Below are 576,716 nucleotides of genomic sequence, written 5' to 3'. Positions count from 1 at the left end.
ACAAGGTGGGCCCTGGTGCTAAACACTGTACACCCATAACTCATCTCCTACAACCACTCTGTTGGAAAGAGACCTGGTAAGGAAACCAACATCTTTGTTTAATCTTCAAAATAATCATCTGGGGGTAAATATCATTTCAATCCTCTTACTTCTGTCAAGAAAACTGAGGCATAGAGAGGTCTTGAAAACTACAGAGTTAATTAGGGGTAAAACTGGGATTGAAGACAGGCAGTGTAGCTCTTGTGCTTATCCTCTTGGTCACTATGCTATACCTCATCCAGTTGCTGAATGGTTAGTCTATTATCAAGTCTATAACCTATAACTGATGATAGTTAATGCTTAACCATAAAATATGCATTAAACCTCATTCTTGGGGACACCTGGGTGGCTCAGTGGTTGAGCGTCTTCAACTCAGGGCATGATCCCAGGGTCCTAGGATTGAGTCCTGCATTGGGCTCCCTGTGGGGAGCCTGCTTCTTCTTCTGCCTATGTGTTTGCCTCTATCTGTGTATCTCTCATGAATAAATAAATAAATAATATCTTTAAAAATTTTTTTAAAAACCCTCATTCTTGTATACTCTGGGTCAAATTCCTCTCTATAGCTCTAAAGTTCCCATGACACTTTTCCCATATTTCTCTCTTTTTGGGAAAAAAAGTGGAAATAACTATTAGTAACTCTCGTGTATTATTTTCAAGTAAAATACACCAAGATCAGTATGTACATTTCTCAAAAAGGTAAATTTCACAATATTGCAATAATAGAACATGTATGCTCACATGTTCTTCAAAAAAGTCTCTGTCCCACCTTGTGTCAATGTCCTCTTTAATGCTACAAAAGCAGAGAAGGACTTGCCCATTAGGTGGGTCATTTGAACCTACCTCCAAATGAGAGAGTTATGACTGGACCTCTCCACAGCCAATCATTTTTGCCCCAGAAAAAAGGTCCTCACTCATTCTTTCTTTGAAGCAAATACTCATGTGTGAGCAAAACTTTGTCTATGTGAATCCCTTCCCAAAAAGTTGATGTAGGGCATCCAGTTCTGCTTACATATTTGTAAAAAGAGAGAGGGAGTGGGGGAGGGAGAAATTCTCTTAGGTGGAAGCTGAAACCATGATCACATTGTAGAACTTGTTTGCACTACCTGGAATGACAATTGGTTTCGGGGAAGCTTCCTTAATGATTAATCAAACACCATGGGTCCTTCTGTCTTTTTGTATCTTACACATAGTTCTGTTAAGGGTAAAGCTTGAAGTTAGAAACAGTATTGATCTCATACAGGGAAATGGTCTAAAGTCAAAACATTTGAAGCAGCATATAGATAAATAATTCTTTATTGTTTTTAAGTAAACCATGTTTTAATGTATAATATTGTAAAGACACATTTAGTAAAACTGATGCATAAAGTTTATGTGATTTATTTTTAGTGGCATGCTTTTTCAATAAGCACACAAATGAATTTCAAGTAGTATATAGTCACGCCCAAATATTTATCAAATATGATAGATTGAAGGCATACCATGAAATGTAGTCCCAATTTTAGTCAGTCCTCACCTTATTTTAGTTTTGAAAATATTCAACATACCCTTGTTCTTATTAGCAAGAAAAACATTATTAACCTTATGATGAAAATCATACATTTCAACTTAATCATGTGCAAGAGAACAAATACTTTTCAAAATTTTGATATAGTGTGCACAAAGTTGGAGGATCACTGCTCTACACAATAAAATCCCAACTCCTTAGTATGACTTTCAAAACCTTCCATAATCTGACTCCTAACCGTCTTCCTAATTTCAATAGTTGGCTATATTTTGTTTCAGTTTTTAAGAATCCCAAGCAAGATAAACAAAAAGTTTAAAAACCTCATACTTTGATGTACAGTTTGATTGCAGAACAACATAGTAAAAGAGAAGATGTTAAAAGAAGATGGAGAGAAAAAAAATTATCTTCAAAGGAATAGAAATTAGATTCACCAGTAAAAGTCGAAGTCAAAACGTGGTAAATTAATATCTGTAATGGGTTGAGAAAAAACAATCAACAAAAAACTGTATATCTGTCAAAAGGTATCTTTCAAGAATTAAGAGTTTTCCAATTTACTGAAGGAAATTCTATAGAATGTATTTCAAGCAGAAGTAACATAATCCCCAATGGGAAGTCTGAGATGTGAGAAGAGATGAAGAGCAAAAAAAGTGGTAATATATATGTATTACATATTATTATATGTGTATAGATCATGTATATATAAAATAAAGCATATAAAATTACATATATATTATATGTATGATATATATATGTATATATGTGTGTGTGTGTGTGTATATATATATATATATATATAATAAGATGTTGTTACAAGTTTAGAGGGAATGTACCTTAACATAATAAAGGCCACGTTTGAGAGCACACTAAGTGGTAAAAAACTGAGAGCTTTTCCTCTAAGATCAGGAACAAGACAAGGACAGCCACTCTCACTACTTTTATTCAACATAGTACTGGAAGTCCTAGCCATAGCAATCAGACAAGAAAAACAACTCAAGTTGGTAAGGAAAGAGTCACACTTTCACTATTTACAGGTGACATGATACCCTAAGGAATCCACCAAAAAAACTACCAGAACTGACAGATGAAATCAGTAATGTCACAAGATACAACATTATTATACAGCAATCTGTTATATTTCTGTACACTAATAATGACGTAGAAGGAAGAGAAACTAAGGAAACAACCCATTTACAATTATAATATCATTATTTTATCATAAATGATAAAATACTTAGGAATAGGGACGCCCAGGTGGCTCAGCGGTTGAGCATCTGCCTTTGGCTCAGGGCATGATCCCAGGATCCGGGATGGAGTCCCACATAGGACTCCCTGAGAGGAGCCTATTTCTCCCTCTGCCTATGTCTCTGCCTCTCTCTGTATGTGTCTCATGGATAAATAAATAAAATCTTAAAGAAAAAAAAAGAAAAAATACTTAGGAATAAAGCTAATCAAGGAGAAAAAAAAGAACAAACACCCTGCACCCCAAAACTGAGTATATTCTTAAAAAATGAAAAGTGTTTAAAATATTCCACAAAATCAAACCAAAACATTCACCACAACCACTACCCATAATGGTTTTGCTGTCATTTCCACCAAACATCCAAGGAACACATCCTTCTAATCTTTAAAAACTTATTCCAGATTAGAGCAAAAGACAGAAATTCCCTAATTTATACTATTTGGATAATATAAACTTGGAATCAAAACAAATAAGGACAGAGCAAGAAACAAAAATTAGACTCATATATTGGAATTAAAATTAAAAAAGTCTTAATTATGGATGTGAAGGGGCAAATACTAAGCAAAATATTTATAATTGTACCTAACAGGTTGGATTTATTTCTGAAATACAAAGTATTTTAACACTAGAAAATCAACTAATATAATTCACCACACTAACAGATTAAAGAAGTATAGTTATATGATTATTCTAAAATATGAACAAAAAGATTTGGCTAAAATTCAGTGTCCATTAATGACCACAATTTTTAGCAAATCATTAAGAGATAAGCCACATGGCAGGTTGGAAAAACATGGCCATATATAGTATTTTGCTGTTCCTCCTATCAGGAGGTCAACTCTATTTTCCTTCCCCTTGAAAATGGGCTTTCCTAATGACTTGCTTTGGCCAACAGAATGCAATGTGAGTTGCCTTATGTGATTTCCAAGTCTAAATTTTAAGAAGCATGTGGCTTAACTTTTATCCACTTGAAAGCCCTGAGCTTCCATATAGGAAAGGCACTTTTGCTATAATAAACTAACCGAAGAAAGAGGTCCAAAAAGAAATAAGACCATGAAGAAAAAGAAGTCCCTGTATTCCAGCCATCTCAGCTGTACTACACCAGCTTGAATCTTGTCCAATCTCAGCCAGCCCTGTTGATTGTACCTAGAATGGAGAGGTGAGCTGTCCCAACTGAACCCCACAGCCAACCCACAGAACCATTACTAAATATTGCTGTTTTAAGCCATTATGTTTTTAAATGGTGTGTTACACAGCAATACACACCATTATTATTACCATTTTTACCATTATTACCATTTGGTGAGAATATTATAATTCTTACCAAAAATCTATAGCAATTATCATATCATATGGTGAAATGCTGAACAAATTCTTTTTAAGATCAGGACAAGACAGGAGTGCCTCTATCCCTTCTGTTTATACTCATCATATAAGAGATCCTGATGGGAATAATAAGATTAAAAAAAGAAAAGAAAAAGAAAAAGAAAATCAAATTATAAGGATTAGAGGGCCACCTGGCTGAATCAGTCAGCAGAGCATGTGGCTCTTTATCTTGGGGTTGTGAGTTCGAAAGAATATTGGAAAGAATCTGCAGATAAAATTGATAATTAACTAGTTAATGAGAATGTTTAACAAGGCTAATGGGTAAAAATGATACTACCTATATGCTAGCAACAGTTAGAAAACGTAAAATTTTGGGGCCCCGGGGTGGCTCAGTCAGTTAAGCAGCTGATTCTTGATTTTGGTTTAGGTGATGATCTCAGGGTCGTGGAATCAAGCCTGGCTCCATGTTCAGCAGGGAGTCTGCTTGAGATTCTTTCTTTCTTTGTCTCTGTTAGCCCCTTCCCCTACTTGTGTGCACTCTCTCTTTAAAATAGATAAATAAATCTTTTTAAAAATGTGAAAATTTTAAAGTTACCTTTTACAATAGCCTAACAAAGCTTATAGAAATATGTAACAAAAGAAGTGTATGGCAAATATGAAACATTCTTTTTAAGTTTGTTGAAGTCATTAAAGTTGACCTATATAAATGGGAAAATGTATCACTTTAGGTTTTGGGGGTCTCAATTTCATAAGCATGTAAGTTCTACCCAAATTGTTCTACAAATTCAATGCAATTTCAATCTATATTATAACAGTTCTTCTTTTCTTTTTTTTGCAGTTCAATAAGTTAATTTAAACATACATATGGTGGGAGGGGGTGCTGGCTTGCTCAGTTGGTGGTGGAGCAGGCGACTCTTGATCTTGGGGTCATGGGTTTGAGCCCCATGTTGGGCATGGAACCTACTTAAAATAAATAAATAATAAAAACTAAAAAGAAAAAAATACATATAGGAACCAACAGGCCAAGAATAGCTTAAAGAAAAGCAAGGTTGGGGGTGAGTTGGGGGTAATTGTCTTACAAGATACTGAGATTTACTATAAAGCTGTAGTAATCAAGTGTGTGATATTAGTTTAGGAATAGCCAAAGTGACCAATAAAACAGAATAAAGAACATATAAACAGACTCACACAGAAGTGAAGAGTTGAATTGGGTCTACACTGTCAGCAGAGGTCCTGGGGAAAGGATCAACAAGGGATACTGGATCAATGGTTTACCCACAGGGAAATAATTAGTTTGGACTTTTATCTTATTCTATATCCCCTAAATCAGTTCCAGGTGGATTGACTACATTAAAGTGTAGACAAAACTATAAAACTTTTTAAAAATTCAGAATAATATCTTAACGATCTCATGGTAGGGAAGGATTTCTTGAACAGGATTTCATAAAGCTGAAAGAAAAAAATTGATATAACCAACTGTACTTAAAAAAATAATCCCCCCAAACTAGTCATTAAAGACAAGCTATAAAGTTGGGCAAGATATTTGTAAAAATATAACTGAGAGATAATGTATAACCAGTTATAAAATTACTCCTAAAAAACAAATGAGAAAAATACCACTCAATAGAAAAATGAGGAAAACATGTCCTAACCTTCACTTCACAAAAGAAACTCATGAAAAGGTGCTCAATCTCTTTAGTAATCAGGAAAATGCAAATTAGGATCATAATGTGACACCACTGTATAACCAGTTTGGCTAAAACTAAAATTTCTGATGGTAACTAGTGTAATAAGTATATCGAGTATGGGAAGAAACTCACAGATCACTGATAAGCATATAAATCGTTACAATAATTTTTGAAAACTGTTAGTATTATCTAATCAAAGATGAAGAGACACATAGGCCAAAAGCTAGCAATTCCACTACTGGATAAATTCCGTAGAGAAACTTACATATGTGTGCCGGAGACTTGCCCAAGTCACAGAGCCAAAGAGCAAGTCACAGATGAATACCTACATCATGATCCCATTTATATTAAAGATCAAACATAAGCAAAACCAAACAATATAGTGTCAAAGGATAGCAAACGTGATAAAACTATAAAGCAAAGCAAAAGAATGCTATTTACAAAATTCAAGATAGTCCTTACCTCCGAGGGGGAAGAGAAGGGGATTAACTTGTGTTCTTGAAGGTTGAGTACTTGATATATATCTATATAGCTATATTGTATTATATTATATATTCTTTTCAATCTACTTAATATTTAGTAAAGACTTTGTAAAGTGTTCAAAAAATCCTCACATTTAATCTGGATGACCTCAGGGAGGCATGACTGGAATGCCATTGTCACCAACAAAGCCTAAACTAACCAACTGGAGTAGAGTTTGCAAAAAGAAGGCCTTTGGAAAGATCTGTTCAGCTTCTCTAGGAACCTGGAGAGCAAGAATTTGTTAGCGTCTGTCAGATCCAACCCCTTCCACTTGCACTCAGACACGTACACCTTCTTCTATGCTCCCCTCTTCCACACTTTATTCCTATAGTACTTTCACTCCTCCCTGGGTGCCATATTTAAGTCCTATTAATTTGTATTCTCAATATTTTTTACTTCTCCCCAGCTCGAGCAGATTGGCAGGCCCTTTTTTTGGGGGGGGGGGGGGACAGAGGTGTTTTTTTTTTGTTTTTTTTTTTTAAAATAATTTACTTATTCATGAGAGACACAGAGAGAGAGGCAGAGACATATGCAGAGGGAGAAGCAGGCTCCCCGCGGGGAGCCTCATGCCGGACTCAATCCCCAGGCCCGGGGATCACAACCTGAGCCCAAGGCAGATGCTACACCAGTGAGCCACCCAGGTGCTCTTGACAGGCCCTTTCATGCTTCCTTGTCCTGGGGATTTTTACCAGACAAAAAAACCTGGCAGATAGTGTGCTGTCAATGCCTCCTCCTGGACGGGGTAAAAGTCTCAAGTCCCTTGAAGAGACTATGTGGGATGTCCTGGAGAAAAAGAGAGAGGGCAAAGTGGACTAGGAGAGGGGAGCCAGGGGGCCCTCACACTGCTTAGCAGCAGTCCCTGGGAAGTGTCAGGAGGTGCAGCCCCATGTTGTATCTACAGAGCCAGAACCTCCGCACCAGGGTCCCGGCCAGGGGAAGATTCCTGGCCTGGAGCACTGGGTGTGATAGCAGAACGCTGCCAGCCTTTAAGATCCACAGGCTGGGTCCCTAAGACTGGCAGCAGTGACTTGGATGGGCAAGAGCTGAGAGTCACTTTGTCGTTTTTTAGGTACCGGGAAAGCCTGTCTACATCTGGATAGTTCCGATGAGAAAAGGGCCTGTGATGGAATTTCCAGCCAACCTGGAGTGTGGAGACTCAGGGTTGCAATTAAGTTGTTGCAAAGACAATAACTTGATACTTGTTGCATTTCTGAGTGTGTGGACTGAGATTCACAGTTCCCCTGTAAAGATCTTGTCTACTCCCTATAAAAACTGCAACAATGTACCATCTTGATTGCTTTACGGGTCTTCAACCAGAATACAGGCTTGTTGATGGCAAAGATTATGTTAGTTCACCTCTGCACTCCTAGATATGTAGTTATGCAGATGGCAGTTGCTCAGTCAACAGCAGATCCAAGTTTTGTGGGGCCTGAAACTCTCTTTAAGAAAAAGTAGACAACAGCATAAATACAAAACAAGCTACAAAGGCAAATTTTTATTTTGAATGAGAAAATAAAACCACCACAAATACATTTTATTAAAAAAAAATTTATTCATTCATGAGAGACAGAGAGAGAGAGTCAGAGACATAGGCAGAGGGAGAAGCAGGCTCCCCATGGGAAGCCTGACACTGTGGGACTTGATCCCAGGACCCTGGGATCATGACCTGAACCAAAGGCTAATGCTCTACCCCTGAACCACCCAGATGCCTCCACAAATACATTTTTTAATGAAAAAAGTTTATTTCATTTTTTTAAGGGTTCCCTCATGGAAAATTTTTCAAAAAAATTTTTTTTGTTGCTGTTTTTTAAAGATTTTATTTACTCAGTTATTTGAGAGAGAGAGAGTGAGAGAGACAGAATGTGCACAAGAATGAGCCAGGGAAGACAGAGGGCAAAGGACAAGCGGACACCCCACTGAGCAGGGAGCCTGATGGGGGCACTGAATCTCAGGACCCTGGGATCATGACCCAAGCTGAAGCCAGACATTCAACCCACCAAGCCACCCAGGGACCCCGCTCATGGTAAATTTTTAAGAGATGACAAATGCCACTCACTCTCAGAATCCAGAAAGAAACAACATACTTTATTAATTGCCTAAAATCCTTCTATAAGGGACACCTGTGTGGCTCAGTCGGTTAAGCATCTGCCTATGGCTCAGGACATGAATCATGAATCTGGGATGAAGCTGTGTGTCAGCTTTCCTGCTCAGTGGGGAGTCAGCTTCTCCCTCTCTCTCTCTCTCTCTCTCTCTCTGTCTCTGCCTCTCTCCCTATTCGTTCTCTTTCTCTCTGTCTGAAATAAATAAATAAAATCTTAAAAAATAAATAAATTACTTCAATAACGCTATTTTTACTGCACTTTAAAATCTGGATAATCTCTAAGTGACAATAATTTTGTATTATCATTTTGTATGGAGAGAATGGAAGGATAATTCAGTCTTCTAGCCTGGTTAATTAAAAAAATTTTTTTTGTTATATCTAAAATACTCAACTTTCAGGGTGCCTGGGTGGACCAGTTGGTTAAGCATATAACTCTTGATTTTAGCTCAGGTCATGATCTTAGGGTTGTGAGATTGAGCCCCACACTGGGCTCAGTGTGGAGCCTGCTTGAGATTCACTCCCTCTCCCTCTGTACAATGTGCACACATGCTCTCTCTCTTTCTCTCTCAAATAAATAAAATCTTAAAAGAATACTCAACTTTCCACACAGATGTATTTAGAGTTAAAACACTACCCTATAAATACATGGATTCCAATAAGTTCTATTTTGCCCCATTTCTGTCAAGAAAACAAAATTATGGCATGTTTATAATTGTATATATGGCATGATTCAGTCTATTCCTAATGGGGAAAACTTTCATTTTGAATAAGTATTAGTGATAACTAAATTTTCTACTTAAAATTTCACATGCATGAAGACTGAAAGAATTTTCCATGGATTTGCTTCTAATTGTATGTTTGAAACCTCTTTTCTCTTCCACTTTCCATATACTCTCGATGCAATAGGACATGTTCAGATTGTAATGTGACTCTTGGCTTGGCACGTTCAAGCCTCATTGCTGGGCAAGCCGCCTCACTGGGCTACAGAAGCATTCCCAGATGCTATTCCGACATGGGGAAGCCAGCGAGGACTAAACTATTTACAGAAGAGATTGCGAGCCGCTAAACCCTCACCAAATAGGTCCCCAAGTCAATGGCTTCTTTTCAGATCCTAAAAATGCCCGTAACAACTCTTAATGCCACTCTCCACAAGAAATATGCCTGAGATGTACTGGAAAGAGATGGGCTTGATAAAGGTTTGTTGAGTGACTCAATGAACCAAATGAGAGACACTGACATTCCTGGAATCTCTTATGGAGTAGAAATTGTCCATCTTATTCAGGACCTACATATACTATCTTTCACTAACTCCATGCTCATCCAATCTTCGGATGAAAAGTGTTTTCCTAGGCACCTTGGTTCAGGGGGAGGCATTGCCTACACAGCAGACCTGAGTGTTCTGGTTCTGGAGAGAGTATGTTTCCCATTACAGACAGATGAATTCTCAATCTGGTGAGAACACCAGTCTCTTGGGAGTTTGATTTGTGTAGTTGGGTCCTGAGAAGCCAACACCTCAGAGGTGCCCGACAAAATTGAGCTTTATAATCCAGAAGGGTGGCACCCCAATATAAGGCCACTTGCAAAGCTTTGTCACAAGCAGCCAAGTTGGTCTTTCCAGGAGAAATGAGTCTTCATCAGGCACACCTCAAATCTGCCACTCTGATGATTGTGTTAATGCAAAATAACATTCAGATTGGGTAAGAATTATTAACTGGATATATATTAACTAGATGTATATACAGGTGCCATTTAAAAAGAGGGGATTACCGTTTTTCCACTACCTTTCTATACTTAAAAAAATAATTCTGTTCTCATAATTACTTAAAATGATGTTTAGAAATGCATGCCAGTATGTGGGATGAGGAAAGAATTTCTTTGCATCTATGAGACAAGCAGCTCTTAAATGCCCCCAGCACCAAGGGAGTAAAGAGCAGAAGCCACTTAGCAGTTGTGCTAGAAATGCAAGGACACGTCATTGCTTTAAGACCATGCTTGGATTCATCATTCCCTCAAGTTCCAGATTCTTGCGGCAAGGGGGGGGCGGTGCGTGGAGGGAGGAGAAGGACTGGGATGGCATTTGCCATTTAATAACTGACTCCATTCTCATGGAAATTATAGGGTTGGAAGCAGAGATCATTTCATCCAGTCCCTCCATTGTACGGATGGGAAACCAAGGACCAAGGGTAGGTTATTTGTGCAAAGTCTCACAGCTAGTGATAGATGTGAGGACTCTGGAATGGGCTTAGGATATTATTTTTAGGCCTAAGAAATTCAGAATTGAGTGTCACAGAGGCTGTAAAGGAAGGTATGTCATGAGCCAGCCACTGTCCCAGTTGTTTGCAGAAGGAGAGTCAGATCCCCACCGCCGTAGCCAAATTAACAGCTGGTAACAGTTGGAGGCAACTGTCAACTCTTAGAATTTTGAGCTTGCAAAAATCTTGCAATTAATGATATTAGGGAACGGTTGCTCCTCCTGGTCCCATCCATCATTCGTCAGGAGGTGACTAGGACCACCAGCTGTCACATGCCAACTTCTTCCTAGCTAGAGCTAGAAACTAGATTTGGAAAGGGGATAAAACCAGTCTCAGCCAACTGCAAGTTGATATTTGAAAGAAAGTCCATAGGGGAGGTTGACTTGGAGAAGAAATAGGAAACAAAAAGAGGACAGCATAGCAAAACAAGATAAAAAGTCTCAAATACATATCTCTAGGGAAAAGATATGACAGGAAAAAAAAAAGATAATAGAATAGCTCTGGAAGGATAAATAAAAAACTGATAATTGCCTCCTGGGAAGAGAACCAACATTCAGGGCTTTTTAGGCATAGGAGAGAATTTGCACCATACAATCCTTCCCACGTTTAGCCTTTGGAATCATGTGAATTTTTAATTTATCATTTTTTAAAATTCGATTTTTGAAAATAAAGTAATAAGGGAAGCTTCCTCAAGATGATAGCAGTTTTAAAACAATCTCCGGGAAAGGAGGGTCTGGTCAACAGAATACAGTCTTGCGCTCCCCAGGACCTGTAGTGGAACTCCAGATGGTGTGGCCTGGGATGTGCTGCCTCAAGCTTGGTTAGGAGCAGCTGCCTCTGACCGCAGCAACACTTTTTAACATGAGCCCAACACACATTCCTCCTTCAGTCTAATATTTCTTGCTGTAACTCCTAAATATCTCCCAGAAACTAAATATTTCCTTTTTTGGAGAAGGATGAAGTATAGGCCAAATCCTATTTGAACAGCTATTATCAGGCTGTCTAATTCAATATAACAAAGTTCCTGTTCTAGCCGAGAGTCCACACAAGCTTGGTTTTGCTCATATTTGTTGGTATATAGAGGCAACAGTAAAGATTTTATACACGTACATATGTATGCATGCTATTTTTCTTTAAAAATACATGTACATAGATATGAACATATATATACTTTTTGAAAAAAGATTTTATTTGTTTATTTGAAAGAGAAAGACAGAGATAGTGGGAGAGAGTACAAGGAGGAGAGGAGAGGGAGAAGCAGGCTCCCAGCTGAGCCAGGAGCCAGACACAGGGCTTCATCCCAGGACCCTGGGATCATGACCTGAGCTGAAGGCAGATGCTTAACTGACTGAGTCACCCAGGTGCCTCCACTTAAAAAAAAAAAAAAGCTTTCAGAGACACAGCATTATAAGGAGACAGATCTGTAGAGGATGGTATCAAATAGGATATGAAATAATCAATGCAGCAGGCAAGATGTAGCCATAGAAATGGGAGTGCACACTGCTATTCAACATAGTACTAGAAGTCCTAGCCTCAGCAATCAGACAACAAAAAGACATAAAAGGCATTCAAATTGGCAAAGAAGAAGTCAAACTCTCCCTCTTCGCCGATGACATGATACTCTACATAGAAAACCCAAAAGACTCCACCCCAAGATTGCTAGAACTCATACAGCAATTTGGTAGCGTGGCAGAATACAAAACCAATGCCCGGAAGTCAGTGGCATTTTTTTAATTATTTTTATTTATTTATGATAGTCACACAGAGAGAGAGAGAGGCAGAGACACGGGCAGAGGGAGAAGCAGGCTCCATGCACCGGGAGCCCGATGTGGGACTCGATCCCCGGTCTCCAGGATCGCGTCCTGGGCCAAAGGCAGGCGCCAAACCACTGCGCCACCCAGGGATCCCGTCAGTGGAATTTCTATACACTAACAACGAGACTGAAGAAAGAGAAATTCAGGAGTCAATCCCATTTACAATTGCACCCAAAAGCATAAGATACCTAGGAATAAACCTAACCAAAGACGTAAAGGATCTATACCCTAAAAACTATAGAACACTTCTTTTTTAAAAAAAAAAAAAAAAAAAAAAAAAAAAAAAGGAGGTGCCAGGCCTCATTCCTTTTTTTTAATTTTTAAATTTTTATTTATTTATGATAGTCACACACACACACACACACACACACACACACACACAGAGGCAGAGACATAGGCAGAGGGAGAAGCAGGCTCCATGCACCGGGAGCCCGATGTGGGACTCGATCCCAGGTCTCTAGGATCGCGCTAAAGGCAGGCGCTAAACCGCTGCGCCACCCAGGGATCCCTATAGAACACTTCTGAAAGAAATTGAGGAAGACACAAAGAGATGGAAAAATATTCCATGCTCATGGATTGGCAGAATTAATATTGTGAAAATGTCAATGTTACCCAGGGCAATTTACAAATTTAATGCAATCCCTATCAAAATACCATGGACTTTCTTCAGAGAGTTACAACAAATTATTTTAAGATTTGTGTGGAATCAGAAAAGACCCCGAATAGCCAAGGGAATTTTAAAAAAGAAAACCATAGCTGGGGGCATAACAATGCCAGATTTCAAGTCGTACTACAAAGCTGTGGTCATCAAGACAGTGTGGTACTGGCACAAAAACAGACACATAGATCAATGGAACAGAATAGAGAACCCGGAAGTGGACCCTCAACTTTATGGTCAACTAATATTCGACAAAGCAGGAAAGACTATACACTGGAAAAAAAAAAACAGTCTCTTCAATAAATGGTGCTGGGAAAATTGGACATCCACATGCAGAAGAATGAAACTAGACCACTCTCTTTCACCATACACAAAGATAAACTCAAAATAGATGAAAGATCTAAATGTGAGACAAGATTCCATCAAAATCCTAGAGGAGAACACAGGCAACACCCTTTTTGAACTTGGCTTGAAGTTGGCCACAGTAACTTCTTGCAAGATACATCCACGAAGGCAAAAGAAACAAAAGCGAAAATAAACTATTGGGACTTCATCAAGATAAGAAGCTTTTGCACAGCAAAAGTTGTGAAGAGTCAACAAAACTAAAAGACAACCTACAGAATGGGAGAAGATATTTGCAAATGACATATCAGATAAAGGGCTAGTTTCCAAGATCTATAAAGAACTTATTAAACTCAACACCAAAGAAACAAACAATCCAATCATGAAATGGGCAAAAGACATGAAGAGAAATCTCACAGAGGAAGACATGGACATGGCCAACAAGCACATGAGAAAATGCTCTGCATCACTTGCCATCAGGGAAATACAAATCAAAACCACAATGAGATACCACCTCACACCAGTGAGAATGGGGAAAATTAACAAGGCAGGAAACAACAAATGTTGGAGAGGATGCGGAGAAAAGGGAACCCTCTTACACTGTTAGTGGGAATGTGAACTGGTGCAGCCCCTCTGGAAAACTGTGTGGAGGTTCCTCAAAGAGTTAAAAATAGACCTGCCCTACGACCCAGCAATTGCACTGTTGGGGATTTACCCCAAAGAGACAGATGCAATGAAACGCCGGGACACCTGCACCCCTATGTTTCTAGCAGCAATGTCCACAATAGCCAAACTGTGGAAGGAGCCTCAGTGTCCATCGAAAGATGAATGGATAAAGAAGATGTGGTCTATGTATACAATGGAATATTACTCAGCCATTAGAAATGACAAATACCCACCATTTGCTTCGACGTGGATGGAACTGGAGGGTATTATGCTGAGTGAAATAAGTCAATTGGAGAAGGACAAACATTATATGGTCTCATTCATTTGGGGAATATAAATAATAGTGAAAGGGAATAAAGGGGAAAGGAGGAAAAAATGAGTGGGAAATATCAGAAAGGGAGACAGAACATGGTAGACTCCTAACTCTTGGAAACGAACTAGGGGTGGTGGAAGGGGAGGTGGGCAGGGGGGGGGGTGCGGGTGATTGGGTGGCGGGCACTGAGGTGGGCACTTGACGGGATGAGTGCCCACTGGCGGGCACTGGGATGGGCACTTGACGGGATTCCTTATTCTGTGTGTTGGCAAATTGAACACCAATAAAAAATAAATTTATTATTAAAAAAAAAAGAAAGAAATGGGAGTGCAGCATAGACCCAGTATTCAAGAGGCAGTGTAGCGTAAGAATTTAAAGCATGGACTCTGTAGCCAGGCGACCTACAAATCCAGTTTTACCACCTAATTAATGATGCAACTTTTAGCACGTTATTCACCCCCTTTGTGGTTCAGTGTTACCATTCACAAAACGGAGCTAATAATAATAAAAATCTCAAAGATTTGTTACAAAGATTAAATGAGTTAATAGATAAAATGTCTAGAATAGTGACTGGCCACAGGGTAAGCACCACCACATGTTAGTATTAGCTGTTGTCATTCTGCAATGAAAAATTTGGCAATGTGAACCCATTCCACAATCCTTCTGGCCCCTAGAAAAGGTATAATCACCCATAGGATGATGTTGACCAAGGAGGCAAAGATATCCTTGATCAGGGTCTCATCATGACCTTTGTGAAATAGTCATCAAGATAATCTACTTCTCTTAAGTCCATGTTCACACAGCTGTTGTCTTGATTACTAATCCAGCTTTCCAGTTATCTGTCCATAGGGACGGGGGTGTGGTATTCTGAATGAGATGCAAGTCACTTGTATCTTGCCAAAAAGGTTAGTCTCCATTTAAAAATTAATGCATTGTCATTCTGGTTTACAAGTCCATCTCATGGGAGTATTTCCCTGAGGGTGCATTTCTGGGGTACATTCTGAAGGTCTAGTTTGTGGACTCTCCCAGCTGTGATCCAGAATCTTGGCCTTTGTGAAACTACCAAGGAAATGTCACCTCAGAGGCCTGCTGGGGACCAGTTGGCTGCCTTCTTCCCTGGTGAGATCTCTCTGATGCTGCTGCATCATTGTAGGTAGCAATCATTCAAAATGTTTGCAAAACACTGTGGTCATGCTGCTTGGCAAAATGCTATTTTTTATATCATATTTATGTATAGTATTTGTATTTGAAAATCTACAGTTTGGTAAATATATGTGGCAAAATTGCACCAAGAAATGAGGTAATGATTCTGTTTTGACACCAAAAGCAGAAGCAGAAGGGATTGAGACTTTCTGTAGGGAAGGAATGAGTAGGAAGTATATTCTTTTTGCTGTTGTTTTTGACTTTTTATTTATATTCCACATATAAGTAATATCAAGCAGTACTTGTTTTTCTCTGGCTTATTTCACTTAGCATAATGCCCTGAATTTCATCCATGTTGTTGCACATAGCAGGATTTCCTTCTTAGCATATTCTGAAATATATTTCTCTCTTTTCCCCTACAGGGTCTTGGGTGTTTTGGTTTTGTGTTCCATTTTTGGTAAATGGTTTGGGAAAATAGTCATTGGAATTGGAATGCTCAAAAGCCTAATCAGCCTGGAGTTCGGACATAATAATCCAGGCTCCTAGGAGGCCCTCTGTGACCTGTACTGGTCAGTGTCTATCCAGAACAGTGGGTTTTTTCCTAGGAACCTGGTAAGAGTGTTCATTGGAAAACTGTCATTTGTCCCAAGGAAGGAAACCAGAGGAAAGAGCCATCTCACATGTATCAATCAGGAGATTTTAGCTGCAACTTATTGCTCATCTTTGCAAACAGGACTTCTGTTTTAGGTGGGGAATGGATTAACTAACTATAAGTAATAAATGCTCCATGTTTGAGGTAGGGTGATGTAAAGGAGTTTTGGGGAGGTACTTATAAAAGAGCGATAAGAATTTAAGGCATCCAGAAGGAAATGTTGTTTGTTTGATGGAACAAAAGAACTGTGAAGGCCTCTTTCCTTAAAACCAGAGCAATGAGAGATACCTAACTCTGGGAAACTAACTCCACTAACAAGAGGTAGTGGAAAGGGAGGTGGAGGGGGGTTGGGGTGACTGGATGACAGGCACTGAGGGGGGCACTTGATGGAATGAGCACTGGGTGTTATGCTATATGTTGACAAATTGAACTCCAATTAAAAAAAAAAAAACAGAGCAATGATGGCAGATGGGATGAGTAATGAGGTAAGGAGGAAAAGTAGAATTTGGATGAGTGGAGGTGAAGGTCAGTCCAGTCAAAGAGCACTTTGACCCAGACCACAGATGTGGAAGTGAGCAGGACATACAGGGGAGGCAACTGCATTCACAGGGATGATCAACGTCCCTCTATTCTCTCAAGGGGCTTGTTTGACTATTAGTTGGGTCTTCCACCTACACATGAATAATTAAATGTATCCCTTGTCTGTTCTGTTCTATAGTAGAAAGAACAGAAAAAAACACTGTTAACCTTCTTAAATTATTTCATAGTTGTAACTATTCCTCAAATATTAATGCAATAGTATATTCAACTAATATTTTTAGTGTGATCAGAATCATTAGCAAACAAATAAAATATACTAAATTTACTCTTTCATAGAATACAAGAGTAGTCAAAAAGAGTAGTCAATATAAGGCCTACTAATATATTGACTCTTAAAAATAATAATATATACCATTTTTTGAGTGCCCATTCTATTCCACATACTGCTTAGCACTCATGCACATCTTGATTATAAAAATTCTGGAACAATCCTATGAAGTTGTCAGTATTATTGCGATTTCACAAATGAAAAATGGGGTCTTGAAAGGTTAAGTAACTTGCTCAAAATCACATAGCTAATTAGTAGAACCAGAACTGGGACTTTAGTTAGTTCTTTTTCTTTTATTTTTTTTTAAGATTTATTTATTTGTTTGTTTGTTTATTTATTTGAGAGAGAGAGAGTGCAAGTGGGGTGACAGAAAGGGACAAACAGTCTGTGAGCTGAGCATGGAGCCTGATGTGGGCCTCGATCTCACAACCTTGAGATCACGATCTGAGTTGAAACCAAGGGTGTGGGACACTCAACCGACTGAGCCACCCAGGCACCCTGGGACCTGGTTCTACCTGACTAAATCCATCCCCTTTCCACACAGCCCCAGGTTTATGTATATAGGCATGTTTACATGTGTGTGCAGAAAGAGAGCATGTTCATGACACTATGTGGTAAATATGTACAGACCAAATGTTGAAATAAACATTTTCATTTTCTTTATTTGTGACTCATAGAAACAAATCTATTCACAGGAAAAGATCTTTGCAAAGAAGTAAACATGCCTATCAGATTTTCAGAGGAAACTTTAAGGTTTTTGGTGCTTAGGTATGTGGCCTGCAAAACAGCCCTATTTTTTCCCCTTTTGTTGTGGATTTGTTTTTGAATGAGTTGTATAGCCATGACACATTTGATTGTTATTTCTTAGGCTTGTTTTGAAATGTGTATTGAAGCCTTGTGAACTTTGCAGTTCTTATGGTCAACACATTTTTTTTTCAACGGCTGCTAAATGATGTGTTTTTTCCAAAACTCATATGGGAATATGACCTCTTTTAACCTGCAGGTCTTAATTTTCAAAAATTTCCTTTATTTTTTACACTAAGCTGTAAAAATTCATTTTCTTAGTTTCCCTTCCAACTTAGCAAATCTTCATGTGCTCAGCCTCTGCTAAGGCATGTGAGGGATTCAGCAAGAGGACACAGTGCGTTGGGTATTTTTTTTAAAAAGATTTTATTTATTTATTCATGAGAGACACTGAGAGAGGCAGAGACATAAACAGAGGGGGAGCAGGCTCCCCCAGGGGAGCCAGCCAGATGCAGTACTAGATCCCAGGACCCTGGGATCACAACCTGAGCCAGAGGCAGACACTCAGCCAGTGAGCCACCCAGATGCCCCTCACTGGGCACTTTTTTCAATGATCATTTCTTCAGAAGGGCCAGCCTTCATCATCCTAAACCCACTCTCATTATCCTCTTAGGGCATCATGTTCACTTCTTCTCACAATTTAGGATTGTCGTATTTCTCTACCTGTTGGTTGACAGTTGTGCCCATGGGATATAAGTTGGGAGAGAGTGGAGACCTGTCTGTCTTCCTCACTGCTGCATCCACAGCAACTTAGCATGCTGCCTGGCAAGGGGAGCCTCTGAATAAACATTTGGTGATTGACTGAACCAATAGATGGCTATCTCCAAGTCCTGGCAGCGCCTACCATGTGATAGGTGCTCCATGAATCTTTTTTCATAATGAATGAATGTGACCTGAAGCAGATTAAGGAAGAAAAGCAGGGTTTGATCTGAGCTCCTAGGGGAGATCATTCAAGGTTTCCTCTGTCCAGAACAGACATTTTTGGGGGGATGCTCCTTCTGACCATGTGGGGCTACTAATCATGAAGTGTTTCAAAGGAAAGGCACATGGCCCACACTGAGTCAGTCACTCTTGCTCATTTCTCTGAGCACACTGTCCCTGGATAGGCAAAAAATTCCAGCCAGGCCAATCAATGCCTTTTTACCAATATTTTTTTAACTTGAGGTGGAGAAAGATATTCCTTTTTCTATTAGTCAGAAAGGTGCGAGGATTTGCACCCCAGGCAGCTATGTCTTTTCCTACAGTGGAAACTGATCTGAGAGATGATGCCAACAGGCAGAGATTCAGAGGCAGGAGAGCCCCGATGGCCAGGGTCCAGCTGACACATCCTTTCCAAGGCTTAACTGTTCAGCTTCAGATCTGTGAGCTGATCCAGTGTTCTCTCAGAAATAACCCCCACTAAACAACAACATGCTTGAGCAGCTAGGTTGAGTCTGGGAATCCCAACATATTCGGGGCGGGGGAGGGCTTCTGGACAAAAAGAGCAGAGGTTAGCTAAAATATGATTTTTTTAGAGAAGTTCATAACTAAACACTTTTATGATAAGTATTTAGGGTCTTCAGCCAATGCCTGCTACTAATCTCTCTAGTATGATCCTCAATTACACAGTTAGCTTTAGCCATTAAAATAGAAAATGAAATGTGATAACATGAGGAAATAAAATACTTCAGATATAAACTTAAACTGAGAAAGATGAAGATATTCATAGATATGAATAAATATATAGTAAGAGTACAACTAAAAAGCAAAATGATGTTGTGAAATCACACAAACTTTAGAATCACACTTTGATTTGAAGTCAGATTCAGTTTACTAGAAGCCAAACGTTGGGCACATTGCTTCACACTTTGAGACTTTGGTTTTCTCATCGGTAAACCAGGGATAATATCTCTCAGTTGTTGATAGATCAACTGAAAAAAAAACAGTATGTAAAATTCTTATCATAGTGATTGGCATTTAATAAATGTTACTCTTTTTTGTGTGTGTGTTAGAAATAATGAAACATTGTATTAAAACTTTTTTAAAAGATTTATTTATTTATTTATTTATTTATTTATTTATTTATTCATGAGAGACAGAGAGAGAGAGAGGCAGAGACACAGGCAGAAGAAGCAGGCTCCATGCAGGGAGCCTGATGCGGGATTTGATCCTGGAGACCCAGGATCAAACCCTGAGCCAAACACAGGCGCTAAACTGCTGAGCCACCCAGGGATCCCCCATGTTAAAATTTTTAAAACAGGAGAAGAAACACATCTAAGTGTTACTTGTGCTTTGATTCACTGATTTATTCAACAAATATTTATTGAATGCTGACAATGATCAGGGACTCGAAATATAACACTGAGCAACATGGAACCTTGTGTTCATGGAATTCAGATTCCTCTGGAGGAATATAGACAATACATAAATAAATTCATTAAATAGTAGATCACATGTCCTGAAATGCTATATACTAAGTGCCCCATATTTGTGTGTGAAGATGAAGGTACAACAATTTGCAGGAATTTAAAACACGATGTCTTGAAAAGCCTCACTGAGAATGTAATATTTGGGCAAAGACATAAGGATGAAGAGGGACAGTAGGACTATGGTTGATTTTCCTTTTTTCCCCTCATAATCTGTTTTTCTGATTTTTAAACTGAGTATGAACTCAGTTTGATCTCAGTTGATAAAAATCAACTGAAATTGATTTTTAAATTAAAACAATTAAATGGAAACTAAAATTGGAGTCTTGCTAAAAACATTTATTTTTTTTAAAAAATTTATTATTATAGCTAATGTATCTATGGTATTTTAGATTTAGATAGTGTGCTTCCTTATCCCTTATTTTCAAAATACCATAGCACTGCTAGAAGGCAAGTAATATTTTTATCCGTTTTACAAATTGAAAATGAACTTCCAAAGATCAGACAGCTAATACATGTTACAATGAATTCTTGAAATTCAGATTTTCATGCTTCAATCCCACATGCTGTGATAAATTTATATTTCTTATATCCATCTTCTCCTAAAATCTACCTATTCATCTATACCTTGCACTGGTCAATAACTTCTTCTTCTTCTTCTTTTTTTTTTTTTTTTTTTTTGTCAATAACTTCTAATGACAGTTATTTATTGTGGTCACAGGGTTGGGAAATGCAGTAATATAATAGTCCCTACATATAAGGGAGTATATGCACATTTTTGAGTTGTGTTATTGAATAAGCCATATAGCAGTGACCTATGTGTGGTATTTAGTATGATAACAAAAGCTTTTTAACTTTTACTTAATTATTTTTGTTGTTGTTAAATATTTTATTTGTTTGTTTTAGAGAGAGGGAGAATGTGAGTGGGGGGAGGGGCGGGGAGAAAGAGAGAGACTCTTGAGCAGACTCTCTGCTGAGTGTGAAGCAAGGCTCAGTCATGACCATGGGATCAGGAGCTGGGTGGAAGCTAAGAGTCAGAGGTTTAACCAACTGAGCCACCCAGTATGATGCTTTTAAAAATGTTACCCTTTCCCACAAAAACAAACAAACAAATAAATAAATAAAATTAATTCATTCAATTCATTCATAGAACATTATTCTAAATGTTCTTCGCTAAATTGTTTTGCCTGGAGTGAAACTGTCAATGACATACTGTTAACCTTGATCGAGTAGAATAATTTACATAACCCCATTGTGCTCCTTGACACTTTATACCAAGAATGAAAGTTGGAAAAGTTGCCTTGAGCTTGTTAGGAGTGAGGGAGTGAGTTGAATATTCCATTCTTCTAGGAGCCTGATCCCATCCGTAGGTCTCATCTTGACTTCCTTTTGCAAACTTTCTGCCCACTTCCAAAACAGTGTTAGCTCAAACCCAGTATTTGTATTGTAACTCAGAAACAAAACATACAATTAAACTAAACACAGTAGTGACATTCTAACTAGAATTTATAGTTGCAATAAAGTATAGTTATTAAAAATATTGGCTTAGAGTTTGATATAATTAACTGTATAGCCTTTCAACAAAAGCAAGCCTTTTCTATTTGTTAGAATACAAAAAAAAAAAAAAAATGTGCCTGAGTCTTAGAAGCAGTAGTATTGCAATAAAGTAAGAATGGCTTCTTGTACCTATAACTCAAAAAAGAACAGAAAAGAAAAAGAGAGAGTGGAGAGAGAAAATTGCTTAGCTGATAACCAAATCGTTTGCCTCAAGAAGAGTTCAGAGGTTTTCTAATCTATGTAGATCTACATAGATATGATTCTAATTCAAGTGATTAAATCTTGATAAAAGAGATAAAATGTGTAAAAACACTTAAAATAGTATACAGTAGGTGTCCAATATTTGTTAGTGGTATCTACATTTGCCGGAGGAGCAGATTTGTGAATGATGGCAGACATCACTTTTGCCTTTTCCAAACCCCATTCATTATAATTTCCTCACTTTTCATGCACTCACTGACTTAGGTTTTAAATTGGATGGAATAGTTTTTAAATTGAGCACCCAATATATTCCTAGCATTATATTTTTGAAGCCTTGTATTAACTATAACAACCCTATAAAGTCTCTCTCTCTCTCTCTTTTTTTTTTTTTTCAAATGTCAGAGTAGAGTCAAGTTTGGGGTAGAGGCTTTTCCAAGTCAGGATCTGTTGGTAAAGGGCATCATGTATTGAAATTTGCGTCATAGTCACAACTTGTAGGAAAAAGTTCAAATATTTAAAAAGCAAACTAGATAGTTTGAAGGGCAAAGAAAAATAGCTTTGATCCATAATTGATTTTACCAGGAGCCATTTGCATGTTCTGCTTTGCAGAGCCTTTACATTTATCTGCAGAGCATGAAGCATTCCGTGAACACTAGCACAAGGAATTCCCCAGCGCAGATGATTAATGTAGCTCTATCTTCCCCTGTTCATTCTATCTCACACAACGTCCCTGAGCTATAATTCTTGATCCTATGCTTTTTAGATTTCATCGTTGGCCAGAATGGACTCTTCCCCATGGTGGGAGGAGGATCTGAGAACAGAAGAGAATGCAATGCTATCTGAGGGGGCATTATCTTAGCTTTCCTCTCGCCACAGCTCCACTGAGGATGGGTAACCAGGAATATGGGCAGAAAAATGCAAGTTAATGTTTTTCTCCTGCCTTATCGTGTGAGAATTATAGAAGGCAATCGCTGGTGAGAACGAGAGCGAGGGTGCCTGGAGGAGGACGCAGGGCAGGAAAGTTTATAAACTAAAAGAAGCTGCTATCCTTTATCTTCCCCGGCCCCTCAGAAGACCTAAACACTTACAATTTGAGTCAAGGGGCTTTGAAATGGACTGACTCTCTGTTGGTTTTTGGGACGAGGATCTGGTCTGGGCTGATTCCTTAGTAGAACAGATCTACTGAAATTATTTCAAATACAGCAGCAATCCAGTATTATCCATGTTGGATGACTTAAAAAATTTTTTTGAGTAGCAAAATACATATAACATGACACTGTGTTAGTCATTTTTAGGGGTACACGTCAGTGGCATTAATTACTTTAATTATATTTACGAGCAGATTCATTCATTCATTCAACAAACCTTACTTGCACACTATAGGGCAGCCAGTACCATCAGTGAAAAACAACAAAAAGATCCTGGCTTTACAGAGATTTCTTGATTCTAGCATAGAGAGGCAGAAAACATAATAAATAAAGAGACTCTCTGGCATGTTTAGACCGTGATAAAGGCTGTGGTTAGATTCGAGGTCACGGTGCTCCCAGCATCCAAAGGCTACTGTGTCCTTCAAATAACTCAGAGACCTTTGCTCTCCCACCTCTTCCCCCATAGCTCTGCCTCCCGTAATTGCTAGTGATTTTGGAGAGTTCACTGGTTTCCTGATTGGGTAGTTAATACAGCGGTTGTGTTCATTGGAACTGATCATTTACGAAATCTATAACAAACTCTGATGGCAGTCAGGGCTGTCGATAAAGAAGGGTAAAGGTCTCTGCTACACAGAAATAGTGCGCTTTCCCCCAACAAAACAGTCTTCACTTTGAGGACCTGTGCCAAAGTGCAGGATTCAAACAGAAATACAGGCTTTCTTCACCCGTAATGTGATGATTTTTTAAAAAGGAGTCGTCTAGAAATATTTGCATTTTGAAAATCCTTCCTCCTCAAAAACCTAAAGTAGTCAAAGAGGGAGGGAGGAGAAAAAAGTGGCTATTGTGCTCTGTGATGACAGTGGAAAGGAGATCCCGAAATGTTTGCTTTTGTCAAGTGCAAAGATGCTATCTGATCTTTCCTAAAAAATGTTTAGCTTCTGCTTGGGCTCTTTCAGGTTTCAAGGAGCACTTTTTTTTTTTTTTTTTTTTTTTTTAGGATTTTATTTATTTATTTATAAGAGACACAGAGAGAGGCAGAGACGTAGGCAGAAGGAGAAGCAGGCTCCCTGAGAGGGAGCCCGATGCAGGACGCGATCTCAGGACCCCGGGATCACGACCTGATCCAAAGGCAGCCACTCAACCACTGAGCCCCCCAGGCACCCCTCAAGGAGCACTTCTATACTGTAATATTTTCAGTGTAAATGGTAAGGAAAGTAGGTAGATGATTGTGAAACTGGACCACCCTTTGACCATGACCAAAATTAATAAACCAGTGCAGGGCAAACGTGTCTGCAGCCACCATACTCCCAACAGCACACAACAGCCCAAACATAGTGTTTCAGCCAAAAACATGTAACCTGGGAAAACCTCAAGTAAAATCAAATTGAGAGACATTCTATGAAATGATTGGGACTGGTTTCTTTAAAACTGGCAATGTTATGAAAGATGAAGGAAGGCCGAGGAACTGTTGCAGATCAAAGGAGACTAAAGACTGGAGTGACAGATCCCTGCTTGTCTGGGACTGAGTGGTTTTCTGGGACTTTGATTGCTAAAACCAGAAAGTCAGCTGAGAAAGAATGAACCAGTCACCCTCATAAGGAGATATGATAATTAAATGCAAAATGTGAAATGCATGATCCTGGACTAGATCCTGGACTATAGGGGGAAATGATATAAAAGACATTATTGAGACAATTCGCAGAATTTGAACATGGGCTTTAAAAAAATCATAGTAAAATAAAGATAACATAAAATTTGCTATTTTAACCATTTGTTAGGTATACAGTGTAGTGGCTGAGGTACTTTCATAATGTTGTACAACCATCATCACCATCCATTTCCAGAACATTTTCATCTTTTCAAACAGAATTTCTGTGTCCACTAAACAAGAGCTCCCCATTTCCCCCTCCCCCTCAGCCTCTGGTAACCCCATTCTACTTTTTGCCTCTGAGCTTTTTGACTACTTAACCTACCTCACATACGTGGAGTCACAGAGTATTTGTTATTTTATGAATGGCTTGTTTTATCGAACATGTCCTTGTTTTACCTAGCATGTCCTCAAGGTTCAGATTTATGTTATAGCATAAATCTGAATTTCATTCCTAAGGCTGAATAACGTTCCATTGTATGCATACACCACAGTTTGTGTGTCCATTCATCTACTGATGGACTTTTGCATGGTTTATACCTTTTGGCTGTTGTGAATATGCTGCTATGAACATTGGTATAGACATATGCATGGACTTTAGATGGAATTAGAGTATTACATCAACGTAAAATTTCCTGAATTTGATACTGTAATGTGGTTATGTTGGAAAATATCTTTGTCCCAAGGCAAGTATTTACACTGAAATATTAGGAGGCAAAAGGTTATGATATATGTATGCATCCTATTCTCAGTTGTTTCCAAAAAACTAGAGACAAAGGAGATGTGGCAACATTTTCCAAATGAGTGGATCTGGCTAAAGAGTATGTGGGTACTCTATTTTATTTTTGCAAATTTTCCACAAGGTCAGAGTTTTAAAAACACATGGGAAAGTAAGGAAGAGAGAGATTTCATTTCTGACAACCAGACTTTGCGTAGAAAGAGGAATCTATGAAGAGCCAGCCCTCAGAGAAACTGAATTGTAACAAGGGGAGTGGAAGTTAAGGCGGGATTCATCAAGGCTTCCTTGAGTACCTTGTCCCTATGGGCACAAACTGGCCCCATGCCCTTTGCTAGTGCTCTGCTCTTAGGGTTTCTCAACTACTCTCTGTTTCTTCAACTGCTTCTGTACCTACCAACTAATTTCTGCATCCTGTCCTCTCTTCCTGTTATCTTCAACTTGCTCATAGCTTCTGTTTCCTCATGGCTTCTACTTCCCCTTCATTGGGCATATTTAGCTGCTACTGTATCTCCCTCCGGTCCAGGCAGCTGTGGTTGGGGTCATGTGGTACAGAGCATGGCAATCTTTGCATAGAAAGAGCTACCGTCATGATATGAAAGCTCTTTGCTTGGGCAGTCCAGTCCTGATTTAAAGATTAAGCCCCGGACACTCGGTCGGTGAAGCATCTGACTTTCAATTTTCGTTCAGATCATGATTTTAGAGTCATGAGCTCAAGCTCCATGGTGGGCTCCATGCTGGGTGTGGAGCCTGTTTAAGATTCTCTCTCTCCCTCTCCCTGTGCACCACCCACACCCACCCACTGCTCGCACATGTGCTCACAGTCTCTAGCTCTCTCTGGGGCAGGGGGAAAGTTGGCCGTCCAATCTCACCCCAGACATTATAATTCATGTTTGATTGTCTTGGAGATGTACCAAAAAATAGAAACTATGTATAAACGTTCCAGAAACTTGGAGGAGACAAGATGTCATTGTAATCTTGGGACATATTGATTATCAGAAAACCACCCTCCCTCCTTCTCCCCTTCCCCCCCTCCTTTCCACAAAAATTCATTATGTGAAAGGCACTATAACGGGTGCTATGTGAAATCTAAATTGTTTAACATGTGGTCCCTGCCACAAGAAACTCACAGTCCAGAGCAATGCAAAACTGAAGTGTATAACCAGCTAGTATGGATCTGACTTGCATTAAAAAAAAAAAAGAACTAAAAAGGAAAATTATTAGTCTATCACACTTAGTAATAGTAAATATTGTTTAGTGAATTTTTATGTGTATGTTCATGTACACAGGACTATGATATAAAATGTATTTCTACTGTGGGTTATAGAAAAACCATCTGCAGGCCACTGATACAGTAGAACTTAAACCTACAGCTTTGGTGATAATCTGGGTGCTGATTCATAGCTCTAGCCTTGAACTTGTTCCTGAGCTCTGAACAGGGCTATGCAACAGCCAGCTGGAGCTCTCAAATTCAACATATCCACAATTGCCCGTATCATTGTCCTCCCCTAAATGTGCCCTTTCTCCCCATTGTCTGTTGGTTAATGACATTGGCATCTACCTGGTAAGTCAAGCTTGAAGCCCCAGGAGTTCTGTACAGTGTCTCCTTCTCTACTCCTCCTTCAGATCCATTGGCCAACTGGCCTCCTCTCTACCCTCACTAGTGCTCCTTGGGTAGGCCCTGTGTAATTTCGCTCCTGGCTTCTTTCCATACCTTCCTAACTAGCCTCTCTGTCTCCGGTCTTGTTTCCCAACTCTTCTCCAAGTCTGTGTATCATATTGCTGCCTAAATTATCTTTCCCAAGTGCCCATATGGTATTTTTGTTCCTGTTGAAAACATGTCAATGATTCCTGCTATTTTCAAATTAATACCCAACCATGAAAGCTAGAGTCTTTTTCTCCTGACTTTTACTCTTGCCTCAAGTTACTTTCTTTGTTTCTTCACCTGTGTCTAAATTCAACCCCTCTTTCTGGACACATCTCTGGCGTTTCCTGGTTTTGTGACCCTTTCTGACTGCCCGTCAAGGCTTCTCTATCATCCTGGACATGCCAATGTCCCGGCACTGACCAAAACACATGGTTATTGCTGCTTGGTTGTCTTGATTTTGAGCTAGCTGACAACAAGGACTGTTTCATTCATTTCTGTAAAATAGACAACTAACTAGCCTACAGCCTGACATAGTCAGCACTCACTACACGTTCATTGAAAGAGTGGGTAAAGATGAAATCTCTTACTGGTCTACTCTTTGATTATAATAAATACAGTGATAATGTTAAATAATTCTTGCAAATACTGCAGTTTTCAAAAGTCATTAGAAATAGAAGGTAACCAATTGGCCAGATGAGCTTTGTTTAATTCAGATTTGCTCACTCTCTTTTCCTGTTACCCCCTTCTCTGGTTCCTACAATATGAGAATAAGAGAACATTGCCATCTGTTTATGGGAACATCCAGGAATTCTCCCGCCAACAGAATCCTGTTTTTTAACAAAAAGGAAAAGAAAAGACCAGAAAGGAAGGCAGGAAGGCAATGTGAATTATGTTTATTTTACTTTGGACCTTTTGTTGTGCTTATTGTCCATCTGTGTTGCTGTTGAGGCCTTTGGGAGGTAGCCCAGATCTGTTGTTGCTTTCTTTGGATGTTAACTTGCTTGGAAGCAGGGGTCCTGGCCCAGAGTGACTTTTGAGGAAACTTCCAATCCAGACTCTATAATACAAGGACCCAAAGTCACCACATGAATTGCCCTCATGGAACTATCTTGATTTTCTCCCTATCCTAGGCACTGTGGACATGGTGGCAAAGAAGATGTGGTCCCTGTCTAGAGTAGAAAGGGTGAATTTTTCTTTGTTCCTGTGTAAATTCAGGTTTAGCTTGACATAAGTGAGATTTAGTCCTTTCTAAGTTATTCATAAATTTTGTTTCAAAAGGTTATACCTCTTTGTACTGGGTAGAGCTATTCTTAATGCAAAAGTTTAGAGCCCAGGAATGGGAGCTACAAGAGTCAATCCATTCCTTATCTGAAACAAACACACTGTGGAGGCAAAATATTCTCTGAGATTTACTTTTTAAATATGCAACATGGTGTGATATTACCATCTTCCCATGTGAGGATTCACTGAGCTACAATATGGGAAGTACCCACCAAAGAGGTGGGTCTCCAGTCACCTAACACCCACTGGATGTAATTCACCCTCATAATGCATCAGAAAACACAGGGGACACTGAGACTGAACCAGGATGAGGGTGGCAGAAACTCAGTGTCCCTACCACCCCCCGTGATGCTGTGGTGTATGACACAGTAGGGGCTCAGTGGAAGGATTTTGTTTTCAAGTGCAATAAATGGCCTAGTTACAGACTTGCAGGTGAAGTAAATGCTGAAGCATTCTTCAAAGTGTTGCTTTGGTGCTACAAAGTGTGCCTTTGTCATCTTTTTTTTTTTTTTTTTTTTGAGTGAGAGCACACATGCATGAGTAGGAGGAGGGCAGAAGAGGGAAGAGAAAGAGAATGTCAAGCCAGCTCCATGCCCAGAGTGGATCCTGATGCAGGGCATGGCTCCATGACCCTGAGATCATAACCTGAGTCAAAATCAAGAGTTGGTTGCCCAACTGACTGAGCCAGTAGGTGCCCAGTGCCTTTCTCATCTTTAAGAGGAGGTGGAAGTTAGGGAACTGTAACAGATCTTACCAGCTAATTAGCCACTTGATCTTAATAGAAAAATAGAAAGACTAAGTCCTTTGGGTTTTGCTGTACTGATCTAGGTCATTTCCAGCTTTTTCTCACAGTAAATCAATTCCCCACCACTGTGACAAGAAGCAACATCTGGAATAAATATGATTTCTCAAAAGGTCAGTGTGTGCATCTTTAGAGCAAGGCTGCAAAGTTTTACTTTAAATCATAACAAACAATGTTTTTAAGGCAGCTAAGGCAAAATTAGGAAGGGATTCACTGGAAATTCTGTTGTGGTCATTTTTCAGTTATTAGAAACCTGACATGTTCCCAACAGCATCTCCAATGTGTTGTTATAAAGCCTCTCATTCCCATGCCTTCACTCAAGATCCAATACTTCCTGGATTCTACAGCAATAACGAATAACTCCCTGACCACTGAGTGATGTAAGGTCCTCCTGGCTGAACCCATTCTCAGATTCTGACCTCTTAGTTTCTGAGACATATCGCAAGAGCAAAGGGGATTCTTGTTCCTGGGATTTTTACTTAAGCAACAGGGGTAATCTGGTTGTAGAACCTTAGTTTTACCCCAGGCTTTGCCTGAGTGTTGTACTGATGGCAAAACTCTCCTTTATTGCCTGTTTCAAGCACGACCTGATGCCACAGTCATCACTGATAGCTTGCCAGTCCCTTGGAAGAAGTCATGTCACCACCAAATAACTTGTCTGTGTGACACATTCAACATTTGCTCTGGTCTGACCCTTTCCCACCCATTTGATCTCAGACTCCATTTGGGTCTGTCATTTGCTCTCTGCCTCTGTCAGGTCAGTTTCTCTGTATTGTCCCATGAGTACTGTGGCCATGTCTGGGCTTTGCTTGTACTAATTCCCCACCTGCTAACCCAACCCCTCTCTTCTTTTTCACCTATGCAAATTCCTCTAGCTCCTCAAAACCCAAATAGAATCTGTTTTTCCAGTGTTCTAATATTCCATTCTGCTTCTGGTTCTCAAAACTGTGCTACTATTAATTGTTGATATTCATTTATCATTCATTACCTTAGTTTTGCAATAAATATTTCCTAAGAACCCACTATGAGTTATCTCCATTCTGGAACTCAGGATACCATGGTGAATTAGATAAGTCTTTGCCCTCTTGGAGCTTTTATTTTAGTGTGAAAGACAGACATTAAGCAAGTTAATAAGTAGCATAGCTTCAAATTGAGACAGGTGCTATGAGAAGAAAAAAAAAAAAAAAAAAAAAAAACAAAGGCAGAGTAAGGGCTAGAGCATGGCCATGTGAGTGGAGGCTGTTTCCCATACAATGATCAGAGAAGACCTCTTTTTTGAGGAGGAGACAATTGATATTTGATCAGAGACTTGAATCATGAGAAGAAATCAGCCATGAGTCAACCCTAGAGCAGAGTGCTCCTAGTAAAGGGAAGGGGAAGCGAAGTTTTGGAGGCAGGAATGTTCTAGGATAGCAAGAAGACTAATGTGAGGCAGAGTGTAGAAGGAGATAAGGATGAAGAGAATATAAAGGTGAGAAACTGTAAGGTTTTGAGAGAGAGAAGAGTCCAGGGTGACCTCTTAGTGATGTGTCTAGTACCTGGGAAGCTTGGGGGAGAAAGTGCTGAATGTAGATTTGTGTGGTCAGGGGAGCTGCTAACTTGGAAATGAGAGTTCATTTTTAGACAGTTAAGTTTAAGATCCTTTTAGGCATGCAAGTGTAGATGTTGAGTAGATTGTTGGGTATATATAAGTCTGAAACCTAACAAGAGGTCAGGTTAGAGATACAAAAAGCCAGGGAAGGGCCTAGGCAAGATCATCTGGGAAGACAGCAGAGGGTAGATTAGAAGAGGTCAGAGTCCTGGGGTCTGCCAACATTTAGAGATCATGAAGGAGACTCTGAACTTGTGGCTATTGAGATTTTCCATATATCCAAACACATCCATGGTATCGTGTGGTACATTAGTAGCTTCATGTACACCAGACTTGTCATGATAATCAAGATTGCAAACTTCCTGTGACTACTCGTGTCTCTCTACAAGAGCAAGGGTAAAGGTCCAAAGTGTTTTGTTCATGCCTTCAGTCCTGGCACAGCCCTTGTTTACCACGTATTTCTTTCTGTTCCAAACTCTCTCACAGAGAAGAGTGAACACTGCCAGGATATTGGGGAAAATGTAGCTACTTCCTTTCTCAAGGACTGAATCTGTGAATTAGTTAAGATTTCTCAGACTTCTTTTACTGGCAGTAAACTGACACACACAGAGATTAACTAATTCATGCACAGCCCAAACTGAGTCAACAGCTAGCCTCAGGCCACACTGCATCATTCAGAAAGTGTGGGCTGAGGAGTGTCAGCATTGCAGCCACGTGGAGTGTTGGTTTTTTAAAATATTGCTAATACCTAGGACTTGTCTACTAAGTGCTTCACAGATAGCAACTCTTAATCCTCACAATAACTCCTTGCAATAGGCAGTACTGTTCCCCATTTACAGATGGGGAAACTGAGGCACAAGAGAATTTCATAGGTAAGTATAGTTGCAGATCAGTCTGGGTCCTGAGTCCGTGCTTGTAACCACGAAGCTACACACCCTACTGAAGCAGAATCTCTGGGAATGGGACATTAGAATAGTCTGTATTTAGGAAAGTCTCTGGGGCATTTTTATATGTATGAAAGTTTGAGAACCAAAGTTTCGTGGGATCTCAAGTTTGTTCTTTGAAGCTCATGGATAATCTTAATATTTGCTCTACTAAATCATTTATTTTTAACATCTCTAAGAATCCATGTTTAAGTTAATTTATTAGAATCTCATAAACTATTCTGAGTAGTATTTTGTTAAATATAGCTAACAGCCTACCTACCACATTTAGTTTATCATTTACAGAGAGGTAAAGCACATAATTGTACATTGAATCAGCTTTCGTTGTCTAACATGTTGACAATAATTACTTAACAATTTAAAGCCTCATGCCACAGACATCAACACAGCCTACTCTCAACAAGAAAAAATGTGTCTTTTGACTACATGCGAAACAATGAAACTGGACCACTTTCTCATACCAGACACAAAAATAAGTTTAAAGACCTAAATGTGAGACCTGAAATCATAAAACTCCTAAAAGAAAACATAGGCAATAATCTCTTGGACATTGACCTTGGCAATGTATTTATGGATATGTTTTCTCAGACAAGGGAAACAAAAGCAAAAAATAAACTATTAGGACTACTCCAGAATAAAAAGCAAAAGCTAAGGAAATCATCAACAAAATGACAAGGAAATCTACTGAATGGGAGAAGATATTTGCAAATGATACATTCAGTAAGGGGTTAATATCCAAAATATATAAAGAATGTATACAACTCAATAACAAAAAATAATCCAATTGAAAAATGGGCAGAAGACCTGAATATACATCTTTCTAAAAAAGACATACAGATGACCATACAGATGTCCATGATGCCAACACACACATGAAAAGATGCTCAACATTACTCTAATAATGAGGGAAATGCTGATCAAAATCATAAAGAGATATCATATCATACCAGTCAGAATGCCTAGTATCAAAAGGACAAGAAATAACAAGCATGGGTGAGGAATGTGGACAAAAGAGAATGCTGGTACACTATTGGTGGGAGTGTAAATGGGTGTAACCACTGTGAAAAATGGTATGGAGTTTCCTGGAAAAATTAAAAATAGAAATCCCATATGATCTGGTAATTTTCTACTGGGCAGTTACCCAAATAAAGTAATTTGAAAAGATATATATACACTTCTGTTTACTGCAGCACTATTTACAATAGCTAAGCTATGGAAGCAACCCAAGTCCATGGATAGATGAATGGCTAGAGAGGTGGGACATATATCCAATGGAATATTACTTGGCTGTGAAAAAGAGTGAGATCTTGCCATTTGGGACAACATGGATGGGCCTAGTTATGTTGAGTGAAATTAGTCAGAGAAAGACAAATACCATATGTATGCAAATACTTACATGTGGAATCTAAAGAACAAAACAAATGAACAACCACACAAAAACCAGACTCAAATACAGAGAACAGGGGTACCTGGGTGGCTCAGTAAGTTAAGCATCTGCCTTCCACTTGGGTCATAATCCCAGAGTCCTGGGATCGAGTCCCGAGTCAGGCTCCCTGCTCAGCAGGGAGTCTGCTTCTCTTTCTCTCTCTGCCCCTCAACCCACTCCTGCTCTCTCTCTCAAATAAGTAAATGAAATCTTAAAAAAAAAAAAAAGTACAGAGAACAAACTAGTAGATGCTGGAGGGCAGGTAAGCAGGGGAAGGAGCAAAATAGTCAAAGAGGAATAAAAGATACAAATTTCCAGTTATAAAATAAATATTTAAGTCATGATGATGAAAAATACAATACAGTCAATAATATTGGAATACAATCAACAATATTATAATACAACTAATATAAAATTCTGTTAATTATACTTCAGTTAAAAAAGAATAGTGTGTCTTTTCCCCCTGTATTTATAATTTGACACATTTGTCTGCTCAGACCCATTAACAACGGGCTAATCAATCACATGGCCAGTACAACAGCATGAATGACACCATGTGGTGGCTGAGAGGTGGTGGTAATGTGGTATGTCCCAGCTTTGCACTCCCCGGGGTAATAAAGACAAAGCCTTTTGAGGAATGGGATGGCCCAGAGCTCTCAGAGAAGTCAATCCTTAGAATGCTCTCTGATGACCTTCGTGGAAGGTCTCAAGAGCTTCTGGGATGAAAGGGAAATAGAGTCTTAGGGTGTGAAAAAGAAAGGAAATGAATCCATTTCTCAGGTGAAAAGAAGGAACATGTTAAATACACAAGGCCTTTAGATGCCTGGCGATAACATTCAATAGACTCATTTCTGTTGACAAGGAATTATGTTTTACTGCCACAGATCTCCACCCAGAATGACCCTGGAGTTTGCATCATCTGAACAGTGAGACTGGTTTCACCTGTTTGCAACTGTTAAACCATTAGTCATCAGCTGAGAAGCTGTTTAAGCTGATTTCCCCGGAAGTTTATCCTATACATATATATATATATTTTTTATCCCACAATAGAAATCAACAAGGCTATATACCTCTTGTATATTATCTAAGGGGAAAAAAAACCAATTTGGAATAAAAAAATGAAGCCATTATACTGAAGAGAACTGAAACCTGAGTCTTTTATCTGAAAAGAAAAAGAGAAAGAAAAAAAAGAAAGAAAGAAAGAAAGAAAGAAAGAAAGAAAGAAAAGAGGGAAGGAAGGAAGGAAGGAAGGAAGGAAGAAAGAAAGAAAGAAAAAAGATAGTGGTGGAAGGATGGGAATTGAAATGAACTTCTAAGGTTTATATCTTGGGTATAGAGTTAACAGATTTAGAAGAAAAAAGAGAAAAGAGAAAAATACAAGATGCTGAAATAAATTTGAATTTCAAATAAACAATGAATAATATTTTGGTATAAGACTACCCCATGTGATATCTGAGAAATACCTATACTAAAAAATTATTTGCTGAGTATCTGAAATTCAAATTTAGCTGAGTGCCCTCTATTTTATCTGGCAACCCTACTTGAGTAGTGTCTTTTAATCTGAGTTTGAAAAAGATCCTTTTAGGAAACAGATGTCTTCAGGAAACTGGGTCATGGATTCAACAGCATAAATGCTTGCTAATTATGCTGTTTAGTGTGATGGGGTTATATATTTATTTAATATAAATAAACTAGCAATTGTATTGACTGAAACTTAGTTATTTTGATTTGAAAGGCCACCCACTTTACTTATCTGTATGGCACGGGTAGGAAAAAGCTAAAAATTCTAAGAATTATGGACAAGGCTACCAAAGGCTGCACTTTTGTTACATTTTACTGCTGTGATCAAAATCATAACCATATATGAACTCCCTGACCTACTTTTGTAAATAATTCTGTGTGGTAATAACTTAAATGTAAAAAGATCACAGACCCAGCCAAAGACAGAACAAAGCCCAGAAGAAAGGGCCAACTTGCTTCCTCCTTGATGCTACCATTTACCGCAACATGTCCAATTCCAATTTGCCCAGGATGGCAGTAAACTAGTACAGTAAACAAGTGCAGAGGTTGAAACAAACGCAGACATAGAGTTGGGTGCCAAGGATGTGCAGTGGGAGGGAGGACGGAAGAGGTAGCTTAAAGAACAAGTATGTTGTACGTCAAAGTCCAAATGTGACGGGCTCCGAGGCTGAGAGGGGGTAAAGCGGGGATGAGGAGAGGGCAGGGCAGGGGATCTGTGTGCGAAGGGCTATCAGATAAAAGGAAACTTATTTTGTCTAGCTCCAGAGAATGAAACGAAAGGCAATAAGTGGACGTAGCAGGAAAAAAGGATTTTTACACCACTTATAAGTGCAAGAGCTTTCTGAGCGTTAGAGGTGCTTGCCGGTAGATGGGGTGCTGCTGGACCTGTGAAGCAGAGGCTGGCTGCCTGGTGGCTTGGGTGAGGAGTGGACTAGGTGCCCCCTGGCCCCACTTCCCACTTGTGGTATATGTTTCAACCCAGCAGAGTCTGGGGCCTTTCATTAATTGCTCTATCCTTAGTGCCTAGGACATTGCTTGCCACACAGTAGGGTCTCCGCAAAATCTGCAGGTTGATAGGAGAGTGTTTGTGGAGGCGGTGGTACTATTTTAGGCTTTGGTCTTGATGTGAAAAGGAAAGGGCAATTTGCTTAAATCAAATCCACACACAGTGAGCATCTACATTTGGAAAGGAACAATCTCTAAGGCTCTATTTTGTGAGAGCTACAAAATACATATAATCTGTGTTTCCCCAGCCCACACCACCCTGGAGAGAAAAAAGAAAAGAAAATAATAGTCAAAAGCCACATTTCTCTGGTTCTGCAGTCCTCCCTGCCTGTCCCATCAAATTTCTCCCCAGCTGGTTCCAGGAGCCCCTGGGGATGGCCCTCTTGCCTTCTGAACTCAGGGCTCTAGGAGGGCATTTGATTTCACTACTTTTCTGTCCTCTGGTTTGTCATTTTCTCTCCTGCTTTGTTGTACTGTGGTGATGTCTCTACATTTCTCTCCTGCTCCAAGGACGCCACAGCTTCCATGTGCCCCACCAAGGGCAAGCAGTGCTGCCCTGGCACTTGCCAGACATGCCCTGCCCACCACTGCCATGAGGTTGCACTCAGAGCACACACGCGGAGAGGATGAATGAAAATCCCGAGGGAGAGGACACGGGTCAGCTGGCAGCAGCAAGAGCAGGGGATGCCAACCAGGGAGTCGCTGAGCCACCGCCACAGAGCAGCTCCACGAGGTCTGCCTCTGGGGACACTCGGCCACACGTGTCAGGAAGGAACACGGGCTCCAGAGCCAGCGCAGCCGGGAGATGATCCTTTCCTGCTCTGTGCCTCAGTTTCCCAGATGTAAAGCAGGGACAATGACAGTGCTTCTTGTAGGGAAGACTCAGTGAGTGAGGACAAGCAGCACTCAGAGCTGTCTGGGCCTGGTGGGCTCTTCTGTGCGGGCCATGGTGACTGGAGCTGTCACTGTGTTCTGAGTTGTGTAGGTCCCCCAGGCAACGCGGTCCCTATTTTCCTCATGTTGCACCATGTGTAGCCTTTAACTCTTGAGATAAACTGAGATGGTTTCTTTTTGAGCCACAGGTGCCCCAAAATGAGTGGGTTTCTGAGAATTTGAACAAATAATCAGGATCAAATAATTCAAATTTTCATATATAGAGACATATATGAAATAAATTAGTCTAATATATATTTGTATTTTATTTTATTTTAAATCTATTTTATTTTATTTTATTTTATTTTGAGAGATAGAGTGCCAGAATGCAGAAGGAGCAGGAGAGGCACAGGGAGAGGGAGAGGGAGGATCCCAAGCAGATGCTTAGGCTTCATCTCATGACCCTGAGATCACAACCCAAGCAGAAACCAAACCAAGTGTCAGTTGCTTAACCGACAGGATACCCAGGCGCCACTAATTCAGATTTTCAAGTTGGAATTTTCACCACTCTTGTTTGAGAAGTAGTAGAGAACCAAACCAACAGGTAGCAAAGGCCCATAGTTGTCAGTCCTCCTCACACAGCTACCTTTGTCTTGGGGAAACAAGGCAAAAATTCACCAAGTGATGATGAAATATTGGAATATCTGTTCATGCCTTCAGCAGAAGAAATGACACTTGTCTCGAATTTACAGATTTGTGGAAATAAATTGCTTTATGGTCTTTGTGTTATGGGTTATTCTGTCATTATCAACATTCTTTTTTTTAACTTGATAAGAAATTTAAACAAATTTTTCTTTACTCTGAGTGTGTTCCACATTTTAGCTGACACTAGCCTTTTGTTACCTAAATGGTCCTCAAAGAATGGCCTTTCATTCCAAATGTCTTGGGAGGAAATAGATTTTCACAATTATATTCTGAAAGTGTTTTGAAAGTATCTACAGTGCACTAAGGGGGAAATAACTGTTGGCTGATGGAATTTTAAACCTAGCATTCAAGAGGAAGAGTAGGGCTATAGATAGATGTATAGACTTGGAAGTCATTAGTTATACAGGTAACAATGAAAGTCTGAGGGTAATGAAAGCAAGTGGGAGGAGAGACCGTTTAAAGTGAAAAGAGAAAGAGACAAAAATTGCTATTTAGGGCCTTTAAATAAAAATCCATGGTCATCAGATTTACACGTAGAGCCCGTTTTTCCTGGGTCCTACCCTGGACCCACTGAACCTACATGGTTGAGGCAAAAGTGACCCCAGGAATCTGCATTTTAAAGAAAGTGCCCCAGGTGATTCTTATACAAATAAAAGGCTTTTAAAATTGAAGCATAATTGACAGATAATATTATATTATTTTCAGGTATACAACATAATAAGTTGATATTTGTTTTTATTGCAAAATGATCACCATAATAAATCTCTGTTAACATCTATCACCACACCTAAATAGGTTACGAGTTTTTTCCTGTGATGAGAACTTTTAAGATCTACTCTCTTAACAACTTTCAAATAGACATTACAGCATTATTACCTAAAATCACACTACATCTCCCCATGACTTACTTGTTTTCTAACTGGAAATTTGTACCTTTTGACGATCTTCACCCATTTCAGCCCACCCCCTATCCCCCATACCAATCCCTGCCTTGGGAACCTCCAATATGTTCTACCAGTTCCGTTTTTTGTTTTAGATTCCACAAACAAATGAGATCACACTGTATTTGTCTTTCTCTGTCTCACTTATTTCACTTAGCACAAGCCTACAAGCTCTATCCAATGCCCTCAAGGTCCACCCCATGCAAACATAAATTTGAGCTTCATAGAACCCACAGTAGGGGATATTTGCAACAGGCAAAGGAAAAGATGCCCCAAAAAGGAGGCATAACAAACTGTGTCCTGGCTGGCAATTGTGAATAGCTATGCCATAGTGGATTCTTCCGAGGATTTCTTGGTGGTGATTTTTCCCTTAACTTGGTTACTTGCAGTGTGTTGAGGTTAGGGAATCAGAGGTGGTGACAGATTCAGACACTACATAAAGAACATGGCTTACTTAAAAAAAGCCCTGGTAAATTGTTGCCTAACATGTCCTGTGCCCAGCCTGGCCCTTGTACTTCTGGTCCCAGGGCTCCTTCAGTATCCTCTGCCCAGGCTGAGGAAGCCACACTGATACAGGCTGGAACCCAAGTGTGATGGGAGACCAGGGGTGCGTGCCACAATCACAGGCTTCTGATCCCACTGTTGCCTTTCCAGACACGGGGGAAGGGAGTCACACTGGATATCAGAGCCAACTGGAGGTTCCAGAGTGCAGCCCTAGGTGTGTACCAGGGGCCCGTGAGGAATACCTGGAGAGTTTATTTGAAGATGGCAACCTGTGTGCCATCCAAAAGGATCACACTGGTGCCCAAAGAGCCTCAGCTCACCCTGTGCACAGCTGGAGGCAGACTCAAGTCAAACCAGTCCTAATGGTGTCACTTAAGCCACTTCTGGTGGTACTTTGCAGTCTATTCTGTAAGATGCTTTTATTTATTTTTTTGAGAGAGAGAGAAAGCATGCTTGTGAGCACGGGGGAGGGGGAAGGGGCAGAGGGAGAGGAGAGAGAATCTTAAGCAGACTCCAATCCACGCTCAGCACAGAGCCCGTCATGGCGCTTGATCTCATGACCCTGAACCATAACCTGAGCCAAAATCAAGAGGTGCCCCTAAGATACTAAGATTTTTAATTTGTGACTACCTTGTAAGGAAGTTTCCTCTAATAGATAGCATATCTACATAAGTAGTCAATCTTTTGGTCTGGATGAATCTGAAGAAGTGAATTCATAGAACTGGATATTGCCTAGGAGTGATGAGTTGCCAACATGCAGGGATGGGTGGACTGTCCTGTCATGTGCATGTTTCTGCAGGGAAGTCACTTGTGGGGCAGTTACCAAGGTCCCAGAATTGCTAGGGGTCATTTGGGGATAAAAATGTTTTTAACTTGATCCCAGCACGGAACAATTGGGGCGGTTGAATCCAACCATACATCACCCAGATAGAATGTGTGTGTTCTTCCCCTCCGCCTCCCCGAGGGAGCAAACGTAAATCTTAAGTCAAGTATAACTTAGACTTTCCCTTAGGAAGGAGGGGCAAGTAGGCCGGGGCAGCTTGAATATAACATTTATAAGAGCTGTTTTACATATCGTGGGGGTTAGCATCCTATAATTGTTTTGCCCTCACACAGAAAAGCACCAAAGGGAGATGATGCCAAAGCATGACGTGCCGGGGGGAGAGTAGGCTTATGAATGCATCACACATAAAGGTTTATGCTTATTTTCCCTTGTTATACATGCTCCTTGTAAATAGTTCTAAGATCTCAGAAATATAATTCTATCCTCCATAGACAGGCAGGGTGAACGGCTCAAATATTCTTGAAATTTTAGATATACAATCACAGGCATGATCAAGAGACCTACTTTCCATAAAAGGACAGGGAACATACAAATTCCTGGGAAAACACATTCCCTGCGGGAGGGAAGAGATAAATGCTTGTATTAACCATGCTCAGAGACAAGATGCAAACAGTCAAAGGCAGCGGCGAACAGGGGCAGGACTGCTGTGGGTAGTTAGATTTCACCCTCGCATGCAAACCAGGAGACAAGAGATTTACCAAGCTCCCCGACGCAGGCGCATCTGTCCCTTCTTTAAATCCGATTTTCTTACCATCTGTTCCTCTACTCCAGCCTTGGCTGTAAACAAAGTTTATGCACAGCGATGGGTCGTGTTGCCAGGCAGCTCTCCTTGCTCCTCTAAAACAAAGTCAGTTCTGGACTGGAAAGACTGTGGGCCCCATTATCATCCATTTTCCCCGACCACCTAAGTTGTGACGGTGTCCAAAGTAATTTTAGAAATGGGATTTTCAACTTCATTTGGTAAACGTGGGGCGACACAGCTATCTGGCTTGGGAAATTCTGTAAGGGAACTTCTAAATGCCTGGCGATGTTTTAGGTCGTGGAAAAAGGATTTCCGTCCCCCTCCAGAACAGTGAGGACATGGTGGGGGGCAGAACCCACCAAGGAGAAACTGACACAGGGGCCCTGGGGGGAGCAAACTCTCTGCCTCCAAGGTTACCATTTGACAAGCGGGGGTGGGGTGGTGGGAGGAGTCAGAGATGACTTAAAGATGTGTATCTAGGATGTGAGGTTGTGGCTTTGAGAATGCACCAGAAGAGCCAACCATCTGGCAGCTGTGGGGAGGGATCAGCCGACCTCTGGCCTCTGGCTCCGGTTTTTCCAGCTATATAATATTTATAATGCACTCTTCCTGGGAGAAGCTTGGAGCGCTACACATCTTTGAATGGATTCAGTTAATCCTGTTACTGTCCCATGAGTAATCAGAGACGTAGAGAACAGCAAACAGGGGGAAAAAATACCACATTTAAAGCGGTCACTGCCATGGCAAAGAAAATAACATTCGCTCTGCTAAGCAACATGGGGAAAAGTCAACCTTGTGATTCTTCTTTACTGACTCTCAGAGTCCAGGCAGTCGCAGAAGTAAGCAGAATTCAGTCAAAGGGTGTTAATTCAGATCATGCAAGTCACTTGTTGATTACAAGTCCCCCCTGCGGCAGGGGAAGGGATTTGTCTGCTCTGGGGGCCCATGGTGAGGGGACAAGCTTTTGACTAGGGCAGCTGGGGCAACTGGGAACATACAGGGACGATTGAGCAAATAAGTAAATATGTTGAAGATTTCTTGCAGTCAGAAGGGAATCACAAATATTTTCAAAAGGGGAAATGAATCCTAGAATAAACCCCGTGTGTTAGCTTGGAGATGGAGGAGTCAATGTGAACTCATAGCTGCAGGTAGGCAGAGGCATAGCTAGAGATACAGATAAGAGGTGTGTGGGTGTCTATGCGTGTGTGCATGCATATATGCAGAGACATACGTATGCATCCGTGTATGCACATACGTACACATGTAGACATATACACATATTTCCTAGTTCTAGCTGCTGAGAGGGCCAGGAGCAAAGATAGCCTGTTGGCGATGAACACACATAGCTTGTAGACCTGGCTTCTAAATATTATTCTCCATTTAAAGGAACCAGGGTTCTTAGAGAAATGGTTGACTCTAGGGATGGGTAGGGAAAATAAAAGATGAGACAGGAACATCTTGTACTCCAAAGTAAGGAAATGTTCAAAGAACGATGGGGACATAGTAAAAGGACATTAAGAGTTGACTTAAACAAGCTCCTATCGGCCAAGTCTGGGATTATTTGAGTATCACGATAAATGATATAGTTACTGACTCTAACCCTTTGATTAAAATAGGAATCCATGAGGGATGCTTGGGTGGCTCAGCAGTTGAGCATCTACCTTCAGTCAAGGTATGATCCTGGCCGGGGTCCTGGGATCGAGTCCCACATCAGGTTCCTTGCAGGGAACCTGCTTCTCCCTCTGCCTATGTCTCTGCCTTTCTCTGTGTCTCTCATGAATAAGTAAATAACATCTTTTAAAAAATAGAATAAAATAGGAATCCATGAGTCTACACTGCTAAAAATTAAATGAATAAATGGAGGAGAAAGGAAAAGGCTATCTTACAACAGAAATCTTAAGTTATCTCCTTACAGAATAAATACCTACAAATGACTCAGTGGAAAATCGTATAAGGCCCCATGTTTACCAAATTTAACAATACTAATGGGACAAATTAACATTATCTGCCTCCTGATATGATGCAATGAGAAGACCAAGGCACTGCGTCTGAGGTATTCTTGCTACAAATGCATAAATCATAAAAAAAATCAAATAAACCCAAACTGCTAGGACATTCCACAAAGTAACTACAGGCTTCAAAAAAAATGTCAAGGTCATGAAAGAGAAGGGAAAACAGAAGAATTGTTCCAAAATGAAGATTAAAGAGAAATGACAACTGTAGAGGACCTGCACAATGTAAAATTAGGACAATGGAGGAAATTTGAATGGAATCTGGGGAATTATATGATAATTTTGGATCCATGTTAGTTTTGTTATCTTGATGGTTGTTTTGTATAAGAGAATGTCCTTGTTTATAGGAAATACATAAATACATATTGAAGGATTAAGGAGTAAGGTATTAAGTCTGCAACTTTTTCTTAAATAGTTCAGAAATAAAACTTTAATATGTATGCCTATAAATAATAAGGCAGATGTGGTAAAATGATAACAATTGGTAAACCGAGTGAAAGGTATAGGAGAGCTTCAGGTACCACTTTTACTTTTTATGACTTTAAAACTCATTTCAAATTTCCAAATGAGAAAATAGAAGAAACATTAAAAATTGCCTACTGTGGGTCTCTATGTACATAGAGCATCATGAAAAATTGAGGCCAATTCAAATGGATTAACAGTGACACTTTTTTTAAAAGATTTTATTTATTTATTCATGAAAGGCAGAGAGAGAGAAAGAGAGAGAGGCAGAGACATAGGCCGAGGGAGAAGCAGGCTCCCTGCAGGGAGCCTGATTCAGGACTCGATCCCAGGACCCTGGGATCATGACCCGAAAGCAGATGCTCAACCACTGAACCACCAGGCATCCCTACAGTGACACTTAAGGCATGACCCTCACCTACTGAGACCCAATCTCTGCCCTCTGATTGCTCACCAAAGAGTATAAAAGGTGCAGGGAGATGCTGGGTGAGGAGGGAGAAAAAGATGGAAGTGTGAGAGAAATGGCACAAATGGTCAAAGCGCTAAAGAAATTCAAAGGAGCCAGGACGATTCACAGAGGAAGTGCCACTTGAGACCTGAGGTGGGATTAGGGCAGGGGCCTGGGGATCCTGCTTGGCAGGTAACCACAGGACTTAGGCATTTCTGAGAATTCGGACTCTTTTCTTTCTGCTCACCACGCAGGCTGGTCTGTTCCTCACCTCTGCACTCTCACTCCCAATGCAATGAGGCTCCTGCCTGGAATGTGGGTGGTTTATGGGCTTAGAGGATCCACCGCAACCATTTTTCAAGACTAAGCTCATTTCCCCTTCTCTGACTGTTTCTGACTGGCTTACTTCCTTCCAGATAGAAGAGTTCTTTTCTCTTATGTCTGTCTCCTGTTCTTAGTATTTGTATTGCTGCACATGTGGCTCTGAGGGCCACTTGTCAGACACCCTGTCCATCCCTCTCAGTCTGAGTCTCCTTCTAGCTTAGCATCTTTGCACCTCCAGTGTCCCCCCATAGTGAGAGGCTCGATAATCATCCAAATAATCAAATCAACCCCAGACCTCTTCCCCAAATGGTGTTTCTTCCTCCGCTTTCCATTTTATTTTTTCTCACCCCTTTCCAATTTTGCTCCCAGGCTCACTAAAGGCTTTCTCTAGTCAGTGAAACCACTTCAGGGACTTTTCGATCTCAAGTACTACGAATCCATATTTGAGGGGAAATATCCTCTTCTCTTCCCTGAGATCATGAGCAAAGGTGGAGGGAGAGGCAGACCAACACGCTGCTCACAGGAGCAAGATCTGCCACACCGGTGACTTAAATCCTTGATTAATGACTCAGTGGCTAACCCACTTAGAAATATGCGAGCTACTCCCCGGGGTTATGTTAGGGGAGGCGCCGTAATGACCACAGCTGATCTCAAAACCCAACCAAAATTATGTTAACCACTTGGCTAATGATGCTTGGGAGCCTCCTACATCAAAGCAGAGTGTTTATACAAGCTGCTATCTGCTAAAGGCCAACGGACTTACCCGCGGCATTATTATAATAGTAATTAGTAATCGCCAACATTCCTGTGAGCACTCTTCATCCAGGCCCCCGAACAAATGGCACCAGGTCTGTGTGCACAGGCGTCACCTGCCCCATCCATGGAATGAGGCAGCCCGGGGAGGAGCAGCAGGCAGCTGCTGGCTCAGGCTTTGAGGCCGTCCTGCTTGAGCCCCTGACCCCAGTTCTGTGAGCGAGGCTCCAGTTACAAAGCCAAATACCACCTCCCCCCACCTTCTCCACTGGGACTGCAGTTTGAGGTTGGAGAGAACATCTTTTGTGAGTTGATTTAGGACCATCGCCTACTGTATACCACATAGGGGATTGCTTGCTGTCCCCACCCTGGGTGGGGGGTTGTTGCTAGGCCATCGATCTGCTGCAGAATGCTGAGGGATTTCCGGCTGGAGCTGGCTTCTCCAGGCTACAGTTACCGCGGAAGCATAAAGCTGCCCCCGTCTGTGTCTGTGGCCTTCACTGGTTTGAAACACTTGCTCTCCAGTGTGGTTTTGCCCCTGAGAGAGCCCGGGCCTCCCCGCCTCTGGCAGGCCAGCCAGCAGCTGTTGGGAGAATTTTCACCATTCCGATTATTCTAAGGCATCTGCAGAGTGGGTGAAAACGAACTCCAGTGAAAAACTTCTTAACAACAGCAACAGCAGGAAAACTTTTAAGAAATTAGGCAGAATGGGCAGCCCCGGTGGCTTAGCAGTTTAATGCCGCTCTCAGCCCAGGGCCTGATCCTGGAGACCTGGGATCTAGTCCCCTGTCGGGCTCCCTGCATGGAGCCTGCTTCTCCCTCTGCCTGTGTCTCTGTCCCTGTCTCTCTCTCTGTGTCTCTCATGAATAAATACATTAAAAAAAAAAAAAAAAAAAGATTTTTTTAAACCTTTAAAAAAAAAAAAGAAATGAAGCAGAATGACATCCAAGCCCCGCAGAACAGCTGGCTCTTCAGACACCTAGATGTTTTCGCTTACTCGGTGCCATAAAGCATTTGCAGGGTTCTCTCCTGAAAACCGTGTCGTGGGCCACGCTTGGTGAATAATAGGATTCCCATTTTCAGAGGCTGAGCAGCAGGGATATGGGACCAAGAGAAGAACGGCAAGAAGATTGCTGTAATTACAGTTTCTGGTTTCAGCGATTTCCCAGGGAAAGGGTAAACCAACAAAGCTTATTGGCATATGTTACACAATTTTTAAATGTGTCCTTGGTAGTAAATATCAGCTTGATTTCATAGCTTGTCATTATGGCCTTAACACAAATAAAGCAGTTTTTATTCCTACCCATAAGGGAGCACAGCACATTTCTCTGTCTTCTAATACCATGTACCCGCACTGCTTGATACGTTGAGCCAAAGTGAAGTGGAGAAGCTTACAAGGATTACTCCTCTATCTGCAGGGTAGTTTCCCATCAGCCCAGGTTCCTAATGCCCACAGGAGGAGGGTGGTGCTATTATCCTCCGTTTACAGATGGAGAAATAAAGGCCCAGAAAAGATGCGTGGCAGCTAGTCCTAGAGTGTGGATCTCATGGTCCTAAATGTAGCCCATCGAGTCATGATATTGCTCCTGGTTGAGGATTATGGTTTTAAAAATAATTGTGCTCATGTAGCAACTCGTTATTATAAATAAGCTAATAATTCACGAGGAAGGAACTAAAAAACCAGAGCTAGCAACAAGTGTGTGACAGCTTCAATTTTCACCAGCTGTATTCACTGGCCCCCAGCCAGGATACCATCTGACCTTCAAGCTGGCCAAGCATGTGGGTATTTGTCAGTACTCAGAACCAAAAAAATCGCTGTGATATTTTAGCAATACAGATTGCTGTTAGGGAGGTTAAGAAGGGTAAAGAAAAGAAACATGCTGCATGTTTTGAGGACTTCTTATTTCTTCTTGGATATGGCTCTGAGGGAGCATCAGTACTTTAAATCAAGTATTTATTGAGCATTGACTTATGAGTCTAGTCTTGTATGTAGATTCTGTGGAGAAAAAGAAAAGGTTAAGATATAATTTTAAGCTCAATGGTTTTCTGTCTGGTTGTGAAGAGTATGAACACATAAGAGCCTGTTCAAGCAACATTGGCAAACTTTGGCCCACAGGTCAAATCCAGTCAGCCGCCTGTTTTGTGCAGAGCATGAGGTAGGAATAGGTTTCACATTTTGAAATGGTTGGAAAAAAAAAAAAACAACTCAGAAGACAAAGAATATTTTGTAAAATGGGAAAATTATATGAAATTAAAACTTTAACATCTATAAATCAGATTTTATTAAAATGTGGCCACGCTCATTCACTCTTATCTTGTGTATGGCTGCTTTCATGCTACAGTGGTCAGCCCAGCTAAGTTGTTGTGACAGAGACCATATGGGCCACAAAAAGCTAAAATATTTACTATCTGGTCCTTTTCAGGGAAAGTTTGCTAACCCTGAGGTAGATAATAATCTAATGGTGCTAGGTGGGGTGGTTTGGAACCAGTTGACCAACTGGAGGAAAAATGGCTTTGGATGGGACTAAAGCTTCAAGGGGGAAGTGCCTCCATGTGCCTCCATGGGGAGATTGAAGGATAAAGATATTGAGTATCATGGTTGAGGAGGAAAGGCCAGCTGTCAGCTTAACTTCACTTCTGACAGCAATGTGGTCTTGGGATGTTCTTTCTTTATCCATCTATCTATCCACCTACCTACTTATTTTTATTTATTTATTTATTTATTTATTTATTTATTTATTTATTTATTTATGAGAGAGAGAGAGAGAAAATCCTCAAGCAGACTCCCCAAGGAGCCTAAATTTGGACTTGATCCCAGGCCCTGAGGTCATGACCTAAGGTGAAATAAAGAGTCAGACACTTAACCAACTGAGCCACGTAGGTGCCTGCCCCTCTTGATACGTTCTTTAACTTCTGCCCCCAGTTTCCTCCACTGTTAAATGAAAGTAATAATACCTCTCAGGCCCATGGTAAGATCTTGAACACATAGCACATCACGCGGGACAGGGCTGGTGTCTTGTCAGTGTTAGCTGTTAATAGTAGTGATGGTTATTAGTTTTCATACTTGGGCATCTATTAATAAAAATAAGTCAGTGTTTCACTTAAAAACTATGTCTTTCAGAGGTTATTAGTGAAGAAGTTTTCAAAATTTTTCTTAGAAGATGAATTAGAGCAATTAAATCCTATGAAGTTGCTAAAAGTGGTGTTATAGAGAATTATAGCATGGGAAAATATTCCCAGTGGGTTCCGTGAAAGTAAGTTGTATGAGCCTGGCAACTCTGTTTTGCAATATATCCAGATCTGAAACCCTGTATGGGAATCTGGTGAAGGCTATTGACTTCTCTACTTGATAAATGCATGCTGCCCCTACACACATGTTTTGCATGCAATCTTAGGGCTTAATGGATCCCCTGAAGCCCATCCTTGGCTTCCAGGTTAAGAACTCCTGCTCTAGTTGCTCACTCATACTTCTAAACCCAAAGAGATCAACTTGTGAACCAGAATGTTAAATTATTAATTTATGAAAAAGAAATAATGTCAAGTGGACTAAAATTCTTGCATTGGCCAATCAACTTGTATCTTACTACATGAACAGCCAAAGCACAATTAAAAGTGAGTATGGAATCATAGCAAAGGGAATTCAAGAATGTTCTTAATGGCTCCTGTCGCCAAGCTATGATAGTCTGATGCATCCATTTCCTTTGGAGAGTATGAAAGTATACCGCTGCCAAGGATGCTAGAACAGCAAGTCCAGGACCTCTTCTGTGGACAGTTTTTGATGTTTGTGCTCTCTGCTCGCATATACAGGGAAGGCTGAAATCCTTCTGTTATCAATCTTGCCAAATAAAGGTACAGTACGAGCAATTGGACACCCCCCCCATTTAGACATGTTACTTTTCCTTACACTATGCTTGGTCTATACATATATAAGTTAGGTAGATAGATAGATAGATAGATAGATAGATATAAATATATCTATGACCAGATTGATAGAGAGATGATTCTGGTTTGGGGTGGGTTTGTTGTGTTGATTTTTCATAATTTCCTTTTCAGGAGGAATCTTTGTCTTCAAATTTAGGAATTACCATACTGTCCCTCACCTCTTCCCTACCTCCAGTCTATGCTAACTACAGAGAAAAGGATCCATTATTTCTTTCCTTTCCCTCTCTTTCTCCCTCCTGTCCTTCCTTCCTTCCTTCCTTCCTTCCTTCCTTCCTTCTCTCTCTCTCTTCTTTTTTTAAAAGATATATTTATTTATTTTAGAGATTGAGAGAGAGAGAGTGAGCAGAAAGAGGGGCAGAAGGAGAGGGAGACAGAGAATCCTTAAGCCGACTCCTCTGGAGCACAGAGCCTGATGTGGGGCTCAATCCCAGGACCCTGATATCATGACTGGAGCCAAAATCAAGTCAGATGCTTAAACTGACTGTGCTATCCAGATGCCCCAGTCTCTCTCTCTCTCTCTCTCTCTTTCTTTCTTTCTTTCTTTCTTTCTTTCTTTCTTTCTTTCTTTCTTTCTTTTTCTTTCTTCCTTTCATATAATCTTTTGTCTTGAAATAGTCTGACTTACAAGAAGTTTTAAGAGTCGTACGTCTGCTGTTTCCATGGAGCTTTCCCCAGCTAACCACAATCAAAACCAGGGAATTATATTGGTATGATGTTATTAACTCAGGTTAGACTTTACTCAGACTTCACTAGTTTTTACATGCACTATTTGTGTGTGTGTGTTTCTATGATATTTTAGCATATGTGTAGATTGAGCAATCAAGATATCACAAAGATACTACCTCCTGTTACTCCTTAACAGCCTGCAATTTCATTTCATAAATACTTTGTTTTGAGTGTTAGAAGTCTTGGTCCAGCAGACTTCTGCTATTTCAGGCACCTGAGGTTCTTATGCAAATGACTTCAAGGGACAATAGTTGTGACCTCCTTGGTAGGGAGGGGGAGGTAAATGCATTCAGTTTTACCAAGGCCTCAATGTCAATTTATAGACTCAAGTTTTCTTGAGTTTCATTTCTGAATCTTTGAATATTTTCAGTCATTGAGCAATTTTTTAAATGTATATTCTTGCTGCTATGTAGAAACAATCTAGTAGACTTTTTGAAAAAGTCAAAATATCTAACCAAAATTTCTTTGATGATAGTCACATGATAAAAAAATGTTTTAACTTAAAGTCTGTAAGATGTGTTGGCGTGTCCCTTCACACACCCCTCAACTCATTTCACTTCTCTCTCAACTTGTTTCCTTTGGGCTTTGAGGTTTCCTGTCCTTCATTATTGGCTTTTTACCTTAGTTGAGTTCCAGGTGGACAAATTTAGGGCCAATGTGCTCTTATAGAAAATGCCAGCTGAGGTTATAGTCTTGTGAAATCTACTTTCAGGGGGTTCAGTTTCCTGGTGCATCTTCCAAGCGAGTATGCTCTTGTTTGTTCTAGAGTTTGCCAGTCCTTTTGCATGGCTGTCCCCCGAGAGAGTCAAAAACTAAATGGTTATTGGAGCCAGCCCAATGAGCTAAGTGTTTTAAATAAATAAATAATGACACGTGTATATGGAGTGTAACCAGCATCAGTGTCTCTTTAAAGTCACTGAGGAGAACAAAGCATAATTCAACCCAGGACAGCATCACTGAAACATTCTCAAGGACCTAATGAATGGATGGAAACATTCTAAACTGATTTATAGTGATGGTTGTACCTCTAAGCAAATTTATTAAAAATAATTGGAGGGGCACCTGGGTGGCTCAGTCAGTTAAGTGTCTGACTTTGGCTCAGGTCATGATCTCAAGGTCCTGGGATTAAGTCCCACATCAGGCTCCCTGCTCAGTGGGGAGTCTATTTCTCCCTCTCCCTCTGCCTCTGTCCCCTGCTCATGTATGCACTTGCTCTCTTAAATAAATATATAACATCTTTAAAAAAGAATAATTAGGGATCCCTGGGTGGCGCAGCGGTTTGGCGCCTGCCTTTGGCCCAGGGCGCGATCCTGGAGACCGGGATCAAATCCCACGTCAGGCTCCCAGTGCATGGAGCCTGCTTCTCCCTCTGCCTATGTCTCTGCCTCTCTCTCTCTCTCTCTCTCTCTCTGTATGACTACATAAATAAATAATAAAAAAAATTTTTAAAAAAATAAAAAAATAAAAAAGAATAATTAAAAATGAAATAAATAAAAATAAAAAATTGAATAATACACTTGAAATGGGTACATTTTCTTTTTTTTAAAGATTTATTTATTTATTTACTCATGATAGACAGAGAGAGAGAGAGAGAGAGAGAGGCAGAGACAGAGGCAGAGACATAGGCAGAGGGAGAAGCAGGCTCCATGCCAGGAGCCTGACGCAGAATTTGATCCTGGGACTCCAGGATCGCGCCCTGGGCCAAAGGCAGGCGCTAAACCGCTGAACCACCCAGGGATCCCCTAAATGGGTACATTTTCTGATATGTAAAATATACCTTGAAAATGCTGGGGTTTTTTTTAAAGTATTTATTTATTTATTCATGAGAGACACAGGAAGAGAGGCAGAGACACAGACAGAGGGAGGAGAAGCAGGCTCCATGCAGGGAGTCTGATGTGGGACTCGATCCCAGGAATCTGGATCATGCCCTGAGTCAAAGGCAGAAGCTCAACCACTGAGCCACCCAGGCGTCCCGAAAACGCTGTTTTTAAAAAAGGAAAGTAACCTATATTTTTCTATTTTTCTGCAATACAGAGGATCAGCTATACAAGTGCTCTAGGAAATACTGCCCTTGATAAGGGATTTTTAAAATCTCAGCTGACCACTTGCTCCCCAGGCCTCAGGTATCCTCACTGTATTTTTCTCTTTAGAAGATGTTCTTCCCCTCTAGTTTCTAGTTTGGGTCTAAAAAACAGATCTGGTTGTTTTGAGTGGAAGGGCTAGCACTTCTATTGCCTCTGGTACTCTTGGCTTCTCTGAACTAGGGGCCAAATCTGCAGACACCTATGGAAAATCTTGGAGCAAGAGAAGCTTATTTGTCAGTCCAGTGTAGGGTAAATATGGCCTGAGGAAATGGCGAAGAGTGGAGTAAAAACCCGAAGAGAGAGTGCCCTGGAGATAGGGGAGGACAGAGTGAGTTCAGCCTAACTGATTCCCCTGGGGAGGAGCCCAGGGGATGTGGTGGGGCACCCAGGCCCAGAGATAACTCATTTCCCTGGGGAACCTTACGCTGTGGTAGAAAGCTACCCACCTTACCCAGGGACTTTTGCTGCTCTGAGTGTCCTATCTCACTGAGGACATGCTCAAGACAGGGGGCCAGAGGAAGCTGGGTGGACAGGAAGGGTGAGGATGGCAGTAGGCATTTAGAGGGTATGGGGAGTGTATGTGGGGAGGGGTAAGGGTGGGGGTGGGGGCAAGCACTGTGTTGTAGAGAACAGGAGAGGAGCCACGGAAGAGGAGAGACAGTCATCATGCTCATCCAGTGTTCCCATTTGGCTGGGAAATTCTATAGGTTGAATACAGTTATAGAGTTTATTCATTTATTAACTATCATTTATTAGCTCTGGGTTCTTCAGCAACTTAGGTAACCTCTATCAATTATCTATTACTATGTGTTCTTTTTACTATACTACAGGTATGCTTCATTTTATTATACTTTATTGTACTTCACAGAAAGTGCATTTGGTACACATTGAAGTTTGTGTCGAACAGGTTTATTCCATTCTCCAGCAGCATTTGCTCACTTGGTGTCTCTGTCAAATTTTGGTAATGCTTGCAATATTTCAAACTTTCTCATTATTATTATATTTGTTATGGTGATCTGTGTTTAGTGATTATGATTCGCTGAAAGTTCAGATGTGGTTGGCATTTTTGAGTGATAAAGTATTTTTTAGTTAAGATATGTACATTTTTAAAGATATAATGCTATTGAACACTTAATAAGACTACATATAGTGAAAATAGAACTTCCACATGCTCTGGGAAGCCAAAAGATTCATTTGACTTGCTTTATTGCAAGGGTCTGGAACTGAACTGTAATGTGTCCAAGATACGCTTGTATTATGTTATCATTATAATTATAATTTGCCTTGGATGGCTGTGGGGTCAGCTGAGGGCCATGCTCAGCAGAGATTTTGAGCCAGTTGGACCCCCCTTTACCCTGTGGTTCTTTTTATTCATTGGTTAGTTCTGGGATTCTTAAGTGGCAACTGGGTTTCAAGAAGATAAGTTCCAAAATGCAAGCATTTATCAAGTCTCTGCTTAAGTCATGTTAGCTGATGGGCCATTGGCCAAGGCAAATCACATGGGTGAGCAGGGAATCAACAAAGGAGGGGCTACAGAAGCAAGTGAACACTGGGAGGTCTGATTGACATGACAACCAGCAGCAGAAGAATCTACCATATTTCCTAAGCCTGTTTCCTCATCTGAAAGATGGGGTTGATACTAGTTTTTTATTAGGCTGCTTATCCAGAATAAATAATGGATATAAATCACCTATCATCATGACTAGCAATTAGTAAGTCATCAAAAACTGTCTGCTTTTCTCTTGATCACTGACATTACTATTGTTATTATTCCTATCATATTTATCAGAGTATAAGGAGATGTGAGAGTGAAATAGCAGGAGACCCTGACCTAATGGAGGAAGTCAGGAAACACTTTCCTGAGAAAATGGTATTTCAGCTGAGGTCCGGTAGATTAATTAAAAGCTTAGTAGGCTAGGTGCACCTGGGCGGCTCAGTTGGTTAAGCGAGCAACTCTTGATTTCAGCTCTGGCCATGATCTCAGGGTTGTGAGAAACAGCCTGTGTTGGGCTCCGTTCTCACTGTGAAGTCTGCTTGAGATTCTCTCCCTCTCCCTCTGCCCATCCCCTTTTCTCTCCCTCTCTCTAAAATGAATAAGTAAATCTTAAAAAAAAAAAAAAAAAAAGTTTTAGCAGGCTATACGAGTAGGTGGCTAAGAGCATTCCAGGAAAGGAAACTGTGTGCAAGAGCCCTGACGTTGGGAGGAGTCGGTGGCAACTATCACAGCCATGAATACAGATGATTATACAATATTAGCATTGCAAACCTAGAGATATTCTTAGGGTGTTATGAACTTTTAACATTTTCTGGGACCAGGCAAGAGTATAAAGAAAGATCCATAGATATGTTTAAGTATTTAGAATTATAAAGTTAGCTAATACACTATCAATATGTTTTATCCTCCTATATAATCAGAGTACCCCTGGTTCACCCTGGTGGGCTTCCCAACCCCAGTTCCATCCTGTACCATGAGGGTGCACATGCGTGTGGACCCCCTAGATTGCACATCCAAGGTTCTCCCCAGCAACAAATAGGCATTGCCCAGCTACCCCTTAGCATCCTTTGGGTTGTGTTCACTGACTATATGGTCTACTTTCAGGATGGACATAGGGAGAAAGGCAGTAGGCTATTCAAAGATGGCATTCTGGGGTCTTGGGTACCCAGAGTATGGTCCAGAAGGAGGTCACAGTCTGAATGGGCACATCCCCTTGGTCTATAGGTTATCTGTCCCATAAGGAGGGGCCAATCAAAAGGAAGGTCTAAGGGGAGATCCTAAAACATAAGGCTCAAGGCAGGTCCCCTCACACCAAGAACAACACTGGCTATGGGAACCCAGGGAAAATAACCAAGGACAGGGGAGGGGAGGCAGGGTCAGGGAAGGCTTCCTGGAGGAGGAAATGCCCGAACACAATATTTTCCAGTGGAGGAAGCATCTGCTCCAAATTGAAGTGCATGATGTAATAAATCTAATGTTCCTTGAAATCAAATATGCAATGCTACAACTAAGTGACAGATGTTTTGGCTTTGCCTAAGAAGGCATTTCTCTTTTAACCCCTTTATTTGGCAAAATTATAAGTGTTCTGATCAACTGTGATTTCAGTTGGGAAGTCTTACTCTACTTGGTTCACATATGCCTTAGCAGAGAGTAGTTAGGGGTCCCTGCACTCATTTATAAGTTGTTATCGTAGGGATGAGAAGGATGTTCTTTTTTTTTTTTTTTTAAAGATTTTATTTATTTATTCATGAGAGATACACAGAGAAGAGAGAGAGGCAGAGACACAGGCAGAGGGAGAAGCAGGCTCCATGCAGGGAGCCCAATGTAGGACTCGATCCTGGAATCCCAGGATCACACTCTGGGTTGAAGGCAGGTGCTAAACCACTGAGCCACCAGGGTTGCCTGAGAAAGATGTTCTCAATAAGGGGTTAACTATGAAAAGAATTTTAATGCTCATACAATTAGATTTAACCCCAGTATTTTGTGTGAAATACCCATTCGCTAAGAGTATTTCTTAGGGGAGGGGGAAAAGATGATTGAGGGAATACAGATGGGAATGCTGAAATGTGAACATTGCACCACCCTTTCCCTTCTAACACGATGCTGACCGAAGGCCCTGAGGCCCTCATTCACCAACACCCCCTCCCATCCCCAAGGTCAAGATAGCTGCCCTTCATCTTTAAGCCCTGGAATACTTGACAGAGGAAAGGATCTGTTCTAATATGTTTAAAATTTATCTGTTGTACGTTGAACATGAGCATTGTACATTTGTTTGTGGAAGTCCCGGGGTGGGAAAAGTAAGCTACAATGGCAAGATTAAATGCACTAAAGGGAGCCAGAAACTTTACATTTCTCATCGAATGATCTCAGTCATTTAGCCCTGGGGGAAAATGGCAATGTCAGGAATGAATTTACCAGCCACAGCCCAGAAGAGAGCACGGGAGAGTCCATGGCTGGAGGTGCGTGGGAGCAAAGGCCTGCGACTTTGCAAGTAAAGGGCAGCCTCCCAGGAAATTTCTTCCTAATTCTTGCCCTATCCAAATCGTACCAAGAAAGAAATAATATAAAGCTAGATGAGGCCAAAATATCTGGAATGAAGGAAAAGGAGAGAAAAGGAAAAAATGAACTCTAGAGTCACCACTTTGGAAAGACTGGGAAGAAAGGCAAAACCATCCACAGATATTCAATTTAGGGAGAGGTTATTATTATTATTACTGTGTTACCAGTAGTGAATTTCAATTGAGTGCTTACTGTGTGCCCAGAAGGACTAAAGTTTATACATTTGGGCTCTCTGAGGAATATATACACATTCTATGAGGAAAGCGCTGTTATCAACTTATTTTACAGATGAAGACAGAGGCTTGTAGAGGGTGGGTTCAGGGTGGGAGGGAACTTGATGGATTCATTTTGGACAGAGGGCATTTCAGGGGACATGGGCTCTGAGAGGGGATCTCCAGGACTGTCACAAATCAGAAATGGAACCTGGTGGATAAAAGTGGGACAGGCAGGGGGAGATGGACAATGGGGCACGTAGATTTTCATTGTCTATTGTTTTGTGCCTTTTTGAGTTTTGAACCATATGAATGTGATATCTGTTCAATAAATAAAGATATTTTTTTAAATCAGAAATTGAAGTCGAGGAAAGGTCAGCACTGAAAAAGTGGCTTTGAGAGTCAGGTGGTATTGAAGACAAGGGTGTGGATGCGTGTGGGCAACCCCCAGAGATAGGAGCCCAGCAGTAATCAGTGAACCAAGATGGGAGAGATCCCTTTTTGTCATTTTTAATGAGCCAGGAAGAAGCAAACTTAATACTCTCTTGGGTCACAGCTCTGACTCTTGACAGATGAAAATTAACTCTGGGTTTGTGGAAGTTTTTAGGAGGCATTGGGAGACCCTTACCACCTGAGCAATCCAGGAAACACTTATCCTGAAGAGAAGGCCAAGGTAAACTTTTCTACAGCTACTGAGAGTAACTCGCAGGAATGATTCACAGCCCCATACCTCCTAGAAGCAACTGGCTCAAGCATTTTAGTAAGAGGCCAAGGCAGCTATGCCACTGCGTGGAACTTAATTATGTATCACTTGGTTTCTTTAATGTTTCCTGAGCTAAGTAAGATTATTAAATGTTTTATGTTTAATCTGTACCTATTGAGAGCAGAGGTTGGGTCTGAATGCCCAGGAGAACCATTCCTCCAAGTTTCCAGCACTCCCAGCTCCCTGGCCAGCCTCTTGTCAGTACCAAATACATGATGAATGAACTAGGAGAATGGAGGTGCCCTTTATGAGAAAGGGTTGTGTTGAGTAGGAGAGACAAATGAGAAGCACAGGACATTAAAGCTAACAGGCACCCGGGGGATGGGCGAGGCAGTGGTTCTCAACTTGAGCATGTGTCAGGATCTCATGGAGGGCTTGTTAGGACATGGGTCCTGTCCCCAGAGTTTCTGTTCTGGGTCTGGGGCCTGAGAATTCACATTTCTAACAACTTCTCAGATGATGTGATTTTATTTCACCACACAAGGATCACTGAGCTAGTGCTACCTGTTCATCTACAAAGGTGAAACTGAGGCCCAGGGGTTTACATAACTTGTCCTAGATCCCCTAGTTAATGGCAGAGCTGGATTTAAAGTCTTAATTTCTCTCTTTCCCTCATCTTTAAATATATCAGACTGTGTAACCTAAAAGTAAGAACACTCTCTTTTCATAAACACAGGGCAGTAATACTATCAGGAAATTGACATTCAAATAATACTGTAAGCTAATCTAATATAAACTAGTAATAACAGACCTAATTTGAATTTTGTCAGCTGTCCCACTAGTGTCCCTGAGGGTCCCGGATCCAATCCAGAGTCACACAAATTTAGTTGTGATGTCCTGCTTCAGTTTTCTTCAATCTGGAATGATCCCTCGGTTTTTCTTTTGGGGAACTTGATACTTTTTTAAAAAAGACTTATCCATTTATTTATTCATGAGAGACACACAGAGAGAGAGAGAGGCAGAGACATAGGCAGAGGGAGAAGCAGGCTCCTGGAGGGGAGCCTGATGTGGGACTCAATCCTGGGACTCCGGGATCACTCCCTGAGCAGAAGGCAGATGCTCAACCACTGAGCCACCCAGGTGTCCTGTGGGAACTTGATACTTTTGAAGAGTAAGGTCCGTTCTTTTGAAGACTTCCCTAGATTTGGGTTTGTTGGATGTTTTTTCTTGATTAAATTCAAGTTCTGCATTTTTGGTCCAAATCACACAGGAGAGAACTTCTCATGTCTTCTCACTTAAGACATCACACATGGAGGCATCACACATGGAGGCATTTGTTCCATTTCTGGTGATATGAACATTGATCACGTAGTTAAGATGGTGTCTGCCAGTTTTCTCCATAAGAAAGCTTCCATTTCTCCCCTCCCTTTGTTATTAATAAATATCTTGTGAGGAGATACCTTGACACTTTGTAGGTATATTTCTCATCACACTTCACCCACTAATTTTATCACCCATGAGTGACTCTCACCTGAAGCAACTATTAATGTGGTGGTTGCCAGGTGGCAATTCTCTAATTCTATCCTTTCTCCTACATTTATTAGTTAGAATCCTACTGTAAGGAAAATTTCTCCTCCCTCCTCATTCATTCATTCATTCATTCATTCATTCATATAGTCATTCATATCAGTATAGATTCACTCATGGATCCTTTTTTATTCTACAATCCATATCTCTTGCCATGTATTAGTTCTCTTTCTACCATATGGCTCTGCTGCTTATAATACCATTATTTCAGAGGTACTTTACTAGTTTATCACAGTGGTTCAGAAACCAAATTGAATATTTTTTTCAGACCATAAACTTAGTGATAGACCTCCTCTTTCTTGCCAGTGAAGGCTCCAAGCTAGAACCCAAGGAACATCAGTAGTCTTAAAGGGTGCCAGAGCTATTGCTCTGAGTCATATTTTCCAGGGTTGTAACAACAGTTTTTTAAAATTTTGCCTTAAAGCCACTGCCTTCATCATCCCCGACCTACCTTTAATTCCTCTTAAACCACTTGTGTAATGAGCCTAAGGATTATATTATGGTCCTCAAGGTCAGATATGGGGACAGGGCAGAGCTGCTCATAGCCAAACCTAGAATACTGTGAAGGAAAAAACTACCTTACATGGCAAGCTCTCTCTCTCTCTCTCTCTCATTCTCTCTCTGGTCATCCTCCCACTCCATTGTCCCTGGAGTACCAGAAGGAGGGACATTTGGCATGCATTGGTATTTGGTTGTATGAGTCCAAAGGAAAATGCCATCTCAGAAGTAAATATTTCCCATTTTGGACTACTAATTACATTATATGATTAAAAAGAAACAAGTGTTTACCACATCCTTGATTTCACCATCGTGTCATTGTGCAACAAAAATAAATCCGCAGTTCAGCAGAAGCAAGATGTGACTTAAAAAAAACCTAAACATTTTTTTGTTTTAGAAACAGATACGGCTGACTCAGAATCACAAAGAAATGAAAAATTTCATTTTGAGTGCCATACACCTCTGTCCTCTAAGATATATTCCAAGGGAGATTCCTCTCAGGATTTGGCCATTTATGACGAGTATCAGAATTCTCCAAGAATACGACCTCAGAACTGAACCAGGTTGAGTTGGAATGTGGGATGCAGTGATTCTCACCCTGTGCTGATACTACCCCCCAGGGACATCTGGTAGAGGGTTAATGCATTTTTTGGTCATTGCAATTAGTAGAGTAGGGGAGCAACTGGCATTTCATGGGCAGGGGCCACCACGTTAATTACCTTGCCATACATAGGACAGTTCCAGACTGCATGAATTGCCCTACCCCAAATGCCAATGATACGTCATAGAAAAACAATCAAAGAGTTTCCCCAGGGATTTAGATTAAACCAAGATTCCAAGTCATTTTAACTGTTCTCTTGAAGAGTTATAACTCTAGGTGCTGTTGGCTGTAGCCATCATGTACTTAGTGGATCAAGGGATAGAGAGTGAGTCTGCAGTGAGAGAGGATTGGCACAGGTGTGTGTAGGAAGAAACAGGGAAAAGTGATGGAGTGAGACTCCTGCTCACACTCGTATTCAAGCTGCTGGCTCTTATTGAGATTCAGGCCCATCTAGGATCCTGTTACCTACAAACAAGACTCTTAACTTCAGAGAGACTGACTGCCGTCTTCTACCACACAGACTGAGCAACAGAGCAAGTTGAGGAAAAAGGAAAGCAGAGAGAAGCAGAGATGTACCACTGGATGCTGCCTGAAGGCTTCGCACGGTTCCTGGTCAGTTTTTGAGGCCCAGCTGCCCTGGACCCATCAAGTGTGGCCTGAGAGGTAGATCCTAGGGGATGGGAACTCTCAAGAAGGAGTGGGAAGTTCCAGAAGCAGCAGCAATCTGGGTAGCAAATGGTTTGAGTCTACTGCACCTGCAGTTTGAGGTCAGCCCAGACTGAGCCCGGAAATCCATTCCGTGGAAAGGATCCACATGAGTTTGAATTAAACAAAGCTGTTTAGTGTGGACTTGACTGCCAGGAGGCTGCATCTATGCATTAGGGGTCAGTAAAGAAAATACCCATGTGCTGGTGAAAAAAAGAAAAGAAGCCACTTTCTTTAAAAGGAACACAAAAACAAAAATAACCCTCATGCTCAAGGGAAAAACATCTCTTAAATACTAGCTGTGTTTTCTTAACTAGCTTTTGATCTGCTCGAGTAGGACAGTCAAGTTTGTGTTGAGGATGGGAGGTTTCATTTCTGTTACTATTGAACTTGATGAGATACGGAGGAAAGTTGTGGTTTCGTGGTGGATTTCTGTGGGCTGGTGCTTACCTGCATGGCAGTAGCTTCTTTAACTGAAGGAGAGATGATAGGGGGAGAATATCATTCCAAGAAGTTTGGTTTTGCTAGCCAGCCAATCATTTAACAGCAGCAGAGCTGGTTGCCGTGAGCACCTGCCATTTACAGGCGGTGGATACAGGCAAATGAAGGAAATGTGGTGGGTGTCATAGTGTTCCGAGGCCTGGCTTGGGTGTGAGATCTGAAATTCTCTTTGCAAGGCTTCCATCCCAGTCTTGCGTTTCTTGGATTTCAGAAATGATGCTGGGATTGATCACCAGCACTTTTCACCCGTGATTATACCCTTGCGACCTCCCTTCCTGTGGTTCCCTTCACAGAGTCCCCTCGCGCTTAGGGCTCTCAACACTGAATTAGCTTCAGAATCGGTTGTGTTAACACACAAATCATTCAAAAACTGTATCTCCATTTCAGGAACCGAAAGACTTTTTAAAAGGAGGCAAAGTCAAGTCTTGTGAAATACTCTTCCGATGAACCCCCTGCAGCTAACTAAGGGAAGTGATTTCTTCTGTTAAATGTCTCTAGCAGCAGAGTTTCAAAAGTTCAGTCCCGTGTGCTGTTGGACCCTTCCAAGCCTGGAAAGCTCCAGACTCACAGGCGAGAAATAGCATCTGACACATGGCGGGTAATCAGTAAATGATACCTGAACTGGACTGACGCCGAGCCCGAGTTCTTTTTTTTTTTTTTTAAAGATTTTATTTATTCATGGGAGACACACACACAGAGAGAGAGAGAGAGAGGCAGAGACACAGGCAGAGGGAGAAGCAGGCTCCATGCAGGGAGCCCAAGGTGGGACTCGATCCTGGGACTCTAGGATCACGCCCTGGGCCAAAGGCAGGCGCTGAACCGCTGAGCCACCCAGGGATCTCCCCGAGCCCGAGTTCTGAGCCAATTTGTGCTGTCAGTTCTCAGAGTGAGCTGGCCCTTGTTCTTTGCACCTGTTACAGGAGAACTATCTACAGAGGAAGGAGGTCCCTTTCAAGTCTAAAATCTCCGAGAAATAAAATGTTTCGTGGTGCGGTTAGTATTCGGAGCCACTTCTCAAGGCCTATGCCTCACTTTTTGAGCATTAGTTGTACTATGGTCCCCCGTGCACTCATGCACTCCCCAGTCTGCTATTGCAAGCCCCCAGGCCCTGTCTCTGATCCTTGAGTAGGCCACGTTCTCCTGCCCCTGGGAATTTGCTCTTGCAGTTCCTTCTGTCGGGGGTGCTTTCTTCTGGCCCAGGCTGGGTGCTTCTCACCGCCTGGGTCTCAGCTGAAATGCCATCTTTTAAAAGAAGTCCTTCCTGTTGAGTTATCTAGAGTAAGCATCTCCCCCAGTCTGACACTTTCCATTACGTCATCCTGCTTATTTCCATGCGGTGTTTATCATAATATATATGTTTACTGGCTTATCATAACCTCCCCCTAAACTACAAGGGCAGGGAATTGTCTATATTCATTCCCACGCTATCTTCAGAACCAAGCTTCCAGGAATCCATATACATGTAATGCCTTTTCCAAAATATAAAAGGCTGCTTCTTCTTCTGAGAAGGCCCAGACCCTTGCTGGATGCCTGGTTTGATGAGCTAGGCAGGCATGGGCTGTATTTCAGCCCTTCCTGGTCCCTTGTCCTGGTACCCTTGTTCAGTGAACAACCTATACAACTGTGCACTATCTCTGCCCAACACCATGCAAAGCGCCTGCAGTTAAGAGAAACATTAATATCAATTGGATGAATAAATCAACTTTATTGAGGTTTAATTTACTTACAATAAAATGCACTATTTCAAGTGTTCAGTTAGATGAATTTTGACAAAGGCATGTACCCACGTAACCACTACCGCAACCAAGATATAGAAATTCCATTATTCCAAGAAGTTGGCTCATATCCTTTTGCAGTTGTCTCTCCTCCCACACAACCCCTCCTACCCAGCCTCAAGCAATCATTGAATCTTTTAATTTTATTTAGTTATATCTCATTTCCTTGCAAAAGAATTTTTAAATGGCCTTAAAAGGGAATAAATACACCAAAATCAATAAAAGTGGGAGAATAAAGAGAAGCAAGAAAGATTAAGAGGAGCAAGACAGATATCCCAACCATAGGGTTGATAGAGCGTCTGTGAATGGACTTCAAGGCTGAGGCTTGGCCCGGGCATCCATATAGCCAAGGCAAAGAAGGAAAAGTGGTATTTCAATTACTGAGAGCAAAAGCATTTCATTTGTCTTAGGGGAGATGAAGTTTCCCGAGCATGACAGTCTGAGATATTCCTCACACTGGTCATCAGAAGGAGGATTTTGGAGGATGCTCTGAATGGTAGCTTCCAAGAGTTTCATGGCAAACACAGCAGGAAGTCACTAGTCTATTTCTTCCTGACAACCTCTGTAAACACTCTTATAGCAAATATTTAGGTACCTCTCCTAAACAAGATGATTTCTTTTTTCTTTTAAGATTTTTATTTATTTATTCATGAGAGACACAGAAACACAGGCAGAGGGAGAAGCAGGCTCCCTATGGGGAGCCCGATGCAGGACTCGACCCCAGGACCCAGGGATCATGACCTAAGCCAAAGGCAAACGCTCAGCCACTGAGCCACTCAGTGTCCCAGCCAGATGATCTTACTGTTTTTTTTTTTTTTTTTTTTTTTTTCAGGAAAATGGGGTGGTAAACAATTCAACATTATCTTCTCTAGTGAGGTCTGGAACTCAGCAATCCTTTATTTTCCTGATAGGCAGAGCTTTTTCTTTGAAACCCAGGTGGGTATGTGGGCAGGTGGGAGGTTTAATGCTCAGTTGTGAAACTTAAAAGAGCCTGGCCAGAAGCCCTGTCTAGATCAAAGGCCCCCCAGCCCTGCCTGGAGCTGTGCTGGGAGTGGGGCATGTGTCTGAGGAACAGCCAGGATTTTCTTAAGGAATCAGTTTTGGACCTGGGCCAACATGAGCCAGGGCTCCTTGAGGTGCCAAACTTCTACACTTGAACATGAAAGGTATTGTGGGCAAGTGTCGACAGCCTCTCATCACAGACATAGACATTTCTTAGCAATATTTTTGGGAGTCTGAGTTCCAGGTCATCCCACCTTTGCCTGTTGATGGGTCAGTGAGGGCCTGAAATGAATACCCTCTTCCCTGCTGGATTCTAAATCAGTTGAGAGATGAGAAAAAGGGGTAAGTTAGCTCACGGCCAACCTCTGTGTAGAACAGCCGTTTATTTCTCTGTGGCGTGGCTTCCTCGTCTCCAAAACGGAAGGTGGACCAGTGAGTGGGTCCTCATTAACTTTCTAAAATCCCCTTCACTCCCTTCAGCTCCTCTTGCTAAGCTTTATCTATGCTTCATCTTAAAAGCTAACTCTGAATTCTTTATGAATCTGTGCATTTCTTATAAGAGGATATCTTCACAGGGGTGATATTTGTCTCTTTGTTTTCAGACCCTGACAGCTGGATAAAGAGATTAATTCTACTTACTCTCTCAGGTTTCTGAGTCAGACCAAACAAAACAAGCAAATACAGAGAATCCCAAGTCATATTGGGTCGTGTATCCCTTACTGTGGTTTAGACCCCAAAAAGCGACCTGGGGTTCTTCATCAGTCTGGTCTGTTTGTTGAGTTCAAGGTCATTTCGGGTTCAAGAGAATGCCATGCTGTTTTTCCAGCCCTTAAACAGCAAGAAAATGCAAAGCACATTTTGTAGTTGGGTTTTACGCACACAGGGTTCCAAGATAAACTCAATACATATGTTCTGATTCATTCACACTTTACTCACTAAATAACTATTTGATATCTAAGTAGGCTTCAGAGTTTTAACAAAAAAAAATCTCTTCAAAGTATTCTTTCCTTTGAAACCAACACTCATATTTTCCTAAGCATAAGAATGAATAATGGCCAGTAGAGTTTGCAGATATTTGAAACATTGCCCAAACACAACTTTTTCTCAATTTCGGTGTTCCTTCAAAACCTGTAATACACGTAATCCTAATTTTGAAAAAAGAAATACACATACACGGTGTGTGTGTGTCACCCATGTAGGTATGTGCCAGGAATTGTGCTAGGAGCTTTACCTACAGTGTCACTACTATTTATGACAATGTTTAGAGTTAGGTATTACTTCTCTTGCATTTACTAGCAAGGAACCTGAGGCTCAGAAGGTTTTATGACTCCCCCCAAGGCCAGAGCTGACAGGTTGCAATGCCAACATTCTATTGAATTCTCTCTGTTTGAATCTTCTTAGTTAATTTTGTTCAATTCAGCAAATATTTATCAAGGGCTTCTCTGTGCCAGGTGCTGTCCCAGGCCTGAGGAGAAAAACAAGGGAGGACCTTGAGATGCTCCCAGTGAAGGACTTCTTTTTTTTATACTTCAGCATGTGATTGGAGATGGCAAGTAAATGGGGGCTTTATGAGGCCGCACCAGTTAGGACATGTTTCTGTGTGGTTGGAAGTAACAGGGAACCCGACTCAAACTGCCTTAAAGAATAAGGAGGTCACACTGTGGCTGAGAGTAGTGGTTATCCCCTAACATCCATTTTTTCTTTTACCAAGAGCTTATACTTGTAAAAATACTCTAAGTTTTAGCCAGGCATATGGCCCCATAGAACAAAGACGATATTTCTCCGGATGCCTGGGTGGCTCAGTTGGTTAAGCATCCAAGTCTTAGTTTTGACTCTGGTCATGATCTCAGGGTCATAGGATCGAGCCCAGTCTTGGGCTCCTGCTCAGTGGGGAGTCTGCTTGAGATTCTCTCCATCTCCCTCCCTCCCTCTCCCCCCCCCCTGCATGTGCATGCACTCTAAAATAAATAAGTCTTAAAAAAAAAAAAAGACAACATTTCTCAGCCACAGCTGAAGCTAGGTGTGGCCAATAATGAAGTTACTTCACATACACAGAAGTGCTATGTACACTCTCTGGGAAATGGCTTCCCTCTTCTCCTTGCTGACTGGATTCAGGTGTGATGGGAGTTGCTGGCGCAGCCATCTTGGGCCACAGAAATAAGTTATGTGTTAAGATGGCGGAGCTACCGCACATAAGGCTATTCCTGGAAATATCTTCCTGGACCTTTTTTTTTTTTAACCTGAGAAAGAAATAAACCTTTAGCTTGTTTAAGCGCTGGTATTTGGAGTTTTCAGTTACATGCCACTGAACCTAATCCTAACTCATTTATTTACATAGCTGGCAGTCCGGAGGTAGGGAAGGCTTCAGTGTTAGTTTGATTTAGCCGCTCAATGATAATATCAAGGAATCGGTTTTGTTCCAGATCTTTGTTTTGCCTTTGGTGTCAGTTTCATCCTAAGGCTGGCTCTCTTTCATGGGGCAAGATGACTGCTAACAAAAAGATGAATATATGCTTCCTTATCAATTTTCAGAGAGAGAAAGAATGACATCCAAAGACACTCTTGTCAAAACAATGAAGTTCCTTTCCCAGAAACCCTCTGACATCTTCTTGCTTTTCACTGACCTGAATAAGGTCAAATGCAGCCAAGGGGATGTCATGAACTGATTAGCTTAGTTTCAGCCAGAACCAATCCCTGTGGCAACGGAGTTGGGCTTATACTGATTGTCCACTGGTGGAGGTAGAGTATCTTTTTCTTTTTTAATTTGGGTTAACATACTAATTTAGGGTCAGTAGAGTCCATTCTTGGCATCGATGAATTTAACCTTCAGTTTGTACCATCTTTGAAGAGCCCCCAGTGGTTCACTCTGTAAGCAGCAGCATAGCACTTTCCTGTGTGTGTTTGCTAAGAGGATTCAATGAAATAATGTGGCTCTCCCATTTCAGGAAATTTTCCTCCAGAGGCTAGAGGGAGTCATTTTACTGGTGAGTCCAAATGGATCCATGGAGTCCCCAGATAAACGCCTTGGAAATGGGCAGAGCTGTCAGTATTACCTCCTCTCCAGGTGGTGTGACCCAGGGAGGGCTGCTACCTGAGAATTTCTCCTCTAGCTGCCCAAGAGCCCCCCTCCTCCAAGGCTACCTGAAGTGCCTGTAATTCCTAGAATCCATATTCTTTGGGATTAAAACATCTTTTCAGAAAGTCCCCATTAACCTTGGAGGAGTGACACACCGAATCTCAGGACAAATAGGTTGATCAAGTTAATTAGAATCCTCACCACCTCCTCTAACACCAGGGACACTGGGCCAGTGGGCAGTTGGGTGTTGTCATAGAAAAAGAAAAAGTTCCTGGGTTCTGACTAATCAGAGAGGGCAGGGTAGGATATCAAAATGGGGTTCCTGAGTCCCTGGCTAAGAGAGGAGGGGGAGATGATGCAAATGACCTGGAAGTGGAGATAGTGGAGGAATATCAGAGTCAATTTCAGTGACTTAATAATTTAGCTGAGGGCTAGCTCCGTGCAATCTTTTCCGAGCGACAAAATAGTTATCATTTGATTTTGTGGCTACTGAGAGACAACAGTTCTATTACTTCCCCTCTTGGATGCACCAGTGGTTCCCAGAATCTCTGAAGCTTTGATTCCTCCCCATCCATCTGGCTTGTGGCATGCTCACATGGCTCGGTACTCAGCCTCATTACAATGACAGGACTCCATTAGTCACCCCAAAATGGAAAGGAACAACCAGAAGGAAGGCATTCATTCAGTACAGAAATCACATCAGAGAAGGAGTGAAGCCAGAAACACTGACCTGAAATAGGGTTAGAGGGAGCTAGGTACAGTGGAAAGGAAAAGGGCTTTTCCATTATTTCCAACCAACTCTAAAAGCAATTCTACAATAAATCTCTTTTTTCATTAGTAAGTTCATTAGGGTAATGTCTTCCAACAGGCCATCATTTCAGTAGCTTATTTAAGCTTATCACTTAAAACCATTAGATATTGGGTACTTAATCCAAAACTGTCAGGATCTGATTTATTTTTCTTTAGGGCCATTTCTGAAGTTCTTCTGAAATGCTTGGTCTCACCCTCACATCAACACTTCTTCAAGTGTCATCCCTGGACCATTCACATGCAAATCACACGGCAGGGGAAAGGGTGGTGGTGGTGGTGGTGGTGGTGACTGAGTGATGAAAATCTTTATCTCTGAGCTCCACCCAGCATCTCCTTAACCAGATTGTGTGTAGGGCCTAGAAATCATCCTTTTAAGCCAGCAAGTCATGTGATTTTAATATACTCTAAGGTTTAAGCACATTGATTCCTAGAGAGTGCCAATAATAATACCTTACAATTTATGAGGCTCTCTGCTTTACAAAGACTTGTGTATAATATCTCAGTTGCACCTCACCACATGCCTCCGGGAAGATTGTGAGAGCAGGTGTGATTATTTCCGTCTTATGGAGGAGAGGCCTCAGCTCTGTACCTTCAGGTAAGTTACACGAGGTTACATACTCATAAATGGGGTGCGAGGACTCTAACTCCGGTCTTGGAGCACAGAGTTGGGTGCTCTTGCCATTAGCCTGAATGGTAACAACATCCTGATTGATTAAATGTGGAACTCGGAACTCTGTCTTGGGCTGCTGTCTAAAAGGAAAGAAAAGAGTCAGAGTCTGGCAGCCACAGGAAGAACCATCCTTTGTGGAAAGAGAAAACAAAACTACAAGAACTTGGAAAATGTCAATTACCATACTTATAGTCATTAACGGTCTAATCATAATGTTAAATGGGTTCACTACAAGTATAATATTTACTTTTATTACGTATTTAAATTTGACTTGGTTGACTCAGTTGGTCAGGATCACTGAATTTTCACAATAGTGAATCATGTGCTCCGACATTCCATTAGGTGAACGCTAGCTATACTCATTTACTTTTAATGATAATGATGTTGAATGAAAATCCATGTGACTCAAACCTGAGTCAAGGACTCAGGAATTCATTCATACCTAGTTTCCTTTGTCAACAACCTGTGATTCCCAATTTCATTCTGAAATTTTAGTGGAATGAAATCTGAGAAACTAAAAAAATTCTATCAGGAACCGCCATTTGGTTCAGTCGAAATGATCAGCCAATTCGAGCCCGCTAATGAGACACACGTTGGCAATCAGTTTTACAACCAGTGTTAGGTGAGTAATCCTGCTGAACCCCTACACACCTGTGTGATGGTTAATTTTATGTGTCAGGTTGTCTGGGTCACAGGATGCCCAGAGGTCTACTTAAACATTATCTCTGGGTATGTCCGTGCGTGTTTCTGGAAGAGATAGGCATTTGGATTAGACTGAGGAAAGCAGATCGCCCTCCCTAATGTGGGTGGGCATCAGCCAGTCTGTTGAAGAACTGAATAGAACCAAAGAAGTGGAAGAAGGGAATATTTGCTCTCTGACATTGTCTGCTGGAACACTGGTCTTCTGCTGTACTGGGACTGGGACTTACATCATCTGCTCTCCTGGTTCTTGGACCTTGGGGTTTAGACTAAAATGACACTGGTTTTGCTTGATTTCCAGCTTACAGATGACAGTGGGATTTCTCACCTTCCTTATTCATGTGAGCCAATTCTTCCCCACTGTGCCATATATATAGAAGGGGGGAATGTATACATACACATATGTATATTATATATAATATAATAACATAGATGAAATGTATATCACATATGAAATATTATTTTATATATCTCCTATAAAATATTTTATTTATATATGAAATATATTTTATATATATGAAATACATGTCTCTTTTTTTTAAGACTTTATTTATTTATTCATGAGAGACACACAGAGAGAAGAAGAGACACAGGCAGAGGGAGAAGTGGGCTCCTCGCCGGGTCCGATGCAGGACTTGATCCCCAGACCCGGGATCACACCCTGAGCTGAAGGCAGACACTTAACCGCTGAGCCACCCAGGCATCCCATATAAAATATATATTATATATATATATGTTATATATATATATATCTCCTATATGTGTACCTCTTACTGGTTCTATTTCTCTGGAGAATCCTAACACACCATGTAACCCTAGCACCCTCCCCCCTTTTCACCTCAAAATTTCCCTGGCTGCATTGTAGGGTCAAATGGTTCACATTTAGCCTTGCTCCCCTTGCCGGCTATTGGATTTCTACCTCCTGCTAAGGAGACCAGGGTTGTGGGTTGGGCCTCACAAGGAACTGCTAGGTTGGCTTTGTTTTATGCCTTTAGGCTCAGCTCTACTTCAGGGGCAGCCACTTGTGCTGTGAGAGAGCACAAATGGCTGGTTCACTGGGGTGAGCAAGGCCTGAGCCCTTCTCAGCATTGCTTCAGAAAGCAGTCCCTAGAAAGACCCTACAGAAGCTGAGTAAGTCCTTGGTGAACTTGGGCTCTGCATCACATTCAGTGAAAAATGCAGATTATGCTGCTGGGCTTACACCACTGTAATTAAGACATTTTGCTAAAAGTTCCTAGTGGATTCATTATGGCTGGTCCTGAGTTAGAATGCGTCCGAGCCATTTTGGGGGCAACCTGGGTACCATACGTGATTGTATTTCTCTATGCGCTGGGCCAGGTTGTATATTTTGGAGGGACCATTTTGTCTAATCTTTTGTGTTTTTTTATTTTAATTTTGATTTATTTTGGTACCCAGAAATCTATCTGGCCTCCACCACTAAATATACTAGCCCATTTTCTAGTTTTCAAAATAGTTGTTTAATAATCCTTTGAACCACCTGGGTTTGTCAAAACGTATGATGCATGGAATAGGTATGAACTCTTCCACTGTGCTCTAGGTACTAGAAATATCACTTTACTTTTCTAGCTCAATATTGACTCCCTGAACCCAGTAGTAGGGACTCCTCACTGGGTGGAAGTCCTTGCCATCCGTGGACTCTCCCGGGGTTGTTGCAGGCCCTCAGGGTTCACTCGGTCTACGAGGATGGGGAGAGAGGCCTCTGTCAGTAACCCATTTGGTCGCTGTAGATGCTCCTTGGCCAAACTCACATGGACCTCCTGAAAGCTAGTAGGCCCTGCGGCTACCCCCTCCTCACCAGGCCAGATGGCCTGCAGCTTGATGTAGGGCCCTGACAACATCTAAGCAGCCATCTCCCATTCAAGGTCTCGCCACCTCCTGGGTGCTGGGGAGGACCCTCTCCTCCGAGAACCCTCAAACTGGAGAACCAACCACTCTCTGCCTGGCATCAAGCCTCTTTCCAATTCTAGACACCTTATGGCCCCCAATCCCACCCTCGCTCCACCTCCAGGCTCCTTCTGCCCGGAAGCCAGTCCTCCCAAACAAAGGCTTGTCCCAAAACACTAACTGTGTCCCTTGGGAACCAGGAACACAGGAACACAAAGCCTGGCTGCCTTTTCTGAGGGGGTTAAGGGGAAAATTCTGCTCAGCTTTTGCTGATGAGCCCATAGCAGGTGGCCAAAAAAAAGGCCTCCACAAAAACAAATCACAAAAAAAGGCAAGACACCAGATACCTTCTCAATAATTCATTCCCAGCATAAATATATATGCATATATAATTATTCCCCCATTTTCCTATAGTTTTGCTTAAATAATGTTTCTTTTTTTTATTATGCTACTGCTTGTGTTCTCTTTCCTCCCCTAAAATATTTTGTTCCTCAAGCTGTTGAATCTATTTCTGAAATTTCCATTTTTTACAATTAGTGACTTCCCCCCTTCCTGTTTTGATGGTAATATTATATAATTTTCATAAAGATTTTGTTGTTGTATGCTTCAAACTCTAACATGATTTCATCAATAAATTAAAAACAAAGATTTTGTTTTTCTGACTGCTCCTTGTTTTGAATTAATTTCATGTTATTTGGCAAGTTGTATAAATTATTTTAGGGGAACTTAAAATTGCATTAAGTTCACATACTAATTTAAAATATATTATCTTGAAAAAATAAAATCTATTTACCGCATTTTCTTCTTAGCCAGAAGCAAGGTAGATTTTGCCATTTTTCCCCTCTCCCTTTATTTGTCCTACTATGGTGTTTTCCATTTCTTTCAATAAGATAAAATTTTTTTAATTCCAAGTTGAGTCAATCCTCAAGAATTTATGTTTTTTGTCACTGTAATAGGATGGAATCACTTTTTCTACGTGTACCACTAGTATAAAGAATAGCACCAAATTTTGTGAATTTGTCTTAGACTCCCTAGCTCTCCATTTACCTCTTGAATTTCATAAGTGTATAATAATATCTCCCAAAGATACTTTGATTAGTCCTTTCCTGTCTAGATGCCTCTGTTTCTTGCCCTTCTCAGAATGTTGTTGTCAGCACTGTAATACCATGCTGAGTATTATGATGGCAGAGGGCACATTCATTGGCTTTGTTTCTGCTTTGAAGGGATTCTCATTTTGTATAATACTGGCTTGTAGTTTTGGTTTCTTAAAGGAAGAAACTTTAATACAGAAGCCCTTCTAGTGAAAATATTTAGAGTTTTCAAAAGGAACCAATGTTGATTTCATTTGAATTATTTCTTGGTATCTATTGAAATGATGAAGTCATTTTACAAATTTTTCCTATTAAAACTTATCCCTTGAATGGAGATGGAGACAATGCAGTAATATCTGGATTCAGCTCACAATTCAAAGTTTAAAGAGTAAAGAAGCAAGCCAGGAAACCAACCAACAAACCCAGTAGCTCAGAAAGGCTAGACAGAAGAATGATCTATTTGGGAGTGTTTATCCTCAGGAGACCCGCCACCAGCAGTCCTTTGAAAGGTACTCAGAGAATCATCCAGACTACCGCTTGGCCCTCCCCACGTGCTCACACACTTGATTGTCCTTGTCCTGTAGATTGTGGTCAGGCCTCTACTGGACCTTGAGAATGCCCCTCTTTGAAAGTCTTCCTTGTTTTCAATGGAGCTTTGCAACAACCATGGTGCATTCTTTTCTGTCATTCAATTACAGGAACAAAAATTTTAGTTACTGCCTTATACTATGAACTAGCAATTGATGTCATACGATGACTACTCTAAATAGCGTTGGGCCTTCATTACTTTATATACACTGAGAATGAATAATAAACAGCAGATTTTGGGTAAGTGGATACTGGGAGAAATACTACAATTCTGAGTTACACAATTTTGGTTAAAAGAACTGTGTGATTACCTGATGAATTTTTTTAAAAAAGATTTTATTTATTTGAGAGAGAGACAGAAAGTGCAAGAGAGAACAAACAGGAGGGGAGGGGAGGGGCAGAAGGAGAGGGAGAAGCCAAGTCCCCACTGAACAGGGAGACCAATTCGGGGCTCAACCCCAGGATCCTGAGATTATGACCTGAGCTGAAGGCAGACACTTTACTGACTGAGCCACCCAGGTGCCCCTACCTGATGTATTTTGGACTGGACAGAGTATATTGTTCAACGGTGGAAACTTTTTCTTTCTAAGTATTTTGTAAAAGAATTCCTTTTTTTAAACAAACAAACAAGCAAACACATATCAAGCTGGCACAAACTGAAAAAGGTTTTAACCCACAGTCAGTGAAAGTGAGGGCAATATGACAATGTGTAAAAGCACATGGTCACTTACCCAGTAATTCCAACTATGAGGTACTTATTATCATCTACAATAAGATGGATGGGCAACGTAGAAGAATATAAACATAATGCACTTATAAAAAATTTTGGAAATCTTAAGTATGTCTACAAAAATGGATTGATTACAAAACTTATGATACATTCATTTAATGGAATTCCATGCAACTGCTAAAGAATGAGGTAGATCTTCAGATCCAGGTATGAAAACACACAAGACATATTAAATGAAAAAACAAGGTGGAGAACACTAGGTACAGTATGCCCTTACTTGTGTATGTATGTTTTTAATGGCATTAGCTTCTGTATAGATAGAAAAATTCTGCAAGAATACTATTTGACTATTTTACTATGAGAAAATACATCTATTATTATGAAAAAGTATTGTTCTCACTTTAATGCAATTTCATTGTAGAAGTTTTGGAAGACATAGAAGGATATCATGGTAAAAATAAGAATTTCCCAGCCAAAAATAAGAAACACCCAGAACAATCTGATGTTTTCCCTTTTGGCATTTTTTCAATGCATACATACTTTAAGAAAGATTAACGCCACAATGCTCATAGTGGTTTCATCAATCGTCTCTCTACTGCTCAGTATCCTATCCTGAGTAATTTTCTATGTCATTAATCAATCATGAAGATGTTTTTCTTGAAGAATCCATCCTCTTCCTCTATCTCATAATTCAAGGCAGTTCTTGTTTGGCCTTTGCATGGCTGTGTAGCTTGGTGCAGTGGACTGAGAATAGGCTTTAGAATCGGAAGCCCTAAGTTCAAGACATGCCTCTGCTGGTTAGTTGTGTGATCCTGGGCAAGTCACTTAACTGAATTGAACCACATTTTCACCCTTTGTAATATGGGTAAAATAAAAGCCAGCCCTACCTAGATGGTGGTGATATTATGAGGATTAGATGAGGTATCACAGGCAAAGTGCTTTTTGAACTGCAAATTCTGGTGAGAATCTCCCCATTGCCCTAACATAGACCCTCCGTGCCCCTCCCTAAGTCTGCTCACATAATTCTATCCTTACCTGAGTGACCAAGGTCCTCTGGAAGAAGCCCACGCAGCAGCAATGAAGACCAGACTCAGTCTCTGGGATATGAAGACTCAGTCTGGACCGAACCCATGTTTCTAGCCTCATCTGCTGATCCCGCCATTTTGACATGGCTCCAGTTCCTTCCATGCACTTTCACAAGGAAATACCCTCTCTAGGTAGCCTATTAATCTTGTTCACCTAGAATATTCTTTATTTCCCTTGTGCCTGCCAAAATCTTATGCATCCCTTAAGGTCTAGGTCCACTGTCAACTTCTTGAAGACATCCCTGACAGCCAAGATAGAAATAATGGCTTCCTCCTGGGCTCACGTGGCACTTGGTATTACTGATCTATGTTCATTTATCACACGGTGTAAGAATCCTTTGACTCTTGGAGCACAAGTACCCCCTTTTGGGGTATCTGCCTATCCTAGGATTTTATCTCTGTTTCTCCAAGACCTGCTTTCTTAATGCAGCAGCCATGTTTAGCTATAGGTGACTGGAATAGGGTGAATCCCTGGAAGAAGATTCTCCTTTCTGGGACTTTGGAATTAATATTTAGGATGCCAGTCAGTGTGGCTGCAAGTGAGAACATGCACCTTCAGGATTCGAGCCTGCCTTTGTGGAGCAGCCAATTTGGATTCCTCTGGGCAAACAGAGGTGGTGGACATCGTCTGCCAAGAAGATCCAAAAGTAATGAAGAGAGACCAGAGGCCATAAATTCCCAAAATGAGTGACTGAGAAGAAATGTCTTGGTCCCGGGCAGCTTTCTAATTGAGGGTTTTCAGGGTTTCAGGACTCCAGGGGCCCAGATGTGCTTTCAGCAGCTTTGGGCTCCATGAAGTATCTGTACATAGGTACGCATTACCTTCTAGGGGCGCCTGGGTGGCTCAGTGGTTGAGCCTCTGCCTTTGGCTCAGGTCATGATCCCAGGGTCCTGGGATGAGTCCCACAGCAGGCTCCCCATAGGGAGCCTGCTTCTCCCTCTGCCTATGTCTCTGCCTCTGTCTCTGTGACTCTCATGAACAAATAAAATCTTTAAAAATTTTTGATATTTAGTCTATTCCGACCGTATATACTGAGATTTGTAAAGATTGAGGAACAAAACACTTGGGGCTGAGGGGGTGTGGAAGCTGGGCACCGAGCATTTTTAGAAAGCTGCCCAGGTGATGGTCGTGGGCACAAAGCACAGGGAACCCGCCAGGAAAGGCTCCAAGGACTTGAAGTGGGCGATGCGCCTGGTTTTAGAAAAAACTCCGTCTTGGGAGCTGGCCTGAGCAGCATGTGGGGAGGAGGCGGGAGCCCACCACCCACTGCAGCCGTGGGCAGGTGAGGGCCGAGCCCCCCCCCCCCCCCCCCCCAGCACCACAACAGTCGCAGGATGGAGGGAAGGAGGACCTCAGGGACTCCTGTTTAGGAGACAAAACGGTCCGTGGAAGTTTAAGCTGCAGTGACCTGAGGGTGCCCCCTGGGTGCTAGGAGATGCCTCCGGCAGAGGGAGGACAGGCTGGGCCGAGCAGGTGGGGGGGGGGCGAGGGGGGAGCAGGTGAGCCGGGTGAGCCGGTGCCGTGGGCCTCTGGCTTGCGAGGCGGTGCAGGGCGGTGCAGGGCGAGCCCAGGCAGCCGGACAGACGCGCCGACTGCTGCGGGCCAGACCGGGGCCAAATTTGCACTGGGCCACCGGATCGGGAGGTGTTTTTTATTTTTAGCATATATTGAGAGGAGCCTCCAAAAAAACAAGGTCACTTTCCCAGCTTGCAAAGGTGTTATGGGTGTTGAAAGGAGGAGCGGGGCCCCACCCTGATCGCCTCGGAGATAAGGTGCCACGTGTGTCTCCCAAGCGCCTTGAAGTCAGGTGGCTTCTCAGGGCTCTAAAATTAGCAGAGCAGCTGCGCTCGGTCGGTGGCCAGACCCAGGCTCCCTCGGGGACAACTAGGCCTTCCTACCCCGGGCTCTGTTTGGGCGAGGAGGTCAGGGATCGAAGACTCTACTTCTTTGAAGAATTCCCCCAGGAACCGCGTGCCATGCCAGGGTGCCACGCCAGGGTGCCACGCCAGGGTGCGGCAAGCGGGCAGCGAGCGGCTCCCCTTGCCAGGAAAAAGGGAAAGAACAGGAGGAGGGGGTCCCAGGAAGGAGCCTTGTGAAAGGGTGACTTTTCAAGAAAATGCACTGTAGAGGTGACACCCTTAAAGACAGGTGAAGAAACAGTTTGCACTGGAAGGGTCAGAATTAGGTCCGAAACTGAAAACGTGCTGTGGGGCTTTGTGTTTTGCACAGAAGAGTACTATGGAAATGCTCCCTGGTTGTGGTTTTGACTCTAGTGGTGCAGCCTGGCCTCGAGTTAGGGCTCTGCTGCCAGCAGGAGGCATCTGGGGAGGGGGCCAGGAGGTGGGTGGGAGTAGTGGAGAGGAAACTTTTCAGTGCATTTCTTTATTTAAAAAAGAAAAAATACATATTTGTATAATATTTCTATATAAAAGCCAAACCTCAGAACAGATAAATGGCCAGGGAGGCTACTGACAAAATATTTCATTGTGGTTCTACCATCCTGGACCCTCCCCAACTTGAGCTTTGGTCTGTTGATTTTACATACCCAGAGGAAGGGCAGAAAATTGTAAGTGGCACGGTATAGGTATAGGACTCACCGCTGAACTAAAAAATTAATCAGTGACAAGCTGCCGGGGTATTATAAATCCAGGAGTATCGCTTCTGTGGCATTTGTCTCAGGATGCTTTTTCTACAAATACTCCCATAATCCCAGATAATCCCAAAAAATATGTAGTAGCAAGATTTAAAAGAGTAATCTCAACTTGTCCTCTGGACAAGGACTTGTCTTAATGTCCTTCATTAGCACAAGGAATCCCCATTTTCTGTTCAGAAAGGTGCCACCCCCCCTCCCCCCAGCTGTCTCTGTAACTGCTGGCTGTTGGTTGGGGATGCAGGGGTGGCAGTGACAGGGAGGTGGGGGTATGAGAGGAGAAAGGCAGGTGGGATGTGACTGGAGCCAACACCTAAGGACAACTTTTGGGCTGGGTCTCTTGGATAAGTGTAGACTTGGGGAAAAGAAGCTTCCCGGGAGGCTGTGTCAGTTGAGCTAGGGTATGCCCAGATGTGGGTTATTCTAGGGCAAGCTGTACCTGTGCTCTGAAACACTTCCCTTGCTTAGGATATTCTCTTTTGTAATCCCAGTTGTGTTTCCTAGTGAGTCCCTGGCTAAAGTAAGGTGTGCTTCCGTAGCTAGGAGAGCAAGGGAGCAGCAGGTTCCCCCACGAGAGAGTTGCTGACAGTCCTGGCCAGGATGAGAACTGCAGGAGGAGGTGACTTCTGGGAGCAAGAATGTTGGAGGCAGGGACACCTGGGAGGCTCAGTGGCTGAGCATCTGCCTGCAGCTCAGGTTGTGATCCCGGGGTCCTGGGATTGAGTCCTGCATCAGGCTCCCTGCAGGGAGCCTGCTTCTCCCTCTACCTATGTCTCTGCCTCTCTCTAGGTGTCTCTCATGAAATAAATAAATTTAAAAAAGAAAAAAAAGAATGTTGGAGGCAGCTGGGATCGATGAGACCACCCAATCCTTCCTTTTCCTTTATACCTTTGATCTTGGCTTTTCCTAATTTTGTTCAATAGCCAAGCTTCAGACCGTTCACTTACTTTCATTTTTTATAGCTGGGAAAAGCTTTTATAAGCTTCCTCTCATGGCCAAGAGAAACCACTGGGCCAGTCCACTCTGGTGTCTCCCTCACATCTATTGAAATGGCCAGGGTATCCCCAAACACAAGCCCCAGGCCCTGGAGCCAGGTCTCTCCCTTTTCTTCTGAGCTTCTCCTCCTCTAGCTCCTGCCTTGGATTCTTGGCTGCTTCCCTGTGACTTGGTTCAGTCCTCTTCCCTCACAGCTGACTTCAGGGTATAGGGCATGCCCAGTGGCTATGCATACTTCAAAGCTGCTTCTGGATAGCTGGAGCAAATCTCAGGCTCCTGGCTAGGTAAAGGAGAGAAATGTTCAAATATGCAGCTGACTCTGTGAATCACCTACAGGAGTTCTTTACTGGGGATCCCTACAGAGCACCCACTGAGCACTTTTATAGGTGCTTGCTTTTCATCCCCTTCGATGCAGAGGCTAAAACACAAAACCAATGTAAGTTCAGAAAGGGGATGTATCAGTGTCTCTGCATATATCACCCATAATGCTCTTCATACCTTGACAAACTGAGAGCAATTTTGACCTCATGTGAGGGCACAGGAATGGCACAGGTTGTATGTCTCTTCTGTGGCATTTCAGGCTCAGTTCACAAAGCCTCTTAAAGTGGTGGTTGGGGATATTTTGGAGATAACTCCCTAAAAGGAGGGTCTGAATTGACTGCAATGCAAGGAAGTCCACCCCTTCTTGTTCCTATTTGGTTAAACATTGGGAGGCACGCTCAGACCTCTCTTTATTTCTCCCATAGTGGAAAAGGAAGCCAGCATTTTTTGAGTAACTGGTTCCATGCGATGTGCTAAACACATTTCACAAATATATCTAGGTAGTTTAATCCTTGAAACAGTTCTGTGAGATAGGTGTCTGTGATCTCATTTTACTGATGAGAGCTCCGAGAGTCACTGTAAGGTGAAATAACCCTGCCAGAAGTTCGAGTGCTAGGGAGTGGTGGACCTGGGGTTCTAACTCAGCTTGTCTGATGTCAAGGTCCATGCGTGGTTGACCCTTGAACTACAAGGGTTTGAACTGTGCAGGTCTGCTTATATGAAGATTTCTTACAATATTGTACTATAGGTGTGTTTTCTCTTATAGTTTTCTTAACATTTTCTTGTCTCTGGCTTACTTAATTGTAAGAATATAGTATATAATACATAAAAAATATATGTATTAATTGACTGTCTATGCTATTGATAAGGCTTTTGGTCAATGGTAGGCTATTAGTGAAGTTTTAGGAAAGTCACATTTATTCATGGCATTTTGACAGTGGCAGGGGTGGGGGTTGGCTCTCCTAACCTCTGAGTTGTTCAAGGGTCAACTGTATTTTCCTTTGTGTTGTGCTTTTGTGTTGTGCTACCTCCCAGCTAAATCTCTATTTTTATAAAGTTTGAGAGAACACATGAGGAGCTACACATAAGAAGCTTTGAGAGTTGTGTATCAAAGTACACAACTTTGTGTCTTTGGAAGTCTTAGATTCTTAAATATGATGAAAAGAAAACAGAAGGCGATCGGCTAAGAAAATCTGGCAAATTCCGAATGTATTGCTCAGGAATCCTCAGAATTGGAAATTATAAGTAGGAACATGGATCTCAGCCTGTTAGAGAAGTATGAGACTATGGAGGCTGTTTTGCTGCAGGCAGCAAATTGGTTAATATGTATATGCACATTGATTGAGTGGCTTTCCAAAGAGAAGAGCCCTTGGAGTCATTAAAAAATAAAGGGTTATGATGACCACAATTTCAAAGAGGGCTATTAGTAAAGGAAATATGGATTTCTGATTGATTAAAACAGAGTTCAAAAAAGAACCCATGACTGCTCTACAAGTGTCTTGTGTGATGGGCAAAACCAGAAACATTAGTGTCTATTTTCTGCAAAGGGAGCTTTATCTCCTTCAATTCAAATCAACCCAACAGTCTCAGGATTTGGAAGCCTCCGTCCTTCTCCACATTTGAGCCTCAGCCATGGTCTGACATGGCTTTAGAAAGTCACATCCTTCCATAGGAAATACTAGTACCTCCCAGAGGCACTGGGGATAATCCATGACTTTGTTTTGTAAAGAAAGTGTGACTGGTGATTGACCTTTGAATTGTAACACTCCTCTCACAGTGCAGGAATTTACCTCCAATCAACCTACATTTGGATAGGTAAACATCAGTGCCTTTGATCTGAAGGGATCTAAACAATCTTTTCCCTGTCTACTCTAAAAAGATATTTGGTCACCCAGCAGACTCTGATGGTCGATGGCACAGAAATAGAGAATGCAATGTCTTCTTTTCACAGTCTAACTCTTTGGGATAAGATGATTTTCCCATTTGACTACATTTTTCATGTTGTTTAACTCTGGGTAAAGAATAAATCAGAGCCATTCAAACACTTGGCTTAGAGGCTTGGAGTTTGGGGTTGTAAACAGAATGTGTACATAGCTTCCTTCTGGGAGAGAGAAAGGAGGAGTCACGGAATCTGAGAGGCCTTGAAGAGAATCTGTGGTAGGCAGCCTCTAGAAGACCTCCCAGTGATCCCTGCCTTCTGGTATTCTCGCCCATGTACTCCCTTCCCTTGGGTGTGGGCTGAATTCAGTGAGTCAGTTCTAAGGAACAGAATACAGCAGAGTGACGGGATGTCACGAAGACTCTGACTCCCATCTTGCTAGCTCCCTCTCTCACAGTTATGCTGAAGAAAGCCAGCCACCATGTTGTGAGCTGCCCTGTGGAGAGAATCATGTAGCAAGAAACTGAGGGAGGCCTCTAGCCAACATCTATTGGGGAACTGGGGCTCTTACTCCAACCAAGACTCTAATTCTAGGATTCAGAGGGCTGGATCCTGCTGACAACTACTTGAGCGAGCTAGAAAGCAGATCTCTCCATGTCAAACCCTGAGAGGACTGAAGCCTCAGAGAGACTGGATCACTGACTCACAGAATCTGTGAGATAATAGACATTTGTCGTTTTAAGCTTCGAAGGGTTGTTACGTCAACTTAGGTAACGAACAGTCCCTCCAGTCCAACCTCTGAATTCTTAGTGAGTTGTTGGAGACCTAGAGAGATCTAGTACTTTGCCTCAGCTCCCATAGCCTTGGACCAGACTGCAAGTCAGGCCCCGGAATTTCCAGACTGAGCTCTCCCCCATTCACGATGCCCTTCTGCAATTTGGCATTCTGGAAACTTGCCTGACATGGCCTTGTTTAAACCCCCTTTAAATGAGCCCAGACTTTTCCCTAAAAGGATATCTCCATGTCCAGCTGGCCAGGAAGAGGACAGAGCAGTCTGGAGAGCTGGTCTTAAAGCCAATCTGTTTCTTCCATGGCCCCCAGCAGGGCTCCCCACTTGCAGCCAATCCCCATTTCAGACACTGGGCTTTCTTGTCCACCCAGAAAACTTGAAAATGCCAAATCTCCCCAGATAATAAATTCTAGTATTTTATAGCCTTTCTCTCTCCTGCCACAATTCAGAGCTGTCTTGTCCTGCTAATTCTCGGTGGAAATGAGCACCAGTCTCTCTCCATGGCATTCTCCTCAAGTCACAGATTCATGTTCTGTGCTGCCTTTCACCCTAGGCCTTCTGAGAAGAGGAAATGAGGCAGCTCTGGGGGGTGGGGCAGGGCAGGACAGTCCCAGCAGAGTGGCCTTCAGTGCCTGGACAGAGCACAGAGAGGATGGGCTGGGGTGAGGCTGGGTGAAGCCAGGGGCAGAGGCTGGGGCTGGGCTGGGCGAGTCTGGGCCAAGCAGAGGAGGAGACCAACAGGGAGTCTTTGTTGGGTAGGAGGCAGGCTGGTGTCGTGTGCTGGGTGGTGCACTGCAGATAGGAGCCCTGGTGTCAGGGTCAAAACCAGACTGAGGGGCAGGTCAGATCCTGGCACAAAATAGACAAAGCCAAGCAGTGGATCAGGAACGCAGGCCTCAGACACAGGTAGCAGCATCAAGTAGACCTTAATGGCACCTGATACTAGGCCTTGCTTCTAAAACAGCTATGTGCCCAGGCAGTGTGTTTGCTTCTAGTTACACCTGGAAGCAACCCTGTGGCATGGATGTTTTTCATTTTCAGCGCCTTTCCACCTCATATCAAGTGCCCTCACACCAGTGGAAGGAGGAAGCAGAGTCAAGGCTGTTAGCCTTTCATGCTCCAGGAACTGGCTCCCCAGTGGCCCTGGAGGTGAGGATGGGTGTTGGGCAGGGGTGGTGGTGGGTTGTGGTATGGTGGGTTATCTGTTTTCCAAGTTTCCTGGCATATCTGTGTCTGATAATGATAGGAAGAGAGGGAGGTCTCCTCAAGTGTTTGGCTGCTTCAGGATTTGGGGAGCAGTTGTTGGTGGGGTCAAGAGGACAGCTGTTCTTAAAGACTCCAGACAGATCCACAGCAATCTTTGACTTTGGAAAGGTTGGCAAGCAAGTGATCAGCTACCTCTTCCTGCCACCTGGTGGATGCTCCAGCTAATTTGTAGACTATTTCTAAGCCTCTGGTTACTGAAATGACCTTGGTATGGAATGGAGCCGGGGTCACAAAAAGGCAGCCCAGTAGATCCTGCCCTCAGATAAACTTTATTTGATCCAACCCAGCATTTAAAAATTTAAAAAGAAAAGAAAATTGGATCCACTTAAAAATCAGGATTCTTCACTCCAATCCATTGGCATACTTCATTCCCTTATGATATTATGGCAGTGAGGCAGGCAGCCTCCTTTATTTTTTTTTTCCTAAAGATTTTATTTATTTGAGAGAGAGCATGCACAAGTGAGGGTGAGCGGTGGGGGAGGAGGGGCAGAGGGAGAGGGAGTGGATTCCCTGCTGAGCAGGGAGCCCAACATGGGACTCCATTCTAGGACCCTGGGATCATGACCTGAGCCAGAGGCATATGCTCAACTGACTGAGGCACCCAGGAGTCCCTGGGCAGCCTCCTTCAGATGGAGCAGACACTCCCTCCAGGTCTAGGCTTCCAAGGTACTCCCTCCCATGACACAAGCACACGCACTTGAACCCTGCCTCTTTTACTCATCTACCTTATTTTCCCAGCCCCTATGGCTATCGAAGATTTTACTCCACAAAACTGAAGGATCAAGTTGGCCCACCAGAGGATACAGACATCATAATAAAAAGATCAAAATTCCTACACTTCAAATGCATTTTGATACCTGGGAAAGGATTTTCCTAATCTCCCTAATTACATGTCTGCTCCATTGTATTCTTTCTTCTGTGTTGCACTTCAAGAGCTCTCATAATAGAAATTGTCTGCAAGAGCCAACTGCACTTATATAATTAGCATAATATTGGTCAAGATAAATTAGCTTTGCACAAACATCACATGAACAGAGGGAATCAGTTCTCATTAACTGAAAGAGGTCATACAGTGTAGATTATATATGCAGAGATGCTAGTTTGGTCAAAAGTAATCTGCTCTGATTAAAATAGAAGTAAAGTAGCTGAATTACAATAACAGAGCAGCTGCTAAACTCACTATTGATTTCGTCAGGAGACAAAGAAGTGATGATCCTCCTTGGGTCTCATCCAAGAAGAGACAGAGTAATTTTTCCATCCAACGTCAAGTTATTAGCTATTCAAATGAATATTCCTAGTTAAACTCAGTAGATAAATTGGATTATTTCCTTCTGCTCCATGTTGTGTTTTAACGGGCACCTTATAGGATTGCACTTGACGAGCATTGCACACACAGATAAATAAATCCCCACACACAGATGTTCAATGTAGACTAATTTAGTTTTACAACATGCTTCTTGAGGGGTGCTTGGGTGGCTCCGTCTGTTAAGCGTCTGCCTTCGGCTCAGGTCATGATACCAGGGTTCTAGGACTGAGCCCCATGAAGGGCTCTTTGCTCTATAGAGAGTCGGCCTCTTCCTCTCCCTCTACCCCTCTGCCCCACTCATGCATGTTTTCTATCTCTAATAAATAAATAAAATCTTTAAAAAACGTGCTTCTTGAAAAAGTCACTTGGAACCTGTGAATTCTAGTTTCTAGTTTGGTTTCATTGCTATTTTGCTCTCTAATATGGAGCATGTAATGTCCTTTCTGGGCTCCCAGTTCCCAAGTCTTTCACTCCCTGGGAATCATGGACATAAGTGCTTGAGCCCTAGGTCTGGAACAAAGGCCTTTTTAAAAATTAAGTCTGAGGCCCAGGGAGATTGGTGGTGAGAGTATGTGGCCTGCAAGTCTCTGAAAATACTGAGCAGTTAGGCTCACATCTGTTGTGGATGTCACAAGGGGTTGTGGTTTGTAGAGGATCCCATGAGGAAAGGTAGTTAACTTTAAAAAGTAGATGAATTTTTAAAAAAACAACCACATGTATTGAAGCATAAGAAAAGAAAATAGATCAATGCAGTGTTTCTAATTAGAATGAGGAACTAATTTTAAAAAGGATTTAACCTTGAACTTACAATTTATTTCGTCACTCAAACATATATCCTGCGGCTGGTTCTATGGGTGCCAGCAAAATGACTGTCCCCCAGCAAAAGCATCAAGTCCATGTGCACTTGCTGGGATGATGCCCTGCGTTAATTTAGTCAAAAGGCAAGGAGTCTACTGCAATGCAGGCTGCCTAATAAATACTGATTACCGAACAGTGTCTCACTCTCAATTTGAAGTTTTTTGTTTTTTCTTTTTCTTTTTTTGGTCTGGTGGCTCTCCTGCCTGCCTACCACAGGGACCAAGATCTTAGTCAAGAGGCTTTCCAAACTGTGTGTGTGGTGTGTGTGTGTGTGTGTGTGTGTGTGTGTGTGTGTGTAATGGACAAGCACAATGAAAACAAAGCAGATATATGTACATGAAGACCGCCAAAGCCACGGTACATCAAACTCATCCCGCTGGTTGTGCAATAATTTCCTCTCTAATCTCACCCCAAGCATCTGGGTTTTTTTTCTTTTGTTTTTTAATGTGAAGTATATTTAAGTGATTTTTTTTTTCTTTGATTCTCCTCCAGAAGAGTCACTGGATACCTGCGCTGTGGGATGTGGGAGACCTTAGAATCCTCCCACTCATCCCTGCAAGTCCTCTTATTTTTCTTCATTCCTAGGATGAACATTTACCTCCAACTGCGCCAAAGTTGCAATGCTCAGTTCTTTACTGTTTTCTTTTCAATAATTCAGGCTTGGTGAGATGTGCAGTTTTTTTAAAAAGAAAAGAAAAATCCCCTCCAAGTAAACAAGGGGAAGAGTGTTTTTTTTTTTTTTTTTTTTTTTTTAACAGACTTGCTAGTGGAGACACTAGCTGGTGAGGTCGGGGAGTCCTGAGAAGCTGAGGGGCTCCCAGGACCACCATCCAGCGTCCTCCAGCCCCCCTTGCCCCTGGGAGCAAATGCCCAGCAAAAAGGGATATTTCCTCCTCCTCTTCCTCCTTTCCTTCTGAAAACAACCTTTTCCTGACCACGGGCTCAGAGAGGGTGGGACACATTTTCTCTCTTCTGGTTAGAAAAACAAACATGCACCACACTTCCAGCTTCTCCTTTGTGCTTCTGGATCTCGCTCAGGAGAGGAAGAAGCTGCTGTTCCCAACGTCCTTGATCATCAGCCTCACATCTCAGCTTCCTTCAGTTTCCAGGATACCCACCCCACCGCCAGGCTGGGTGGGGAGCCCCACCCCCTCTTCCAAGCATGCAATCTTGAATGTTGCTGAGCCCCCAGGACTTGCTCTTTATCACTCTAGGGGCATTTTCTTTGAATGCAATCCAGTCTCTCAGATTCCCACGTTCCAAGAGGCTGCTCTCTGTCCGATGGAACATTCTGTTGCTGTGCACTGTGAACCAGTCTTATTTTGTTCTTTTCATTAGGGAATGTTTCCATCAGGGGCCTGTGAGTTGAAAAGGCTCAGTGCTCAGAATGAGGATGGCTTTGTCTCCCCTAGCTTCGTGACCTCTGCCAGGAGTGCTTTCGGGGCTCCAGACAGGACATAACAGAGAAAAGTGCTCAGAGCCCTGTTGATGAAATTTTGAGAGTTGCGGAGAAACCGCTAGCCAGGCTGCCTGGATATATTAAAATGTCATCTCTACATTTTGGACATGACTAGCTTGTTTAGTTCGTGCTAGAGAGCAAAATAGAGTTTGTTCTCAAGGGAGAGAAGCAGACGGAGAAAACAGGCATATGAACAGCTGACAATGTTCCAGCCACTTTGTCACAAAGAACTGAATCCTCCATTATTAGAGCCAAAAATCATCAGCCAATTCGAGTCCCCTGGGAATGATGCGAGGCTGGAGCAGAAGTGGCCAAAGCCCCCTCCACATGGAGGCAAAAAGCAAAATGCTATTCTTTTAAGTCAGGTTCTTAGGAAGGGAAGCAGAGCTTCTTAACACTTATTATAAATTATGTGCCAGGCACTGGGCTGGGTGCTTTTATGCATGCTATTTAATTATTAAGCCACTTGGAAAATAGGTATTAATACTACTGTGTGTCTATAAATTTGGTTTATGTTTATCTACATTCATATCAGTTGCTTCCTTAGTTGGCCAGGTAGCTGTTCAAACATCACCTTTGACAAGCTCCTTCCTGAGCCCTTAGCCCATAACCACAACGCCTGCCATCCTCTGCCTCATTTCTATGGCTCCTCTGATGCTGTTACCTTCTGGGTGAATTCCTCCCAATTCCAATTTATTAATTCTCTCTTCAACTACATTTAGTTTAGAAACTATCCTCTTGAGTTTTTGAAAACATTTCAATGGTTATACTTTACTTCATAATTTCTAATTTTATGTCCACCTGTGTTTATTTCATTTGTCTGTCTTAATGGCATAAACAAATATCATTGGCATAGATATTTTGTCGGGATGTGATGCCTTCAATGATCTCTTCAAGGATTCCAGATGAAAGTATTTTTAAGTCTTTTTCACAATTTTTAAATCATTTCTTTCTGGAAAAAAACTCAAACCAATTATTGACTTTATTGGCTCTTTCTGGTGTTTGATCTCTTGGTGGATTTTTTTTATTATTGATTTATGATAGTCACACACACAGAGAGAGAGAGAGAGAGAGAGAGAGAGAGAGGCAGAGACATAGGCAGGGGGAGAAGCAGGCTCCATGCACCGGGAGCCCGATGTGGGATTTGATCCCAGGTCTCCAGGATCGCCCTGGGCCAAAGGCAGCCGCCAAACCACTGTGCCACCCAGGGATCCCTCTTGGTGGATTTTAAAGTTGGGTTTACAGGATCATTATACATAGGAATCTTTTACCCTTGCCTGTTTTTCTCTGTATATTCCTTCTTGTGGGGTTTATGTTTGAGCCTGAGCTAAGCTACACCTTAGGCAGTGGTATGTAGCACGTCCTCCAGCTTCCTTTCACAAGCCAGGGAAGCCCTGCCCCAGCTTCCGGTTGTGAGCTCTGAACACGACTCTGGCTCCTGTGCCTCCCACAGAGCACCTTTCCTTTCTGGTGTGCTTTTATCTGCAGAAGCCAAACTCATGGCTCCTACTACCTATTTCCAGATCCAGAACCTGGCAGGCCCTCAGATCAGCCCCTATTCTTTGCTACCCATTTTGATTCTGTTCTAGGACTGTGGTGATTATATATATAATTTTTGAGTGTGGCTATGACTTTTTAAAAATTTTTATTTATTTATTTTAGAGAGAGAGCATGTGCATATGAGCGGGAGAGGCAAAGGGAAAGGGAGAGAGAGAGTCTCAAGCAGACTCCTCACTGAGTGCAGAATCTGACTTGGGGCTTGATTTCACAACTCTGAAATCATGACCTGAGCTAAAACCAAAAATTGGACACTTAACCAGGCACCCCAAGTGTGGCTTTGACTTTTAAAATTCTTTTTTATATGTTCTCTATCATCACTATGTGTTGGATCAGAGAGAGCTTTATAGCATTCATTTACAGTGCCATTGAATCTGGTGAACAGGAACTGGAATTGGGAAACATATGTTTGGTAAGACAGAAGTGGGAGGTCAAAACTGGGCAATTATGTACAGGTTGGAAGAGTAGAGAACCTGAAGAAATGATGAGTTCAAGTACTGCTGGTAAGTTACCGTGCAGGAACCCTAGTTATTAAGATGAAAAGAAAAGCCATCAAATTTCAAGTTGAGCTTCATGGCCCTGACTTCACAGGTCCTCCCTCCCTCTCCTTCCTTCTTCTTAAACCCTCTCTCCCTCACTCCCCCTCACATTGGTGATAATCCCTATGGTGACCAACCATTTTAGTTTGCCTAGGATGGTTTTGGTTTTAGCACTGAAAGTCCTGTTTACTAGGAAAGCCTCAGTCCTGGGAATCTGGGATAGTGGGACACCTTAACTTCCTACCTTTCACCTTGTGAGTGCTAATAGAAGACCCCTAATACCAAAATTAACATTACTAAGGGGTAAGCTTGAGAGACAATAATGGGAAGGGGAAGAAATAGGAGTAGGCCCTGGGCCTCTGTAGTCTTTGCTGTGTAGAAGAAGCAATAACCCAAGAAGGACTTTTTACTCTGAATTCAGCAGAAATACAGATTCAAAAGGGACTTTGAAGGACGCGATCCTCAGAATTTACTTGCTTGGAGAAAGTTGGACCATCAATATAAATGGTATTTATAATTCCTTATATATTGGGTTCAGAAATTACCTGCTTTTGGAAAGGAAGGTTGTATATATATTATTTGATTTGATTTCTCTCTGGTCTTTGTGAGTTCAATAAGCTATCAATGATAGCATTAAAAATGATAATGCTATCATTTTTTAAGTATGTTGAACTAGATAGTATCAGTTCCACTGATTCCATATTTTTTTTTCTCAGTGATCAAAACCATACATCATTTCATGCTTGCTTCTGCAGCACATCTACAAAAGTTAGAATGATCCAGAGATGATTAGCCTGGTTGCTGCACAAGGATGACATGCAAATTTGTGAAAACCGTATGTCATTTCACCATTTTCAAAGTACTTTTATCTTAGAAAAGTACTGGTCAGTTCTACAACCACCATCACTACAACTAAAAACAATGCTACCAAGGTTGTCCTTAGCTATCAGCAATCACTGCTAACAGAACACTAATTTTATTTGGACGGTGATGGAGGTTAGTGGTGTGTAGCAGCAATATACCTTGACTCAGGGAATGAGTTAGGATTGATAAATTCCATCTAGTCATGGCTATATGACTTTTCTTTGTAAACTGCTCATCGTTCCTCCACCTTTGCAACTAGGAGTAAAATGTTACCAGCTGGGACCAACGAGATATAAAATGAAAGTCAGCTGGGAGTTTTCCAGGAAATGTTTGCTTTTCTAATAAAAGGGACAGACTTGAAGAAAAGCATGCTGTCATCCCCTTCTCCTCCTTTGCATCTGGAATGTGGATGTGATGCCTGGAACTAAGGCAGCCACATCAAGTCCATGAAGCAATACACATGATGATGAAAAGCAATATGCCTATTAAGTCATATTTGAAGGAGAGCAAGAGCTTGAAGCCTTGATGACCTGGTCAGACCTTCCCCAAGACTGTACCTCTGGAGTTCTTGTTTAATAAAAACAAGTCCTTACCATTTAGGCACCTGTTGGTGCGTGGCCCTTTACTTGCAACTAAAAATCAATTTCATGCTGAAGAACAAGGTAAATAATCCATAATGATGATACACGGAAATGGGAATCTATGTTAGCAGACCTGTCATGGTTTTTGGTGGTGTTTTTTTTTTTTTTAAGATTTTATTTATTCATGAGTGACACACAGAGAGAGGCAGAGACATAGGCAGAGGGAAAAGTAGGCTCCCTGTGAGAAGCCTGATGTAGGACTTGATCCCAGGACCCCAGGATTATGACTTGAGCCAAAGGCAGATGCTCAACCATTGAGCCACACAGGTGCCCCTTGTGGGTTTTGGCATTCCAAAGCTCTTTATTCTAAATAGGAAAGGAGAAACACTCTTTTTGTTACCCCTCGGTGCTCAATGATTATTCAGTTTCAGTATAAACAAAATGTTCTATAATGTGCTCTCTCTGCAGTGCCTATTTGGGGATGAGACATAATTCTATATGATGCCATACTAAAATCCTTTTGTGCATCTTAGAAATAGAACATCATCTGTGCTATATTGTCTTAGGGCAAAAGGACATAGACTGGAAACCACCAGAACTTCCAGGGCAATATTTTGCTGGGGGATTGGATTAAATCCACCACAAGAATAAGACAACTGCTTATAGTGGGCTGGGAGGTGGACTCACAAAACCACTGCCATCTACAGAACTAAGAGTCAGCCAGTGCTCAAGTGGACAATGAGCCCAATCCAAGGCTTCCAAATATCTTCTCTGTTGGCAGGAGGATAGATCCTACCTTGATCAAGGATAGGTAAAAGGGTAAAGAAGGACTTCTGTGGGGAAATGCTATAGAACAAGGTAAAGGGAACATCATCCCAAAAGCTTAGAGAAAGGACATGCGTCTGAAAACGATTTACTGCAAGACCCAGAAGATTTGGGGCAATGTATGGTATCCTGATTATACGAGAAAAGGCAGAAAGGAAGCAAAAACAACACAATAGAAACCCAAGGAAACAAATATGATAAGAATGAACCATGAGATTTTTGAGCACCCTTAACTTCTGAGTTCCTACTGTGGACCAGCACTCAGGGGCTCGGTGATGGCTAAAGTATAGCCCTTAACCACCAGGTGCTCGTGGTGCCATGATCCCATTCCATCACAGTAACTTATTCCGAATTGAATTGTAATAATAAGCTATGATACCATGAAGTCCTACAGTGTATTAAAGCATTTATTTTCTAGACACACTCTATTTTGGAAAGATTAAATTGCCATCTCCTAAGTAAGTAAATGAAGCAGGGAATGAGCAGAGGACTGGGAACCACTGAATGTTTCATTGAGCTCTGGTTGTTTTATGCAAGACGCTCTAAGAAAATGCATCATTCTTTAGACGATCTAGTTCTCCTTGCTTATGTGGAAGTGATGGAAGGTCCTCCGGAAGAGAGGTAGTGACAGCAACACAAGCTACTTCTTCTGTGCAGCCAGCATGAAGCCCCTAGGTTGAGCCATAAGCTCTTTGAAGACTCTGAGGAATCTTCCCACCAGCACAGGGACATGTCGGGCAAGTTCACTCATTGTTTCTGAGACTGATAATGCTCAGTCCAATCCTGGCCACTTCTCTACTTCCAGCCTTCCCCTGCCCTTCTCTGAGGACAGAAATTAAGCCACACACTCAGAATGTCCTATCCTGTCCCCCTGACCTCCAAGGAAATATCAGTTCATAGCAGAAGGGTGTAGGGGGAAGGGGACAATCATTTCTCAACCTATTATTTAAGCTCTTCTGATAAAATCTTGCCCTTGGGCACACTGATGGGCCAAAGGATGGAAATGGGCCACAAGCTGGGACAATGATAGAGCAGCACCATGCCCTGGGCACAGCAACTGGGAAGGGAAGGGCATTTGATCCACTGGGACCCATTGTAGCATATTTTTGGAATTCATGATCTAGGGACCACAGAGCACAGTGCTCATTTTCTCTCTGTGGTGGAGACTAGCAGCTCTGAACTCATCAAGACGGCATTTCCTGCCATGTGGAGGGAGCTGGCTTGCAGTAGGAGGAATGATACCGCTCACAGAGGTACAGTATGACAGATCCGTTTCTAGCTGTTCCTGAGCTACACTCACATCTTGACCATCCTACAGCCATGTTAGCCTTCCAAACACATTTTCCCTTGACTGAGTTTAACGTGGGTTTGGCATTTATAACCAAAAACAAAACAAAACAAAAAAAACCCTAACGCTGTGTGTTTTGGTTTTCCAAAAGAATTTTTTTCCCGATTATAAGAGTGATACTCATAAAAATTCAAATATTGGAAAATATTATATGTAAAATAAGAAACTACTGTAATTCCACCATCCAGACATAATCATTGTCTTTTAATATTCTTCTGGGCATTTCTTTCTTTTGAAGTACAGATAAATAGATAGTTTTATAGGAGTACAATTTTATAACATACCATTTTACCTAAAAAAATGTTTTGGATATTTTTATGGAACAATACTTCTAAAATCTACATTTTGAAAATAACTGCCTAGAATTTTATATTGAACTACTTTAATGTACCCAGTCCCCTTTGTTGAACATTTAGGCTATTTCAAAAGTTCTGCTATTATAAAGAACACAACAATGAACGTACTTGTATGTACATTTTGGAGCACTTGCTATAGTTCTCACTTCTTAAATTCTAATATTCTTATTTGTTTTGGCAACTTTTCCTGTAGCCTACCAATGTCATGTATGCCCTTTTGGTTCACTCCTTATTTATTCATTCATTCTCTCAACAAACATACGGAGAGTACGTTATGTATGCTGCTGTACTAGTTTTGGGGAAAACAAACAAGGGTAAATTTTGGTTTCATCTTTAAGGAGGAAGGGGAAACTAGAAACTTTCTATTGAAAGCTGACTCTGCTAAGCACTGTACAGGTTTATCTGACTTAGTTTTTATTTAAAAAAGAGGGCAGTCTGGGTGGCTCAGTGGTTTGGCACCGCCTTCAGCCCAGGGCGTGATCCTGGAGACCTGGGATCGAGTAACCGCGTCGGGCTCCCTGCATGGAGCCTGATTCTCCCTCTGCCTGTGTCTCTGCCTCTCTCCCTGTCTATGTCTCTCATGAATAAATAAATAAAATCTTAAAAAAAATTTTTTTTAAATAAAAAATAAATAAAAAAGAAACACCAGGTGTCCCTGGGTGGCTCAACGGTTGGGTGTCTGCCTCTGGCTCAGGGTGTGATCCTGGTCCCAGGATCCAGTCCCGAATCGGGCTCCCTGCGAGGAGCCTGCTTCTCCCTCTGCCTGTGTCTCTGCCTCTGTCTCTGTGTCTCATGAATAAATAAATAAAATCTTTTAAAAAAAACCCACCAGCCCTGTGCAGGGTTATTATCTTTTTATATAAGTGAAGAAAGGAAGATCAGAGAGGTTGAGTAGCTTATCTAAGATCACACAGCACGTAAGTGCAGACCTATATCAAGGTCTGACTTCTATCACATGTAGTTTAAAGAAAGAGGTGTGACAGCAAATGACAAAACAATCTGTAAGTGCTCTGTAAAATCTGAGCAAAAGAATGCATTTAGGTCCATCAACCACAATAATCAGCAGAGGTTGACCTTAGACAAATCTTTTATCTGTAGCAAGCTGCTTTGTAATAGTCCAGGTTAAATCACTTGCCTGACTCCACACAGCTCTAGGGGGCCCTTGGTGAGCCAGAATATTTGCCAGCTGGGAAGTTGGGGGAGAGAAAGAGGCTGTTTCTAAGCAGCTCCGTTGGGACAGGCTAAACCTAGCAGGTGTAATGCCAGGGCTCCTGGGAAGATCAGAACAGCAGTCAGAGAGGAGGCAGAGCCATTTGAAAGAAGAGCTCAGAAGAAAGGGACAAAATGTTGGGAGGCCTCAGGACTCAGGCTGGTGGAGGCGACACCCTGAGTGGCCTCACACTTGGTGTAGGTGATGCCCCAGCATAAGCCAACCCTTGGGATAAGCATGCATGTCACTGGAGCCTGGGCATGGAGGAGCCTGGAAGTATTGCTTGCCAGGCACAGGGCTGTAACAGCTGATTAAACTTGTGCAGTTTGTGACTTCATGGCTGCTGAAGGCTTTAGATTTGTTCGGATGAGATCCACAAAGCTGGTGCTATGATGTCCAGCCAGGAAATACTTGACAAGCCTCAGCTCTTTCTTTCCCTAGGGGAAGACCCAAAGTGCAAAGCACGTGCATTTGGGGAATCTAGTATCTTCCACACTTCCTTTCCTTGTACACGTTCCAAGGGGCCTCCTTGTCCTGTGGCTGAACCCCCCACTGGAGGCATCACGGCAGAGCGCATGACTTTTCAACCCATTTTATTTATTTTTTACAAAAATGTATTTATTTTGAGAGAGAGCAGAGGGGAGAATCTCAAGCAGACTCCTTGCTGAGCATGGAGCCCAATGTGTGGCCTGATCTCAGGACCCTGAGATCACAACCTGAGCCTAATCAAGAGTCTAGCGCTTAAATGACCGAGTCACCCAGGTGCCTCTACAACCTCTTTAAAATCTTGAATGGAACACCAATAGATAAAGCAAATGAAATTGGAGCTGCTCCCATCTGAGTAGGAGTCAGGGGTGCCAGGGTCCCCTTCCTCTCCCGGGATGTTCTGTTGCAGTTTAGAAGCCACTGGCCTTGCTGGAAGAGTTCCAGATTTGAAGTTAGAGCACCCAGGTTCTAATCTAGGCTCTGCCACTTAGAAGGAGTGTGGCTTTTGAGAAGTCACACAATCTTTTAGATTCCATGGTTTTTACTTGTGAAATGGAGAAACTCGTTCTTGTTTCCTTCAGAGGTTGATGTGAGCAATAGATGCAACCAGGTGGGTAAAAGCAGCTGTGAAAAGCCATAAAAATGCAAAATGTTCCTTTCCTTAGCTTTTCCACATTTGCACAGCCCCAGGATGTTTCCATGTCTTTGGGCTAGGGGACAAAGCTCACCACTTGGAAACCAAACAGTGTGATTTACTTACTTTTATGGTTTCTAAAGAGAAATGATCATTTTGAAGGTACATTTCTTTGGGTTTTTCTCCCCTCCATGTTTTATTCCTGGATACCCCCTCTCCTTTTCTCTGATAAACCCACCCACTTCTGTGTCTCAGCCCCACACCCCCCCTTCCCCAGAGACCCAAAACTGTTGCCCTCAGGCACACAGTATCTTCTGTAACAGGTCCTCTATGCATGCCAGCTCATTTTGTCACTTAGATTTATGACACTCTAGGAAATCAATTTTAGCAGGGAACACCAAGGTCATTTCCTCTATTTCTCTAAGTACACCCCAGCTTCATACAAAATAAAGATACCAAATGTCTTCTCAGAGTTCTATCAGAGAAACCATGATTTCTGGTGGTTCTCCTGTTGCTGGGGATATTATGTCGCAGCACTATATGCAGTAGTGATAACACATCCACCCCAGGCCCTCCTACCCACAAAGCCAGAAGATCGTAGGGGAACAGCAGTTTATCAATGGGGTTCACCAGAGAGGACCATGTCAATTTCTCAAAGTCATGGTTGGCTTAAATATTGGGCTTGATTTGGGGCATGGAACAAAGAATTATGTTCTCAGCAGCTCCCCAGCTGCCTATACAGTTAGGGCTTTCCCTCTACTGCCTGACACACAGGGTGGGTTTTGAAATGGACTAAGGTGAGTTATAGTTCCATGTTCCCTGATAGTCTCCAGATGTATACCAAAGGTATATGCTGTGGGTGTTATATTAAATTGGATCAACTTTGTTTTCTGGGTAGGAAGTCAGCCAGTGTTGCTGTGGCTTATACTCGTCGAGTGGTTTCAGGACCATGGCAGCAATGGTCACCTCTTTAGAGTGAGTTGACTCTCCTGATGGGCCAGAGGTTTGGATGACCCATTACGGGCAGGGTAGAAATTGGATTTCAAGTGGGAGCAATAATTCTGCCCCACATCCCATAGACTAATAGAGCTTAATAGAACTGTTGCTTATGCAGAAGAGATTTCTCTCTTCCTTGTGTACCTGTTTTGACATTCTACCTGTGTGTAGCTCACTTGACTTTAAGTGGAGCCACAGAGATTCTTTCTGGAACTTCACAGCCTGTCTTTACATTTTCTTTTGAATGACTTAGTCCAGAGGAAGAATAAATAAGGTGGAAGGGGATAAGTCACTGGCAGAGAATTCTAGCCCTGAGATTCCTGGCAGCAAGATCTACTCTTCTTGCCAGCGGGGTACTTGGGGCTTTCAGGATTTGGCCTCTTACCACCACTCAGATCTGTTCCTTGATGCTCCTCTAAAATGTGGTAATCCCTTGAGGCCAGACTTCAGGACTTTGGCCAGAGCATGACATAGGAGAGATATTTCTCTGCCTCCTCCACTCACTCCCCTCCTGCAACGCATCCCTGCATCTTTCCTCAATACCAGCGGGACACCACACACGCTCCTTGTGGCTATGACCCTAGTTAGTTGTCTTCAAGGCAGAGCTTCCTGTCTTTCAGCCTGGTCATATGCATGACACCACCTGGTGCGTCAGTCCCAGGTGGGGTGTGGGTGAGAGGGTTACCCTGAGCCCTGGGCTCGCCAGCTTTCAAGCTGAAGACTAGAGAATTCATAGGTGAATGGGTGTGCAATGTGTTTCGTGCCTACACCCAACATTTAACTCTGATCCCTGGCTACATATCAGAAAAGAACCAGAGAGTATAAGGGATAATTGAAATCTCATTTGGTTAATTGGTTTTAACTTCCTTCCCTACCAGACCTTTTACCAGAGCTATTAATTTCCTCATTTTTTCTCCTTTCATTTTCTCTGTCCAACCTCTGTTTAGGGAGCTAATCCACCATGACAAGAACAAAAAAGCCTGGCAGTCAGGGGAAGGAGAAACAGGGAGCTCAGTCATCTGCAGACTAGGCTGTGGGCTGCTGCAGCGGTCAGACCCCATCTCATAGGGCCAGTCGGGTCTCACCATCCCACCCCCATGACACCCCAAAACTCAGTCCTCCGTGAGGCTGTGTCCCTCCCTGGGCCCACTCAAAGGCCAGAGACACTCCTGGGGTTGGAAGAGAGGTGGGAGCTGACTGCAGCCAAGCAAACATGGAGTCCCAAGTGAGAATCTAGGGTGTTCTCAGCCTCAGAACAGGCCAGCCAGCTCTGAGACATGCAAACCGCCACAGGTGCAGGATGTAAACCAGAAGTGGCCGGGTAAGGCTGATGAGGCCACAGGCTATGTGCTTTGCATATGCCCCTAGCAGGCTAAAGTTAGGTTCTGGCTCAGGGGAAGGGCCACATTTAGCTAGTCTCGCTACTGAGCTGGGGACCCATCCCTGCTCTGGTCAAGGGCACAGTCTGGCTGGCCCTTTCAGAGTCACAGGCTGGGCTCCAGGTCACTACTGTGCTGCGGTAGAGGAAGGGAAAACTCAGAACTGCCCCTTTCCTTCCCCACAAGCAAGTCTGAACATCATAGATGTAAAATCAGTGAAAATGGACCAGTCAAGTCCTATCTAATCCTCTTGATGCTACCAAGTCTGTCTCCCTCTTTGTTGCCCTCCCCCTCTCCCAGACCTAAAACATCACCAGATCCCATGAGAGAGCTCCCCGCCCATCTCCCCCACCCCCACTGCTGCTTAGGGGCCCATCTCCACTAACCTGTCTCCTACAATAGTACTTGCCATGTTCAGTACCCTTCTGACCTCTGACCCCACAATGGGTCTTCCTTTCTGTAGTCCAGCCTCACCCCCTTACAGCCAATGCCCAGCTTCTCTTGCTGTCGGTTTGCTTTCTTTTTCTTTTCTTTAAAGGTTTTATTTATTTATTTTTTTTGAGATGGAGGGAGATAGAGAGGTGCGGGGGGCGGAGATCACAGGTGGGGGGAGGGGTAGAGGGATAAGCAGACCCCCACTGAGCAGGGAGCCTGACATGAGACTCAATCCCTGGACCCTGAGATCATGACCTCAGCCGAAGGCAGACATTTCACAGACTAAGCCACCCAGTCACCCCAGTTTGCTTTCTTTTTTAGCTATGGTGTGCATGCCTATTCCAGTGAGCCACCTTGAGCCACGTGGTTCCCCAGGTGTGCAGGCCCCAGGTACCTGAAAGAGCATCGACCAAAGAGCCTGCAGGGACAGGAGCTTGGCAGGCTGTGTATGCTGAACAGAGATGCCTGCACCCTCAGCATTTCAGTGCCCCCCCCAGCAGCTCCAGCCTCCCCTCAGCTGTGGGATCTGAGCTGACCTAAAGACCAGGCCAGGAAATAGGGGCTGTATTTGCCATATCCTAGGGGCACATGTGTTGTGCTAAAGACATGGTGCCCCACGGTGTCTTTGAAAGACTACACATTAGACAGAGGATATTTTTTTTTTCTTTTTCAAAAGGGGTGGGGGAGGGGAAGGGGGGAGGTTTCAGGCAGGATGTGAGGTAGTCAGTCAGCTGTCTCGTATCACTGGTTGTTAAGGATGGATAGACTTGCTCACAGAGGTCTCAGTGACCCCCCCTGGAGTCAGTGTGGTGGAGAGGAGGCTAGATGGGGTAGAGATTGAGTTGTTGCTCAGAACCCCTGCCCCAACTGTACCTTAGGCAGTCTGCCCAGACCTGGTGAGGAAGAGCACATTCCCTTTTTTGGTCCTGGAGATTAAGGGCTGTTTTCCTATCAGGAGAAAGCTATAGATGTTAATGCTTCCAAAGCCAAGAGGCTGGGTATGATTGGAGTCTGGTCGTTGGATAACAGGTGAATAGGACGAGGGGCTGAAGAGGATAGCAGGCAATGTTTGGGAATCCATTATCTGTAATCCTACCTGGCCTGTTTCCTCATAGCTCATTGACAGTGTTGACCACTCACAGAGCAGGGCACAGTGCTGAGCGTGCTGGGTGGTATTCCAGTGACAACAAAAGACATGGAAGGCTCTATTCACAAGGACTTAAACATCTGATGGGGGAGAGGAGATAGGACCTAGGAACAAATATAATGATTACATGGAGACAGATAGAAAGGGATTAGACATTCCTCAGCAGCCATTATAGGCACATTGTCTCACAATGATGCAGGCCCTTAGATCAACTTTGGAGATTGACCCAGATTTCGCAGGAGTCTGAAACCACTCTGCTCTGTTTGAAGCTCTCATTACCATTTCTGTTCAAATATTGCTTCCAGTGGCTTCCTCTGGGAATCACTTGAGAGCACATTCCCTCTAGAGACTAGCTAGAGACATCACGGAAAGTCACTCTATAGGTAGATGGCAGACCAGGACCCAGTAGCAGGGGACCTGGGATAAGGCTGACTCAAGAGGGAGCAAAATGCCTGACCCCTCTAAACTTCCATTCTTAAATCAAGCCACTCATGCAACTGACCTCACGCCTGAGGGCTTGTTTTCGCTTGCTTGCCTGTTTCTGCTGTGGAAGGAAACAGGTGCTGTGAAAGATAAGTTATAGGAGAACACTACTGCCTTACTCTGATTAACTGGGAAAAGACACAGAAGATTTGCTTCTTCTAGAAGTTAAAGCTGTAGAGAGCAGGTTCAGAGTTTCTCAACCTGGGCGCTATTGGTCATGGCCTGAATAATTCTTTCTTATGAGGGGCTGACCTGTGCCTTGTAGGATGTTTAGCAGCATCCCTGGCCTCTACTGACCAGCCCGCACCTCCAGCTGTGACCATCTAAACTGTCTCCAGATGCTTTCAAATGTCCCCTGGAGGCAAAAATCACCTGCAGTTGAGAGTCACTGCTACTTATGAAAGGAGTTGGATCCCAGGCAGCCTGACACTTGCTCAGGAAAGGGCTGTTTTTCCAAAATGGAAACAGAATCATGGGAGGGTCAGCGGCAGACATGGGGTTTGGGGAGGCTTAAATCCGAATGACGTGTGGTGCCTTCTCAAGAAAAAACTTTCGGAGGATTTCCAGTGTTGATGTAAATTGCTTTTATAAAATTATTAGTTGAATGTGTATAAACATGAAACCGGGCATACATCCCATATATAGGCTTGTAACTTCTACAATTGCTATATCAAGACAAATTCATGATTTTGACAGACCAAATATGAGACCAGCAAATTTAACCCATTAATTTAATGAGACAGATGGCATGATTTTGTGGAGAAAACTGCCCCCTGCTTGGTTACTCAGGGGCCTAGGCCTTTCTTTGGGTCAGGCATTGTCCCATGACTCAAATCTCACACAACATGGTCCCTTCCAACTGTGAAAACTTGGGTTGTGAGCCTTTCATGAGGTCACTTGGTGAAGGAAAACTTGACTCATGAAGGTCACCTGTGTTTTCTTCTTAGCAGTCAAGACAAAATAGCACATCTGGCTCCCACACGGTCAGAAGCCCAGAGTGATGTGGACACTGTAAGCTCTAAGTTGGACCTACGGAGGACCTAGATGATGCTCACATTTTTCAGATGCTCCTCAAAATGAAAAGAATTTCTTATAAAAAAATTTTAAGTTCCCACAGAGAACTCCCAAGAATATACTAGGAGACTCTCAGAGGAGTTCTAATTGGGTCTGATCCTCTTTCCAGATGAGGAATGAGGCCCGGAGAATTGCCCAGGGAAACAGCTGCTAAGGGTCAGGGCTGACTGGAAGGGAGCCTCTGCGCTGGCGGCCAGCGCTCCCTCATCCTCTGACCTCTCGTCCCAGCAGGCATTACAGAATTCTCACGTGGAACTCTGTAGAAGGTTTGGCTTACTGTTTTAAACATTCATTCAACTGAACTGAATACTTCACATTCATTTTTTTTAAGGGTGCTAAATTGAACTCAAGAGTTTGTTTTCAAAAATTTGATCTTTTAGCATTTAATAGTATGGTTAGAAAGCATTTTGCATGCACATGTGGGTGTGAGCTATAACCTACATACATAAAAGTGCATTAAACATGAATATCCAATTCAGTGAACAGGACAAAGTGAAAACCCACAGAACCAAAGCCAGGTGAAGAAAGAGAACACTTCTAGTGTGCAGCATTCTTGGTCACAATCCTTCCCTTCCTCTAAAAATAACTGTTATTTTGACTTTTTTTTTAAAAGATTTTATTTATCTTTTCATGAGAGATACAGAGAGAGTCAGAGACACAGGCAGAGGGAGAAGCAGGCTCCATGCAGGGAGCCTGATATGGGACTCGATTCCGGGACCCCAGGATCATGACCCGAGCTAAAGGCAGACACTCAACCACTGAGCCATCCAGGTGCCCCTTGACTTTTGTTATAGTGATTTTCTTAAACAAGAGAATTTTGTTTTGCCTGTTTATGAGCCTTCTATCAATGAACCCTCACTCTATTTGTTTCTTGATGTTTGTGAAATTCATCCGCACTATTGCAGGTGAATCTAGCTCTTATTCTTTCTTTTTTTTTTTTTTTAAGATTTTATGGATTAATTTGAGAGAGAGAGTATGAGCAGGGTGGAGGGGAGGGGTAGAGGGAGAAGCAGACCCCCACTGAGCAGGGAGCCTGATGTGGGACTCGATCCCAGGACCCTGAGATCACGACCTGAGCTGAAGATAGATGCTTAACCACCTGAGCAACCCAGGTGCCCTAGCTCTTATCCTTTCTATGTTTGGTAGACATTTGGGGTGTTTCCAGCTTGGGACTATTATGAGCAATGTCTCTATAGACATTTTTTTGTACATACCCTCGTGCATAGGGCATTTTTCCATGGTGGCATTTCTTCAACTGTGAGGGAAGTGTGTGAATCTTTGGCCTCAGCTGATAATGGCAGCTACCTTCCAAAGTCTTCAATGCCAACTGTCCCCTGGCAGTCCCTCTCAATTTTCTCCATTCTTATTAGCACTGGCTCTTCGCAGATTTTTAAATTTAACCGGTCAGGGATATCTCATGCGTTTAACTGGCATTTCCCTGATTACTAATGACACGAAATATCTCTGCCACACTTACTGGCCACATAAATTTCCTCTTATGTTATTATGTGCCTGTTCTAGACTTTTGCCATCTTTCTATTGTCAAATTAAATTTTCTTATTGTTTTAAACTTTTTTGAAAAAGATTTTATGTATTTATTTAAGAAAGAGAGAGAGAGCGTGCGTGCAAGTCAGCGGGGGTGGGGGGGCGCTGGTGCAGAGGGAGAGGGAGAAACAGGCTCCCTGCTGAGCAGGGCACCCAGCATGGAGGCTCGATCCCAGGACCCTGAGATCATGACCTGAGCTGAAGGCAGGTGCTTAACTGACTGAGCCACCCAAATGCCCCAAATTTAAATTTTTTAAACAAATCTTACTTTATCAAAACTACATTTGACAGAAATCACGTTACTTGGACCTATCTTCCAAGGTACTTCTCACCTGAGAGCTGTCTATAGTTATGGGCAAACTGTTTAAGATCTGTAAGCTTAGAAGTCATTGTTTCTCAACCCTAAATCATTGAAAAGCTAACAACAGGGGTGCACAGAAAAATAGCTATCCAAATCTTTTTTCCTGTATCCATTTTCCAAATCTAACATCCTCTTATTAAATTTTGCCCTCTCTTTGGTTCCCCATATTTTCATAGAGAACAAACATTCCCTGATATATCACAGTCCTTTGTTAAGATCATCAAGCGTAGACAAGGTCATCGTTCTATTCTGTATTTCTCAGTGTTGTGTGTTGAATGCATTGTTATGAGTTAGCTAAATGTCAGTAATAAAGTGGTGCCTCTATTCTATTTACAACCTTTGAAGCGGAGATAATATCAAGTAAAAAAAATATATATATATAGCTCTAATAGCCATACATATCTAATAAAAAAATAATCAGCTCATCCAAGTCTGAGCTCTAGCTTTTGCTCACCTTATCTTCTTTAGACATTTAGGTATGAGCTCATTGGCAAAGACTTAAGCTCATACAATCTACCATTAAATAAATTATTCAGTAATCTGTGATGTCCTTGTAACATGAGAATCCCCTATTAAAAAAAGAAATAGCTACACTGCTCACAGAGGCATGTGCCTACCATTTATAGTCTTTGCTTTGCTAGCAAACCCAATTAGGACTCCCTGGTAATTTACAGAATTGATGTTTGTTGCAGGGTTTTTACATGCAGCTATTCATTACATGCATATGTGTGGGTGTGTGATACACACACATACACACCCGGAGGACCACAGAGAAAGCCCAGGCAGGTGTGGGTTATTTGTTAGAGCTGTCTCATTTTCCCCTTAACACGTTCGACACTCAAATAAGGACAAAGCATCTCCCAGTCACCCACAGATTCAATGATATGTATTCCTGACAGTATCCAGGCAACTGGGGCTCTACTTTTTTCAAAGTAAACATTTTACTCTTCTGCTAAAAATGTCCAGTTTCTCTTCCAGACAAATAGGAGCCTGGAACACTGAGCCTCCCCTCTTACCTCTTTCTTCTCCTGTAGTGCAGTCTGATGGCCTGATAGCTGGAGCAGACAAGAGTTGCACAGAGTTGAGGAATCAAGGAGGCAGCTTCAGTGGATTCTCATTTTGAAAGCACTGGAAGAGAAAGAGCCAGGTGTCTATTTTTCATAGTTAAATTTTTTTATTAGAAAAATATTTTATGGGGGTGCCTGGGTGGCACGGTCAGTTAAGCCTCGGACTCTTGGTTTAGTTCAAGTCATGATCTCAGGGTTGTGAGATGAAGCCCTGTGTCGGGCTCGGGCTCAGTGCAGAGTCTGCTTAGGACATTTTCTTCCTCTGCCCCTCCCCCTGCCCTGTGCTTGCTTGTGTGTGCACGCACTCCCTTTCTCTCCTCTAAAATAAATAAATAAAATCTTTTAAAAAATAAAAATAAAAAATATTTTATAAATAAAGAAACACGGGCACCTGAATGTCTCGGTCGGTTAAGCATCAGCCTTCAGTTCCCATCATGATCTCAGGGTCCTGTGATCAAGCCCCAACATCAGGCTCCCTGCTCAATGGGGAGCCTGCTTCTCCCTCTGCCTCTGGTCCACTCCTCCACTCGTGTTCACTGTCTCTCTCTCTTCTCTCAAATAAGTAAATAAAACATTTTTTTCAAAAATAGGCCCGTGAGGGCCAGAATAGTCATTATTCACATAGTATATGTTATTTAAATTTTGAGTCAACAATTACTAAAAAGGTCTCAATATTGTGTATCAAGTCATATCTCAGAAGCAGGCATTGATAGAATTCTTGGCCTATTGAAAAAAAGTGTGACCAAATGAGTGAAATGAAATCATGTGAAATACTATTTGAAATTTTTCAACACTTCACATAATCCCTCAGTAGCAAATAAGCTTCTGAAAAATAAAAATATATGAAAGCTGTGCAAATAATAACAATTGAAAGTTAAAATATTAAAATAGATTTTTTAAAAATTAAATCACCACAATGAGATTTCACTGTATACCTATTAGAATGGCTAAAATTAAATATATATATATATATACATATATATATATATAATGATAATATCAGTCGTTGGCAAGGATGCAGAGAAACTAGATCACTTACGCATTGCTGATGGGTACAATCACTCTGGAGAACATTTGGTAGTTTCTTATAAATCTAAACACGCAATTACCACACGACCCAACAACTGCACTCTTGGGCATTTATCGCAGAGAAATAAAAACATAGGTTTTATGTTCACACAAAGGCCTGAATATGGATGTTCATAGCAGCTTTATTAAGAATAGTCCCAAACCAGAAACAACCCAGATATCCTGAATATCCCAGATTTCTAGTGGGTAAATGGTTAAATCAAGTGTGGGTACATCGATACTCTGGAATACTACTCAGGTACAAAGGAACCAACTATTGATATGCACAGAAAACATTGGATGGATCTCAAGGGAATTAGGCTGAGTGAAAAAAAAAGCCAATCCCAAAAGGTTACATATGCTATTAGTTCATTTATAAAACATTCTTGAAAACAACAAAATTACAGCAATGGGGAACAGATGAGTGGTTAGACTGGAGAATTGAGGAGGGGGGGAAGAGGGAGGTGGGTAGTGTTATACAAAAGTAACACAAGAGATGGTGATTGATATGCAAGCTTCCACATGTCATAAAATAGCATAGAAGTAAAATGTACACACACGAATGCGTACATGTAAAACAGAGGCCACCTGAGTAAGATCTGATTGTACCCATGTCAAGATCCCGATTGACATTTGTCCTACAGTTTTATGAGATGTTATCATTGGGTGGAAACCAGGTAAAAAATGCATGTGGTATCGCCCTATATTATTTCTTACCACTGCATGTAAATCTTTAACTACCTCCAAATAAAGTGTTTAAATGTTTAAAATTTAATGAAACCTGATATTCTTATGATAGACATCTGTTAATCTTATTGCAGAGAGAAAGAATCTAGGTGTGAAACTAAAGGAAGACCCATGGAGAAGTCTGAGAAAAAATTCAAAGCAGAGGACAACAGCAGAGGCTAGAGCTATTCCTGCAAGTGTGTGTGTGTGTGTGTGTGTGTGTGTGTGTGTGTGTGTGTCTGCAATGCATGCGTGTGAAAAAAAGGTATCAGCAGAGGTTATTTTTGGGGTGTCAGGGCAGAGTGGGAGAGGGAGTTCTTAGCAATGGGGATCTGCTGTGTGCTAGTGAGGAGGCTTCCAGAGGTAGAGGGGGGACAGGGGCCAGCTTCCTATAGGGTCAAGTCCAACCATGAGTTTAACTTCAGTAACCCTAACATACACCATTAGATGAACCTAGAATTACTCCACTTGCTGGAACCAAATCCTTTCCCCCCCACTCCCTTTCTTTGTGATGGATTTAAACCACAGGGAACAGTGGATTATCTTTGGGTGGCTCTGAATGGGGCTGTATTAGTCACCACAGCTTCAATTGTGCTTCTGTTTGGTTATCAAACTGCAATTCCATTGACACCGCCTCAGTGAGCGCATCCTCTGTGAGCACCGTGAAAAGGATTGTCGGTTACACTGAAAACCTGTTCTGAATTTGTAATTACAACATGACTTTATTGAGATCTCAACTAACTCAGCTTTAGGATAATCCCAGGTGAAGAAAAAGAATTGACAAAGAAAGAAAAGAAACAAATGAGTTGAGGCAGGTGCTGGGTTTGTCTGTTCCCTTAGACTCTGGGGAGACACAATGGAGTCCTACGAGCTGGGCTTAATCAGGGCCTCGCCCTGTCCAGAGCTGGATGTGAATGGAAAGGACTCATGCAAACTGACTGGTTGGAAAGGAGCTGGGAGTCCAGGAGACTGGTGATAAGCAAAATGTATTTAGGGTTCTGTTCAAAATCACAGCTCTCGGTCCTGATTTCTTAATGGCATTTCACCCCCTGTATTTTACTAGTCCCTTCATCCCACTCCAGAAGGCAAATAAGTTCTACAGCGTTTGTTTCTTAATGGCTTGATGTCTCATGATCTATTTATCTTGTTTCATTTGCTGTCTTTTGGGTGCTCCTTGTCCTCTACCTAAAGGAGCTCAATGCACTTTATTTTGCATCTTACTAGCATCTACCAGGTATTTTCAGCTGAAACAGTGAGGTCTACTCTTTGTCACTTCTCTTAGTGGCCCACCAGAGTCAGATGGTTTGGGGTAAATAATGGAAAAAAGGATGATTATAGGGGCCAGACAAATCTGTACCTGCTAGCTATGTGGACCTCATCAGGTTATTCAACTTCCCTGAATCTGTATGGCAAAGTGGCTAAAAGGTAAGGTTTCAGAGGTAGCCACATGAATGGAATCTGGGCACCATTCCATACTGCCTGGGAGATCTTGAGCCCATTACTGAGCTTCTCAAAACCTCAGTTTCTTCACCTGTTAAATGCACGTGGCAGAGACAATTAGTTCCCCTCTTCCCTTAGCAATAAACCCTTAGTTTTTAGTTGGACACATGGCTTCCTAAATAAAGATTGTATTTTTCAAATTCCCATGTAACTAGGCATGGCTGTGTTCTGAAATATCATGTGGAATTCCTGAGATGTGTCTTTAAAGGAAAGGTGTGTGTACTTTTTTTACCTTGTCCTCCGTCTTGCTTCTTGGAATGCAGATATGATAGCTGGAGCTCAAGCAGTTATCTTAGATCATGAGGATGAGGGCCACACTCTAGGGATGACAGGGTTGAAAGCTAAAAATAAAGCTGCTGTCCCTAAACATTTTAAGTGTTTGAACTTACTTTTAAATTTTAATGTGAGAAAACAAAACTTACATATTTCAGCCACTATGACTTCAAGTTTTTTGTCACATGTGGATGACTCTAATCCTAATGATATAATAGGATTCATAAAGAGTGGAGAAAGGACCACTAAAAACTCCTTTATAAAAGTGAAATGGTCAAAATCAACTTTTTCAAAACTCTGGAAATTAACAAAATAATTTTTTGGTTAGCCTATTTATCTAATCCATAGACATTAATTTTTTAAAAACCCACTGAATTTCAGCAAGAACAGCAAATGTTGTGGCATTGCATTTTATTTTATTTTTATTATTTTTTTTACGTTGTGGCATTTTAATGTGCCCTCCCTCCAGCTCTATGGTGGCTTTGAAAACCAACTACCTTCCAATTGTGGTGAGCACTACAAACCTGCCAGCCACTGGAGGGGACAAAACAGGGTGGAATACCTTCAAAACCTCATTCCCAGATATCTGTCATTATTTGATCTGTCTGGCGATTTCCTGAAAGACCCCATTGACAAGACTATCTTTATTTGGCCTATCTTGGAAATCACCCAGTGTGGAAAGCCTTTTACCCTGGTATGTTTGTTGACAACAACAGAGGCAATTACGTAACTTTACTGCCTGAGGTGGTAGATAACTGTTGGGGTAAAGAGTAGGCTAACCAAAAAGTTTAAAAAGAAAATCTGTAGAATGAAATGTTTATAGTGGTTTTGAAAAACTCTAACACATCCTTGGAATCTTCAAGTTCATATGCATATGTAGGGTTGTGTGAACATGTTTAGGAAAGATCTTTTAAGTCCTCACCTCTAGCTAACCTTGAGGCTCTGAAAAAACAGGAACTAAAGGCTAAAGGAGGGTTGTTAACTGCCTGGCTTAGTGTTGAAGGCATGTTCCAACACTCACAAAGAATCTTTGGCAAAGACTGAGAGACTTATTTGGTATTTAAAAAAAAAAATCTCTGTCCAATCATTAGCTGACCAATAAGCTAAGTCAGTAGAGAATTCAGTGGCTATACATAACAAAACATAGTCCAGAAAAGCCAATAAACAAACAAGCAACAACAAACAGCAAAACAAACCCTCTGGAGGATGAAAAATCTGATTTTCAGGATTGCCACATTACTTAAGATGTCTAGTTTTCAACCAAAGTTTTCCAGACCAATAAATAAATAAGAAAGTATGGCACACAGGGAAAAAGTAACCAATAAAAACTGTTCCTGGAACAGCCCAGAATTGTACTACTAAATGAAGATTTTATTATATATATTTTTATTATATATTTTTTAAAGATTTTATTTATTTATTCATGAGAGACAGAGAGAGAGAGAGAGAGAGAGAGAGAGAGAGACAGGCTCCATGCAGGGAGCCCGATGTGGGACTCGATCCTGGGACTGACTCCAGGATCAAGCCCTGGACCAAAGGTGGCACTAAACCACTGAGCCACCCAGGGATCCCTAAATAAAGACTTTAAATCAGCTATTTTAAATATATTCAAAGAACTAAAAGAAACCATGGCTAAAGAACTAAAGTACAAGAATTTTTAAAAAGCCTTATTTGTTTTAGAGGAGAGAATGTGAGTGAGTTGGGAGAGGGAGAGGGGGAAAGAAAATCTTAAGTAGACTCTGCACTGAGTGCAAAGCTCAACACAGGATTTGATCTTATGACGCTGAGGTCATGACCTGAGCTGAAACCAAGAGTTGAGTGCTTAACTGATTGCAACATCCAGGCACCCTGAAAAGTATAAGAATTATATATCACCAGCTGGAGAATATTAATAAAATATAAATAATTTTTTAAAAGAAGCAAATAAAAACAAGAGTATCTTTATTTGGTTTTGAAATAAAAAATTCAGTAAGGGATCTCAACAGAAAATGTGAGCAGCTAGAAGAAAATATTAGTTAACTTGAACTAAAATTTTACAGTCTCAGGAACAGAAAGAAAAAAAAATGAGAAAAATGAGCAGAACGTTAGAGACTTGTGTGACACCATCAAGAGTACAACATACACATAATTAGAGTTCCAGAAGAAAAAGAGAGAAAGGCCAAAGACTATTTGAAGACATAATGGCTGAAAACTTTCCAAATATGATGAAATACATTAACCTATACATCCAAGAAGCTCAACAAACTTCAAGTACCTTAATCATATCAAAATCAAACTGTCAAAGAAATAGCAAGTGTTGGCGAGAATGTGAAGAAAAGGAGCATTCATGCACTGTTGGTTGGAATGTAAATTGGTGTAGCCACTACAGAAAACAATATGGAGGCTCCTCAAAAAATTAAAAATAGGATTACCATATGATCCAGCAATTCCACTTCAGGGTATTCATCTGAAGAAAACAAAAACACTAATTTGAAAAGGTATATGCACCCCCATGTTCATTGAAGCATTATTTACAATAGCTAAGATATGTAAACAATCTAAGTGTCCATCAGTGGATCGATCCATAAATATAATACATGCACACACACACACACACACACACATACACACATATCCTATAATACTAATCGGCCATTTGCAGGCGTGGTGGGGTATGGGGCTGGTACACTGGGTGAAGATGGTCAAAAGATATAGAAAAGGAGGCCACCTGTGTAGTTAAGTGGTTGAGCATTTGCCTTCAGCTCCGGGTGTGATCCTGGGGTCTGGGATCAAGTCCTGCATTAGGCTCCTTGTGGGGAGCCTGCTTCTCCCTCTATCTATGTCTCTGCCTCTTTCTTTCTCTCTCTCTCTGTGTCTCTCATGAACAAATAAACAAAATCTTTTTAAAAAGATAAAGAAAAGGTACAAACTTCCAGCTATAAAATAAATGTCATGGTGATATAATGTATACCATGGTGACAAAAGTTAATAATACTGTATTGCATATTTGAAAGTTGCTAAGAGTAAATTTTTAATGTCCTCATTATAAAAAAAAATTTTGTAACAGTATCTGAAGACAGATATTAACTAGACTTATTGTGATGATCATTTCACAATGTATACAAATATCAATCATTAGCTTGTATACCTGAAATTAATTTAATAGGTTTTTATTTAAAGATTTTATTTATTTATTCATGAGAGACACAGAGAGGCAGAGGGAGAAGCAGGCTCCCTGTAGGGAGCCTAATGCGGGACTCAATCCCAGAACCCCAAATCACAACCTAAGCCAAAGGCAGACGCTCAACCACTGAGCCACCCCGCTGCCCCCTAATATAATGTTATATGTCAATTATACCTCAATAAAAATAATAATGTGACATGAATGAGAATAGTATTACAACCCTTTGAGCATGAGTTTTCATTTTTTTTAAAGATTTTATTTATTTATTCATAGAACACAGAGAGAGAATGAGAGGCAGAGGGAGAAGCAGGCTCCATGCAGAGAGCCTGATGTGGGACGCCATCCCAGGGTCTCCAGGATCACGCCCCGGGCGGCACTAAACCACTGTGCCACTGGGGCTGCCCAAGCATGAGTTTTCAAAAAAAACTATAGTAGTATTAATTGAGATTCCTGTTATTGGGGTTTACATACATTTGCCTATTTAATCCTTACAAGAAATCTGCTATAATGCATTAGTTACTGTCAAAAAAACAGAAATAACAACATCATTAAAATAGTAAAAGCTAAATTAGTAAGAGTTTATTGTGCATATAAAAACAGTTTGCAAACTGGGAGCTCTCAAATCAATGGTAGAATGGGGCTCAGAGGATTATTTTAGAACAGCTTATATGGTGAAAATAGAAGACTCTTTTTTTATAATAGTTTGTTATAGCACTAGAGTTTTCCTACAGATAGGGGCTTGATTAAAAGTGGTTAACTTATGCCAATTTGGGGGAACAGTTTTCATTTGCAATTTTCAGAGGCATAAAAACGAAACCAAACCAACCAAGTTATCAAAAGCCAAAAGCAAAATGAAAATAGCAAGAGAGAAGCAACTCCACATACAAATGATCCTCAATAAGATTAACACTTAAACACTCCAATTAAAAGGCAGATATTGGCAGAATGGGTAAAAATAAACAAACCTGATACAACGGTATGCTTTCTATAAGAGATATACTTTAGATCCAAAGACACAACTAGGTTGCAAGTAAAACCATGGAAAGAAATATATCATGTAAACAGAAACCAAAGGCAAGCTAGAGTAACTATACTAATCTCAGACAAAATATATACTAATTAATTTTACTATATTATACCAGCAAATGACAAAAATAATTGCTAGATATTTATTTATAAATATCTATGCACTTATTAACAGAGTCTCAAAATACAAGCCAAATGACAGAATTGAAAGAAATAGATAATTCTGCAAAAATTGGTGGAGACTACAATGCCTCACTTTCAATAATGAATACAAAAACTAAACAGAAGTTCGACAAGGAAATCGAAGACTTGAATAACACCATAAGCCGACTAGACATAACATACCCATAGAATACTTCACCTAACAACACCAAAATAGATATTCTTTAAATGCCCATGGATCTTTCCTCAGGATAGATCATATGCCTCATCATAAAACAAGTCTCAATAACTTTTAAAAGATTAAAATCATAGAAAGTACATTCTTCAACCACAAGGGAGTGAAATTAGAAACCAATAACAGGGGGGAACTTAGGAAATTTACAAGTACATTAGAAGTTACACAACACATTCCTACATGACCAATGGGTCAAAAAAATAAGGTATATTAGAATAAAAACTGATGTGAATTAAAATAAAACATGACATACCTAATCTTGTGGGATGCAGCAGAAACAGTGCTTAGAAGCTGTGAATGCCTATATTAAAAAAGAAGAAAGATCTCAAATCAATTCCACCTAAAGAAATTAGGAAAGAAGAGCAAACTAAATCCAGAGCAAGAAGAAGGAAGAAAGCAATGAATATTAGAGTGAAAATAAATGAAATAAAGAGTAAAATAGTAATAATCAAGAAAACAAAAAGTTGGATCTTTGAAAAAAAAGAAAAAATTAACAAACTTTTAGCTACATCGATCAAGAAAAAAGAGAGTAAGTTCAGATGATTAAAATCAGGGATGACAGAGGAATTACACGGACCTCACAGGATTAAAAAGAGAATAAGAGAGTATAAAAGAAAAGAACATAAAAGAATACTATGAACAAATGTATTTCAAAAAATTAGATCACCTAGGTGAAATGGACAAATTTCTAGAAAGACACAAACTGCCAAAACTGACCTAAGGTGAAATAGAAAATCTGACTAGACTTAAGACAAGAGACTCAATTAGTAATAGAAATTTTCCCCCAAGAACAAGCCCTAAGCCAGGTGGCTTCGCTGATGAATTCTACTAAATGTTTATGAGGGATTCTGTTAATTCTTCTATAAACTCTTTCAAAAAACACAAGAGGAGGGAATACTTCCTAACTCATTCTAAGAGGATTTTAATACCAAAAACTAGACAAAGACATTGCAAGAAAAAATTCTCAACAAAACACCAGCAAATGGAATCCAGCAACATATTAAAAAAGTATTAAAGTATATTATAAACTAAAGTGATATAATAAATGCATCAGGACAGCATGTAGGAAATACTCCATAAATGTTCATTTTTTTCCTGTTTTCCCGTGATGAATGTGACAGAAATTGCTACTGTTACCAATCTGGTCTCCCTCTTCTGTGTATAGTCAATCTTCATTATTTGTTGATTCTACATTTGAAAATTTGCCTACTTGTTAAAATTTATATGTCCAAAAACATTCATTTGTACACTCCAAATCAATATTCACAAGGCTTTCATGGCCATTCATGGACATATGCAGAGTGGGGATACATTTGATTTGTCTGACACACACATTCCCAGCTGAGGTAAAACAAAAGTGGTGTTTTGCCTTCTTGTTTCAGCTCTTATACAAAGAACAGGCATCTATTTAGACATTTTTTCACATTTTTGAACTTTTTACTGGTGATTTCATGTTTAAATGGCCCCCAAGTGTAATGTTGAGGTGGTGTCTGGTGTTCCTAAGCACAGGCTGTGATGTGTCATATGGAGAAAAAGCGTGTGAGATAAACTTCATTTAGGCATGAATTACAGTGCCATTAGCCATGAGTTCAGTGCTAATGAGTAAACAATATATATTAAATAAGATGTCATCAAATAGGTACACACATAAAACCAGGTTATGTATTGATCAGTTGATGAAAATGCTGTATCTAGAGACTCATAGGAACCTAACCCTGTATTTCCCCTGTGAGCAAAGTCTCAGTATTCTCTAATTCAACGTTTGCAACGACTTTATAGAACATAACTGCCAGCTGCCACAAATAAAACGAACAGACTGTACATGTGCCCTGCTCTAATAGATTAAAACTCGTGGCTACAATATCTACAACTCCTTCCATCAAGAGACTATTTCCCCACACTTTGGATCTGGGCTGACCTTGTAACTGACCTTGACCAACAAAATGTGACAGAAGTGTTGTGTAGGTTCTGGAGCTTAGGCTTAAAAGATCCTGTAGCTCTTGCCTTTGTGCTCTTGGGACACCGTCCTGAGACTTTCATGTAAGAAAGTCCGCTGAGCCTACTGGAGGATGAGAAGCCATGTGGCAAAGAATCAAGGTACCCCAGCCAACAGCCAGGATCAACCCCAGACACGTGAATCTAGGACATTCCAGCCCAGCTGATCCTGCGGCCAAAAACAGTTGTGTAAGTGAACCCAGGCAAAACCAGCAAAGGAGTTGCCTAGCTTACTCACAGAATTGCAAGAAATAATAAACTATGTTGGTAAAAACATAAGTTTGGGGTGGCTTATTACACCAGGAACCAGTAAATGATTATACCTGTCTGCTTAGAATTCAGTGTGGCCATGGGGCTTGTTTTTGTAAATGAAATGTGACACATGTCACTTCCAGGTGGAAGCACTGATTTGCTGTTCTTTGCTCTTTCCCCATCCTGGCAATTGGGGAAGTATGTATTGACAAGAAAGAGCAGTAAGATTGATTGGAATGCTGAATTACTACATGAGGAGAGTTGCCCTAGATAACTGCTCAAACCTACAGCAGATATGGTGTGAGGTATATAAACTGCAATTGCATAAATTCTAAGATTTGACGATCTGTTTTCCACTATACCATCTCGAGCTGATCTGATGAATACAATTGGCATAGCAGGACTAGGGGTTTAAACAGATATGTTGTATGCAAGATATTTCCCCACCTGTCCAAGAATCTCTAGATTCAAATGAGAAAAGGAATTTAGACAGCTCAATTTAAAGATGGCTTTTCAGGATTAATTTCAAATATTAATCAACCTCTTTGAATCTTACCAGTTAATTGTACAAAAGATATTCCTGGACCACTCTGGTGCTAATCTGATAGTCCTTTGGAGAACAAAGAGGTGATTCTGAACCAGGTCAGTAGATAGAGCATGCAGAGGAGAACAGAACACCAGGCAGCTAACCTTGCTGTCTTTGCTGAGCTGTGTCCCATTATCACAGTCAAGTTCACCTTACAGCTCAACTAGCTTGCAACAATTTTCTCATGTGTCAAGTGAAATGAGAAAATGTGCCCTGAAATCCACATGGTAGCTGATAAAAAAAACAATGGTCCTTAAAAACAGATACGTTATTGTCATTCAAGACCTAGTCACCTTCCCTGTCTTTGATTTGTAAATGTCTGACATATGCATATATGTGAATATGGATAAATATTTGCGGCTTCATTTTTATTTTTTATTTTTTAAAGATTTATTTATTTATTTATTTATTTATTTATTTATTTATTTATTCATGATAGACGTGTAGAGAGAGAGAGAGGCAGAGACACAGGAGGAGGGAGAAGCAGGCTCCATTCAAGGAGCCGGACGCGGGACTCGATCCCGAGACTCGATCCCAGGACTTGATCCCGGGACTCCAGGATCGCGCCCTGGGCCAAAGGCGGCGGGCGCTAAACCACTCAGCCACCCAGGGATCCCCCTGCGTCTTCATTTTTAAAAACACATACACCAAAAACCTAGTTACCTCTAAGGTGGGGCCCTGTGTGGAGGCTGACACTAGTAAAATTTGCAAACTGTAGCAGTGCTATGGACTGTGAACCCCCTGCCCCCAAATTCATAGGCTAAATCCTAATGCCCCATGTGATAGTATTAGGAAGGGGAGCCTCTGGGAGGGGATTAGGTCATGAGGGCAGAGCCCATGTGACTGGCGTTAGTGCCCCTATAATAAAAGGAGCCCACGGAGCTCCCTAACCCCTTCCACAAACTTCTGTTTCTGACCTGGAAGAGGCCCTCACTCGAGCATGCTGGCATCCTGACCTCAGACTTTCAGTCTCCAGAACTGTAAGAAATAATTTTCTGTTGTTTATAAGCCACCCAGTCTGTGGCATTTTGTTATAACAGCTGAAAGGACCAGGACAAATGCTTGGTGTGTTTCTGCACAAAACACCCTTAGCTTAACAAGGAGGGGCTACACCAACAAACAAGGAAGCCCTTTGCTGCTGAGAAGGTAGGTGTGCTTAGGTCTGGCCATCCAACATGGAGACAGAAGATAGATTTGCATGTGTGGTAGAATGGGGTTGGGGAGGTGAAATGGTGGCTGGCAAATTTGGACACATTCTAACTAACGATGAAGGCTGTTGTTCCATATTGTGGGCAGTGTGGCTGCTTCTTCAGATTGGTGTCAATCAACATTAGAACTTGTCCCACTGGTGGGTGGAGGATGAGGGTGCGGGAGGTGGGAGGATGGAGAACCTGGGTGGCTCAGTCAGTTGAGCATCTGACTCTTGATTTTGGCTCAGGTCATGATCTCAGGTCATGGGATTGAGCCCCGTGTCAGGCTTTGCACTCAGTGGGGAGTCTGTTTAAGATCCTCTCTCCCTCTCCCTCTCCTCTGCCCCTCCCTCAATGCGGTCTCTCTTCTGAAATAAATAAATCTTAAAAAAAAAAAAAAAGAACTTATGCCCCTGGAAAAGCAAGGTACTTCTGACATTCCCCATATTCAGGAAGTGGGAGTTACTCACTATCTTTCCTGCAGAGCAGCAGTAGCTCTCTCCTATGGGCCCACCCCAGCCTCCGTAACAGTCATGCATTCTCCATGGCAGCTGGACCTGCCACACCTTCCTTCCCCAGCTACTCCTTTTTCTACAGTTCTGGATTTTGTGAGTAAAAGTTTGTGACACTGGCAAGGATTTGACTTGAGCCAAACCAGAAGTGGATTTAAAGTTGAGTTAAAAGAGGAATGATTTGGAATTGATATAAAGGAGATTTATTTTATTTTATTTATTTATTTGAAAGAGAGAGGGCATGTGCATGAACAGAAGGGAGGGGCAGGGAGAGTGGAGAAGCAGACTCCCTGCTGAGCAAGGAGGCCGAAGCAGGACTCGATTCCAGAAACCTGGGATCATGACGTGAGCCAAAGGCAGACATTTAACTGACTGAGCCACTCAGGCACCCCTAAAGGATTCAGGGGTGAACACTGATTCAGAGACCAATGCCTTGGTGATGTAGACTAGCATTTTGTGACCTACATGTGACCAGGAGAATTTGGGCTGCCCCTGTTTTAATCTCATGCCCAACTAGTGCCATCCCACTTCTGCGTGTATGTGCGTGCGCACACACACACACACACATACGCACACACATACTCAACTCCCAAAGCACCAATTAGTAACATAAATTGGAGGGAACTTTTCACAGGGAAATAAAAGGGGTAAAAGGACAGCAGGGAGCCACAGCCCATCCCCTTTGGCATCTCTGCTCTCTCTCAATTCCTTTTCTGCCCCTGCCCCCCTGCCACACCCCTGTTCACTCCACTCCATCCCCCAGATCCCCTCTCAAAATACAACTGCCCTGTCCAGTCCCCTCAAAAGCACAGAAATCATTAGAACAACAGCACCATAAAAGACCTCTAGTTATATAGTGTGGCCATCATGTCTCAGGGGATGGGGGTCAGGGTGAGCTCAGTACCCTCCACCCCAAGAGGAGCCCTGAAACATGAGGTTGAGTTGTGAGAGGCCTAGGCCTTTCTTCTGTTCTGAACTATGGGGCAGGTCTCCCTCAACCAGCCAGGAAACATGGGTCTTGCCTCCACTGAGCTAAAGGCAGGAGGCTGGCTTTGTTGATCCCTTGTGGCATATGGTTCTAGGACTGACCCTTGATGAGGTAAAGAAATCGTGTGACCCAGACCACACACACCTGGTGGAAACCAGGACACTCCCTGCAGCAAGGAGTTGCTGTGAAAATCAAGAACAAAGGGAATAAGGACAGGCCAAAACAAATGGCAGCAGTGTTTAACAGAAAATCCTTGGAATTAGAAGACATGATTTCTGGTTTTGCCTGTCTTGGGGCTTGCGTAAATCAGTCAGGTTTTCTGAACCTCTGCTTCTCCTACTGTAAAAGGGAGATGCCCTTTCTACTTTGTGGGGCTTATCAGGAAGCTAAAATGAGACAACACATAGGAAAAGATGGTAAGGGGGGGAAAAAAGGCTTAGCCACGAAACCCACAAACTGACCTGGGCTTCTTTCCAGCCTGAATGTGAAGGCTCTAGGACACAGTAAAACCAGCTTTTCTCATGCAAGCTGTTATGGCTCCTGACATGTTGGTACTCGTGGAAAGCTTACTCATTGTTTCAAAAGAAAGCTCCTTTTATTGTGAAATTGCGAAATTGTTGCCCTAGCAAACCATTAGAGCTCAAAGATCCTGGATAGGAATGTCAAAACTCTCCCTAAGAGAGTGCCAAGGAGAGGTTGTTTCGAGGGATGGATGAGCTTGAAGGAGCAGAGGGGTTGGCGGCCAGAACTGGAGGGAGACTTGCTAGAAACACAGCTGGGACCAAGGTCAGCAGGATTCCAGAAAGAAGCCAGCCGTATCTCAAGAGGGATGGTGGGTGGGGCTGCAGGAAGGCGGGGGCTGGGGTGGTGGGAATAACAGCCCCTCACCAGAGCACACCAGAGTTTTAAAAGAGCTTATACATTCATTACTTCACTGATTTCCCAAAAGGACCCTATGTTGTATGTATTATGTTGACTCTCATGAAATTGTCACATCGTCTCACAAGGTTACACAGTAAGTATTGGAACATGGTAGAGAAATGAGATGGGGTGGCTTGTGTGGTGAGGATATCTGAATCCCACACTCCCCACCCCACCACACCGCCCCACACACAACTTCTCTAGAACTTTCCTTCTCTACCATATGTTACTAAAGTCAGATGTGAGTCTAGAGGAAGGCATAAGTTGTAAATGGCCTTTGGAGGTCTAATGGGGGGTCACAGTTTTAGTGGGAAAAATGAAAGAATAACTTCTTTTTTAAAATCCCTAACTCCATGTTTATCACCGAGCCAAGCTATGTGTGTGTCTCCCAGGACTGCTTGGTGGCACCTGTCGCTGGCCTTGGCTGCTGTTCCTCATACCCCTAGGTGAACACCAGGTTTCTGTATTGTTTTATCATGCTGAATACAAGGCCAAATCTGAATAAATGGGCTGTGGGACACGAGGTCTGGCTTCTCCAGTGACTACTGGAGAGGCTTGGCTCTTAACTATGCCGAGTTAAAACACACTGGAGAACTCTGACCAGTAAAAGGAAATGGGAAAGAGCCAGCAGATCAACGCCCTTTGCTTCCTTTCCCACTCTCTGAGTGTGGTGGATCCACTTGGCTTGTCTGGAAGATATGCTGTGTGACCAAGCAAAAGGCTGCATTTTTTGGTGATGCCGTGGCTAGGCTGGTAATACACCACCTTCCGTAAATTGGCTTTCCTTCCTGCCTGCCTGCCTTGCTCTTCCCCTCACTCTGGTTGCCTTGATCCTATACATCCCAAGTAAGCCTTAGCACACAAACCTGCCCCAGATACTTCTTTCCGGGGAGTTAAGATAATCACTTTGACCCAAATCCCCACTTTTACCTCATCTGTGGAAGGATCCCATAAGCTCATGAAGTTTGGGCCCGAGGTTCAGGACCACTTCCCTCAGTGGAGTCTAGATCCATGGTGAGGGTCAGTAGTATTTAAGAGGTTGCCCTTGTGGACAGAGCCCTAAACCAAGTGCTTTGGATGAATGCAAAGCCAGCAGAAGGTAGATTTCTCAGTTGAGCTTCTCTGGGTAAAATGGTTTTTGTTTGTTTGTTTTTTTAAGATTTTATTTATTCATGAGAGACACACAGAGGGAGAGGCAGAGACAGGCAGAGGGAGAAGCAGGCTCCATGCAGGGAGCCCGATGTGAGACTTGATCCCGGGACTCCAGGATCACGCCCTGGGCCGAAGGCAGGTGCTAAACCACTGAGCCACCCAGGGATCCCCCTGGGTAAAATGGTTTTCTAAGGCTCATGGTACCACCCACAGGGATATGTACTTCATCAGTATAAAAGGAACAACTCTGTATGGAAAGAGCAGTATCAAGGGAGAACCTCCAAAATCAGGGAGTCATTTAGATCCAGAAATGATCCGTGTCTGTAAAACGAGATTAATGCTCCTCCAACTTAATAATACACAGATGAAAACGAAAAGTTACTTTTACACTTAAGTGTGACAGTCCATTGTGTATATCATTAAAAAAAAAAGTCTGCGGTCATGAAGTCCATGTGGAGTCGAGGCATTTTTAAATCCCCCGAAAGAAGAGGATTCTGGAAATGTCGGGTGCAGTCATTACCACTAAGTGACTTTAGGACTTAAAAGATAGTCGTTGGGGTCAGCCATGGTTTCCACTCTACCCTCTTCCAAAAATCTGTCACGCGTCGAATTTGGTAACTTTATCAGGCAGGGGCCATGGAGAGGGCCTGTTTGAGGCCAGGGCACAACTGTAACCTGAGTGTTCCCAGGGAGGGGCCCTGGCTTGTCCCTGAGCGAGCAGACAGCTGCTGGCAGGGGCGCAGGGCCAGCAGAGTCAGCAACAGGAGAGGGAGCAGGCCAGACTGTAAGTGTGAGAGCCACAACCCTCCAGGAGAAGCAGGTGGGGGCCTGCAGTTGACCCCAGAGCCAGGAGCCGTCTCTGGGTCCCCCTGCTGCAGCCGGCTTCTTTTCCTTCCCCATGTAGTCAGAGCCCGCTTTCTCGAACCCTGCTCCCTCCTCTGCCCCTGGGGTCCAGGGCCTCCCCTTCCTCTCTCTGGTGCTGCCTGGTGCCATCAGGCCTCTGGCATCTCTCTCAGCGCAGCTCACATGGATCTCCCCACCTCCAGCCTTGCCTTGCCCTAATCCAGTCTTTCGTGTGGCCTGACAGCCAACATATCAGAATCACGGGGTGGGACCAGAGCAGGAGTTTAGAATGCAGATGCTCAGGCCCTGCCCTACTCTGTGGGTAGGGCCAGAGGAGCTTCTGCCATGGGCTAAAATCATCCTTGTCCTTGGCTGCCCCGTCTAATCTTATTTAAACACAAATTGCTCATCTTAGCCCCTTGGTTTAGGTGCTTGGCTAGAGAGGTGGCTATGTCCAGATTGGCCAGGTGAACCGGTGGGATTGGCCCACCTCAAGTCTGTTTACCTGAGGGACCCAGGTGCTGCCCGGCCTGGGAAAGAACTCTTCTCCAGAGAGGAGAGGTGATGAGCATGACTGTGTGCCGAGTGCCAGGGGAGGGAGGGCTGGCCCTGCCCTGTGGACCAGCGCCTAAGGAGAGAGCGGAAACTGAGCAAAAGCTGGAAGTGCCACGGCACCAACTGTCCACACTTGGGCCTCTGCACAGGGCACAGTGGCACTTTCCAGAGGCCCTTGGGGGAGGCCATCTCTAGCACTTGACCAGAGCATGACCCTCGTCCTATGAGGACTCGGGGCATCTGTGATGCTGCCGGGCTGGATGGAGAAGCAGGATGAAGCCCATGTGGAAGGGCCACAGCCCCCTGGAAGGGATGCGAGAGGCCCACTGCATTAACATGAAGCATTTCCCACCTTCCACCTCTCGCCTCCACTTCTCTGCAGGCTCCTCAACTCTGTCCCCAGGCAGCCGCCCGGATTTCAGTCATTCCAGACCAGCTTCAGAGGCCGAGGCCACCATTTCTGTGGTCAACGGGCAGACAGACAGACAGACACAGTTCGTGGTGGGGGAGCTTGAACCCTTATGAGAAATCCAGAGCTGGGGGTTGAGGCAAGAGCCAAGCTATAGAAACCTCTGTAAACACAGCATTCTCTACAATAAAATAATGAGGACACCACCCAGAATAAAGACGGTATTTGTGAGGTTTGTTCATCTTTCTTCATTTCCGTTAGAATTTGTGGGAAATGCTCAGGATCTTTCCCTACATTTTAAAGGACGTCCTTGAAGATTACTTTTGCTTTGCCCCATATGTCATACAGTCTGTTTTCTCGCTTCTGTTTGCTTAAATACCATTCTGATTTAAAAGAAGAAGAAGAAGAAGAAGAAGAAGAAGAAGAAGAAGAAGAAGAAGAAGAAGAAGAAGAAGAAGAAGAAGAATTGTTAGCTCTTGTACTGTTCACAGGTCCCACAGCATCACCTGGGAAAATAAGTCACTTGGATGTTTGGACAGAAGGCATGCAGTTGGCCTCTTGCCAGGGTCATGGAGTCCGCCCTGCTTGAGATCTCTGTGCCAAAGCTTGCGCCATCTCGGCTCGCCTCCTCTCAGGTCCCACCCACGTTCAGACCCAAGGCCAGAGTCTACCTCCCTCTCCTTTATCTTCCCTCCACCCCTCCTGGCCATCTGGTTGCCGTCCCTAACCAGCATGCGTCCATTAGGACTCCCTCGGTCAAAGCTGCAGGAATCCTGGGAGCCCTGGGCCGTCAGGTCCTGGAGGGGAGGCCCTGATGTGGCCCATGCCTCCCTCTGGCTCCTCCAGAGGCCGCAGGTAGCTCACTTCCACAGAGGGAGGGAGAGTCCGCCCTTCCAACTCGGGCGGAAACAGCCCATGGAGGGGCTTCCACCTCCCAGCAGGTCACAGACCCGCTCCGGCTCTCACCTCTGCGGGAAGAAGGTGGAGGCCCTGACTGGTCACCTCTTCACTCACCTCCTTACTGTCATCTTCCTATAACCCTCCCCTTTGAGGGTCATACTCAAAAAATGTAAATGGGTCTTACCACTTCCCTACCTACGATCTGATGACTTTCCACTCCATTTAGCAGAGAATCCAAGAATCTGGCCATGGCTTAGCAGGCCACGTGATCTGGCCTCTGACTTCTCCACCCTCATCTCCTACTCTCTCCCCTTCTACAGTTGAGCTACATTGGCACCTTCTTGCTTGTCCTCAAATGCATCCAACTTCTTCCTGCCCCGGGTCCTTGGCACTTGCTCTGTCTGGAGTGCTCTCCCGCTGAGCTTCCCTTGGCTGGCTCCCTCCCTGCTAAGATGCCATGACCTCAGAGAGACCTTCCTAATCACCTATTAAAATAGCTCCCCGGCCTCACCATCCCCCTCAACCTCCTTCCCATGCTTTATTTTCCTCATAGCACAAATCACCATGTGCACACTCTCACAATTACTTATCTACTTGTTTATAGACCGTCGCCTCTGACCAGAACGTCAGCTCCAAGAGGCCAGGGACCTGCTCTCCTTGTTCTTGGATGTGTCCCCTGCCCCAGCCCAGTGCCTGGCACATAATTAGTGCTAAACAAATGCTGACTGTGGGCAAATGAATCCAGACCTTGAAGCGAGGTGGCTTAGGGAGGCTGGGCCATGGAATGCACACCCACCTGCGGCTCTTGGAGCCATGGTAGATGGACCTCATGGCTCAGGCAGGTGAGCAACGTTTCTGGGTGAAGGTGTGGGTGTTGGCCACCAACAGCAGGTGTTCTCTGCCACCTTTCCCAGACACTTTGCCTCCTTCAGGTTTCCAGCTATTTTTTTTCTCCAATTCTCTGCTTTTCTCAGATCCCTTCTCATTCAAACTTTTCTCATTCTTTTGGTTTTATAACGCCTATCACACAGATAAGACTGTGCCAACGCTTCACTGGCAGTTGAAAAAAACCCGCTAGATCTTAACCTGCCTTGTAACACAAAGCTAGTTTCTTTAGTTGGTGTCAAAAGCTGGAAGTATTTTTCTTTGGGGCTATTTATGAGCCTAGTGCAATTCCGTCTTCCCTGAATTTGCCATAAAAAAATCTTAAAACGTGGGGCTCCTGGGTGGCTCAGTAGTTTAACATCTGCCTTTGGCTCAGGTCCTGATCCTGGGATCCTGGGATCAAGTTCTGCATCGGGATTCCTGCAGGGAGCCTGCTTCTCCCTCTGCTTTCTCCCTCTGTCTCTGCCTCTCTCTCTCTGTCTGTCATGAATAGTAAATAAAATCTTTAAAAAAAATCTTGTAAAGTGATACAACGTATTTATATAATTCCTTGTTAAAGAGCCATGTAAAATGAGAGGTTCAAAGGAATATAAGCCGACATTCAGATACTTAACCAATCTTCTTTTGCGTTTCTTCTTTTCATGCTTGTCTGCAACATTATGAACTTCGCAAAACAAAACAATTTACCCTTCCACAGTACCAGATTCTTAATTAAAATGAACACCACTGCTATAATTCTCGGATAAATAAAATGAGCATTTTCACACTAATTAGAAATGCCAACTTGTTAATAGCTTCCCTGAGGTTTTGTTACAAAATCATCACTGTTTTTGTCATCATTCAGGCATAATAAATACTATGCTACAATCTGGAAATAAGAACGGTCGTCGGGCAGTTGGTTCCTATGTGTGAATTGGGTGTTCCTTAAGACGAGTGTCCCCCTCATTCCTATTACAATATGTGACAATAGTTAATTGGCTAGAAAAATACTTAATATTGACTTATTTTAGTGAAACTTACCAAATTCAGATCAGCTAGAAGATGAGGCTGGCCCCAACGTAATAAAATTAGAAAATTTACACCTCAAAAAAAATAGTAGACAGTATACCCTTAAGGGCACCGAGCATGTTGCACCTGTCTTGTTTTTGCTATTATGTAGCTGGGTAATTTGGGCAAAGCGCCAAGTGCCTCAGTTTCTTCATCTGCAAAATGGCCACAGTACTAGTACCCAATACTTCATAGGCCTACAGTGAGGGCTAAATGTTTGGAAGACACTCAACCAAGGGCCCAGCATCTAATAACACCTAAAAGATGTCACCTGTTATTGTTAGGCTTAAAAGGGACACAGTAATTATTGTTTGATGACCACAAAGTGCAATTTGCTACCTTTCAATGACTCAAAATGCTTCCCAAGTCCTTCCAAGAAGAGATCTTGTTCTGTCGCCTTCAAAGTACCGATGAGTCATTTATAATTCACGGCATATTTGCGTACCAACAATTACTGTGCTAGAGTCCTTGCAAGAGCAGATTGCTTAATTAGACCTAACATTCCCCTTGTACTCTTGTTCGTCCTCTGAGTTTTCTCAATAAATCTCTTCGAAGAGAGCATCAGTCCAAGGTAACTGTATACACTTACCCACATTCTAATTAGTGATGTCTAAAAGGATGAAGTTAAATCACTGTAGCAGCTGACATAACGGTTGCTCCACGTCATGCACATTTGTTTTTGAGACGGAGCCCGGGTATATTCTCAGTTCAATGTCAGCTGCCTTTCCCTCCTAACCACCCCCTTTGCCTTAAACTCCCTCATTTATTTCCATCTTGGAACAATCTTTGAATTCATTACGGGGACCTGCAGTTTCCACTTTCTTTTTCATAACTACTTATTTAGAAAGCCCCCCCCATGGTTTTGGTTGGTTGGTTGTTTTTTGTCAGTAGCCTCCATGACCAGCATGGAGTCCAATGTGGGGCTTGAACTCACGACCCTGATATCAAGACCTGAGCTGAGATCAAGAATCAGACACTTAACTGACTGAGCCACTCAGATGCCTTCCCACCCCATGGGTTTGTTTTTAAGCTAGGCTTTCCATTATTTTGGTGACTCATTTCTTGGCTCCAGATAGGTTCTAGCAATAACAAGATGAGAGTTAAATAGTGTTCAGGGCCTGAGTTAGCTGGCACGTACTCAGGCTGTCTCCAACGTGTGTGGGACCCAGAGAAAGATCCACTGGAAGCCCACGTTCCTTATGATGGGAGACTCCTCCTGGCCCTGCCCACTCCAAGCCAGGCCACCCCTGCCCAACAGCACACCTGTCTCACTGCCTTTTAAGCTCCTCAGAGCAACGGAAGCTGGAAAGTCCAGTTCACATGTAGAATTCTTGGCCTCCTTGAGACTCCATACTAGAATGTGGTGGCATGGGAGGTGGGTCCTGGTGCCCAGTCTGCAGCCCAGCCCCTTTTTCTTCCTAGGGAAGAAGAAAGGTTCTGGGGTCATGCTCTCACATACAGGCATGTGGACGCCCAGCTCTGCATCTAAGCAGACCTCCTACAAGTGGCTGCCCGTGGCCATTCCATGGACTGGCAACATGGTCCACCCAGGGAAGATGCACACACCCAAGGGAAGAGGTCCTGGCTACCTGGAGAATGTTCTAGAAGGGAGGATATGGGATTATCCTTTGAAAGGGATCTCTCACCTGGATTTAAAGGTAGTGCTTACTAGGCATTATCATTCTTTTCACAGAAGATGTAGTCCCTGACCTCAAACCGGGTGTTGGAGAGTAAAGTTCAATTGAACATAAGAATGGATTGTTTTGAACACTGCGGTATATTCCACACATTACAAAAACTTTAGATCAAGTCACAGGAAGGAAAGAGCTTAGATGCTTGCATGCGACAAGCATCTAAGGCTCCAGAGAGCCTCCCTGGAGGCGGTAGGACCTGAACCAGGTCTCCAACAGAGTAGAGACAGATATAAAATATCTGTTATTTTTTTTTTAATATCTGTTATATTTTAATTAGAATTTTTGATGGCCTTTTTCTTTGTCATTGTCAGTGTCATCATGTGTTTTCTGGGACCTTTTCTTCTTTAAGTTTTTGTCTGGAGAACCTTCTGGCAAGACCTCCGTTTTCTGCCCTTCTTATTCTGGTATGGTCCCCCTAAAGGAAGACACGCTCCTTAAAGAACACGGCTCCTTGCCTCCACCGTGTGCGCTAAAATGGTTTCTAAAATGTTCAGATGAGCTGTACCACACTCCAGGGCCAAGAGGGTTTCAGATGTTTTGGAAGTGAAATGTTTTGTCTGAAACAGGCTGCTCTGAATTGTGCCAACACCACACTGGTGCTTTCCTCTTGGCCTTTCAAGTTTGGCCCAGAATCGTCTCCTGGGTCATTTGCGTGGTGTCATGACAAGAAACAAAGCCGAGAGGGAGCATTTTGGTTCCCTCCTTCCCTGCAGTGCCATCGTGGGAAGCCCTGCTGGTGACTTGGGGGGTAAATCCCCAGGCTCTGTGCTGCCATCCTGTAGATACTTGTCTTCCCTGGGGGCTAGGGCTTGTCCGTTGTAATGCGTGTGTGTTTATAACTGTAGAGTTGATTGTTTAGTGTCAGGCATGAAATGATAATTGGCTTATGCAGCTCCAGAATTAAAGCAAAGGAGGTGGGGATGCCGGTTTCTGGGGTCTTCAGTGAAAAAGCTGGAATCGCCATTCCTGGCTTTTCAACCACAGAAGCTGTGATCCAGTGGAAATGATTTGGCCTGTGAATCCCAACAACACGCTTGGTCCCTGAGCCCGTCTTCTGTCCTGCCCTGCAGACGCACCTGCTGAAGCCCTCGCCCACCAACGTTACAGGCACCCAGGACGCCGGATGGTGGTACCACATTCAGCAGGGCATTGGGACTTAGGGCCAGGCCGTTGGCCTGCAGCGGCCCCGTGTTCCTCATCCCTAAGCAGGCAATCACACAGACAGATCTCCCATGGATTCTGGGAAATTAAAAGAAGTGGAAACAGGTCATAGGACTTGGGTGGCCAAAACAAATCTTGTAGACTCACTGTCCTGGAGCCCGGTGGCTACCTGGAAGATCTGGGTGTGCCTGTCCCATTGTGTGGTCCTGGGGTGAGGTCCCCCGGCTGCCTGTGGCTGTTGCACAGCACGTTCTCTCTCTGTGCTTAGCAAATACAACTGAACGGCTGTTTCTGGAGTGATAGCAGAGAGGATTCCAGCAAGTTTAGCATCCTGCCAACGAAGAAGGAAACGCACCCTTCCCTGAAGCCTCATTCAACATTGGTAAAAACATTACCAAATTTAACTTCGAAGTATAGCTTTTAGAAAGTGCCTGCAAGGGACACCTCTCCCCCTCCCACCAGCCTTCTAGAGGGTTCTAGATGCCCAGTGAACTGAGTTATGACCCTCTCCCAAGTTCTGTCACCCTCACGCAGATCACTGGTGCCCTCACAGTCCTGGGCAAAAATGCATTTTCCTGAACCCCCAGGGATGGTTTCTCCTTTGACCTGACTCCACGTGGTCAAGCAGCCAGTGTCTCCCAGACCAAGTTGGAGGAAATTCTGAGCAAGGCCCTACATTTGCTGGGGAAAGTAAGGAGATCATTTTCCACTTCTCGCTTCTCTCTCAGAGCACAAAACAACAGGCCTGTCTGGCCCAGCTCCTGTTTTCTGTCTCTAAAGCATCCTCGGCGCCAGCACTCAGGCTCCCACCTTATTAATGTGCCGTGATGATCCCTTCGTCGTGCCACGTCCCTGTCCCATGGGGTTATTAGAGGGCAGACACCAGCAGGGAAGGTGCTGTTGACTCACTCCCACCAACATCATCCCTGCTATTATCAGAGCAATTATAAAATAGGACTCTTAAAAATGCAATATTAATACCCAACCGAGGCCTCTCGGTATAATTTCTTTGTCAGAGAGCCTTCTATTTGCGTGATGAGAGGAGGGTTGAGGAAAAATAAGCCCCGAAGAAGTGTGCTTACTTCACATTCCTCCAGTAGCAAAAGAAATGTGGGCATTTTCTCATTTATTTTCCACAAGGAAAGAAAGAAACAAAGAAATCTGCGCTGCCCCCCTCCAAGTCCATGCAGAGTCTAAAAATCAGAAATTGTGATTGACAGCCCCAATATCTGGGGTTCAGGAGGCTCGGAGAACTGAGGGTGGGAGGGGTGGCTGTGGTTTAGGCTCAGATCAAAACTCCTCCATTTGAAATAAAATGAAGTGGGTGCAAAATGCAGGTTCTCAAAGAAAGGCCACAGAATGAAAATTTCACTTCTCACAGAATTCATCCCACGCTGCACTTAGGGTTTGAAGTCCTAAAAGCTCAGGTTGATGCTCACGAAGAGCTTACCTTCTGAAAGAGTAGGGCTCTACCTTCCGGTGAGGTCAGGAAACATGAACAAACAGGCAAAATCAGGTGTGTGTGTGTGGGGGGGGGGGTGCTGAAGGGGCAGAGGGGCTGAAGCCCCACCAGCCAGGGGCAAGGCTCTGAAAGGCACAGGGGACTGTGGACTCCACACTTCTCACAGTCCCACAGTAGAACCTAACAGCCTGGGCCAGCATTTGTCCAAGTGTGGTCCAGTGTCCACTATGCCTCAGAATCCCTCTGGGTGAAAGGGGGGTTGGGGGGCTTGTTCAAAATGCAGGTTCCTGGGCCCCATCCTCATCTTTCTGAATTAGAACCTTTAGGAACAGGAGGTAGAATCTGCATTTGATGGGAATACCCTGGGCAGGTTATTCTGATGTGGCTCTCCAGCTCCCTATTACACCTGCAGACAATAAGCACTTATCAGCTCCCTGCTGTGCACAGGCGAGCACCCCGGCTGTTGTGCCATGTGCCAAAGAAGCAGAAGGTGGCTTTGCGCCCTAAGGGGTATACACTAGAGGTGTCCATAAATCCTCAGGGGCTTGTTCCAGGTCCACTTGCTTGCTGGCTGACTGGTGTTCATAGGAAGCTCCAGTGCCGTGGCCTCATGGGTTTCTCTTCTTGCAAGCAGAAAACCAAAGTCAAACTGGGCAAATGGTTCATTGCCCACGTGTGGAGGAAGGGTCAATCAGAAGAGGGCCATTTGCCACAGGACTCTGGGAGCTGAGGAGAAAATGCCAAGCAAAGACACCTAAGGTGGGACAGGAGATGGTGGGGAGGGGTGTCCAGCAAACCCAGGGAACCTCTCCACCCCCATCTACCCACTTGGCTCTACTCACCCTGGAGAGCCTCTCCCACACTTCCTATTTGTCCTCCAACATCTGCACAAGAACCTCAAGATCAGGATGCAGCAGACTGGTTAACTATTTTTTAAAAAAAGATTTTATTTATTTATTTGACAGAGAGACAGAGACCACAAGCAGGGGGAAAGGGAGATGCAGGGTTCCCACTGAACAGGGAGGCCTACGTGGGCTCCATCCCAGGACCCTGGGATCATGACCTGAGCTGAACGCAGGTGCTTAACCTACTGAGCCACCCAGGCGCCCCTGGTTAACTATCAAAGAATGCTGACCACATGCTTGGCCTTGACGCTCATCACCTGTGCCTCCTCTTTTCACTCTGCAGGGATCCTCCTCCCCACCCCCACCCGGGCCCTCCCCACCCCCCTACATTCTTACGCCCCATTCCAGTTGTCTGTGGCCAAGCCCATGACCTTGAGGCCTGCTCTGTGAGATGCGAATACCCAAAAAGTTTCTCCCAAAGGGAAGGCCTCTGTCCGGTCCGGGCTGGACACCTGGGCCCTCAGTCGGTGGCAGGTGGGATTCCCCAGGTCAGCCCAGCTCGGCGCCGCCTGCACCAAGCTCCGGACAAGGCGCGGCGCTGGCGCCACCCAGTGGGCACAGCGGGAACTGCACGCCCCCCCCCGCCCCGCGGCGGGCCGTGCACCCAGACAATTAAGAGCAATGCCTGGCGCCGAGCATGCTCGGTGTAAGGTTGCGATCATTCTGTGCCAAGAACGAATCCACTTTTCGCCAAAGAAGAAACCGGAATGGCAGTGATGCCCACAGGGCGGACGAAGCCGGTAACGTCTACTATTTCAGTAGCGCTTTGAATTTCCCCAAGTGCGCACGTTCTGGGTCAGTGGACTTTCACCGCCCGGGGCGGAATCAAGGGGTCTGCGGGCCTATTACCTCCGTGTCTTGGCCAAAGTCCTGGGCTGAGCTGCCCTTTGCTCGGACACTTCAGTCCCGCCCCCTAAGCGCAGGCTGCCTGCAGAGCCGCGCCCCCTCCTGCGGCCCCAGCCCCGCGCTCCCTGGGGGTCCCCGCCCCCCCGCCCCCCTCCCTGCGCCTCCGAAACCCAAGGGGTATTTTCCGCCGGTCACTCGCCTTGGCTGTGGGAGCAGAGAAAGGCGCAGAGAGGGGAAGGGAGGCTCTGGAGAAGTGGATGCTCGCCCCTGCATCCCCGGGCCTGAGGCTGCCTTGGCCTGTGGATACCTCCCTGCCCCGGTTTAGATGCTGCCCTGAGCACCCTCTGTAGAAACCCAGGTCTTGGCCAAGAAATGTGTGTGTGCATGCATGCGTGCACCCTTCCCCACACCAGCTGCGTGCACGGCTTTCTCCAGTACTTATTCTGTGCCCACCTGTCATCTCAGAGGAATTCCCCTCCGCATCCTAGGCAAACAGCCCCAGGGGCACCTCCTCTACTCTGGCATTATTCTAAGCAGAGGGGAGCCAAGGGAGGAAGGGGAAGTGGGAGGAGGTGAGGCATGAGAGGTGGGCAAGGGCCAGAGCAGGTAAGGACTTGTCCGCAGAAATAAGGAGTGTGTCGGGTATGTTCTGAGTCGGAAAAGGAGGGCTCTGGTCTGATTTACTTTTGTAAAAGATCCTCCCGACTGTCATTTGTGGGGAGGATGAGAATAACAGAAGCAAGGCGACAGTTTAGGAGGTCAGCAGGAGTGCCACTGTGGCTTGGACGAGGCCAGCAGTGATGGACATGGGGAGAGGAGGCCAGGTGTGTGGTATGTGTCCGACCGTGGAATGGACTGGAATCTCTCATGGATTGGGGTGTGACGTGCAAGGGGAAGGAAGAAAGGCTCATTCTTAGGATTTGTCCAGAGCAACTGGAAGAATGGCAATTGCTAATATTCATTGTTAACCGGACACTCTTCAAAATGCTTGACATATTTTAAAGCTATTTAGATCTCACCACACTACTATGAACTAGGTATTATTGAAGAAGAAGGCCCAGAGAGTTTATATTTCACAGAAGGCAGCACTGAGGCACAGGGAGTTTAATCAGTTTGCATAAAGTCACACAGCCAGCAAGCAGAAAAGCTGGGATTTGAACCCAGAGCTTAACAGTTCTCCCTCTTCCTAGAAAAGAAGGTCATCATTAACTGTGATAGGGAAGACTGGGCAAAGAAGGGGGGTGCGACACGAATCAAGAGTTCTGTCTGGATGTGTTCAGATGAGACAACTTTTCAACACCCAAGTCAGGTGTAGGACTCTGGCTTCTGGTGGCAGGGAGGGAGCCTGTGGGTCCGGAGTGTTGACCGAGAAGGTAGGATTATATGCCTGACTTGAATGGGTGGGATGGAAATTGATCTCTCAGAGTATCCCTTCAGGCCTCAGGGGCATCAGGAAAAGGTTGAGGAAGCATTATTCTAGAACAGTGTTTGTTTTCATCTGAGGGTCCCATGAAAGCTCTGACCTGGCTCCAGAAAAACTACGTGTGCACACATGCAACGTTTTCTACACAATTTCAGGGTGTTCATGGGCCTGTCGCCGCATCTGGTAGGGCCTGACCAGACCTCTGATGAGGTCTCCATTGGTTGTTCACACCGTCCTCTCTGTCTGCATGAAGTAGAAACTGCACCATCAGTGAAGCAAACTCCATGGAGGAGGAGATTTGAGTCATTTTCAAGTGTCCGTGTAGAGAGGACCTCCCCAGCCAACCCCCCAGGTGTTGCACCTGTAAATGTGTGCTTCGAATGTGGCCCCATGTGGAGTAGGAGAATGTAGCCACACAAAGTCTTTTGCTCTTCATTCATCCGTAGGTGATGTCATCATCTGGATATTCTCTAAGTTTAAAGACCTGACTAGCTGATGCCACTGTTGCCATCCATGAGCTGCTCCTCTGGTGTATGGTGGGCATGTGTTGCCGTTTGTGTTTTGGCTGCTCCCAGCTTCCAGCGCCTGTCCTCTCTGGGGCGAACTTAGCTCCTTCCCCCATGTGATCTTGGCGGGGGGCAGGATCCATCGGGTCCCTGGAGTTGAAGGTACCAGGTGCTCTTTCTCCCCACCCTGCAGAGCTTCCAGGTGTTCTCTCCTGGCCCCGGCACCTGCGGGCTCCGACCTGTGAGGGAGAAGGGACAGCAACAGAAGAGAATGGATTCACAGCTCTGGCAGTGGGGCCAAGAGACCACCGTGCAGGCCGCAGTCTCAGCAGTGATGTGGCCTTGGCTCGCCTTGGGACCTCCCGGTGTCCCCAGCGTGGTTCTCCGGCCTCCCACTGACAGTGTTTGCGAGGGTCTTCACGTCCAGTCGGTACGTCCCCTCCTGGCTGGCACCAGCTGGTCGGTGCCTGCGGCTGCCTCTGACGATTGTCCCTCCCCAGGCTGTCTGAGCTCCCAGCTGCTGTCTCGCTCTGCTGCCCACTAACAAGGTCAAGATTCTTCTCCCCATCCCTGAAGTTAGGATTCCTGGCATGTCCCAGTCTTGCTGTGTGACCCCTGCCAGGTCCTCACTGCTGCTTCTGAATGTTCGTGCCCTCTGTAAAGGTGAGGGCTTCTTTCCCCAAAAGCCAGACCCAATGGCACAGGTTCTAACAGCAACCACCATGTTCCAGGGACAATCTTCAGATTTTTCTGGCTCTGAATGAGGTTTGACAAGTCATCAAACCTCCTAGTCTCCTTGTCCCTGGGAGTTCTCCCGACTTCACCAGACTGAGGCCGAAGTCCGACTCCCAAGGGGATTGCAAACCTCTGAGTCAGAAATGCGGCTGCAAGGCTAACAGCATCTCTCGGGAGGAGCCTGGGCTGTGTTCGGGTGTTGGCTGGGCCACGGTAGAGACATCTCAGCATTCCCAACAGCAGTGGATGCCCTCTGGGCCCTCTGTGCTATGCTGGAACATAATTCTTTCCAAGAAGGAGGGAAAATGGATGCTCCTGACTCACAACTGTGTGCTCCTACAGACAAGTGTGTGGCTAATGTAGCCCATTAGAATGTCTGAGCCACTGGGCTTACATCTTGTGGCCACTGCCCCACACACAGGCTGGGCACAGCTTCAGACAGTGCACACTACTCATGGTCCTCAGGGGTCTTGAAATACCCAGCTGCTTCCATCCTGGTTGGTAAGCCCCTGAGCCCCTGCCCCCAATACAAATGCCACCTGCATATCATTACCCTGGTCCTTTTCCAGGAGACCCTAGATCCCAATCCAGCAACTAGAGGGTCACAGCTGGCACAGCCAGGATGTCCACACTCTGGTGGGCCAAGGTTGGTGGTTATATGTTGTGGGTACTCTTGCCGGCCCCCAAGGATTCTCAGAGCCCATTCACTCCTGACTTTTCTCCCATCACCATATGTTGGCTGCTCAGTCCTATCACTTTTTAGTACCTAACTAATATCCAGCCTGTCCTCCTTACCTGGTTCAAGTCTAGCCTCCTCCAAGAAACTCTCCTGACTGCATAGTCCTCACACCCACATCACTTTGCCTTCACTTTGGCTGCTCCCACTTTGCCTTCCTTTGGCCTCACGTGGACCAAAGATGGCTTGCTTGAAGTTCTTTGAGGGTCTTAAACTTCTCATTGCTTGCTTGCTTGGTTGCTTACAAATCCCTGCCTTATTGTTGCCTGGCAGCAGGTAAGTGATACCAGGGCCTTTAGGGCCCCAGTCAGAGAGGGGAAAGTCCCCATGAAGGCCAACTGGCAGCCAGCAGAGCTGCCTGAGAAGGGGAGTTCTTGAGTGGCCAAGAGAGAAGGACCCCAGGCTAGGGATGCATGAGCAATGCTGGGCTGGCAAACTCGGGTGGGGCTGGGGTAAAGGGTGATGGAGTCACACCTGGAGCAGGAGGGTATAGTAGGTCAGCTTAGTCACAAACCATGAGTGTGGGGTAGGAGCCTTCCCTCTGGGCCAAATGGGCCTAAAAGTGGTGATCTCCTGCTAGACCAGCAAGGAGGCCAAGCAGCACCTGAGCTAAGGAACTGCCCATCCCACCGCAGATGGGCAAGGTGGTCGCAGTGAGGGGCCTTGCTCAGTGTCTAGTAATGCCCGAGAAGGGCGTTTTGGAAACTTGAATCACATTTCCCCACAATGTGTCCTGATTGCTTAGAAACTGCCCTCCCCACCCCACCTCAATTGCCAGGAATCAGTGGCTCCTGACACATTTATTTGAAATCTCTGGGCTTCCTGTCAGCCAATTGAATCTCTGTGGTGGCGCTGACCAAAGCCACTATTTAGCGCTGGGCTCAGATTCTGCTGGGAGTGATTTGGCCCGTGGGTCGCCTGGTTGCTGCCGGTCGCCTTGGAGATGGAATCCCGGCTTGGCGCTGCCCACTGCCTGCTGGGTGTCACTCCGAGTTGACTCACAGCCCAGCACACGGTGGGAGGCCGACCCACGTGCACCCCCGCAGCCTTTTCCTCCCAGCTTTATCCCGCTGGCTTCTGCCCAGCAGCTGTCTACCCTGGGGACAGTATGTGTGCTGCTGAAACCTGCAGCCACACGAGCCCAGGACTGAGCCCCTGGGGGCCACGCTTTGGCCTCCTCGGTTCCACACCCCAGAGACCCAGGGAGAAGTGACTCAGGTTGGACAGTGGCTCCAAATGACCTCAAGTGACTCACAGCAAACAGAATGAAGTTGACACCCAGTGTTTTACTTGTCAACTCTCTTCGTCATTCAACCAGCAGTGACTGCCACCATTTCCCAGCTGTGGTTAGATGTGCCCAGACCAGCTGAAATCCCAAGCCTGCCTGCCCAGACACCAAGAGCCTCAACCCTTGCTGCATCTGGGCATCACCTGTGGAGCCTGGCCTCTTGCAGAGGACTCACTTTAACTGGGAAGGGGAGAGGGGCTGGTTTCCAGAGCTCCCCCAGGGATTTTTTTTTAAAGATTTTATTTATTCATGAGAGACAGAGAGAGACACAGAGAGAGAGAGAGAGACAAGCAGAGGGAGAAACAGCCTCCATGCAGGGAGCCCAACGTGGGACTCGACCCTGGGTCTCCAGGATCACACCCTGGACTGAAGGCGGCGCTAAACCACTGAGCCACCCGGGCTGCCCTCCCCCAGGGATTTGAATGTGCAGCCATGGGAGAGACCCAGTCTCTAACATTTGATTCTGTTAGGGAGAAGGATGCTAAACTGAGACACTATTTCCATCCCCAACTCCATGGTGAACACATCTGCAGCCTGGCTCAGGCTTTCGGTCAGTGGAATTCTGGTGTGAATTCAGCAAGGCTCCTTCCTGACCCCAAATCTTCCATAATTATTTCTGTATCCAATTCTTTCTCCTTGAGTTTGTACAACTTTTAATTTTCTGCTGCTTTCTCTGGATGTGAGTTGGAGTTTGTAGAACACCTCTGAAGGTAGATTATTACATTATAAAAAAATCTAATTGTGGGAAAGTAAGTTGAGAATGAGACAAGGAAGACCATCTTATTGTTCTTATACAATTTTGGACCTTTGACCTAAAATCCATTTTTTTTTCACTTGTACTATATTTTTTCTAGATTGACACTTAGTTATATATTTTCTGTTTTAGCTTTTTTAATTTTAGAACTTTGGAACACACACAAAAGCAGACAGAATAGCATCATGGACTATCACACACCTGGCCATCCCCCAACCACAGCAATAGCTAAACTGACCCCACACCCATCAATCTGCCCAGCTTCTGTTTGTAGTTTGAAGTCATACCATTTCTTCTGTAAAAGTTTGGTACGTCACTCAAAAATAATTCTTTTTGTTTCAACAGCACAATTCTATTATACATCAAACTAAATTAACAATAATTCCTACTGCTCAAATTTCCCTGATATCTTGAGATTGTCATGAATGGATTTAAAAAATAGTTTGGATATTATTCAGCCATAAAAAAGAGTGACACCTTGCCATTTGTGACAATCTGGATAGACCTAGAGAATAGTATGCTAAGCGGAGTAAGTCAGACAAGGAAACAAATACCATGTGATTTCACTTATTTGTGGGATCTAAAAATCAAAACAAATAAACAGAAATAGAGTCTTGAAATACAGAAAACAAAGTGGTAGTTGCCAGAGGGGACAGGGGTGGGCAAAATAAGGGAAGAGGATTAAGAGGTACAAACCTCCAGTTATAAAATAAATAAGCCACAGAGATGAAAAGATACATCATGGGGAATGTAGTTAATAATGTTGTAATAATGATGTATGGTGACAGATGGTGACAACACTGGTGATGAGCACTAAGAGAATTCTCGAGTCACTATGTTGTACACCTGAAACGAATATAACATCGTAGATTTACTATACTTCAATAATAAACATTTAAAAAATAGTCTGAAACAAGGTCCAAGTGAGGTTCACATGTGGAAATTGGTTGATGTAACTTTTAGTCTGTTTTAATCTATAGGTAATGTCTTTTTTTCCCCCTTGTAGTTTGTTTGTTGAAGACACAGGGTTGTTTATCCTGTAGACTTGTCCACAATCTAGATCTGATGATCTCCCTATGATGTCATTTAACAAGCCCTCTGTTCCTATTTTTCCTGTAAATTGGTACAGGATTTAGAGCATAATCGGGTTCAGGTTTGGTTTCAGTGGTGCTCTGTTCTTCCAACAGGAGGCACATGACGTCCTGTTGTCACTTCCCGTGATACTAGATGCTACAGACAACCAATGCCTGAATCTTTTGGTTCATTAAATATTTCAAAATAGTGATATCTGATTCCATCATTTCTCCTTCATAGAAGAACTCTAGCCTATAAGTGAAGGAGAAATGATGGCTAACGCTATTATCTATTATTTGATACCCAGGATAATTGCCTGATTTTCTTCCACTATTTACCATTTTCAAAATAATGAGTTGCTTTCCTAGCATCCTGCAACAGTGAAAAAAGTTTTGTTTTGCTTTGAATATTACTATTAATTTGTGGCTTTTGATACATTTGGTGTGTTTCGATTCATTGTAGTTGGCATTGTCATTGATGCTCACGTGACCACATTTTGGCCAGTGGGAGTCTCTTCCACCTGGCTCCTGAATTCTTAGACATGACCCAAGAAGTCTCCTACATTTTGTGTAAGCCTCTTGCACACTTCCTGCCCAGATCTAGAATCAGCCGTTTGTCCGAAGAGCCCTGATTGCTTCTAGTGGGAAATGGTATTTGGAGATCTCACTCTGAATGTCAGTAGTTTACCTATTACCTCAAATTTTAGTTGATCCTGGTCTTAAAGCCAGAGCAGGTATTGGCTGTAGTTGGAAGGCCGCTCAGCATTCTTTGGGGATGAACATGTTTGACCTCTGAATCAACAAATATTTATGATCATAGACTCGGTAGAGATAAACAAAGACAGTCTTGAGGAGCTTAACGTCTCTTTTGTTGGCAGCAGGTGTGTGTTGGGGGGGGGAGAGCTTCTCAAACTTTAATATGTGCACAAATTACCTGGGTACCTCATCAAAATGCAGAGTCTGAGTCAGTAGGCCTGGGGGGCCGAGGTCTAACTAGCTCCTAAATGATGCAGTGATGCTTGGTCCATGGGCCACACTCTGAGTGGCCAGGATCCAAAAGCAATAAGTAGGAAGGAGGGTGTTGGCACCGAATGCTAAGGAGCTCAGAGAAATGCCTTCATAGAGAAGGCAGCATTTTGGCTGGGACAGTGGCTGGGATTTTTTTTTTTTTTTAATCAGGAGGCAGAACAGCAACATAGTAGTGGCACTTTCCCTTTTATAGTAAATTTTATTTTATTATTATTATTTTTAAGATTTTATTTATTCATGAGAGAGAGAGAGAGAGAGAGAGAGAGAGACCCAGGCAGAGGGAGAAGCAGGCTCCATGCAGGAAGCCCGATGTCTCCAAGATCCAGGGTCTCCAGGATCACGCCCTGGGCTGAACCGGTGCTAAACCACTGAGCCACCCAGGCTGCCATTATAGTAAATTTTAAAAATTAGTATTAAGGTATACATATTGTAAAATTCATCCTATTAAAACATACAATTTGATCATTTATAATCACAGAGCCAGACAACCACTGCCATTGTCTGATTCCAGAACACTTCCATCACCTCTCTAAAGAAATCCCATATCCATTTTTCCCTCTCTCAGCCCTCGCCAATCACTAATCTATTTTCTCTCTCCGTAAGATTTGCCTCTTCTGGACTTTTCATATACATGAAATCATACAATGTGTAGCCTGTTTTGTGGCTGGTTTCTCTCACTGTTTTCCAGGTTCATCCACATTGTAGCGTGGGTCAGTACTTCGTCTCTTTTTACGAGTGAATAATATTCCATTGCATGGAGAGACCACACCTTGTTTATCCACTCATCACCAGCTTATGGGTATTTGGGTTGTTTTCCCCTTTTAGCCATTATGAATAATGCTGCTATGAACATTCATGTGCACGTTTTTGTCTGGGCATGTTTTCAATTCCTTGGGGTGGGTACCTAGGAGTGGAATTTCTGGGCCATGTACTAACCCCATGTTAAATTTTGAGGAACTGACAAACTATTTTCCAAAGCAGCTGCACAATCTTACATTTGCAGTTTGAGGAATACTTTTTTTTTTAACTTTTTTATTTTTTTATGATAGTCACAGAGAGAGAGAGAGAGGCAGAGACACAGGCAGAGGGAGAAGCAGGCTCCATGCACCGGGAGCCTGACGTGGGATTTGATCCGGGTCTCCAGGATCGTGCCCTGGGCCAAAGGCAGGCGCCAAACCGCTGCGCCACCCAGGGATCCCGAGGAATACTTTTTTTATGCCCAACACACACCCCTATCACACCACACACCCATATCACGCCACCCAGATCAATAAATGGGGGAACTGCCAGCACTCTAGAACCCTCCCCTGAGCCTCTTCCCTGTTATTCTCTCCCTAAAGGGAACTGCTGGTTTGCCCTCTGTCACCATGGATGGCTGGGACTTGGAGGGATTGAGCTGGGGCACATTCCCTGAGATGGGAGCGGCATTAGCAAAGGTACAGTGAATGGGGCAGAGCAACCCCAGCTTTAAATTCCACGTGCACAGGTGCCTAGACTGTCCTGTTACCCCACCAAGGCCTGGTGAACAAACTGGTTTCCTCCCTCCTCACCCCACCTGCTACACAGCCACAGGGCCCTTGCAGAGAAATAACAAGCAGGTGCGCTTCTCACCTGGGACCCCCTGGCAGGCCTCGGAGAGGGAGCTAAGGTGGGGAAACAATGTACATGACGCCCAAGATTCACCATAAAGGCCAAGTTTAGTGTGAAGTGCCACGGTCCTGCCTGCTCTGTGGCCTGTGCAATGGCCTTGTCACAACTGTCCCCCAGGGCCCCTTGAGTCTCACTTACCCCCCACCTGCAGGCTCTCTAGGAAAGCCGCAGCCCTCCACCTGAGTTCCCTGCACAGCCGAGACCGGGCCTGCTCAGTGGCCCTCCCCAGCAGCAGGGAGCTGCGTATGGGCAGTGGGCACAGCCCCCTGTCCTGTCCTGTTCTGAGCTGTGGGCGCCTGATGCTGCAGAGCCCGGGCAAGGAGGGCTTCCCGGGTGGTGGCCCTGGGACAGCAGGCCTGTAGCTGCCATGACAAGGCCTCCTGAGGCCCTTTCTCCTGCCTCAGTGGTTTTCCTGCATCCAGCCCTGCGGCCCATCCTTCCCTGTGAACTGACCTTCCCCCTCTGGCCTCGTCCAAGCACACAGAATCACACATAAAGTCACTTCACACACACTCAAAACCGCTCAGAGATACTTACCCTGACCTGCGAATCCTTGACTTGCCTTTCTTGACCTTTCTGTACCAGCCTCTCACCCCCAGAGGTCCCTCCTCCCAGATCCTCTAAGGGATCATATGGGAACCCCATGGTGGCAGGCCTGGCTCTCCAAAATACCACCCCTGAATAAACAGCCTGAAATTGTCCTGACCCTCCAGCCCACTGTCTGGGAACTTATCAATGAAAGATGAATTTGGGTGCTCTTTAGAAGATGCGCGCATCCCTGAGAGGGCCAGCCTGACACATGGGGTACATTAGTTTAATGGGTTGCTGTCCCACAGGCACTGAGCTGAGAAGGGCAGCCGCAGGTGAGGGAGAGTGGGCAGGAGTGCAGAATAGGAAACTCTGGAGCATGGCAGCCACGATGGACGGGCCAGCCTCGGACGTGCTGCAGAGAGGGGTTCTGGGCGAGCCCCGTGCAGTCCTGGGGCTCTGGGGGGGATGAGGGTCTAGACCCAAGTCAGGGTCTAGAAAAGAAAATGGGAGGATGCCAGAGACAAACTTTTTAAGGTTTAATATTTTATACACTGAGCAGGGGTTGAAACCCAACTTTACTTCTTCTTCCCCAAGGTCCTCTTATTCCTGCTCATCTCTCCAATTCTTCTCTTCCATAGTGTCCTCCCTCCATTCCTTTTCTCTAACCTAGAACAGAAAATAGTCTCACTAATTCTATTTTCTCTGGCTTTTGAGGGCTAGTCTCTAACTATTGTTACAGCACCACTTTCTGGGAAAATGCGTGGTCTAGCCCCATGCCTGGGTCACTGCAGGTGCTCAACAAAGTGCTGGGTAAGTAAATAAAGGGACAGATGGATGTCACTTCTTATGAGTGACATCAAACACTGGATTTTGAGGAGGCCTTTTGGAATTGATTCCTTACGTGGGTTCCCTGGCTTTCCTGTAGGCACAAATCAGAGGAGTCGGTCATCTTGGGGTCCCACCAAATTACAAAGATGAATCCAGGGTGAGGCCTAGGGTCTGGATACACCCCTCACCCCCCACCCCCGCATCAGCCCATCTTGTCTGATTTCCCTTTCCAGAGACCTTGCAGCTCCTCCTGGAGAGGTCAGTGGGCAGGGACTGGTGGGGCTCTAGCGCCCTCTGCTGGTGGTTTCCATAGTCGACTTCTGCAGACGGCTTTTTATGTATATTCTTGTTTTCAATGTGCCGGGGCAAGGCTAGGAGTGAGGATTTCTGGTTTTATTTCAGGCCTACATTTGAGTGTCTAGCTGAAAGTGGCTCCTAGTAATAGAAATGAGCATCAGGGTGGGCTCCCAGGCATTAACAATTTAATTGAAAGTAGGTTTTGTTTTTGTTTCGACCATCTCCCTGGCCTGAGTCAAGTCTGAAGAGCTTCTAGTCTTGGCTCAGGGCCCCATCTCCTATGGCAATGGGCTCTGTCACATGTGTTTGAAAGGCACAAGTCTCCATTTCCTTAAGTGAACTGGGCGGTTTCCTCCAAGAAAGAGAAGCAACCCTGTCCACAATGGGACTGGCTCCTGGGCAGAGGCTGGTGCTGAGGGTTCACTAATCCACATGAAACCCTGGCTCTCCCCCAGAGGTCTAGGGGGTAGCTGAAGAGAGAAACCAAATGCTTTGCTATCTGCACCAGACCCTTTTCAGCACCTCCCCAGGATTGCAACAGCAGATACTGAACTGCTCCTGGGTTGGGGAGTACCACCCCCAGAGGTACAAAACCCAAAGCTAGACTAACCCAGACTATAAGCAGCCCCTTGGCCAGACCCAGGCCCCATATTTTCCATACACCTAATAGCAAAGCACAGAGCACTGCTTCTCAGAAGGCAGTGGGTGTGGAGTCACCTGGGAAATCTTGTGCAGATGCAGACCCTAATTCGGTAGGTCTGGGATATAGCCCAAGACTCCACTATTCTATCCATTTATTTATTAGAGATAGAGCACATGTGAGTTGGAGCAAAACAAAACTCTGTTCTCAAGGAGTTCATACCCTAGTAGAAGACAACAAACAAGTAGGATATATACTATATAAGTTGGGGATAAGTGTGCTGGAGAGAAAAATAAAGCAGAGTATGGACCATAAGGAATGCTGAGGCTGGGGATATTGTTATTTATAAGGAATAACAAGGAAAGTGTCCCTGAGAAGGTAATTTTGAGGTGAGGAAGCCGGGCATATGGATAGTTGAGGAAGTGGAAGTGAACATGTGTAAGTGCAAAGGTCCTGAGGCATGACTTCCCTGGTCACTCCTAGGAAATAGAAGAAATAGAAGGGTCTAAGGTACTTTCCATCAGAAGAGATTTTAGGAGTTCTCTCTTTTTTTTTTTTTTTTTTGATTTTAGGAGTTCTCAATTGACTTTACCTCCTTTCTAGAGAGTCCTTCTTGGGCCATCTCCCTCTTCCTTAAAAAAAAAAAAAAGTTATTTTTTTATTATACAAATAATACAAGTTCATTGTGGAAACAACTAGAAATCATAGGTAAGCATAAGGAATAACAGAAAAAGTTGTCATAATCCTGTGCAGAGAATTATTCTGTGCTGTTTTTCTTATGTCCCTTCTAAGGCTTTTCAGTTCATGCACACCTCTAAACACGTGTGTACCCACACACACATCCCCACACACGCTTTTACCAAAAATGAGATTATACTGTTTCATAATATGCTGTTTTTCATTTGCCATCATATCATTAACATCTCTTGATGGTATTGAATATATTTCAACAATATGTTATTCTTAATGTCAGTAGCTCATTCCACTTTATGGGTGCGCCATAATTTAACCAATTGGTGTGTCCATTTCCATTGTTTCCCATTTTTAAATATATCTTATAAATGACTCTGTGGTGTGTGTCCATGTAGCTAAGTCTTGGCACCCATTCATAATTTTTTCCTGTCTTTTAAGCCATTTGATATGTGTCACCAGATTGCCCCTCAGGAGCGTCATGCTAAATAGACTTACAGCGTCTCCCCACAAATTCATCACCCATAAAAAACGAAACCAAACCAAACCTTTCTTGGTCACCACTTTAAAAAGCTGATATTCATGTTGAAGTGTCACAAGAGCAGAACCACCACTAAACATTGCTCCATCACCTGCAAAGGCACACTTCCTGCCTTCCGTCTTCTACTGCTGGGATCAGGGTCAGGCTTCCAGTCATTCTTCCATCTCCATTCTGAAGACGGAACTTGCTTTGTTGTGTTTGTTTTAACATAGAGAGAAGTAGCAAAGAGTCACCTTGATCACACATAGAGGAGGACAAATCACCTGAAATACTGAAGAGGGTGGGATGTCTGGGTGGCTCAGTGGTTGAGTGTCTGCCTTCGGATTAGGGTGTGATCCTGGGGTCTTGGGATCAAGTCCTGCATCGGGTTCCCCACAAGGAACCTGCTTCTCCCTCTGCCTATGTCTCTGCCTCTCTCTCTGTGCCTCTTATGAATAAATAAATAAATAATCTTTTTTAAAAAAGAAAGAAATACTGAAGGGGGTGCAGGGAGGCCAGTGGCCAGGAGCCTCTGGAGCCGGTCAGGGTAGACCACTTAGGAAAGCAGGTGGATAGTCTATTGGCATGGAAATGGGTATAGACAGACCTGTTGAGCCTGAGAGAGATTGGTCTGGGCTCCCATCCATGGTGGTCGAGGCCTGAGGCCAGCCCTGTCCACGGCCTTGTCCACCTTCAGGACCAGCTGTGGCCTGCGCGGCCCAGGAGAATGACCTAGGAAAAGGGATGCGGGAGTCAGGATTGTGCCAGGCTCCATGGGGGGATGGGAATGGATGACACAGCCTCCTCCCAGGCCAGCCTGCCCACCTCATTGCCTCATTGTGACTCAGCCACATGTGTCTCTGTCAGATCAGGGCCTGGGGCTGTGGCACCTGTAATCTGTGGGTGGGTTAGGTGAGCCCATCGACCTCACTCTGTGGGAACCAGATACTGAGGTTACAGGGCTGAGAGGCTGTGTTACAATGGGGTGGCCTGTTCTGTGCTCTGGAAGAGCCTGTCCCCATCCCATACCGGTCTTATATTTTCCTGCTGTTTGATTTCCTAATATACACATCCTGCCTCCGCTCAAGACAGCTATAGGTCATTTGTTTGTCAAATGAACGGAGATCCACATCCCTCTCGTTGCAGGTCTGGCTGCCCCTGGAGTCCGTAAGGAACCGAACGCCTTTTAACTGAGGAGAAGCAATTCTGACCTCACTGTCGTCATCGTCATGAGTTTTCATTTTAAAAGTAACTCCCTCCTCAGGGGCATCTGGGTGGCTCAGGGGTTCAGAATCTGCCTTTGGCCCAGGGCGTGATCCTGGAGTCCTGGGATCAAGTCCCACATCGAGCTCCCTGTGTGGAGCCTGCTTCTCCCTCTGCCTGTCTCTGCCTCTCTGTGTCTCTCATGAATAAATAAAATCTTAAAAAAAAAATTAACTCCTTTACATATACTCTCATTTCCCTCCCACCATACCTCCTATTAATTAGCATTTTCATTGCTCCATCCCAGCGTCTCAGAGAGGAGGGAAGTGACTGACCTGTGGCCACACCACTGATTCCTACCCAGGTCCAGTGGACCCCGAGAGCTGTGCTCCTCCTTCCTCATCCTGTCACCCTTGGGAGTGGAGGGGGTCCCGGAGAGCCACAGAGCAAAGGGAGCAAGGGGAACTGGGCCGAGGTCGGACAGCTGGGGTCTGCTCCTGCCTTGGCTACACACTGACTGTATGTTCGGGGGAGTGCCCTCGCTGCATCCCTCTGGGCCTGAGAGTCCCCGCAGTAAGTGGAAGAGACTGGCTCGGATGATCTCTGATTCCTTCTAACATTGGGGGGCCTGATTCAGCACTAATGGGGAGCTGCTCTACTCTGACAGCAATGGGGCACCACAGGCCCAGAGTCTGGGGACTGTCACAAAGCTAAGGCAGGAGCCAGCAGGGCCCGGGCCTAGAAAGTGGCTCTGGCTGCCCTCCTCGGGAACCGCGCAGCTCTCCACTTCTCTCAGCTTCTCTGCTTCTTTCTTCTTTCTCTGCAAATTGGTTTTTTTTTAAAAGATTTTATTTATTTATTCACGAGAATGATATACAAAGAGAGGCAGAGACATAGCAAAGGGAGAAGCAGGCTCCTTGCAGGAGCTCGATACCGGACTCGATCCCGGGACTGGGCTCACGCCCTGAGCCGAAGGCAGGCGCTCAACCCCTGAGCCTCCCAGGCATCCCATTTTTTCTACAAACCAGCCTTTGCTGCCTCTTAGGCCGGTGGTGGCAGCTCTGTCTCCAGCTCCCCAGTCAGTAGCCCTCAGTTCTGAGGGCCAGGGCAGTCTCACCAAATTCCCAACTCCCAGGGAAAGACACCTGGGCAAGCGGAGTTGGAGATCCACCTCGGGGTGATCACCTGGGACCTGCGGCACAAAGAGGGGGAGCCCGGTTGGGGAGATGCCCCCCGAGAGGCTCAGTACACAGGACAGGGATAGCATCGTTGGGAGAGGAGACCAAGTGCGATGACACTCTGGGTGAGGTGACATTGAGACCTGCAGAGAAGGGGCAGGCTTACAGCAAAGCCGGCCCGCCTGCGGTGTCAGCAGGAATGATGGGCTTTGGCTCCTGGACGGTCCATTCCCAAGGGCAGACGTGACAGCTGTTTGACAGCCAGGCAAGCGTGTCCCCTCAGCTCGCACGGTTGTCCTTCTGCTGCCTCTGCACTGGATGACGTGGAGCTGGGGCACAGGGAGCTTGGGAGAGTCAGAGGACGCGGACACAGAGGCCAAGGCCGCCGGGCCTCAGGGCTGATCATTGGCCCCCAGGACCAGCCTCAGCTGGTCCCAGCAGCCCTGTTTCCTGATGACCTTGCTTTAGTCCTGCTTAGGTTTAAACATGCAGTGAGGGGAATTCGGCCCCCAAATCAGGTCTCACGAGGGAACTTTCCTCATCCTGTGAGCCAATCTGCACCCAGGACACAGTCACATAAGCAGATTTCCAGACAGGATCTGGGATGGAAGTCTGGATTGTCCGAAGGATTTTCTCAGCCCCTCCCCTGATCCTGCTGGGTCTTGGAGGGACCCCTGTGGGAGGAGATTCCCCCTCCATCCCCGGCACAGGGGGACCCTTGGGGCATGGTGCCAAGGCTGCAAGTCCTGGAAGGAGGCAGGGGGAAAGAGAGCCAGCTCAGCGTCTGCAGCAAAAGTTTAGGCAACAAACACTTCCTGGGCGCCTGGGTGGCTCAGCGGCTGAGCACCTGCCTTTGACTTAGGTCGTGATCCCGGGGTTCTGGGATCGAGTCCTACATCGGGTTCTCCGCAGGGAGCCTGCTTCTCCCTCTGCCTGTGTCTCTGCCTCTCTCTCTGTGTCTCTCATGAATAAATAAAATTTTTAAAAAAATAATAAAAACACCTCCTAAGAACCTACCACTTGCAGGGCTCCGAACTCCATGCTGAGGATGAAGACAATGTCAGCGTTGGCTCTAGAAACTGACAGGCTGCGTGGGAAGGGAAGACACACACAGGCAGACTTAGTAAGGAGGTGGGAAATGTCTCTGAATGGCTGAGCAGCCTGGTCACGAGTCCTGGAGGAGCTGTGTGGGAGGAGAGAGCAGTCCAGCTGGGACGATGGGGGCTTTGTGGAGATGGGAGGATGGGTGAGCAAAGACAAGGCTGTGGGGATGTGCAGGGCACACGTGGGACCCTGGAGTGTACATTTACCAACGTGTAGATGTCTGAAAAAGGGGAAAAAACTTCAAACATCTAAGATTAGCTCAGAAACGCAAGGTGGAAGTGGTGTGCACAAAATGAATTCCAGATTGGAAGAAACTACTGGAGTCAGGGGGAGTGGGTCAGAAGGTACTGTAGGTGGTTTAGGATCCAGATGCTAAGAGCCTGGGTTAGCATATATGTGGGAATTAGAGGATTGGGGAATGGACACGGGAAGTGTTATAAAGATTGCTTGGGAATTGGTACTCACTTGCTATGGGAGGATGGGAGAGAGAGAAAGTGTAAAACTTGAACGACTAAGTGGTACCCATGTCAGAACCTGGGAATGCTAGCCACACATCCACACATCCACACATCCACACATCCACACATCCGTCAGGAGGCAGGGGTTGTGGATAACAAACCAATGCTGTGTGGTCTCTGCCTTGAAGCAACCCATACTCTTCTGTCATCCTCAGCTCTTCCAGAAAAGGTCCTGAGTGCCATCAAACATAGATCATGGAGGAAGTGATAGAGAGCAGGGTAAAGAGGAAAGAACATTCTACTCTCAGCCTGTACTCAGTACTTTGCCCATATTCTCAGAAATCCTAAGCTGAAGGGGCTTTCGGAGAAGAGGCCATGGGCCTGCCTTCTCGGGGCAAGGGCTCTGAGCTCGAAGGCACATGAGATTTCCCCCTGGGATGTCGAGGCAGCGTGCTAGGTAGATAGGCAGACAGAGGGATTGAAGGAAAGCCTGGAGGGGAGCAAGATCCGGCCCTTGTCTAGAGATCCTCCTGGGCCCCGGCTGCCAGGACACTGAACAAGGATAAGGATGCCTGTTGGGAAGTCAGGCAGAGAAGGGATCTGGGTGCAGAGATGGGGAGTCTGGTTTTGGCCGTACTGAGTTTGACATGATGACCAGGGCCTGGACAGACAGATCTGAGCTTTGGTGAGACATCAGGGCTTAAAGTCCAAGACTTGGGGTTTTCCACAGTCTAATAAAGCAAATATTCCTTGCTGAGGGAGAAAGGAGGATGTAAAGTGACCTGCAGGGCACCAGGGATCAGGGAAGGTGTTTAAGGACAGGGCAAAATGCACAGAGGGCAACAGGGGACATTGCTTTTACTTAGACTGTTTAAAGAATCATCTCGGCCACCAGTGGGAGAATGAATAAATTATGGTATATTCACAAAATGGAAACCACACACCAATTACAAAATAAACAATTGCTATGCACCAAACTATATGCATGAATTTACACAGACGTAATTTTGAGCAAGAGAAATGAGACCCAAAAATATATATGTGATTCCACCAAGTTCAAAAACAGGCAAAATAATGCATCAGGATAGAGATTAGAATAGCAGTAACCGGGGAGCAGAGTAGGTGTGGGTGGGAAAGAGGTGCTGGAAATGTTCTAGAATAATCTCAGTGATGTATACCTATACCAAAATTCATCAAAGTGTACATCTCTGTATATAACCACATATCTTGTGGCTCAATTTTTGAAGTCTTTAAAAAAAAAAAACAGGAAGTATGCACATACCTTATCTATTGCTGCATAACAAATGACCTCAAAACCTAGCAACTTAAAACAAGCATTTATCATCCCACAGTTCCTGTGGGTCAGGAGTTTGGAAGGAGCCTAGCTGGGTGGTTCTGGCTCCCGGGATTTTCAGAAGGTTGCAGTCAAAATTTCAGCGGGGGCTGCTGTCACCTGAAGGCTCTCCTAGGGCTGCCAGATGATGCTTCACGTGGCTCTCAGTGGGTGGCTTCAGTGCCTTGCCTTTAGCCCTTTCCATAGGACCACTCAGATGTCATCACTACATGGCAGCGAGCTTCACCCAGACAGAGCATCCGAGACAGCAAGATGAAGCCACCTGTCTTTTAGGATTTAGTCCTGGAGGTCACACACCATCACTTCTGCTGTATTCTCATTAGAAGCAAGTCAGTGTCTTGCCCTCGATTGAGAGGAATTCAGCTCCTCTTGAAAGAGTATCAGAGCATTTGTGGGTCTATTACAACAGCCTAGAACTACACATTGCAGTGTCCACAAGTGTCTGAAGGTTTGGAAGTCAAGGGACAGAGTCTGGGGAGTCCCCTATGGTAGGCAGAGGAGCAGCCCCCAAAGATGTGCATGTTCTAATCCCCAGAACCTGTGAATATGTTGCATTACATAGCAAAGGGCAAGTACGGTTGCTCATTAGCTGACCTGGTTTATCCAGGTGGGCCCCAGTCACAAGGGGCCGTACACGTGGAAGGAGGAGGTGAAGAAGAATCAGGGTCAGGGTGGTGCAGAACGGCTCGCCATTGCTGGCTTTGAACACGGAAGGGGCCATGAGCCCAGGGATAAAGACAGCCTCTAGAAGCTGAAAAAGATAAACAGATTCTCCCCTAGAGCCTGCAGAAGGAATGCGGGCCTACCAACACCTTGATTTTAGCCTGGTGAGACCCATTTGGGACCCATCTTGGGTTGTCATAAGCCATTAAACGTGTGGTCATCTGTATGGCAGCAACAGGAATGAACACAGTCTACACCCACCCTTCTTTTTTCCATTTCTAAATCATTTTGCTTTCCTCACACGCTTTGATTATTGAACTTACTTGTATATGGTCCATATTTTTAATAAATGTATTTAGCACGTCTCCTTTAGAGCTATAAGCTCCTTGAGGGCAAGGCCTATGTTTCGTTTTGCTTTTTGTTTGTTAAGTGTATATCAGAAGCCCAATGCGTGGCTCATTACTATGTGGCCATTAAGAACTTGATCGATAAAAAAACTAAACAAACAAACAAAAAGAACTTGATCGATGATTCACTAGCTAAAAGTCCAAGCAGCCAACTTAGTAAAGAGATGAAACAAGAAAGCTGGTATGAAATAAAATGTGGATCCTATCGATTCCTCCTCATTAAAACTAAACCCAAAGAATCACACACGTGACAGGAGAGTTTATTAAGATACTGTTTTCTCTGTATCTTTGTTCTCATTTCAAGCTAGTGGCCAGATGGGGGATTTGGGGCAGGACACACAGTGGGGAGCACTTGGAGGTCACCGGCTCGGCTGTACCTTTGTTAAAGGCGTAAGGCCTCTGAAGGGAGGTCTTCTTCTGGTGGTGGTGTGGGGGGACAGGAAACCATCGGGGGGTGGATCCCCAGAGCCCACGAAGGGAACCAAGTTGCTATGAGCAGCAAGGACCTGAGTTCTTTTCTGCAACAAGACCTCAGAGGGAAGTGGTACAGGCTAAACCCTGGGCCTGGGGGGTCTCCCACTCAGCCGACTCTTGGGTCTCCCCACCCCACACACAGTGCAGGAGCTAGGAACACAGAACAGGTGCATAGGGCAGTGGGGGTCTCTGCTACAACCACACAGAATGGCAGCTGTTCCCCTTGGGGCCTCCCCTCGCTTTTGACCTGGGATCTTTGCAGAATCAGGTGACTGGAGGGAGGTCGGAGGGGAAGGGGGATGACCCCGAGAATGACCAAGAGAGAATTTCCCACTAATCCAGCAGGAAGCAGGAAGCGGGCTTGGTGGCTGAAACATGCCGATTTAGAACAACAACAACAAAAAGGTGACACTCTCCCACTCTGAAGTTTGGGCTGATATTCAAAACAGTGATACCCGCTTTGGCTTTAAGTGATGATTTTAATCTCCGGGTGGGGGCAGGCCTGGGGCAGGGTGGTAGGTCAGAGGGCCACAAGCCTTTACTGTGCAGCTCAAGGGCAGAGGGAGGAAGAGCCGGAGCTGCTGGTGTGCTAGCTTGGGAGCATGTCGTCCTCCCCCGCGTAGGGCTTGAAGCACAGATAAATCAGAAAGCAGCTCCAGAGGCCAAGGATGAAAAGGGTGGCCAGGCGTGGCATGGAAGTTTTCTGCTGCTAGAGGGTGAGAAAGGCAGGAACCCAAGGCCAGGTCAGCTCAGCTGCCAGGAAGGCAGCCACCCCCCCCCCCCACTCCCTCCAAGGGAGCCTCTGGATGGCAGCCTTCCGGTTGGGGCCCCCCAGTCCTCCTGCCTGGTGCCATGTCCTCCATGACTGAATGGATGAGGTGGGAGGTGGGGGGCAGAGTCTGCGTGACCACAGGGGGGGGTTGATGCAAATGGAGCCTGAGCACACTGCCTCTGGGATGATGCCCCCCACCCCCCAGCAGAGACAAGGACTTTGTGTGTGGATCTACCTACCCCTGATTGTAGTTGTTCTTTAGGGCACTCAACAAACATTTTTCCTGTGGAGGACAGAAACGGCACAAGAAAGATCATTTTTCCCTGGTCCAAGATGGCCAAGATGCTGGGCACCTCATCGGGTCTTGCTATAGGAAAGGACAAACAATACAGTGGCACTTGGGACCAGGCACATCCAGGGCTGGGTCTTACTTGGTCATGGCTTAGGAATCTCCCTGGGCCTAGAAGGCAGGATCCCAGAGGGGGCTCCAGGCTAGGGAGGCATCCAGGGCCAGCAGAGGGGTGGAACCCATCCCTTTCCAGCAAGAGGTAAGGGAGTGAGAGGGCCCGGTGCAGGGAAGGGGGCAGGGGCTGTCAGAGAGGAGCAGGAGCCTGGGGGGCAGCACCAGAGTAGGGGGGAGGCAAGGCTTCACTTACGCAGCAGGTCCCGCATTGATGAAGGGAATCCAGAGGGTCCTTCTTTGTCTTTTGTAGGGCCATGATCTTCTTGTGAAGAGAGAGTGGTGTTCCATCTGCTCCATCCATTTTCTTGAGCCGGAGCTGGGGGTCTGTGTCTGTTTTTCCTATCAGTCTGAGTTCCTGCTGTTCCTTTGGCCCTCTTCTAAGGGGACTGGGGAGTCAGGGAGGGGCAGAGTTGGGGAGACAGTCCAACAGGACAAGGAGATAACCATAGCGTGGGCGACCAGGGAAGGCCTTGACTCTAAGCCATTGGGGTAACAGAAACCAAGACAGGACCTTGAAGAGTCTGAGAGTCCTCCGGACCCGAGGACACTTAGCAAAGTGAAGGGAGGAGATTCTTTAGGGATGAGGAGAGATGGGCGCAGGTTACACTTACAGCTTGCTGTCCTTCTGTATATTTATTAAAACATCCATCTTCTCGTCCATATCCTTCTGCATTTCCTTCAAGTGAAAAATCAAAGCTAGAACTAGCATATTGGAGGGCTTTGGAAATCCTTTCCTCTGGTCTCTCTGTCAACTACTTAGGGGTCACCTCAGCATCCATCTTACTTCCCCAAGAATCCTTCCTGGCCTTGGGTAGAGACCTCCTCTTCCTTTCTCCTCCCCCTTTAAACCATGAGGCCAAAGCACAGACAAGGTCATCGGGGGTTCATCCAAAGTCTCCAGAGGAGTCAGAGGACCAGAAATCTTTTATCTGGTCCCACACTGGGATGAGACCATTATCTGCCTTGGCTCAATGCCCATGAAATGATGGAGCTGATAAAACAAATCTTGTGACCCACCCAGCAAAGACACTTGACTCCAATGATTTGATCCCTGCCCCCAGATCCTGCACATGTGGGTTTGCTTCTTCTTTAACCCAATTTCTGGCAGGAATGGTAAACAGAAACCAAGAAGGAGTGGCTCAAATAGCACCTCACGTTTATTATTTACTAAGAACTGAAAGAACAGTAAAATCTCCTTGGCCAATTTAGATCTGGAAAAATTTATCTGGAAAAACTGGAACAGAAACCGTGGTCACAAAACCATGTCTAGGACAGCAGATGTCATTACCAACAGAATCGGTTACGACAAACACGGGGTTGGCTTGAACATTATCCAATATAAATGAAAACTAATTTGCTTCAAAAATCATTTTAATAAAAAATGAAAGATTTGGCTACAGTTTCCTGATCTGTGGTAGAAAATTGATCAAGGAATCATACTGTCTGGGTGGAGAGGATTTCAAAAAAATACCTTCTTGAAAAGCGTTTTTAGGTGCTATACATTTTGAATAAAATATCAGTACTCATAAATGGAGTGAAAATATCCTTGAAGTGGAAACGGCCCCTGGGTTCAAAACATCAGAGTCAAAATGTCCCCTATTCTTAGAAGTCTATTACTTCAAACTCATGTCCCAAAGTGATCTCCTTATTTCCCTTTCTAAACCAATTGTTTGTCCTTGTCACGGTCACCATTTTCTTCTACCCATCTGGATTGCTTTTGGGGTCATGGATGCTTGCTTCTCCTTCATTCCTTATGTTGAATCAGTCACCAAGAATATTATTTTTCCTTCCACGCATCTTTCAGATTTACTATTTTCCTTCTGCTCCTACACCTGCTCCAATGTTCCTCGTCTTGAGTGGGGGTGTGGCTTCTCGCCTGGTATCTTGCTCCAGACAGCCCTACCCCTGCTCTCCTGCAAACCCCCTCGCCTTGGCCACCTTGCAAACAGCCGCCCGCTCAGCCTTTCTGAAGTGCTGCTTCTAGCATGTTCTTTGATTAAGAATCTCCAGAGGCCTCTTAACTGCTTACACAACCAAGTCCCAACCTGTCGGCCTGTCTTTCAAAAGCCTTCATTATCTACTGCCTTTGTGCCCATCCTATTTTATTTCTCACAGTTTCCCCAGATGATCCCACTTTTATGACTGATCTCCCCACTGACTGTGATACACTTGACGTTCATCCTGCTTCCATGCTGCGCGCAAGCCGTTCCTGTGCCCAAAATAGCCTCCTTTGTGCCTTTCGATCCCCAGTCCTGCCCCCTAACAAAACACTGACTGTATTTGCATTTTAATATAGAAATAATACATGCCCTTTGTAGAAAATTTGGACAATACAAAGGACTATAAAAAAACAAATTAATATCATCACCTAGCAATAACTGCTAGTAACCTTTTTGGTATATTTCTTTCCAGGCTTTCTTTTAAATATTTACTTAGCTATTTTTTTTCACTTAACTGAGATCAATCTGTATAGATTACTTGTATCTTGATTTTTTTACTTCTCATTATAGGCATTCTTTTATATAAATAAGATTTTTATTTTGAAATAATTTGGGATCCACTGAGAGTTGCAAAGACAGGACAAAGAGTTCCCACATGCCTTTTACTCAGTTTCCCTTTAATGCTAACATCTGACTCAACCATGGCATTGCTTTTATTTTAAAGTGGGTTTGATGCCCAACATGGGGCTCAAAGTCAGAACCCTGAGATCAAGAGTCATATATTCTACTGACTAAGCCAGCCAGGTGCACCTATAAGAATTCTTTCTAAATATGATTTCCGATGGGTCCTAGTTTTCATCCTATGGAGACACCCTAATTTATTTGGTTATTCTTCTACTGTTGAAAATTGTGACTTCCAAATTTTTGCTATTATAAATAATCCTGTGATGGACATCTTTTTTTACATATACCTGTGCTAATATTTCTGATTATTCTCATAGGTTAATTTGTGAGAAGTGAAATTAATAAGTCAAGGGGTTTGATAGTTTTTATACCTATTGTCTAATTCCTTTCCAGTTTTGTACAAACCTATACTCTGATCAGCAGTATAAGAGCATTCCTGCCTTGTGTTATAATTGTCATAAATTAAAAGTTCATTTATTTGATCGCCTGGGTGGCTCAGTTGGTTAAGTGTCTAACTCTTGATTTCAGCTCAGGTCATGATCTCAGGGTGGTGGGATGGAGCCCTGTGTCAGGCTCCATGCTCAGTGGGGGGTCTGCTTGGGATTCTCTCTCTCTCTCTCTCTCTTCTCCCACCAACCCCCACCCCACACTATTGCATGAGCACTCTCTCTCTCTCAAATAAATAAAATGTTAAAAAAAAGTTCACTGATTTGAATGTGACAATGCCCTAAGTATTGTTTTCATTCGGCATTTAACTGATTATTCATGAGGTAAACCTTTTAAATACATTTATTGAGGGGGATCCCTGGGTGGCTCAGCAGTTTGGCGCCTGCCTTCGGCCCAGGGCATGATCCTGGAGACTGGGGATTGAATCCCACATCAGGTTCCCTGCATGGATCCTGCTTCTCCCTCTGCCTGTGTCTCTGCCTCTCTCTCTCTCTCTCTCTCTCTCTCTCTCTCTCTGTGTCTCTCATGAATAAATAAATAAAATCTAAAAAAAAAAAATATATATATATATATATATTGCTTTTTAGTTGTATTCTCTTTTGTGGATTGTTCATACTCTTTGTCCATTTTCCTATTTGGCTCTTATTGATTTGTATGAGCTTTACATGTCACAGATAAACTTTTATCAATGTTTATCATACTTGTAGAAAATTATTTCCCCCAAATTGTGTTTGCTTTCTAATTCTGTACATGGTGCTTTCCTGTTATGATTCTTAAATTTTTTACATTGTTAAATATATCAATATTTCCTTTGTGATTTCTTCTGTTGTATTTATTTTTTTTCCTTTTTTTCTGTTGTATTTATATTTAGACAATCCAGTTAAATATTTATATGTAATTTATCCTAATTGGTTTTATTATTTAAATTCACTTTATGGACTATTTCAGTTTTTACAATGTTAACTGAATTATTTTTCTTCATATAATCAATGTTCTTAAATGAATACATAATCCTTTTCTTCTCACATTTAAAAAATCATCTTTATTATCTTAAATGTTATGGGGCTGTGATTCTCAAACTTGAGTGTGCAACAGAATCACCTGGTGATCTTTAAACATTACTAATGCTTGGCCCTCATTTCAAAAGGTTCTGATTTAATTGTTATGGGGTGCAGCCTGGGTCAAAGCCACAGTACAGGTGATTGCAATGTGTAGCCAAGGTTAATAACTACTTCTAGAGTAGTTAGGATCTTGTTCTTATCTAGGGGAAAGCATCAGAATCACTTTTAGAGTTTTAAGCAATTGTGGCCCACCCTGGAAATTTTTATTTAGTTCATCGGGACTAGGACCTGGGTATACAGATTTTTTAAATCCTCACAGGCATCCCTGGTGGAAAGGTTGTTACAGCGTTATCTATATTGGTTTTGTTCACTTGGCTGGTTATTTGAGGAAGATTATTATATGATTTTGTATGATTCTGATATATCTGGTAGGGGTAGTACCTCCTTATAACTCTTAAAAATGTAAGGATATCATCTGCCTTTGCTCATTTATGCTCCTACACCAATTGTTCTCACATTTTCATCTGAGGAGTATGAAAAAAATCCAAGGGTCTAAGCCCCCTCCAAATAGGACCTGGGATCTATTTTCTTTATTTATGCTCCAGAAAATTCCAAAACACATCAAAGTTTGAAAACCACTATTATAGAGTCTAGATGGTCCTCTTAGTAATTGTTGAGTTCAAAAACTAATCTTACTAGGCTTTTGGTTAGATTTGCATTAAGCTTCCAATATGGCCTTCAAAGCTCACCTTAAGATTCACTTTCTTTGTAAGGATTTGTCTGGTTACCCCAGCCCACCTTCCTTCCTTATTTCTCCAAACTCCCAATTAACTCCAAGTATCATATAGCTTGGTACTTGTTATTTATTTCTTGCCATAGAGTTTGGGTCTTCAACCCAAGATTAGAAGTAGCTTCAGGACAGGGTCTGGCATCTCCTTCCATAATTTCTAGTATGGTACTGGCCCATGGAAAGCACTCAGGAAATGCTTACCTTCATAATCTCCACAAATTCCTGGAGTTTATCAAAATCCTTGTCCATTACGCCCTTTATCTAATGAAAAAGAAAGGCAAGCACATATTATTGAATGTGGACTCATCTCTGTTGGCATTTTATTTTTTTAAAGATTTTATTTATTTATTTATTCATGAGAGACACACAGAAAGAGAGAGAGAGAGAGAGGCAGAGACACAGGCAGAGGGAGAAGCAGGCTCCATGCAGGGAGCTGGATGTGGGACTCGATCCCAGGTCTCCAGGATCAGGCCCTGGGCTGAAGGCAGGGCTAAACTGCTGAGCCACCCGGGCTGCCTCTGTTGGCATTTTAAAACAACAGGGCAGCAGCTGGATAAAGCTCAGGGAATGGACTTGTAGTGGCCTATCAAAGCCACTTTCTTCCCAAGGAGTCTTCAAAAGGACTAGGGTTCATATACCATTAAGCTGCCCCCATCACCAGCCTTGGTGTGCCTTATATCTAGTTACTGCAAGCCTTCCAGGTGGAGCTCAGACCATAGTTTTCATTACACCTTCTTGCTTAAGGACTCCCTTTCTTCATAAGTAGTCATAGGTGGTTCCATCCAAGAATCAAGAAGAGGGGTCCTGCTCTGTAGCATGCTCTAGCAAGGGGAGTGGGAGGATGGAATTGGTCCCTGACTGCTCCTCCATTCTGATCAGTCCCTCTCACCCTGTCACTAACGTTATAGTTCCTCAACCTACCACGTGACACCTTACAGAGTTCTTAGCATTCAAAACCTGGGTTAAAGCATCAAATAAGAAATAGATAACCCTAAGCTGCCCAGCACTGAAACACTGGAGGAGGTCAGGCTGAGTCAGGTTGATGCTTTTTCCGTGCAATTCCTGATTCCCTTCACTATTCAGAGTTAGGCACTGCATTTTCCTGGGTGCTATCCTCTTCCACCTGAGAACTCTCATCCCGTTACCTGTTTGATCTCATCCATTTTTTCCTTGAGCTCTTCCCTCACCTCCCTGAGTTCATTCTGAGGAAATAAAATAGAGAGAAGGAGTAAGGAAAGGTCTTGAGTGGAAGGAATGGTCTTGAGTGGAAGGAAAACTCTCAAAAGGAAGGGAAGATCCTGGGGCATTGCTAATAAGGAAGAACAGAGAGATGCCTCCCATTAGATGGAGAAGGATGCTGTTAAGAAAATGGGAGGGTGGGACATGGAGATGTCATGTGCCTCCAGGTAGGATGCACCTTCGCTTCTGTGATGTGACCCCCAAAAATGCAGAGCCAAGTCTAATCACAGGGAAGGCATCAGACCACCCAAATGAAGGGTCAGCCTACAAAAGATATGGCCTATAACTCTCAAAAATGACAATGTCCACCAAAAACAAAGTCTCAAGATCTATGCCAGACAAAAGGAAACTGAAGAGACATGGAACCTAGAGACAACGTGTGGTCCTGGATAGGATCCCACATCAAAACTGTTGTTTTTCTCTTTTGTTATGAAAGACATTAGTGGAACAATTGGTAAAAACAGAGTAAGTACCAAATCAATGTTCATGCCCTGATTTTGATATTTCGATCATTGTACTGTGGTTACATAAGAGACTGTTCTTGTTTTTAAGCAGTATACACTGAAACTTGAGAGAAATGTGCTCTCAGATGATTTAGGAAACATATGTCATATGTATGTGTGTGTGAATATATCTATCTATCTATCTCTAAAAGGAGAAATAGAGAGAACCACGATCAAATGCCAACATTTGGGAAATCTGAATGAAGGGTATACTAGAACTCATGGCACGATTTTTTTCGAAAATTCTCGGTAAGTCTGAAATTACTTCAAAATAAAGAGTTCAAACAAAACAAAAAGGCACAGAGGGAGCAAAGTCATGGGACCTGGAGCGAAGCCACAGCCTCTCCGCTGCGCTGGGCCACCCCCGCCGCCCGGGCTGGCACACCTACCCTTAGCTCATGTGTCCCTCCTGGCTTGGTAAATGGCCCATCTTGTTTCGCTCCTTTGTAGTCATATGTCTGTTGGTTAGAGCAGAGGCACAGAACATTGGGCATCACAAGCATGGGTGGACCAGGCGGGAGAGATCCACCCGCCCCCCGAGTTTGGGCAGCTCCTGCCACTGCCCCCCGCCCCTGGCCGGCCAAGGCCCCTCCTGCGGCCCTGCCGAAGGGCCTCCTCTGCCCTCCTGAGCGGCGGCGTCCTGGCTTCAGCTGTGGCTGAGCCCAGGCCCTACCTCCCTACTGAGTGTCCCTGGCTTATTTCTGTGGCCGATTGGTCGCTAGTGTGAAGCTCTGCGAGAGCGGAGAGCCTGCCTGGTGGCCTCCGCTGTGAGTCCCTCAGCACCTGGGACGGGTCTTGGCCAACGGAAGCGACGAATGAGCCCTGACTCCACGTCACCTCCCCACGGGTGTCGGGCCTGGCTGCCGGCATGGCCTCAAAAAAGCTTCTTACTTTGGTCGGCTCTGGCTTCAATTCCAGGCACACTGCCTTGTAGTTCTTGTTCTGTGGGGGGGGGGGGGGGGGGGGGGCAGTCCGCCTGTCAGGCCTCAGGCCTGGGGGGTTGCCCCCCGCCAGCCCCCCCTGGCCACCTGGCCTGAGCTCAGGCCCCCGCCTCCCCCCCTCCTGGTTCCGGACAACCCAAACCTTGTCAGCTCCTCTTCCTTTTCTGAGCATGCACCTGCCCCGTCTGCGGGGGTGGGGGGGGCACCCCTGCTGGGGGGCCTGAGCTGGGCAAGCACTTGGAGGGAACTCTAGGGAAGCCATGGGGGCATTACTTCAGAGCGTGGGCTTTGGAGAGAGACGGGCTCGTCTAACCTCAGCTCCCTGCTCGCTGGGTCACAGGGGAGTCATTTACTCACTCTGAGCCCCACCTCCTCGTCTGCAAATCGGGGGCACGACTGAACGTCATCTAACAAGGGGCGGTGTGCCACCGACGTGCCCTTTGACGCGGGCCTGGCCGGGGGGCAGTGGCTCTGGGGGTGGTCAGAGGTGGCGGGGGTATTACCTTGCTCTGTGCCCCAAAGGGAGCCAGCAGAGGCCTCTGTCCTTCCCACCCCGAGACCAGGGATGAATCCCACCCTCCTTCCAGCCTCAGAGGCCACTTCATGCTCAGAACAGAGAAAGAAAACCCGAGGACTCCCGAGAGAGCTCTCTGTCCCACCCCCCCCCCCACACCTCACATCTCCGTTCAGCAGGAGCTCAGAGAGGCCCCACACTGTCCAGCAATGTTTCTCCTTTACCAGGCTTTTCTTCAGTTCTGCCCTCTTGGCCGACATGATGGAGGAGGCCAGAGTGTTCTTTAACTTCCCAACCTCCCCACAATGGGCCCCTGGGACCAGGCCACTGTCCTACGCAGATTACACGCCAAGGTGAGGGCAGGATGACCCCCGTCTGTGTGCGGAACAGCTGAGGTCACAATGCCCAGGTCCCACATGCTGGCCGGGAGTGTCACCACAGCTTCGAGCCGAGGGGGACTCGGCCACAGAGATGAGGGACAGGGCAGGTTCCAAAGCCACGAGGTTTCCCTCTCACGAGGAGGAGAGGCACTGTCCTGCAAAATCGCCCTGGTGAGGAGGACCTGGCTGGCATGGCCTCAGTGAGAGGCACACCTCCCCGGAAGCAAGAATTGCTGTCTCCTCCCCCAGGAGGACTTACCTACCAGGAGGTGTCTGCCCCAACAGCTGGTTCTCCCCTGAGTCCCCACCGAGTTCTTCTGTCATGATTTCCCCATAGGGACACACCCTTCCTTGGGTCCAGAGTCGTCTTGGGTTGAGACACCACGAAGTCCTTCTGGTTCAAGTTGCGTGTACCCTGTGCTAACCTGGAGTTCTCTGCACCGTGGGGGGTGGGGGGTGCCAATCTTAGCAGGATGGCTTCAGACACCCTGTTCCAACTGCCCGGCTGGCCCTGTCCCCTCCCTCCGTTGCACCACCCCCATGGCTTCTCCTGATTTCTCTATCAGCCTGCAAGAGGGTTGGAGCAAGAAGCAAAGCTGATGATAAGAAGAGTCTGGGGGTGGAAGGCTACTGAGGCCATTCTGAGGGGGGCTGTAATTTATGCCTAAAGAGTCAAAGGATCATGGCCTCCCGTGGGACCTAAAATCATTTGGAATTTGGCTGGTGAGCCTAATTTCTCTTTTCTTGGTATTCTTGGGCATTCTACGTCCTTCTCATTTCATGTACTAGCTGCTGTCAAGAAGGCCGTTGTGGGATTCTGAGGACAGACAGCCCAGGAGTCCAGGAAGGGATGCAAACTGCAGGTGCCTGCACCCGACCGATTGCACATGCGAGAGCCCATCCCTCCCCAGGGGTGATGAGGGCAGGACTTCCAGGTCCCCTGACCGCTGTACTTGGTCCAGATGGGCTGGCCACAGGGCAGGAGGACCTGCTCTCCACAGCTTCCCAGACACCCTGCAGGCTGGAGCAGGGAGCTGCAGGGAAGACAACAGACTCCATCTCGACATTTACCAGCCCTGTGGAAGTGGGCCCCGTCTCCTCTTTGTTTTGGCTTCAGATCCCCCTGGACCTGCAGCCAAGTCTCCTTTGCTTGGCTGAGCAGTTGCTAAAACGAGCCTCCTTCGAGCCAAGCATACTGCACGGGCCCGCTGGCCTGCGAATCAGGAAACTGGGTGGAAAAGAAATCAGGGTCTCCTTGTGAAACTGCAAAACTCCTTGCGAAACTGAGCCTGGGGGGCTCAGCGGCTGAGCATCTGCCTTCGGCTCAGGGCGTGATCCCAGGGTCCCGGGATCGAGTCCCACATCAGGCTCTCCGCAGGGAGCCTGCTTCTCCCTCTGCCTGTGTCTCTGCCTCTCTCTCTCTGTCTCTCATGAATAGATAAATACAATCTTTTTTAAAAAAAACTGCATTACAAATTATACGTGTATAATTACCACCATTTGGACGGGGGATAAACTGACCCACAGCTCCAGGAGTGGGCCTCCTCACAGCATCTACTAATTAGGAGTCCAAATACATCATTGTTGTCATCAGTGCGTTCTGGAAGGGCTGAGGAAATCCATGTGACGAACCTGAATAAATGAATCTCGTGTCACATTCTTCTCCTTTGAGATCCGGCGATGGCATGAGGCACGACCTCGATGCAGCACTGTGACACCGGATACTGCTGGGGCAGAACTTGGTTATATGCACACCATAGGCTGTTCTTCCCTGAAGGATGCCAGAGGTACCTTTCCACCCCCGACCCCCTTCATGGCACAAGCCACCGGGACAAAGGCAAGCAGCCCAAGGCCCACAGACATCCCAGGGGAGTTTGGTGGAAAGGGCAGAGAGAAGCAGCTGCCACGGGTCTCTTTTCTCCAAGTTGGTGTCCTTTAGGATTTCCTTTTCTTTACAAAGGCCCTGGTTTGTCGGGTTCATGAAGACAATGTTGTACGGGAGGTGGGTGGGGAAGGGGAGCTTAAAAATGGCCCTGGGTCTCCAAGCTTGGCCTCTTGTGATTCCGGGGTGACCCAGTGTTCCAAAGCCCGTTGATGAGGACAGAACATTTCATAAAGGTGCCCGGAATCCTGACAGCTGTGGTCTCCAGTCAACCTTGGACTGACATGGTTCAACACAGATGACCTGGAAAATCCACTTGAAAACATCCTGCCGCCGAGCTGTAGTGTCTGGGCGCTGCCTTCAGCCAGATGGGCCCTCCGGCTCCTGGCCCCAGGGGACCTCTCACATAAAATTTTTAGAGTTTTACTGTGATTGGTTACTGCGTTGTCCTACTTGATTGATTTACAGACGCCTCAGAAAGCTCTACGCTGTGCTGGGGGAGCTATCTTTTCTCATTGACACGTTGGTGACTATGCCATTTCTGATCATTTTTATAAATATTGTGTCAGACCTTGGCTAGAATCATAATCCTATTGTTTCTATGAAAAAAAAAAATCACATCTAGTTTCTATCCTGAACTTCTAGGACCTCTATTTCAGGGAGAAAATATTGTATTCTGGAGTTGCCTGGGTGGCTCAGTCGGTGAAATATCTGACTTTGGCTCAGGTCATGATCCCGGGTCCTGGGATCGAGCCCCACATTGGGCTCGCTGCTCAGCGAGGAGTCTGCTTCTCCCTCTCTTGCCCCTCCCCTGACTTGTGCCCATTTTATCTCTTGAGTAAATAAATAAAATCATTAAAATATATATATATATGTGTGTGTGTGTGTGTGTGTGTGTGTATAATTCTGAACAGGTCATTGTAAATCTTCAGATAATTCAATACAGCTAATAAGTAAAAAGAGTGAATATATTGTATGAGGATTGCAGGTTTTTTTCACCTATGTGTTCACCATGACAGGAACATGTTTGTCAGGGCCTTCCAGGCCCCGGGGGAACCTGCTACAGAACAGTCTGCTCTGTGAGATAAAGTAAGAGCCACCACAATCAGAGGCTCCCCTGCTCCTGCTAGATATGGCTCCTGGGGCCTCCTTACTTGGCTGGTGTCCCTTTACTCTCTTTGGACGGAGTCCAAATAGAGGATGGCAATTATACTCCTGCCTATTTTGATGTCCCTGCTCAGAGATTTTCTACTGTTGCTATCCCAGACCCTAAAAGCCTTTTCTCGACCTCTGACACCTCCAAATTCCATCTACCACTGAAGCCATACACCTGAGCGGCAGAGTGGCCTCTTTGGGTTGGTTTCTTTGGCCTATGATTCGCGTGGTGTACATGGAGGATCACAAATGGCAGGGTTCTGTGGGCCCGTCTTGGGAGCAGCCTGCATTGCTCTTGCTCCCACGTTTTTGGCAAGAACACAACCACAAGGCCACACATAACTGCAAAGGAGGCTGGGACATGTGGTTGAGTTTCTCCCAGGAACAAGAGGAAATAGGTTCAGGGAGCCACATCTTCCTGCTGCAGCTCATCCTTCCTATTCCATTCTACCAAGTCCCCTTGTAAGAGAACTTGAGTTAGTGTTCTTCTGGTTTTTTATGCAAAGGGAGGAAGCTGACAAGATCAAAAGGGAAGGCTACATGGGACACTGGAGTGGGGATTAACGGTCCCAATTAATGTGAACTGGCAGCGTTCAGGTTAAGGACCCATCTCCTGTCACCTGACTGGCCATCAGGCTAGCATGATGACACAGAGATTGTAATAATGACCCCATTTGTCTAAGGTTTACAACAGCATAATCCCAGTCTACCCCGGGGTCCATTCTGCAGATCTGCCCTGCTCCTGTGAGTGCCAGAATGTGGGTCTGCTCTGAAGCTTCTCTTGCTGTTCTAAGTCCTCTGAGTAGCACCGGGACCCCAGCAGATTATCTCGCCTTTGCCAGCACCTCCCAGTCCCACTGTGAGGAAATGCCAGGCCCAGGCCCAGGCATCTCATCTGCCATGCAGGTGGAATCAAGGCACGGGTACTGAAGCAGCCGTTTCTCCTAGGTGAGTCTAATCACTGCTCCTGGAAGCTGAGTGTTTGACCTTTTTACTTACCCTCCCAGTGATTAAACCAACTAATGTGGGTTCTCTTGGCAACTAACCTGGACTGGTAGTGTTGGCTGTACCTTCCTCCTAATTGCAGATCTTTGGGAACTCACTCACATGGGTAGTAACTCCTGGCTGGTGACTCCAGGGACACTGCCTATGGAAATGTCTAGTACTTTTATCTGGTGGCATCCCATAGATTCTCAAGGTTGGTAATTTTACTTAGTGGCCATGAGAAAAGAGGTGTGAAAGCAAGTCCTACATGATTTTCTACAATGAGGACTTTCACCTGATCTTCTTTCTTTCTTTTTTTTTTGTAGCTAAACAACAGACAGATACTTTTTATAGCATCCAGACACAGAGGGAGGCCAGCCTTTTCCTCTCAAGGGTCTGACAGTTTGTCACACTGTATGTTGGTTCTGCAGGGAGTGCTTTCTCCAGAAACCTTATTCAGCTGCCCAAGAAAAATCTGCAAGCCCGCCCATCATCTTCCTGCAGGCTGTCTGTAGCTCCAGCTCCTCTCACCATGGGGATCTGGGGTGCTCCTGGGCCAAGTGACAGACGAACATTCTGGGGCCCTGAACACCCACTTGAAGCTGAGGGAGGGAGGTGTGAAGTGACATCACTCCTCTGGGTGGCAAAACTCGCATGAAAATCATGGCACAAGGGAAGACAACTTGCAGGGCATCAAGCCCTAAAGCAAGCCACACTTATTTCCTGAGCCCCCTAAAACACAAGCGTTCGTTTATTCTTCTCTAATTATCAATTGAAACAAAGTGATTCCTTTCCCTCTCACATCTCTAAAAGCAACACCCACCACACCCCATCCGGGGGACTGTGGAAGCCCCACACCTCCCTCACAGACTCTGCTCATCCAGGCTCTGGGCCAGGCGGGTTCTGAGCATCTGGTTCACTCTGCAAGGGGGCTCCACCCTGAGCCGCCCCCCCTTCAGTATGCACTCACTGAGCACTCACTACGTGCCAAGCACTCTGGGTCAGGGGCACAGAGATAACTAAGACAGGGCGCTGGCCCCTGGGAGCCCCTCAGTGACGGTGCTAGCAGAGCATCAGAGGGATTCACTTACAACATGGTCAGTAGGCCCAGGAGCTGAGGGAGCCCAGAGGAGAGGCACAACTCAGTTCTCGGAGCTGGTTCCCCGCCATGCTCCTCTGGACCCCATTCCTGGCCTCATGAACTGCCCAGTACCCTGGTTCTTCTAAAGCCAGATTCTTTTCCAAAAACTGAGTGAAGGACCCAGGCAGGGCCGCGTTACCCACATGCCTGACTTTCCCAACACCAACACCTGTCTGCACCTCTGAAGATGACACGTTCCCTCTACTCATCAGTGGGGCCACCCTGTTGGGGAAGCTCATCCAAAAGTCCTGACCACCGATTGACCTGCCAGCTGGGCCCCAGCACTTGGCCGCTCCTCTCCCCTTCCCCTGTCCTTGGAATGTGGGTTTTGCTTACCTTTCCTGCTCCCAGAGGCTGCCCCAAGGGTAGAGCTTTGAGATGGTGATATGGTGTTGAAAACCCCTGCATGGCGTAAGTGATTAGACCCTGTGAAGCCCTCTTTATAAGCTTTTCGGGTTTGGCTCAGGGGCAGGGACCCATTCATCTTGCTGCTGCTCCCAAGACAAGCCTGGTATGTCCCTTTTGCTTATTAAATCTGGCACCTGCCACCCTGCATGGCTGCCTCCTCCTCCATCTCTCTCAGCTCTGAGCACAGGGGCTGGTTTCAGATTACACCAGGGAAGCTCCCAGGAGGGTTAGAAACCCACCCCCCCCCTCCATGCTGGGCCCTAGACGGTGTTCTCCAGTCTCCACACATCAGTGGGTCCTCCTTCCAAGAGACAGAGTCCCCAGCCTGTCCTAGCAGGGGCACCGCATACCAAATCAGCTTTCTCTGCTCCATCTGGCCCCAGGTCACCTCTCCGTGGCCTTGGCACTATATATAGCACTTTGGACAGGACTAAAATCTGTACGCTCCCCAATAGTGTAGAACAAGGTGTCCTCGGAGCTGTGTGGGTCAAGCTCATATTTCACCATGTCAGACTGTGTGCAGGTAATGCATTCTCAGAGGCCCTGTGGGTTCCTGCTTCAGGAAGGAATGGGTATTCATAAACCTAACAGCTCTGAGGCTTTGTCCTGGATCTCCCTCAGCTCTCAGGACACAGAGAATTAGAAACTGGAGACCCCGAAAGCCACATGAAGGAGGCTTTGCCGTGCCGCTCTGGTATCAATGAGATTCTTCTTACTGATTCCACTTGGCAGGCTGCCCTGCCCTGCCCTCCTTCCTGCTGCACCCTGCCGGAATCCTACCCCCCACCAGGGCATTCTTTGGACCTTCTATTTTGTCTTCCACTTGGTTACCTATATTAGAGTTCTCCAGAGAAACCAAATCAGTAGGAAATCTGCCAATCTATCCATCTACCAAGAGTCATTTTAAGGAATTGGCTCACGGGATCACAAGGCAGAGAAGTCACACGGTCTGCTGTCTCCATCCAGGCCAATGGTGTAAGTTCCAACCCAAGTACAGAAGAGTGATGTCCTAGCTCGAAGACAGGCAGGCAGAGAGGGAAGATTTCTTTCCAGTTGCCTTTCCTGCTCCCAGAGGCTGCTCCAAGGATAGAGCCTTGAGATAATGAAGTGATGTTGAAAACATCTGCATCGTCTATGTGACTAGACCTAGGCCTTGGACAGGTGGGCTGGGGCCCACCCACGTGAGGGAGAACGATCAGCTTTATTCAGTCTACCAATTCAAATACTAATCTCTTCTGAAAACATCCCCACATTCCCTCTACCCCCAGAATAATGTTCAGCCAAACATCCGGGCACCCCTGGCCCAGTCAAGCTGATGCATAAAGTTAAGCATCACATGACCTGTCTCTCCTGCCTTCCTGAGTCACTTCACCTGAGTCACTTCACCTGGAGCACAGTTCATTGTCTGCCTTTACTGACCTCTGGCTTGCCTTTGGCCCTTCCCTCCTGAACTTCCTTCCACGACAGGTCTAGCAGGAGGTCCTGGGTTCTCAGGCCCCTCCCACCCAGACCCTAGCCTCTGGCTGTTCTAATAGTGGAGACTGCCTTCCTCCCTTTCTCCTTGGAGAGCTTTCTCTCATGCCACCACCATGCCTGGTGATATCAAGGCAAAGTCTTCCAGAAAGGCACAGGTCATTCTCTCTCTGCTCAGCTTTGTGGATTGACCCATCCAACGAAGCCATACCTCCTCTGCTCACCCATAATTGCTTTGGCCCCTGGAAATCATCAAATAGGAGGGTATTAGTCCTTACCTTCCATCCTGCATTCTTTCAGGGGGGAATTTTGTGTTTTGTTTTGTTTTTCAGATTCCCCCAGCAGCTCTCAGCCATGGCTACATGGCAACACTCTGTCTTGACCGCCTTCTGAGCTCCTTCTCAGACCTGCCCTCAAGTATGCAAACCCAGCTACGAGCCCCTGCCCAGCCCCTGCCCAGCCCCTGTGGTCCCCTGCATCTCCTAGGCCTGTCAAACAGCTTGGTCAATGGTCAACAGCTGTGCAGATTGGCCACAGGCTCAAGGCCTTGCCTCCTTGCGGAAGAATGCGGTGCCCAGGCATAAACACTGGGCTGTCCCACTGGGAAGGAGGGACTTAGGGTTACCCTGAAGACGAGCTTTGGGCTCATGGACCTGGACTCTCTGGTTCAGTGATTTCCTGGCTCCCCTGCCACTGTTTTCCCTTGTGGGTTGAGCTAGAGCTGAGGGTTCACCTACAGAGATGGGGAATCACCATAGAATGATAACAAGTGTAACCAAGCACTTGGAGTGTCTGATTTTATTTCATCCACATAACGATCCTCAGTAGGCATTACTGTTGTTTCCATTTTACAGTCGAGGAAGCTGTTTAACTCCAACATTAAATCATTTTTCTGACGTCACACAGCTGGTGGGGGAGCCATGACCCCAGGCAGCCTGGCTACACAGCCAGGGTGGCTAACCTCCTCCCCAGACCACCTCGGCCGACGGGCGAGGACCCGCCACTGCCTCTGCCTTGGGAGTGGAGATGTGTCTTGTCTCCCAACCATTGCAGCCCACGTCAGCATTTCCCACCTGACATTTGTAAAACTGGGGTTAAAGAAAGGAGTAGATGTGAGGCCTGCCTGCATATAGGAGAGTATCATGCACAACACAGATATGGTGACTCCATCTCTGCCTCCATCAGATTCAGTTGCCCTGAGGTGAGGCCTCAAATGGCAACCTCGGGAAATACAAGCCTGTAGGACTGTGCAGACCTGGCTTCAACCCCACGTCCTCTCCATACTAGTTATATGAGTTTCTTATGCACCCTGAACTCGTTTCCTCTCCAGAAAATGGGGTAATAAAGTACCTACCTCAGGGAGTTTTTAATTTTATCTCTTAGAATTAAATAAGACAAAGTATGTAAAGGATGTGGCACATGCTGCTTGCACACTGTAGCTGCTCCAATGTCCCCTCATTCATGAGGACAAAGCCCTCCACTCCTTATACCATGGCCAGAATCTCTCTGGGCAGGAAGCAGCACTTAGCAGAGATATTAGTGATTCCTGTTTTTTATTTCAAGTCCCACCGCCACCCCTCGGGAGACTCTGGGCCAAACCCAGGAGTGTATCGGGGTGAGGGTGGGGGAGATTTAGCAGACATAGATCTGCAGGTGCATGTACGTGTACTCTAATAACTCGCTCCTGCTGGAACCCTTCACTGCATTGTTAAAATGAAGTAAATAAAAGATTGAAAGGAAATCAATAGGGATGCCTGGGTGGCTCAGCAGTTGAGCATCTGCCTTCGGCTCAGGGCATGATCTCACGGTCCTGGGATCAAGTCCCATGTCGGGCTCCCTGCGTGGAGCCTGCTTCTCCCTCTGCCTGTGTCTCTGCCTCTCTCTCTCTGTGTCTCTCATGAATAAACAAACAAATAAATAAATAAATTAAATAAATAAATAAATAAAATCTTAACAAAAAAAGGAAATCAATAATGAATCTTTGAAGTCATGGCACCTACTAAAAGGGTGAAATAATTGTTGAAAAAAAGGATACAGAACAGAACAAACCAAAAAGCCTTCATGCATACACACACAGTGACATGAAACAAAAAGAATTCAGTAACCCAAGGGATAATATGAGCAAAATTGGAGATAATACACATAACAGGTTAAAGAAAAGAAAAATAGTCAAATTCTTTTGTGTGTATACCCAAAAGTGGGATTGCTGGATCATACCGTGCTTCTGTTTTTAATTTTTTGAGGAGCCTCAACAGAGCACAAGTGTTCCCTTTTCTCCATATCCTTGCCAACATTTGTTGTTTTTTGTTGTTTTTTTTTTCATAGTAGCCAACCTCATGAATGTATATTGGTATTCACTACAGTTTTGATTTACATTTCCCTAATTATTAGTGATGTTGAACAGGTTTTTTCATGTGTCTATTGGCTGCCATATTTACTTTTAAAGGAATAAAGTAGAATATTGGTTTTTTCAAAAAGATTAGTTATTAAAACAGCATTTAGCCAGGGGAAAATAAATGAAAATACATTCAGTGGTAGTTTAGAGTCCAAGTGTTCATCTTCCTCTTAGGCATCAGGAAAAATGTTTCTTCAGGATAAAGGAAGCAGGACTGGATGTCCGTTACCTCGGGGCCAGTCCATAGGAAGTGCTCGAGAGCAGAAGACTGGAGTGGTTCTCTCCAAAGGATCCAGGCATCTGAAGAAGGCTCCAGTGACCTCCTCGAGGTGAACCACTGCTTTTCCCAGGTGTGCAGGCATCAGACGGGCTAGCTGTAGCAGAACATTTCCCCCAAGCAGAAATGGCCCCACAAAGTACACTTCTCTAGTCATGTCCACACCCATAAAATCACCAACAGCGATTTTATTTTATTTTTCATTCATTCCTTTACTTAATAAATATGTGTACCAGCTGCCTGTTTGCCAGGCACTGAGACTTCTGTTTGCAGCAGCAGATGGTCAAAGCAGATCTGGGTTGCAACCTGAATACATGGTTCATAACCGTGAGCAGGAATCAAGGTCAAGAACCTCTCGCCCCAGAGCCCCACTTTCAGGGTGGGGAATGTGGCCAGTGGCAAGCAAGTGCACTTAAGAGATGTCCCTTTCTCAAGTGGCTACTGCTCATGGCTCTGCAGGATGGACAGCAGGGGCTTGGAGTCAAGTGGCCACTTCACACAGTTCTCAACCTGGCCAGATGTGCTGTCTTTGTGCTCAGGGTCTGTCCACGCCTTCGGCTCCAGATGCACCTCCACAGGGGAGAGGACAACCTTCCCCTCTCCTAAGGGAAAGGAAACAACATTAACTGAGCATCGTCTATGGGTCTGGGGTGGCGCAGAGTGCTTTATATATATGGCAGACTAATATTTTTAGCTCTTAGTCTGTGCTTTTCTTCTAGTGCCCCAGCCAGAAGGACCTCGGAGAGGAACAGCCGTGTGGGGCTCAGACTCTGGGAACACGCTCAGTTGCTGGGGTGGCTCAGCCTTGGTGGGGTGGGCTGACGTCAAATAATCCAAGAAAATGGGGATCTCAGTGTTAAGCAGTGTAGACAGCATGAGGCCCAGGCTCACTCTTTTCCCACTGTGTGCGTGCATGTGTGTGCGCACGTGTGTGTATATGTGTGTGTGTGTGTGTGTGTGTGTGTGTGTGTGTGTGTGATGTGTTGTGGGAACAGCCCTGAAAATAGACAAGGCTAAATTTCTTCCTTATCGAGCAGGGTGAGAGCTCAGAATCCAAATTAAGTTGATTTAATGTGGCCGTGGTAGCAAAGTAACTGGAACTCTCTTGTGTTGTGGCAGGAGTGGGAATGATACAGCCACTCTGGAAGAGAGTTAGCCATTTCTTAATAGCACCCACTTATGGATCTTACCATGCTGCTCAACAGTCTCACCCCTAGGCACCTGTCCCGAAGAAATAAGAACATAATACCCAGCCTTTCTCCTTCTCTTCCAGCCCGAGGAGATTTGGGAGCTGCGGGCTTTGGAGCGGGCATGGCTAAGTCCAAGTCCAAGTCCAAGAATCACACCACACACAACCAGTCATGAAAATGGCCCAGAAATGGCATCAAGAAACCCCAGGCAAAAAGATATGAATCTCTTTAGGAGCCGAACCCAGGTTCCCGAGGCACATGCGCGTTGCCAAGAAGTACAATAAGAAGTGCCTGAAGAAGGTGCAGGCCAACAACGGCAAGGCCATGAGTGTAGGTGCCGAGGCCTACCAAGGGCCTCATCAAGCTAAAGGAAGTTAAGCCCAAGATCCCAAAGAGCAGGAGCCACAAGCTCAATCGACTTGCCTACATTGCTCACCCCAAGCTTGGGAAACATGCTCTCACAGCGTTCGTTGCCAAGGGTCTCAGGCTCTGCCGGCCAAAGGCCAAGGCCAAGATTCAGCCCAAGGGCCAGGCTGCAGCTGTGACTCCAGCTCCAGCCCCTGCTGTGGCTTAGGCTCCCAAAGGTTCCCAGGCCCCCGCAAAGGCTCTAGTGTAGAGGTTCCTATCTGCCAGCATGAGGACAGGAGGACTGGCGGGACCCTGGGCTTCTGTCTACGTGGGGCTGGTGTCCTCCTGTGCTATTTGTACAAAGAAACCTGCAGCAGGATCTATCAAAAAAAAAAAAAAAAAAGAAAGAAAGAAAAAGAAAAAGTGAGAGAGAGAACATATATCCACACAAGACTTGTTTATGAATGTTCACAGAAGCTTTATGCATAATGACCCCAAACTGGACACCACACTGCCAGTGGGAGAGCGAATACACAGCCTCTGTGTTCCTACAACGGAGCAGCACTCAGCCATAAAGAGCAGGGAATACACATACATGTGACGAACGGGCGAACCTTACAAGCACTGTACTGAGGGCATTTCCATTCAAACGAAATTCTAGAAAACAAATCTATAGGACAGAAAGCAGGTGGGTGGTTGCCTGGAGCTGGAGTGGGGCAGGGGTTGCAGCCAAGGACAGGAGGGAACGTTCTGGGGTGTTGGTAATGTTCTAGAACCCAATTGTGGCAGGGGTTCTACTGGTGTATACATGCTCCAAAATCGATCAAACTGTATGCTTAAATGCTTAGATGCTTTTTATTGTGCATATACCTTAAAACACTTAGGTTGACTTAGAGACAATCAAGAAGTACAATTTGATCACACACCAGAATCTGCAAAGATCATTCCGTTCAGTCCTCACAGTACCATTGTAAGGGAGCCATCATTACCCTCCTTGTCAAGGAATTAACGATCCTGGTCAGGAATTGTTGCGGAAAACCACCCCAGTCCTCCTGTGTGTCTCCTTCACTCTGATGCCACCACCGCAGTCACAACACTTCTGATAACCAGATATATGTTGGGGGAGGGGGAGGAGTTCTTCCAGCAAGCAATCATGTGACACCAGCTGGGGTCCTACAATTTATCTCAGCTCGGACACTGTACACCTGGGGATAGCATCCCATCCCACAGGTTAAGGGCTCAGTCCTGGAAGACTTCCACCCCCCAGCCCCTGCTTCAGATGCCAGCCGCAAGTCCAGGTTGTGGTCTGTACTTCTGACCAACTGGCTATAGATTGGAGGTTCCCACGACCCCTCCTCAGGTTCAGTTAATTTGCTAGAGTGGCTCACAGAAAGAGAAACCTTTTACTTGGTAGATCACTGGCTTATTACAAAAGGAGTAACTCAGGAACAGCCAGATGGAAGAGATGCACAGGGCAAGGGCTGGGGGAAAGGGCGGAGCTTCCGTGCCCCCTCCAAGCCCACCATTCTACCCAAACTCCATGTGTTCACCAATCCAGAAGCTCTCTGAACCCTATACTTTTGGGATTTTTATGGAGCTTTCATTATGTAGGCATGACCAATCATGGACTCTGGAGAGGGCATGGAGCTGACAGTTCCAAGCTTCTCGTCGTGGCTTGCACTTCCTCGTGACCGACTCCCCATTCCACCCAGGAGCTCACCTAGAGCCACCTCATCAGAACAAAAGTCACTCCTATCACCCAGGAAATTACAAGGCTTCTACAAGCTGGGTGCCAAGAGACAGCAGAGACCAATATATATATTTTTCTATTATCTCACAGGAATCAGGGCTTAGAGAAAACCACTCGAGTTGTTCTTGGCTGGGGCATTGTGGCCACAAACGCGTCTCTAACAAAGACCCTAGACAGTCGTTAGCAGCTCACTCTGCGGGAGAACACCTGCCTGCTCTCCGGGGGGCTGAGTCCCTGTCCAAGTAAGACAGCAAGCGTGAGCAATGTGGCTTCCACTTTGGGGATGCAGATCCAGTTGGTTTGGGAGAAAAGGTACATATTGATTGTGGGAAAATGAAGGTGATAGACCTGCACCCAAGGGTGTATTATGTCGGGGCAGAAATGCATTCCTACTTTGGGGAAGAGGGTAAGAAGCTAGGGGGAGTTTCATGAGCCCCTTGGATTGCAGGAGCCGCAGGAAGCAAAGGAGTTTCATGAGCCCCTTTGCTTCCTGCAGCTCGTGCAATCCAAGGGTCTGTCCCTGGGTCTCTCGGGAAGCCTGCTGCTTCCTGGTCTCTCTGTTCCTTTTGCCCTGACCCCGGTCGAGTGGAACTCCTGTCCTGGGGAGCAGGGCTGTCGTCCCTCCCCTCATCACAACCCACCGTGCCCAGACGAAGCCTCCTCATTCATTCAGGATTCAGGGTCTCTGTCAGAGTCCTGGGTAGGAGCAGGAATCCAAAGAGAAAAAGAACAGCAATGTCTTAAGGTGACAAAAGGTAACAAGCCTCTCTATTGAGGGAATTTGCTGTACCTGTTCCGGAGGAGTCTTGGTGCCTGCAAGGCACAGCCCCTGCTCTCAAGGAGCTCCCGTCTCAGAGGAAGCAGAGTGGCCAGCGAAATTTCCACCTGGAGCGCCAGGAGCGGCCTCAGGGACTCGCTAGGCCTGACTCCTAGGGGACAGAGGCCCCCACACTCTCACCGTACCTCCCCAGGAGGTGCCCGGGGTGCCCAGCCGGGCCTGGTATTGTGGGTGGGTGGCCGAGCTGCCCAGGAGGAGAGGCCCAGCGGGCCTGGTATTGTCTTGGCCAGCCTCGTCAGGCTCCCTTTTGTCCCGGGAGAGGCCCTGGCACAAATGCGTCCATCCGGCCACTGTGATGAAGCCATCTGAGGCCATCACTGCACAAGAGAATACTGTGGCGGAACATTAGGGGTGAAGCATTAATAATTTTTTCCTCTTTCCCTTTGCCCTTTCCATCAGAGGGGCTGTTGGCACTTCCCTCTGGGGAGGGTGTGAAGGGTGGAGAGCAGAAAAGAATCTTCCAGACTCTGGTTTCCAAAAGTTTAGCCCTTAAGGGAGTGGAGAGAGCTCTGGGCATAAACAGGATGTTGAGAGGGAGGAAGGAAGGGGGGGGGGGGCAGAGAGAGAAAGAAAGAGAGAGAGCCGTTCTTCGTTACCTAGAAAAAGCACCTTGGTCTCTGGTCTGTGCCTAATCAGACAGCCAGAGCCCAGACCAAGGTGGGGGGGCCTCTGATGTCCCTGAAGTAGGACTTGCTGGGGGGCCCATCACCTCCACTTCATGCTTTCCCATGACCTGAGATTCAGCTGCTGTCCTTCTCCCAGCCACAACATTCCCATCTGTAAAATGGGGACCCAAAGGCCACTCCCGGGTGTCCTGGTTGCCGAGGGTGGGCAGGGAGGATAGTCCAGCAAAGCCTGGCCCACACCCGCCAGTTCCCTCCCCCTCCGCGCCCCTCTCTCTGCTCATCATCATCTACCCAGGCCCTGCAACCTGCAGAAGAGGAAGCTTCATTGGGGGGGGGGGCTCCCCCGCACCTCCCGCAGGGGCTGGCTTGTGGTTGTGCTCGTAAGTATTTGCTTAGTCAAATCTGTCACTTCGGGTAGGAAGAGGAGGAGAGCGGAGAGCGGAGAGCGGAGGATGAGGAACAAGAAGCCAGCGAGGAGTGTCCCCGCTGCCTGCCCGCTGCCGTCATGCTGATCCAGGGCCTGCCGCCCACCCTCTGCACCGTGGGTAAGGCTGCCCGCACCTGTCGCACCTGTCGCTGGGCCCGAGGCCGGAGGCGCTGGGCTCCGCGCCCAGGGAAGGGGCCCCTTTCCCTGAGGGTTCCCAGAGTTTGAGGTTGGGGGGCAAAGGGGAAGGAGATCCCAGGTCCCCAAGATCACAACTTGGGCCCAAGGCAGACGCTCAACCGCCGAGCCACCCAGGCGCCCAGGCTCTGCTGCTCTGCGTGCGATTTCCCTCCCGCTCGGCTCCCCCTAGCACCCAGCCAGCAAGTACTTGCTAAGCGCCTAGAGGTGCGCTCGGAAAGGGTCCCCGGCCTCCGAGCGGCCAGCGTCCGGGCGCCAGATGCGTGGCGAGAAGCCTGCAAACAAGGTTCCCAGACGATGCGACCACCGCAGTGAGGGGATAAGCAGGGGGACAGGAAGGAGCAGGGCAAGGAATGGCATGAGGCGGGGAGGGGGGCTGAAGGCCCGCGGGGAAGGAGCCTGGTGTGCCCCGAGCAGGAGCGCAGGCCCCAGACTCCAGGCTGGCGGCTGCGGGGGGGGGGGGGGGGGGGGGGGAGCCGCGGGACCTGCGGGGGGGCCCCAGGACGCGTGTTGTGGCCGCCCCGGGGGAGCAGAGGGACCCCTTGGGGCCAGGGCCGCCAGTCCCAGAGAGAGGATCAGGGCTTAGGCCAGGGCAGCAGTGGGTGTGGAAAGAAGTGGAAAGTTCAAGAAGGCTCGGATCCGAGGAATGACAGGCTTTGTGGTGTGGCTGGACGCCAAGGAGGAGAGCCAGAGGGGCCAGCGCTGCCCCCTGGGTCATGCTGGAGGGAGATGGGCATGGGGCCGGAGATGCGGGCAGAGTTGGGGTCCCCAGGGGAGGGCGCCGGCAGGTGGTCTCCGGGTGACAGCCCCACCCGGACACAGTGTCCAGCGCTGGGCACACAGGGACAGTGTTTACAGCCAGTGCTTGGCAAGCTGTGAGTTGTGACCCACCGGATCCTAAAATCAATTGAGCAGACCACAGTCAGTGATTGCAAAAAATTGAACAGAATAGGAGAAAGCACCCCGAAGTGAAGCGCACTCCTAAGAAAGGCCGATTATCTTTTCCCCTTCCCCTTCTCTGACGCAGGGCTCCTCCAACTTCTCTCCGCCGCGGGCAGCATCTTCGACTCTGGTGGGTGTGAGGAGCTTCCCCCGGTTGGGCAAGTGCTCGTCAGCCCCCGCCCTGTCCTCCCGATGGCCTGCATGCTGGCCAGTCTTGTTTCCCTCTCCTAGGGCATCTGGCTTGAGGCTGACCCCCTAAGGCCTGGGACACCCCCCCCTCCTAGCACCAGGCTCTTCATGCCCCTCCACCCCTCCACACAGGCAGGGCCTGGCAGGGTAGAGTCGCCCTTGACCAGCCCTGTCTGGGGGCGCCTACAATGACATGGGGTCAAGAAAGAAGGAAGTCAATGTGGAGACCCTGGGGCTTGGGGTTGGCTCCCAGGAGGGGTTTGACTGCTTGCTCATTAGTTCATTCATTCATCATTCATTCCTTCCTTCCTTCATTTTCAACACATTGGGTCCTTCTGATGTGCTGGACAGTGTGGATATAATGATGAATGAGATTCGTTCTTTGCTCCCAAATCGCTTGCGCCTGGTGGTGGAGACAGACAAGCAAAACGGTCCTTTTCCCCTGGGGGCTTTTACAAAATTCTGATGCAATCTGGACAAATTCAGATCCTTGCTGTAGGCTGGGCCTGGACATCAGTGCATTTGGATAGCTAGCTCCCCTGGGGTTTCTGACGTGCAGCCCCAGTCACGAGCCCCACCTACCCCAGGGCCGGCCCGTGCTATGATCAAGGGTCTGGACCTGGGAACTCCACCCACGGTCTTGGTGTCCTGGCTTCATCCCTTCCCACCGGGCGGCCTTGGCCAAGTCACTTACCTCTCTGTGACTACTAGATTTCCTCATGTGTGAAGCAGACATGGTGATGTCTGTCCCAGGGAGTTGTTGGAAGGATTTAATGAGCAACAGGCACACCACGAGTGCTCGGGAAACACTGGCTTTATTATTAAGCGCTAACAAAGGGTCACTGCAGCCAACGGGAGGGCCGCCCACCCAGGATGGGGCAGAGGGGGAGGCAGTTAGTTGGGCAAAGGGAAGGGGGAGATGAGGGTATGGGGGAATGAGGGATTGGGGGAGCAGAGCGTGGGGAGTAGCCAGTCCTTCCAGGCCAAGAGGGCAGCTTGTGCAAAGGCCCGGAGGCAGAGTGCAGAGCCCATGGTACGGGTGGAGGGGGAAAGAAGAAGCTGGAGAGGCTGCCCGTGGTGAGGCTGAAAGCTCTTTGGGGGCCAGGGGTGGGAGGGGGCAGCCGTGCAGTGACAGCCTCTCGTGTCCAGCCCGGCAGCTGATGAGCAATGGCAAGAACTTCTCGAGGGTGGAGGTGGAGCTGAGCTGGTCTGAGGCCCTGCAGCACTGCCGGCTGCACCACACCGACCTGGCCGATCTGCAGAGCATGAACAGCGTGAGCAGCATGAGGACCCTCTACTCCCTCACGAGCAGCACCGAGGCGTGGATCGGCCTCTTCTTCAACACGCGCCTTCGTGGCCTGAGCTGGTCCAGCGGGTCCACCTTCACGGCCCCAGTGTGGAGCTCGCTGCCCGTCTTCCAGGAGGGGGTCTGTGCCACCCTCTACTCCATCTCCATTTTCCCCAGCCTGGGGGCCAGCTCGTGCACAGAGCGGAAGCCCTTCATCTGCTACTACGGTGTGTTCAGGTCCTATTCTGGGCCTGGGCTTGCCCCAAGGTGGCTTCTCAAGAGCAAGTAGGGGGTGGCGGTGGGTGGAGAACACTCTCAAGTCCTTCAGAGGACAATTGACTGGTGCCCTCACCCCCTTTGGTATATTCCTCTCTGCAGCCTTCGTTTCTATCTCCTCTCTCATTCCCCAGACTCCGTCAGACAAACAGGTGTAAGTCAGGGTAGAGAGAAAATGAAATCTGGCTTGTTCCACAGGTCTCCTCTGCCCAGTTAGGGATTTGGGAGAAGAAAAAGAAAGGGAGGAAAAAGGAAAAGACAGGCTGCCTGTGTGCAGCAGTGAGAGCAGAATCCCGTCTCTTCCTTCTCACAGGCTCTCCCCTCCTCCCTCAGGTGTTGTTGGGCTCCAACGGGTCTTGCCCTGACTCCGCCCACTTCTCTCCTTCTCCCACCATCAAGGCCTCTGTTGGGGCTGGGGCTGGGGGGTGGTGGGGGGTGGCATCAGTCTTGCCTCTACAGTCAGTTCTCAACACAGAGTGAGCTGTAAAAAATGCAAATCAGGTCACTTTGCTTGAACATATTCAATAGGGTCCCTTAGCACTTAGGATCACATCCCTTCTGAGGCCAACCAGGCCCTGCTTGACCTCTGGCTTCACCCCCTGTCCCGGTCCCTGGCCACACTGGCTGCTTTTGGCTCTGCACACGCAGCTACCCCTTCCCACTTACGGCCTTGGCCGGGGCCCTGCCTCGGGTCTCCTTCCTGCCACTTTGCCAGGCTGGCTCTTTCTCGTATTCTCTTCAAGAGAATCCTGCTTGTCTTATTTCTGCTATTTTCCCAGGGCCTAGAGTAGGGTCTGCCACAAATAGGGACGCTCCTGCTTTCTCTTTGTATGTATTTCTTGAATAAGTGTTATAGATGTGGATGAGCCTGTCTGCCCTCCAGCTAGGCCTCTCCTGGCTTCAGCGGGGTGGTTCCCCGTGTCTGCAGAGGATCCTGGGTAGCCTTGTCCCCCCTACCCTCACCTCCCCCGATAACGCGTGGTCTGTTTCTCTTTTACAGACCCTGCTGTGGGGCACCGCATCTTCACGGAGCCTGCTCCCAGCCTGACCACCTCTCCAAAGCCAGGTGCACACCTAGGAGCTTTGCCTTCCTTTTGACTTGTCCACCTGGACCAGCCGGCAGCGTCATCCACCTGCGGCCCATCTGCTCCCCCGACCCTTGTCTGGTTGAGGCATCCCCCGGCTCTGCCAGCCCCAGGCCGAACCCCATGGAGAGAATCAATCTGGTTTTATTATTCAGATTATTATTATTTTTAAAAGATTTTATTTATTTATTTGAGGGAAAAAGAGAAAGACAAAGAGAGAGAGAATGAGTGGAAGGAGGGAAGAGGGAGAGCAGACTTCTCGTCGAGCGTGGAGCCCAACGTGGGGACTCCATCCTAGGACCTGAGATCAGAGATCACCTGAGCTGAAGTCAGATGCTTAACTGTCTGAGCCACTCAAGCACTGCCCACCCCCTGCCAACCTTTTTTATTTTTTAATTTTTAAAAAAGATTTTATTTATTTATTCATGAGAGACACACAGAGAGAGAGACACACACACAGGCAGAGGGAGAAGCAGGCTCCCCATAGGGAGCCCCATGTGGGACTCAACCCTGGGTCCCCAGGATCACGCCCTGGGCTACAGGTGTTGCTAAACCGCTGAGCCACCCGGGCTGCCCCCCCTCAACTTTTTTTTAAAGGTTTCATTTATTTATTTGAGAGAGAGAGTATTCTGATCATTATTTATTATTTTATTATTCAGACAGGGAGGGGACTTGCCCAAGGTCGTCAACCAGACAGTGATGTTTATGGCCTGGGCTGCATCTGGTGTAAAGAATTCATGACAAAGGAAATAGAAACTCCTCTCTCCACCTGCTTTCTAGAGTTGGTTTTCTGCCTGCTATGGACCATGGGGCTGTGGAGAGAAGGTGCCTGGGCTTCCAGGGCAGGTGGACCTTGTCTGAACCTCGTCTTGCCGTTTATATGGCATGAGTTCGGGCGAGTCATCCCTGACCCGAGCCTCCTCTCCCCACCTGTAAAATGAGGTTAATAACCCCTGCCTCTCAGGGTGAGAATGAGGATTTGAACAGGTGACGCATGCCACAGCACAGCTCCGGGCAAGGACTACTTGTTGCTTAATAGAAGGGAGCTTTAAAAAGTCAGTTTAGAGGGATGCCCGGGTGGCTCAGCAGTTGAGTGTCTGCCTTTGGCTCAGGGCCTGATCCCAGGATCCGGGATCAAGTCCCGCATCGGGCTCCCTGTGAGGTGCCTGCCTCTCCCTCTGCCTGTGTCTCTGCCTCTCTCTCTGTGTCTCTCATGAATAAATAAATAAATCTTTAAAAAATCAGTTTAGATAAGGAAGCTTAGGGAAATATCAGGCAAATCTTGACAGGCTTAGATGAATGGGTGCATGTGAGAGTTTGGGAGGCCCTATTTGAATCTGAGGATGCAGCTCTGTTCTGCAAATAAAGGTGGTTCCTTCAGCAGCTCTCAGGAATGGGTCCCCCGGGATCTTGCTCCACATCCTTTCCCAACCTCCATTGTTTGGAATCAGATGTGTGGGCCTGTGTGCTACAGATGAGACAGGAGTGGTGAGGGGCAGGGTGGGCGGTGGCGGGGGTTGGCCCAGGCCAGCCTCGGGCACAGTCCTGGGCTGTCTGAGCGTCCCTGGGAGTCAGGGCCCCGGGAGATGGGCTCACCCTGCCTCAGGTCTGGCACGTCTGGCCCTCACCAGGCTCTTCTTTTCTCCCCGGCTCCCCTGCTAGGAGGAAAATCACATACTATATTCTGTCCCAGCCCGGGAGCCTCCTGGGAACCAGCACCAGAGGCACAGCTCCTGGAAATCACAAATGAGGCTGCCTCTAAACCAGGATTATCCTGTCTTCCTCATCACGTCCCTACAAAGTTTAACTACCATTTAATTAAGTGCTAATTATTTGCACGCGCTGGTGAAACCATTCATTTATGTGGTTTCATTTAAGTCCTTAAATTCACTTAGGGGGGATTCACTTGGGGGATACCGTTCTCCCCATGGCCCAGATGATGGAACTGAGACATAGACTTTACTTATAAGGCCTTTGGCCACGAGGAGAGCTCCTCACCCCTGCTTTTCCTAATGCCCTTGCTCCCAGCTGCTGCCACGACAGCCCCTGTGTTCTCCCAGGGGGTATCTGGTCCTCAAGGATCAGGGGTCCCATGGGACCTGGTGCCCAGGGCCCAGGGCGAGGGCTGAGCCGACCAGTGCTCTGTGCCAGGGCGGCGATGAGGCCGGGCCGCCAGAGGTCCAGGGCCTCAGCCTGCGGGCTCCTGTTCTTGGTCCCCAGCCACGGTGCACATCGGCCAACAAACCTTCACGCGGTTTGACCAGGAGGTGACGTGGCGGGCGGCGCTGCTGTACTGTCGCAGGCACCACACGGACCTGGCCGACCTGCAGTTGGTCGTGGACCCGGCAGCCAAGGAGGCCCTGAAGTCCATCACGAGTGAGACCGAGGCCTGGATTGGCCTCTACTTCAACGCGGCCTCCGGGGCCCTGAGCTGGTCCAGCGACCTGGGGTCCAGCATCCCCGCCTGGCTCCAGGTGCCCCAGTTGGGGACCGGACTGTGCGCGGGGCTCCGCACCTACGCGCGCTACTCCCCCCGGGTTTATTCCCTGGACTGCTCTTCCCTGAAACCCTTCATCTGCTTCTACGGTACGTGACAGCCGGTCCCCGCGGGCCCCAGGCTCACGATGCTAGACTGGGACGGGACCTGGGGTGACCGGGCAGCGGGAGGCACCGAGGTTAGACCCAGGGAAGCACCCCTGGACTCCCAGACTCTCGGGTCAGGGGAACAGGCTTTATCTTAATTCGGAGGGAGCTTTAAAGAATGGAATGGGCCCCCTCGAATCTTAGGGCATTAGCTGTTAGCAACGGCAGTCGGTTCAGGGGCGATGCGGGGGTTCGAAGCAGCACTTGGGAATCAGTCTACCACTCGCTAGAAATAGGGTACAGGGCATCTCTGAGCCTCTTCTTCCTCTTCTGGAACATATACTCAACAAAATGGTATTGGTGATACCCACCTGCTAGGAGGGCTTCAGAGACTGAATGCGAATGTATATAAAGGAGCCAGTTAGATGCCTGGCACCCGGGGAGCACCCAGCAGCTATAGCTCTGGTCACTGCTTCACTGTAAGTCATGGGAGCCAGAGGCCTGCTGGTTATTCTGGGTCCTGGGTACAGCATGTCCTCTGCATAAGGCCGCATCCTGCCTTGCCCTTTCCTTCTCTCTTCTCTTTGTCTCTCTCTTTTTTTCCCTTCCTTCAGTCCACTCTCTCTCCTCTTTCTCTTTCCTCTTGCTTCTCTCCTTCCTTCCTTGCTAGCCTTCTTTCTTTCTTTTTTTGGCAATAGCTTTATTGAGATGTACCTTATTGAGTCCACATACCTTAAAAATCACCCCTTCGAAGTGTCTGACCCAGTGCGTCTTAGTCATTACAGGGGTGTGCAAGCATCACTGCTATCTAACTTTAGGACATTTTTATCACCCCCAAATGGAACTCCTTACCCTTGAGGGGTCACTCCCCATGCTCCCCCACCCTCAGCCCAGCAGCTGCTAATGCACTTCCTATCTCTGTGGATTTGCCTGTTCTTGGCTGTTTCTTTTCACCTTTTGGATTTGATGAGAACTGTGATCCTAATCTGTAAAGCAGGAAGGCTGGCTCCTCCCAGGCAGGGCTCCCTCAAGGATTAAAGACCATGCAAGGCCCCACCTGTGATTGGCACACGCAGGTGTGTGGAAGGGGTTGGGCTAGGCGGCCACTGAGGCCTTAGGTGACACAGACCTGGGGGTGCTCTGACCCATGTCAGCCCTGCCCTCACCACTCTCCGTATTTCCTTGCAGACCCCTCCATCGGGCACCGGGAGTCCGCCGCTCTTTATCCATCCTTTATCGGTCCCTCCTCAGATGTGACTATGGAGCCCACGCTCAGGCCAAGTATATCCCTGCTTCCTATTCCATGTGGGTGCTTTGGACCTGTTCTCGGCTGGGTGCCAGGGCCTCCAGGGTCTGCAAGGTGCAGTGGCATGTGGTGGGCCCCATCAGATCCCCCCAGAAGAGGATTGCACAGCCCAGCCACCGGCCCCCTGCAGGACCAGCTGGGGGTGGAGAAGGGGACTCCATCACCGTCAACCCCACCCCTTAGATTGGGCCACTAACTTGCAGCCCCAGAGTCAAGAGGCTCCAGAGAGGCTGTGTGGCCCCCCGTGTGGTGATGAGGGCCAGCCTGGGAGATGGAGGGGGAGACGCTGGGCGGTGTTCCCGAGACCTTTGAGGGTTTGGCATCCAGAGAGGGAAACCCCAGAGAGGTGCTTGTCAAATCCCTTGTGATTTCGGGCTCCTCTGGATGGAGAGATGTGGGATGTGTTGTTGGGACTAAGTGGGAGGACATGTTGGCAACGACAGTGATTACATTCCTATAGCATTTTTAAATTCCTGAAACATCTTTGCAGCTATTACCTCATTTTGCTTCCCAAGAGTTCTGAAGCTAAGCAGGGTAACTGAGGATAAAACACACTTCTCCTGGCTTCCTTCCAGGTTCCCAAGTCTGACAAAGGCATTATTGCCTTTTCTGAGGACACAGAGAAGTTAGAGGACTTGCTCATAGTCACACAAGGGCTTCATATATATTCTGGGGGCCCAAAGAAAAATCAGGGGCCACTCTCAAGGAGCCCAAGGCCCTGCCAGTTGGTGTTGTGTGTAAAGGCACAGGCATGGTAGGGACATAGGAGTGTCCCAGTTCCTGTGATGATCTGGATTTCCCGGAGGAGGTGATTCTGTGCCTGTTTAGGACCATGAGGAGGAGTTTGCAAAGGGGAGTGGGGGATTACAGGTGAGAACTGTAGGTGGGATGGGTGCTTAACCCTGAGTGGGGACACCCGGATCGGCAAGGGAAGCCTCTGTGAGCTGTAAGGGAATGGGGCCTCACAGCACCTGGGTGGCTCAGTGGTTGGGTGTCTGGCTTTGGCTTGGGTGGTGGTCCGGGTCCTGGGATCGGTCCCGTGTCAGGCTCCCTGTGGGGAGCCTGCTTCTCTGTCTCTGCCTCTCTCTGTGTCTCTCAAGAATGAATGGATAGAATCTTAAAAAAAAAAAAAAAAAAAAAAAAAAAAAAAAAAAAAAAAAGGAACGTGGCCTCATCCTGAAGGCCGCAGCACCAGGGTCTGGGCCTGGGCCTGTGGGCAGATTTGGTTCAGAAGCTGGTGACCTCTGTCATCTGCTTCCCATCTAAGGTCTAGCCTGGCCCCTGCCTGACTGTCCCAGGCCCGGCTCACCCCAGTGGGCACTGGGTGGGCAGGGCCAGGCCTGGGAGAACCACAGGGCCACGGCCGGGCCCGGGAGCCGAGGAGGCCACGCCGGTTCCCCGCTGCTGATGCCCCGCCGGCCAGGTCACCGCACACTGCGCGTCCCGCCTCGGCCTCTGGCCCCCACCTGTCGGCGTCCTTGTCCCGGGGCCCTGGCCTTGGCAGGGGTTCTGGGCACAGGGGCCCCTTCATGAGCCCTGGTTCCTGCCGCCGAGCTCAGCACCCCCACCCCAGCCCAGGCCGCGCTCCCTGGGGACCCCTAGCCCCGCGGGGAAGGGCCCGGAGCCTGCAGGTAACCGTCCTGTGGCCGAGCCCAGCTGGCCCCCCGGACACCCTCCTCTCTGTCCTCACGCGGGGCCCAGGGCTGCTCTGCTTCCAGCCTTGCCCCTGTCCCCGTGTCCCTGAGGGCCCCGTTACCCAGGGCAGGCCCGCGACTCTGCAGGAGGTGCCCCCCCTCCGCCCCACCTCTCAGCTACCCCCTGGAAGGTGGCACCTCCAGCCTCCTGGCAGCTCCCCGGGGACCGGAGAGAGCACCTCGAGGCCCTCGGGCTCATGCGCGGCGGCAGGGCGGGGAAGACCGCTGGCAGCTGGCCGGGCGGAAACAGGGGCCCACCGGCTCGCTGGGCTTGGGGACGCCACGCCGGCCGGGCCCCAGCGCCCGCTCCCCCTGGGGGCACTGAGGCCGCGGGTCGGGTCGGTGCTGGGCCACAGCTTCCCTCCCTGGCTGCAGCCCAGGACACTCGCCGGGGATCCCGTGCAGCCAGCGCCAGCTCGCCCTCTGTGCCCGCTGGATGATTTAGGGTGGGGGTCTCGGAGAGAAGCAGTCTGTCTTGGCTGTAGGAGTTTGATGACCAAGTTACTCTGCTACTTACTGCGTGGCCCCGGGCAAGATTCCTAACTTCTCAGAATTTCGTTTTTCTCATTTTTAAAGTCAAGAAAAATACCAGTGTCATGAAGTAGTTTTCAGTGCCCGGCATCTGGCAGTTAGTACCATTGTAACGTCAATTCATTAGTGAAATGTTTAGTGATTCTATCTCCTGCCTCTGTCCTTACTCAAAAGGCAGGGCTGGTCTCGTCTCCCTTTATCGATTATAAATGATTATGAATGATCAGATTATGGAATTGTTGAGATTGAGGCGTTGCACAGGGCAGGGGCTAATCTTATGCCTCTTTGTGTCTTTCTGGGCCTGGAATAGTGATTTACACATTGGTGGATGATTTCATTCAACAATCACTTCCTGAGGACTGGTTTTGCAAAAGGCCCTGAAGTGTGGATATCAAGATGAGCACGGCCCGTTTCCTGTTTCTAAAAGAGCTTAGCCTAACAGGGACTAAGACAACAGCGTGCTGCGGGCTGAGCCAGAAGTGTGAACCGAGAGCCCTGGCAGGATGGCGACCCGTTCACTCCGCCCGGAAAGGTGGTGGTCATTGGACAAAACTTCCGTGGAGGATTTCAGGCAGCAACACTAGCACATTTTCCCCGGCAGAGGGAACAGCATAGGCAAAGACAAGTAGAAGAGCAAGTGTGTGGTTTGGGGAGGACAAGCAGTCTGATGTGACCAGGGTATTGGCCACAGATTTGGGAAGGGAGTGGCAAGGGAAGAGGGGTGGAGGGGCAGAGTCTGGAGGATGTGACCCTGCTGTCCGTAGAGGCGTCAGATGCTCATTTCAGCAAGGGAGCCGAGCGCTCAGCGCTGTGGTTCAGAGGCCTGGTGGTTATAAGGAAGGGCCGCTGTGTGTCTCAGGGTGTGAAAGGAGAAAGGCACGGCTCACATTATCCGTGGAGTACATTCACGCCGATGCTGAGAGGACCCAGCCCCCAACCCCCCATGCTTAGAAGAAAAGGCTGGAAGGAAATATGTGAAAACGTTCATTCAGGTTCTATTCAGGTGAGGAGGCTATGAGTGTTTCTCCTGTTCTGTGTTTCTGGGTTTTATAAATTTATTCATCTCACTAAAGAAATGGACAGTGCTTTGGGTGGGGAAAGAAGAGGGCGTTTGGAGGGGAGGCCGACCAGGAGCAGAGAGGCAGGAAGGGCAGGTGTGTGGAGAGGCTGTTGCACCAGGCAGGACGCGGGACTCAGGCCCAGGGCAGCAGGCCAGCAGTGCGAGGGGGACGCCAGGCAAGTGGCTTTACATCGTTTACAAGTGACAATAATTGAGGAAGTATAAATACACATATTTAAAAATGCTCAGCTTTGTTCATTGAATTACAGAAATACAAACTAAAAGCAAGTTGCATTTACAAAATAATTTTTTTGGGGGGGGGGCAGGGCCAGAGGGAGAGGGAGAGAGAGACTCTTCAGCAGGCTCCACGCCCACCGTGGGCTCCATCTCTAGACTCTGAAGATCATGACCTGAGCTGAAATCAAATCAGATGCTTAACCGACAGCCACCCAGGTGTTCCTTAAAATAATATTTTTACCTACCAGTTTGGCAAAGACTTAAGGGGGTGAGAATGCTGAGGAGAATGTGGAAAAATCAGGGATCCCAGACACTGGATGGGACAGTAAAGTGGTGCTACCCTTCTGGCAGCCTGTCAGTTCTGAGATGGGGAACTTCATTAAGAAGCAAGAGTACAAGGTGCATGCACACTTCTGCGTCCTCCACTCACAGGGCCGTTTATCGCAGCGTCGTTTCCGACAGTGAGAACAGGAGGCAATCTAATGTCCACTAGAAAGCTGGCAGATGGGTTTAAATAAGTTAGGGAACATTCCATGAAATACTGGGCGGCCTTGAGAGAGAATGAGGTAGATCTTTACTCACTCAAATGAAAAAACTCATGTGTGTGAAGAATATTATATATATATGTGTATGCATGTATGTATATACACATATATATATATACAAATAAAGATTTTATTTATTCATAAGAGACAGAGAGAGAGAGAGAGAGAGAGAGAGGCAGAGACACAGGCAGAGGGAGAAGCAGGCTCCATGCAGGGAACCCGACGTGGGACTCGATCCCTAGTCTCCAGGATCTCGCCCTGGGCTGAAGGCGGCGCTAAACCGCTCGCTGGGCCATCAGGGCTGCCCGTGAAGAATATTCTAGAGCAAACTCTGAACAGCCGCTGTCCCTAGGTCAGGGGACGTGGTACTTTTGTTTAAGTATTTTACAATAACATACCACAAAAGCAATACGGCTATTTCCATATTTGGAAGGAAAAAAAAGTGACACCTGTGGGGCACCAATGGGATTTTGGGGACTGAACATGAGGCGGGGAAGGGAGCCGCCAGGGGTACGTGGGGTTGCTGCGCCTGGAGAGACGGGCGGCCACACGGGGCCCAGGAGGTGCTGAGGGGAGGCTGCGCCCGGTTTCGGGTGCCACCTCTTGATGGGAATGTCGGGGGTCCCTGGCTGCCACGGTGGGGGCTCTGCGAGGCTGGCAGACATCGGGGCATCGGGCCGCGTGCGGTAGGGCCTCCTGAGAGAAAACACTCTCTCCTGGGAAGAATTCTCATCAGGTCGCCCAGGGGCCAGGAATCCTGAGGTGAGGGAGTGTCACTGTGAGCACCACAGTGTGGTAGCTCACGGGGCGGGTGACGAGGTTTGGCCCGACCGAGCTTCCCCGACAGGCTGGCTCCTGCAGCCCCCGTGTGCGGAGCAGGGGCTGCCCACGCCCGGCCCCTCGCGTGGGGGCTGTCCCCAGTCTCAGACCACCTTGCTCCCGGCTGTGTGCAGGGACTCCTGCAGCCGTGACCACTGAAGGGACCGGTGGCGACACGGGAAGTACAGCCACCGCCACTCGGGCCCAGCATTTGAGCTCGACCGAACAGCCGGGGTCTACGGAAACCGGCCCAAGTCCCACGTCAGGTAAGGCCGCCCGGTGACCGGGCTCCCGCTCCTGACGGGAGCAGCTGAAGGGGACAGCCCCTCCACAGCGCCGGGCGCTCGAGAGCCTCGCGGGAAACGGCATAAACGCTGGGGAGGGCACAGGAGCAGGGACAGGCCCAGGAGCCTGGAGTCGGCTCCCCGACAACTGCGAAAGCTTGGGGAGAAATTTCCTCACCTCAGCATCTCCTCTGAGATCTCCACCCTCCACGAGGGGGTGGTAAAAACTACCCGCCCACACCGTGGGGTTGTGGCGAGCCCCGACGTACTGCTGCAAAGGTGCCTTATCTGCTCTCAGCGCTGTACGAGGGGGCCCCAGAAAGGCTGTTTCCCTGCCATGAGTACAGTGGCTCGCGGCCCAAGGCTGAGCTGGTTTATAGGCTCAGGGAACCTACTCAGAGTTTTCTGGGGTAAAGTTGGCCTTAAAATGTGGGTCCAGGGAGAAGTGAATATTTCCAGCGTGATGTGGAGTATCTGCTTAATAGGTTCACAGGAGGAGAAAAATAAAGAGACAGAAAATAATGGCCTGCGGGTGGCCAGGGTGTGGGGCGGAGCGGGCACTGCCCACAGCCTTCGGGAGGCTCTTTCCTGTCCGCGCTGGCTGGCTGGGCCGACTGTGGCTGAGCATTCCCCTGCTCAGCAGCTGCTTTCTTCCTCCTTTTGGAAATCCTAAGTCACCAAGTAGCATCTGCTGTAGCCACGGGGGGCAAGCCTGAGTGCTAAGACCTTAAAGTTTCCAAATGGTGATCCAGGATCATTTTCACTGAACCTGACAGCACTTGCTTTTCCAGGGCAACTCTTTGGAATCCTGAAAGCAGATTTTACCATCCCAGCTCTGCTGGACCCACAGGATATGAAAGACCAATTTTTGAGTGAGGTGAGACTTCAGACCACTTCTGATGTTGACCGGTCAGATGACTTGACAATGCAGGGGAATACTGTGGGAACCAGTATACCTAGAGAAAAAGCTTTGGAAAATTAGCTCTTCTGTTCCTATTGCTGTCGCTCTGGCTCATGGTAACAGGCTGGTGTGTTGCTGAGCCTTTCAGATCTTTTTCTTATTCTAACGTTTTGTTCCTAAATTTTTTTTTTTTTTTTAAATCAAGACAGCATAGGCAGAAGGACCTGAATTAGGGTCTTGCCATTCTACTTACTCGTTCTGTGACCTTGGGCAAGTAGCCTAGTCTTTCTATCGGTTTCCTCATGAATTAGAGCCAAGAAAACCTAACTCACATGGTTAGTATTATGATTAAAATGAAATATTCCATGTAAAGTGCTTAGCAAAAATTAGCATGTAGTAAGTGCTCGGTAAATGCAAACATCAGCTGTTACTTTCAACATTATTATTTTTCTGAATATACATTTGTTCCAGGCTCCCCACCACCACCCCGTTCTTTTAGAAGATTATAAGATGGGACGTTGTAAAGAGGAAGAATTGTTCCTAAATATTGCAACAGAAGCCTCAAACTGATTTTGAAATGTGGCCGAAGGGCACATTTTGCCGTCATGCCAGATAATAATCATAAGATGTCAGAGCTGGAGAGTTCCTTATATAGGTCCAATCATAATGTTACAGACAAGAAAACAGACTGGCATTTATCTGGTAGCTTACTGCCACTTACTCACAGCCTGGGGTAGCACCCAGGCAACTTATTCTAAAATCTCACAAACTCAAGTGTCTGGAAAGAACAGTAGTGTGTGTGTGTGTGTGAATGTGAGCGCGCGTGCACGTACACGCATGCTCACCCGCGTGTGTATGTGCACTGGCCTGCTGGGGCCTGGGGAGAGAAATTGGAAACTTCGGTGCATTTTGCTATTGAAAGAACAGGTGGAACTGATGCAATTCAATATCTGAATATTGAATTTTTATTTTTTATTTTTTATTTTTTTAGCAGAAGTTCAAGTAATAAGACTGTAGTGCTGAGTATTAGGTTTTCAAAAGTCAAGGACCCTTTTTTTTGGGGTGGTTGGGGGAGCCAAACCAGAAACCATCTTCCTTCTGGTTTAAGGTAAAGCCAATAATGGGAAATGGGGGAGTCAAAACAGGGTTTTCCATCTTTGTGAGGACGTATCTATTCCCTACTAATGGAGAGGATTTCTACTGCACAGATTTACAGGATGGAAAAGGTGGGGACAATGTGTGTGTGTGTGTGTGTGTGTGTGTGTGTGCAGGAAGGTAGGGTATATATTACTAGTTTTAGCAGCATTTTAAATTCCAAACAGGAGGTGAGGAAACACCTGGAGCCAACTTACCCCAGGGCCAGGGCTAGAGAAACACTGGCACACACACAGAGCTCAGAGCTCACCCTCCAACTGCAGGGAGAAGCCCCTGGGGAAGTGGAAAAAAGAGCTCAACCCCAATCCATAGAGAGATAGTTAATTGGTCAGAGCTCAAGAGGCATCCGCCCTCTTTTCTGATTTCAAAGTTCGATAGTGATTCTGAGAAACAGGATTGAGGAGCACAGGTTAAGCCATTTGTTTTTGTTCCTTGTCACCAGACTCCCCTGCCCCTCGACCCTGGGGCTGTGTATGTGTGTGCGCGCGCGCGCGCACGCACGCGTATGTGTGGTGGGGGTGGTGCTGCACGGTGGCAGAGTATCCTAACAAAACTCATTTATGCGCTTTCCCACTAGGGAAGGTGCTAAGGACAAAAGGCAGGCAGCTGAGACTAGGAGGTCACAAGATCACAATGGTGGTTTCTTTCTTTTTGATGTTTCAGATCCAAGAAGTCTTAAAGCTTACATTAGGTCGTGAGCTATTCAGATTGAAATGGGTTGGCTTCGAAGTAAACAAAAAATAGCCCACGTCGGCTGATCTGGAGTCTGCTTCTCCTGTCTTCTCTGGATTTGGAGTCAATTTTAGTCTTTAAATTCCTAGTAGATCAGACTCTCTACATTTGTTCCAGGCTGTTAGCAATAACTCCAGATAGAGGCTAACTGACAGAAGTTCAGATCCATGCCCAGCACAAAAGAAAACTATCTGGGAGGAGAAAATCCTGGCATTCCTGGATCTTACAGAACGAGATAGGTAAACAGAAGCACATGGAGGCATCTGTGAACAGTAACCTGGAGAATGACAAGCAAACCAGAACAAAAAACCCCCAATGAAAGCAACAAGAATCCTGAAACAAACCCCATTAATCTACCTGGGGAATTAAGAGAGGCCACACTTCCAATGAAGTGAAGGGCACTTCCCCTATGAGCCATTAACTACTGAAGAGATTTCAAGGTCTCCAGAATGAGGAGCTCTCTGAGGGCATTGTCACAGTACAACATACTAATGCGAGCTACCTGTCCTACTACAGCTAAATATTTTTCACCTGTCAATTAGGAAAAATTATATATAAAACCTCAGAAGAATGTTCCTGCATACATTTCCTTTCTGGTTTTTCTCCTGTGTTCTAATCACCCAGATACATGCTAGAAGTAAGGTGGTAAATATGTCAAATACAGTAGCAACTTTAGTCTGAAATGTTTAAAGTTAAAGTTTATTTGTATTCTTTGTAGGAATATCAATAAAAGACCTCAAACGTATCTATATCTGTACATGTACAAGAACCATCAAAAATTATTCACAGAACAAAAATAAATCTTCTTTAGAACAAACCCAGGTAATGAAATGCAGATATGGATCTCACATACGGAACAATCTAAGTGCTACCAGCACAAAAATATGGCTTTAAAAATAAAATAAAATCTTGGGTTTTGTTTTTCTAAGGTGTATTTCTCTTTCTTGAAATAAAAAATAAATTATTTAGAGCTATTATTGTAAAATAGTCATGTGTGTTAACACATTCTTATTAAGGCCCTGGAGATGAAAAACAAAATCAAATTTAGTAGGTAAATTCCTCACAGGTGTGATTTAGGTTAGTGTGCTGCTGTCCGCCTGGGTTAATTTTAATGTAACTAAGAAATATCTAAGCACCAGTCAAAATTTAACCTTTACTAATTATTTCCACTTTTCTGCAGGATAGTCGTTATTGAGTCAATTAGTATTTAACCTTTTGGTGAACTGGGAACTGAAATTTCTCCCTTGGGAGTTTAAAAATGACAAAAATACAGTATTTATACATGAACATTTGAACCCCCTCCCACAGAGGATGGAGGCCCCTAAACCACAGCTTCCTTGGAAATCTTTTACAACAAAAGATAAATCTGGTTTTAGGTCCCAAACTAAAACATTTCCTAGTGAAAATGGAGGGCATTGGAAGGAAAAATGAGACAGGAGTAGGAAATGAAAAATGCAGGCTGAGACACAGGCAAAACGGCCACTTTGCTTTCCTGGGGTGGCTTGCTGTGTTTGCCAAGTCTTGCCAGCTTGCTTACTCAAACACCTGAGGATTAACTGCCCAGGAACCAAAGCTCCTTCTTTCTGGATCCTACTCTCAGATCAGTGACATTCAGCTTTCTTTCTATGACCCGCATGGCATCAGTGATCCTATCTAGGATTCTTGAGACAATGTCAGACCAAATCAAGTTCAAGTCACTTTAACTTATATATACATATAACATATAACACATATGGTACATTTTAAAGAGGAACAGACCATGGTCATAACATCTAACAAGTAAGAGCATAAAATCTAAAAAGCTCAAGAAAGTCTGGAAATCACTGTTCTGCAAGATGGATTAGCATTCAGAAAAAGGAGGCCCTAGGAATTGTGTTTTATGTGGGTGCACATGTGTTGTCTACAGAGACTACCTTTCCACTAATCTATGTATTTTAAGATCTGGCAAACGATATAAATCCCATTTCCTTGAACCTTTGGGCTACTGAGAAGGCTGCTGTGCATTAGTCCCTGTTTGGATCATGTATCTTCCTCACGTTCTTTCTGTCTTCATAAGATATTCTGTCTCATGCAAATTTCATCACTTTTGTCCTTCCTAACCTCAACGGAATTCATAACTGGGTCACGACAACAAGATAATGCTTCTAGAACTAATAACAATCACTGGAACATGGAAAGGGATTCTAATTAAAAATTCGACACACCAACACATCTCGCTTTTATAAGACTAGTAAAATAGGTTCTTCCAATTGACACATTGATAGAAACAAAGTATCCCAAATTCTTGGCCCTCAGGTAGAGGGTGGGAAGGCAACTATTTACTGTTGGGGCAAGCAGCAGATTTCACACATGACTTGAGAAGGGGAGGGGGAATGGAGAAGACCCTTTTAAAGGTTTCCACAATCTGCAGGAGAAGGTGGCCCCCATGGGGGTCACTGACAATACACTGAAGCAGTGGCACAGACTCAGGAGCTGCTGGGCCAGGCTCAGCAATAAGTCTAGTCTGGTGTCCAGACTCAGCTCAAGGTCACATGCGACTAAGGTAATCCCAAAGAGGATTCCTTCCTCAAGTTGTCCCACAACCAGCCTTCTCAGGAACTCCGAACTGGAGATAACTAGAATTTAATCAAGGTAGAAGTCAAAGCAAATACTAATGCACTCACTTGATGGCTACTGTCTTGCTCCGTGGTTTCTGAAAAAGAACCGCTTCCTACCTGAGGTACCTCTGAGGACATAGTCAGAGCTTGGAGCCAGAAGAACCACAGATCCATAAACGAAGGCTGAGGTCGAATAAGATCTGGAAAGCTTTAAAGTCCAGCTAATTCTCAAGGTCATATAGCAGTCAGAGACAGACACTCCTGCTTTTTCTTTCACTGTCCAACACCATCATAGGGAAAGGTGGCAGCAGACCAGAGAAAGCGACCTGTGACCAACTTGATACTGAGTGAACACAACAAGAAGTTCTAAGAGCACAATGAGCCCAGTCTACCACATTCTCCTTATGGACAGGCCACCCTGGACTCCGATGGCACCTTGATGAGAGCACCTGGAACATGGGAGATGCTCAAGGGCTTGTTTTAGTTACTATGTGTCATCTCCTATACTGTATATACTATAGAGACTCTGGGAACATGAGGACCTGATGGAAATGTCACTCTTTCTGCTGCTTTGGCCCAGAAAGCCTGTTGCTCAGTGATACAAAAAGCGAGAATGAAAGCTCTTTCCTTAATTCCTAGATCCCATCCACGTTGTCTTTGTTAACAGCTAAGTCTGGCCATCAGCTTAGACAAGCACTTGGCAAGCACTACCCCTGAACCCCAAATTCTGTTTGACTGCGGTCCAGGCTGCAGCCTGCAGTATGGTGATATGTGGGTGGAAGGGAGAGTCCAAGCCATGGCTATCTTAATCCACCTGCCTCTCTTCCATTATGCCTTCTGCTCCACAGAACATACCTATGTAGTTATTTGGGCTGAAGAGAAGCCAAATTAAGCAATACCTCCATAAAAATGATCAGCTGTTTGCTGCAGTCTTCCACATTTAAAAAAATCTTTCAGAATAAGTTGTATAGATTGCAGCTTCTCTAAAGAAATACTCAGAAAAATATTTGGATAGGAACAAGGCTCAAAGGATAATCTAATACATGTCAACAAATCTGAACTTCTAGCCTACTTCTAACTAGATTTTCTTACTCTTTTCTCTGCATTCAAGATTAACATAATGTTTCCAAACATTTTGGGCATTCAGTCTTCCAAAGAAGGCAGCCCTCTAAAGAGCTCCCACAATGTCAACAAGATCTACGCAGCCATCAAAAGCACATTTGGTATTTTTGTGTCTCCCCCAACCTCCCAGTATAGGTAAGCTTATCAGGCCTCTGTAACCCATAACCATCACTTCAGAGCTTCCAAACCTGAATGGAGGACATCAGCCAAGTTACATGCTTTTAAGGCCGCCGAAACCAACAACTGTTTTACCAGGCTTCTTACTGCACAATGGAAGGCTTTTGCAGAGAATGGATTAAAGGTGGCTGGAGCTGGGAATCGCTCTAAAGGAGGCCATCTATGTTTATACTCCCAGGCCAACAAAGGGCGCAACTTTAGCATTTGTAGGGTGGTTTTCCTATTAAAGTAAGTGATCTTGACCACGATGTGCCCTAAGCTTAGAGGGAAGAGGTAAGAATTTGTAAAACCACCACAAAGGGCCAAGAAAATAACCAAGTGCCCAAATAGGAGGGCACAAAAACCAGGTAAGCACGATGAGCAGCCTGTTTCACATCTCTGACTGGCAGAACAAGAAGATTATGTAGGAAGTGTTTCAAAAGGTTGTGGGTTGGGGGCGGTTGGGAGCTTGTATGATGCAGAGTCCAATACAGAGATCCACCCGAGAGAGGGCAGCACTCAAGAGGTCCAGGCGCCGTGAAAGAGAGGCTGTTCACACAGATGCCAAGTCTGGGCTTCACCCAACGGAGGACAGGATCAATGTTCTCATTTCCTTACAATATTCTATTATGTAGAAACACTCACTCTATGTTTAGAGCTCCCTCAGGTCTTTTTCTTTTTCCTCCTCTCCCTTTTTCCTTTCCTTTCCTTTTTTTTTTTTTCTGAATTTCCTTAAAGTTTGTAATTTAAAATAAACACCATTAACTCATTTGAGAAATGTTGCTTTTTCAGGATAAAGAACTGCTTAGATCTTGCTTAAAGAGATTCAAAACCCTTTTAACATTATATCTGACAGCAGAGAAGGCATGAACTTTTCCTATTTGTGCAGTTATATGTACATATGTGTGAGTATATATGTATATATATTTGTATATATAATGTCTGTTTTAACACGTAACATTCTATACTTCTGATAATCAAGTTTGCATTCAAGATGACATTTCACACCTCTGGAATAAAGGAAGTAAATTAGCTTCCACAACTGTTTCTGTCCTACAATAAAGCCAAGGATGACAGTTGGTGAAACTGAGTCCTTATTGCCAAATCTACGAAGAGCATGGGAGTAACAACTGGAATGCATGGCCCCTGCACTTTCAGTTTTCTTTTTTTAGAAGAGTAATCATGACTTTTGAGAGAGCCATGCTTCAGATCTGGATTTCCTTTCTAAATTTTTGTGAGGGAATTAGGAGAAGAAGCCACTTAAAAGCTAAAGATTGAGATAAAAGTACCCTGCCCAGAGATTTGCTAGTACAATGGATGAAATCTTTATCCCAAACAAAAATTAGAAGTTACAAATAGAAAAGTTTTTTTTTTTTTTTTTAGTTTTTTTTTTTTGTAAATAGGAAATATTCAGAGATTCCTGCTATGGTATGATTAGCCCTTTTCTATGTGGAAGAAAGGGTGTTTATTTTGGATGGCTTATGGACAGCATATTTGAACAACCTCTCCAGGGGAGAGTAAAACCCTGTTGGTGAAGACTGCTCCCACCATGGGGGAGGAAAGGGCAGCGGGTGTGTGAAGATGAAGATGGTATGCAGAGACACAAATATTTATAGTTCTGTAAACTCTAAAGAGGAAAAAGAACACCCTTTATTACAACTGGGGTTAAAAAAAAGCCCCCTACCTAATAAAATGGGCAATTCCCATCTGCTCTAGACAGAAGGAAATAAACATTAACAGGAGTTCAATAGAAACCACTCCTAGAGTCCAGTTTTGATGCACCAGCTCTTATCTGTGTCTTCTGAAACAGTGTATCCTCAAATCAGATTAGCTGTCCATCCAGAACCAGTCTTGGCTGATCAATGGGATCAAATGTTTTGTTTGGTTCTTGGTGTTTGCATGTTCTCCTAAAGGGCAAGGGGGCCAGAGTGGGGTTTTTAGACTGGCAGATGAATCCCTGAAAAATTCATTCTGACGATGTCCTATTGCACTCCATGTGCTTCTATCAGATAGACATGTGGCCTCGACCTACTGAGCCCCTGGGCTCACTTCTCACTCACACATTCTTCCTACCTTTTCCTCCTCTAACAACTGCAGTGCTTTAACAAGAGGAAAACGATAATAAAAATAGTAATAATTAAAAAGGTAATCTACATTAACTTCCTTTTGGTATATTACAGTGGTATTTTCTGTACATGGCCCAGAACTAAGTTCCCTATGTACATAGAGACATGGGGGGTGGGGGGAAGCATCGACCTTAGAAGTCTTAGACTTATGCCCTGAAAGACAAGGTTCCTTTCTTCATTCGAGACTTTTTCTCCACTCTGCTGTTCTGAAGTAGCCAAGTTCTGTAAACCTGGTGGGGTCGGGGAGAGGGCTGCAGACAGGAGAGTGGGGACGTTTCCTTCTGTGTCTTCCCACAGTCTGTGTGTTCACAGGGCCCGTCAGCAGCTGCTGTTTTTGAATTCACCATTCTCCGTGATGGAAAGCTTGGTGGGGTTGGTGGGGGAGATGCCATTGCGGACCTGCATGCTGTACCGCTCCTTCACTTGGGTCAGTGCGCTCATCAGTCTGGTGTTGGCCGAATCCAGGGACACGATTCGTTTTTCCTGCAACACACCAAGCAGGGCTTTATGCAGGCTATGTGCGGGAAATCACATGGTAATTCTCCACTGAATGACTGTTCTAATGCTTTCTATCAAACAGCAGTATGCATGATGCTTCCCAGACAAATGGAACGTCTCTGCCTCTTTCTGCACACTACTCAGGTTCAGCTTCCCCTGAGCCCAATGGGTCTGTCTGTGTTTATTTTCTCTCTCTTTTTTTCCTTTCAGCACAGCAGGACCAGTTATTAATTATCCCTTTGGATACTAGGACGATGTGAAAAAGACACCATGTGTTACTTCAGACTGCAACAGGGGTGTCAAGCTGCCTAATGGTATTAAGTGCTTTGGGTCAAAATTAAAACATAGAAATCAGGTGGCAAAGAAAGAAGCACCAGAGGTTTCATTTCACAGAGGAAAAGTGCATGTGCTCTATGGATTCTCAGCCCCTATAGAGGGCACATCAGTCACATTTGGAAATAATTCACATTGTGCTCAAAATTAAAACAATACATGGTGGCAGTTTATAGTCACCAACAAAGTGAAGATGCAACAGCAAGAGGGGAAAAAGCAGCCAGAAGCTCAGACCAAGGGGTCATTTGAATATGGGAAGGGAGATGTGGCCGAAGGGGGATGCCATAAACATAACACATGAAAACAAACAGAGAACACAAGCTCCTAGACTCATTCCAGCTCAGAGTTACTCCAGGAAAGCTACCCAGTAAGGAGATTGTTTTCAATTTACTTTTGAGTCTCTGGGGGAAAAAAATGCCTTAGAACCAAAATTTTGGTACCAAACACACCAAAAAAAAAAAATCAAGACGGAAAAAAGGGCCATCCCCCGCCAAAATATGGCAATTTTAAGGAAAGTAGGCTCATCTAACTTTGAGGAAAAAAATCATTCCATCAAAATATTATCAGTGTCACAAAGATTAGGAGAGAAACCCTAATCTTAGTTTCAGCAGGTAGGGAGATTATTCCAGAACCTTTCCAACATGCAGTTGTCACTTTTCAGGAAAGAGGCTAACGTTGAGAGGGGTGGTCTTCACCTACATCCTTGAAATTAAAAAGAAAAAAACACCTGAGGAACAACCCCCAAAGCCAAAAGGAGCCTTCCTCCTCTGGGAGTGTCTGAATCTACCCTGGGAAAAGCGTGGTAAGGCCGGTCAAGGTGAGGTGCAGAGAGGACAGAAAGGGCTGAGGGTTGGATGCTGCTTTTTCCTAAGGGTCAGCAGGCACCCAGGGCTATGTCGGAGCACTCTGTTGGGAAACGCATGGCCAGGAGGGGGGCTGAAAGGGGGACCAAGTGAGGACCACTGCCCTCTACTGACCTGGGGGATGCTGGAGGCAAAAGTATAACAGACAAGAGCATCAAGTAATGCTCCCCTTTAATCTCCTACTTTGGGAGTGGGATGGAGCAGCAGGGCTAGCAGTTTCAAAAGTATGAGAAAAACCTCTTGTTATTAGCATTAAAAAAAAAAAAAAAAAGTCCTCCTTTTCCCTGATGGAGGTCCCAGGTGGTAACATATATAAAATCAGCATTACTTGGTAAGCATTCATCTAGTATAAGATGCTTTTTATTTTGGGAGAGTAACTCATTTTAAAGGTTGGTATAATTCAATGAAAGAAAGATCTCTGAGGCTTAAAAAATAGTAATTAAAAAAATCATAGCCAATGGAGTTTACTGGGATAACAAGTATAGATCTTTAAAAAGCTGGTAGGTAAGGACTGGGCAGTGGTTCTCAGGAGACAAGGAGTAGGGGCCAATGATGATGTTCCCCCCTGGTTAAGAATAGTCTCTGAACAGAGTAACTGGTAATATCTTAAAATGATTAAAAAAGAAATTTCAGTATCAGGATAAATTATAAAGGCCCAACACAAAGGAATGTAGGATTCTTCAGGTTTATCCAAAAAATTTTTTTTGGCATTTGTAAAAAGTTGTTTGATTCCTAAAGGGTCAAAAAAGAAGGCTAAGAATGATTGCAATGATTTATTTCCTATAAGAGTAACAGCTGAAGCCAAATAACCCCCCTGATGAACAGCTGAAAGTTTCCAAGTGGACAAATCCCCTTTTGTAATTCCCCCCACTGCCAACTTCTCAAAAATAAAACAAAAAGTAAAAGAAAAATAATCAAATAGGGACTTTTGAAAGTCAAGTTCAGTTGGCAAAAGATGCTCTGACATTTTGATTCTGCCTGGGTTGAGAGGCAAAGCAATCCACGCCCAACAGGAAGGATTTCCAGTGTGGGGAGTGCAGGAGCTGGAATGTGTAGGAGGCCAGTGTATCGGGCCAGGGCTGGGAACTGCTCAGCTAGAGAACGGACCGGGTTTACTTGCCTGTTTGAATAATCTCATCTCCATTTATGACCTGTAATTTAACACAGCGGAGATATCACTTGCAACAGTAACTAGGCAGCTGCTTGCTTCTCATAGGAGGAAGCCCTTCTCTGTTCTCCATCTGAGTCACATGGAGAGATCCTGGGGGGGTGAAAGTGGCACAGTCCCTGGTTTGATGCTTAAGAAATGTTCCCTTAATTCCATCATCAGGATCCCCATGGCTGTGCTACAAGGTTCAAGTCAGGTGGTTCTGCCCTGACCCATGAAATGTTCATCCTCCTGTAGTGCCAGTTAGAAAGTGGCTGACCGAGGCCAGGCCTCATAGCATAAACTCCAGGAGATCTAGAGGCTGACTTCAGGGACGAGTCTTGCCCATAGGGACATAGGATTGCTGACACAGATGAGAACCAGTTCATTGGGCACCGGACCTTTAGTGCTTTGGGAAATGTTGGGCTCAACTCTAATATAAGGAAAGCAACTGTATTTGTTTCAGAAATATTTTCCATTACCAGTGGCACCAAGGAAGATGCCAGAGACCTAAAAGTATGGGCTATCTCACTGAGAAGCTTTCACCCCAAACTTATGCACATTCTATTAAATGATGCCAGAAGGGCTGCTCTGCTCCATCAGACACTTATGATGTAAGATTTATCCCTACAAAGGAAAGGACCTGATATAAAAAGTCATTCATTACAAAGGATGCCCAAAGATGTTCAAAGTCTTTTGCTATAATAAGATTTTAATGTATCAGTAAGACAATAGCTGGAATTGGAGGTCATAATCTTTTTTTAAAAATTAGCTTTCATGTTTATGATTTGTGCTATACACATGGTACACTGGGTTTCAAAATGTGATCTAGTGGATTCTCCAAGTATTCTCAGGGACCATGGTGGGCCTCTGGTAGAAAGCATGCAGTACAGTAATGCTTGTTTGAAAAGGTAATTTACTACAGTTGGCTAGCTTCACTGTGATTTCATCCATGAGCTGACAGTGGTCCTTACTGGTAGTGGTCAGTATGAGCAGCTGGAGAGTGATCTATGGAAGGCTCCTCTGTTTTGACCAAAATAGTCCACGGCATCCAAGCATTTGAAAACCACTGTCTTGAGGTATGGACCCAAAATGTCTAGTTTAGCCAGACCACCAGCTGACGCTGACTAATGATCTGAGGATCACATTTCACCCATCCCTGAGCAGCGACAGCCTCCTGGTTAAATGAGAGAAGGTCCTCACTTTCCAGAGCTTTTGAGGCCTGATAGATCCTATTCCCTTCCTTGTTTTCACCAGCCATGCCTGACTCCTGCTTCACACACGGTTGTCTTGCCCTCGATGTCAAGACAGGGAGTGGGAGTGGGTAGAAATCATCAGAAGCTAATGAGGCTGTCTTGACAAGCAACCGGGAAAAGGGAAATGCTCTATGCACAGATCCACAATTGTGACACACTCAAGCTTCCTCTGCTTAAGATTGACACAGTTTTAGACCAGCTGGAATTTTAAAAATGGTCTGCTTTATCTCATCAGAACCAAAATCTCTCCCAGTGTGGTTATTAATAGAACTCCTCCTGCATTATTTTGTCACACTGAAAATCCACGAAGCAGAAACTTATTAACAGTGGTTTTCCTGACTAAATTGCTTTCTGTATCCAGGCTATATCTCCAAAGGCTCTGGGGTGAATTTTTACAGTATGTACGGCAAGACAGCCTTGTCTCCACTACCCCTTCTTCACCCACCCTGGGGACACCTAGAAAGGTTTAAAAAAAGGACCAAGTCAGATAATTACAGCAGACCTTTCTTCTGATTCTTATGAGGTCCAAATATCCAGAAACTACAGAGTCGAAAATATTCCAGGAGCGACGCTGATGAGAGCGTCACAGCTCACACTGGCTTCCACGCTGGGTGTGTCTGTGGAGCACGGGGCCCAGGAAGCCTCCTTCCACCGCTCTGCTTTCAGCCTCACTCCCAACTCCTCTGAAAAATAAACCCCATCCCACATTAACCCTGTCAGGAAACTAGACAGGGGGTGTTAAGTGCATGCTTAAGAATCCTGGGAGCTCCGACATAGACGGTCCCCTGGCTGATATGCAGAGAGGAGAGTAGAACATAAAGTCCTTGCTCCCAGTTTTATTTCATAGCTTAGGAATATGATAAGGTCTTTAAAGGTGAGAAATGTAAACCCGTATGGGCTGGTTGTCTTCAGGAAGGGGATATATTTGGTGACTAGACCAGCCACTCTATCAAAACCGCATCTGCCTTTTGTTATTTGTTTTGTTCTAAAAAATACAACCATATTTTGCAATGATAAAATGAAACCCAAATCGGCGATGTCTCCTGCTTCCTGGATTTTGCTCTGATCACTGATGTGCCCCTGTGAGGTGCTCTTGGCAGGCACCCCACCATTAGTGTCAGAGGTATAAGCTATAAGCTATGCTGAGCAGGGGCCCAGGTTCTGATTTCATCAGGGCTAAGAGGCTCTCTAAGCACAGTGCCAATAAAGAAGGGCAGCCACGCAAATCCCAGGCATCACCATCAAACCCTGAACCAAAAAACAGCAAGGAAAGGTACCTTCCACAACCCTGTTTTTCCCTAGTATGTGGGGCTAGAGGTCGACGGCACAGTGAACGTGACTAACAAGACCGTGAACATCACAGCCAAGCAATGGTCAGTGGAGGTCACAAGCCAGACACATGCGGTGTACTTTTCACAGGTACCTAGAGAATGCCCTCCTTTCCGTAAGGAAAGAAGGAAACCCCATCATGCACTAGGTTGAGATTTGTCAAGCAACTGCACTGAGCACGCTAGTACTTTGCTGGGTTAACAGACTTGTCACCAGTAAAAGAAAGGAAAATTAATACAGGTCACATAGAAACTCTTTTAATCTTCAAAAGGTAATGCTGCGAACTTTCCAATGACCCATTTTGCAGTACATGCCTTGGCATTTCCAAAGGTCAGAAGTCAGGAAATTGAACAGTTATTATGAACAAGTGCTTTCTACCAGATTCAAGGCCTGCTCACCTGTGCATCGATTATTTTTTGCTTTGCATCAATAACTGCTTGCATCTCAGCATGATCCTTCTTCAGTTCCTCTTCCACAGCCATCAGCCTAGAACGTGGCAGCAAGGAGACAGTGAGGATGTCAAAGAGAGGCCAGCTGATGTAGGGGACAAGAAACCCAACTTGGCAGAGTCCACATTTCCATTCCTTCCCAACGAGAGGTCCATAATCACGGTTGCTTTCTTCTTTCCCACCTTGGAAGGAGACATCCAAGGCTGACCTCTCTGCCTGAGACCAGATCCCATGCATTTTTATCTCCTCTGGGACAGAATCCCCATAGTCATTTCCTCCTTCTCCTCTGTCAGATTCTAACCCCGGCCCAGCTTATTTCATTGTAAACTACCAAGCCAACCAGAAGGAAACAAACAACTCTCTCTTAATCTCAAGTTCCCTGGGACACCTGGGTGGCTAGTGGTTGAGCGCCTGCCTTTGGCCCAGGTCGTCCTGGGATCGAGTCTTGCATTGGGCTCCCTGCATGGAGCTTGCTTCTCCCTCTGCCTGTGTCTCTTCTCTGCCTCTGTCTTTCCATGTCTCTCATGAATAAATAAACTCTTTAAAAAAAAAAAAAATCTCAAGTTCCCTGGTGACAGCTGTCCCTTCTCTCCCTGCACAGCTGAGTTTCTCAGAATGTGCTACACTTAGTAGGCCTGCTTTCTTTCTCAGGCACTGTTCACATCTTAATCCACTGACACTGAACTCCATGAAATGGCTCGAAGACTGCTCTCTCCATATTTCTGAAACAACAAACCTTTTCTGTCTTTATTTTGCTTGACCTCTCTGTATAGCATTTGACAATAGTCAAGCACAGTGGTTACGAGCATGGGCTCTGGAGCCTGAATGCCTGCCTTCAAATCCTGGTTGCTCCACTAAGTGACCTTGGGCAGGTGACTTCATGGCTTTGGAACCTGTTTCTTTATTTGTAAAATGAAAAATGAAAATAATTCCTGCCTCCAAGGTTGGCATAAAGCATTTTTATTTAGATCAAACCAATTATTATTTGTAAAGTGCCTGGCCCACAGTTAAGTGTTATGCAAGTGTTTGGTATAACTGACCCCTCCCTTAATCTCCCTTGACATCCTTGGCACTCTCTCTCTCGCCCTAAAGATATCCGTTGATAGTGTCCTTCCATGTCTCTAGACTCATGAGAAACAAACTGACTCTTGGACATTGAATACTAAGACCTATCAAGTGAGTTGCAACATTTTTACTTTTTCGAATTATTATGATGAAAGAGAAACAGGCTACCTCCATCTTCAAGGAAGGGTATGAAGGTGTCACATTTAGAAAATTTTAAGAGATACAGTCATTCACCATATCCACACGAAGTACCACAGAGCTAATGTAGAACTGAAGTGGCTTTTGCTGTCACTACTTCAGGATTCTTTGGATCTTTCGATCCCTTTGTGTCCTAACTGGCCCCCATCCACCACAGGTGATGGTCTGACCTGCTGATGATGCTTTTCATCTGGCTGTCCTTTTCCTCCTGCTGCCTGCGCAGGCGCTCCTCGCTGTCCTCCAGCCTGGCCTTGTATTCCAGCAGCAGCTTCTGCATCTGCTGCTCCTGCACCAGCAAGCGGCGCTCGTATTCCTCAAGGCGCCGGCTGGACACTCTCAGGCGCTCCTTCAGTTTAGTAATTTCCTGCTCATACTAGAGCAGAAGAGAGGCATCAAAGACAAGGAGAGAAAAACTGGAGTTACATTGGTTTTGGAAATCAATGTGGTCGGATGCTGTCTGGGCTGCCATTCTATGTGCTGCTAATATTCTTAAAAATGATCGAAAGGCATGAATGGTAAAGGAGTTCTGTCCTCCCTCCCCCTAAAATCACATTTTTAATCTCAACTTGGCATTTCGAATCTATATTATTTATGTGTACCTCTTTCCACATTAAACTACCAGTTGCTGTAAGCCACAATCTGTATCAAATTGGGGCAGGAAAAAAAAAAGATCAAGTACTTAGGAACCTGACAAATAACTTAAGCCAGTTGTCTACCAGAGATTTCTGTATCGTCACCTGTACTGTAGGACCTCTGACATCAGACTGTCATTCCTTCATTCTACTAGAATCAGCCCTTTAGAGAAGAAGCAACATTTCTATAATGTTATGCTATCAGGTAAATAAATAGAATCTGATGGCAAAGTAAGCTATTGCTGCTTTCTCCTCAATTATAAATGTGTAAAACATTCAGGTCACAAGCACTAAGCAAAAGCCCTACATATACTCCAGGGCTGATTAATAACTGTCTCTTGGCCCCCCCCCCCCCCTTTTTTTTGGCCCCTTTTCATGACGTGGTTCATCTGCTCAATCTGGGACTGCTTACTGGAACATGTATGTTTTTCTCACTAAAGTTTTATATAAATATACATAAACCAAAGCTTTATATAATAAATTCTCACAAAAGCTTTATGTAATTCCATTGGTTACACAGCCCTTTCTTGTCCTAATACTACAATAGTTGGGGTGTGAGTGCCTTGGAATGTCACATTTCTGGTGAGGTGAGGTGAGAAGTATAAGCTTTCTTGTAGATGGTCTACTTAAATTTATTACTAGTTCATGATAAATCTGTATGGTGCTTTGTAAAATGCAACTATTTTCACAGACTATCCCATTTCATTGACAATAAGGCAGTTAGCTTCTGCTTACCCACATCATGATACTAAACTATACTCGTTAAGCCAATAGGTCAAAGATGACAGTTTTCATGACAGTTTAAAAAGGTAGAATGCATCAATAAGCATATTTTAGGATCAAGCTGATAAGTAAGCAGAACTAGTTGTATGGTTGTTAATTAAATGAGAGAATGCCATCCATGATGGCAAAGTTCTTATTTGATAATCCTTTTTCTCCATGTCAACTTTTCTTTAAAACAAAACCGAAATAATAGATAATATATGTTTACAAATCAATATAGGGCTAGGAGCTCTTTATGTAGAAAAAGCAAATAAGGGGGTAGGGGGAAGACAAAAATCATTAAATAGGACCTGGGAAGGAAGTCTGGTCCAAGGGTAATTTTGGCCTTGGTTGAAGACTAACAACCAGCTTACAGAAACACTAAATATTCCCCTTCAATGACTGGAAATTAATAGCAGAATGTTCTCCAATTTAAGATAACATATAAAAAGAAAATTAACCCTTCTACTCCAGCCTGACCAACATTTTCTATTTTCATACAGAGACACTACTGACTTGAAATATACAGATGTGTGGATGCTCGATAAAATAAGAGGTGGAGCGGAAACTGGGGAGGGGAAAGACATCATGTTATTGGCAAGACAGTCCTTCTGGTGGCCTATCACTGTGGGGGCAAAAAGTGAACAAAAACAGGCTAGTTCTACCTTCTCAGCATGCTTGGATTCATCTGGATTTTGCTCAGTCTCTTCCACATCCTCTTCATACTGTCCATTGTTCAACACCCAGGCTGCTGTCCTCTCTACTGGGGACATGGTGGCAGAGTCCACAGGTGACTGCACCTACAACAGAAACATTTATTAGCATTTCCCCAAACAGCTCATTCACTAGTTAGGTTTTGCAAAGGGAGTTACTCTTGGAGGACAAAACTGTGACCTAATAAATGCTCTCAGTTCTAACTAATATTTTATTAAAGATGGGGCTGGGGGTGGGCAGGAATGAGAATATCTGCTTGTGTAAGAATATACTATTCTGAATAGAAATTCCTATGCATCACATCTAAGAAAAGAAAGCAAAGGCCTTAAAATTGTTCACTAGTCCAGTGGTCCAATCACCAGTGAAATTACAATGATAAGAATGAGAGAAAAGGCGTGACACGATGGTTTACTGCTCAGCTGAGGAAATGGCTGTGTAAGACAGAGATGATCAGGAACCAACAAACTGATTAATGCTAAACAAACTCATGAGGTATCCATTTATTTATCAGAATGCCAAATCCTCAATTTTCACATCAATTATTTAGACAAAGAGAAAAAAGAGAAGTGCTGACTTCTTGATGGATTAAGGCCACTCTGAAATCTATATTTTAGACCAGTTTCTTCATGAATATAGGATCAAAACAATAGATATTGCATTAGTTTAAGGGATATTTTGATCCAGTTAGAATAGTCAGATAAGTTACCGTTTTCCAATACTGATATACTGAGTGGTAAGAATATCTTAAGCAGCAACCCTGGGATGCCTGGGTGGCTCAGTTGGTTGAGCAACTGCCTTTGACTCAGGTCATGATCTCAAGTCCTGGGATGGAGCCCTGAGTCCAGGCTTCCTGCTCAGTGGGGAGTCTGCTTCTCCCTCTCCTGTGACCCATCTCCCCGCTCATGCTCTCTAATAAATAAATACTTAAAAAAAAAAAAGTAGCAACGGTGCCACTTAAACTGTCCCTTAATCTCTTCAATACTCTTTTCTTAAACTACTGATTAGGGATATCACCACCATCACTGGTAACACTTATCCTGATATCTCATAGAGTTGTAGGGACTGAGTGAGATAATGTAGGTTAAAGTTCTTTGGAAAGTACAGAGCTTGGATGTTATCATATTTATGTCTAGAAAACTGGTACTGGATATTATAATTTATATTAAGCTATGAACATTAATGCTTTCTCTAAAAACAATGCTAGAAATATAAAACAAATTATTTTTCTCTTGTATGCCTGAGAGAGAGAGAATGAAAGAGGTTGGGAGGGAGAGAGAGAGAGAAGGTAGGAGAGATCATAGCATTGTATGTGAGGTAACCTTCTTAGAATTAAAATAGATTTCTATTTTGAGGACCAATACTGTGTAATCTCATAATTGGAGGGAATTTTCTCTTCCATGCAGAGCTATCTACCTTAAGATTACTTTTATGTCATTCTGGAATAGGATCCAGTTAAACTCTAAATAGATAGCTATTTAGAAGAAGGGATTTTTTTTTGATGACTTTGCAATTTAAAAAGACAAGATGAAAAATATTGGCTGCAGACTCTAAAAGGTTATCAAAGATAGGTTGAGAGAAACTCTACAAAATACACGTATACAAGTCATAGAATGGTGTTTCTTAAAGGTGTGAAGCAGAACCTGGTTTGGCTGATTTGCTAACAGATTACAGATAGCAATAAATGGCATCACACCTGAAGCACACATAAGCAATTATTAATGGATGTCTAGAAGTTCCTCTTTTAAAGTCATTTCCTCCACTGTGTCAAGACATATAAACATGTCTTAAATTTCAAGATCTTTAGTTCTTAAAAGTCTATCTCTATCTCCACTCTGCTATCTATGTGTGCTGTATACTTCATTCATTTGTGTACCATTTTATTATTTCTTTAATAACCATATTATCACTGATATATTATTTATTATCTCTTTAAAACAACTTTTTCCAGTTAGCTGAGTCCTTATGCTAAGCAATAACATCAGTAAAATCATGAGTTTGAGGTTATATATATTATATATTTATACATATTTTAATATTAATGGTTATATATTTTCTATTATGTGTTAAAATAATTATATGACTAATTAAATGAACATCTTGTATACTTAAATAATTTTGAGAATCAAACTTTGGAAATACTGGCCTATAGGATACAGTATCAACTATAAATGGAAGGTAGTAATTACCCACATCGGAAGTTATTATGAGAAACAAATGAGTCAGCTTGTAAAAGCATTTGTAACCTCAAGGTACTTTACACACACACACACACACACACACACACACACACACGTTATCCCCCTACTAGATTTTAAAAGCAGAGAGCAAAAAACTGCTTCAGCATTGGCAGAGAAAAACAGTTTCACAAGAGGTTTAGGTTTTTATTTGATGTACATCTGAAAGAGAAAAGAATGTGGTTTTGAGTTTTAAAAAATTAATAAAAGGCCAATATTTAAAGGAGACCAATGCTTTTTAAATTTTATAATCTTATCACTTTAGCACATAGGGCACAAAAAAACTGCTTTTCTGTGAAACCAGGATTTTCTATTCAATAGTGGGTTGAGATAAAGCAGGTACTAAAACTGATAACTTTTACTGTTTGGAATTTATTATTTCAAGGCAGCTAATTCAATAGCTTTCTGCTTTATGCAGTGTTTCTTAAAGGTGTGAAGCAGAACCTGGTTTGGCTGATTTGCTAGTAGATTACAGATATCAGTAAGTGGCATCACGCCTGAAGCACACATAAGCAATTATTAATGGATGTCTAGAAGTTCCTCTGATATGTTGCTTCAATGAACTTTCTTTCCCTATGATCTGTCATAGGGTAGCTATTTGAGTGCCTATAAATGCACTGTACACTATGGTTGCTCCTAAGAACACATGGAGGAGAGATCTTAGCCTTCAGAAACAATGTCGACTACAACAAGCACAATCTAGGCTTTGACTGTTAAGTGAAAAGCTGTAAAACCCAGAGCTGGGTCATTCCACTGGTGATGGTGGTGGGTACCATATCCCCAGCATGATGAACAATGTCTAACGAATTAGAAGGGACTGTACGATAGAATTGGGCATTCAGGTCTACTCTTATTTTACTGGTTGAATCTGATTTTCAACCACTTCCTAATATATCTGAGCACTCTGCATGGCATATAGTAGGTGGTCAACAGCTGTTGAAAAAACATTAACTTTTCCTTGTATTCATCGTAAAACCTTTACAAAAGTATAAAGAACAGAAAAATAACATTGAGAAAATAAAAAATTATCAAAATAGAGGCGATTTTTTTGGTTTCTTTATTTTATAAACTATATATTGTCCCTTACATTTTTTTCTATTGGTCTCATGTGTGCTGGTCTTACTTCCCAACTAGATCGTCAATCCTTGATGCATGGCATCATATCACACAGTCTGTTTTTATTTTTAAAGATTTTATTTACTTATTCATGAGAGACACACAGAGAGAGGCACAGACATAGGCAGAAGGAGAAGCAGACTCCATGCAAAGAGCCCAATGTGGGACTCATCCTGGGACTCGATCCCAGGACTCCAAGATCACGCCCTGGGCTGAAGGCAGGCACTAAACCACTGAGCCACCCAGGCGTCTCGATACAGTCTATTTTTGAATGGTGGTGACAATGTAATTGTACAACAGATGCTCAATAAAATATTATTCATTTATTAATACTCTGGTTCTCTTTAGAATTCAGTACTAGAGTATAATGCATTACTATGAGAAAGCCATCATACGTTTTTTCTCTAGTCCTTTGGAAGTACATCAAAGGCTTTTCTTCAATGATTATTCCATCTCCCTTACAAGCTGGCAAAAACAGCAAAATTTATTATCTCTGGTTTTTACTATTATTAGTTATTTAGGCATTATTATAAACAGCAAACTTTATTATCTCTAGTGTACAGTCAAAGAGATTGGGAAAAGAGGTTGGTAAGTGCTTCAAATTCCACTTTGCTTAGCTACAGCCTTAGGAATAAATACAGCCTATTTAGATCAACTGGCTTTCAAAGGTGGATCATTAAAGAAAAGGAAAGATGAAAAAGACAAAAAGAAAAGCAGTAGGAATTCCTACCAGGAATGTCTCCCTTTTGAGATAAAGGTGTGTAGGGTTTCTCTGGGAAAAATACTAGCTTTAGGGTGAAAGGGCCAGAGACAGCAGTTTGTCCGATCCTGTAATCCACTCATAGCCTGGCTACACTGAGGACAATGGAGAAGCAGCCAGCTTCCTCTTCCTTGCTAGGCTTTACTAGACATAAATAAAGCTTGTTGCTTTCAGCGTTTCCAAAGTCTAAGACAGTCTGGTTCTCATCACAAAGAGCACTTCTGCTGTCAACACCAAAGAAAGGGCTGGCTAAAGCAGTCAACTCTGAGGGTTCCTGAAGAGCTTAGGTAGGAGAGAGTTCAACACATCTATATGTGAAAACAGCAGCATCCTTCCAACGGGTCTGCCAAAATTGAATTTATTTTAAAAGCCTCTTCAAGTTTGAATTTTTAAGGTTACATAACATGCTCTATCTGAACACATACAGCTTAAGTACTATTACACACAAACAGTACATGCTGCACAAAAACCAAAATGGAGAGGAAAATGAGGGGGGAAAAAATCCAAAAAGAGGCTGAAAAGGGTAAAATAATTTGAAGGCAGTTTCCTGAAAGCAAAAACAAAAACATACACAAAAAACAAACTCTCTTCTCTCTAGATTGTTTCGCTAGGATTTTATTTCCTTCCTACTCAGTACGTATACATATACGAAGACTGAAGCCAGTAATGCTGCCAACAACGGGCACTCCTTTGTGCTGAGATACAGATGGAATTTGCAATAGGACAAAGCCACTGATAATTACAGACGCCTACAGAACAATCCCCACAAAGAAATCCTCTAGTTTTGGGGACAGAAGAATTCCCCAACACAATTTGCAATTACAATATGTAAAGGAATTTGCCAAAAATGTGCTGATTATGTAGAAATTCAGAGGCTTCATGGGAGAGGAGAAAAGCAAGAAACCAAAAGATAAGGAATAAAAAATAACAACATAAGTTTAAAAGAATAAGCCATCTGCATAGAAAAAGCCAATGTAGAAAAACCAGAAACTTGAGCAATAAAAATACATGATTTATGCTTTAACTGATATGATGGTGGCACTACCAGCAAAGGTAGGAACAAAGATGAATATTTAAAGCTGCACTAGGCCATCTCACTGCGTTTGTCCTCAATTCGTGCCAATGTAATATAGATGGACTCAATTCATTGATGGTGTGGCACAAAACATTTTTAAACTGGTTGTTTGGAGACTGTATGTATTTCCTCCCTCCTATCGAGACAGTCTTCTATTCACCCATAGAAATATGTACTGCTTGTGTGATGGGTGCTATATTTTCCTACCTAAATGTTATGACAGCTGGTTCCAGATGATCACGCAGAAGGCTATGTAATTTATAATACTTATAAGCCTCAATTTGAGTCACAGGCCCTGGGAACTGAGAACTTCATGACACAGGGGAATGGGTTACCATTCCTCTTTTCTGTCCAAGGCTGGGCCCCAGTCAGCTTCTGAAGAGTAGGCTGGAGTGCCCTTTCCACTATCCTGTCCATCTATGCCAATCTGATATTCTTCTCTACTCCCTGTCCCATCTTCACGGACCCCAGGCTACACTTAGCCCCCCTTAGCCCCCCAAGTGGATTTCTGCCTCCACACAGCACTCCATCTCTAAAATTACTTATCTTTCTTTTCTCCTCCCAATAAACACTTCAATTCTCTGAAAGTAGTTGATCTCAATTGGAAGCTAGCATAAAAGCAATGTGTGAAAATGATCACAATAAAGTGTGAATGACTGAATGATCATCTTCTGACACATGAATTAAATGTATATATATATGACATAAAATGACATACATATGAAAGATTTCATTATATGTAATCTTTCCTTTCCTTATTAAATCAAATGAATTGGGGGAGTGCCTGGGTGGCTCCATGGGTTAAGCAGCCGACTCTTGGTTTCAGCTCAGGTTATGGTCTCAGCGTCCTGGGATTGAGCCCTTTGTTGAGCTCCATCCTCAGCAGAAAGTCTGCTCAAGGACTTGCCCTCTCCCTCTGCCCTTCTCCCACTCCCACTCACATCCCATCTCCCTCTCTCATTCTAACAAACAAATAAATCTTAAAAAAAAAAAAATCAAATGAATTGGGGATATTGGGGAAAATATAAATAAAATGAAAATGAAAAATTTAAGACTGAAGGAATTTCTCTGGAAAGAACGACCAAGCAGAGGAGGTTCTGCCCAGGAAGTGGGCTGTGGGAAAGGGTCTAAGTTAGTCGAGCTTTTCATCTCTTCCTCTACCTCCACATCCCAGGATTCTGTCAGTGTCCTAATTTTTATTTTATTTTTTTAAACAGTAACTATTAGATATGGGGCAAGGCCTCTGATCACAGCAGAGTGGAGGCAGAAGCAGCCAAATCAGTAAATGCCTACCTATAAAAAGCAAATATATTAAAAAGATGCACTGGGGTTTTATTGCAGTCTTCTCTGACTAGTGGTTTTGCTGACAAAAGGATCTGTCATAGAACTCTTTCAATCACAAAGCTCCCTAGTATGATTAGGTTTCAAGAAAAGGTCAGCAAACACAAAGGAGAAAAATCATTAGTTGAAAGATATTAAATGTATACATATACATATACATGTATTCCTCAGGTTATTAGATTGTTTCAAAAAGTAAAATATGTATTGGTGCCTCAAAATGTAGTATGTAGGGAAGAAAAGGATTAAATCCTTGGGAAAACTTTTGTCATGAAGAAAAATCTGGAAATTTTAAGACTGGTTGTGACCCTGGCTGGGCTTACCCATGCAAATAGAAATATAAGGGATTTGTAAATGAGAATATTTGTCAACCACCTGTGTTTCTATCTTTTTACCTGTCTCCTTCACTTTGCCTTTATAGGTGCTCAGGTGCTATTTTTCTAGCCATTTCCAGGAAAAGGCACATGAGACTTGTTATTTCCAGAAGGAGGTGGGGGATGAAGTAGGGAGCAGTTACATTAAGCCCTTGGCTCAGAATGAGAAAGCTTATTCTGGAAATGTTAAGGTAAAAAAAATTAAGGCAGATTAATGCCCAGATTCCCTAAATACATTCTAGTTGATCTGGCCTACAGGTTTCATAGTTTATGTGTTCTAATTATTCATTCAATACTGATCTGTTCTTAGTGCAAAGCGAGGTGGCAGCTCAGCTGCTTGAAGAGAAGGAAAAGCCTTCGGCCTGGTTGTTAGTCTCCTGAGGGTAATGAGTCAAGCTTCCTTCTTTCTTCTGCCTCCCCTAGCCAGAAGTCTCCCAAACATTTCATTTCTTCTTCCCATTTAAAATAAAATATTTTTCTGTAGGAACTTTGCTAGCAATTGGATTTCCTAATATATACATATTTTTATATATAAAGAAGCAGGGACACAGGTGGATCAATGGAGGCCAGACCTCTCCCGCCCCTGCCCCCATCCCTACCTGCTGTGTCTGTTGTCTCTGGATCGCTCTCACTTTGGGAACGGGGCTCTCTCTGGAGGAAGAGGACTGCTGCCGGGACCGGCTCCCATTCTGCACAGGTTCAGCCACCAGGGCTGCAGAGGCCACCGACATGCTCCCCGTGCTACGTAAGGAAGCACTGTGTGGCAAGGATGGCGGGGCTTTGGCTCGGGCACCTAACCCAGCCTGGTCCATTTTCCGGATCTGGGCCTGCCCGGTACTATTCTGCCGCGGCAGAGCAAGAGGTATGTGTCTGTCCGGTACAGTGTGCCGCCTGGAGAAATCCTCGCTCTGCGTGCTACGTTTGGTGAAATCTTCCATGCTGCTATTGCTGGGTCCACTGAGTTTGAAATCTTCACTGTTACTTTGGCTTCTGGAACTGGCAGTGCTTAGATTCTCCAAACTAGAATCCACAGAGGCCTTTGGCATTGCTGGGATTGGGTTATTGAGGTGATAGACAGGGTTCTGGAATGACAGGGGCTGGAGGCTGCCTGGCTGGTTCAAGGCTGGGTGCAAGGGCCTTCGAACTTGGGGTGCACTCTGGGGAGTGCTCTGGGTTTCCCGCAGTTGTTTGATACTGGCCACCTGGGTTATGGAAAGCTGGCTTCCAGTTAAGCGCATAGGCACATCGAGCATGATAGATGCATGCTCTACTTGAGCAGCGTGAGTGTCCTGAAGGTCCATGAGGGAGATGCTCCGACCGTTAGGAAGGCTACTTTCCTTTTCATCCTTTTCAGAATAGGTCATGCTCTGAGAGGAGGCCTGCTGAACCAGCAATAACGTTTTCCCTCTGAAATAGCCATCTGTATTGTCCTGGCTTGGAGATTTTAGTTTATGCAAATCACTGTGGAAAAAGAGGACCCTTAATTACTCTTGAGATAAATTCAAAATAGTTAGGATTTCTCAACCCAGGGATATCAACATTTCTGAAGGCTCAGAGGCCCAATGTAGATACTTATGTCGGTTTCTAAACTCAAATTTCATCATTACAATTCCTAAAAATACAACATTTTTAGTTTCTCTCCAAAGGTGGGGAATAACACTGTGTATACCCCTCCATCATGGTCTTTGATTTTTACTAGAATTCCAATCATTTCCTAGCTAGGTCCTAAACCCTCCTGAGGTATTCCAACTCACTGTTAACTGGTTCTGTCTAAACCTTCGAGAGGAGGGAACAGTGTCACATGTTCAACCAAAAGGTCCTTGCTAAAGGCCCAAGTCTTGCCAATCCAGAAAAGAGAGTCAGTCTAGGCATCAACATTGTATCGACCTATCCAGCTGACATAGCCAGCTATAAAATGATGTTAACTGAGGTTCTCCAGAATTTTGAGTTCTACAATAAATGAAAATATAAATATCATAGAGCCCTTAATCTTCCCTTAAGCTGGACCTAGGTGTTTTTTTTTTTTAAATGTTTATTATAATTCTATAATAACATTCTAGAAAATCAGTATCCTAGATCTTGTGTTCTATTATGACAAACAATTGGATTTATCTCCGATCAGATGATTCTTTCCAATTGATCATGACTTTTAGGTTATAAATTCAACAAATGACTTAAATAGATTTCTGCCAAATCTCTAAGCATTGTCTCTCTGAGATGCTAGTTTCGATTCTCTCTTACATACCTGTCAGTGGGGTCTTCAAATATTTTCTGCAGCCCAGAGGAGAGGCTTCCACTGACATTTGGACTGGAGTTATGCTCAGTGAAGCGTCTTAGTTGCTGTTGTATTGGTGTAGGATTAGTTAGAGACTTGGTAATATCAGCAAGAACTCGAGGGAGCGGTCCCAATTTTGCCACGGTCGCCTGTAGGAAGGAATTTTCACCCTAATTGGATAATAAGCATTGCGACATCCACCAACGATTGTTTTTGGGAAAACGATGCCCATTGATGGAGGGGTGTAGGTTGGAGGGAAGGGTAGGTGTTTGCATATGGGAGTGGCAGGTTCATAATGCATTGTTATGGAGCAGCAGAACCATGGCGTCGAGATGAATGGAGGAGGCGAAACAAGGTGCAGCAGACATTGAGGAAAGAAAGGAAATAGAAATTAGGATTATGCAAATAAAAATTAAAAGACATGCTCAAAACAACCAAACTATTGCCATTCCAACTAAAATAGGCATGCAAAGCAAACTAAATCTTTGGGAGGCTAGTAGATCAAGGGAAGGGAGGGTAGGGGAAGAACCAAACACCTTCTAACCAAAGGACTTCAAGACCAGAGGATTGGCTAGTGTGATGAAACTTCCAAAGAAAAGGCATCGTGTGAGAAAAGAAATGCATGCCAACATACAAGAAGGTGTTGCATTCAGGGGTCCGGAGCACTGCAGGGCACACAGGTGATATTGCCATCCACTATCCCATTTACTTTTGGGAACTCTGACCTACTGTCAACTGGGTTTGCATTAAGTAAGACAATCTTGTTTTAAGCAGCAAAATCAGGTAAACTCTTAACGAGATGTGTCTAAGGTTTACTCCTGGTTCCCAGGACCAAACACAGATTTACAAGGAGAAGGCATGTTTACATAGCAATGCCTGTTAAAAAGATCTTGACCCTAAATCAACCAGGCCTATTTTACAAGATTTCCATATCTGCATCCCATTGATGCGTTTATTTGACAGTCACTTTTTAGTATTGGCTTTATCCATCTCAATCATTTTTTTCTTTGGGGAATTCTTATTTTCATGGAGTCTTATGGGACCCCTTAACTCTAGGGCAGTTTTACACAGCTGCGTCTGGGTCCCTTGTGTCTTCTCCACAACCGAGACTATTCAACTCTGCTCAGACGGGTAGAGTAGTCGCTCAAATGCTACCCAAAGAAGAGCCTTTACTTGCTCAACTTTCTTGAACCCTGATTCATATTCAAGGAATGTATGCTCAGCACAGCTCCAACTCCAAATCTAGCTAGCAATGTTACAAGTGAAGAAGGGGTCCTCAAGAGCACAAAACAGTTTATTATTTTATAAGTGGTAGGACACCCTACCACTTATATTGCCTCAGGAAAGTGGTCTTTATTAGTAGGTTTTACTACCCCCATTTTATTGGTACAACATTGTTAAGGATAATAGGAAAATGGAGGAAAACAAATACATTCTAATCACAAAAAAAACCTTTGTCTTTTGAAGTTATTCTAACATACCACCACATCTATTTATGAAGTACCTGTAGCAAACAAAAACATCAATAAATAATTATTGTGGTAAACCTAGCTAAAGTCAAAGACTACTTTCCATTACAAACTCTATTTCTCTTTGAAAAATTCCAGAGGGAAGAAAATGGTTGGCATGGTATATATTTAGTTATTAATATAATATATAATTTTTAGCTTATACTCAGAAAATAAATGATTAAAAGTAGTATTTTCCACTTTTAAAATTCACAACTGTAGAGAAAGAAAACATCAGAATTTTCAGGTCCCATGTAACTCAGTAGTACTAATAGTTATATTGAACTCTCCGACTTATATAACAAAAAAAGTCTCAGGAGTAAAACAAATTAAACATGATAGTCTCAGCATTTTTCTAAGTCCACACTTTTGTTAGAATTATTAGATGAGGTTTAATCATCTCATCCTGCTATACATGAATAAATCTGCGTTTAGCAATGTTTGATGTTAGTTTCTAGGCAAGTTTTTAGACATGTTCTATACAATGTCCTATATAACGTTCTAAACATATGATTATTTATAGAAATATATATGCCATTAATTCAGTGAATTACTTAAAAATATAGGTTAATAACTTCATGGCTTTCTAGAATTTCTTGGTTTGTAGGGAAACCATATTTTACTCAGAATTGGTAACTATTTACTCCCAGGCTTCTAGCACAAAAGGTTGCTTTTGATCAGCAGAAAGCATGAATGCTGTCACTCTGTGGATACTCTTCAGAATTCAGGTACATTAAGGTTCTCTAACTCCCAATCTCCCATTATGCTTCCAGCCTACTTTACCTTATCAAGCTGGGAAACTACTTCCCATAGTAAGGAATGCAAGACTGAAAGCTCCCGGCCCAGATCAATGTAACCATCAAAGCCTGGGGTGTTTGAGATGGTGTCCGGATTAGAGATTTCCAAAAGAAAGCGCTTCATTCCACCCCATTCATGTTCTAAAAAATCATTCATGAATGCCATATATTCTTCTTTGTTACCAAACCTGAAACAAAGGGAGAGAAAATGGGAAAGGATATTATTCAGGAAAAAAGATGTTTGAGTTGACTTTACAATGAGCTTTAAATTTTTTATTTTTATGTTAGGGAGGTAAGTGACTAATTTATAATCTCTTAAGTGATAAAGATTAAAACATACTTTCTTTATACTGATGTAAAACTCAAACACTCTGCATAGCTTTCTATTCTCTGTGGGCTATAGCTAAATCTTTTTTTTTTTTCCTGGTATTTAAGGCTCTCTGTAAATAACCTTCATTTGCCTACCAAATGCTCATCAGTATAAACCTTCAATATTGCTAGCTTCTTCAGAGTCTCCCAAATATATCTGCTTCTCCAAGTCTTTCCTCATGCTATTTATTTTCGCTAGAGAAGAACTTCTCTTCTTTGTCTATCTAAATTCTAGGTACCTTCGGGGCCTTGCTTAAGCCCAGAAAACTTCTTCCAAAATAACTAGAAATAATTTTTACTGGAATTAACTCAAATATGGATAAATATGTCTATTTCTGTGTTATCTCATAAATAGGATACAAAAAGCTAAAATAGTGCACTTCTAAAACACCACTATTTATACCAGAAAACAATCTGTCTCATTTGAGTTCTAAATTCAAGTTCTAATTTTTACTTCAATACATTGCTAATAGAGAATTCTGTCTTTTTAGAAACAATGAAAAGTGGCAAAAGAAAGGTGAGAGTGGATACACTCTGCCATCCAAACATATCCGCTGTTTACATTTGAGTGCATTTTCTCCCCAAAGGTCTGCTAACTTCCTTTGAGAAAATTTTAAATGTATAGAAAAGTTGAAAGAATATACAACAAACAACCATATGCATTCATCTACATTAACCAACTGGTAACATTTTACCAAGTTTGCTTTCACTTTCTCTCTCCACACACTTTTTATTTTTTATTTTTTTTGCTGAACCATTTTAAACTGAGTTGCAGACATAAACTCTAAATACATTAGCACCTATTTCTCCAGAATAAGGAATATCTCTTACATAAACCCATGCCATTATCACACTAAAACTTTTTAAAAGCATTATCCATAAATCTTATATATTTCACCTTTAATTGTCTCCAAAATGACTTTTATAGATTTTTTTTCCAATTCAAATCCAGTTAAGATTCAAGCATTGCAGTGTTTTAAAACCTAGAACAGTCCCTCTCTATCTTTTCAATTTTACATGGCATTGACTTTTTTTGAAGGGGCCAGGCCAATTGTTTTAGATAATGTAAACACTGAGTTTGTCAGGTGGTTTTTATACTTAGGTTTTTGTATTTTGTATTAACATATTTCTGGAATAATAGCGTATGTATCTTTTAGTATCCTTCTTTTCTGCTAAAGTTTTTTTTTTTCTGCTAAAGTTAACAGCACTTTTCATTTAGTATAATTATATCTTCCTCATTTTCCATATTATTGGATATTTTTTGTGATCACTGGGGTGGCTGCAAATATTCTACTGAATGCACATACCACAGGCTACTTAATGGATTCCTTTATAAAGTGAATATTTAAGCTGTTCCTTTTTTCTTTATTTTTAATACCACTGCAATGAAAATCTTGTAATATGGGCAATGAGGCTCCCCAGCCCCATCCAAATTTTAGGTGTCACATATTTTTTAAATGGTGTTTTTAAAAAGTGCTTATGGTAGTGATACCTACTTGGCAAAGTTAGCCAGGTTCTGAATGACCTTGGCAATCAGAGTCAGGGTGCGAGATGTACGGTCATCAGGATACTCTTGCATAAGGTTGAAGAGACTGGGAGACATGATGGCAGGGCACAGGAAACGGAGAAACAATGAGGCACTGATGAGCCGCTCGCTGATGTCCTGTTTGCCACGGTTCAGGCACTGCTGCTTCCACGACGCAAACACTTCTTTCAACTCACGAGGAAAAACACTGGGAAAGAAAAATGACCAAACCTCTAAATATAAAAATACCATAACCAAAGGAAACACAAGTGATCCCACTCTGACCCACCACACCTCTGCTTTAGAGCCAGGCTAAAAGGAGAGCCTAGAGGAGAGAATCCTGCCTGATTCATGGCTCAGAGTTGGCGGAAAATTGACGAAAGTCCAGATGGAAACTGGGAACCCAAAGCTACAAAACTTAGGGATTAGTGTAAATTTACTTTTGCAAAGTAGGAGAATGGCATGAGGCTCCTGACTAAACCATCTGGTTTAAGAGAGCTTATCATAATCTCTCTAAAGAGTATTCATCAAAACTCTTCCAAAAGCTCACCAATTGCTAGGGTTGGAGCAATGCAAAAATCATTAACACAACTGTTTAATGCTAGTAAGTATTCCAGAAAGCCATTAAAGTACTTTTGGTATTAGAGGATGTGGTGCTAATATTCTGGGGAAATATTATATTTACGTAGATAGTCAGTTCACAGGTCCTGCTGCTTACAACGGAGACTTGGATTTTAGAGAGGACTCTATTAGGGAAATCTTCCAACTTTCCCCTAAGCCCTTCCTTTGGTTGTGGAATGCTACAGTTAACATTGTGATGACTTTTACATGGAAAAATTTAAGTTCCATAAGCAGGGGCTGAAGCATTGACACCTGCTCACCAGTAAGAGTTGATGATCTTGCAGAAAGCCAGCTCACAGCACATTTTCAGGTTGCTCTGATGGTCTATCAGTTCACTAGAGGAACACTTGCTGGGATCCACTTCACAGTTCTCATCTGACTCGTACAAAGCTTTGATGAACTCCCCTGTTTGAAGATGACAGTTAGTATAACCATGAATAGTGTCCTCCTGAATAGAATAAAAGGATTTAGGATTTCTGTCCTAAAATGTATAATGGGAATTTCTGAGACCTGACATGGAGGGCACAAAGGATTGTTATTCCTTTAGAACCCAAGTGATACCACTTCCCTCATATCATGTTTATTTCCTCATCCTGGAAGTGGAAAAAGTGTAATCACTAACATCACCATTACGGTATTTATAAAAATAATAATAATACTTAAAACAATGATACAACCTTAAATCTATTATCTAAAAACACAAATATACTTTATTAGCAGGAATTCATTATTTGTTAGATGGCCCTTCTACTAGGGTGAATGATATTATTTTAGAAGAAAAAAGAACCCAAGGTTGGTTGAATAGCCCACCTAAGCTGGTGCTGAACATAGATTCGAGCAAGGGTCTCTAGGCTTACTTCTTGTGAAGGAGACAGTAATTCAACATAGCACAAAGTCATATAAGAACAGTTTTTTTTTTTTTTTAAGATTTTATTTATTCATGAGAGACACACACACACACACAGAGAGGCAGAGACACAGGCAGAGGGAGAAGCAGGCTCTATGCAGGAAGCCCGACATGGGACTCGATCCTGGATCTCCAGGATCAGGCCCTGGGCCAAGGCGGTGCTTAACCGCTGAGCCACCAGGGCTGCCCAAGAATAGTTCTTTATATAATCTGTATATGCTTTTCCAAAAAAATTTAACTTAGAAGCACTGTTCGTATATCCCATCTTCTATAGAGATAAGTCTAGTATTCCTTGAAAAAACAAATCCTTACCTTACTGGTTTATCCCCCACTGTACACTACACCTTGTGTATGTTCCTGTGTTCCATGTTTCATACTGTTTTATGCGTATTTGTTCGTATGTCTCATGTTCACATCTCTAGGATGAATACCTTTGGAGGTCAGGGGTCAACTTCTATTCATGTCGAATAGCTCCTAAAGCACTGTAGATGCTCAATAAATATTTATCAGAGATGATAGTATGTATTCTTGGGTTTTTGTAGGTCTAATGACAGAGAAGTAGATTTTGCAAAGATCCTTTCAACTCTGCTTCTATCTTTCGAGGTTCAGGCTAGTTCTAATAAATTTCATGGAAGTGAACAAAAATTTCTCCAAAATTCAGCAGCAGCAACATGAGGAACATTTTTTGTTAAAAGGTTAGTAGTGAGGTAAGCAGGTGATTATTTGGAGGAAAAATGCTTGGAGAATTGGAAATTAGTGCATGGAAAAAGTAAAGGTTTTGAAGCCAGACAGATCTAGGATCAAATCACTCAACCACCGAGGGGCCTTGAAAAGTCACTTAAATAATCTGAGTTTCAGCTGCCTTATTTGTAAGATGGTGTTAATAACTCCCACCCTACAGAGCTGCAGTGAGGATCAGAAATGATGTGTGAATATAAAAGTATCTAATGTGGCACCTTGCACTTGGTGAGGGATCCATACAATAAGTACAGATATGTATAACTATGCAACTGAAAAATGATTTTTCATAAAGTGAAGTGACCCCAACAAAAATATTTACCATTTCCCACAGGATTTGTATTTGAAGTGTTCTCAATGTCCCTTACACTATGTGCTTCCACATAATTTACCTCATTTAAAGAGTAGATAAATTTAAAACTAACTCATCAATGTCAAATATTCCATATAAAAGTTGGCCCATCTCTAAATTTATATAATTAATATTCTTTTTTTAAAAGATTTATTTATTTATTCATGAGAGACACAGACTGAGAGAGAGAGGCAGAGACATAGGCAGAGGGAGAAGCAGGCTCCTCGCAGGAAGCCTGATGGCGGAACTCGATCCCAGATCCCAAGATCACGACCTAAGCTGAAGGCAGGCACCCAACTGCTGAGCCATCCAGGCATCCCTATCATTAATATTCTGTTTAATGACTTCCATGAGGCTTTATCTAGTCTAGGGAAACAATATTAAGGTTAGTAAATAACTGATTAATTTTCAGAATTGTTTTGTACTTTTTAAGAAGAGAGTCAAATAAATAATGCAAGAGTCCAGAAGTAAATTGTCTAAAGACTTTTTTTACATGATTATGATGTATTTGAAATCCTCTAAAATTGAAAAAAATTTTCACTGTTGAAACTATAACCTGTCTGATAATGTGAAAAGGACTATAGTGAAAGGTGAACCTTTTACAGATTTGTACCTCAAAGCTGCTTACCTGATTAAAAATTGAAACAGATTCAGTAATCCATTTGCATTTGCTCTCTTGCCTTTGAAAAAGATCTGAGCCAAAGGGTACTTGCTACGTTGTTTATTTTAATTAATTAATTTTTTGCTATGTTGAGTTTGTGCATAGTGTGTTCTATGGTGTGTCTTCTATGTAAATCATTAACTCATTACTATCTCACATTCAAATAAGGTGTGTAGAAATAAGTCAACAGATCTGGTCAGATTATTGCTAAAAAAAAATTTGCCTCTGTCACCAATGATGGAAATCAAACATTTTAAAGGCCTTTTCTAGATTTCATTGATGATATTTCCAGAACATTAACATATAAGCTGATTTCAGCCAGAAAGGTAAAAGGGGTAAACAGGTGGAAGCTTTTTTTCTTTTTTTAAGATTTTATTTATTTATTTGAGAGACATAGTGAGGAGAGAAAGAGCATGAGGAAGGGGAAGAGGGAGAAGCAGGCACCCGGCTGAGTAGAGAGCCCACCGTGGGGCTCAATCCCAGGACCCTGAGATCATGACTTGAGCTGAAGGCAGATGCTTAACTGACTAAGCCCCGCCGTTGCGCCACATGGAAGCCTTAAGTCAAGTCTAAGTGAGGTGGGGTCTGTGCAGTAAATAATAATGCTTGAATCAAGATAAATGAATATTGTCAACATGACTGGCAACTTTTAATTAAATTTTCTCTGAGAATTCTTCAGGCAGCCTGGAAACAGCATCTTTATTTTTTGCCCGCAGTGAATGAAATATAATTGTACTTTAATTATTCTGAGTGCTTGGATGTCCTTATTAATTTAATTTTTTGGTTTACTGAGATTTCACTGTGAAGCCTTTTTATATAATACTTATTATAAAACCTTCCCCAATTGTAGTATTAGAGGCTCCTGCCACACTAAGTACAGTTCATATGAAAATAACAATCTTTTTCAGGTAACTGAAAATGCTGCAGTTCTTAAGGGTGACTATTTGAAAAACCACATTACTATCTCAAATCATATAAAATAAGTCTGAATTTACACTGACTCTCAGATACACTAAGTTGTTTGCAAAGAGAGTTACTGTCATAAAAATAAAATGTAGGAGAAAAATCAGCCAGTGAGCGTCTAGAATATTAGGGCTAACTAGAAGTGTGGGGAGTTAAATGGGAAGAAGACAGTAGATACTCTGTCCTGAAGCAGCTTACTAATTAATTTTGTTTAAGCTTTTGGAAACAGCAGCCATTTTCCCTACCCTGGTCCTTGCTCTTGGGTTATAAATATGGTAACAGATATCTTTGTGGGGTTATTTGAATTGCTTCTCATGTTCAGTGAATTTTCATGTCTTATTTAGTGCATCAGCTATTTAATTATTCCCTGCTCTATCAAAGCACCTGCATCGACTTTTCACTTTGGAAATTCTGTTTATTAGTACCTTGAGTGGCAGAACATAGATTTTGATTTTTAAGAAGTAGGTGGTCAACATGTATTTGCCTCTATGTCCACAGAATGGAGACTATGGTTAGAAATGCTTCATCATTACCTTTTAGAAGGCAGTATAAATCCTTAAAGTCATGAGATACACTTTAGGATATGGCTGTAATTAAGCTCTTTAGGTGAGGCCACGAACCTCTCTGTATCTGTCCCAATATTTTTTTAAGAGATTTATTTATTTATTTATGAGAGAGAGAGAGAGAGAGAGAGAGAGGGAGAGAGAGAGAGAGAGAGAGGCAGAGACACAGGAGGAGAGAGAAGCAGGCTCCATCCTGGGAGCCCGACGCGGGACTCAATCCCGGAACTCCTGGATCGCGCCTTGGGCCAAAGGCAGGCGCTAAACCACTGAGCCACCCAGGGATCCCTATCTGTTCCAATATTAATGAAAATCCATCTTCACTATTCTTATGAATTCCCATTAGATTTTATTCATTTATTTGAAAGATAGAGTGTGCAAGAGGGGGCAGAGGGCAAAGGGAAAGGGAGAAGCAGGCTTCCCACTAAGGAGGGAGCAGGGCTCGATCCCAGGACCCTGAGATCATGACCTGAGCTGAAGGTATACGCTTAACCGACTGAGCCACCCAGGCGCCCCCAATATCTGTTTTTATATAACCTTTCTACTTTTCAAGTTACACACATAGTTTCTGTATATTACATGGGAAATTTCATAATTCCATCAGCCAGAATTAACTTATTTAAATCTCTGAAAAAGCACAGGATCTCTCTCTCTCTCTTTTAGGTTATAGGGGTATCCTTATCTTTCTTATCCCCCTATCTTATAAACTCGTTAAGGGCAAAAATCTCTCCATTTTTCAACATAACTTACTATCTACTCTTGATTGTCACATGTGACTATTGGGTATTTGAAATGTGGCTAGTGCAAACTAGAATGTGTAACAAAAACAAAATACACACCAAATGTTAAAGAGTTGGTATGAAAAAAAGTTGAATACCTTACAAATAATTTTTATTTTGGTAACCTGTTAAATATTTGGGTATACTGGGTTAACTATAATGTCATTAAAATTAATTTTACCTGTTTCTCTTTATCCTTTTTATTACCCTTTTACATTCTGCAGGAAGTACTGGGGAAATGAGGGTAAAAGAAATGACTCTGTTCTTCAAGAAACTCACATCTGCTTTACCATGAGTAAGTCGCCCAGAACAGTGCCTTATGCTAGTGGTAACTGCTTGAATTTCATGACCAAATCTGGAATTCTAGGTGAGTGGCCTAGTCAGTAAGAACTACTGATTGGGTAAAATGTAGTAATTATTAAAAATTCTTGAGATCTTGAAGGCAGAAATTGGGAGTTGTGAGAATTGACAAGAGTTTTTTTTTTTAAACTTCTGATGCATGAAAACAAATGTTAACACTCAAGATTAGGTAATATATTTATATCATAATGTAAGTAATCAACACTTTGGGGGAAGCAGGTACCCTCAGATCTAGTAGTGACATCCACTCATATTGTGTATCTTAGCGTCACAAACTTGAGGGTTTGTGGGTAGCTGCATGTGCTGATGGGCTTTCTTTCTGTACCTATTGGATAAATCAATGTGTTATAAAGCGGTAGTACCACAGGTGAGTACTATGGAGACTTACAGGTGAAACTCAAATTTTAACACTCTAGTCAGCTAGAACTAAGTAACATGCTGAATTTGAGCTCAATTTGTTTGTCCTATGAGGGTGAAATAACAAAATCAAAAGGCAAAGAACACAATGTTTTTCTTCTCCATACCCAATGCGTCATGAAGATACTGTTGTCCCACCAACTTGAGGTATTCCTCAATGGATTTGGTAGCAATGGTGTTCTCTCTGAAGATCAAGACGTCATGCTCTCCACAGCGATCCACCTCAGACATCACCAAATCGGTCAGAAAATCCTGGTAGAATAATGTTCAGTCAGGCACAAAGCAAATGAATAAATAATATACACTATGAGAAACTGATGAAATATCAGACATTCTGGGAATGCTGCTTAAAGACCAATGTTGCCTGACTTATTTGAAAGAAAAAGGTCAGGATAAAAGCTGAGGTATCATCAGCCCTTAGTTTAAAATTCCTCCAAAGGTTTTCCATTGCACTTTTGATAAAGACAATACTTCTTCTGCATGGGCCCATGAGTCCCTATATGTTCTGGTTTCTGTCTACTTTCCCAGCCTCCTTGTATACCATTCTCTCTGCATCCCATTCCAGCTTCAAGGAGCTTCTTCTTAGACCTTCAAATACACCAAACCCTTTGTAACACATGATGCTGTCTCTTTACCATAAAGCTTCTGCAAATGCGGTTCTCAGTTCTGCTTCACCCCCTGCCCCCTTGCTCTTGCCCTCAATGTCATGGAGTTCATTCTTCAAATCCTTGGGTTCCTAGTTTGTACATCATTTCCTCAGTGAAGCCTTCTCTGACCAGCATCAGTCTGGTCTCCTATTCCCCTCTCTAATTGTGCCATAGATTTTTTTTCCCTCTGCATTTCTCACTGTAATCACACATTTATTTCTGTAAGTACTTGATTATTATCTGTTTTCCCCAGAAGACTGTAAACCCCATGAGGCTGAAGACAGTGTCTATTCTTAGTCATTTCTAGATTTTCAGTATTTAACAGTTTCTGCTACTTATTAAGTGTTCAATATGTAATAGTTATAAACTGGTCCATGGTGTCAAGGTGGAAATTCTTAAACTTAATACATGAATCATTTTCTAGGTTGATTATCTATCTATCTATCTATCTATCTATCTATCTATCTATCTATCTATCATCTCCATCTATCCATCCATCCATCCACCCAGAATAAAGGCATAAGGAAAAATAAAGCCCTTAAGAAATAGCTGGTTCCTTTCTCAACAATCTTAAAGATTAACTTGATGTAAAATTCAATGTCTATCATTGTTCATTTTAAATGTAGTAACATCACATATTTGGAAAGTTATAAAAGCAAAAACAAAAGAAATATGCTGATTTACTTTTACTTTAAAATTAAGCATTTTGAACATTAATTGGATTTAGTTACCCAAAAAATAAGAGTTATAGATATAGGAATCACTACTATAACTCATATGCTAAGGAATAGGAGCAAACTTATGGGGATTATGGTAACATTTTATATCTTGACTGTTGTGGTTTCCATGGGTCCATAATATGTCGAAACTTTCTTTTTTCCACTTAAAATTGGTGTGTTGCATGTAAACTGTTGTTTACCCCAAAAGTTGTTAAAAAAATATCCTATAGAGATAGATATGTATTTCTTTCTCTCTCTCTATGTAAATCTATTTATTTATCTTAAACTTTAAGCAATGGAAGAGCAGAATGAACATATCCATGCAATTTCAAAGACGAAATTCAAAATTTCAATGACATCTCACCCCAAACTTGTATGCATTTGTAACACTAGAAAACTCAAAATAATTATCAAAATATTCAACTACAAAAATGATAATCAGGATGGCAGTTAGGTAAAGGACTACATATTAAATATACTGATATATTCTGATTTGTATCAAGAAATCTTAAAAGCACTTAATTTGGTTCTAAATAAATTATTCCACTTGTGAATTCCTCTTGATCTAAAATATGGTTTTACCATGATCCATTTGCATACAATATAATGAAGACTCAGCCTAGTCAATTCACCTCATAGAGATAGTAATTATCATAGTTTAGGATGATCAAAGACTATGAGTTGGTTTTCTTCATATAATTAAGCATATTTCTTTTTCCATCTTCCTGAATTTTTACTTCTATCCAGGATGAAACGAGATAAGAATATCATTAAACAGCTACTAATTAATATCACTTGGTATTTTAATTCCATAAGACTCTTGCCAATGCCCACCATGCTTCTGGAATATCTCCTTCTGTGACTAGGGACTAGAGTCATCAGATTAACTTAAAATATAGGAAGGAGTATAACCATCATACAGCACATTCTGGAACTAAAAATAATCTTGAACAGGAACACCTGGGTGGCTGAGTGGCTAAGCATCTGCCTTGGGGATGATCAGGGCATGATCCCAGAGTCCTAGGATCCAGGTCTGCATTGGGATCCTTGCATGGAGATTGCTTCTCCCATCTCTGCCTCTCTGTGTCTCTCATGAATGAATAAATAAAATCTTAAAAAAATAATAATAATCTTGAACACACTGTGGGATTAGCACACCAATCCTACCATTTATTCTGTCCGATGATAAAGAGCTAGTCCTGGTATCTATGTTTCAGGTGAATAGACTTCAAATAAATATCTGTTAGTTCCTCCATGTTATTTCTTTGTTTTATAATCCTCACCTTTTCTGGATCTGAGAACTACTAATAGGCTTCCTTCCTAATTTTTTTTTTTTTTGACCAAAAAAGCATAGAAAGTATACTTAACCAATTTGGATCTCTACATGAAACACAGGAAGTTTGCTTCTTCACAAAAGGTAGGGGAGAGATTCAGAACAATTCAACCCTCTTTTTCCACTTACCTTGGCTCTGCCAGTACTTTGAAGAATGTGCACTAGGGCACAGGCCAACTCCTCTTTATTTCTCACACTAATTACTGGTTCAAGGACAGAACACAGCATGGTATAGTTGCTGGTGACAAATTCTGCAAATTCTTTGTATTGCTCCATAGGCAGAATGGTGATAGTTTGGAAACGTGATTTAATCCGAATAGAAGGTCCTCCGGTCTTTCCTTTGTTGGGTGTAGGGGTACTCACTGGATACCACTTTTCTACAAATTGGCGCCCAGTCACACTGGCAGTGGGAATGTTGACTAGCCCTACATAATTATTCTTGTCTTTTTTTTTCTTTTTTTCCACATCTTTATAAATGTGAACTGTGATGCTATGAAGAGGTGGAAGGCTGTAAAATTCAAAATGTTCACCCCAGAAAATATTATCTGCTTTGGTCTTGCTGGTTGTACGAGCAAAGAGGGTATCATCAAGGCACAGTTCACAGAAATATTTCTTTTTGGGGGCAAGGTCCTTGGCTTCAATGATCCATAAACGAAGAACGTTTTCAGCTCGTCTGCAATTGTCCTATAAAAAAGCAACAAAGTCGAGTTGGAAAATTGAAATCCCAGAAAAACAGTATTTTCCTTTTAAAGTAGGTGATGCTACCCAGGCACTTTATTAAGGGTAGTCATTAAATAATGAAGGGGATTGCTATCTCTTTGTTCAGTGTAATAGCAAGCTCTAAACAAGAAGATATCAGAATCTAGCTTCATACACTCAATTTATTTGGGTTAAAAAAATATCATCCTGTAATGTAAGTTCTAATATAGCCAGCCTAATGGCAACTAGCTTAGTTTCTACAAATAAAAGAAGAGATAAGTAGTTAAGAAACTAGTGTTCTGGTCCCATTTCCGTTGGGCACCAGCTTCTGACCAGGGCATGTCATGTAACTTTTGAGTCTTTTTACCCACAGAGGTAAAATCACAGGAATATGTGCAACAAGATTATTTTGAGTATAAAATGGCGTAACATGTAAATGTGTTTTAAAAGCACTATAAAAATTAAGGTATGATTGCTGCATTTACCCTCTATTAACTTACTGCTCACAGAGTTCTACATTTTTTAGATATTCAAAACCACTATTACCTTATTTGGTTGAACTGTCCTACGAAGGTTCTCCATCCACTTATCTCTCTCTGAAGCAGAGTTACAGCTGAAGCATTTACTTCCACTTAAGTATGTAACCTTCAACATAAAGATTAGAGATAAGGAAAAGGAATAGGGCTTGGGGGCTCTATCTTTGTAATTCTATCATTTAAGAGTTAGGAATATGCTATGGGGACACCTGAGTGACTCAGTTGATTAAGTGACTGCTTTTAGCTCAGGTCATGATCCCAGAGTCCTGGGATCGAGCCCCACATTGGGCTCCCTGCTCCATGGGGAGCCTGCTTCTCCCTCTCCCTCTGCAGTTGTCCCCGCTCATGCTCATTCTCTTTCTAATAATAAAATCTTAAAAAAAAAAAAAAAAAAAAAAAAGGAATATGCCATGAACCCAAATCATAACACACAAAACCAAAATGACATTTGGTAGTTCTGTGATATCTATATTCTATATCTGCTTTTGTTCTCTTTTGTAGGGAATATCCATACTCATTTCCAGGTTTGATAACAGAAGCCATTGAGAATTCAGGTCAGGAATCTAAAACTAGCTGTCACTGTGGAAAGATCAAAATTAAAAACCTTCCAGGCCACATCTTAAAATACTTGCAAACGAATATGCTCAATTCAGTGAGTTAATAAAAAAATAACTGAGAGCCTCTAAAACAGCTTGTCAAATTTCTTGGGACTGCCTTCACAATAACATTACAGAAAGGGTACTCTATGAAAGTGAAAAGAATTACTGAATTACTATCTTTGGAACCCATTTCTCCTCCACTAGGCAAACAGCTTGTTAATTTCCGGTCACTGACCACTATTATCACTCTCCTTTAAAAATGAACTATGCTGTTTACATACCTAGCACCTAACACTGGGCCTGGTATAAAGCCTTTTGAATTGAGTTCCACAAATTCACATAACTTTTGCAAAAAAGAACACCAACAAATGACCTGTTCCAATAGCTGAAGTGTGCTCACATATTAACTCAATCTAAGGTTATATAATCTAATGAATCAGATCAGATTATGTGTACTATTCAATATGGTAGCTACTAGCCACATGTGGCTAGTGAGCACCTGAAATGTGGCTTGGCTAGTCCAAAACGAGATGTATTGTAAATATAAAATACACATCAGCTTTTGAAGACTTACCTTTAAGAAAGGGATGTAAAAAAACCTGTTGATAATTTTATATTAGTTAATGTCAAAATGATGATATTTGGGTCTAATACAATTTTAGATTATATATTTGGCTAACATATTTCTGTTGGACAGGGTTAGTCCATAAGAATACATAAGAACAGAAATCAAACACCTTTCAACTTCTACACATATACCATGGGATTCATATTCGCCACTTAGTAAGTTCATGTTAATTAACTAAATCCTAACCCTAGCAATTTTATATGTATATATGTAACTTAAAATTGCAAATGGCCAACTGCCAATTGTGAATTGTATTCATTTAGTTTGAGAGGGAGAAATTACCTTATAAAGAGTGATAGTCATAATTTGCTAGTGAAGAGCAATTTCATTGATTCAAGAAATTAGGTACCTGCAATGTGCCAAGGACTGGGCTGTGTGCAGGGAATTACAAAAATAAATAAGACATGGTCTCAGATCTTGAACTGCTCAGGTTGTAGTTAGAAAAATTATGGTTTTGGTGAGTCTCCTCAAAGATCATTAAAATTGAGGGCTTAGGTTTTTAGGAGAAAATACAGTGGGTGATACCTTTATCAAAACTAAAAAATTGGGCAGCCTGGGTGGCTCAGCGGTTTAGTACCGCCTTCAGCCCAGGGCCTGATCCTGGAGTACTGGGATCAAGTTCCACATTGGGCTCCCCACATAGAGCCTGCTTCTCCCTCTGCCTGTGTCTCTGCCTCTCTCTCTCTGTGTCTCATGAATAAATAAATAAAATCTTAAAAAAAAAAAAAACCAAAAAATTAAAATGCTAACTTGGTAAGTTATTGTTAAGCTTGTAAACCTCTGCTGAGGATATAAGAAGAATTCATTTATTTTGAAAGCAGATTAGGCCAAAAAGAGTGAGAAGCCATCATTAATAATGTTAACGAGCAATATATTTACATTAATAGATTTCCAACTTTTTACCTATAAGTAGGCAATTTTCAGCAACAAAAAGTCACTTAAGATGATCAAATCATCAATGCCATCGTAATGAAATCATAAAATTACTGGACAGAAAATCTGACGGTGTCTAACCATTCTTCCTTCTTTCCATGCTTTTTACCTCAAAGCAGAAGTCTTGTCCAAGGATGCTGCTATGGAGTGGCTTCACTGACACAGGCTCTCCTCTGCCAAGATCCAGACATTCCACTGCACTGCAAGGGCTCAGCAATGACTCATGGGAACGTGACTCTTTTAGTTTAGGCAGACCACGAGCCCTAAAAGTAGGAAAAGATATTTTAAGACAATGTAACTACTTGGCCAACAAGAAAATGAAGGACTAATGCACTGGAGGCTAACAACAAATGTATAAATGCCTAAGAGAAAAGTAAATAAGGGACAAATTCATAGTTAATCAATAATAATAATAATAATAATAATAATATAACCATATTCATATTCACTTGGAACATATAAACCACATATTTGTATGTGTATACACACATACAAACTTTTTTTTTTCAGCACAACACAAAAACATATTAGAATTTTACCAGTCTCAAGGGAATTCAAAAAGCTCCACTACAGACATTGTTTTTAATCCTCATTCCTGTCTTGAAGATGAGGAAATACATACTCTTCAAGGTAGTTTATATATTCTATTTTCATGCAAAGGTATTATCAAAAGACATATTTTATTTCTTTCTTTTTGTGTGTGCCTGTTATAGCGTGAACCTCTTCTATCCTTGACAAAATAGTAGTTCCTGAACCCTCATTCTGCTTCTTTCTGCTTTGGCAGAATAAACACAGTCACACACAGAGTCAAAGCCAAACTTTTCAGCACAAGACTCTGCCTTTCAAAAGATCTGATTTCCATCTCAATGTGGAATTCTCTTCTGGCAAGCATTTGGTTATATCCATGCTCTACTGTATAAACATGAATAAAGAATAAAATGCCTTGAAGAAACCTCCCACCCTCAAAAGAAATGTTCAAACTCTCATCTAGAAGAACAAATCTTTGTCAACACCATTCAGGCACACTGACTGATTCTGTTTCTTAGTTGTTTAAAAAAAGAATGTTGGGAATGACTCCGGTCATGACAGGCGCTGGTCCCTTGCTGCCTATCCTTTGGAAGAATTAATGAAGTCAATATAAAGTAAAATATTCTTGGATCCAGAACTGGATAGTCAAGTAGTTTTACTCCATAATTATAGAATTTATTGACTAAAACACCCAGAGTTAAATACACATGTTTCAAGTAGAAGTACCCAGTAATAGAGATAAAAAGAAATGCCCTGGGTAAAGACATTTGTTTTTGTAAAACACATTAAATAAGGAGCTTCATTTATTTCCTTGAAACAACTACGTTAACATTAATGTCAGAATGGCTCTCAGTTAAATTATAAGGCAACGAGATACAGGAAACTAGCACTAAAGGCTTCTCTTTCCATCTTCTTTCCATCCTAACATTGTTTCATCAAACTCTGTATAGTAAGAATTTGAATCCATTCTTCTTTTCACGCACATAAAAAAACAACTACCATTTAATGTTTACACTGAAAAACATGCGTTCTGATATTCAGCAGCCTTTCTACGGTCAAAAAAGCCAATATTTATATTTCCCATGGATAACATAGAACATGTACGAAAGGGACAAAAGCCACTTAATATTTTGTACATAGAAACATAACAAGCTAACATTTATTTTCTTTTGTTCTATTGGGTAAGACAATGACATTTTATATATTGCAAACACAGCACATCAACTCTAAACAACTAAAGGCCAAAAAAATTTTACTTTAATATATAATTTCCATATAATCTTTCACAGTATGTTCATAGGGAGCCAGCTAACAGGATACCGTAATGTTTATAAAACACATATAAAACAATAATTCCAGCCCAAATTTCCCAGAAGGAGTTGTTTGGAAGGGAAAACCTCTTGTACTCTGGGAATGAGCCTCTCAACAGGAAAGATTAAGGCATATTTGAAATAGAAGGAGGGATGACAAAAGGCTTACTTGTATTTTGAACATTTGGAAGGAAGACATTCCAAAACAAATGGATTTTATTTTAAACAAAAATAAATGCCTACCTACATGAAGCAATCGTACAGCCACCTGGCAGTGCAACCCCAAATCATAGCGGTGCCACATGTCACGGTGTAGCAAGTCCCTTTCTGTACTATCTCAGAGCACAGCTCCCTGCTTAGAAGACAAGAACCAACAGAAGAGAGATTCCCTGCTGCCTCCGGTGACCGGTAACATCTTCGGATGAACGTTTTCCAGGTGTCATTTCACGGCTCCACCGGAAGTGGAACAGAAACACAAATAGAGGCTGCAGGATAGGTAATATTCCTTCTTCTCTCCCTCAGGCTGCATCCAGCCCCTCAGGTAACACAAACAAGGTTCTTGGCTCTGGGCTGGGCCTGTTGCCATGGTGCTCTACCTATAAGGAGAATAGGGCTGGGAGGCAGCAGGGAGAAGCTGTGGTTTGAAGGACTCAGGAGCTTGTTCTGTGAAAGTGACCATTTTAAGACAGAAAGGAAGGAATGGTGAGGTCTCCACTTATTTCCATGAACAGTTCCTCAAAGTCAAAGGATGTAGGAAAAAGCCAGGGGCAACTTTGTGGGTGGAGGAGAATCTTTAACTCAGGGACAAACCTGAGCTTTAGCTTGCCCCTCTGTGATTCCCTGCCCTCCACTAGGAAGTATTTGCTATATCCCACTTGCAAGAACAGTCTTTCTCTCACATTTCCTTCACAATGTTTGCCCTAGTTTAGCGTTCCTAGGTATTATTTTATATTAACTTATCCGGACTACATGATGTTTTTTAAAGAGAAAGCTGGATAAAATTCTTATTCACTTGTATTTCCAGTGCAATTTCATTTTGAACAAATTTCATTTTGATAGTCATTTCAAACAAATTTCATTTTGATATTCATGTCTGACTTCCCAATACAGCCATCAACAGATATTACAACCAAGACATCTGGAATTAGAATTTAAAACCCCTCCTAGTTATTGAAATTTCAATTATTAATACATAGTTCGGAGCCTTCTATTGTTCAACATTTATGTACGTGTGTGTACACACTCACACCCATGAACTTAACACCAAAGTCACTAGTATGTTCAACATCAATACTGAATAAATAAGCAAGCCCTTCCTGTATTGGGAAGAAAGTCTCTGGGAAGACAGAAGTAATTCCCAGAGAAGCAGGATTACAGTAAACAGGAAGATCAAGCAGTCTGGGAATGGCTTAAAGTTGGGGGGGGGGGGGGGGGAGGTATTATCAGGGCAAATATTTCTATGAAATAGTATTAGTAACTCAAGTCCCCTCTAATTCATGTTTATCTTCTCCTGTACCTTCATGTGAATTGATTTTTCTTAGATCTGCTAACTAGAGAGTTAATAGCTCTGTATGGCACTACAGTTTAGTTCTCTAATGTAAAGTAGAATGTGGATATACTGAGAGAATAATTTGAATTTAAAGCCATTTTTCTCACTCCAGTCTCACAATGGCCCTCATCAGGGAACCAAGCCTTGAAAGTGGACTTTGTGAATCTCTTGACTCCTAGCCAGGGTTCTCTTCCTAACTCCTACACCTCTTCCCCCAACCCCCATTATCCCAAATGCAATGTGAGAATAAATCAGGGCTCCAATATAATTATTTCTTGGTTTAATTGGGAAACTGCTTTCAGAAGCAATTTTGCTTCCAATTAAGGAGCACCATATCCTTTACATTTTTGTTTTAACATCAGCAAACAACCTTGATTGCTATGTAAACTCCAAGGCCTCTAGCAACATGATAGGTAAGGGTTAAAAATCTAATTGCTTCGCTGATGAAGATTACCTGCTGCTTCTGACCTATTTAAGAGATAAACTACAAGGCAAGAGAAGCCTTCTGTTACTCACTACAGTGAATAAGTATTCCATTACTTTAACCCATATCCCTATCTGAAATCAGTCTTAAAAGACAAAAGTGAAGGGCTGGGGGATGGGGAGCCAATACACATACTACTGGATACACTGATAAAAGAAAAAAAAAGGAGTCAAAGAACTCTGATTAGTATGATGTTAAGTAAAACACAGCTGGATTTTTCTCAGCTTACATTCAATTTTTTAAAAAGCCATATTTCCCCCAAAGTGCCAGTGGTGCTTGGATGTGCTAGCTCAATCTGCCACATGTTTACAGAATCAGTTCCAAATCATCCGGGAAACTTTTAATTAAAAATGCTTATTGCCACACAAAATCCTGCACTTCAGTGCAGGTGAATTTCTGCTGGGCTTGGCAGTTATGATTCCAGACTGCTTCACTGAATTCTTGAAGAAACAGCTCAGCCATAAGGTGGGTGCAGCAATATATCTTGTATTCACCAGTATGTATTTCTAAGGCACTCTACCCTGTTTGAGAATTTTCCAGGTAGTAAGTAACAAAATTCAGTATCCTAATACTCTACCAATAAACATGCCTAGGGTCTAGTAAGTTCTTAAAATTGCTTCTGTGACCTCACTTTGGGAAAACTGTGGCTTTACCTGCTCCCTACATTTTATTGCTTTTCAACCTAGTAGATCTTTTGAAAAAACAGGTTTTTCCCTCTACTATAATTTGAAAGGTTTCCTTTCTTGAGTTAAACAAGAACAAGAACAACAACAACAACAACAACCACAACAACAGAAATTAGAACTCATTCACCAGAATTCTACTTGTGGACTCAAAAGAATGTCCTGAGGATCCTGACAGCACTAGCTGTACTGGTTTATCTGCTACAGTTAAAGCCAGTCCCTACTGCTTGAATTACTCACTGATTTTTATGTTAGCTTTAAAAAAATATACCACACAACCACTCACACAGAAAGCTATTTATGGAAACATGACATATATTGCTGATCTTCCCTCTCTCTGCTTTCAGCCTCCAGACAGGATGGTCTAATGAGCCCAACTGCTAATGGTAAAAGAGGTTATTTGTCAGCCTGAGTTGTCGCTTACAATGAACAAACTCATGGTAAGGAAATTTATCATCATAGACAAAAATGACATTCAACCTATTTTGGTACATATACATGTATACATGCAATGAAGGAAAGACACCAAAGGAAGACAAGATTATAAATATTAAAACATATTTAGGAGGGCAAGAACTCAACTAACCTCCATTATGACAGACAATAGGAACAATCTCTTTACAGAAACTGTACTGTATTGTAACATACCTATTACTTTTTTTGTCCTTAAATTGCAAATGGAATAAGATATACTAGTGCCTATTAAATTAAATGTAAACACAACTATATTTAATTTTTAAAGCCCCATGAAACAATGTGGAGAAAAGGAAACCTTTTTACATTGTTGGGAATGCAAACTGGTGCAGCTAATCTGGACAACAGCATGGAGGTGCCCCAAAAAGTTAAAAATAGAACTACCCTATGATCCAACAATAGCACTGCTAAGTATTTACTCAAAGGATACAAAAATACTGACTTGAAGGGATACATACACCCCTACTTATAGCAGCATTATCAACAATAGCCAAATTATGGAAAGAGCCCCAAAGTCCATCAATTGATAAATGGATGAAAAAGTTGTGGTATATATGCACAATGGAATATTACTCAGCATTAAAAAAAATCTTGCCATTTGCAACAACGTGGACAGAGCCAGACTATTATGCTAAGTGAAAAAGTCAGAGAAAGACAAATACCATATGATTTTACTCATATATGGAATTTAAGAAATGAAACAAATGAACATAGGGGAAAAAAAGAGAGGGAGGCAAACCATAAAACAGACTCTTAACCACAGAGAACTGAGGGTCACTAGAGGAGAGGTGGGTGGGGGATGGGCTAGACGGGTGATGGGTATTAAGGAGAGCACTTGTTAGGATGAGCACTGGTTGTTGTATGTAAGTGATGATTCACTAAATTCTGCTCCTGAAACTAATATTACACTGTATACTAACTAACTGGCATCTAAAGAAAACGTGAAACAAACAAAAGCAACCAAACCTACACTCACAAACAACTCAATTAACATACTTACTAGTTAAAGAGTGATTGGAAAGATGAATAACTTTTCTCTTTCTCCAAATTAGGTTAGACTTTTGGTCTCATTAGTGCCATAAATTAAGTATAGGTGAAAGGAGTGCCATAAATTAAGTATAGGTGAAAGGAGAATAAATGTGGAAAAACTGGTAGTATTCAATGACATCTACTTCTTACTTATTCTTAAACTTATGACTATTTGCTTTCCCATTACTTTCTCCTTTGGTTGAATATATATGTATGAACTTACCTATCCATTCAATTACTTGGTGCACGTTATATGTCAGGCAGTATACTAGAGGTAGATGCAAGGAATACAGGGTGAAGAAGAAAGACATGGTCCTTGTAGTCATACACTGTTTATAATCTGGTTACCATTATAATACAATGAGATAAGGCCTATGAAAAAGGATGTAAAAGAGGCTCTGTGAGCATTTAGGTTTCAAAGAAACTTTCTTGGAGGAAAAAATGTGAACTTGTGACCTCACCTTAGCTCCAGGCAGACATGGTGGTTCAGGTCTAGAGGGAATGTCTAGCCTGTGAGAAGGCCTGTGGTGAAAGTGTACAATTCTGGGGTGTTTGAGGAACTGAAGAGAATTCAGCGCTGTGGCTCTAGTGCAGTTCAAGTGAGTGTAGGGCTGAGAGAAGAGGGGTGAGGAATAGTAAGCCTTAAGAGATACCATGATGGGACTTGCCATAATGTGGGTGTTTCAATTTGATCAAAGACCAGTGGATAGACACGGAAAGGTTTTGAGTGGAGAGGGAATGACATGATCAGACGTGTGCCTTAGTAAGAGTACTTTGGCTAAGATGTGGAGAAAAGAAGGGCACACAGAGAGGGGAGAGAAGGAATGGAACACTTAAGAGACTAAATTCACAGATTATGGCAGTAATTGGTCAAGATCATGAACTACAGATTACCAGGAGCGGAAGGAAGTGGATGGATTTGAGAAATAATTAGAAGGTAAATAGGCGTTAATGATAGAATGTTGGAGGAATTGGAGAGAGTACAGCCAACAATGAGCCATTGGGCAGAAAGATGATGTCTTTTTCAGAGATGGGAAATGAAAGGCAACACTTGTTGAGGTAAGGGTGGAAATGAAATCAGGTTTTGTACAAGATAAATTCCAGGCTTCTATGAGTAGATGTTTACTGTAGACTGAATGTTTGTATCCAGCCCCACCCCCTGCCTCCAAATTTATGTTGAAATGCTAAACTCTAAGGTGACAGTATTTGGAGATGTGACCTATGGGAAGTGAATACATAATGAGGGGAGAGCCCTCATGAATGAGATTTGTACCCTTAAAAATAGACCCAGGAGAGATCCATTTCCCATTTCCCCAGGTGAGGACACAGTGAAAAGTTGGGAATTTTGAATGAGAAAGCAGGTCCTGACCAGATACTGAATCTGCCCAAGATTTGATCTTGAACTTCCCAGCCTCTAGAACTGTGAGAAATAAATTTCTGTTTATTATAAGCTACCTAGTCTATGGTATTCTGCTGTAGCAGCCTGACTAGACTAAGACAACTGTAACTACTGCAAGACAACATTCAGATTAAGAAAACCCAAGGGGGATCCCTGGGTGGCGCAGCAGTTTGGCGCCTGTCTTTGGCCCGGGGCGCGATCCTGGAGACCCGGGATCGAATCCCACGTTGGGCTCCTGGTGCATGGAGCCTGCTTCTCCCTCTGCCTGTGTCTCTGCCTCTCTCTCTGTGTAACTATCATAAATAAATAAAAATTAAAAAAAAAAAAGAAAAGAAAAGAAAAAAAAAAACCCAAGGAATGTTAACATCTAAACCTACAAAACTGACAAAAGAGACTGAAGAATTTAAAAGACTGAAGGAAAACCAGAAGACTGGAGTATCCTAAAAGCCCAGGAAGAGAGCTCTCAGGAAGCGTGGACTGTCCATTACTGCAGATCAGTGTGTTAAAATATTAATAGTAGCCACTGGATATTATGGGAGATAATTGAGACTTCAGTAAGAGTGATTTCAGCGAAGCAATGAGGACAAAGATGAAACTGCAGCAGGCAGAGATAATGAATGGGATGTGAGAAAGTGGAGACTAACTCATGGAGTCTTGACAGTGAAGACGTGGCAACTGGGAAATAGCCAGAGGGAGACATGAGGTGGAAATGGGCTTAAAGGTTTTTTTTTTCCCCCCTAATTAATCACTTTCTTCCCCTTGAATAATAAAGAAATAAATGCTCATGGATAAGAAATTCCTAGAGCCCAGAAGGATAGATGGTGAAGAATATAAACAGAGGTACCTTCCCCCATCTCCTGTACAAAATACTATTAATGTTTGTGACCCCTCCTGGAAATTTTTATACCTAGACAACCAAATATACCCATATACATTACATACACACACACACACACACACACGCACGCATATATGTGCACACACATGGGATCCCACCATACCTCTTTTCCTTAAGGGTGTAGTTTGGACTTCTGTCTATATTGGAACACACAGGCATAATTTGCCTCTTTTTAATAACCACATAGTATTCCTTAGTGTGGGCCTCTAGCGGTTTAATCAGTCCCTGATGACCTTCTAAGTTTTTTCTTCTTTTTCTTTTTTTTTTTTTTTTTGTGATTACTACCCAGTTTCAAAAAGTATCTTACTATACATATCTTTATGCACATGTGCATGTATTTATGGTTTGAATTTCTAGATGTCAATCTACTAGATCAAAGAGCACATACAGGGCAGCCCCGGTGGCTCAGCGGTTTAGCACCGCCTGCAGCCTGGGGTGTGATCCTGGAGACCCAGGATCGAGTCCCACGTCGGGCTCTCTGCATGGAGCCTGCTTCTCCCTCTGCCTATATCTCTGCCTCTTTCTCTCTCAATCTGAATAAATAAGTAAATCTTAGAAAAAAAAAAAAAAAAAGAGCACATACAGGGTATCCCTGGGTGGCTCAGCAGTTTAGCCACTGCCTTCAGCCCAGGGCATGATCCTGGAGTCCCGGGATTGAGTTCCACATCAGGCTCCCTGCATGGAGCCTGATTGTCCCTCTGCCTGTGTCTCTGCCTCTCTCTCTCTCTCTCTCTCTCTGTGTCCTCATGAATAAATAAATAAAATCTTAAAAAAAAAGAAATATTAGAAAAAAACATACATTTAAAATTCTGATATTGCTAAATTACCCTGCATAAAACATGGCATCAATTTAAACTCCTACCAATGGTGTATGTTTCTAAATGCTATCACCAAAATGGGATATGGCTGAATTTTAAAGACTTTTGCCAGGATAACTGGTGAAAAATGGCATTTCATTGAGTGCCTGGGAGGCTTAGTTGGTAAAGCATCGGCCTTTCGCTCGGGTCATGATCCTGGAGTTCTTGGATGGAGCCCCATATAGGGCTCCTTGCTCAGTGGGGAGTCTGCTTCTCCCTTTCCCTCTGCCTCTCTCCCTGCTCTTTTTCTCTCGCTCACTCTCTCTCAAATAAAATCTTTTTAAAAATCGTATTTCATTATTGCTTTAGTATGCATTTCTTTAATTATAAGGTTGAGACTTTTTTTTGAAGTTGAAACATTTTATTAATTTGTTATTTTTTAAAAAAAGATTTGGGAATCCCTGGGTGGCTCAGTGGTTTAGCGCCTGCCTTTGGCCCAGGGCACGATCCTGGAGCCCCGGGATCGAGTCCTGCGTCGGGCTCCTGGCAATGGAGCCTGCTTCTCCCTCCTCCTGTGTCTCTGCCTCTCTCTCTACGCCTATAATAAATAAATAAATAAATAAATAAATAAATAAATAAATAAATAAATAAATCTTTAAAAATAAAAGATTTTATTTATTTATTCATGAGAGAGACAGACAGAGAGAGAGGCAGAGACACAGGCAGTGGGAGAAGCAGGCTCCATGCGGGGAGCTCAATGTGGGACTCGATCCCGGGACTCCAGGATCACCGCTTGAGCAGATGCTCAACTGCTGAGCCACCCAGGCATCTTGATGTTGAAACATTTTAATTTCAGTTTCCTTTTCTTTTCTTATAAGCTGTTATTTTATGTTCTTAAAATTTTTCCCTAATTGTTGAATTTAACTGGTATATAAATGCTTTGTATGCTAATTAGTACTTTTCCTGTCATATACATAAATACTTCCCCCAGTTTATGCTTAGAAAGGATTCTCCCACTCCAAGATCATAAGAAATCCAGCTATACATTTTCTTTTAGTGCTTTCAATTTTTCACACAATCCATTTGGATTTGGGGAGAGGAGAGATGAAAGTAGTACAAAAGTACAAAGTACATTTCAACAAATTATAGAAATATGATGACCACAAATTGACACATTCATTATTACCACATTCTATTCTGTGGTAAGAGTTCTGTAAGAGTTGTCGTTTTGAGTATGTTTCTCTGTGTGTATATATGTGTGATTTTTACTGTTCCTTTTTCCTTCCTTTTCAATCATTTCCACAGCAGGTCAGGATTCCTATCAACACAGGCAATGGAGAGTATAATGGAAAAGGCACCCAACTTGGAGCCTAGAGTCCTATACATTTATATCATCTCAAGCAAACTGGCCATCTGTGATGAGGAGCAAATAATTTCTTTCTTTTTTTCTTTTCTTTTTAAAAGATTTTATTTATTCATGAGATACACAGAGACATTAGCAGAGGGAGAAACAGACTCCCTATGGGGAGCCCAATGCGGAACTCGATCCCAGGACCCCAGGATCACAACCTGAGCCAAAGGCAGATGCTCAAACACTGAGCACAGAATAAATCAGATGCCCCTAATTTATTCTTTCTGAACCTTAGTTACTCATTTGTAAAATGTAGATAATGATTTCTCTTCCTATACCTCACACAGTTATTGTGAGAATCAAATATAACGATCTATGATTTCACAAACATCTCATAAACTACAGCACCATACAATGGGGCTGTCGTTGCTGACATGAGGCTTTTTCACAGCGATATGACATATGTAAGTTCATTTTATGTAAAGTATTCATTTGGTTGAAATGAAGACAGTTATTCTTCAAAATATTCTTTGCTGGAAGAAGATGTTAGAAGGAATAAATGTACAAAAACAACTTTTTCTATGAAGATAAAGCATTCAAATGAATTATAAAATGCTATCATGATACAACTGGATTGGATTTTAATTCATAAAACTAAGGGATTACAGCAGCAGTAAACACTGGTAAGAGAAACTATAATCTATAGCTAGATTATATTGATTAATTAACAACCTGAAGTCCAATAATTTCTGAGAAACTGTCATTCTATCCAAGTATACCATATTGGAAAAGATTAGTCTCCTTTATTATCTAGAATTTGTTTGGACTCTTCTGTTTCAGGGTAACAAACATGAAGTTCCTTAACAGGACAGGCATTGTGCTAGAGAATGAGGATACAAAGGCTGTTTATACTCTTGAGGAGCTTCCAATCTGCTGCAGTAAGCAGAAATATGAAAAGATAAATTCAGTAGAAAGTAGTCCTGTAATAGTCCCATAAGTTTGGCCATTAGTGGGTACATGGGGTAGGTGTTTAGTTTAAGATGATATATAGGAAGAACAAGGCAAAGTCCAAAGGCACAGGACTTCTGATTTGGATATTGTTGCAGGAGTATGAATTAGATATGTTATAAATTATGACAAAGGAGAGGAGGTAGGAATAGGAAATGGTATTTGGGATAGAAAGGGCAGCAAGATCAAAAGCACAGAAATCCAGAACAGCGTGGTAAGTAAATGACAGACTTGTCCTAGGAGTGAGAGAAGACAGTGCTGGGAGTTAGGCATGGATGGGGCCATGTTGCACTTTGTATGTTACGCTAAAGACTACAGATTAATAAAAGTATGATATACATATGTGATGAGATATTAAAATTGAAGTTTCAATTGAGACATTAAGAGAAAACAGATTCGTATATTGAAGCCAAGTTCCCAACAAACTGTAGACCTTACAAAGAAATGTTTTAGAGCCAGTTCTATTACATTCAACCTCTCAGAACGAGACTATAAAAAATGGTCAGGGGGTGCCTGGTTGGCTCAGTCAGCTAAGCATCTGCCTTTGGCTTAGGTCATGATCTTAGGGTCCAGGCTCCATGCTCAGCGAGGAGTCTGCTTCTCCTCTCCCTCTGCCCCTTCTCCCAGCTTTACGTGCACGCTCTCTCTCTCTCTTAAATAAATAAATGAAATCTTTTTTTTAAAAAAAGTGGTCAGAGAACGGAGAAGGGAAAGGGTTTTGTGAGAGAGAACTTTTGGAGAAAGCTGTGAGGCTCATCCTCCTGCTTCCCACCAGGGAAATGGGCAGATGATGCATACAGGGTGAAGTTTGAGTCTATCTGGAAAATTTAAATGATGAGAAATGACGAATTGTTGGTGGCAGAACCTAAGAGGGTTGATGCTTTTAGATTAGCTTGTACTCCCAGAGTTTGAACCTAAGAGGGTTGATGCTTTTAGATTAGCTTGACTCCCAGAGTTTGTCAGGGCAAAGGGTGTGTGGATATTTCCTGTGGACCAGAGGACTAGAAGGGTGAAGAGACCAGAAGAACAAGAATTCCTTCCGAGAAATTGTGAAAGAAGTTGCTAGTGAACACTTGGGACAGACATGTACACACGAACCTCAATGAAACCACAGATGATAGCTGCTCAGAGATGAGACACTTGTTACCCTATGATGGAACAGGCAGTTTTAAGTATCAGCCAGGCTCAGACAGCATTATGGGATGCTAAGATAGTACTAGAACTTTCTTATCCCCTTTTCTCTTCTTTCTGTCTCCTCTTGCCCAGAACCTTCTGGCAACCTTCTAAAACCATGATTAGCAAACTGGAAGGGAAGAGCAGATGAGGAGAGAAGTAGGTGGTTTACAATGTTTCCTACTCCAAAGGAAGGCAGACTTCCTGTAACTGGCGTGGCTGGGGCAAGTTTGCAACTTTGATATCTTGGACTGAATACCAGTAAGTTCTGAGTCAAGACCTTTTTATTTAAAGCAACAAAAGATTAAATAGACTAGTGACCTAAATATAAAGATAAAAATCATGAAATGTCTAGAAGAAAACACAGGTGAAAATCTCTTGGGACATAAAAAACACCATATATGCAGCTGGTGGGAATATAAAATAGGTACTGATATTCTGGAAGAGCTTGGCAGTTTCTTACATACCTAAACATGTGTTTACCATCCAACCCAGCAACTGCACTTACGTGCACTTATACTAGAGAAGTGAAAACTTATGCATATGTAACTTTTCTTCATGTGTACGCAAATGTTCTTCAGTGAGTCAATGATTTCACAACTCTGGAATATCCATACAGTGGAATACTACTTAGCGATAACAAGGAATAAACTAATGATAGATGCAACAACTGGGTGGATTTCAAGGGCATTCTATGCACTAAAAGAAGGGTAATCTTAATTGGTTATTTGCCATATGATTCCTATTTATATAATATTCTTGAAATAGCAAAACTATAGAGATGGAAAATTAGTGGTTGCGAGAGGGCAGGGATGGTTGTGGGGAGGCAGGTATGACCGTGAAGGGGCAGAGGGAGTTCTTTTCTGGTAATGGAATAATTCTATATCTTGATTGTGGTGGTGACTATACAAATCTATACATAGAATTAAATTGCATAGAACTATAAACACACAGAGATGAGAGCTTGTGAAAATTGAGTAGCATTTGTAGTCCAATTAACAGAAAATCAATTGTGTGGTTTTGATATTATAACAGGTTATAGGATACAGCTATCAGAGGAAGCTGGGGGAGGGTTTTATAAGACTCTATGTACTATTTTTACAATTTCTTGTGAGTATATAAATTCAAAGGAAAATTTTAAAAAATCAGTTCTAATTAGAAGCTCAACAAGCTCAGTATATTGTACCCAAATCCTCCCTACAAATGAACGCCACACTTAACTTTTAGGTATCTCCTGACAGTGAACAAGCAGACTGCTTTAAAACCATGCTTTGTCAGTAAGCCTCAGAATTGAGGACATCACTGCAAAGGTTTTTACTTGAGGGATGTTTAAAGGAGTTAAGAAAGTTCTCCATGTGTTTATCTTTACCTCAAGATACTGGTAAATTTCAGTAGCGCTTCCAGAGTAAGGGTGCAACCTGACAGACAGTTGGAATCTTAGAATGCCTGACAATGTAGTATGACCATTTCCTAGTGTTTAAAACTTTTGAAAAATGCATTTGAATTAAAGGTATATATTTCAGTCTTCTCCTGTCCCAACACCCTCTCTCATGACATGGCTTTAATTTGAAAATGTTGCCAACATTGATTCCAGGAAATCACTTTACTGGCTTTTATCTGATTAGATGGCTTTGGAACTATGATGACTTTGTGACATCCTATTGATTTTGCCTCTAAAATGTTCCTCCTATCTTGTCTCTGCCTCTTCATTCCCAGTGTCACTATCCTTCTTATAGCCTTCATTATTTCTTACAATAATAGCTTTTTGCTAACCGGTTTCCCAAACTTAGTCTCTGCAAACCAAGTCATTTGAAATTTTCCATTCCTGTATTAATCTATATATGCACAATTCTGATTAGGTCATTTCCTTGCTCAAAAGTGTTTAAAGGCTCCCTATTGCTATGATAAAATCCAAACTCCTTAGTATGACATTCAAGGACATCCCTGTATATGGAATATTAGGTTGAAAATAATTTTCACTCAGAATTTTAAGGACATTTCTCCACTGACTTCCAGTTTTCAGTATTTCTATTGAGAATTATAATGTGATCTTCCCACTACTCTGGTATGTAACCTATTTTTTCTTTCCAGAAGCTTTTAAGAGTTTTTTTTAAGCCTCAGTTATCTGATATTTCTTGATGATGTAAATTGGTGTGTGTGTGTGTGTGTGTGTATGTGTGTGTTGGGGAGGAGGAGCTTTTGTCTTTTTTCATTCACTGTGCTGGGAATTTGATGGCCTTTCCAACCTGGACATTTATGTTTTCTTGTTTTGAGACATTTTCTTGTGTTGTTTCTTTGACAATTTCCTCTCCGAACTTTTTCTGTGTTCTCTTTTCCTAAAATCTTCTGGGTTGATTTTCTCAATTTTTGTTCCACTTTCTGGGAGAGTGATTTGACGTAAGCTTTTATATTTTTAATTTCTAAGCTCTCTTTCTTGTTTCTTTGATGTTCCTTTTCTTGTATCTTCTTGTTATTGTTTCATACATGTACAATCTTATCTTTTGAAAATATTTTGCTTTAAAGTTGTTTTGGCCCTGTGTGGTGTTTCTGTTTCTCCTGGGTTGTTTATTTTCCGCCTCCTATTTATTTGGTTTGCTCTCCTTCATGCTGGAGACTCTCCTCCAATATCTGGAGATTCTTGATTATCTGTTTATATTTCATAGTAAAGCACTGGAAAACACGAGGGAAGTTTTGTGCAATGGAATAGAGCTTATAGACTAATGAGCTTCACTATATAGTATTTCCTGGCCAGCTGTTTTTTTTTTTTTTTAATAATTTAACTTTTTTATTGAGGTTGAGACATGATTCACACCCCATAAAATCTATCCATTTAAAGTATACAGTTTTCAGTATATTCAGATTTGTGCAATTATCATCACGATCTAAGCTTAAAACATTTTCATTGCTCTAAAAAGAAGCCTCATGCCCACTTGCAGTCATTCCTCATTCATCACTTCCCCTATCTTATATACCCAGCCTCTGGCAACCATTAATCTACTGTTTCTATAGATTTGCTTATTCTGGACATTTCATGTGAATGGAATCATACAATATAGGTCTTTTGTGGTGGTCTTTTCCACTCAGTATAAAGTTTTCAAGATTGATCCATGTTGTAGCATGTATTAGTACTTCATTCCTTTTTATGGCTGAATAATACATTTGGCCTTGAACAACCCAGGTTTGAGCTGTGCAGGTGCACACACTTATTAGTGGATTTTTTTCAGTAAATACAGTATGGTACTATAAATATATTTTCTCTTCCTTAGGATTTTAATAACATTTTCTTTTCTCTAGCTAATTGTACTGTAAGAATACAGTCTGTAACATACATAACATACGTTAATTGACTGTTTATGTTACCCATAAGGATTCTTGTCAACAATGGGCTATTAGCAGTTAGGTTTTTGGGGAGTCTAAAAATTATATGTGGATTTTCAACACACACTTAGGTTAGCACACCTAACCCCTGGGTTGAGTTCAAGGGACAACTGTAATGCATTGTATTGACATATCATGTTTTGTATATCCATTAATCAGTTGGTCATTACCACTTTTTGGCTAATATGAATAATGCTGCTATGAATATTCATGTATAAGTTTTTGTGGCGACATATGTTTTCATTTCTCTTGGATATACTTATGAGTGGAATTACTAGAGAGGACTGTAATAGGGCAACACAAATGTTGCTATCTGTAGGTCTTTTCATGTTGGTTGGTTCCGTTTCTCAAATTTGCTATGTGATAAATGTAAACCTGACTGCTGGCCTTCAAGAGCTGTGTGGAGTTGAATCATTCCAGAGTTCTAGAGGTAGGTAGATAAATCAACCTCATTCTTTTGTTAGAGATTGCTAGTTGCCTTTCTAATGTCCAACCCTCCCACCTTCCTTAATAACAGACTCTTGTATTATGTACCCAGGTACAACACTTCCCAGCCTCTCTTGCAGAAAAAGGTGGCAATGAGACACAACAGAAGTCACTGGATGGGGTTTCAGGAAAATGGCTTTAAAGGAAAAACACTTAGCTGGAAGACAGGCACCCTTTTATGATACCTGAAACATGGGTGCTATGGCTGAATCTTTAGTAGCTCCACTCTATCTGTAAAGAGATCCTTTAAGACCCTAAGGATGGCAGAGGGAAAAGCTCAAAAAGAACTGTGCTCCTTTAGCCAGGCCTTGACTGCCCACCTTCAGATTTCTTTTTTCTTTTTTAAGTGAGAAAGAAATAATTTTGTCTGTGTAAGCCATTACTATTTTGAGTATCTATTAACTACTAGCTGATCTGAATCTGAAGTGATAGAATTCTTTTCAGAATTTCATTCTGTAGGCAACTACATCTGATCCCCTAATTTTAAGTAATCTATCATTCAGCTTTCTCCTTGTTTCATCAAAGATGGATCATATTTCTGTTTTTTATACTGAGCAATTTTTAAGACAAAAAAGTAGTAACTTTTTCCCTACCAACTTCAAAACTGGAACTTTACCTTTCCAATTTTATTTCCTACTTTTCTGCCTTACATACTATCAATTATTCAGTATTTCTCTTCAAGCTCCATAATCACCTAGAATCTGCTTTTGCTCATTATTGCTCTCTTCCTATGTCTTTTTCTATGTTCATATAATACCTGTTGCACTCATAGGCCACTGCCCTGTAAGGTTGTTCCTGGTCATCCAAGAGCAAGTCATCTCACCTCACCTGTACCATTTCTCCCTGGACATTAACTTCTTTTGTTGGACTCTCCTGAGGTTGGGGCCATGTTTTTAGTTCTCCTCATTCCTTTGTAGCACATAGCTTTCTGGTATGTATCTAACCATCACACATCATAGATGTTACTGTACATCAAGAAATTTGTTTTTTTAGAAATACTAATTGGCAAAACTTCACTTCTTATGCCTGTGCCCCCACAATTTCATAAAGGAAATTCTGAGTTTAAGGATCATTATAAATTGACCCAAAAAGCAACACTAGTACCAAATTCCACCACAGCTTTATAGCAGAGTTTATGGCTAGTAGATCATTGGCTAGACAAACCTGGAGAAAAAATAACCAAACAAATATAATACATCCAAACTCTAGTGAGTATATCCATTTATGGGAAGAATAGTTTTTGAAAATTTTCTTTTTTTTTTTTTTTAAAGATTTTATTTATTTTTTCAAGAGAGACAGAGAGAGAGAGAGAGAGAGATGCAGAGACACAGGCAGAGAGAGAAGCAGGCTCCATGCAAGGAGCCTGATGTGGGACTCGATCCCCGGTCTCCAGGATCACACCTTGGGCTGCAGGCAGCGCTAAACCACTGTGCCACCGGGGCTGCCCTGAAAATTTTCTGTATAGGAAACTTCTATAATTCAAATGGATTTGAAAAATATAAATATTTGAGATTTACTGGCACCTTTTTATTATGCTATACTTGAGACACAAATATACTACTACTGATTGAAGCAGAACTGCATGGAAGGCACATATACTAAATTTAGGTCACTGAAAAGACTAAAAGTACACTAGCTATATAAAAGCAATATAGAAGACTCCAGGAGAATACAACCTCTTGGTAGTTCAATCTAAGCGTTCCTTTAGGCTACCTAAAGCAAAATGGAATAGGAGGGAGCATTTTGAAATTATGAAAGTGATATTTAGTGCAAGTTTAAAAAATAAAGTACACCTATAAAAAATATTTCCCTGTCACTCAAACATATACATGATACTGCAGAGTTTAAGAAAGTTGGAGTGTTTCAGTAGTTGTACAATATCCTAATTCTTAAAAACCAATATTCTGAAAAAATGTATCATTACATTTTATTGAGACTTATTTATAAAATGCTTTTAATTCTTAGAATGATGAAAATTGTAGAATAATAGGAATCTAAGGAAAATATATGAAAAAAATCAGCTTTTTTATGATTACTTTAAAACAAAGAGGTATAAAAGAGATAATTAACGATATGACTACACAGCAAATTGGACTGACTTGCAAATTTCACAGAGCACCTCTAAAGTGGTTCAAGGATAAGAATCACTGATAAAGCAGTATACTGTTTCTCATCAACTAAGTAGGGGAGACAAGTTACTTAATCTACAAAAAAGGAGAGTAATTCTCTGCCTGGCAAATCTATAATCTGCCATTACAGAGACTTTAATCTCTATTTGTTTGTTACATAGATAGCTAAAAATAATGAACTTTGAAAGAAAAAAAAATCCAGGATAAATAAGAGTATCAAATATGAAAGGCAGACAGGAGTTCAAATCCAAGCTCTACTACCTACTAGCTGTGTGACCTTGGGCAAGCTTCTCAATGTCTTTTGTCTTAGTTCCTCATCTGCAAAATGAGGGTAATAACAGTATCTTGAGTTGTATTACATGAAAGACTACCTTAAAAATAGTTGCAAATAGTAAGCACTCAGTAAATGCTAGTGATGGCAGCAATGTGTCAGAAAACAGCAAGTGCCATTTCCTAAATTTTGAACAATGTGGAAATATGAAGTATTAAAAATATGTTCTAGCACACATTCAACAATTTTAGGTTACTCTCCTTAATGAGCTATGCATTTGACGGGTACGCAAGCTGACAGCCCTAATAATCAAAATCTTCCTTTTCATACATGTCTTCTAGATGTGACTGCAAACCAATACAGCTGATTCCACATGCTGTACAACAGAGAACAATGTAGCTGTGAACTGCATGGACTTAAGCCAAATTGCTCAAGTTCCAATACCATTTTTGCTATTTACTAAGCTGTATGATCTTGGGCAAGATTTTTTAATCTCTCTGTGCCTTCGATTCTTCATCTACAAAGTGGTGATAATAATATTTATCTTATAGGGTTACTATAAACATTAAACAAGGTAATGTATATAGAGCACCTAGTATAGTATAGTATAGTGACATGTTTGCTATTGTCATCATCATTCTATAGTCCTTCTACAACAGAAAGATACATCTGTGACCATTAGAATTTGATTCGATAGAAACAGGACTTAAATTAGTTCTTACTTTCCAATATTACAGGATTCTTAAACTGCCAGGGCATCTGAGCCAATACTCTGTACCTTGCCTCAATACGAGCAAGACAAAAAAAAGTGAATTTAGTATTGGATCTTTCCAATAGTCACTGAAACAAAGTTAGAGATGACCAAAAATGCCTTATCAAAACCCACTGAAGACTTGCTTTCCCTGTTTAAAACAAAAACAAAACCAAAACCGCCTCCTGTTTTAAGCAAGTTAACTTCCTACCTGTCATCTGCATTACGAAGGGATGGAAGCCGAAAGCTCGTGTTTCGGTCAAGCTTTGATTGGCTTTTGGTCCTCTTGATGGAGCCTTTCAGGCGCTTGCTGAAGAACCCCTAGGATGAAAAGGCAGAAGGTGACGGGAGAGAAAACCAAAAGAGCACCTTGATGTCTCCTTACTCTTCTGTACCACCTCTGAAAAAATACTACAATTTTTATAATGAATACCAGAAAAAGAATACTGCTTTTAATGTTTTTTTTTTAAACATTTATTTTATTTATTTATGATAGTCACAGAGAGAGAGAGAAAGAGAGGCAGAGACATGGCAGAGGGAGAAGCAGGCTCCATGCACCGGGAGCCTGATGTGGGATTCGATCCCGGGTCTCCAGGATCACGCCCTGGGCCAAAGGCAGGCGCCAAACCGCTGCGCCACCCAGGGATCCCCTGCTTTTAATGTTTTAATTGATAAATAATGGGACACCTGGGTGGCTCAGCGGTTGGGCGTCTGCCTTCAGCTCAGGGAATGATCTCATGGTCCCCAGATCGATCCCTCTGCCTATGTCACTCCCTTTCTCTGTGTCTCTCATGAATAAATAAATAAAATCTTTAAAAAAATTTATAAATAACAGTTGCTTTAAACCACCTGTTAATGTGATGAAATTTTTTTTCTTCTAGGATAACTGGTATAATTAAACTTTTTGATAACACTTATTTCTTAAATAAGAGAAGCTTTATTCTAAGAACTACCCCCCCACCCCCAGCAAAACCTCTCAAACCAAAAAAAAAGAAAGAAATAATTATGTAATTAGTATAAGGTAATGTGTTGGTAGTCTCAAAAGTGTTAAAGTTTGGTCTTTGTCACCTTGGGTATGTTATTTGTAAACTTGTTTTTTTTTTTTTTTTTTTTTTTTTTTTGTAAACTTGTTTTAAATGTAGCTAAACTACAAGACAGTGTGGTACTGGCACAAAAACAGACACATAGATCAATGGAACAGAATAGAGAACCCAGAAGTGGACCCTCAACTTTATGGTCAACTAATATTTGATAAAGGAGGAAAGACTATCCACTGGAAGAAAGACAGTCTCTTCAATAAATGGGGCTGGGAAAATTGGACATCCACATGCAGAAGAATGAAATTAGACCACTCTCTTGCACCATACACAAAGATAAACTCAAAATGGATGAAAGATCTAAATGTGAGACAAGATTCCATCAAAATCCTAGAGGAGAACACAGGCAACACCCTTTTTGAACTTAGCCACGGTAACTTCTTGCAAGATACATCCACGAAGGCATAAGAAACAAAAGCAAAAATGAACTATTGGGACTTCATCAAGATAAGAAGCTTTTGCACAGCAAAGAATACAATCAACAAAACTAAAAGACAACCTACAGAATGGGAGAAGATATTTGCAAATGACGTATCAGATAAAGGGCTAGTTTCCGAGATCTATAAAGAACTTATAAACTCAACACCAAAGAAACAAACAATCCAATCATGAAATGGGCAAAAGACATGAAGAGAAATCTCACAGAGGAAGACATAGACATGGCCAACACGCACATGAGAAAATGCTCTGCATCACTTGCCATCAGGGAAATACAAATCAAAACCACAATGAGATACCACCTCACACCAGTGAGAATGGGGAAAATTAACAAGGCAGGAAACCACAAATGTTAGAGAGGATGTGGAGAAAAGGGAACCCTCTTACACTGTTGGTGGGAATGTGAACTGGTGCAGCCACTCTGGAAAACTGTGTGGAGGTTCCTCAAAGAGTTAAAAATAGACCCGCCCTACGACCCAGCAATTGCACTGTTGGGGATTTACCCCAAAGATACAGATGCAATGAAACACCGGGACACCTGCACCCCGATGTTTCTAGCAGCAATGTCCACAATAGCCAAACTGTGGAAGGAGCCTCAGTGTCCATCGAAAGATGAATGGATAAAGAAGATGTGGTTTATGTATACAATGGAATATTACTCAGCCATTAGAAATGACAAATACCCACCATTTGCTTCAACGTGGATGGAACTGGACGGTATTATGCTGAGTGAAGTAAGTCAATCGGAGAAGGACAAACAGTGTATGTTCTCATTCATTTGGGGAATATAAATAATAGTGAAAGGGAATAGAAGGGAAAGGAGAAGAAATGTGTGGGAAATATCAGAAAGGGAGACAGAACATAAAGACTCCTAACTCTGGGAAACGAACTAGGGGTGGTGGGAGGGGAGGAGGGCGGGGAGTGGGGGTGAATGGGTGACGGGCATGAGGGGGGCACTTCACGGGATGAGCCCTGGGTGTTATTCTGTATGTTGGTAAATTGAACACCAATAAAAAATAAATTTATTAAAAAAAATAAATGTAGCTAAACTATCCCAAAATAGATAATCATTTATGAAACCACCGAAACATCTAGATTTCAGAAGAACAAAGTAGTTTACAGTTTTTGGCCTCTGCTTGCCTCCTACCACCTCCATCAAACTACCTAAAGTTCCTATAAACATTTCCTAGTCTTTGCACCTGGTAAACAATGAGCACCCAATAAAAGTGTGTAGAATAATGGAATAAATGCATACATGAATGTTGATGGCCACTGCTTTCAAGTAACAATTCTACTGTTGGCAGATGAAAGAGCAGCTTACGTAAATATACAAAATGTCTTAGAAAAAGTTAAAATTCAAAGTATTTTGATGCTGAGAAAATGACCTTCTAATCATCTTGAGATGAATATTATCTTGTAAAAGCTACATACAATAAACATTTCCATAAAGAAGAAAAAGAAATGCTGAGTCAAGATCACCATGTCCAATCTTTTATATTCTTTTACTAATCACCAAAGCCCACTGTTCTGGGTGAAGACTATATTAATCAAGATACACTGGGTTACATTTATCTCACCATCTTAGTACATATCTATCTGTGAGCAGATCAACTAAGGGAGATGGGGGCTTGGCCCTATGCTACTCTCACTCACGGACTTAGGCCAAAGGGGGCTCCTCCTCTGTGCATCTATTAGTTGCTTCAGCAGGAGAAAGGAAATGTGGCAAGTTATGTACTAGTTCTTAAAGCTTCATGTCATTTCTTGTCTCATCTCACTAAACAAAGTCACATGATCACACCTAAATTCCATGGGAAAAGGGTATACAATTGTATCATGTATCCAGAAAGAAAACTGGGAATATCTGGTGAACACTAATGTAGACTGTCACACTGTGCTTACCCATGCCAAGTATTTTGCAAACACACAGGCATTGCTCTCTCCATTTGGAAAAATGGAAACAAACTTATTTGAATCAGAAGTAAAACTATTTAGGTGACTTAAAAAAAAAAAAAAAACCACCTTATTTCTGTAGCCCAAAGAATAAGGCTAAAAATCCTAGAAAATACCACAGACATAATTCCCTAGGCTGTTTTTATTATAGGTGCATAGAAACTGACTGGAGAGAAGAAAACAGAAAACAAAACTTTTTTTTTTTAAGTACTACATTTCATTTTTGTTTCTGTTTTTTAAACTTTTTATTTTAAGTTCAACTTAGCTAACATATAGTGTGTTATTACTTTCAGGGGAAGAATTTAGTGATTCACTAGTTGCATACAACACTCAGTGCTCTGATCATGTGTATATCATGTGCCCTCCTTAGTGCCCAGTTCCTCAGTTACTCCATCCCCCCACCCACCTCCCCTCCAGCAACGCTATTTGTTTCCTAGAGTTAAGAGTCTCTTATGGTTTGCCTACCTTTCTGCTTTTATCTTATTTTTTCTTCCCTTGCCCTGTGTTCATCTGTTTTATTTCTTAAATTCTACAAATGAGTGAAATCATATGGTATTTGTCTTTCTTTGACTGACTTATTTTAGTTAGTATAATACCCTCTAGTTTCATCCACATCCACATTTCTTTTTTTTTTTTTTAAGATTTTATGGTTTTATTTTATAAGATTTTATTTACTTATTTAAGAGAGAGACAGCATGAGCAGTGGGCAGGAAGGGTAGAGAGAAGGAGAGGCAGACCCCTTACTAAGCAGGAACCCCAATATAGGGCTTAATCCCAGGACCCAGAGATCCTGACCTGAGCTAAAGGCAGATTCTTAACCAACTGAGCCATCCAGCTGCCCCAAGATTTTATTTTTAAATAATCTCTATACCCAATGTGGGACTTGAACCTACAATCCCGAGATCAAGAGTTGTAATGTTCTACCAACTGAGTCAACCGGGCTCCCCTAAAGTACTGTATTTCTTAGAGACAGGCATTTGTCTGGTCTCCTGTACAATTTTAGCATTGCTAGGGAAAGTCACTGCCATTTGTTCTCCAAGGCAAAGGCTTTATTTACTACTTATTATGATTCAAGTAGTGAATCATAGGGATGAGTCACCACATTTGCTCACAAATGTAGTAAGCAAACCAGACATAAGTTTTTAGACTTGTATTATGATTGTTTATGGTTGGTTCAAAAACCACTGGCCTAAGTTGAGATTTGGCCCAAGGATTTGCTCATATACCATATATAAATGTATTTCAAAAAAATACAGTTAACAGAATGTACTGGTGGATGTTCACTCATATAGGGAACACTCATATAGCCACTTTTTTGTGGCTCTTACTATATAATACTTTTTAAAAAAAAAAAAGATTATTTATTTATTTATTAATGAGAGATACAGAGAGAGAGGCAGAGACACAGGCAGAGAGAGAGAAGCAGGCTCCATGCAGGGAGCCTGACGTGGGACTGGATCCCGGGTCTCCAGAATCACACCCTGGGCTGAAGGCAGGCACCAAACCGCTGAGCCACCCAGGCATCCCTATATAATACTTTCTTATTTTAATCCATTTATTTTATAAATATTTGTTTTATGTCTATTTGTTGTAAAGCATCAGGTATTGCAAGAGAATCAAGATAAAACAAACACAAACTCTGCCCCCAAGGAGCTTATAGTTTAACATGGGATATGGAGACTAATTATAAGTATATATGACACAATCAGGGAGGTAAGTTGTCTTAATGTATGGCATATTTAACCACAAAATATCATTTTTCATTGACTCTAGGACACCACTGATTGTAAATAATACTATTATTTTATGTACACTATGAAAAAAGCTGCCAATAAAACTATAGCACAATGCTGTATCACTTAACATTTTTATTTTGTATTAAAAAGGTTTTATAGACTTACTTAGGCAGGTTTTGTCATATATTGTGATTACATAAAAAGAAAATATGGTTAAGGTATTCCTAATGCTTCTTTCTTCTGAACTACTTTTTGACTTGGAGTCGTTATTGTACATATTTTTCCACAGAATATCATCCTGTATCTTTTTGAGAATATTGATGGCAGAGTTATCTTAAAAGAGTAACTTAAAGGGATGTTAAAATGTGAAAAAAATGTGCATCTCAGATTGATAATGTGGTATTATTTTAGAAAGGTACATACAAATTTCAGGATTTCAGAGAAGGACGAGGTTACATCATCTGGAGAAAAAGAGGAAGTTCTATGGCAGAAGTGGAATATGCTAGGTCCCAATGGGTAGACAGGATTTGGGTTTGGGGGTGCTGAGGAGCAGAGGTATTGTATGGAGCACAGCTTGAGAATGTCATGGAGACAAGAATACAATGGGCATCCCTTAAGTAGATGTAGTGTGGCTGATATATAATTAGAAGTAGCAAAAAATAAGGTTGGGAAGGTGGTTGCCCACCTATTAATGCATACTTATTGCTCCCATTGGCCCTTAAACTTTTGAGGGAAGATGTAAGATATAATGTTTTATTCTATTTTAACATCTACACAGTGTCTAAACTTTAGTAAGCACTCAATATCTATGTGAAACTAGGGTTGTTCTGGGAATACAGATAAGGGATAGTTTAAGATAGCCCAGAGTAGTAATATTTCACAGAGGTGGTAGAATCCACAACAAAATTCTGCTTTTATTTCCTTGATAAAATTGAAACATTTCTCACCTGAGAATACTGTTTAGCTTATGCTATAAAGGTTGCTCTGGCATCAGTCTATTTAGCCATGTGGTCTCCTCCCACATAACTAAACAGATGATGCCACTAAAAACTCACTATCTCCAAGCAAGTCTTAGCTTCTGCTATGCCTCTGTCCCAGGCCAACTATGTAATGAGCCAGTTTCTCAGTAACATTACCCCCTCACAGTGTATGGCATGCCCACTTGCCCTGCTTCTTCTGAGTAATTCCTTATGAAGAGATCACAATCCTTTGCACCAAGCAATTCTTCTGCCTTGACTATAGATTACTGGACCAAGGATGGATAACTAATCTAAAAGTACCTAAAAGAGGAGGCCTGGTAAGAGTTCTTCCTGAAAGATACGGTATCATTTGGTACCTACTAGATATTCTAGTCTGATTCCTGGCCATTCCCTGCTGTACACTTTACTCTCTAGCAACTCTGAAAGCTTGACATTCTCTATGTTCACCATGCATCTCTGCTGCTGCTCATATTTCCTTCCTTTTCCCTGGCTAAGTCATCCTTTGAGACTCAGCTAAGGCATGATCTCTTCTAGCATGTTTTTTGACATGACCTACACCTTGCTCTAGATGAGGTGGCCCTCCTCTGTGCTTCCAAGTATTCCAAGTAAATACAGTCTTACATTCAGCACGCTGCATGCCCACTTATGTGCCAACAGCCTTCCCTCTAAACTCTGAACTCAGGGCAGGGATGAAGCAACCTTTAACTTCCCAGGGCAGGTTTGGTATCAGGCATTTTGTAGGGGCTCAATAAATGTCTGTAGGACGGAAATAAAATGGACTGTGAAATGAATAAAAGCCATTGTGTAGTGTAGAAAGAGCAGGCAACTCTGAATCAGAATGTGTGGCTTCAAATCCTGGCTCCAATTTCTCCTATTGAATGACCCTGGACAAGTCCTAATTTCCAAGTTTCAGATTTCCAACCTGTAAAATGAGGAATAAAAAATCGTCTTCCTGGGGCCATTCCAAAGAATAAATTAACTGAATGGAAAAGTACTTTTAAAATAATGGAAAAATGGGTCCCTGTAAGTATTAAGTGAATGTGAATTTCGGGTGAGAGACCACTGAATAGATGAGGCGGAATCACAATTTTTCCCCTTAGAAACAACCACATCAAAGGAAGGGAAGAAATAAGTTCCACAAATAGCAGGGATTTTTGGCTCTTTTGTTCAGTGATATATGCTAGTACCTATAGGAATACTTGGTACATCATAAGTACTCGATTAACATTTGTTGACTGACTGAATTTACTGAAGGTTTTCTGGATATGAAGCACTGGCTAGGAGCTTTCCAATATGCACTACTGTTTAATTGATGCAACAATACCACAAAATAAGTATTCAGCAACTTGCTTCAGGTAACCCAGTTAGGAGATGAGGAGTCAGAATTTAAACCCAGGATATTGAAAATACCTAAAAAGTTCATTCATTCATGTATTTATTGAGCACCCTTTATTGGCCAGATACTTGAGGCACTTGACATGTATCAGTGAACAAAACAAACAAATATCTTTGCCTTCATTAAGTTTCATATACTAGTAGGAGACAGACAAGAAACAAAGAACATAATAAATTGGTAAAAGACAAGTGCTATAGAAAAATAGGGCCATGTAAAGAGCTGAGAATATAAAATTGTCATCATGATAGGCTTTTGGAGAAATATTACACTGACTAAAGACTTGAAGGAGGTGAGTTAGCCTGCGGATATCAGAAGGGAAAAGCATTCCAGGCAACGCAAATGGGCTGGGCAAAGGCTTTAGGTAGAAGAACTCCTGGTATGTTTCAGAAAGAGCCAAGAGGTCAGTGTGGCTGGAGTGGAGAAAGCAATGGGAAGGGTTGTGGGAAATGGCCCAGCAGTGGGGTGAGTGGACAGATCCTGCATGCCATTGTGAGGACTTTACCTTTTACTCTGATTTCTAAGGAAAGCAAAAGTGAGAGACAAGACCATCCAAAGTAGTCACAAATGAGAAAGCAAAAAAAAAAAAAAAAAAAGAGAAAGCATCTGCTTTTCTGAAATAACTTTAGCTATAAGAGTAGAAATGTGTACTGATTTAATATGGTTTTGAGCAAGAATATGCACTATGTGAACAGTTCATTTTTAAAATCAACAGTAGATCACCTGTCAACAGCTGGGATAGAACACGTCTGACTTTTCCCAAGTCACACAGCTGCTAAGTGGCAGAGTGTAACTTTATGCCCAGGCAGCTGGGCTCTGGAACCTTTGCTTTTTAACCACTATACTACACCGATTCTCTATGTTCTCATTCCTCTTCAAAATACTTCTAGGCCCTATAATATAACACATTTTCTCCATGTGTGCTGTACTTAACTTCTACACATCTCTTATTACAGAATTATATACCACAAAAAAGAAAGAAATGCACTATGACAATTCGAAAATATGAGGGGGAAAAACCCAAAACACCCACTAAAGTGACATGTGGCAGAAAAATTTGCCCCTAAGCCTCCTATCTATATAATTAAACTGAAGTAAAATAAAAACTCTATTGAAATTACTTTTATATTGAAATTACTTTTATATGACCACTGAGTCAGTGGTCACTGTCAGAAAAAAAAAATTCAAATATAAAATTTACAAAGAGATGGATATTGAGAGGAATATACTGCTTTCACATCAAGCTATAACTACATCTTATGTGAATGATGCTCCCATGAGCTGACTTAAAAATCCAATAGCATCAATAGAAACAAAGGAAAAGACTATAAATAAACTGATTTCCTCCTTCTGACACCAACCTCATCTAAAAAGACACTAACAAAACCCTCATAACAAATCCTACCTCATCCAATCCTCCTTGGAAATACTGTTGCTACCAGCTACTGTTCTGAAAAACAGTAGAGAGCTTATCATTTAAGCAACTCCATTGTCATATAGCAAATGATACAACTAAAAGGACTTACTTTAATTAGTTGGTACTCCCTCTTTTCTGCCAAAATAAGGCTTATATTTAGCAACTGCCAGGGAAAGGAAAAGCCAAATGTTGCCTTTTTCTGGAGCTTGGTATATGTTAAGAGAGCAATAAAAGTTGTTCTCCACCTACAAACCAGAGTAACCCCCGAAGACTGAACTTGGCTATCAGGGCATGTCTGGTAACTGAAATAAAACTGCTGCTATGCAACCGCTCTCAGAAGCCTCCATGATGGTAACGAGAGCCGCCGACTTGCCCTCGTCCTTGGGCTGCCTCTGGTCCCTTAAGACGGGGGTGGGGGTGGGGGGGAGTGGAGACAGAAAAGCATGTCATCACCTTTTACACAAAAACACCATGATCTGCAACCCAAACCTGCTGCCATCCAGTGTGAGACTTTTTCTTATCAAAGGCTGCGCCAGGGATTAAGGAAATCCAGATGATTTAAGTAACTTTACGAGCAGTTCCTTAAAATATTACATGCCTCACAATAAGAAAATGCTACCTTGTCTACTAGAAAGGACCCAGGTGAGAATTGTTCTCATCCTGGCTTCTTAAGTTTTCCCCTAATTAGTAGACTCATTTCTGTGTATTTGTGTGTTTTAGCAGTTCATGGAATTATGGATTGCAGTTATGAGAAGGGTGATGTCCTATATAAATGATTCATTTCCTTATCTTTTAATATACTTTAGGAACTTACAGATGTTCTGAAAATGTTCACTAGAATTCAGTTGTGGACAATTAACAAGAAAGAAGGAAAAGGAAGGGTAACTGAAAATGTTAAACTCCACTTTGCAGTCATCATATTTCATTTCCTTAGTTTATCTTCCAGTTTTGGAAGTCCAAATACAAAGGGAAACTCTAGGTAACAAGGATAACAACAAAAGAAATCGTTGCAAAGTGCTCTCTAGTTAACAAGCAGTTTCAGTGTGGGTAACATCCCCCCTAGTGGGGATTTTTGTTTGTTTTTGTTTTTGTTTTGCAAATTAAAGCATCAAAGGGAAAAAGAAAAGGTCCTATAATAAATTATGATTGTTTTACTAGCCCAGAGCTGATGAATCAGAATCTTTGGGTGTCGAGCAGTGATCTGCATTTTTGATAAACATCTCATGATTCCCTTTTATTTAATAAAGTAAAACATTATGAAACTTTAAAACATATAAAAGCACATACATTAATACATTAACCACATATCCATTAATCAGATCGAACTCACATTATCGAACTAATAATAATTGATATATTATTAGATATTAAAGTATAAAAGTAAAATATATGTATTATATATACATGCTATTAAAATTATTATGATATGTATGACATACTGATATATTAAGATTTGTTTGGGAGGGCAAATATCTTTTCTACCCCTAAGAATATTCTTTTTTTTTTTTTAAGATTTTATTTATTCATGAGAGACACAGAGAAAGAGAGAGAGAGAGAGAGAGAGAGAGAGGCAGAGAGAGAGAGAGAGAGAGAGAGGCAGAGGGAGAAGCAGGCTCTGTGCAGGGAGCCCAATGTGGGACTCGATCCCGGGGCTCCAGGACCATGCCCTGGGCCTAAGGCAGGCGCCAAACCACTGAGCCACCCAGGAATCTACCCCCCACTCCCACCCCAGAATATTCTTTGTCTTCAGAGATTCATTTTCATTTGATAGAACATTGTTATATCAGATTTTTTTTGGTTATTACCTTCCTGTTAAATTTTTTCAAACCTTTTACTTTCAACTTTTATATGTTATAAATGTAACTTTTTTTAAAAAACATTGAGTTTATTGAGGTATAATTTATGAAAGGAAAATTCACTATATTTAGGTTTACAGTCTGATGAGTGTTAACAAGTATATATGCTACTGCTGAGATACGGATATCTACCACCCAAACATTCCTTTATGCCACTTTACAGTCAATCCACTCCTCCTACCTCAGCCCCTAGTAACCACTAACCTGCTTTGTCCCTACAGTTTTATCTTTTACATACTGTTATAGAAATAGAATTATGCAGAATGGAGTCTTTTATCACTTAGCACACTGCTTTGGGAATTGATCCATGCTATTGCATGTATCAGTAGTCCATTCCTTTTGATTCCACATATGGATATACCAAAATATGTTTACCCATTTGGCAACTGATGGACATTTGGGTTGTTTCCAGTTTGGATCTTAGGAATAAATCTGCTCAAAAAAAGAAATGTGTGAACAAGTCTTTTACGTGGACATATGGTTTGGGAACCACAGAATTAAAAGCTTCGTTGGAAATTCACAAACAAATAGCATGGAGACATGGCAACTTTTTAAAAGGATAAGATGAGATGAGAGATGGAGTGGTGGAAGGAACTTGAGAAGGAATCCCTGTTTTTTTCCTTTCTATGTAATTTTAGATTTTACAGAAAATTCAGAAAAATAGTGGAGAGTTTTCTCTTGCACAGCTTCCCCTAATGTTAACATTTTACATAACCATAGTAAAATTATGAAAATGAGAAAATTAACATAGGGTAGCATACCAACAAATTACAGATCCAATTCTAATTTCACCAGTTTTCCACCATATTAATTTTCTATTGCCACAATAACAAATTATCACAATAAGGTGGCTCAAACAGTACAAATCTTGTTATCTTACAGTTCTGTGGGTCAAAAGTCCATAGGTCTCACCTGGCTAAAATCAAGGTGTCTGTAGGGCTATATTCCTTTCTAAAGGCCATAGGAGAGAATCTGTTTCGAGCCTCTTCCATCTCCAAAAGCCACCCGCACTTCTTGGTTTATGATTCTCTTCCTCTATCTTCAAGGCTAGCAATGTCACATCTTTCTGAAAGGTTCTGTTTTAAGGCCTTGGGATTAGATTGAACCCACCTAGATAATCGATGGTACTCTTCTCACCTCAAGGTCTTTAGCCTTAATCCCATCTGCAAAAGTCTCTTTTGCCATGTAAAATAGCATAATTACAGATTCTGTGTAAGATGTGGACATCTTGGGGGCCATTATTCTACCTTTCTTCCACACATAGTTTATATAATTATTTTCTTACAAGTGGGCATTTAGATTGTTCCCAATATTTTGCAATTATAAACAGTGCTGCAAAGAATATCTTGTGCATCTGTATTTTCATACTGCTGGAGGTACACCTGCAGGGTACACGGTTAGAAATGAGATTGCTGGGTCAAATGGTAAGCATGTAGGTAGCTGTGCCAAAATCTCCTCTAGAAGGATTGTACTAGTTTGTATTCCCATCAGCAATGTATCAGATTGTTTCCTATGACCTCACCAACAAAATTTGTCATACTGTATAGTTTTTGCTAGTCTAAAACGTGAGATAGTATCAAAATATTGTTCTAATTTGCATTTCTCTGATTATAAGTGGGTTTGAACATTCTATCTGTTTAGGACAATTTTTATAGCATTTGGAAACTACTGTTCAAACTTTTCCCCCAGTTTTTCTATTGGGTTTTGGTCATTTGTCCCTCAAATTTTAATGGTCCTTCATATGTTGTGAATGTTTTCTCTCAGCTGATTGTCTTTAACTTTGTTATGATGTTTTTTTTGCCACATAATTTTTAAAAAAGAGTTATTTTACAGGCTGGAGAGAGAAAGTGTGCACACGTATGTGCGTGCGTGAGTCGGGGAAGCAGCAGAGGAAGGGGGAGAGAGAGAGAATCCCTAGCAGACTCCGCACAAAGTATGAACCTGATGTGGGGCTGATCCCACAACCCCAAACTGAAACTCAGCCGACTGAGTCACCCAGGCACTCCACCACACAATTTTTAAAAATATTTTTTTATTTATTCATGAGAGAGAGAGAGAGAGAGAGAGAGAGAGAGAGAGAGAGAAAATGGCAGAGACACAGGCAGAGGGAGAAGCAGGCTCCATGCAGGGAGTCCAACTTGGGACTCGATCTGGAGTTCCCAGGATCATGCCCCGGGCTGAAGGTGGCGCCAAACCACTGAGCCACCGGGCTGCCCCACCACACAATTTTTAAAAACATTCTTGCCTCTGGCTTGTCAGTAACCATTACGGAAAGTTTTTTCCTACATTAAGGCTATCAATGCTTGCTTGTAGTACTTGTATGGTTTATTTTTTATTTTACATTTAGATCCCTAATCCATTTGGAGTTCACCCTTATGTGAGGTGTGAAATACACATCTCATTTTATCTTTTTTTTCGAAATGGCCACTACTCACTTGTCCCTACACTATTTGTTTCAAATGCCAACTCCTCAGGAAACTATTCCTGATTTCTCTAATAGGAGTTATATAGTCTCTTGCCTGTGATTATCTAAGCTCTTTTGTTTATATTACTGTTTTCCTCTGTCTTGACCAATAATTAGTTCTATTCCTATGCCATATCTCCTACTGAGTCTTAACTCCTATTTTATATACCCTGCTGAGACTTAACTCCTGAAGGCAAACATTACTAAATTCATCTTTGTACTTCTTCAATGCTTAGCATACAGTAGATTACTTAATAATATACTTGCAGAATGATAATGATTAACCTGAATAATTAAGAAAAGTCTAATACATTCAAGAAAGTAGTGAAAATATCTAATACATTCAAGGGGGGAAAACTCCTTAAAATTATTAAAGTTAAGTTAAATCTGTGTTTAAAGGGGAAAAGTTTAGTATCTGGAATATTCACTTCTGTAGACCACCTCAGTTCCTGCTAATGAGATATATGTTGATTTTCTTGTGACTGGCAGAGACTGCTGATCTTAAGTTCACAGAATACGAATATAAGAAAAATGGCTTTAAGGGATAAAATAATGAGAAATGATGGGTCAAAACTAAGAAAGAGAACATTCTCCCGAAGTGAGGTCTATTAGTCTATTGGACAATGTCCCAGAGGTTATCAGGGAAGCCTGAAAAAGCATCAGATAATATAATGTGAGAGACACTTTTTCATTGTCAGGGGAGATGGACTAGATGAATTTAATTGAAGTTTTCCATCTCTCATTTCTAGGACTCTAAGAATAAAAGCATCACAGATGGGAGGGGGGGGCTTTAGAGCCTAGTAATAATTTAAAAAAATAAAATTCTTACTGCCTCTGGTGAAACAAAATGCACCTAAAACTCATTATTATGGAAATGGGGGTAAGCAAAAGATACAAATAAAGCAATATAATTATTCTTTACTAATATCTATCAGGATGACTTTTTAAAAAAATATAGAAAATGGGGAAGTGAAGGAGAAACACATCACGGAAAGGATTTTATTAGGTATACTTCTAAAGGCTATTTCCTAACTGTACTGTTTCTAATGCTGGAAGTATTTTTTTTTTCATCATAAATTTAGGCCCCAAATATTAACATATTGATCCTTAGTATATAGTACCTCCCCCCCTTCCAAATCTCCAAGGATCTTAAAATATCTGTATAGTATTTCATTAGCATAAAAGAGGCATCATAGGCTTTAGAGTAGGTCAAACAATTTGCTCTTGGTCACACATGTGAGACACTAACTGAACATACATTTAAAAAATACAGTTCTTATCACTCCTTTGCCTGTTTTTATGTACAAGTTCCTAAATGCTAATAATATAAAATCTTTGTACTGATACTCTGGCAAAATTCAAAGGCAGGTAACACAGGCTGTAGATAATATGGTTGGAAGAGTGCAGAGCCTTTTCCAACTGTGGGCACCTGATTTTAATGGAGAAGAGCTCTTGAGTGACAACGGTCTCACTGACTGCATAAGATATGGGGCCCAGTTAGCGTAAGGACAGAGCATCAGGTTTTGACCTTCACTTCTGCTAGAGCGATTATCTTTTTCTCATTTAACTTTCAAAAAGCTGAGAGCAGACAACATTCCTATACATCCAATTACTCCTTGAGTAAGAAGCCAACTAAGATAGTCCCCATGAATTACTCTATCATTAATCTCACAGGACTTCCATAGAAAATCATTTCCTTCTACTCACTACATTCCTCCTTTAATTCTATTTTACTTAAGAGATTAATGCAGACCCTTAAAAAAAAACATTTCACAACACTGATTAATTTTAAACCATCAACTAAGATGGAGATGTTCTGGCTTAAGAGGTTAATATCTTTGCAATGGGCATACTCTGGGTAATCATGAGTGAATTTTCATAAACAGGTCAGGAAAAAGAAAAGGTCAAACCTGGAATTTTAAGATTAGTAAGATACAATCCTGATCTTCTAGAACAGTGGTTTCTAAATTGTTTTGACTATGTATCAAATGAGTAAAATATTGTTAGTATACATTCCTAAAATTATTTACTTATAAAATACAAGAATTGTTCTAATGTAGGATTATAAAACATTTGATAACATAAAAATTTAAAGAGTAAAATTTTAAAAATGAAGTATTTTCTTTCTGCAACTCATATGGATCATATTTAGTACCCTCTGAGATACACACATCCTATTCTGGAGACCGCCACCTAGAATATTACATACCAGGGAAGGCAACCATGCAAATGATGACCCTACAGTGAGTACTATAACCAATAAATGCACACCTCTATGGAAAGATAGAGAAGGTCAAGGCTAATGTTGCCTAGAAGAGGTAGTGAGACACTGGAGCTGAATTTTAAAGGATGAAAATACTTTTAGGAAGCATAGAAGGTGGCCTTTTTAGGCAGAAATGTGCAAAGATACCTGAGAAAACTTGTTTGGGGAACTCTTAAGTTTGGTAAATATGGAGCACTAAGGTGGAGCACCCTCTAAGTTTGGAGGCTGAGAGATCTGGGGGTGGGAATGGGGATATTGGCTATTATGAAATGGAACTGGAAGGGCAGCCAAAAATTTGACAATGAAAGGTTCTCTGAGCCAAGTGAACTTTGGTTTTTATCATCCTATAAAACATGAGTCAAACTCAAAAGATTTCAGCAGGTGACTGATGCTTTTTGATGGAAAAGCTAGCTCTGTCTGGAAACATTTAAGTGAGAAGAAGAAAGAAGGGAGAGAAAGAGGAGAGTGCAAAGAACTCACTGTGCAAGCCACATAAAATGTATATAATTTGGTCATGTCCATGGGCACAAGACCATAGAGAACTACTACATAACCCTGAGCAAGGGAGAGTCAAGTAATGATCAGGGTTAAAGCAACAGTGCAAAGGCTAACGTGGGGACAGAGGTGCTGGAGGCTAGGAGATGAATTAAAGTCTCCACTGTACTAGATGGAACTGCCTACATATTTTGAGGGGCTCAGTGCAAAATACAAGGGCCCTTGTTCTAAAGGCAGGAACTCAGGGCCGTTAAAGTACTAAAATCGGGCAGCCCCGGTGGCTCAGTGGTTTAGCACCACCTTCAGCCGAGGGCCTGGTCCTGGGGACCTGAGATCCAGTCCCACGTCAGGCTCCCTGAATGGGGCTTGCTTCTCCCTCTGCCTGTGTCTCTGCCTCTCTCTCTCTCTGTGTCTATCATGAATAAATAAATAAAATAAAATTAAAAAGTACTAAAATTGCAAACTTCCTTTTCTTGGGCTGTCTCTCTCCATCTGCTCTGGTGTTTTTCTTTCTTTCTTTTTTTTTTTAAGATTTTATTTATTTATTCATGAGAACACACACACACACAGAGAGAGAGAGAGAGAGAGAGAGAGGCAGAGACACAGGCAGAGGGAGGAGCAGGCTCCACACAGGGAACCCGAAGGGGCACTTGATGCTGGGTCTCCAGGATCACACTCCGGGCCGAAGGCAGCGCTAAACCACTGAGCCACCTGGGCTGCCCTGCTCTGGTGTTTTTCATTTGCAATTTAGTGTCATGCTCCCTCAGGCACCAGGGCAAGTGCAGACCTTCACAGATGCCCAGGGCCCCTGCCCACAACTCAGTATATGGGTGGCCCCACTGGTTGCTAGGTTGCCCTTCTTCAGCCAGTAAACCCATGTGCCAGGCCCAGGCCCAGGGTAGGGAAGTTGAGCCAGGCTTCTTTCCTTCCCACGGCTGACTCTGCAACTCACTAGGTATCTGGCTTAGGGATGGGAAAGAGGCTTGCCCCAACTGAGTGGTGGCCTTTGGCTAACTGCCAGACACCAGTTAAGCTGACAAGCAGGAGCAAGGATAGCTCTGCCAAGTACTGCCTCGAGATGTCACAGGGTGTGCAGGCTAACCTCTATCTTTTTTTATGCTTGTACAAAGGCCTGTGCCAGGGTCAGAGAGTGACAGCTAGGGGCTGGGTGAGGCAGATGGGAGAGGCTGGTTGGGATTCTGGGGGTGGGGAAGTGGCAGTATGGAGTCCATCCCGGGGAGGCAACAGGAGGCTGAGCCAGGCCTTGGCTCTGAGTCCCAGCACACACTCCACTGTCCCACTGGACCTCACTCACAGAAGACAAATCCAAAGGTGGGTCGATAAGAATCTTAGGATGAAAACCACAGAATGTTAAATTCCATCCATAGGGTCCTTCTGAATGCAGGGCCTGTGCACTGGACTGGTCTCATGCTCATGAAGCAGGTCCTGGTAAGTGGTTCAGGGGAAGAAAACAAGCACTGGCCATTGAGGTAAATAGTAGCGGGGCTGGCGAGCAGTGGAATGGATGAATTTGAAGAGAGGAGAAGAGACAATCTGGTAACTGAATTTGGGAGGAAAGAAAATACTACTGTTCTGGGAACTGAAGAAATCTGTAGTACTACACAGAAATTCAGGGGGGAAATGGTTTGGGGGAAAGACATAAGTGAACACAGTTTGGGGCAAGCTGGATTTACATTACGATCAGACAGCAGAACTAAGTGTTAGTAGAACACAGAAGACTGTTTAGAAGAAGATTCTCCAACAAAACATCGCTTTCTCTTTTCTGCTTTGTTGATCATGAATTTCATTGCTATATAAAATGTCATGGAAAAGGTCCTTCTAGTATGAAGATCTCAGCATTAATCCATTAAATAAGGCCACATCTAAAACATCATGTAAGAATATGGAGGCAAAGGTGGACTATATACAAAATGAAAAAAGTCAGTTTATTTAATAGACAACTCAATTTATGGAAGATTATATATAAAGTGTACTATATAAGGTATGAATAACTCTTAAGATGTAAAAATGTTCAAAAATTAAAAATTATTCACATATGCTATAATTTTTTTTCTTTTAAAACTAAATGTCATGCTTCCTATTTCTATATTCTTGAGTAAAAATGTATGAAGCTATATAAGCTTCCTTATAGCAGGCAAAATTATGGTAGTTTGCATAAAAATGCAAATATGCAAAGTATCACTAATGAGTGTCTAAAAAAAAACTTATAGAAAATAAGTAGCCAATATACAACGAAATGCATTTTGTTGTCTTTTTTCCTCCCCAAAATATATTTCATTTAATCCAATATAACAAAAATATTATCATTTTAACTTGTAATCAGTATTAAGAAGCATTCAGATACTGTCTATGCTTTTTTCCTAAATTTTCTAAACAGCTTTATTGAAATATAATTCATGCATCACCAAACTCACTTTTTTTTTTCAAACTCACTTTTTTAAAGTGTACATGTTAGTGGTTGTTGTCTATTCAAAACGTTGTATAACAGTCACCACAGTCTAATTCCAGAATATTTTCATCACCCCCCAAAGGTATCCCATACAAATTAGCAGTCACATTCTCTCCTCAACCCTTGGCAACCATTAATGTAGTTTCTCTCTCTGTGGATTTGCCTATTCTGGACATTTCATAATAACAGAATCATACAATATATGGCCTGTTGTTTCTGGTTTCATTCACTTAGCATATTGTTTCTAAGGGTCTACCATGTTGTAGCATGTCAGTTCTTCACTCCTTTTTATGGGTGAACAATAGAGACACCACATTTTGTATATCCATCCTTCTTTAGTTGATAGACTTTGGGTTGTGTCCACTTTTTGGCTGTTACAGATAATGCTCCCATGAACATTCACGCACAAGATTTTGTATAAACGTGTGTTTTCAATTTTCTCGTATATATACTTAGAAGTAGAATTATTAGGTCATATGGTAAGTCTATGTTTAACTTTGAGGAACTGTCAAACTGTTTACAAAGCGACCGTGCCATTTTAAATTCCCTTCAGCAATATAGGAGGGTTCTAATTTTTCCACATCCTTGTCAACACTTACTGTGTTCTCTCTTTGATCATAGTCATTCTAGTATGTATGAAGTGGTATCTCACTGTGGTTTTGATCTGCATTTCCCTAATGACAAATGATGCTGAGCATCTTTTCATGTGTGTATTGGCCATTTGTTTATCTTCTTTGAAGATGTATCTATTCAAATCCTTTTGGAGCCTTTCTTTTAATAGCTACAACAGTCTGACAAAAAATTTTGTAGTGATATTATAATCAAAATAATAACCTAGGAATGAAGTTCTTTTAACATGAAATTAGTAGGTGCTTAATATGAAACAAACATTTAAAAATCCTGTGGAATGGTCCTGGCCTTGGTTATAGAATTAATGGGCCTGATAATAAGAAGGCATTCAAAGTGTTATTATTTACCAGCAATGCTCGTAACCTGCTGAGTATAGGTATAGCTGAGATGTACAAAAATACCTTCCTGTTCAGCTAACACTAGCAAAATTGAGAAGTTGGCAAAGTTTCATTTCCATATCTCTAGCTTCTTAACTTCTGTGAAAGAGGAAAGCATCTGATATCATGCTTAGAGGTGTGCTTAGAGCTGTGCGTAGAGGTTAGTTACATTTCCTTTAGTGGGCTTTAGCCCTTCAAAACATTTATTTCTAATTGTAAAATGAAAAGTGTTAAGCCTCCACTCCCCATTAAAGCAGAAGAAAAATATCTTTGCTTTGAGGAAGAGGGGCTTATAGTATACTATCCATAAGAATGAGCTATGTGAGTTCCTCTCATTCTCTCTCTGAAATAGCCCTCTTCTCCTGGGCAAGATACCACTGGCATCTTCACTAGTCAGCACTACTGCAAACCTATTTTATGAATAACCATAAATCGAGGAGAGTTTCCCTCATTCTTTTATTCTTTCAAGTTGAGAACCTGGGCAATATTCCCTGCCATGCCTGTTCTCTTTTCTTCCAGGTATTTGCTATCTCCTTTCCACCTCTCTTAAGGGTTTGTATCTAACCTTATTCCTTTTTTCTCTGCTTCAAATTTTATATTTTCTAGGATATTTATTATTAAAAAACTTAAAAATTACACCTCTTCTGATTACAAAATGATTTAAAGGTATAGTTAATACTTAACATCTTCAGACTATAATTTTCCTTTTCTGACATTCTTATGTTTATTATATTATTTTTACTCTGGTAGTACTATTTTGATAGACATATAATATGAATATAATTCATATATATTCATACATACATGAATATAAATACACTCTCTATTAAAAAGAAGTACCACTTCAGGGTGATCCTACTTTGGACTTTAACTCTACACAGATGGTCAGTAAAGAGAAGAAAAGTTGGATATAGAATCGTTAAGTAGCAGAGGATAGAACTTAAAGTGTCCAGGGATGCAAATGCAATGAGGAATACAAAAATTAAAATGGTATTGCACCTTGGATGCTATAAATTCAAATTGATTATTTCACGCCTAAAACTAGATTCTTAGGCTCATCAAAGGTCACTATGCCACAATAAAGTATTTTGTAAATGTAGACTTGTCATCTGAACTGACGGTGTCAAACACTTGGAAGGACAACTAATATACAATGCAGCATTTGTGAGCTATGACAGGCCACAGAAAAAATATCACTTATTAGTTTCTTATGCCAGACTTGAAGGTACAAAAGAAAGCAGTGATGTCTGCAGGGAAGACATGGGACTAAAATGGGTTCCAAATATACTGACAAATCATTTGGATAAATAGCTCTCAATCCTGGGTACGTATTAGAATCACCTGGGAAGGTTTTTTAAAAATACAGAATACTGGGTTCTAGTCTAGAGATTTTGATTTAACTGGTTTGAGGTAGAGCCCAGGCATTAGTCTTGTATGTGTGTTTGTTTTGGGGGACGTTCCTTAGGTAATATTTAGGTATAGCCAGAGTTGAAAACCACTGGTTTTGACAATAATCATATTTGATTATTGGTATTATTGGTAAATATTTGATCTTTACCAAGTGGTCATGAAGCTTTGTCTCTTTGTTTAAGTTGGAAAAACAAAAATCTTATTGAGGATCTTATTGCTCTCATTGAGGATTCTATTCAAAACAGAGACCAATACCCAACTGAGCCTCACATCTCAATACTTAAGAAAGGGTGTAATATTTCTTTTTACATAAAAATTTAACTTAGTCTATATTTATTCTTCCAAAGCTTTACCTCTTCTAAAAACTATGCAAAATTTTCATCTTTTGACAGTCTTTTCTATCTACTATATATCTTATTGGCAATGCTCAGGTGTCACTGTGACAGGAACAAGAAGGGTTACAAAGGAATAGTCAGCTACTGCCTTAGTTCAACTATGCTTTCTGGTTGTCTTGGCATATATTTTAGTGCCTGAATTCTTTCAGAGCCAAGCTCAAAGCTAATACAAACGAAGCAGCTGCGACTGCATTGTGTTACATTTACATGGAAGGCCAACTCAGACCATTGTGTTATGGAAATGAGAACACTAAGCCAAGCACCTGGCCCGGAACACAAGCAGCTTTCTTTTAGCCAAAGCCAAATTAATGGCATCGTCTAAGGAGAAGTGATATAAAAATCATAAATATCAATAGTCACTTTATAAATAGAACATTAAAGAAAGAAGCATGTTTCAAAAACTCAGGCAATGTGAACGAAATATATACAAGGCATGATCATTTTCCCTTTCTGAATTAAATTTAAGTACCTGGATAATTTTCATTAGTTTACTCATTCCTTCCTAATCACCCCCATAATATCATTTGAATCTAGTTTTAACAATGTATAAGACATATAATGGATGTTTTAATTAGAGGAAAACACAAATATGACAAATGTAAAAAGTCTAGCAAGATACTAAAAAAAAAAAAAAGAAAGAAAAATAGCATCTTTAAAAAGAGGCTAAAACTATTCAAATAACTAAAATGGTTCTTGAAGAAGCTAATAGTCAAAACTCAAATCTGCAAAAACATTGTGAGCTTATACATTTGTATGGCACCTAAAAGACTCAAAGAAATATCCACAGAAACAAATCATTAAATAAAAAATTCTATCTAGTTTCACTTCACAATGTAAGTAGCGACAGCATATATATATATACTATATACATAAAATACCATAGCCCCGAATTCCAAATACATATTAAAATCTCTAGGTTGAAGAAAAAATGTAACTTTTCTGCACAGGTACACTCATTTACTCCAAATGATTGCCTAGTGATTATTAAATGGTTTAGTAATCCACTAGAGTGAGATACCATCAGTAATACCAAGAGAGTAAATGCGAGATACTCACTTCATCCTGGTCATTCAATAATTCATGCATATCTTATCCATTTAACAATTATTTGTTGAGTGCTTACCGTGTGCAAAGTACTGTGTTAGGCACTGAAGTAGCTACAAAGACAAGATACTTACATAATGTCTAATGAGGGACACAACCCACAAAGAGTTGCAACTGGAATTAAGGTAAAGAAATATGGAATCAATACAAGAAACAGAAAAACTACCCTGCAGATCTCTCTGCTTTTCCTTACAGCTATGAATAGACAAAAGTATAAATATACTGAGACATCCCTAAAAACCAGGACCTTCTTGCCTTACCTATATGTTGGGCCATGTAAGTTCCCTCTTATGTTTATCTTTATTTTTAAATGTATTGACTCTGCTGTTTACCACTGATGTAAAGGTGGCTTAGACTAAGAAATATATGTGAATATACTGTTGTACTGGTTATCCACTTGAAGTTTTTAAAAATATACATTTTGGGAGTTGAGAAAGATATACAAAGGTTTTGGGCTTCCCTGATTTGGGTTCACTGCTATAGTTACTCCTTGGCTCCTTCCTGCCATATCCAGCAGCAGCCAGCGGGATACAAGTGACTCTTACATGCCTGCTTCTCCTGGATCTCCCTCAAGCTAACCACTACTCTAGAACTAGTGGGTGGGTGCTGGGATGGCCCTCTATTGAATGGCAGGCAGTCCTTGACCTATAGCCCTGAGTTGCAATATTGATAGCAAGAGGAAAAAGTCACTTAGGGAAAAGCCAAGTTAACTTACCAATACCAGTATTTATACAAATGGAGGTGAGAAGAAGGCCCTTTTGGAGAATCCATGAGACTAGCTTTTTTTTGGTTTAGTTTTTGAGCCAAGATAAATATTTCAAAAAACAAACCTCTAACACTTGCCAAATTTAGTTAAGCTAGGCAAACAAACATTCACAGTCTTGCCCCAACCTACCTCCCCATCCTTCTCTCTTGCTATTTTTGCCTACATGCTTTTTGGCTCGTGCCTCACTGAACCCTTTCTACATTCCCTGGACGCCTCAGTCACTTCGTGAAGTGTGTCTTTCTAAAATGCTATTGCCTCAGCCTGGAATACTCTTCTGCCTGTCAATTATTTTCATTCAGCCTTTGAAACAGCTCAAATACTGGCTCCCCGGCAAAGCCTTAGCTTATACAATGCATTGTTAAAAACCAGTGTCACCACGCTTATCTACCTCCTTGTGAATCTGGTTGTTTTTCTGTCTCTTGCTACTAGACTAGAAATGCTCTGGGAATGGAAAATTCTGTTGTGTTCATTTCTGTTTCCCCAGAACCTGGTGCCAAGAAAGTTCAATAATTGGTGAATCACTAATACTTGGCCCAAAGTAAGCATTCAGTAAGTGTGTTATTGTCAATAATTTCAGTCGAGGCTTGCTAAAAACTTCTTTATCTGCTCTTTAGTATTTGCCCGAAAATGGAGCTGGGAAGAACAAGCCCTTTGGAGAGTCTACTTGATAAGTAGTGAACTTGTGGTTCACCACAGTAAAGACCCCTGAATCCTAGAACCACAAGAACTTGTCCTTAAAAGTCACTTCTGCTCCTTCATAAAGTTAACATGGATCATTTCTATGGAAACAATCATGTTAATAACATAAAACACTAGATAATTAACTTAGTTAAGTATCTCAAAGTTTGGTTCCTTTTTGTTCTGCTTTTCCATATTCAGAGACTCTGTTGTGATATCAACCACAAAAATATTTTGTGTTGATCTGAAAACTAGACATAATTCTTATTGGCATTACATTTAAGTAAATCACATTAGCTATCGGTATTCTATGGAAATTTAAAACATACTGTGTACTTTCACAGATATATGAGGTACTGCAGTTCATCTAGCCAGCATATTTTGGTTTCTTGTAAAAGAATATAAATTATTTATACAGCATTATCATGGAATAAGGTATTCACAAACCAGATTTTTCTGGATAACAAGTTTTATAAGCATCACATATTTTCAAGATTTAAAATATTCTCAATGGATATATATCATACAATATTACACAGTTACACTTTAAAGAGAAGCTCAGCACAATATAATTCCACTTCTTAGTGATTCAGGATCATTATTATCAATGTCAATTACTGTATACCATCCATCCTGTAATACAACAGTATTCTTAAGGACTACTGATAAATATTGGGCTATTTGCCTTTATCCTGAGTGATTTGGATTGTTTTTATGACTCCTTTCTTGACTCACTGTCATCTTTTGAAAAATTACAACCAGTGTGTTCTGATAGTTATTTTTCAAATAACTGTGTAGATAAGGACTGGTTAAACTCTCCTACACAGCTAGGTGCATGGGCTTTGTAACTGTAGGCTGCCAGTCAGTGGCCCCTTTTTCCTTCAATATTTCTAAATCCATGAGGTGGCTGAGATTGTCAGAAAAATGACAACTAAGTACATGGTTTGTAAGCAGTGCTAGTGGTCATGTATATGCATCATTGGTTTATTACTTTTACTCAAGAATAACTAGTTCTATTAGGAAGGTAAACCTTAAATCAGCTATCAACTGTTTAAATATAAATGAAAATTGTTGTTCCTAATTAATTTAAATTTTAAAATTCCAGCCATGAACTTTAGATTCAATATAAGTACCTGAATGTTTTATATTATAGAGGTATCTCTTTCTTCAGTTATTGACTTTAAAAAATATGTATAAATTTATTCTAGCATGATGGTATCAATATTTCAAATTCTAACTCAATTCTTTTCACCAAACACTGTATATGTATGGTCAGTTTTACTTTATTTGATTTGTTTCATCAGGAAAACAAGAAGGGGAGGAAGGAGGAAAAACAATGCCTTTTTTCATTCATTAAAAAACAAACAAACAACAAACAACCCAACATTTAAGTGAGAAGCCATGTCTATGGAACAAAGAATTCAGGAAAAGGGATGAAGTCTGATATTTTATAATTCCTGTCACAATTTGGTTAGAATATTAATACAATCTTGCTTCTGATCTTTAAAAATGAGAGAATTGGTAACATTTGAAAGGTGTCATAGTAACAGATAGATATCCATGAACTCTATAGATCACTGAAATACAATAAGGGGAAATATCTTGTTCTCAGGGTTAATAAACATAAACATAGAACATTCACTTTGGTTAATTTACAAATGAATGCCAACTTATATATCTCAAAATATCAGTTCAACTTAAAAAAGTCATCCAAACTTAAAAAAATGTATTGGGATACATAAATAAAGAATACAACATATTAACTTACTGAATTAAAAGAAAATAATCTTTTTTTTTCTCCAATAGAAAAGTCTACTTCTACTCATATTGATTTCCTCTGTACCTACAATAATGACCAACCTCATGGCAGTAATTCTTTTCAAGTTTAAAAACAATACATTTTAATAAAATGATACACTTAGTCTCTTTCTTAAGTCAATAAACATAGAAAATGGATGAATCAAAATCTGGGTTACTCAGACTTATATCAAAAAGGTCCAAACTAGGAGTGCAACTGGTGATTAGCTGACCTGATCACTTAGAGCCTCCTGATTTCAGCATTTAAGATTTAATACTGATTCTTAGTACTGCCTCATCAGTTTAAGGAATATTTTAAACTGGGCTATTTCATCCAGGGCATTTCTTAAGCACTTAGATGGTCATCTAAAAGATGTCTTAAGCAAAGCACAGGCCAGGTCTCAGGATTAGAACTCACAATTGTCTCTGATAATCTGCCATGCAACTTTATAAGTCCCACCATTTACTGTTTATATGAGTCCCATCATTCACTGATTATACTCTAGCCCAAGAAAAATAACACAAAATCCCAAAAAACTCCTCCCACTTGTTAAGAAAAAAAAAAATCTAACAGCATCTTATGGAACGGTGACAGGTTTTCTTTCGTAACTTGATAAAAGGGCATCCTGCAAAGATTTGCACTCTATAGTTCAGAAGACTTTGAATTTAACATATTTTTTTATACATTTTAGAAATCTCCCATAAGTAAAAATAATTATTCCCTAAAATCTAATAAACCTGCTACTGAAAGTAGTGGAGGTTAACCACAGTTAATCTATGTAAGTTGATAACTCTGTCCTTTTAACTTCAGTATTATAAAGAAATTCTTGAGCAAAATGTTTTGATTCCTTAGTAACTGTCTCTAACCCCAAGAAGAAAGGAGAGAAAAATAAAATATCTTTCGGAGAAGAGGAGTACTTACTGGTACTTTGAAGGGTGAGGTATTTACAGTGTCCATGGAGTTGGGTTTCTCTGATGTACTGGTCCCTGAGATACTCCGTCTGCGTGGGGACCTTTCTGCCGGCACCTCTGCAAAAGAAGAAAAAAAAATGTCATAAAGACACCAAAATTTAGGATCTTTGACTAAACCGTAAATTAGTGGGATTTCCACCCCCCCCACCACCACAAAAATAATCAGTTCGCTTTAAAGGTACATCACGTTCTATCTCCACATGATCAAGGGACGAGGGAGACCCGGTCATACATAAGAAATCTGCTTTGGCATGACAGATTATAATTCTATCTGGGCACATAGAGAAAGTAAATTTTTCTGGGCTATACTTAATATCTATAAATTCACTTACTATCTGCATCTCTCAGTGTATGGACCTACTTCTCTGTTTGTCAGCAATATAGAAGTTAATAGAATCCAAAGAAATTTTTGATAGTCTTGTGAACAGCGTATAGTCTAGTGTTGCACATGATTTGCTGGTGTCTGCACGAAGGTCAAAGTTCAGTTCCGTGCAGATAAGATGATTCACCAGACTGCAACCAAAGGGCCACGAGACAACCGAAAGCGGCTAGGATAAAATAACATATATGCCTATGCAGATATAAAAATAGATCAGCTTCTCCTTGTGCTGGCAAGATGACCTTACTAAGATCTTTCTCTGGAATCCTAAACCTGTTCAAACTGACCTAACAAGCTTCGGATTCTGCAGATGAGGTGGTATTTTCTAATTTAGTTACTATACACTACATTAAGGTTACATTTAGACAATTTTTTCATAGTGATATAAATATATGCATATATATATATATGCACATACACACGCACACACAGATGATAGATATACACATATTATACCTTTATCACAACTGCTTCCCATCTCCACTTCAACTGACAGACATATAGGAATCCAGCTTCTCAGATAACATTAGATAATCTCAACATGGACAAGGAAAAAAATACATCCTAAAAAAAGTACTCTGTATTATCTTCCAGATCTTAAAAAATAAGGAGTAAATCGTGACTCCGGAGACTGACATTTTGATTCCTGCTGTTCTCCCTTTAAAAGATAGATGCAGTTTAAACTTCCATTTCTGGCCTCCTGGCCCCTGGGATCCGTGCTACTTCCACTTAACAGAAAGCGTTTTTTCTCTCGCTCCCTCCCTGTGTCTTGCTCTTCCCCCTCCCTCTCTACAGCTTGCAGAGAGCAAGCGAGAAAGAAACACACAGGACTGCAGCTATTCAATCAATCGTTCCGACTGCACATCCTCATTAGTTACTTTCAGGCTATTAGCAGACGCCCAACCACTGCCTCCCCTCAGTTACAGAAAATTTCACTGTAGTGCACTAATCTGCAGCAAGAAAAAACATTTACTGAAATTTATATTCAGCTAGTGCCAAAAGGACACCATTTTACACAGACCTAGGAATGAACACAAATCAATCCCTCCTATGAAAATCCGATTGGAAGTGCTTACCCTATTACTACCTTTGCACGCTGGACACTGATTTTCTTTCCATGACTAAACAGATCCTCTGTGTGATATCTTGACCCGTAAAACATAAGCCAAATTGCAACATTCCTAATGACTGAGAGGTTGCCAACATAGCGTCTTATACGCCTGCAGTACAAGGAAGTCCCACGCTATCACTTTTAAAATTACAACCAATAACTGTAAGTCTCTCAACTTCTCTCTAACCATCAGTGGTTAAATGAGCCTTAATGTACAAAGCCATTTTCTGAAGTAGGCACACACGACTTCTAAAAAAATGGCAGTATAATTAGCTAAAATTCAAGGCAATGGCACAAAGCCCCAATTTTAAACAAGTCAGCTTTGCAAAGCACACTGAACAACAAGACCTTCAGACTTTTTTGGAAGGTGACTTTAAAGAGTGATTATCCAAGTTAGGCATTTCTACTATATGGGGGGCAGGCTGGTAGGGAGATGGGCTGGTGAAGATAGATGAAAATCTCATCCTTCTTCTGATAATGACCTATAATTAGAAGATACATGAGATCGAATATTACAGTATAACATAGCTTAATCTCTGAATAATTGATGGAGAAACCAAACTAGGAGAAAATAAGTTCCATTAGCAAGAATAAAATGATCCAGTAAACAGTTTTCCTTAATTTGCAATGTTCTGGATAAGGAAAAAAATGGAAACTTATTTCCTCATTTTCTTTCAAATATCTAATTTTAGTTTTCAGGCATATGAACTCACTAAATAAATACACTTCCAGGCTTTTAACAATGTAAAATTATATTGGCTAAAATGAGCAGCCATATTTTAAACTCTAACAAATATGTTATTTGTTGTACTTCTTCCTCTTTTAGATTCTCTTTCTGCATCATGAAAAAAAAAACCACAACTCTGGTGTAGCTTAAAGAATACCACTGGGTTCAAAAAGAAGAAATTAAATTTTTCTTGAACTGCCACTAAGAGTGGAAAGAGGGAATAAGCTAAATCAACAAATGATGAGAGGTCTACACTTCTTTCTCAGCTCCCACAACAATGCAACTTATCTCCTGATGCACAAAAGGCCCTCTAATACCCAAGTTCTTTCATTTTCAGAAGATTCAGAACCATTTCAAAGCTGAGAGAAGGATATATACCCCAAGCACCAATGGCCACGTACAACCAGGTAGCAGCATCAGCAAGGACCGAATTAATAGCTCGTTGGATTAGTCACAGGCAAGCCTGCATATTAAACTGGTCCAGCTACCTTTAACTTTAAATCTCCAGGCCGAAAGGAAAGCTGCTACTATGCTCTTAAAGCCACATTTCTGCTGAGTTAGAAAGAAAATCTATACTGGTTCCAGTAGACCAAAATTAGACAGCTCTCTTCCCTGCTCCCACTCATGCTACATATACCGCATTATTTTCACCCGCTGTAAAAATTGTTCCTTTCATAGTTATAATATTTAATTACAGTCATTTTAAAATATGCTAGCCCTCTAAGACTGAGATAGAGACTTATAATATTGTTTCAGTAAAGGTCTGAAACTGTCCTGTTCACTTTCTCATCCTCTAAAAATATTTTTCATCTTCAGATAGAAAGGCAAAAAAAGTTTTAAAATATAAAGACCTGATTAAGTTTTAAATTTATTTCATTTCTTTTACCATTGGATATGCACCAAGATGAGGTGACTACTTCTCTTAATAAAAGATAACCGGCAATACAGCTCCATGTGGAACATATACTGAACAAAGAAAACATCTGGGTGCTTTTCTTTTTTTTTTTTTTTCATCTGGGTGCTTTTCTTAGCATCTCTATCAACTATCTATGTGATCTTGTGTAAGCCATCTCACCTTTTCTGCTCTGGTCTTCATTAATAAACTGGGATGTTCAGACCAACCAGAGATGAAGGCAAGATGAATGAATTTATATGCTTTGATGTAAAATTAGCTTTTTGGAAGAAAGGGGCTCTCTAAATCCAAAGTCTGTTATCATAACGTCATTTATTCTATGTAATACATATTTTTCTCTCCGTTGATGTGCCTTCTTTGGAAAGTGTGGCAAAGAAATTGACAGCTGGGACAAAAGTGTGGCAAAGAAATTGGCAGCTGGGACAAAAGTGTGGCAAAGAAATTGGCAGCTGGGACAAAAGCACTTTTGGTGGAGGATGTGCTTGTCTTCTTCAACAGATAGAAGTCAACCTATGCCTTTAGAACCTTATAGTTGTCTTGTTCATGGCCTTAATTCACTTATCAGGAAGCAAATGTCAAAAGATATTTCAAGGAGGACAAAAAAATAGGACAGTGTAAAAGAGATGAAGAGTTGTAGTAATTCCACTATGGTAATTATAGTGAATGGGTAGTTGTGTTGAGAAGATGAGCTGTGGAAGTCATCCTCGTATTTATTAGGGAAGAACGCTACAGGCAGAGGGAAGCCAATATGAAGCTTCTAGGGTCAGGTGCAGCATGGAGGCCAGTACAACTGGTGTGACTAGAACAAAGAGTAGCAGAAAGCCCGAGACTGGGGTAAGTGTGCTCAGGCCACGTAAGCTCTGTAGACCTATGCGTCAAGACTTGAGCTTTTCACTCTGAAGTGATAAACTACCTGGTCAAACATACTTCACCAAAAGGTACAAATCACACAGAAACCTTATGGGGATATACTTACTGTTACTTTCTTAATTATTTTCTTTTCAGGATTTTGAATAATGACTGTGACTAAAATAATTCTGGAATATTATTATGTTTGGAAAGAGAGTAAAGGTTAATATACTTATCATATTAACTGAGGGTTAGGTTACAAAAGCCTCTGAAAATATCTTAAATGAGAAAGGTATCTGTTATGTCTGTTATCATTATGGCCAAATATTGATAAGTATCAAGTGCATTTATTTTTGTTCAAGCACATTTAACTGAAGTTTATATACCATCATGTCATATGTGCATGCTTAACATGCTTAACATAAATAACAGGACTCAAATGTCATTAATTCTGATAATGTCTGCCACTCTTAGGATGAGTTACCATCATTAAGGAATGATACAAAATACTTTCTCTAAAGATAAAAAAAGATGTACTATAAAAGTTATTTAGGCACTACTTTGAGGCAGAAGTATTTTTATGATAATTTTAGTGATTACTGAGTCTTTGCTTTGTGCTAAGTGTTGGATGTGGAATTTATCTTTCTTAATCCTTGGGGCAGCCCTTGAGGTAGTAACAATTATTAATTTCTTGGATGAATGTGGGAGCCAAGTTTCAAAGAAAAAAATACTACTTACCAATGTGAAAGTAATTTCAGAAATTCAATACAAAAGAACAAAATGTAGAAAGACAAAGTTTTAATTTGGTAGACAATGATGTAAAGAACCAAAATATCCTTCTTATAGCAAAATTTTCTAGTTACGACAGATCAGAAAACCATTATATGCTCATGAGTGCAGTGTGGCATATATAGTATGCCTGAATACTTCCCATGAATGGCAACCCAAGCCAATTCCTAGTAATTTTGTGTACAGAATTATAAAACATGAATGAATGTGAATGCTCTGCCAATTGCAATTATTCAGAAGCCCCTTTAATATTTTTGTATTATATTTAGGAAACAAGTGTTCTAATATTCTTAAAAGGGGAATTCTTCAGTTCACTTCAAAAACCTTTTTAAAAATCAATAACATTCCAACAAAGCATAACAGAAAATTGAATACACACCAAACTGTGTTCATGCACCCATTCATGTCAGTGAAATCTCAGGGTGCTGCTGTGAATCAGCCTGCTTCACTCTCATCTGTTTGCCTTTACATTGTGTAAATGATGACAATAAATAAGACAGGATATCAGTGGCTCAAGTTATTAATGAATAAAATAAGCAAATAACTTAACTCTTTATGCTATAAATTCTAAATTAGGAGAATTCCTTTTCCACAGGAGCAGAGAAGACATTTAAGGAACTGAATGGGAAGCAAAGAGCAGTATTAGGCAATAGATGTGTACGGATTCAGTAAAGAAGGACCTCAAAAACAAATGGCAAAAGGTGAAAGAGAAAAGGCTTCATGAAAATGGGATTGTATGTTTTGCTGCTGGACTCCTAAAGGCAATGGGATCTTAAAGATCTGGGTAGAGAGCCATTTTGTAAAGGAAAAGTGACAAGAACGAAGAGAAGAAAATTATAGACTGCATTTATATAGTTGCCAACACCATAGCGCCTGGGCGTTTTATGGACTTCATCTACCTGCTTTCCAGTAGGACATTTTCTGCTGTCTCCTGTTTTTACAGCTTGAAAGCTTATGTACTGACAGTCACTACCATTTAGCTGCTTTGAAATACAAATCCCCAGAGTCACTTTAATACATCCAATTGGTATCACTGAGACTGTAGTACCTCACTCAAACAAGCAGACCTTTCAAGTTGGCATGCCCTCAACACTTCAATCTGAACAAATTGGTGCTAAGTACACAAATGTGGTGAATTTTCAGAAAGTAAAGCCATTCAGTCTCCCCACCTTTTCTTTACTTCAGCAAATTTATTCTCTATTATTTTAAAATTTTCTTCTTACTATTATAATAGGAGAATGGATTTCTCTCTGTTCAAGGAGTCTGGACACCCACAAGTATTCCATTTCTTCATATGATGACATTGGATGGGATAGCAGAGAACAGGTTTTGTGCAAATAGCAGTCTCGACCAGAAAGGCCAAAAAAAACAGCTCAGGGATGTTTACATGGTAGCTTAAGTTTCTAATACAAAGTGTATCTCTGGTTCTTAGTGATAACCACCAGGAATCTTAATAATAATGATAAAAACATAATAACGAGGATACCTGCAACACCAAACTACCATTTATGATTATTACATGCTAAGTGTTTTATAGAAGTTATCTCTTCCATTGTCACATCAATTCTCTGGAACAGGGACTATCACCTTTATTTATAGATAAGGAAAGAAAAAGAGGTTCTATTACTCTGTCCATGTTTGCACAGCTGGTAAAGGGCAGAATCAGGACTGGAACTCACAGGGTCTGGTTCTAGAGTCTGTACTTTTAATTATCATGCATGCTATCCTGTTCTCCTACTGTTTTATATAATGGGCTGTAATGGAGAAGAAATAAATAATCATGGAGACTCCTATTTTCTTCTTCCTAAAAAAAAAACTCAAAGAACTTTAACAATATGCACACGATTCTTCGTATTTTAAAGAGAATTAAATCACTTAGCATTATATTATTGTGCTGAGCACTGAGTAATGCATAGAATCGCTGAAACTAATATGACAATGTACGTTAATTATCCTTAAATTAAAAAAAATGTGTTATCACATTGCAGTCCACTTAACCAGTGATTTGCCAACCTGGCTATGAATTGAAATCAGCTGTGGAGCTTTTAATCAAACACAGGTGCCTGTGTTTGAATCACAACCTCTGAGGGAGGGAAGGGGATAGCCTGCTCATAAACATTAAAAAAAACCTCTCTAGGTAAATCTGATAAGTATTTTTTTTTTACTTAAAAAAAAAAAAATTTTTTTTTTTTTTTAACTTGGTTCCAGGAGTGCCTGGGTGGCTCAGTCTGTTTAGTGTCTGACTCTTGATTTCGGCTCAGGTCCTGGGATCAGGCCTGGAGTCCAGCTCCGTGTTTAACACACAGAGTCTGAGGTTCTCTCTCCCTCTGCCCCTCACCTCACTCATACACACTCTCCCTCTCTCTGTCTCTCAAATCAGTCAATCAATAAATAAAATCTTAAAAAACAACAACAAAAAACACTAGGCTCCATGCCCAATGTGGGACTGGAACTCACAACCCTGGGATCGAGTGTCAGATGCACAACCAACTGAGACATACAGGTGCCCTTGAAATTCTTTTTTTAAATTGAGGGGTAACTGACATACAAATGATACTGATTTCAGATGTACAACATAAAACTCAGTATTCGTATACACGGTGAAATGATCACTACACTAACTCTAGTTAACATTTCTCACCATGCATGTACAATTTAAAAAAAAGAAATCACACTCTGTAAGGGATAATTTGTTGCAAAAAAAGCCCATCAAGGATTGCATTTCCTGAAACAGGAAACAACCTATAAAAAATAACTACTACTGATTCCTTAAATTAAAAATTAAAAGCCCTCCAGAAAATAACCTACCTTTGGGGGGGGGGGGGTGGAGTAGATGGAGCGCAGATGATTTTTAAAAACCAGTTTTTTGTAAGTTAAACCAGTTATTTGTAAGTAACTTTTAAGACAGTGAACAATCTCTGTATGATACTGTAGTGATGGATGCATGTCATTAGACATTTGTCCAAGGATGTTACAATATCAAAAATGAACCCTGGGGCATCTGGGTGGCTCAGTGGTTGAGCATCTGCTTTTGGCTCAGGGGTCCTGGGATGGAGCCCTGCATCGGGCTCCCTGTGGGGAGCCTGCTTCTCCTTCTGCTGTCTCTGCCTCTCTGGGTCTTTCATGAATAAATAAATATTTTTTAAAAATGAACCCTAATGTAAACTATGGACTTTGGGTGATTATAATGTGTCAATGCAGATTCATCAACTGTAACCAATGTACTATTCTGGTTGAGGATATTGGAATGGGGGAGGGCGTGTATGTGTGGGGATAAGGATATATGAGAAGTCTTTTAATTTTGCTATGAACCTAAAACTGCCCTAAAAGAATAAAGTATTAAAAAAAAAATAAAACATAATCCTGTCTTTCTATCCTCCTAAAGTAATCTTCAGTACACGAGAGATAACTACTTAGGCCAATTCTATGAGACAAAGATAGATAAATAGCATTAAGATCTTAGGTTTTACAAAGAATAATCTTTACATATGAAAACATTGTTCAGCATTAAATGACGTTTTTGAGCATTTCAAACCAGTTATTTGTAAAACTTTCTTAATCTCACAGCTTCATTTTGATGAATAATATTTTATGTTCAACTCTGGAAGGTACTATATCTTCTAACTTTACAGAGTTGTAAGAACTTTAAGCTTTTCTATAACCAACGTAACATGTTCTCATTATTGGTACATTTCATATATAATTGTAGGTATAATCTTTGATTTATTCATACTGTGATTTCAGTATTCATTTTTAAAATCTTAAAAAAATATATTTGGTCCTTGATTACACCAGGGTCTTTTAAGACTAGTTTGTGATATTTAAGAAACAAAACAGAGGATTATAGGGGCAGGGAGGGAAAAATTAAACAAAATGAAATCAGAGAGGGAGACAAACCATAAGAGACTCTTAACCATAGGAAACAAACTGAGGATGCTGGAGGGAAGGTGGGTGAGGAGGACAGATAACCAGGGGATGGGCATTAAGGAGGGCATGTGATGTAATAAGCCGTGGGTGTTATATGCAACTGATGAACCACTGAACTCTAACCTCTGAAACTAATAATACACTATATGTTAATTCACTGAATTTAAATTAATTTTTTAAAAAAGACTAGTTCTCAATACTTTCAGTATTGAGAAGTATTGAAAGCACAAATATATGGCCTCTAATATAAAGACAAGAACTTACTCATACTGAGGACCAAATATACATACAGCACTGTACAAAAACAAAAAGTGTTTACATTGGTCATCGCTTCTTAGTGAAAGTATCAGAAAAAGCAGAAGCCTGTGATGTTGATTTGTACTCATTAGGCCACCAACACTGCCAAGTCTCTTTTCAAAATGTCTGTTGGCTTTATTTAGTCCTCTTTATTTACACTACCATCCATCACCCTAGTCCCGGACTTTTTTTATCTTCTCATGCAGATCATGGCAAGATTGTCCTAACTGATCTCTCTGACTTCTTTCTCTGCTGAAAGCTATCCTGCTCTCCATTAACAGATTAGTCTCCCTAAAACATTACTTTCTTGGTGTAATTACCTTCCTAGAGATCTTTAGACAGTCAGGCATGGGGAAAAAAACCACCTGGCCCCACCTTTCACAGTCACTCTTCTGTCAACACTCTCCAACAAATTGCCTTAGACAGATGATCTTTGATCTCAAACTGGCCATATTCATTCCCCTGCATGTTTGCTAATGGTTTCCATCTATCTGCCAGATCTTAGGTGACCTTCAATAGCAATGTTAGTTCATCTACTTCCATAAAACCAGTTCTCATTATTGACATTTTTTTGATTTCCAATTAATACATTCGTAGAAGTTGAAATTACTTGATTATATGTTCTTCAGTTTCAGGTAACAAACTGCATTCCTGCTCAGTACAGTGTTCTGCAACTGCTGTCTTTGAATAAGGTTTGAATAATGCAAGATTTCAATAATAGTGATCTCTGCCTCAATTTTTAAATAAAACAAATTTTAGTAAATAGAATTCTCTTCATTTTAAATTTGTCCCCTACAATGTTCTCATAAACCATCTGCACCAATTCTTGCTTGTTTGCAGGGAGTATTAAAACAGAATAAAAGATAATAATTACAAATTTTAACACCTAAAAAATAGTTCAGCATAGTCTGAACACCTTTTTTATCCTCCTTTAATAAACACACTGGGTCACAGAGAATTACCATTTTTTGTATGTTTAAGTGGTGAAGTATTTTGTATACAATTTCACATGGTTGAATTTAATATGTAGTAAAATTATTAATAAATGTTCTAGTTATTTCTAAGTAACATATGGAATTAAAGTGAACCCATTTAGTTAAGCTTAAGAATAACTCTTTTTATGTTTATTAATTTGAATCTTCAGATATAATTGAGATTTTGATAAAGAAGCTTCATGATAGCTTAGGTTTAAAAGTTTCGAGGTTTTATGGGATCCCTGAGTGGCTCAGTGGTTTAGTGCCTGCCTTCAGCCCAGGGTGTGATCCTGGAGACCCAGGATCAAGTCCCACGTCGGGATCCCTGCATGGAGCCTGCTTCTCCCTCTGCCTGTGTTTCTGCCTCTCTCTCTTACTCTCTGTGTCTCTCATGAATAAGTAAATAAAAAATTTTTTTTAAAGTTTTGAGGTTTTTCCTTCCATGCAACATCCTTTTTGAGATCTCACAAATCTCCAGGTTCTTAAGAAGCACATGTAAATGTAATAAGGTTTAAGTCTTCATATCTTCTTATTCATTTCCATTTTCCTTAGATATCTGTTCAGCTTGGTTTTCTTAAATTTTTTATTTGCACATACCTTTTTAGGAAAATTTTATTTTATGGTGGGGGGGGGGCGGGGCAGAAGGAGTGGGAGAGAAAGAATCTTAATCTTAAAAGAAAAGAATCTTACCAGGCTCCATGCCCAGCACAGAGCCCCATACAGGCTCACAACTCTGGCATCATGACCTGAGCCAAAATCAAGAGTTGGACACTAAACAGACTGAGCCACCCAGTTTCCCTAAGAAGATGGATATTTTACAGAAAGATGTAATTTATTAAATTGACTATGGAAGAATATAAGCAGGCTTGTAACCTATAACCATGAAAGAAATTGAATCAGTATCTTAAAATCAACCACTTATTATGGTTTGATTTCTTATGTAGCTTGACTTCTGAAAAAGAATAAATGTTGGATTACACTTGCATTAGTGTTTCTAATCAGTGACAATTCGGTTTTTCATCAGAAATGAATAAATTGACATCCTGATATCTCAATTAAAAAAGCAGCAAAAAAATCCTAAGAGTCATGCTAACCCCTAAGCATGGCAGTTGAATTCCTATTGAGTCTAACAGGTGGGAACATTGGTATTTAAAGTCTTACATCCTTTATTTAGAGGATTTCCTTAGAAAAAGAAAAAAAAAGTTCTTTCAAAAATTTTCCTGAAAGGTATGTCTTCTCAAATTTTTGTGGATAGGATTTATCAGTTTCTCCTTATATTTCTGTCCATTTTTGCCTTATAAATTTTGAGACTGTTACTGGATACAATGTAAGATTGTTGTATCTTTCTAGCAATTTCTACATTTTATCTTTATGTAGTGACCTCCTTTATTCCTACTAATGGTTTTTGACATAAAGTTCCATTTTATCTTGTTTTCATGGAGACGCTAGCTTTCTTTTATTTGCCAAAGATATCTTTTCCTAAACTTTTTACTTTTAATCCTTCTGGGTCTTTATGTCTTTTTCATTTCCAACATTAGAAAAGAAATGGAGTCTGGCTATCTTTACCTTTTAACATTTTCAATATTGTGTTTTCTGATATAGTTAGATTTTATTTCTATTATCTTACTATGTTTTTCTATTCACATTTTAAAATGCTTTTTTCCTGGTTTTCTGTCTGCTCAGATTGATCAAGTTTTAAAAATTCATTTTCTTCTCTGCTTTTGAAATCATGCACTCTATTTTCATTCTTTTAATAGCTGTCCTTACCATTTTAACACATATATTTAAAGCCTAATGCTAATCTTGATTTCTATCCTTCTCTTGAATAATTCAATGATCTTAAAAAACTTCAGTTCCAATTATCCCCTTCCTATCTAACATCTATATTGTTGTCCACAATTTTACTTTTACCTTATCAGAACTGTGGTTATAAATTCCCAGGGATTTTTACCCTCTTCCCTCCCTGACCAGTAGTCCAGTCTAAGATAAGTAAGATTTGTGAATGAGCAGATTATTTTCTTATTTTCAGTCATCAAGAGATCTAGTTGTATAAGGAACAATGGGATGAGGATTTTGGTTCTTTTTTTTTTTTTTAAGTTTTATTTATTTAAGCAATATCCACACCCAGTGTGGGGCTCAAACTCAGGACCCAGAGATAAAGACTTGCATGCTTCTCCGACTGAGCTAGCCAGGTGCCCTGAGACTTTCCATTCTAATTTTTCACTTTGTTTGGCCCCTAGGCTCATGTCCTATCTTGTGGCTATTAAAACTTAACATTCTGGAATTCCAAGATTGGCAAATACCCCCAGGACAATTTACTACCTGGATATTTATTTTTTCTCTTCCAGGGGATTTCCTTTCTTTCCTAAGAAGAGGTCAACTAGGCAGTCTAAAAATATTTGTTTCATTAATATGACATTTCTAGTTGTTTCTGTGTTACTTTTCAGGATATCTGCCATTTTTCCAGAGATGAGAGTTTTAAATTTTGAATATGCTTTCCCCTTGAGGTTAGGTGTGATTTTAGGAATCAGGTAATAGCTACCAATACCAAATAATTAACTGTAGTCAGTAGGGTCATTTAGAAGCTTAAAAATATTTAGGTTTTACCAAAATTATAATATTCTTTTATAGAATGATTATATCACTTAAATAACTTCACTTAATGAAAAAATCATTTAAATTTAGTTTAGAAAATGCAAAGTAGTACAAAATATTTGAGTATTTTCCTACTTATTCTAGAATTTGGAAAACACAATTACAACCTACTGAAATCATTGCAAATGCTACCAACGTCCCTTAAATGGTACTTGCAGATCTGACAATAGAGAATAGTGTAGAAAAAGGGTAGCTCTAACAGAGTAATTTGGATAATTGTGAAAATGGCTGAATCTCAAACTTGAGTATCTGAATAACATTCATTCATTCAAAAAAAAAATTATTTACTAAGTACCTCTTCAGTGTTATTCTAGAAGATGCCAAATTATTAAGGGAAAATCCCTACCATACAGAAACAGGGGAGTGCTAGGTGGGTACACAATTAACTAACTGCAATGCAAGACTGGGTGAGTTAAATGCCATAAGATTAATACCATAGCAGCTATCTCCCTCATCTTCCCTATTTTCCACTGCTAAATCCCTACAAGCAACTTTGATTCCTGTATGAGTTTCTCCTTTCAAAAGGTTAACTCTGTGCTCTTAAATGCCACACTCACTTTCAAATTCATAAACGATTTTGTGCCCTAAGTTATTTTAATAGGTTCAATATCTTGCTCTCTACCAAAAATATGTACAAGTCTCCCCAATTTTTAAAAAAGGCACTTTTCCTTTTTATTAGTCACAGATTTCTCCAGGTAAGAGATGTAACCTGTAGCTTTCACTGTCTCATCATCTGCTGTCTTTCTCAATATTATAAAATCTGACTTCTCTTCCTTCAACTCTAATGAATGAAATAGAACTGATAATTTCACAAGTTACCAAGAGTCTCCTAATTAAAAAAAAAAAAAAGTCTCCTAACCACTGACATTGCTGGCCTTTTTCTACCTTAGCACTTGTACCACACACCATATAATCCTGGCTTTCCACCTACTTTTATGATCATTCCCTCTGGATCTCCTCTTCCTCTCTACCCCACCCCCACCCCACTCTCCCAACTAGTGTTCTTCAAGGTTCAGTTCCTGACCTCGGTTTTTTTCTTGACAGTTTCTCAATAGTAGTTCACTCACAGATGCTAAGCTTGAACTATCTTTCTTCTCTAGATGGTTCCCAAATGTCGCTCTCTACCTGTGACTTCATGTCCAATAATTAGAACTATATTTCTATCTGAATATGTACTAGCCACCTCAAACTCAATATATCTAAACAGAACTCATCTTCTTCCCTCAGAAACTGACTCCCTTTCCTAACTTTTAAATTTCTGTTAATAGCACCACCATCCTCCCAAATTCAAAATAGTCTTTATTTTCCCCCCCATTCTGCCAATCTGTCAGCAATTCTGTTGATACAGTCTTTGTAATCTCACCATCTTTTCATCTCAGTTTTTGATATTCGGTACGTAAATATTCCTCTCTACCTGGAGTGTACTGGGTGCTGAAAAGACAGAAGACTGAGCCCCTGTTTTGAAGGCATTCACAATCTAGTTTTAATAACAAATAAGGAAACCACTAATAATAACATAGGGAGTTAAGTGTTAAAATAGAAGCACTGAGTCCATATCTAGACTTCTCTCTAATAGCTTTCAAAAAGGTTTAACTGCTTCTGGTCTTGTCCCCCTGTTTAGATATTTTCACATATGTCTTCCTAAGAAATTATTTTAGTCACATTTTTTTCTTACTCAATAATCTTTAATTCTTTCCAACTGCTTTCCAGATAAAGCTGTTACTCAATAGATTGTCATGAAAGGTCCTACCCAGCCAGCCACCAAACATCCTTCACATATTGTCTCTTATCACTACTTTACATGAACTTCCCATTCCTTTCAAATCAGTTTTTTTCATTAGACATGAACATAATTTAATATTCCTCATGACACTCCTTCCATACAGAAAACTACATTTCTATAAAAATCTACTCTATCTTTTAAGATTCAGATTAAATCCTATCTGTAAAGCAATTTTCAGTGTTCCTAATTGAAAATGATATCTCCCTTCTTCAAATTTCCAAGGCAATTTTTGCCTAGATAAATCATTTCACAATCAAGTACTACTTTATTTTCTCCGTTGTTGTCTTGAATTATTGTTAAATCTTTCTCACTTAACTGTACACAGTTCGTGTTTTTCTCCCCAACCAAATTCTACATTTTCTCACAAACAGCTTTATCTTATACCTCTTTGTATCTAGCCACAGTACCTAGCACAATAGGTACTTGTTCATGAGCAAGATCCAAAATGGGGGCAAGGTTACGAAAGTTCAATTTGGATGAAGGCACACTGCTGACAGAAGAAATAACGTGTGCGAAGGTAGCAAAGGGCAATGTTTGTGTGTAAGATATAGAAAGTTAATCCATTTGGTGGAGTGAAGGGCTCCTTTGCCCCTCCCTCAAAAGAATATTGGAATGTCAAATAGAAGGGCCAGAATAAGTTCCGCATAAGATGTCTTGACTTCATCTGATAAGTGAGAAGGGAGCCATGGAAGGTTTTTGAGTAGAATAATGTACAGTACAGTTTTATGAAGTTGCATCAAACCAGCATTGCACTAAATCAACGGGAAGGCCTGAATATTAGTTAAGTGGCTATTGTTCAAAAGTGAAGTAGTAAAGCCCAACCAACACAAAGTACTTTCCTTTCGTCTCCTCTTCGAGAGAAATCTTTCCTTAGGAAAAGAAAGCATAGTTTAATAGGTTCTCTGACATGACTCTTTTGGTTCCATTCATCCTAGATTCACCATAAAGTAGATTCAGGTTTCTTATTTTTCTTTTGGCATCTTCAATGGGAAAAGCATGTTGTAATTAATGGTAATTATATTAGCAAATGACATAAGAGCTTTGCTTAATCCTCAAGCTATTATAAGCTATATCTAGGATAGTTTTCCTCCTAGTTCCTCTGGAAGAACTTAGTAAATTCCTGTTTATCCACAGACAGAAATGTTTGCTACCAATGGTCTGGAGACCTCCCAAATAAGAGCAGGAGTTACATAGCTGTCTACTCTCTCAGCAACTAAACTTATTGTGGCCCTTGAGCAGAATCATGACTGACTTCCCTGTGTTTTATCTATTACAAATGCTAAGGTTTCCTTCCATTAGTTGGATAATTTATAGGAATTCGCATTTTTCTTCTAAGCATGTTCTAACATCGTTTGTCTTTATCACCTACATTTGTGAATAAAGAGGAATTCGTTAACTCTCCTAAACAGAGGATGGGAGTGGGGATAGGGCATAAATTGTAGTCACCTTTTATTTGCCCAACTCTATGTATTTGATTGATTTCTTTTTAGACATAATGGGGGTAAATAGCCAAAAAAAGAAGTAAATTAATCTTAATGCTAGATAATTAGAATACAGAAAAATATCATGCAAGAGCAAGGGAAAGATGTTTAGTGATGACTCTACCTTCCTTTCCCATGATGCAATAGGGTTTAAGTGGTTGGTTTTACTTAGGGATATTTGTATTTGCTTTTCTTCACTGATGTTTCTCGGTTTATGTGGAGGGGAGAGGAATGGGAAGCAAGTAGAATAGGATAGGCTTTTAGAGAAATGAGGATAAGAGGTACACATATTTCTTAAAGTCACCCAAATACCCAAGGTAAGTGAGGCTATGATAAACAAATTAACAGCAGCATTGATATCAAAATATATATACCTGAGTCTTTACAGAATTAGAAAAGATCTGATTAGGATGACCCTTTATACCTAAACTGCATGAAAAAAAGAAATCATTTATAGAACGTTTAGATTGACAACATAATTGAATTAAATAAGACAAAACAAAGTCATGCTAAATATAATTAAAAAAATTTTAAAGATAGATGCCCTTTAGAATGGTAGAAGATTATTCTTAGGTTATAGGTAATACTCATGAAGAATAAATTAGAAGACCATAAATTGTGCCCACTTATAATAAAGGTATATCTGTATTTAGTGAAATATAAGACAAATCAAATTTATAAAAAATAATTTCAAGGCAATTATTAATCTAACAAAAGTGTTCACAAATAGGATTTGTGTATCAAGCTCTCCTATTGCACTGATGACACAAATGGATTTATAACCTAACTTTCTTATGAATTTAATATATCAATAATTCCATGATCAATAGTTGCTTTCTTCAGAAATCTATTAGAAAACATCCATAAATGGGAAGTTTAAATGACAGCTGGTCTATGTGTCCTATTTTATATACTCAGTAGAAATCTTCTCTATGAACATTACAAATATTTCACACCTTGCAGAAAAGCTACTTCTCAATCCATATGTTGGCTTTTCTTGCACACAAAGCCTATTGCCACTCTTACAAGGCAAGCCTCATTATCATTGTACTAAGAGGTATAGTAAAACAATAATATATTTTGGCTGGTAGAAGTTGTCTGAATACCATGAACAGCTGACCGGATGACATAGTAAGCTTTGCCCAGAGCTAGAACTCTTTGTTAAAGCAAAGCAAACTGTCTCTTATTTCTCATAGGCAATGTTGGTGACCCTCTTTCTCTATACATAAACAAACCTTGAAAAGCAAACAACTTAAACATATCCTCTTAATTCCTCTACCCCGTTTTAAAAATACAAAAGTGGATTTTAGAGAATTTGGGGTCTTACTCCCCAAAGTAAGAGAAGTTCAGACAAGAAACGGTTAAAAGAACAAGCGGAGCCCTACCGTACCCAGAAATGACAGAAGGCTCTTCTCCTCTTCCGTGCTACTATCCAGCCACTCGGCCACATCACCGGGGGAAAGGAGACTCATTCTCCAGCCAGAAAACTTTTCCATACAGAACACAATTACTGAATGATGGAATGGGAAAAGAAAGATACAAAGACTAAATTCTTGGGGGTCCAACACTTAAATTGCTGGCTAGGCTGTAATGATGAAAGAGCAAATGTGATCCTCCCTCCACTCTGAATTCTGTCTCTGTGACATCAATCTAACACAACGGGGGGGAGGGGGAAGGAAACAGAGGGTTAAAAGAGGGTGACAGAAAAGGAGGGAAGGGAGATTTGTCCTTCTGTCTCTTAGTGTTAAGCTTCAGCCTGAAAGAGAAGCCAGGATAAAATTGAATAATGATTTGTGTTTAATGACAGGAGAAAGCAAAGGAAAATAAAGAACGATACTCAAAGAAAAAGAAACAGGTTCCTACACTGAAGCAGCTTAGATAACCAGACAGCACAATAGCTAATCAGTTAAGTAAAGCATATCATCAAACAAAAACAAAGGCAAAAGAACAAATTCAGCATTTTGTTTTGTTCCAAGAAGAAAGGTTTTCAAATTTCCTTTCAGTCACCCAGAGAGAACTGCAGCCCCCTAGCCCCTTCCTGCTTTAGCTATTTCAACAGCATCTCAGCCCCCTTTGCGAAGATTTCCTGCAAGCAAAGGCAGGTTGATAAATCTGTGAATAGGAAGCTCTCATCCCTCCTTTCTTCTCCTCCTCCTCCATTCCTCCCCCCACCTCGCATGGCGACGGCATTGATCGACAATAATGGAATCTGTAACTGACTGCCAACAGCAACATTAAGGATATTACAAGTCCACTTCATAAGAATTCGAGCCGGTGGTCGGAACTTGGGGGCAACTCTGGGCTTCTAGTCAATAGCTGTCTTTCTTAGCGAGAAAGAAAAGGGGCGGGAGGAGGGATGGGGGGTAGAAGAGGGAGAGAGGGAGAATAGGACAGAAGGCTGAAATCTGAAAGAGGTCAGAGAAGTGAGCTAGTTGGGCTGAAGGTTCAAAGATCCACCAACGAAGGTAATGACTGTCCTTCAACTCCTGTCACTTACACTGTCAATTGTGAAGGAGTCCGAAACAGATGGATTTTTAAACATGAATTATATTACATATTTACATGCTTGGATTTAAGATTATTTCACAGGCTTTTAAAATAAAATAGAAAAAAAAAGCGAAAAAAAAAAAGATTATTTCACAGGCTTATACCTCATTAATAGGTAGAGAGAAATCAAACTGTAGAGGTATTTTCAGAGACCCATAAATCACTAATATCCCTGTTCTCTGGAGATTGATCAGGTTTGCTATGAGAAAACAACACTCTTAGAAAGCTGAATTTTCCTCTCATTAGCACCACATTAGCTGTGTTCCCAATAATCTACTTTCTTTTGATTCTAGCAGTCTGCCTTCAGTGAGAGTTATAACCTCAAAATACCCTGAATCCAGACACTCCTATCCATGTTGACTTCACTGTTCTTCATATGGACTCCAGTTAACTCTAAGTTTCCTGAGGACACAGACATGGCTAGAACAGTATCTGGCACTTAGAAGGTCTTCATTTAATATTTACTGAAGTTTTGTTTACTACTGTAAAAGTTTTAATAGCTTCAGGAAATATCAGGCTCAATATTTTATGATCTTTTTTTTAAATTTGTCATTTTGACACACAGCAACTTAAAAGTAATTATAGAAATATTATCGATTGAGAAGACAGAAAATGTAAAAAATAAAAAGGTATTTTGAATTCATGTTTAAATAAATCCATAATTTATTATTCAAAATAATTACATAAAACTGAAAGGTAGTGACGTATATAAAAAACATTTTGTCAAAATCCACAGTCTACACTTGCTTAGCATCTAAACATGAATTGATAATCCCTTTGTAAGAACCTTATGATACACCAGTATCTCTGGAGCCCCCAGGTTGAAACCATTGCCCTAGAGCATCAAACTGAAACTTCTTAGTGTGATGTGGCTCCTGCTTCTTTCCTGATAGAAGCTCCCCAGACTCTCCTTGGCTTAGCTATACTATCCACCTCACTTCCAATGCCTTTGCTTGTTCTACAACAAAGTAATCTACACAATTCATCTGTTTTGTTCATTGGTCTATCCCCACTGTCTACAGTATTATCTGGCACACAGTAGATGGTCAAAAATTTTGTTGATTGACTAGTGAGGTATCATTATTTCTACCATGTATATTTGACAATATTAAGCTGATTCACTGAGATTCAGCTCCAATATTACTCTCCAAGTTTTCCTTGACACCTTAAGGCAGAGTTAATAGCTTTCTTATCCATACTTTCATTGCTATTGTTCCTATTACCTTATTGAAATTATTTGTTTACATACTAATTTCTTCTACTATACCTTATGCATTTTAAAGGTAAAACTGTGCTCTTCTAATCTAAAAAAAAATGTTTTAATGCCTAGCACACAGAAGATGATTAATAAATGTTTATTAAATGATTAGTGAAAGTGAGACTGTGATTCTATATACCAAAGAGAAGTACTAAAGAATTCCATATATTCTTGATGGATCCATACCATTAGTCTCCAAATCAACAACAAAAAAATGAAACCTGGTAAATGAAAAATATAAATCTTTCACTTTATTGATTTTACTAAAGAAAAGGCAGTATAGGCATAAAGATATCCTCAAAATAATCCAGTACTAGAACACTGGTTTCTCTAAACAGAGAGTTACCCAACGAGGCACCCCAAGACTGGATTGAAATTTTGTCATAAAAGGCATCACACAATTTTTCCTTACTTATAAACCAGAACATAGCATGAATTAATCCTCCTTATGTAAAATTTTCCTTATAAAGCAATAAAACTTACGTGAAGATGTAAACATTCTATAGTAGGTTATACATTTTGCCAAGATATGAGTCAAGGGCACCACAATACTGTGAGTAGGACGTTAGGAATAATGCTTGACTATGATCTTCTCAACAAATGACCAAATCCCATACATTCTGGTGGTAACTATGTTCCTCATGTGTAGTAAGTATTTATTATTGACATTTGTTAATTTTATTTTTATTCATTATTTTCCTAAAATAGTGATAAGTATCTGGAAAATGCTTGGTGGCTGAGGGCATTTAGATTTCTTGTGTATATGTGTATGTGTAATATATTTGTGTGTACATGAAATTTATTGGGCTGCAACTTACTGTTTTTTAGGTACTTCACTAAGTGCTTTACATACAACATCTCATTTAAAAATTCTTAAACAACCACCAAGTGGGATAGGTACTATCTTCCTTTTACAGATGAGAAAATCAAAGACCAGAAAACTTGTCTAAGGTAACATGTAGTAAGGCAAATAAAATTTGAATGTCTGAATGTTTGACCAAATTCTCTCCTCTACTGTGCTGTATCCTACAAGGGCTGATAAGCAGAGGTCAGCAACTTTTTTATAAGAGGGTCAGTAAATATTTTAGGCTTTGTTGGGCCATATAGTTGCTGCCACAACTTATTTTTTTTTAAGATTTTATTTATTTATTCATGAGAGATAGAGCAGGAGGCAGATATATAGGCAGAGGGAGAAGCAGGCTCCCCAGGGGGGGCCTGATGTGGGACTTGATCCCAGGACCCCGGGATCATGACCTGAGCCGAAGGCAGACACTCAACCATTGAGCCACCCAGGTGTCCCTGTCACAACTATTTTAACTCTACCACGGTAGCATGAAAATAGTCGTAGACAGCATGTAAATAAATGGGTATGGCTATATTCTAATACAACCTTATTGTTTGAATGAATAAATGAATGAATGCTGTGGGCCATGGTTTACTAACCCCTGATTTAGGCCCACCACTGTCAAATCAGTCAACATTTTCTGAGTACTTAAGTTTGTGGATCTCTGCCAGACCTTCATGAGAAATAATTATTTGCCTGGAACAAATAAAGTTTTCTTTTTATTTTAAGAACTGTGTGATTGTCTTTATTATTTTACTTTTAAGTAAAGTGTAAAAGCCCAATTATTTCTTTCCTCCCACTTCCTTAATCTCATAGTCCTAGAGAAAACTTAAATTTCAGTTGAAAAAAGGGTATAAAAAAATGTAGCCCCCTCTTCAGTTACTTATATTTCTGATTTTTGTTCATTCATTCAACAACATTAGTGACAGTAATGTGCCAAGCACTGTTCTAAGCCCTGGGATGCAGTTGTGAATAAAAGAGACAAAATCTCTGCCCTAGTGGAACTTACATTCTTGGGGGAAGAGAAAATAATACATGAAATTAAAAAGTAAAATATATATTGTGTTAGGATGAATAGTGCCAAAGATAAGAATAAAGCAAGGAAGGGGTGTGGGTAATGTTGAAGAGCTTTACAATTTTAGAGGTTGGCTAGGGAAGGCATCTCTGGGTGATTGACTTTTGAGTCAAGGGTTGCTGGGTTTGGGGGGAAGAGGGGGAAAAAAAAAAAAGCTAAAAAGGCCTGGAAGCAGCAATAGTCAGATCACTGCCGCTAAATTGTATTGACTTGGGGGGCCAAAAGGGATGAGATCGGTGAAGCAACAAGAAGCCAGATCATGGGGATCCCTGGGTGGCTCAGCGGTTTTGTGCCTGCCTTCAGCCCGGGGCATGATCCTGGAGTCCCGGGATCGAGTCCCGCATCGAGCTCCTTGAGTGGAGCCTGCTTCTCTCTCTGCCTGTGTCTCTGCCTCTCTCTTTCTCTGTCTCTCATTAACAAATAAAAATCCTAAAAAAAAAAAAAAAAAAAAAAAAAAGCCAGATCATGCAAAGCTGGAAGGTCTTTGGCTCTTTTCCTTAATTAGACAGGAAGACTTTGAGGAAGAAGTGCTTTGTTAGACTTATATATATTTTTTTACATGACCTTTATTGAAATACAACTCCCATACCATAAAATTCATCCTTTTAAAGTAGTTTAAAATATATTCACAAAGTTATATGAACATCACTACAATTTAAATCCAGAATATTTTCATCACCTCAGAAAGAAACCTTGCACCCATGAGCACTCGTTCTGCCTTCCTCCCATCTGCTAAGTTCATAGCAACTGCTAATCTAAGTTTTATCTTTATGAATTTTCTTGTTCTAGACATTTCATATACATGAAATCGTATAATATGTGGCCTTTTGAACCTGATTTAACTTAGTTTTATCCATGTTATACTTCATTCTTTTTAATGGCCAACTAGTATTCCACTGAAGGACATTTGGGTTATCTACACTTTGCAATATTACAAATATAGGCATACCTGAGATACATTGTGGATTTGGCTCTAGACCACTGCAATAAAGTGAGTATTCCAATAAAGCAAGTCACATTAATGTTTTAGTTTCCCACTGCATATAAAAGTTATATTTAAAGTATACTATAATCTATTAAGGGTGCAATGGTATTACATCTTAAAAAGCAATGTATATTCCTTAATTAAAAAATACTTTATTGCTAAATAAGGCAAGGCATCATCTGACCTTTTAGTGAATTGTAAGCTTTTGTTAGGGGAGGGTCTTTCCTCAACAGTTTTGGCTGCTGATTGATCAGGGCGGTGGCTGCTGAAGGTTAGGGTGGCTGTGGCAATTTCTTAAATAAGACAACAGTGAAACTTGCTGCATCAATAGGCTCTTTCATGTCAATTTCTCTGTACTATGCAATGTTACTTGATAGCATTTTACCAAAATAGAACTTCTTTGAAAATTGGAGTCAATCCTCTCAAATCCTGCCACTGCTGTTTCAACAAGTTTATGTAATATTCTAAATCCTTTGTTGTCATTTCAACAATCTTCACAGCATCTTCAGTGGGAGAGTGAGGGCCTTGCTCTGGGTAAGGCTTTTGCTTAGGCGAAAAGCTGTGGCTGTTTGATCTTCAATACAGACCCCTAAAACTTTCTCCATATTTGCAATAAGGCTGTTTCACTGTCTTATCATTTGTGTGCTCATTGGAACATCACTTTTAATTTCCTTCAAGAACTTTTCCTTTGTATTCACAACGTGGCTAACTTTGGTGCGAGAACCCTAGCTTTTGGCCTATATTGGTTTTCAACATGCCCTTCTCACTAGGCTTAATAATTTCTGGCTTTTGATTGATTTTATTTTTTTTAAGATTTTATTTATTTATTCATGAGAGACAGAGAGAGAGAGAGAGAGAGAGAGAGAGAGAGAGAGCAGTAGAAGGAGAAGCAGGCTCCATGGAAGGAGCCCTATGCGGGACTCGATCCGGGAACTGCAGGATCACACCCTGGGCCGAAGGCAGGCACTAAACTGCTGAGCTACCCAGGGATCCCCCTGGCTTTTGATTTAAAGTGAGAGGCAGGTAATTCTTCCTTTCACTTGAACACTTAGAGGTCATGAAGGGTTATTAATTGGCCTAATTTCGAAGTTGCTTTGTCTCAGAGAATAGGGAGGCCCAGGGAAAAGGCAAAAGGGAAGGAATGGTGGGTCGGTGGTACAGTCATAACACACAAAACATTTATTAAGTTTGCCATATTATACGGGTGCAATTTGTGGTGCCCCAAAACAATGACTATAGTAACATCAAAGATCATGGATTATAGGTCAGTAAAACAAACATAACAATGAAAAAGCCTGAAATATTCCAAGAATTACCAGAATGTGACAAGAGATGCAAAGTAAGCAAATGCTATTGGAAAATGACACCAACAAACGTGCTTAAGACAGGGATTGCCACAGCCCCTCAATTTGTTAAAATGTACAGTATCTGTAAATTATAACAAAGTGAAGAGCAATACGACAAGGTATCCCTGTGATGCTGCTATAAACATTCTTGCACAAGTTTTTGCATACAAGTCTTATACTTTAAAAGGATATCCAAATAAGATGTATTATATAATTTGCTTCTTCTATACTGAGAATTTTAAAATGCTACAGCAGAACAGAGTTATTTTCCAATTTTACAAGCACCGCTTTTCATCCTAATTCATCTGGGATTTCTATCCTTTAAGAAACCAAAACTACTGACTCAGTCTCTTTACTCCTGCTGTATTATTCTTACACACAAGAAAAGATTAATACTAGATACTCAGGAATGAACAACAGCAGGTAACATATGACAATAAATCTTTTCCTAATTTGATAACTAAAACTGGTAAAGTCGATGGATTTTTGGGGGTAATTTTATATTTTGATATGGTTTCACATTCATAAAAATGGGGGAAGAAGAGTACAAGAAATGCCTATATATCTTTTATCCAGATTTCTCAGCTCTTTTCATTTTGCTACCTTTGCTTAGTCATTTCCTGTGTGTGTGTGTATGTATATATGTATATGTGTGTGTGTGTGTGTATATATATATATATATATAAAATATGCATTTCCCCAAACCATTTGAGAAAGTTGGAGACATTATGCCCTTTCCTGACAATATCTTCAGTCTGTATTTTCCAAAACAAAGTACATTCTCTTATATAACCCAAAACAATTACCAAAATTAGGAAATTTACCACTGATATTGGTTGATATTTTAAGAATAAAATTAAATATTCCTCTATGTGCAAAATCTACTATATGAATTCTATTTCAGTATCATATGAAGTCCTTTATTTGAAAAACAAATTGTCCTCAAGGAACAGTCACTAAAATATCACAAGTAGTGATTAGAAGTATAATTCAAAGGAATAGTCTATCATATTAAAATAATGTCTATCAAATTTTTGAAGGATTACTACTAAACTTATTAGGATTCAATATACTATTGTGATAAAGGACTGAAAGTAAGAATAACCAGTTTTCAAGAGGGGTAACTAAAGGGCAAGTAAAGTGGTCGACTGCATTTCCATCTTGATATTCCTTTGGATATATCCAACCTTTGGGCTCAAAAAAGCTTAAAGTAAATGCCAAACTATCCTTTTCCTTTATATTTTAGTGAGGAGAATATTTTACTGAAATATAAAAAGAGTTAAATCCTATGAAAATTACAGTTTAACACTTTAAATAGTACCATATATATGTATATGACATATGTTATAATATATAATTTTTGTAATAATATATATTTTTATATATTTTTATAATACATAAAAAACTTTATGTATTATAAAATTTTTTATCTATTTTTATAATATATAATTTTTGAGCTATATATATTACATATAATATATATACATATTACCTTTACATATAAATGCACTCATACATTGTTTTCACTTGCCATGTTAAGTTACATGATTAGGGGTGAAAAAACTAATAAAGCTAAGGTAAATTTTCTTTCATTCTGATTTAGGAAGCAATACTTCTGATATGTGAAGCCATTGAGTAAGAAGGTTATTATTATTAGAAGCATTCCTGTTAATATGACTATTTAAAATATATAACAGAAGGTACTTTGATGTCCTCTGCTGAAAAGAGGTATCAAAATGTAAAGTAGTTAGGGGGAAAAAAAAGGTAAAGTAGTAACACTATTATAAAACAGATGCTCAAAAGTAATGTGCCAATCAAAGACTAATGGCAATTCTGTTTAGGGAAGTTAATGACTATCTAGAATTAAAGATAATCAGATTCCTTAACACTAAAGCTATTCTTTCAAGGAAAAAAAAAATGTAAATAAATGACTATTGTAGTTAATGAACAGGTAATTCCTTCTCAAAAAGATCCAGAAAAGTGGCTAATGTATAATTATTCTTTTTTAAAAAAGATTATTTGAGAGAGAGAGAGAGAGAGAGAGAAAAACACAAGGTGGGGGATGGGGTGGGGGTGGGGGACAGAGGGAGAAGCAGACTCCCCATTGACAGGGAGCCTGAAGCCTGGTTCAATCTCAGGATGCTGGGATCATGACCTGAGCTGAAGGCAGCTGCTTTACCAACTGAGCCACCCAGGCACCCCAATGTATAATAATTCTTAAAAGAATTATTTTTCTTAAAGTTGAACTTTACAACTAATGTGACTCAAAGTATATGCAATTATTGGAATCTATTAATTTAGCATCTTATACAATATCAAGCAACTGAAGTTACTGAATATTTATTGAGTAGTGGGCAGACAAATGCATACACCTACACGTGTAAGATTTTAACTACTGTGTAAGTACACTAAAAGCCATTAGGATAATATCTCCTCTAATCTGTCCCTACAACCAGCAATAATTTGAACATTTGTATCAAGAAAAGTAAAAGATCAAATGTATTGTGCATGTACAATGTACTAGGTAATAAATGAAGTGCTTTACATGTTTAATCCTGTTTACTACATAGAACAACCCTGTGAGGTAGTAGTAACGTTTTTCCCGTTTTACATCTGGGAAAACTAAGGTTTAGAGAAGCCACAAAGTCATACAGCCAGTAAGAGGTTGGGAGTCGAGAATTAGGACATAGATACTTCTACTCTAGAGCTGACATTCTTAACTACATTCTATATTAGAGTTTCTTTCTATAAAATTTTTAGGTATTATAAAAGAGGTTAGAAGGGTGAAAGTGAACAGTCATTAAGTGGAAAGTAAAATTCTTTTATTTGCTCAATGATTTAAGATACTGCAACAGGGTTAAACAAATTGTGCACAAATCCAAAGATCCATACAGAAACAGGAGGTCAGACCCACATAGACTCTAATATGAAGGGATGAAAAGATCAGCTTGAATTTGTTTCATTCCTTTCTACCAATAAATGATTCTGATAGCTTGACTGTTTTTTATATATATTTTTAAAAGATGTTATTTATTTATTCATGAGAGACACACAGAGAGAGGCAGAGACATAGGCAGAGAGAGAAGCAGGCTGCCTGCGGGGAGGCTGATGTGGGACTTGACCCCAGGACCCTAGGATCATGGCTTGAACCAAAGGCAGTCACTCAACCACTGAGCCACCAGGGTCCCCTTGATTGTTTTTTATAAATATCTCTTAACAAAAGGATTTCACTGAACATTAATTAGTGTAATGGTTGGCAAACAAGTGTTCATTATTTGTTAAATGAATGAATAAATAAAAATATTTTCTCATGCCTGCTCAGGATATTTGACCTAGTTGTTTGACCCAGTGGGCATTTTAATGAGACTGTTTGATACTGTACTTGACGAATTTACTACTGCCAATTTTACAATGGAAACTGTCAATTTTTATCTGTTAAGTAAATGTCTTTTAAGTTACAGAATGTAACACATTTGTGGAAGAAAATAAGTTGGTTTTAAGAGAAAACTTAACTTTGGACATGTGGTACCTGACAGAAGTTAATGAGTACTGGTGACTATGGAGAATGTATATGGTAGTACAGAAATGTTTTCAGCAACTCAAAAGAAAAAAAAAAAATCAAGTGGTTTCACACCTATTTTTTTTCTATTAAAAACCATAACCAAGTACCAAAAACTTTCAATACATTTACTTTTACCTAGGTTGTTAGAACACTATTTGTAAATGTGCCCAGAAAAACATCTCTGATTGAAAAAACAAACACTATCAACTCTTTAATTTCCTTTTGGTTAGTACTTTATTTATTTGGGGGCAGAGAGAGAGAGAGAGAAAGTAGGGGGAGGAGCAGAGGGAGAGAGAATCCTAAAGCAGACTCCCTGCTGAGTGGGGAGGCCCCTAAGGGTTCCGGCCCAAGATCCAGAGATCATGACTTGAGCCAAAATCAAGAGCTGGCTCCCCAGTGACTGAGTCACCCAGGTGCCCTGTTAGTATTTGAATATATTGCAAACTGAGCTTTAGCATAAGAATAAATTGGAACAAAACAGTCGAATCAACAGATAAATAAAATATGCTCCAGTTGATCTTAAATGAGTTTAAATGACAGAACTGCTATAATGTTATCTACCTGGGAAGTTTATTCACACAAAAATGGAACATATAAAATATGTGAAATATAAAGATGAATCAGAAAAAAGACTTATTCTCAAGAAGCTCATGGTCTATACTTCTCTGATAGTTTACCTTCATCAGTAAAAAAATGTAATTTCACATGTCTAATATATGTACATTTATTCATAAGTTATGTGCGTGAGCTCCAACCATGTAGTAAATACAAGTGAAGTGCAGTTTTTCTTATTTTTGGATAAAAAAGTAAAGGACTCAAAGCTCTTATATTTTCTTCTCACCCACAATGGACTGTCTTCTGCATTATGCTGGGATGTACACACTCTGGAGAGAGAGCAAATATGGGGCTTAAGTGGCCTTAGTAAATATCCTGGGATGATGACCGCATTCTTCCTTCAGAACTGAAGAATTCCTTAAGAATTCTGTCAGTTACTATTGAGCTATCAGAGTCAGCATACAAATTAAAACAGATTTGCATCTTTAGTCTGTATCAATTTAACACTTAACAGAGGGACACCTGGGTGGCTCGGTGGTTGAGCGTCTGCCTTCGTCTCAGGGTATGATCCTAGAGTCCTGGGATGGAGTCCCACATTGGGTTCCCCTTAAGGAGCCTGCTTCTCCCTCTGCCTATGTCTCTGCCTCTCTCTCTGTATCTCTCTTGAATAAATAAATAAAATCTTTTAAAAAAATCTTCAAAAAAACAAAACCAGAAGATACCAGTATTTCATTAACCAGAATTAACCACTATTTATTCACATTCATGGAAGCATTTAAGTATACTGGACTTATTTTGTGGATACCTATTTATTGACAAAGCCATTTAAAAATGCTATATTTACTGAGGGATGTCCTCAGCCCTATCAACAATTGTCACATTTGAATACCTATCCAGATTTAAGGAGACAAAGTATCCCTAAGGTCTTTCTCATTTAAACTAAGCTGATCCCTAGTCAAGAGTACATTAAAAGAAAAAAGTACAGGCACAATGTAAAAGGGTAATGGAATATTCCATTACCTGAAGCAATTTTATGTTAATAGTTGTCTGGACAATCTACTCACTGCAGTAGATTTGTACACAGGCTGATATGATTCTTCCTCTCCCTTTCTTCCAAAAAGAATCGAACAAGATATTTATTGCCCCTAAATTTTAAATAAACTCAAAGTGGATTAGGTATCCCTACATTTCAAGGAAGGCGGAAAACAATTGGCGCCAGATTCCTCCTCAGGGCTTACTAGGAGAAGCCTCTTGCTGCTACCTGGAGTTTTCAGTCTTTGTTAGCAAGGAAAGGAGGATTCGAAGATTACCTTCTAAAAAAGTTAGCACTGTTCTGGAAAGGAGTGCTTTTCCCACCTATCCTTCCTCCACCACCTAATAAGGAAGCACCAAAGATCACTGACAAAGACTGGGGATGTCTGACTAGAAATTCATTTGACGTTAGAAAGCCGAGGCAGTGCATTAACTGGATAAAGGCAAGAGACAGGAGGACAAGAATGATGGTGAATTTTGTCTCCCCAAAATTCACATGCTAAAGGGCTTCTCCTTAGGACCTCAGAATGTGACATTATTTGGACACAGGGCATTACAGTTGTCACTGGCTAAGAAGAGGTAATTGAGTGAATCCCAATCCAGTATTACTGGTATCCTTAGAAAATCAGGAAGTTTCGATGCAGAAGCAATCAAACAGGGAGAATACTGTGTGAAGATAAAGGCAGAGATCAGGGTGATGCTTCCACAAGCGAAAGAATGTTAAAGATGGCCAGCAAATCACCGGAAGCTATGCCAGACGCCCGGAACAGATTCTCTTCTCACAGCCCTCAGGAGGAAGGACACTGTGGAAACCTTGATCTTGGACGCCCTGGCTCCAGAACTGTGAGACAACGAATTTCTGTTGTTTAAGACACCTGGTTTAGTACTTCGTACAGCAACCTTAGCAGAATAATACGCTGACCATGATACAGCAGAGGAGCAGCCTGGAGCCTTGTGGTCTTATGTTCAACTAAGTAAAAACCTGTGTCCCTTTTCTCTGGTCCACTTTCCCAGCCAGCTCCAACACCAGAGGAATCAGACTCAGAAAAGGAAGGGAAGGGGCGCCTGGGTGGCTCAGTGGTTGAGCATCTGCCTTTGGCTCGAGTCATGATCCTGGGGTCCTGGGATCGAGTCCTAAATCAGGCTCCTTGCATGGAGCCTGCTTCTCCCTCTGCCTGTGTCTCTGCCTCTCTGTCTCCCATGAATAAATAAATAAAATCTTTAAAAAAAAGAAAGAAAGAAAAAGAAAGAAAGAAGAAAGAAAGAAAGAAAGAAAGAAAGAAAGAAAGAAAGAAAGAAAGAAAGAAAAAGAAAGAAAGAAAGAAAGAAAGAAAGAAAGAAAGAAAGAAAGAAAGAAAGAAAGAAAAGGAAGGGAAGAGGTGGAAAGAGGGAAAGAACCAGCTGGGCATCTCCCACTCTAAGTTGGGGTAGTGGTAGGGGAGTTAATTTGGATAAGAGATAGAATTTTAAATTGAACTAGACTCAATGGGCTGTTTCATTACTGAAAGTAACCAAAAATAACCATTGGCTCCCCATGGTATTATTAGAGAGCAGCTTTCTAGCAGTGATAGCACAGTTGGGGGCAAGGACTTGGGAAAACAAAACCACCCTGCTTCCCCTCCTCTTGGCTTATACTCAGAGAAGATTTCAGGGGTTGTAGGACCTGAAGCCTGTTCAATCTGTGGGGCTATCTTTAAGAAAAGTAACACAAATTACAACACAAATCTCTCTTTTTTCAGTTTCTTTCCCTCATTATAATCCCATGTGCTGCTAAGATCTGGAGGCCCAGGACAGCAGAGGCTGCCATTAAGACAGAGAAGTTACTTCAACAATGGTAAGGGAGTCAAAGGTTTATCAAAGACCTAGTGCCATTTATAAAAGTCATTCACAGTTCACCTAAGGACATCATTTTTTGGCAATGGTGTAGAACCTATGGTGATAAGTCACTGTCTTGCTTTTCTTAAATGTATCCACTGTTTCAGCAGTGGTGCATTTAGTCAGCATGAAGAGAAACTCTGGATTTTTCTGCAGATAATAAATAAAGAACTTTAAATTTCAGGAAATTTAATAGTGATGTTTTGTAAAATATCATTGGATAGGCAGAGTAAAATGATAAGCATAAAGTCAGTATGCTGGTAACAAAACACTTAAATATTCTAAGGGTTTTAGAGATTACTAAAAGAATAATGTTTGTATTACCAATGACCTGCTGGATTTAAGTTTCTTGACTTTACATCTGGCACTTGGGGGAATCCTATTTCTCTATTCTAAAGCTATAAAGATATTATAATACACCTAAGTGTTACTTTGTTTTTTGCATTTAGGTCTATAATCTACATGGAATTGTTTTTTGTGTAAGATGTAAAGATGGGATCTATTTCATTTCTTTTTCCATACAGATATCTAGTTGATCCATACCATTTACTGAAAAGACCATGATTTCCCCACTACAGTTCTAATTTTATCATAAATAATATTTACATATATGCACAGATCTGTTTCTGAATTCTATTCTGTTCCATTGGTCTATTTCTAACACCCATCCCACTTTGTTTCAACTGTTATTGTTATAGCTTTCTAAAAGTCTTGATAGCTGACAGAGTAAGTCCTCCCAACTTTATTTCTTTTAAAGCTTTTAGTTACCCTTAGGCCTTTGCATAGCCATATAAATTTTATAATCCATTTGTAAAATTAAAATCCTCTTCTTAAATTTTTACCAGAACTTCATTGAATGTATAAAGGAATGTGCCAGGAAACTTATATGCTACAAACCAGTATTTTTATTGCAGAAACACGGTACAGCCTCCCTTTGATGGTTCTTTAATTTTTTAAAATAAAGATACACACTTGAACTTTTACATGTTTTGCACATCTTTTGTAAATTTACTCCTAGGTAATGTCATTTTATGTCACTGTAAATAGTATCTTTTTTGTTTTTAATTCACTTTCCATTTCTTGCTAGTATATAGAGATACAATTGATCTTTGTGGGTCTTGTAACCAGCAATCTTGCTAAACTCAGTCTTTTTTGTTTTCCTAAACAGTTACATTATCAGCAACCTTATAAATATTTTGTGCCTTCCCAAGCCTTATATATTTTCTTGCCTTACTATACTAACTGGGATATCCAGTAAATGTGAAATAGCAGTGGCAAAAGTGGGCATCCTGGCCTTGATATTCAACTTGAAGGCTTTTAACCACTAAGTTATGATGTTTGTTGACTGGTTTTGTAGCTATCCTTTATCAGGGTTGTGAAATTCTTTTTCTATTCCCGTTCTGTTACGAGATCTTATGAATGATTGCTAAGTTTTATCAAATGTGGTTTTTGCATCAGTTGAGAGGATTTAAAGGTTTTTCCTCCTTTGGTCTGTTAATAGTAAATTACTTTTTAAATATTAAATAAACTTGGCATTGGTATTATAAACCCAAATTTGTCATAAGGTATTATTCCATTTGCCAATATTTTGTTTAGGATTTTGTCATTTACACTAATGAATAAGACAGTCCCTCTATGTAATGTTGTTGCCAGGTGGCATAAAAGTGATGCAAATCTTATAAAATTAGACGATGTTTATAGTCTTTTGTTTTTTAGAAAGAATCGGTGTACTTTGAAATTATATCTTTCTTAAATGTTTGCTAGACTACTTAGGCAGTCTTCTGGGCTTAGATTATTTTTTTGTGGATAAGATCTTAATCACAGATTCAATTTCTGTAATAGTTATAGGAGTATTAGGGTATTCTATTCTTGTGTCAGTTTCAGTAAGTTGTATTTTCCTACAAGTTTTACTATTTTAACTGAATTTGAAATTCATTTTCATAAAGTTGTTCATAATGCCTTATAAATATTTTTATTGTATGCAAGATCAATAGCAATGTTCCCTCTTCCATTCCTGATAATAATTATGTTTTTCTTGATCAGTTTTGCCAGGCTTGTCAATTTTAGGCCTTTTCAATGAACTACTGATTTTCTCTACTGCATTTAATTCCTATTCTTATCCCTCTTTCCTACCTTCTGTTTTCTTTACTATGGTGCTATTTTTCTAACTTATCATACAAATTTCGATATGTAATATTTCTATCATCCTGTTGAAAATATTTTCTAACTTCCATCACGATTTCTTTGATCTTTGTGTTATTTAGAAGTGTCTTTTTGATGCTTTTAAGAAGGTAGATTTAAAATATAGATGTTTATCCCACTTAGTTGCTTTCAGTGGATTATTCAGAAAACCTTGCCCACCCTTACCAGAAACAGAGTCTACAGTATGTTCTAGAGTGAAAAATGCAAATCAAACTACAACATGTGTTGTTTGATTCCACTGAAAATAAAAAACAGAAAAAAGTATCTGTACTCAGGTGTTATTCTCTCTCACACACGTACACATACACAAAGAATTTAGAAGGATAAATACTAATTGTTAATTGCAGTTATATGTGCAGAAAATAACAGAATTCCTGGAGTGGAACAGAAGGAAGAGATTTTATATCTAGGCTTGTTTTAAATTTTGTACAAGCAGCAGCCACTATTATTATATATTTTTTAAATTAAGATTTTATTTGAAATAAACCCAAATGATAAGTTCTATTATTTTAATAGATTATAAAATTACATATAATCAGGTTAGCAATGAACTTGAACCTTTATCTAATTAATTTCTTTGGTCTTCAAATATGATTAGTTTGACCTCAGGAAACATACTAATTCATTTTACATATGATGTCCCACAAAGAAGATCTTAAGACTCTTAGTTTTAGAGTCAAAAACCTATATATGTCTTCTTTCTATGTCACTCAGATTCCACATACTATCACATTCTCTTTTTTCTTCTAATGGGTAGGAAAAATATTTGTTGGCTGTTTTTATACAAGTTCTATATTTCTGTTCTTCTTGCTGAGCCTGAATGTCTTTTAAGTTTTCTTCAGAATCTCATTTTCCAAAGCCTTTCCATCGCAAAACCATGTCCAAAATTTCTTAGCTGTGGTATACAGAGAAGAACACAATACCCTAATAGGAACTATAACAGAAAATTACTTAACATCCCTTAAATGTTTAATGCTTATATTATACATGTTAAGTATCACCATTGCTTTCTCAACCATAATACAGCATTACATATTGGCTTTTTATCCAGGGTGATCCTTAATATATTTGCATATGGTTTAACCTTTCTACCTTTATTTATATAGAATTTTTCACTAGAAATTCTCTGTGACTTTGTTTTTCTTAGAGTTTGTGAGAGATATTTACCAGGACTTAAAATTGTACATTGAATCTGTGAGCAGCTGTTTCTGCTGCTAAGTATTTAAGAAGGCAACATATCAGGCATATTCAGAATTTATGGAGTAATTGGTTTATTAGTTCATAAACTAATAAAAAATAAATAAAAGTAAATACTCTAGGAAGATGAGTGACACAGGGTATCGAGAATTATGAGGCATTAAATGAAAGGCATTTGTAAAGGTTTATAATTGGAAAGCAGAATGGAAAATGGGCAGGAAACCATCATGATGATAAAAATATGTAACATCTTTATAGGCCTAGGAGACTTCTCAGAGTTCCGATCTTTGACAGCAAAATAATTTGAGAATGCGTGTCTCTTTAATTCAGTTATTTTTTAAAGATTTTATTTATTTATGCATGACAGACACACAGAGAGAGAGGCAGAAACACAGGCAGAGAGAGAAGCAAGCTCCACGCAGGGAGCCTGACGTGGGACTCGATCACAGGTCTCCAGGATCACACCTCTGGCTGCAAGCAGCACTAAACCACTGGGCCACCAGGGCTGCCCCCTCAGTTTTATTTTTTAAATTTGGGACTATCGTTCAAACAGGAGGTGGGGTCACATGTTCATTAATAGTCAATTTGACATTAGGACAATTAACCCCTTGTGTTTTCTATTATTTTATTAAAGATGGGTGGTATTTGGAATATAAAAATGCTGATATCACAAAAAAGGATAGGCCTCATAAAACTAATAGAACTTAATTGAAATAAAGATGAGAATAGCTAACCACACTAGAATTGGAATATTATTAACTTCAATGGAATAGTTTGCATTCAATTAGGAAGGAGGAAAACAGCACAATTGAAAATCTCGCATAAAAAAAAAATCTCGCATAAAGGCTTGGTGTTTACCATGTGGGTATATATGGTACCCACATTCTAGTATAATCCTCTACCCTTGGGGCCTAGGATCTCTTAACATGATGGGATAGCCACTCTTGATTAGGTTACATTATATGGCAAAAGTGATGGAATAGTCACTCTCATGATTGTGTGATGTTATATTGGACCCCATCACTGTAGACTGGAGTAAAATTCTCTCCCTGGCTTTGAAGAAGTAAGCTGCCATATTTTGAAAGTGTCATGGGAATTTAGTCCATGGATGGTTTCTAGGAGACAGTAAGCAAAAACACAGGGATCTCAGTCCTATAGCTGCAAGAGAACTCTGAGCTCTAGATGAGAATGCAGTTTGGCTGCTACCTTGGTTTTGACCTTACAATACTCTGAGAAGACAACCAGCTACACTCTGTCTGGACTTCAGATCTACAGAAACTCTGAGACAATATACATGTGATGTTGTGAGTCATTAAGCCTGTGGTCATTTGTTATACAGTGATAGAAAACTAATGCGATATGCTAACATGAAAACACTAGGTTTAAATAAAACAGGAGAGATATGAGGAGCTACTGGAGAAGACTGCTTATAAATGAATCCAGAAATAGAGCTAAACACGTGCATTTTAACAGTATAGAACTGGAAGGATAGGATAGAGGGAAGCATCTTATCTGACAAGAGAAGAAACACATGTTCAGGAGTTCCTGGTGTTTGCCTCTTTGCAAAAAAAAAAAAAAATTGAAATTAACATTTATTACTAAGTAACTTCCATTTATTGTGTTGGATACTTCTACATTTCACAATGATTAAAAAACTGTTTTAAAGTATTTTATTTCCAGGGTGTCTGTGTGGCTCAGTCAGTTAAGCATCTGTCTTCAGCTCAGGTCATGATTCCAGGATCCTGGGATCAAGCCCCATGTGGGGTTCCCTGCTCAGTGGGGAGTCTGCTTCTCCCTCGCCTCTCCCCCTACATGTGCCCTCTCTCATTCTAAGAAATAAAAAATTTTTTAAAAAATAGTTTTACTTTTCTTCTAATATAATAAGTAATCATGTATCCTTTAAAAAGATATTTTATATTTATATTTATATCCTTTAAAAAGATATTTTAAATGGTACTAAAGACTGGAAAACTTGTTAAATCTGTTTCATAAACTCATTAACAACTATACATAAAATTAATGTAATTGGCATGAGTACACATATATATTTATAAAACAGTAATATAAAACATGTTACTATAAGAAATTTTATAATTTATTTTTATTTATTTATTTTTAAATATTTTATTATTTATTCATGAGAGAGAGAGAGAGGTAGAGACACAGGCAGAGGGAGAAGCAGACTCCATGCAGGGAGCCTGACGTGGGACTCGATCCCAGGTCCCCAGAATCATGCCCTGGGCCGAAGGCAGCGCTAAACCGCTGAGCCACCCGGGCTGCCCTATAATTTATTTTTAACTTAAGTATAGTTGACATACAATTTTATATTTTCAGATGTACAACATAGTGATTTGACAATTCTATGCATTATAAGATGCTCAACCACGGTAGGTGCAGTTACTACCTGTCACCACACAATGCGATCATATTGACTATATTCCCTATGCTGTACTTTTCATCATCATGACTTATTTATTTTATGACTGGAAGTTTATACCTCCTAAGCCCTTCCACCTATTTTGCCTTCACCCCAACTCTCCCCTCTGATAACCAACAAATAGTTTGGTTCTTGTATTTGTAAGGTCTTTTTCTGTTTTGTCCTTTATTTTCCTTTATAGATTATACATACAAGTGAAATCATACTTTATTTTTCTCTCCATTTGACTTACTTCACTTAGCATAATACCCCCTAAGTGAATGGCAAGATTTCATTCTTTCTTATGGAGTCATATTCCATTATACACACACACACACACACAACACACACACACACACACACACACACACCACAACTTCTTTATCCATGCATTCATGGATGGACACTTAAACTGCTTCCCTATCTTGGCAACCGTAAATAATGCTGCAATAAACATAGGGGTGTATATACCCTTTTATTCTTTTTAAAAGATTATATTTACTCATGAGAAACACACACACACACACACACACACACACACACACACACACACACACACAGAGGCAAGACACAGGCAGAGGGAGAAGCAGGCTCCATGCAGGGAGCCCGACATGGGACTCAATCCCGGGTCTCCAGGATTAGGCCCTGGGCCGAAGGTGGCGCTAAACCGCTGAGCCACCTGGGCTGCCCGTATATACCCTTTTAAATTAGTGTTTTCACTTTTTTGGCGTAAATATGCAGAGGTAGAATTGCTGAGTAGTATATGTCTATTTTTATTTGTTTAGGGAAACTCTATACCTACTGTATTTGCTGGATAGTATATGTCTATTTTTATTTGTTTAAGGAAACTCTATACTTAGTGTATTTCCATAGCAGCTGCACCAATTTATATTCCCACTGACAGTCACGTGGGTTCCCTTTTCTCCACATTCCTGCCAAAACATTATTTCTTTGTTTTTGATACTAGCCATTCTAACTGGTGTGCAGTATTATCTCACTGTGGTTATGATTTGCATTCCTCTGATCAGTCTTTCTGGGCATCTTTTCATGTGTCTATATTTTTTGAAAAAATGTCTCTTCGGGCCATCTATTCATTTTTAAATTAGATTATTTGATTTTTATGGGGGTGAGTTGTATAAATTCTTTACAAATTTTGAATATTAACCCCTTATCAATGTTTCATTTGTAAGTATCTTCTCTCACCCAGTTAGATGTCCTTTTTGTATCTTTTCAAAGATTTTTTTTTAAGTGATCTGTATACTCAATGTGGGACTCAAACTTAAAATCCTGAGATCAAGAGTTCCATGTTCTACTGACTGAACCAGCCAGGTGCCCCTCTTTTCAGTATTGTTGATGATTTCCTTTGCCATGTAAAAGGTTTTTCAGTTTGAAACTATATATCTTTGCTTTTGTTTCCCTTGCTTGAAGAGACAGATCTGCAAAAGTACTAAGACTGCCGTCCAAGAGTTTACTGCTTGTGTTTTCTTCTAGGATTTTTATGGCTTCAGGTCTTACATTTAGATTTTAGATCCATTTTGACTTTATTTTTGTAAATGGTGTAAGAAAATGGCCCAGTGTCATGCTTTGACATGTAGCTTTTGCATGGAGTTTCCCCAACACCATTTACCAAAGAGACTGTGTTTTCCCCATTGGGTGTTCTTGACTCCTTTGTCATAGATTAACTGACCATGTAAGTGTGGGTTTATTTCTGGGCTCCCTATCCTGTTCCAATGATCTACATGTCACGTGTCTACTTTTTATGCCAGTACCATACTGTTTTGATTACTATAGCTTTGTAGTATAATTTGAAATCTGGGAGTATGATACTTTCACCTTTGTTTTTCTTTCTCCAGATTGCTTTGGCTATTCAAGGATTGTTTGTTTTTGTTCTATGAAAAATACTATTGGTATTCTGATGGGGATTGCATTGAATCTATAGATTGGTTTGGGCAGTACATTTTTATAATGTTAATTCTTCCAATCTACAAACATGGACTATCCTTCCATTTGTTTCTGACATTTCAATTTCTTTCATCAAAGTCTGATAGTTTTCAGAGTACAGGTCTTGCACCTACATGGTTAAATTTATTCCTGGGTCTTTTATACTTAATGATGCAATTTTAAGTAGAATTGTCTCCCTAATTTCTCTTTCAAGTAGTCCATTAGTATATAGAAATTCAACAGATTTCTGTCCATAAATTTTGTACCCTGCAACTTTACTGAATTCATTTATTAATGCCAATAGTTTTTTGGGGTGTAGTCTTTAGGGTTTGCTGTAGCATCATATCATCTACAAATAGTGGCAGTTTTACTTCTTTCTTATCAGTTTGACTGTCTTTTATTTCTGTTTCTTGTTTGCTTTTTGTGGGTAGGACTTCCAGTATCTACAACATAAAGAAGAGATAATGGACATTCTTGTCTTGTACCTGATCTCAGAGTAAAACCTTCCAGCTTTTCACTAAGTACAATGCCAACTGTGGGTTTGTCATATATGGCCTTTATTATGTTGAAGTATGTTTCCTCTAAACCCACTTTGGGGTTCATGATAAAAACCCACAGTTTTTATCATGAACATATGTTGAATTTTGTCAAATGTGTTTTCTGTGTTTATTGAGATGATCTTATTATTTTTATCTTTGTTTTTGTTAATGTAGAATATCATGTAGATTGACCTGTGGATACTGAATGATCCTTGAATCTCTGGAATGAATCCCACTTGATCCTAGTGAATGATCCCCCCCTTTTTTTCTAAAGATTTTATTTATTTATTCATGAGAGACACAGAGGGAGAGAGAAAGAGGCAGAGACCTAAGAAGAGAGAGAAGCAGACTTCATGCAGGGAGCCTGACGTGGATGGGACTCAATCCCGGTCTCCAGGATCACACCCCGGGCTGAAAGCAGCGCTAAACCCCTGAGCCACCCGGGGCTGCCCGTGAATGATCCTTTTAATGTATTGCTGAATTCGGCTTGCTAATATTTTGTTGAAGATTTTTGCACCAGAGATACTGGCCCTCAATTTTTTTTTTTTTTTGGGGTCATTGCCTGGTTTGGGTATCTGGATAATGCTGGCCTTGTGAATGAATGTGGAAGCCTGCCTTCATCTTCTATTTTTTGTAATAGTTTGAGAAGGATAAATATTAATTCTTCTTTAAACGTTTTGTAGAATTCACCTGTGAAGCCATCTGGTCCTGGACTTTTGTTTGTTGGAAATTTTTTGATTACTGATTCAATTTTGTTATTAGTAATCTATCTGCAGATTTTCTATTTCTTCCTGACTCACTCTGGGGAGATTGTATGTTTCTAGATATTTATCCATTTCTTCTTGGTTGTCCTGTTTGTTGGCATGTAATTTTCCACAGTAGTCTCTTCTAATCATTTGTCTTTGTGTGGTGTCAGTTTTAATTTGTCCTCTTTCATCTGTGATTTTATTTATTTGATTCAGCTCCTTTTTCTTGATGATTCTGACTAAAGGTTTATCAATTTTATTTTTAAAGAATCAGCTCTTAGTTTCATTAGTCTTTTCTAATTGTTTCAGTCTCTATTTCATTTATTTCTGAACTTTATTATTTCCTTCCTTCTACTAACTTGAGCCTTGTTCTTTTTCTAGTTTCTTTAGGTATAAGGTTAGATTGTTAGAGATCTTTCTATTTTCTTGAGGTAGACTATCAACTTCCCTCTTAGAACTTCCTTTCTGGGCAGCCCGGGTGGCTCAGCAGTTTAGCACCACCTTCAACCCAGGGTGTGATCCTGGAGACCCAGGATCAAATCCCACGTCCAGCTCCCTGCGTAGAGCCTGCTTCTCGCTCCGCCTGTGTCTCTGCCTCTCTCTCTCTCTCTCTCTGTCTCTCATGAATAAATAAAATCTTTAAAAAAATTATTTAAAAAAAAAAGAACTTCCTTTCCTACATTCCAAATTTTTTGAACTGTTATGTTTCATTTTCATTTGTCTCCAGTCAACAATTCAGATAATAAGCCAGTAATAAATGCAGCCAACACAGCTTTATTAGAAATCCAAACCTCAGTTATTTATTTTTTAAAATTTCTGCTTTGACTTCCTTGTTGGCCAACTAGTTGTTTAGCCTCCATATATCTGTGGGGTTTTCCAATTTTTTTCTTCTGATTTCTAGTTTCATACCATCATGTTTACAGAAAAGGCTTAACATTATTTCAATCTTCTTAAATATATTGAGACATGTTTTGTGGCCTAACATGTGATCCATCCTGGAAAATGTTCTATGTGCACTTGAGCATTTGTACTCTATTATTTTTGGATGAAATGATTTGTATGTATCTGTTAAGTCCATCTAGTCTAATGTGTTGTTCAAAACCACTATTCTCTTATTGATTTTGTCTCAATGATCTATTCATTGATGTAAGTGGGGTGAAGTCCCCCACTGTTACTGTGTTACTCTCAATTTCCCCCTATAAAGTATATGTTAATATTTGCTTCACATATTTATGTGCTCCAGTGTTAAGTGCATATTTGTAACTGCTACATCCTCTTTTTGGATTGATCCCTTTACCATTACATAATATAGTACTTCTCTGTTCCTGTCTTCTTCTCTTGCCCTCTCCTCTTGTGATTGTATGACTTTATTTAGTATTATGTTTAGATTCTATTCTTTTTGCTTTTTTGCATATCATTATAGGCTTTTGATTTGTGGTTACCATGAGGTTCATATGTAACATTCTATGTATATATACAGCAGTCTATGTTAAGTTGATGGTTGCTTAAGTTTGAACACATTCTAGAAGTACCACATTTTTATTCCTCCCATGTTTTATGCACACTATATCATACATTTCTTGTTTTGCATATCCCTTAACTAATTTTAGTAGATATAACTGATGTTAGTACTTTTGTCATTTAACATTTTAACTTTCATATTAGCTTTATAAGTCTGGTCTACTTACTACCTTTACTGTAGCTGAAATCTGCTTTGATAATTTTCTTATTTCTAGTTATGGCCATTTCTTTTTTGCTTAAAGAAGTCTCTTTTGCATTTCTTGTAAGGCCAGTTTAGTGGTGATGAACTTCTTTAACTTTTGTTTGTCTGGGAAATTCTTTCTCTCTCCTTTAATTCTGAACAATACCCTGGCTGGGGGCATATTCCTGGTTGGCAGCTATGTGCTTCTGGCCTAGAAAGTTTCTGTTGAAAAATCGGGTGACAGTCTTATAGACTTGTAACTATTTGCTTTTCTCTTGTTGCTTTTAAGATTCTCTTGTACATAACAATTTGCTTTTATCTTGCTGCTTTTAAGATTCTCTCTTTAATTTTCAACACTTTCATCATTATTTATATTAGCTTGAACCTCCTTGGGTTCATCTTGTTTGGGATTCTTTGTGCTTCTTGGACCTGGATGTCTCTTTTCTTCCAGGTTAGGGAAGTTGTCAGTTACTATTTCTTCAGATAAGTTTTCTGTTTTTCTCCTTCTGGGAACCCTACAAGGCAAATGTTTTTATGTTTGATTCTGTCTCCCAGTGGTCCTTTAACCGATCCTCATTTTTTAAATTCCTTGTTGTTGTTGTTCAGCTTCAGTGATCTCCACTACTCTGACTTCCAGATTGCCAATCTGTTTTTTTTTTTGCATCCTCTAATCTGCTGCAGATTCCCTCAAGTCTATTTTTCATTCCAGTTATTTTATTCCTCAGCTCTGATTAGTTATTTTTAAACATTTTTTTCTCTCTTTGATGAAGTTCTCACTGAATTCAGCCATTCTTCTCTCAATTTCAGTAAGAATCTTTACTTTGAACCCATTATTAGATAGATTGCTGACCTCAGTTTTATTTACTTATTTTTCTGAGGTGTTGTCTTTTTCTTTCCTTTGGAACATATTCTTGTCTTTTTATTTTAGCTGATTCTGTTTGATTCTATGTATTAGGTAGACCAGCTATGTCTGGATGTCATAGCTATGTCAGGAGCTATGTCTCCTGGTCTTAAAACTAGTGGCCTTATATAGAAAGCATCCTACTCCCTGATCATCAGAACCAGGAATTTCAGGGGTATCCCACGTGTGGGCTGTATGAGCCCTCTTGTTGTGATTGGGCCAGGACAGCTGTGGGTGTGTTGGTGTGCAGGCCTCTCAGCCAGTTGTACATGTTTCAAGTGTGCTGGTGGGTGGGGTTAGCCTCCACCTCCCTTGGTAGGAGTAATAGTGGAAGAATATCAGTTCTGGCTGAAGCTGCCCACTGGGTATGGTAGAAAGGTAGTCACTTTAGGGGGACACTGGTCCTAAATGAGGCAGCCTGCTAGGTGTGGCAGAGTTGGAATCACTTTGGAGGGGCATCTGCCAGGGCAGGCAGGGTGGGTGGGGCGGGTTCACAGGAAATGTCAGAGAAGGGCAAGTGGTACTAACAAAGAGGATGAAGAGTGTCAAAAGTGACTCCTACTACCATCCAGCCAACTAGGCTAAATGGGGACAAGATAAACAGTGCTTACCAGCATTCCTATTCTTGGAGAAAAGTTTCTATAGATCCCTTACCTCCAGCACATGCCCTAAAATCAGTCAATAAATCTTCACGTATAACCTAGGTGCTATTCCAACTGCCATCTCTATGCTGGGTCTTGAACCATGTGATACAATTTGCTGGCCCTCTAAGAGCAGAGTCTCAGTTTCCTATAGACTTCTGGCTCTTCTGGAGTTAAGGTTCACTAATTTTCAAAGGCAAACACTGTGGGAGCTCATCTTCCTGTTGCAGATTCTCAGGGTTGGGGGTGCCTGATATGGGGCTTAATCCCATCACTTCTCAAGGAAGACATTCTATGTCTGTGATATGGCCTCAACTTGTAGGTCACTGTGCCAGGGATTTGGTTCCTGACTGTGTTTCCACCCCTCCTCCAAACACAACATGGCTTCTCTTTATTCTATAGCTGTGGAAAAGCTATTCTGCTAGTTTTCAGGTCCTTTTCAGAGTGAGTTACATTATATGAACTCAAGATCCTCCTACTCCACTATCCTCCTCCTTTTTTATTATAAAATATTTTTAAAACTGAGGTATGACATATGAAAATTAGCATTTTATATGGTGCACTCAGAGCCTGAAAAAAACCTATGATTTGCATAATGCAAATTTATTTTGAAGATCTACTTGCAAGCTTGGTCTCTCAGATGCCTTCCTCATCTAATCCTTTAATGACCCAAATGTAAAGTCCTTTACTGCACACATAGACCAGACAACTTTCAATATGAAAACAAGCATGGCATCATTCTTCATCCCCTTCATAAATAAAAAGGACATTCAAAGAATATTAGCATCTTAGAAGTTTGTTTAGTTTCTTTTGTTTTGTTTTTTGGATTTTTTTTTTTCAAATCAAAATGGAGAAATTACAGAAATATCTTAAACCCTTTGTATAAGATACACTCAGAAAAGTGTATAAATAATGAGAATACAGGTTAATAAATTTTCTCAAATGGAACTCATCCCAATAACCAGCATCGGGATTAAGCAAAGACAGAACAGAACATTGGCAGCAGCCAAATGCTTCCTTTATATACTCTTTCCAGTCATTACCCCATACAGATAATCACCATCCTGACTTCTATCACCTTCTGATGAGTTTGAATTTTATATAAATAGAATCACACAGTGTATATATTCTTTTGAGACTAACTTTTCAAGCTCTACATATATTTGTGAGATTTATTCTGTTGCATGAAGCAGTAGTTTGTTCTTTGTCAATGCTGTAGAGAATTCCATTGTGTAAGCAAACCATTCTATCCATTCTACTGCTGATGAACATTTGGGCAGTTTCTGATTTTTAGCTGTTTCAAAGGGTGCTATTATAAACATTTTTGTACAGGTTTTTTGGTGAGCCTATTTATGCATTCTACTGGCACGTAAATAAGTGTGGAACTGCTGAGTCACGGAGCATTGTTCGACTCTACTAGATATTGTCAAATAGTGCTCCAAAATAGTTATATAAATTTATACTTCCATCAGCAGTATAAAAATTCCTTTTGTTTTAGATTCTTGTCAACATTTGGCATTTTCTATTTTTCTCATTTTAGACATTCTGAGGGGTATATAATTCCATTTTGGTTTAAATTTGCATTTCTCTGATAATAATAAAACCAAGTACCTTTCCATATACTGAATGGCTATCTGGGTTGCTTCTTTTTGTAAATTAGGCATTCAAGTCTTACCTTTCTCTCACTGATGTGTAGGAGTTTGTTATATAGAATAACTGGATAATAAAATTTTTAAATTTCTCATTTCAAACAAAACAAATGAATAAACAAACGAAAAGCAGAATCATATCTATAAATCCAGGGGACAAACTGATGGTTACCAGAGCAGAGGGGAGAAGGGAGTATGGGCAAAATGGGTGAATGAAGGGGAGTGGGAGATGCAGGCTTCCAGTTAGTGAATGAATAAGTCTCACAGAAGAAATAAAAGGCACAGGATAGGAAATAGAGTCAATGATACTGTAATAGCTTGTGTGGTGAGAGAAGATAGTTACACTTGTGGGGTGCATTGTATAATACATAGAAAAGTTGAATCACTATGTTGTACACCTGAATCTGATGTAATATTGTATGTCAACTCTTCTCAAAAAAATGAAATAAAAATTTCTCTTTTCAGACTGTCAGAGGAAAACATAAGCAACATCTGGATTAAATCTGAAGAGTCTTAAAACAGTTTCTATTCTCCTGTAACATGGGTTTGACAGGGGAAAAGTGAAATAAAAAGTCTGTCTTTAAATATTTAATTCAAGAACTAAGCAAAATGAAAATGGATTTATAATTTCTGACACTGGGAGAAGCCTAGTGGGAAACTGTCATAAATTACTGCCCTTTGTAGCAATAAAATAGTCATATCCTTGAAGCTCACTATTTCTTGTTAATTAAAATTTCATTGTCAAATACATTTTGCAGCCTGCTCACAAGAACATATGTTTCTGGGGGGAAAAAACAACAATTGGTAAATAATTGCCTGGATTTTCCTTTTAAAGGACCAGACAAAGCCAGGGTTCTAGTTTTAAATATCCTTCCATTTAGAAACAAAACAAGGGTGCCTGGTGGCTCACTCATTAAGCTTCCAACTCTTGATTTCAGCTCAGGTCATGATCTCAAGATTGTGGAGTTTGCTTAGGATTCTCTCCCTCTGGCCCTCCCCCTGCTTGCACTCTCTCTTTAAAATAAATAAAATCTTAAAAAAAATAAAAGCAAAACAAACACCCAGCTCTCCCCTTGCTCCCCCAAAGAACAACCCTGAAATAAAGTGGTGTCATCAGGGGTTGACCTACACAATTTTACTGAGGCACAAAAGACAAACAAATTTAGTTCCACTAGACTGCTGCCTTTGTCATTACAATAAATTCCCTCTGCATAATACCTTTTGGGTTTGTATAAGCTAAAAAATGTTTCTAAGGGAGGCTGGTTTTCATTCCTATAATGACAGCAGTAATTCCTAGGATTTTTTTCTTTACATCATGTTTTTGGTTTTGTTAATAAAAATGGTTGACACCAGATACCAGGTCCAATTGAAAAAAATAAACTACTTTTTTGAAAATTTACCTTTAAAGGTTGACCATCAATCAAATAAAAATACTGAGTGCTGGGACGCCTGGGTGGCTCAACAGATGAGCATCTGTCTTCGGCTCAGGGAGTGATCCCAGGATCTGGGATCAAGTCCCACATCGGGCTCCCTGTGAGGAGCCTGCTTTTCCCTCTGCCTATGTCTCTGCCTCTCTCTTTCTCTCTCTCATGAATAAATAAATAAATCTTTAAAAAAACAAAAAAACAAACTGAGTGCTGCATTTGTAAGGGAAGGAAATGAATAAAAATAAAATTACCATAAACATATTCCAAAATTTAAGCAATAGTGGCAATGTAAATATTTACAATTAAAATGATAGCACTGGTAAAATAGAGTGATATTTATTGTTTCAGGAAACCACTGTGCTGTTTCACTGAACTTTGTTCAAGTGGAGGCAAAATCCTTCAAGGAAAATCTCATGGTGTATGTAAGCAAATTCTATAGAATATAAAATAAAGATTTTTAATCCACTAAAAACCTTCTTAAATTTCAACCATGTAATGGAGACTCACAAAAATCAGACCAAATACTATGTGATGTCATTACTTTAACCACATAAATAGAAATTAATTTATTACCTTTTCTTTGAATGATTATTTCTCAGACTTTGAGAAAATGCTAGTAAGAAATACTATATAACCATGCTGAGCCAACTCTTACAAATAGGCTCTTTACAACAAGCTCTTGGTACACAAAATATGATTATCATTCCCTGTAAGAGACTTATCACACCTTGTCCTCTTCTTTGAATGAACAAACCCATTTCTTTCTATACAGTCACACAGGATAGATTTTTTTGCAGCTCTTCTTACACTCACTTTGACACATCATTCTTTTTCTTAAAAAAAAGGGAAATAAATTATTTTATATGCTACGTGTTTCTGGCAAAAGGAGGTACTGAAGTAGAGACTCAAACATCTTTCTTTCTCCTATCTGACTCAACAGGTAAGAAATCAAATCAGGTATACACTGTCCATTTGAAGTATAATTTAACAAAAAAGTTATGAACCAGAATATTAAAAGAGTGGAAGAATATCCAGTTTCTCTAGTCTTCATATTAACTAAAGTTACTATCTATGAATAGTTAACTATGCAACAGTACTGTTAAAAAATTTTCAAACATACTCCACAGTCTTAGAATTAGATGCAAGACTTCAGAGTTAGCAACTCGTCCAACAGGTTAGCTGTCCTATGTGACACCTGATCCTGAATGACACTTACCTGATCCTGGCAGCTTAAGTTGCTTACTTTAGAAAACCTGACATAAGAGCAAGAAGAAAGAAAGAAAGAAAGAAAGGAAAGAAAGGAAAGAAAGGAAAGAAAGAAAGAAAGAAAGAAGACCAGGTAGCTTTTTCTTCCTCAAATAATAGGACTGCACTAACTTAAAAGAACTTTTCAAGTTGCTGCTTCAGTAATTCACTTACTCCTAAAATACAGTAAACCTGAGAATGACAAAAATATGGAGTCTCTACAGAGTCAGATTATTGATAACTCCTCACTGGGTCCCTCTCTGGTTTTTAACTTCATAGTACTCCTAATTCAACTGAATGGTAAAGTCTGAGTAGGGGCAAGGAGGACACCAGAAGATAAAGACCATCTGAATTTTAATGACTGATTCAGTAAATCTCCCCTACTTGTCAAGTACATACAAAGAAGGTATTATCACTGGCAATGCTTAAGGCTTCTAAACACAAGCTTAGATCATACCCATAATTAAATGTGGAATCTGGTTGACTGAATCCCAATCAGCACTTAAAAAAGAGAGAGAGAGAGAGAGAGAAGAAGAAGAAGAAAGAAAGAAAAAGACAGCGATAAGAAGTCATATTGCTAAGTCATGACTCATTTTTTTTGAATCGTTGTTCATGAGTAAACAACAGGACACAATCATTTTTTCCCCTTTTCTCTGCTAAGAACTAGATATTTTAAGGAAGTTTATGCAACTCAAGTATAAGAATCTGGTGAACTTTATTTCACAATAATCACCTACTCCTTTACTAAAACTGATTTACTGGAAATTAAGAACAAGAACTGCCACAAACAACCACTAGAGAGCATGAAAGAACAGAAGAGAACAGAAGGAACAAAGGCAGACTGTAACACTTTTTCTCTCTAGAGGCCAGTGAAGGTCAAGAATGAAGCAGAAGGGGGAAATACATCCGTCTTATGTACATAAAAAGATTCCCAGAGTTTTGAGTGAATAATCAGGTAACTTTTACAAGTAAGGAATTAATTTGACAACTCAGAGCATTTTAGATGTCTAGCTTCAAGTTCTTGCTCTTGGTCTGTTTTTTGTCTTCACTTTTGTTTGAAAAGATGTTATTCTTATGGTTTTAACTGGGATACAAAACATAAAATTATATTCAAGAAACTGCAGTGAGAAAGCAGAAGTAGCAATTCCTTCGAAAGAGATAAAAGTTTTAATCAACTACAGCTAACCTTTTGTTAGACAAATATCATAGCTATATTGCAGAGCTCTGTACTTTCTTTGAAATTTTAGTATAAAAACTGTATTTCTATGGAGAGAGAAATGTATATATATATATATTTCATGAAAAGACATTTGAAAGAAATTAATATCAAGGAAAAACCAGGAAGAGAGAAAAGGGGTCTGGCTCCAGAAAACACTGGTCAAAGAAGAATGATTTCATTCCCATAGGGGAGTTTTTCTTATGTCACTCATTTCACTCAACCCCTTCTATTCCCATTTAAATATTGTCTTTAGTCACAAAATTGCTTATTTGCTTTTCTCTAACACAGAAAGTATAAACCTGTATAATCTTATAACTGTATTCAGGAGAAGAAAAGGAGTGTTTCCTTCTAATATTTTCTCTAAGGTACGGTAATGAGTTTTATAAAGGTTAGTTTGGTTAATAAAATAACTTCTTTTAAGTTAGTTTAGTAAAATACCAGCACTAGATTAATGACCTCTGGCTGTTTCTGATATAGAGAAATATACTCAGGCCAAATGCCCATCCTAATAATTACCCATTTATCCATCCATCCATCCATCAATCATACACACATAACATAATGTGTGCACACACAAATATGGCAGTCCCTTCACACATTCCATGAAGGATAAAAGACAAGAGAAAAACCCAAGCCATGTGTAATACACATGAACACTGTTAATTGGATAGAGCATTATGCCCTCATTCTCACAGTCATCAAGTCCTCTTGTAAACAGTGTGCTTAAATAATGGATTCTGCACTAAGACAAACAGTCTCTTGTTTCCTACTGGGTGGAGAATGCACTTTGTAATTTGGTTTCTGATAGCCAAGAGCAGTAATGAAACTATTCCTTACAACTTACTGCTCATCCCACACAGACTTGTAAATCAGCACACAGGCCCAGTTGAAAACTGGAATGAGCAGGTCAAGCTTTAACACAAAAGGGCCACATCCCTTCACTGTGCTTATAAGCCACATCGAGCTAACTTGTTCCCAGGAGCTGTAAAGAGCCATGACAGATCCTTTTGACAGCGGCTATCTCTACTATTTAGCTCACTAGAATAGTGTGGCCTCTCTCAACCCCACAATGGTCTGCACAAAAATGGAAAGGGCAGCAACCTTTTTTAGAGACTAAATGAAAATGTATGAAGACAGATGTCCACTGTCTGTGGTGGCTCTTGAGCTCTTCCAGTTAAGTTCTCCTCTAACACATAATTCATGAGAGGGAGTAACAGAGGACCCTTACAAATGTAGAGAAAAAGAGTTGGAGCTTGGATAAGTAAGCAAGTGGTCCAAACGGTTGGATAATTTAAAAATGTTATCTCATATAAATAAAAAATAAACATAGAGAAGGCAGTGAATACAGAACAATTTTTTGCTTCCCATAAATAGATACAAGTAATGAAATTAGATACAAGATTTACTGAAAGTATATAGAAAATTGCTAAGTCCTAAAATCTTTAGGAGAAATTAAAATCAATTTAAAAGAATTTTAATTTCATATACAAATACTCAGAATATGCCACAGCTATGTAATTGTTTATATAAAAGTAGCAAGCTATAGCCATTTTCCTTAATTGAACACCATTTTTTTCTTCTGATACTTTGTTATATATTTTTGGTTTTGATTGAGAATGTAGTATTAATACTGATTTGATGATATCCAGCCCTCAGTATCTCCTTCCCATAAGATTTTAATCTAGGTTTATGATGCATTTGATCTATTTATGCAATAATTCATGGTATTTGAGGCCAACAGATATAGTATAGATAAAATATAAGGCCTGAATATAACTGGTACCATGAAAACAACAGTAAACTGAAAATCAGGAGATCTAGATTTTCATTTCAGTCCTGTTTCTGTGTGATCTAGTCCTCAATGTTCTCATTGAAAATGGAGAGACTCAGGCACTTAGGTGGCTCAGAGGCTGATCATCTGCTTCGGCTCAGGTCATGATCCTGGGGTCCTGGGATAGAGTTCTACATCGAGCTCCCCACAGGGAGCCTGCTTCTCTCTCTGCCTATATCTCTGTCTCTCTCTCTGTATCTCATGAATAAATAAATAAAATCTTAAAAAAAAAAAAAAGAAAATGGAGAGACTGGCTTATAAATGATCCCTAAAATATCTTTCAGATGCAATTTTCAATGAGCTAATTGGTTAAAGTCTCTAAGCTGTCATCTGTTGGCAAAGGATATTAAAAGTCTACCTCAGGTAGAAAGAACAAGCAAAGTTCTCATCCAAATGCTCTACTGTTGTATACAGATCCAACCTGTTGAACTTTCTGAATGACATGGATTTATTTATGTGTTTCTGAGACTCAAGCAAGGCTATTAAATTCTTATTGATGGTCAATATATCCCTCAAAGAGAAATGAGCAACATCCATTCCCAGTCATCTTAATATTTCATAAAGAATTTTGGAATTCTTATCTTCAGAATAAGAATCCGCTTCAAATTATTAAAAGAACAAGTAAATGCTGCATTGTTAATATTTTGCTATGATTGCTGCCCTTTTAATTTATCTGAGTTTCTCAAATGGCTCTTCTTGTGCTGGATTTTGTACTGGAATGCCGATAGCCTCCACACAATATTCCTGTGAACTGACAGGAATGAAAACCAACCTACTTCTTTAAAGCCAATAATCACAAAGGTTAGCAGTCATTGCATTTGTATAATAAAAATAAACTGCCACATTCCCTTTAAATATGTACAAGCTTAATTTCAGACTCAGGCAGACTCAAGGATCTCTTACCTGGGGTCTGCATTCTGCGAAGTTTCTGGGTGTTGCTAACATGATCCTTCCGGCATGCCAGTCAGAAACTCAAAACACTTGTATACCGTCCTCGCCCATGCTTGCTCTGGCTGGCGCTCTGCTCTCTTTTTGCTCTCGCTCTGTGCCTCAGACAGTTTGGAATGCAGAAAAGCCAGAGCCAACGCCAGTCAAACTCAAGCCTTTTTTTCTTTTTCCCAGTTCTTTTGCTACAGAGCACTCAACAATAGCCACCCTTCCTTACTCACTGCACGTTTTTTGCATAGCACTGGGTGCAGGCAATCTACTTCAGGAGAAGCAATGGATTTACAAAGCTAGAAAATTCATTTTTTTCTGTCCCAAGAGGAAATAGGAGGGATGCATGCATCTCCGTATTTTAAGAAGGGACTTTTTTTTTAAAGTGGTCTGTTTTAAAATCTGTCATATTTTAGGGAAATGAAAAATAATACACATTTCAGAGATTCTTATTTTGAATATTATGCTGAATTAAAACAAACTTTTCAAAGTACAAAAAGTAGGTAAATATCTTACAACTAATGTGGTGTATATAGAAGTATGTATCTGCTAATACACATATTAATATATTAATAAATTCACTCTATAAATTATTTTCTTACAGCAGAAATATTTCAAATTTGGAAAAGGAAAATTGTATATCCCTAAAATCCTTCATTCAGCTCTTAAGCTAGAACATCATTTTAAAAATAAAGAAAAATTTAATTTTATAAACTGAGTGGCTCTTGACTCCTTAAGTCAACTACATGTGATGAAATTATAGATAACATCATTGTTCTTAGCTATCATTTCAACTTGTTTTAAAACCAGACATATTTCTAGGGGTTTTTTTCCTCCTATGTTCCAAAAATGGAAGACAGGTCAATGATGTAATCTTCATTATTGGTATGATGACCTAACACATTATGCAGCTGCTCAGTTGCTGAGGTTAGCAGGTCACAAATGATCAATTAAAAAATTCACAGTTTGAATCCTTGAGCAGATCCCACCTGCCACTGCAGACAGAGGGAACAGGACAGACATGAGAAGAACACAGTATCAATATTATCTACCACTTATCAAACAGCTCATGGAAAGACATACACTCCATCTAGCTATATGTCTGTATATTTTCTATATGCATCTCTTGCACTATTTAGATACACATATATACACACAAGTATGCATACATACATATGTGTTTGTGAATATATGTATATTCCTTTTCCTTCCTACCTCCCCACCTAAGTCTCAAAGATTTAAATTTAAAGTTTCCTTTAACACCATCTAATTTGGTTTTGGTTATTTAGTCTCATCTTCCTCGAAAAATCATTTATGTTCTAACATTATTGCATTTTCTTCTGCCTTTACTTCTGGTTTCCTATTTCTACTTCAAACCCCAGTGCTATGCAGGTAAGAAGCACAGAGAGAGAAAGGCATAAACAAAAGTTATACAGAAAGGAACAAACTATGAGTCTGACTAGGAGGACTTTCAGACCACAGATCCCACCTTGCCCTATATGAAACAACACACCAACACCTACGCTCTTCCTCCAGGGGTAATACAGCTTTATCAAGTATATCATTTATAATCCTTTAAAATTGTGCAAAGCACACTGAAATTATTTTTCCTTGTTATTCCTATGAATAATTTTAAGAAATAGATCATGATTTCCATAATTCTACCCAAGAGTTAGAACTAAGGACAAGTTAGTCTAGTTACAAGGAAGAGAGATTTCAGGTCAAGAAAGGTAAGTCAGAGATCCTGGAAACAGCTTTCTGCAAGGGCTCCCTGCTATAAGAGACAGTGACTCTCTAACTCTTCCCACACAGGTGAATATCCATTTGTTGAATATACTGTAGGGCTGTAGTTCTCAAACTATGCTACTGAACAATGCTAAAGTTCTGATGAGAAAACAAGGTAACAGCAACCTTTTCCCAAATGACAGAAAAGGTTCATATATACATTTTTCTCAAGTATGAGTTTTTCTTCTTAAATATATTCTAAAATGTTAGAATCTATTACTGTTAACTAACATTAAAGAAGCCTAGAATAGTTCCAAATTCAGATCATAATGACATTGTCAGATATATGCAGGTTAATTATAACAATGGTTTATTATGTTCTGCAAAAAGCACTTTTACTACCTGGAGTTCTAATACCTGCTTAAATCTGAGAACCACTGTTGAACCAGAAACAACTTTTCTTAAACCCGTATGTTATTTCATTATTCAACACTCCTCAAAGAGGCCTATACACCATACTTTATTCATTTTTACACTAAATCTTTTTTGCAATCTTTTCTGCGCTATTTTTAACTCCTTGTCTTATGCCTTGGTATTGCTGCTTCTGTCTGAAGTCCCCTGGTCCTCTCTTATTTATCCTGCAAAGCCCAGACTTAAAATTATTTTATTTCCTACCCAAAGTTGATCACATTCTCCTCTGCATTTTTTTTAATACCCTGTACTATTTTTTCTCTTCAGAGCCCTCACCATTACCTAACATTCTATTAGGTGCTGATGTTTAATGCCCTTTTTCCCATCAGAATGTGAAGGAGATGAAGGGGCAGTGGGGAAACATGGGCGGGGGTGGGGGGGGGAGGCTCTGTCTTATTTTCAGCTTGTCCACACACTCAGAACGATGTCTGGCAGTAGCAGGTACTTAATAAATGATGGACAAAAATGGATAGATGGATAAAAAATATATTTTACTTATCAAACCTTTCATGAGTATCTAGAGTCAAGAGTACTTTGGAAAATCTTGAGGACAGGGATCACAGCACACCTGTTTTCTGATGCCAGAGCCTAGCCCTGTATATGTCATGTGGTGAAACAAGAACATAAAGGAATAAGTCTCAGGCTTGTATGGTTTCAGACAGCTAACTGAAGGCTAAAGAATTATATAACAAGGGAAGGCAGTCATTTCATTATTTACCCAATTAGGACCTACTTGGACCAGGTGGAATCCTGATATGTGAAAGTTGATTCTGGGGCGTCATTTTTCCCTTCTATGAACCCACAGCTGTGTGTTGTGCTACTAGGGAAGGGAAACACAGCTTCTATGGCAAAGACTGAAGAGACTGATAAAATCTTAATCTCCTACAACCCTAGGGAGTTCTCCAAGAAGCTAGAGAAGCATGAGTAAATGTTTCATCCTTTAGCCATCCACTCAGTTTAGACAGTGGCTAAAATTCATGTCCACAAAGAAGCTCTGAACTGGTATCAACTCTCACAACTAGAATACTCAACTCAGTATCCAGCATGTTCATTATGGATACGTCAGGTCACTTAAACCATTTTATTTCTGCAAATAATCACTATGTTGTAATTATTTAGTTTCAAATTCCTTGTCTGTAGAGAGTTGGGTAGGGTTGTCTTGGACTAATCCATCTTATGTAGCCATGATCCAACATCATATTTAATAAATAGTGTATTAAGTTGAACTACATGAAAATGCCATTTTTGTTGGCCAATAATGGTCAAATACCAGCAATGATTAAATGAATATTTAAAAAGATGCAAAGACTGAATGAAGGGTGAGACTAGGTAATTTTCAAGATCTTTTCCAGTTCTGGAATTCCATGATATTATAATTCAAACATAAATGAGAGAATCATTCATTTTCAATGCTTGGTCACCTTGACAGACTATGGTCCTCCTGTTACACACTAACATAGCACTCTGTTCTTGTCCTTTTTGAAACTTAATGCAACTACAATTTAGTTATTCATGTACTAGATGTCTATCTGCTCCTCATCCTGGTGCATACAAACTCCATGGTGGGAGGGACTACACCTGCTTTGTTCACTGATGTATCAGTGCAGAGTATAGGATCTGCCACAGAATAAGTACTTAATAAATATTTGTTGAATAAACAAATAAGTGGACTCTTGAAGGTTATATCTATGTGAATTTCCAAATTCAGTATCAACAATTTTTTTTTCTAAAAAGGCTAGGATAATATTTTTCCAGTTATGAATCAACTAAGTAGTACACTTTATGAAATTTTTTAAAAGATTTTTATTTATTTATTTATGAGAGACACAGAGAGAGAGAGGCAGAGACACAGGCAGAGGGAGAAGCAGGTTCTATGCAGGGACCCCGATGCAAGACTTGATCCTGGGACCCCCAGGACCACACCCTGAGCCAAAGGCAGATAGATGCTCAACAGGTGAGCCACCCAGGCATCCCCACTTTATGACTTTTAATGGATAGAGACAGCATATGTTCCCCCTACCCTTTACAAAAGTAATTATGAAATTCTGACTTTTGTACAGGTATAGAAGTAAATGTGACAACCATTTAGACATCCTAACTGCACAATTTTCCAAAAATACCTAATTTTCTGAAAATCAAAGAACACAAAAAAATAAGCTAACTGCATATAATTAAAAATGAATTGCACATCAGTTTTATTCCTTGCCAAAAAAAATTAAAAAAGCAAAAAACACTCTTAATACCTACTTCTCCTCTTTCAAGCACAAACACATTTCAGCAGCAGACAAGCTGAGGTATACACCAGGCTGTCTGTGTGCTTCCTCTTTTGAACAGCAGGTGATCAGAAACACAACTGCTTCTAACCATAAACACAATTTCTATTAAGGTCTCCCCATAAACCAGAGTGGCTCAGCAGTTTGGTACCTGCCTTCAGCCAAGGGCATGATCCTGGAGTCCCAGGATCAAGCCCCACATCAGGCTCCCTGCATGGAACCTGCTTCTCCCTCTGCCTGTATCTCTGCCTGCCTCTCTCTCTCTGCCCCTCTCTCTCTCTCTCTATCTCTCTGTCTCTCATAAATAAACAAATAAAATCTTAAAAAGAAAAAAAAAGACTTGAAGATCTGATAGTTGTAGGGTCTAGCAAAGTACTTCTAAGTGTTTTAGAAAACACGCATTCCAAGAAGTGACAATTATGCTAGCCATGTTATATTTCCCAAACTTCTGGCTAAGCAATAGAGCTTTACCTTGCTTTTCCAGCTACGACAATTTAGTACACTGCATTTCCTTGTCTGAAATGGCAACTAGCATAATAGGGAGTGAGCAAAATCAAAGATCAGTCAACTTCCTAATACTTAGGTGATCATATGAATAGGACCATATTTCAAAGAAAAATAAGCTAAAACTTAAGTGGAAAAATACAAACAAATCTTTTTCTAATTCTCTTTCATCATGTGAATAAGAATATGCTACAAGCACAAAAGCAATACTTTTATTTCTATGGAAAAAATTCATTAAGAAACAACAAAAAGCAACTAAAAGCATTTGGGGATAGAATAGGATATTAACGGATAATATCTCTGAATGTGCTCAGAGAGCCAAAGACAAGCCTGTGATATTGTCTCTCCTCATTTAAAAAGCAAGCATAGATTGTACTTTAATAAAGCCTTCAAAAAGTTATTTTCTTTAGTGGCTTCAAAATATATACACAATTATCTGTGAGGCTTGTTGATTTCCTATGAAGCTAATCCACTGTCATGTCAATATGAATTAAAGCACTACCTTTCTCATATACTGCATTATCTTGTTTCTATAAAAAAGTCATTAGGCATTTGTTTTTGGTCTTAAAGAAAATTCACAACTGTGGGCTACTGTTTCCATAAATCCACTTGGAAAAAGCATAGATGTTATGGTACAGTCATCTTTAGCATACCACTAACACAACAACTTATACACACACTACACAATTCAAAATACTACTGCATACCTCAGGTTCATTCAATTTCACTCAATTTCCATTATTCCCTTAACTAACTAAACCAAGTTAAAATCTAGTAGAACACTAAGAGATAAGTCATGAAGTATCAAAAAAAGAAAAGGAAAAAATTAGAAAATTCTAACATCAGTTTCCTAGGAAGAAGAGTTATAAAGTAGACAACCTAAAAAGTAAATGCTGTTTTGTCCATGTTACATATGAGCAAATGGAGACACAGATAGGTCTGAGTAACATGCCCAAGGTCGCAAAGTGGTAGAGCCAGAATCCATACTTCAGTTAGCTCTGGAGTGCCTTCTCTTAACCACAATGGTATACTAAACTAAACTATTTCTCCAAATTTATCTTAAGTGGCATTTGGGCTTATTATTTTTCTTCATCACAGCTTTCTGTATTTTTCTAAATTTTCTATAATATTATTAATTTTATAAAAGAGTTTGTATATTGCTCTGGATTAGGTTTATTATCAGCTATGACTCTTTTCTTCAGTGTGTATAAATCCAGATATCATGAAACATATGTCTATTAGAACAATATACTGAATTTCATTCCACTTGTGCTTTTTCATTTATTTCAGCAATTGGACACAGCTCTATTACTTGCAACCTGAGACGAGCTCCTGACTTGAGAATGATAATTTCAAGTGATAATGTGTGAGTGTTTTCTGAACATCTGGGTCCTAGGATATGGGGGATAGAAGACAGAAGAGAATAGTGAGGAAAGGAGGAGATACTCTCAGTCACTTGGTCCCAGATTGTGTGTTCTCAGGAAAAATCCAATCAATCTTAAAATCCAATTCAAGAGAATAAGTGACCACTTTTCTCAGTTCTATGGCTATTCTTTTTCTCTTATGTGTGTGTATGTATATACATATATATACATACATACATATATATAAATATATATACATATATATATACACACACACATATATACACATATATACACACATATATATATAAAAGTTCTATACTATAAGAAATGAATTAGATATTCTTCCAGAAAAGGCATAATCAAATAGTATAAAAGGTGCTAGAATTACAGCATGAAACACGTAATCAATTCCTGATCAATTCCAAAACAGTGATCCCACAAAAAAAATCCACAATGCAGTTCAGCAACACAAACACCACATGCAAGGATTTACCATTTGCTTTGAAACAAGCCAATTTTTTCTATCACAAGGGATAACATATTTTCTCTTGGCAATAAAATAGGATATCTAAATTTATTACTGTTGAAGCTAAAGACAAAAAAAATTCACTACCAATAAAAAATCTGAAAATCCTCTGAGAGATTTGTTTCAGTGACAGTAGCAATGAATTCCAATAAAAACAAAGAACTTAGTTTTCAGCATATTCAAGAGTTATGATTATATGGCCATACCATTCTTTAAGCTACTTTCGATAGTGGTTACTATTAACAGATAAATCTGCCCCAAGATACAGTAAATTTAGAGAGCAAATGGCTTTGGTTTTTGAACTGATTTAAAATGAAATAATGTATTTAACACGCTGGTCTTCAAATTTCATATTGTCACGCTACAACAATAAGTGAAAAATAGCTATGTTTTAGGGAAGCCTAATATTTGAGCGATAGTTTATGAGTGACAGAAAATGAAAGATAAAAAAGAGATTAATGAATTGGCTAAGAAAAGAGTCATTGGTGACTAAAGGCAGAATCACATTCTCTATTACATCTCTCAGGAGGCCATCCAGAGAAATAAGAACAGGGATATCTACGCATGGGAATTGGAGATATCACGTCAGGAAATAAATACAATGGTTTCCATGTAATTGGCAAGAGAAATCAGGCCACAACACTGATTTTAAAAATATGGTTATTATCCTTATAGAAGTTCTAGGCTTGAATTTACAAAATGTGATTAGTATAGACCACCCTTTATTCTGTAACATCAGTTGTTGCATAATTATCCTCTATAAACCTTCAAAATCTCTTACTTTTATGATACACATTTTAAATCCTACATTATACCTAGACACGTAAACATGAAATTTAAAATATGATGAATCAGAAAAGACTGAAAATACACTGTGCTTTCTTGTTCAATGTTTAATTGTACTTCATATTTATTGAGTGCTATTAGTGCCACACATGCTTGTTTGTTTTTTGTAAAGTTCTCTAAATGATACATGAAGTTTAACAGAATTTCATTCATCAATGGCTGCTCCCTCAGCTAGCACATGACTGTCACCCTGAGACCTCCCTTCACCAATATTCTGGGGATTCCCTTTGTCTTCTCAACCTTCTCGATTCACCCCTTCTATTACTTGAGAGATACTTGAGCTTGGAATACAATTTGTTTAGAAATCATTGCACTTGGAACATTATAGGATTAATACCCTTCTAAGAGAGACCCCAGAGAGCACCCATGCCCCTCTTTCTGCCATGTGAGGTACAAGAAGTCAGCAGTCTGCAACCCAAAAGAGAGCCCTCAGTAGACACACCTTGGACTTGCCAGCCTCTAGAACTGTGAGAAATAAATGCTTGCTGTTTAAGCCACGCAGTCTACGGTATTCTGCTACAGCAGCCTGAACCAAGACAAGTCCTATACCTGAATGTGTTATGTGGGCATAAATACAACAGAGCAGTTAAATTTATTGCTAACCCTTGTAAGCCTTGGAAAAGCTTACAAAAATAAAAGTGTATTCTAATTTTAACCAAAGTAACACATTTAGTTGTAAAAGCTCATCTTTCCTATGCTATATCACTGATGTCAAACCTTATTAGAGGAGGCCAAGTTTCTTCCTCACTCCCATTGTGCCTGCAGTTTCTTTTTTGGAAGGCTTATCTAGAACTTTCTAGCTTGCAGTGGCTACTCCAAGGCTATTTTTATCAAATTGTTAGGTGCACTGCCGATGATATTCTGTTATTTTAAATGTATTTTTCTGTCTCCACTTCTTTTCAGTCACAGTCAATGAAATATTTCCCTGGCTTTCTCTACAGCTCATCTGGCTCCTAAAATGTACATCTTAATAGTTCTCTACAATTCCTACTTTTGAAAATTAATTACAGAAGATTTGTTTAAATATGTTTTTGACTCTGATGGCACTACTCTGATTAAAGTAAGAGGGGAAAAATGGAAAGGCCTTTAAGTGAAAAAATGAACTGAGATAAAATAGTATTTTTTTTATTACTGGCTCTCTTTTTTTTTTTTTTTTTTATTACTGGCTCTCTATATTTCTACTTCGATCTTTCACTTCCTTCCTAACTTAGGAATTCATGTTCTTTTTCCTCTTCTCTACCTTGAATTTTTCCTGTTATTCTCTACTCTCTAGAGTTAGAAAGGACAGGCAAAAGACGGACAAAATACAAATTATTTTATAAACAGACAGAAAAAATGAATGAGATGGGAATTTCCTGTTGTGCTATATTAAATATTAAAATGGGGGGAAAGTTAACATTCAAATTTCTGAATATAAAAGGAAAGAAAATAGGCTGTAAATTTCATAGAAAAGTAAGTAATCAAAACAATCTAGTAAACACAACACCTTACTAAGAAACCCGGGAGTTTCTCTTCTTCAGTATTGCTACTGTAGAAATCAGATGACAGCTGGGTGTTGGGAAGGTCTTAACAAAACATCCTTCATCCCTGGAGGCAGCTCTAGTCTGTTTTGGACACAAACCCAATGAGATTTTCCACCAATCTGATTCATAAATCCTTCTGTTTGAAACATAAACTAAAAAGGCTTTGGTAAACAGCTTAGCCAATCCTGGACTACCAAAAAATGGGGGTGGTGCAGGGAGAGAGAGCACAAGTGAAGACCAACTGAAGTAAGCAATGTTTAGTTAATTTTGCTCAAAGTACCTGAATCAGATATTTTCCTTTTGGAAAAGGCTCCATGGCAGCCAAGGGCCTAGATGAAGTCTCAAAAATAAGTGTCAAGATGCATTATAAACAACTCCATATCCCCATCTTTCTATCTCTATTATATAACAGAATGGTGAATTATGATTATACTTTTAGAAGAAAGGAATTTGCCAAATTGTGCAAGTTAAAAAAGAAACAAGGCAAGTCATGAGACAGTTACAGAGGCAGGATGTTTCTTAACATGTCACACCTCAAATTTCTTTATTGGGTTGACTTAAACCCATCCAAGCAAACTGAGAAATACAATACCTACTCTATTATCTCACTGGTTCCATGATTTTATAAGAAATCAGAGAGAACTGAGGTTTGTCTCAAATCAAAATTTATGTTGTTAGTCCTGCAGGACTCTTTCAAATCATAATAAAAATCCCATCCGATAGGGAAGCTGAGGCTTAGAGTTAATGATGAGAAGAGATGGAATCTGACTCCATGTTAGGGCAACTTCCAAGCTTGTGCCATTTCCACTACCCCACATGTGCCTCTGATACAGGCAGTCCTTCCAGAAAGTACAGAGTGCTCTAGTCAGGACGTGAATTTTCTTTCTTAAAGTAATAAACCCTCTGTCTGTGAATTAGCTGCTAAGTCCACTCGTGTGATTTTAATATGCTAATTAATCATTTAATAACCAAACTCCAACAATAGCACATGTGTTTATGCTACCAAGCTCAAATGCAGCATAAAAAGGTCATTTTCTTTCATTAAAGGAATTTATTTTCTATTACTGTTCTGTATAGAAACAAGATATCGACTACAAGCTATTTACTACTAATAATCTTAAAAATAAGCACAGATACCCTGCTCACTAAAATACAACCATGATGTCACAAGCAGCATGGTGTAAGAGTTCACATCGGACACTATCAAACAGACACACCCTACACTGAGACAAGCTAATGGCAGTTACCAACTTCATACTTATCAGAACCAAGTTGCCGCTGTAACTGTTGTGAGTTCTTGTGGCTGCACAATGATATTTAGTACGTCTAATTGCATTCAGAAAATATTTCTCTGAAGTGGATGCGGTTTTCCCCACAGGAAAAAAAAGTACTTCCCACATCTAAGATGATTTTTCACTTTGAAGTGCTTCATCTGAAAAAACTCAAGCAAGGCTTTTACCAATGCATCTCACTTATTCACTCAACACACATACCCCAAGCTTATAAGAAAGCACAAAACAACTTACTGGTGGCTGTGGGGATAATTGATATGAACAAGAAGCAGTCTTGTCATCTAAGATGTTCCAACCTAGTAAAGAAGATATCTACCAACAACTTGCTGAAAACATTAACAACATACATTCAGTATTAGAGGGACAAAAAGAGCTGTTTATCGTATGTAAATGCTAGTGAATTCTGATTACTAGAATGAAGAAAAAGAATGCCAAGTCCAGGATAAATGGGATTATCATACAAACCCCCAATACTGAGGACATACTAAAATGTAATTTTCCCAATATTTAGAAGGGAAAAAAGAAAGAAAGCCTTTGCACATGAGGCTAACAATAGAACATCAGAAAGAAGTCCAGATTCAGAAAATGGTGGTTTGAAATGCAATAGTAGTCCAATAACCCCACTTCATATTTTATTTATTTAGTTTTTATGTAGGTAGTGACCTACAAATCTGTAATCTGAAGTGGGAAGTTGGAACAAGGTTAAGAGCTAGAAGAGGATTATTTTGTTAGGCTCATCAGTAATACTACGGAAAACTATGAAAAGAAAAAAAATAAAATTACTCACAAGCAATTTTTCTTACTAACGGTCTCGAATTTTCATTAGCAGATGTTACAAGAAACATACTAAAAATATTCCTAAGGTAGAAAAACTATGTTTTCCAACCTTCTCATATGAATTTTCATTAGCTGATGTTACAAGAAACATAATGAAAATATTCCTAACTAAGGTAGAAAAACTATGTTCTCAACCTTCTCATATGAGGAAAGGATCTCTACAGGCGATCTATGTAGAACAAATTCTTCTGTATTTGACTATCATGGTCTTTGAGTTTTGAATTTGTCCAAAGAAATATAAACAAAAACTATACATTAAATCATAGGCACAGCATTTCTGATCCACAGAAAACTTGTCCCCCAGCATGATTTCAGTTGTCTTATTAACAAAGAGGTAAAAAGAAGAAAATATCCTTTTTAATATTCCTGAAAAATCTAGTAGAGTTACCTTTATAATCCGTTATAATCACCTAACATAAAAATGACAGGGTTTCTAGTCTTTTTTAGTCAGAGTCAATTTCTCTTCTTTCCTGCAGATAAATAAAAACTAAGCTGTTTTAATGGTCAACTTAATGTCCTGCTACAAATTCATGACTGGAGAGTGAGATGAAACCCAGCTAATTTTAAAGCAGTGTATTTTAGTAATGTGAAATTCCTTTGTTGACATCAAAATAACATTCCCTTCCACTTAATTGTCTAAGATTTGAATTTACTGTTTTCCCTGTTTGAAATTCAACATAAACAACTGAAATGTCCCTGTAGAATAGGTACGTTTCTTCTTTCCTTCTATCTTTATTAAAGTTAAAAGTATTCCTGCCATTATTACTATCTAAGAATACTAACCCATTCATTGGATAAAAGTTAAAAGGTTAAAAAAGGGTCAGATAATGACGAATTCATCTCCCTCACATTCTGACCCAGTAGGTCCCCAGTTTTCTCCTCCAAAGCAACCACTGCCAAAGGCTTCTTCTATATGGTTCTAAAGTTACATATACACACAAATGTGCACTCACACACACATATATGCATTTGGCATTTTTTACACAAATCATAGTGTGATATACACACACATCTGCACTTGTTCCCTGCTCCCAACTCCTTAACAATGTGTCTTGTAAACTGTTTCAAATTACTTACACACTGAGCTTCTTTCTTCTCCATAGGTGCATACATAGTAGTTCGTTATGCAGATTTAACGTAATTCATTTAAATAATCTATGGAGGGACTCCTGGGTGGCTCAGTGGGAGACTCCCGGGTGGCTCAGTGGTTGAGGGACCGCCTTTGGCTCAGGGTGTGAACCTGGAGTCCCAGGATCAAGTCCCACATCAGACTCCCGCATGGAGCCTGCTTCTCCCTCTGCCTGTATCTCAGCCTCTCTCTCTCTGTATCTCTCATGAGTAAATAAATTAAAATCTAAAAAAAAGAAAGACTTTCTTAAAAAAAATAAAAATAAAAATAAATAATCTATGGATGGATATTTCAGTTGGGTCTGCTCTTGTATTATTATAAACGATGCGATGACTATACGAGTAGGGGTACAGTAGAGGTTAGACTGCTTCTAGAGTAAAAAGGATGGTTATCTTTCGCAAAATGCATCCTGCAGAGGCTGCCCTCTACAGAAACAATTTGGCATTAGTGGACAAGAATGCTTATTTCCTCCTATCCTTCCAAAACAAATATTTTTATATTTGCTAATCTCATAGGTAAAAATTGGCAGCTCCTTGTAGTTTCAACAAAAGCATACTGACTATATTCAATATAATTGAGGTATAGCATCTTTTCCTTCTGTTTAAGAAGGAAACTGTATGCCTTTCCCTGTTTTTTAAGTTTTTGTGTTAATAAGACACCATATACACATAGTTTAGAGTCTACTCATTTTACAAGACTTGTTAATACAAATGACAACCCCCGGACCTCCTCTTCTAATACTGTTCCTTCTCCAGGAACAACAACTTTGATCTATCTTAGCCAATTCTTTTGGTAGTTACCATCAAATCTTAAGTAATACAGTTGTACTTACAATTTTTCCCATTTTTAGACATTATCTTTTGACTTCTCACTCATTTTAGACATTATCTTTTGGCCTTTCCACTTTTCCAATCAAAATGAAAATTTGATTCTTTTCCCCTCCATGACTACCCTAGAAGGTATAAAGACACTTCCTACTCCCTCACAGTCCCTATTTAGTCTCATAGTAATTTTGGTAAGGATAAACGATATTTTGACTACGTATGCTATGTAGAGTGCAGCCCCAAAGTGAATTATATGTATAATACAGCACCATGGTCAAGAAGAGAGATTCTGCAGGTAGACTGCCTGGGTTCAAATCTTATCTTTGCCATTTATTAGCTGCCTAGGTATTTAGACAAGTTACTCAACCTCGCTATGTCTCAGCTTCCTTATATTTAAATCAGTACCTTGTAGATTTACAAAGATTAAAAAGTTAATATATACAAAGTGCCTAATATGTAGAAGGTGCTATACAACCATTCTCTATGTCCTGAACTACATTTTGTTTTTTCCTATAGTTGTTGCCTGATTATTCATTTGTTTAAATTTCTGTGTGTTTGTTGTTAATTTAACCCAAATTTGCTTCAATCCTAAATTCGTTAAGTTCATTCCATTATATTAATTTTGTCTTCTTAGAGAAGACTTCACTACAGACTGCTGCAATCTGAACTGGCTGTCCTCATTTAAATCTGGTATACAGTTGTTTAACTCTATTCTCTCTATAGTGTTCTCCTGAGGTGTCCCTTTGTCTTCTCCCCTGTGTTGGATCTCCTATCCTATAATCCACATCCTACCCTCTCTTGGTGAAGAATATATTTCATTCGCTTTAGGAGAAATGATGTGTAGGAGATAACATTTTTGTTTAAATCTTGCATGTTGGGGATCCCTGGGTGGCTCAGTGGTTCAGCGCCTGCCTTTGGCCCAGGGCGTGATCCTGGAGACCCAGGATCAAGTCCCGCATCGGGCTTCCGGCATGGAGCCTGCTTCTCCCTCTGCCTGTGTTTCTGCCTCTCTCTCTCTCTCTTTCTGTCATGAATAAATAAATAAAATCTTTTTTTAAAAAATCTTGCATGTCTGAAAATGTCTATTTTATTCTCATGTGTGATTAATGGCTTATAGATAAACAGAATTTTAAATTTGAAGTAACTTTCCTTCAGGAGTTTGAAAAAAAAAAAAGGAGTTTGAGGGCACTTCTCATTGTTTTCTAGCTTTTGATATTGCTGATATGAAGTCTCATGCTATTCTGGTTTCTGATCCTTAGAATGTAATGTTTATTCTTTCTTTGGAATTTTGTAAGACTGTCTCCATGTCACCAAAGACAAATTAAAATTCAAATTTCCCAAAACTATGTCTTGCCATAGGCATTCAGTAAGCTCTTTCAATCTGGAAACTCCTATCTTTACTTATGGGAAATTTTCTTGAATTATTTTGCTAATGATTTCCTTCCCTTGTTTTTCTTTTTCTGGAACTCATTGTTTTGATGTTGGACTTCCTAGATCGGCCTCCTACTTTTTTTCCTCTATGTTCTGGGATATTTTCTCATTTTCATCTTCTAACCCTTCTATTGAGTTTTATTTGTTACAAACTTTTTAAAAATATAGAGCAGTTCTTTGGTTTTATGTAACATTCAGTTTTGGTCTCATGTATATAATATTTTATCTGTCTGATAGCAATGCTTTTTTTCTTTAAGTTTTCTGTTCCCTGTCTCTGTTCCTCCAAGTTTCTTTTTTCTATTTGTTTGTTTTGTTTTTTCTCTCTGGTTGGAGGCTTTTCTTCAGCTGTCTACTAGTCTTGGGAATGTCAGTATCTTGAGATCTTTCCTCTTGGGCTGGTTAAATACCCCAAATAGTACTCTTCTGATCTCCTGCCTGAAGGGTAAAGACAAGTGAGGAAAGACAGGTGGAAGGGTTTCATTATTCCATCTGTAGGCATTCACTTGATTTCCTTGTATAGGTGAAGTGCTCCGAGCTCTCAGTTTTGCCTGGTATGCTCCAATCTAGAGACTCTTAGATCCCCCACACCCACCCCTCAAACCCAGGAATTAGCCTGCAGTTTTATATTAGGATAGAAGCAAGGATAGGAAGAGCAATTGTTCAGTGAAATGGGGAATAGGGGAAGACCTAGGGATCTACTACCATTTGTTCTGATACTAGCAATTCCTGAGCTATTTAAAGATTCTGTAGTAAAAATCAGGTTTGTTTCTTAGCTTTCTTAATTGCCAGACTAAGACTTGGCTTTCTCAAGTCAGCTAGGTTATTTACCACATTCCGTCTGCTTTTCAGCTTTCAGTGTATTATTGTTATTATTTTGTCTGGTTGCTTTCTTCCTTCCCATTCTTCTTATCCTTCAAGGACCATGTCTTTAAAAGAAAATCTCTTTACTCTATAGTTATAGTCGGATTTCTGGAAGGAATATAATTAGATGCTTATGTTCAAACCACCTTTTTTCTCCCCAGAAGTCTAAGAATCTAAAAACCATTCCAGATTGCTTCTGTGACTCAGTCCTCCTTCCTACTCAATTCTCCAAACACCACAGTGGTGTGCTATGATTGATATTGCATTAGGATTAGTCTAAAGAGGCTCCTCACTTGGGCATCACATTTTAGAGGATCCGACTCTCAAGCTCTTGGGCACAGATCTCCACAGAGCTTGAAGGTACAGGCTGGGCTGTACCAAGCTGCATGTTTGAGAGGCTTCTTGTGATATGGAACCAAATTTGAAAATTCTAGCCTGGAATTCCAGATTATCAAAAATATATAGTCAAGGCTGAAGCACAGAACATACTTATATTTAGTGTGTTAAGAAAAAAAACTTCGTTAGAGACTAACTTAAATATTAAGACAGAGGATACAACTTTGTAATAAGCCTAGCAAGCAGCTGGTGCACTGCTCAATGCTTACTGCCTTCACGGATTCTCCTTCCCCTAGTCTTCTGGCTTTATAACCACCCTGACAATAGCCTAATACAAATGATCTATACAAATCAGAAAAGGAATCCTTCATTTAGGAACTTTACTGCCATCTGCTGGAAATTTTATGAAATTACTACATATCAATGACTTGCGCCCACCCAGAGTTGTTAGGCAATTTCATTTAGCACTGCCCTGGAAACCACCTTCACAGAAATGAACAAATCTCTGCTCTGTGGGGATGAGGATGTGGAGGAAGATAAAAGAACAAATCAGGAACCCAAACTTGCATTTACAAGTTGGAAGGAACTGTGATCTGTCACCTTGACTTAAAACTGAGAACTGATTTCCTCAGAGAAAAAACTGTCCTGCTGACCTAAATCTAGCTCATTAGGAGTAAAATAAAAATTGGCTTTAGTAAGTTAGATTGAGAACTTAACTATTAGTTTTTATTTTATTCGTACTAGTTTTGAGTTCTAAATAACTTCCAAAAAAATTAGGATTGTGTTCAAAAGTAATTGATATTTTGGAATTCAGTTGGCTAACAAATACAAGCTACTTCTTTCCAATGGACAAACCTGATTAAATCGGATTGAAGGCAAGCCAGTTCTGTTATAATGCTTGCTTTGAAAATATAAACATTACACACCACAACAGACAAAACAGGGCACAATCTGTAATTCGGTGAATTTTTTGTTTGTTTATGCATGATTTCCTCTGTGAACAACACAGGTGAATGAAGAACACCACACCCAGTGGAAGCAAGCCATGAATGAATACACAATAAAAATGCTCACATACATACTTCAACCATCTACCAGCTACCTCACTTCACCACATGTGCTACAGGCCACGCTCATCCACATCTTGTATAACAGCATTCTATTCAATTTCCAAAAAACTTTCTTTCCATCACTTCATAGTCAACTTCCAAACTACTCTGATTCTCACTACCACAAGTAAATTTCCCAGATTTTTTTCAAGTGAAAGTACTATATTTATTATAGTATTCATGTATTTTACAACCATTTAACACATGTAAAAATGTGCTACCATTTTTATTTTGTTCCTATTCTTTCTAATGTGTCATCAACCAAGTTTTTTAGTACAGTACCTCTGATCCCCTTTTCCCCTAAGACCTGTGATTTTTATTGTGCAGTTTTGCATGGTGATGTGATTTTTAGAATCACATGTGCCACATTATAGAACTGACTGTACATGGTTATTTTAACCTAGAGTCAAGTCCATTCTTCTAGAATATTATCATCAGCATTACCTGTGTATCTTACAGAGTCTTATAGACTTCAAAGAAATAATATATACAGGCTCATAATTTTTAAGAAAACTCAAAACTACCCAACCAAAAGCTTCAAGGGACATTATTCAAGGGTCATCCATCTTAATTATCCATAGTATTTTTTTATACTTCTTGAGCTCATTTGACCTTTCTTCAAATAACTTACGTATCACTGAGATCTAGAAATTAAAGAATTCAAGTATAAAGGCTAGATATTATGCAGCTATCTTAGCATGAGCTTACTTACTAGATATTGGTGATATAGTCTTAGTTTATTAGGCTACTTCAAAAACAAAAAACAAACAAGAGCTGCCATTATCCATTGAGCTCTAACTTCCTGAGCTAAAACTATCAGGCTACTGATTCTTTTTCATAACTGTTTTGATCACTTAAATATGTATTATCCTGAAGTACAAGCTCTGCCTCTATTGGTTTTACATACATATAAATATATATTATAAATTCATTATATTATGTCATAATATTATATATTATATACATATAATATTTATAAAACTTAGTATTAGCCAATTTATATTACCCTAAAGCACAAGACTTGTTTCTATTGGTTTTATATATGTACATATTATATATTAAATATTATGCATTATATTTTGCATATATGTTTAATATTAACAATCTAAATATTGAGTACTATATCATACACACTATGGAACTATTTACCGGCATTTTTAATTCTATTACTTTGAAAAGTGGAAGAATATGTTTTTTATAATATTAAATCTTCGTTATTCACATGTCCCCTATTTTCAATATTATTATTACTACTCTATATATTCATCGAAGATTCTAGCACCTTGAAAATCCCTCATAAATTATCTAGGTACTCCTAATAATGTTTTGGGAGTAAAAAGAGACTCATCATTAGTTTATACATAAAGTTAGAACTGAGGCTACTTTAATAAAGAAAGAAGGTCAGGGTTAAGGCTAAGGTTTGAATAATCAGTATCCTCTACTTATTTTGATTAAAAGAGTTAACTTTTCTTTTTGAGATTTTATTTATTTATTCAGGAGAGACACACAGAGAGAGGCAGAGACATAGGCAGAGAGAGAAGTACGCTCCCTGTGGGAGCCTAATGTGGGACTTGATCCCAGGACCCCAGGATCACAACTTGAGCTGAAGGCAGATGCTCAACCAGGCACCCAAAAGAGTTAACTTTTATAATAATTTTATAAATGCCTTGGAGAGGATATCCTGCTTTAATAATAATTTTCTTCAAAGTTGGATAGTTGGCATTTTCTAATTAATTAGAAAGAATTTTGGTTATGTTTATCATGTTTATGATATCTACAAACAAGTACTCTTATTACTCATTTCAGGCTCCAATTTTGCTTTGCCTATCCGCGCATGTGACCATGAACCTTCCTGACATGTCAGAGTAATGCAACAAACAGAATAAACAAGAGTTCCTGGTTCTCCTGTGTGCTATCCACCAGCCAGGCATAGACAAGATGCAGTAGTAGATAGAGTTTCTTCTGTAAATGCACACTTCACGAAAATGCTGTCCACTGTTCAGCTTCCCCCTTTCTCCCTATTTCACAGTGTTCTTGGAAGGTATTTGATGACTTTTTTTTTTTTTTAGATTCTACATATGTATGTATGTATTTGAGAGAGAGAAAGAGTGCACGAGCAGGAGGAGGAGCAAGGGGAGAGGGACAAGTAGACCAGCAGACTCCATCCTGAGCGTAAAGCCCGATGTGGGGCTCAATCCCATGACCCTGAGATCATGACCTCAAGCTGAAATCAAGGTGGATACTGAACCAATTGAGCCACCCAGGCTTTTTTTTTTCTTTAGGCTGAATTCACGTAGGTTATATCTCCATTGAAAATTAATCTTTACTAGTTCTAGTCCATGCGGTCAATTTATACACTGCCCAATATTGTTAGTATGCAAATAAAGTAATATCTGAAGAACCATTTTCCTTTTGAATATTCGAGCAAATCATGCTTTGCATAGTTTGAATTTGGAAAGTCTTTCATGAATAAATTAAAATCTGGATACTGTCACCAAGGGTAGGTAGTTTTTTCTAGGTTTACTAAATCTGTAGATGGGTGCTCTAGAGATGAGGTTCATATGCCTTAAGAAAACATCTCGTTTTCAGTAGAAAAGAATTTGGTGTCTCAAAATCTATGTCAAATGCCACCGTATGCATAAATTTTAGTATATTGGGTAATCTTAAACTGCTAAATGCAAGAGTCTGAGAAGGACTGAGCAAGAAGTACATTCTGTGCTTAACTAATACCCACTCTGCTGCCTCATACCTCATACATACTTCCTTTCCCTAAGTTTCTGACATTTATTAGGTTCTCATCAGTGTAAATTTGCTCATGTTAAACAATGTGTTGAGGCACAAATATACACCTTCCCATCTTCTTACGTGCCAAGGCTCTTTAACCAGTTCGAAATCTCTGAGGTACAGTTAAATTGGCAACCACTATAAAAGTTCTTCACGTATCCTTTACAGTCACAGAGCTCCTTTCTGTTATAAATTCTCTTAAGTACAGTAAAAGGGGCATGTTTTTCATGAGTGGGCATTTCTCTGTAGGTGACTGCCTCACCTGAAATCAAAGTGTATACTATGATTTTTACCTCTGCAAAGACTGATCAGTGTTTGGGGTTTCTCTACCGGAGAACAAAGAGAATCCAGAGCTCGAAGTGCAACAACTGTGCAAGACCAGAAAGGGTTGCCCCATACACACTTGACTCATCTGTCTTATTTGGAAACAAAATTATGGATTTTTATTCTTCTTCTCTTTGCCAGTGCTTCATTATTTTCCTAACCTCTAAATGTTGTCCCAGTGCTTCATCTTCTACCTACACACATTTCCCTGGGGGTTTCATTTAACTTCATGGCTTTGAATACCATCTATTTGCTAAAGGCCTCCAATTTCTTTCTTTTTTTTTTTTTTTTAAAGATTTTATTTATTCATGAGAGACAGAGAGAGAGAGACAGAGAGAGAGGCAGAGACACAGGCAGAGAGAGAAGCAGGCTCCATGCAGGGAGCCTGATGTGGGACTCGATCCCAGAACTCCAGGATCATGCCCTGAGCCTAAGGCAGGTGCTAAACCACTGAGCCACCCAGGCATCCCTGAGGCCTCCAATTTCTATCTCCAGTCTGTACTTTTCTCTTGATTTCCATACTTGCATATTCCTACTTGGGTGTCTTATTAAAGACCTTCAAACTCTGTATGTCCAAAATTGAGCTCCTGGTCAATTCCACTTTCAAATGTGCTTCTCCCAGTCTTTTCCATGAACTTAATTCCCCTAGCTGACTCTAACCAAAAGACCTCATTCTTCTGTTTCTTACACCCCACATCCAAGCCAATAAGCAAATTCTGTTGGCTCTACCTTCAAATCCTGAATCTGGTCACTTCTCAGCCCTTCCGCTACTACCACTGTGGCCCAAGTCCTAGCATCTCCCATCTAGATTATTGCAATAGCATCCAAACTGGTCTCTGAACTCTCATTCTTGCATCCCTACTTTTACCAGAGAAGTCAGTGGCTCCCCATCTCACAAAGCAGAAACCAAAACCCTTATGATGACCTATAACACCATCTTGATCTGCTTGCCAAAGAGCTCAGTGATGCTCTCCCCCTTGTTCATTCCATGCCAGCCTCACCGGCATGTATGCTGTTCTTAGAACACCCCAAGCATATTTCCACATTTATACTAACTGTTCCTTTGAGTGGAATACCTCAACCTCAAGTATCCACATGCCTTACGGTCATTATTTTATCAGATCTTTACTCAAATGTCACTTAACAAGAGGCATGCCGTGGTTACCTTAGCTAAAATTACACTTCCTTGACATGTCCTATCTCCATTCCCTACTTTATTTTTTCTTTGTACTTATCACCATTAGCACAGTATATATTTCACTTCTTACTCTTGCTTATTGTCTGTTACTCTCAACAGAATGTAAGCTCCACAAAGGGACAGATTTTTGTTTATTTTTTTCACTGTTATATCTTGAGTGCCTAGAATAGCAACTGGCACATAGTTGTCACTCAATAACTATTTGTTACGTAAGTGAAAGGGTATTTTTTTTTTAATGTGAAAGGGTTTTTAAAAAATTAAAAATAAAAACCACACAACGTAATATACCACAGTAATAACACATACTATAATTAGTCATCAATAAGCTATCTATCTTCCTAACTACATAAGAATCTTCCAAAGGCAGAAATCTAACCTTATATCCTTTTTCATTCTTAGGTATTGAGATAGAATGTTACATATACAGCAATTACTCAATTAAATATTTGACAATAGAAAATTTTGCCTAAAGACAAACCACTAGGAGACAAAAAAAAAAAAAAAAAAAAAAAACAATAATTATCTAATTCAACATTAGACTGTCATGTAAGGAAGAATGGTTCTAAAAGCAGTCTTTTCCCCTCTGGTACTTATGAATGACAGCTTCCAGTGCTAATTTAAGACAACCACTCCAAAAATGGTCATGGACCCTATGAATCTAGATGGCTACCATACTTGTAGTCAAGGACAGGGGCAGAAGGTTGGCTCTGGACTAGATAACATGGCCACTCATCTTAGTTTATCTTTGGGACCAGTACCTGGAATGGTGGAGATTTTTAAAGAATTACTATGTAGTTCTCTCTTCTATAAGATGGCAATAATTCTTCCAGACTATGATTACACATCCTCAAAATTAAGTGACTTTTGTGGGTCAAAAGTTCCTGGAGAAGTGGCAAAGAGAGTCATCAACATAACATTACAAATAATGACAGCAAAAGAGGTGAAAGAAGGTGACTCCGGGCCAGTCCAAGCCACAAAGAACTTCTATGTGAAATATAAATAGGCTAAAATGGTTACACCCAGACAGGTTTGCAACATAATTTAGGCTCACCTAAACTGGTTTGAACACATGCTAAAGAAGTACAGTAGGGGAGGGGGGAGCACCTGGGTGGCTCAGTGGTTGAGTGTCTGCCTTAGGCTCAGGTCATGATCTTGGGGTCCTGGAATTGAGTCCCACATTGGGCTCCTCGCACGGAGCCTGCCCCTCTGCCTACGTCTCTGCCTCTCTCTCTGTGTCTCTCATGAATATATAAATAAAATCTTTAAAAAAAATAAAATAAAATCTTTTTAAAAAAATAAAGAAGTACAGTGGAAATAAGATGAGAGGAAATCTTGATTTTCTCCAAGTATGACTCCTTGGAGAAAAATGTTTGTCCAATTTCTAGAAATTAGCAACAATTGTTACAGGTTAAAAAATAATAATAATAAATAAAGAATCCAGATTATGACCACGAGTTCTGAGTTCCATTTAGAAAATGAAATGAAGAAAGGGGGGGGACCCCAAACCAAAAAACCAAACACTGATTTTCAAAAATACAACCAAAAGTACAGAAAGATCCATATTAAATACAGAGACTATAAATGATTTCCTATTATTTACCTATCAAATGTCTATGATTTAATGACTAGGTTCACTAAGCAAATATTAATACAACAATGAAAATACCAAAGCACTCCCTAATTTTCAAATTATTTATTTAATCTTAATTATGTTTCTTTAAAATTACCTGACCTGTCTAATAACCTAAATATCCACTGGTAAGCACACAAAACATCAAATAGAACATACTTGGTAGCAAAAGGGGAGAGTTGTTTTGATACTGACATTAATTCCTATGGTGTATAACTCGAATGGGTTTTTTTTTTTTTTCCCATTTCTCCCTTCTGTCACCCACTCCAACCACGAATATAACTTATGTGGGACATGCAAAATTAGCTCATCCAAATTAGCCTGATCCAACATTACATAAGGCAACATCAGTAGCTGTGTGAACAGGACACAAACTATTCAATACCAAGTTTCTACACAATACTGGCTCCCCCACAAATCTTAGTGCTTCAACAAGATCACTTAAAGCTCTTTCAAAATTTAAAGCCAAGGAATAAACTCAGAAACAGCACATGACTTAGGACTGTATAGCAAAGGTACTAGCACTCAGATAAATTTTCTTTCTGCAAAATAACTTTGTGGCCACTTGATTGTAAAGAACAGAACTTTCTATGACTACTAACTCTATGTTAACATATGATATTTCAATGCACTTACTTAACAGGAAAAGCAGGATGTTTTGTGTTATTCTAACACACAATAACAAGCCCATAAATTACCAGATAAAAGTTAGGAATTTTTTCCTTTTATTAGCATACCCAGTTTGGTGGCGCCCTCTGGTGGGTACTCAGGAAACTGGCCCTCGGAAGGGACACTGACGGTTCTCCTCAGGCATCGCCCTTTGGTGGAATCTGTCTGCTGCTCCTGTCCTCCCTCCGCAGGTATCTAGTGAACCAAAAGAAAAAGGAGATGAAACTTAATAGTGAACTTGCCATAACTACCTTCTGACTGAATAATATTTTTAGTTAATAAAGACAGGAGTTTGTAATCATTAGAGCAAAGTAGATGAAACATAGAAATCAGGTATTTACAATGGTAAGATATTACCAACCCCTTGTCAGGAAGTTTTTCTTTAAAAAGAAACCTGTAAAATCAAGAAAGGTGAGCATATAAATTAGCTTACCTGCAGTACAGACAAGTCATATCCAGGTGTGTGCCTGCTTTGGGAGCTATGAAAACCAAATAAAACACCCACACAAATAAAAGATTCTTATACATCAGTAACTAGTCCACATGCTCCAATTCTAGCCAATGCCCAATAAGGTAAATGGAAATAAAAGCCAAACAAAGAGACTTAGCCCCAAAACTCAATTTAAAGAAGGTTTTTGTTAGTTAAGAGTAGTAAAATCACCCAAATTTTTTTCAATTTTACAGTTAAGCACTTGGAGATAGTTAATAAAACATATTTCAGTGGAACATAGCAAGTGTTGCTTGTATATATAGAAAAACAACTATGAATGGTACAAAAGATCTCTAATACCAATAACTATCTTAAAACTTACAAGTTATCATTGTAAAGTAATGGGATGACCCTAAGTTCCTTTTTTTTTTTTTTTTTTTGGTAATATACTAAAAGATCAAATCATTTTAGTTTAGTGGTAAAGAGCACAGACTTTTTACAAAGATATTTTACCAGTAACCTTTATCAGAATTAACAATAGTATGGGTAATAACTTATATAGTTGGCAGAATTTGTCAGTAATTAAACATAGTTTCCATTCATCTAACTCCAATACTGAAATTTCAACAAATTTCAATAATAATGATTAGCAATGAGTGCTGACTTTGTACAAGGCTAAGGAATTTACATGTGTGACATGATGAGCAAGCCATTACTATTCCCATCCCCTTTTTACAGACAAGGAATAATTTATTTCTCCAAAGATTACAGGGAACACATATGAACATTAACTAATCCAATAAAATTGGGATAGATACAAGCTTAACTGTATATGCTTCCTGCCTTGCCTCAGTAATGCAACTCCTTTGACTGGGATCAAGGGGATGATAGCAAGGGAAACTCTGTGTTACAGAGAATATGAAGAGCAAAGTCCTTATGTCCTCGTAAGATCTGAAAGTTTGTACACTTTTTATAGGACCAAAAAGTCCCCAGTTTCTCATTACTGTAACTATAGTTACTACTAGCACATTGAGAAACTACAAGGCAGAATGAAGAAAGATAAAATTCTAAAAATTAAGGGAGATCAAATAATAGCATCAATAAAGACATGAACTCTTCCAAGAGTACTCTGTAATTTAAGATTTTACGAACAGTAAGCTAAATCATCAGAATAGAAATTATATTATCTCTACTTAAATAATTAAAAGACTAGTACCAAGAAGTTAGATAATTCCTTCCTAGTAAGAAAGGCAAAAATGTATTCTCTACCTGCCTTCAAAGTAGGATAGAATGGGGGTAAGTTTCGTAAAAAAAAATTAGTTTCAATCTTTGAACAAACAGATGAACCTAAATAAACACAACCATTTTTGTGATAGCTCTAAAAATGCCTATTATCTGATATAATGAAAGCCTACACCACACAGAAAAAAGACAGTGGCTATTTTTTATACTTTAGGAAGAGATAACCTATTATGATCTTTTCTGTGGAAATTTATACTGACCATATCCAGTAAAAAGGAAGAAATGGCTTCTATTATATACTTTGTGTCTAACATATCTAACGAAGATAAAAATAAAATATATCAAACTTCTTACTTGGGCCTAAAATTCACTCACACAACTATTTTGTCAAAATTTTATTTATTTAGTCAAAATATTTATTTATTTATTTATTTATTTATTTATTTATTCATTCATTCATTCATTCATGAGAGACACAGAGAGAGGCAGAGACACAGGTAGAGGGAGAAGCAGGCTCATTCATTCATTCATTCATGAGAGACACAGAGAGAGGCAGAGACACAGGTAGAGGGAGAAGCAGGCTCCATGCAGGGAGCCTGATGTGGGACTCAATCCCAGGACCAAAGGCAGACACTCAACCACTGAGCCACCCAGGCGTCCCTTTGTCAAACTTTTAATGTAGATTCTTTGTTTCCCACTCTTGAAACTTAATATATGATCAAAGGTCTTATTCAAACTATCACTTTAAAGATTAGGGCACTGAATCTCTGACTCAAGCTATAAGGGAGAATAGTGTTGACCTTTATTCTAAACCTGCGTTTCTTAAGAATTATTTTACTTTCACAACACTATTGATTGATTCTTACCTAAAATAATTTTTAAACCTACTGACCTACTCTGAAAATTAGAGGGATCATATTCCAAGTATCTTCAAATGAACTAATTTGGAGTTCACAAATCTTAGAACATAGCCAGAGGTTCAGTTTTTAGAAAGTCAATTTTAGAAAAGCAATTTTGTCCTTTCTGATTGCCTTAATTTAGTTTATTAGTTCACATTTATACTGAGTAAGTCCTTAAATATTACATATCTTCCCACTTTTAAAACATGAGAGGAATTTTTTTTTCTTTTAACTTTTTTGTCCTTATACTGTGTTTCTGAGTCCTCCTTTTTCTTCAGAGGAGGGAGGAGGATGTGTCAAATGCTTTAATTCATTCCATCTTAAAGATTTATTTATTTTAGAGAGAGAGTGTGTGTGAGAGAGAGAGAGCAGAGGGAGGGGCAGAGAGCGTGGGAGAGGGAGAGAAAAGCTGAATCAGACTCTACGCTGAGCGTGGAGCCCAACACAGAACTTGATCCCAAGATGGCGAGATCATGACCTGAGTCAAAACCAAGAGTCTGACGCTTAACCTACTGAGCCACCCAGGCGTCCCTTAATTCATTCCAGTTTAGATGTGGAAAGAACATAGTAAGAAGTAAATGGCTTCTCAGGTATCTAAAATATGTTAGTAACAAAGTCAAACTGAATCTCTGACTCCTAGTCCCCTGTTAGTTCCAAACCATCCATGACAATAAAGAGGAAAATGGCACAAATAAATCAGGTTACTTAGAAAACATTATATATATAACATATACCTCTGTATTGTCTGCAAAATCTCCTTTCATTTTGTTTAGGATTACATAGAAATTCATTTCGATTTCCATCTCAGTACATACAGATGACATGGATAGTCAAGTACAGGAAACCAAGATCACACTAAGCAAAAGAAAGCAGTCCTGGGGCGCCTGGCTGGCTCAGTCGGTATGTAGAGCATGGGCTCTGATCTTGGGGTCATGAGTTCAAGACTCATGTTGGATGTGGATCCTACTTTAAAAAAAAGAAAAGAAAGCAGTTCCTAAAGAATACTTTAAAAATGTTCAGGTCTACTATATCATTAGGACCTCCAGCTTCCTTATCTCCTTAAGTAGTGGCTCTCAAAACAAGTGGGCATCCAGGCCCCAGCATCAGCATCATCTGGAAACTTGTTAGAAATACACATCCTCAGGCCCTACCCTGAATCTACTGAATCAGAAACTCCAGGAGTGCAGCACAGATATGCATGTTTTAACACACCTGCAATGCTCACTAGAGTTGAGAATTGCTGCCCTAAGGTGTGGTTTTTTTTTCCTTCCTATCCTGGCTAAGCTTCTCAAAGTATCATCCACAACAGAAGCACTCAACCTTGGCTGTAAATTATAATCACCGAAGGGAGCTTTAAAAGACAGACACGTAGACCACTCCTAGACATTCTGAGTTTAGGGGCTGGAGTGCAGTCTGGGTACTGAAAATTCAAGACTTCCCGTGTCACTCTAATGTGCAAGCAAAGCTGAGAACCATTGATCTATTCTCAGTACCTCCAGCTTTAATTATTTGTTTATTAATCCCTGACCACCAGTACTAAGTGGTGTGGAGGTATGAATGCAGAGACATAAGTAAAATCACTTAGCTTTACTAAATCTTAACTTCTTCATTTCTGAGTCATGATCTTTCTGGTCTCTCAGCTGGATGCCTGGGGTAGTAAGGCTTTAAAAAGGTCTTTCACTGGCAAAGTCAAGTCTCTCATTGTTTAGTACAATCACTAGTATCTCTATTTTGTTCTTAACATTTCAGTTGCTCTCTGGAAAACCTGGGTAGACTTGCCCTGACCAAGTGTAGTCTGGCCCTTGGCCAAAGACGTGCCAGTATTCTTTCCAGCAGATTCTAGCACCATCACTTGCAGAATTCTGCTCCCTGCCTCCTCAGTTTCGTGGGACTACTGCACTCTGCTTGGACTTCAGATGGAGGACCATATTTGGGAAATGGTATACAGCAGACAGCCAGGGCAATGGGGATGATCACTGTCTTTAGCTGTGTGTTGTCCAATGCCTGAAACCATTATATATAATATATATACTAAAATCTATAGGGCAGCCTGGGTGGCTCAGCGGTTTAGCGCTGCCTTCAGCCCAGGGCCTGATCCTGGAGAACCGGGATCGAGTCCCACGTCGGGGTCCCTGCGTGGAGCCTGCTTCTCCCTCTGCCTGTGTCTCTGCCTCTCTCTCTGTATCTCTCATGAATAAGTGAATAAAATCTTTAAAAAAATATAATAAAAATAAAATAAAATCTATATATATAATCTATATATATATATATATTTATATAATATATATACTAAATCTCTAGTTTTATGGGTTTTTTGGTTTGTTTGTTTTGCAAATGGGAGGGCTAGTCTTATACCATTTACTCCATCATAGCTGGTGCCAAAACTCTCATATTATCTCTTATCCTAACTACTAATACAGTCTCTTCATTGATGATATTCTGCCTCTTAAATCTATCCTTTATATTGTTATCAGAATATCTCCAAAATGCAAATTTGATCATGTCATCCTGAGGCTTAAAGCCCTTCAATTGTTCTCCTTCACCTCCAGCAGTGTATAGAAGTATGTGACAGTGAGGAGGTAGCTCTCTGCTTCAACTAGAGCATAATTCTGAGTTTATCTGTTATACAGGGCTTTTGTATAAGCTTTTTCACAAAGAAAAGGTTCTGCTACAAGAGTGTTTTAAAACTACTAACAGAGTAAGTGTAAGCTCCCTAATTCAGTATATACCAGGTTTTCCACAATCTCACCACTGTCTGAGTGTCCAGCTTCATTCAGATTACATTACATTCTAGGAATACCAAATTGCTTTCATTACCCTAAAATATTCCTTATTTTGTAGTTTAGTGCTTTGCTTATTAGTTGGTTCTAGTTGGTTCTCTCAGCCTGAAATATCTTTCCTCACTTTCTTTTCTCATCTATACCTGCCAGTAAACTCCTAATTCATCTTAAAGCTTAGGACAGGCATTACCCCCTCCAGAAATCTTCTCCTCCTACTAATCCCCTAAGGGAAGGTTACGGTATACCTTCTTCAGTTTCCTCCAGTAACGGATCTTTCTCTGTCACTACACTTATTACACTGAATTATAATTATTCGTTTGTACAACTAATTCCGTGTAAGTCAACAGCTTATACCTTACCAGTCAATCCCCAAACCTTAAAATAGCCCCAATCCACAAATAATGAATATTTGGTAGCTAGAGATGGGGGCTATGTTAGGCAAAGGAAAAAATATAGCATCGGCCAAGAAGTTGTAAACATACAACTTTTGTTTTGGAACAGGGAGTAGGCCAATTTAGCTAGAGCCTCTAGAAGGGTAGTAAAACCTAAAACCCCAAAAATATATTATGATTGCATTGGGAGGGTTTTAATACCAGGTCATACATAATTCAGGAAGCACTGGGAAACTATTTCAGCTTTTAGATCAGAGGAATGGTCGTCTCTTCATTAGTCTGTCTCCTTCCTATCTCTCCCTCTTCCCAATCTTAATGACACAGATTACGGTCCTTTAGAATAAATGAATTTCTTTCTCTACTTTAGCTATTTATCAAATGCCATTTAAAAAGTATTTGTCTTATTTCCACAACTAAGTTTGGTATGGGGGAGAGAAAGGGGAAGGAACTGTGTTTTATTCTTTATAACTCCTAGCTAGTAAATTCACTCACAGGGGCACACTATGTATCTGCTGAAAAGCCTGAAAATGGTTCTGAATGAAATATGCCATGAGTAGTTCACCCCAGGATAAATAATAGTTGATTTTTGGCTGTTTGCACAAAGCCTAAATGCTATTTTCATCAACATATTTGAATGAGAGTAATGCTTTCCAAAAGCAATAAAAATATTCTAAGATATTTTTAAATTGCATTATTAGTACCTTGCTGCTTATATGCTACCATCCAGCTTTCAAAATTCCAACCACAGAAAGTAGAGTCTGAATGGAGAAAAATGGAGCCACGGTTATCCTTCCTAATGGGTTATTATTGCCAAGAGAAAGAAACTCACATATTTAGCTTCTTTTTTTTTGTATTTTTATGCTGGCTGTACCTTGAAGGGTTCATGATTGTCTCTCTGCCATTTCCCTCCACTCCTAATCTCTCGTTTACTTGGTCTTATCTCTTGCGAGCAAAATGGAATTCAAATGGCCTCCTACACCCTCTTTGAACTGGGCTGGTGCCAAGCCAGCTGGGGCCTTTGCTGGCATTCGGGCAGGGAAGTATATTTCATAACACACATAAGCAATGTCTATTTGGCACAATTTGCATGAAGCAATTTACTGAACCAATGAGTCATTTCTCAAGGTGATACTCCTGGCAGACTTCTTTCAGCATTCTGCCCAGACCTACCCTTCTGTTATATTCTCAAATTGGTAAGTGGTGTATTTAACACTCTTCTCATGTATATCCCCCAAGCAGACTTGTTCCCATTTCTGACAGGAAACATGCAGAGTTAGGAGAGAGCACTAAAAGATCCCACACACTGAATACATGAGTGATACTAGACTAATATAATCCTCCTACATTCCAGCAGTGCCTGGCTAAGGCTTAATTTAAATCCTTACAGAACCTCTTAATTATCTTTTGAAGACAGCAGTAAACAACCTGGTGATTAGTTGATTAAGGTTTAAAACAGCATTTTAAGGTAATTTTAGAAGGAAATTCCTTAAACTCCTTTCTTTCAATGAATTCTATATTTTCAATGCAAAATTCAAGAGTAAGTGTTATACTCTTCATGGTAATGTGGGTGAAAGCTAGAAAAGTGACAGCATACTCTGGTCCTTCCACAAAAAAAGTGGGTTTCTAATCTTTTCCTGTAATGAAATTAACAATATATTAAGCTTATCATTTAAGAAGCAGGTACAGCAATGATTTTACAATTTCTTATCAGAGAGACTTAATCCAGTTTTTCCAACTTAACGGTAGAATATACCTGTCTCAGGGCATTACACTGTCTCTGTATCTGCTTTGTACCCTCATCATCCCTTCATCATCCCTTACCAGGTCTACTATAGTCATCTTAACTCATGTACTTCCTTCCAATCCCTTTCACTCAATTTTCCACATGATCAACAGAGTTACTTTTCTAAGAAGCAAATCTGATGATGTTACTGCCCTGTTAAATACCTTTCCATGGTCTAAATCACATCCAGAAAAACATCCAAATTCTTTAGCATGGCCTTCAAAGGCACTTTATTATTTGGTTCTTGCCAGCTATCGGCTATATTTTTTTTCCTCTTGCAAACTTTATTCCAAGAATTCTCAACATTTTGCAGTTTGCCAAAGAGATGTTTCTCGACTTTGTATCATTATACATACTTGGAATATCCTTCCCTACTTTTCTTCCAGCTGAGCTTCTTTTTGTCCCTAAAGACATGGCTCAATCATAAATTTCTCTGTAAAATCTTTCTTGGCGTTCTTCATTTCACATCACAACCCACCCAGGCAATATGTCAGTTAATCTTCCCCTTATGGTTATGTTATAATTTTTGAAAAAAAATTATTGAGGCAAAATTCATTTAACCTAAAATTAACCATTTTAAAATGAATAATTCAGAGAAATTTAGTACATTCATAATGTTATACAGTCATCACCTCTGTCAAGTTCCAAATGATTACAGCTTTTAATTTACCTCAATGTGTCCCCATAAGACTACATCTTTGCAACCACAATACTGCACACATTATCGGTGTTCGATAAATAAATAAAAATGAATCAATATTCAACAATGGAAAAGCATCTATGGATTATTTTTCTCCTTTATTATCATCTAGTTTTTAGAAAATATATGGAATTAAGTCTCATATTCTGGGAAGATTTATAACATAAAACGAAAAAATAGAAAAAAAGGTTCATCTCTCAAATTTACATTAATGGATATTCAGAATCAGAGTCTATAATTTACCTTCTAAAAAAATTATTGGACAAATATTTATTGAGAAGTTATTTAGGTGTTGGGAACTGTTCTAAGCACTGAGGAATACAGCATTGAACAAAATAGACAAAATCCCTGCCCTAAACCTTACATTCTCGTAGGGCAAGGGAGACAATAAACATAACAAATAAATTATAAGGCATTTCAGAAGGTTGCAAACACTATGAGGGAAAAAAAAAAATCAGAGCCAAGTAATTATATTTGGGATAGAGATATGAGGAGAAGTTGCAATTTAACATAGGTTGGTCAGGGTGGGCTCTCTGCTTACAAAGAGTTGAAGGAAGTGAGAAAGTGAGTCATGCAAATATTTGAGGAAAAAGGTAAGGCTTAGCCCTTGAGGCAGGAAAGGAACATGCTGATGTGTTCAAGAGTCCTAACAATGCCAGAATGGCCGGGACAGAGTAAAGCTGGGGAAGTTTCTAGCCTTCAAAACTTGGAAGAATGGAGTTATCATTAATGGAGGTGGGGATGGCCTCTGGCAGGATTGGAAAAATTAGGGGTTCAGCGTGAGGCATGTTGGAGATATTTATTATATATCCAAGTAGGGATGTAATGGGCAGATGGATATACAGGTCTGGAGATGAGAGAGAGGTATAGACCTGAGACATAAAACTAGGAACCACAGCATTAGAGGGTACTGAAAGTCCTAAGACTGGATGAGATTCTAAAGAAGTGAGGCCTGAGGAATGAACTCTGTGGCACTCCCCTGGTCAGATTTAAAGAGAAGAGAAACGGGGATCCCTGGGTGGTGCAGCAGTTTAGCACATGCCTTTGGCCCAGGGCGCGATCCTGGAGACCCGGGATCGAATCCCACGTCGGGCTCCCTGTGCATGGAGCCTGCTTCTCCCTCTGCCTGTGTCTCTGCCTCTCTCTCTCTCTGTGTGTGTGACTATCATAAATAAATAAAAACTAAAAAAAAAAAAAAAAGAGAGAGAGAGAGAAGAGAAACCTGCAAAGGTGACTCAGAAGGAAGGAGGACTCCAGAAAAGCAGGAGGAAAACTAAGAGTGCACGAGGTCATAGAAGCCAAAAGAAAGTAGTTGTAGAAGGAAGGAGCCATCGACTGTATTAAATGTTGCTAACAGATTAAGTAGGATAAGAATGGAGAACTGACCCTTGGATTTAGTGAGGTGGAGGTCAGAACAATTCTGTCAGAAGGGTGTAAGAATCTGGTGGAGCGGGTTTAAGAAAGAATGAGAGGAGAAGAATTATAGACAATGGATTTAAAAGTTTTCAAGACTTTTTGCTGTTAAAGGAAGCAGAGAAAGAAATTGTAATTGTTGATAGAAGTGAGATTAATCCAGGCTTCTCTCTTCATTTAAAATGGGAAAAATTATAGCATTCTGATGGGGAATGATCCAGTAGAGAGCAAAAAATTAAAGATGTAAAAGAAGCAGGGGAGAATTGCTAGTGATACATCCTTGAATAGGTGAGAAGTAATGGAATGTGCACACATTGCACATGTGCACACATGGAGGAGCTGATCACTGGATTGTAGACAGGTCAACTATAGTTAAAACAGACAAAACAGAGTATAGGGAAACGCTTGCTTGGGGATGGGTAGACATTGTACATGGTTGGTAATGAAGTATCAGAAGTTCTCTTCTGGGTGCTTGAGTTTTCTCATTGAAATAAGCATCATAATAACCAGCTAAACGAAAGTAATAGATAAAGGATTAGAATAGAGGAGAAGTAGAAAAAAAAAGTCATTTTATAATTTTTTAAAAGATTTTATTTATTGAAAGAGAGTGAGAGACAGAGAGAGAGAGCGTGCCCAGAGGAAGAGGGAGAGGAAGAAGCAGACGCTCCACTGAGCAGAGAGCCCAATGTGGGGCCCAATCCCAGGACCCTAAGATCATGACCTGAGCAGACTTAACTACCTGAACCACCCAGGAGGCCCGAAAAAAAAGTCATTTTGAAATCATTTTGGACTGTACCACTCAAAGTGTGGTCCAAGGACTTGTGTTGTTCTGCAAATGTTATTGGCCTGCAATATATAATTTAACAGTACAGAAATTGAGAAGTATGCCTCGTGTGATCAATAGGTCTGTTTCATTGTACAGCACACTTTCCATGAACATGTACAATTTTCTTTACTTCTTCTTTTCCTATGTTATGATTATTCTGTGTATATTTATTGAATTGTAATTTCATTTTGGTTAAATCTAGTTAAAAAGTGGGACTTGTGTTTTTATGTCTTTTTGAAATTTTATTTTTCTTATCTATTCATTTTATCATATTTTGTTCACAGCTGGGTAGAGAAAAAAACTGGTCCTTTCCACACGTAGATTGAGAAGCACTAGTTCAAGAGAGTTCGACAATAATCAAGCTAGGAAAATGTTTTGTGATTGCTAAGTAGCATTAGGGGCTCACATGAGGTTTACAGCCATTAGTTTAAAGACCATCAGCACGATGGAGTGATCTTCTGCAGACATATTATGCTGCATGGATGGAGGGCAGGACCAATAAGGGACAGGATTTAACTGAGCTATCACATTGCCAAGTGAGAGTGATAATGCATGAGAAGGGCAAGGAAATAGTATGCAAGGGAGTAATTAGAATGGCTGACTATGGAATTCAGGCTGAGTGAAAAGGGAAGAGAGGTTATCAGAGGTATATGGGGTAGAAAAGGTAATAGTATCAATGGACCAATGGTCTCTGAAGGATTGTTGGAACAAGGGACGAGCTAGTAAGAAGATGATGAGGAGAGTATACAATGAATGCAATTAAGAATATGAAGAAGTTGCAGCGATGAGACAGGTTAGAAGAAAAGATCTGTGGAAGAAAGAGGTCAAGGACCTGAGACCCAGTGTGTTGGAAGAAGCATCTCTGCAGATCTTAGAATCATAACAAAGTAAGGCTGGGGTAGTGTTGAAGCTAATGATAATGAGCCAGAAGCTCAAATCAACAGAAAATGAAGAAGAATGATTGGGGGTTGAAAGTATTTGGACTTCTAGGAAAAATGGAGGAGGGCAAGAAGCAGTCGTGAAAGAGGAAGAGCACCTTCCCAAAGCAGCATGGTATGAAGGCTGTGGAAGAAAAACAGCCATGGGGATCCCTGGGTGGCGCAGCGGTTTGGTGCCTGCCTTTGGCCCAGGGCGCGATCCTGGAGACCGGGATCGAGTCCCACGTCGGGCTCCCAGTGCATGGAGCCTGCTTCTCCCTCTGCCTGTGTCTCTGCCCCTCTCTCTCTGTGATAACTATCATAAATAAATAAAAATTAAAAAAAAAAGAAAGAAAAACAGCCATGACTTGATAGGACCTCACAGAAGATGATATTCTCAGGGAAAATACAGGTTCTCTTGAAATCAAGAAGTTAAGGGATGCCTACAAAGAACAGCTGGAAGAAACAGCTGATTTTGCTGATTAGACTGTGGATTGCAGAGGGCATAGTGATAAAGTTTTATTTTTTTAGGATTTATTTATTTACTTATCTATTTATTTATGAGAAAGGGGGGTGGGGGCAGAGACACAGGCAGAGGGAGAAGCAGGCTCCTATGCCGGGAGCCCAATGCGGGACTCGATCCTGGGACTCCAGGATCGTGCCCTGGCCCAAAGGCAGGCGCCAAACCGCTGAGCCACCCAGGGATCCCCCTAATGATAGAGTTTTAAACAATGGTAAAAGAGGAGGAGAAGATGCAGACAGAAAAGAGGATTTACAGAGCCGTATACAGAGTATGGGAAATGAGGAGCTCCCATTTGTCCAGGGCTACTCAGGATGATGGCATAAAAAGAAATAAAGCACATAAGATACTGTTTTAGAAAATTATTCCTCATGAACAGGTAATTTATGAGACAAAGGGTGGGGGGGGGGGCAGGCTTGGAATCCTCAATTGATCAATAATCTTTAATCAGTGGATTTCACCTTAGTTCTAGATAAGGCATGTTTCTTGACCTTCTGCTCTCTATCCTGACACTATTTAATTTCTTACAATACTAAATTAAATAAAAGGTAAGGTCAGAAAGATAGCAAATGATCTATTCATATCACTCCTTACTAATACCTTTGATAAATGACTGCTGACAAAGCAGCTTGGTTAAAATGAACCTTTTCAATTATGTGTTTATTCAAAGTAAGATACCTAGAAATCTTCTATACTAATACTCACTCTACCAATTTTTATTATGTGTTCACTTAAGATAAACACAGCAACATGTGCTAGACTATCCCAGAAAACGCTGACCTTTATTATATTATTTTAATGAAATAAAACTTAATATTAAAATACTGGAAAAGGGTCATGGGTAGGGAGATGGTAACAAAAGTAAGGCAGATTTTTCCATGGCTGGAGAAAAAGAATAAGCACCACAGAGAGCACACAAGCTGGGCCCTCGCAAGTAAGACCTGTCTATTAACAGAAACTAAAATTCTTCTGTTGTTATTACCTTGGCTTTACTATATTAAAGACTGCTGAGTAAGAAGAGGGTTGGAAAAGAAAAGGGACAGAGAGAAGGAGGGAAGAGAAAAGGGAGCTAGGGATAAACAGCTCAGAGCTGAGAACTGTATTTCTGTTCACTTCTCAGGAAGGATGACTTACTACACTGATATTCTATATATAGCTTTTTAGGTATTTACTTCGATTTTTGGCAATTAACGTTTGTTCTTTGTTAAACCAGATCTTTTCTTCTCCTTCCCTCCCACTATCTCTTTTCTTTGTCAAGATGATACTCACTGACTTTTGTATGTTCTGGAGGTGGAAAGTAAAACAGTGTCGTGGACCTACCAAATCAGAATGATATCAAGTATCTGATACATCACCAATAAGCAAATGAGTTATTTGGATGTGGAAGGACTCTGACACCGTCATACTTGGAGTAAAGTAGTAAATAGTATATGATAAGTTCAAGGGTTTTTTCATGTAGAAGGACAAAAGTCTACCTAGAACTCGATGCCTGCACTAATTACATTCAGTCAGCCTCTCCAGATGTACTCTCTGCCTTCCTCTCCCTTGCTGTGTGTTTCAGAAAGCAAATCTCACAAAATACATTAACAGAAATCTTTTTTCCTCTGGCTTCAAGCTAAGTTTGGCTAGCAGGTAACAGCTGGCAAGACATCAGAAGGCAGGAAGAGAGCTGGAGTGTTTCTCCTCCTTTGCTTCCTCCCTGCTGGCCATCTCTGTTTGAGTAGAAGCTGTGCTCTTTTATGGGGCGTCACAGCAATTGTCATACAGTCCTCTCAGGCAACCCATTCTCTGGTTTCCAGAAGCACTATTCCCTTCCTTTGCCTAAAAGTCTAGGGGGATAACAAGCTTTCTGCTGTTACGAGTTTATAGTGCTTCACAGTCTTTGGTGGGTCCCTTCTGCTGCCCATGTCTCTGTAAATAGTCCATTCATTAAACCTCCTCAATTAATCCCCGGAGAGCGCCATTTATTACTTGCTAGCAGTTACACTGATATAACTTCCCATAACCCTTCTGGGCAATTTTTGGAGCCAGGTCTACCCAATGCAATCTGTTCTCATTCCAAATTACTCAACTCAATAATCCATGTCACATTCCTTAGTGAAAATCCAACCCCATCTTGTTGAACTCGCTCCTTCAAGACAACTGGATATCATCAGGACACGAGCAGCCCTTTAGACTTATAGGCATACCGCAGAGACATTTTAGGTTCAGTTCTAGAACACTGCAGCAAAATGAGTCAAATGAATTTTTTTGTTTCCCAGTACATATGAGTTATGTTTATATTTATACTGTAATCTATTTAATGTGCAATAGCATTATATCTAAAAAAAGTACATACCTTAATTTTAAGATACTTTATTACCAAATAATGCTAGCCATCATCTGAGCTTTCAGCAAGTTATATACTCTTTTTGCTGGTGGAGAGTCTTGCCTGGATATTGATGGCTGCTGACCGATCAGGGTAATGGTTGCTGAAGGATGGAGTGGCTGTGGCAATTTCTTAAAGCAAGACAACAATGAAGTTTGCCAATATAATGGACTCTTCCTTTCTTTAACAATCTCTCTGTGGCATTTGATGCTGTTTGATAGCATTTTACCCACAGCAGAACTTCTTTTAAAATTGGGGTCAGTCCTTTCAAACCCTGCCGTTGCTTTATCAACTACGTTCAAGGAATATTCTAAATCCTTTGGAGTCATTTCAATAATCTTCATGGCATCTTTGCTAGGAGAAGATTCCATCTCGAGAAACCACCTTCTCTGCTCATCCCTAAGAAGCAGCTCCTCATCCATTCACATTTGATCATGAGATTGCAGCAATGCAGTTCCATCTTCAGGCTCCCCTTTCAAGTCTAGTTCTCTTGTTATTTCTATGACATCCACAGTTACTGTCTTCTCTGAAGTCCTGAATCCCTCAGAGTTCTCCATGAGAGTTCGAATCAACTTTGTCCTCAAGCTCCTTTTAATGTAGACATTCTGACCTATTCCCATCCGTGCATCACAAGAATTCTTAATGGCATCCAGGATGGTAAATCCCTTCCAGAAGGTTTTCAATTTACTTTGCACAGATTCATCTTTGGCAGCTATAGCCTTATGAAATGTATTTTTCTTTTTTTTTTTTTTTTTTTTTTTGAGAGAGAGAGAGATAGAGCATGATCTTGCACACAGGTGGGGGAAGGGGCAAAGGAAGGCGGAGAAAAAATCTTAAGTAGGCTCTAATATAGAACCCAACACGGGGCTGGATCTCACAACTGTGAGATTATGACCTGGGCTAAAATCAAGAGTTGGTCGCTTAAGGACTAAGCCACTCATGAAAGGCATTTCTTAAAGAATAAGACTTGAGGGACAACTGGGTGGCTCAGTCAGTTAAGCGTCCGCCTTTGGCTAAAGTCCTGGGATTGAGCCCCACACTGGGCTCCCTGCTCAGTGAAGTGCCTGCTTCTCCCTCTCCCTCTGCTTGTGCTCTCTAATAAATAAATGAAATCTTTTTAAAAAAGGAGGGGGGGAGGAGGATGCAGAAGACCTGAAGATCAAAATTACCCTGAGATCCGTGGGCTGCAGAATGGACGTTGTGTTAGCAGGCATAAAAACAACATGAATCTGGGCAGCCAGGGTGGCTCAGCAGTTTAGCGCTGCCTTCAGCCCAGGGCACAATCCTGGAGACCCAGGATCAAGTCCCATGTCAGGCTCCCTGCATGGAGCCTGCTTCTCCCTCTGCCTGTGTCTCTGCCTCGCTCTCTCTCTGTCTCTCATGAATAAATAAATAAAATCTTTAAAGAAAAAAACAAAACAAAACATGAATCTTATTAAGTATCCTCATAAGGGCCCTTGGGGGATCAGGAGCATTGTCAACAAGCAGTCCTATTTTGAAAGGAATATTCTTTCCTGAGCAGGAGATCTCAATAGTGGGATTAAAATATTCAGGCAACCATGCTGCAAACGGATGTGCTGTCATCCAGGCTTTGCTGTTTTGTTTCTAGAGCATAGGCAGAATACATTTAGCATAATTCTTATGGACCCTGAGGTTTTGAGAATGATAAATGAGCACTGGCTGCAACTTCAAGTCACCAGCTACATCAGTACCTGACAATAGTGAGCCTGTCCTTGGAAGCTTTGAAGCCGAATGACTTCTCCTCTCTAGCTATGAAAGCGCTAGAGGGCATCTTCATCCTATAGAAGACAATTTTGTCTACCCTGAAAATCTGTTGTGTTGCATAGTCACCTTCAGGAATGGTCTTACCTAGATGTGCTGGAGAACTTGCTGCAGCTTCTGCATCAGCACTTGCTGCTTCAGCTTGCTCTTTCATGTTGATGAAGGTGGCTTCTTTCGTTCTTTAAACGTCATGAACCAACCTCTGCTGGCTTCCAGTTTTCTTCTGCAGCTTCCTCACCTCTCTCAGCCTTCATAGAATTGAAGAGAGTGAGGGCCTTGCTCTGGAATAGGCTCTGGCTGAAGGAGATGTTGTGGCTGGTTTGATCCTCTACCAGACCACTGAGACTTGCTCTGTCTCAGCAATAAGGCTGTTTCACTTCCTTATCACTCCTATGTTCACTGGGCTAACACTTTTAGTTACCTTCAAGAACTTTTCCTTTGCATTCGTATGTTGGTTTGGTACAAGTGTTTGGTGCAAGAGGCCTAGCTTTCAGCCTCAGTTGACATTCAACATGCTTTCCTCACTAAGCTTAATCACTTCCAGCTTTTCATTTAAAGTGAGAGATGAGAGAGTTCTCCTCTCACTTGAACATTCAGAGGCCATTGTAGGGTTAATTGGCCTATTTCAATATTGTTGTGTTTTAGGGAATCTTAGAGAGGCCAGAGAAGAGGGAGAGAAAAGGGAACAACCGTCAGGGGAGCAGTCAGAACATATAGATTTATCAATTAAATTCACCATTTTAGATGGTTGCAGTTCATGGTACCTCAAAACGATTACAATAGTAACATCAAAGATCACTGATCATAGATGACCATAACAAATTTAATAATAATGAGGAAGCTTGAAGTGATAATTACCAAAATGTGACAGAGAGACAAAAAAATGAGCATACCCTGTTGGAGAAAAGGTGCTGACAGATTTGCTTCACACAGGGTTGCCACAAACCCTCAGTTTGTTAAAACATGGTATCTGCCAAGTGTAATAAAGTGAAGCTCAATAGAAGGAGGCATACCTGTACTTATAATTTATCATTGATACAGCTTCCATTTCTGTAAGTGTCACATATCAAAATGCAAATAAAAACTAGATTTCAGGAATATGGTCAGAAAGAGAAGTAGCTTTCCTTAGTAATAGCCATCTTACCTCCTTCTCCTTGTTGAGCAACACCAACTGGCTGTCTGTGAGGATGCAATACTTCCGTTCCCATGTTGTCGTCTCTGTGTAGGGCGACTGTCCACAAGACAGACGATGGGTAGGTGGCCCCTTCACATCTGAGTGATAAACAGAAAAAACAAAAGTGAGAAACATTATCATGCTTACTTAGTAGATCGGTATTTCAAATATAAGATTGTTCAAAATAGAATTAAATAAGGAGTTTTAAACATGAACCTAAATGCTAAATTGAAAACTTCCTTTTAACAAAATAAACTGTTGTACACAGAAGGGGAAATTGGCCTTTTCATCTGCAGAAAAGAAGGCTGATACACTAGGGAAGAACTGGAGCCCACACCTGACACAGTCACCCCCACTTGTCCAAGTACTAAAACAATGGGAGCCTGCTTCACAGCTAAACTAACATTCCAAATAAAGAGGTGAGGATGACTCAGAAACAAGAACAAAAGATAGAGCCTCTCATCTTCAGGAAGAAGACAACATGGCATGTACACTGAGAATACCGCTGACCCTAAACAGAGAGAATGAAGTTGTCATCAGCCAGTGTCTTCAAAATAGCTTTATTTCTAGTCACACGTAAAAATTAAAACTCTTTAAATGATAGCATGATATTACCACTAGAGGCCAGTAAGATCTTAAAAACCCTGAAAGCAATTTCCTCAAGGAGAGCTCTGAACACATTACTATCAGGTCTCTTAGAGGCAGAGGTACACAGCAGAGCTAAATGTCTAACTCTTCTCGAATGTCTCATTTCCCTCTTAAATACCAACTGGTTACTCTGACTTTCCTTTGGGCCGCCATACACTTTGGAACACATCTTCATCAAAACTACCCATTAGATCTACTAAATAAGGCTTTTATGACAAGCGAATATGAAAAGTTCTTTAGCCATGAAGGACTAATTCCTGTCGAAAATATCCTGAAGAGATAATTTTAAATACATTATTTATTACTATTTAGTTATTATGCTAGAGGAGTATCTCAAACTGGAGAAATTAGAACACAAACACCTATGAGGGCAGAAGGGTTGTAAATCATAAATAAGCACATTTTATCTCTTATATGAGTGTTTTTGTTACTATTACTTTCTACAAGACAATAGGCATTCCTGGTACTGGCTTCAAGGAAATACAAATAATGTCCTAGATATATTTTTTTTTTAAGATTTTATTTATTTATTCGTGAGAGTCAGAGAGAGAGAGAGAGAGAGGCCAAGACACAGGCAGGAGAAGGAGAAGGCTCCATACAGAGAGCCCGAGTCTCCAGGATCCCGCCCTGGGCTGAAGGCGGCGCTAAACCGCTGAGCAACCCGGGCTGCCCTGTCCTAGATATTTTATACTACAATCACCCAAATATGCAAAGCTATAGCTGAGGTTTCATCGGAAATAAACAAGTCAGTAACTAGGGCACCTAGGTACAGGTCTCTTTGTGCAAAGCCTTGTGCGGCCAATATTACCTTCAGTGTTCCTTCTGGCTTAACTTCCTTTGCTCTCTAAACATCTATCTAAACTTGTTGCTCTGCATATTTACGGGATCATTCAACTACCCTCCAAATAACTCAGTCACAGAATCAGTGTTACTGGGGCTTGGCTGGACATGCTATTAATTCTTATTTCACTGCTTTTCCTTTCTCCCCCTCCTGCTCTGTGTCTGTCTCTGCGGCACTGTGCGCATGAGTACCTCTATAGCTTCTCCATTGCACAAACTCTCTTCCCCACCCCCAATTCTTCCCTGGCATTCTAAGAGAGCATCTAAAATTATTTTAAAGTTTTCTTTAGACTTCAAAATTTCCTGAAATTATCACAAAAAGCTTGAAAAGAGCTAACTTCTAATCCCTTTTGACACATATAGAAGTTTCTTGCCTGTACTTAAAAGTCATGTCAAAGCTGATTTTCTTCACATGATTTGGACAAACAAATGGGTTAGATTTTTACCACAATGCAGGCCTATTTTTAGAATCAAATACCAACTCCACTTCAACAGAGGGATGCACCTACTTTATGTGGAAATGTGGTGGTTTTGTGGCCTAGACAAGTTTTCATTCAAATGACTAACCTGCTTACGTAAGTTAGCCATGGGTGACCTAAGCTGCCCACTATAATTTCATTTGAACGGTAATCTCAGGATCTATACTAAGCAAGAAGACACTGATAGGCTCTGTCCATAAAAATTAGAATATAGGATACTATATATACTCAGGTTTCCTGACCAAATAGAAATCCGTATCAGCACTGAACTTAAGAAAGCCTAAATTCCCTTCCCTGTGTCATTCCTGAGTAATTCTCCTAAAGTGTCAGTGTTTCATGTTCTCCCTTCCTCCAACCTGGGCTTCGTTGTGGTTTCTTCATGGTATTGTGAAACAAGACAATGTCTCACACAGCAATGTTAGGATCCCAAATTATTCCTCCCCACTGCTAAAGTAAGAATGAAGAGGCAATGCCACTGTATTAAAAAAAAAATGTTCTGCCTAAATGATGAGATTGATCAGCCAATCTCATCAACTGGTTACAGTTTCACATATATTATCTAATACCCACTTTTTGATCACTTTGTAAGAATGTATACCAAGGAAGAAAATAAGACAGAAATTAAAGGGGATTCCTGGGTAGCTCAGTGGTTTAGCGCCACCTTCGGCCCAGGGCATGATCCTGGACTCCCAGGATCAAGTCCCACATCAGGCTCTCTACATGTAGCTTGCTTCTCCCTCTGCCTGTGTCTCTGCCTCACTCTCTCTGTGTCTCTCATGAATAAATAAAATCTTAAAAAAAAAAAAAGAAACTAAAATAAGTGATTGGGGGGTTCTTCTAAATACTTCTGGATTAAGGTTTAAAGGGCATTTTAAATAACAAGATAAAATAAGATTCTAAAATAACCTATAGATTTAATTCATTCTATCACATCCTCATTTCCACGTTTATGTGAAGATTTAACGGTAGACTTGTACAGTCTAGTACTAAGACTATATTATATTACCACAGGACAGGTTCATCTTACCAATATTACCCATCAGTCAGTCAGTCAGTCAGTCAATCAATCGATCAATCTCTCACTCTCTCCTCCTCCCCCCTCCCTCTTGGCTCTAGTAACATACTTCAAATTTCTGATTTACAGTTATATTTAGTGTCTAAAATTCACTAGAGAAAAAGATAACATAGAATTACAAATACAAATAATAGCAAAACCAGGAAAAAAAAAAATAGCTTTGCCTTGTTCCAGTCCTATAAAGCTAGTAAGGGCACTAGATGCTGTCTTTATTACAAAAATGGAATAATTTTAGAAATTTTAAAAAGCATCCAACATTACTCATTGGATCCCTTGGAAAGCCTTCTTGGGCAACCTAGGTGGCTCAGCGGTTTAGTGCCTGCCTTCGGCTCAGGGCGTAATCCTGGAGACCAGGGATCGAGCCCCACGTCGGGTTCCCTGCATGGAGCCTGCTCTCCCTCTGCCTGTGTCTCTGCCTCTCGCTCTGTGTCTCGCATGAATAAATAAATAAAATATTAAAAAAAAAAAAAGGAAAGCACTTCTCTAAGACTGGCTGTTATCCTGAAGACTAGTAATTCTCAAATTCTTTTGATCTCAGGATCCCTTTAAATTCTTAAAATTATTGAGGGCTTCAAAGAATTTTTATTTGTATGGACTATATCAATATTATATATTAAAATAGAAATTTTTAAATATTTAGTGATTTAATGATAATAATGAGAAAACTATTTCATATTTTTAATGAAATGTAACTATTTTCCAAAACAAACAAACAAAAATGAGAGGAGTCACGCTGTTTTAAGTTTTGCAAATCTCTTTTTTAAAGTCTGGCTTCATCGAAGACTGCTGGGTTCCTATATTTGTTTCAGCATTCTATGTATTGCCTCACATTGTTTTGGTTGAAGTAGATGAAGAAACTCTGGACTCACACAGGTATGCAAGTAGAAGGGAAGAGTATTTTAACAGCATTTTTAGATAATTGTGGATCACCTTTTTTTTTTTAATACTATACCAAAGCCTGACAAGAGGGTACTTCTTAAAAGTAGTAAAATGTGGACTCTGACACGATAGCAATGAACTTTTCATACTCTGTTACATTAAAAAAATCATAAGTGTATCTTACCCTGTGAATGGATTTTTTTATCCATATGCATGAGTTTTTAACATCATGCATTGATTGTTTCCAAAACATTGATTCATTTAGTTTTGCAGATCTTCCAAATTATGGCATTTTTCATTATGTAATACCAAAAAATCGCACTCATTAATCTTCAGAAAAGTCTTGACTTCTTGCAGAAGTCTTTATTAGGAAGCTATCAAGCATTTTTTGTCTTGAATTTTATCATTAGCAATAAGTACTGTTGGTTTTTTTCTCCTTAAATGAGAGGTTTATGTCTTTGTTTTCCCAGAAAATATCTGCCAAATAATCAAGACTGAAGAACTATAGTTTCTTTTTCAGTTGTTGTTTCAAGTAAAAATGGTGTTTTCTGAAAACAAGTGGCAAGTTCAGTTTGCAACTCAATTTGCACAAAATGTTTCCTGTTATGATAACCATCATACTTCAGTATGCAGCTCATGGGCGCTTCCCATATCACCAGACAGAATGTTAAGAGATGTGAATTCCAGGGTTGAGATATAATAAAAATTAAGCACTTTGACTGAGTTCTCAAGGATTTTCTGAGAACTAGCTATTTTCCCCTACAGTATGTGGCAGAGGGCGATGCAATGACTACTGATAGTTTGGAGCCACTGCCTGGATTCCTACTACTGCCTCAGTGATTCTATCGTAATTGCTTTTCCATCATCAGTGCAAAGGTCAATAGTGTGTTGTTTTTTTAAGGACCAGTGTATCGTGAAAATACTTTCAATCTGTAACAAATCAGGGGGATCCTTCGGTTCTAGGGTTCCACAGACCATACTTTAAAAACCACTGATTAGAAAATAGGAAGCCAATGGGGATTCTAAGGAAACCTGGCAACAGCTTGCTCAGGATGAAGTAAGTAGGGAAAAAAAAAAACCCCATAGGTCTTATATAATGAATAGGAGACTAATATAGCCTCGGAAGGGATAATTAGGTTTGTAGGCTGGTAACAGTGAAATAGAAAGAAAGGGGTCATGTGACCCTAATTTTGAAATAGGAATTTAGCAGGGAAGTCCACAACAAAGTTTTTCAAAACAGGAATAAAGAAAACCTAAAGGGAAGCTTTTGAATTTGAAATGAATTAGAAGGATTCAATGTAACCCATTATATCCAAATCATTTCAAAATAGCATTCAAAATACCAGATTAGTCTACTTGTCAATCTAAACGTCAAACCTGGGCCCCCACAAGCACTAATATAAATTAAGTAACTACCTGGCAAGGAAACAACGACAACAATTTACTTGTATATAACCCTTCCTCATAACCCTTCCTTGTAACCAGAGAAGGAAGCTTCATGACCTGTCACATCTCTTGACAAAGATGAACAAAATGGTACAATAGAGCTGGAAATTCTAGCAAGTATATTCTATAACTAGACTCACTGTAACTTTTCTTTTAGAGGGTAAGCAGCATCTTTTCTCTTCCAGACTTAGAAAAGAATCTCAAAAGACTTAGAGTAGGAAAGTAATAAAGGGATCCGATTGGTACAGAAATAGGGGTAAGGAGAATGGAAAAGAACAAGCGCATGACCCAAATATGTAGACTGTCAAAGAAAAAATTGCTGTGGAAAATTTTACTTTTGTATGATACAATCCCTTAGAAGTTCATTTGAGTTGCCTTTGAATCACATCATTTACCAGCCACATGTTCTTGTAACATTCCAGCATTATAAGTTAAATGGAATTGGTAAAATTCTAAACCTACTGTCATCCAAAGCAAGCTTTACAGAGTATTCAATAGAGAGTCTTCCAGTTAACACAGACCCTAATCATCTTAATAATCCTTTCATTGATTCTCAGAACTAATCTAAAAAAGCGAAAACAAAACACAGCTTTGGGAAATCTATTTATACAGGTGAGATTTTAATATATTTAAAGAGAAACACATTTCTAGCATGCAGTTCTTGTAAACTGTAGAGGTCTGAACTACTTAGAAAGATCTGTATTTTCATGTGTCTGTGTTTATTTCCATGCCAGAGCCAACTCAGCTTATTAACAGCAAGTTCTTCCCACCATTTAAATTTCAATTATCAGATTCATTTTCATTCTGAATTTGGTTAGAATTAAAAGTCAAAGTATAAACATATTTTATAAAGTCTCGGAACTGGAGTGACCACTTTCTTAGAGGTAAAAATACATCTAAATAACTTTACAACAGAGCTATGCTACTCAAACTAGCTAAGAACGTGTCAATTTCCCAAACTACACCAAGGACTATTTTTCTCATCACCAGAATGCTCAAAACAGTTTTAATAGAAGTTCAAATTCAAATACCATTTATATTCACTGCCCAACGAACAAGCTATAGTGTTAAGAGACAGTTCTTTATTTTTCTAATAAAGAATAAAATCCTTGCCCAGTCATACAACTTTACAAATGTGGTATATTCTTGGCTATCTTCTACAGGCAATTTCTGCTGCAACACATGATTCTTAATCATAATGTCTATAAATATAACATGCTGCTCAGTAACAGCCCCCTGACATTAGATATATGACCAAATAATTTTATAAATGTGGTAATGCTGTCTGCTCAAGACTTCATGTGGCTGCCATCAATTACTGCATCAATATATTTTAAGTCACCCTCTTTAATTCTTAAAGTATTGAAAGGAAAGACAAAACCAACCAGGATATTAAAATAAAGTTTAATTTTCTTTATTTTATCCCCTCATAACACTTCCACCCTCCATATTCTGTCAAAATGTCAGAAAATACCTATTTGCAGAATAAGCAAACAAAAGTTTTCTTAAAATAACTACCCAAACACTAAAATTACTGGTTATGAACTCTGCTTTGTTCTGACATGCAATGAACCCTTGGGTTGGCAAATTACATTACAGTGCATAGAAATCGATGGCCCTAGTAGATTTAAAAATGGTCACACTCACCTTGGTGAGTAATAAAGATACTAAGTAATAAATGATTCAACATATTTAAGATATACAATCATTACTAGGTCAGGAATGTTTGCCTTTATTGAAATACATTTTAGTCTTTATCATAAATTCACTATGAGACCATAACTATTTACTGAAATGAATTTATAACATGTCTTTTATCCTTAGCTAACCATTTTAGTTTCCTTCCCAACTATGGAAGCTTAATTACCATGCTACTTGATCACTGGTATCTAGTCAGAAAATCCCCCTGCTTCTCGTCACCCTTTTTAAGAGAAAAGGAAGGCAAGTAGGAGATATCGTGTGACAGTTCTTTCTGGTGAGTAGTTTCCTTTAGACTGAGATTTGCAGAGGGTCCATTTGCTTCCTGCCTCTCAATCTCAGCAGCACCAGGGCCTAAACCCAAGGCCTCTACCTCTGCTCTACTGCAGGGCAGTTACCTGATAACAATGTAATAAGTTCCTTGAAGGCATAACCTTTATAGTAGACAAGAGATGTTTGATAAAGGTAACACTTCTTTTTTTAGAAGAACTAATTTTAATTGGATGCTATTACCTAAGTTTTTTTTTTTAAGATTTCATTTATTTATTCGAGAGAGAGAGAGAGAGAGAGAGAGAGAGGCAGGCAGAGACAGGCAGAGGAAGAAGCAGGCTCCTTGCAAGGGAACCCGATGTAGGTCTTGATCCCTGGACCTAAGATCACACACTGAGCCACCAGGCATTCCTATTACCTAAGTATTTTAAAGAAGATAACCAGGATGGGAAGGAATTCCTATGATGGTTCCCTCTTGCTTTTCCCTTCCACATCACTGCATCTGATCACATGTGCCATGCAAGAGCAGCAGAGCAGATGACATGGTTTTTCTTCTGCTTTTCAGACACGCATTAGAAGGAGTAAGTCTCATAACTCCCACACCGGGCCAAGTACTGCTTAAGCAACTCTGGCTTGGGTAACTGAATGGAATCTTGTGAATGAGACCACATTCAGATGACAGATGGCAATCAATCACAGCTTGTACTTCAACCGCAACAGGACCACTTACATCTATAGTTCATACTCTCATCTAAACAGAAAATATAAAATACCCCAAATAATTCACATATATATTAATCCTTAGAAGGAAAAAAAAGGTCTATGTGCAAGTTTTCCCTAAACAGTGAAATATTGTGCAAATTTAAGAAAAGTGTAAGAAAACACTAATTTGTTCCTTAAAACATAACCATGATCTTATATAAATGATCACAACTCAAGATCCTTTTTGTGTCACTTATTGTTGTTACTGGTAGAAAAATGAACTATGCTAAGAAAATCTCAAACACCATGAAATACTCATTTCCTTCTATTATATTTAGTATCTTTTCCTATATTAGTACACCCCTATGCTTGCCTCTTTTTTAATTGAATCTCATCACTTTACTTCAGGGGCAGCTGCTGTGGGGAAAGAATTAGAGCCTTAAAAGGAATGTGATTCTTAGCAGAGAAGGAAAAAAAGAGTAATAAATAGTTTACCACTATTGAGAGATCAGTTTCTGAGGTTTTAGCAATTGGTTGTTGAGCCAATACTGTAACACTATCTCTCTAAAGGAGCAAAAGAAGGCAGACTGCATTAAAAATAAAATCTATCAAGAGTTTGGCAGCATTAAAAATTTTTTAATAGCTCTACCTCTCTCCACAGTATCAAATGAAATAGAATTCCAGAACTAAATATGCATCTCTTCTGAATTGTGACCCATTTGAGTCACAAATCACTGAGCATACAGTGAAAACTATCAAGGAGATAATACAGGCTTCTCTACAGAATCCTATCAGTCATTCTCTGCTAAGTCGACAACCCAATTCAGTCAGCTCAGCCCTGATGCAACTTAGCTGACTTACATAAGAAGTGAAAAACCTTTCTTTTTATCAAAAACCACTGACCTCAAATCAGTAGGAGGGAACAAATACCTACAGTATGAGACTATGAAGCAGTAAAAGGAAGCATTTAGCATTTTCTCTCCAATACATCCAATACAAACAGAACTGACACGCCTCTTATCTAAATTTAATCCATGCCTGCAAACGTGTTGGATGGCAAATTTTCATGTAACAAGAGACTATTCTGATTTTAGGTAAAGAATAATTTCGTTCAAGCTCATCTAAAACTTGCAATTAATTTCTCCAAATATTACTAAGTATTCTTAATATTTCATATATACAATATTACAATAGTATACACCTATAAGCAATTCACCAAAAACTTCTAAATTAAAAACAAATTAGCAAATTAATTAATATTTGGTGAACTTGTTAGTGGGTATGTTTATGCACAATATACAGTATCAGATACAAATTACATTTTGCTCATATACTGCAAACGTGTACTGTAGGTAAACAAACAATCTGTTAAAATGCACAGGGAATGCAAATAGAACAACAAAATAAAATTAACAAAGCTTTCTAAAACTAACACCACTTTCATAATTTTACTGTTTCTCACAAACAGGTAAGAATCACATGTATATGCACAGTACATGAAGACATATGCACAGCAAAGCTTATGTCATGTCTATCTTTTGTCTCTCATTAGGCTTTATCATCTCCATCATTTCTCCTACTGTAAGAGGTTTACTAATCCTCCTTGCTCACCTACTTTTCACAGGCTTTTCCATTATCTTAAAAGATATTTTGATTGCATGAAACCTTTAAACAACGTGATCACAAAATACAATCCTGTTGGGAAAACAACTGATATAGGATGGTATTCTACTCTACATTCTCTTACCCAGATTCACGTGCAACCTAATGTTTTTGGCCAGAATGCACGTGCAAGTTTCTTTCAATGATACTTCAGTTTGGATGGTCTATTTCAGGTTAAAAATTTCCAAGTCATTGTAGCAAATATTTGAACCATGAGAGTTCACATCAAAAAATACATACATAGTACAGACAGTAAAAAGAAAAGAATGAATAGAGGGAAGCAATTGATGATAAGTGTCAAATAGGAGAAATAAAAAAAAAAAAAAGGTCAACACAAAAAGAAATGCACAGAAGAGGGAAGTCCTTTGGAGAACAAATTAGAGTTGAAAAATGTTAAAGGCTAGTAAACCACACTTCTTCAAGAAAATTACTTGCTCAAAGTGATGCACCTAGCAAAATTATCTTATAATTTAGGTCTTCTGATAAGTAATCTAGAATTTTTTCTAGCATATCAGTAAAGTTCCTTGTTGTCTTTTGTTTTTAATTCATTGAGTGTTTATTTATTGTATATACAGCACTGAACTTCACCTGGGAAAATAACAGTGAACAGGACAGACCTAGTTACTGAACTCAAAGAGCTTTAATTTAGTAGTCAAAAACTGTACAATTAGAATACAGTTAACTTAAACGATTATGATAAACACTAAAAGAAGCAGTAGAGGGTGTTGTAAGAGCATATAATAAGAGCAATGGACTTAAGTCTGCAGCATTATGGCAGCTGGGAAGATGGTCAGTGAGCGAGGGGAATTTAAGTATAGCATTTCAGGCGAATGAAATCACAGGCCCAAAAGTCTTTGAGGAAGAAACTGGTTCTGCTCCTGGACACCTAAAAAGGAGGCTTCTCCAGCATACCACATAGGGAGCAAAGAGTGAGGACAGAAGCTAGGAAGCTGGTGAGACAGTCTGCACCAAGGTCACACAGATGTGAGAAGCAGGTTAAGGATGTTTGTTGGTCTGGATCCCAGGAAGCAAAAGAAGTCCCTGAAGAATTTTAAACAGAACTGATGCACATTTTTGTCAAGAGGTCAATGAGGTTTTCATTTCCTGAGATTAGGAATTCTGGAAGAAGACGAAGTTTAAAGAGTAAGCTGGTGAATTTAGCTTAGATCCAATTAGGGGGAAAAAATTAAGTCAAAGCTAGATCTGCCTTTCCAGGTCTAAGACCTCTAACCTTGGCCTACAAAAAAACCTAGAATTGCTTCAAGGAGTCTACAAATGCCTTATTCAAATTTTATTTCAAGAAATACATGGTAGCTACTAAGGTTAAAATGGAAGGCTGAACATATATAATTTCACTTCTTTTCAAAACTACACTAAAACTAAAGTTGAGTTTATATTTACAGGTAGAGACAGAGAGAGCTAAAACTCCACATGGATAGAAAGAAACAGAGAAAAATTAAATCAAATTTTAGAAGCTATAAAGAAAATGTTCCAGTGTTAATTTTTCTACCAGGCCTGAGAAAATTGAATCCTATTCTAAGAGTGAGGAAAGCTGAAAAATCAACCCAATTGACACCACAGAATCTTCAAAAAGTTTATGGATAGGCCAGTACTAGGTATCTCTCCATGGGGGGGAGGGATGATCTAAAATGAAACCTGGATAAGCTGATTTAAAAATCAGTCAGGGGATCCCTGGGTGGCGCAGCGGTTTAGCGCCTGCCTTTGGCCCAGGGCGCGATCCTGGAGACCCAGGATGGAGTCCCACGTCGGGCTCCCGGTGCATGGAGCCTGCTTCTCCCTCTGCCTGTGTCTCTGCCTCTCTCTCTCTCTCTGTGACTATCATAAATAAATTAAAAAAAAAAAAAAATCAGTCAGTGTTCCAAGATCTTCTGTCCAATTAATTCTATAGGCAAATGTCACTCCCCAACCACTCAGGTAAAAGAATGGAGGTTTCCTCTCTTACAAGGTAAAATCAAGGGTGAACTAAAGGATGATTGTCACACTTGAGAAGAACATAAAATGCTAAGAAGTGCTTCCTGCAAAATTCTCTTTATGTTCCCCCTACCCCCCTCCTTCCACTGACTCACAGAAGTGGCAGACAGACTTTTGCCCCCCAGGTGGAAATTAGAAGAGTATTCTATGGGTATCTCATCAGCTCAAGGGAAAAGTACCAAAAGGGATTCTCCCAACAAACAGCCCATAGAGATCACCTTACAGAAAAGCCTTCAGTAGACAAGCTTCAACTCTACACTCAGATCTTCTAGGCACATCTCTCATATCCCATTCTTAATCTGGAGCAAAGAAATCAGAGATCAGAGAAAAGTCTACCGATGAGAAAACAGAGATCAAAACAAACAGGAAAGGGCAATTTGCAGGAGATACAAATGATACCAGGAGAAAAAAATACTACCAACCATCATTATCCTCCAAGAGGTATGAGAAGAAATGGTGCCCATTAAACAAAAACAGGATGCTCTTTATAAAAAAGCAGCAATTATAGAAAAAGAGCTTTTGTATGTTAAAAACATAACAGCAGAAATGAAAACAAAACCTAATAGTACAGTTAGAAGATAAAGTTCAGAAAATATCCCAGGGGGGCGGGGGGGGGAGGGGTGGACAGAAAGAGATGGAAAAGAAAAAAGAAGAGAAACTTGAGAAACTAATGTAGGAGGTTCAACATAAAAATATTAGAAAAAACAGATGTCCACCAAAATACATCACTAAGAAAAAACAGTTTACATGCAAAAGCTCAGGAACAAGAATGAATCTAGACTTCTTAAATGCAACCCAGGAATTTAGAAGACAATGGAGTAATACTTTAAAATTCCAAAAGAAAATTATTCACAACCTAAGTATTCACAGAGCTGAACAATCAAGTGTGTGAATAAAATAAAAATGTTTTTGATAAAAAAAAATGTTTTTGATATTCAAGGCCTCAAATTTTGGCGAGTGTCTTAGTCTCTATAAGCTGCCACAACAAAATGCCGCAGATTAGGTGGCTTAAGCAACAGAAATTTATTTTCCCACAGTTCTGGAGGCTGAGAAACCTAAGATCAAATGCAAGCTAATTTGGTTCTTGGTAAGAGCTCTCCTCTGGACTTTATGGCTGCCTTCTTGCTATGTCCTCACATGATGGAGATCAAGAGGTATATCTCTTCCTCTTCTTATAAACGCACCACTTCTATCAGGTTAGGGTGACACCCGAATGACCCCATCTAAGCAGCAGTATATTCATGTTATTTAGAATTAAGGAGATATGTAAATTCCAGAATAAAAAATTAGAAGAGCCAAAGTTCTTGCCTCAGAAAAAAGAAGATGGCGTGAGGAAAACCAATATATTCTGTTCAGAAAAAGGCAGACAATCCAGTCAAACAATGGGCAAAAGACCTGAACAGTCACTTCATAGTAAAGAATATCCAGGGCAACTGGGTGGTGCAGGCAAGTGTCTGCCTTTGGCTCACATCATGACCTCAGGATCCTATGATGGAGCCCCAATTCGAGAAGCTTCTAGCCTTTCCCTGCTCCCCACTCATACTCTCTCTCATTCTCTCACAAATAAATAAATAAAATCTTAAAAAAAAATTCCAAATATCCATTTAACATGTAAAATGGTGCTTGACTTCACTAATCATCAGGAAAATACAAATTAAAACCACAATGATGGGCAGCCCTGGTGGCTTAGCGGTTTGGCACTGCCTTCGGCCCAGGGCGTGATCCTGGACACCCGGGATCAAGTCCCACATTGGGCTCCCTGCATGGAGCTTGCTTTTCCCTCTGCCTGTGTCTCTGCCTCTCTTTTTCTCTGTCTCTCATGGATAAATAAAATCTAAATGAATGAATGAATGAATGAATAAAACCACAATGAGAAATTACTACTACATACCTACCAGAATGCCTAAAATGAAAAGATACTAGGTGTTGGTGAGGATGTAAAACAATTGCAGGTGGGAGGGCAGCCCAGGTGGCTCAGCAGTTTAGAGCCGCCTTCAGCCCAGGGCGTGATCCTAGAGACGAGTCCCATGTCAGGCTCCCTGCATGGAGCCTGCTTCTCCCTCTGCCTGTGTCTCTGCCTCTCTCTCCGTGTATCTCTCATGAGTAAATAAATAAAATCTTTAAAAGAAAAAAAAACAAAAACAAAAACAATTGCAGGTGGGAATGTGAATTGGTATGATCACTTTGGAAAATTGTTTGATAATATGTACAAAAACCAGACATATATATATCTGGCAATTCTACACCTAGATATATACCCAACAGAAATAAGGACACATTTTCACCAAAAGACATGTGTAAGATTGCACACAGTGACATTATTCATAACATTCAAAAGGTAGAAACAATCCGAAATGCCCACCAATAGTAGAATGGGTAATTGTGGTAATTCATAAAATGGAGTATTATCTACCAATGAAAGTGAAAGTGCTACAACTATATGGAACAACATGTATAAAGCTCATAAATACAGTATCAAACGAAGTAAGTCAGACAAAAGATGGATCATTTCTTATATAAGGCTCAAAAATAGGTAAAGCTTATCTACAGTATTAAAGCCAGCAACACAATTACTCTTAGGATGCACATGACTGGGAAAGGGCACATAAGATGGACTTCTGGGATGCTATAAACATTCTCTCTTTTCAGCAGGGTGCAAGTTACTCAAATATGTAGCCTTTGTGCAAATTTGTCTAGCTATACATGAAACTACAGGATTTGTGTACTTTGCTCTTCTGTGTACACTGTATTTCAATAGAAATTATCCTTTTTTTTTTTTAAAGTACGCCCTATGCCCAACATGGGACTTAACCACACAACCCCAAGATCAAGAGTCACATGCTATACCAACTGAGCCAGCCAGATGCCCCCCCAAAAATTATAAAGACTCCATTTCTACCATTTATAAGTTGTGTGACCTTGGATAAATTACTCAACCTTAGCGAACTTTAATTTATTCATCTTTAGAAAAGGGAAGACAAAACACCTGCTCTCAGGGATTTTTGTGAAGTTTAATGAAACAATATACACCAAATACTTAATAAAGTGCCTCACATATACTAAGCAAAAAGTTTGGCATAATGATTAACCATCTGGGCACTGAAAGGAGGAGAAAATCATGTAGTCTCATTTTGAATGAATTTGACTTACATGAGACATGACTTTAGCTGTGTAGTCAGATGACTAGATTCAAATCTGCTACTTACTATTTCCATGATTTGGGGCAAATGATTTAACCTGTGACTCCACTTTCTCAATTATGAAAGGGAATAAGATCATGGTTTTGTGTGTGTGTGTGTGTGTGTGTGTGTGTGTGTGTGTGTAGAAAAAAATTTTAAATTAGATTAAAAGTGAAAGACCATTTCAAACAGAATGTTTGAAATTATATAAGCCCATCTATAGTTTCATGTGTGCATATGTGTAGGTGTGACTGTATGAGTTATTTAAAAACATGAAGATACATAGTGCAGAAAACCTCTAAAGGAGTTACAAGTATTTGCCTCTATGGAACAGTAACCAGCTGAGGCATTGGTAGAGAATATAACTGCTCTTTTTCATTTCAATTCTTGTAGTACACACTTGTAATTATATGCATCTATTACGATGATTTAAGATTACATTTTTAAATGACGTTATTTACTTTAAAAATATACAGCTAAATCCTACCAAAATGAGAAAATGGTTAAAGAAGGCTCCAAACAAGTTGATCAATATCAAGCTCACACACAAAGAAACAAAGTTTAAAGCCCTTCAACACATTCATAATTCAACTTCTCTATCATGATATATAAAGTGGGTGGCATAGAAATGCTAACTTTGAGTCCACAGATGCTTAACTTCTTCTATTATTAGTTAGAGAATCACCTGTTACTAGGGAACTACCTATTTTTAACTAGTTCAAGCCTACTTAAAAACCCTAGGAATAAGAAATGTTAAGGCTTTCTGTTTGTTTTATAAATATCTAAGTAGTACTTGGAACATCAGGTTGAAACTTACACTTCTCGTATGACCCTCTAAGGTTTTAATTTCCCCCCTAAGATAAGTAATACAGTACCTGAACATGCAGGAAGGTGATACTAACTCAGGGCCCTGGTACATACTGCCCTATGCAAGGATTCTTACACAGAGCTGCTTAACATAACTCCATCCTGATTTTAAGCACACACAAACTGTTTACAAAGATCTCTTAGAGGTTACCCAAGCAAAGGAATTTGGCAGAGTAAGATTCAGAGTCATGGCAGGATCCATGTCCCACGTTAGATTATTTGATTAAACTAACATACTAGAAAAAGATAAGAACAATTTCTCAATTTCTGGCACACAGGGAAGTGCTCAATAAATGTCAGCTCTCATTATTATTGTTACTGAGAGGCATCATGTTAAGAACACAAAATCTGGAGTCAGACTGCCTGAAAAGGAATGCTGCTCTATTGCTTACCAGCAGACTGTAATTAAAATACTTAACCGCTTGGGGCCCCAGCTTCCTCATCTTTAAAATGGGAGTACTATGGTCTTTACCTCACAGGGATGTGATAAGGATCACACGAGAAACCCAACATTTAGAACAGGGCCTAGCATATATTAAGCCTTTTTTTATTATTATTCTTTATACTTGCCACATCTGAAATATAGGTTAGTTTCTTATTCCAGTTCAAAACTATTGATTCTAAAAATATTGTAATAAAATAGCAGAGGAAAAAAAACCTGGTTTAAACTATTAATAATCCTCAGAATTGTATGATGTATATAAATAAACCATTCCTTGAAAATACTCTGGGGGAAAAAATGCACAGGCTTGCTCTAATAAAAGGAAATTTCCATTGGTAAGGGTCTGGAACACCACTGTGCCATGAATCCACACATCATTCTTGACACAAACTTGAACAAAGGAAGAGCCAATAAACCGAAACCTTTGGACCACAGAAACAAGATAAGTGAATATAAGGGCAGAAACACATTCTTTAAACTGGTTTGGCAACTTAATGTACATCATTTAGGTCAGTCTACTAATCGCTTCACATATTTTTTAAAAAAAAAAGAGGGGGGAAGAAGAAGGAGAAGGAGAAAAAGAAGAAGAAAAAAAAATAATAAGAAAATAATCTTTTTAATGGCACTGCTTTAATCTAACCAATTAGTTCAAATACTCCCAGCTCTATAAGCCTCTTACAACTGCACAGCTGATAGCTAAACTTGAGAAAAGAAATTAATCCTCATCTATTTTTCTACAAGTTTCAATTAGTACAAAAATGTGTACACACTTCCCAAATGCAATTATAAGAATGCAAAAACAATGAGAAATTTGGGTGATATATTTTGCTTTTCAAAAAAAAAAAAAAGTTGAATACAAACTCAAACAAGCAATAGAGAGAGTAAAGTCGTCCCTGCTTCTTAAAATTAAAGCCTGGGAGAAATCTCTCTCACTGTCACACCACACACACACACACACACACACACCCCACACACACACACAATTAAGCCTCAATTCCTATGGGTATTCAGGTGCTTTTCCAAAACTGTCAGAACTCCTCTGTAGGTCCCCAAACAAGAGATCCATTGTGTGGATCTGTAAATTGTATGACATCATTGAAACACAAGCACCAATTGGTATCACAAAACAGTTTGTGTTTCCAAGGATACCAGGAACTTTAAATACCCTGCAGTTGTACAAAGCCCAGGAGCGCGACCTTCTAAACAATACCAGGAGCCTGCCCACTTTCTCTCTTTTTTAGTCACTGTTTCCAACAGTGAAAGGACACTGATTTTGCCCCAATAATTCCTCCAAATAATATACTCAGGAATGTTCCTCAATCATTCAATTATTCATTTTTATATTCTCAACCTAATGACAGCAAAAAAGAGGATTAAGAATTTACATAGGCCTAATAATGGCGAGACTCTCAAAAGGCCAGGCTGGAGTCTTTTAATGAAACTTCACTTCACATTTGAGATTTTTAAAATGCAATGCACATAAACACATCTGATGAAGCCCTACAGTAATGTTCCTCTGTGTTATGGAGTACTCTTTTAGTAACACAGAATATAATTTTTTCCTCATGTGCCTTTCCTGGAAAAGTTAGTTTTCCTTACTTAATATTAGCTTTGAACTAACATAGGAGTTTAGTATGTAAACTTGTTTATGCTAGCTAGAAAAACTACAACACAGAAATACAGGATGTGAGGTATTAAAGTTAACTGTATTATTGTTAAAAGTCAAGCACATTTATAATCCTTTATACAAGTCTCTTTTAAAAGGTGGTACTTATGTGCTCGCTTCGGCAGCACATATACTAAAAGGTGGTACTTAGAGTCAAGTTGTTACAAAAGGCCTGTGGCTAAGCTCTTCTCTAATATCTTTCTTTCCAGAGTTAGACCTATTTATATGATCTTTACATCAACTTTATTTGTGGAATATTTTAGATTAATTACATGTACCATCGAGATTTTAGGCAGTTCCAGAGTTTTTATTTTTCTATTTAGGAGATAAATATTTTATGCAATTATTTCTCAAAATGTAAGCTGCAAACTGACAAGGAAAATACAAAGAACTCCCAGACACTGCAATCAGAAAGTCCCAAGAGCTGTCTCATGATGCTAGCAGCAGCAGGGAGCTGAGCTAAATGAATGGAAAGCCACACCTTGTGGCTTTGCTCTTTATATTATCTCACATTCAGATAGTTACAATGCCAGGATTACAGGGCAGAGAAAGAGTATCTCTATTTAGCCATTTTTATATATTTTTTGAAATACTATCTTTTATTACAAACTCCTTTGAGTAAAGGCTGTGTTAGACGCTTACTTATTTTAATTCAAGTTACTAGTACTGAGTATATTTTAAGAAGCTTATACATTGCTTGATACGTTTGAAAAATACATATTATTTTTCTAACCCATAAAAATGTCAGAATCTCAGTGAAAAAGAATGACTTACACAGTTGTGCAAATTTTTCTTTTAATAAACAGTAAGGTGAAGAATAAAATAGTGTATATAAGAGTCAATTACAAGCCCCTCAAAATATAGAAGAGAGATATAAAATGTTAAGGGTCTTTTTTGTTTCTTTTACTTTAGAAAACCAGTGTGGGCTTTATATAAGTCCTGAAGAGATTCCAAAAGTAACAAATATTGCCTTGCCATGTGAGCGTCTATATGAAACAAAATTAAGTGTGATTTATTATAAGCAAAGTATGTTTAGTTATATCTCATGATCATGGTCTACTGGATAAAGAAACATACCTGCCCTAGCAAACTCAACTTAGTCAATTAGAAGACAGCAGTCATGATCTGCTTCTCTAATTACTGCCACTGAGAACTATCTTTTAAACCTTCTTTTGCTTCAAAATTTTACTAGTGCTTCACTAATTTAATACTTTTCTCTACCTCATTGTCATACGGACACTTTAAAAAACACTAACAAGAAAAATTAATTCAATGGAAGCATCTCATCTTTTTATAAAAGTGCATAATTTCATCCATTAAAAACTAGTTTCATTGTAAATGATGGTGCTTTCACAATGTCAAATCTAGTCAAAAGGAAATAAAGCAAAACCAGATGGGACAAATGAAGTTTGGAGCAGATAAGAAGCTATTCAATACTACAATTCCATACTTTCCATTATATGCAAGGGGAGAGAAGGAAAGTAGGAAAAATGGACTGCAGCCTGATGTAACAGGGTAAATGGAAAAAGCCATGTACTCTGAAGCACAAAGAGAAATGTGGGATATTACTTGTAGAGGTTAGGGAGATTGACTCCTTCCCTATTGGACGAAGATGCCCTTTAGCACTTTCATAGCTAGAGAGGAGAAGTCAGTCCTGGCTTCAAAGCTTCCAAGGACAGGCTCACTCTCTTGTCAGGGGCTGATGCAGCTGGTGATGTGAAGTTGCAGCCAGTGCTCATTTATCATCCCCAAAACCTCAGGGCCCATAAGAATCAAGCTAAATCTACTCTGCCTGTGCTCTAGAAACAAAACAACAAACCCTGGATGACAGCACATCCGTTTACAATACAACACGGTTGCCTGAATATTTTGATCCCGCTATTGAGATCTCCTGCTCAGGAAAGAAGATTCCTTTCAAATTAGGACTGCTCATGGACAATGCACCTGATCCCCCAAAGGCCCTCATGAGGATGCTTAACAAGATTCATGTAGTTTTTATGCCGCTAACACAACGTTCATTCTGCAGCCCACAGATCACAGAGTAATTCTGAACTTAAAAGTCTTATTCTTTAAAAAATGTATTTCATAAGACTGTAGCTGCTACAGATAGTGATTTCTCTAATGAATCTGTGCAAAGTAAATTGAAAACCTTCTGGAAAGGATTTACCATTCTAGATGCCATTAAGAATTCTTGTGATGCATGGGAAAAGGTCAAAATATCCATAATAACATGAATTCAGGACAAGTTGATTTGAACTCTCACAAATTCTGGACTTCAGAGGAGGCAGTAACTGTGGATGTCAGAAATAACAAGAGAACTAGACTTGAAAGGGGAGCCTGAAGATGGGACTACACTGCTGCAATCTCATGATCAAACGTGAATGGATGAGGATCTGCATCTTGGGGGTGAGCAGAGAAGGTGGTTTCTCGAGATGGAATCTTCTCCTAGCAAAGATGCCATGAAGATTATTGAAATGACTCCAAAGGATTTAGAATATTCCATGAACGTAGTTGATAAAGCAACGGCAGGGTTTGAAAGGACTGACCCCAATTTTAAAAGAAGTTCTACTGTGGGTAAAATGCTGTCAAACAGCAGTCAAATGTCAAAGAGAAATTGTTAAAGAAAAGAAGTATCCTTGATATGGCAAACTTCATTGTTGTCTTTAAATGAATATATTGTGATTAAACCATAATTAAATCACCTTAATAAAAAATAAGATGAAGAAAAAGGACTCTAAAATCATAATATCTATGATTATATTTCATCTTTCCCCAAAACTGGGGAGAAAAAAAAGCAAACTTTCCTATTATACCCTTTTCTAAAGAATAGTTATCTTTTATATCTTTCTTTGGTTTACTATCATATAATCTTTCATATTGAGGTTTAAATTTATACCTGACAAATGATGTTTTCTCATGTCATTGTTAAACACAACTTGATTTCGACTAAGCAGAAGTTTTAATGAGAACTCTAAAACTAACAGAAGATTGTAGGGGAAGATAAAACTAGAAACATGTACAGACAAGACAAATGACAGCAAATGTTCTTGGATCTCTGAGTGTGCTAAAACAACTATTATCAAATTTATTTTTAAAATAATAAAAATAATAAATAATCTTTTACGATGACAAAACAAGCCTCACAATTTAGACAATTTGTAAGATCACTAAGTCTAAAATAGAAGATATTTTTCTTTAGTAACTCAAACTGCTAAGGCTATTTAGGGTTGTACTCTATATTATAAAGCCTAAAAAGCAATATAATGGTTATAAAACAAACACTACCTGTGACATCAAAACATGTGTAATTTACTCGGGAAGATGGACATTTCTTTTATAACAGCGTTGTTGAAATATAATTCAAACAGAATAAAATCCACCCATTTAAAGTGTACAATGCGGGCAGCCCAGGTGGCTCAGCGGTTTAGCACCGCCTTTGGGCCAGGGCGTGATCCTGGAGACCTGGGATCAAGTCCCACGTCAGGTTCCCTGCGTGGAGCCTGCTCTCTCTCTCTCTCTCTGTCTCTCATGAATAAATAAAATCTTAAAAAAAATAAATAAAGTGTACAACCCAATGGTTTATAATATATTCACAAATCTGTGCAATCATGATCTTTGTTGATTTTAGAACACTTTCATCACCTCAGAAGAGTTTAGTGATGCTTTAACTATCACTCTCAATATCATCCCCCTCAGCCCTAAGAAACAACTAATCTACATTCTACCTCCATGTATGTCCTTATTCTAAATATTTGCTATGAATGGAATCATAATCTGTGGGTTTTCAGTCTCCATAACATTTTAAAAACTCATGTTGTAGCATGAGTACACCACTGTATGGACATACCGCTTAGGTTCCCCATGCATCAGTTAACACACACTTGAGGTGTTTCCAACCTTTCGCTCCTATGAATAATGCTGTTATAAACATCTATGTACAAGTTTTTCTTTATGTTGACCAATGTTTTCATTTATCTTTGGTAGTTATCTAGAAATGCAACTGTTGAGTTACATGGTTATTCTATGTTTAATGAACTGCCAGGTCATTTTGCAAAAACACCTTTACCATTTTACATTTCTTTTTTTTTTTAATTTTTTATTTATTTATGATAGTCACACAGAGAGAGAGAGAGGCAGAGACACAGGCAGAGGGAGAAGCAGGCTCCATGCACTGGGAGCCTGACATGGGATTCGATCCCGGGTCTCCAGGATCGCGCCCTGGGCCAAAGGCAGGCGCTAAATCGCTGCGCCACCCAGGGATCCTACCATTTTACATTTCTACTAGCAATGTATGAAGGTTCTGATTCTCCATATCCTCTTCAATAATTATTACTATCTGACTTCTTTTTTAATCTAGCCATTCTAATATGTACGAAGTGATATCTCATTGTGCCTTTTTTCCCGCTTTAATCAATACAACTGACAAAACTAATATATTTAAAGTGTACAACATGATGATTTGATATATGTGTCATGGTGAAAGAATTCCACCAAGTTGATTAACATATCTAACACCTCACATATTAAGAACTTTGTGAATTCTGTTCTCTTCGAAACTTTCAATTATACAATATAGTATTATCAACCGAAGTTACCATGTTATATACATTAGATCCTCAGGACTTATTTATATTATAACTGAAGTTTATACAGTTTTATCAATCTATCTCCCTCAACTCCAAACTTTAGCAACCATAATTCTACTCTGTGATTCTGGGAGTTCGACTTTGTTTTTTTTAATTAGATTCCAAATATAATAAGTGATATCATGCAGCATTTGTCTTTCTCTGTCTGGTTTATTTCATTTAACATAATTCCCTCCATGTTTATCCATATTGTAAATGGCAAATTTCCTTCTTTTATTAAAGTTGAAGAATATTCCATTATACATATTTTATAAATCAACTTTTACATATATTTTATATGTATATATACTTATACATAATAAATATATTTATTCCTTTATCCATTCATCTGTAGCAAGTATTTATGTTGTTCCCATATCCTTGCTATTATAAATAATAGATGCAATGAACATGGGAGTACAGGTGTATGTATTTCATTGGGTTATATATCCAGAAGTGATATTGTTGGATCATATGGTAGTTCTATTTTTAAATTCTTCAGTAACCTACATACTGTTTTCCATAGTGGCTATATAAGTTTATATTCCCATAGACAGTGTAAAAGGCCCCCTTCTAATCACATCAGCATTTGTTATCTCTTGCCTTTTTGATACTAGCCATCATAACAGGAGAGAGGTGACTATCTCATTTTATTTATTTTTTAAAGATTTATTTATTGGAGAAAGAGCACAAGTGGGGATAAGGAGCAGCGGGAGAGGGACAAGCAGGTTCCATGCTGAACACGGAGTCTGATGCAGGGCTCAATCCCACAACCCTAAGATTATGACCTGAGCTGAAATCAAGAGTTGGACTCTTAACTGGCTAAGCCACCAGGAGCCCTTGATTATCTCATTTTAGTTTTGATATACAACTTCCTGAATACTAGTGATATTTAACACTTTTTCATACAACTCTTGGCCATTTATATGTCTTCTCTGGAAAAATGTCTTTTCAAATCTTTTGACCACTTTTTAATGGGATTTTTTGCTACCAAATTCTATGAGTTCCTTGTATATTTTGGATAGTAATCCTTTATTGGATAATTACTTGCAAGTATCTTCTCCCATTCCATAGTCTGTGTTTTCACTTTATGATGATTTCTTTTGTGGAGCAGCATTTTAGTTTGATGTAATCCCATTTTTAAATTTTCCCGTTTGTTGCTTTTGGTGTCAAATCCAAAAAAAATCAAGACAAATGTCAAGGAGCTTCCCCTCTGTTATTCTACTAAAAGTTTTACAGTTTCAAATATAATGTTCAAGTCTTAACCAATTTCAAGTTGATTTTTATGTATGGTGTAAGACAGGGGTTCAGTTTCATTCTTTCACATGTGAGGATCCAGTTATCCCAACAACATTTATTGAAGAGGCTATCATTTCCCCATTATTTTTCTTGGTTCCTTAGTTGAAATTTAAATGGTCATGTATGCATAAGTTTATTTCTGGGTTCTCCATTCTGCTCCATTGATCTGTGTCTCTGTTTTTATGCCAATACTGTATTATTTTGATTACTATAGCTTTCTAATATAGTTTGAACAGCAAGTGTGACTCTTCCAGTTTGGGCACTCTTTTTAAGATTACTTAGGATACATGGAGCCTCTTGGACTCCATATGAATTTTGGGATTCTTTTCCTATTTATGTGAAAAATGCATTAGAATTTTGATATGGATTGCACTGAATTTGTAGTCATTTTGAGTGAGTTGGACATTTTAACAATATTCTTTGGATCCAGAACTTAAAATAACATTCAATCTATTTGTACCTTCTTCAACTTCTATCATCAATGTCTTATATTTTTCACTGTACAGATCTTCTATCTCCTTGATTAAATTTATTCCTAAGTATGTTCTTTTTCATGCTATTGTAAATGAGATTATTTTCTTAATATCTCTATTAGTTCATTGTTATCATATAAAAATGCAGCTGATTTCTGTATATCTATTTGTATCCATTTGTATCTGGGAACATTACTGAAATTTATTGGTTCTAGCAGTTTTTGATGATGTCTTCAAGGTTTTCTATATATAAGATCATATCATCTGCGAGGACAATTTTACTTCTTCCTTTCTAATTTGGATACTTAATAGTTATTTTTCTTGCCTAATTGCTCTGGCTACGATCTCTAGTATTATGTTAAATAACAGTAATAAAGGTAGGCTTCCTTATCCTGCTCCTGATCTCACAGGAAGATAATTTAGCTTTTCACTATTGAGTATGTTAGCTTCAGGGCAGTTATATAGTCTTTATTATGTTGAGGCACAATGCTTCTATACCTAGGCTGTTGAGACTTTGTATGTAAGAGTACTGAACTGTCAATACATTTTCTGCATCTATTGAGATAATCATATGATTTTAATCCTTCATTTTATTAATGTGAATCAACTAACTTTATAGACTTGGGCATGCTGAACTATCCTTGTATGCCAGAAATAAATTCTACTTGATCATAATGTATGATCCTTTCAATATGTTGTTAAATTTTGTTTTATGATATTTTGTTGAGGGTTTTCACATCTATGTTCATCAGCCTGTAATTTTATTTTCTTTTAGCATGCTTGTCTGGTCTTGGTGTCAACGTAAAATGGGTTTGGAAGAGTTCCCTCCTACTTTTTAGATGAATTTGAGAAGGACTGGTATTAATACTTTGAATGTTTGGTAGAATTCACGAGTGAAGCTGTGTACTGGACTTCTATTTGTTGGAAGATTTTCAATCACTGATCAATCTCTTTAGTAACTGATCTGTTCAGATTTTCTATTTCATCATGATTCAAACTTCATAGATTCTATGTTTTCTAGGAATTTATCCATTTCTTATAAGTTTTTCAATTTGTTAGGATGTATCTGAGCACATCTCTTATGATCCTCCGTATTTCTGTGGTTAACTGTAACATTCCTTTCATTTCTGAATTTGAGACTTCTCTTTGTTTCTCGATCAGTCTACCTAAAGGTTTGTCATTTTTGTTTATCTTTTCAAAGAACCAGCTCTGAGTTCCATTGGTCTCTTCAATTCTTCTTATTCTTTATTTCATTTATTTCTATTTAAATCCTTCTCATTTTCTTTCTTCTACTAACTTTGGGCTTTTTGTTCTTCTTTTTCCAGTTCCTTCAAGTATAAACTTAGGTTATTTGTGACTTATTTTTTGAAGTAGTCATTTACTGGTTTAAACTTTCCCCTTAGAACTGCATTTGCTGCATCTCATTAGTTTTGTTGTGTTCCCATTTTTGTTGGATTAAAGAAATTTTGATCTCTTCTTTGACCCACTGATTGTTCAAGGACATGTTTAATCCCCACATATCTGCAAATTTTCCAGTCTTTCCATTCTGATTTCTACTTTCACAAAAATGTAATAAAAAAATATGCTTGATATGATTTCAACCTTAGGTTTATTAAAAATTGGTTTTTGTCAAAGAGATAACTGCTGGGGGTGCCTGGGTCGCTCAGTCAGTTAAGTGGCTGCCTTTGGCTCAGGTCAAGATCCCAGGGTCCTGGGATCGAGCCCCATGTCGGGCTCCCTGTTCAGTGGAGAGTCTGTTTCTCCTTATCCCTCTGCCCCTTTCCCCAACTCTTTCATCCATTTTGAAGTTATTTTTGTGTATGGTGTAAGAAAGTGGTCCAGTTTCATTCTTTTGCATGTTGCTGTCCAGTTTTCCCAATACTATTTGTTAAAGAGAGTGTCTTTTTTCCACTGGATATTCTTTCCTGCTTCATCAAAGATTAATGGACTATATAGTTATGGGTCCATTTCTGGGATTTCTATTTTGTTCCATGGATCTATGTTCTATTTTTGTGCCAGTGCCATACTGTCTTGATCACTACAGCTTTATAACATAACTAGAAAGTTTGGGATTGTGATGCCTCTAACTTTGCTTTTCTTTTTCAAGATTGCTTTGGCTATTTGGGGTCATCTGTGGTTCCATACAAACTTTAGGATTGTTTGTTCTAATTCTATAAAAAATACTACTGGTATTTTGAAAGGGATTGCATTAAATGTATAGATTGCTTTGGGTAACATAGACATTTTAATAATATTTTTGGGGGGCAGCCCGAGTGGCTCAGTGGTTTGGCACCGCCTTCAGCCCAGGGCATGATCCTGGAGTCCTGGGATCGAGTTTGAGTCCCACATCGAGCTCCCTGCATGGAGCCTGCTTCTCTCTCTGCCTCTGTCTGTGCCTCTCTCTCTCTCTCACTCACTCTCTCTGTGTCTCTCATGAATAAATAAATAAAATCTTTAAAAATAATAATTTTTTTTTTCTTCAGGGCACCTGGGTGGCTCAGTCAGTTAAACATTTGACTCTGGATTTTGGCTCAGGTCATGACTCCTGGTCATGACTCCTGGTCATGAGATGAAAGCCCTATCAGCTCCAGAGTTGGCTTGAGATTGTCTTCTTCTGCCCCTCACCCCAACTTGTGTGCTCTCTCTAAATACATAAAATCTTTTTTAAAATTAGCATGGATTCTGGATCCCAATGAGAAATCAATTTGGCAAATTTGAAACTTTTATGTATATGCTTTCTGATCTGACCATTTGACTCTTTGAACCTTATAAAAAATTTTAGCTAAAGCTAGCTAATTTAAAATAGTCAAACTCTTGCACAAGATTTTATTTCATATACTGCTTTTATTTCCAACCAACTTTGAAAAAATGAGCTATACCACGAATGATAATGAAAAAGTTATTTTTATTTTCCTATTAGACTATAAGCATCTGAGGAAAGGAACTTATTTTTTTATGCACACAACAGCCACTTGATCAATAATTAATTGAACTAAATTCATTAAAATACAATTCTGTGGCAGCAGAAGCTAAATGTTCTCTTAACATACTTTTTAGCCCTTATTTTACTGTTATTATAATTATTCAACCATTCCTTGTCGCCACTTTCATCCTTTTTTGTTTCTTTAAAAGAGTCAAACTATATTTTAATTAAAACTAAGTAGAAAAATAAGGAATTATTCAGTCAGTATCTATAACTTATACATACTGATTTTTACATAGTTTTCTTTTTTTTTTCATAGTTTTCTATTATAATGTGGCAACAAGGATCTACTTTTTTTTTTTAAGATTTTATTTATTTATTCATGAGAGACACACAGATTGAGAGAGAGAGGCAGAGACAAGCAGAGGGAGAAGCAGGCTCCATGCAGGGAGCCCGACGTGGGACTCCATCCGGAGTCCCCAGAATCACACCCCGGGCTTCAGGCAGCGCTAAACCGCTGCGCCACTGGGGCTGCCCGGATCTACATTTTTTAAATGATGAAGAAAACACAAAAGGAAATGTTCTAACAGAAATATCAACACTCCCACATTATACATATACAGTAGCTTTGGATTACTAGTTAAGCTGATTAAAAACTGTATACATAAAAAAACTGTATACATATTTAATAAGTTAATGTCAATACAGAGACAAATAAAGCAATCAATTCATACAGCACCTTTCTCCCAAAGATTTCAAAGCATTTTCAAAACTTTTCTTTATCATCTTCCATGAAATGAGCAGATGGCAAGACTCTTCTAGCTTTGGATGGCAAGATTTAGACACAAAAAGGTTAAGCAGTTTCCCAAAGACTCCAAGAGAATCAGGAGCAAAACAGAAAAAGAACCCCATAGTGACTCTTAATCTCATATTAAAGCTACCAGACCTCATTTTTAACCCTGGTCTTTTCTGATCCTAGAATTCTACAAATTAACATAATGAAAGCACCAACAAACATGATGTTTACAAAGTGCTAACTACTGCTGTTTGAAGGACTTCACATGCATAATCTCATTTAAGCAACATAGCAGCCCTGTGAGGTTGGTACTATCACTACTCTCATATTTTAGTAAACTGATCACAGTCAAACTGTTAGTAAAGTTACCATTTGAACCAAAGGAGTTTAACTCTATAGTCCACAATTAGTCCTATGCTACATCTGAACTACTTAGAAGAGTCAAAAGATGTGATATTTCATTAAACTAGATTTTGTACTTACTGGCAATTTGGTCTAAGTAGAATGACCACTTGTCTTAGATTATACCTGCTGTCCCTAAGTAATTGTTAGTGGTACCTTTTTGATCTTCACAAGCCTATTTAGATTATAAATTACAAGGTCACCTTAATATTAGGCATATGTTTTATTTTCTCTTTATTTTAGTGAAGTGTAGTTTGATTAGAGGACTTCCAATAATGTAACAACTTAAAAAGCAAAAAGACATAAGTATCTAATATTTATGTAAGGTTTTTACTTACATAATATTCACTGTAGGCCTCACAGTTATAAATTTTCGCATAGAAATTAAAGTTTAGGGAATCCCTGGGTGGCTCAGCAGTTTAGTGCCTGCCTTTGGCCCAGAACGTGATCCTGGAGTCCCAGGATCGAGTCCCATGTCAGGCTTCTGCATGGAGCCTGCTTCTCCCTCTGCCTGTGTCTCTGCCTTTCTCTCTGTGTCTCTCATGAATAAATAAATAAAATCTTTAAAAAGAAATTAAAATATCAAACACAAAAATGTTCATTAGTTAACTGACACCTTATAAAAATCAATCCCCACTTAAACACTATACATTCCTGAATTCCTGATTCCTGAATCTTTGTTGATCACTGCTGAATACTGTATGAGGGCAAAATAACTGCAGAGCTAAACTGCTACTCTTCCCAATGAGAGAGAATTTCATAAAACTACTGAGATCTATGGTGGAAAAGGGCTGAGATCCCATGTAAATTTGTGATAAGTAAGGATACAGAAGAATTATACCATTTAATCTGCAGAAAATTTATCTGGATGATGGCAAGCTAGTCTCTCTAAAGAATATATGAGTAACAAAGGATTAAGAAAGAGTCTTGGGCCAGGCCAGATGGTGCAGGCTCAATTCTTCCTACTGCTCCCTGATAAGTATCACTATAAACTTCCAAACTTCAAAAGGAAGCCACAGAACTCTGAAAACGTAAATAAGGCTGACGTGCTGAGGGCCCTAGGACTGGAAGAATACAGTGGCAGGATATCTTAGAACTCTTCTTTAAGAGAAGGTGACCCAGGCATTGCCCCAAACCTAGAAACAGAAAGTGGCCTACGTAGGCTCATTCCTTTGACAACACTAGGCAAGCCTAACAGCACCAGTGAGGGCATATTGATAGGAAGTACAAATTGAGCAGCCAAGAGAAACACTCCCCTCCCATGATGAGACATACTAGGTAGCTAAGTAGGGCACTGGAAAAGTATCCCACCACAACATGGGCTCAGCCTGGGAACCATTCTCCATCTCCCACAGGCAGGAGAATCCTACCATAGCAGCCCAGCCTAGAAACCCCCTTTGTCCCTAGGGCTGGAAACAACTTTCTCCCTCCTACAGATGGCTTATTCTGAGGAAGCTCATTTCAATTCCTCACCCAGCACCAGCAGAGACTGTCAGGAGACCCAGATAAACCAAGGAGACAACAGCATTGCAATAGATTTGAAACAAATTGTCAGTGGAACCATATCATTTAACAGAAAGCCTGTAGCTACATGCTAACCTAAATAGGTTGACTACCTGCTAAAACAAGATATTTTAAATTTTGTCTAATAAAATAAAAACTTAAATAGGACCCAGATTTTCCTAACATAACAGCTAAATGTTCAATATTCAATTAAAAAAATCTTCCATATCATACTAAAAACAGGAATATTACAATTTAAATGTGACAATCAACTGACATGAATCAGATGTTTAAATTGTCTGAGAAGAAATTTAAAGCAGCCATTATTAAAGGGCTTCACAATCAATTGGAAATTCTCATGGAACAAATGAGGAAAACAGAAGAATACAACAAAGAAATAGAAGTTATAATAAAAAATTACAGGTAAATTATAGAACTGAAAAATAAAATAACTAATAAAAAGCTCACTGGAACAACACAGTAGTAGAATAGAGATGAAAGAAGACAGATTCAGCAAACCTGAGGACAGAGCAACAGAATGTACTAAAAATGTACTCAAAAATGAGCTACGGAGATAAAACAGCCTGAAAAAGTAAATTTCAAAAGTACAAATATCTGCAGGACAATATTAAAAGATCAACGTTCATATCACTGGAGTCCCAGTAGAGGAGAAACAGAACAGGATAGGGAGTACCTGGGTGGTTCAGTTGGTTAAGCATCTGCCTTGGCTCAGGTCATGATCCCAGGGTTCTGGTATCTAGCACCGCATCGAGGTCTCTGCTCAGCGGGGATCCTGCTTCTCCCTCTCCCCACTCATGGTCTAGCTCTCTCTCAAATAAATAAATAAAATCTTTAAAAAAAAAACAAAAACAGGGATCCCTGGGTGGCGCAGCGGTTTAGCGCCTGCCTTTGGCCCAGGGCGCGATCCTGGAGATCCGGGATCGAATCCCACGTCGGGCTTCCGGTGCATGGAGCCTGCTTCTCCCTCTGCCTCTCTCTCTCTCTCTGTGTGACTATCATAAATAAATACAAATTAAAAAAAATAAAAAATAAAAAATAAAAAAAATAAAAAAATAAAAAAAAACAAAAAACAGGGATAAAAGAATATCTGAAAAAATCATGGCTGAAGTCCTCCCAGAAGAGTTAGTAAAAGACCCTAGCCTACCCTTTGAGAAGCTGAGTGAACCCAAATAGGACAGACCCAAAGAAATCCATGATAAGACATATCATAATTAAACTTCTGAGAACTAAACAAAGAATATAAATCTCGAAAGCAATCAGAGAGATACTACCTACTGAGGAACACCAACTCAAATGTCAGTGGATTTCTTATCTGAAACCACTAAAGGCCTGACAGAACTGAAACATTTTTCAAGTGCTAAAAGTAAAAACACTGTCAACTGCAAATTCTGTACCTGGTAAAACTAGCCTTCAGAAATGAAGAGGAAATAAAAACATTCTTAGTTGAAGATAAATTAAAATGATTTTTCGGAACACCTGGGTGGCTCAGCAGTTGAGTGGCTGCCTTGGCTCAGGTCATGATCCCCGGATTGAGTCCCACATTGGGCTCCCCACATGGAGCCTGCTTCTCCCTCTGCCTGTGTCTCTGCCTCTCTCTCTCTCACTCTCTCTCTGTGTGTGTATCTCTCATGAATAAATAAATAAAATCTTTTTAAAAAATAAAATAAAACGATTTTTCACTAACAGATGTACCCTTAAAGAATGACAAAGGGGAGTTCTAACAGAAAATGACAAAAGAAATAATTTTAGAGAATCAAGAAGGAAGAAAAAAATGTGGAAAAGCAGAATATGAGGACATATAATAATCTATTCTCCTCGTAAGCTTTATAAATATTTTTTGATTGAAGTAAAAATTACAATACCATCTGATACTTAAGACAATGATATTTTAAAGTGGGAAGGGTAAAGGGACCTAAATGGAAGAAAAGGTTTCTATACTTCACTCACTCAAAATGGTAAAATATGACACCAGTAATGTGTGATGTCACATATGAATACTGTAATAGCAATCACTAAGGAAACTATACAAAGTAATATACTCAAAAATACTGTGAGCAAATCAAGAAACAAAGCTGTGGTTCAAATAAGTCAGTTCTCAATCCTGATGCTCTGGATAGTGCTCCCTGAGTGACTGACTGATCAGCTGAATTGAGGAGAGAGCTCAAGGTAAACAACATAGAAAGAGAACACAGAAACTCCATTTATTTGGAAAGAACTTTACAGACTAAGCAGTCCAACTACAGCCTCTACATGTACTTCTCTGCATATACATATGTGTTTGGGGAGGGAGGTAAAATTCATCTGTACCATTATTGTCTGCATTTAACAGTTAGCCAAGGGATGCCTGCGTAGCTCAGCAGTTAAGCATCTGCCTTCGGCCCAGGGTGCGGTCCTGCAGTCCCAGGATCCAGTCCTACATCGGGCTCCCTGCATGGAGCCTGCTTCTCCCTCTATGTCTCGGTCTCTCTCTGTGTCTCTCATGAATAAATAAATAAAATCTTAAAAAAAAAAAAAATAACAGCCAATGAAGAGTAAGTAAAGTCATCCAAGATAGTAAAGTCATCCAAGATAGTGCACTAGTATTGGTAGGTTGTTTGCCACCCTCTGCTCACTTATCCCATTGTAATCCTCTGGCAGAAGAAGGGGAGGTATTCTGTAAAAGTTACTGAATCTTACCATGATCAAGGCTCAACTTATTCTAGTTAAAGTAAATATTGAAGAATAGAGATAGTAAATTACTAGAAGATTCAGGTCTAACTCTCAGGATCTCCCATCTCTCACTTCTAAATTCAAAGCTGCATTAAAAGGGGGAAAGAGCTTCCTTCAGGAAACGTATTTATCCCCACATACAAAGTGTTTCTTCCCATATGTAAAATAAACTTATTACTATCTCCACAATGTACTTATAATCAAATAACACATGTGAAAGGGTCTAGTAACTACAAAGAACCCCCAAAATATGCAGTACTTTTATTGCTTTTATTGCTTATTTTATAACATAGCTCAGAGATTTTTTTGGTATCTATAGACAGAAAGCATTTCATTCTTTAATATAGTTAACTCAGCACTCTGTATTTTACTCCAAGTGTAGACACAATTTACACTAATAATATTCATTTAGGATATATACATACTAAAAAAATAGCACTCCATAACAAAGCATATTTCAAAATTGAAATATTCAGATATATTCATAAATTCATCCTATTTTATTTTATTTATGAATTGTAAACTATTTTTTCTTTCCCCAGAATTCTATCTTGTGCTTTATGTCTTACACTTTTATTTTAAAACTGTTGCTTCCAAAAAAAAAAATACTGTTGCTAAATTAAAACAATGCAGCAACGGGATATAACAGAAGGGCCTGGTTTCCCAATATACTGAAATAGGTATAAATTTTAAAAAGGAACCTTGAAAGAACTAATAGAGTCTTCTAATGATTTTGTTATATATACACACACTCACACACATATCTATAATAAAATAATTGCACAGAGAAAATAAAATGTGAAAAAAGATGTCATTCCGCAATTGCACCATTTCGTTCAGAAAAAAATATTCCAAACAAAATTTCACTTCTAGTTCTGGCTTTATTTGAATAATTAGTGTATAGTTACAATTGCAATTATAACCCAAATTATGTTTTAAATAAAAAATTTCCATAAATTCTCACTTCATACTTTTTCAAGATCAATTCTCAATCATTCACTACCTCCTCTCCCCCCTCACACACACACACACACACACACACACACACATATTATTTAGTATGAAATTCTGGCAACAGCTTTAAATTATTTACTTTAAGTGGCATTTTTCCAATACTATTTACTCTTGGATCAAAGGTTCCTTTGCGTCTAATATTTGAAGTAATCTAATACTGACAAAGAAAACGGACTAAAAATAACAAAAATGGTCCTAATGGTCCTATTAATAGTTTAAATGAAGATTTCTCATTGTTTAAAAAAAATGTAATGAACACTAGGCTGAAGAAAATATTAAGTTCCCTTTGGCTGAATAAAATGATACTTTTAGAATTCAATAGAGGACAGGAACAAGAATGCATTATTCAAAGGCATACAATCTCAAATTAGAAACTAACGGCAATATCTGAAGCATAAAGGTCGTTCCAGTAAATTGTAATAAAGACTAGAAAGGATTAATAAACCAGTTACAATCATAATATCTACTAGCAACCAACCCCTGTTCACTGTGGACAACAGTTATTCATAAAACATTGTTTGAAAAGCCATGCCTTATATGTTGTGATGAGCCTGAGTGGTGTATATTAGTGGTGAATCACTGAATGCTACACATGAAACTGGCATTATACTGTATGTTAACTGGAATTTGAAAAAAGAACTTAGAAGAAGAAGAAAAAAAAAAAAAAAAGAAAAGCTATGCCCTAAAGTTAATTCATTGGCCAAAAAGCAACTCAACAAGTTACTATTAAATATCAAATCTATAAATCTGAATTACTTTATATTCAAATCTATATTACTTTATAATCAAATCTATAAATCTGAATTACTTTATATTTTATTATAGACTAAGCCAGGTATCAAAATGTTAAGAAATATTTTTAATTTTTTTAAGTTGAAAACGACTTTTAAATGCCATCCATCTGTTTTTAATTAACTAGAAAGAGACCTTTATTACCTTATTTTAAAAGCAGAACACCTCCAACCAACTCAAGGACCAGTAATATTACAAAAAGGCTTATTGGTTAAAACTCCTGGTTTAGGATGCTGTCGAGAGGATGGAGGTAAATAAAACATTAATACTAAAACATCAATGCCTAGTCTTCATACATTAGAATCATCACACAATCTTAAAAATGTTCCTTACTCTAAGATTCTTGCAAGTTCTACTGTGAAATTGGTGAGTTGCATTAGGTAGAGTTTTCAGTACTTCCTTGGATAGAGGACAATGTCTAAATACTTTGAATAAAAAATGTTCATTATAAGTTGCTTAAAATTCCATCACTACTACTTGGGAATGTTAATCATGCTTTTCTCAAAGAAAGCTTAAAAATGGAATCACTAAATACCCATAGACCCGTAATCACTATTTTACATTTACTGTCAGTAATTTGTTGTATGTTATTCTGCCAGTAGAATAAAATAAAATCATCACTAGTATTTACTGTAGATCTATAGTATATAAAACACTGTACTAAACATATACCAGGCATGAGCTCTCTCTTCTAAAAAAGCTTAGATCTGGGAATAAACCCACAAATGCTGACAGCAACTCATATGTTCTAACCACAAGATACCACTTTTCTTCAGAACAACAAACCACACACATAGCATTCAAAATACTCTTTATTTTGGCCAAGGTTATGGTTATATACTGTGCTAAGTTATAATTGAATTGGTATCCCTTAAAGCCTCAAACTATTTTGATACTTTGGTGACAATATCCAAAAAAAAAAAAAAAAAGGATAGAACACAGGATTTCTGTTTTGTAAAAGCATATAAATAAACAATCATCATCAAATCCATATATTGGAAACTAAGAGACAAACTAAGGCTATCTCAATAAGAAAATTCACATGAGAATGGCAGGAAAAAATGCCTGTGGTTTACTGACTCAAGCTCAGTCACTAAGAACCTGTATACTCATATGGATAAGGTTTCATAATCATAGATTCAGAGTCATTACTCATCTTACTCTTCTCTTTGCTCCTCACAAAGATATACCAGTCTTGAGCGTGAGAAATTGAGTAAAAACTTCCTCGGACAAATAAAACTATGATAATCATCCTGGCAATGAAGACAAATCGCCATGTTCATTAATCAAACAACCAGCAGGAAACACTAGATCACACTAAACTAACAGCACAGATGTAGGAAATTGTTAATTACTGAAAGTATTCAAATTAAGACTAAAATCTTATAAATACCTTAAAGAAACATTAAATGAACAGATATAAAACATGAATCAAATAGCAAGACTGCAACGTTTAGATAATCAATGGCAAATTGCATGTCTCAGAACACCATATCCTTATTTTAGATGAAGGATAGATCCTTTACAAAATACAAAGGTAGATACCCAAGAGAAATGAAACACGGGTCCATGTAAAAACCCATTTGTGAATGTTCACAGAAGTATAATTCATTATAGCCAAAAAGTAAAACAAGCCAATGTCTACCAACTGATGAATATATAAATGAAATGTGTTATGTCCATAGACTATTATTTGGCCATAAAAGGAAATGAAGTACTGACAGATGCTATAACATGGATGAACCTAGAAAACATTGTACTAATAGGAGGCCATATATAAAAGACCACATGTTACAGGATTCCATTACATGAACTCTACAGACACATCTGTAGAGGCAGAAAGCACAATAGTGGTTCCTATGGTTGGGGCAGGACCATGGGCGACTGAAAAGTGACTACTAATAAACACAGTTTTTTTCTCATGTTATAAAATTTATTGCAGTGTGGTTACACAACTCTTTGTATATACTAAAAACAATTGTACAAAAGTAAAAACACTGTGATTCCACATTCATGATATATCTCAAGTAGTCAAATTCTTACAGACAGGAAGTACACTAGTTACCAGGGGCTGGGGAGAGGGAAGAATGGGGAGTTACATTACATTACAACCTTGTAATGGGCACAGTTTCAGTTTGGGAAGATGAAATACTTCGAGATGGATGGCAGTGATGGTTCTACAGAATGTGAATGTACTTAATTCTACTGAAACTCCACACTTTAAAAAGATTAAAATGGTAAATTTTAAGGTATATATATGCTACCACAATTTAAAAGTTCAGTTGAGGGCAGCCTGGGTGGCTCAGTGGTTTAGCGCCGCCTCAGCCCAGGGCATGATCCTGGGGACCCAGGATCAAGTCCCATGTCGGAGGGATCCCTGGGTGGCGCAGCGGCTTAGTGCCTGCCTTTGGCCCAGGGCGTGATCCTGGAGACCCGGGATGGAGTCCCACGTCGGGCTCCCGGTGCATGGAGCCTGCTTCTCCCTCTGCCTATGTCTCTGCCTGCCTGCCTCTCTCTCTCTCTCTCTCTCTCTCTCTCATAAATAAATAAATAAATAAATAAATAAATAAATAAATAGTCCCATGTCGGGCTCCCTGCATGGAGCCTGCTCTCCCTCTGCCTGTGTCTCTGCCTCTCTGTTTCTGTGTCTCTCATAAATAAATAAATAAAATTGTAAAAAAATAAAAAATAAAAGTTCAGTTGAGCGGTATACTTCAAGTGAATAAACTTTATGGTAGGTAAATTATATCTCAATAAAGCCACTAAATAAAAATAACTAAGGTGTGTGTGTGCATAAAAAAAGAATTGTAAGCCTGCTACCACAATGGGTAAACTCCTCATCATAAACATTGAGCAGCTCTGCTAAGAGACTCTGGTTAGCCTCAACTAAGGCCAGATGTGCCAAAGTCAGGGTGCTAGCCTGGACACTCTCACGACCCCCACAGCCCCTGCCTTAAGTGATGTCACCCACTCCTGTGGCTTCAGCATCCCTGTGCTTCTGATTCCCATAAATCTTCATATGGGAACTGATCTTTGCTCTTGAACTGCTGCCCCATTTCTCAGTGCTCAATGGACAGATGCTCCCAGGTTCTTGAAAACTTCTGAGGCATCATTTGCTCAAAGAGGGCCACAAAATGGAGAGGTAAGAACAGGGGCTTGAAGTCAGAGACCTGGGATCTACCACTTACTAGCTGTGTAGTCTTAAAGAAGTAACTGAACCTTTCTGATTCTCTAATTACTTACTTTCAAAAGGAGAATCATTCCAACTACCCTCATAGGATTATTCAGAAAAGTAAACCAGATAAATGCATATTAAGTACTCAGAGGTTGTGAAACCAAGCATATAGAAATTACTAACTACGTGTTCACCGCCTTCCCCTTTGATCTTGCTCTACCTTCTTTATTCTCAAAATCAGGTAAGGATATCACCATTTTCCAAATTATAAACCTTATTATTCTTGATCCCTATTTGCCTTCTGCAATATTCTAGAAATTCTACCCATCTACCTCAGAAATGCCTTCTTACTGTAATTTCTACCTTCATTTACTGTTGACACTTCTTTAATTCAAGCTTCTATTATGTATCACTTAAACTGACACAATTTAATTGTATCTCTTCATCAGTCCACCATCCATGCTAACATAAATTGTCCTCCAAAAAATAAAACTTATCTCCTACATTAAATCTGTTACTTTTGAAATCCAAAAGCCTTAACTTAGTACTCAGCATAGAACTCTTCAAACACTAACTCATTTTCCTTTGTAGTCACATCTAGTCACGTTCCCATCCTCTATGTTTTTCACTTTGTGAACTTCTCACCATTCCGTAGGTGTACTCCTAACACTTACCATTGTTCCCTGTATAAAATACCCCTAATGCCTTTCCTTAACTTGGGAAACTTTTATTAATCCAAACCTATCTCAAATGACATGTTGTCAGGGATTATTTGTGTTATGTATTTGCTTACATATTTGCTTCCTCACCATGTTGTAAACTGAATAGTAAAAAAAAAATGACCTAGTTGCAACATACATCAAAAAATATTACTTGGACAACAAGGCAAGTTTTAGAAACTGAGAATTCTACTGGTTTTTAGCCTAGACCCTAACATTAGAATCTCTCATTTTTAGAAACGAAGATTCATAGCGAATTCTAACACGGAGAGATAGTTAAATATTTATGGCATCATGCCCCTAAGTGAACCACCGGATTACTGACCTATGAAGAAATAAATTCTATCCTAGGTTAGAGATGGCTCAGCACTCAAGACTTTAGGCATAGTCTAGAAAAACTACTCTTTGATGTCACCATTAATTACCATTGACCACACTAGGGTGGATCCTTTGCACTTAACATCTCAACAAAGAACATCTTCTGATTATCTCAGGGTTTGGTAATAAAAAGCTCAACAACTCAAATTTCAAGAAATTTAGCATGAAAAAAGATACTGGCAGCCAGAACATGGGATAACAGTTAATAATCTTTTTTAGGAAATCGACTAGGATATTTCAGATAAATAAACTGGCTAAGAAATTTTTAATACTTAGGATACTGGCTCTCATATGTTTTACTTCTCAACTTAATGACTTGGTGAATATAAGTAAATATCTTTGTTTTAGCTAAAGAAGTCAAGCTAGCCAGTTATTTATTAAGGAAAGTCTTCGCACATAAGCACATATTTTTTTCATTTTATTTGTCAGATTGCTCAGAAATTGCAAAACCACATGGAAAGAGTGAAATCTGATCGTTGAAGCATGAGACAAAAAACAAGAAAATTTTACTTTCAAGAATAGCTTCATTGGAACCTTTGGTGCAAATTCAATGAGGTAAGTAAGCTAAAAAACTTTTTTAAATCAATTATACCTAATAATTAGTTTGAATTTTTATGTTCATTGGATTACTGGCTTCATTAACACTGGAGGTAACAAAATTACTTAGCACATATTAATAAACTAAAAATCCAGGTTAAAATAATTTTTAAAACATAAAGTACCAAAATGAAACAAGCAGAAAAAGTTATCAATTATAGTGAATACAAAAATTTAAATCAATTCAAAGTAAAATTACTAAATAATAAAAGTACCATGAATGAATTCACTAGACATAATTCTTTTTATCTTTTAGTAGTCTTCAAGCCAAGCATAAAGCTCAACTTGGAGCCCGAACTCACTACCTAAGATCAAGACCTGAGCTAAGACCAAGAGCCAAATGTTCAACTGACTGAATAACCCAGGTGTCCCCACTAGAGATAATTTCAAAGCATGATTTATATTCTAAAATTTAGAAAAGGATTATATTTTATTCAATGGGCTAAAAAAAAGCAATATACAGTTTTTATCTCAAAATCACTGGATAGTAGGATCCAAAAATATTACTCTGTAATCTGAGAGGTAGGATTATAGTCACAGATGACTTAAACCAAAACAAAACAAAAAATGATTTTAACAAAAACTGCCAGCATATTTCAGCAAAAACACCTTAAAATAATTGTCCACCATACATAGATTATCCCATATATCTCAATGCTAGTAGAATAATAGGAAAAAGTGATTAAAAAAAAAAAAAGATCTTTAGCACCTGGGTGGCTCAGCCAGTTAAGCATCTGACTTTGGCACAGGTTATGATCTCAGCGTCCTGAGATCGACCCCAACATCGGCTCCCTGCTCTGCAAGGAGCCTGCTTCTCCCTCTCCCTCTGCCTGTGCTCTCATTCTATCAAATAAATAAATAAAATCTTTAAAAAAAATACATCTCAATAGATCTCAATTTGATACAACTCAGTATTCAACTTTGATACTCTAAAACATTAAATATAAAATTTCTTAATGTGATAAATATATTTAAACCTAGAGTCAAAATCATATTTTTTCTAATACTGGTTATTAACTCTAAAAATTTAAATAATAATGTGTTACCAGTGGTATGTTGCTAAAACTTTAATAGCTACCACTTCTGAAACGCTGCCACCCACCACCATCACCAGCTTTTGATTTGCAATGTTTCTGAGGTATTAATAGTCCCACCATGGTTAATTTGATGTAATGTCACTACATGGCAATTGAGAATAGATACACATTAACAGACTGGCGTCTGCAAGCTGGCTCTAGTTACATCACTGGGCATTAACTTTCATTGAGCTCTTACCACTTGACAAGCACTGTGCTATGGACTTTACACAGCCCATTTCATTTAAACCTCAGGACAACCTATGAAGTATGTATATTTCTTCATTATAAATGAAAAAACTAGGCTCAGAGAGAGAAAATAATTTGCCCAAGGTCACATCACTAATGACATCACTAATCTGGCACAGCCAGATTTTAAAAATATTTTTAATTATTTTAATTATCGTTCTTCATTCTGACCCATTGTTATTAATGGGTCATACATGGTCTAATTTTTAAATTAACTAACTCATGCGTTTGCCTTATTTGTAATACTACAATAAGCATCAGTATTTTTTTGATAAGAAAAATATCATGACATGAACCAATATTGTTATACTGAAATTTGCTGTAATACTATTATTGATGACATACAGAGTTTGGAAACAGGTTTTCATGTCTCCAAAGAATGATCTTCTTTGCTCTAAAATGTTCTGCTTCTAAAATAAGGGATGCTGATTTTAAATATCAGATAAATAATCAGTAATAAACTAGAGCTCAGTATAAAAACCAACATACTTTATTATCTTTAAAAATTTTAAGATTTTATTTATTTATTCATGAGAGACACATAGAGGCAGAGACATAGGCAGAGGGAGAAGCAGGCTCCATGCAGGGAGCCCAATGAAGGACTTGATATCAGGGACTCCAGGATCATGCCCTGAGCCAAAAGCAGATACCCAACTGCTGAGCCACCCAGGCCAGCCATCATCTTTAAAATTAACTATAAAGTATGCAATAAAAACAGAGATCAATCACAAGTATAAAACATGTAACAGTTAATTTTTCTTAAAAACATTTTCAAAACCCTGATGAAAAAAATTAAAGAAGTCATGAACAAATGGAAGTGTACATACACACACACACAGCTTTTGGTTGGGAAGTCTACATATTATAAAAAAAAAAAATGCAATGGTTCTTCTACTAACTAAGCAGTTAGTAAATAAGAAGCTAAAATGAAGTACTCCCAGAATTTGAGAACACATTTAGAAAGTACCACTTAGACAAAACTGTTATCTTAAGAAATGATTTATAGGGGTGCCTGGCTGGCTCAGTCAGTGGAGCATGCAACTCTTGACCTTGTGATTGTGAGTTTGAGTCCCATACTGGGTATAGAGATTACTTTAAGATAAAATCTTAAAAAACAAAAGAAATGAAATGAAATGATTGGGGCACTTGGTGGCTCAGTTGGTTAAGCATCTGACTGGATTTTGGCTGGCGTCAGATCTCAGAGTCATAAGATCAAGCCCCACATCAGGCTCCATGCTCAGCGCAGAGTCTGCTTGAGATTTCTCTCTCTCCCTTTCCCTGTTGTTCTAAAATGAATAAATAAATCTTTAAAAAGAAAGAGAAATGATTTATAAATGTATAATTAAGGTTGTAGGGACACCTGGGTGGTTCAGTGGTTAGTGTCATGCTCAGGGCATGATCCCAGAGTCTCAGGATCGAGTCCCCAAGTCCCCCATGGTTTGGGCTCTCCATGGGGAGCCTGCTTCTCCCTCTGCCTAGGTTTCTGCCTCTCTCTGTGTTTCTCATGAATAAATAAATAAAATCTTAAAAAAAAAAAAAGATTATAACATTTCTTGGGCCTACTCCAAGAAAATTCCAGGATGTATTCTCATGAACAGATAGCTTTATTTTTATTTTAAAAATGCTATTTTTTAAAAAGATTTTATTTATTTATTTGAGAGAGACAGAGAGAGCATGAGTGGGGGGGGGGGTGCTGAGGGAGAGGGACGAGCAGACTCCCTGCTGAGCATGGAGCCCAAGGCGGGGTTCAATCTCAGGTCCCTGAGATCATGACCTGAGTCAGTCAAGTGCTTAAGTGACTGAACCATCCAAGTGCCCCTAAAGCTACTAGTAATTGAGCTCTCACTATAAGTTAGGCAAAGCAATTGGCACAGGCTATCTCATTTAATCCTTGTTACAACTCCACAGCATCTATATTACAGCTCTATATTTTTATTGTCTTAAATTTTTATTCCAGTATAGTTAACATACAGTGTTATGTTAGTTTCAGCTAGAAAATATAATGATTCAACAATTCTATACATTACTCAGTGCTCATCATGATATAGTACACTCTTTAATTCCTATCACCTATTTCACCTATTCCCCCCAGCCACCTCTCTTCTGGTAACCACCAGTTCGTTCTCTATAAAGGTCTGTTTCTTGGTTTGTCTCTCTCTCCTTTTTTTCCCCTGTGCTCATTTGTTTTGTTTTTTAAATTCCACATATGAGTGATTGTCTTTCTCTGATTGGATTATTTTGCTTAACATTATACTTTCGAGCTCCACCTATGTTGCTGCACAAGGCAAGATTTCGTTTAATAGTCCAGTGTAAAGATATATATTACATTTTCTTTATCCATTCATCTATTGATGGACACTTGGGGACAACTCTATTTTCTTATAAAGAAAACAGAATTAGGTAGTTATATCTACTTCACAGCTAAAAAAAGTCAGAGCCAGAATTTAATCTCAGATATAACACCAACATAAGGACTAAGCAGTATATTACATTAACTATCACCTACCTGTTTGGTACCTGAAAAAAAATTAGAAATTTTAATTACAATTAAGATTAAAATCCTTAGTTTGCTACTAAGGATTATAATCCATTTTAATGGTCTTCCTTACATTTTTCTCTTAAAAATTTATGCAATGATTTTTTTACTTCTATGATTGGAGAAAAGTTTATTTCATTTTGCAGAGTGAAAAAAAAAAAAACCTTATTGCTTATAGAAACAGAAAAATCTGTGAAATAAGAGAAATTCCAGGAAACACTTTTAAACATAGAGACACTCAGAATATTTTTTAAAAGATTTTATTTATTCATGAGAGACACACAGAGACAGAGAGATAGAGAGACAGAGATAGAGAGGCAGAGACACACAGGCAGAGGGAGAAGCAGGCTCCACAAAGGGAACCCGACGTGGGACTCGATCCCAGGTCTCCAGGATCACGCCCTGGGCTGAAGGCAGCACTAAACCGCTGAGCCACCGGGGCTGCCCAGAATATTTTAAACATATGCTGAAGTCATTTGGAAAAAAATAGTTTGGTACATATTAATATGTAATATGCAAATATTAATACTGCAGCTATAAATAACTAATTAATAACTAATATCCTAGCTAGGCAGGTGTTACACTCAATCACAGAAATGCAGTGACCCTTAGGAAAAATGGTATAAAGGGAACATATTTTTCTGTATTTTGCAGACACCTTTTTTAATGACAATGTAGACAAAGAGAAGGTCCAATTATAGAGACGATCTGAGGCACTATATAAGTTCTTATACTAATTAATACTCATCAATATTTATTAGATGTACATCTTAGGAACTTATAGTACCTTTTTTTTTCTAAATTGGTTAATGATTTCCTAGAATAAGTGAGGAAGCTGCTAGTTACTTAATAAAATAACATGCTTATTCCCAGCACTAAGAACTGTGTCTTAGGAATTCAACAAACTCTTGTTGAATTGATGTATGAGGTCCTTTCCAATAGGATTTTTCATAAAAAAATTTTTTTAAAAATTGAATGAGCATGCTAAAAGAAAACTATGTAGGAAAAAAAAAATAGTCTTCTAATTCCCAAGCTAGAGGTCTTTAAAAACTAACACTGGGAAGAGAATATTCTTACTACTATGACATTATAATGTCAGTTTAAGCAGACATAAACTGTAACCAGAAAGTGAGCTACAGGGGATCCCTGGGTGGCTCAGTGATTTGGCGCCTGCCTTTGGCCCAGGGCATGATCCTGGAGTCCAGAAATCAAGTCCCTCGGGCTCCCGGCATGGAGCCTGCTTCTCCTTCTGCCTGTGTCTCTGCCTCTCTCTCTCTATGTCTATTGTGAATAAAGAAATAAAATATTTTTTTTAAAAAGTGAGCTACATAGGGTATATTTAATTTTCTTTCCTACTTTCTTTTTTTTTTTTCTTTTTTAAGCCTACCTGACTGAGGAAGAATGATAATTTAGGAATCAAATTGCCTCCAGTAACATAGAGTTTACACCCCATGTATGTTTACCATTACATAATCTTTTCTAAGTTTCGGGATGACTGGGTAGCTCAGCAGTTGAGCATCTGCTTTGGGCTCAGCGCATGATCCCAAGATCCAGGATCGAGTTCCACATTGGGCTTCTTGCAGGAAGCCTGCTTCTCCCTCCGCCTGTGTCTCTCATGAATTAACAAAATCTTTAATTTTTTTTTTCTAAGTTTCACATAGCTAGTTAGTGGCAACTAATAGGCCCTATGACATTTTGTTGATTTGATATGCTGTGATAGGTTTGTTATTCCTCATTTATCAGGTGTTTCAATTTACTTCCACTATTGCAAAATGTTGACTCAGTGCTTAGACATGGGCCCCATAGCAGTTGGAATTACTTTTAGCTATAAAAAGTATATCATATTTTTTATATCGTGTCATTTGACCTATATATTATCTGACCTACATCAGATAAAGGAATATCTCCACAACTGGAATAGTAGTGAAGCCTTTGAGTTTCTCCCTCTTAAATTGTTTAGGGACCCTGAGCATGATATATTTCACTGCTTTAAGCATGAGGGTAATTATGGTCAGCTATGACACAAGAAACCTGTTTATGCTCAGAACATACACACACTCAGAACAAATGAGGGTGCACAGAATTTAAGAACATTGCAATTTACTTATATTTGTTAATTACAACACTCAACAATCAGGTATCTCCTTTTCCTTCCTAGTTTAAAAAAAAAAAAAAGTCTCTATCAATTTAAGTTCGTTTTCCTAACAGAAACAAGATCTAATATATATTGAACAAATGCCATTTGCCAAACATTGTTTTATATGCTTTAAATGCATACTATATTACTTAATGCCTCTTGCATCTTGCAGTTCATGTTGAGAAAGAAAAGTAACAAACACTAGTGGGCTTCAAATTAAGAAATATATTAATTTTCTTAACACAGTCTTAAAGACATCTATGGATTAATATTCCATATCTTGCTATAATAGTATAGTAGCAACTCTGATAAGAACACTTTTTATTCACATGGCACCTATGAATAAATGTTATGTAAACTATAATGTACATAGCATTTTAAAATTTCATTTATCACTTGTGAAGAAGGAATTATTATTCTATAAAGTGTAAAGAGAGATTCAGAGATGAAACTTCACAGATGATAAGTGGCACAGATGGAAGTAGAATTCAGGTGTTCTGAGCCAATTGTATTCCTTCTATTGTGGGGAATGGAAATGCAAGAAAGTTTACACCTCCAGAAGGTTTGAAAAGTACAGACATGGACTCTGCTGGGCATGTGCTACTGCTCACAGAGAAAATATCTCCAGACAAGAATGAGCTCCAATCTTTGTATTAAACAGTATTTCAGTTTTAAGAGCTTGAATCTTCACTGGTGAAGCATTTAGGGGAGGATCACAGGATTTAATAAAAATTGCTGATCTGACTGGAAAAAATAATGTGTACTATTCTTTAATTACTGGACTTGAAATCCCTTCTCATAGCACCTTAAACTGTTTATGCTTCCAAATATATAGTTATTATATGCTTATAAGCAATAAAGAATATTAGGAAATATATTAGGAATACAGTAAATATAGACTATTTTGTATCTCCTTAAGTAAACCATAAATGTATAAAAAGTAGGGACACAGTCTTTGAGCACATCATTCATACTAGGCAGCCAATAGCTTGGCAAATATGCAAATATACTAGAAACTGAAAGTTAAGTACAAAAGCCCAAAAACTTTATGAACACAAACATTTAAAAAAAAAAACCCAAACCCCCAAAACCCTATAGCTTTCTTTTATCAAATGCACACATATTAACTATTGAGAGGCACTGATCTTAAGAATTTATTTCAAACTCTTAATTTCCTTGGAAATTACTACTCCTTTACATCATCCTGTCATCATCTGATAAGGAAGCACACACACTGGCATCCAAGGAAATCCAACAACATCATCTGCCAGAAATTTCAACAGAATGTTAATGCAGGCACATTAAAAAGATTTTGCTCTTGGTAATTATTTATAAGTCAAGGGTAAGAAGAAAATAGATACACTCAATAGTATCATTAAAACTCACTGAGCAAAGGAAAATCTAGGGAGGATAAAGTTTAAGAGGAATACCGAATTACTGGCACACATATATTTGGAAAACTATTTAATTTTTCACTGATAGGTCACCTTTTGCATTCTCCATCTTCATTTTAAAAGAAATTAAACTGTACTCCAACAGCATAATTCTTCAACAACTCCCATAATTTTCTGAAGAGTTTAAACTTTCCTGATGTGGTCAACCTTAGAGTAAAGATAAGCTGAAAAACTCTAATAGTAAGAGCTTGCTCAAAAATGACCTCAACTGGATGGAGATATTATCAGTTGTAGTGCTGAAGTTTCCAAAAATAACAAACAAACAAACATGGTCGTAACACATAACTGAAATAGTTTAGCAGATAAGGTCAATCATTTCCAAGGCAATCACATAAAACTTTAAGAGTTCTTTTTTTTGTATTTAACAGTGCTACCATAAATATAAAAGATTTTTAAGGTTAAATAAGTCCCACATGAGGTTTTAAAAAAAAATGAATCAAACATAAGCTTCAAGATTTGTATCTCTTGCTTTCATCTTCAAATTGTGTATTTTTATGACACAAGCAAATGAAAATTCTAACCAAAAGCTCTCAATACAATTCTGCTCTAAATAGTTCTAATAATATTTATTTTTATGAGAATATAATAATTCTATTTTCTAATTCTCAACTTTCTCGTGAGGAAATTATTTGATTATATCTCCTCTAAATCTCATTTAACTTGCAAAAGTATATCAATGGAGATAAGGGTTAAAAAACAAAATGAAACAAAACGATACAAAACACTTTTACATAGGCTCCAAAGTAGAATTCAAGAATATAACATAAAGGGGAAAAATTCCTTAATTTAAACAATGTATTCTTTACTATTTACTATCATTCATTGAAAAAGGATTTCTGAAGCAGTGTTTATCACTTTTTAAAAACTGTACAAATTCATTTTATAATGATCAAATAGAATGGTTTATCTTATTATAAAACAAATAATTAAAATTCCAATAGTAATTAAAATTGAGCCATCCCTTCTTTATCCCCTTATTCATCACAATATACCTTCTCTTACTGGTTCATTGGTTGATTCTCCTTTCAGACTCAGCATCCTGGAGAAGCCATTGGAAAGAGTAGAGAAAATGCCACGGATGAAATATCCCTGCTGTTCAGACTCCTCTGACCTCCCTGTAGTCGGCCATGATCTAACAAATCTGATACTGCAGCGAGGTTCTGGCTCTGAAATAGATCTGGTGAATGGAACCCGAAGTGACCGGGTGTTGACCAGGTTCAGCTTCTCTGTTGATGTTCCAAGAACCTCAATAGCAGAGGAAGAAGCATTACTACCAACCATCTCTGGCAGGACCTTTTGTTGCCGTTCATCCAAGTCTCTTTTATTAGTCTGTAACCTCTCCCTTTTGCCCCCTTTCCACCTACAGCTGGGATGTGTTTGCCACCGATAAGCACCCAGTGGCTTTCCTAGACTGGAAACAGCATGTTCATTTTTCTTCCTCTTGATTTTCACTGGACCACGCCATGGATAACTCTTTAAGCTTGTTCCTATCTCTGATTTTGCATAAGCAGGTTCTGACAAAGATCTTCGATAGCTTGGAGGACAAGGTGATGTCTGTCTCTTAAAGATGCTCATCTTCCACGACTCCATTTTTTAACAACTTCTCTAAACTTTAAGTTTCCTCTACTCTGCAGTCTTTGCAGTTGAACCACACTTGTCCGTGCAGTCCAAAATATTCAACTGCTTAAGCAGCTTTCTTTGTGTGGCTTTGAACCACAGCAGATGTTGCTGCTTAAGAGCTGGTGTCATGTTATTACCCCATTTTCCCAGATCTCCGAAATTTTAGCAGCACCCAAAACTCTCTTGCCTGCAGCAAAGAATCTTCAGAGTGCAACAAAAGCAAAGATTTCCAGAAGATCATCTAGCTTCCTGCTGTAGGTTACATTTCTGTGCTAAGTTTTCAGGAAATGATTTTAAAGAAAATAAGAAGTGAAATAAAAACGGCAAAAAAACCCACAAACACCTTTGTAGACCAATAGCAGTTAAGTGTTCACCATGCAAATGATAGTGGGTTAAAAACAGATTGTGAAAGTAGTCAGGCTGACATCCACATATTACGGAAGAAGAAAGAAAACTTGCCTAAGCCTGCCCTTGAAGTGACATCTCTTCAGAATAGTTTCTAAAAATATGTAGTTTAGAAATTTAATTTCAAGAAAATCATTGCTATTTACACCACCACTTCACTCAAAATTAATACTGTTTTTAAACCAATAGGTAAAGTCATACACTGTTTTACTCAAGCAGACAGTGCAAGGACAAGTCAAAATGGCCCAAAAAATGCCAAAATTTAAAGCCATCTTAAATGTAGATAAATATAGTAGGGAGAATTTTAAAAGCATAAATGGACAGAAAAGAGAATGGGGACAGAGGATATTTACTATGAACTGCAGCAAAGGAAAAGCAAGGTCTTGAGGCAATATCTTGTGGGAACCAGAACACAGGAACATATATACTAAATGACTTCTAAAAGGGAAAGTTTCCTTTGTAAGTCTAATTGGGATAAGCTGTCTGGAAATACATTCCCTATCTGTTTAAACAAAGAAATTCCTTGCCTCTTCTTTGTGCTGCTTACAATTTAAAAAAAAAAAAAAAAAAGAGCTGACTATTTAAAATCTTCTTAAAGCAAAGTACCTTATAGTGAAACAAGATCATGAATGCCAAGTTGCCAGCTTGTTAACTTTTTTCTTCAAATGTCTGCTCATAAAACCCTGAAAACAGGGGTTTCAAATGGAAAGCCTGAGACTTTAGGCCACCAATAAAAGAGATATAACATGATAAATCACTTTACAAGTTGTAGAAAAAATAATTTCATCTGGAAAAGTAAAAACATAGTTGCAGAACACGTACAATGAAAAACCATTCTCACAGTCTCGTTACTATAGAAATAGGAAATTTATAGTACCTTATCTATTCTTTTAAACATATTAAAGTGTTTTAGTTATTTCCATTATCATATGGAAATAATCCCATTTTTGTTTGTTTTTATAGGCTCCAAATTTATACATGTCTATATTAAAGAAATGCTTAAGTATTTAGCTTTCCCAAAAGCAATACACATCAAAGTAGAGTGTCTTACAATCACAAAATTTTCTCTTTAAAAAAAGCAAAAAGAAAAAAAACCCAGAAATCTGGCTCTGCACAGACAGAAACAATAAACATTAAGTTCTAATCTCTATTAATGGCACATCACACCATCTACAAAATTTATCTCTGATGAAAATAAACCTAAATGTAAAATATAAAACTATAATGCTTAGAAAATAAACCATAGAATATGTTTGTGAACTGAGGTAGAAGATTTCTTAGAATACAAAAATGCAATAACCATGATAGGAAAATATAAACAAATAAAAAACTACACAAAAACCAAAAGTGTCCGTTCAGTATAAGACATATTATAAAATCAATAAGCAAGTCACAAAATGGGAGAAAATATTCACAATTCAATTATCTTATGCTTTGTACTACAATAAAGAACTACAATTAGTAAAAAGAAAAAAAGAAAGAAACCTAATATTTAAAAAATAGGCAAAAAAAGTTGGACAAACCCTTCACAAAGAAATCTATATGAATGGTCAATAAGCATATGAAAAAGTAATCAATCTCATTAGTAATTACAGAAATACAAGTTAAATGTATAACGAAATATCAATCACATCCAATAGCATGGCTAACATTTAAAGATCTAACAAACAGTACAGGTGTTGGTGAGGAAGTGGAGCAACCAGAAAATTCATAATTGGTAATGGGAACATAAAATGGTTAAACTCATAATTGGTAATGGGAACATAAAATGGTTCAACTACTATGAAACAAATTTAACATTTTCCTTATAAACTGACATATTAGGGACACCTTGGTGGCTCAGCGGTTGAGCATCTGCCTTCAGCTCAAGGTGTGATCCCAGGGTCCTGGGATCGAGTCCCACATCAGGCTCACTGCATGGAGCCTGCTTCTCCCTCTGCCTGTGTCTCTGCCTTTCTCTCTCTCTCTCTCTCTCTCTCTCTTTCTGTGTCTCTCATGAATTAATAAAATAAAATCTTAAAAAAAAAAAAAACCCTACATCTACCCAAGACCCTGCAGTTCCACTTCACTCACAGGCATATTTACTCAAGAGAAATTAAAATACACATACTTATACTTCAATGTTCACAGCAGCTTTATTTAGAACAGCCAAAAACTGGAAACAACCCAAATGCCCATCACAGTAGAATGAATAAACTAAATTGTGGTATTTTCATACAATGATGTACTACTCAGCCAGAAAAAGAATGAACTATTAACAACGACAACTAAAAAAACAATGTGTATGAATATCCCAGATACTATGCCAACAAAAGGAACTGGACATAGAAGAGTACATACTGTATGATTCCATTTCTACGGAATTTTAAAACCAGATAAACTGATCTAGATGGGGAAAAATTTCAGAAAAACAGTTGTCAGTGGTAGAGGATGCTATTAACAGGAAAGAGGCACCAGGAAGCTTTCTGGGGTGATGAAAACTTTCTAAGTCTTGATAGAGAAAGGAATATGGGCTTATGTATTTATAAAAAGCTATCCACGTACTTAAGATTTATGCATTTTGAGGGGCACCATGGTAGCTCATTCAGTTAGGCAACTGACTTGATTTTGGCTCAGGTCAGGATCTCAGAATTGTGAGATCTTCCCCAGTACTGGCTCAGCACGGAGTGGGCTTGAGATTCTCTCCTTTCCTCTGCCTCTGCCCCTCCTCCTGCTTCTGTGCATACATGAGCTCACTCTCTCAAAATAAACTCGTAAAAAAAAAAAAAGATTTATGCATTTTCCCATAATTAAATTTTACCTTAAAAAATCGTAAGCAATACTGAACTTTTAGTTAGTAGTTTGCTTAGCCAGTGTTATGGGTTGGTGATTCTGAAACTATTTTCTGTGTATTTTATGCGTGAGGAAAGGATAAAAAACACATGGAAGAGAATAAATGGATGGATGAATGAATGAACACATAACATACATACATATATACTAATACTGGAACTAACTTTATGTACCTCCTAATATTGAACTGTGAAGGATACATACTTGTGTATTATTCTAAAAATACATAACCAAAATCTAATCTAATCACAAGAAATATCAGAAAACCTCAAATCACAGATCTATAAAATAACTGTCCTTGCTTCAAAAATGTCAAGGTCAAGAAAATCAAAGAAAAGCTATGAAACTGTTGTAATTCAAAGGAGACTACAGAGAAACCATTAAAAGCAATGCATGATTGTGGATTGGAGCCTAAACTGGGAAAAGAAAAAAAAAAACAACTATAAAGAACATTATTGGGACTGACAAAATAGAATATGGATTATGGATAATAGAATCATATCAACATTAAATTTCCTGATTTTGATAATTTTACGATTACAAAAGAGAATGTTCTTATTCTTAGGAAATTCATACAGAAGTATTTAGGGACATAGGAGCATGATGTTTCCAACTTACTCTTAAATGATTCAAGAAAAAACTATGCATAGAAAAGTAGATAAATATGATAAAGCAAATGGGGCAAAATGTACATAATTATTAAATGTAGGTAAAGGATATATAAGCATTCTTTGCACTTCAGCAAATTTTCTATAGGCTTGAAATTACACTGAAATAAAATATTAAACAAAAATTTTTTTTTAATTTTGCAGTTATTTCCTTTGGGTCTATAATACAAAGACCACTTCAGAGTATCTTGTAACCAATATAAAAAAATATCTAGTTCCACAGGCTTTTTATTTTAAGATTTTATTTATTTATTCATGAGAATAAATCTCCAGGATCATGCCCTGGGCAAAAGGCAGACGCTTAACTGCTGAGCTACCCAGGCATCCCTAGATCCACAGGTTTTATGGGAGAGGGGAGTTAATCAAGATCATCTCCTATTAAGATACCTCAATGGAAAATTAAACTAAGACTATAATTTTGAGGCGCCACCTGGGTGGCTCAGTCAGTTAAGCGCCTGTCTTCAGCTCAAGTCATAATCCTGGGGTCCTGGGATTGAGCCCCATGCAGGGTCAGGCTCCCTATTCAGTGGAGAATCAGTTTCTCCCTCTCCCCCAGTCATGTGTTCTCTCTCTGACTCTCTCAAATAAATAAATAAAATCTTTTTTTTAAAGCTATAATAAAAGTTGCACAGTAGAACTTGAGCCCTGTAATCAACACTGTGAAACTCAGAGACTCAATGTTAAATGAGAAAATTCTTTTATATTCTAAATAGGTAAGGTAAAAATAATTATCACAGTTTCTAAATCATCCGCTCAATTCTTTTGAGGAAGTACCACAAATCTTCTTACGAAAAACTTCCCTATTTAAGGAACATGGAACTGGAAAATAATAAATACAGAAAAAGACTCAAGAGAAATCAGAAAGCAAAATAGCTACAGACTGAGGAAGTGACAGTCTCTAAGAAGGATAGTTAAAGAAATAAAGGAAAAGACTCATCTCTCTCATGGCCGCTAAAGCTTGAGTCAAATGCTTCAAATAACTTTTATCATTACAAAAGCCTAAAGTTACTTATATTATTTATTTCTCCAGGTTTTATCTTTCATCTGAATTTAAGACAATAACCTGCCACTCTACATTTTCGAATTTTCTCAAAATATAATGACGAATTCATGAATTTTTAAGATAATATTTACAGGATTTATAGTTTCTTAAAATTAGAAACAATGACACTAGTACCACTGAACTACTACATTCATTATAAATCCTACTATAAAAATTGGCTGCTGATTGAAGTGTCAGTACAATAACATTTCTGCCACCTCAAATTTCAATGAACTACTTTAAAATTTTCACAATAATAATATGAAATATTTAAAGCACAGCTTTAAGAACGCTTCTGGTTTCTAAGTCAAAAGCAACATGAATTCTCTAAATAAATATACAAGTACTTATAGCTGTATAGAGTAGTATTTCAAATTGTAATTGAGCATCTACCATGTATCAGTCACTGTATCAGACTACAGGAAAAAAAAAAGAACAGGACAGACACTCGTCCCTATCCTCTTGGAACTGCCAGTTGATCAGGAAACGCTTACATTAAAAAGGGAAAAGTATACAAGGTGTTAGAGGAGTATGTAGTAAGAGGATTTTTAACAAGTCTAAAGCTTAAAGATAAAACCAATTTCTGAGATTCTCTTGATCTTGAGATTCTATTATTATAGTCAATTCTACTATAATGTGACATGCATTCCTAAAAATCCCCACACTATACAAAATTGCACAATAGAACTACAGGGCTCATGGGGAAGATGGGGTTGGGGAGCCACACACAGAAACTGCAACAATGACACATAAGAAGGATAGGAAACTAATTAAAACTATAGGCCATTTTATACATGCTAACTCGTTAAGAGACACCTAAATTCTAAAATAAATCTGCCAGGTTACTTTGAAAAAAAAAAACTTTGTTTGCCTATGGAAGTGGGCGTCAAAAGGGTTGCAGCTTCTGCTTTCTCGTGAAGTAGTGGAAGGAGGGTTATCTGAAATCTGAAAGAGAGCCGCAGTACCCTGGGTGGATGGATGTGGCTCATAAACCCAGTAGAGAAATGGAGGTAGCTTCTAGCTGGTTGAAATGTATGCCTTCTGAGTATTTCCTATATGTTATAGTTTAACTAAATATACTTTTCCGTGTTTAGCTAGTGTCTCTCAGACGAATGGGACATAAGCAAACACAAAATTTACTCAATACTCAAGTTGTTCCTTAATACCTAGCACACGGTACAAGTTCTGGTTTTGAAAACAAGCATGCTAACAGAACCGACTGTATTTCCTCTCCCCTTCCATATACAGCTGACCACAGGTCCACTTTTACATAGGGTTTTTTTTAATATACATACAGTACTGTAAGTGCATTTTCCCTTCCTTGTGATTTTCTTAATAACGTTTTCTTTTCTGTAGCTTATTTTTATTGTAAAAAAGTATTGTATTGAATTATACTGTACACAGTATACAACACATATACCAAATAGGTTATCGGTAAAGTTTCTGGGTCAACAGTAGGATATCACTAGTTAAGCTTTGGTATAGTCAAAAATTATACGTGGATTTTTTACTACACAGGAGTCATTGCCCCTAGCGCCTGCATTGTTCAAGAGTCAACTGTAAAAAGAAGGTTAAAAAATCTACAGGAGACGTTACCACCGGAAAGCAGATTAGCAGCAGAGGAGAAGTGGCTCTTTTTTATTTTTAATTGAAGTGTAATTAACAGTGTTATATTAGTTTTAGGTGTGCAATAACTCAACAATTCTATGCATTATTCAGTGCTCATCAAGTAAGTATACTCTTAATCTCCTTTATCTATTTTATGAATCCCCCCAACCCTCTCCACTCTGGCAACCACTAGTCTGTTCTACATATTGGAGAGTCTGGTTTTTTTGTCTTTCTTTTTGTTCATTTGTTTCTTAAATTATACACATAAGTGAAATCATAAAGTATTTATCTTTCTCTACTTTTTTAACTTGGTGTGATAACTCTAGGTCCATCCATGTTGTTGCATGTGACAATCTCTCATTCTTTTTTATGACTAATATTCCTTTTTATACACACACACACACACACACACACACCATTTCTTCTTTATCCATTCATCTATCAGTGGATACTTGGGTTGCTTCCAAATCTTGGCTATTATAAATAATGCTGTAATAAACATAGAAGTGCATATATTTTTTCAAATTGGTATTTTTATTTTCTTTATGTACATACTCAGAAGTAGAATTACTGGATCATATGGTATTTCTATTTTTAACTTTTTGAGGACCTCCATACTGTTTTCCACATTGGCTGCCCCAATTTGCATTCCCACTATGCATAAGAGTTCTTTTTTCTCCACATCCTTGCCAACACTCATTATTTCTTATGTTTTTGAGTCTAACCATTCTGACAGGTGGAAGGTGATATCTCACTGTGGTTTTGATTTGCATTTCCCTGATGACTGGTGGATGTTGAGCATCTTTTCACGTGCTGTTGATCAGCTGCATTTCTTCTTCAGAAAAATGTCTCTTCAGGTCCTATGCCCATTTATAATGGGATTATTTGTGGGTTAAAAAAAAGGATTATGTGTGGGTTGGGGGCTGAGTCGTATAAGTTCTTTGTACATTTTGGATATTAATCCCTTATTGGATACATCATTTGCAAATATCTTCTCCCATTCAGTAGGCTGCCTTGTTATTTTGTTAATGGTTCTTTTGCTGTGCAAAAGCTTTTTATTTTGGAGTAATCTCAATCGTTTATTTTTGCTTTTGTTTATCTTGCCTGAGAAGATGTATTTAGAAAGATGTTGCTAAGGCCAATGCCCAACAGATTAGTGCTTATGTTTTTATTTTTTTTTCCTAGGAGTTTTATGGCTTCAGCCATCATATTTAGGTCTTTAATCCATTTTGAGTTTATTTTTGTGTATGGTGTAAGAAAGTGGTCCAGTTTCATTCTTTTGCATGCAGCTGTCCAGTTTTCCCCAGCACCATTTATGAAGAGACTGTCTTTTCCCCATCATATATTCTTGCCTCCTTTATTTCTATTTTCTTTCAGTCATTTTCTTTTTTAACAATAAAATATATTGTTATTTTTGTTATTACCAGAGATTTTCATTTTTATACTAATTTCTGTAATAATAAACTTTACAATGAGAATGTGTATTTTGCTCCTTTTGAAAGTATATATATACACATATAAAACTTTATACAACATATATATAGAACTTTATACAAATATATATACATATACATAAAACCTACAAGCAGCAAAAATGAAAACCTTAACATTAATCCACAGATTCTGAATTACAGAACAGGGAATTAGAAAAGTCATCACAGATCAACTTAACTAACTCTTCGACATAATCAGAAAAGGTCAGAGTGAAGAGATTTGTCAATAATTACTTAGTTAACAGCAAAACAAACAACAAACAAACCCATGTGTATCCCAATCCCAGTTCAGGATTCCATAACTTCCTTAAATTAGCATTTTCCAAATTATCATTCCCAAGAACACAGTTGAAAACGTTAGACTTAAAGAGCATAAGTGTGACATTAAGACCAGTTATTGCAGTGTTATTTAAATGCCAAAAGTCTTTGTTTTTTTAAAGTTTAAAATACGCTATCATTTTCTCATTAAAATGTCCTTTTAGATTTACCTCAACTAAGGGAAGTAAAGATGAAAAGGAAGGACTTTAGCTTTCTGAGTTTACAAATAGTCTTCCATCACTTCCTATCTTAAGACATACCTTTTCTATACTGAAATCCTATTCTATATATACATGCTTTAGAAGACATGACGTATGCTCAATTAACAAAGAGTTCTGGAGTCCTGATACTAGAACAAGAGAGTACATTCCTTCTTAGATCGATTCATGAAATGCTTTAAGAATAGGAGCCACTTCTACCAACTAGAAGAAGACATCTTTCAAAAATACAACGTCTTTGTTTATACAGAGCTAAGTAATTAATAACAAAACATCCCTTTCCCATCTCCTATCACTGGAGCACATCTGCTTCCTGATGAAACACTTCCTGTGGCAAAAACTACCTCCCTTCTAAGTAGTAGAAGTAAAAGACACACCTGACATACACATATCCACTTCTTGTTGAAGAGATAAAAATATGTCTAGAAAGGTCAAATGATTATTTTTAACAGATAATATTGGAATCAACCATCCTTTAAAATAAGAAGGCATTTTAAAATAAAAAACGCTGATCGCTAATGCCATCATTAAAGTCTTTTTTTAAAAAAATAAAAACTCTGGTTTCCTCTAACCTCTCTGATCATACCTTCGCTATCTAGTCTAAATGTTGGGAGTTTTTCAAAGCTGGGTCCTTAGCATCCTCTCCCCATATTCTCACCATGCACCTCATCATTCCCTATTACCATATCAACTTATACCTCCAGTCCAGACCTTGTTTCCACTGAGTAACATACTCATATAGTCAATTTGACATTTTGTGATCTCAGTTTCAAAATGTATAAAACCTAACCCATGGTCTTTTCTTTAAAATTTGTTCTCATTCCAGTGTTCCTTATCTTAATAAAGGGCACTACATCCATTTAGTTATACAAGTCCCAAACCTCATTCATCTTCCTCCTTTACCACGCAATATACAATCTGTAAGTCTTCTTGATTTTTTTCTCCTAAGTATTATTTAATCTATCTACTTTTTGCCATTTCCCCTAAATTAACCTACTATTACTTCTCACCTGGATTACAACAGCCTCCCAAATTCATCTACCTACCTCTACTATGGCCCTATGTAAACCATTATTCTTACTATAGTCAGAAGAATCTTCTTGAAATACAAATTTATGGCATATCCTGTTTAAAACCTTTCAGTGAAAAAAAAAAAATAAAAATTAAAAAAAAAAAAAAAAAAAACCTTTCAGTGGTTTCCCACTACTCTTATAAAAGGCAACACAAAACAAGCCAAAATTCCTTGACATACCCTGGCCCCATACCCCACCCCTTCAGCTTCCCTCTTAAAGACAAACTTAAAACCTTTCATCAGTCCTTCATATTAGCCACTTTCCTTCCCACCACAGGGTTCTTGTTCACATTGCTCCCACTTTCTAGAAGGATCTTCCTCCCCGTATCACCTTCCTACTCACACTTCTGATTGCAGTTCAAGTATAACCTCCTGGAGGAAGCCTGTCCTGACTCCCCTATTACAGGCCTTCACAGACTCATGCATCTCTCTATTACAATTGCACTTGTATTTGGACATTTCCTTGTGAGACTATTAATCAATATCTGTTTTACCCATAAGGCTATAACCTCCATGCCTGTTTCTATTATCCATAGTGATCCCACTGCTTGACAAGGATGGGCACTTAATAAATATTTGTTAAATTAATTAATAAAATCTGAGAAAGATCTAGAATAAAAGTACCTAACCTCAGACTAATAGCACCTGCTTAACATTATCTCTGATACCATGGAAATCACATCACAATATACACTGTAGGGAAAGGAGGGCAGAGCAGGGAGAGAAAACAGTCATATAATTCACTGCAGGCAGTTGTTTTCCTTGAACCTGGTAGTTACTTATTTCCTCAAGTATATGGATTGAGAGAAGTATTAAAGAAGGGAAAACAAGAATAATGTAAAATGGGAAAAGGACAAGAAAGAAGCATGAAATACTGTTTTAGTTGTTAAGAAGTTTTTTTTCCAGAAATACAAATTTAGTTGATGCAGAAACTATTAAGACACATGCATGTTTGAGGCAATATAGGTCGTTAGTTATAAGGAAAGAGAGTAGATCCCTCTCAGAAAGGCCATGTCAATCTAAGTAGAGAAATGGTATATCAAGTACCTCTGTTAGCTGCTGAGAGAGAAGAAAAACTTTAAAGAAACAAAGCGAGGTTAAAGAGTTTCCAAATAGAATTAAGTTTTATGAAGCATAATGACATAAAATCATGTCCTCTGCTTTTCAGGACAGTACTGATTAATTAATTTTCATTCTTCTCAATATAGAGGACTCATAAAATTATAAACAAAAGTAATTTATTTTACTGTGGTAAGATTTTTCCAGCAAATAAACTTTTTATCAGAAAAAAAGACAGAAAAGATGATTTGTGGCATTTACTGTGGTCTTAACATTCGCTTAATACATGACCTGTGTTTATCCTATTAACCATATATAAAGAGTATAATATAGAGCTGTCAGGTCGAGTTAAAATGCAACGGAGGATTATCAGTCAATGTTTGTGAAGGAGAACCAATAACGGTAATTCCAAGATGAATCTACACTGATTTATGTCATGACAGAGCAATCTGAAATTGTTGGAACAGATTCCCTCAAAAGTAATCCAGATTTAAATATATTTTTTCGCTGCTTCCTGTTCAGATACAGAAATTTGATCCTACTAAGAGCCTTTATTCCTTTAAAAAATAATTTCCCTGATTCTCAAGTTGTGACTCAGTCTCACTGTGTCTATTTGCCTTCTGCCAGGGATCAGCTTCTCTGTGGGAACTGGAAATGTGTGCATACCCAAGAAGTGATGCAAGATCTGAACTTTCCCCAAGGGCAGTGCCAGCATCCTAGGACTTCAGACTTCTGTACTTCTTCCTCTCCTAAACCAGTCTCTAGGAGATGGAATGCAAAAGAAATAGCTGTGCAGCCTCAGAGAGGGAAGTACTGAAAATTATACATCCATTTGCCTACTTAGTCACTGCAGGCCTCTAAATTCCTTCCCATTTTCATTATTAGCTTTGGAAGTTAAATTTGTCACTTACTGATTGGTTGCTTAAGCTAGGTAAATATAATCTATATCTATCCATCTATCTCTGAAGTATTGGTTTTATTATTTAAAGAAAATACTAAATCCACTTCGTTACAGAATGAATGGATATATGTTATCTCATAACAGCTGTCCTAAACGTATCTCATACTGACTTGGAAGAGACATAAAAATATGAAAGCATTCTGTAGGGGCCCCTGGTGGCTCAGTCGGTTAAGAGTCTGCCCTAGGCTCAGGTCATGATCCCAAGTTCCTAGGATAGAGCCCCACATCCCGCTCACTTAGCAGGGTGTCTGCTTCTCCTTCCCCTGCCTCACCCCTCTGCTTATGTTCTGTCTCTCACTTTCTCTTTTCTCAAATAAATAAAATCAGAAAGAAAGAAAGAAGAAAGAAAGAAAGAAAGAAAGAAAGAAAGAAAGAAAGAAAGAAAGAAAGAAAGAAAAAGGAAGACGAAAGAAAGAAAGAAGAAAGAAAGAAAAAAGAGAAAGAAAGAAAAAAGAGAAAGAAAGAAAAAGAAAGAGAGAGAGAGAAAGATGCTATAAACACTTTTAATTGTAATTTATATGTTTTTAAAATTTCTTCTTCCTTCATCCTTCTATTGCACTAACACATTTTCCTTTGTATTTTAGTTAGTTTTATGTACTGTTCCCTATTTTAAGCTTCTTTTTGGATGCTGGGAACTCTGAGAGGCTTATCCCCTGACTTTAAGAAGAACTTCATGTATCAATTAGATGATCTATTTTAATTAAAGGATCTAGCTAACAATTCAGCTATGCTGACCAAAGTTCTTAAACATTTCAGTAGAAGGAGGAGCAGCTGGTTCACATTCTTTGGCACATTATCAAAAGTAGAAGCTGGTGATAGAATATTGTTCTACTTAATTTTTCTAATACTTGAAGTCATTAATCCTTGTCACTCTTTTGTGAAGTAGACTTTTGTACTTCTTTGGAATTATCTTTATTTAAAGCATACAAGTACATATAGAAATAAGACATGTTTGATTCAGATATAAACTCAAATAAGAGCAGGTCTTCACTATCTAAAAACATATGCTCTAACATGGAAAATTCACAGTGAATGCTTATTCCTGCTATACATAGGGGTGCCCCCCCCCGCCTCCCCCGGGTTGAAACCCAAACAAATTTGAATATGCGTAGGATCTTGTACCAAAGACACATAAACTCAGAAATAAAAACTCAAGTTCAATCTTTCTCCAAAATCATTAGATCATATAGTCTTGTTCTTTACTTTGCAAAACAGTTCATTCTAGCTGATGATGGATTCTTTTCTACCAATAATCAATCTTATCAGTAGCTGCTTTCTTTTTAGATTACAGTCAGTCAGGATACCAATTTAACTTATAAAATATCAAAAGGTTTGGTAGGACACAAATACATAGGTAGAACTTAATAAACATATTTAGGTAATCTCAGAAGTATGAAGTCATACACATATTTAAGATACTACTATGCAGGGTTTCATATATATTTTGTTACCTCTTTTCCTCTAATTATTCAAAATATATTTTGGCTTTACAAAATTCTGGATGTTCATAAGCACCTTCAATTCTTTTGGTACCTATTCTTGAATTATTAGAAAATATAGATACACAGGAAAACTAAGTAGTCTATAGTGAGATGAAAAATAAAAGAAACAGAAGCTAGACTTACTTCTTTGCTTTCTGTCTAACAAAGAATAGGAAATACAGTCTGTGTAGCAAGGTTTCTCAAATTCATTTTAGATGTGATCATTTTTTGAGCTTCTTAGGATATGTTCTGGGGAGAAGTGTCCTGTGACCTGTATGACAATTACCAGCATCCCTGGCCTCTATCCACTAGGTATGAGAAGCATACCTTCACCTCCCTAGTCATGACCATCAAAAATGCTTCTAGATACTGCCCCCAGTTGAGAACTCTGGTCAACCATATAGAATAATAGTTTCACACATTTTTTCCTAACACATACCATCAGTAAAAAAAATTCAGAGCATACATCTCTATGTAGGTATATTTATTTACAAGGTATATTCATAGACTATTTACTAATGTGATATACATTATAAGATATAAATTCATTTAAAAATTAAAATAATGGGGATCCCTGGGTGGTGCAGCGGTTTGGTGCCTGCCTTTGGCCCAGGGCGCGATCCTGGAGACCCAGGATCGAATCCCATGTCGGGCTCCCGGTGCATGGAGCCTGCTTCTCCCTCTGCCTTTATCTCTGCCTTGTCTCTGCCTCTCTCTATATATATGACTATCATAAATAAATAATAAAAAATTTTTAAAAAAAATTAAAATAATGAAATAAAAATATATTAATAGAAGTGCTAGAAATATTTTAATAGAAGGGAATAAAAATATATTAATAGAGGTGCAAATAATATATTAGCACATTTATAACTTGAACCCCAGAGGATTATCTTATGTATATACCACACTTGAGACAATTGGTATAGATTATAGTCACAGATAGAATTGTTTCTTTTATTGGCTTCATTACTGATTATGACATATTCATGCCATTTATAAACTAAATATAACTAATATATAGTACAACAGATATTTTGATCTTTGTTGAAAAGTAAAAATACTAAAGTTTCTATGAAAATACATTAATTAAATTCTTGATATTGTTAAGAAGTATGACCTTGAGACCAAGAACTCAGGATAAATTCTCTGGTTGACTATGATCTTTACTTCTTTCTGGCTCAAAAAGTGACAGATGCCAATATTCATACCACAAAGTTCCCACAAAGTTCCACAATCCTTCTTTTCAAACTAACTCCACTACTGGACCAGCAATTAGTTATTTTATCCTCACATAACAATTTTTATTAAAAACATTTTGGGTATATATACCAAGGAATGTAAGAACTATAATTATGGCTATTGCTGAATGTCCCCTGACGTATGCCATAATAATGTAGCCATACAACAGTGGTTTTGGAGATTATTATGAATGTTCGCTTAGAGTAACTCATGGTTGACAATGATGTAGTTGGTATCTGTTTAACTGCTCCAGATATTACAAAGGTAATATAAATCAATATTTGAGGAGTGCCTGGATGGCTCACTCAGTCTGTTGAGCAACCAACTTTTGATTTCGCTTCAGGTCATGATCTCAGGGTCTTGGGATCCAGCCCTGTATAGGGCTAGATGATGATAATTGCCATGGTTACTTGTCTTTATCTTAGATGCTTCTAAATGCCGTATGGGTCTTAATTTTATAATGGGTGTCAATGAATGGGGCACCACATTATTAAGCAAACAATGTTCTCAACTAGGAATCACTGAATCAAAATAAAAGAAACATCTAAGGGACAACACTCAACTTTGAGGGTTATAAATATGAGAAATTAGGTACTTTTCATGACATCTGTAATTCTTCACCCAAGAACAATATAATTTAGTTCAAAATTAGGCTAATATACATATATTCATAAACACAAAGTATAATTTACCTATTAAATGGTAATAATCTATAAATGTTTGTTGAATTAAAAACAGAATCAGAAAGTTAAGTTAGAGGATTTTACTATTCCTAGGTTTTATTTAAAAATGCTTAAAAAAAAATGCTTTGTGGTAGGAAATATTTTAAACAATGTGTGAATTCAAATTATTTTAGTGGTAGACTTTTTGGTAACATAATTAATATTCTCCTAAAAAATGAAACTGTAGTCATTCATTTCCTGCCATGACCAAGTAACTGATACTGAGCTAGCTACTCTGCTGTAAACAAGAAAACCAGACAAAACATTTGACACAAGTTTTTCAGATATCAGAAAACAGGAAGCACAGGACTGCAATCCCTAGTAGAAGGAAAACATAACAGATAAACCTTACGATAATCCTGGATTTTAAGCTAGAGATACTTTCTAATTATTGGCACATGGAAAGGAACACAGGCAGAACACAATGGTCTCACTGAATATGAGAAGATAGAAGTGGAAGTTCAGGGAGACTGAGGCTGATGGAATTTGCAGGGTAAAGTACTAAAGAAAAGGAAATTACACAAAGAGATCCAGAAATCTGCATGGGGATCTGTTAGAGTTACTGGTTGCATAATTAAGCTGTATATCCATAGGATTAAATTTCACAACTACTAGCAAGAAAGCTGCTAAAGAGCTGTAAGCTGGAAAATCTTCATAGCTCACTCAGGACTAGAGGATATTTGAAATCCGTCAAACAAAAGAAGAAACCTTGTTTAATACCTAAAGCATTTGGACATATCTTCAAAAAGTAATATACTGGTAGAATTTAGTCAGACCAAGAAAAAAGGCTATTTTAGACCCACCCATATACAACTTTAAATCAAGCCTCAAAATTAACAGCTGATTCTCAAGAAATGTAATCTCAATCATAATTAAAGACAACAAAAGCAAAAAATCAACAATGTAAAGATCACAATGTCCAATATCCAATCAAAAAAGGCTACCCATAATATGAAGTAGGAAAATGTGAAGCAAAACAGTAGGGAAATTAATCAGTAGATAATATGCCAGAAATGATAAGAGGAGGTAAACTGAGCAACCAAGACGATATAAAGTTATTATAAATGTTTAAGGACTTAAAGAAAGATATGATAACAAAGAAAGAAATGGAAGATATGTTTTAAAGAACCAAATGAAATTTATGGAACTGGAAAAAACAGTATCTGAAATGAAAACTTTATGTAATAGACAGAAGAGCAGATAACATTTCATTAAAAAAATATCAGTGAACATGAAGACACAGCAACTCAAAACATACAAATTAAAAAACAGAAGTTGAAGATAATGACCAGTAGTCTGTGGAACCATATCAAGCAATTCCTGAAGGAAAGAATAAAAAGAGAGAGAACAGAAATAAAGTTGAAGAAACAGACTGAAATTTTTTAAATTTTTTACTAAAATCCATAAAACCAACAAGAAACCCAAAGCAGGACAAATCCAAACACACACACACACACACACACCAAGACATATAATAATTTAACTGCTAAAAAACACTTATGAGGAGAAAAATAATAAAGTTAGCCAGAGAGTTTGGGGACATAACAGGAAGAGGAACAAATATGAGAATGACTATTGATTACTCATCAGAAAGAATCAAGCTTCAAGATGATGGAACAACATTTTTGTGCACAAAAGAAAAAACTGTTATATTAAATTCTATGTTTAGCAAAAACCTATTAAAAATGAAGACCCAAAAAAAGGACATTTGTGGGGAAAAAAAATGCTGAGTGAATTTACTGTCACTAGACCTTATGAAGGCCTAAAAGAAGCAAAGAAAAATAAAAAATAGAACAGAAATCAATGGAATTGCGAACAGGAGAAAAATGGGGGTGAAAATCAACAAAACCAAAAACTAGTCCTTTGAAAGCAACAAAAGCAATAAATCTCTATTCAGGATAACCAAAAATGAGACAAAACACAGAGATTATTAATATCAGGAAAAAAAGAAGTCGTAACTGCTGATCACATGAAAAATAAATATTACAAACAACTCTTTGCCCACAAAAATGGTAACATATAAAACATTTCTTGAAAGACATAACTTACCAAAACTCACACAAAACACAATAGATAATCTTAATAGCCTTATGATATAAAGGAAATTGAATAAATAATCAAGAATCTTCCAAAAACGGAAAATCAGGCCCAGATGGTTTTAATGTTGAATTTCACCACACACACACAAGGAACAAGTAACACTAATTCTCCATAATCTCTTTAGTAAAACAAAAGCAAAGGAACTTTTAACTGATTCTATAAAGCCATCATTACATCAATTCCAAAATCAGACATTACCAGAATGAAAAAACAATCTCTCTCATAAACACAGACATAAAAATCCTCAACATAGTATTAGCAAGTCAAATCCAACAATGTATAAAAACAACTGTACACCATAAACAAATGGGATTCCAGACATGCAAAATTAGTTCAGCATCTAAAAATTATTTAATGAGGGGATCCCTGGGTGGCACAGCAGTTTAGTGGCTGCCTTTGGCCCAGGGCGCGATCCTGGAGACCCGGGATCGAATCCCACGTTGGGCTCCTGGTGCATGGAGCCTGCTTCTCCCTCTGCCTATGTCTCTGCCTCTCTCCCTCTCTCTCTTTCTCTCTCTCCTTGTGTGTGTGTGGCTATCATAAATAAATAGAAATTTTTAAAAAAATAAATACATAAAAATAAAAATTATTTAATGAGGGGATCCCTGGGTGGCGCAGCGGTTTGGCGCCTGCCTTTGGCCCAGGGCGCGATCCTGGAGACCCGGGATCGAATCCCACGTCGGGCTCCCGGTGCATGGAGTCTGCTTCTCCCTCTGCCTGTGTCTCTGCCTCTCTCTCTCTCTCTGTGTGTGACTATCATAAGTTAAAAAAAAAAAAAAAAAAAAATTTATTTAATGAAACCTACCATATATACAGGATAAGAAGAAAAATCATACAATCAGATCATCCAAGGACAAAAAGAAAAGAAATATTTGAAAAAATATCCAATACTCATACATGAATTAAAAAACAGACTCTCAAGCAGCCTGGATGGCTCAGTGGTTTAGTGCTACCTTCAGCCCAGGGCATGATCCTGGAGACCCAGGACTGAGTCCTGCATCAGGCTCCCTGCATAGAGCCTGCTTCTCCCTCTGCCTGTGTCTCTGCCTCTCTCTCTCTCTCTCATGAATAAATAAAATCTTTAAAAAAAAAAACTAAAATAAAAAATAAAAAACAAACTCTCAGTAAACTTCTTCAACTTCAGAAAGAACATCTACAAAAAAACTTATAGCTAACATCCTATCTAATGTGAAAAACTGAGACTTTTGCCTTAAGATGGGAAATAACGCAAGGATGATCTTTCTCACTATTCCTACTCAACATCCTACTGTAAGTTTTAACTAGTGTACTGTAAAGATAGAAATGAAACTGCCTTTGTTTACAAATGACATGAATGTGAAGAAAAATGTAGAGTTCACAAAAAAATTCGAACCAATAAGCAGGTATACCAAGGTCACAGGATACAAATAAACAAAAGCTGATTGTTTCCCCTTCTATCATCAATGATCAACTGAAATTGGAAATTTCTTTAAAAATACTATTTACAATAGCATCTCCCCTCCACCTAAAAAATAGGTATAAATCTAACAAAATATGTACAGAATCTGTATGCAAAAACTGCAATACCAATGAAAGAAATCAAAGATCTAAATAAAAGGAAAGATATTCCATGCTAATGAACTGGAAGACTCATTATTAGAAGAGTGTTTATTCTCCAAACTTGATTTACATATTCAATCCAATTCCAGTAAAATTCTTAGCAAGTTACTTTGTGGATACCAACAAACTATTTCTAAAGTTTGTATGTAATATAAAAAAGATTAAGAATATCCAACATAATACTGAAAAAAGAACAAACATAGAGGAACATACTGCCAGGTCTTAAGACTTATTATAAAGCTACAGAAATCAAGACAGCATGTTACTGGCAAAAGAATAGACAAACATATCAACAAAACACAATAGAGAGCCTGGAAACAGACCCACACATATATAATTAACCAATCTTTAATAAAAGCCAAAAAGACAATTCAAGGGAGGACAGTTTTTCAACAAACGATGCTGGAACACTGGATGTCTACATGTAAAACAATGAACTTAGAGGTTTAATATCTTTCACCAAAATTAACTAAAAATGCCAATGCAAAACTATAAAATTTCTACGAGAAAACATAAGAAAAATTCTACATGACCAGGTTCGATGAAAAGAAAAAAACTGTTAAGTAGGACTTTATTAAAAATTGCTTTGCAAAAGACACTGCAAACAAAAAAGAGAACCTAGATACTTGGAAGAAATATTTATAGAGGACATCTGATAGAAAGGCTTGTACTCAAAATACATAACAACCTTTAAAACCCAACAGTAAGAAAATAACCCAATTAAGTGGGCAAAGGATCTGAACAGACACCTCACCAAAAAAAAAAAAGCAAGTATTAAATATGCATAAGAAAAGATGACCAACAATATCTTCAATTAAAGAAATTCAAAAGAAAACAGTAAGGTATCACTACACACCTATTAGAATAATTAAAATCCAAAAAACTGATGATACCAATTGCTGGTGAGGATGTAGAGCAACAAGAACTCTCACTCATTGCTGGTAACAATGCAAAATTGTACAAATGCTATGAAATAAACCATGGCAATATCTTACAAAACTAAACATAATTTTACATAGTCACACAACCCAGCAATCATGTCCCTAGGTCTTTACAGAATTATTTAAAGACTTATGTCCATACAAAACCTGCACATGGATGTTCAAAGCAGCCTTACGTGTAATCACCAAAAACTAGAAACCACCAAAAGTCTTTCAACAGTGGCTATTCAACAAAAGAAAGGGATGAGCAATCAAGCCACACATAGACATGAATTTTATATGTACATTAAGTGAACAAAACCACTTTGAGAATTCTACATAATCTATGATTTCAATTGTCTGATATTCTGGAAAACAAAAGTATAGTGACGCTTAACAGATCAATAGTTGCCTGAAAATTGAGGCAATGGGGATGTTGAGCAGCTAAAGAACAGGAAATTTAAGCAGAACTCTTCTGCATAATACTGTAAAGGTCAATACATGACACTACATTTGTCAAAACCTGCATCAGTATACAGTATAAATGAGTGCATCTGAAAGGATACATATCAAAAATAAACCACTTAGGCAGTTGGGGGATCCCAGGATTAAATGCAGAATGTGACAAAAACAATCTATCTCTAATATGAATGTGTGAAACAATCTCACTGAAGTTGGAGAGGAGACAGATGTTACCCTAAGTAACTTTGGAAATTAGTGAAGTCTGTAACACTAAAAGAAATTACATATATACACCATACTTTAGCAGATAAAGTTGCTTCCCATAAGGATCTAGATTAACAATTCTGATACCTCTATACATGTATATTGGAACTGAACGAGTGGTCATCAGATTGTGGGAGCAAGGTTTCTCATGGTTGGAGTCAGAGTTTACAGATAAGCCATAGAAGGATAGTGATTTATGAGGTAAAAAGGGAGTTGGAGACATCAACATGAACTCATGTTTCTTATAAGTGTATATAGATACACATGGTCACATTTAAAATATTTATTAACATGTGCATATACACAGGTTAGTATATATGCATCTATTTCCTTGCTCTATCCACTAAGAGGGCCTAGAAGCAGCAGCGCCCCAATATAAATAAGCACACACAGTGCTCAAATCTTGAGTTCTAATACCATTCTCCAATAAAAGAAATGGGGCTCTTTGGAGAAATGGCTAATTTTAGGACAGGGGTAGGAAATATATTAGATGGGTCTGGAGCATCTTGTAGTGCCAGAAAGTAAAGTGTTCAGACAGAAGCACAATGATGAGTTATGTCAAAAGGACAAGAAGCTAATTGAAAGATCTCTCCATGGCCAAAGTTAGAAAAACTGTGGAGAAGAAATTATATAAAGTATTACTGAATTATAACCCAAGAATGAATAAATATCCATGAATTTATAGTGATAAATAAATGACGGGGAGGGGTGATAAAAAGTAGGAAATAACAAATCTCCTATGCACAAAAATTTCAAATAATTTATGTAGCTATTCTATCTTCATGGAGATAGAACATAACTCATCATTCCTTATGTGTAATGACCACTGGACTTCCTTTAACAGTACAGAACAGTATAAAAAATAAAGGAAAAAAGTAATTATGAAGGAGAAACTTAAAAAAACACCACCTCAGTCAGGTAACCAAGGTCAGCACCAAAAATGTTACATCATTTTCTTTCCTAAGACTTGAAATAGTAACAGTACCAGATTAAAACAGCAAAAGAACTTCTTGACCCATTGGTCAGGGTAATGAATTTGGGGATATGACATCAAAAGCATAGGCAACAAAACCAAAAATACTGACCAACTGAATTATAGCATATTAAAAAGCTTTCACACACCAAAGAAACGAGAGTGAAAAGGCAGCCTATACATGGGAGAAAATATTTGCTAACTATATCTGCTAAGGTGTTAATATCCAAAATGCATAAGGAACACCAACTTCAAATAACCTAATATAAAAAATGGGCAAAGGGGGATCCCTAGGTGGCTCATTGGTTTGGTGCCTGCCTTTGGCCCAGGGCGTGATCCTGGAGTCTCTGGCTCGATTCCCACGTCGGGCTCCCTGCATGGAGCCTGCTTCTCCCTCTGCCTGTGTCGCTGCCTCTCTCTCTCTGTGTGTCTCTCATGAATAAATAAAAATTTAAAAAAATAAAAATAAAAAATGGGCAAAGACCCTGAATACACATTTCTCAAAAGAAGACACAGAAAAGGCCAAAAGATATATAAAAGGTGTTCAACATCACTAATCATCAGGGAAATACATATCAAAACCACAATGGTATCCCAGACTTCACCTACCCCTGTTAAAAAGGCTATTATCAAAAAAACAAAAACAAAAACAAAAACAAAAAACAAGAGATAACAAACATTGGTAAGGATGTAGAAAAAAAGGGAATCCTTGTGCACAGATGGTGGGCATGTAAATTGGTACAACCATATGGAATACAGACTGAAGGTTCCTCAAAAAAATGAAAAATAGAACTACCATATGATCCAGCAATCTCACCTTTGGGTATGTAACAAAAGGAAATGAAATCTGGATCATGAAGAGATATCTGCACCCCCATGTTCAATGCAGCATTATTCACAATAGCCAAGATATAGAATCAACCTAAATGTCAAAGATAAATGGATAAAGAAAATGTGAGACACATATACAGTGGAATATTATCCAACTTTAAAAGAGAATGAAATCTTGCAACATGGACAAACCTGGAAGACATTATGTAAAAAATCAAACAACAACAACAACAACAAAAAAAGTGGGATGCCTGGTTGGCTCAGTGGTTGAGTGTCTGCCTTCAGCTCAGGGTATGATCCTCAGGATCAAGTACCACATCAGGCTCCCTGCACGAAGCCTGCTTCTCCTTCTAACTGTGTCTCTGCCTCTCTCTGTGTGTCTCTCATGAATAAAAAAAAAAGACTCACAAAGTCAAATACTGAATGATCTCTCATATATGGAATCTGAAATAGTCAAATTCATAGAAACACAGAGTAGAATGGTGGTTGCCAAGGATCAAGGATTGGGGGAAATGAGATACTAGTCAACAAGTGCAAAGGTTCAATCATACAAGATGAATTAGTTCTGGAGATCAAAAATACAGTATAGTTACTATGGTTAATAATACTGTTCTCTGGGGCACCTGGCTGGCTCAGTTAGAAAAGCATTCTACTTTTGATGTCAGAGTTGTGGGCTCAAGCCCCACACTGGATAGAGTACTAAAAAGAAATAAAGGTTAAAAAAAAAAAAACTGTTTTGTATACTTGAAATTTGCTAAGAAGGTAGATCTCGTATGTTCTCAACACACACACACACACATACACACACAAAGATAACTGCAAGGTGGTGGATATGTTAGTTTGGTTTTACAATGTATACTCTAGCTAAACATCAAGTTGTTTCCGGCTGGGTGGAGCACCATGCCCCCATACACCATTCCACCGTGGCCCACTAAAGGTGGCTGGCCTATCCCACCCAAACAAAGGATATATCCCTTGAATGCCTGGCTCCAGTGGCAAATGCAAGTTTAGTTTCTGGGCCCTACTGGTCTAAAAAATTAGAGAGTTTTTGGCAGGCTACAATCCCCAGGCACTACAGACAGTACTTAAACACAAACTTAGCATTCCTGTACAAAAGGCCTATTTGCTTAACCTGGAGCTTCAGCCTGAAGCAGGCTGAAGGTATACCTGGGCAGGCTTAAGTTATACCACTACCCAGTATACCTAGGTATACTGCAGGTCTCATGGAAAACAGGCCAGGGGATACTATCTTTGATTTCTCACATGGCCTCACTATAGTTCATTGGTACCTCACAGACAGAAGCTCATGCATTTGTCTAGAGCCTCAAATTTCTCAAATGTCACTAAGAAGACACCTCCAGATTGTCTAGAGGCCAGCAGGGCCTATGACTGCAGTCCCACAGGGCTATATGTATTGCATACTTTAAAAGCTGCTGCCTAGAGGTCTAGTTTCCAATCAGCCTGAAACTAGGTGCTGAGATCCTTCCCTCTGGAAAAAGTCTTGACACACCCTCAACAACTGAGACCTATCAAGAAAAAAAATCAGACTGTTTATACAATCACAAAGGCTCAAGAGACAACTAGGAGTTAGGACAAGATTAAATGATATGGTTCATTTCTACTTAAAGCCACTCATGCAAGACTGGGAGATAACTTTTTTGCCTACCACTTAGAAACAAACAGAGATTCAAGTAAAATGAGGAAACAGAGAAATATGTCCCAAATGATAGAACAAGATAAAATCTCAGGGGGGGGGGGGCTTAAAAAACTAAAATAAGTAATTTACCTGATAAAGAATTATAAGTAACAGACATAAAGATGCTCAATGAACTTAGGAGAAAACTGAATGAACAGAGCAAGAGCCTCAACAAAGAAACAGAAAACAGGAAATACCAAACAGAAGTCTCAGAACTGAAGAACAAAATATACACTGAAGAGGTTCAACAGCAGATTAAATTAAGCAGAAGACAGAATCAGTGAACTAGAAGACAGGGTGGTGGAACCCACCCAAAAAGAGCAGATGAAAAAGAAGACAGTTCAACAAACCTATAGGATAACATTAAGTGGAACATCATTTGTATTATGGGGGTCCCAGAAAAGGAAGAGAAAGAGGCAGAAAACTTATTTGAAGTAATAATGACTGAAAAGTTCCCTAACTTGGGAAAGGAAACTGGTATCAAGATCCTCACGTCCTTGGGGCACCTGGGCAGCTCAGTCAGTTAAGCATCTGCCTTTGGCTCAGGTCATGATCCCAAGGTCCTGGGATCAGAGCCCCATGTCAGGCTCCCCCCTCAGCAGGGAGTCTGTCTCTCCATCTCCATCTGCTGCTACCCCAGCTCATGCTCTCTCTTGCTCTTTCTTGTACTCACAAATAAAGAAATAAAATCTTAAAAAAAAAAAAAAATCCTCAAAGCCCAGAAAGTTCCAAAAAAGATAAACCCAAAGAGACTCCACAAAGAAATACTGTAATAAAAATGTCAAAAGGTAAGGATAAAAAGAGAATCTTAAATGTAGCAAGAGAAAAATAACTTGTTTCATATAAAAAAAATTTCATAAGACTACCAGCAGATTTCTCAGCAAAATTTACAAGCCAAAAGAGAGGGACATCTTTCAAAGTGCTAAAAGGAAGAAAAAAAAAATCTCACCAAGAATATTCTACCTGGCAAGGTATCATTCAGAAATGAAGGAAAGATAAAGAGCTTTCCAAGCAAACAAAAGCTAAAGGAAAGGAGTTCATCACCACTAAACCAGACATACAACAAAACAGACTGCTTTCAGTGGAAAAGACACTAAAAGACAAGTCCCACTGATAAAAGTAAATATATAGCAAAGAGAGTAGATTAATCACTTATAAAACTATTATGAAGATTAAAAAAGCAAAGTAGTGGGCAGCCCGGGTCGCTCAGCAGTTTGGCGCTGCCTTCAGCCCAGGGCGTGATCCTAGAGACCCGGGACCAAGTCCCAGGACGGGCTCCCTGCATGGAGCCTGCTTCTCCCTCAGCTTGTGTCTCTACCTCTCTCTCTCTCTGTTGCTCATGAATAAATAAATAAAATATTTTTTAAGAAAGCAAAGTAGCAAAAATAATTATAGCTACAATAATTACTAAGGGGATACCCAAAATAAAATATAAAATGTGATAATCAAGAACATAAAATGTGTGAGTAGGTAAGGAGTAAAATGTAGATTTTTAGAATGCCTTCAAACTTAACCTGCTATCAACATAAAATACATTGTTACACAGTTACATTTGAAGAACAGAGGTTTGAACTGCATGGATTCACATATGAGTACATTTTTTTCTGATAAATACAGCGCAGTATTTTAAATGTATTTCCTCTTCCTTATGATTTTCTCAAAACCATGTTAATTTCTCTAACTTACTTTATTGTACAAATACAGTACATAATACATGTAATATATAAAATATGTGTTAATCAATTGTTTACTTTAGTGGTAAGGCTTCCAGTCAAAAGTATGCTATTAACAGTTAAGATTGAGGGGAGTCAAAAATTATATATGCCCCTCAAGGGTTCTGCACTTCTAAGCCCTGTATTGTTCAAGGATTGACCATATATATATACTGTATAAACCATATAAGCTGTTATATATGAACGTCACGGTAATCACAAGGCAAAAACAAATTGTAGATACACAAAAGATAATAAAAGTCAAACCTAAGCATAACACTACATAAGTCATCAAACCACAAAGGAAGAAACTAAGAAAAGAAAGTGCAAGAAACCACTAAAGAGACAATTAACAATGCAATTAACAATTAAAATGGCACTAAGTACATATCTATGCATAATTACTTTATTTTTTTTTTTTTGCATAATTACTTTAAATGTAAATGGGCTAAGGCAGCCCAGGTGGCTCAGTGGTTTAGCACCGCCTTCAGCCTGGGGCCTGATCCTGGAGAACCAGGCTCCCTGCATGGAGCCTGCTTCTCCCTCTGCCTGTGTCTCTGCCTCTCTCTCTCTCTCTCTCTCTCTGTATCTCTCATGAATAAATAAACAAAATCTTTTAAAAAAATAAATGTAAATAGGCTAAATTCTCTAATTCAAACACAGAATGACTGAATGGATAAAAACAAGACTCATCTACAATACAAAAGACTTAAAACAGGTACAATGATATACACAGACTGAAAGTGAAGGAATAAGAGAAGATGGTGCATGCAAATGGAAACTGAAAGAAATCAGGATTATTATACTAGCTATACTCATATCAGACAAAGTAGACTTTAAAACAATGATTGTAATAAAAAAACAAAGATGGGTATTATATAATGATAAAAGGGTCAATCCAGCAAAAATATAACATTTGTAGATATTTATGCACCAAACACAGAAGCACATAAATATATAAAGCAAATACTAGCAGACCTAAAGGGAGAAATTGACAATACAATAATAGCAAGAATTTTAGTCCCCACTTCTATCAATAGATAGATCATCCACAAGAAAATTAAAATGGAAATATAAACCAGATTAATTAATAGATATATAAATATACATTATTCTCAATCCTCCAGGACAGATCATTTGTTAGGCCACAAAATAAGTCTTAATAAATTTAAGAAGACTGAAATAATATTAAGCATCTTTTCAGACCACAATGATATGAAATCAGAAATGAATTACAAGAAAACTGGAAATATCACAAATATATGAAGTTTAAACAATATACTATGAAATGACTAATCTGTCAATGACAAAAATCAAACAAGAAACAAAAAAAATACCTTGAGACAAATGAAAATGGAAATGAAGCATACCAAAATCTCTGAGATGCAGCAAAAGAAGTTCTACAGGCAAGTTCATAGCAATGCAGACCTACCTTGAGAAATAAGAAAAATCTCAAGTAAACAATCTAATTTTAATTTAAACCTATAGAAAGTAGAAAAAGAAGAACAAACAATGCTCAAAATTAGCAGAAGAAAGGAAATAGTAAAGATCAGAGTGGAAATAACTGAAACAAGACTGACAAAACAGTAGAAAGACTAGTGAAACTACGAAGTTGTTCTTTGAAAAGATGAACAAAATCGACAAAACTTTAATTATACTCCCTAAGAAAAAAACAGAGAGCACACAAAAAAATAAAATCATAAATGAAAAAAAGAGAAATTACAACTAATAACAAAGAAATGCAAAGAATCACTAAACCACTATGAAAAATTATACGCCAAAAATTGAACAGCCTAAAACAAACAGATAAATTTCTAGAAATGTAATCTTCCAAAGCTGAATCCCAATTAAATAGAAAATCTGAATAAACTGATTACTAATAAGTATATTGAATCTGTAATAAAAAAAACTCCCAGTAAACAGAAGTCCAGGACTAGATAGTTTCACTGGTGAATTCTACCAAATATTCAAAGATTTAATATTTATCTTTCTAAAACTCTTCTAAAAAACTAAAGAGGAGGGGCACACCAGGGTGGTGCAGTCAGTTAAATGTCCGACTTGGTTTCAGTTCAGGTTGTGATCTCGGGGTAATGAGATTGAGTCCCATGTGGGGCTCTGTGCCCAATGTGAAGTATGTGAGACTCTCTCTTCCTCTCTCTCATCTCTCATCACAAGATAAAAATGTTGTAAATGTGCATGGTAACAGTAAACAGGGTAAATGTAGTGATCATTTGGTAATACATATAAATGTCAAAATCATAATGTTGTACATCTGAAACTATCATTGTATCTCTATTATACTTCAATAAAAAAATCAAGTGGGGCAGCCCCAGTGGCACAGCGGTTTAGCGGCGCCTGCAGTCTAGGGCGGGATCCTGGAGACCCTGGATCAAGTCCCACGTCAGACTCCCTTCATGGAGCCTGCTTCTCCCTCTGCCTGTGTCTCTGCCTCTGTGTGTGTGTGTGTGTGTGTGTGTGTGTGTCTCTATGAATACATAAATAAATAATATTTTTAAAAAATAAATAAATAAAATTAAAAATTAAAAAATCAAGTGTATCTTCAATAAACAGTTTTTGTCGATTATGCCTCAATTAAACTTAAAAAACTGTTACATTGATAGTATGTACCCTTGACATACTAAAATGAAAATGGCACTTTATGAATGTGTCTATCTCAAAAAAAAACAAAAACAAAAACAAAACAAAACCCTAAGCCCAGTCTAAGCATGGGAAAAACTATATATACAAATCCCAAGTGAAGCACCTGACCATTACTCCTTAAAACCCTTAGGGTCATCAAAAGCAAGGAAAGTCTGAGAAAATGTCACAGCTAAGAAGTACCTAAGGTGATATGGCAACTAAATGTAATGGTGGTATCCTGGACAGGATCCTAGAACCCTTAGAAATGGTGTATTAGGTAAAAACTAAGGAAATATGAACAAAGTATGAACTCCAGTTAATGTATCAATACTAACTGGTTCATTAATTGTCACAAATGTGCATTAGAAATGTAAGAGGTTAAGAATAGGAAAAAAAGGGTATGGAATATATGGGAACTCTGTGATATCTCTACAATTCTATAAATCTAAAACTACTGTATCAGAAGTTTATTTAAAGAAGTCATAAGGGGATCCCTGGGTGGCGCAGCGGTTTGGCGCCTGCCTTTGGCCCAGGGCGCGATCCTGGAGACCCGGGATCGAATCCCACGTTGGGCTCCCAGTGCATGGAGCCTGCTTCTCCCTCTGCCTGTGTCTCTGCCTCTCTCTCTCTCTCTCTCTCTCTCTCTGTGACTATCATAAATAAAATAAAATAAAAATTTTAAAAATTTAAAAAAAAAAATAAAGAAGTCATAAAAATATTGGTAATACAAAAAGTTGGTTCTTTGAAGAAATTAATAAAATTTCAATTATCTACTCAGATAATCAAGAAAAAAGATAAATATTACTAATATCTCAAATGAAATGGGGATATCACTACAGTCTACACACACACAAAAAAAGGAAATACTATGAATAACTCAATATTATGAAATCCAACAACTTAAAAGGGAATATGTATCTATTTCTTATCTGATATGAAGATTTGCCAGCAGAATTAAATTTCAGTGGTTTCTTTTCTTTAGTTCCAATGGGTATCTCTTGTTATGAGTTATGGTTATTTGTAACAGAGTCAACTATACTTTTTTATAAAGTCCCTGTTCTGGATTACTTTAATATTTTTCTGTGCATAAACATTTTAGATACTTCCAGTTGTAAAACTAACTAAAAGTTGTGGTTAGAGTAGCAATGGTACCCTCCTTCCAATGTCATGTTTTTGGTACCAGATAATTATGCAAGAGTGAGGAAAGGAAAGATTTATAAAATTAACATGTTGTCTTTCTTGTTGAGCACTGCTGCTACTTGGCTCAACTTAGATTTTATATGCTTTATTAAAAAAAGCTATATACCTTTAAGATAACTCAGACCATTTCAGTAAAATATGTGGCTTTTATGTGATTGGTTATAAACACACAGAAAAACTAAAAACAGAAAGAAAACAAAAGGAAAAGAAAAGAAAAGAAAGGAAAAGAAAAGAAAACAAAAGAAAAGAAAAGAAAGAAAGGAAAAGAAAGAAAAGAAAAGAAAAGAAAAGAAAAGAAAAGAAAAGAAAAGAAAAGAAAAGAAAAGAAAAGAAAAGAAGGTAGGTATGGAAAAACTTTATCTGGCACCTTAAACATCTCAAAGCTTCATATAAGAAGATTTTACTGTAGGCAGAGCATCCAGATTGATAAATATTTCATAATCAGTCTGAAAAATTCAAGTGAATGGACACTCATTCCAGATGAAGTTTTCTCTCTCCCTGTTATTTATAACGATAGGCAATTTTGTAAATGCTGAATGCACAACAGCATATTTGGCTTTTTTTTTGGTCTCCAAAAAACTATGGTTATTTTCTGTATCATATGAATAAGAGATTTTTACTTATTATCCACATTAGCTACTTTGTTCGACTGTTTTTGTACCCAGTGATGTGGTCACTGGTTAAAGCTGGTGTGACTAAGAATGTCAAGAATAGATCAGTGACAGGAAGGGGGATGTCTAAACACAATCCCACTTAAGACGTGGTAGCCATTATTATCACTTCTGTTTGCTGTGTCTTTTGAGAGTGACAAAACCCCAGAATGCCTATTTTGATAAAACAGGAGTTACCACTTTCGTAAGACTTACATGCTTCTTCCCCCAACTCCAACATGGTTTGAATTGGTTGCTATCAATTCTCAACCTTAAAGCTCCTTTTTCCTCCTTCCCTCACTCCTTCTTTCTTTACCTGCTCTTCCATGCTCTGTCTCTTCCAGCTTTCTGTCCTTCTCAAGATAAAAAGGCAGTACCCTTCTATTTTTTATCCAGAAAGGAAAAAGAGTATTATAAAAAGGGCACATTGTTTATAAGTGAATTGATCGGAGTGAATTTTGGCTTTTTCAATGCAAAGTTTTGAAGAGTCTCAGAAAGTAGTATGCTAGAGCTGGCTCATACTGCTGCTGGAGAGCCAACTTTCCCCCCAGTCCCCTCCACTAACTTCATCTGAAGTCAGTAGGCAGCTTTATGGAAGCATTTATATCATAGAATGATCAAATGCTACAAATTAGAAACCTTTTTTTTCTTTTTAAACCAAGAAGCCAGTTGTTAAAAACATTCACCAACACATCATTAAGCTCAGTTTCCACATTTCTCAAACAGGAATAATAACATCAACCCTGCAAATTTGTTGTAGGAATTTCAAATAATTTAAGTAAAACTCCTAGCAAAATGCCATATACACAGAAGATACTTAGTATGTTATAGATACCAATATTGTTATGGTATTACAGATAGAGTCTGGCTATATGAAACCTCTATAAGCCATGAGATGAATAATATAAAAGCATATTAAGGCAATTGAATTTGATTTCAGTAGTTGTTGAGTCCTTTAGAATTTATACGTAGAAAAAATTAGCACAATATTCTATATAATAGTCTATATAATTGTTAATGAGAACAATTTATTTTGCATTTTTTTCCTATCTTCCATGTTCCCTTTTAATTATGATCACCTCTGTTCAAGTTGTCAGTCACCACTAAACTTCATATAAGTGCAGCTTTTTGAATAGTGACATGGAAGGATTCAGATAACCACAGACCTGTGAGGGAAGTACCATAAAGAGTAAAGTTGTAAAAAGAATCAATTTAGTAACTAAAATTAAGCATCTAAAGAACTCTTAGGTGACCACCTGTTCACCATTTCTTCTGACAGCTGAACCAATATTTTGGCTTCCATCGGAAAAAAGGAAATTTAGATGGGGTGTAGCAAAACAATCCCAAAAATCATTCTTATGTTCAAGAGCTTTTTCTCTCTCATTGAAAGTACATGGAAAAAAAAAAAAAAAAAGAAAAAAGAAAGTACATGAAAACAGGGCAGACCTAGTGGCTCAGTGGTTTAGCGCCACGTTCGGCCCAAGGTGGGACCCTGGAGACCTGGGATCAAGTCCCATGTCAGGTTCCCTGCATGGAGCCTGCTTCTCCCTCTGCATGTGCCTCTTGCCTCTCTCTCTCTCTATGTCTCTTATGAATAAATAAATAAAACCCTTTTTTAAAAAAGTACATGAAAACAGTATGTATGTGCATGTATGTATGTATGTTTGTGTATACAAATATATATATATATATATATATATATATATATATAAATGTGACATTATCCTAAATGAGAAGGGCAAGAGAATAGGACTATAATCTCTACTTCTGCGACTTGTGTTTGAGGCTTTCACAAATTCGTTTTACTGAAGGCTTCAGAAATTTGAGCAAAATCACTTCCCTACATTTTTATGCATAATAAACTGACTTGCAAATAAGGCCTCCAAAGTGTCTTAGAGTAAAAAATGTTTATGAATCGTCTAGAAAACTGCCATTTTCCCTCCCTTTGCTAAATAATGATTTCAATGGTATTTCATTTTAGCTTATGAAGAGATATCAGGTCTTTATTTCCCATTGCAAACATCACACAAGTGAAATAAATTATTAAAATAGTTATTTTTACATTCTTTAAGTGATTAGTACCCACTTTCCCACTTAGTCCTATATGCCCTCTGATGTTGATTTATCACCTGTATTGAAGTTAAATTTTTTATTGTAATCTAATTTCTAATGTTTGCCCTCGTGTGTTGAAAAGCCCCCAAATTCATTTCTTACCACTAACATGAGTCTTAAGATCACTAATTCTCTTAAAGCCAAAACTCAATTTAATAAGCAACGCTAAACACAAAACTTGAAAACTATAATCACAAGAGAGATAATAAAACCCTTCAATGTAAAACTCAAGTCTGACTATGAATAATTTGAAACTTTATGGAAATAATGAACATCAAAGCTGGACATGTTTTTCTGGTCTAAAACATAATTGTAGTATATGACATTATTATTAATTCCAGAAATTAATTAATTTAAAATTAATAATGCCCTGTGGTCATTTAAATTAGTTATTTAGACTATAGCTGTAGGCCTGTTCCCTGCCTACCTCTCTGGAATCATTTTACACCACTCCTCCATTTACCCTCCACACCCAACGTTATTTGCTTTCTTTAGTTTTCCTAATACACTATCTTCTTCAATCCACAGGGCCCTTTCTCATGCTGTTCCCTCAGAATGGAATGTTGTCCCAGTGTCCCCTCCACTTTAAAGCCCAACTCAAATATCCTTTTTTCAGAGAAGGCTTTCGCCATCTCTCTGAGAAGGTCATGTTCCTTTCCTGGACAGCAATTACCAGTTTATATTTATACATTCATTGTCTGTGTAACTCAACTTCATGCCCCAAGAGCAGGGACCTTGTTTATTCCTGCTCACCATTATAACCTCAACATATAGTACGGTCTCTGGCACACAGTAGGTGAATGACTGAGTGAATGGTATACACAAATTACTACAAAAGGAACTTCAAGATATATGTAACATCAGATGTAATTCAAGCTCACAGCATAATTACAGAATCCCAAATAACACTGATCTGGATAAAGTATTATGAAAACTTAAGATCATATTTAAAAAAAAAGAAACCTCAGGCATTTTCACACCCTGTATTCATGACACTGTTCTCTCAACTACACAGATTACTGTTCCTTTAAAAACTGAAGGAAATAGTCAGATGAAGGAGATTCTGGAGATAGCAAATTTAAAAAAAAAAAAAGATTTTATTTATTTATTCATGAGAGACACAGACAGAGAGAGAGAGAAAGAGAGAGAGAGAGAGAGAGAGAAGCAGAGACACAGGCAGAGGGAGAAGCAGGCTCCACGCAGGAAATCCAATGCGGACTCAATGCAGGGACTCCAGGATCATGCCCTGGGCCAAAGGCAGGCGCCAAACCACCAAGCCACCCGGGCTGCCCCAAGATAGCAAAATTTAGATTGACTTCTCTATAAAGGTCTACACTGAGAGAATCTTCTAAATACATCTTTAAAATGGCATTTAATATATATGGTTTAACCATTTTATTATATGGTTACTAACTCTGATGAGTTGGTATTGGCTATCTAAAGCACACATGAAGAAAGATCCTGAAGTTGAATCTAAGCTCAGGGAAAAGAGAGCTATGAAGGAGTATTAATGAAATATCAGCCAGGAGCGCAGAAGCCCCAGGGGAGTAGTGGCATCTATGTTTTTGCCCATCCTGGTTAAATAGCATGAATATATTTATGAGAGAATTAAAAATTTTAAAGTATTTTGTGAATCATATTAAAATATGTTCATCCAAATGAATAACTGGACTAAATGCCAGTAGGGGAAAATAACATATGTGAAAGGACATTGTGCTGAAAGGTAAAAAGATGGTGTATTGAGAAACTATTAGCTACCTATATTACTGTCTAGACAAAACAATGGATTAAGAAGCAAAGAGACCATGACCAATAACTAGCTCTGACAAGTTTCTTGGACTTAGATTGTTTTTAGATATTAACAGTATCATCTCACTTTCTATGCCACATGAAATAGAAGGTTTTAACACATTTGAACTATGTGGGGGGAAAAAAATTATAAAATATAATGTACTGGGGCACCTAGGTGGCTCAGTTAGTTAAGCGTCTGTTTTCACTCAGGTCACAATCTTGGGGTCCTAGGATCAAGCGCCACATCAGGCTCCGTGCTCAGCTTCTTCCTCTCCTCCTGCTCATGTTCTCTCTCACTATCTATCTCTCTTTCTCCCTAATAAGTAAAATCTTTAAAAAAAATAAATAAAATTTAATGTGCTATCACCATCATTACGTTGTTTAAAAGTGAAAATTCAGGGCACTCCCGGTGGCACAGTGGTTTAGTGCCGCCTGCAGCCCGGGGTCTGATCCTGGAGACCCAGGATCAAATCCCGCGTCGGGCTCCCTGCATGGAGCCCGCTTCTCCCTCTGCCTGTGTCTCTGCCTCTCAGTCTCTCTCTCTCTCTGAATAAATAAATTGTTTTAAAAAAACTTAAAAATAAATAAATAAATAAAAGTGAAAATTCAGAAATGATATCACATTGCATTCCTACTGCTACAGAGCATAATTACGTTCTAACAAGGATCAAAGTGTAATAATGGTCTAGCAAAATAAACTGCATTAATTAAATAATTTAGTTATAATTAAACAATTATAGCTATTATTATTCACGTGTAATTTATTTCAAAAGGATGCCAATACTAATGGCACCAGGCTGGCTCAGTCGGTGGAGCTTACAACTCTTGGTCTCAACGTCATGAGTTCAAGCCCCACGTTGAGTATAGAGATTACTTTAAAAAAATACTTTTTTAAAGAATGCCAATACTCAATATAAATACAAAATATAATAAATACGGTAAAAATAAATATGTTTAGCTGGTAAAAAGGGGACATACACATACATGCATTTGTGCTCATGTACACCCACAGAATATTTCTGGATGGCTACAAATGCAATAGTGATAGCTCTGGGAGACAGGCCTAAGAAACGGGGGGTCGAGAGTAGGAAGTTGGTTTCCCTGTTATCACATATCCTTGTACATGTTAAAATGCTTTCCAGACTCATTTATGACTTTTCCTCAAAAAAAGTTAATAAAAATTTTCAAAGTTAAATGGATGGGATTAAATGGGAATAATTATTCATTCCTATAACTTAGATCGAAGAAAAAAAAATACAGGTTAAAATCACAGAAGTTAAAGGACCAAAGATCATTCTCTTCAATTTTATTAAGAAGAAAACTGAAAAATTAAAATTGTGTTCTCCCAAAGTCAAGTCAGTGACATTAGCTCTAAAATCTTGAACCTCCTTATTCTCAATAGCATGCCACGTGATTCCCACGGTCTCAGTTATCTTCATTACAGAAGTGTCAAAACCTCCACAGAACAGTAAAATTTTCCTTAAAGCTTCCTGGGACTCGAGGTAAGAGCAATATACAACAATCAGGATTTGACAATAATTTTTACTGATTTGAAAACAGGCAACTCAGAAGCTGAAATCTGGCAAGGATGGTTATTTTTTAAAGCAAGCTCAGGAAGCAGCTGAATTTAGCTCAAGAAGGAACTAGCTGCTGCCTGCAATTGTCCTTGGAAAGTAAATGCCAAAGTCAAAGGGTTCATGCATGAACTCTTTACACTGCTTAAATCTAGAGGCAAGAGCAAGAAACTAATTAGCCTCTCATTTATTATCTGTTTAGGCCTTCTTGACTGACCTAATTATAACTCGTTCCAATGCAATCTGATCATTTAGGGAATTTGGTCTAGAAACAGTTTAGCTTCATCTAACCTATGGAATTCACAACTCAGGTACCACTCTGATAAGAGAAGTCTCTATTAACTCTTCTTTCTCCATGATATTCTCACTTGAAAGCCTATATATATATGGGCATCATTCAGATTATATGTGTTAGGAAAGGATACCATTTGTCTCAGTAAAAACTGATAAATACTTTTGGATTTTTTTTCAGCTTCATAGAGTGGAAACCGTATTATCAGGTAAACATTAATTTTAGATGGTGAATATGAAGAATATTAGAAGAAAGAATCTTAAAACCAACTCCCAAATAGGACATAGAAAAATAGAGACAAATAAGAAACAGGAGTAGAACATACACTATGACCTAAATTAAGCATTTAAAGAGAAGTCAAAAAAATTAAAAATAAAAATAGATAGACAGATAGTCAAAGAATGTTGCTGACATTTTCCAAGAGGAGAAAAAAATATATATTCACTAATGCTTTTTTTCATATCACCCTTGTCTATTTTATTAAGGGGCAAAGATTTTTCTTGAAATTTCCTGAAGTAACAAGCAAAAAGAAGAGGCTGAATTAACTAAGTAATATTTGTCCCAATGCACTGACTCTCTTTCTCTTAAAAGTAATTTCCATAGGCTCTGAGCTACGGTCACCCATATGGAAGTAACTGGAAGGGAAAGTAGAGAGTAAAAGAGTTGTTTTTTAAAATTTCCTTCTTTTAAATGTTAGACTTGATCACAATATAAAATACTAAAAAAAAAAAAGTTTCTTTGTCATAACTGACACCCTGGAAAGCTTTACACAATGATTAAAATTCCTTTCCTGGAATGTGGCAGGATTAAGACTCAATGACAATATGTTAGCTTTTTCTTCTGAGTTTTAATGCCATAGTTTTGAGAGCTAAATTTTCAAAAATGGATTTCCTCAATTATAGCATTTTAATCCATATTTCTGGTCAAAAAGGAAAGAAGTAGTGGTAAGAGTAAAGGTACTATACTCATGGTCAACGTCAGGGAGTTACACTGTGTCCCAAGGTTCACAGTAGTAGAATGGACTCCTTCCACGTTTGTTAGACTCTATCCTGACCTTGGGGATGACTCCAAGGATGACCTTTTTTTTTTTTAAGATTTTATTTATTTATTCATGACACACACACACACACACACACAGAGGCGAGACACAGGCAGAGGGAGAAGCAGGCTCCATGCAGGGAGCCCGATGTGAGACTCGATCCCGGGTCTCGAGGAACAGGCCCCGGGCTGAAGGTGGCGCTAAACCGCTGAGCCACCCAGACTGCCCCCCAAGGATGACCTTTAAAGATTTACTTAAAACTATGGACCATCTGCCCAAAAAGGAAATACACACAAATTGTGTAATTTCGGGGAGTACACAAACTCCAGATTAGGACACTGCCTAAAAAAGAACAGCAGATTTATATACTTTCAGCCAAGGCAAATGCTATATTTCAAAGTAATGATGGACTTTTCATTTATTCTATGTAACTCATGGTAAAGATAACTATTTCCAGAAACAGGAATATCAAGAATGGACTGCAAATGCCTTACTAGAGACAGATTGTTAGAATTCCTTTCCCATTGACCTTTCCCTTAGGGCAGTGGTTCAAAAAAGGGGCTATGCACCCAAAGGAGGTACTTTGGAAATCTGTAAGGGTGTTTCTGTTACCACAGTAAGGTTGCCACTGAACTTTACAGTTCTCTTTCCCCCAGTCCTGGGGAGAGAAGGATAAAGAATGAGACATATATTGTTAGACTTTCTTAGAATACATGGATATTCCCATGCAGTAAAGGATGTCCTATCAGACTCCTTTTAATTCATGTGGGTTAAAACCAATTCATAATTATGTAAGCCTAAAACTTCAATCTGTTCTACGCATAAACAAAAGGTATTTTTGCAAAATTTTAACATACACTGAATTTCTAGGAATGTGATTCTCAAGTAAATAAATAAAGATTGTACTGTTTTGTTTAGAACTTCACCATGGTTGCTTACCTTTCTGAAAAATCATGTTCAATGGCAATACTACTTGTAGTATTTTAACTGCCAATGAAACACATCTTTATCAATCTGCATTTGAGAATGCTGCAATCATGATGATTCTATATATACAGATGCAAGCATCAAGTACCTTATCATGTCTTAAGTGCAGTCACACTTGAGTATATACATATTGAAGTACATATTATTTTACTCTAAATTATTTTCCTTATTCTTCATTTTTATTGCCTAGGGCATTATAACTACTTTTAACTTACATGTGAGATAAATCTATAAATGTATACTATATAAATATATAGATATATTTAATCACTACCTAATAGGTATATGTGTGTGTGTATAAATTTTGTCTCAAGATAAAGAGAACACCAAAAAATATTCTGTAAAAGTGGACCATGTGTCTTATAGGGTTGAAAATCACTAATCTAGAAATAGTAATACTACATTTAAATGGAAAACCTGCAAAGGATTTTAACAGCTTTTAATAATGTTAAATGGTAGCATGTGGTATTAATCTGTAGAGTTTTTGTTGTTGTTTTTGAGTGGGATAAAGAGAGCATGAGTGGGACAGGAGTGGGGGGCAGAGGGATAGAGAGAGAGAGAATCTTAAGGAGGCTCCAAATCAACAAGGAGCTGAGCCCAAGGCAGGGCTTGATCTCATGATTCTGAGCCCAAGGCCCTAAATCAAGAGTCAGATGTTTAACTGACTGAGCCACCCAAGCACCTCTGTAGGGTATATTTTATCTATCTCATTATGATAAAGACTAGGGTTAGAGTCAGCTTCTCTATCAGATCCCAACTATTTCTATAAGTTATCTAGGTCATAGTCAGATGTGGCATTTCTTTTACCTTGACCCCTGGGCATGCTCTCACCTTGGTCAATTCATAGGTATAATTGATTTTGTGAAACTGAATGGAAAAATTAGATTAAAATGGCAAAAGGACTTGCAAATACATGAAAGAGACATCTCTTTCATCTACTATCAATTTTTCATTTACAACATCTCCAAACAGGAATGGCCAATAATCATTTAAAATTCAGTTAAGCCTTACTCAAGTTCAAGGTTTGAAAAAGATTGTCAAAAACGAATGGGAGAAAGAGAAGAATAGGAAAGAGAGGAAAAGAAAGGGAAAGGGAAAAAGAAAAAGAATGTTGCTCATGTTGGTAAGGCAAATACATGAAATAGAATATGACTAAGAGGGATGCATGGGTGGCACAGTGGTTGAGCATCTGCCTTTGGCTCAGGACCTGATCCCAGGGTCCGGGATCGAGTCCCACATCAGGCTCCTGGCAGGGAGCCTGCTTCTTTCTCTGCCTGTGTCTCTGCCTTTCTCTCTGTGTCTCTCATGAATAAATAAATAAATAATCTTAAAAGAAAAAAAAAAGAATATGACTAAGACCATGCAGGAACATATAAAATGTATATGCCTACTAACTTCTTAATTATTCAAAACTATGAGGCATAATAAATCCTTTTTAAAAGCACTGAATAATAGTATCAAGTAAGACAGCAAAATTATGGGCATGGTTATTCATACTCCCTTGAAAACAGAAAGCAATTAACACTCAGGAGTGTTACTGCTCCTAGCACTTCACTCTGAAAACTCCCCCTCTCCATGAGGCCAAAACTTCATAAAGCATCTCCAAAGGGGCCATCTGATTCAAAAAGCTTATGATTTGATTAAAATAGCTTACATTAAACTGGGTAAAGAACTTTTACCACAGAAACTGTTCATAACCTATTCTCTAAGATCTCATCTACAACAAACCCATTCATCCTAACTACACTGGTACAATATTGCGTGAGTAGACAACGCAACATTTTCAAATAGTCCTGTTTCCTTCAAACCCAGATTCAAGTCTAAATTTCCCAGGACAATATTTTAGGCAAGCTACTCAGGTATCAACTATTATTTTCATTCCGCAGAGAAAGCTGCTCAAATAATACAAGAGGTTTGCAGGTTTTATTAATGTTTCCTTAGCCTTTACTTTGTGGACAGAAAGTCAGTTACCAATTAAACTGCCTGAGTACCATGGTAATGATGCCTCTCAACACAAAACCAGTTCCAATGTGAAAGTTAAGAGTGAACAGAACAATGTGCTGATAGGTTGGATTACTTTAAAAGGCCTATGTTTCATCCCTCATCTTCTCAACTCATATCTTCAGGATTAAAAATTGGATACTCCACACATATAATACCCAGATAAAAATAACCCCATACTCTCAGAAACTATTGCTGCAGAGTGGTATATAAATTTACTGACTGCTGGGGCAGCTTGGGTGGCTCGGCGGTTTGGCGCTGCCTTCAGACCAGGGCCTGATCCTGGAGACCTGGGATTGAGTCCCACGTCGGGCTCCTTGCATGGAGCCTGCTTCTCCTGCCTGTGTCTCTGCCTTTCTTTCTCTGTATGTCTCTCATGAATAAATACAATCTTAAAAAAAAATGTACTGACTGCTGATTAAGTAATAATTAATTGAAGTAAAATTATGCTAAACAAGAGTATGTGCCAAGAAATTCAGCCAAAATGAATCCACTACCCCAAGCAGCCAAGATAAAGTGTCATAAAAAATTAGAAACAATAAGCACTTAAATTAACAAAACTAAAAAAAGAGCTGATAATTTTAAACAGAAAACACTCAGGCTGGTATGTATGTGCATACATACGTGCATGCATATAACTATGTGTGTGTTTAATTGTAAACAAATGCTGATGCATGAATAACATCTGAAACCTGAAGGTCTGAAAAAGAACTAAATGTAGATCAGAATTCCTGAATAAATAAGATATATGAAAAGAGCATGAAATATGAATGACTAGTAACATGTCTTTCCAAGAAAACAACCAACAAAATCAGCTTAAAACAGGAACACAGAATGACCAACTGTAAGGAAGAGAACCACCAAAGAACTCCCCTTGAAAAGTATGCTGTAAACCAGGAGAGAAAATTTTAAATAGTTGCACATGTGAATGAATATTAAAAATATTTTAATCCTTCTAAGAAGTGTGTTTCTAATTAGACATTCCCTTTTCTGATTATGTATTTTTTTGCAATGGCAGAATTAACTATGACTTAGCTCTTCCCACAATAGCAGCTGTTAGATTTAACTTAGGAGCTTCCTCCTTTATGCTCCTACCAAAACATGTGTATACTATATATATATACTTAACATACTTCTTCTAGGGAAAGACCACAGAATGTCTCTATATCAACTTTGCTAGTTACTGGGGCAATTTACTGTATCTTTTTCTCTTTTAAAATAGAGAAAGGAAATCCTTTAGTCTACTTCATAAATGTTTAGTTCTCTGGTCAACATTTTATTCCCTATAAAATGTAGGCCAAGAATCTACTTTCAAAGGTCTTAGAATCTTTCTTAGCAACTAAGCAACACACAGTATTGCCTATTTTCAATTTATTCAGAAATGAGGAACAGTTTAAACAAGAAAAGACAAATCTAAAAAAATCAGGTGAGGAGGATGGTAAAGGAAAAGTCATACATTAAAGATTTTAAGAGTGGAAATAAACATATTCATAATCACTTAGCCAAACTGCTAATCTATTTTAAACCTTCCATTCTTCCATGATGTGTATTTCTTTAAAATATAAAGTGGAATGTTAAGAAGGCAGCACTCTGGCAAGCATAAACCCTCTAGTAATTTTTACAAGTTGCTTTTTGGAAAGACCCACCCACCTAACTCCATCCCCATTTTTAAAACTGTTCCGTCCCATAATTAAATACTATAGCCCTCATTTTAAAGGTTGAAAGCAGAATTGCAACTGCTTTCTACATTCAGAACTCAGCATATGGCTGCAAACTCTAAAAGGCTATTTCAATAATAAATTGAATGATCGGGAAAAGGCACAAACTTGAGAATTACAGAAAGAAATCTTCAATTAATAGCTGTGACATAAGAAAGGACCAATAAGCCTTCTGCATATCCACTGGAATGTACCTCCTCTAAGGGTAAAATATAAAGATCAGTTCTTAGACCTATTCAGTAGTTAACATCCTCATTAAACACCCAAAAAGGAAGGCAGTTAGTGTCAATTGTAATCATTTAAAGAAACACCTTTTAAAAGTGAAGTCATCCAAGTATATGAACCTGCTTAAAAAAAAAAAAAAAAAAAAAAAAAAAAAAAAAATCAAGCAAGCCCTTATCTAAAAGATACATAAAAATAAATGAACACTTCACCAAAAAAATCTTCTAATAAGAATTGTCACCAAAGCTACCCTCGGGTTCTTCTAAACTATAAACAGAACTTGCCAATCATAAAGGGAAGAAAAAGCAACTACTACAGTTAAACAGACTAAAAGATATTCAAATATACAGAATAGATACTAGATTTTTTTTTCTCTAGATATTCAATAGCTAAGGGGGAAAAAGTCATAAAAATGTCAAAAAATTGATAAATGGCACATTTTTAAAGGGCAGGTAGGCAACTGTGTGTATCAATGTTGCAAATAATTTTAAGGTGAAAGATTATATTTCCTATTGATCTATTACTGGCCTATAAAAAAAGATGAAAACTAAGGATAGCTTCATTGATTTTTCTTTGTTGTCTCAGAATTCTTAAATGTTAAATGGAAAATAGTTTTGTAGTTAAAAGAATAAATTTATAGAGCTGAAATTAACTTCGACAATATCATACATGTTAAAAAATATACTTAAGGACGTCGGTTTCCATATATAAGCTATACAACACTTCACAAAACTCCACCTATTAGACAGCAGTAATAAAAATTACTAGAAATGACATTAAAAATAAAAGAATGACCATAAAATGTGATCTGCTACCCGCTCTCAAGTTATGGTATAGATAGTGCCACTGACTGCTGTGAGGTTGAACTTTCAAGCAAAAATGGCAAAAATACAGGGCCCAACATACATTTCAACTTGCCTCCAGAATTAGCAGTACTATTGTTGAAACCATGCAGGCCACATTAAAGATAAAGCATACCACAATCCTAAATTTTAAAATGAGACATGAAAATCGTAGTGGAGAATATCATCATACTCAAAACAGAAATGCCCTCTCATATATCAGCTGTGAAAACTTTTTTTCTTAAAAGATTTTACCTGGGATCCCTGGGTGGCTCAGCGTTTGGCACCTGCCTTCGGCCCAGGGCGTGATCCTAGAGACCCGGGATCGAGTCCCATGTCGGGCTCCCTGCATGGAGCCTGCTTCTCCCTCTGCCTGTGTCTCTGCCTCTCTGTGTGTGTGTGTGTGTGTGTGTGTGTGTCTCATGAATAAATAAATTCTTTATTAAAAAAAAAAAGATTTTATCTATATATTTGAGAAAAGAGCAAAAGAGCAAGAGTAGGGGTGAGAGGGAGGGACAGAGGAAGAAGGATAAGCAGACTCCCAGCTGAGCAGGGAGCCCATCACAGGACTCCAAGATCATGACCTGAGCCAAAGGCAGAGGCTTACCTGACTGAGACGCCCAGGTGCCCCCAAAACTTTTGATTACAAATCTATCTTTAAAAATAGCCTCTAGGGCAGCCCGGTGGCTCAGCGGTTTAGCGCCGCCTTCAGCCCAGGGCCTGACCCTGGAGACTCTGGATCGAGTCCCGCATCGGGCTCCCTGGACGGAGCCTGCTTCTCCCTCTGCCTGTGTCTCTGCCTCTCTCTCTCTCTGTCTCTCATGAATGAATAAATAAATAAAATCAATAAAAAAATAAAAATAGCCTCTAGAGGGACGCCTGGGTGGCTCAGCACTTGACAGTCTGCCTTTGGCTCAGGGATCCTCAGGGATCAAGTTCCACACCGGGCTCTCTGTAAGGACCCTGCTTCTCTCTCTGTTTCTGCCTCTCTCTGTGTGTCTCTCATGAATAAATAAATGAAATCTTAAAAAAAAAAAAAATAGCTTCTAGAAATTAAGCTGAAGGTATGAAAAAAAAGACTTCTGGTAATGGTATTTTTGATCAATTTTCTCATAGATGTAGGATTTTGCCAGTAACAAGACAGTACACACTCTGGTCTGTAGTTAATCAATTTTTGATTTGTCATAGGATCTAAAAGAAGACTAAATCTTAGCTATTTGTGTGCTATCTCTTATTTCCACCTTAGTAAATGTCTGTTATCAAGAAACAAGACTCTTGGGGATCCCTGGGTGGCGCAGAGGTTTAGCGCCTGCCTTTGGCCCAGGGCGCGATCCTGGAGTCCCAGGATCAAGTCCCACGTCAGTCTCCCGCATGGAGCCTGCTTCTCCCTCCTCCTGTGTCTCTGCCTCTCTCTCTCTCTATGTCTTTAAGGAAAGAAAGAAAGAAAAGAAAGAGAAAAGAAAGAAAAGGAAAAGAAAAAAAAGAAAAGAAAAGAAAAGAAAAGAAAAGAAAAGAAAAGAAAAGAAAAGAAAAGAAAAGAAGAAAGAAAGAAACAGACTCCTAATTACAGTGAAGGAACTGACAGTTACCAGAAGGGAGGTGGTAGGGAGATGGGTGAAATAGGTGATGAGGATTAAGGAATGTACTTGTCATGATGAGCACCCAGGTGATATATAGAGGTGTTGAATCAGTATATTGTACACCTGAAATGAATATAATTCTATATGTTAACTAACTGGAAGTAAAATAAAAATTTTTAATTTAAATTTAAAAAATAAATGTGTTTGTTAAATTTAAAATATAATAAATTTAAAATGTGTTTTAAATTAAAAAAAATAAATTAAAAAAGAACTGTAGACAGTATTTAAAAATACACAGGACTGGGGCACCTGGCTGACTCAGTTTGTAGAACACGTGACTCCTGATCTCTGGGTTATAAGTTTGAGCCCCTGGCTGGGTATAGAGATTACTTAAAAAAATAAAACCTTGGGATGCCTGGGTGGCTCAGCAGTTGAGCTTCTGCCTTTGGCTTGGGGCGTGATCCCGGAGTCCCAGGATCAAGTCCCACATCAGGCTCCCTGCACGGAGGGAGCCTGCTTCTCCCTCTGCCTGTGTCTCTGCCTCTCTCTCTGGGTCTCTCATGAAAAAATAAAATCTTTGAAAAATAAAATAAAATATTTGAAAAAATGAAAAATAAAAAGTGCACAAGACTTTATGAAAACGAGAACATATGCAGGTGGGTGCTTAAGGAATTTTCTGCCCATTTTGCCAGAAGCAGGATGCCATCTGCTTGTGCCATGAATCAAACTAACCCTCAGCAGTCTCCAAAGTTGACAGAAAATCTGGTTGTTTAGTTAACATTGAAAACACACTGTAAATCCAAGATGAACTGTTATTTTTTAAAGTGATCTTAGACGTAGTTAAAAACTTGTTTTCCCGTCTAAAAGTAGCTGTTTTTATATCCTTCCCTCAGACTACTTTTTTGAAAATTGAATTATGAAAACCACTGATTTCAAGATACTCCCAAGTTACCAAAAATCTATTATCTTGATTCATCCTCTGAAAAATTGGTTCATCCATCTTTTAGACTGGGAGTTATTTCTATCCTTTATCGTACAAGTATCAACAAATAACTAGAAAAAGCAGAGCAAAATCATGTACATTATTATGACATACAACAGTCAAATAGAAAATATAAACCCTGATTCTCTCATCCTGTTATTGCTTCATCTATCTAATTTAAATTTCAAGTTTTCTGGGCAAGGATAAAGTCCACTGTTATGATGTCATTGTATTTAAAGACAGCATAAAACACCAATAACTACTGGCTGATGCACATTTTAAATTAGTTATGCACATTACTAAAAGCCTAAGGAATACATTAAAGTTGGTAAATATCTTGCCAGATATGGGGAAGAAGGGATTCTGGACTGTAATGACCAGGAAAGTTTTTGGTTTGATTGTTTTGAAGGACAACTAGAAATGCCTTCCTCTGAACAGAAGCTAAAAAGACCTGTAATAAAACATTGTAAAAATCCATGTAAATGACTAAAACTCTAATTTAAAATAAAAAGTGACCTCCAGGGCAGCCCCGGTGGCCTAGTGGTTTGGCGCCACCTCCAGCCCAGGGTGTGATCCTAGAGACTGGGGATGGAGTCCCACGTCGGGCTCCCTGCATGGAGCCTGCTTCTCCCTCTGCCTGTGTCTCTGCCTCTCTCTCTCTGCGTCTGTCATGAATAAATAAATAAAAAATCTTAAAAGAAAAAAAAATCCTTTAAAAAAAATAAGTGACCTCCATACACTGATTTTTTTTAATTTTGTTTCCTCTGTGAATAAATATACTAATAATGGGATAATCTACCTCTATATCTTTTAAGACTATATAAAACTTTTGGACAAATCTGGATCATATTAGGTACCTACTGATTTTAATTCCATAAGAATATGTCATCTCATGAGAAACTCTCACCTTAAAATCATTGCTATTTGGATAACATACCTAAAATTTGTTGTTGAAGTGCATTAATTTAAAACTCATAATATGATCACATTGGTATTGTCACACAGCTATTATTTTCACACTTTGCAACACTGAAATTGATCACAAGCACATGAGCCATGAAAAAAACTTCCTCCTAAGTCCTTGTTTCTAGCACCTTCAGGAAACAAGATTTTCTTGTTTTACTTTCAGGAAGCTGAAAACAGATGAATTTGCCTTTGGTGAGATCAGGGAATACTTAATGGGAAGTTGGGTCTGTTGGCCCCTGCAATGGAGATGGGTACCATGGGTCTGAGAGCCTGTTTGTGAGTCTGCACATATGGATACACATGTAAAGGGGAGGCAAAGTATGCAGTTCCACTCTCACATTCATTTACAACTAAGCTTTTAAAGTGCATCAGGCCAAGCAGTAAGTTGATGTTTGTTGTGGTTAAGATACTAGGTAAGCAAGGCAGGAGAGGAACTCAGCTTCTTCATTAGGAATGTCTACTTTAGTTTATAAGGTCCCTTTCAGTTCTAAAAAAAATCAAATATTCACTGAATATCAATTATTAGGAATATAAAGATGAATATAACATAGTTCTGCCCTTAAGGCTAACTTGATGAAAAACTTAATCACCATGTTTACTATTCCTAAATAATTTTATACACACACACACACACACACACACACACACACATATATATATGAAATATTCAAAGAACAAAAGTCTGTGCTCTGAAAAAAATTTAAAACTTTAGGGGATCCCTGGGTGGCGCAGCGGTTTGGGGCCTGCCTTTGGCCCAGGGCGCGATCCTGGAGATCCGGGATCGAATCCCACGTCGGGCTCTCGGTGCATGGAGCCTGCTTCTCCCTCTGCCTCTCTCTCCTTCTCTCTCTCTCTCTCTCTCTCTCTGTGACTATCATAAATAAACTTTTAAAATTTTAAAAAAAATTTAAGAAGGAGAAAAATTGTTTATAAAAAAAAAACTTTGGTTTCATGAAATAGGAAAAATAACTGAAAATTGACAACATTATTACTCCACCAAAATAAATAATCAACCGCAGGACTGCCAAAGAACAAGCCTTTGGTACCATATTCAATAACCACCAATATATATTTCGTTCCCTTTAAAAAGAAAAATAAAATCCTGTACTCAAAGAGGAAAATGACATCAACAAATTTAATGACAGTTTATTTTTAGGAAACTATTTAGAACAAGTAAGAGGAATATGGTCTAAATACCACACACACATATACCCCCCCATAATGTTTAATATATGAAGAAAACAGAAATAAATCCACACTTCTATTAACAAATGATTCTGACATGAGTGTCAAGACAACTCAATGTGGAAAAAAATAGTCTTTTCAAAAAATGGTGCTAGAAGCAACGTCCACAACAGCCAAACTATGGAAAGAGCCCAGATGTCCATTGACAAATGAATGGATAAAGAAGATGTGGTGTGGTGTGTGTGTGTGTGTGTATATATATATATATATAATGTGGTATATATACACAATGGAAGACTACATTATTAATAATACATTTTTTCAGAAAAAATGAAATCTTGCCATTTGCAATGACATGGATTATGCTAAGTGAAGTAAGTCAATCAGAGAAAGACAGTTATCATATGATCTCACTCATATGGAATTTAAGAAACAAAATAGAGGATCTTAGGAGAAGAGAGGAAAAAATAAAACAAGACGAAATCAGAGAGGGAGACAAATCATAAGAGATGCTTAATCATAGGAAACAAACAGAAGGTTGCTGGAGGGAAATATGGTGATAGGGTAACTGGGTGATGGATATTAAGGAGGGCACGTGATATAATAAACACTAGGTATTATATAAAAGACTGATGAAGAGCAGCCCCAGTGGCACAGCGGTTTAGCACCGCCTGCAGCCCAGGGCATGATCCTGGAGACCCTGGATCAAGTCCCACGTCAGGCTCTCTGAATGGAGCCTGCTTCTCCCTCTGGCTGTGTCTGTGTCTACCTCTCTCTCTCTCTCTCTCTCTCTCTCTCTCATAAATAAATAATAAAATCTTAAAAAATAGATAAACCACTTAGTTTATTTAAAAAAAAAGAAAATATTTTTGCTGTCTTGATAACTTTTGATACTAAAACTAGTAAACTTTTAGAAGACAACAGGCATAATTCTGTGTGACACTGGATTAGACAAGTTTCTCTGATATGACACAAAAATAGGAAAAAATAAACATGACTTCATCAAAATCTAAAATTTTTGTGCTTCAAAAGACATCATCAATAAAGTGAAAAGACAACCTGAGAATGGGAGAAAATATTTGCAAATCATCTATCTGATAAGATATAGTATTTGGAATATATTAAAAACTCTTACAAATCAACAGTCAACTAAAAATTGGGCAAAGGCCTTGAACAGACATTTCTCAAAGAAGTTATACAATGTCTTATAAGCATATAGAAAGATATTCAGTATCATTAGTCACAAAGGAAATATACAAACTGAAACCACAAAAAGATGCCACTTCAGGGATCCCTGGGTGGCGCAGCGGTTTGGCGCCGGCCTTTGGCCCAGGGCGCAATCCTGGAGACCCCGGATCGAATCCCACATCAGGCTCCCGGTGCATGGAGCCTGCCTTCTCCCTCTGCCTGTGTCTCTGCCTCTCTCTCTCTCTCTCTCTCTCTCTGTGACTATCATAAATAAAAAATTTAAAAAAAAAAGAAAAAGAAAAAGATGCCACTTCATACTCACTACAATGGGTATAATTAAGAAGGAAGACAGTAACAATTGTTGACAAGATTGTCATGAATGAATCTTCAGTCACTGCTGGTGAGAAAGTAAAATGGTACGTTTTGGCACTTCCCCAAAAAATTAAGCATAAAATTAGCATATGACCCAAAGACTTCACTCCTAGGCATATATCCAAGAAAACTGAAAACATGTCAACAAAATTGTTCATGAATGTTCATATCAGCATTATTCATAATACTCAAAAAGTATAAGCAACCAGATGTCCATTGGCTGATAAAGATGATATATTCATATAATGGAATATTATTCAGTCATAAGATAGAATAAAGTACTGATTCATGCTATATAAATAACATGGGAGAACCCTGAAAGCATTATGTTGAGTGAAATAAGCCAATCACCATCGTCTAAATATACGTTTCCATATTTACGAAATGTACATAAAGACAGAAAGTGAATTAGTGGTTGCTAGAGACTAAGGAAAGGGAAAATGGGCAGTGACTATTAATGCACTGGGGGGTGACGAATATTCTGGAATTAGATAATAGTATTGGTTGCACAAGTTACTATGCAATATGAAAAACCACCTAACTGTACATTTTTAAAAGGTGAATTTTATGGTATGTGAATCATATCTCAACTTTTTAAATTATTTGAGAACAAAAAAATAATGTCTCTGAGACCTTTGTGGATGAAAAGAGAAAGAAAAAACAAAACAAAACAAAACTGCAGAACAGACACTTGAGGCAACTCTCACCTGTGTGGAACAAAAAGGAAAAAGGGGCCAGAGAAGCAATCAGCGTATGTAAAATTTATTATATCCAAAAGAACACACAGTCAGCAGTGTCAAATTCTTTTGGGAACTGATTTCAGAGTGATGAACATGCTTATTAATACAATGAAGTCTCGCCCAGCTTAAGTTCTCTCTCTTAAAAAAGAAGCCTGGCTATTACCCTAAACTTTCTTTCTCTAGTTAGGGCCAATTCTGCACATTATCTTCTTTCAAAATGTTCCATAAGTCAGGCTTTTCACTGTCTGACCTTTTCTTCATTAGATGGGATTAGTAAATGTTTATTCAATAACCATAATATAAATGCGATCCCTTTATTACCATTCTGATCCTGATCTCATTTCATGAATTGTTATTAAAAGAAAATCTATTCTCTGGACTAGTTTATAAAGTAATAATTTTATTACTTTATTGTTTTAAGTTATTATGCTTCTTTTTTCCTCTGCAAAAGTTCTACTGTAGTTTTCAATACCACAGAACAATTTTCCCAGAGAATGACTGGAAATTTAAAAGTTCTAATCATTTTGATTTTTGCTTTGGACATACTCATCCAAAACAGCATTTTATGGGGGATTAAGGAGTGTACTTGCGATGAGCACTGGGTGTTGTATGGAAGCACTGAATCACTACATTGTACACCTGAAACTAATATTACACTGTACCTTAACTGGAATTTAAATTTTAAAAAAAATTTAAATGGTATTTTATGGGGGCATCTGGGTGGCTCAGTGGTTCAGCATCTATCTGCCTTTGGCTCAAGTCGTGATCCCAGAATCAAGTTCCACATCAGGTTCCCGGCATGGAGCCTGCTTCTCCCTCTGCCTGTGTCTCTGCCTCTTTCTGTCCCCCTCACGAATAAATAAAAGCTTTTAAATAAATAAATAATAAAATAAAATAAAATGGTATTTTATGGAATATATGCAGAAGAGCAAAAAAAGGGAAAAGATTTTCTTAATTTTCAATAATTGTCTGATAAGTGAGAACATTTTGGAAAAAAGAGTATATGCATATGTAAATCAGTCTGTTTGGATTTCCCTGCATCACACTTTAATTTTACTTTCCTGGGTATCTGAAAACTAGTAGGCTATAAGCAGACTGTCTGGTCAGCCAAGACAAAGTCTTGGCACTACTCTGAAATAAGATATGCCAGGTCTACCCTCCTGTATTATGTGACTGGCCTAGTTAGAGGATGTATATACATGATAGAGAGACATCATCAATATGGATGCTATGGTGTCATCATCTCCTGAGTAATGTTTCCTGAAGCAATGATATGTACAGTAAATTAGAAAGATTAAAATATGAATGATAAAGAATTTTTTTAAAAACTCAAGATATCTAGTGTAATACCCATCTGCACAATTTAGTTTGAAACACCAAATAGCACAGCCTTAAACTTTCACTCTTTTAAAACTATATTTTAGAGTCAAAGAATAAGTTTTAAATTAAGTCTTCTCTTTTTATATTCCAAATTTCAAATTATATTTTATCTTATTGGTTTAAGTATAATTAAGACTTTTTAAAGACTATACTTTGCCAATATAGAGCTCAAAAAAGCTTTGTCCTATAGTCTGAATTTAAGACTCAGAATTTAGAAGTCATCAAGAAACATTTCTATTACTTTTTAACACCTGCATGTTGTCGCATGCCCTATGATCTCAGAAATATTAGAATGAAGTTGATACCTATTAAAAGAAGCATCAAGTAAATTTTAAGGGAAAATCCACTTACATATTTACACAAAAAGCAACTTAAGGACTTAAATTATAAGGAGAGAACACATGGAGGATCAAAGTAACAGGTGCTATAAATATTTTGAGAAAGATGCCATGATACTAAGGTCCTTTTGTTGACTCTTACAATAAAAATCACTAACATTTATGGGGTACCTACTATGTGCTAGATGTTACATGTAAATTATTTCATTTAATCCTTAAAAATAATACAATTTTCCCCATTTTACAAATTAGGTAAATAAAACTTGGTAACTCTGTCCAAGGACATATACAAGGTAGGAAACAAAACAGGGTTTTGAATCCAAGTTGGTCTAATTCCAAAATCTACTCCTTCACTAGGCTATAATATCCTACCTTCTGTTCTACAGCAGGGTTGTAAACCCAAATGCCAACAGAAGCCCTGCAATTAAAATGAAGTATACGCAGTGAGTTTAAAAAAAAAAAAATAGAGAATAAGGTGGTTTTCCAACCAAGCATATACCTGCCTATCTAACCTGGTACACATCATGCAAGCTAACAAAGCAGCCAAATAAAATGTTTACTGGCCACTAATCTGCTAGATAGATAGATATAGATAGATATAGATATAGATATAGATATAGATATAGATACTACTTGGGAATCTGCAGAAGACAAAAAGCAATCCTAGCAAAAAAGTATTTTTTAAACATCAGTGATCTTCACATTAAATGTGTAGGACTAAAACCAGTCATCATTGAACACCATTCTTTTATGGTGACTCGTTTATTTTTGAAACTTATATAAAATCCTGTACCAAAAAAAAAAATCCTGTACCAATAATAACCTTTACATATATTTTATGATGACTCCTTTACTTTTGAACCTTATATATAAACCTGTAGCAATAATAAACTTTGAAGTAAAGCATCACTTAGTATTGGCAATCCTCTTTTATATATGCCTTTCCAGAGATAAATTTGAAGGCTGAAAGTATACAAATCTAAAAATAGACATATATGTTACAATGGTGGATATGTTCACAGAGTACTAAATGACATAATCAAATCCCTAGTTAAGACTTTGAGGACACTACCTATTTCCTAAATACCACTCGTACCCCAGACCAGCAACCCAGGGAGCAGCAGGCATCTCAACCCTCTGTTCCCCTGAGAATTTGAACCAGGTATTTCTCCTTCCTATAGGCCTACAGTGCTTCCATTAATCAAGCCTCACTCCCCTGCAAGAACAAAACCTAGGTGGTAAAATGGCAGAAGGGTAACAGAAAGGAACAGGGGAATCCCAGACAGCCACCACTATAAATTCCAAACTATGGTAATGCGGTGATCCAGAGAAGCACCTGGCTATTTAGGATACCTGGGAGGTTCCCTTCATGAGACAGGACACAGTGAAAATATTTAGAGCACTATCAGCCCAACTGATAAGCTAAAAAAACACTGTCAATGATCTGGGGCAAGAAACGCCATAATGCAATCGTTCAAAATTATCAAGTCTCAGGAAATGAAATATGAAAGATTCAATCCAACATGTAGGAGTTCAGGAAGTCAATATAATGTTCAAAAATAGGTTTTTATGAAAGTTAAGACCCACCAAATATGTACTATCATTTTATATATACAGAGGAGGCTACCCATATTATAAGAACAGTAGGTATTTATGAATAGATATTTAGGCTAAGTAGAATTGCTGATTTATAGACAAAATACTACACTGACCTAGATATTCACAAAATGACACTGCCAAGTATCTTACATATATGTAAAATCACATTTTCAACCTGTTCTACATTTTATTTTACTTAGTATTACCCATCACTGAATCAAGTTTATAACAATGACTTTTAAGCATCATTTTTATCAGAAAGTCTAATAATGTTTGATCCTTTCAGTTTTCTCTTCCCTACCCATTCAACAGGCTGTTAAATGCTACCCATTTAAATATCCATCACTTATTCTTCTACACAAAACTGTTGAGCAGCATTAAGGAACACTTAGCTGACACTACTAATTTATAGCCACTCTCATTTCATGTATATTTCTTTCAAAAAAAAAATATGTATCTGAGCACAGCTGACATTATGACAAGATACAAAACCTATACATATTCATCCCCTAATCTCACCCACAACTATTATAACCATCAAAATTCCTAACACTCATATATATTCTAAATTTATTGTTTACAAAGAATCCACTAAAGTAACTTTACTCATATGCATTCTAGAACTAATTGATATAATGAGAAAGGGAAGAGGGTAGAAATCACAAATAATGCTTACCTAGAGATGAATGACTTTTATAATGTACAAAATGAAAATTAAAGGTAAATGAGGGAAAATTCTCAAAACAAACAATAATTGATATTATTATTTTTCCTAAATCAATAGCCCGATTTCTTTGTATTTATGTAGGTACTTTCAGAAGCAAATGTGAATAATTTGGTGGCTCCAGTCCAGCATTTTATCTGCCTCAAATAAAACTATTTTTAACTTCTAGCTAAAAATTTGAGGGCTGCAAGTTTCTATTACAAGGTAGTAATTAGGAACTCCTGGCTGTGAAGTAAATATTACCTGAACAGAACTTCTTAAAATGCTCTTTACAATTAAATACCTAGTAATCATTAAACAAGGCAAGAAATATAAGGTTTATGGGGGAGAAAAACAAACACTACTTTACAACAGGTTTCTGGAAACTATGAACTCAACTGGAAGATTACTAATTACCAGAAAGGAAAGGGATGTTGGTTCCAAGAATCTCTGTAACAATTTAGATACAAATGTAACAGGACCTAAATAAATTGCTCCTTGCAGAGAACAGGGGTACAATATTCTCAACAAAGTCCTGTAGGTTACACCCACAGTCTGTTGAAAGATAGACATCAGTGAGAAAGCCATTCACGGGGGGCTTGAAGTAGAACTGAGAGAGGAAGTCCAATATATTCAGCATTTTCTCTAAAGAATACGGCTGCCAAGATGACAGTGAACCAGCAAGATCTGTCTCCTGTGTTACAAAAGATGTAGGAGGCTGCTTGAGAACGGACTAAAAAAATCCCCTGGAAGACAGTAACAGATTTTTTTTTTTTTAAAGTAACATGTAAATTATAACAATAGGATATCACCACCACATTTCCAATTCTTTTTTTTATTTCTTCTGGTTTATCATGCACTGAATGAACTTTAGTCTTGGGGGGGGGGTGAACTTCCTCAAAATTTTAAAAATGAGGGGTAAGGTTAGTAGAGGAAATATATATAAATTATAATTAAGAAATTTGTTGGAAGACAAAGCATGTAACCTGATGACCATGACTCAGAATTGTACCATTAACATCAGAATAGCATGTATGCCCTGAAATAGCCTAACGACCTCTGGAATCGAGGACCTGTTTCCTGATACTATATGGAGATGATTTGTTTAAATCCTTGTTTATAGTTTACAGAACCAGAATTTAGTGTGGAAAACTGAATTAATGACAGAACCAAAGTGAATGACAATTTCTTTTAACCATATAACCACCTAGGCTCAAAATCTGAGAGTTTCTTTTCCTTTCTTTTATGCTTTATAATTATTTAAAACAAGACTTCTCTCAAAATGTTTAATCAGCACAGGCTCAAAACATCCCCCTCAAATACTGATCAATTATGTAGTAGGTTTAACTTGTGTTTGATACAGCTCTTTCCAGGAGGCAGAGCTTGATATGACACAGTGAGAGGAGCTCTCCACACATCTGTAGTATTCTTCTCCAAAATGCATAAGTCCAGTTCAATCATGAGAACACACGATTAAACCCAACCCAAACTGCTATTCTATAGAGTATCCAACCAGTACCCTTCAAAAGTATCAAGGTCAGAAAAAAAACAAAGCAAGGCTGAGAAAGCATCATAGATTAGGAGACACCAAGGAGGTATGACAGTGAAATGCAACATGGTTTCCTGGATTGGATCTTGAAAAACAAGATATTCGTGTAAAACTGGTGAAATCTAAATAGTCTGTAGTTCAGTTAATAGAACTGTACTGATGTTAATTTCCTCATTTTGATCTATGGTTATGTAAGATGTTAACACTAGGGGAAGCTGGGAAAAAGAAATATGGGAGCTCAGTGTACTATTTTTACAACTCTTACATAAATCTAAAATTATTTTAATATAAGGGTTATTTTTTTTTCAATTTCTTAACCATATCCTCCCTTACTTTTTAGAGAGCTGCCACTCAAGCTCATAGGCCCTTTAACAGAGATTTTCCAGATGCCCATGTCTTTAGGATCTGCCCTGATTTATCTGATATACACTGAAGGATCAATCTTAAGAATTTCTATCATCTCCCTACTCAAAAACCACTGACTTTCCTAATCAAAACTAAATGGTTCTTAAGTACCTCAGTATTATTTACCACTAAGCCTATCATTAAAGGGCATCTGCAAAACAGCCATTCTTTCACTACCTTACAGCTCTACTAGAGATACTTTGTTCTTTTTTAAGATTTTATTAATTTATATGAGAGAGAACACAGGAGCAGGGGGAAGGGCAGAGAGAGAGGAGAGGGAGAGAAGCAGACTTTCCAGTGAGCAGGGAGCCTCGATCTAGGACCTGAGTCGAAGTCAGATGCTTAAATGACTAAGCCACCCAGGACCAGAGATAGTTATTTTTTTATCTTTAATCATATACCAATGGCATTTTAAGTTTTTTTATTTTGGCAGTAATACTGGGCATTCTGGGCAATAATGAGGGATTTAAAAGAGAAGTATACTATAGATTTTGCTTTTAGAAGATTTACAATCTTCTTAAGTATATGATGTTTATGTATATTTTTATCTAATTTCCCAACACTTTAGTGAACTTTTTTAGTAATTTTAATAGGTTTCCTTCAATCGATTTTTTGTTTTCTAAACATTTAATCATATCTTCTATAATAAAACACATATATTTCCCAGTAATTACGTATCTACTCCTGACAATAGTTAAGAATCTAAATTAGAAAAAAAAAAAGAATCTAAATTAGTTCTGTTTCCACTTGAAAACACTGATTGATTAATTCAGGCACCTGGCTAGCTAAGTCAGTGGAGTATATGACTCTCGATCTCAGAGTTCAAGCCCCATGTTGGGCATAAAGATTACTTAAAAATAAAATCTTAAGTAAAAAAGCTGGTTAATTCTCATTAATTATAAATGATGATATTATAAAATGGCACAGTAAACACACAACTGACCTAGAAGGGAAGAAGTGGTAACAGAATTCCCAAATCTTATCACACCCTATGAAGTTTCCCCGAAAACTTACTCTTCCCTTTGCGAAGAAGCTTTTCTCAGTCCATTTTAGTGGACAAGTAATCTTCTGCCTAACTTTAAAAATATTTTAGGAAAAAAAATAAATATAAAAATAAAAATAAAAATAAAAATATTTTAGGGAAGCCTGGGCGGCTCAGTGGTTAACCATCTACCTTCGGCTCAGGGCACAATCCTGGAGACCCAGAATCAAGTCCAACATCAGGCTCCCTGCAGGGAGCCTGCTTCTCCCTCTGCCTATGTCTCTGCCTCTCTCTTTCTCTGTGTCTCTCATGAATGAATAAATAAAATTTTTAAAAATAAATAAATATATTTTAAATATATCCAGGAAGTTATTTCATGGATATCGGTGAACTGATCCTAAATTTAAATAGAAAGGCAAAACACCAGAATGAGTCAACATAATACTGAAGTAGACTGATTCTGCACGACTGATGATACCTGACTTCAAGATTCACTGTAAGCTACAATAATCATGGGAGTGTGGCACTGGAAAAAGAATAGACAAACAGGTCAATAAAACAGAATTAGAAAATAAATAAATAAATAGCCTACAAATAGACCTACATAAATATAGTCAACTGAAAAATTTTTTTATAAATATATATATATATATATATATATATATATATATATATATATATATACTCAACTGATTTTTGACAAAGGAACAAAGGCAATATAATGAAGAAAAAAATAGTCTCTTCAATAAAAGATGCTGGAATAACTAGGCATCCACAAGCAAAAATGAATCCAGACACAGACCTTACATCCTTCATAAAAATTAACTCAAAATAGGTAATAGATTTAAATATAAAACACAAAACTATAAAACTCCGAGGAAACAACATAGAAGAAAATATAGATGACCTTGGAATGGTGATGCCTTTTTAGGCACAACACCCAAGACATAATCTATGAAAGAAAAAATTCATAAGCTAGATTTCATTAAAATTAAAAACTTCTGCTTTGTGAAAGACAATTATTAAGAAAATTAGAAGGTAAACCACAGACTGTGAGAAAATATTTGCAAAAGACACATCTGACAAAGGGTTGTTATCTGAAATATACAAAGACCTCTTTAAAAGTCAACAATAAAAAAACCTGGGGAGAAAAAAAAGGCTGGGGAGCCTGGGTGGCTCAGTGGGTTAAGCATCCAGCTCTTTATTTCACTCCAGTCATGAGCAAGGTGATGGATGGGATCAGGACCCTGCCTCAGGATCCATGCTCAGCAGGGAGTCTGGTTGAGGATTCTCTCCTCCTCCCTCTGCTCCTCCCCCAGTGCATACACTCTCCCTCAAATAAATAAATCTTTAAAAAAAAAAAAAAAAAAAAAAACGACCGAACACCTTAAAAAACACCTCACCACATATACCAAAGTATATGGATGGCAAATAAGCATGTGAAAAGATGCCCCATATCATTTCCCCACATCTGGGAAATACATATTAAAACAAGGAGATACCACTACACACCTATTAGAATAGCCAAAATCTGCAACTCCAACACCACCAAAAGCTGACAAGGATGTGGAGCAAAAGGGACTCTCACATATTGCTGGTGAGAATGTACAATGTACAGCCACTTTGGAAGACAGTTTGGTGCTTTCTTACAAAACTAAGCATACTCTATTAAGCCAGCAACTGCACTCCTTAGCATTTACCCAAAAGAGCTGAAAAGTTATGTTCACACAAAAACCTTAAGCAGCTTAACTGCCAAAACTTGAGAGTGTCCAAGATGTCCTTCTGTGAGTGGAAAAATAAATTGTGGTACATTCAGACAATAGAATATTATTTGTCACTAAAAAGAAACAAACTGGGCAGCCCGGGTGGCTCAGCGGTTTAGCGCCACCTTCAGCCCAGGGTGTGATCCTGGAGACCCAGGATCAAGTCCCACATCGGGCTCCCTGCATGGAGCCTGCTTCTCCCTCTGCCTGTGTCTCTGCCTCCCTCTCTCCATGTGTCTCTCATGAATAAATAAATAAAATATTTTTTTAAATAATAATAATAAAAAGAAAGAAACTGGGGCAGTCTGGGTAGCTCAGCGGTTAAGCATCTGCCTTTGGCCCAGGGCCTGATCCTGGGGACCCAGGATCAAGTCCCACGTCAGGCTCCCTGCATGGAGCCTGCTTCTCCCTCTGCTTGTGTCTCTGCCTCTCTCTCTGTCTCTCATGAATAAACAAATAAAATCTTTAAAAAAATAATTAAAATAAATAAATAAAAAGAAACAAACCATCAACCCATGAAAAGACATGGAAGAACCTTAAATGCATATTACTAAGTGAAAGAAGCCAATCTGGAAAGGCTCTATACTATATAAATCCAACTGTGTGACATTCTGGAAAAGGCAAAATTATGGAGACCGTAAAAAGAGCAGTGGTTGTAGTGTAGGAAAGGGATGAATAGACAGATCACAGAATTTTTAGGGCAGTAAAAATATTCTGCATGATATTATAATAAATGATTTATATCATTATACATTCCTCCGAACCCACAGAATGTATACCACCAAAAATGAATCTTAAGGTAGACTGTACACTTTGAGCAATTATGAAGTGTCAATGTAGATTTGTCCTTGGTAAAAATGTACCATTCTGGTTGAAGGATGTTGATAATGGGGGAAGCTATGCACGTGTGGGAGTAGGTGGTGTATGAGAGATCTCTACACCTCCCTCTCAATTTTTTGTCAACTTAGAACCGCTCTTTAAAAAAGTCTTTAAAAGGGGCACCTGAGTGGCTCAGTGGTTAAGTGTGTCTGTCTGTGGCTCAGGTCATGATCCTGGGGTTCTAAGATCCAAGTCCTGCATCAAGTTTCCCACAGGGAGCCTGCTTTTCCCTCTGCCTGTGTCTCTGCCTTTCTCTCTGTGTCTCTCATGAATAAATAAATAAAATCTTTTTTTAAAGTCTTTAAAAATTATATTTATACACACACTATATATATTCCTATCTTATATCTGATTCTTTATAACTGTTTGAATTACTCATTTTGCTTCCCTTTCTCTCACTTCATTTGACTTTATAAGTCAATTAAACCCAAGCATTCATTTTGTCTTTGCAAGTCATCCTATCTCTCCTTATATCTTATCCTTTGTCTGAGTGCTACAGATGTGGGGACAGGCACTGGATGAGAGTCAAGCAAACTGGGGCATGGAGAGGACTCTGCTTATAACAACACAACTTATCCAAGTTTTAGATTCTTTGTCAAATGGCCACTAAGCACATCTAAAGATGCTCAACATCATTACTCATTAAGGGAAATACAAAGTAAAATGAACTATATAGGGGCACCTGGGTGGCTCTGTCAGTTAAGCATCTGCCCTCAGTTCAGATCATGATCTCAGGGTCCTGGGATCAAGCTCCCATATCCAGCTCCTTGTTCAGTGGGGAGTCTGCTTCTCCCTTTCCCCCTCCTCACCCCTGCTTGTGCTCTCTCAAATAAATATATAAAACCTTTATTTTTTTTTATTTTTGTATTGGTTGCCAACATACAGAAAAACACACAGTGCTCATCCCGTCAAGTGCCCACCTCAGTGCCCCTCACTCAGTCACCCCCACTCCCCTAAGACCTTTAAAAATAAACAAATACAATAGATAAAATGAGCTTTACAGAGTAAATGATTTCCCAGTTCCTTCTAACTCTAACTTCTTAAAATCCTCACTAACAGGGACGATTAAAATCAATGTGAAGAGATTCTGGGAAGATTGTAATGAAGGCTGCATACTTCTAAATTTCCTTAAATTCCTCCATAAAAACAGAACAACTAGGATGCCTAAGTTATAATTTACAAACAATATTTAAAACAAAACTAGATAAAGTATTCCTGTGAACCTCAAAATGTAAGCAAACAAGGAAATGACACCAACAGCTACAAGACATGTATAATCACACAAACTGGCCTTAAAGTATATTGGCACATACTTTCATGAATATGCAAGAACCCAGGGAATACTGTTCCCCTGAGTCCTTTCTGAAAACATACTACAAAATGGCAATGTCGAGTAAAAACTTCTGCAGAGATGGAAATGTTCTCTATGCTGTCCAATATTGTAACCACTAGCCATATGTAACTACTAAGCACTTGAAATGTAGTCAGTATACTCAATAACTAAATTTTTATCTTATTTTCATTAATTTAAATAGCTATGTGGTCAGGTTTTGATGGTATAGTTATAGAATAAGGATTAGACAACTAAAAGAACTGTTGTGCCATAGGGACAGGCAAAGTATTTGAGCTAATAAATGAAGAAGGAAGGACAGAATCAAAATGAATGAATGAATGGATGGATGGATTATGGATCTACAAAATGGCTGATAACATCCCCAAAAGAGAGACCATCTTACAGTATGTTTCCTGATGGAAGCACACAATAACTTAGGAAGTGGTCTTACAACATTTCTCCAAAGAAGATATACAAATGGCCACTAAGCACAACTAAAGATGCTCAACATCATTAGTCATTAGGGAAATGCAATGTAAAACAATATTGTATCATATCTCACCCACTAGAATAACTATAATCAAAAGGTCACACATTAACAAGTACTGCTGAGGATATGGAGAAATTGGAAACTTCATACATTACTGATGGGAAAAAAGTTTGGCAGACTTAAAAAGTTAATTATGGAATAGTAACATTACCAGCAATTCCACTCCTAGGTAGCTATACAAAAGAACTGAAAACATAGGTCTGCACAAAAACTTGTATACAAAATATCACAGCAATATTATTTTTTTACTGAGATATAATTGGCACAGATGTACAATATAACACTGCTAAATTACCATGGTAACAACAGTAACCTCATACAATTACAAAATTTTTTCTTGTAACGAGAACTTTTAAGGTTTACTCTCTTAGCAACTTCCAAATATACAATGTTAACTACAGTCACCATGCTACACATGACATCCCAGAACTTATTTATCTTACAAGTAAAGTTTTTACCTTTTGATTACCCTTCACCCACACCCACCCCCAAACACCTCTCCCTCACCTCACCTCTGGCAACCACCCATCTATTCTCTATCTTCGGTTTATTTTCTACTCCATATAAAAGTGAGATCATACAATACTTGTCTTTCTCTGCCAACTTTTTTTCACTTAGCATAATGCCCCCACAGTCCATTCATTCATATTGTCAAAAACTTGTCACATGTCACATTCATGTTCTTTTTCATTGCTGAATAATAATTCCACAGTATGTATACTATACATTACACACATATCACATTAAGAAGTTGTTTCCGTGTCTTGGCTATTGCGAATAATGCTGTTGTGAACATGAGAGTGTAAATATCTCTTCATGATCCAAATTTCATTTCCTTTTAATATATATATATTCAGATCTGAGACTGCTGGATCTTATGGTAGTTCCATGTTTTGAGGATCCTCCATACTGTCTTCCACAGTGGCTGGAAGACACCAATTTACATTCCCACCAAGTGTACAAGGATTCTCTTTTCTCTACATCCTTGCCAGTACCCTTTATTTCTTGTCTTTTTGATAACGGTCATTTAATAAGCGTGAGGTGATATCTCTTTGCGGTTTTGATTTGCATTTCCCTGATGATAAGCAATGTTAAGCACCTTTTCAAGTACCTATTGGCCATTCGGATGTCTTCTTTAGAAAATGTCTATTTGGTTCCTCTGTACATTTTTTTAATCAGTTTGGTTTTTGCTATTGAGTTATATGAAGCAACATTCTTGTTTTTTCAGATTTTAAAATTTTCAGTTTACTGACCATTTTCTAATTACAAAAAAGGACTGCACCCAAACTCAATCCTATGCCAAACTGAGATAGACTGAACAGCTTATAACTGTGCCTACCTTCTTCCTTTTATCGTTAACTCACCAATTTAGGGTGAGGAATATATTCACTCATTGATATTTGATCTCTAACCTTTATTCAAAATTGAATTAACCTGAAGGTACATTGGAGGGAAATGGGATTCTACAAACCAGGAATCAATACTGGCTCTGCTAAGCCACATTATTCTTATTAGTCAAAAAAGTATATCAATACTTTGGCTGAAAGGTCAAACAAAAGGTGGCATATCTGTATAATTGGATACTATTCGGCAATAAAAAAGAATTACTGATACATGATATAAATGGACAAACCTCAAAAACATGTGCAGTGAAAAACAGACAAAAACACTCACTGTATAACTCTATTTATATGAAATGTCAAAAAAGGCCAATCTATAGAGACAGAAGTAAATCAGTGGTTGCGTGGGCCTCAGGCAGAAATGAGGAATGATTATAAATGGGTACAAGCTTTCTTTTTAGGGTGATGGAAATGTTCTAAAATCAGATTGTACTAGTTGTGTAATGGTAAATACACATTCATTGAATTGTTCACTTAATACTTAATAACATTTTATAGTATCTACATTATGCCTCAACAGAGCTATTTAAAAAAAAAAAAAGTCTTGCAAAAAATATCTAAATAAGATCAAGCCTACGGTTCTACGTACAAACATAAAGGAAGAGTAGGGGCAAGATGTTAATAACACAACAGTGATGCAATAAGCAAAACCCAGACTACAGTTAAACTGTAAAGGAAAATCAATGGTTTCTTCAATGAAACCTATGCAAAGGGGAGCATAGGGAGGAAAGAGATATAAGAAGAACCTACCAATTAAAAGAAACATAAACATAACAACTGAAATATATGGAACATATATGGATCCCATTCAAATAAACTAAATGTAAAATGAAATTATAAGATAGGGGAAATGTGAATGCTGATTGGATATTAGAAATTTTTAAGAAATTATTAACTTGGAAGGATATAAATGATATTATAAAGAATGTTTATCTTTTAGAAATACTGAAATATTTACAATGTATAGTATGATGATGATGATAAGATGTATGGGATTTGCCTCAAAGTAATCTGTAGAGTGGGAAGTGAACAGGTATAAATCAAACAATACTGGCCATGAGCTGATTACTGTTGAAGCTGATTGATGGTTACATAGGACTTATGATACTATTTTCTCTACTTTTTTATATTTGAAATGTTCTATCAAAACAGTTTTCTCTTTAAAGAGATATGTATCAGTTTCTATGACTGCATAACAAAGTATTTCAAAATTTAAAGGCTTAAAAAAACAATAATCATTTATTAGTCTCACAGCATCTGTGTGTCAAGAATTTGAGAAGGTGTCTCACGTGGTTATAGTCAGATGTCAGCTTAGGGTTTGATAGGATATGAAAGGTCAGTTTCCAAGGTGATCAGTTCACCTGACAAGTTGGTCCGATTGCTGATGTGTGGAGTTTTTATTCCTGACACCAAATGCATGGTTTCTTTTCCCCAACACCAACCAGGTATGCAATTCCATTCTTTTTTTTTTTTTTTTTTAATCTATTCATGAGAGACACAGAGAGAGAGGCCGAAACATAGGCAGAGGGAGAAGCAGGCTCCTCACGGAGAGCCCAATGCAGGACTCAATTCCAGGACGCAGATCATGACCTGAGCCAAAGGCAAATGCTCAACCACTAAGCCACCCATGTGCCCCATCCAATTCAATTCTAACACTAACTACTCAGACTTAGCACAGACCCCACAGGTTAAGGACTGAGTTCGACAGGACTGTTTCCATTTCAAGTACTAGTCACAAGTCTAGAAGAAGTCATCTATACTTCTGACCAATTGGCTATAAATTAGAAGTTCCTACAACCCCTTCCTCACGCTAGAACAACTCACTGAACTCAGGAAACTAACTTTACTTACATTTAATGGTTTATTACAGAGAATACAACTCAGGAATAGTCAAATGGAAGAGACACAAAGGGCAAGGTATTGGAAGTGAGGGAACACCACCCTCCTAGCACCTCCACGGGTTTACCAAACTGGAAGCTCACCCAATCTCACTATTCAAGAACTCCTAAAGTGGGTGAAGCTAAAACTTCCTACTTTCTAATCACCTGGTCTTTCTGGTGGCCAGCCCCATCCTGAAGCCAACCAGGGGCTCCACCCTAAGTCACCTCTGTAAAAACCAGAGGTGAGATTAAAAGGGGCTCATTATAACAAAAGACTTTCCTAACTCTCAGGAAACTTCAAGGGTCCCAGAAACTCTGTGCCAGGAACTGGGGACAGTGATTCACTCATAAAACAGATAATGTACAAATGGCCTTTTATTCAGCCCCCACAACTCTAAAAAGCAAGCAAACAAAAAAACACTAACTAAAATATAATCTTCAAAAAGCATCATTACAATGGGGCACCTGGATGGCTCCGTTGGTTAAGCCTCAGATTCTTGATTTCACCTCAGGTCATGATCTCAGGGTCGTGAGATCAAGTCCCACATTGGGCTCTTTCTCCCTCTCCGTCTGTACCTTCCTCCACCCCTTCTCACTCTTAAAAAAAAAAAAAAAACGGTCATCATAAGGCACAGCTTTAAAGCTTTACACATAAACTTCACATATTTTAAAACCTGGATACAAAACCCACATTTTAAAAAAAAATCAGAAAGCTACAGGTCTTTATAAATATTGAGCTCATTCAAAACAGTGTTCATTGCACTACTACAGCAAGAACATTGGAACTGTACTCAGGAGATATGGATCACTGCACTGGTTTTTCTTACACGAACTTTGGTCAAGGTATTTATCTTCTCTGGACCTAAATTTCCTTCTTTGAAATATAAAAACTGAACTGTAGTAAGAACCCTGAAAATCTACAATTTTACATTTACTTTTTCATACATTATATATATAGCAAGAATCCTTGGCCTATAGAGATCTACATTTAATATTATCTCTAAGCCGACTGTGCTTGCAACATCCACAAATGACAACAATTTCCAATGAAGAAGGTATCTCTCTTCCCTGCTCACAGATTCTTACAAACCATATTTCTCTTTCTCTTCCCCTTTCCCCCATTCCCAAAAGTTCGGGTAAATGTAATACATCTATGAATTGAGAGATCCTAAACCAGAGTTTAAAAAAATGAGGAGGAAGAGTATAGAATTTTGAACTGCACACAATCCCAACAGAAGCAACAAGTTTTAGAAGTATTCAGTGTTTCTATACCACAATATTTGAATGTAATCCCTAATGTCCCATCAATGTAACAACAGGTAATATTTTATCCTTTATGGAGAAGATACTGGTGGATTCTCATTTTGGCTTAAAACACACAACAGTTAAGTCCAGTATGCTGTAATTTCTTAATGTAAGCAGACAACAAAACACGGCTTTTAATTTTTACAAAATCCTGAAAAATCTATAGAAGAGGAAGTTTGAGGAGCAAGCTCTAAAGCCCTGATAAGGAGCTAATTTATCATTTGTAACTCTCCTAAAATAGGACAATACTTTTAAAAATGGGAAAACTACAAGTGGAACCATCTAAAGCAGAAACCAAAACAAAACATGAACTCACAATGCTTATACTTTTGGGGTTGTGGCAGTTTCCAAATCCAGTCCAGTAACAGCCATTCCTAGTCAAATTGTTTCCATTAGCTAATGAGGGAGGATAACCAATGGTCAGGCAAGAGATAATGAAGTATCAGAGTGATCTTATTTGCATGTTAAATGTAATTTATCCTAAGTGCAACAGAAAATCATTCAGACTGCACTATTTGATCAAATCTGCCTTCTATTTAGGAGGGTGGTGGAAGGAAAGATGATGGGAAAAGTGTGTAACTAAAATACAGGACAGTTTTGATCCCAAAGAAAAGCATCCTTTTTAGGACTATGTTGGAGTGCCTGGGAGGTTCGTCGGTCAAGTCTGACTTTGGCTCAGGTCATGATCTCAGGGTCTGGAGATGGAGGTCACGGCAGGCTCAGTGGAGAATCTGCTCAGTGGAGAATCTGCTTCTCCTTCTCTCTCTACCCCTACTGTTAGCCCTTGCTCCTAGGTATGAGTTCTCTCTCTCAAATAAATAAAAATCTTTAAAAATAAAGTGACTATGTTGTTCCAATGTGGTTCACAGAGAGAACATGGAATCTCTCTCCAACTGGATACACAAAAAGTTTGACAAAAACATAAATTAATAACTAAAGTAAATTATGGGAAAAGGCAAAGGCCACAAACACTATAAAGCAAATAACAGAAAATTAAGAGAGAAGGAAAGGTTGCCATGGGAGAAGAGGCAGTGATGGGAATACTGACATGAAGGAGAAAAAATGAATTAAAATCACAATTTTAGATTTTCTTATATTGACGATGTATACAACAACCAGAAACAAACAAACAAAAAATCTGCCTTACAACACCTTTTACTTAAGCAGATTTTGGCATGCTCTTTAAGAGGTTAAAACTCCTACAAGCACTTAAGTATGTTCCCCTGCATACAGCAGATACTCAAAAAATACCTAAGAACATAAATACTTCCTATCTTAGTCTCATAAGGAACCTCTGAAAGGCTTCTTGCGTACCTAACACGTAAATTAATGCATAGTTTAGAGACAGCTTAGGTCTTAGAACAATGTAGCTCAATAAGGACATTTCACACTGGTTTAGATCACTCACGTTGGCAGAACCTTCCGTGATGAAACACTTCTAATCATGTATATTTGAAAGAAGGAAGGAAGGGAAGGAAAGGGGAAAAAAGGAGGTGGGTTTGAAACAGAGAGCGAACAAGAACCTGTCACAGTAGCTGAGGGTTGTTTTTCCCCCAGATCAGAGAAAGAGAATGTAAGTGGAAAATTACAGTAAAAGAAAATATAATTTACAGAATTACAAAGGCAATCTCCAAGATTACCTAAATAAATCCACATATTGACACACTGATATTCATGTAAGTGTAGGGTAACAGTCTTAGGCGGCTATGAACAACTCCAAATTTCTAAAATCTAAGCTAGTTAGCAGTAAACAATGAAAAACATGGACCCTTTTTTAAAAAATGAGTAAAAAAAAACAACAACTGAACACTAGAGAAATCAGCTGCTTCAGCGTAGATGCTTATGATAAACAACTCAACATTTTGCGGTAGAGCTGAACAATGAAATCCACATCACTTCAGGAATAAGCCACTCAGTAAGGTGAGCTCTCTGGATGTACATATGCATATAACCTAGTTCTTTTTATTACTGCATCTCAGACCACCAAGGAAAGCCTTGTATAATCTCATTTATTTGTCAAAAACAGTCTGTGCGTTCATTTATATTTTAATGGTTTGTTTACTTCTCATATAAACTAATGTAAGGAGAGTTGAATGGAAGATAAAGACAATTAAAATATCCAATCATAAAATATAACGTTCAAAATAAAATAATTTGAGTTAACATAAATATCTACTTTCACATACAAAATTTAAAGGGAGATTTAATTACAGCTGTAATTTGCAACTTTATAAATAATCCAAGTTGTATGAAATCAATGAACCAATCTTAAAACGGTGGAAATAGCCAAAGGCTACTGCTAAAAGGAAGCATTTTATGCTATTAAATAACTTTGGCATTCATACCAAGCCTTTATATAGACATCTCCACCCACAGATTAGCCTGACAGACACCATGCTGAGACTAGGTTGGTGTGGGAAAGGTTACTGCCATCCATCACTGTGAAAATTAATAGCTTTATAATAGTTGAAGAAATAAAGGTATGGCACAGCAACCTTGTAGCAAATATAATTTGCTACCAAAAAAGCGTAGGCAAAATCCATTCATAACATTCCCTTCCCATGGCCACCTACAAGTTAATTCATTATTCAAATGCCAAAGACAGCAGCAGGCACACATACTCAGCCAATAAGTCACCATTATAAAAACTGCATAAACATTTCCAGCTCAATCATCTAAGAATAATAGAATGAGACAGGAACATGTTTCCCAAGTATCTCGGCTATAAAACTTGCAACAGCTTTGAAAACAACATGATCACAAGCAAAAAGGGACCCAACTAATATTTTTTTAGTGTCTCGTGGAATAATTTATATATCCCAAGTTTTTTTTTTTTCATTTTCTTTTTGAACATCAGAAAACAAAGAATGCAATCTGAAAAGAATTGGTAAGCATTAAAAAGCTAAATAAGCTTACAAGGCTACACCTACATCAATTTGCAAAGGATAATTTCAGAACCCCATGAGGACTGAAGGGCTTGAGTATGAGGAGTAAAATTAGTTTCCTCCAGTGAAAAATCAAAGTATAATCTGTCTTATTTCCCATTAGTATCTTTTTATCCATGGCAACTGTCCATGTTCTTTCCAATAAGGAATTCATCACACAGGTCTTGCTAATAGATAACTAAAATTAACTGCATATTGGAAATAATGAACTAAATTTTCAGTTACCTATTATATCTCAGTAGAAACAAAAACTATTCTTTTCCTCAATACAACAGAGTATGCTACTTTCCCACCCAATATGTGCTCTCCCTTCCTTCCTTAATAATGGAGACCCCATAAGCTTGTCAAATGACTATGTTGTACACCTAAAACCAAGTATGTCAACTATACTCAAACAATTTTTTAAATAATTGAACTCTAATTTTATTTGGAGCATCAAAGCACCTAGTTTAGTTTTCTAGTTTCCATTATAGCTAGATGTGGCCACATACCTAAGTTCTGGCTAATGAGACCAAGTGGAAATGTGAGGGACTTCCTGGGAAACTTGCTTTTTTGTAATTGACTCAACTTAAAGATGGGTCTTTGGGCCCTTCCCCCTTCCTCTTTGCTGCTACCTGAAATACTGACACAATAACTAAACTGCAATCACAGTGATAAAAAAAAAAAAAAAAAAAAAAAAAAGTCACCTAAGGATGTTTCCTGGAAGACAAAAAAAAAAAGCTATTAAAATAGTTGATGGAAAAATAAAATAAAATAAAATAGTTGATGGTCCTCCATTGGGCCACAGCACATAAATAAATGTACATTATATCTGACACTAAAATTTCACAATGGGATCTGAAAGACTTCCTAAGATTTTTTTTTGCAGGGCAGCCCCGGTGGCGCAGCAGTTTAGTGCGCCCTGCAGCCCAGGGCGTGATCCTGGAGTCCCACGTCAGGCTCCCTGTATGGGGCCTGCTTCTCCCTCTGCCTGTGTCTCTGCCTCTGCCTCTCTCTGTGTCTCTATAAATAAATAAAATAAAAAATCTTAAAAAAAAAAAAAATATTTTTTCCAGTCCAACATATGAGAATCTCAGAAATTCATAACTGCCAAAAATTAAATGCAAATAAGATGTCCTTCAATAGGTAAATGTATAAACAAACTGTGCTACATCCACACAGTGGAGCGTTATTCAACAATAAAAAGAAATAAGCTATTGAGCCACTAAAGGACATGGAGGAACTCTAAATGCAATTTGCTAAGTGAAAGCAGCCAGTCTGAAAGGGCTACATATTACATGATTCCAAACAATATTCTGAAAAAGGCAAAACTATAGAGACAATTAGAAGACCAATAATTGCCATCAATCGGGGGGGGGGGGGAGAGGAGATGGGAGGAGGGATAAAGAGATTGAACACTGCGCATTTTTAGAGGGGTGAAACTATTTTGTATAATGGTAAATACATGACATTATACATCTGTCAAAACCCATAAACTATATATATAGCACAAGGAAACTTAACTTTAACTTGTTAGTAATAATGTATCAATATTGGTTCTTCAATTGTAACAAATGCACCACACTAATGATAGAAGAAATTGTACATGTTTTAGGAGGTGGAGGGTAAATGAGAACTCTGTACTTTCCACACAATTTTTCTATAAACCTAAAAGTGCTCTAAAAAGTAAAATGTATTTTTAAAAAGGGCAGGGACTAGTGGGTGGGGTTGGCAGGAAGGGGGAAGTTAATGGAGAAAAGGTTAAGCAGCACTGATCTAGCCTGAAGAAAGGCTCCAGCTACTTAAGTTTTAAACTTTAATTAGCTTTCAGGGGTTTTAGAATAATGCAGAACTGGATTCAATCCTGGCATTTACTGATAAGGTGACAAGCTCTTTAACTACTTTCAGCATTGTAAAATGGCAGTAAAAATACCAACTTTACATAGGGTATATTTTTTTAAATGTTATGTATAGCAAAGTAAATGCAAGTGCACATACAAAGTGCTCAGGCTTTGACACAGAGGAGCTCAGTAAAAGGTACTCCTTTACTTTTTGATCATGAATACCAAAATCTATATATTTCATTCCCATAGAAAGTAATAAAGCCTCTAAGACTATTTTACCACTACTTTACCACAAAGAAAATCACCCTGAAAAAAATACACATTAAAAAAAAAAAAAAACTGGGAAGCCTGGCTGGTTCAGTCAGAAGAGCATACAACTCATGATCTTGGGGTTATGAGTTCAAGCCCCACACTGGGTATAGAGATTACTAAAAAATAAAAAAATAAACTTCAAAAAATAAAAAATTTAAAGAAAAATTTAAAAACTTATGACAACTGGTAGCTTTATATGACAATTATAATACGACATAGAGCTCAATGATTTAGTGAATAGTACAGTACCATAATAACGTATCTGTATTTTGTTCCTCTATCACAGGCAACAAACCTACGTGGAAAAAACTAAAGAGAATTTTGTCTAAAACTCTGTGCCAAACTGATAATTAGAATGAAGAATGGAACAATGGTAAAGAGTTACTTTTAAAAATTCAAACACTTCTGGGGCACCTGGGTGGCTCAGTCCATTGAGCATTTGACTCTTGGTTTTGGCTCAGGTCATGATCTTGGAGTCCCTAGATCAAGCCCCACATCAAGCTCCAAGCTCAGCAGGGAGTCCGCAGGAGATTCTCTCCCCCTCTCCCTACGTCTGCCTCGCCTCCTGCTCCCATGCTCGCACCCTCTCTAAAATAAATGAATCTTTTTAAAAAAAAAAAATTCAAAAGCTCTTGTTATCATTCTGGATTTCTATTTTTTAAGTCAGAAGCAGTACATATATCAGGAAAGAGTCCAGTAAAAAAGCAGACGTAATCAGATAATAGCTAATAATAATCTATTAGACTTAGTCTGGTTCATCTAAAAATCACAATTTGAGCAAAAATTCTAAGCTCAATTTTTCACAAACATGGTCCTCTAAAGAAAAAGGTTCTCCTATTCCCCTCAGGAAACAAAAGAAATCTAAATAGAAAATGTATACTACTAAAGAATGACAAACTTCCAAAAGTCATGTTCCACTTGATATTTTCTTAAAATCTACTCCCTAATATCAACAGCAGAAAGACAACAGAAACTTCTATTTCTTGTGTTAAGTATGAATCACTGGCTTATTATTACCACTTCTATCACTTTCATTTACCTCTTCTACCCAATAATCTCTCATTTGTATCTATTTTGTATGTGTGTGTATGTGTGTATCTATTATATATCTATTAACACTAAGGAACTTCACTTTTCTTTTTCAAAATGTCCAATGGAAAATGCTTGTGTTCCATAGACAAAACTAATCTTAAAATTATAAATAAATCACCCAACCACTGTTGTTATATTTCTAATAGATATTAAAAATAGCTAACACTTACACAGCATTTGCTAGGTGTCAGGTTCTAAGTACTTTATATATGTTAACTAATTTGATCCTTGAAAGAACTCTGAGGAAAGTACTATCATCAAATCTATGAGAGTAGTTAGATGCTATGATCTTACCAAAAGCATCAAGAAAAGATTTTCATATAACCTCATCTCCATTATAATCTCCAATATAACAGTCATCTTCATCCTCTTCTTTCTCCATAGCTAACAGAAAGTAGGAAAACATATCTTCTCCTAAGTGCTTCTAGAAAGTGCAGGGTGGGAGAGAAGTGAGCATCTCTGTTTCCACAATGTCTTTGGCAATCCACACGAGCAGAAATGGTGAATGAAACTGGTACTTACTCTAGACACACTATGTATTTTTATGTAGTTCAAAAAGTCAGTATTTGGTATTGGTTTAATCAAATCATCCAAGTCACAGTCATCATCTTTGGCCTCAAATCATTTCACAAAATCCTTAACTGTGATGTTGATTATTTTGAAAGTCAAAATAATTGAGTATTGAGTATTTTAAAATGTCAGTCAGCATCTAGGGTTGACTCTTCTGAAAAGCTCTTCCTTGTCAGTACACGGTTTATTATTGTGTGAAATAAAATTCCCATACTTTTAAAGTCATTGAAAAATTAAGAGGTCAATAAATTAATCCCCAATATGATTCCCTACTTTTATCCCAGATGACAGAGGCTGAGCAATAAAACATTATTAGCATGAAGAGAAAAAAGGGGATTGAAGGGTAGGTGCCTTCAAAGTATTCCAGAAAATCTGCTTAGCCAACAGTAAAAACTCCACAGAAAAACAACAAAGGGAGAACAGCAGAACTCACATCAAAGTTCAGTTCCTAACTTCCTTTAAAATGCAGTAATTGGAAGAAACAGGAGAGAGGGAAAAAGAACTTTATTTCTTAGAGCAGAAACAGAATGGAGAGGAAGGGAGATTTTCTCTCCCTCCCTGTAGTTATTTTAAAATTCTTACTGAGAAATGATCATAGATCTACATGGATCTCCTCTACAAAAGTATATTCATTGGATTTTGAAAAAAGAAAAAAAATCTTGAAACCAAGTAATAAACATTTAATTATCAGGTTCTGAATAATAAAAGAAAAATTAATCCCTTCTCTGGGATTAACTGCAGCCTGCTGTCTCAAAATTGGGGAAATTAAAAAAAAATTGGGGAAATTAGTGTTAGGGATCTAGTAGATTTAAACTCTCCAATGCTTTCCACTAAACTCAAAATTAAATACAAAAACATGCTTACCACAACCTCAAAGAGCCTTAAGATCTGGCTCCTACCCACCTCTGCAATTTCATTCCCACTATGTGCAGGCACAAAGCTTTGATTAGTAATTAAAACTGTCAAGCTTGTTTTCACCTATAGCTTTGAGCATTATTTCCACTGCCTGGAGAGAGCTGGATCCCTAGTTTAAATATATCTCCTCAAGGAAACCTTTCCTAACTGCCTTTATCTTTCCATTCTTTAAGGGACAGGAGTAAAATTAAGGTAACTATGATTTACTGAGTATCTAAGAAACGCTGGGCAAGCTTTCACATGATTTCCATTTAATCTTCACAATAAACCTCAGAGATATTATTCTTATATGAGGAAAACAGATGCAGAGATTGAATAGCTGGTCCAAGGTCAAATAGGTAATATATAACAAAGATTCAAGCCCAACATTGTCAAATCCCAAGCCCACAATCTTTCCCCTGCACTATATTGCCTCTCTGTTTAAAGAGGAACCATTTTACTAGGAGGAAATGCTTAATTAAATACAAAGCTACAAAAAGGACTACAGTCTATATAAAGATCTATAAACTGACAGTATGGATAATTAACTCTCTATCTGAACCCTCATTTGGTATCTGTATTTCTTTTATATTACCAATTAGCTAACTAGGATCATTAAAGGAACAACAGTTATTTCTCCTAAGACTCAAAGATTTCATAAGATATATTTAAAATGTGGCTATTTTTCTTCTGTACTTTATATATTTGGTATAACAGGTAAATTAAGTAGTTAAATTACAGAATTTCTGAGTTTACTCCAAGGAGATCAGGTAATATGTACTCAAAAATGGCATTTTTTTTTTAATGAAGAGCCAAAATTTTTAACATTTTCCAATTAAGGTTAATAAACTGGAACAATACTGAAGCAAAGTTAATTTGAAAAAGCAATGCCCAAGTACTCTGGAAATATATATTCTATTTTGGCTTCTTGCTGTTTACATACTTGCCTAACTTTCTCAACCAGGATTACAAAATTCCAGAAGACAAGCTCTTTAACTTATATCCATAATACTTGCAATGGAAGGACTCAAAATATTTTTTTAAGATTTATTTATTCATCTTAAAGAGAAAGAGAGAATAGCCAAGCAGCCTCCCTGCTGAGCACAGAGCCAAGGGAAGAAGGCAATGGATGGAGGACCCTGAGATCATGATCTGAGCCAGAAACAGGAGTGGGATGCTTAACCAACTCTGTCACCCAGACAACCTCTCAAAATATTTTTAAATGCCAATTATGAGAAAAAAGAAATCAATTTTCTTTTGTATACCCTGTGTTAGTTTTTAAATATGTCCATAAATTGTTTACTATTCCTTCCATTAGAACACAAAACCAAAATCCCCTCTCCTTAAGGGTGGGTTGACTTAGTGACTTCCGTCTAAGAAAAAGAACAGGGCATAAGTGACAGTATATGACTTCCAAGACTAGGTCATAAAAGGCACTGCAGCTTCCTCATGGCTCCCCCTCATTTGGATTACTCACTGCAGGATAAACTAGCAGCCATGTACTGAGAACATTCGAAGGGTTTGCACAGAAGTCCACATGGCAAGGGACAAAGGCTTCCTGCCAACAGCCAGTGAGGGTGTGAAGGCTCCTAACAACAGTCAGATGAGTGAGGCATCTTCCTGCCCAAACAAGCCTTCATATGACTACAACCTGGCCAACATCTTGACTACAACATTAACACATTGAGCCAAAACAACCCTGGTCACTGGTTCCTGAATTTCTAGCCCACAAAGCCATGTGAGATAAAAAATGGTCACTGTTGCTTTAAACTACTAAGTTTTGGAGGTGATTTGTTACATAGCAATAGATAAAGATTTAAGAAATCTCAATTATTAAATTCCTGACATTGTTTCTCATGAACATCTGCCTCAACCTTTTTCCTTCCTCAACACTCATCAGAATCTTGGAGATTAAGGTAGTTTATTTATTTAGAAAAGGCCCTGCCACACGATCCTCTCACACCTCACCCTGATTTGATAATCACTGATAAGGAACATAATGAACTGAAAATAAAATACCCTCTAGATGTTGAGTAAAGTAAGTTAAATAAGAGCTTTTGCCAGACTCAGACAGAACCCAGGCTCTACTTGGACTTCCAACTGGGATGATTTATCTAACCCTCAGGGGGATTTCTCATTTCTCCTACTTTCTCTTTCCCCTGAGTCCTATGAATAGGCTTTCAGAGCAGGACAAGAGCCCCACCCAGAATTTTTATAGAAACCCTAACAGATTAAAGTGCCTAATTCTACATAAGACAAGTTTCCAAAGTTGTAAGTTATAGAACTACTTAAATTACTACCCCTCCCACCAATACACCCCACCCTGTAAAAAAAAAAAAAAAAGAAAGAAAGAAAGAAAAAAGAAAACAATAGGAAGCATATTCTGGTGACACTTTCTTAAGGTTAAGAAAAGCAAATAATCTCCTCTCACACATGCCACATTCAAGTCTGTCCTGCTATTAATAAGGTGCCAGGTTTACTCATGAAGTAATCATGGAAAGACAGACAACAGGTGTGCAGTGTCATGCCATTTAAGATCAACTGGGCTAATTCCTCATGCAAGTTTACTAAGGAGCAAGGAGAGAAGAGAGGGATATAGTAAAGGAAGGATGACAGTAGGCAGTGGACTGTGCTCTAATACACACCAAATTGTACTCTTACTTATCTTGTGAATTTCATTTCCCTGCCCCAATCACTTTTGTAAATATATCCATTAAATTTCCAAATTGCAAGAGATGAATGAAAGCAACATAAAAGATGTACAAATCACGTTATACCACTCATCCTCCAAACCTCAAGCAAAATCCATTCGGCTGTTCAAATTCTATCTCCAAGTTAAGTACCTAAAGAGATTTCTCCCCCACTTTAAACATGTATGCATCAGTTCATCACTGACTTCTACTAAAGTATTGAACTATTACTTAAAGTTATTATTTACTTTCTCTTTTTTAAGCATTTATTTATATTGTGAAAATAAAATAAGCTCACTGCAAAAATTTCAGAGTACAAAAAGCTATAGTCTCCTACATCCAGACCTTAGATCTATTTACCACAGCTTACGGTCATCAACAGTTTTTTGTGTATCCATTCAATTAGAAATTACTGACTTTCCAGGGAAGCCTGGGTGGCTCAGCAGTTAAGCATCTGACTTTGGCTCCGGGCGTGATCCTGGGGTCCTGGGATCGAGTCACACATCAGGCTCCCTGCATGGAGCCTACTTCTCCCTCTGCCTATGTCTCTGCCTCTCTCTGTGTCTCTCATGAATAAATAAATAAAATCTTAAAAAAAAAAAGAAATTATTTACTTTTCAAATGCTTGTACTCTACTTCCTTCTGAAGAAAAGTCATGCTTTATATTTCTTTGTATCCCACCCAGCACACTGCATATAGTAGAAAATAAATATTTGTGGATTTAACTGTGACTACAAAATACCTGCTGTTCATTTATTTCTGGAATTAACAATTCCAATAAGCAAACTTTGCTTGTTTACACACATTTCATGTAATGTGAAATGAATAAATCTACAAAAATCATGTCATAGCACCAACAAGATAAACAGAAAAAAAATACATGTTTAAATACAATAATGAAGTATTTGATCCTTCTGCAAAAAAACCTTTTTCTTTTTTTTTAGATTTTATTTATTTATTCATGAGACACACAAAGAGAGAAGCAAGACACAAGGAGAGGGAGAAGCAGGCTGCCTGTGAGGACCCCAGGATCACACCCTGAGCCAAAGGCAGACGCTCAACCACTGAGCCACCCAGGCTTCCCTGGAAAAAAAAAATCTTAAGTGTCCTACATGACATCTTACTTCAATAATTACTTCTCATTATTATGCAAATAATGATTTGCATATCTGAAGGTAACTTATGTAGTAATTTATATTAACATTCATGACCTAATCACTTTCAGGTTAGAAATATTAACAAGCTTACACATTTGATCTTCAAGCTTACAAATTATAAAGAAATAAGAGGATGAAAACAGTTGTGCTACACTGATAGTAAGTTTTGGGTTTTTTCCATTTTGCATATTTTTATTAAATTGTTTTAACAGGGGATCCCTGGGTGGCTCAGCGGTTCAGTGCCTGCCTTTGGCCCAGGGCGTGATCCTGGAGTCCTGGGATCGAGTCCCACGTCGGGCTCCAAGCATGGAGCCTGCTTCTCCCTCTGCCTGTGTCTCTGCCTCTCTCTCTCTCTCTCTCTCTATATATATATATAATATATACATATATATATGTATATCATGAATAAAAATCTTTTTTAAAAATAAATTGTTTTGACAAACATTGAGAGTTTAGATGCAAACATTCATAGGTGACATCCAATTGTTTAAAATGATCCAGTGGGGGTCCCTGGGTGGTGCAGCGGTTTGGCACCTGCCTTTGGCCCAGGGCGCGATCCTGGAGACCCGGGATGGAGTCCCACATCGGGCTCCCGGTGCATGGAGCCTGCTTCTCCCTCTGCCTGTGTCTCTGCCTCTCTCTCTCTCTCTATAATTAATAAATAAATAAATAAATAAATAAATAATCAATCCAGTGGATTATTCAGTATATTAGGTAGAATATAAATTTGGCTATTGACACAGAGACTCAGGATGGCTTAATCGAAATAGAGGTGTGTCTCTCTCACTCCTAACAGTCCTTGTGTAAATGGTCTAGGGGTGGTGTGGCGGCTCCACGGTGTTGGGAAACAGGTTCCAAGAAGGCTTGTTTCTGAGTCCTTGAAGCCATAAGTAGTGCGTTTTGTGGGTTTTTTTAAAGCCTCAAAGTGAGAAAGAATAACTGGAAGAGCAAATATAAAGACTCAAAAAAAGAAGAGCCAAATCAAAATTTTAAAAGAGGGATGAACAGTCTTACCATGTCAAAACCACCAAGGACATTCTAGTAGCATGTAATTGTTGATTTTATAGAGATGTCGAGGTAAAGAAGCATAGTGATTAAGAGTTCAAGCTAGTGGTCAGATTGCCCAGAATTCACAGCAGCATTCTGCTACTCACAATTCATGTGACATCGGGCAAATTTTTTTTAAGATTTTATTTATTTTATTCATGAGACACAAAAAGAGAGAGAGAGAGAGAGAGAGAGAGAGAGACAGGCAGAGGGAGAAGCAGGCTCCACGCAGGGAGCCCGAACCGGTTACTCGATCCCAGGTCCCCAGGATCATGCCCTGGGCTGAAGGGGGCGCTAAACCGCTGAGCCACCCAGGCTGCCCCTGAACTAGACTACTTCTAAAGTCCCTTTCGATTTTGTTCCACAAAATTCAATGTCTTCCAAAGAAAATAGAGGCATTTTCACCACTGATTTTCTATAGCTTTAGCAATATAGCCACTACAGCAAACATTTGCTCCCTCTTAATTTTTTATATGCTTTGATGAGTAGGGTAGAGGCCCTGCTCTCTATCTGGCCCTCTTTTCCACTAGTCATTCATTGTAAATTTCTTTTTTTCTTTCTTTTTTTATTTTATTTTACTTACTGGGGAGCCTGGGTGGCTCAGTCAGTTAAGCATCTGCCTTCGGCTCAGGTCATAATCCCAGGATCCTGGGATCAAGCCCTGCATGGGACTCCCTGTTCAGCAGGGAGTCTGCTTCTCCGTCTTCTTCTGCCTGCAGCTACCCCTGCTTGTGAGTGCACTCTGTCTGTCAAATAAATAAATACTTATTTGAGAGTGGGGGTAGAGCACAGAGGGAGAAGCCGACTCCTGACTGAGCAGAGAGCACAACATAAGACTCAATCCCAGGACTCCGGGACCATGACCTGAGCTGAAGACAAATGCTTAACCGACTTAAGCTACCCAGGTGCCCCTCTTTGCACATTTCTCTCTTTTTTTTTTTTAAATAAACTGTACCCCCAACATGGGGCTCAAACTCATGATCCCAAGATCAAGAGCTGCATGCTCTACTGACTTAGCCAACCAGAAGCACTTCAAACTTCTATTCTTTAGAAACAAAGTAATAATGATGGAATCCAATTTAATTTATGTGTAACTGTCCTGGTCAAAGACTGAAGGAGAAATGTATCTATGGACTAGGGGAGTACAGGCATGAAAAGTCTAGATTCTACACTAAGTATTGAGGAAAACAAACACACTAACAAACCGCTTTTTATACAAAGAACACTACTGTAGGAATGTATCTCCAGCCTAAAAAACACAAAGTTACAAAATACAATGTTCATTCCATTTCCTCTGTTAGAGTTCTTTTCTACCACATATGTATCTCAAGTTCCAGAAAGATGTGTTCTTCCCAAATTTCTATCCTAGAAATTTTAAAAATCAGAGCAGCACTATCAATGACACAAAGGAATGCTAGATCATTTTTACTTACTATTTAGGGGATGGAAAAAGTTAATGCTGTTCTTGCTATTCCCAAAGGAAAAGGGAGACTGCCACTTCCTTGTGATTGTAAATGCTTCCATTTCAGAAAAGAAAGCATTTTTTTCATGCTGCATCATTTTTAAGAGGCTGTATATCTCACTAAAATTTAAGAATAATTCAAAGCCAAGAGAAAATACTGAACTTAAATATACTATCATTAAGTACTAGATAACAGTGATTGTTAGAATAAAACTGCTTTTAAAACATGAATAGAAAAAAAAACAAAAACATGAAGAGCCTTTGGTAAGTCTCTATCTTCAAACCATGTGTCCTATCTTCAGAATGTGTTCTATCCATGACACATTCTGGGAATAATAAAATTAATCAAAGAAGAGTGGACTTAAATTATAATCTGTGGGTCACAATATGACAGAAGGGAAAAGAAGCTATACAATGAAGACCAAAGAATAAGAAACCATCTTAATCTCCTAGCTGCTCCAAGTGGATGTTTGCTTCCCTTGTACTGAAGGTCAGGCCTCCATCAAACCACTGAGTCAGTTTTACTCAGACAGTCATGAGGAGGCAGACTGCACATGACAGCATGCTGTGTAATGCATGACACACCGTTTCTGAGCATAGGTCTGAAGCATTCAAACAACATTAACAAAAGTCACTTACGGGATTGAATGAATCCAACTGTTCCCTTCTTTCCCAGCTCCCCATCATCTCCCATGAGTTGTAAAGAACAATTTTCAAGGGGTACTAGAAGTAGAAATCTCTTAAAAAGGCAGCTAAGTTATAAAATATACATACTCTTAAAGCTTTCCTGCATTTTTATTTAAATAAACTAAAAACAGGGGTGCCTAGGTAGTTCAGTTGGTTAAGCATCTGACTTCAGCTCAGGTCATGATCTCAGGGTCCTGGGATCGAACCCCAAGTCAAGCAGCAAGTTGAGTGGGGCTCTGTGCTCAGTGCGGAGTCAGCCTGTCACTCTTCCTCTCCCTCTGCTCCTACCCCCACTCATGTTCACTCTCTCTCTCAAACGAATAAAGTCTTTTTAAAAATAAATAAATTAAAACAAACCAGAGAATTTTAATAAAGTATTCAACGTAACTATATATACATGACTAAATTCTTTTAAAATGAACAAAAAATACTGGGATGCCTGGTTGGCTCAGTAAGTTAAGCATCTGCTCTTGTCTCAGTCAGGTCTTGATCTCAGAGCTGTGAGTTCAAGCCCTGTGTGGAATCTAGATAAGATAAAATTAAATTAAAGTTAATTTAATTTAAAAAAATAAACTGCCTAAAAGAATGGTGTTTCTTTCAATCCTACTCATAGAGTGCATATGTGCCCAGTGCATAGCCCATCCCAGCTGCTTGATATTATTATGCAACAATACTGCTGAAGTCTAGAATTCTGACTCTGTATTCCTATACCCATCTGGTCAACTAAATTATCCCCATCTTCCCACTTACAGCATTTATTTACAGTTTACAACCTTGTAATATATAATATACAACCTTGAAATATATAAATAAATATATTTTATTTATTTACTAGTTGAGACTTATGAACCTCGACTAGACTATAGGTTATTTGAGGGCAGGAACCATGTCTTTTACTTTCTAGCATAACAAGTGCAAAAGCATAGGCTCTGGAGTCATAATACCTGGATTCATTTCCAACCTCCACCATTTGCTTTGTGACCTTGACAAAAATATTTACCTTCCCTATGCCTCAGGTTTCTCATCTGCAAAAAAAGATAACAGCAAACAGCTGTTGTAAAACTTACATGAGTTATAAATTCTAAATGTCTTAAGTGTCTTGTACACAGTATACACTACAAAATATTAGGTTATTATCTGTATCCCCTACAATACCTAGCACCAAGCCCTGCTCCTTTAGTAGGTGTTCAAGTATCTCCCGACTGGCTACAAAATGTACAACTATATCAGCAATACAATTTCTCTCATCACCACCATATAATTTATGAACAATGAAGTCTCTACTGTTCAAGAACACCTTCTTGGGGCACCTAGCGGGCTCAATTGGTGGAGTGTGTGACTCTTGATCTCAGGGTTGTGGGCTGGAGTCTGACATTAGGTGTAGAGATTATTTAAAACAAATTCTTAAAAAACAAAAAAGAATACCTAAATTGTTCAACATATTTCTCTCAATCAAAAATGTACATCCCTACTTTCCAATCTAGTGCTAGAATACTTTCCTCACATAGCTTTTTTTTTTTTTTAAGATTTTATTTATTTCTTCATGAGAGACATAGAAAGAGGCAGAGAGAGACACAGACAGAGGGTGAAGCAGGCCCCCTATGGGGAGCCCGCTGCGTGACTCGATCCTGGGATCATAACCCAAGCCAAAGGCAGACGCTCAACCACGGAGCCACCAAGGTGTCCCTCTCACATAGCTTTTAATAGCAAACTACTATGATAGAAAATGTTAAATATGGTGTAATATTTTTGCTATAGTAGAGAGATTACACTTGACCCAGCCCAATATCTTCGTGACTCCAATTCACAAGATAATATAGTCTCTAAGAACTGAAACTCATGGGATGTTTGAAAAGAATAATTAGTCACAGCAAAATTTTGCACTAGGAGAGATGTGAGAAAAATCATTTGTTTAGTAATAGAACTAGAATTACAGCTTTTGAGTAAGATGATACCCCCAGTGAAGAGGATGCAGATATATGTATGCTGGGAGAGTTTGAGGAGGAGGAATTGGAAAATAACCACTAAAGCACAGAACATATTCTTCAATTATTTGTTCTGCATCTGTTCAACAGTCCCAGCTACTAAGTATGAGTGAGCAGGAAACCTAAGGCAATCCAATTTTAAGCTGGTTAAAATATCACATACATTATCAGAATATGGGAAATTTCATATATATTCTTGTGAAAAATAGTTGAACTTCTTAATCTCAAAAGCAAAACAAATGAGATATCTGCAGACATTTTTCATTATGTATTAAAAAAATAATAAAAAATAAAAATAAAATAAAAAACTTATGGTATTAAAACCACAATGAGATAACACTTCACACCCAATAGAAGGCTATTATCAAAAGAACAGAAATAACAAGTGTTGGCAAGATAATGGAGAAACCGGAACCCCTGTGCTTTGATGTAAGAATGTAAAATGGTGGAAAACAGTATAGAGGTTCCTCAAAAAATTAAATACAAAATTAATATATTATCCAACAATTCCACTTCTGGGTAGATACCCAAATGAACTAAATGCAAGGACTCAGATATGTATACACCAGTGTGCACAGCAGCATTATTCATAGTAGTCAAAAAGCAGAAGCAACCCAAGTGTCCACTGACATAAATGGAGAAATAAATGTAGTCTAAACGTATACTGGAATATCATTCCATTTTAAAAAGGAAGGACATTTTGATACATGCTACAATAAGGATGAACCTTGAAGACATTATGCTAAGTGAAATAAGTCAACTGACCATCTAATTTTGTACTAGTTTGTTCATATAGAACAGAGTTTTTAAAAAAAAATCATGTTTCTAGTTTTGTACTCCAAACTTAAGGGTTTTTTCTTTCATTTTTTTTCTTTTTAAGTAGGCTCCACACTGGGTGTGGAGCCCAAGGCAGAACTTGAACTCACAACCCTGAGATCAAGGCCTGAACTGAGATTAAGAACTGAATGCTTAATTGAATGAACCACCCAGGTGCCCTACATTTTATTCCTTTTTTCCCAAAGATTTATTTACTTATATTAGAGAGCGAAAGAGCACATGACCAGGGGAAGAATAGAGGGAGAAAGAATCCTCAAGCAGACTCCCTGCTGAGCATGTAGCCCAACTCAGGGCTTGATTCCAAGACACTTGAGATCATGATCTAAGCCAAAATCAAAAGTCAGATGCTTAACCAACTGAGCTACCCAGGTGCCCTCCACATTTTATTTCTAAAGACAAGGAAGGGATTGAGTTCATCATGGCAATACCCTAGGAATAAATGGTCTATCATAATATAAATAGTTCTTTGGGAACTTATCTTACAAATCATAGTAACCAGACAGAAGTAGCAGTTTCCATACAGTATGAATTCAAAAGTAATCTCCTATATATACTGAACTAGCAAATATAACATCAAACAGGATGATAATGCATTCTATTGCATGCAAAATTGTTTTTCATGTATCTTCTATTTCTACTTAATAAAATCATTCTCCACCATTTTAAGGCTGAAAAAAAATTAGGCAAAACCTGTGTTAACCACTGTAACTGACCATAAAACTGGCTAAAATTATAATAGCTAGCTGTTGTTTTCTGCATCCATAGAAAATGTGGAAGTGCTGAATTTTCTATAAGATTTATGAGAAACTCCAAGCCTAGTTATTAGATTCCTGATGGAGGTTAATAAGTATATATTCTACATTGTTTATAAAGACGTATCATCCCTGGGGCTCCTGAGTGGCTCAGTGTGTTAAGCGTCTGCCTTTGGCTCAGGTCATGATCCCAGGGTCCTGGGATCAAGTCCCATATCAGGCTCTTCGCATGGAGCCTGCTTCTTCCTCTGCCTGTGTCTCTGCCTCTCTCTCTCTCTCTCTCTCTGTCATGAATAAATAAAATAAAATAATAAAATAAAATAAAATAAAATAAAATAAAATAAAATAAAATAAAATAAAATAGGGGATCCCTGGGTGGCGCAGCGGTTCGGCGCCTGCCTTTGGCCCAGGGCGCGATCCTGGAGACCCGGGATCGAATCCCACATCGGGCTCCCGGTGCATAGAGCCTGCTTCTCCCTTTGCCTGTGTCTCTGCCTCTCTCTCTCTCTCTCTCTGTGACTATCATAAATAAATAATAAAAAAATAAATAAATAAAAAATAAAAATAAAAAAGCATATTAAAATAAAATAAAATATAAAATAAAATAAATAAAATAAAATGATGATGCATGAATAGAAATAAGTTTATATAGAAAGGAGATTCCACAACTAGAAATATTTCCACTTTAAAAAAAGTCAACTCACTTCAATAAAAGTGATTAAAATTTCTTAAAAAGTAAAATCAGCTGATAAAAGCTGGTCATAAAATAAGAGAACCACTCCCAAAGGGGAGAGAGAATTCTCTTTTTTTTTTGAAAACATTTTTTTAAAGATATATTTATTTATTTGAGACAGAGAGAGAAAAGAGAAAGTGTACACACAAGTGAGCATGGAGAGATGGGCAGAAGGAGAGAGAGAATCTTAAGCAGACAGTGCTGAGTGAAAAGCCCTGCTCAGGGAGACCATGGCCTGAGCTGAAAACAAGAGTCACTTTAGCAAATGCATCACCCAGGTGCCTGAAGAGGGCAATTCTAAAAGTGAGGCTAGGGGAACTGGTGGCACAGTTAAGCATCTGACTGATTTCAGCTCTGGTCGGCTCTGGTCATGATCTCAGGGTCATGGGATTGAGCCTCAAGTCATGCTCCCTCAGCGGGGAGTCCACCTCTCTCCCTCTCTCTCTGCCTCTGCCTCTCCCTGGCATCCACTTGGTCCTGCTCCCTCTCTCTCTCCAACAAATTAAATCTTTAAAAAAGAGAGAGATAGGCTATTGTCTTACAGTGCACACATCTAGCAGGCTACCATAAATAAAATAGAAATAACCCATTTTCTTTTTAAAGATTTTGCTGAAACTGTTGAAAGAAAACTTTTTTTTTTTTTAGATTTTATTTATTTATTTATTAATAAGAGACAGAGAGAGGCAGAGACACAGACAGAGGGAGAAGCAGGCTCCATGCAGGGAGCCTGACGTGGGACTCAATCTCGGGTCTCCAGGATCAGGCCCTGGGCCAAAGGTGGTGCTAAACCACTGAGTCACCCAGACCACCCAGAAAACTTATGTTTAAACAAAATATCTGCAAAATAAACACCCTAATTAAAGATTCATCTAACCATAATATCATGACAATCTACCCAGGTACTCATTTATGAAAACATTTGCCTCTTGTCCACTGAACTCTTATGTGGAGAGAATATGCTCTATAAACCAAATCACATTTTAGAAAACTTGTTTCGGGGATCCCTGGTTGGCTCAGCAGTTTGGTGCCTGCCTTTGGCCCAGGTCGCAATCCTGGAGTCCCAGGATCGAGTCCCGCATGGGGCTCCCTGCATGGAGCCTGCTTCTCCCTCCTCCTGTGTCTCTCCCTCTCTCTCTCTATGTCTATCATAAATAAATAAATTTTTAAAAAAGAAAAAATGAAAAAAAAAAGAAAACTTGTTTCACTGAGGCAGGGTTTCTCAACCTAGGCACTTACTGACATTTGGAACAGGACAATTCCTTGCTGTAGGGGTCATCTTGGGCGCTGCAGAATGTGTAGCAAGGCTCTGACTTCAACCACTAGACACTAGGCTCCACTCCCTCCACCCCAGATGTGACAATCAAAAAAGTCTCCAGACATGGCCAAATGTCCCCAGGGGATCAAAATGAACCCAGCTTAAGAACCATTGATCTAAAGATTGAACAGCCTTGACAGCACTTCAAACTTTCCTTTCTCTCTACTCATAATTTAATAAATATTAACGACCTCTCCTTTCAGTGACTAGCAAATTTTATATGCAAAATTTATACCCCCAAGTCCTTGAGTGCCCAGGAAGTACCTCAGGAGTACCCATGGGGTATAACCTGAGCTGATCCACTTCCATTTTTTCTGGGGTTCTGGGTATTTTCTTTGAGGGAGTGCAGGGAATTTGAAAATCCTGACAGAAACATATCATAATACCAAATTTCATACAGTATTGAATGAAAAACCTCATATTTTCCCTCCTTTGTCTTTTTATATTTTACATCAAGGCCAATTTTGGAAAAACAGACAGGTGGAAGAACACTGGGAATGAGAGGGTATAGTGAAGAGGGGACCAGAAGGCACGTTGAATGTGCAGCTTATTTGTATTTCTTCAGCCCAATCGGAAACGAAATGTAGTCTTTAGAAGACTTACAGTAGTAGTATGTTCTACTTTGCTTAAGCAAACATCAGATGTTCAAAGGCCTGAATTATAAAAGTTGAATTCCAACTTGCATCCTTAGGAGAAACTGATGAATTAACTTTTTTTTTTTTACTTGTATTTATTTATGATAGTCACACAGAGAGAGAGAGAGAGAGAGAGAGAGAGAGAGAGAGAGAGGCAGAGACACAGGCAGAGGGAGAAGCAGGCTCCATGCACCGGGAGCCTGACGTGGGATTCAATCCTGGGTCTCCAGGATCACGCCCAGGCCAAAGGCAGGCGCTAAACCACTGCGCCACCCAGGGATCCCCTGATGAATTAACTTAATGCTGAAATTATATGTTTGCTTTGTTTTAGATAATTCTTTTTTTTTTTTTTTTTTATGATAGTCACAGAGAGAGAGAGAGGCAGAGACACAGGCGGAGGGAGAAGCAGGCTCCATGCACCGGGAGCCTGATGTGGGATTCGATCCCGGGTCTCCAGGATCGCGCCCTGGGCCAAAGGCAGGCGCCAAACCGCTGCGCCACCCAGGGATCCCTTTGTTTTGTTTTAAACCTCTTAAAAGCTATTTGATTCTTTTTGCCCCCAGGCGATAAACTTTATTTCCAGTTTTATCAAGAAATAATTGACACACATCACTACATAAGATGTACAGCATATTTGGTTCTTAAAATGAAAATAATCTTGTTCTTCCCAGCCTTCAAAGATCTCATTTATCCATTTTAAACAAAAAAATCAATATATATATATGAGAGATCATATATTATACATATAATATATATGTGATAATATATATATATATGTGTATATATATATATATATATATATATATATATATATATATCACATTGAATCCTCTGTGAAAGAAACCTTCAAATTTTAATGTGCAACAAAATTACCTGGGTGCTTGTTTAAATATATACCTTGGCCAAAGCTCCTGGAGATTTTGACTGGTGGGAAATGGGGGTAGGAAGGGTCCAGTGATCTGCATTTTAAAAAGCATTCCCAGTGATTCTTATACATGGTCTAAAATTCTCATTTTTAATAACACTAGTTGACATATTGAATTTGACACCAATATTATATGTTAGAAAACTCTAGCATTCTCTATCCACAGACTATACCATATTTGGTATTTATTACCACTAGTCTCTGGTCAACTCAAATAAGATCTAAAAATAAAAATAAATTTTGAATACTGTGCAATTAAATGGTCCAGAGTAATGTGTGAACAAAGAAAAAGAAAATATTATAGATTCATTTTATGATCAATAGCTAGACTATAAAATCCGACAAATCTCTCCATTAACTCTTCCCTCATGTAAAAATTACATTTATCCCAGCTATAATTTTATATAAGATACACCAAAAAATAAACAAAACTTTACTGGTTATAAAAATCCTAGTTCTAGGCAGCCTGGGTGGCTCAGCGGTTTAGTGCCGCCTTCAGCCCAGGGCCTGATCCTGGAGACCCGGGATGGAGTCCCATGTCGGGCTCCCTGGATGGGGCCTGTTTTCTCCCTCTGCCTATGTCTCTGCCACGTGCTCTCTTTCTCCCTGTGTCTCTCGTGAATAAATAAATAAATAAAATCTTAAAAAAAAAAAAATCCTAGTTCTCCAATAATGGTTTTTCATGCACCACAAATAAACCTGTCTCCAACATATAGTACAGTCAGTTCATGAAGCAGTCATTTTGATTCATTCTGTTCCTGGATACATATTAAGATGACATGCTAGGATGTAAACAGAAAAATGGCTTCTCAGGTCACTTTTGACATCCAATCATTTTTACTGCATTCCTTCATTCCCGAGGACCCAAAATATTATTTAAGCAAATGGCCATGTCAATTTTATTTTCTCCATTTTTGACTTAAGCACAGTTAAAGCAGACAGCATCATTTTCTCTTTGACTTAATGTGCGTTCCAAAATACTCAATTTTTTCAATTCTGATGTCAGTTTTAGAAAACTGATGAACAGTCCCATACTGATCTATTTTTTTCTTATACCAGACAAAAATAGGATTGCTGATAAAGCACACTAATGTTTTCACACTTCACCTAACATTTCAATCCCATTCAGTTCAACATTTCATGAGTCTCAGACTGGTGGCACATTTAGTCACTGATTTTTTTTTCAGCAGTAGCAACAGGAATCAGCTACATAGATTCCATGCTCTTTTAGAAGACTCAGGGTGCCCTGGCTGAGTTTTTTGTTTGTTATTATTTGTTTAAAGCTATGTACAGAGAATCATGAACAAAGTGGAGAAAGGTTAGGGTTTAGGGGGGAAAAAAAGAGTATAATGACAACAAGTAACAATGACAAAGCAAAACTACTTGATTCCTATTAGGAGATAATAAATTCAACCCTAGATTGGGGTCTCTAACTATGAGCAAAGTCACAATCTGTTTTAGATCCAGTTTCCTTATCTCTATTTATTTCACAAAATTGTTATGAACATGAAGGGAAGTGGATATCACAAATTTCCAATAGCTGCACAATATATATTTTTAATCCTTTAGTGAACAAAATACATTTTTTTCATAAAGGAACATTAAGAAGAAATTGGAAAAAGATTAAAAAATGTATTCACAAAACTTCCGAAGGTGATTTTCTATCAAGAAAATATCATACAGGGGGCAGCCTGGGTGGCTCAGCGGTTTGGCATCGCCTTCGGCCCAGGTCGTGATTCTGGAGACCCAGGATCGAGTCCCCACGTCGGGCTCCCTGCATGGAGCCTGCTTCTCCCACTGCCTGTGTCTCTGCCTCTCTCTCTCCCTGTGTCTTTAATGAATGGATGAATAAAATCTTTAAAAAAGAAAAAAAAAGAAAATATCGTACTGATATTCAAAAAGCAGTTAGGGATAGGTCTTAGAAACTAGAGACTAGTAAGTCTAATGACACTCACCTAGAAAAACTTGAAAATGTATTATAAAACAGATGATTTGTAAAAACAAGGGGGGGATGGGAAACAAGGAAAAGGAGGTTGCTGGGATCCTGCTTTGATTCTCTGTAACACATTAAAAGAATTGGAAAAGGGGATCCCTGGGTGGCGCAGCGGTTTGGCGCCTGCCTTTGGCCCAGGGCGCGATCCTGGAGACCCGGGATCGAATCCCACATCAGGCTCCCGGTGCATGGAGCCTGCTTCTCCCTCCGCCTGTGTCTCTGCCTCTCTCTCTCTCTCTGTGACTATCATAAATAAATAAAAAATTAAAAAAAAAAAAAAAAAAAAGAATTGGAAAGAATCATATTATCATATTCCAAATCTCAACTGGGCTTTATTTAAAAGACTTTGCTATTTCATTCACTGAAGTTATATTTTATTTTAAATATAAGTAATTCTATTTTAAAATGCAGGTTTATGGGCATCTGGGTGGCTCAGTGGTTCAGCGTCTGCCTCTGGCATAGGTCATGATCCCAGGGTCCTGGGATTGAGTCCCATATCAGGGTCCCCAGAGGAGCCTGCTTCTCCATCTGCCTATGTCTCTGCCTCTCTGTGTCTCTCTTGAATAAATAAAACCTTCTTTAAAATTTAAATTAAATTAAAAATAAAATAAAATGCAGGTTTACTAGTTACTTGCAAGACAAATTTAAGGCCCTTTTTCACTAACATATGAAAACATCATACAATACCTAATCAGAATGGGTTAGAGTTGAGTTCATCTCAGAAACTGAACCCTGATTGAGATATTAGCCCATAAATCTACTCTGGTCAAATCTTCAAAAAGATTATGATTCAAACAGTAACAGTTACTTTATTTCTCAAAGACTTCCAGTTAACTCTATAAGGAAAGTCGAAGGAATATTTTGATCTTTAAAAACACAAAATAGTCTCATTCCAAGGTCTTCAAAAGTATCCTCCAATATATGGCATAGTTCTGCAAAATGAGAACAATAATACTTATCTTACCGCTAATAGGACTGTTATGAGATCAGATTGAGACATATTATGTGTGAATGTTTTGAACTGTTATTAAGTCCTACACAAATGTTAGGCATTATATTAGCCTATGCTTAGCTCAACTGCGGATTTATGAATTAAATCAATAATTATAAAAATTAACAACCTGTTTTAAGAAACTTTCAGCCTAAGTATTCATATTTTTCAATAGTATTATTTAACTGAAGTAATTATTTTTAAAAAGTTTAGTAATAGTTAATGATCGAAATAATGGAGTAATAAAAGACCTTTCTATCATTATATTACCCTAGTGAATTCTTCTTGTATGTTGATACCCTAATAAACACAAGACTTTTTACTGAAACAGTATACTCCCTCATGGAATCCACACCTTATAAGGCCAGAGTATATGTTCATTTAAGAGACAGTTACTGTTATGAAAATATCAAAATGAACAAAACTCCCCTTCAATCAGCAGCTGTCAATAAGGAAACATATACAAATAAATAGAATACAAGTTAGGTGAAGAAAAGTCCCATAACAGAAATATAAACAAAGTTTAAGAGAAACTCAAAGAAGACAAAAGTTATTCCTAGCTATATAGAGGAAAGTAGATGGAAAGGAAGGAAGGAAATGTCAGGAAAGACTTCAAGAAAGAAATCATATCTATGCTGGGTCCTAAAGGATACTAGGATTTGGAAACATCCCTAAATAAAATACATATTTCTCTGAAAGAAAAAAAAATGGTTCCAGTTCACTAGGAAAAAAAAAAAAAAAACATTATCTTAGTAAATACCAACATCCCTCCAATCTTTCTTCACCATTAAACTAGAAGTTACCCTTGACACATCTCCCCATCTCTCCCCATATCAAGTGTCCCACATCTAATCCTTCACCCAATCTTATCTATTTTAATCTCCTAAATATCTCCCAAGTCTGTCTACTTCTCTCTTCTCCACTATCATCTCCCTAGCCTAAATTATCACCATCTCTTGCCCGAAATACAATAACCTGACTAATCTCTCTGGCTACACTATACCAGAGTGATTTTTTTCCTAAAGCAAATGGACCAGGCATCATCTTCCAGACCCAAATCCTTGACACATAGCTACTTCTCATGTGTCATGGTATAAGCCTCATCTTATACGATGTGCCCTCTCACTAATTGAGATCCAGTCAGTCTGGTCTTTATTCAGTTTCTCAAACTTTCTAAGCTCACTAGGATCAGGACCTTGCACATGCAGTCCTCTCCACCTGGGACTTCCCCCACTCCTAAAACCCTTCACCTAGTTATCTCCCATTCATCCTTTAGATCTCAGTCACTTCCTTAAGAAAATCTTCTCTATTCTACCAAACTAAATTAGATTAGTTACACACACTAGAACAGACACTATGTACTTTCACTGTAATTTTATATTTATTCTATGTTTGATTAATAATTACTTCCTTGACTAAACTATAATCCCTATTAGAACAGGGCCCATAAATAATTTTGTCTTCGGGCAGCTCCGGTGGCGCAGCGGTTTAGCGCCGCCTGCAGCCCAGGGCGTGATCCTGGAGACCCGGGATCGAGTCCCACATCGGTTTCCTGCATGGTGCCTGCTTCTCCCTCTGCCTGTGTCTCTGCCTCTCTCTCTAGCTGTGTCTCTATGAATAAATAAAAATAAAAAATTATTATTATTATTATTATTATTATTATTATTATTATTATTTTGTCTTCGTGGGACACCTGGATGGCTCAGTGGTTAAGCTCTGCTTTCAGCTCAAGGCGTGATCCTGGAGTTCAGGGATCAAGTCCCACATCAGGCTCCCTGAAGGGAGTGTGCTTCTCCCTCTGCCTATGTCTCTGCCTGCCTCTCTCTCTCTCTCTCTCTCTCAGTCTGTGTCTCTCACAAATAAATAAATAAAATCTTAATAATAATAATAATTTTGTCTTCAGGGTGCCTGGGTGGCACAGTTGGTTAAGCTTCTGACCCTTGGTTTTGGCTCAGGTTGTCGTGAGTTCAAGTCCCAGGTTAGGCTCCACACTTAGACAGTCTAAGATTCTCTTCTCCATCTGCCCCTCCCCCTGTGCTTGCTCATGCACATGTTCTATCTCTCTCAGATAAATAAATATTTTTAAAATGGTAATTTTGCCTTAGGTTAGACATGCCAACATACATATTTGTTCCTAAGTCAATTTGTTTTCAGTCTAAACATCTATGGTGAACCTACAAGGATAGACATCATTCCCTAGCCTGCACTACAACATGTAGTCTGGGAGCCAAGTACATCCCCTTCACCAGCTCCCCACATTCCTGCTTAGCAAAACTGGCTGTTTTAAAACCTAATAGTTAGCATGATTTAGTAGCTAATTACTTGCTAATAAGAAGCTTAGGAAGTTTAGTGTAAACCTAGAAAAATTCACTTTGCTTGCCAAAAATCAGCACCTTCAAAGAAGGGAAGAAAATATTTCAGTGATTTATTCAGGTCAAATAAGCATTCCAAACTTCCAGTCCACTGCTTACAGGAAGAGATGTGCTGTGAAATTTATAGTCAGGGCTTATGCCATTAATAGTTGTGGCACATTTAGAGGAATTTTTTTTTAAAGATTTTATTTATTTATTCATGAGAGACAGAGAGAGAGAGAGAGATGCATAGACACAGGCAGAGGGAGAAGCAGGCTCCATGCAGAGAGCCTGACGCGGCACTCGATCCCGGGTCTCCAGGATCACACTCCAGGCCGCAGGCGGCACCAAACCACTGCGCCATCAGGGCTGCTCATTTAGAGGAATTTAAAGTAGCATATGAAGATTTTTTTGTTGTATTGAGTATGTGAGTGACAGGAAAGAGATGTGTTGACCTTCTTGGAGTACTGACTTTAAATAAATAAAAGGCACTAAAGAAACCCAACTTGTCAGAGCTCAAGATCATACATATCTGAGGATGTACAAACATTAGATTTGAAATTATAGAAAGAGAAGACTATTACTGACTTGCTCTTAGACCCATTTTTATTCAGGCCCAAATCAGATACAGAAGAACATTTGCTATCAGCCAAGATGGATTAACAAGGACCAGATTCACCCTTCTACCTGAAGCAACTAAAATTATTATTTTCTTATATTACTTAAATCTCCTTGAGGGGCACCTGGGTGACTCAGTGGTTGAGAGTCTACCTTTAGGGATGCCTGGGTGGCTCAGGGGTTGAGTGCCTGACTTCAACCCAGGGCGTAATCCTGGAGTCCTGGGATCAAGTCCCACGTCAGGCTCCCTGCATAGAGCTTGCTTCTTCCTCTGTCTGTGTCTCTGCCTCTCTCTCTCTCTCTCTCTGTGTGTGTCTCACGAATAAAAAAATAAAATCTTAAAAAAAAAAAGAAACTAACTAGCAAAGGAATTACAAATGAAACCCAAAGTACACAGAAGAAAAGAAATTTAAAAAGACAATGAAAAAAAATGAAAAAAAAATAAAAAATAAAAAGACAATGAAACCAAAAGCGGATTCTGAGATCAATAAAATTGATAAACCTAAACTAGACGGATAGGGGATAAAATAGGTAAGACACAAATTTAAAATATCAGGAATGAGAGAAGAAGTCACATTGTTAGAGATTCTACAGACATTAAAATGATAAGGAAATACTATGAACAATTTTATGCTGATACATTTGACAACTGAGACAAAGCTAACACAATCCTACAAAAACACAGACAATAAAAAAGAAATAAGTAACATAAATGGCCTTATATCTATTAAAGAAATTAGATTTGAAGTGAATAATCTTCCCACAAAATTTTCTCTGATAAAGTGTACCAAATGTACAAGGAAAAATACCAATTCTATACAAACTTGCAGAAAATTAAAGATAAAAAGAATAACTTACAATGTATCCTATGATTTCAGCACACTCTGAAACCAAAGCCAGAGAGATATCAAAAGAAAATCATAAACCAATATTCTTGAATGAATGTAGATGGAAAATTATTTAACATACCTTTTAGCAAATCAAACCTATAAAAAGGATAACAACACATGAGAAGTAGAGTTTATGCCAGAATGGCAAGCTGGTTTCAAAAACCAATGTAATTTGGGGTGCCTGGGTGGTTCAGTTGGTTAAGCATCCACCTTCAGCTCAGGTCATGATCACAGGGTCCTGGGATTGAGCCCCGCATCAAGCTTTGGGCTTCTCCCTCTCCCTCTATGCCACACCCCCCCACCACCACCACCAGCTGATAGTCTCTCTCTCTCATGTTATCTCTGACAAATAAAAACAAATTTTTTTTTAAATCAATGTAATTGGGATGCCTCGGTGGCTCAGCGGTTGAGCATCTGCCTTTGGCTCAGGGCATGATCCCAGTTCAGGGATCCAGTCCCACATCATGCTCCCTGTGAGGAGCCTGCTTCTCCCTCTGCCTATGTCTCTCCTCTGTGTGTGTGTGTGTGTGTGTGTCATTTATTCATGAATGAATAAATAAAATCTTAAAAAAAAAAACCCTCTCAAGAAACTAGGAATAGAAGAAAATGTCTTCAAATCGATAAAGGGCATCTACAGAAAAACAAAACAAAAACAAAAACAGAAAAACTAAAGCTAACATCACATTTAAATGGTAAAAGGACTGAAATTTTTCTATTTTTTTTTTCTTTTAAGTAAACTCTACACCCATTCTGGTTCTTGAACTACCTGGAGATCAAGAGTTGCATGCTCTACTGACTGACAAGCCAGGGACCCCTGAAAATTTTTCTCCTAAAATAAGAAAGGATGTCTCCTCTCATTACTTCAATTAACCATCATCCTGGAAGGTCTAGCCAATGTAATCAGGCAAGAAAAAAATAAAAGGCATCCTAATTGGAAAAAAAGTAAAACTGTCTTTATATGCAAACAATATACAGAAAAGCCAATTTAATCTACAAAAAATTTCACTAGAAATAACAAACGAGTTTATTAGCAAGTCTGCAGAATATAAAATGAAATGCAAAAATCTATTATAGTTCTGTATACTAGCTACAAATAACTGAATTAAAATTTTTAAATTATACAATCTATAATATCATCAGTATTATGAAATACTTAGGGGTAAATCTAAGAAAAAATACGCAAGACTATATACTGAAAACTCTGTAGAGAGAAATTAATGACAAAATAGAGAGAGAGATGTACTAAATTGAACAACTTGATAATGCTAAGGTATTTCTCCCAAGTGATCTATAGATTCAACACAACATCAATCAAAATCCCCCAGCAGGCTGAGTCTAAAATTTATATGGGCATTCAAATGACCTAGTCAGAAACACTTTTCTTTTTTTTTTTTTTTTTAAGATTTTATTTCTTCATTTATTTGAGAGAGAGAGTGCACCTGCGCAAGTGGTAGTAGGGGGTGGGGGGCAGCAGAGGAATAGGGAGAAGGATAATAATGCAACCTGAGATCACCACCTAAACAGAATAGACAGATACTTAACTGACTCAGCCACTCAGAAGCCCTGACCAAAATAATTTTTAAAAAGAAAAACAGGGATCCCTGGGTGGCGCAGTGGTTTGGCGCCTGCCTTTGGCCCGGGGCGTGATCCTGGAGACCCGGGATCGAATCCCACATCGGGCTCCCGGTGCATGGAGCCTGCTTCTCCCTCCGCCTGTGTCTCTGCCTCTCTCTCTCTCTCTCTGTGACTATCATAAATAAATAAAAATTAAAAAAAAAAAAAAAGAAAAACAAAGTTAGAGGATTTATATCTGATCTCAAGACTTATTATAAAATTATAGTAATCAAAATAGTATGCTCATGAGTCAACATAGACAACAACAGAATATAATTGAGTTCGGATATAGACCCATACATATATTTGATTTTCAACAAAGATGCAAAGGCATCTGAGTGCAGAAAGAATGCTCTTTCCAAAAAATGGTTCTAGAATAGATGTCCATATTTGTTCACGAATTTCAATATTTTGCACCATATACACACAAAAAATAAAAATAAGTCTTAGACCTCAAATTATAAAACGTTTAGAAAGAAACATAGGAGAAAATCTTTGTGATCTTGGGCCACACAAATATTTTTCTTCTTTTTTTCTTAAGTAACTCTACACTCAACGTGGGGCTCAAACTCATGACCCTGAGATAAAGATTTCTGGTATCAAATACCAAAAGCACAACTCATAAAAGGAAAAAAAAAATCAACATCATCAAAATTAAGAACTTGTATTCTTTGATGACACTGTTAAGAGTATGGTAAGACAAGTCACAAACCAGGGAAAAACAACTCTAAATCACATACATGATCAATGATTTTATATCCAGAATATATAAAGAATTCATATAACTCAGTAAGACAAGCCCAATTTTAAAATGGACAAAGAGGAATACCTGGGTGGCACAGGAGTTAAGCATCTGCCTTTGGCTCACAGCATGATCCTGGGGTCCCAGGATTGAGTCCCACATCAGGTTCCCTGCATGGAGCCTGCTTCTCCCTCTACCTATGTCTCTGCCTCTCTCTCTGTGTCTCTCATGAATAAATAAAATCTTTAAAAATAAATAAATAAATAAATAAAATAAAATGCACAAAAGATTTGACATCTAACTAAAATAATGTCTGATAAACACATGAAAAGATTATTAGTCATCAGAAAAATCATTAGTCATCAGAAAAAAAATGCAAATTAAAACCACAATTGGTATCACTACATACTTTTTAGAAGGGCTAAAATTTAAGACTGACAATACCAAGTGTTGGTAAGGCAGTGAAATTCGAACTGTCACACTCTGCATACTGTACCTAGTAAAATAGTAAAGTATTTAGGAAAACAGTTTAACAGTTCCTTAAAATGTTAAACATATGCCTACCATATGACCCCGTTGTTCCACTCTTAGGTATTTTCCCAAGAAAAATAAAAACATACATCTATACAAAGACTTGTACACAAATGTTCACAGAAGCTTTATTTCTCATAGTCAAAAAAATGGCAACAATCCAAATGTTCATCAAAAGGTGAACTGACAGGAGTGCCTGTGTGGCTCAGTCAGTGAAGCATCTGCCTTTGGCTCAGGTCATGATCCCAGAGTCCTGGGATCGATCAAGCACTGCATTGGGCTCCCTGCTCCATGGTGCCTGCTTCTCTCTCTCCCTCTGCTTGCCACTTTGCCTACTTGTGAGCTCTCTGTGTCAAATAAATAAATAAAATCCTTAAAAAAAAAATGAACTGATCAGAACTTAAGATTATACCTCACTTCCCCTTGCTACATTGTCCATAGCTCAAAAGAATCACAGATTTTGAAAAATTACAATTTATTAGCAGGAAATAAGTTAAATTTCAGAACCAATTCACACATTTTACCGTGTATGAATCATGCTCTAAGTTTCTGAGTCCTTGAAATACAAGCCTCAGGATAGTTTTAATTATAAAGCATAGGGTAGCCCAGGTGGCTCAGCAGTTTAACGCCGCCTTCAGCCCAGGGCGGGATCCAGTCCCTCATAAGGCTCCCTGCAATGGAGCCTGCTTCTCCCTCTGCCTGTGTCTGTTCCTCTACCTCTCTCTCTGTGTCTCTCATGAATAAATAAATAAAATCTTTAAAAAAGTATTATTATTATAATAATCATAAAGCATATATATACTACAAGGAAAGCCAGACTGAAGAGTAACTAAAAGGAAAGCAGATAAGACCTACCAAGAGGCCACGGGTCCTGGGCTTTTACAGAAAAACATGTGAATTCTATAAATATCCTAAAATATATGCTATCTGGCCAAACTCTGATCAATGTTTGGCTTTGCCTGGTTCTATAAAGGTGGATCCTCTTTTTAGAATTAATATTAAATTGGAAAGCCACCTGAAATTTACATCCTGGAATTAATAAGGCTATGTCCCCGATGAATATAACTCGTGGTTCTTTTTTTTTTTTTTTTTTTTTCATTCATGAGACAGAGAGAGAGAGAGAGAGGCAGGCAGAGACACAGGCAGAGGGAGAAGCAGGCTCCATGCAGGGAGCCCGACATGGGACTTGATCCCGGGTCTCCAGGATCACACCCGCAGGCCGAAGGCAGCACTAAACTGCTGGGCCACTGGGGCTGCCCTAATTCTTGGTTCTTAAGACGATGTGGTCTCTTAAATTTTGGCATTCTCAGTGGCTTGGTTAAACAGACAAGCCTAAAAAGGCATGCTTTTCTTCAAAACACAAACACGCAATTTTCCAATTTTGTATTACTGCTAAAAATACATAAATTTTAGATAGCTAAAGGACTTGTTTAATCTTTTTTTAAATACAGAAATATCATGGGGCGCCTGGATGGTTCAGTTAAGCATCCAACTCTTGATTTCAGCTCAGGTCATGATCTCAGGGTCATGAAATCAAGCCCCACATTGGACTCTGTGCTTGTTTAGAATTCTCTCTTCCGCCCCCTCCCCCTCCCCCCACCTCGCTCATGTGCTCATGTGAAAGAAATATCACACTACTCACCCACACACAGCTTTCTTATGTTATCTACGATTAATAGAACTTGGACAACTCTACAAAAAAATTCAAAAAAATTCAGTAACATCATAACATCCAAAGCACAGCTAGCCAATCAAATGTCACTAGTTTACAGTTATGGTGGTATATAAAACATATAAACTACAGGTTCAATGTTCAAATTAAAAAACATCACACTTTATGCTCCTTGTAGTAACAATTTTGAATTTTTATAGATGAGAAGCCAAATTATATAGCAATTAAGAATATAACTCAATAGCAAACTGCCTGGATTCAAATCCTACATCAAGGCAGCCTGGGTGGCTCAGTGGTTTAGCGCCACCTTCAGCTCAGGGCTTGATCCTAGCGACCCGGGATCGAGTACCGCATCGGGCTCCCTGCAAGGAGCCTGCTTCTCCCTCTGCCTGTGTCTCTGCCTCTCTGTGTGTGTCTATCATGAATGAATAAGTAAATAAAAATCTCTAAAAAAAAAAAAAATCCTACATCAGTCATTTACTTGCTATACACCATGAGCAAGTTCCTTTACATCTTTATGCTTCTGATTCCTCATCTACAAAATAAGGATAATAACAGCATTTATTTCATCGGGTATTCATGAAGATTAAATAAATTCATAGGCATAAAACACCCCAGAACTGTGCCTGGCTCATAATAAGCACCCAAGAAGTTTTACTTTGTCACTATTGTTGTTGCTACAATTATAGTCATGATTGGCAGTGTTACTAGACTTAAGTTTAATACATAGGATAATTAACACTATCACTGACAATTTAAAAAAATACAAATATATCTACTAAGAACTAATATAAAACAAGGATTTGAAAAGACAATTTTCTAAATAAAATATAAAAATGGCCAATAAGCACATGAAAAGATATCTACCACCACTAATCATGAGGAAAATGAAAATCAAAACCACAATGAGACACCACTTCACAACCTACTAGGATGGCTATATCAAAAGGAATGGAAAATAACAATAAATAAGTGTGAGCAAGAATGAGGAGACATGGGAACCCTTGTGCATTACAGTAGGAAAACAAAAAAAGGTACAGATACTATGGAAGGTTTGGCCATTTCTCAAAAGGTTAAACAGAACTACCACAAGATCCAGCAATTCTACTCCTAGGTATATATCCAAAAGAACTGAAATTAAGTTCTCAATGAGATACTGGTACACCAGAGTTCATAGAAGCATTATTCACAATAACCCAAGAGATGGAAATGACTCAGTATCCATCAACAGATGAATGGATAAACAAACAATGAAATATTTGGCCATTAAAAGAATGAAATTTTGATATAAGCTACAAGAAGATGATATATGCCACCTTGAAGACAGGTTTAGTGAAATAAGCCAGACATAGAAGAACAAATATTATATGAGTCTACTTGTATGAAGTACCCACAATAGGCAAATTCATAGAGACAGGAGGTAGAACAGAGGTTACCATGAACTAGTAGGAGGGGAAAGGGACAGTTGTTTACTAGGTACATAGTATTTGTTGGGGGTAATGAAAAAAACTTGAGTATAGACAGTGTGAGGATTACACAACATTGTGACTGCATTTTTTAAAAATTTTTTACAATACCCAACGTGGGGCTCAAACTTACAACCCCAAGATCAAGAGTCCCTGAACCATCCAGGTGCCCCAGGATTATATTTGAATTGTACACTTACAAATGGTTAAAATGAAATTTAGTATGTATATTTTACCACACACAAAGAAAAAGGATCTATTGGTTATTCCACTCAACATTTTCACTTTTATTGCTGCAGTTCACCACTGAAGAACTTGATATCCATTCTTAACTATATGACTCTGAAAGAACAGAGATATATTAATTAAGAACTACTGCAAAATCTAAAACAATTTAGAAAAGAGTTAAAATGCTACTTTAAACAGTTTGTGATACATTTTAACACAAATATATTAAATTAGAAACAGTAACTATGAGCTTAGACAAGAGATAGGGTAATCTTTCAAAAAAAAAAAAAAGGGACTGGATTGGAACTCAGATTCAGCCTTACCCAGATTCTAGTCCTACTTGACCAAGAATCTTTAAAGTATTAACTTTTTCATGATTTCTTCCCCAAAAAACTACTTACCATGTTTCATAAATTTGTTGAAAGAAAAACAGGATATTTGAGATTACAGGGAAAAAAAGCAATTTTGTAAAAACAGAATTTTATATAATATGCTTATAGGTAAATGGAATAACATTACCAATTACATAAGAGAAACATCATTGCTAGTTAAGCTTCAGAAAAAGAAAGATTATTGGCCAATAGATATAGTAATACCTCTTCAAGGTGACACTCTGGCCTGACAATCAGGGTATATACCAAAAACACAATCTGAGATGCAAGTAACTAAAAATCTCCTCTTAGGACCTTCTGACTTAAAACACTAAGAAAAATGGCCATGTCAAATCTTCTGGATTACCTTTCCATATCAATAGGAAATCACCACAGGATGATACTGTTCTTTCTTAACCATGTTATCAAGCTAGATTAATAAATAAGCATATAGGGACACCTGGGTGGCTCAGTGGTTGAGCGCCTGCCTTCGGCACAGGGCAAGATCCTGGAGTCCTGGGATCGAGTCCTATATCGGGCTCCCTGAATAGAGCCTGCTTCTCTCTCTGCCTATGTCTCTGCCTCCCTCTCTTTCTGTGTCTCTCATGAATAAATGAATAAAATCTTTAAAAAAAAAATAAGCATGTAAATCTTCATTTCTATAAAAAGGAAAACTATGAAGTCTTTATGAAACCAGAAAATATGAAAGATAGGGTCTTCTCTTAGATACTGAAACATGTATTTTGTTAGTAGCTATTGTCCTGGCTATCTTCTTCAAGGTCTGTTTATTGCTACAAACTAGTCACCAACCACCTGAGCAAAACAAGCCTATTTCAAACCCATTTCAAAATAGGAACATGCACTAGAAAGGCCTTGGGTTCCTCACTCAGAGGCATTCTTGAAATTTAATAAGAATTGTATGTAGTGAAGCCTAAGGGAATCACAGAAGCAAAATAAATATATATTATATCCTGCTCAAATTTAATTCAAATACAAGTTCCTAAGAGCCTCCACAATATTAACTGGATACAGATTCCTAGTGTCACTCTCAAATTGTTCTATATCATTTCAAAATATAAACTACTTTGTTCCTATTTGCTCCTTTCCGACTTAGTTAGGCAACCTTATAATTATATAATAATTATATTATTCATTACATATAATTCATGCTAAATGAAACAGCTAACTGATAAAAGAAAATGTGGATAAAGGGGATCCCTGGTTGGCTCAGTGGTTTGGCACCTGCCTTCGGCCCAGGGCATGATCCTGGAGTCCCAGGATCAAGTCCCACGTCAGGCTCCTTGCATGGAGCCTGCTTCTCCTTCTGCCTGTGTCTCTGCCTCTGTGTGTGTGTGTGTGTGTGTGTGTGTGTGTTTCTCATGAATAAACAAATAAAATCTTAAAAAAAAAGTTTATAAAAAAAAAGAAAAAGAAAATGTGGATATGAATCCAACTATATAGAATTCTGAAAAAGGCAAAACCAAGGAGGCAGAAATGTAAGTGGCTGCCATGGGTTAGGGGGTAGGGGTTATGGAAAGGTGAATAAACAGAGCAGAGGATAAAGGGCAATGAATATATTCTGTAGGAGGGGCACCTGGCAGCTCAGTGGGTGGAGCATGCAATTCTTGATCTTGTGGTTGAGTTTGAGTCCCATGTTGGTATAGAGATGAATTAAAAAATAAAATTGAAGATGGGCAGCCCGGGTGGCTCAGTGGTTTAGCGCTGCCTTTGGCCCAGGGTGTGATCCTGGAGACCCAAGACGGAGTCCCACATCGGGCTCCGTGCATGGAGCCTGCTTCTCCCTCTGCCTGTGTCTGTGCCTCTCTCTCTCTCTCTGTCTCTCATGAATGAAATATTTTTTAAAAATAAATAAATAAAATAAAATTGAAGGAAGGAAGGAAGGAAAGGAGGGAGGGAGGGAATACTCTGTATGATGCTAAAATAGTGGGTACATACCACTCATTTGTCCAAACCCACATAATATATACACCAAGAGGGAACCCTAATATGAACTACACAGACTTTGGGTGATAATGATGCATTAATATAGGTTCATCAACTATAAAAAATGTGCCACTCTGGTCAGAGATGTTGATAATAGGGAAGGCTATGCAGATGTGGGGACAAGGAATATATGGGAAATGTCCATACCTTCCTCTCAATTTTTTTTTTAAAGATTTTATTTATTTATTCATAGACACGGAGAGAGAGGCAGAGACACAGGCAGAGGGAGAAGGAGGCTCCATGCAGGGAGCCCGACGTGGGACTTGATCCCGGGTCTCCAGGATCACACCCCAGGCTGCAGTAGGCGCCAAACCGCTGCGCCATGGGGGCTGCCCCCTTCCTCTCAATTTTACTGTGAATCTAAATCTGCTCTAGAAAAGTCCTCAAAAAAAAAAAAGAAAGAAAAGAAAAGAAAACAAAAGAAAAGAAAAGAGAAAAAGAAAATTTGGTTAATGGTTAATTAATGGTCTTTATAAACTATGATTTTGCAGAGACTAATTTTTCTACTCTTTTTTTTCTGAAGAAAAGATTTTCAGTTAATTTTGTCCTTAATGTTAGTTCTTGTTGCCACTCCTTGAATTAGACGCTAATTATATAAGTACTATATAAGACATACAACGTAGTTGTTCATCCAGCTAAGACTAAATGACCCTATATTCAAATCATGTTCAAAAGAATTTTCATGAATGTCACTTCCTTCTTAATACTCTAAGAAACAAAGAGTAGAAGGAGGACACCAACAGCTGAGATGAAAGCCACCAACTACGTTCTTAGAGTTATTTGAACCATTATATATCTATACATCAGGTTATTTCAGCTGGACTCTAACATAGTATATAAATAAAGCCATGGTCATGGATTTGACCTTCTAGCAGACCAACTGCTTTGACTCTATCTATACTCATGTCCTTCCCTCCTTCATTTGGAAATACACCATTAATGAAAAGGAATACCATTAGAAAAACAACTCCAGAGACAGAACATAAAGACTCCTAACTCAGGGAAACGAACTAGGGGTGGTGGAAGGGGAGGAGGGCGGGTGTTGGAGGGGAATGGGTGACGGGCACTGAGGTGGACACTTGACGGGATGAGCACTGGGTGTTTTTCTGTATGTTGGTAAATTGAACACCAATAAAAGTTAATTAAAAAAAAAAAAAGAAAAAGAAAAACAACTCCATTTTTGTTTTTCGTGGGTTTTTGGGGGGTTTTTTTTTAAAGATTTTATTTATTTATTCATGAGAGACACAGAGAGAGAGAGAGGCAGAGACAGGCAGAGGGAGAAGCAGGCTCCATTGCAGGGAGCCCGACATGGGACTCGATCCTGGGTCTCCAGGATCAGGCCCTGGGCTGAAGGCGGCGCTAAACCACCAAACCATGGGGGGCCGCCCAGCAACTCCATTTTTGAAGGGCAGTGTTATTAGCATTACTCTGAGGACTTTTAATACGTGCTAAATAATGCTTAAGGCACTACGTGAAATCTACATAAAAATACTTCAATGTGCTGAAAGTAGCAATATATAAAGTAGGATTTAAATTATGAGCCATAATTTCACATATTTGTGGTAGAATTGCTCTCTAGGAAGGTCACACCAATTTGGCACCAAGTCTCAGGCCTTTAAAAAACACACTCTTAAAAAAAAAATAAATAAATAAATAAATAAATAAATTTTAAAAAATAAATAAATAAAAAACACACTCTTCTAGGAATTCAGCCTAAGAAAAACAGAAGTTCAATTCAAAGATTTGTGCCCAAAAACAATCAGACTATTAATATAAAAATTTAGGAAAATGTTAATGTCTAAAATAGGATAATGGTTAAATAAGTTGTGTTAAATTAGACTCATTAATAAATTATATTTTTATATTATAAAAGCTGAGTAATAAAACAGTGTGATACTGACACATCAGTATAAACAGACCATTATAGACAGACCATTAGAACAGAGTAGGAAATCCTGAAAGAAACCAAAATATAAATGGTAGTCTATTAGACGATAGAGAAGTCATCTTGAATCAGTGGAGAAAAGATGGATTATTCAACAAATAGTGTTAGGACAACTGGAAAGCCATCTTTCTAAAAATGAAATTGTATCTATATCTCAAGCCTTATAGCAAGATGAATTCCAAATGGATCAAAGATTTAAATGTAAAAAGTGGGGATGCCAGGGCAGCCCGGGTGGCTCAGTGGTTTAGCACCGCCTTCAGCCCAGGGTGTGATCCTGGAGATCGAGTGCCACATCAGGCTCCCTGCATGGAGCCTGCTTCTCCCTCTGCCTCTCTCTCTCTCTCTCTCTCTCTCTCTCTCTCTCTGTCTCTCTCTGTCTCTCATGAATAAATAAATAAAATCTTAAAAAAAAAAAAAAAAAGTGGGGATGCCTGGGTGGCTCAGTGGTGAGCATCTGCCTTTGGCTCAGGTCGGCTGCCTTTGGCTCAGGTCATGATCCTGGGTCCTGGAATGTGTCCTGCACTGGGCTCCCTGCAGGGAGCCTGCTTCTCCCTCTGCCTATGTCTCTGCCTCTCTGTGTCTCTCATGAATAAATAAATAAAAATATTTTTTAATTAAATAAATGTAAAAAATGAAAACAAAAAAGTACTTGACAAACCATGGAAGGATTATTTTATAACCTCAGAATAGGAAAGGCCACGCTAACTATAGCATAAAGTCCAAAAGCCATAAAAAACAAGACTGATACATTCAACTGTATGAAAAGAATTTCTTGTAGAGAGGCAAAGAAAAGACAAATGAAGATACTGGCAACTCAATACAGGTAAAAGCCTTCTTATTTAATAAGGAGTTCTACAAATCACTAGGGAAAAGATCCAACAACCCAATAAAAATGGGCAAAGACATGTACAATTCACAGACAAGGACATATTTAAATGGCTCTGTAAGGCATTCAATGTAAGAGATATGAAAAATTAAACTATTTTCATCATTTAGATTGTCACATATTCAAAAATCCTTGATAATTCCCTATGTATAGAGACAGGCATCCTGATACACTGCTGGTGAAATATAAATAGTTACAATCTATAACAAGAGCAACTTGTGAATATCTTTCAAAATTATAAGTACATATATCTTTGACCTAGCAATTCTATGACTTTTTCTTACAAAAATATTTATACACAACCAAAATGGCTTATATTCAAGATTATTCACTTTATTATCACTTATACCAGCAAAACTTGGGGACTGGTTAAATAAATTATGATTCATTCAGGCATTATGCAGTCACAAAAAGAATGAAGAACTGCTTTACAAACTGACAGGAAACTATGTCAAAAATATTTTAATAAGTGTGTATAGAGAGAGGATATGAGGCAGGAATAACACAAGGTGCAGATAAATTCCTATAACAGGTTATCATTTGTGTTAAAAAGGAGAAAAAAGCATACACAGAGTAAAAACTATGATAATATCAATTCAGATATAAAGCAATTAACAACTGGCTCCAGACCCCCAGGACTCCCAGCCAACTTCCTTTGCAGGCCTGCTCCAGTCCATTCATTAACTTCAAAAAAAAAACAAAAAACAAAAAACATGACCTTGCATTTTTATGAACGAAATTTTTTGGATCCCACTCTTGGTAGAATTTTTATATACCTATCTATTTATCTGTTTTTCTGGGCAGGGAATAGGTATGGAAAGATACACAAGAATTTCAAACATTTATTGATTGTGTGGAGTGAACAATAATTGCGAGCCAGATGGTAAGTGAGGGGGTAAGGAGGAGGGGGTGAGAGAGACCTCATGGAATATCCTCTTATATCTTTTGAATATTGAAAGATGCAAATGTCTACTTATTTTTTACTTAAATTTATAAATAAAAATATATTTGAAAAGTTTTCAACATTTTTAAAAACTAAGAAAACACACTGTTAGAAATAAGGCAGAATTTAGGGACTCCTGGGTGGCTCAGTGGTTGAGCGTCTGCCTTAGGCTCAGGGCGTGATCCCAGGGTCCTGGGATCTAGTCCCCCTTCTCCCCCTGCATTGGGCTCCCTGCAGGAAGCCTGCTTCTCCCTCAGCCTATGTCTCTGCTCTCTCTCTCTGTCTTTCATGAATAAATAAATATTTTTAAAAAAGAAAAGAAAAGAAAAGAAAGAAAAGAAAAGAAAAGAAAAGAAAAGAAAAGAAAAGGAAAGAAAAGAGAAAGAAAAGAAAAAGAAAGAAAGAAAGAAAGAAAGAAAGAAAGAAAGAAAGAAAGAGATTTAAAATATATGCAATATGATAGCAAATACATACAAAGAAGTACATTTTTACACAGAAAAGACAGGGATAAAAATATAACAAAATATTAAAAGAACAGTTATCTCTCAGAAGTGTAATTACAAGTGACTTTAATTTTCTCTGGATTTTCCTATAATTCAAATTCTTTACATTAAGCACTATTATATTCATAGTAAGAAAAAAGGCATTAATTTATAACGTGAATCAGAGAGGTTAGAAATTAAAAGAGAAGGTAGAAACTTATTAGGTATTATCCAGGTTTCTAAGCATCATAAATGAAACATTTAAATTTCCTTAAAACATTACTTCCAATTACAAAATAGAGAATTTATGGATAAAAAATTTAGAGATGAAAAATATCTAATCTGTCTTCTACTCGACTTCTTAAGAAACACACTATAAGATTATTTCATCCCCCTACTTTCTGAATGTTTTGTCCATTTTTGTTTTCTGTTACCTAGGTAATGGTACTTCCAGCATTTCCCTTCAAGACTGTGAAACTAACAATCTGGTATTTCTCACTGTCCAGCTTTCCTGACCTAAAGCTTTGAAAGGCCATCTCCCTAAGGGCACGCAGTAAGATCTAGAAGCTAAAACAGGAGGCTGAGGAATCTGAGGTTAGAGTTCTAATCCTGACAAACTATGGAATTTGTTCTCCAATTTTGGGAATAAGCTAAACTTCCTGATCCAGTTTCCTTAATGAGGTAACTTAAAGGACTGTTCTGAAAATATTTAGGACTATCAACTTTAAACTTACTTTGTAATAAATATAAATAATAAATAAATAAATAAATAAATAAATAAATAAATAAGGTTTCTTCTTAACTTTCCACAGCATCCTTCTGAATTTTGCTTTCTTGCCTTTTGTTAAAATGTTTTCCTTTGTAAATTTTTGCTCTCCCAAACAGTATCTGCAAGTATTACCAACCTTTTGGACTCAGGGGTCCAGTAAGGAGTACTTTTAGAAAGCCTACTGAAAATGATACAATGTGAACAGAACTTGAACACTGAAATAGCAATAAACCAACATAATAGAGGATAGAAAAATACTAAGATATGATAAAGGAAATTGTCCATGTCTATAAACACTAACAGAACAGAAAATTTTTTTTTAAGTTTTATTTATTTGAGAGAGAGGAAGAGAAAACAGGGAGAGGAGCAGAGGGGAAAGGACAAGCAGACTAGCCCTTGAGCAGGGAGCCCGATGTGGGGCTTGATCCCAGGACTCTCAGATCATGTCCTGAGCCAAAGGCAGATGCTTAACCCACTAAGGCACCCAGGCGCAGAACAGAAAATTTAAATGAGATATACAAATTTTCTCTCAAAGGAAAAAAACAGGTGGCTATTGGAAATCAATACAATTTAAAATAAACAGTATATGCCTAGGCATTCTTTTGATAGTTATCTCTTGTTTCAGCGAACAACTGTCTACTCCTAATATACATAAAATGTATTGGGAAATTAACATTTCAACATTCGAAGGTAATGCCACAATCTAAGTATTGACAATTTATGGAGGCAAAAGAATGCAATCAGGATCTAAACTGGACTCTTATGAGCAGAGGAGAATCAGGCAACTAACTAATGTAACCAACACTTGGTAAGGGAAGTCAAAACTTAGACTCTAACATCCAAATCTGCTGTAGAGATAAGGAAGATGACAACTTCTGTATCACAGTCTAGCAGATGAAGTTTTGTCATGCCTTCAAGGATTCCATTTTTTTCCTATTGTTTACAGTAGACCCACTAACCTTACTTATTACCTGAACCTTGGCATATCTTTATTTTTCTACCACTTGCATATCAGGTACTTTTTGATGGCTGCCTTCTTCATTAGAAAATAAGCTACATTAAATCTATACTGGGTTCTCTACCTACAGGTCTTACGAAGCACTTGATAGCTCTTAGGAAGAAAGGTGTTTTTACAAACATCAGAGAGCAATTATCCCTCTGCCAAGACAGAGTGAAGCAATTTCGGTAGTGCCCTCAGTACACTTTAAACTCCTCCTCCTGGTAACAAGACCAAACACCTCTCTTGTTACTTAAAAGTTATTACAATACGGAGGGACAAGGGAGCAGACAACTGAATTTTTTCTGTATTAACTCGGGCATTAGTTGAATGCTTTTTTGTGGTTCACCTACTTTAAAAGGTGATCAAATCACTCTGTGCTACTGAAGAGAGCAACTGCAAAGAACAATTACATAAATCCTCTGCTTCAACTTACCTCATCCTTCTTTCTAATGAAAGAAAGCATTAGAAACCACTGCCTTGCCACCGCTCCCTTAGTAATCTTAGTAAAACCTACTTGCTTTGTCATGTGAATTCCTTTTCTTCCTTAGCAAATCCGAGAAATTTATTTCATTCAACATAATGACACACAACTGTACATCATTTTTTAAAGTACAGGCACTGATTTTTACAATGTAGAAAAGATAAAGGCACTCCTGTTAAGTGAACTATTCTCAAACAGGTGTATTCTAGAACTTTGCATTATTTAGTTCAGAAAATTTGTACATACCCTCAATTCCATACCTGTAATTCCTAAGTCCAAAAAGCTGTGAAAACACTTTCTTCATAACTTCTTTAGCAGTAAAATCTGACCTTCAATGACACAACACTATTTATAGCCTTATACCATACTTTGTGTGGATTTTTACTGAACTGTAGGAATATTAGCATGATTGGATCTGGATGTTGCTCCAGATCCCACTAAGGGGCTTATGTCACTGTATATATAGCATATTTTCTAAAATAAAAAAAAAAATTGGATTCTGAAACACTCTAGTCCAAATGGTTATGGAAAAGAGACTATGGATGTATAGTTCTATTCTTCAAAAATATTTTCAATCTTTGAAAATGAAACAGCAAAAAAAAAAAAAAAGAAAGAAAATGAAACAGCAATAAAGCAACATAAGAGGATAGAAAAATACTAAGATATGATAAAGGAAATTGTCCATGTCTATAAACACTAAAAGAACAGAAAATTTAAATGAAATATACAAATTTTCTCTCAAAAGATAAAAAGGGATGCCTATTGGAAATCAACACCACAATTTAAAATAAACAGTATATGCCTAGGCATTCTTTTGATAGTTATCTCTCGTTTCAGCGAACAACTGTCTACTAACGTACATAAAATGCATTCGGAAATTAACATTTCAACATTCAAAGGTAATGCCACAATCTAAAGTACTGAACTCAAGCTTAAGATCCCAAGAATTGGGATCCCTGGGTGGCGCAGTGGTTTAGCGCCTGCCTTTGGCCCAGGGCGCGATCCTGGAGATCCGGGATCGAATCCACGTCGGGCTCCCGGCCGGTGCATGGAGCCTGCTTCTCCCTCTGCCTATGTCTCTGCCTCTCTCTCTCTCTCTCTCTCTCTCTCTCTCTCTCTGTGTGTGACTATCATAAATAAATAAAAATTTAAAAAAAAAGATCCCAAGAATTGCTAAAATATAATTTTATATTTTTATAAAATATATTTTTATATTTTATATATTTTATATATAATTGCTAAAATATAATTTAATAATTATTATTATTAATTATTATATAATTATAATTATAATAGTTCAATTAATAGTATTTGAGGAAATTAAGACACTTAAGCAACGTGAACATGTTTTGGGATATACTGGGTACACATTCACTGATTTTCTTCAAGCAATCAATTAGCTAGAGCACAAAACTTAAAACAACTTTATTCATCTACACATTAATACAAAAAGGGAGTCATGCCTGGGGTACATATTCAAGACATGTAAGAATGAGTGATTCACTGAGATTATGCAAAGAAGTTAATTATGTTAAGAACATTTCGTATAAGGCCAGTGAATTAGTCACATCTAATTCATACTGGACCAAAATGAAACAATTTCCTGGACTTGTTACTGGTTCCAGTGTTTTAAGCAAATATAGAGGCATATTCTCTAAAAATGCAATGAAATATATCTCCTCTTTGTCTTTATTCATGAAACATAAGCAAAACTATTTAATACAAACAGGGGAAACCACCCCCTATCAATTCATTTCTAGGTTCATGAGAAATTTTTACCAAATTCTCATTATCACATGTCTAGAATTATATGGCATATGATGCAGTATGATTCTCTTTCTGTTCTGCTTGCTGAAATAGTACCAGCCTTTAGAAAATTTCCAGCAGCTCCCTATCAGTCATCAATAAACAGGGAGTTATACACTAGCTTAATGGTAAGCAATAATGTGGATGTTATTTATTTTATTGAGTGAATATTTTAGATAAGTCCTGCTTATACTATTAAAATCAAAACCATATGATTTCTTGGTGAGCACTTTAGTGCAATAACTGTATTTCCCCTCTAGCTATCCAAGAGCACATCTGTGCATACCCTTGCAGACCTGTTGTGCTGATGGGTGCAAAGCTCCAATGTAGGCCCTACTAGAGACTGGGATCTTCAATTTCTCCCAAACAGTGTCCTGCACTCGCCATCCATTCATGGTAAAGTAGTTAATTTTAATGTTCTCATTGTTTACCAGAAAGCACAGACAGTGAGGCTGGCTTTGCCGCTCCCGTTTCCTTTTGCTAGGCTGCTGCGCTTTTTCAGCCAATTGACTTTGCTTTGAGGCTATAAATATCTGAAAAATGTTCTGCATTTGATGCTCTTGGATTCTGCATCCATATTTAGCTGTTTGTGGCATGCCTTTGTTTAAGCTACTCTGCCACCCATACAATCAGTCAGGTTGAGATCTGGATGGTCAAAGGACACGTGTATCAACATTCAACAGACACTGACTATGAGCAAGGTACCAATCTGCTAGACATGGTGACAATGAAGGGGGTGGCAAGATAGGAATACAAAGACAAACCAGAGAGACTTCCTGGTATCAAATATTTTATAGTCTTGACAGGGCACAGGCACAACTTATTATAAAACTGTAATAAAACAAATGGAACATTTTACAACTAAAAGAAAATGAAGGATAGGGCAGCATAAATATTTTCTTTTAGCTATGCCTCAAAGAGATGCATTTGTTTTCTAAATATACATCTACCTATTTTAAAGCTCTGACAGATTCCAAAAAAAAAAGTTTTCTAATCCTGGCAATATACAAAACTCTGAATACAGGTATTATCAACAAAACAGTCGATAGCAAACTCAAAACAGTGCCTAGTCTTCAAATTTCATGAGGCGAACTAACAAAATATTATTTCCAAAAGTTTCTGTTAAGATATTCAGGTTGGGGGGGAGGGGTGTTAGTGCCATTTGCTTGTTTGCATGTTGATTTCAAACATATTGTAGAGAACGTGTACCATAGCCAGAAGCCAGGAGCACTTAATACAGCTCTTACTTTGTACCCTTTTAAAGTCCACATGGCTATTTCAGGTTAGTGCTCAAAACTGAATAAGCTTCACCTAAACAAGATCCCCATTTTCTCCACCTTCCTATCTTGTCAAAACATTCCAAACAAATATACATCTGCCTTCAACATTCCTGCTTTCACAACTGAGTTCACTGACCTTTTGATAAAAGCGCTCCTCAGAAGCCCCTGATAATCATGATTTAAACTCATTAAGGGCTTTCTTGGGCAGCCGGGGTGGCTCAGCGGTTTAGCGACGCCTTCAACCCAGGGCGTGATCCTGGAGACCCAGGATCGAGTCCCACGTCGGGCTCCCTGCATGGAACCTGCTTCTCCCTCTGTCTCTACCTCTGCCTCTTTCTCTCTCTGTGTCTCTCATGAATAAATAAATAAAAATCTTTAAGAAAAACAAAAGGGGGGAGGGGCTTTCTTGATGCTTGTCCCCAGGAGTCGGACTGGAATTGGTAGGCCAAGTAGTAGGTAAAATAATAGGGCAGGCCACAGAATCAGACAACTCTAAAGCTAAAATGGACCACAGATGCCAATTAGTCCAGATTTTACATTTTATGTAGAAACCTAGAGCCACAGAGTTAAAATTACTTACCCAAAGTTAGACAACCAATTTGTGGCAAAGAGAGAACGAAAACTCCAGTTCTCAATCCCCAGTTGTATACTCTAGACTAGATTCCCAGTTTCTGAATTTCCTTTAAAAACATTAGCCGACACTCATCAAAGTCTCCTTAAATTGTGTAGAAGAACCTAAGTGTTCCAAAACAATCAGGATTGTGAACACACAAAATAAACAAGTAAACAAACAAAAAAACCAAAATGAACTAGTGTTTTCCAAATCGATTTTCCACATTCTATTATTTTTATTTCAAAAGCGTTTCAAAGAGTTATGCAATAGGCAACTTAAAAACTAGCTAAGGACACAGAGAAGCCAAGAATCATTCAGATAGTTTTGGAGTATTTACATTAAACTAAAGACAACAAAGTAGTATCCAGGATGAACTGCCTTAGAGGAAGGAAAGTATAAGTACTAAACAGTAAATTAAAACAACATCTGGTTAATTGATAGGAAAAGCAAAAAAGTTACAATGCTGTGGAAAGTCTGCAACTTGACACTGACATGCATAGTACATGTGAGTAGAGAATATACGTATGCATATTTATATATACTTAAAAATATACACATATCTGTATGTATATATATGCATATACACCACACACCACTCACAAATCTACCCCTAAAAATGAGCAACAAAAACATGCACCTATTTTTATGGGTTTCACGCAAAGAACAATGATTTATGCTAGGTCTGGGGGGGGGGGGGGGGCGGGCGCCTGGGTGGCTCAGTGGTTGAGCATCTGCCTTTGGCTCAGATCCCGGGGTCCTGGAATCGAGCCCCACATCAGGCTCTCCTCAGAGCCTGCTTCTCCCTCTGCCTAGGTCTCTGCTTCTCTCTGCATGTCTATCATAAATAAATAAATAAATAAATAAATAAATAAATAAATAAATAAATAAATAATCAATCTTAAAAAAAAAATTTACACAAGGTCTGGAATACCCAGACAGAATACTTTTGGACACTGAAATACCAAATTATCATAAATACATATTCTCACAGTAACACGACCCTATCTCTGACTTTATGTAAAAAGCAATGTGCCAGAGAAGTGTGTAATGATAAAGAGGAGGATAGGATGGAAAAACATTCTAACTACAATATACTCCAATTCGAGTTCATTTTCAGGTTCTTGTCAACCTCTGTTATAAGCTATCGGATAAATGGGATCAGCAGGTGGATGGGAAATCAGGCACTCAAATTTTTAATCTGCTGAGAATGAACTGGATGACCTTACATCATCTCCTACTTCTCTGCTTTAATTCTTTCAGTTACTTAGAACAACATCAAAGACCATGTATAAGCACCGAGCAAAATATAAAGTTATATTTATATATATATATAAATATAATATTTATATATTACTTAGAACAGTTACTTAGAACAACAAAGACTATGTATAAGCACCGAGCAAAATATAAAGTTATATTTATATATATATATATATTTATAAGGATTTATAAACATAAATCCTTAAGAACTGGTTGTAAGAACTACAGGATTTTTACAATTGAAAGGGCCATTAAGAGATTATTTAATCCAATTCATTCGTTTTACAGATGAAGAATCAGAGGTTTAAAAAAAAAAAAAAAGTGACCTGATCTACCCCAAATCACATAGCCACTTACTGGCAGAACCAAGACAAAAACTCAAGTCTCTGGACTCCTCTTTCTGTGATCTTTCTGCTAATGATGGACCTGAAGTCTTGAAATCAACCGAAAACCATCCAGAGAGAGAACTTCTAAGTCCTGGTCCCTCTTGAACAGTAAACACATACCTTCTTCAGAAGGATGAAGGAAAAAGGCATAATGTACTGATCACTACAGGCTTCAATGCCCATGACTGGAGGACAACATCTTAACGTCGTCTTTGATCCCAGGTGCTTCAAATTTGCCCTCTTGGAGTCGGCCAACATCGCTAATGTCTTGTGCCCACGTGAGCTAAGTGATAAACATCTTGACCGTTTCGATATTTTGGGAAGCCACAGCTCCATCCCCGAATTCCAAGCTATAAACCCTTGGGCTCGGAGTTCTGAAAACCGGCACCGGCTTCAAGGCTGCCGCAAGGCTCACCCTAATAGAATCTCATCATTCAGTTTTAATTAAAGAGGTGGTTACCAGGAATGCAGAAAGGGAAAGTTTCAGTGTGTTCATCACTTTTTAACTTGCTGAGTCGCAGCCCGGTCGCTTTCACGAAAAGAGAACCAGAGACAATGGTGCCGTCTGACACCGTCCCGCACCCCCGGACGGGCTGACCGGTGGCCTTTGGGAGGGGGAGTCTCAGAAACAGGTTACGCACCATGTTCCCACCAAATCGGTATTTCTGGTCATCCTGCTCTTATTTTGCCGCTTACCCACCGCTAAGCTATCCCGCAGCACCTCGGCTCGCAGCCTCGCCTCACTCAAGGAGAAAGACCTGAAAACTCGGCCCGCGTGGTTTCACGGGGTGTCCCCATCCGACCTCCTTGAAACCGGGCTTATCGCCTGGCTGTGAGGTCTGCGTCGCTGGACCGCACCTCAAAACTTCCTGCAGGTGCGAAAAGGCCAACGACCGTCCGGCGGGACCCCTCGGCTCAAGCGCTACTCTGGAGACGCTTGGCGGACGCGCACGCCGGGACGGAGGGAGGGGATGCGGCCGAGGGCAGGACGCGGCCGGGACCGGCCGGGACCGGCCGGGCCGGGGCGCCGACGCCAGCCCTCCGGGGGCCTGCGGTCCTTACCGTACACCCGGACCCAGCTCTGCTGCTGGCACACCGACTCCAGAAGGATCCGATCCAGCATGCCCCCGGCCACGGCCCCGCCGACGGGGAGAACCGCTTCCAGCTCCTCGGGCGGGATCGGCGAGTCGGACTCCAGCGCCGGGAACATGTCCGGCCAGGACAGCGCCTCGGCGGCTCCTCCGGACGACGGGGAGAGCTCCATGGTGCCCGGGAGGGACGCGGCGGCGGCGGCGGCGGGAGCGGCGGCGGGAGCGGCGGCGGCGGCGGGCGGGCGGGCGCGCGGCTCCGCGGCTCCGCGCCCTGCCTGCGGGAAGGGGAGGAGGAGCGCGCGGCGGCGGGGCAGCGACCCGAGCGGCTCACCTCCTTCCCCGCCGCCCACTGCCCGCGGCTCGGGCGCCGCAGCCCACCTGCAGCCGGCGGGCGGGACCCGGGCCGGGAGGCGGATCCAGCGTGGCCCGGGCCGGGGGTGGGTCCGGGGCTCAGGTGTGGGTCCCCCCCGGGGCGGGCGGCGCGCCCGCCTGCCCCCCCGCGGAGCCGCCTAGCTCAGCGCCGCCGGCGTCCCCCGCGGCCGGACCGGGCTGGGGCCGGGGATGCAGTGCGGCCGGGCGGGGCAGGGCTGGGGGCGTCGCCGCCAGGGGCCGCCCCCTCCGACCGGCTCCCGCCGCCGCCGCCGCCGCCGCCGCCGCGGCTCCGAGCGTCCGGCTCCCTCAGGGAAGGGGGGCGGTGGCCCCGGGGTCTCGCCCGCCAGTCCTCGGCCCCCACCCCAGGAACGAGCCGGCCCGCCCCCCTAACTCTCGGGACGCGCCGGGCCAGCCGCGGCTCCGGCTCCGGCTCCGGCTCCGGCTCCGGCTCCGGCTCCGCCACCGATCCCACAAGCCCGGCAGCCGCGGCGGTGGCGGTGGCGGCGGCAGGCGGCATCCCAGGGTGATAGGCCGGAGCAATCGAGGGCCGAGGGCCCGGCCGCGTGTGCAGTCGAGTAACGACGCGGAGGAGGAACTGCCACCGAAGGCAGGAAGAATCGGACACCGAACTATTCATCGGGCCAGCCCCGCCCACTTTCCGAAGACCCTCTAGCCCGCCGCCCCGCCGCGCGCGGTTCGCGGCTCCCGAGCGGCGGCTGGAAGTGGGGGCGGCGCGGGGAGGCGGGGAGGAGGAGGGGTGCGGGAAATTTAAAAAGAAGAGAGCTTGCCTTCCCCTCTCCCCACCCCTTTCCCCTTCAGGTAGTTATTTATGCATTCATTTATTTATTTGCACCGACATCCCTCTCTTACTGGAGGAAGACCGGAGAGAGGCTGCTCTACGTTACAGCTGCCCTCGGGGAAACGCCTCCTCCCTGCCCGGAGGCCGGAGTTGGCGGCGGGGTCTGGCCTGCGGGATCCCTGCGCCGCAGCTGGACTTGTCATCGGTCTAGAATAGCAGGGTTACGAAGTGTGGTGTGGACGGATAGACGGGCCTCGCGAGCGCAAGAAATGCTCAAAAGCCCAGTATTAACCAAACATGTTTTTTTTTTTTTCTTTTTTTCTTTTTTTTTTGCCTTTGATCTTGGTGCAATTTATGTTGGCTTTTTCTCCTCTAATGATGTCACAAGTGTTTTATTTTTGGTCTATTTGGAAACTGTCTCCCTTGACCTTGGCTTTAACTTTTTTGCCCACCCAAGGCGGCATTCGCTAGTTCAGGTGATAGAGTTTGCTGGCAAAGTGATAATAATTTTTAAACCGAAAAGTAGTAACTTCAACAGGGCCCTGCACATAGTAGGTCTCCACCAATGTTTCTTGAACATGCTGCTTAAAACGCTGCAGGAGTTGCACAAGTATACGGTGCGCTTTTTTGTTACCACATTGGAGGGCATTTCCTCCCTTCCCCTTTTCGTCTTACTTTGCGAAGAGACTGGTCCGCAAGGGGATATTTTTGTTTTCTGGTCTTGTGGTATCCTGGTATGTTGTTTGGGGTTATCAAGAGCTCTAAGGATGCATTTTATAATTTTCCCCAAACTGTTTAGGGAAATAGTATTTCAAAGCAGGTAGTGACCTTCAAGATAACCTCACTCTGCCTTTTTGTTGAATGGTTGAGGACACTGAGGAACAGCCAGGTTACCTGACAAATCAACCATCAGGACAGATAGGTCTGCAGTGTCTCAATGGTATTGCCTATTTCAACTTTGTTCCCTCACAAACCTTTTGTGATTAAGCGTGGTGGTGCATGGTTTGGTGATGCATTGGAGCGATCGTTTCTGGTATCTAAAGCCCCGATTTCTGACTATCTGACTGCATGGTCAGACTTCCAAGTCTAAATCCTCATATTCTTCAGTGCTTGAGTGGACATGGGAAGGTATTGAAGCTAGGAGACACAGGGCCCAGCACTAGACAGAGCTAGAGCATTTTTATTTATACTAAATTACTGCTGGAGTCATGGTAACAGAAGTCAGAGAGCAAGTGGATAATGGGCATCAGGTGTACAAGTTTGAGCATTCTTTATTAGTCAGTATGTAAGGTATTTATTTAGCCAAGCAATTATCTCAAAGCAGCATGAGGAGTGCTGTATGAAACATTCACAGAGGTTTTTTTTTCTCAAGCTTATTGGCTTGATGGCGTCATCCATTGTTAAGCTGAAGAAAAATCTCTCGGTAATCCTACTTTCTTCATCTAGACTCTCCAAATCCCCAGTCCCTGCTTCATCTCCCCATCCTGCCCCCAGACTAGCTGCCTAAGTAATTGCCTAAGTAATAGTATGTCTGGAATTTATCTAATGTTTATAACTTAAAGAGAAAATAGTTCACGACCTGAACAATAGTTCTCTGAGATAAGCAGAACCAGTAATTTTTAAATCACCATTGAGCCAATGAAAAAAAAAATGGAAGCATAGAATTCTATTAAGCAACCTACCTAAAGTAAAATTGCTGGTCAGTAGATTAAAACCCTAGTCTAAATTTTTCATTGATGGATATGGATTCCTTAAGGTTTTGGGGTTTTTCCCCCCTTGGGTGGATAGAGTTGTACTAACAATTGTGGAGACAAAAGCAAATATCCACAGTTTTTGTAAATTATTATCACTTAAGGGGCACCTGGGTGGCTCAGTCAGTTAAGCGCCTGCCTTTGGCTCAGGTCACAACCTTGGGATCCTGAGATTCAGCCCAGTGTCAGGCTTCCCTGCTCAGCCAGGAGTCTGTTTCTCTCTCTCCCTCTGTTCCTCCCTGCTGCTTGTGCTCTCTGTTGCTCCCTCTCGCTCGCTCTCACTCTCAAATATTCTTTTTTTAAAAAAGCAAATTATTATCACTTAAGAAAAATATTGGAGAACAAACAAACACAAGTGACAAGCCAATTTGCATTGCAGGGAAGCAGTTAATCCTACTTAGATTTCTACCAGTGGTATCTCCCTGGTGTAATCCCAGATCTTAATGTGAACATAAATCCTTGGCTGATAAAGTCTTAGTTTACATTGTAGTTTGCAAACAGGCCTTTGTGTGTGAACTACAATAGAGCTAAAGTCTCATTTCCCAGCCTGCCCTACCCCCTCCTCTTTTTCCTCCCTCTAGAGTTTCAGACACTGAGCTCTCAGAGGTGATCTACATATTTATTGTCTTTGGAATTCAATTCCAAGAATCAAACCCAAGCCCCAGGACAAAGTGGGAACTAAAAAAATTGGGGAACTATGGAAGAGAAAAAAATTAATAAATGTCCCAAGTAATAAGCTGAAAAACAGAGGCTGAGATTTTCAAAAGAAAGAAAGAGGCCTTGGGTTCTGAGTACATTATTACCAGTACAGGTTTCCTGTCCCTATCCTAAAGTAGAGCATACCTATGAAACCTTTCATAAACTGAAATGACATAAAGCAAAGAAGCACTTACCACTGATATATTTGGAAAATTTTTTGAGCATTCCCAGACCCAAAAAATAAGCTCTCTTAGACTTTTCTGATGGCTTATTAGGACCCATCTTGCTAACGGATGCATGAAATAAAGGAAGATAAGCACAGATGCTCACAGACACAGTTCAAAGCTATGGTGGCTTGATGCTGAGATGCTGAGTGTAGTTCCAGTTTTTTGTTTTTTTTTTTTTTTTTAAAGAGGCCCAAACAACTGTATTTTCAAGTCAACTTTGGCTCCGGGCTGCTCAAGTGCGGGGAGCTGCAGAGTAGACGGCACCACCCCCTCCCCTCCTTCCCTGACCCTAGACCAGTCAATGCCCTCCTAGCTGGGGTCGAGCTCCAGTATGACCCCAACAGCATCACAAGGCTGGCTTCTGTCCCCTGGCCCGACCCTTCCTGCTCCTGCTCCTTCCTGCTTGTCCTAGGCGTTGGCCGGCCGGGAGTGCCACTCTGGTCAGGATGCACACTGCCTGTATATCAAGCGGCTCACTGCAATCGCTCAACATTATTTTTGCTCTTCTCCGTTTTTCATACAGTGAAAATCCTCTTCGGATTTCCTCGAGTTGGTGAAAACAGGTACTAATGTAGGTCTTTCATAAAAGCAAAGTAGCATAATGTGAATTTTCAATGAATTTGAAAGACACCCATATTAAGGAGAGCGAGGATTTAGAATCTTGGCTATCACAAACTGAGGACCAGGTACATGTCCAATTTTCTCCTCTGTTCACCTGTCAGGAAACACACACACATTAAGAGGTTCCCTCATCACGGATGCTCTTAACTATTTTCTTAAAGGCAATCCCTTTTAGGCTCTCTAGACACCACTTCTAAGCAGCTAATCCCCCAAGCAGTAATGAAACATTTAAAGTATGGTTCACCAGCTGCTCCCCTTCAATATTCTCTTTCCCCTTGGACACAGTGATGCAGCACTCTTCTGATTATACTCTGTAACACTGACCATGCCCAGTTCATCGTTAAGGGAAGAATTTAGACATTTCTCAAGATTCTGTTGTCCTGTCTTTATTTTGATCCTCCCTAAGTCTCCACTTCCCTGGTCATCTATTCACTTCTGTGGTTTCAACTCTCACTTGGATAATGTTGACTTTAAGTTCTCCATCCCCAAGCCCATCCACAATACTGAGGTCTAGTCAGGAATCTGTAAATGTTGAACACCTCAACTAAGATACGCTTCCCGTACTTCAAACTCAGTGTATAGAAAGTGCTCTTTCCCCCCTGTCCTCTGTCCAAACACCCTTCCTTTCTTGGATTTCCTTTTTATGTCAGTGGAACTAGTAGGTTCTGCCTCAGACTTGCTTAAACACGGAGATACCTCTCAGTCTTCTCCTCCACCCTAACACAAATCCAAACCCTGCCTTCTGTTCCTAGTGACACCATTCTAGCTCAGGCCTGGCTAGCTTTCACCGTGCTAAAAGCATTAGCTCTTCAGCTGTCCTCCTTCCCCTGAGGCCTTTCCACCTCTAGTTTATCCTACACTCTGCAGTAAATGAATTATCCTAAAGCACAGTGCAGACCAGGTCACATCCAAGCTCAAAAAAGAGCTCCCCGCTACCTATTAAGTAAAATGTATGTTCCACCAAGATTAAAAGGGCCTATCCAATATGGTCCCAAGCCACCATTGCTACCTGCCCCATTGCCTATGTCTAGCCAACACAAATGGCCCACTCTTCCCCAAATACATCCAGCACTTTCCTTGCTCCTTGCCTTTCCTCGTTTCTTATATGAGGAATGTCCTTTCCTTCATCTCTGGCTGCTAAAAACTTGCCAACCATCAAGCTCCCCTTCCCCCACCTCCCCAGTAAATGCCAGTGTCCTCCTCCAGCAAATCATTTCTAGCCTGCAAGCTGGTGATGATCTCTGAGCCCCCCTGAGTTCCCATGGCATTTGTTCTTATCTGTCTGCTGGAACCACTCATGTATATATTATGGTATAGTCCTCCATGTAACTCTAATATCTGCTATTAGGTCATAAGCATCTAGAGGGCAGAGAGCTTGCATTATTCATGTTCATCCCCCACAGTGTCTTTCACATATCAACCCTTCGATTAAGCCAGAAGCCAGGAAGCAAAAAATTAAACGAAAAAGAAAACCTGGCTGGGTTCATAAATGTTTGGGGCTGCAAAAGACACTTAAAAAAATCAATTCAATCATCCCAGACATGCAACCCCCATTCTCCCCTGCCCCCCATTAAAAAAAAAAAAAAGATAAAAATACTTAGATCCAGGAAAATGATATGGCTTGCCCAAGGTCACACAGCAAGTGACAGAGGAAAGATCGGAATTCAGAGCTCCTGAATCCCAAAGCATCAACCCCACCAACAGATTGTTTGCTTCCTGCTCTTTTCTGTCCTTCTCTAAATGGATAATTTTCTTGTTGATAAAGGTTTCCTTGCTAAAGTAATTTTATTCTTTTACATATTATTTAAGCCTAAAGCATTTGTGCCACATTCCTGGCCCCACATATAATTTTAGCAAAATTATACTTTTTTTTTTTTTTTTTTTAAACCAAAGGACCAAACAGAGACATCAGAGAAACATCTGGTCTGATTCATCAGGGTAACAGCAACATTTCTATTTATATATGAGCACAGCCCTATCTTTGTAGCTCTCAGCTGTTCCTCATTGCTCAGTATGTTCCCCTTTTCAACCTTGTCTGTCCCTCATCAAGAGAGCATCCTGCATCCTGAGTCTTAAACAAAATCTAATGCAATAAAGGAAAATATATTCCCTATTCCCTAGAAGAGGTCTGGATTTGAAAGAAACTATTTCTTTACTTTCTCAGTCTCTTTGTTGAGGAACATAGGACAGCAAGCCTCAAGTGGTTGGGTGGCTGCCATTTGTTTTACTGCATTCTGGGTACAAAGAAGTTGGATGGGAAACTAAGCTAGGGCATGAGTCAAGATTGGAAGCAGGTCAGGTAGAAAGAGAGTATTCTAAATGGGGAAACTGAGGTTGATGTAGCGAACATAAGGAGCACTGACTCTCCTCCAGCAACATTTGATAGTGGCATAAATTAGAAGATGTTTGATTTTAGGCATTCAACAGTACAAGAAATGCTTAGGAATCTTTCTGGATTTTGTGAGTGCTTTTTATACCTGACCCCACATCCCCTAGGAGAAATTCACTATTGTACCGACCAATAACAGTATCATTTGGGAAAGCAATGGAACAGACCAGAGACAAAAAGACCTCCACCAGTCATTTCTTCTTGGCAAACACTCCTCCAAAATAATGACCTCACCTCAGCATTCAGCTACAGGAATGCAAAAAGAATAAAAACACTCAGATGGAACCACAAGGGCGCCTGACATCAGTGCCTAATTAAAACCTTTAGAGGTCCTAAGCACTGAAAATAATAAGGTTCCCCTCTCTGCCCATGTAATTAAAAAAAATTTTTTTTGCAAACTGTTAGAGCAGCAAAGTTCTGATTTTTTTTTTCAGTGATGACCAGTACAGAACTTGTTTTAGAAATGGCAAACATCAAACTCTTAAAAATGTTGTATGTGTTTCTTTGTGCTCCTACTTCTTCCAGAGCTCTAAACACCACATCTTTTGAATAATCCAGCTCTGTCTGGAATACACAGCACCAACCATCTATTAACGAACACAATCTATGAAGGGGATAATCTTTAGCAAATTAATTTCTGTGTTTCTCTGGTAACTATAGAAACACCAACTTACTTTACCCTAGCCAAAGAAAATGATCACTTCCTTAGTTTTGTGGTTCTGAAGAGTCCTCAAAAGATGCAAAAGAAAAAAAAAGGCCAAATGAGTCTAGAGGAGAGATTTTTAAAATGATTCCACTGTTCTCATGCTACCCTGAGAGCAAGATTACAATTGGTCAACATGTGGAGGCTATACTGGCCCATTTTCATTTTGCCTCTGGTATAATCAAGGCATCAATTATAATAGCCAAAGTCTATTTAAGACTCCTGTGAGTGGGATGCCTGGGTGGCTCCGCAGTTAAGCGGCTGCCTTTGGCTCAGGGCGTGATCCTGGATTCCTGGGATCAAGTCCCATATCAGGCTCCCTGCATGGAGCCTGCTTCTCCCTCTGCCTCTCTCTCTCTCTCTCTCTCTCTCTCTCTCTCTGTGTGTGTATGTGTGTGTGTGTGTGTCTCATGAATAAATAAATAAAACCTTAAAAAAAAAAAAAGACTCCTGTGAGCAAAGACAAGAAAGATCAAAATATATCCCCAGTTGCCTGTCATCTAAACATGGATGAAAATGACCATATTAGCACCTGAATGTCTCACCATTATTTTTTTAAAGATTTTATTTATTTATTCATGAGAGACAGAGAGAGAGAGAGAGAGAGAGAGAGAAAGAGGCAGAGACACAGGCAGAGGTAGAAGCAGGCTCCAGGCAGGAAGCCAGATGTAGGACTTGATCCTGGGACTCCTTTGCCCTGAGTCAAAGGTAGATGCTCAACTGCTGAGCCACCCAGGCATCCCATGTCTCACCATTACTGATCAGGGATGAGTGCTAGTATTAAGAATAACAAATTGGGGCTTGGGCAGCCCCGCAGCGCAGCCGTTTGGGGCCGCCTGCAGCCCAGGGCGTGATCCTGGAGACCCTGAATCGAATCCCACATCAGGCTCTCTGCATGGAGCCTGCTTCTCCCTCTGCCTATGTCTCTGCCTCTCTCTCTCTCTCCTGTGTCTCTATGAATAAATAAATAGAATCTTAAAAAAAGAAAAGAAAGAAATTGAGGCTCCTGGATGTCTCAGGACATCCCAGCTCAGCAGAGCATCTGGTTCTCCCTCTTCCCCTCCACCCACTAATGTTCTCTCTCTCTCTCTCTCTCTCTCTCTCTCAAATAAATAAATAAAATCTTAAAAAAAAAAAAAGAATAAGAAATCTGGAAATTTGTTTTGGTCATTTCCCCATTGATCTCTAATAGGACATCTTCAGCAGAACAACAAGGGAGGAGCTAGAAGTTTAGAAGCTAGTAGTCAGAAAATGGGCTACTGGAATTTAAGATTGCTGAGGTGCAATGTCTGAGTGATGACGCATAATGGAAGGTGGTCCTGGGAAGTAGATAACTGAAGTAGAGTGGAGGACAAGATCACTAGGGTTAAGGAGTAACAAAAATAAGAAGCTAAGTTATTGAACTCCTAGGATGGTGGTAGGAGATGGTATAAAGAGGATAACTGTGAATTTAGTCTCAAAGGCTTTGGAGAATGAAAAGGAGCAATGAGGAGGTTAGTTAGTGGCAGGAAGGAGGAGAGGGCAGACTTCATCCTTAAGAGAAGGTTGAGCCTTTATAAGAGACTGAAAGAGTGATGTTCTGGAAGTAGCATTTGGGGGGTCAGCCAAATGCCAGCCCCTGCTTCCCCACTCCCTCTACAGCACAGCAGAAGAAAGGGAATAAACAGCTTCAACCAGGGGAATTTGCAAGGCAAATCCTAGCCTTGAAGAAGGCTTCTTAATTCAAGGCAAGAAGTGGAGGAGAGTACACTTCCAAGAAGAAATATTAAGAATGCAGAATGTTTTATTTGCAATGGAGTAATGGTTCCAGATGGCTCAGTGGAAAGGATGATTAACAGTGACAGACACAAGAGGTGAGAAAGAGGGGGTTCATAGTGATAAGCTGAAGAAGTGAGAAAGTACTAAACCGTTAACAGGAGAAGGATAAAAGAGAAGATAGGTGGCTAGAAGCATTTCCCTTTCAACCAGTGACTAAGGATTATGGGGGTGAGAGGGAGATGGGCTTCAAATATTGAATTTTGGCACATGTTTTTGGTGCCCCGATTGGATTCGGTCAAAATAGGGAGATGTGGGGCACTTGACTGGCTTAGTAGGTAGAGCATGTGACTCTTGACCTCGGGATTATGGGTTCAAGCCCCACACTGGATGTGGAGATTACTTAAAAATAAAATCTTAAAAAAAAAAATAGAGATGTGGTGAGGACTGCAACAGGACAGTTCCTAAACCATGTCTTCTGAGCTATGTCTCTGTGTTTGAATCGTAGTAACAAGCCTAGTTAGAACAAAGTTTCTTTCCAAGTTTGTGACTCAGCAAAGGGACCATTTCTCCATTTCATGAGAATTCAGATTTATTGATCTCTTTGTCTTACTCCTGGACTCAGTTCCAAGCCCTGCCTGGGACAATGATTGCCCATCCAAAACCTTAACACCAGTCTCTTCCATTCCCTTGCTCCCTGTCCTGCTGCATCAACTCTGGATCATTCCCACAATCTGCCTTCTTCTGCTCCTCCTTCTCAAACAGCTGAGAAAGTCACATACTTTAGTAGACTCTTATGCTGCTACAGATTCAAGCTCAGCTGGCCGCTCAGATACGGTGTCATTCCCTTAGCTGGTCTTTGGTCCTTCCCTCTCTTGTTCTGTTCGGTAAATATACCTAATCTTTGTTTCTCTACAAAAGACCTAGTCAACTCCCAGTTCTCATTCCTAACAAATGTTTCTCTCTCTCTCTCTCTTTTTTAAAGATTTTATTTATTTATTCATGAGAGCACCAAGAGAGAGGCAGAGACATAGGCAGAGGGAGAAGCAGGCTCCCCACATTCGGAAGCCTTGAGCCAAAGGCAAACGCTCAACTGCTGAGCCACCCAGGCATCCCCCTAACAAATATTTCTGCCTTCTCTTTCAAGGAGAAAAATGGAGGCCACTGAACCTCCTTCAAAATCCCTACCCCAGGGGATCCCTGGGTGGCGCAGTGGTTTGGCGCCTGCCTTTGGCCCAGGGCACGATCCTGGAGACCCAGCATCGAATCCCACGTCGGGCTCCCAGTGCATGGAGCCTGCTTCTCCCTCTGCCTGTCTCTCTCTCTCTCTCTCTCTCTCTCTCTCTCTGTGTGTGTGTGACTATCATAAATAAAGAAAGAAAAACAATTAAAAAAAAAAATCCCTACCCCATTCGCCATCCTTTCCTACAGTCTCAAGGATCAGCAGTCCCTCACCTTTTTCAAAAGCCAAACTCTCTCACCAATTTCAAGGCTTACAGCAATAATTTTTTCTCTCTCTTTTTTTTCCGACCACAATTTTTCAACACTGGCTCCTCTCCTCAACTTACATGTTAATCTCTGACATCTAATCAGAAAGCTCCCCACTGGGACACCTGGGTGGTTCAGCAGTTGAGTGTCTGCCTTTGGCTCAGGTCCTGATCCCAGGATTCCCGATCAACTCCCACGTGAGGCTCCTGCAAAGAGCCTGCTTCTCCCTCTGCTTGTCTCTGCCTCTCTCTTTCTCTGTATCTCTCATGAATAAATAAATAAATCTTAAAAAAAAAAAAAAAAGCAAGAAAGAAAAAGAAAGCTCCCCACTGATGAAGTACACCAATGTCTGCAACTTTCCACTGAGCCATCTGGAACCATTACTCCATTGCAAATAAAATGCACCCCAAAAATAAGATGGGTTGGTAGATGGATAGATAGATACACAATAAACCAAATATAACAAAATCCTCTTTGTAGAATGTAGGTGGTAAATACATAGATGTTCACTGTACAATTCTTTCAACTTATCTGTATGTTTAAAAATTTGTCATAATGAAAATGTTGAGAAGGGCCTCCCAACTCAGCAGCCTCCTCAAGTTACCATCAAGTCTTTTTCTTCCTTTGTCCATGTGAACTTTTTGAAAAAGTAGATATACTCACTGTCTCCACCACCTCTTCACTTCCCAGTTACTATTTTTGATTCAGATCTTTTAAAAAGAGAGAGTGTTGTAAATACAGTTGAAGTCCTCTTTATACCGCATCCAATCCCTTTCTCTCCTGGCTACCAATACTATACTGTGACTGTTCTAATGTTGGTATGCATCTTTCCCATGTATGTGCATGAATGTAGGCAAATCCTTCAGTGAGTTTTTCTGTGTTTGATTTGTCTTCATGACATTGTCATATACATAATATATCCTGGAATTTCTTTTTGCATTCAGTATTGTATTGTTGTTGTTGTTGTTTAAGATTTTATTTATTTATTCATGACAGACAGAGAGAGAGAGAGAGGCAGAGACACAGGCAGAGGGAGAAGCAGGCTCCATACAGGGAGCCCAATGTAGGACTCGATCCTTGGTCTCCAGGATCACACCCCGGGCCAAAGGCGGCGCTACACCACTGGGCCACGGAGACTGCCCACAGTATTGTGTTTTTAAGATTTATCTGTTACTGCTCGTGGTCTGGTCCACCTTTTGCATCATATAAATAGTTCAGTATTAATTTACACATTCCACTATTGGTGGTTGTTTCCAATATTTTATGACTGCAAACAAAAACAGTGACCATTCTTGAAGTAATTTTCCTGTGCATATGTGTGTTTCTCTAGATACATGTCCAGAAATTGAATTACTGTATAGTAAGGTGCACACTTATTCCATGCTACAAGATATCGGCAAATTGCTTTCCATAATTGTTGTGCCAATCTACTGTTCCATCAGCAGAGTATGAGAGTTTCTTCACATTCTTGGCAATTTTAGCATTATCAGATTTTTAAATTTTGCCATTTTTATATGTATGAAACGCAATCCAATTCTACATTTTGCATTTTCCTCTAGAAAAGTTAGGCATATTTTCATATGCTATTGGCATTTTGGGTTTCACTTCTATAAATTACCTATTCACATTCCTTGATTTTTTTCTATTGCATTTTTGTCTTTTTCTTATTGACGTTTTAAAAAGATTGTATTTATTCATATGACAGAGAGAGCATAAGCAGGAAGAACAGCAGGCAGAGAGAGAGGGAGAAGCAGGCTTCCTACTGAACAGGGAGCCCGATGTGGGGCTTGATCCCAAGACCCAGGGATCATGACCTGAGGCAAAGGCAGCCACTTAACTGACTGAGCCACCCAGGCACCCCTTTTAATGATTTTTTAAAGTTCTCTCTCCATATATGCCATGCCCTAATTTTTTTCAGTTATTTGAATTGCAAATACTTTCTGTCTTATCTTTCAACATTGTTTATTGCATTCTTTCTGAATTTTTAATTTTAATTTATCATCTTTTTAGTTTATGGCATAAGTTTTTCATGTCTTAAGAAACCCTTCCCTACTTGGAAGTAATGAATATATTCTCCTGTATTATCTTCTGAAAACTTTTATTATTTTGCCTTTCACATTGAAGTCTTTACTCCACTTATATTTATTTATTTATGTGTATGGTAAGAAAGATCTAATTTTTCCTCATATGGATAGCCAGTTGACCCAACACCATTTATTGAATCGTCCAGCTTGTTCCCTTTGCTTTATACTTTCACTTCTATCATATACCAAGTTCTCTCATATGTGTTGCTTTCTGTCTTATCCAATTGGTCCAATTGGTCCATTTATCTGTTTATGCTCTAGTACCACACTGTGTTAATTCCTATGTTAATCCCTACCTTTTCTTCTTTTTCTTTTTCAAAATTGCCCTCCCTATTCTTGGCATGAAGTCTTTCACATACTTTATTTTATTTTATATACTTTTTATTTTATTTTTTTAAATATTTTATTTATTTATTAATGAGAAGCACAGAGAGGGAGAGGCAGAGACACAGGCAGAGAGAGAAGCAGGCTCCATGCAGGGAGCCCGATGTGGGACCTGATCCCGGGCCTCCAGGATCACGCCCCAGGCCGAAGGCAGGCACTAAACCACTGAGCCATCCAGGGATCCCCTATTTTATATATTTTTAAAGGTTTTATTTTGGGGGCCCCTGGGTGGCTCAGTTAAGCATCTGCCTTCAGTTCAGGTCATGATCTCAGGGTCCTGGGATGAAGGCCTGCCCAAGTCTGGCTCCCTGCTCAGTGGGAAGTCTGCTTCCCCCTCTCCCTCTGCCTGCTGCTCCCCTTACTTGGCTCTGGTTTTCTCTCTGTCAAATAAAGAAATAAAATCTTTTTTAAAAAATAAAGATTTTATTTTTAAGTAATCTCTACATTGTAGGTGCACAAACCTACAATGCAAGATCAAGAGTTGCATGTTCTATGGGCTGAGCCAGCCAGGTGGCCCTTCCACGTGCTTCATAAAGTCAATTAGTCAAATTCCACAAAGCATCCTGTTGGTATTCTGGCTAAAAATATAACAAAATTCTCCTATGTTAAAGAGAATTGCGTCTGTGTAATATTGAATTTTCATTTCAAGAACATGGTGTATCTCTCCTATTTTATGTCCATCAACAATGTATCATTTTTTACATTTAGGTATTACACATTTTTGTTAAATTTATTTCTGAATACATTATGGCTTTTCTTGCAACTATAATTTAGGTATTATTATTATTATATTTTCTAGTTGGCTATTGCTAATGTATAAAAACGATGGTTTTTATTTTCTTCTTTTTATTTTTAAAGATTTTATTTATTTGATAGAGAGAGTGCATAAGCAGGAGGAGTGATTTAAGCAGAGGGAGGGAGAGAAACAGGCTCCCTATGGAGCAGGGAGCCCGATGAGGGGCTCTGTGCGGGCTGGATCCAGGACTCAATCCCAGGGCCCTGTGATCAGGACCTGAGCCAAAGGCAGCCGCCTAACTCTCTGAACCACTTAGGCGCCCCACATTATTGGTTTTTAAATGTAGATTTTGTGTCACCCTTGAAGAACTCACTTTTAACTATTGATTACAAGTCAAAAGATTGTCTTGAATGCTCTGTGTCAACAATCACATTATTTTCCTATAATGATTATTTTATTTCTTCCTTTCGGATCCCTATTTTTTTTTTTCTGGTTTTCCTACCTTGGTTAGGACCTCCAGGACAATGTGGAGTGGATACAATAGCCATGTTTTGTTCCTGACTTTAAAGGCATATCTTCATTATCTCACCATTGAGCATGATGTTTACTGGAGGTTTGGGTTTTTTTTTTAATTTATTCATGAGAGACACAGAGAGAAGACAGAGACATAGGCAGAGGGAGAAGCAGGCTGTCTGCAGGGAGCTCAATGCAGGGATGGATCCCAGAACTCCGGATTACACCCTGAGCCAAAGGGCTCAACTGCTTAGCCACCGGGGCATCCCTACGGGAGGTGTTTGAGGTTAAGGATTTTATTTATTTATTTATTTATTTATTTATTTATTTATTTATTTATCTGAGAGCACACAAGACAGGGGAAGAGGGAGGCAGAGAGGGAGAATCCTCAAAAAGACTCCCCACTGCACGTGAAGCCTAGCATGGGGCTCAATCCTAGGACCCCGAGATCATGACCTGAGCCAAAATTGAGAGTCAGCTGCTTAACCAACTGAGCCACCTGGGCTGCCCTATTTCTAGCTTTCTAAGAAGGATATTTTAAAATCATAAAGTGAGTGTTAAATTTTATTAATTTTTTAAAATTACTGAAGTGATCATTTAGTTTTCTCCCTTAATTGAATAAGATAGTGAATCACATTAATAGATTTCAAAAAAATAAAGTATCATTTGATATCTGAGCTTAGATCCTGCTTGACTATATTGTATTTTCAATGAATTGTATTTATTTAGTTTTTGTGTATCTATATTCAGAGGTGAGAGTAGCACATAATTTTCCCTTGTGCTGTCCTTATCTGGTTTGAATATTCTCCCTCGATATTTAAGTGGGTTGCCTCTCTACTTACTCTTTAACCCAATACTACCCTATGACAATAGCTCTCAACCTCATATCTAGGTGGATAAATTTAAAGTCTTTCCTCTAGCACTATGTTGCAATGTCTCTGTTATATGTAACACAACTGATCTATTCCTTATTAAAATTTACACTTTATTTTAATAACACCACACTCTCCCTATTCTCTCATACATCTCTGAGCATTTCTTTCTTTCTTTCTTTCTTTCTTTCTTTCTTTCTTTCTTTCTTTCTTTCTTCTTTCTTTCTTTCTTTCTTTCTTTCTTTCTTTCTTTCTTTCTTTCTTTCAGATTTTATTTATTTATTAATGAGAGACACAGAAGGAGAGAGGCAGAGACTTAGGCAGAGGGAGAAGCAGGCTCCATGCAGGGAGCATGATGTGGGACTCAATCCCGGAACTCCAGGATCATGCCCTGAGCCAAAGGCAGTCACTCAACTACTGAGCCACCCAGGCGTCCCTCCTTCTCTCCTTTCTTTGTGGGCCTGTCTTTTTTCTGTAATCTCCTTTGCCAACCTGTGTCTCACTGTACAGGTGGTCCCTAAGTGATCTGATACACTCTCAGGTTTTCAACTACACCTGTACAGAGATGAATTCCAACATTGTGCCTCCATCTCAGCTCTGTCCCCTCAGTTTTCAGTTATTCTGGCTCATTCTTGCTCTCTCCCAGGGGCAGCTGGGACTTGGCATGTTTACAACAGAATTCTTCATCTTCTCCATTAAACTAGTTTCTCCTGTTGTAGATACCCTCTTAGTTCATGATGTTGTTATCCATATTTGTCATCCAAGAGAGAATCCTCTGATAATCTCTCTCCTTCATTTCTCAAATCCAATCAATTACCATACCTTTACAATTTAACTTCCTAAACGTTGCTTGATCTTTTCCTGCCTCACCATCTTCACTATCCATGCCTCACATAGGGCTCTCTTCATCTTTTACCTAGACTAGAACAGTAATTTGCTAATAAATCTCTTTTTCTTTGTCTGTCTCAAACATAGGTACAACCACAGCTGCCACTACAATCTTTTTCTAAGTCACTGAAGTAATATACTTGACACTCTTGTCATGTCACTGTTCTGCCTAAAATCCTGCTAGTTTCTGTCCATTGCAGACAGGATGGTCTACTCTTTATAACATAGCATTCAGAGCCCACCATTGTCTAGCCCTTAGCTTTTTCTCTAACTTCATTTACAGCTTAATCTTGTCTCTAGCAACCCAACACTGCTTGGAGTTCCCTATGTAGCTTATGCATTTTTTCCTTCTGTGCCTTTGCCAATGGTGTCTTTTCTAGAAGGTCCATCTTTACTTCCATTCACCTCTTCTACTCCAACCCCAAACCATCTCTACCTGACTAACTCTATATCCTTTGAGATCTAGCTCAGCTGTCAGCTCATTCAAAGCACCATCCCTAATCCTGACTCCTCTGGCAGGCTTCACTAGGTGTCTCTCTTCAATGAGCTCATAAATACTGGGATCATTACTATATCTTATGCTTACCACACTGCGTTGTAATTATTTGTTTATATATCCCCACAGGACTATGAACTTATCAAGAGAAGTATTTGGGTTTTAGTCATATTTAAAGTTTAACAACCTAGTAGAGTATCTGGCACATAAATATTTGTTGAGTTCAATGAATAAATGACTTAGTTGAATTGAATATGCTCTTTATAAAAACTTTTTGGTTTTCTATCTATTATTGCTTAAAATTTAGTTTTCACTAGACTTCTCCCACCACATAGAGTTCATAAATTTAATTTTTTGCTCTGGCTAACTAGTTCTAGGAATAATAATAATAAAAAAAAGTGACCTATCAGTATGGCTAATACGGTCTAGATTGGAGTATTGGACCATAGGGGAAAATAGAAACAAGTAAAGCAAGATAGGATAATGAAAGGAGAGGATCCAAATTGGAATGTGCAGTACCTATCACCCCTAATGAGGGTTTTCACTAATACCATGGTAAGGAGTGATTAATATTTATGAGCTGAATCACATAGTCAGGAGCTCCTGGATTGTTTGTTAAGTGATATCACCTTGGGATGCCTGGGTGGCTCAGTGGTTGTCTGCCTTCGGCTCATGGTGTGATCCTGGAGTCCCCGAATTGAGTCCTACATCAGGCTCCCTGCGTGGAGCCTGCTTCTCCTTCTGCCTGTATCTCTGCCTCTCTTTCTGTGTCTCTCATGAATAAATAAATAAATAAAATCTTTAAAAAAAAGGGATATCACCTTGAGGTTTCTATAAACCTATCTGAAACCCCATCCCACATCTTATGGGAAAACCAATGCCCTCCCCAAACTCCCTGTAGTTTTTCTGAGCTCTCCATTCTCTTGGTAACCCCAGAGTTTGATTTCTGGCTTCTGTAGAATTCCTATTCTGCACTCTGAATCTTGCAGCTGTTCCTTTATGTTCATTTGGCCCTGACCCAAGGGTGGGTTACAGCTTCTCTTCCTAAATTTCCCACCTTAAATTCATGAGAGGCAGCTGTGTGTAGCAGACTCTTCCTGGAGATTCAAAGATAATGTACGCCATATAGGGGAGCTACTTGGCAAGTACATAACACTCTTCAGTAGCCAGTTTAAAATTGAAAACGATTTCCTTCCTTTATTTCCACCAACCCAAAGTTAAGCCCCCGACACTTTGCTCAATCTTTCCCATTCTTCCTCCTCATTTACTTTTTCTCTTTTCCTCTTGTATCTCCCAATTTTTTATGTGGAATGATTTTGTGATCTTTTTGCCGTTTCTTTCCAACCCATACAGAGCCTCTACATTCATGCCTTAGGCATCTCTTAAGATATTATTCTAAACCAGGACAATTCCTTACTTATCTAAAGAAAACTCTTGGGCCAGTTTGTAAAATAATATTTTCTAATTTCTCAACTACATTTCTATGTATAGTGTACATATGTTTTTGTGTCATTTTTGTGTCAAGTAACTAAACATTCAATATTGTTCATTCTAATCCATGTGATTATTTCTTCTCAACTAAATTTTTTATAAAACTTATGAAAAGAACACTTTTAGCTACTGCTAATGATCAGTAACTGAACCAGGTGGTACCAACAAACACAGATAGTCACCATCCTGGTGTTCAGGTTGAGACAAACCAAGCAGTAATCTTTACATAATTATTTTGTAACTAGACCTTAAAATAGTCTTAACTTAATGCCTTTAAAACAACATTCCTCATATTTGATACATGTATATGTATTCATTCTGAATGAGATATTTTTGAGCAACAGTAAATATTGATGGTTCCTAAATTTCTGGAACCCCAATGAAATTTTCTCTTTTAAAAAGACTTGAACTCATTCTTTCCACTAAATATTTGTCAAGAGCCTACTGTGGGTCAGGCACTGTGATAAACCCTGGAAACAGAGTGGAGAAGAAAAAGTTCAACTCCCTGCTCCCATGGAGCTTATACTCTAGCAGGGGACATGGTCAATAGGAAGGAAACAGATAATTATACATTGTTATAAGTTCTATGAAGAAAGTCATCATGGTGAGTTGATGGAGAACAGGGGAAAGAAAGGTACTCCCAATAGGATTGTTTGGGAAGTCCTCTGTGAACTTTGACGTGTTATCTGAGACCTAAGAGATGAGAAGGAGCCAGAAAAGGAAGAGAGGGAATAGCTAAGAGGCCATTGCAATAGTCCTGGTAAGAGACGATGGTGGCTTAGATTAGGATTGTGACAGTGGAGGGCAAAGGAAGGCAATATAGTCCAGATATGCTTTGGACGTGGAATTATAGACTTACCTCTACTTGCAATAGGGTTACATTCCAGTAAACCTATAAGTTGAAAATATCATAAGTAGAAAATGCATTTGATACACCTAGCTCACCAAACAACATAGCTTAGCCTAGGCTATCATAAGTGTGCTCAGAACACTTACATTGTCCAACTATAGGGCAAAACATTTAACACAAAGTCTAGCTTATAATAAAGTGTTGACTATCTTATGTCATTTATTGAATACTGTACTAAAAGTGAAAAACAGAATAGACGTATGGGTACAGAATGGTTGTAAGTGTACTAGTTGTTGACCCTCATGATCCCATGGCTGACTGGGAGCTGTAGCTCACTGCTGCTGCCCAACATCATGAGAGAGTTTAATACCACATATCACTAACCTAGGAAAGATCAAAATTCAAAGTTCAAAGTATGGATCCTACTGAATCCGTGCCACTTTCACACCATTGTAAAGTTGAAAAACCTTAAGTCGAACCATCATAAATTGAGGTCGATCTTTTTAATAGTATTTGCTGATAGGTTTTATATATATATGTGGTAAGAAAAGGAATCAGGGATAACTTCTGTGTTTGTGGCTCAGGCAGCTATGTAGTTCATTTGACACCAAGATGGAAAAGACTAGAAGAAGAGCAGACTTGAGTAGGGAAATCTAGTGTTCCATTTTGGACCTATAAATTGAGATACCTCATACTGTTTTTTTTTTTCTCATAGACTTTCAAATAAGGATATTGGATATATGAATCTGGAATCTTGGGAAAGGTTAGGGCTGGAAATATATATTTGGAGCAATCAGCACACAGATGCTATTTAAAGTCACAGAATTGAATGAGCTCTCCTAGGGAGAAAGTTATTCTTAGAGAAGAGAGCCCAGGACTGAGCACTGAGGCACTCCAACATTTAGAGGTCAGATAGGGAAATGAAGACAGAAAGAGACTGGGAAGGATCAGTGAGTGAGGCAAGATAAAGCCAAGAGAGTATGATACCTCAAAAGTCAAGGAAGAGGTGAGATGGTTAAGTTAGGGACAGAGCCATGCTCAGTCTATATAACAAATCCCGTGCAAGATTCCACCCAATCCAAAAACTTTCTGAGTCTAAAGAGATAGGTCAAGAAAGCTTCTAATATCAAACCTTCCAGGGGGTGCCTGGCTGGCTCAGTTGGTATGGCATGTGACTCAATCTTGGGGTTGTGAGTTTGAGCCCCACGTTGGGTACAGATATGATTTAGAAAATTAAATCTTGGGGGGATCCCTGAGTGGCTCAGCGGTTTAGCACCTGCCTTTGGCCCAGGGCGCAATCCTGGAGACCCGGGATCGAATCCCACGTCAGGCTCCCAGTGCATGGGGCCTGCTTCTCCCTCTGCCTGTGTCTCTGCCTCTCTCTCTCTCTCTCTCTCTCTCTCTCTGTGTGTGTGTGTGTGACTATCATAAATAAATAAAAATTAAAAAAAAATTCAATCTTGGGGATCCCTGGGTGGCTCAGCAGGTTGGCGGCTGCCTTTGGCCCAGGGCATGATCCTGGAGTCCCAGGATTGAGTCCCACCTCGGGCTCCCGGCATGGAGCCTGCTTCTCCCTCTGCCTGTGTCTCTGCCTCTCTTTCTCTCTCTATGTCTATCATGAATGAAGGAATAAAATCTTAATAAAATAAAGTAAAATAAAATAAAATCTTGGAGCATCTGGGTGTCTCAGCTGGTTGGGCATCTGCCTTCGGCTCAAGTCATGAACTCAGGGTTCTGTGATGGAGTGCCATGTCAGGCTCCCTGCTCAGCAGGGAGTCTGCTTTTCCCTCTCCCTCTGCCCCCCACCAGCTCTTGCTCTGTCTCTCTCTCTCAAATAAATAAATAAATAAATAAATAAATAAATAAATAAAACCTTAAAAACAAATCTTAAAACAATAACAAATGTTCCAGGTAAGGTTTTGTAACCTAATTGGGGGTCAGAAGGAACAGCAGTTCCAGGCATTTGCATGTGGTATGGGTCTTCCTGGCTTGTGATTGAACACAGTCATGATAGACGGTGAACAAGTGGCTCCAGTCTGCCTTCATTTCACATTGGCATACATTTTTTGGCTAATTCTTAGTAGATAATTCCAAAAAGATTTTTGTGATGAGAACAAAGTGTAAAAGCATGATTATAAAATTAGTATGGAAGTTTCACAATTTCCATGATGAAAGCAGGATCATCTTTGGGGATTTGTGCCTACTGCTTTTTCACAGAAGGCACTGGTCACTAGGAATAAAGAGTGGTGCCTCTTTGTCTTCCAGTTCCATGTGGTGAAGTCCGGCTCCCAACTGAAAGTGGGAGCATCGATGGAAAGAAACAACTTTTCATCTTATCCTACTATAAACAGCACTGACATTCTAGAAAGCGTTCCTTTGATGGCAAGTCCTGTGCCAATGTAGGATACAGCCATTTTGATACAGGCTGTTTTGTTATAGTCAATTTGCTGACACACAGCTTTGACACAGTCATTTTGATGCCAGGAACATCTTGATGTGGCTGCCTTGAAGTGGCTGTTTTGATATGGGAACATTTTGACTGTGCCTAAAAACAAACCAATAAACTTTTCACTCAGAAAACATTATTACTGAATAATGTGCATTGACTGATCTCTTCCCCCACTCCCCGAGCTCTGTCTCACTCCCTCCCACCACTGTAGAGACCAGACTGCAGAGATGGACAGTAGGAATCTTGGGAGGAAGAAAATTGCTATGAAGGAGGGAGAAGGCTGGGACAGTGGACCCAACTCAATAATATAACCTGAAGAAAGAGAAAAATCATTTTGTTTTTGCACTCTCCTGATTCAGCCCTTCTAAAAAGTCAGCGTTTCTGTACAATACTGGAAGGTGTGGAGAGCACCTCAGCCTGTCCCAAAAGGTTGCAAGAGCTCTGTCGTGACCAGGCTTTTCTCTTTTCTCTTTTCTTTTCTTTTCTTTTCTTTTCTTTTCTTTTCTTTTCTTTTCTTTTCTTTTCTTTTCTTTTCTTTCTTTTCTTTTCTTTTCTTTTCTTCTTTTCTTTTCTTTCTTTTCTTTTCTTTCTTTCTTTTCTTTTTTCTTTTCTCTTTTCTTTCTTTTCTTTCTTTCTGAAACAGGAGAAAACCAAACAAATTTAATAACATGTATATGGGGCAGCCCAGGTGGCTCAGTGGTTTAGTGCCACCTTCAGCCCAGGGCGTGATCCTGGGGTTCTAGGATCGAGTCCCACGTCGGGCTCCCTGCATGGAGCCTGCTTCTCCCTCTGCCTGTGTCTCTGCTTCTCTCTCTCTCTCTCTCTCTCTCTCTCTGTGTCTCTCATGAATAAATAAAATTTAAAAAATAAATTTAAAAAATAACATGTATATGTCCTATATACATGGGAGATACCTAGGAAAGCTAAATAATTTTAATCGGGCATTCCTTGGACAGGACACATCATTGAAGGAAGGATATTAACAATAAGCCGGAGAGGAGGGGGGTGAGGGGTAGGGTGGGGTGGGGGTTAAAAAGAACCAGGACCTTGCATACCCAAACAGGAGGCAGCAACCCCAGGCTGCCAAGTGACAGATGTGGGCACAGAAGAATCAAATTGTTGGGTTGATCCAAGGCTGATATTTTGTTATTCAGGTATAACTAGACAATGGAGAAGAGAAAGTAAGATGCCTTGGGCTCCTTGTCCCATTCATATAATCGGGTTTATCAAGCGTCCTTTTAGTTGAATGGAGAATATAAATTGACTTCCTCTAGGCACATTTTTCTCTCTAAGAATTCTCCTTAAGCAATAATAGAACTGAAATACTTACTCTGGGAAACCAGTTAAATCATTAATATGATTAATGCTATAATTTCTCCGGTACTAGGTGTTCACATCATTTCAGCTTGTGAAATAAAATATTAAATATTTTCAAAAGATGAATCTCTATTTCTGCCACCATTCTCCCTTTAAAGACTTAAGATGTTATTTAATTAATTTGAAGATGTACATGGAGGATACTGCATGATATATAATATGAAAATCTATACAGAGCACACGAAATGTTTCTGGAAATACAGATTCCTCTCTCCCAAGACCCACCTTTCATTTCAAGCATTTCCTATTTTGTTTTAGTTCCAAGCCCTTCCAAACACTCTGATTTCAATTTAGGTCAGCAGGTATGTATTAAATATTACCATGTGCCAGCCATTTTACTAGGCACAACAGGGGACAGAAATATAAATATGAATAAGAAATAGCCTCTGCTCTCAGGGAATATATTGGGAGAGATCAGGTTTGAGTATAAACAAGACAAAAAACAAATAGAGGTATCTCTAGGCACTCTTATGCTTTTAAATATCATCTGATAAATTTTAGATGCCATAAGCTGGCATAATCAAAATGATTTGGGACCACAATGACTAGAGAAATTAAACCCTACTGGGAGAGAGAAAGAGAGAATGGCATTTAACTAAGATAGTCTCCTCTGTGATAAGCACTGTGCTAAGTGTTTCACATATCTTATCTCATTGAATTCTCCCAACAGTCCCATTTTCCAAAGAGGAAACAGCAGCTCAGCAAGGCAAAGTACCTTGCCCAAGGTCACACAGCTCAGATTTGGTGTGGAGGCCAACTTCAAACCCAGAAGACACCCTACTCATTTCAGACCCCTCAAGGAAGGCAGCGGTACTGGCTACAGTTAAGGCAAGAGAATTGGCAGCTCTTGATACTAATGCTTGAAAGAATGACTTGGAAAAAAAAAAAAAGGAGAAAGAATGACTTGGGATTATTAAAGCCATATAAACAGAAGGTAAAACAAATGGGAATTATAGCCACATTAGAGCCACCACTGAGCAATTTCAATGGGCACAGGGATCAAAATGGCTACTTGATAAATACAACTTTTTATACCCTTTGTTGGGTTGTCAATGAGAGGAACAAAAAACGTAACAAAAGCATAACCTTTACCTTTTAAAAGGACTGCACCAATTCTTCGGGTTCTTTTTTTTTTTTTTTTTAAGATTTTATTTATTTATTCATGAGAAACACAGAGAGAGGCAGGCAGAGACACAAGCAGAGGGAGAAGCAGGCTCCATGCAGGAAGCCGGATGTGGGACTCTATCCTAGGACTCTGGGATTATGCCCTGAGCCAAAGGCAGATGCTCAACCGCTGAGCCACCCAGGTGTTCCAATCCTTCAGGTTCTTGAATTGAGAAGATATCTTTTCTTCCCCTGAGAAAAAGTAATAATACTGACCAACATTTATGGAACACTTACTAATGCTGGGCTCTGTGCTGAATACATAGAATAGAGGGTGAGATCATGAATTTAGAACCAGGTTGATAGGTTTCAAATCTTGGTTTTACCACCGATTATTATTACCTTCACCAAGTCATTTAACTTCTCTAGACCCTAATCTCCTCATCTGAAAGGTAAGTGAGTCACTTCATGGGGGTCTGACAAATACACACCTTTTAAAATTAGCTATCATTATGAAGTTAGAGTGTGTTTTTTTTTTTCTTAAGATTTATTTATTTATTTGAGAGAGAGAGCATGAATGAGAAGGGCGGAGGGAGAGGAAGGGAGAGTCCCAAGCACACTTTGTGCTGAACACGAAGCCCCCACTGGGGATCAATCCCATGACACTGAGACCACAACCCAAGCCGAAACCAAGAATTGGATGCTCAACCAACTGTGCTACCCAGATGCCCCCAAGTTCAAGTATGTTTAACTACAGTCCCAGAGAAGAAGGGAGTTTCTTGAGTACACCTGCTCATGGATAATTCCTTCTTGGGGCTCATTGCAAAGTGGGGGTCGTGTAGACAGGGAAAGCAGGAACAAGTGAAATCACAGAGCATCGTGGCCATCACTTCTTCTTTTTTTTTTTTTTTTTAAAGATTTTATTTATTTATTCATGAGAGACACAGAGAGAGGCAGAGACAGGGGAAGCAGGAGCCATGCAAGGAGCCCGATATGGGCCTTGATCCCAGGACTCTGGGATCACGTCCTGAGCCAAAGGCAGACGCTCAACCACTGAGCCACCCAGGTGTCCCGTGGCCGTCACTTCTAATGGAAAGCCCTGTGTTATGGGAAGTCTGATGTTAAAGAGAAGTACTCAAATGATGCCAAGGGGAAGTTGAACTGACAGAGTCATAGATGAGGAACAAAATTCCGGGAAGGTTAGGTGGTCTGCTCCCACTCATGTCTGGCTGCTTCAGCAAAACGCTCACTGTGTCTCTGATAGTCAGACTCCAAAATAATCCCCAGTGATCCTCATCTAGGAGTCATGTTCTTATACAGTCCCCTCCCACGTTGTACCAGGAACATAATACTGTGGAAGAATAGGGAAGAAGTGATGATATTATACATCCAAGATTAAGTAATAAAAGACCCCGTGGCTTCTGTTTTGATTTCTCTCCTCTTCTCTTTCAGATTCCTTACTTTGGGGAAAGCCAGCTGCCATGTCGTGAGCACATGGAGAGGTACACATGCTGAGAAACAGGTTTCCTGCTAACACCCATGTAAGTGAACTTGGAAGTAGATTCTCTAGCTCTGTTCAAGTCTTCAGATGATGGCAGTGAGCCAACTGCAATCTCATGAGAGACTCTGAGCTAAAATCACTCAGCTAAGCCCCTCCAGGTTTCTGGCACTCAGAAACTATGAAATAATAACTGTTTGCTTCATCTGATTGCAAATTTGGGGGGGCAAATTGTTACAGAGCATAGATAACTAGTAGACTGTCCTCTTTGCTGAGTTAGCCCTCAGTCCTACAGGATTGGTTCTGGTAAGTCTAGACTTCTCTTCAGTGACAATCTTCACCCTTCACATCCTTCTCTCTCAGCTCCTTTTCCTTACTTCCAGGAAAGAGGGAATCTTTTCTACTCCTTGGAAAAAAAAATCACTTGCCCAGAGACAATCTCTCTTGCTATTTATTGGCTTCAGAAGTATTGCCTGGAATTTTTTTTTTTAAGATTTTATTTATTTATCAGAGAAAGAGAAAATATGCGAATGAGAGAGCATGAGTGGGGAGAAGGGCAGAGGGAGAGGAAAAAGCAGACTCCCCATTGAGCAGGAAGCCTGATATTGGGCTTGATCCCAGGACCCCAGGATGACACCCTGAGCCAAAGGCAGATGCTTACCCAACTGAGCTTCCCAGGATCCCTGCCTGGAATAATCTTATTAAACGGTTTAGGGATTTTCTTTTTTTAAAGATTTATTTATTCAGAGAGAGAGAGAGAGGCAGAGACACAGGCAGAGGAATAAGCAGGCTCCATGCAGGAAGCCTGATGTGGGACTTGATCCTGGGTCTCCAGGATCACACCCTGGGCTGCAGGCGGTGCTAAACCACTGCGTCACCCGGGCTGCCTGATTTAGGGGTTTTCAAACTAGGAAAACACCCTTTCTCTCCTTTTTCCTCTCTGGTCCTCCTCACTCTCCTGTTCCCAACTCTACTTCATGGATTAGATCACAAGGAACAGTTCCAGGAAGGAAATTTGTTAATAACCTAAAAGTTAATATATCAATATATTATCCCACCAAATACATTATCTCCTCTAACAGCTCTAAGAGATAAGTTTTCTTATCATCCTCATTTTATTTTATTTTTTATTTTTTAAAATATTTTTTAAAGATTTTATTTATTTATTCATGAGAGAGAGAGAGAGAGAGAGAGGCAGAGGCACAGGCAGAGGGAGAAGCAGGCCCCATGCAGGGAGCCTGAGGTGGGACTGAATCCTGGGTCTCCAGGATCATGCCCTGGGCTGAAGGCTGCCCTAAACTGCCGAGCCACAGGGGCTGCCCTCATCCTCATTTTACACACAAAAGATAGTCTTGCTTTAGGGCACATGGCTGGCAGGTAGCCTAATCAGGAACCCCAAGTTTCATGGACTCTCGAGCCTGTGCTCTTAACTATCAGGCAATATCAACTCTTTATATCAGTTATTCCAATGTTACGATGTTAAAATCTAATGAAAAGATGAAATTTGTGGAATCTGCATATCCACTATAAACACAACACTTAAAGTGAATCATTAATGAACAATTAATGAATAGTAATTCTAAGAAATATTTATTTGTTCCAAGACTAGTCAAGTAGCTGACATGTCTACCCATGCTTCAAACTTAATTGCAGAGTAGGATAATATATTTCCCAGGCAAGCTCCTTGGTCTCCTTCAAAGCAGAAAATCGGGCTAAAAGTGACATCACAATCAGAGAGGCCCTCCGACTTTACTCCCGACCCAGCTGGGACCCTTGTGACATGTTCTCTTCCGTTCTCCAAAGCAGCTCTCTCACATGGACTCTGCTCTCCACAAATCTGCCACCATCCCTCCCACCCACACATGTCACTTCTCCTTTACTCCTAACAAATGACTCAAGATCTGCTGATGGGGAAAATACAAGCTACCCAATGATAACCAACTCAACTTCCCACCCATTTCTAAGCCCTGACCCCTCACCAAGCTTATCCCATCCTCCTGGGTAGAAGCTGGGGTTTGCAGTCCAAACCCTCCCACTTTCTCAAGAATCTTGCACTATTGCTTCATTGTCTGCCTTTTCCTCACCTATGGTGAGGAAAATCTACTAAATCCATTCATCAATATTGAAATGCTCAAGTCTCTGTGTAATGAATAAAAACAAAAGGACCCCTGCCCCTTCTCTCTCTTCCCCTTCTCAGCCACAGGTCTTAAGGAATTATATACACTTGGTCTAATGATTTTGTTACCTCCCGCTCCTCACCCCACCACATCTCAGTTTATGCCATCAATACTTCTCTCAGTGAAGATGCCAAGGACGCCAGTGACCTCCTAACTGCAAAATCCTAGGGACGCTGCTTACTCCATTCATTTTCTCACTTCTTAATGTTTAGCACTATTGTTCACTATTTCTTGAACTGTTCCCTTTGTTCAGCTGGCTTTTCTTTGTTTTTAAAAGATTTTGTTTGTTTGTTTGTTTGTTTATTCATGAGAGATACAGAGAGAGAGAGAAGCAGAGACAGGCAGAGGGAGAAGCAGGTTCCATGCAGGGAGGCCGATGTGGGACTGGATCCCGGGACTCCAGGATCATGCCCTGGGCAGAAGGCAGGCGCTAAACTGCTGAGTCACCCGGGGATCCCCCCCGCCCCCCAGATTTTCTTTTTACCTATTTTGCTGTACTTTCTTCTTTTTAAGCTCCTCTTCCACTGGCTGTCCTTTTTCCTTGGGATTCTGCCCTAGGGCCTCTATCTTTCTCAATATACACACTTGTCTTAGGTGGCGCCATCCTTTCCCTTGGGTTTAGTTACCATCTCTTTGCCTGTGACTCCCAGATTTATAATTCTGTCCTGAATCTCCCTTCTGAGCTTCATATTTAAATAGCATGTCAATCTGTCTTCCAAACATTTCCACTTAGATATTCTATAGGCACTTCATGCTCTTCAAACTCAACTGCTCCAAACTCACCTGGTTTTCCCTCCCAACCTGTTCTTCCTGCTGGGTTCCCTGTGCCAGCGAATGGTCCTACCATCCAACCAGTTGCCTAAGGCAGACATGTGGGTGTCATTCTCAACTTCTTCGCCCTTACTTGTGTCCCATTTCCAATCAAGTCTGACAATTACACCTTTAAATATCTCTGGAATCCATTTACTTATTTCCATTTCCAAGCCCCTGCCTCCTCTAACCAGGATGACTGCAAAAATCTCCGGATCTGACTGTCTGACTCCAGTCTTGTCTTTCTCTAATCTACTCTCCATCCTGCAGCCAGAGTGATCTCTCTAAAGTGCAAATCCTTCAAGATAAAACCCTAACTTCTTGGCACGGCATGCCTGGCCTCTTGTGACCTGGCCATCTGTCACCAACTCTTCTTGCTTCCATGTCTCCCACACAGTCTTGTATCTGGCCTTGATGAACTGATACTGGATTCTCTGTTAGAACTCTGTCCTTGGTCTCAATATAACTCCTCCCCTGGGACATCTGTCCTGCAACAACCTGTATGCCTGCATGTTTCTATCTAATGTGGATTACGCTGATGTACTTTCCAGGCATGGTTTTTAGACTCATAACAAAGCTGGGAATTTGGTTGAAAAATGTATGTCATGGTCCTAAGTAGCCTGGATCAATATATCAAATACTTACACTTCTTTCAATCATAGTACATTGTCTGTTTTTTCTCTTTGGACCCAAGGCACTTGAGGCCATGGCAATCAAGTACAATGGTTCAGAATTCAGGCTGTGGAGCAAGACTGCCTGAATTCCAACTTAGACTCTGCAACCTCCTAGTTTTAGGATGTTAGACAACTGGCTAACTTGTGCCTCAGTTTTGCCATCTGACCTGGAGGTCATAGTAGGATCTATCTTATGGAACTGCTATAAACAAGACTGAATAAGAAAAGTTACTAAAATATTTCAAATGGTGCCTGGCACACAGCAAGCATTCAAAAAGAAGGCTGTTGTTACTTTTGAAGGCAGGTACGATATCATTTAGTTCTATAGAGCTACTAAACATGTATGAAGTGAATAGATGAAGGAAATGTTTGTATCTAAACTTGTCACCAAAATTCTTAAGGCTAACCCCAAAGTGAATATTAAATACATTACTCTAAGCACTATGCATAAAAAGTACACCGATATGGTCGCTGGTCTCTTGGAGCTTTTTGGAAATGAGGTCATTCTATTTCTACCCAAGCACTCAGGGAATTATACTCCCTTGAGAAGGGATGTTGGAATCGAACAGGACACCTCAAGGTTCCTGGAGGCGGCATGACTGATTCTGAGGTAATGTCTTCTTTACATAAATGTGCCTGTTAAAACAAGGAAACATGAAGGTAACTGTTTTAACTTGTTTTCCAATAATTTAAGTCTCCTAGGCCCTCCATTCTCAGAGTGTCACAGACACCTGTAATCTCCCTCAAGGAGAGAGCTGTGTTCTGTGGGTGTCTTTCCTTTCAGTCATAGAAGTAGGCTTTAGTTCTCAAGCATCACAAGCTAGTGTGATTTTGAAGTCGATTTTTATTTTTATTTATTTAAATATTTTATTTATTTATTTGAGGGAGTGAGAGAGAGAGCACTAGCTGGGGTGGGTGGGGCGGATCAGAGAGAGAGAGGGAGAGGGAGAGGGAGAGGGAGAAGCAGACTCCCCACTGAGCAGGGAGCCCAAGGTGGGGCATGATTTCAGGACCCTGAGATTATGACCTGAGCTGAAGGCAGACGCTTAACCAACTGAGCCACCCAAGTGCCCATAAAAGTCAATTTTTAAAAAGTAGTGCCACCAGATGCTTAGTTCAGTCAGGGGTGAGACAGAAAGAGAATAAAATTGTTTAATGGGGTAGGTTTGTTTCCCCAAAACATAGTCTAGCTGAGGGGAGATGAAGTGACCTATGAGAAGTTTCAGAGTGAGAAAAAGCCGAACCAGATACACGTGTGGCACCAAGCTGCCAAATATACACATACATGCAAGTAAATAAATATTCATCCCACTCATAACTGCTTGCCTTCCTCATTGGCCTCCCGCCTCTCCTAGGGATAGACAGACACTGACACAGTATTTCTGTCTTCATAAAGAAAGCCTAGCGTCTAGGGAAATGACCTTGATAGACTGAACTATAAATATACGATTAATCAGAGCAATTTGCTCTTGAATTGTGCCCCCCTTCTCAATATCCCAAAGCAACTCTAGGAGAGAGGCAAAAAAGCACAATCACTAGCCACTTAAGGAGTGTGCAAGTCAAGGTCAAATATTCCAATGCAGTGGGGAAATTACCTGAGTCCTGGATCCAGAGAAAGTTAGTTTCCAGGATCGGCTAAATCTGAACAGATCCCATAGGCGGTGCCCCTTCGCCAAATGGTCTTAGTGTCCTAGAGCAACATACTATGGAAAACCAGGTTAGGAGTTTCATCCGCACGTGACGGGCACCTCTGCTGTCTGCAAGACCGACCCGCACAGCCCTAACTCCTGGGCCAGCCGTCTTAGCAGCGGCTGGGAGTCCTCCAGCCTGTCTGGGGCAGGGGGGCCCGCTAAGCCTAAGTACCAGCCTATCTGCACTGATGGGAAAACAAAGTAGCAACCCGCAATCGCAGCCTCCTGGCGCTAAGAATAGCGAGTTACATTCATTTGTTCACTCTCCTCCGACGTGAGCATTACTTTTCAGGTCAAATGAATGCTCAGTTGCACCCAACGATGAGCAGTCCTCCGCAATAAATGTCACCAAATGGACATTCCCCCCAGTGAAAAGAGTATTTTCAGTGTGAAAGTTGAATACAGAAAGGGGAGCCCCCTCATTCCTCGTTGCATAAGAAAGCGCCTCTGTGGCCAACTTAGCTGCTGTTTTACAAGTCAAAAGGTGGCCTTTCAACTGCCTGCACTGGTTCCTCCACGTGAGACTAAGAAGCGAGCTGCTCCCTCTCCGCCTCTAGTGACCTGCTGAGTAATAAAGGTTTGTGGAGTCGCTTTGTTTCTTTCCTTTTGGTTGTGTTTTTTTGTTTTGAAATCAGAACCGAGCTGACAGTCTTCCTGGGGGAAGGCAAGGGCAAGTGAAAATCCACCTCCAGCTCCGCGGGGAATGAAGACGCTGAGCCTCATTCCTGTCAGCAGGTGTGAGTCAGACACGCTGGGAGCAGCAAAATTGAGTAAGTAGCTGCCATTTGGTCTCCAGTGTTCCCACCCCCACCGCACAGAAATAAAGAGCTGGAGAAAACGACCCAGGAGGACCGGGCGTCAGGCTGAATAGAAGGTCCCCGTTGAATGCTGCTTCATTATGCAACTTTTCCTTTCAGTGAGGGATTCCAACTCTTGGTGGAACCGATTATGACGAGGAAAGGCTGACAGCCCTGGGAACCCGCAAAGCTGGCCTTTGATTTGTCGCTTGGAGGCCCAGTTTATCATTGGATTGTTAGTTAAGTGTAAGCATGTGAACTTGGCCGCCTGAGTCCCCAGGTTTTAAATCTAGAAACTGGGGTCCGTAACCTTTGCCATTAGTGTTTATAGATAGTGCCTGAGGGGACGGACGATATCAAAATGCCCCCTTTATTTTTTTAAAAATGTTTTATTTAAATTCAATTTGCCAACATATAGAACACCCAGTGCGCATCTCATCATGTGCCTCCTTAGTGCCCACCACCCAGGCACCTCATCCCCCCATCCTCCTCCCCTTCTGCAACTCTGTTTGTTTCCCGGAGTTAGGAATCTCTCATGATGTGTCTTCCTCTCCAGTTTTCCCCAGTTTCCCTCCTTTCCTTTATAGTCCCTTTCACTATTTGTTATATTCCTCATATGAGTGAGACCATTGACTTCCCTGATTGATTTATTTTACTCAGCATAATACCCACCAGTTCCATCCATGTTGAAGCAAATGGTAGGTGTTCGTCCTTTCTGATGGCTGAGTAATAGTCCATTGTGTGTGTGTGTGTGTGTGTGTGTGTGTGTGTGTGTGTGTCACATCTTCTTTATCCATTCATCTGTCAAAACACATCGTGGCTCCTTCCACAGTTTGGCTATTATGGACGTTGCCGCTATGAACATTGGGGTGCAGGTGTTCCATTGTTTCACTACAACTGTATCTTTGGGGTAGATGCCCAGTAGTGCAATTAAAATGCCCCTTATTAATCATCCCTTAAACCTCCCCAGAGATACTTTTTGCCTTCCGGTTTTTTTTTGCCACACTGGAGGCTTACCTTCCTGTGTCTCCTCATCACAGGAATTACCTTCCTGTGTCTTCCTCGTCACTGCAGGATGGATGGTGCTTGGCTTCCTGTTTGTATATCCCCCATGAGGAGAGCAACAGAGGAACCTACTCAAGACATGACTCTCCCATAACCAGTTCTCTAGTGACAGAGATTGGAGCTGGACCTGGTAGCTTCATCCCATATCATTTATCATTTTTCTGTGCTTAAGCTTGAACTGTTTCATAAACTCTATGTAGTTCATCCTGAATACATATATATATATATATATATATATATTTTTTTTACAATCCTGAGGTCTTTTATTTTCTTTACAGTTATCATGCCATGAATTCATAGGGAATGGGTCCCAGCAGTTCAGGCTCCTTTCCATTGGTTCTCACAAAGTGTGCTTCTCTGGGTGGGGCAGGCTGGCGCTTCAGTTGGACCCAAGTACCTTTCTCTTTGGCTTCCTTCTTTTTCTGATCATTTTCCTTCACATGCTTCAGGAAGCTATCTTGGCTCTTTGAGTGTTTAATATGCTCAATGCGAACATTAATTCTCTTGGCAAGAATCTTGCCCTTAACTTGTTTGTTTACAACAATGCCAACAGCATGCTGAGTAACATTGTAGACTCTTCCAGTTTTGCCATGGTAACATTTGTGGGGCATTCCTTTTTGAACAGTGCCCATTCCCTTGATGTCCACAATATTACCTTTCTTATAGATCCGCATGTATGTGGCCAAAGGAACAACTCCATGTTTTCTAAAAGGCCTAGAGAACATATAGCGGGTACCTCTCCTCTTTCCCTTTGTGTTGGTCATTTTGGCGAATTACTGGAAGATGGTGGTTCCCGCCGAAAGGAAGTCATCCTGAATACATTTTAAAAGGAAGGACCGACCTGTGGTACCTAGTTCATCCCAGCCAATGAGAAAATGGTCTATGAACCCTTTTACTTGTTTATTCTGAAGTTCCAAATTAAATGCAGAATTGCACCAAATATTATTATTTTTTAAGATTTTATTTATTCATTCATGAGAGACACAGAGAGAGAGAGGTAGAGACACAGGCAGAGGGAGAAGCAGGCTCCATGCAGGGAGCCTGAAGCGGGACTCGATTCCGGGGTCTCCAGGATCAGGCCCTGGGCTGAAGGCAGGCACCCAACCATTGAGCCACCCGGGTGTCCTGGCACCAAATACTACTTTACAATTCTGTGATTCTCAAAGTGTACATCAAATATAGACTCTTGGACCTCACTCCAAATCTACTAAGGTAGAATCTTTGGGGCTTGGGGCAAGTATAATTGGCGAAGTTGCCACCATGTGATTGTGATGAGCACGCTTGGAGGAGAACCACAGAAAATGTTATTTACATCAAATGGGCCCCCGGTAACCCTGGTAAAGCCTTTCCTTTCTCAGGTAATGCTTAGTTCCTTCTGCCAGCTGCTTAGACCACAGGCCTTGGCGTCATCCTTGACTTAACCTTTATTCTCATGTCCCATCTATCAGCCCATGTCCCATCTATCAGCAAATCTTGTTGTCTCTACTTTCAAAATATATTCAGAGAAAAAAAAATATTTCTATACTTAGGGCTCATCACTTTTGCTGATACTCTAATATAGTCTTTTTCTAAAAAAAAGATTATTTATTTATTTGAGAGAGAGAGAGAGAGAGAGAGAGAGAACATGAAGGGGGTGGGGTCAGAGGAAGAGGGAGAAGCAGACTCCCCACTGAGCAGGGAGCGGGTTCTATCCCAGGCGGGGAGGGGGGGGGCGGGGGGGGGTGGGTGTGGGGGGGGAGCAGGGAATCGTGACCTGAGCCGAAGGCAGATGTTTAACCAACTAACTGAGCCATCCAGGGGTCCACTAATATAGTCTTTTTTTTTTTTTTTTAAGATTTTTATTTATTTATTTATGAGAGACACAGAAGAGGGAGAAGCAGGCTCCTCCAGGGGAGCCTGATGCTGAACTTGATCCCTGGACTCTGGGACCACACCCTGAGCCTAAGACAGACATTCAACCACGGAGCCACCCAGACATCCCTCTGATATAGTCTTTTATTCCTATATAGCAGCCAGGGTGATTCCGTTAAAATGTTAAGCCTAACATTTCATTCCTTGCCTCAAAAACTTCCTGTGGTTTACTCCTCCTTTCATTCAGAGTAAAAGGCAAAATCAATTTAGCATGGCACTTGGGGCTCTTTGGACCTAGAACCTGCCACTTGTCTGACCTCTCCTCCTATACTGTCCTACTTTAGCCACGGTGGCCTCTGCTGTTCTAGGCATGGTCTCACTTCAGGTCCTTTGCACTGGCTCTCCTCTCTTCCATAGACATCCACAGGGCTAACTCTATCACCTCCTGAGTTGTCCAACAATCACCTTCTCAACGGCCAGCTTCTGACTACCGTGGCCACCCTATCACAGCCCCTCACCTAACTCTCCCCAGTGCTCTTTACTCTGATCCAGTTTTTTTCTCCCAAAGCACTTATCACCTTTCAATATATCACATAATCTATTTATTGTATTTTGTTTATTACCTTCTCTAGGGAGAATATCAATAAGCCCCACAAGGGCAGGAATCTGTTTGTTTCCTAGTATAGCCCAAGCACTCAAAACACTACTTCGTACATAGTAAATGCTTAATAAATATTTGTAGCACTTAATGTATGAAGATTCTCAAATCCTGAGAGAGCAAACCAGGAATGTGAACTACCTTGCAGAATGCTGCCTCCACAGAGTTTGATCCTAATTGTATTTGCCACTGTGAGGACAATCAGAGCTTATATGATATTTTAAGAACTTTGCAGTGCAGGGTAGGATACCATAAAATATGCTACTCCCGGTTTTCAAATCAAGAACTCAGAGTTGTTGAACTACTTCTATGCTGACAACCAACAGCTAAATCAAAAATAGTTGCTGGAGTTAACTATATTTCAATTAAAACGTTTTTTTTTAAATAGCTGCTAGAAATTTCACTTTAGCTGCAGGCCTGTGTGTTATTACATGAGAAATGGGGGTGAAACAGAATATGTCATTAGTCCTGTGACCTCCAGCTCCTATGAGGTGGGTAGGGGTCAAAAGCCAAACTGTTGGAGAGTCCTTCTCTGAAATGAGTTAGGAATAGAATCTCCATTTACCACAGAGAAAACGTTAAGAAAAAAGAGAGAGATCACACTTCACAGATCTATTTTTATTTTATTGGGCTGTGTCACAATCTCCCCTCAGAACAGTTAGCCCCGCCGCCGGGCAGAAAGATCAAGAACATCCCAACAGTGGTCAGAGACAGCAGAGCAGCACTCACCCCCGGTTGGAAGCAGTCTCTAGAACCTCCCCCATCCTGGGACAATGCTCTTAATTAGCGGCACCACATTTCCCAGAGAACAAAAGCTCCCCACCCCTCACCGGAAAAGCTTTTCCAGGAGATATCTCATTGGGGAAGCGCCAGGCACACAACAGAGAGAGGAGAACATACAGGCTGTTCTGAGCTCTGCAAAGAGACACAAACTGTGGATTCTCTAGGGAGCCGCAGAGGTTAGCGGCACATTTTACATCCACGTGACAGGCATGTGCTCCACATACCCTGAGGTGACCAACTTCAGAGGGCCCCTTCCCTCCTCCCTCTCCCTCAGCCACTAGCTGGGGTTAGGAGCCTCGAGGGTGGCCAAATAAACGGGACTGATCTTTAGAACTGAGCATCTGCAGGAGCAGTAGGGAAGGAACAGGGAGTTTATTTCAGGTGACAGACATTGAGCAGGCCCCTATTTTTTTCCTGAGACTATAATAATATTTCTGGAATGGGGATGCTTGAATCATATGTCTCTTCATATCACTGTGTGGGAAGTCTCAGTTATGAGCCCAACAACCGAAGTGAGGGGGTGCTTATAGGACTTAGTGGGGGGCCGTGCAAAGAGTCTGGAAGCTGGGGGGTGGGAGAGGAAGCGGATGGCAGAAGAGAAGGCGGTGAAGGGGGAAGGTCCACCTCACTCACCTGACCCTGTCTGGGGAAGAAAAAGGATAAGGCTGACAAGTCTTCTCTCCACAACTTTGCTCCTTCCCATTGAATGTGTTTTTTGAAAAACACAGAGAAAAAAACAATCTCGTTGAAGTGCCTCTTCCTGAGCGTGTCCACTGTCAGGAAAGGAAAATCCAAACGCTCAAATATTCTATTTTTGTGCCCAAGGCTCCAGGCGCCGCACATAGACCCTTCCTTGCTCTGAAGCAAAGGAAACTGGGCATGAGGCCTGCTGTCTCCGCGGAGGCCGGAATTGAGGAACTGTGTTACTCGAAGGCCTGTTCTCCACAAGGCCTCCATTTTAGGACATGAGGAGAGGGCTCAGGGCGCCTGGGACCTGCCGAGGGTGGAGCTCGTAGGAAAGAAAAGGAGTGTCTCTCTGATGAAGCTCTAGGCTTTAATTGGAAGGTTCAATCAGCTGCATTAGTATTCTGCTTCTTTTGGGCCTGTTGGTTTATTGCCTTCACCTGCCTCTCGGCTACCAGGTAGATAAGGATGGGAGGCCTGATTCAGAAGCCTGCGGTTTGATGTGTGGGCCAAGTGAAAGTAAGTCAGTAATAAGAGCAATAAAACAGCAGTTACCCGGCTAGATAAGGCCTCTCTTTGGACTGTTCCTGTCAGTTTTGTGCATCAGTTCACAGGTCTGTAGCTTCCCCTCTGGATTGCCTTGAACTGGTTTGGTGGTGATGCTGAGGGCCTCCAACCTAGGGGCAAGGGGTTCAGGTGGCTCCTCCTCTCCATCCAGGGGTGGCCCTGCCCCCTCCCCTCTTTGCCAGAAATTGCCTTTTGTGAGGATCCTAGTGCATGCCAGAGGGACCGTTGGGTTTGTGACAGCCACATCTCTGGGGCTTTTCTGCCTCCTTTGTCAGCTGGCATGTGAGGCCCACTTAAAAAGAGACCTCTGTGTTTAAAGCGTTTCCTGGGAAGCCGGTGATTGAGGATGGAGGAAGGAAAAGAGAAAGTTCCAATTGAAGAAAGAGGCGGGTACCTCCGGCTTTGCTGGCTTATTAATATACTGAGGTAGCCCTGACCCTGGCTGGCAGAGGCAGAGCTGGTCACAGCACTAAGCCTGCTCACAACCTTTCAATTGCTCCCCAGAGTCCTTAGGGTAACCCTGAGGGATGTCCCAAGAGGATTTACAAGGCTCTACGGGAGCTGGCCCTGCTTGCCCTGTGCCCCACCTCACCCCGCCCCCTTACCCCACCACTCCACCAGTTCCACTGAATTTCTTTCAGTTCCTCAAATGTGGTCTGCTTCCTCTCTTCCCCAACTCCCAAACATGCCTCTTCTTGCTGCTCCTAACTCATCAGCAAGTTTTTGCAAACTTGTATTGAACATTTCTACCCCAGGGGAGCCGTCCTTCACCCCCCCCACCCCCCAGCTTTGGATGAGGTTTCTCTATGAGCTTCCACAGACCTCCTACTTAACTGATTACTTACACACTACTTTGTAATTACGCGTTTGTCTGTCTCTCCTAACTGGATTGTAAACACCCGAAGGCAGCACGAAGTCATCTGTCTTGCCCACCGTTGTTTTCCCAGGGCACGGCCAGTGCCTGGCACACGGTAGTGCTCTACAAGTGTTTGTTGAACACATGGGCATTATGCCAGTATGACAACAGAAGGTCCAGTGGTCCTTCCCATGTTTGCATTTACCGTGTTTATTTGAGTTAAGTCCCTGCTGAGACACAAGGAAAGGCCCTGAATTAGACAGACATGGTGCAGTTGAGCTGGCCTGCCCTCCCTTCTTCCTTCTTTCTCATCCCACCTTTTCCTCAATTCCTTCCCAAAGATTCTTGGTCTTCCCCAGTTATCCCAGTCAGCTTAGGGCCCCTCATGGAGCAATTTGTTTGTGTCTAGACTGACACCTGTCTCAGAGTTAGTTATTGGTTATATATTTTTTTAATTTGAAAATTAGTTAAATTAATTTTTAAAAAAGATTTTATTTATTTATTCATGAGAGATGGAGAGCGAGGCAGAGACACAGGCAGAGAGAGAAGCAGGCTCCATGCAGGGAGCCCGATATGGGACTTGATTCCGGGACTCCGGGATCATACCCTAAGCCAAAGGCAGATGCTTTGTGCTGAGCCACCCAGGCGTCCCTGAAAATTAAATATTAGTTATATCTTAAGTGATTTCATATGTATGCCTTATCTTTCCCACATTTTTCTCGAGAGTAGAAAGAATGTCTTCTTTTATCAATCCTTTCTTTAGTACCTAGTGTGGTACACAATTTTAAATATTTATTTATTTTTATATTTTATTTATTCATGAGAGACACAGACAGTGGGAGAAGCAGGCTCCATGCAGGGAGTCCGACGTGGGATTCGATCCCCAGTCTCCAGGATCATGCTGCCCTGGGCTAAAGGCGGTGCTAAACTGCTGAGCTTCCCCCCCGCCCCCCCCTTCCCTGGGCTGCCCAATTTTAAATATTTAACGAGTAAACATAGGATGACTTGAAGTCGCATTTTTCTTTACATGCTGTGTTTGTTACAATCCCGCTGTGGAAATGCATGGTCAATGTATTTGGTGATGTGGCAATTGGGAAAAGTTTCTTAAAGGATGGGCTTGGAAATTTTAACCCAGAACTATGTGCAGCCCTGGTCGGTTGGCAGGAGCTGAGAGCCCACAGCCTGGGAAAAATGTTGTTCCAGGGTGCCCTCTAGCGATCCAAGGCACCACTAGGTCAGGAGCCAGGGCCAGAGGCTCTTGCACTTCAGCAGGAAGCAGAATCATGGTGGGAGCTGATAACACTAGAGACACCAGGATGCCAAGCCATCATCGGGGAGACTGATCCTCTTAATCAGCATTTTTAAGGATCTGATGCACAGTCTTCAGATCACACTGCGAAATATCAACTAGGTGATGCCCATTAGAGAAAATGTTCCAGATATGCAGTCTGAGGACACCCAATGTCATTCTTTTGCTTATAGGGATGGATCACGGACTCCTTGCTCACAGGTCAAGTGTGGACCTCAGTGAGAAAGAGAGAGACTCAGAGGTGGCCTAGGTCTGGTATAAAGTACGGTCTGGGACACACAAGAGCATCAAGCAGCATTTTTCGCTGGACCATTGAGTAAATGTTTTAAAAAGGACTGTTGCTTTCTCTTGATGTCTATTCTCCAATCAAGAGAAAGGACGCCCCTCTTTTCTTCTTGTGCCTTTACTGGCCATGGGCACCTGGTTTCTATTGAGCACATGTTCCAGGGCCAACTCTATGTTTGACTGTTCCCGTATATTTGTGAAAGTCCCTGGAATCAACACAAGTGAGGTATTCCTTATGCCATACAAGCAGAGAGAAGGATTGCTGGACAACTGGTTCAAGCATAGGCAACTGCTAGAATTTGCTTTTGTGTGTTCTGTCCTGTTAAGCCAATATGCTAGAAAGATAAAGCAACAACCTCATCCTTTTCTCTATTGTAAAAAGAGCTAATTGATGCTCAGAAATCCAGTAGACAATTTTTTATAAAGATTTTATTGATTAAAAAAAAGATTTTATTGATTTGAGAGAGAGAGAGAGAGAAAGTGCATGAGCCAGCACAAGCAGGGGGAGGAGTAGGAGAAGAGGGAGAAGCAGGCTCTCTGCTGAGCAGGGAGCTGGACTCAGACCTTGGTCCCAGGACCCTGGGATCATGACCTGGGCCGAAGCAAACATTTCACTGATTGAACCACCCAGGCGCCCCCCAGTAGATTATTTTTTGAAAGATTGTATCTGAGTCCCCATCGGTATTTCCTCCTGCTTGATAATTTCCCAATTAAAGGCTGCTGCTTTAATTAGGGATTGTTAGCACATTAAAATGTTTGTTGAACTTTGAAAGGTGATAAATCACTCTGATGATTTGCAATCTAATACTCAAGTCTCATTATTTTATGTGCTTTTTCATGTACTAATAGCACCTAATGAATTCAGTTAAATGGTAAAACCACATTTATTGAGTGTCTCCTATGTGTCTGGACACTGTGTTGGGCTGTGGAAATATAAAGGAAGCTACGAAAGCCTGAGTGCTGACCTCACCAGGGTCGGGGCTTAGAGGGGACATTACCTCTGATGCAGTGTAATGAGTACCGTGCCAGAAACATGAACCCAGGGCTAGGATAGCACAGGACAATTACGACTCTCCATGGGAACCAGTTGATAGAGAAATGCTATCACAGATCCACTCTAATATTCTAATAATTGATGAACATTAGTATTTTTCATGAGGAATTGGATAAAACCATGTCATTCATTTTCAAATGATCTTGGACACAAGAGTTCTCCAATCTCTCTTCTCCAAAATAGCAATGTTGTCTTTCACACCCCCACTCCCATTATTATATCTTTAAAACAAAACATTAGGTGTTGGCCTGACACCATCTGATTTCTCTCCTGTTCATTTGCTTGTCTGGAAAACTTTAAGCATAGGCTCGCAGAGCCCTTAATGAGAAAGCTCATTAGAAAGCCGTCTGAAATGGGGAAACAAATTACATGCACAACACAGTCCCCTCTTTCCTCTCCATTTCCTTCTCCCCCTCCCAGGGTTAGAAATGACAAGGCGAAGTGACTCATCGGGTCAAAACAAAGCACTGCCGAATGGGTCTGTCTTTACCTTGTTGCTTTGATGACATTTATCTTGCTTCACTGCAGCACTAAAATGTTGCCCAAACAGCAGGAGGGCCTCGTGCTTGTAATGATGGCCTTATAAAGCCTTTGATTGTGTGTATTTGGGTGGAACTTGAGCTTGTAATTGGCCTTGCACACATTGTCTGATTTCAGAGCCTCTCCCTAGAAAGCTTGTTTATTCCTGGTGCAGAGGGGCGTTTCCTTCCTTCCAGGTGTATCTGTGGCTACCTTATGAAAGTTTCCTCTGGAGGATTATTTCAGGATGGTAGTGGTCCTATTCAGAGCCGGCCCAGCTGCAAAGTCCTTCTCTAACCCCTCCAATCGGGAGTCTCATGAGCCAGAGTAGACTTCCTGCCTCCTGGCTCAAAAGGAAGTGATGGCAGTGACTGTCCACTGGGAGGAAGAAATGGGAGGTGGTTTTCTTTTTTTTTTCTTCCTTCTTCTCTTATCCTGGAGTTTGCAAAAGGAAGGCTACAAACACCAAACAATCCTTCCACACCTGGTAGCAAGGCACTGTTTGTGGGGAAGAAGGAAATCCTTCCTGCCATCTTGCCTATTGATTTCTATAATTTGCTGGGGTTGAAGCACTTAGGATTAAGTACTTGCAATGGGGTTGTTTTCTGTGCTGAGGGAGAGAGACTGACTCCTTTAAAGTAAGAAGATGAGGGTCTATCACATATTTGGCTCTTTTCCATTTTTTAAAATTATTTTTATTTTTTTAGAGTAGGCTCCACGCCCAACATGGGGCTTGAACTCATAACCCTGAAATCAAGAGTGGTATGCTTTACCAGCTGAGCCAGCCAGGAGCTCCCTAGCTGTTTGACTCTTGAGAATTTGCAAAACACCTCCAAACCCAAGTATCTCTCATGTGCCAGACCCAGAGCCAGGCACCAAGAATGTAAACATGGAGAAGTCACTGAATCCATCCTGAACTTGTTCCTAATCTGGGGAACATGGACACACAAATAGTCCCAACACAACATGATCTGTGCTTTCCCGAAGCCATGGAAGAGTGGCCAAGAAGGCAAGAGGAGGGGGAGAAGAGCAAGAAAGAGGTGAGAGGTGGGGACACTGTGGTTAGGGAGGTCCCATGGATTGGAAGCTCCAGCAGGATTTAAAAAAAATATATTTTATTTATTCATTCACGAGAGACACAGAGAGAGGCAGAGACACAGGCAGAGGGAGAAGCAGGCTCCATGTGGGGAGCCCGATGTAGGACTCAATCCCATGACTTCAGGATCATGCCCTGCGCTGAAGGCAGCTCAACTGCTGAGCCACCCAGGTGTCCCTCCAGCAGGATTTTGAAGATGAAAAGTGAGTTCATGTAGAGAGAGAGAGAGGGGTGGTAGAAAAAAACATTGGTAGCAAGGGCAGGGCTGAGAAGGAGTGGGCTCAATAGGGGGAAACTGGCAGAGACTGGCTCCAAATGCTGCTGGAGGCTCGTGATGGTGTGGACGGACTGGCATCCATTGGACTGATTGGACTGGGCAGATGGACGTTGGTAGTGATGGTACCGAGAACAACTTCAGGGCACTTAGGGGAAGATCCCAGGGGAGAGTGAATGGAAGAAGAGCAATGGGGCTGGGGGGGAGGGGCGTGGAGATGAATAGGGTGTTAGCTGGAGAGGGAAGAGGGATGAAGGAAAGTCTTCCTTGTTTCCGTCTCTAACTGAAACTTGGTATGGTTCTATACCCCAGGGCGGGAGGCAGTGGCGAGGGAAGAGTTAATTTAAAGCAGCCAGATGGGATCAAATAGGGTTAATTCCTACCTTGTAGTCCTTCTGAGGATTAAATGAGATCCACCCCCAGGCCAACCCTTTCTGTAAAGAGATACACACATGTGAAATATGATTATCCTGCTATTGAAATAAAACCTCCACGCAGCGCAAGGCTGCTGAGTTGGGCAAATCTCCCTTATCTCCCTTATCACTTGGCAGCTCTCAGAGGCCAATCTCCCTCTCGGTAGCCTTTTTGTGTGCGTGCTGCTTTCCTATTTCCTCTTGCCACCACTTTAGACCGAGAACCCAAGAATGAACTGAGCCCTTCTCGACATTTCTTCCTGCCAACAACACAACTCACCAGTTCCTCTGGATCACGGCAGGAAGTTGGGGGCTGATAAGTGAGCAGCATTAAGGGAGGGGCGCAAGCCTTCTTATTGTTAAGAGGTGGGGCTCACGTCCAGACCTCTTAGAAACTTGCTTTGTCAGTTGATCGGCTTTTCATCAGATAGGTAACCCTGGAGCTACCTGGGTCGTCAGGACTCTGAAGTAGACTGGCCCATCACAGACACAAGAGGCATCCTTTTCCTTCTTCATGGATGAACTGGGAGTCCCACCAGGGCGGAGATTTTTTGTCTGTTATGCTCACTGCTGTATCCCCAGTGACTAGAACAGTGTCTGGCACACGGATGGTATTTATTAAATATGTGTACAGTGAATGAATTCACCCAATCATTCATCCTTTCATCGATTCAATCAAAATGAGTGTGTCCTATGGGTCAACCAACCAAGCCCATCCTAGATAAACAGAGATAAGTAATACTTGCTACTTTTTAAAAAAAGGTTGATTAATTAATTAATTTACTTATTTATTTGTGATAGACATAGAGAGGCAGAGGAGACACAGGAGGAGGGAGAAGTAGGCTCCATGCCAGGAGCCCGACCTGGGACTCGATCCTGGGACTCGATCCTGGGACTCTAGGATTGTGCCC

At 39.9% G+C, this 576,716-nt stretch overlaps 2 protein-coding genes and 1 non-coding gene across 24 annotated transcripts; 1 reads left to right on the top strand and 2 right to left on the bottom strand.

The window, feature by feature from the left end:
* The first annotated feature begins 87,862 nt into the window (after window positions 1-87,862).
* On the top strand, window positions 87,863-87,965 carry LOC112921886 (U6 spliceosomal RNA). Its single transcript, XR_003235329.1, has one exon. It is a non-coding gene; the product is annotated as a U6 spliceosomal RNA (small nuclear RNA).
* A 105,895-nt stretch (window positions 87,966-193,860) lies between these two features.
* RASAL2 (RAS protein activator like 2) lies at window positions 193,861-533,116 on the bottom strand. Of its 22 annotated transcripts, none has more exons than XR_003235319.2 (20): window positions 532,668-533,002; window positions 368,225-368,352; window positions 351,097-351,223; window positions 275,764-275,870; window positions 249,337-249,446; window positions 229,537-229,690; window positions 227,278-227,376; window positions 226,162-226,716; window positions 223,441-223,585; window positions 217,857-218,001; window positions 216,947-217,183; window positions 215,068-215,269; window positions 212,747-212,946; window positions 211,101-211,962; window positions 203,556-203,690; window positions 201,667-201,869; window positions 200,183-200,270; window positions 198,958-199,138; window positions 197,173-197,313; window positions 194,731-194,841 (listed from the first exon to the last, which is right to left on the bottom strand). XR_003235319.2 is itself a non-coding variant. In XM_026001231.2 (19 exons), exons 1-19 carry the CDS (start codon window positions 532,867-532,869, stop codon window positions 194,699-194,701), a joined length of 3,873 nt encoding a protein of 1,290 aa, XP_025857016.1. In that variant the 5' UTR covers window positions 532,870-533,116; the 3' UTR covers window positions 193,861-194,698. The 22 variants fall into 22 exon arrangements, 15 of the variants coding, with proteins under 15 accessions (XP_025857016.1, XP_025857018.1, XP_025857017.1 ...); XR_003235318.2 differs by having other exon boundaries at window positions 194,743-194,841; window positions 197,173-197,203; XR_011996350.1 differs by lacking the exon at window positions 198,958-199,138 and having other exon boundaries at window positions 193,861-194,841; window positions 212,747-212,925.
* A 32,593-nt stretch (window positions 533,117-565,709) lies between these two features.
* On the bottom strand, window positions 565,710-566,251 carry LOC112921725 (large ribosomal subunit protein eL21-like). The gene has a single exon (XM_072733678.1). The coding sequence runs from the start codon at window positions 566,218-566,220 to the stop codon at window positions 565,738-565,740; it is 483 nt and encodes a 160-aa protein (XP_072589779.1). The 5' UTR covers window positions 566,221-566,251; the 3' UTR covers window positions 565,710-565,737.
* Window positions 566,252-576,716: the final 10,465 nt, after the last annotated feature.

This window comes from Vulpes vulpes, chromosome 13, assembly GCF_048418805.1.
Source record: "Vulpes vulpes isolate BD-2025 chromosome 13, VulVul3, whole genome shotgun sequence".
Lineage (NCBI taxonomy): Eukaryota > Metazoa > Chordata > Mammalia > Carnivora > Canidae > Vulpes > Vulpes vulpes.
This window is presented reverse-complemented; position numbering and strand designations above follow the sequence as displayed.

Coding starts and splice junctions, on each gene's coding strand:
- RASAL2 (XM_026001231.2), bottom strand. CDS start 532,869: ATGGAGCTCTCCCCGTCGTCCGGAGGAGCCGCCGAGGCGCTGTCCTGG. Junction 203,691..211,100: donor AGAGACAACAGACACAGCAG/GTAGGGATGGGG, acceptor TTTCTGTTGTAG/GTGCAGTCACCTGTGGACTC. Junction 200,271..201,666: donor ATGAAAAGCATCATCAGCAG/GTCAGACCATCA, acceptor GCCACGTTCTAG/GCTGATGGCTGTGGAAGAGG.
- LOC112921725 (XM_072733678.1), bottom strand. CDS start 566,220: ATGACCAACACAAAGGGAAAGAGGAGAGGTACCCGCTATATGTTCTCT.